Source organism: Cygnus olor, chromosome 13 (assembly GCF_009769625.2).
Source record: "Cygnus olor isolate bCygOlo1 chromosome 13, bCygOlo1.pri.v2, whole genome shotgun sequence".
In the NCBI taxonomy this organism is placed as follows: domain Eukaryota; kingdom Metazoa; phylum Chordata; class Aves; order Anseriformes; family Anatidae; genus Cygnus; species Cygnus olor.
In genome coordinates this window covers 6,848,599-7,425,314 of record NC_049181.1, presented here as the reverse complement: position 1 = coordinate 7,425,314, position 576,716 = coordinate 6,848,599, and the positions used below count along the sequence as shown (strand labels likewise).

General features: G+C 43.4%; 2 protein-coding genes and 5 long non-coding RNA genes across 11 annotated transcripts; 6 read left to right on the top strand and 1 right to left on the bottom strand.

The window, feature by feature from the left end:
• Positions 1–55,358: 55,358 nt before the first annotated feature.
• Positions 55,359–66,213, top strand: LOC121077497. Of its 2 annotated transcripts, none has more exons than XR_005824090.1 (3): positions 55,359–55,565; positions 63,621–63,727; positions 66,177–66,213. It is a non-coding gene; the product is annotated as an uncharacterized LOC121077497 (long non-coding RNA). The 2 variants fall into 2 exon arrangements; XR_005824089.1 differs by lacking the exon at positions 66,177–66,213 and adding an exon at positions 64,098–64,206.
• Positions 66,214–75,925: 9,712 nt separating this feature from the next.
• Positions 75,926–97,559, top strand: LOC121077477. Its single transcript, XR_005824074.1, has 6 exons — positions 75,926–76,154; positions 76,262–76,559; positions 77,019–77,209; positions 77,308–79,037; positions 94,994–95,133; positions 97,448–97,559. It is a non-coding gene; the product is annotated as an uncharacterized LOC121077477 (long non-coding RNA).
• An 8,986-nt stretch (positions 97,560–106,545) lies between these two features.
• ZIC3 (Zic family member 3) lies at positions 106,546–110,069 on the top strand. Its single transcript, XM_040572797.1, has 3 exons — positions 106,546–107,640; positions 108,244–108,407; positions 108,946–110,069. Exons 1-3 carry the CDS (start codon positions 106,587–106,589, stop codon positions 109,126–109,128), a joined length of 1,401 nt encoding a protein of 466 aa, XP_040428731.1. The 5' UTR covers positions 106,546–106,586; the 3' UTR covers positions 109,129–110,069.
• Positions 110,070–126,795: 16,726 nt separating this feature from the next.
• LOC121077074 lies at positions 126,796–138,433 on the top strand. Its single transcript, XR_005823884.1, has 3 exons — positions 126,796–127,266; positions 128,617–128,911; positions 133,065–138,433. It is a non-coding gene; the product is annotated as an uncharacterized LOC121077074 (long non-coding RNA).
• Positions 138,434–266,082: 127,649 nt separating this feature from the next.
• Positions 266,083–323,090, top strand: LOC121077075. 2 transcript variants are annotated; one of them, XR_005823885.1, is made up of 3 exons: positions 266,083–266,197; positions 301,694–301,846; positions 320,378–323,090. It is a non-coding gene; the product is annotated as an uncharacterized LOC121077075 (long non-coding RNA). The 2 variants fall into 2 exon arrangements; XR_005823886.1 differs by lacking the exon at positions 320,378–323,090 and adding an exon at positions 318,914–319,443.
• Positions 323,091–331,730: 8,640 nt separating this feature from the next.
• On the bottom strand, positions 331,731–561,904 carry FGF13 (fibroblast growth factor 13). 3 transcript variants are annotated; one of them, XM_040571864.1, is made up of 6 exons: positions 561,765–561,904; positions 437,824–437,991; positions 387,438–387,548; positions 381,357–381,460; positions 335,652–335,850; positions 331,731–334,458 (listed from the first exon to the last, which is right to left on the bottom strand). In XM_040571864.1, exons 1-6 carry the CDS (start codon positions 561,811–561,813, stop codon positions 334,322–334,324), a joined length of 768 nt encoding a protein of 255 aa, XP_040427798.1. In that variant the 5' UTR covers positions 561,814–561,904; the 3' UTR covers positions 331,731–334,321. The 3 variants fall into 3 exon arrangements, with proteins under 3 accessions (XP_040427798.1, XP_040427800.1, XP_040427799.1); XM_040571866.1 differs by lacking the exon at positions 561,765–561,904 and adding an exon at positions 518,035–518,147; XM_040571865.1 differs by lacking the exons at positions 437,824–437,991; positions 561,765–561,904 and adding an exon at positions 389,577–390,665.
• Positions 561,905–563,647: 1,743 nt separating this feature from the next.
• On the top strand, positions 563,648–564,972 carry LOC121077072. The gene is made up of 2 exons (XR_005823883.1): positions 563,648–563,812; positions 564,222–564,972. It is a non-coding gene; the product is annotated as an uncharacterized LOC121077072 (long non-coding RNA).
• Positions 564,973–576,716: the final 11,744 nt, after the last annotated feature.

Genomic DNA, 576,716 nt, shown 5'->3' with positions numbered 1-576,716 from the left:
AATTGGAATGAAATAGCCATTGGAGTGTTTGCTGCTAATTAATTATTGTTTGTGGCTGCTCAGAAGTGGGAGGGTACAATTGCAGCGTAACAGACTTAACAGTGCTCAAAGAACTCCTGTTTATAGCTGGGGGACCTGAGTGCTGATGATTACTGGGGGTGTGTTGTGCTGATCTCCTATGCTAAGGACCCCCCCTGTTTTTTCACCTTTTTGACAAAGTTTTATGTCCCCCGCTTGCTTGTTTTAGCTAGTCTAAAATGGCTGGTGTCTCCTTTACCAGTCAAACTGTGCACGGTAGGAAGTATCAAAGAACTAGTTAACCTGCAAGCCTGCTTAATAATATCACAAAAAATATTGTTGCTAAATACGGGACATATCTTTTGTCTGGCTTCCTCACTTCTTAATTTGGAAAAGGTGGAAAGCTGGTGGGGAGAAGAGGAGAAATCTGCACATAGAACCAGCAGACTGATGGCTGACAACAAGTGCTTGTGATTTACAATGGGGTAATTTTCCAGCAGCCATAGTTTGTGTTAGCACAAACGAGAATTGATGGCAGCTTGAGTTAACAGTCTGTGCGGAGAGGAACTGGCACGTGGTGGCTTTGATTTCCTCTGCCACAGGAGCAGCCGCTTGTCCAGCCACCCAGAAGGAGCTGGTGAGCTCTGGCCCTGCTGCAGCTGCCCAGACAAAGTGGGAAAGGTGCAAAAGTGTTGGAGCAATCCCTGGAAAGGACTGAGTGGAGCAGAGCCCAGCAAGTGCCCAGGATGGCTGGGAGAAAACTTCCTCTTGCTTTCCCTTGATTCCTCCATGTGCTGCTTCTTTCCAGCCACAACGCCTCGCTCCTCTGCTGTGCAGGGCACCCCAAACCCTGTCTGTGTTGTGCCACTTCTTCTGTATCGTGCCTTGCTCCACAAAGCACTGGTGGATCAGTGAAAGATGGTAAATATGTTCCAAGATGTGATGTGTTGCCAAACATCAGGATGATGTTGAGCCTATTGGACAAGGACCCGGATGGAGAGGGGGTGGTTTGAAGCAGGATTTAAAAAAAATAAAGGGAAAACATCTGTGCTCCTCTCCCTTGCTAATTGCCAGGGGTTATTTGGGGGACTCCACCTAGCCCTATCTCTGTGAGGATGCAGAGGCTAGGGCGGGAGCATTGTCCCTGCGGAGCTGGAGTAAGGTGGATGCTGTGTGCATGGGGCTGCCTGGCAGCAATGGAGGCGTGATCAGTGGGGCACTAATGTAGTGCGTGGGGAGAGCAGTACCAAACGTGGGGCAGGCTGAGGCTGGGCACTCTGCCCTCCATGAGGCACCCTTAATTCTTTGTTGGATGATTTTCTCAGCTCTAGCTGCTATGTAAAGAGACTTTATTCCAATGTGGTTTATTTTCAATAATTAAAGGGGATAATAGTACAATTACTGGTAAAGTATATTGCTTATAGTGTAAATATTCTTTGTTTTAAGATTTTCCCCCAAAGTTCTTCAGCATTTCTTGTTAGGAAATGACACATACAAGTCTCTGAAAAGTGGCAGTGAGAGGAGCTAGTGGGAAGAGTCTGAAATAAGTAAATACGAATTATTTTTTTTTTTTTTAATTTAAAACTTCACTCTCTGGCTGTTTCTTGCCATGGTATCTGACTAATTATCGTGTTACCAAAGGAATGCACAAACCTGCAAGCCTTGGTGTTTGGAGTGTCTTGACAGGTCTGCTTTTTTTATTTTTGACGGAAATAGATATAACTTTGCTATTATCAGTCTGGTTCTCTTTTGAATTTTGAATTACTTTTTTTTTTTTTTAAACTAATAGTCTGTTTTATGTAAACCTCTTAGAGATTAGGAGTTGATTTCAAAGATCATCCTCTATAAAGTCCCTTGATCATATTTTATGGTTCCTGTGACTCATGGGTGTAATCTCATATCCCTGGGATATTTATGACATGTTCGCCTAATTCCCCGTGGTAGCTAATCTCACTTCTCTACCTTAAAAATATTAAAATATCTTTAAAGCAAGACTGGTAAAAAGGCAACTTTTACAGCCAATCTTCAGCTCCAATTGCTCCTGCTGGGGAAGTCATAATGATGAATTTGTGACATAATTTCTGCGGCAACATGCTGGGATTTCATAAATGGGGATGGTGATTATAGAGCAGGATCAGGTGAAGCTGGATTGTGATGGAAAAAGCCCTGATTCAAATGCAAATTGTTCAATAATGGCATAGGGGATACCAGAAATTACTGGCAATTTATTTTATTTGGGTTAAGCTCCTCATTCAGTCTTCTCCGGTCGGTAAGTCACTCTTTTAAGGAAACAAGCAAAAGAAATGGCTAGAAAACAAATCTTCCTCCTCTTGAGAGAATGAAATTGTTCTAATTCACTAATAATGAATCAGTTAGTGTAATTGTTATTAACATTCAGCATTTCTACGACTCGTCCTATTCAAGACTCTCCAAGTGCTTCACAGACCCTAATTGATTCCACCTTCCTTGGAGCAGGATCCCATAATCTACCCCAATTTCTGGAGACAGCGAGGAGCACAGGCTAGGCACAGAGGCTAAATGATTTTCCCAAGGTTGGACAGGGAGCTGGAGTTCAGGTGTACATTTCATAGACCAGCCACTACCTAGCTGGGTTTCGGCAGTCGGACGGTGAATGCTGGCACCACGAGGTGATGTGATGCTGGTTGCAGCCTTGGAACAAATCTGGCAGCGTTCAGCTGTCTGGCACGAGGAGCGAGAGCTGGTGCAGCTGTCACCAGCCCCATGGGCACGTGTCAGCAGTGACACCAGCAGAACTGGCTGCTAGTTGGTTATTCTTTATGACATTAGAAGCAAGCTGGCTTGTTTGGGGTGGCTTTTATTTTTTTTCCCAAATAGCTTGGAATTTAAACTGTTTAGCCAAGGATTAAACTAATTGCTTCTGCAAAATGCTGTTCCCACACCATCTAGTGCGCATCTGTTAAGTGGGGAGGGATAACTGAACCAGTTGCCAGATGGTCCCCTGGATTTGAGTGGCCAGGAGCCAAGGAGCCGCCAGTTGGCGGTTTGTGGGGTTCTAGCAAAGAAGTCACGCTACGTGCACATTCCCCTCGGTTACTCCTTTCTGCCTTAATGAAGATACTGTCTAATGCAATAAAGCAGCCATTAGCCTCCTCCCTGCCCTCCCCTCTCCCCAAAAGCAGCCAGTTTTTAAAGTCTGATCTGATCTGACTGGAGCAGGCTTTTCCAGGAGCTTGGGTTCTCTGCACGCTATGTGTGCAAATGCACTTTCTCAAGTACACGAGGTATTCAGCCTCCTGCCGCCAGCTGCCTCTTTCTGCACTGTAACAGAAAGGTGCTGTCACAATGCAACTGCTGTCTGAAAGTGTTTGCACCTTTATTGGTAGCAAGTCAGGAAGACTTCATTGTTTACCCTTGATTAGTCAATGACACCTCCAAAAGACATCAACGTTTTTAAACTCCAACCCAGGAGTTGCATGTAATGCTTTGTTAAAAAGCACATCATATTTGCTGTGCTTGAAGGAAGACAGTCATGCACTGGTGGAAGGGAGCGTTAGATCAGCATCTGAAAGGCTGCCTGTAGTAGGTGAACCCCAGCACCCTTGTTTAAAATTCAGAGCATCTTTCCTGGGGCTGCACCACTGCTTGGGAACCTCGAAGGTGACAACCAGGCAATGTGTTTTGTGTGGGACTGCTGCTGGGGCCAGCCCTGGCATCCAAAATCTGACCAGGACTTGGGTCCTGTTTGGTTTCTGACAATGCAGAGCTAGACTAGAATGGGGATTGCATGTGGTGGGTGCTGGAGTCACTTCCAGGTGTAGGACTGCTGGCTCCCTGGGGACGCTGGTGCCTGGCTCTTGCTGCTCCCTGGGATGTAGGGTGGTGATGGCCAGCTTGAGCTGTGTTTCCACTCAGTCTTTGTGCTGGCAAGGCTTCCTCTTGCCTAGGAGTCACAGGAATCCAAAGCTGCATGCTGGGTTAGGGAGGGACGGAGCTGGGAGCAGGCGTTTTCTTTTTGGCAGAGTGTTTACTGAGAAATATAAGGTTTATGTGATTTATGTTGAAGTCCACAGTATGAATACTTTGCTGGATTCTCTGTGGTGTGGTACGATGCTGTTACTTTCCTACCTGGGTTGAAGTTGGCATGCAGTGTTGTGCACAAATCTGCCTGGATGAAATCCTGGTCAGTAAAAATAATTAATAAAAGCAGTGGGTGCATTTGGGAGGTGACTGTAATCAAATCCAACAGCTCTGGAAAACCAGAAAATCCAACAGCTCTGGAAAACCAGAGCCTGGAATTTAAGAAGCGTTTGGACTGTGCGCTTAGTCACATGGTCTAAAATTTTGGGTAGACCTCTGTGGTGTCAGGAGTTGGACTCAATGATCCTTATGGGTCCCTTCCAACTCAGGATATTCTATGATCTAGAGCCTGCAGTGGTCCATAGGGAAGCTCCCACTGAAGCGGGTGGATTTTACAAGTGGAAAGTCCCTCCCTCTGGGGGGTTTGTCTGTGCTGCCCTGCAAAGGGAAGGGGCATGGGCTCTGCCCACAGCTGCCACAATGGGTATGGAGCGGAAAGCACTCGACTTGAGGCGAGTCAGCTAAAAAGGGGCTTTGCTCTTTGAGGAGGTCTGGTGTGGTGCATTACAGAACGTTTTCCCCCCTTACACCAGTAGATGTGTCACTGCCTGGCTGGGTGACCCTGCTGGAGCGGGGGCTGCGGAGCTCTCCTTGGGGACAGCCGCTCAGAGGGAACGTGCAGCAGACTGAGTTACAGGCTTTGAGGAGAATTTACAGCTTCAACATTAAAAAGCACTTTGGCAGCAGAAAGTTTGGGTTTTTGGTTTGCTGTCAAAAAAGCGGTGGAAGTGGACAAGTTCCAACCAAAACCACTTGCTGGTGGGGAAGTCGGCAACAGTTCCCTCTCTTTCCATCTATAAGTGAGAAAGAATCACACCGTTTCCAAAGCCTTCTCTGCCCAGGACAGACCCAACCATTTGGCTCTGTTGATGAAGGAGTTAAATGGAGTGCTTAGCAACTGGGAGGTGAATTCCTTTTTCCTTAAAGAAGGGGTTTGGTAAGAGGAAGAGGTGGGGTGTGTGTGTGTGTGCCCCCAGTGTTGGGCTCACAGCTTACAAACCTACCCAGGGCTGCTGAGAAACTCCTGGTGTTGCAAAGTAGTGGCTGTCTCCTGCTGTGGTCTGTGCTGATGGAGAGGGGCTCTTTGGGCCGAGGTGCTGCCCTGGGCATGAGGAAGTAAAAGAGCCCCTTGCTCTGTGCCTGGGGAGGGATTTTGCCAAGTCGGACCCAGCCTTCAGGAGAGGCAATGCCTGTGTGGAGGCTCACTTGGGATGCAGCATCGCTTGGAGAATGTTTGCGCGGCTCCTAGCACAAGCAGGGCCAGCACTGAGAGGCGTCTTGTATAGGCTCTGGCCCCAGAAAGCTTTATTCCAGTCTCTCTAGGCTTGCCATGGAGCGCTGGGGTGTGTGGCAAGCCCTGACAGTGCCTCTCACTCAGTGGCTTCCCTGGGCAGGAGCTGCATGGGGATGAGAATAGCACAGGGCTATATACGGAGATGTTTGTGCTGCGGTTAAAACCCACGTCCTTTTGTTCCTCCTCTGGAGGAACGGGACGTTCCCTGCCAAAGCACCGTCCTCTGGAGGAATGATGCCTGCTGGCACTGCTGCCCTGTCAGAAAGAGCCCCAGGAGTTGCGGGGCACCTATGCCTTTTCCCACTAAAGCCGAAGCAAAGGGGAAAGTCTTCTGGGGAAAAATATGCCTGAACACTTGGGGTTTGGGTAGGGATGTGGGCAGGAGCAGGGGAGGCAGTAGAGGTGTGCGTGGAGGATCTCTAATTGTTTTTCATTCTCACCTGGGGGATGTTCGTGCTTCCTCATCTGCCCCAGCCCCAGGAGTGCCATGGAGCTGGCTTATGGATGCAGCCAGCACTGCGCTGTGCTGGATGTGGCCCTGGGCCTCCTGGCAGCTCAGGGCTTGTGCAGGCAATGATGCAGACTGATGGTGAGGAAACAAATGCAGTAAAAAAGAGGCACGTCTATTCCTGGCAGTGGCTGTTGGGGACGTTGTGGATGCTTTGGCAGCCTTTTTGCAGTGCCTGTACTGTCAGTGCGTTTCGATGTGCAGGGGGTCCCACAGGAGGGGTAAGCAGCAGTGGGGGTAGCAACAGGGGAGGGGCTGGGACCCTCCTGCAGTGGAGGGGTGGTTCCAGCTGAGCCTTTCAGACCTCCCAACAAAGAAGGGTGTTGGGTGGGGGAAGATGGTTGGGTTATTCTTTTCCTCTGGTAGCCGTGAGCCTCTGGTGGAGGGTTGGAGCTGGCCTGCGGCAGGAGCTGCTGGACCACATCCATTGCCGTGTGGTGGCTCTCCTGGCATCCTTCCTGCCTCACCCCACACCACCCTTTTCTTGTGCCTGCTCGGTTTCCCCTGCTCCCGCCTGCAGCTCACACATGCGGCGCTGGGGGAGGACAAAATGTGCGTGTGGTGCTGGAGGAAGGAGGAGGTGAATGGAGATTTGAGCTCAGAAAGGAGTTTGGTCTGCTGTGCACTTGTAGGGATGCAGATAAGGTCTCGGCTGAGCTTTCTGAGGAATACAAAGTAGAAAATAGCATGCTGACTGTCAAGCGCTCTGTGCTGCTGCATGGATGTTCAAAGGGCAGGGCCCAGGGGGTGCCCTAGGAAGAATATTGGATATATCACCAAGTCAGTGCACGTGGGTGTGCAAACTCCGTTGGTGCAGTCATACTCTGACCTGCAGGTCCCTGGGAAGGGAGCTGGTGCACCTCTGTCCTTGGGAGGCACTTCTGAGAAATACAGGATGAAAAGTGAAACATGCCTTTATGGTTGTTTTTAAGGATGAATCAAAGAGATAAAGGCAAACTGAGATACCGAGAAGGTGCACATATGGAAGAAGCTCCTTTATTGAAATTACAGGCACACAAATCCAGAAAAGCCTCATGGGTTGGGTCTAAGAAGCTTACCAAAATCAGCACCTAATCAGTGTGATCCGTCCTTGCCCGGGCTACAGGGTAACTGACCTTCAGAAACTCAGGCCTGGGATGAGCATGGCAATCCCTGGCAGCACGCGAGGAGCCCTGCTCTGCAAGGATGTGACCTGGGTCAGAAGAGTGAAGGAAATGGTCAAGGGCAAGTACAAACCCCAGCCCCTCAGAGTCCCAGCTCCCTGAGACAAAACTGAGCTGCGATGCTCACAAAAATTTCTTCAGAAATGACTGATTGTGAAATGTTAGCTTTGGTGTCTGTACCCATCCATTGCATTTTCAGCAGGTACAGAGGCTAAGGTTTGCCATAGCAGTTCTGCACAGAGGATCCTTGCAGAATATGAAAGCCCCGTGCAGCTTGGAAATGCCAGCCTGGCTTTTTGCAAGCCATCCTGCTGTGCAGAGCTGCGTCACTGTCATGCATCCAAGCCATTAACGTGCAAGGAAATTTGGGAGATCATCACTCGGAGCTCCACATCTTCCACGTAATGGTCTTGATTCCTCCCAGCTCATTTGGAATGTGTTTGGGGGGTCAGATGAGAAATGGAGCGGGATCAGAGTTAGCCTGGGGGAAGCTCCCACTTACGTGCGTTTCTCTCTTTCCAAAAAGAAGACTCCAGCATATGCATGCATAGCAGAAAGTGGTCTGGGCAAAGAATGCGCCCTCAAAGCAATTCCAGTTCTGTCTTGGGGATGCGCCTTGCGTTTTGCATACATTGAACTTGGTCCAACATGCTCTGCATGTTCGAATATGGCTTCATGAGCACGTTCAAATGAGAGACTAGTATTAGTAGGCACTCTCGCTTCAATTTATGCTAAAAGCCAACAGATGGGGGAAGTAAAATGCCAGGAAACCAGGCCCCCGATCAGGTGGTGTTAGCTGTGCTCATACTGTATTTAGACAATAGGCTGTATTGCGTGTTTGGAGACTGATCTTGTGAAAATGAAACCCTGCTGGTGCTAACCCACAGAGGCTTTGCACACTGGGAAAATGGCCAAATTCCTCTGGAAAATGGTGAATCTCCAGCTGGGGGAATTAATGAAAATTCGCTTTTGCCAAAAAGCAGAATTTCATCTTTTTGCATGACAGAGTGGCTCTTGCTGCTGGAGATTCCCCCTTTCCTGCCACCCCATCTCGTGCACACATGGCAGTCAAATACCCAAAACTGCTGCAGGGAAGAAGAGTAATTTGTTCCTTGTATCTGCTAGGGCTAAGGCAAGGAGTCAGGGGTTTGGGCTGCAGCAGGAACGTGTGGGCTTCATGCCTGGAAATCCTTCTGAGATGTTAGGAGTCACCAGGGATGGAATTGCCCAGGGCATTTCTGGCACTGGAGGGCTTGAGGACAGCATGGTAAATGTGTTTGCAGGGATGCAGGCTTACACGATCTTGAGGTGGGGGAACAGACCAGGGAATCTTTCTTCTTGCTCCATTCCCTATGATTTCTGAGATGGCTGGAGGCAATGGCTGGCTGTGTAGCTCTCCTGCTCCCAGCGCTGGCCTCATCCCTGAGTTCCTTTGTTTCTGGAGAGCTTTGTAGTGGGTTGGCTGTTTAGTGGTTGGATCCGGCTTGGTTTTGACCCTTCTGCAACCCTTTCTCTCCAGCCAATGCGAGACTAAGCTTTTGCTCTTCATACCAGCTGTGTTAAATGAGCTCCCAAAAATCCCCTGCTCCATCCTATCTGCTTGCTCAGGCTGACTTCAAGGAGACCAAATTTGCAAGGACCACATGCATGAGGCAGGATCTCTAGAGAGCAACAACTTATCCATGGTCAAGACTTTCAGGAAACTTTGACCTAAATAAGAAAACTAGTCTGGGAAAGTTAAGTTTTCTTCTCTAATTTCCAGCACGTGGTTCCTGAAGTGGGTGTGCATTTCCCTTGCATTATGCGAGGAAAGGAGAGGAGCTGAGCTAGATTGCAGCAGCTGGGCTGTTGACACAGGCAAGATAGCCAAGCAACTCATACAGACACCAATCCTGTCACTGTTTTGGCTTTTGAAGTGCAGTATGAACACTTGAAGGATTTAGCTCTTAGCAGAGCTTGTTTACCTTTTTTCTGAGTAGAAACCTGATCAGTGTTCTTGTAAAGCCACGTGCTATCTTCAGCAGCTCCTGGTGAAGTTTCTTGTCGATCTCTCTTAGTCAAACTGTCTGATAATCACAACTGGAATGTGAAGCCAGTTTTATCTTCAAATGCAATAGTTACATGTGGAAGGGAGAATATAGCAATGTGTCGCTGTATCATGTCCTGCAGCCCTGCTGAAGGAGAGCAGGCAGGAGAATGATCTGGAGGATGGGGCACAGCTGTGTTGGAGACAACCACTGTTCTTCCTTTTAAAATCCAACCTTTGTCTTTGGTACCGGATTATTTTTATTTTTTTTTTATGGTGGGAAAAAGGGGAAATTCTGATTTGTATTGTGAATGGGTGGGGGGAGATCTGGGATTACGCCTTCCGTGTCTATCTTGAAGGACTTGCAATGGGTTGCACTTGGGGGAAATCTGCCTAACTAAAAAGACAATATCTGGGCCTACAGTTTCAACCTCCTTGAACTATATTGTGTGCTCCCTGATGAATAACCTGCGGAAGGGTTTTTGTCTGTAGGGGAAGGCATATGGCAGTGCAGTTGTAACCAGGGATGAGCGAGGGCCTTGCTTCTAGCTCAGGTATGTGGCAGTAGCTCACGTGCGTGCCTCCAGCAGGTGAGTTCGCCCGGTCTGGGACTTGGGGTTTGGGGAGCCTGGTGGCAGTGGCCCACAGAGGCACCAAGAGTTGCTGCAATGCTGGTGGGTGGCCAGGTGGGAACCTCCCCTTGCTTCTCCCTTTGCATGGGAGGGATGTTCCTGTGGGGACCTTTTGGCACCTTACACGAGGGCTTCCTTGCAGATCCCTGGCCACTGTGGGCTCTGCTGTGACTGTGGAGCTCCTGGGGCCAGCACCCTGCCTGCAGCTGTGCTGCTGGTCTTGGGAACTGCCACACCGCCTTTAACAAATAGGGGCTGCGGGGAGAAATGAGAACATCTTTAACCACCCCAGAGAGATTTGGGTCGTGCTTATGACTTGGATGTTTGCTTGATGAACAGTGAATTGACGCAGTCCCCCCTGCCCCTTTCCAGCCCTTGGGAACCACTTGTGAAATGAATAGCAATTGTTCTCTGCTCAATTAGTCATCCGTAAGTGAATGCCTCGTGGTGGCCGTCCCCAGAAAGGCGTGCAATTGATGCATTTCACCAATGGCTACACCAGAAGGATCTCTCTCTGCATGGCAAAGTACAGGGAAAAGATACAATGGCTGCTAAGTTGTCCTCGGCCTCTTGAGAGGAAGCGTGCTGCAGTTGTTGTATGGGGTGCCGCTGAACCAAGCGCGGTGCTCTTGAAACATATTGAGCTTATTAGAAGTGCATGTCGACTCTGGGACTTCGGTCTGACTGCGTGGCAAAACAGTTAGGCCAACGAATATGTGATAATGTTTTTTATAAATGTGATAATTAGATAAAAGAAGGGGGAGATGGAGTTTAGACTCGAAGACACTAATTAAATTCACATTGACAAATCAACATATTGGTCTCATATGGATTAAAGCAGCCCTGAAATGATTCTTTTGTTTAGATTACACTAATTAAATTCACACATTTTGCCAATCCACAACAGTTACCTTAAAGCACAGACAGCTGAAGCTAAAGCTCTGAGATGCATTTCAGTGAGCGTGCTGAAGTTGGAGCATTTTTTGCAGAGCTAATAGCTGAGAATCTTAAGAAATTTGGGGGCTAATAGTTTGTGGAAAATTTTATACCCTCGCAACCAAATGCTGTCAGAATGATGCATGCTTTTACTTAAACGCTGAGTGCTTAACTGCAGTTTTAAATTATGCTCACTGATGAGGTAATAAAGTATTTCAGTAAATATGTCTCAGAGGAGAACTTGGGAAGGAAAAAACACACACATTCCCAGTAGCCAGTTTGTTCAGGTCAGTATTTAAAAACCATAGGTCACACATCAGAGAATTATGGCCTGCTGCTGGCAATATTTTTGGAAGTTAGGACTTCATAAATATATCAGCTACTCAATACAGGGCTCCCCCACAGCAGTTTCTGAGCAAAAGCCAAGGGATATGAGCTTAAAAAAAAAGCTAATATATATTTCTGCAATAGTCAGTTTCTTTCAGGTTAAGGCTTACAAGACTGCTTTTTGGGCGCGGGGCACTGGGCTGAGCACAGCCCTGGTACCTGAGCAGCAGCTGCTGGCTGTCCTGTACAGGCAGGGTGGGTGAATGCCTTGAAGGTGCTTGTAGGGTTGCAGGCTGGTCTGAGGGCACAGAGCATCCTTCCCTGCAACACCGCTGCCTTTCCGTCCTCCTGCAGCTGGAGGGGACCCTGACCACGGCCTGGGCTGGAGGCTTTTCCCCATCAGCACTGCAAGGCTGTGTTTGGCACTGCACAGTCTGGACAAACCACGTCTCCCATCCTTAAGGACAAAATCTCAGTGCAAGCAAGCCTTGCTGCCTTTCCTCCAAGGTGTGAGGCCCCCGCAATAATCCCGAGTCATCACCATCTAGTCATTAGCAAATATTCTATTTTCTGTCAGTAAACACAATTTAAGCACTTAGCAGCTAAGCTTCTTAAGATTCATAGCTGATGAGGGAGCAATTAGGACAGGATTTTAATGAATACACACGAACCGGGGGGCTCCCGCGGGGGGAACGGCGAGGTTCGCGAGCTCGGTCTAGAAAAGCGTTCAGACACACAGCAGTAAAACACACTTTAACAGGAACTCTTTACTTTGGGGCTAATTATACTAATCTTTGCTGTGTTATCTGTTTAAACTCTGGCTGTCAAGCAGGCAGCTGGCCCAGCTCCTGCCCGTGGCTGCCCCTGCAGCCACCCGGAGTGGGGAGAGGGGGGTTGCACAGCGATTGGTGTGTGCTATTGCAACAGCTTCCAGTAGTCGAGGAAATAGGGTGAGACGACTTCTGTCCGTGTGCCTCCCAGAAGGTTTGATAGTCAGAGGGTTTGATGACTTGTGTGGAGAGACTCGGGTTTTTTTTCACTTCAGGTGTTTCCAGCTGCAAATGATGGTGAGACTGCAGGGCAGTGGGAAACCAAAGGCAAAGGGCCCTGCTTGGGGAGAGGAGGGTGGCAGTGCTTTTCACAAATAGGTTTTCATCTTTTTTTTCTGTTTCTTAAAGCACCAAGATTCGGACTGGATGTAGAGTGCTTTAGGAATGCAAATTTCATTAGTTTCTCTCTGCCATCAGTGCAGGTGAATTGCGTATCACGCAAGTGATGCAGGCACATAGGGTAAAGGAGCACCTTGGTGGATAAAATCAGCACCTCTGGGTCTCCTCCCTCCCTGCTCTGCTTTGAGCAGCTGTGGGGGCAGCTGGGGGAGGGCTTGTGCCTAGGGATGGTGCTGTGCCCCGAGTCCTCCTAGCCACAGCGTGGGTTACTCATGGGGAAGGACAGGGGATGGCATGGTGGCTTTCCATGTAGTGACCAGCTCCAGGGCCTGTTGCAGTGCAACATGTAGCAGCTGTAGGTCCTTGTCAGCTTCAAAGGCCTTTACAGATGTTAATTAACTAATCCTGCCTAATATGATCTGTTTGTCAGTGACTTACACTTGCTCACCCACAGCCACAGTGGGGAGTGGGTTGGCTGTTGCTGCGTGGGTAAGGTAAGGGGTCATCCTGGGGATTGTCCGATAGCACTCCTTGTGGATTTTTTTTTTTTTATTTTTGGAAAAGATATGGGTTAATTGCAATAGAGGGCTTCTGGGATGCTCAGGCTCTGGCTGGCAGGGTGCCAGACAGGGAGGTGGCACTGGGTACCCAGGTGGGACCCAGCAGGGCACTTGTGTCTCTGGGGTGGGCAAAAGCTCCTGTTGGAGCACCTAAAGCTCCTTAAAGCCCCTGACTTTGTCTGGGCGTACTGCGGGGGTTGCTGCAGCTAAAGCTGCAGTTCTTGTTCAGCTCTGCTGGTGACAGTGTTGTCTGAGCAAAAAGCTCCGGCCCCTCTCAGTGCTGTGGTTGCGTCCCTGGGACAGCCTGGCTGGGGACAGACAGACAGCATGGGCCGGGGGGGGGTGGGAGGGGAGGTCGGGTTGGAATGGGAGGAAACAGGTAAGGAGGAGGGAAGATGAGCAGGAAGATCAGAGAAATTTTAGCTTAACACCCAGACGCTAGGTTTACTAAATTTAGCCAAAGTTCAGACCAGTACTGCTGTGACCAGCCTCAAAATGTCCCTTGTACCCGAACGCTTTCCAGGACTCGGTCTACATGCAGGGAGGTCCCCGAGGTGCTGGGCTGCTTCAGACCTCTGATGGCAGGGATTTTTGTGGCATTGCACCAAACAGCCGTATCGAGATGCTGTACGGTCACGTGGAAGTGAGAGGTGGCAGCTGGTCTGGAGCCACCCCAACGCTGGAGGGCAGGAATGCATTCTTTTACCTGGTAGCTCACAGCAGGCATGGAGCGCTGTCCAAAACAAGATATTTGCACAAGTTCATGTCCTTCCCATGCCTTGCCGTACCCAGGCACCTCAGCTGTGTGATTCCACCCTGCAGGATCTATCAGAGACAGCACCCCCAGCCTGCTGCTGGTGGTGAGCTCTGCCTTTGGGCCCGCTGTGAGCGGCCGCCTGGCATATAAGGTGTGTCAGAACGGTGCACAGTGAATGGGAACTTTGGGAAGTGGCTAGTTAGCGAATTAAATAATTGCACATTGCCCTTCTCGCTTCATGTAAGCATAATGAATGCACAATTCAGGTAATAAGCAGAAACCAAGAGCCCACAGTACCTGCCTCTGGGCTGCGAGAGCAGAGGAGCCCTTGGGGCTTGGTGTGACCCCGGCCTGATTCAGACCATGAATGTCAGCTGGTGCTTCCAGTCCTTGGGAAACCAGGCTGCTCTTAGTTGTCACCTGCCCTCTCCCTTGGCAAGTGTCCCTTTCTCCTGATTATCCCTGGAATTTAGATGTAATATGGCTCTAAACATAAATTTTCCCAGCCTGAAGGAGGCTGACAGGTATCTCAGTTGTCTTTTGGGGGTGTAGCAATTCTGTTGTGGCCTTCTTGCAGGCTTCAATCCTAAAGCTGTCCCTTCTCTTTTTTTCAGAGTAAGCTTTTCTCCAAAAAGAGACCATCATAATAATTTGCTTAAGACTCAGATTCACAGCAGCAAGTAAGATATAATTGCACCCTTTGATCTTCAAAGATCTCATCCAGTGTCTGCTGAAGTCAGTGAAAGCCACTCTGCTCGACTTCAATGAACGTTTAGATTACACAGCTCTGAAATATCCTTCTATTTTATCTATATATGTCTGATGCCTCTCTGCTGAAAATAAACTTCAGTGTTTAAGTTTGGGCATTTTAACATAATTTTACGTGGCATGAAAGTGTTTCATATTTGAACATGAAAGGAGTAAAATTTGTTTGCCCAAAAAAACAACTGCTACTAAAGAAGTGTGTGGCATCAAGCCCAGATCACCTAAGAGGAGTTTGTGCAACACTTGTAGCTGCATCAGCATTGCAGAAACAAGTGCTCAGTTGCTAATGAGCTGCCTGCCAAGCAGTGATGCTGCCATCTGAAAACCTTCCGGGTCCTTGGCATCTGCCTGTAAAAGAGATGTACAATATACAAGCCCAGAAAACTATTTTAATTATGCCAGATTAATTTTGCATATAGTCCAGTGTTTTGGCCTACTTTAAAAGCAGATCTGTCGATGGAAGTGCACTAAATAATTATGACGTTTACCTCCTGTGTGTGGGGTTTAGTGTTTTCCATCCTCAGCAGCAAATGTTACGGACTAGTCTGGAGGGGAAGGTTTTAACAGCATGAGGAATTTGTAATAGAAATCAAATATTAGTACAAGCAAGATGGTATCTTGGCCAAATGAGACTTGATTACATTATTAATCTTGATAGTTATACATGATTTTGTGTGCATGTGATTTGAATACTGGATTAAAAAGCCAGGAGATAAGCCACTAGAATGATTTGGTTTCTTGGGAAATCCCAGTAAAAAGGTGCATTTACTACTGATCAAAACTTCCATAGACTCTGGGTAAGCTTACAGGATTTTGTCCTACCTGGATACTGAAGGGGGTCCTTCCCTGCAGAAATCCCATACCAGAGGCCCATTGTAGAGGTCACGTGCAGCAAAACAACTTGGCGTGTGCTCAAGCATCCTGGCCACCAAGGGGGAACTGAGCCCCTTGTTGCTGCTAAGCACGTGCTTTGATGAGCAGGAATGGTTTTAATGACACACTAATGACTGCCAGCATTACAGCATCAGCATTTTCTTCAAACGTGTCATCACCTAATGGCACATACCCTCTTGTGTGCAGCCATCACTGTGCCACCTTTTCTCTTTTTCCAGTCTTAACTCATCTCGCCCTATTTTCCTCTGTTATTGCTTTGCACAACTTTAAACACACCTCTCCATTTTGTGGTGCTTGGGGTCAGGGGAGCATCTGCTTGACCTGATGTGTTAAGAATCCAGTAGGCTGGGCCCCAGACATCTCAAAGACCAAATACCTTGCACTTGGTTGATGTGTTTGACATCTGATAGGTTACTTTCTCTATCCCTCCTTTTAATTTCCTATTTTTGTATGGGCTAGTTTAATGGGGGGGAAGTCTGTGTTTAGTTTTTCTATATTCACTTTTCAATGGGATTACTGTAGCTCTTCTACCTGCTTTTTGAAGGCTGCTTGTGGACTCTGTAGTTCAGTAAAGCACAGCACTGCAAGAAAAGGTAACTTCTGTTTAAAAAAAATCAACAACAACAAAAAAACACTAAAACCTCGCTTTGCAGACTGATTTTCATTGCAGCAGCACAGTTATTACTCTGAGTCCCTTAGAGTCTGTTAGGAATCTGCTATGAATGGAGAAAAAGCCCCTAGAGAGTCTTTGAAAAGGTAAACACATGCCTGTGTTCGGCGCGTGTGAGGAAAATACGACGGTGCATAATCTGCAGTTAAAATAAGAATTACCAGCTCCTCTAAGAGACCGAGGTTTTAGACCAGGTGGAAAGATATGTGAGTCTTAGTTATTATCATCCCCTTTGAATTTATCTTCTTAGGCACCTGCTAACTGTTAATTTTGGGACAGTAACAGGATGAGCATATCTGTGTCTCTTCATGGCATGTAATGCAGCAGTGCTTCTAAGAGCTGAGCCTAAGGCTCTCCATAGAGACACCAAACTTAAGGACTGCAAGCAATTATTTTAAATGCATGATAATCATTCCATTCATTCCCCGCTCCTTAAAAACAAAGCCCATATTGGTGCATCCCACAGGGATGCTGGTTCTCTGACGGCTCCTGCTCACAAGGTGACAGGCGCTGCATGGGTGATTTTCCCACCAGAAAGATTTGGGCTTACTGTTGCCACCACGTGTGCAAGGCTTTCTTATGTTAGGAGCAACTTTAGGAGCCAGAGAGAGCCACTGTGAGACGGACACCGCTGTGGAGAATGTGCCTGTTGGTGGCAATGGTGTTGCATGTCAGGATTGGGCCAAGACACAGAAACCTAAAGCTGTATCACAACCAAAGAGCACAACTGCCACCAGGAATGTTTTTGAGCTCCTGCCATGAAAGATTACATTACATACAGCCGGGATAAACTGGACACAGCTTGGTTTTAATGGTGCAACAGTGACAACCAGTGGCCAGCTGGGCTAATCCAAGATGAGTGCCATCTCTGCAGGCCAGGCTGAGCACCCTGGGGTGGCACTGGCAGGGCTCTGCCCCAGCGGTGGGAGATGGGGGGTTGCCAGCACCTCCCACAAGTGGCAGCCTCCCATGTTTTCTGCTGCAAGGTTGGGTGAGGCGCCAGCACAGTGGCTCTGGGCTGGGTGTCTGGTACCAGGAACCTGGCAGCTGTAACACGTTTTGAGTGTAAATGGCTAGAGCACGGGCAGGGGAAGGGTTTGGGATTAAGCCTCTGACGGCATGGATCTGCTAGTCTGCCAAAACCTTTATTTCCTGATTGCATCCCTGCATGCTGCAAGTGCGTGTGACTTCAAGTACAACAGAAATGGCACATGCTTAAAGACTTGCATTGTGCCTCCAGGAGGGAGGGAAGCAACAAATGTCCGTTCCCCAGAGGTCTGCATGTCACCCAGCAGCTCTGCTGGGAGGCTTGCATCCCACAGGTGTATGGGTTGTCCCAAGCAACCTGGCCACCAGAGCCTTTGCAATGGGACATCCCAGAGCAAAGGCACTGTCTTTAGAAGATGTTTTGACTTGAATAGCATTGTCCCCTTATCTGCTGGAACAAGACTATTTTGGGCAGGGGCAAAGCAGACACATCCTGCCTGCCCTGTGCCTCAGAGCAGTTCCCTCCTTGCAGCCTCAGCTCGCTGTTTGCTCATTTTGGTTTTTCCCTCCCACCCCAAAGAAGTCATTCAAGCTATCAAGTACTTTTCTGGCTCTTTGTGTGTGGGGCCCCATGCCATCAGAAATGCTTTTATCCCAATAAAAGCAGAAATCCCAGTGCCTGCCTCCACCGAGGCTCTGCTGCATCTTGCTTGCAGGATCCTGGTGGGCTCAGCACCATGTTCAGCATGTGGTTTTACCGTAGCCTGTTCCCACTTAGAGAAGTTGGCAGCTGATGAGCTTGAGGTCCTTGTGCTCTGCATTTGCCATCTGTTTTGGTCAGGTCTCAGTCCCTTCCTGGGGCCACTGCTGGGCGTGCACGTGGAGTGGGCAGCCTGGGCTTCTCCCCTGTGTGTTTGGCAGTGCAAAGGCTGGTCTCCTTGCTGCTCATGGATCAAGAGTCTATACAGATATAACCAGATATGTACAGGGAAAATGTGTTTTCCTAAGCGAGGACTTGAACAACTCAATAGAGCTAAGGTCTGGACTGATCTTGAGAATATGGGAATAAGGTAAGCTACTTGCAGACTGACACAGCCCAAGGATGTTGACCCATCTTGCACTCCATGGGTATCTGCAATGCCTCTGAGATGCAAGCAGCAGCTTTGGGCCGTTCAGCGAGCAAATTCTGCTGGAATCAAAGGCTCTGGAGCTGCATGCATGGGGAAAACCCTCAGGTCTTGGCACAACATGAACATATGCATCCTAATTTAGGGCGAATTGATCATAGAGGCATCAGAGCACCCAAGCACTGAGCTGCACCCGGGGTTTAGCTCCAAGCCATTCAGCATCCTGCTCCTCAGCTGGGAGAGGGAATGCAGAGCACGGTGGCAGCGCGGGCTCACGCAGAGCCAGCGGCACGGCAGCGCATCCCGTGGTGCCGGGCATCGCGGCGCAGGCTTGGGTTACGCTCTGCTCCACTTCTGAGCCCTGTTTCTCTGCCCAGATTGGGCTAAAAGTAAAAAAGTAAAACAGGAGGTGAAAACCCTTACTTCTGTTTGTTAATCTTTCTTTCTTTCTCCTTTCTTTCTTTTTTCTTTCTTTCTTTTTTCTTTTTTTTTTTTTTTTATTAGCAGGGCTCCTTTTTTCTCTCTCTTTTGCCTCAATAGAAAGAAAAAAAGTTTTGTCAGCACTCCTGTTTCTTTTGTTGTTTTCTTTTTCTCAGAAGTCTTTTCTGCTTTTATCCTAATCCCAGGCATGCATGAGGGAACAGTTGTGCTCTGTTGTTTGTCTGTTCTGCTAGTTTTGAACCAGTAGGGCTCCCGCTTTGTTCTCTTTATTTTCTGAACACAGAAAGGTAAAAGAGTAGGAATAGTGATTGAAACTCTTAAGAAGAGAAACCTTCGATATTTATTTAGATTTAATTCATTTTTTGCTGTGTTGGTAATAATTAAGGCATGATGACAAATAAAAAAAAAAAATAAAAGAGGGAAAAAGAAAAGGGAAAAGGAAATAAACCTCTTCTCACCCCTCCGAGATCAGAGTTTTTTTGCCCAGGAGATTTTAAACTCATACCCCTCAAGACCGTGTATTTTTAACCACATTGGTCAGTTTATTCACTCTCTGAAACCAGACGGCAATTTAACTTATATTTTTTTCCAGCATGCAGAATCATTCATTTGTAGAGATGGTTTTGGGATTCAAACACATACTTGGAAAGCATCATTAGGCTGTTTTACCTGATGTGATGTCAGTCTGACTTTCAGCTCAGATCTGGGTTTTTAACCGTGTATTTATGGCCTTAAATCCACCCTCACGCTTTCCAGCTATTTGGGGTGGGTGTTGCAGAACTGTTAGTGGGAGCTTGTGTGGATTTTTCTATTTTTCGGTATTTCTTTACTATCTTGGCATACCAGATGATAAATGGCCCAAAACATTTTAACAAATTAAACTAAAAGTAAGCACCAATCCATCTGTTTCTGTTTCATCCCTGCAAAATAAACCTTTTATGATTTTGGTATCCAACATGTGCTTGTTCTCTGTTGCCATGGAGATGCTGTAGGCCTGAAATTTTTTCACAGGCTCTTACGATGAAGTTTTTGAAAACTGTTTTGATTAATTTTTCCTCCACTTCAACTTCTCCCTCACTTAAACTGTTTTCCCTTTTGTTTCACACTTGATTTATGGCAGGTCGCTGTCATTTAAATAGATGCGCGTTTTGAAATTCCTTCTTTCTGTTCTAATGCAAAGAAAAAAATAACCCATGCAAGTCATGCTGAAAGACTTGGTTATTGTTGCTTGTTGGATTTCTGCTCTCTGTGGTTGTCGGGCCTAATTCAAAGTAATTCAGGCTACTCAGTGGGGGCAGTGCATAGCTCCACAGGAAATTATGATAGCAAAAGTCTTCCTGTAGAGCTCTACACTTGGCACTACAAAGTGCCTCAGGCTGCAGTTACCTGAATAGGGTTGAATTAGACCAGACAACCGCATCATCCCACTTCTTAATCTATTAGAGCGATATACAAGTGGCAATTGTTGATTGCAAAAATGGGATTAAGAGGCTCTTCAAGTGAATTGATTTTCTTGTGAGAACAAAAAGAGGAAAGAGAAGGCTCGTTTGAATCACACAGCCAGAAAGTTTCGTGAATGGGTTCCACTCCAAATGTTAGAATTAAAGCAATCAGTGTTTCCCCATGGAGTGCGCAGGTGAGAGGAATAAACTGCTGAAAAATAGAAAATGATGTCTAAAACTTAGTTTGTGGTGCCCTGGCCGAGCGCTGGCTCCCCCACTTCCCTCTTTCCCTCCTCCCGGCACCAACACAAATCCTTCTTTCAGCCAAAGACTTTGCTGCTGTTCAACAGCCTCTGCTTATCAGTCTAATCTTTATTTTTACCAGCACTTTTCACTTCTTCTGCTTTAACTTGGGGAAGCAAAGGGGAGGAAAGCTGCTTTGACTCCTGGTTTTCCCTGAACCTTCCCATCTATTCTCCCTCCCCAGCCCCGACCAAAGCACCCCGATGTCCTCGTTGCAGCAGGTCTCACCGTCTGCTTTGGGCTGGAAGCTGGGGTGCCCCACGTGCATGCTGCCATCCCCAGGTCGAAGTCTCACTGCGTGGGGAAGGTAGGGGCTGAGGCGTCCCCAGGCCAGGCGCCTTGCTGGGTGCTGTGAGGGCAGTGCCAGCTGTCAGCAGCTCCCCAGGCGTGGGGGACAGAGGTGACACTGGTCGGAGTGGGTGGCGGGGAGCGCGGTGTGGGGACGAGCCGCCGCATGGATGGGAGGAGATGGCGAGGGCAAGAGACCCACCCTCCCACTGTATTTGGAGGGGTGGAAGCGAATTTGGAGCAAAACCACCATCCCGATGCTTTACTTGAGGATTCTTGGTGAAGCTTGTCTTTCGGGTAGGCAGGGGTAGGAAAGGGCTGGGTCATGTTGGCACCAGAGGTGCTTTCTATAGCCAGTGCACCCGATGTGTGTGTTCACAAGTGCAGTGACTCCAAATAAACCAAGATGACAAAACGTGCCTCCCGTCGAAGGCTGTATCTGTGCTTCCGCTATGGCTCTGACCCCCCCAGCAGCTGCCCCACGTCCCTCCCCTGCACACTGCAGCCCTGTTTGCCTCTCTTTCAGCTGTAACAGTTTCACAGGCTGTAATTTCTGAAGATCCGGTTCTCTCTTCATCTCTGCCCCCCTCCCAGGGAAGGACTTTTCCAAAATCTCAGCAGTGGGATGCCAGGAGCACTGGGCAGGTGTCTGCATCCACAGGGAGCAAGTGGGTGCAAATTCCCTCTTTGCAATAACATTACTTCTATAACTGCTATTAATTGCTCCATATTTAATTACCTAAGATTGCATCAGGTCTGTGTTTGCACACGCTATCAATTATGTCATAATAAATGAATTTCCTTTTCAAGATCCCCCCTAGCCGATGGCTGGGCTTCTGTTCCTCCTTGACTGTTCTGACTTTGAACAGGTTTATTCAGCTGTTGTCTGCTAAGCCCTACAGAAAAGAACAATAGCTTCTGATCTGCCTTTTATGGGTTATTGGGAACTGGTGGTCCGCACTACAGCTTTGGTCAGTGATTAACCAGAGTGAAAACAAACTACACAAGGCTAAGTTGATGTTGGAGGAGGAATGAACCCACTTCATTAAGGCTTTAAGAGGAAACCTTTTCTTCTTCAATGCTTGTTCACAACTTTTCAGGTCTCTATTTAATCACGTAATTCTCTCTAAGTAGGAAGAGAAGCTTGCCTCACAGCGAGAGGTCTTTTGCCACATGACAACTTAGAAAGATAAATTATATATAAATATCTTCATGGTTTTGTGGAGAAGAAGCCAAATTCAGTTTTGCTGTGTGAAGCTAATTTACTACTTTCTTAGGTGCTGTGTGCTTTGCAACATCCCGTTGTGGCAGGGCAAATCTTTGCTATTATTGCCTTAACTTTTGGCATGTGTGTGTGAAAATCATATCTGGGCAGAGCTGGGTGTGGGCGGCCGACAAGGACCAAGGGCAGAAGGAGAGGCAGTGATAACAGCATTCCTCCCATGCAATGCCATGATGGAGGTGCCCGTTAGGATGGGATAAGCCTAATGGATGAGATAACGGATGGGGAAACCCGTCTGTTAGGTTGGGTTTATCCCATCACCTAGGGAAACCGCACCTCCCTGTGCCCTGGGTGTGCCTCTGTGGTTGGCATTCCAGTTGCCCAAGGGAGCTGGGTGCTGGAACAAAAGGCAGGAGATTTGGGATGGGTGAATTTGGTGCTGATGGCCCCTAGTTGTCAGTGTGCACGGTGTGCTGGGCCCAGCCCTCATGCTGGGCTGAGCAATCGCCCAAAGCGCATCACATCAGGGCGGCCCATGTGCTTTTGTTTAGCGTAATTTATTATTTTTTTTAGCGTGGCAGTTAATTATGGTTTGGGGAACATATGACTTGGACTCAAAGCTCAGAGGTGATAAATCAGTCTGCTGACTCCTCTGGGGCCATCCGGCAGCAGCAAAGCTTGTTGTTCCCGCAGGCCCCCCGCTGTCGGTGTGAGCCCCAACAAGCAGCCGGTGCTGGGATGGGGTTGGGTTGCTGCTGGGTGGTCACAGGTCTCCTGGTGCTCTAACTGAACCCTCGGAGGTCTCTGTGGAGATGTGTAGGAGACCTCACAGAGCAGAGGTGATGCTACCTCTGGGCACCTTGCATGGGTAGGGCAGCCCGCTTTTGCTGTGATTTACTGAAACCTCAAAACTCCACGCCCAGCACCCCAAATCCAGTGTAAAGCCTGGATCGGAGCGGTCAAAATCCCCAGCTGCAGCTGTAAGGAGAGCAGGGAGCACCCTGGTGCCTGGACCCTCTCCAGGGCTGCTCCCTGCTGCCTCTGTGCTGCAGCCCTGTTCCTAAATTCCCTTTCTTGCTCTGGGTTGCCAGGAACAGATGCAGCCTTTGCTCTTCTGTCTGCCCTGAGTGACACGCAGTGCTGAGCCTGGAGCGTGGGGCGAGTGCTGGCCTGGCTGGGTGACATCTGAAGTGCAATTTCTGGTCCCCTCTTGGGGAATCGGTAGCTGCAGCTACACAGGTGGGGAGATACAGGGACAAAGCAGGCAACACATCTGTGAAGGAGACCTACCACTTCCCGTAAAGTCAAGAAAAGTAATAGGTGACAGCTTCTTCCTTAGACGTAACAGAGATGGCGCAATCTTTCCTCCAGCTATGCATCGCAAAGCAGCATCTTGCGCAAAACTATCGTTTTGTTTTCTCCAGGTGTTCTGTAAACTGATTAATTTTGGGTACAGAAATGTTTAAATACTTCATCAGCTGAATCCTTTGAACTTGAATTAGAGGAGCTTGTTGAAATAATGCAGTGAAGCATTTTTGGTAGGAGTGGAGGGCAGGGGGAAGGAAGGCTGCGGCGTGCTGGGGAGCAGCACTGCTCTGCTGCAGGTGAGGATCGAGCCCAGTACAGGGTTTGGGTACTAAATGACAGTACTAAGCCGTCTCAATTAATAATTAAAATATATGTTTAAATAATGCATCAAGGGAAATTGCTTAAATTGCAAACTTGAGATTTTGGGGTAAGTTCACATTCAGACTCAGGCTTCAAATGTGGGAAGAATTCAGGTATCTAACGTAGTGACATGAAACAGGGATTTCAAAAGCTTCAGCTTTCGTCTTGAAATGATGAAAAGAGTGGTAGGAAAAGAGACTGCCGAGCTCCTCAGAGTGTTTGTGAACAAAATAGCACCTTTTGGGGAAACAAAGGCAAGCCTTCAGAGTCTATCAAGCAGTTTATGCCCAGACTGCTGCAAAAATTGGGCAGCAAAAAGCGTGAGAGATCCTTTAGATGATTCCTCAAGAGGGAAGGCTAAACTACAGCCTGAACAGAGAGAACAGAAAGGCAGACGTGCCTTGGAAGAGGGGATTATCAGACTAGTGTCCACTTAGGAGTCTGCAGATGAATGAGGATGAGGAGAAGGAGCTGAAGCTGGGTGAGACTTCCCATGATGTTCCATATCTGGCGCGGAGCTCTCCTTGCAGGCGGCTCAGGGCTCACGGTGTTGGCCCGGGATGTGCCAGGGAGCTGGGGCCATAAGGGAGATGTGGCACCGAGACTTGCTGGGGGCTGGCGTGAGGCAGTGCAGCGGGACAGCGTGCCACGGAGAGTGGGGAAGAAGCCCCATCCAAGCTGGCTTTGCTGCAGTGTGATTGCATCTCCTGGTCTCCACTGCATCTCTTCTGCCAGCCGGTGCCACTTTGCCCACGCTGGGCTGTTTCTGTCCCCATGCAGGGCTTCCCACAGGCTGGGAAGGGCCTGTTTGTGCATAGGAAGCTTTTTCAGATAAAAGTTTGGAGGCCAGGAGAAGCCGCCAAACTCTTCATTGCTGCCTGTGCAATTCCGCTCCTTAGCAGAAAATCCTTCCCTGCTGCCTGGGCTGAGTGACAGCTCACCAAAGACTTGCCGGTGCTGCTGGACACACAGGCAGATAACTGCAGATCTTTATTTTTCAGCACAGTGTGTGCTCAGAGACCGAGGGATGTTGAGCATCACTTCTGGGCAGGGCACTGGTGCACAGTGCCACCGTCCCAGGGATGGGGATACTGCCAGCAGGGCAGCTCCTTCACAGCTGGGTGTTTGCGGGGAGGTGAAACCACCTCCCGCTGCCCACCCCCAAATCCTCCTCTCCCCAGGTCCCATGGGGATGGGGCCGGGTGGCGGCCGTACATCCTAACTAATTGTCCCCATTGTTTTGCTCTCGCGGCCGTAGGGCTCGGCCATGCTGACGTCTGTCTGGTTCGACTCCAAACATAAAAAATCTCCCGGGCTGAATAGGGAGCATGCCTTGGTGCAAAAGGACGGCTTTCTCTTCACACATGAGGGGTTTGCTCCATTATGCTTTGACGTCCTGCAAAGAAGCTGCCTCGGCATCAATGGCATCTAACACGGTGACACATGTAGGGCCTGAGGTCTCCGGGAGCAGGTTTAAATAGGAGCATTGAATCTGCCTGCCCGCATGCATGTGACTGTCCGTGGCAGGAGCCAGCCATCGATTGAGCTGTCAATGCATGCGGATGGACCAAAGTTTGGACTTTCTGTCCCGCGTGAAGCATCAGGCTTGGGGAGCTGGAGGTTTCTCAGAGGCACCGCCTTCTCCTGGCAAACAGGCGCTGCTGCCCAGCGCACAGAGCAGCAGTGGCCGAGGGGTGCCAGGGCTGCTGGAGCCGCTCGGGGAGCGGCTGCGGGGTGCAGGACCTGGGGGGTGCATCGCTGCTGCTCTGCCACCCGGGGCCATCTCCAACCTGTTGAAAGGAAGTTGCTTAAACTTCGTTTGCGTAGCTGAGTGCTGCACAAAGGAAAACGTCCCAGTTCAGGGTTGTTATTATTAGACTCTCGGGCTTTGGAGATGTTGTATCTAACGGAGAGAGAGAAGTAGGCAGTGTTTATCCAACAGAGGAAAGTGTTTAACCATAAGCACGTCTCTAATTTCTGCTTACAGTCCTAATCACAAGCGGGTCTGAGCACCAAAGGCAATTTTGCTGATGCTGACACAACGGGGATTTCATCCCCTCTGCCAGGGGACAAGAAGAGGCCCTGAGGGCTAAGGACAATTTTTCCCCAGATCTGCTGCCATTGGCCCAGACTTCTCCAGCTGGAGATGTCCTCAGAGGCCACGGTTCAGTGCTGAAGCAGGTGAGGGCTGTGCCTGCTGCTGAGCTCTCCAGCATCGCAGTTACCTTTTGTACAGCAAGCGTCTGGGTGGGCTGGCTGGTCCGAAGGCACCTCCTCCAGCTGGGAAAAACAAGTTTGTGTATGACACAGCTATGCTTTTTTCTTTATGTGCGCTAGAGTTTGTCTACCTGCTAGGTGCCCATCAACATTTTCCGGACCACAGAGAAGTGATGTTTGGGAAGCTGGAGCAATGTGCGCAACTGTGACGTGATCCCGTGGAAGGGCATGCTCTGTGGGGGGATACAGCCATGACCCAGATTTAAGGTTATTCGGTGTCTATTGATTTTTGCTGCTCTTTGTGGCCCCAGGACCTTACTTTTCATCTGGCAGCAGCTGGATGGAGGCTCCTGTTGGAGGGGGAGGCTTGCATTGAGCAGCTCTGGAAAGCATGTGCTGCAAGGGTGGCAGAGCTGCTGGTCCTGGGACTTAGCGACTCTCTGGAATGGAGAAGAACAAGGAAGTGTATGGCAGCTTTGAGCCACGCTGGGTCAGGGAGATAACGTACAACCTTTGCTTCCCTGTGAGTAGGAGAACTTTTTATCCAAAAATCTGCTTTGGCAAAACCTCTTTGGCAAATGCACACAGTAGAGTGAGTTTGGGAAAGGGTTTGGAGGGTACTTGTCTGAGTGATGATTGGCAAAGTTGGGCTTTCCTTGCACTCGTGGGGAGCCTTGAACCTTGCTGGGATGTTGCCGTGATAAGGCCTGGAGGTGACGCCAGGGCCTGTAGTATCACAAAGGTCCTTTGCGATCCTCGACTGTGGGGACAGGGGGCCTCCGGCAGTGCCACTGCTCCGCGTGGGACCAGCTGCAAGCCCTGCAGCCGGATGCCTGTTCCCACGGCAGGTCCCTGCCTGGCAGGTGACAGCCTTGGCCTGATCCTGGGTCCCCCACATGGCCAAGGAGAGCTGGCCCAGGGTGCTGAGTGGCTCTGCACCTGCTGGGGCAAATCCTGCTGGAAAGCTGACGCCTGCGCGAGGATTCATGTCTACGATTGTGGGGACGCTGCGACCAGACGCAGCCCGGAGCTGGATTAACTTCAAACCCCCAAAAGGGAGGGGGAAAAAATTGCTTCCCTGGCTGTGCATGGCGAGTTCCTGGCTCCGATGCGTCAGGATTAGTGCTCCACAAAGGGCGGGTAGGAGCATTATAGTGCAATGTAGACTCTCCATAGGAGGCACCCATACATCCCAGCTGCGGGGAGGGGAAGGGGGAGGCATCTGTGGCCCGGCCAAATTTGCCGAGGAGCCAGATCGCCCCGGACACGGGTGTCAAAAGCGAAAACGCGGCGCAGGCGCGTGCAGGTAACGTCCCTTGCTGCTTCCCTGTGTGCGTCCTGGGGTGCTTGCTCCCAGTCTGGCCCTCCTCCATCTCCCTCTTTGAATCGCGAGCGGTTGCAGAATGCTTTGCCTGTTGCCATTTTGTTTTGATTTGAAGGCAGAGAAACGGAATTAGGGCAGGTTAAAGGACTGCAAAGAGGAGGTGGGAAGAGAAAACTGTATTTGTGCATGTGTCGGTGTACAGGAGTGGTGTCTACTGGGAGCTGTAGTTAGCAAGGGCTGGTAACTGTGCACGGTCAAGTGTGAAACAAGAGCCGAGGTTAATGCTGCAGAGAAGCTCACACGGTTTCTTTGCGGGCGGGCTGATGTTGGCTGGGCTCCTGTCCACGCGGTCCAGTGGGCTGGGGAAGAGTTTCTTGTGGGAGTGTGTTTTCCCCCCTCGCCAGTATTTGCTTTCTTAATGAAAGGGAGCACTCTTCTTAGAGAGCAAGTGGGTAGCTTCTGCTGGGTCAAGCACTATCGCTTGCTTGGTGCTGCTCTTTGCAGGTGAGGTTTCCATCCCCTCCTGAGGCGGGGCACGGGGCTCAGCGCTGGTCATCAGCCAGCAAAACAGGGTGTTCCCCAGCGAGCTGCTTGGGGAGCCGGCGTCTAAAGAACGCCTGAGGCTTTCAGAGAGAGACGGGAGCGGGGGGCTCTCACGGGGGGCACGCGGGGCATGCAGCGCCGCAGCTGGGGCGGGAGGAAGACGCCTACGAGCGTGGCGATGCCTCCATGGGCACCCACTGTGTCCTCCTGGGGCTGGGAGAAACTGGGAAGCAGCGGAGGGGCTCTGGGGAATTAGTTACTGGGGCTTAACTCGCTTCATCTTGCCCTGGAAAAGTGGCAGACGTGAGCACATCTGTAATTATCTATACAATTATATATGTATATAAAGTCTGAAGACTTTTTGTGAATAGGGATCTTGGAGGGTAAATACAGGACTGAAACCCAAGAATCTTAATTTTGCCTCAAATTTTGGCTATACTGTTTCTATAGAGACCAAAAGGAAGCTTTGGCTCCCCCACTCAGCTATTAAAGTTTAGTGCATTGAAAACTGTCTTCATGCTGTGATACCCTTTCAAGGAGTAGAATAGGGTCTGAGCTAATCCATGAAAGTTGTCATGCTATGAACTAGTAGTCAAGCTTTTTCCTTTCAATTGAGTCTAAAACTATACTGTACTTCACACTTGATTGGCCCTTCAGATGGCAGGACTCAATAACCCTGCTGGAAATAAGCTCGTCTTCACACAGTGATGTTGAACGTGGAAAGATCTTGTTTCTGTGGCATAATTACTAGTGCTGCAATATGAAAGTCATCAGGATGAGATTTTTTTTTTTTTTTGTCTAATTAATAGAAATCAAACTTTGCTTCCTTCTCCTTAAAGCACCCTGGGCAAGGTTTCGGTGCGTGCACCGCAGCGATGCTCTGGGCACGCTGTCTGCTGAGAACCTGGACCTGAGCAAAGGCTCCCACCACCTTGGGAGCCTTCCTCTCCTCAGTTTTGCATGCACAAACGTAGCAAGGCAAAGTCACCATCCGCAAACCAGCCTCAGCCTTCCCCCATTGAGTGTACTGTAGCAAAGGTAATGAATGGGTCTGTTTTTTTCTTTCTTTCTTTTTTTTTTTTCTCCTCCCATCTAGGCTATCAAGATAACTGTATAAAGCAGGATTGGGGCAATTTTTCTAATGGAAATCAGCACCTCCTTTGACCTCAGCTGCTACTTGTGTGTGTTCACACGGGATAGATCGATAACCGGCAATAGGGGACCATCACCATAGGTGCAGTAGCTGCAAGGGTCTTGATTGAGATCTCACCAGTGTGAAGTTACTGTATTTTTATGATTAAATTTTGAAATGTGAAAATGCCTTGAACTGTGTAGACCAAAAGGGGGCACCAAGGTATTAAAAAAAAAAAGTGATGCTGGTTTTGGTAGTTTACCTTTATAAACTGGACTGGTCTCTGTTATAGATTTCTTGCCTAGCATAGTTACTAAATAAAAACAACAAAAAAAAGAAACACAAAACAACAAAAAGCCCCTCTCTTCTGGAAGTTTGCATGAATTTCCAGCACTTTCACTATGCCACTATGACACTTTGATGCAATTAGGGAGCTGCTCTGGGGATTTCTCTTCGTCTTTTTTGTTCGTTTGTTTGGTTTTGGTTTTGTTAACATTTGTCGTTAGTTTAAGATTTTGAGAGTTTCTAAATGTACAGTTCGGCTGTGTGTGCTTTCTTAATCCAGGAGCAATGCTTTAAAGAAAAAAAAAGGAAAATACTAATATAATAGTACAAATTTTTAAAACATTATCTGCCTTTTCTGTATAATTCAAAGCTCCCTTCTGCTGCCACTTTTAAACACAAGTTTGCTGTTTTCTTTTGGTTTCACTCACCCACTTACCTCGGTGTAAGAGGATTTCTCCTTGTCTGGGTGTGAGATGAGATGGAGGGCACAGGTATGGGTGGTGTCACCCTGCTCTCTCCGTTTGGAGAGGCAGATTTTATTGCAAACAGCCTAATTTCTGGCTTGTTCAGCAAAGCTTTGTGGTCAGGACAAGGCACAGACATTTGAAGAAATTGTGCCCTGTGAATAACAGGACATCGAAGTGTCTGTTCTCCCACCACTGTGAGAGGAGAACGAAAGAGCAGAACCAACGCATATTTCATTCATTTTCAGTCCTCGTCCTGTAGACAGATTTGGTTAAAAGCATTCTTGGTGTGAATTAATGTGACATAGGAAGTGTGTGGAGCAATTGTGTTCTCAATTGTTTTTTTTTTTTTTCTTCCGTTGATTATGCAGTATTTTATGATGTATGGTATATGTTTATAATCTCAAATTTTTACAAGCATCTAACACATAAGCTGCCCGACAGATGATTATAGCTATTTTGTGATCACTGATTTTTATTTGCACCTTTGTAGCTATGCTAGTACAAAAACCTTTCATAAAATTGTCAGATGCAATTATTTTTCACACCAAACTGGGACAAGCTTGCTTTCCTTATTTTATAAAACCACCTTTATTGGCTTTTAAATTATAATCTAAAAATGAAAGATGTGATGTTTTCAAGCACTGAATATAATGTTTTATAGTTTAATTTGTACTGAGACCTAAGCCTTATTTTTAGTTTTGTTATGGTACCTTATTTATTGGCTCATATATTATATAATGCAAGGCAACTGAATAGCTTAGGTTACATTAATAACTTTGATACATGTGGCTAATTAGTTTCTATTTTCTACGGATCTCAATTTGAAAAAAAAAAAACAACAACAACAAAAAAAACCCCTACATATCTATTTTAGATTTCAGCAGTAATGCTAAATGTAGCAGTTACCTAAATAGAACAAATCATGCAAAGTTGTGAAATTTATTTTTTAAATATAACTGTCTTGGTATTTTAAAATGTGGCTCTCACTTTGATATCTCATGATTTGCTCACAAAAGGATACTGTTATCTTATGTGCCCACCATTTATTAACACCACCTTCCAAACAGCAGCGCACTAACCCATTTTGTTCTGTGATTTAAGAAACGGCATTTTGATCCCATCCCTCTCAAGAAATGAGAAGTAGTTTCTGTTTAGGTTGCAAGTGGTTTATGAGAGAGTGCAGAAAGAGGAGAGACTTGAAATACCATAAACTATATTGAGTAATTTAGTTGGAATAGTAATTTCTTGAATACTTAGTTTTCCTCTTCAGGTTTTGTTACAATTTTAACTTACTCCATATTTTGAGCCTGCTATTACTGTATTATTCTAATTTAGCTTTTCAAGCTAACTTGTACAAAATAGTTTCTGGAACTTAATCAATTTCCTTCTGTCTCTGCAGTTTACTTTCAAAAATATTCACTACAAGCGTTAGATTTTAGCTTTTCTTTTGATACAATTAAAAAAAGAAAAGTCCTCGTCTTGAAAGCACTAAAACCCTGTGAGGGTACGTTCTGCTGTGCTGTTTGGCGAATCGTAAATCTGGGCTGAACAACTCCTATCAGGTTTTAAAGGTCTGTCAGAATTTATTAAACCAGTTAACAAGAACGTGAAGGTAAAGAAAAACCGTTCAAATGTGAACATGAAGCACTTCAATCACTATCTGCTGAAAGCTGGTTTATCAGGTTAAATTCCATTTCTGTGATGAACAGCATTTTGCTCTGGAATAGTGTGTCTTGTAACTTGAAAATATATATATTTTTTTCAGGGAAGTAGATAGGGAAAAAAACACAAGAAAAGCATTCTCAGTTTTGCCCTGGGTATTTGCTATAAATGCAGAATTAGGTTTTCTTTTTCCATTTCAGAGACCAAGAGATAAACATGACCTCTTTCACTCCCATGCAACTCAGATTAATTCAAAGTGCATATGTATAAAATGTGTGGGCAGATTTTAAGAGCAGATTGCCCCCCTTGATTTACATCTATAAACTATGTGGAAAAAATATTTGAAAATTGGCTACTGCAAATACCTCAGACGTTGTTTTATTTTTTCTTATCCCACATGTGTGTGCATTACAAGGGCAGCGGGGACCTGTGCTGCTGCTTGGACTCTGCACTTCGTACTAAGTTGCTGCCAGAATTCCATTCCTTGCAGCACTGGAGAGGGGGAAAAAATCTACCTTTGCGCGACTTTACTGTAATTGCAATTTCACTGAATTCAGCTTCATTGCAGTGAGTAAATTTACTGCTGATTTCTAGTATGCTCTGTAAGAACAGGGGCAGGTTTTTGTTTTGTTTAAAAGCAAACCAACAAGCGAAAAGCCAAGCTGCGTGCAAACAATTTCAACCCCCCCCCCCTTTTTGGTTAAACACTGAGAGTACCGGTTCTCTATGCCTGTGGTTGTACATTGGGAGGCTGTGAACCTTTAAAGAGCTGGGAAAGCACATCATTAGAGTAGTAATCCAGCTGTATTTTAATTTTCAGGGTACGGCACAGCACTCATTTGCTGTGTCTCTCTGTCTCCCTAATGTTAGCACAGAAAGGAAACTTAATCTCTCAAATGACCCTGCTTCTGTTCTTCAGCTCATAAAAGTGTTGTGTTTTTTTTTTTAAAAAAAAAAAGTCAAGCCAGAGACTCCTAAATGTTGGCAGACCCTGTAAATTACACAGGAGCACCGACAGGATACACCTTCCGTGGAGCAGATTTGTGTCTGACTCTGAGTTTTATTCCCATTTGTGAGTTTAAGTGACACACTTGATACCAGCTCAATGTATCTGCACGTACAGTATTTGATCTATAACAAAATGTTTTATTATGCACAACAACTGGAGATAATTATGATGGAATACAAAATTTTAAATGAATTCCAGTGCGTTGGATGCCTCATTACCTACACAGAGAGGAAATCATCTGTATTTCTGGCTGCAGAAGCGGAGAGACACAATTTAATCAACACATTTAGGAATAAAATACTAATGTCTTATTCCAAAGTGGGCAAATTAAATGCACAACAGAGGAACAGTTTTAATGTTGCCACATATAATTAGCGACTCAAATGTAGGCAGATATCGTTATATTGTTTTGCTCACTGCTGATTAACCTAATATTGATACAGGCTAAGGGAAGAAATGGGTTCTAGCAGGGTAGTTAGGACAGGAGCCTCAAATATGAGCTGGATTCAGTGGTTTTACAAAAATGTGTGAAGGAAAAAAAATGCCATTCCATTCTGCTCCTTGCTTTGACACTGCCTAAATTAAATGCAGAGTTGCACTGGCTTTGCACGTTGTTTTTTTGCTCGTTTGACATTTAATACTGTTGTATCGGGACCGCTCATCTTAGCTGAGATACTGAGGGAAAATGCCCAATTTAGACCAAATGTGAGGAGAACATTATCACGAAGCCAATATCTGTGGAGGCTGTGAAGGGAGAGGGCACGGGGCGGTTTGTGCGTGCCCCGAGGACGGGGCCGGAGAGAGGTTTTGCAGCGATGCCGTGAGCGTGGCGTGAGGACCGGAGCAGGTCTCCAGCACGGCTTGCTGCCGACTGTAAATGCTCTTCTTTCAGTAATTGGTACTTCGTAATGCAGACGGATAAAATGTGCTTTCTCCATAAAACTCTAATTAATCTTGTGTATAAAGTATATTTTAAAAGTTGATTGTAAACAACACAGTTCTCCGGGCTTTTTACTGTCACTGCGGCTGCAATAGCTAGCACATTCAATAAATGTCATGTTATTGTATGTCTGAAGTTCAAAAAAAGGGGGGGAGTTTAGTTGCAAACTGTAATTAAATCCAGCGGGAAGTATTTCCTGAATGGCAGAGACCTTTCACACTCTGTTACCTAATTCTTTACAGGTGATTTTTTTCCCCTCTTTTGGCACTGTGAAGCAGTAGTCATAGCAAACTGGTTGGATTTCAGGGCAAGAAAATGCTCTCTGCCATCTCGCAGCAAAACTAGTAAATGTCCTTTGAGGAAAAGCAATTTTAGATTCACCCCCCCACGCACAAGAAGGAAAATGTGACCGAAGGGCCTGGAAGCGAGTGATTTTTACCACCAAACCCCCACTTTCAGTTTAAAAGAGCTTGACGTGAGGCTGCGCTTTTCCCTTTTGTGTCGGAAATCAGCAGCGCGGGGAAGGGGCTGCTCCCTGTGGATGCTCCCTGCAGCCGCCGGGTTCCCTGCCACGCGGGCAGGGGATGCTCTGCCCTGGGGTGGGCTGGGGGCTCTTGCCCCCGATGGCTGCAGAAGCCCCCGTGCCCAGGATGGCCTCCTCTTGCCTAAGGAGGAACCCTCCTCTCCCCTGAAACTCCCTTGCTGGAAAAAGGGCTTTCCCAGGCGAAATAACTTACACCGGGAGGAGCCTTTTGTGGCCAGGCTCTCATATTGTTCGTTTAGAAAGTGGCCCTTTTCCCCTTGCTCCCCGAAGGATAAAGCAACGCAAGGAAATAGAAATGGCACGGCAGTGACTGGGGCTGCTGCACGCAGGTCTGATTTGATACATGAGATCAGTTCCTACGGCAAAAATCTGCTCTGGTTCCTTCAGAGCTGTGCGCTGAGGTTCTTGCCCAGTGTTTTGATAATGCCTTCTGAAAAGCGAGCGACTAGAGAGTCAGTTAAAACCATATTTCTTCCAGGCAAATAAATGTATAAATGCTCCCCAAACGCGCTTACAAGCAGAAATGTCAGCTAGAGTTCTCCAGATATTTTGATGTCAATGCGATATCATTTGCATTGACAAAGATGGAAATTTAAAGTAATGACTTGGTACAGCAGCCTTCAAAATTGTGGATAAAAATTCAGCAAAATTTTTCACTGTTGATAGAAAAGGTTGCTTTCATTTTGAAAGATCTAAATAAAAAAGCTGATGTGTTCAATTTCAAGACGTGGTGGTGGTGACCTGTCCCCAAAGCGCTGATGCTGGAGGTGATGGGCACGGATGTGGCCCTGTGGCAATGGGGCCTGGCTGGTGGCACTGAGAGATGCTCAGGTCGGGCTTTCCACACCCAGGGCTGCAGGTTCGGTGCCTCCCAGCCTGCCTTCCTGACTTGGGCGCCCCAGGGCAAACCCGGGAGTAGGAAGTGGCCTCTCAGAAGCCAACAGCTCCTGGGTGAGCCAAGTCACGCATTTGTTTTTGTAGTAAATGGTGCAAAAGTGTCCTATTGCCTCAATGCCAGAATTGCCGTTCGCTCCCTGGATGTGGATGGTACTGCTTAAACAGGCCAAGGCGCTTGCGTTGTTTGAACTAAATGCAGCCCTCGGGCGTGCAGGAGGTGCTGGAGGGGCTGCCAGGAGGTGGACAGGGACGGACACAACCTCTTGTGCTACTGGGGCTGCAGGGTGGCTGTGGCGGTGCGTGGGAGCGACGCTCATAGCTCGTAGCACAGCGAGGGGTCGTCCTCTGTACGTGTGGCCGCTTGCACCACCACGGCCGTGCTTTCTGGAGGGCTGTGGGCATCCTGACGTTGTTGCGTGTTGTTGTGTGCCCTGAATGGCGCGTGCCCCGCAGGAGGCTTTGTCTGCATGTTGGGCTGGGGACTGGCTGGTAAGAAACCGTCAGTGGCAAACGCATGGAAATGAATGACCATCGTGATGCTCTAAGGAACGTGGCTTGTCTGGGCATAACCACGCTTTGGGTATGACATACTTCGTTCTGGTTGCCCAAAACAGAGCGATTTCCTCTCCATTTTCTCAGTGGCTGTAAAACACAGGGACTGTTCTCCAGGGAGCAGCTGATCTCTTTGTTGTAACGGCAAAGTCCAAACAGCCCGACTAATGAATGTATGATCAGAAAATACAATAAAGCGGGTCGGATACTTTGCTATTATCTGTTCTTGGCACAAAGTGGAAGTACCTCATCTACACCAAACCTCGCTCATTTACACTCTGCTTATCTGCAAATTCCACAATTTACACACACAAAACAGCGATTTCTCCACATTTATTAGCACTGATTAATAGCAGAACGCTGCAGCGAGACCTCATATTACTCCAACTTCATTAGTTTCACAAAGTAGACTACAGCACACTTACCCAAAGACTCTTTGCTCGGAAGAATTATCAATGATTAAAACCAAGCTACACTCATCAAAATAAATTATTGGAGCACGTTTTGAGAGGCAGCAGCCTTCCTCTTGACAGCAGTTGCCTGCCTCACTCGTTTGCACCACGTGGGGACATTTAGCGGTACGGCAGTGCTGTGCCACGCAGGAGGAGTTTGTGGAAGGGATTTGGACGCTGTTGTGTTTCCTCACGCTTTACCCACGCTACGTTGGCTGTGGGTGTAATCAAACCTCCTAGCTGGAGGGTTCCAGGCTTGGGGTCCCCATGGGTTGCCTCAAACCCTGAGGGCGACTCCGGCTGCTGGAGTCTGGATGCGGCACTGGGAGCCAGCTGGGAGCTGCTTGGCGTCGCGGGAGCTCCCATGGGCTGTGAGCTGAGGTGGTACAGAAGCGTAGTTATTTTCATCAATGGTGCAGAATAAATTATGCTGGTGAAATTTGCTCCAGACCTTCCTATTTCAGAGGGTAATATGTAAACAAATGGTGCGGAGTGCTGAAATGCCCTACTTCTCTTCCCAGAGCCTCCCAGGGGAGAACTTGGTGGTGGTACGAGATGAGATGCACCCTGGTAAATGCCTCACACTGTTGTGTTCAATGGGGTGGAGGAGAAATTCTCCAGTACTGCTGCTGTGAGAGGTGGGGGGCTGAGCCAGCTCCATCTATATGGAACAATTTTGAGGCTTTCAGTGAAAACTCCTTAATGCTAGGGCAGCCGGAAGGGTCCCAGATGTGCCATAATGCTGCCAGTGTGCCCCAAACTGCTGGGGCCAGTGCTTGTGCGTGGACCCATGCAGAGCAGGAGCTCCCTTCAACTTGTGGGGCTCTCTCCGAGCAGCAGAGAGGCTTTGGTGAGCTCCAAAGTGTGTGCTCCGGCTGCTTCACGTACCTGGCTGGGCACTGCTGGCGGTGCTTGTCGCTGCTGCTGCTGCTGCTGGGAATTTCTGGAGAGGATGGGGAGGATGATGGCGGTGGCCAGAGCAGCCCTGCAGATGACTTACTAGAGGAAAATAGTGTTGTGGCTTTGTTCCTGCTGTGTGCCATTACTGCATAGCTGCTGTAAGGGTTTTCTCTTGGTAAATTGGTAGGACAGGTAAATGTCTGGCTGTAGTGGCAATGCTGGAAGCAGCAGGCTCTAACCCAGAGCTTGGTGCCGTGCTGTGGGTGCCACTCGTGCCTGAGCACAGCATGGGGAGGTGCCGAAGAGGACTTGTGCCTTTAGAAGGAGAAAGCAGCTAGAGAGAGAGAGCATGGGAGAGATGTGGGGATGTGTGAACGCTGCCCAGAGCGCTGTGTCTGGGGACATCCTTCAATTCCTGTTGCAGGTGCCACAAGCTCTCTCAGTTCTCTTGGCCAGGGACAGTCCAGGGACATGCCACCCCTCACCTACAGTGAGACTTGTCTGAGCTGGGGCTTGGGTGGGCACCCATTTTGGTTCCTAGGTTCAATGATGGTGGTAACGGAGGTGGGTAGAAAAGGACTTGTTTCCCAACTGCCGTGTTAGGGTATCAGTATCCGGGGTCAGTACCGTAGGCAGAGCAGAGCTTTCCAGACCAAGCTGCCTTTTTGGACTAATGCAAGAGAAGATGCATTAACACCCACGGGTATTAATTGTGCTCTAAGTGGCTTTTTTGGGGGGCACAGGTTGAAAGAAGAGAGCATCTCATGACCCAGGGAACCAGGCAGGGAGGAAAGAGGAGGCAAATCTGAAACTTCCTCGGATGTTTAAAGCTGCAAAGTGATGGTGGAGGAGGAAAAGAATAAAAATCTCTGCTGCCTCAGCAGAGGGAAACAGAAAGGCTGCAAACAGAGAGACTTCTGGAATTTCTTTGCATAAGGAGCTGGCAAAATGCTGCAAAAGGCATGGGACAGTAGCTGGCTCGGTAAGCGGAGTTTGGCTCTCTTCTGCAGGTTATATCCAAGCCCAAAGGCTCGCAGTAGGTGCAGGGCTGTTTTCCAGCTGCCCCAGGAACTTGCCACTGGGGTGGGGAGCGTGTCCGTGAGCAACACGCCTGCCAGAGGCGGTGAATCCTCAGCCATGGGCTGTGGCAGACCCAGTGATGGGAATTCGCAGCTGTTCACTTCTCATGTTTAGAGAAGCCATGTCTTGTCAGGCAAAATTAAGCTCGTTTTTAAAAAGTAGAAGAGCAAAGTTAATGGCATAGGTAGAGCAGAGGCATGGAATGGAGTCGAGGTAATGCACAGCTTAATAGAAAAATTAACTTGGATTGGTGGAGATATGACTGCTTCTCTCTGGATTGAAAGCTGGCTGGAGGAATGTAAACAAAAGACAACGAGAAACAGGATTTGGCTGGGGGAGGCTCTGCATGGCCGCAGGCGTACGCATGGTGTGTGTGCTCCGAGCGGCACCCCAGTGGCGGTGCAGGGCAGCGAGCAGGGGTACCCCTCACCAGTCACAGGATATTTGGAAAAGACTAAGGAGTTTCAGAAATCGGCATGAAAAACATGTTCTTGGGAAAATTCAGGCTGGTGCATGAAAGCAACCTGGTCTTTCATGCAGGAGAAGGGCTCGCAGAGGCAGGAGCTTCTAGGAGCAGCAGGCAAGGCATTTCTCCAAAATGCCAGCAGTGCCCATGGACCATCAGATCAAACAGAGTTGTTTTTTTTTTTCTTCACTCCCAAACCCCAGTTATCTATTGGAACCAGATGCTTTTTTTTTTCCGCAGGAATTTCCAAGAGGGGAAGGCCGGGTACCTTGCTGCAATCAGAGAGGTGACGGTCTCCCTCTGACTTTTGCTTTTTCAGACATATGGAAATGCAGCTTTTTCCTTGTTATTGGAAAGGTTTGCCAGGAACCCTGTTAGAAGTGTTTAGCAGACACTTGTTGTTGAGTATAGCCGGGATTGCTCTGAGGGTCTGTGCACGACGCGCTGCAAACTTTGCCCACCTCACCGAGCTGTATTTAACGAGGGGCTGCAGATCGGTACGGCAGATTAATTCAGCATTCTCCTTTGTGTATGCTAGTAGCATTTCTTTTTTTCAATCATGTTGAGCATATGAGTTTGCTGTCCCCCTTTTTATAACGTTTATTTCATTTAGAGCTGTTTTGAAGTGATAGACACCTTTCTAGGTAGCAGCTTCTTACAACGTATAAGCCCGTTTATCAAAGGCAGGATTTGCTGCTGTTGTTTTTCTATTAGGGAGGAATTACACTAAGCCTGTAGCAGACATTTTGTGTTACCATGGCAGCCCATATTTCCTACAGGGTTGTGACCTCTAATGACTACAGTGGAAAGCTAGGAAAAATGGGGACTCTTTGAAGATTAGTAAATAAATGCATACTTATGCAAACTATTCAAGAGATGGCTAAACTATAGAGAGGGAATGGCATGATTCCTAATGTTGAGTAAATGGTTCTGTGTAAATACCTGCGTGTTTTAAAAAATCACCTTTCATTTCACCACGCTTTTAAAAGGCTGTTTTGTTTCTGTCAAAGTGGTATACCGAACACGTTTTCTGCACAGGGCCCGGATTATTTTTCATGCAATGAAACAGAAATACTGAGTTCGGAATTTCAGCAAAGATGATTCTTACCATCTAAATCATTCTTTTTTTATAGCCTTTTCAAATATTATTGCCATCGTGATTGAATTTTCAGTGTTCTTTTAGTTCATCATTGCTAGATAAAATAAGGCAGCAGAATGTACTGAACTTTTAAACAGACATCTCAGTGGGAGCTGTCTTTATTCTTTTAAAATAATGTAGTAAAAAAAGTCTCTGTTTTTAAAAAGAACAGATTGATTTTTACATATGAAATTTAGTAAAAAGAAAAAATCACATCTATTGAATTGTACACAGTACTTGTTTTGGGCCATTAAAATACCTACAAAGGTATTTTATAGGATTTGTTTGTGAATTTTAAATGATACTGCATTGTACTCCACAGTGATCTCCTAAATTGTGCAAAGTCTCAGTAGACATGCTGATACTCTGTGCATCTTCGGTTAATGACCCTTTTCATGTAAGCACAGCTGTTGCAATGTATAAAATAAATTAGCAAAATGTGCCTCTTCTCCCTGCATCTTCAGTTAGTTTTTCTGTGGGTTTCAGCGTTTTTCCTTGTCAGCCAGTAACTTTCTCCCAGCTCCCGCAGCCCAGACACAGGGCATTGAAGCTCTCCCACTGGTGCCATCAGCAGAAAAGGAGCAGATCAAGGTCTTACAAAACAAGCCAACATTGGCCAGGTCCAAAATCTCTTCCTAGTGTCAGGAATACTGGGTAAAGGCAACGCTACTGCTCCGTCCAGAAAAGGTTGTCTTAACCCTTTTCTCTTCCTTTAGAGAATAAAATGAGACCCTTTGCAGGTAGCCCCGAAGCTGTGTATTAGACTTGATTTGGCCTAAGTGACAGTGGTGTGAGCAGCGTGAGCTTTTGGGGAGAGCACTGGCTTTGCTTGTGTTGAAGCCGCATCTGTTGAAGGTCTCAGATTAGCAAGAAAAGACACCAGCCTGGTTTGGAGCCTGTGCAGAGACCTTCTTGCCAACGAGACCATGGATGTCTGCGGGAAGCAGCTTTCCCTGCCTTGGGGCTGATCTACCCAGCTGGCAAGCCCTGGGTGGTTTTGTGAAATTGCCTACACATCAGCACCTGACATTACAGTGATCATCAGTGAGGTTTGGGGAGGGCTGCTGCCGGGCTGCCGCAGAGGTAGGGGCAAAATTCAGCTCCTGATGTCACCAATCCTATTTTTCTGGTGAAACTTCACAGTGTGCTTATTGGCTAGGTGATTTTATATTCTTCTTACTCCTTCTCTTGGTAGCTTTGAGTTTTCTGTTAATTGACAGTGATCTGAACGTGCTGAAAAGGGAGCACCCTCTCATGTCAACAATTAACTGTCTCTGGAGCAGGGATGGGAGCATGGGACCTGGACTCCTGCCCTGGCTGCCCAGGGACACTTCTGCTTCTCTTGCTCCCTGCGTGGCTTTTAAAGCTTTTTGTAGGAACTGGAGCTCTTCCAATACGAAGGTTTGCTCAGTAACCAGCCTCGCCTGGCGGGTGGGATATGCACCATTCCGCCCTTTACTTGATGGAAACAAGCTCTGGAAATGCTGCAATGGCTTCCTGGTCCCCCATGGGACCTGTTCTACTTTTAAAAGCTCCAAAAAATCTCTGAGAGAAAGAGTGTGAGTGCGTGGCCACCATCCATGTCTTGCGGGTTGCCTGCCTCAAATGTGAAGCAGCTCTACCCCCGCACACCCTCGTAAACGTAGTTTCTAGCCCAAACTATTTGACAAATCTGACCCAGACTAGCTAATAGTTTCAGGATGACCAAAACCACCTATCTGATGAATTTACGATTCAACTAAAAATCCTTGCTTTACTGAAGTCCAAACATAGAGGGGAAGCCAGTGGTTAAGGCAGCAGGGAGAAGGATAGGGAAATAAAGCGGGTGAAGAATGCTGGGGAGCCTGAAACAGGATCCTGATGTGAACTGCGGAGATGGAATATCTCTTTGGGAAGGTCTCCCTTGTGGAGGACTTGACCTTTGGCTTGCACATGCAGGTGAGGAGGCCCGAGGGCCTGGCTATGTGGAGACTCCACTGACCCTACCAGCACTCTCAAACTATGCTGAACGTTTTTTTTTTTTTTTTTTTTTGGATGGGTGGTGGTGGTGGATTTTTGACTAGTTCTTGAATATAAAGCCTTCTTGTCCCTGCTGATCTGAGGTTGGAGGGATGCTCTGGGTTGAATGAAATGGGCAGTGTGCCCTTCTGAGAAGGACAGAGCAGGATTTTGCATCTGGCTGGGTGAAGCGACACTAAACCATTACTTGTTTTGTAGTATGGCAGTTGAGCAAACCAGTATGTCGTTTCCCGGTGCCACTCCCAAGCTGCTGTCACTGAGAGCCACTGCCATCCTTGGGCACTTGACAGGCTCCCTGCAGTCCCTACCCTCTACAGAGCCCCAGCATTGCTCGTTGGGCTGATGCAGTCCAGAAACGTGGTGGCACCAGCAGGAGAGCAAAGTAAGGACATTCAGGAAACACAATGACTTTTGAGTGTCTTGCTTCCAGCTTCTGTGAGCTGTGGACTGAAGGACAAACAGGCATTTTTGGCACAGCCCAGAGCTGAGTAGCCACTGTTTCCACCCAGGATTTAGAAGACCAAGGGAGGAACACACCTGCTGGGCTTTTGCAAGGCTTAAATGGAATGGAAAATGAGGGAGAACAGTAGCCACCAGCAAGGCTGGCCCCCAAGAGAAAGTTGCTCGGCCTTGTCCATGTGCTGCTCTGCAGCGCTGTGAACCAGCTCTTGGCTGCTGCTGCCGTTCCTGGTCATGATTGAAGCAGTCACGGAGGTCAGGCAGCAAGTGAACTGCATTCCCCGGCCCAAATTAAAAGGGCCTTTTCCTTTTTAAGACCAAAAGTAAAGGTGGTATCCTTTATTGCACAGAGTACAGAGGAGACCACAGTGCGGTTGTGACAGCTTTCTGATTTCCAAAGTACAGCGGTGATTAAGGACAGCAGACTCTGAACGCCGACGAGAGTTAGGCGCTTCATTGCCACTTGAGTCTTTGAAAATGTCCCTCTGATTTAGCCAAGTAAACTCCTGTGCCAATTATCTCACAGAAGTTTAAAAAACCTTCCCAAGGCACAAAAAAACTCAACATATCCAGGGACTGACATCCTTTATGAGGACAAGTATATATGTATCTCTTTAGAACAAACAATAAAAGGCAAGGGATTAAAATGAGCTTGGAAGCAAAATATATGTATCATTATATTACACATACGAAATATATAATTTATACACATAAATATATAAAATAGATACAAGTTGTACCTCACTTGCATTCCAGTTACCTTGGCCTAGATCTCACAGGAAATTAGGGAGCAGGGCTGGTGTGGCTCCCAGCTCACCTCCCTCATACTGCACTCCTGTAGTTTTGCCTTTAACAGTTTTTAGGGAAAAAAACGCCACTACTGTTGCTGCTCATCCTCTTCTAACTTTTCTGAGACTTACAGGTTTGTCAGGTCTCCCCAAGTGAAAATCAAATAGATATGTCCAGCATACTTTTTATCTGGTTAACCAAACAAAAATAATGCGTTCTGCCTCTTCACCTTAAAAGCTTTCAACCCCTTCTCTTTTATCTCTGTCTGCATTGTTCTTTAGCAACCTGCCAGTTGAGTATTAAATGTTCTCTCTTTTCCCTTTCTCCTCTGCCCATAATTTTCAGTGATTTTTTTTTTTTCCTGGGCATCACTTCCCAAAGTGCCTTTGTGAATTCAGAGCCAGGCAATGTTGGACTTTGATATGATTTAGACTTGTGAAACAATGCAGATACTTGCAGAAATGCTGCATCTTACTTCTCCAGGACAGTTAATTTGATCCCATGACTTGAGATTTGCCTCCAAGCCTGCTGGAGGGGAGTTTTGAAGTAATGTCATGAAACTGAAGGGACATATGCTTACTGCCAGTCTGTTTTTCAGCAAAATGTACTTTTTGCTCCTCTGGCACCAAACCCCTGTAGTGTGTCTGTACTTTCTGATGAGTGGAGAAAATCTCTGAGATTTAACTTGCTTTAACACTGCTTATTAGCTCCCATGGGAAGCATCTTCGCCTGCCAGTGCCACGATGCAACTCTGTCCCCATTCACAAAGTCACTGTGCATGCATTGCTGCTCTGATCTGCACACCCATACACCCAGCACCCAGCACAATGCTGTGGGGAGCATTTCTGGAGCACCACCTCAGCTCCCACCCAGCCCGAGTACAGATGCACATTGCTGTGTCTGGTGTTTGGATTAATTCAGGATACTTTCTCTTTCTAGCTCAGGAGTTTCCAAAAAAAAAAAAAGCTCGTCCCTTCCTAGACCTGTGTGCCTGGTCACGCTGCAAGCTAGTGCGTAGCTCCTTGCTTATTTGCCCAAATTAGGATAAAATTGAGCTTCCTACCTGAAAGATTTATGAATTTTATAAAACACTTCTTTCTTGATTTTGAGTATTTTAATGATGTTATTTTTCTTTATACATCTGTGTGAGTCATCTCCATCACTTTTTCTGCTGTTATGCCATTCATCTGAGCAGCCACTTCCCATTCATTCTTAGTAAACACTTGTGCTATAGTTATTGTTTTGCTGGTAAAACTAATTTTGATGTCTATAGTAGCCATTTCCATATTAGACCTTGAATTGGAACTGAATTAGAAGCAGTAGTCAGAAGTAACAATTTTGTGAAGATCATGCTTTTTTTTCAGCTGTCTCCCAGTAGAGAAGCTGCTAGCACAACTACCACATAGCTGCATGTCAAACGTGGATAGAAATATTTGTAGCAACGATGAGAGCTGGAATGATGTTATGGAATTCCTGCTATGCTGAGGCACTAAAATATGGTTTAAATTAAAATAGAGGCTAAGTGTATTATTTACTTGATGAGGTTTGCTCCACCCCTCCTCTTGGGATACTTAAAAGTGGGCTGCAATTTCTTCATTTTATTTATTTATTTATAATTCCTCAGAGATTACTAATGTCCTCCAAATTGAAATGGCAATCAGTATTTGAAATTTGCCTTCATTTGGTTGCATTTGGTCATGTAAATCACACAGTGGTGTTGCTTCTGTTCCTTCAATGGCCATGGGTTGTTACTTGACCAAGCAAGAAGAAATGACTGGGAAGCTCAGCCTCCCAAGGGGACATGGTATGGAGAGAAGAGCAGGGTCTGTAGCAAACTTTGTCTCTTCCCCCCATGTTGGGAAAGCTCAGCCTTCCCAAAGACTCCCAGTGCCAGAAAAGACTGTCTGTTTCAGAGTTCCTAACCTGAAGGTGGGATCTGGATTTAATTTTCTCTCCTTACAAGTATATGCAGTAATTGGGCATTTGTAAGTGCCTCGGCTAGTAGAAAGTGTTGCTTCATCTCTGTCTGGCATGTTTAGTAGTTTTTTTTTTAAGGCTGAGACTGGGCCTCCTGACTTTCCAGTCTGGTACGGGGCACAGCAGAGACTTCACAGCATTGGCTCCAAGAAGAGCTGGTGAGTCTTAAAAGGCATGTGGTCCTTATGGAAAACCAACGTTACAAATAATTTTGCATGGCCCCTCCAGAAGCCGATTCTCTGTGCAGTCTCTACAGTGATGTTTGTGAACTTGCTGTGCTGAACATCTCCCTGGCTCACTGCAGGGCTTTGTTCTGGATGGCATTGCATTGCCTTCTTCATTCTCTGGGCTCAGACCAAGCCAGGGGAAATATATGGCTTTCTCTGGAGTGTTGTTAGAGTAAAAACTTCAATACGTTTGATGTGAAACTACTGGACTATTGAAAAACATAGTAGGGGATTTTCATCTTGCCAAATAACATGGCTTGTAAACAGAAATTATTGCTGTCTTTCCCGTAGTTGCAGGATAGAGAGAAGTCAATCCAAACTGTAAACAAATTATTCTTAACCTGGGGCACAAGCAGGACGTGGTACATAAGGACTTGCTGTTCTTGGCCAACCAAAAGCCCTGTCAGAGATCCCAGAACAAACTCAATGGAAAAGCTTGTCTGGAGACTTCAGCATGAGCCTTGCCATAGCAAACCATGGTATCTTCCCCGCATTTACGCCAGAGATCTAGAAATTTCACACAAGAGGGTACAAATTACCTGTCCACTCTGTATCTGTCAAGTGGAATGGCTGAGGTTTGAGGCTGCTGAGCTGAGATGCTTGGGGGAATCACCCTGAAGGGACAAGACGATGCTCAGGCTCTGCTAGGAGTTTTTTAAAAAGGTAGAATTTCCCCTAAAAATCAGTCTGTGACAGAGATTTCCTACTGGAAGTCAAAAAGAAAGTCGAAAAGCTCACAAGCAATGGTGTAGCTCAAAGGCACGCCTGTGAAAATCTCAGTGCTGGACAAAGGCTGCAGCTACACTGGACTGGGGATTTTGGGCATGTTACCTCTGCTGCTGGGGCTGCTCTGTCTGGGCTGGAAACCCAGGGCAAGTATTTGGTGGATTTGTACGAAGGGATGGAGCCGCAGCTGCTGGCAGTGCTTAGGCACTTTGCATGGAAGGAGGGAATGGCATTCCCTTGCTTTGGTTCATCTGCCCTAGCAGCCATCCATCAGTAACTAGAAGGGAAACTCGGAATTCAATTTTTAAACCATCCAGGCAGTGGTGTATGCATTTCCTTCACCTCTGAATGATGTTTCTAAGCCTATGATTGCTAATTATCAGTTGATAATGAGACATTTAGAATTAGGTCAGAATACTATTTCTTTTTTATTTCGTTGCTTTCTCTTCACATGCTAGCATGCACAGTCAGTCTCTCTCCTGCCTGCACTGTTTGTAGTGAAGGTAAAAAACCCACATATTCAACAACATGGAAGTGATTATTGTGGAGAGCAAATATATACCTAGGGACAATGCCTGATTTCAAGTAACTTACCACGGAATTAACTGAGAATTATCAGAGGTGATTCCAGGGAGAAGAAAAAAAAAAAAAAGAAAGAAAGAAAAATCTTTTCCTGCCAAACTAAGTCTTGTTTCCAAACTTGATAATTTTGAAAGGAGATACATCTGTAATTCTACCTGGAAGCCAAAGAAGTTAGTGCATGTGGATCATCAAACCCAAAGCTGCAGAAAAAGGAATTGCCAAGATCAAGAAAAATGAATATCAAAGAAACATAAAGGTTATGCCCAGGGGTCCTGTTCTAGGTCAGAATGTTTGCTCCCTGGGTGCAGGGCACAGTTGCTCTTCTCCCCTCTGCCTAGAGCTCCCAAGCACGTGTAATACACTGGATTCCAGTTACGCATTCCCTGCTCCCCCCGGCAGCAAAGGCTGATGTCCAGCCCAGGTCCACAGCACAGGTGGGAGAAGAGTGGTTTGTCCCCCATATGAAAGAAGATAGGCAAGATTTAGCAGAAAGGCTTTTTTTTTTTCTTTTTTTTTTTTTTTCAGGTTGAGAAGAACTTTGTACCAATGAGTTCCAGGATGCGAACTGGTTGTGGGAAGTAGGAAGACTTGGGTATTATTTACAAGGGAGAAACTTTCCTGGAGCACTTGATTGACTTTCCATAATACTGTACCATTCACTGTTCTTGGTAGCTTGGACTTTCAAAGGGGTTATAAAGGTGCTATGCCTTGACTTTCCTCGTAGAAAGAAAAGCATCCATCTCCTGTCTGGAGGATGATTCACTGGATCAGATGAGCCTTGGGCACTCGCAGGCTGATCTGCCAATTCCAGCCAATAACCATTCTGATCAGATGCTCTTTGTGTTCTCCCAGGAACTCGTCAACCACAGTTTTGATGGTTAATCACAGACAGAGCTATAGTAATGCAACAGCCCTGTCCTGCTGTGGGCTCCAGAACAGAGGAACTGAATCTGGGATATCTTCATTTCCCCTTTAATCTGTAGTCAGTCAGAAGCTGAGCTGTGCAGGAGATGCCTACTCCAGGGGCCACTGCTATCAGGAATTTCTCCCAACATCAGTCTCCTTTCTCAGCAGAGTTCCAGTTCTCCCTCTCCTTTGTTGTGCTGAGGACAGGTCTTGGTGGACCTTGGTGAGTTACCTGGGATTATTTGCACAAGGACTCTAGGGAACTGTGAGGGACAAACCTGTCTCTGTTCTCATTGGAAAGCCATAAAGCTTCTTTTTCCCCATTACCAAATTGTTTTCTGTATGAACAGAGGGAATTTGGAGTGAAAAAAGCAGCAAGATATCAGGGACAGGAAAAACAGAATGGAAATCAGGCAGCCCCTGGGCTGGTGGTGTAGGACTTGTCTGCACAGGTGGGCTCGGGGAATGGGACCAGTGGTCTCTGATGGCAGACTGAGATAACACCAGCAGTCACCATCTCTCCCAGAAGCTATGGGAACTCCACAGAGGCAATGCCTTCTCCAAATTTCTTTACACCTTTGCCAAGACAGCCTTGGGTCTGAGCCTCCCTTCATTGGATATTTATGAGCTGCTCCCTGCTCTCCCAGGTAGTCTGGCTGAGTTCAAAGGAGCTGCTACAGTTGCCTGGGTAAAGATTATTCTCTGGAGCAGCTCTCCACAGGATCAGGCCCTAGGTGTGCATGATAACATATTTACACTTTGATTTATTTCATTTTTAAATGCCTCCAGTTTAAACCTGTAGGTGCATTTACTCAATCACTCCTGCTTGCTAATGTTTTCTTGACAAAAGCTACCTTGGAAGAAAAAAAAATAAAGCACTGAAATGGACAGCTGCTACAATACAAAGCATCACCTGGAAGGCAGCATCTTCAGCTCTCATCAGAGCCCTTCCCATGTCCTCGCAGGAGATAAAAACCCCAGTATACAGACGGGGCTGTCCCATTTTTTTTTCCCACAGCAAAAGGGGAAACCCCCTGGGTCTGCTGGCTCAAAAGGGCCATGAGTCTCTGAGAGTCCCTACAGCCCTCCTCGCTGCTCCCTCGGTGCTAGCCCCCTCACAGGCAGCTCTGTGCTCCTGGGCCCCCTGCACTGTTCCCTGACACAGGTAGGGGTCCAGGGCGACAGGACACCCTGTTGGGCCACTTCTGCCCTGGGAAGGCAATTAGGGAAATGAGCAATTTGCAGTGGTTAGCAGGCTCACTGCTTTGGATATTAGTATAGTGTGGGTGCCTTCTAATTGATGGTGCTGTGCTCAGACCAGCCATGGGCTCGTCCCTGTGGTGGTGGTGGGCTTAAAAATGGCCTAGGCCAGGGGTGTTGCCCCACCAACATGCCCAGGGCTGAGGTGAGCTCAGGTCCAGGCAGGTGCTGCAGACCTCCTGGAACCAGCAGGATCCAACTATTTCTGTGCTCCAGGAGAGAGGCAGAGATGTGTGGGAGGTGCTTCGCAGGGGATCTAGTTTTGGAATACACGTGATGCCCAAATCACTGACGCACCATCCTTTGACTGTACAGGAAGTCCAGCACCCAAAGTGAGAGTCCATGGCATAGGTGGGGGGGAGCACTGCATTGCTTGTCAACAGATCTGTGCAGATGTGGGTGCACCTACAATGTCCCTTTCCTGAACATCTTTCAAAATTAACTTCAGAAATGCAGCTGGGATGCATGGCTCTCTGCACAGGTACTGGGAGTGGAGGATGAGTCCCAGGACAGCCCAGGTTTCAGCAGAGTTAGTGTTGTGTGCTGTCCTGTGGATGGATTGCTGTAAAACCTTTGTAGTGACCAACATGACAGTGTTAGTAGAGGTGCCTTAAGTTATAATAATAATATAATAATCAGAGAATCATTAAGGTTGGAAAAGGCCTCCAAGATCATTTCTCACATCAAAAAGCTGTTTCAGAAATCATACTCAGCTGATTCCATGTTAGCTTCCAAAAACCAGAAACCTGGCCAGCTGGGCTGGGGAGGGTTGGGGCAGTGGCTCTCTGGACAGCAAAGCCCAGCGCTCAGGCTTGGGCCGGGGAAAGGAGGCAAAGCGCCAGCAGCACTTGTGTTGCTGAGTGCTTCCCTTCTGATGATCCAGGAAAATGTGGCACGTCTTTTCTTCTTAGAGCTGCATTACACTCAATAAAAACATTTTTGAAAGGGAAACTGCACTGTCTGCAGCCATTCGTATGTCGGGATGTGTGAAATCAAACGTGAGATCAAATGTGCTGGATCGGGGGTTGCGGTGTGGCTGGTGTCACTGATGTAACCGTGTCTGTTAGCTGGGGACTGAGAAAGGGGCAAAAGAGCATTTTGAAAGCTCAAGGAAGTAAAAAAATCATTTTTGAAGGGAGAAAAAAATAAAGCTGGCACGTATCTGTCTGCCTGTTTTTAATATACTTCTCAATATGAGATTCTGGTTTGTGATTTTGGGTTGCTTTTTTTTCTGCTCAGCACATTTTGCGGAGTAACAGGAAAGCAGTCAGAAAGCTCTCCGTTTCATTAATCATTATTCCTTCTCTGTGAATTAGAGTTGGGTGAGAATTTATTCTCTGCTTGTCATGGAAACCTCTAAGTTACAAAGTCAAACTTCTTTGCTGATTTTGGCTGCTGGTTATTTTTTAAATAATTTGTATGTTAATTTCCTGGAGTCCTTAAAGAAAATTAAATATTTTTGGCTTAAGAAAATGATACTAGGTAGTTGATAAATGCTTTTTTCATAAGAACGTACTTTCTATAGAAATATGATTGACAAAAAAAAAAAAAGAAAAAAGCCCCACCTAATATCCGCCTGCGTTTTTTTTTATTATTCCCCCCTGTTTGTAGTATATACATGCAGCTGTCCTCTCGTGTGTCAAGTGTGCATGACCATTTTGGATGCAGTTGGTTTATTTCATCTATGGAACAAAAAGGCTGAGGAATTTTTAAAGCTGGTACCTACGTCAGTATCTTGGCATCTAAATGAGCAGCCTCCTGGTTTGGATGTGCACACATTTTCTTGTCATGTTTTGTCTTCTCTTAACAGACAGCTCCTGTCGTTGATGGGAGGCAACATGGGTAGCACCCTGACAGTCCGGTTCTTTATTTGGCTGTGTAACTCCAGGCACCAAAACTTTGTCTGTGAATGCTTGGCTGCGACCCATGTTACGCTGTCAGCAGGAATCTTAAATTATGATGATGGGTAGTTATTGTTTGTGTTATGACATTTTCTAGAAATCCAGCTGAGCACAGGGCCTGCTTGTTCCAGGCACGGGTTGTGCATCTGGGGAGAAATGAGATTTGCCCCCCTGCATCCCTTGGCTGGACAAGGCACGGATCCATCCCCAGCCGTCCCGCTGTAGGCTGTCCAGGCAGATGTGTGGCTGTGTGGGTTTGAGGAAATAAATCAAATGTTACCCTTGAAAAGGTGGTGCTGGGGCAGGGTGTTTTAGGACTTCATTATGGCCACAGGGCGAGGAGTTTCGGAAGTGGACAGGGGTTGGGCTGTAGGCTGAGAACTGTCTTGCTCCTGTCTGATAAGCTCTGTCCCAGCTGGTTTCTTTCATTTGGATAATTTTCAGCCAAGCGGGGAAAGTATTAGGCAGCCAGATTAGGGTCTAAGGTTTGGCTATTTCAGCTAGAGCAATTAAAACAATTTAGCTCTACAGATGTTATGGGAGAACAGCCTGTGGGCTTCTTTTGGAGCTGTGCTTGTGTGAGGAGCCCCAGGCTCTTGTTGGTAAGATTTGGATTGTCAGCTTTCTGCCCCCTGTGCAAACATCTCAAGTCCCGTGTCTGCAAAGTGTTTGCAGCTCCAATATCTTGCTGTTGTCCTTCCACAGCCGGCAACAGTGCTGGCTGTGGAGTTTCTGAGCTTTCAGAGCAAGCATGAGCATCTTGATCTGGAGTGAGGCTCTTTTGCTTGGTCTCTGAAGAGGAAGTGTTGCCCACCAGCCATTTGCACATCAACACCAAACACCAACCCTGAAAGAGCAGCTCTTGATATCTCTCCTTCTGACCTTCATTCCAGTTGCAAGTCCTGCTTCCGAAAAGCCAAGGGTTCTAAGTCCTGGTGCGGACAGTTGCTTTGCTGTTGGGCTGGTGGCCCTGCTAAGAGACTTCTTAGTTTCAATTCAAGGTGTAACCCTTACTTTGGGATGAGTTGCCCTAAAAGTCCAGGTTATTTCTAATAGCCAGGCAGCAACGAACATGTTAGGATGGCAGTCCTCCAGAAATGTCCCGCATTCATGCTCTTATGTGCAGCACTGTAGCAGAAATGCCTGTGGCCGTCCTGAAGAAGGAGCAGGAGGAGTGGTGGGGCACAGACTAAGCCCATGCACTTTAAGACTTCACCAGGCAGTGTCTGGGGCAGAGCATGGCCCAGGCTGGATCCTGCATGGCAGCCCTCGGGTTCTGTCAACCCCTTTTGTTTCTGCATGGCTGCGCTGGGGGTTTTGATACGACCAAGTGAACCTTTAGCCATGGAAAATGCCTCTCCTTAAAGTCAGTTCTCCCTGAATTCAACTCTAAAGTCATCTTGTGGCTTCGGGGATGGTAAAGCCTTATTCTCCCCCTGTTTCTGGGGTATTTAAGCCTTTCAAACTGGTGCTGTTTCAACCACCTCCTGAAACACAGCTTGGCTTTTGAAAGCAGAGTGCTGGAGGTTGTTTTGGTTTCCCACACGTGCAGGGTTTTCTGTCTGCCGCGGCTTTGTCTGCCCCTCTGCCGCCCTCCCCAAGCCCAGCCCAGCCATGTGGCCAGGGATTCATGCCTTGGTTGGAGTTCTCTCATTTAATTTTCATGCATCATTTATAGCTTGCTGCGGTGATTTCATAAAGTGAATGTATGTAGTTAACACAGGGGGCCGTCTGGGAGCTGGTAATGCAGCTGTGACAGAATGGTTGCTCCCTGCCTTTGTCATTATTTTCTGTACATCAAGTGTGTTTGTGAGAAACTGCTTCTGGACCAGACATTCAGACTTATTTTTCCCCCTTGAAACTTGATTGCTTTCCTAAGAAAAAAATAAATAGTCACCTTCCCTTCCCTGGAAATCTGGAAAAATTCCCACACAACATCTGCCCTTCAGATGGACATCGTCATGGGCATGAAACCGAGCAGGGAGACGACCCAGAGGTGACTAATTCAAGAGGAGGGCAAGGCTCTGCTCCTGTGAGATGGTGGCAACGCCTGAAGCCAAGCTGAAAAACAACATCTGGCCACTGGCAGGCATTTATGCAAGAAACCTGCCTTTGTGGTGGGAAGCTGTGCTCACCTTCCTGGTGCTGGGGACAAAACCCTGGGGCATGCAGTGTAGGCTCTGGTGGGCAGAGGTAGGCTTGAAAGGCAGCTGGTGGAGAGATTTGGAGGCATAGTTGAGAGCATGCATCCTGCCTTCCCTGTCCTTTCCCTTTTCTTGGGCCAGCCTATTTGTTCTATTAATTTATTTAACTTGTTTAACAGATTTACTTGGGCTAAGTGAGAGCACGCAGTGTTTGCATTGCTGTTCTGGTTGCTTGTGTTTATTGTTTTCTGGGCTGATGTGATGATGTCAGGCTGGAAGTGACTAATGAGGAGAGGAGGGTGAGCCTATCCTTATTGATTTCCATCTGGTTTGATTGGCAGTGGTTGGAAATTGCACTGGAACTGTGTTTGGTTTGAAACGTCGCACGTTCATGCTTTCGTGCCGCTGCTGTGGAGGTGATGGAGTAGCTACACTGACAACCTTGAGTGAGGATGACCACGTGGCCACCATGAGCCCCAAAACAGGTGCCAGAACTTTATTATATGAGTGAACAATTCTGACCCATTTCTTTTATTGGGCCGAGTCTGTGCAGATCCCAACCCTGAGGTCCATGGAGGTGGGGCAACGCTTATGATGAAGGTTTAAAATCAGGCATGCACTAATGGTTTTGAAGGCAATTCTGTGCTGTGCTTCTGGCACAAATCTTGTGAAATCTTGGAAATCCTCGGAGAAGGCAAGGGATTAACATATATGTCCAGTCTCTCTGCTGGATGGCGTGCAGTAGAAGCTGGACCAGGACACGGAACATAAAGCGCTGATAAGGAGACGTGTTCTGACCTTGTCTGCTGTTAGCAGCTTACACAGCCTGCCAAGGAAAAAACAGCCTGTATTACAGTGGCCATATGGTATTTTACTAACTCAGTGTATAAATCCCTAATACAATTAGAAGATCCAACTTCCATGCTGAATTAGAGCTTCTGTGCTGCTGTATCTGGAGGGATTCCTGGATTCCTCAAGTTTGCTGAGACTGGGAAGGAAAAAAGCTTGTGCTTATGGAAAAGTGCAGGGGGTCCCCCAGCCTCCCGGTGGGACAGCCCTGCTGCTGCGCCTTGCTGGGAGAAATCGTCTTTCTGACCTGCATAGCCTGTGGGGGCCATGTGGAGTGAGCCCTTTGGTGCTGGCTGTCCAGCCTGGCGGTATGGATGGTTGTTTTATTAGGGGGAGTTTGTGTAGGATTTGTGCAAGGGAGGGTCAGGATTGCTGCAGGAGGCTGAGCAGAGCCATTGCTACATTGCTGCGGGCGGTGCAGGTCCATCAGCCAGGAGAGGGCAAGAGAAAGTCAGCATGAGGAAACAAAAAGGGCTAGACCAGACCAGAGTTTTTTCTCCAAACCTGAAATTAATTGGTAGAGAAATAATCACCACTGCAGAGCCAGTGACTTGCTTTGTTTGCAGCCTTCTTGTGTCCCCGCATTTCTGTTATTCCTCCCCAGGGTGCCCTCTCCACTGGCTAAGGAAGGGTTCCTTGGTGGTGGAGCTCCCTTGCACGGGGTCTTGCTTGCTGCCTTGGAGAGGTCCTCCATGTCCCCATCACTGCCTCTGGATTTCTCCTTGGTCTGCGGTTTAAAATGGCAATCCCTGACATCTGCAGGCATGACTCCCCTTCCTGGGAGGGGAAGCTGAGGGCTTTGGAGCCCTGTAGCAGCTGTCCTGCAGCCCGTTGTGTGAAGAGCCTTAGGGGGAGATGCTTGAGGGTGCTGCAGGGGGTGTTATCCACGTCTGCTCCAGTGGTTACTGGAAAGGCACCCAGGGATGTTCAAAGTTTGCTCTTTGCTCCTGTGTATAAACCTGCCCAAGAGATACCACCTTATTTGCAGGTGAGAATGGCGATGTCCACATTTTATTAATAATCCCTGTTAAGTGCTATAGAGGGACAAGTCTGTCCATAATGATCTCAATACAGAGGAACGTCCTTGAAGCAGGCTGGGGCACGCTCCCACCTTCCCTACAGCTATTGTGGGGCATTTCTCCCTGCCTTGGTGTCTTCCTTTCATAGAGCTGGCCGGGGAGTGTGTCCTGCCCTGCTTTGTGCTCCTCCTGGAAAAATATCACTGCTCTTATTTTCCTTGCTGTAAAGTGCCAGTCAGGCGTTCAGTGAAACAGCCTCCCTGTTATCTGGGTTGGAGGGAACATGGCTTTTGTCTGAATGGTTATAGCTGTTTAATCTGATCAGATGTCTCGTATGACTACACAAAGCCTGTTTTTTGGCTGTGCCAGCTCTCTTTCTCATGCATTCCTATTTCCAAGTGAATCGCCCTGTGCTGGAGCATGTAATTGCAAAGTGCGGCCCTGGCTCTGCCCACCCGCTGGAGGAGACCATGAGATAGGAGCTATTTACCCGGCGGCTGTCAGGTGGTGGTTACCGTCAATTTAGAGCCTGAAGGAGGAGAGTGCCACGGCGTGATGTGGATGTGAGTGGATCACAAATACTGTCAGCGAGAGCAGGGTGCTGCAGCAGAGCGGGCAGGGGGGTGCAGAGTACAGGGGTAACAGCTTCAGGATCTTTTATTCCTTCAGAAAATGAACTCTGGGTTGGTCTCAGCATCCTGTTTCAGGGGAAAGCTGGGTGCTGGTGGCTGGGGCATGGCACGCGGTGGGATTGCCTGAGGGGAGATTCTGCTGGGCTGAGGGGCTGCAACTGCATCACTGAGCTGGGGCTCCAGCAGGTACCTGCGTTTGAGAGCCCAGCCGAGACACTCCTGGTGTCCGCATGAACCGAGGCTTCTCCTCAGCAGGTTTCACTGGGCATTTCCCTGAACTTGGCATGATCTCAGCTGTTTGGAAGTTATTACAGAAAGGCGGTTTTTGCCTTAAATAAAAAAGAAAAACAGACCTATACCAAGAGGGCTCGTTCTCCAAGTACATATACGTACCATGAGGGGTGGAATTGTTGAAAGCTCCTTCAATGAAATGGCCAATACGGTGGCAACAAATCCAGAGGAAATGGACGTTATCTGCTGATTGACCTTTTTGGTACGTTAAACAGCTTTCGCTTTTGCCTTGAGGCATCTGGCTGCCTGACATGGCCAATTATCCTACGATAACATCAACTTTGTTGGGTCTTATTGCTTCATTATGGAACTGCTTTAGCTGATAATGCATTACAATTAGCAGGCAAATGTCCCTGGGAAGGGAGATTTCTCCTCGCCGACCGCTCGGCTGCAGTGCGATGAGGTTTGTCTGGCCGCAGCACCAGGGGAAGGTCCTCACCAGCTCCTGGTGTGGCTCGAGGGATGCTGGCAGGGAGGGAAGCAGGAGCGCAGGATGTCAGCAATGCTTTGCTCCTGCCCTGTGTCACTTCCCCTGGGGGTTTTCTTGCCCAAGTGAAACTGTAAATGTATTTGGGGCAGGCGAAGTGGCAGCACGCAGCTGCTACTGGGGGAATAAGAACACCGTCGCTTAGCCCTACCTTGTCTGGGGCGCTGAATCCTTTTCCCTCATAATCAGAGAGTCATAATCACACAACTCTGTGCCACCACCCAACCTGCCAATTTCCTCCCCTTCCGTCCACGTCACTAAAAGGAAAGACAGCCTCTCCACAAAAGTTGTCTGTCCCTTCAGGCATGGCAATGACGATTCATGCTGGTCCTTTGCATGTTCCTGAGAGGATGCCAACACCTGCAGTTTTGCCGTGAGCCTGCTGTGATTTTGCTCAGTGCCCCATTCCTCACAACCCTGTGTGCTGCCCCATTTTGCCGTGGGGCTTTGTGTGCGGCTGCAGGGTGGATAGGGCAGATGGAGCAGCTGAGGAGAGGGGATCGGGGGCTTAAGGAAACCAGGGGAAATCAGCCAGGCCTGGCAGAGCTGAAGGGGCAGCTCAGAGTGCCGGAGCAGCTGGGGTGAGGTAGGATTAGTGGCTGGGAGAGCAGAAGCCCAGAGTGGCTAGGGAGGGAGGATCAGATAGGAGAGATGAGATGCCCCGGTAGCCTGCGAAGGGCTCAGGTAGGAAGGGATGGTTGATGGGGCAAGGCCAGCCAGGGCGAAAGGTCACAGGTTGGGGTTGTGCCACCCAATATCACGCTTTGCCCCCAGCACCACAGCAGCAGCTCCTTCCCCCCCAAAACCAAATGATGCAAAATGCAGCGCAGGCGATGATGACACAGTGGTTTTTCCCAGGGATGCTGTCTGGATGAGCGGCTGCTTGCAGCCGGGAGGCACCATGGCAATTACGCTGTATTTCAGTTGAGAGTTCCCAATAATTGCCAAAACCCCTGCTAAGATCCTGACTTCATCCCTGCAGAGAGCTCCCTCCTGCCTGACGGTGCCGCTCTCCGAGGGCTGCTTTTGGTGAAACCGAGTCTCAACGTCCTGCTCCTGTCCTGGAGCACCAGCTCCAGACGAAGCCCCGCTCCCTGTGCCGGCAGCCGTCCTCCCCCCGGCTGGCACCCCGGGGGCACCCAGCCGTGCAGAGCAGCCCCTGGGGAGGGGGCTGGGGTGCAGGGGCTGCGGCTGTGTCTGGCGCAGGGGGCAGCCTCCGGGGAGGTGGGCTCGTGCCTCCGCAGCCGTGCAGCACTTCGGAGGTTGGTGCTTCTCTGCCCGCTTTTCCCAAAGGAGAAACAGCAGTGGAGGTGGACAGGAAAGCTTTCTGGAGAAGAGAGCACCGATCACTTCTCTGGCGCGTGCTGTCCTGACAGTAATTGCCTATTAATATTCCCTTTCTCATGCTTCTTCTCCTCCTTCCCTCAAGCGATGTGGCTTCATTTCCCGGCGCTGCTTGCTGTGGCGTTAATGCCTGAGCGTGATGTGTGATGCTGGGTCACCTCCTAGAGTGGAAGGGGCACCAGGGCCACAGCCTGTGACCTTCCTGCAGCTGCTGGGCACCGCCGCCCTAGGGGGACCCGGGGTGGGGGGTCTCTTAGCAGTGCACCCAAACCTGCTGCCCCCTTATTTAGGGCTTGGCTGCTGGTACCTTGATTAAAGGGATGGAGCTCTGCATGCCTGGTGCTCCCACCTTCGGAGGTGTCGTCCTGGACCCTTGCCACTGCAATTAGCGGGGACAGTCTGTGCCAGGCTCCTGTGGGTATGGGGCAGGCTGGCTGGAGCAGGAACCCCTTATGAGTGGGCCGAAACTGTGTGCCACCAAAGCAGGGTTCCTAAACTACAGCAGATCCTGCCCTGTGGAAGCTGCAGGAGCTCGGGATGTGCCCATAACATGGCTTAGACAACCTAATGCAAAAAGGTAACAGCTGGGAAAGTGGAAACCTGTAAAATCTTTGAGCCATGTTATTTGCTAAGCTGATAAAAGGTAGAGCACATAAATTCGTGAAGAGGGGAAATCCCTGCAGTATTCACATGGGCTGCTCATGGTTTCATAGTTAAGTAAATATAGTTCAGAATAAGAACAGTTTGAAAGGAATTTGAGAACATAATGAAGCTCAGAGAATTAGCTGAAGAGCTTTCATTTGAGATTACAAAAACACAGCGTAATATACTGTTTAAATACCAATGGGCTTCAGCATTACATAAAATAACCAAACACAGATAAGACCACTCTTCTGTCCTGGCATCAGCTGGTAATCTTATTACTGAATTAGTATAGCCACGTACTTTGTGATCACTGTATTTTCCCTAACTTGACAGACTAGTTGAAGAAATAACATGTCAGAACAGGAGCACGTGTTGATTTTGAAGCTTGCCATGCTGCAAAGTGCTAAGCCTGATGACCCAGGCTATGCCATGCTACAGGGTGATGGGACAGGATGGGACAGATGGGACAGGAGAGAGGCCTTGATGCTGGGGCAGCCGGGAAATACAGGGAAGGTGCTTCATGATGCTGGCGTCCACCTTCATGTAACACAGGGAAGACTTTGGGTTTCCTTGCTGTGGCATCCCCAGGTGATGGGGAGGTGTGTGCAGGAAGACCAAATGCTTCCCAGCCGCATCCATCCTCAGCTCTCTGAGGGTGGCAGAGTCCCAGCACAAGGGAACCAGGAGGAAGCAATGAGCAGTGAGCATCAAGAGGTTAGGGGAAATATGTAATAAAGGAACAGCAGTAATAAAAATTAATGATGTGCTTTTTCAGTGGGATTTTTGCCCAAAGGGTCTCCACTTATGTCTGGTTGTGGGTAGGGTCCATGCCTTGTGGTTAAACCGGGAGTAGCTGGGGTTACAGTTGGCAGAGGTGTCTAGCACCTTGGATGGCACATGGCACCTGTAGATGTGGTGTGATCACAATATTGGCATGGCTCCTCTCAGACCATTTTTCCTGAATGATGGCCAGTTTTTCAGTGCTCTGGCATCCTCGGGGTCTCCTACCGGTACCCCCCGGTCTTTTGGCTTCTGGGAGGGGTCACAGCTGCAGGATAGTAGAGCCTATTGCCAGTGTGGAGCTCCTGGTCATGCACCCGGATTTGTTGCAGGTCTCATAGCAATATTGCAAAAAATGGCTTGGCCGAGGGAAAACAAATACCTTCACGTCCATGTTCATGGTTTGCTCAGCTTTGAATTACAGAAATATTTCTCCAAATGTTTTGAACACTGGAAAAATGCTGCTCACCAAACCTAATACCTAAAAGACCTCTTTTATGTGACTATTACTTTGGTGACCAAAGTATCAGGGTTTTACAAGAGCTGCTTATCCTTTGATAAAACAAAATCAGTGAATTTATGCTGACGGCTTCAGATGCTGTTGAAACCTGAGCAATCTTTCACCAGCATATGTTGCTTGCTGGATCCTTCCTTAAGAACAAACCGCAGAAGCATCTTTAGTAATTTAATGAGCAATAAAGAGGACTATAAAAAAACAAGGATAATTAAATGCAATGATAGATTTTAGCACCCTAAATGGTTACCAGAAGTACTTAATCAAAACTAAGGTTTGTGCTAGGCAAAACGAATAGCTCTTTGTTGCCCCATAATAGAAAACATGTAAAAATAAAACTCAAAGAAAGATTTGGGATAGCGCTGGAACGACAGAATCATTACAAATCATCACAGCCTGCCTCCCGATGCCCCTCTGATGCTTGGGTAAAACAAATAAAGCAAAATTAAGGATCTGTTTTGTATATCACTTTGATCTTTGCTTCACCTTTTGAAAATATTTATGAAGGGTACTTTAATACAATTTGGCTTGTAATTTTTCTGTTTGGAAGAGGAACAAATAGATTGACAGAGTAAAAGGTTAGTCAGTGATGCGTTGTTTTTTTTTTTGTTTTTTTTTTCCCCCAGCTTACTGTTCTGGGAGGTAACTCCTAGAGCATGAGCTGCTGGGTACCTAGGCAGAATGAAGGGCGGTGTGCGTGCATGTGTGCGTGCTGCAGGGACGGGGCATGCAGGGACTCCAGCCACACTGCTGCGCTCGTTGTAACAGCGCAAACAGGAAACTAACGCAGGCACCAGCGTGGCCACAGATTCTTTCTTAACACAATAGCCTTTAGGAAAATATGTGGATTAATTACATATTTTCATGCAATAACATGATGCTAATTGTTTACACTAAGCCGTGTTTGCTTATGTAAATTACCTTAATTGGAAAATTCTTTAGTGTACAATTGTGATAGAGAATTAAAGAGATGAGGAAGTATGGAGGATGTCAAGGCAATTCTTTGCAAATGATACTCTGATAAGATTCAGGGTGACCTAATCAGTTAACTCAGGCACTAATTAGTAATGTAGAAGATAGGGTAGAAAAGTGCTTGAAACAGCTGGGATGCTAACAGTTTAAGGGGCTGATCCTGCCTTCCTTCCATCCTGAGCCATCCCTGTGACCCAGGAGGGGAGAGGATGGCTGCAGAGGTTGTCCGACTACCAGCAGCTCACCTCGGTGGCAGCTGGGCGAGCTCAGCACTTTTCATGAAAGTGTCTTGTTCGCAAAGAAATCCTTGCGCTGGGTGTGGGGCCATGGGCTGCGCGCTGCTGACCTGAGGACGTGCCTGCTGTTGGTTGCTGGCAGCTTCTGATGTGCAGTGAAAATCCATGATCTCAGAGAAGTCTTTGAGCAAATAACCAGGGCAGAGCTTAGGTACATAAATACAGAGTGTGAACAACCTCACCCATGGGTACCAATGCGCTCAGTGGTATGTTTCGTGTGAAGTGTGAATCGGGTGTTGTTCCTGGTTTGAACACTACTGCTTTCTTTTCTTTGTGGTTTTAGTGTGGGGGAAAAAAATCCATAACAAACAGCAACAAGAAAATCTGCAGGTAACTTCTACATGTGTGACAGGTAAGGTCACCTTGCCCCACGGCTGGGGCTTTGTCCTCTTTTCTGTGCTGCGGAGTTGTCCTGGCTCTGCCCCTTGATGGTGGCGTGCAGCACGCTCTCGCCTACATGTAGGGGGTTCCCAAACCACGACGTCCCCTTCATTCTGATGGGGCAAGCTCCCTGGCGGCCGTACATCCTTCATCCTTCTGCAGCACGCACCATCCCAGCAGCTGCTTTCACCCAGCAGGGAGCAGCATCAGTGGGCTCGGAGAAGTGGGCAGTGCTGGGGCCTCGGGAAGGGCTCTCCTGCTGCAGTCCTGGCTGCGTGCACTGCCATGAGGGTGCTGCGCATTGTTGCACGGTGCACGCGTTGTTGCCTACGGGGGGTGTGTTCATCGCTGCTGATGCAGGTGCGTGCATTGCTGCTGGGGGTGCAGCATGGTGCCGGTGTGGACGTGCACATGCAGAGCGTGCCATGGGGACGCCTCGACCCACTTTGTTTGGGGCGCAGGGTGGAACCAATGCAGAGCACTTCAAAGCACTCCCCCGTGTCGCCTGGCTTGGAGCCGCGTTGCTTCGGCCTTTTTCAGCAGCGATTAGACACGTAGGTAGGTAGATGAGCGGAGATGCTGAGAGCACACGGGCCGTGCCCCCCTCACCCCCCGCCAGTCCCTTTGTGCTCACTGCCACAAACCCAACCAGGAGCAGCCCGGCCTTTTTGCCCGTATTATTCTCACCATCTCCCTGACAGGCGTAGTAATATACAGAGCTATCTCAAGCTGGGAATGTCTGAATGAGGAGAGATTAAATAATATTAATAAAAATAATAATAATTAAGAGCGAGATTTCAAGTGTCTCACCAGAGCTCAGCGCAACAAACTGCTTTGGCAGAAGGATGCCGGAATTTGGGGGGCAAAAATCACCCACAGTGAGAGGGGAGGCTGCCAGGAGTTGTCAATGTGGACAGCCGAGCTACGCTGCTGCATACGAGTTATCATCGCTTCATACATGTTATCAGGGAGAGCGGAGAGTGTGTGTGACTCTCCTGCTGCATGCAGTGTGGTTTTCACTTTGATTCAGCAGCTCTTCTAATGGCAGGATAGTCATTGTTCTTTAGTCACTGAAGTATGGTTAAGTCTTTTTCAGCATTAAAAAAAAAAAAAAAACAACCAAGCCATGTCTCAATAATCTACTGCAATGATATTTCACCATATCACGTGCTGGGAAGAGTTGTCTTGGATCTCTATCACAGACCAGAATCTAGCTCAATTTAAAAGGGAGGGAGAGGTGGTGTTGGCTGGGGGGTTGTTGCAGATTTCACTCTTTTTTTATTAGACTCTTTTTCTTAACTCTAAGTAATATAATTCACTTCATATTTCCTTAAGGGAACATACTCTTGATGCCATATAAAGATTGACAATCTGGAGTATTGTAAAGAAAACGTATCTGAAATGTTTGCTCAGCCAAGTGTCAGAGGCACTGGGCTGTCCAAAAGTGTTAATGCAAGCAGGCTGCAACTAAAGGAGCTTTTGCAGCTCAAACAGATGTGTTATTTTTGAAGGGTGTTTCTTTGAGCATTAAGCCTTTCTCATGCTACATGCTGTTTGCCGTCTTTTGTCTTACAAACCTTTTTAAATTTATCCCAGGATGCTTCAAGTTGGGCTTTTTCTCTTTTTTTTTTCTCCTTTTTTTTTTCCTTTTGCCTTTTTATTGTTGTTACTGTCTCTCTTCTGTCTGAGCTCAGAAACACTAAACTAAGATGATGAAGGGCTGGGTGACAATTTCAAACTTCCTGCAGGATAGTTTCAGAAAAGATGATATAGAAAGAAGAAAAACAAAAGCACATGTTGCCAAATGTATGCATATTTTCCGGTCATTTTGTATTGTTGAAGTGGTTGCTCTGTGTGTATTTTCAAGACACAGAGGGAATACACTAAATGAAATACTCAAACACTTTGGCAACTCCTGCACACTTTCTTTGTTATCATAAAACACTTGTTCTGAAACTGGGTATGACATTTATTAAAGAGTTGTGGGTTTACCATATCTCATAAACGATTTCCATGGTTACTGAGGTGGTGCGGCTGCAGAATCAAAGTACTTATTAAGATGTTAAAAAGTAGGTTTCTTTTAAATGAAAGCAGAGGTGTACTGGGCAACTTCTGTTCAAGTAATTCGTTTTAGGAAGCTCAAGACTTGACCTGGTGCTGGTGCAAGTAGGTGCAGTGGCCCTGCAGCTGGGGGTCGCACCTGCTTACACCAGCAGGGAACTGGTCCCTGTCCCTCAAACTCCCTGTGCATTCACAACCTGGGTCTCAAGCCTCTGAGGATGTAGGTGTCAGTGCAAGCCCAGCTGGCCTGCTTGCAGATTTGAATGGCCACAAGTGCTCAGCAGAGCCACTGGAGCCAGCTGACAGTGCTGATTTTGTGGAGCTTTGGCTCCAGCCCCTAGACTGATGTTGTCTATTCCTGTTTTGCACCTCACAAACCCCGAGTGCATTTTCTGCCTGCCATCCGCACTGACAGATGTTGTAAATGTATTCACCAAGAGAAAGAAACCTGCTTTATGATGGTTATCCTTGAGAAGTGAGTTACAATAGCGCCAGTCTGGTGCTTGTTGGGGTTGCCATTAAGTTCTGGGCTCTGTTTAAGAATCTCAGCCTTTAGGGTCAAAAATGTGATTGGAAGGCTCAAAAAAACAGAAACTTTTGAAAGTACTAAATGCATTCTTCAGAAAGAACTGTGTGATTTCTGAGCTTAACTTGTGGTTCAGGAGTCCCATTCCCAAGATGTGAACCCCACCAGCATCCCTGCATCTGACACAGATGGGCAAAGACAGGGACTGCTTCCACGGGCTGCCCTATCAGAGTGACAATCTCAGCCTCGGATATGGCAGCTCGTGTCTGAGAGGACCTGGAGGAGCTGACACGGAAAGACAGCATGCTCAGTGTCTGTTCTATAAATAGTGCTATTAAATCTGACTTTTAAAAGCACTTAAAAGTCCTGTGAGACAAGACACACAGCCAGGAAGCACTGAGGGTTGGGATGTAGCTACCTACCAAGGTGAAATGCTGAAGCATCTGTGACTCAGCTGCTCCAGGGCTACCATAAAACCTGGTGAAATTGCAAAACCCAGTCCCTTTTATGGGACGTCTGCTTTCCTGCTTCTGGGGGCAGCGGGACAGCGTGGGGGGGCTGGCATGTGGCTGCTCGGCATCTGGGCTGCATCTTCTGCACTTGTGCTCTGGCCTCCTAGATGTCGGTGTATCCGTGCTACTCAGCAACACCTTGGTTTAATATAGATGGAAACAGGTTTTCCATGCTTTACGTATAAAATGCTATATCAAGAACATATTCATGTTCTTGAGCCAAGACTGTTTGGGCAGAAAAATGCCAATGAAGTGTGACCGAATCCATGTGAAAATGAAGTGTTTGCTTGGAGGAATTAAAGCAAATTTAAAATATTCAAGTTCACTGATTAGAAACATTATTACATCTCTCCAGTGGTGAAATAGCGAGCTGCAATTTATGCTCCTCTCTTCACAGGCCCTGTGTTACCTCGAGGGGATTCAGAGGATGCATGGACTAGAAAGTAAACGGATGGGGAACACAGGGAACTTCAGCTGCAATAAAAGTACCTCTGTAGGATCCGAGTGAGTTATTAGTTTAAATAAATATAAAAACTTCAGTAGCACATCACATCTCATCTCAACCAGAGACAGCGCTGCCTGTTTAGATTTGGTGGGTGGCTTCTTTACAACCTGTTTTTCTCAGACATGTGTTGGGAATATTTGGAGCTATAGTACCAATTCCTCTACTTCTTTTCTAGCAAAATGCCCCTGCATGGGGTGGAGAGAAAGACAGTAGAAACAGAGATAGCTTCTTTAAATGTCGTGCCTTCCCCTTGCAATTGGAAAACTGGGATTTTTTCTAGCCCCCCTTGGGAATGGTTGCTAGTAAACCACATTCTGAGGGTAAAAAATATTTACCTGGAATTTTCCTTTCTCTCACCCTTCTGCATAGCTTTCCCCAGTCTGGGGAGCCTACCCAGGCTTGGGTGTTTGTCTTCCCCGAGCAGAACCTGCGGGTGCTTGTTGGGGCCGCGCTGGGCCTGAGGATGATGGAGACAGGTGCTAAAGCAATCCTGTCCCCAACAGCTGAGCTTTGCAGGATTGCTTGGGGACCCTACGTCATGGTGAAACCTTGCTGTGGCTTCCCCCCCATGGCAAGGAGGGATGGGGCCAGGCTGCTCCCAGCCCTGCCCTGGTGACTGTTTCTTGCTGGTAGGGCCTTGTAAAAAGAGGGGCAAAGCCATTGCTTTCCTTTCTGTTCCTGTGCTGCTTCCTGAGGCCCATTTCTCCAGCAAAGACCTCCTTTTCCCTGCTCTCTGGCAACTGTGTGGCTTTACAATGGCAAAAAAAAAAAAAAAAAAAACGAAAAAAAAAAAAACAGTCCCCAGATAACTATTTGGTGTAAGCATACCATGCGGCTTTAATGGAATTACCTCAGCCCTGCTAGTAAATAATTTATAGGAGGCAGTAAATAAAATATGTTTCTCTGTTCTTAAAAAACAAGAGTTGTCAGCTGGCAACTGCCTGCTGAGGGGGGCTTAACCCAGAGCCTGGCCTGCCTGGAGTGGGACCCGGTGGGGAAAACATCCAAGCCCCAAAAGCTGTTTTGGTTGGTTGGGTTTTTGTTTGTTAGTTGGTTTGGGTTGGTTGGTTTGGTTTGGATGTGGGTTTTTTGGGTGGGTGGGTGTGTTTGGTTTTTTTCTGGGGGGTGGGGTGGGGATGGGATGGGGTAGGGGGGCCAGTAAAGCTGTGCTGCTGGGCCGGTGTCTGCGGGCTGTCCGCTAGCGAGCATTCAGCTGGCTCTGCACATCTGTCTGTCTGTCCGTCCGGCGGCGCTTGCTGCAGGGGGCTCTCCGGGGCATTTCCGAGGTTGCCTCCCGGTAGCCTTGACCGTGAAACCCGAGTCCGAGGCGCTTGACCCGAATTTCCGAGGCACCCGCGGCAGCCCCGGAGTGTCACCGAGCCCCGATTGAAACCCGAGCCCTGTCACTAATGGCATTAAGAGGAGCCGAGGGGTGCGCCGTGCCTCCGCGGGCAGCGGCCCTCCAAGCGCCGCAGGGGATGCCCGGGGTGCCGGGGGACAGCTCCGGGGCCGCCCGCGCCTGGGGCCGGGCCGAGCCGTCGGGGCGTCCGGCTGCGCTGCCCGGTCCAGCCCGGCTCGGCTCGGCTCGGCTCGGCTCGGCCCGGCCCGGGGGGCCCGCAGCCGGTCCCCTGCTGGCGTGGGGGAGTTGGGGCTGGGGAGCCGGCAGCGGAGATTTACGATGCGGGAGGACAGAGCGTGAAAGCAGTATATCATCATCAGGTTGGGCTGAAAGAAAGAAAACATATCTCCAACAAAAAGCGGGGCTTCGCAATTCAGCTGCGTTGTTAGGACAACGCAAACTATCCTTGAAATGATTAGTTCCACTTCAAAGGCATTTACATTCAACAGGGGCAGACGCAGCCTCTTTTTATGTCGCCAGAGGAGGAGGAGGAAAAAAAAAAATAATAATAAAAAAAAAAAGGCGAGGAGGAGGTGGGGAGGTTTTGTGCTAAGGAGAGTCATATGTTTGCTTCTTCTATTTATTTTTCCTCATTCAGGTGACACTTGTGTAAAATAAACAGAGCACTCGCAGCCACAGCGCTCCGGGACCGCTGGCCGGGGAGGTGGCGAGGGGCGGCCCTGGGGCTGTGCTTGGATCCCCCCCTCCTGACCCTTCCAAATGGGAAGCAAAAAGACAACAGTAAAAAAAAAAAAGAAAAAAAAAAAAAGGAAAGAAAAAATCCCTGACCTCAAGAGCTGTCCTTCTTGGGACATCTGTTATTAACTTGAGGAAGTGTGACATACATTTAGTTAGATGACAAAGGCTCAGGGTATCCTGACACAGTCTGGGAAAGATTTGAAGACTGAGGTGTCCCCACACCACTCTGGAAGTGGATCCCATGTGATGGCATGGGCTGGGAAGAAACTTTTGTATCTCAAATCATGCACCTAAACCACTTTCCGGAGTCCTTTGCATGGGGAAAACCAACCAAGGTTGGTCTGTTCCAGGTTACCCTGAGCTGTACAGGACTGAACGTGAAGGAGGGAGAAGATACTGGGATTAGCCCAGAAAGGTTTGCCGTACCCTTATCACTTTACCAAAGCCTAACTTATCTTCCCTGATCAATTCTTACATCGAAATGAACCCAGCCTTCTCCCCTGTTTCAAAGCGTGTCACTTATTTTAACTTCCAAATTTCTTAAAGCTAGTGTTCCCATCATTCACTGCTGGAAATTGAAAGGCAGGCATACAAAATTAAAATGCAAACAGTGAAGCCTATGTAGAGTTATCTGTGCTGAATGCAGGAATTCCACCTCGCTGGAAACGTGTTGCACCAGTGCGCGCGTGTGTGTATATGGGAGCAGGGGCCTTTGCTCTCCCCCTCTGTTCCTATTGCCTGTTTTCTGCCTGATGGTTTGCAGCTCATCATTCAATTAGACCTCAAAATTCTGTAGAAGAAAATTGAAATTGTAAAGGATCCCGGGCAACAGTTTTCTAAAATATTTTGTCTGCCACAGCTCTCTCAACACATATGAACTGAATTACTCTCAATACTGGTGCTGATCAAAAATCATTCTTTCAAGTTGCTTTTGTGGGGAGGTTAACACTTTACACATTTGAAACCTAACAACTCTATCTGTTTTGTTGTTGTTGTTGTTGTCTTGTTGTTGTTTTTTGTTTTGTTTTTTACATTTTTAAAGGTGTTGTGAACACTTTATTGCCTGCACCCACAAACTGTCTGCTTTATCCCTGTTTGAAAGCCAGAGATGGTGATGGCCCCCAGCTTTATGAAATAAATATCAGTGTGCAAGTTAGCGTTTGGAAATGAAGCCCTTATTCCAGCTAAGCTGTAGCTGGAGTCAAGGTTTAACTGCTCAGTGATCCTTGTTTTATGTTACGAATATGTATGTGATTCATCCCTGATCAAGCCAAGAAGTTTCCTTCCGTTTTTTTTTTAATTCCTTTTTTTTTTACTTTCTCTCTTTTTTTTTTTTTTTTCATGGACCTTTTCCTCATCTGGAAAAGGACTGGATTTGTTGGCATTCACTTTCTGTTACTTTCAGCTAGTTCTTGGTTGTCTCAAATATTTTGTTTGCTGTGGAGAGCTTTGGCCCAAGGAGGACCAGTCTAATGCTGGGTCTCATTTAGATGGTGCAGGTTGAGAATTTGTGTGCTGCAGCAACCAGCAAGTAGAGCTCAGAGAGGGACCTTGCTGTGAAATCAGCTCCGGCAGTACTGTTGGTAATTATAGGAAACGCAACCAAAAGGGAGAAAATAGCATGGGAAATAAAGCAGTGATTTTTTTTTAATTTATTTTAGAGAGAGAAAGCCAAAGAGTGGGTAATCCAGAAAAAGAAATAAGTAAATAAAACTAGAAAAATCTCTGTAGGAAGAATAAAGTGTTGAAAATAGCCAGGAACTAGAGAGGCAGATGGGGCTGCGGGAGAAGTGGGCTGAGGGCACCAGGACTAGGAGACAGAGCTGGGAGAGCAGTGAGCTGGAAACACTTGATCCAGTTGTGTTATTTTTCATTCCTAGAGATAAAGAAATGTTTTCAGTCAGAAAAAATGCATTTTTATTGAATTCCCTGCAAGTTCATACTTAAAAAATCTGTTTTCCATTTCTGACTTTTTTTGTTTTATGAAACACTAGAAATACGAGAGCTTTTCAAATATCCTTGAGAATGCTGGGAGTTTCACAGTTGTTCTATCATTTACTCCATTGTTTATAGGGGCGTTATTGAGAAGTTAAAGCCAATGTGTGTTTGAGCTCCACATCATCTTCTTTCTGGTGAGGCTGCGGTGGGCGGTCTGGGGCCATTTGGCTGCATGAGGGAGGGGAGCATCTCCCGTGGCACTCCCTGGTTTGATGGGGTGCTTGTAAAAGGAGAAGCATGAAAGTGGAGAAGGATTTTGAGGCTTCTTTGGGGGGCTGGGGATCCATGCTGGTCCCTAAGCTGCTGTTAACTGGGACCAGCTCTCAGTTTCTCAGGTGGATGCTGGTGGCTGTGCCATGGTCCAAGGTGTGCTTGTGGGAATGGGGAAAATGTTTGTTGGTGAGAAATACAGCAAGTTTCACCAGGACCCTCTGCAAATCCACGGATTGCAGATGCCCTAGTAATGGTGCAAAACTTGGGTCAGCAGGAAAATCCTGTCAGGTCTGGGTACCTAAACCTAGCGCTCTGCACCCAGCACGGCAGGATTCTTTCCCAGAGCAGGCAAAGGGATCGTGGACAAGTGCAGCAGAGAGGGGCCATGGTGGAGGGGAGCGTCCAGGTGAGGCCCGCCCCTCCCCACGGGGTCTCTGCCCCCCTCGTTATCCCGTTGTCTTCCCCTTGCTCTGATTTTTGTGTGAGTGTGTGTCTCCCTCCCCTCCTCCTTGTCTGTGCGTCTCCTCTCCCATTCTGTCTCGCTCCACCCCTCCGTCTCTCTCCTCTGTCTGCCCCACACCCTTTTGTCCTGCTCGGCTGCTCGGCATCGCTTTTGTGTGCTAATAGCAGCCAACTGCGACGGGCTCAAAGGATCCCAACCGCTGCATCCCCCCCAGCTTTTAATTCAGCTGCTGAGGACCAGCGTGGCTTCTCTGTCCAGAGCCATGCGGCAGGGCTGGTGTGTGGTTCTGGGGTTCTCCATATGTCCCCTCTCGCTGGGCCAGCATCCTGGCCGTGACTGCCATGCCAGGAGGAGATGGTCCTAATGGTCCATCCACCGTGCCCTCTGTTAGCTCGGGGAGCCCATGGGGATGGGGGCAGTGAGGCAAAAAAATCTGCGGCGAGACCCTGCAGGCTGCTTAGGGCCACACTGGGGCTTTTTGGAGGTGCTGGCACCTGTTGGGAAGGGCACAGGGGAAGGACTTGCACCTCCATGGGGATGTGGGTGTTCACCGCCCCTTCAGCCACTCAACCTCGTCGGTCTGGGCAGGGCGGGCATCGTGGTGGGACGTGGCCAGGCCGCGTGGTGACAACTGCTCCGTGTTGGGCTTCCCACCAGGTGTAAGCAGTGGTGGCGGTCCCTGGGGGCGGGGGGGGGGTGGGACTCAGCAGGCACAAAAGCAGCAGATGGAGACATCACTCCCAGGAACAGTAGTTGTGTGTCTGCCCCGCAGCTCCATCCCCATCTTTGACGTTTCTTATTTTGGATTACATTCATCTTAAACCGTTCAGGGAAATAGTTTCCCGTGGGAGCGTCTCCTTGGAGTATATTGAATTTGCTGTTTCTTGTAGGACAGAACTGGTGGCCCAGTGCTCAGGGTGTGATGGGACAGGTGACGATTGCTCCCTTCCTGCTGGCCATGAGCTGGTGGCTGTGCTTCAGCACGGCTCATCAAACACTTTGGTCTTAAAAAAGGCACCAGGTGAGAATATGTGCCGATGGCTCATTCCCACCCCATCCTTCGCTCGTCCCATCCCTGGTGCTGGTGCAGTGGAGGTGGCTTTGCCAAGGGCTCCTGCAAACTGCTGCTCCTGCAGGAAGCAGTCCCTGCCCCTCTCCCCGCGGTGACAGCACGCCACACGCTTTATTGCTCCTCTCCCTCATGGGAGGCCTCCAGTTGCTCTCGGGAGCTGCCACACTCAGCTGAGCACCCTCAGGGGCCCGCAGGATCGCCATGCGTGGCTGGTTTCACCCCTCAGTGAGCGGGCACAGGGAGTAGGGCTGCGGTTTGCATGGCAGCGTTGTCTTGGCTGGGAAAAAGTGGTTGCAATTTGGAGTCTCATTTGTTTTTCTAAAAGCTGTGCTCGCTGCCCCGGTTTTGTCCCAGGAAGCTCCAGGCTGCATCCGTGTGTCTGTACTGCATCCATGTGTCTGTATGGAGCCTCTGCCTCCGAGCCCAGGGACAAACTCAATGCCATGTGAGGGTGCCACGTGTCAGCCAGGCCACCCCAAGGCCTTCAGCGCTGCCTTGTGAGGTAGGTGGCAAGGGGCGGCGTAGCCTGCCTCTGATAAATGCAAGAGAGAAACTGGTAGCAGAAAATGCTAAGGAGGCTAAAAAAAAGCAGCCAGTTATCAGAATAATCCCTGTAAAAAAATAAAGGTGCATCTATTCTGAAAGGAAAATCTGGAAATTTGAGTGGGATTTCTCTGTAGCCACACAGTGCTCTGAGACTGCATAGGGTTGTTTGTGAGTGGTCCATGGCCTACTAATTCTTCAGCTAAGAATTAAACAGGGCAAGAATGTGAGTTCATTTTGCCTAATTGCTCATCCTTTTCAAGGTTTGTTTGAAATAGTTTTCCCTGACACTGTGTTTTCTTCCCTCTGAAGAGAACAACTCAAAAAAAAAAAAAAAAAAAGCAGAAATAGGGTTAGTAAATGCTAACGAGGAGTTAAATGAAGTATTTAAATTGCATGCTCACGGGTCTCATTTGTACACCTGGAGTAAAAATAAAAGTAAATCCATATATGTATGCATACATACAGACACTGATCTATAGGCTGATAGAGAGCTTGTCCGTGTGAGTGAGTGCTTGCACATACAGGTATGTGGAGAGAAGGAAGACAGAAATCCACCTAGGCGTTGTTGTAGCTTTCTTTTGCAGACGGGTCAGTGATGCACACCACAGGTTCCTTTTTATGCAAAAAAAAAAAAAAAAAAAATAAGCCCCCTTAAAAAAATACCATGAGCTGAAGGTGAGGCAATGCAAATGCTACGAGCTCGAAGAGGTTTGCAGCCCCCCGAGGAGGAGCGGTGCGCAGGTCCCACAGCACACTGACCTTTTGTGTGAGCGGCTCACCCTGGCACCAAGTCAGCCTGCGTGACCTTCTGGAGCACGCGGGACTTGCCATGTCCTGGAGAGAAATCCAGTCCCCATATCAGGAGCGCTGGCTTCTCCAGAGATCACACCCCACCACCGCTGCCTGTTAAGAATGTAAAAGCCTGTTTTTATTAATCTAGTACAGCCTTCTCCGTATTAAAAAATAGTTGTGCCATTAATAATGAATTTGTCATGTTTCTATGTCAGCTCCAATTTGTGTTACGTCCCAGCTGGCAGGCTTTGTCAGTCGGCGTGGTGCGTGCTGGCAGAGCTCTGCCCTGGCACCTCGGCATCGGGACCCAGTGCTGTGCCCGCAGCTCCTTTGGACATGCAGGCACAGCCTGCCCGGGGCTCCATCCGGGCAGCCTGCCAGAAAAGCACCCCCCCTCCCTAATGCCATGGGTAACGGGAAGCCAGCTCAACTAGCAAACATGATCTGAAAGGTATTTTCTGTTACTTGAAATGCTAAAAAAGAATCAGGATGGAAAATACATGGATTTTTAAATGTGAAGACCTACTAAAGCTGTTTTTCAATCTGAATCATTTACCTGGCAAAGAAGTTGAGCACGGGTGTCACTGGGTAATTGATAAGGCAGTTACTTAAGCATCCCTGAATAAATCTGCTTTTCCTCCACTGAGGTCAGATTTGAATTTGAAGTGATGGAGCACAGGGAATTGCATCAAATGCCTGCTGTGGCCATCACCATCACCTGACAGCAGCAGTTCTGGCAGTGGGAATGGTGAGCTCCAGCCTCAAAATGAACCCACCCATCACTTGGTCCTTCCTAGAGCAGGTCTGATAGAGGTCTGCCAGCAGTGGCAAGCCTTGGGATTCACCAGGCTCCCCAGGTCTGCGTGTGTCCGGAGGCACTGCCCGCAATGCAGGCAGGCTCCAGGGAATCTCAGGGTTTGCTCTGAGAAACAGCACATGCTTCTGATGTTGCCACCTACTCTGGTCATGGGGTATCTCTCACCATGGTATATTTCAGTCTGGTTTCTTGAGGAGATGAGGCTCTCACTTCTGTCTGTCCCTGTCCTACAGCTGATCCCAGGACTAACTGATATTACTGTTGAAATCACAAGTCAGGCCTTGCAACATTGTGGGAATAGGTTTAAAAAAAAAAAGAAAAAAAAAGACTCTTATATCTATCAAAGGCAGGACCTTTAGACCACTTGTTTCCGAGCTTTCCTTCCCATGGCTATAGGAGTTGAAAACACACTTTTGCTTTCAAATGAATGCCGAGTTTCTCACATAGGAGAGGGATGCAGGGCAGGGAGCTTAGCCCCTTGAGTGCTGCCCTCTTTGGGATGGTTCCCACACTTCCCTAGCCTGGACACAGACCCCCAGCATATGGGCTTTGATTTTCTCCAGTGCCTTCAAACCCCTGGGGTAGAAACATGAGAGAATAAAAGAAGGGTGATGGAAAAACGTGTTCCCAGGTAATTCCCACCCTACATGGAGGGAGGGTGCCTTTTAGTGTGGGAGTGGCAGCCGAGCTGTGTGCTCCTTGCTGGGTGCATCTGTTAGCGCGGGTGGGCGCTAGTCCCTGCGCACAGCGAGAGCACAGCAGCATACGAGGTGCCATTAACCAGACATTACAGACAAGCTCAGTACAAGATGGGGAAAACACTTGAAAGTGACAGTGTAAATATATACTGAGGGCGTTTATCAAGATGTAGCAGACAAGGGTTTTGAAGGGAACTTCTGTTATTGGGAGCGTTGGTGGAGTTTTTTTCTCATCTGTCATTGCTTGCTTTCTTTTCAAAGTTCCCAATCAAAACACCTGCTTATCCGGAGAAGAGCCTGATGAATGCAGCGCATCGTCAGGAGTGCATCAGTGGGCAATGCTCGCTGGGTGCTGTGCCTCTCGACTGCCCCTGTGCTGTGGTGGGGAGCCCTGCCGTGAATCGGAGCCTGATGGGTTACAGCCTCACTGGGGCAGCTTCAGCCCTTGGCCACTGCTTTTTGCAGCAGAGGATTTGCTCTGCACAGAGCCAAGCAGGGGGACAATGCTAGTGATGTGTGGATGCTGCTCCCTGCCCTGGCAGGGTGGGGATGGGGGACAAACCCCCTGGGAAAGGCAGGGATGAAATCTTCAGAGCTGTCATTTCTGCATCTTTGAAAGCACTACATCCCTTCTGTAATGCATCCACATAGGAGTTCGTTTTTTACAGTCTTACAATTAAGCTTTTTGAGATTTTCTTCTTTGCCTGTGCTATGTGCAATTACATTACCGCTCATGCCACAGTGTTTATATCTTTTGCTCTCACACTACACCGTTGTACTATCTTTTTTCTTTTAAGATCCTGACATCTACCTGACAGCAAGCATGGGGGCTGAGGCAACAGCTGCACTGCTGAACACCCGCCCCACGAGGTCAGGCAGCAGCAAAACTTCCCCTGGCTTTTAAAGAAAAGGAAGAGGAGCTCAGTGAGATGTAATTGTTCTCAAGTGCTTTCTCATGCATGTGTGCCCATGTGCTGAACCAGGGGTGCCAACCAAGTCACTCTTGGGAAGTTCAACATAAGACAGGACAGTTTAGAGTTACTTGAAACCAGCATCATCAAAGGGCTACAGGACTGGGTATGAGTATTAGGTAGGAAAATGTTATTCTGAACTGCTAACCTGGGCCTGAGATGGAAGTGTGGTTGAGGTGTCCCCGGGCTGCACCATGCACCCGTACTCACAACATGTTTGCTTTACCCTTGCTCGTTGTGCAGGAGTTATGGTCACACTGAAAAGATCCTGGCAGCGATGCCTGCTGCACCTCTGAGGTCAAAGGATATGAAAGGCAAAAGCTGGAGAATTTAGTTAGAGTTAGATCAACTGTTAAGTGACACCTGGGTGCCTTTTAGCAATCCGTGACAAAGAGATTTGCAAAGGTCAATAAGGTAACAAAAGATTTTTCTTGGATAATGATTTTAAAGTTATCTTTGCAGAAAAAAAAAAAAAAAGTATAAAATATGTGTATGTCTGCATGCACATATGCATTCACCAAAAGCCCAAACCCTCCTATAATTTTCTGGAGAAATATAAATGCAATGGTTGATCTTTCTTTTTAACTGAATTGAATGTTAGCATTTCAGTCTGACTTTTCCATCTGTGTCCTGCAAACAATTAGACAGAAAACCTTCTCTGAATGTGATGTGACTGAGTTTACTGAATGTGTTGAGTCTAATAAATGAGTGACATTTTATTTTTAAAACGTGTGTTTTTCAAGAGCTTACACCGAAACACTCAGAAATTCTTATTAACCTATCAGAGTTATCTTTCTAATGACTGTATGATTGCTATTTTATAGGAAATGCCAGTTGAATATTATGTTTCTTTTTTTCACCAAATATGACTCCAAGGCACCCACAGAAGTTTAATGAGAATATAGAGAAGTAAATATAGGTAGGAATTGGCCCCCAAACACCAGTTTTCTGAAATAAAAGGTAAAGAAGGCTCTGAGAATCAGTGCAAGATCCTGCTTTAAAATTCAGTCATTGTCCTAGTGATTGACTGCACTAACTCTATCCTGCCAGTGACGGCTGGCTTTTAAAATATATATTTATGATTAGTTTAATTCATGGAACCTTTTTCCTCTGAATTGATTTGATGAAATGAACTAGCCAAATAATAAATTTTTCACTGGAATGAATCTGCTTAATCAATTTAGACAATCAGTTTGTTCTTTGCTTAATAACATCTGCAAAAAGGAAACAAAGTCTTTCATTAACAAGGATGGCCAGACATTCATAATGAGAGGTGGCATCTAACATCAGGTAATGTCTTCCATAGGAAGATAAAACAGGATTAAACATCTGGTGCGAGTACCTGGCTCCAAAATGCCCCTCCTGCTACTCAGTGTGGGATTCAGCATTCATTTTTCCCCTGGCACGAGTCCCATTGACATCTGTGGACATTTTGCCAGGGCAGGAGTTCATGACAGGGACATCAGTCCGGATCCAAACCTGCCTAAAAACCATGGAGGTTTTCCGCCTGCTGTCAGTGGGAACTCAGCAAATAACGCAGAGAACAGACGTGGCATTGAAACACTGCAGCAGATGCATTCAATAAACTTCTCTCACTTTCATTTGCTTTTCAGAGCAGGGGTTTAGTATGGAGCATTATTAAATAACTGTGCCCTTACACCAGGCTGCGAAGTAGAAGCTTGTCTGAGAAGCCTGGGAGTTTGAGGTGTCTGTACAGAGAAAACAAACACTGCTAGCCAGAGAGTGATTATGCTTGTACTGCAGTGCAGAGCACTGCTTGGTCTAGTAATTGTAAAGACATTATTTCCTAATGTTTTATTTTCACTCTGTTCTAGATTTTATGTTGATTTTAATTATACCTCTTAGGAATAATATCTGGTAAACCAATTTTGGTGAATGGCAATGAAAAAGCATTATCCGCTGACGGTAATTACACATATTTCTTAGTCCCCAGATAAAATAGTTTTACTTAAACCCCACTACAGAATTTATACACTCTTTTTTTATGGACTCTGCCAGCGGAGTTTCAGATAATAGAAATCTCAAACACTAATCTCCACATCCCAGATGGCCATCTCCAGGAGCAGCATAAACTGTTTCCCCCAACAAATTTCCTTTTGCAGCCTTGTCAGAAAAACACAGTGAGCCAAAGCAAAGACATTCAATATTTTCCCTCATGGTTCCTATTAATTTAATAACTTAGGGGTTGATCCTTCTGCCTTTGAGATCGGAGGGGTTTTGTTTTGCCACTGAGTTTTCCCCCTCTGATCACTCTCCCAGGGTGCTGTCTAGGCATTTGGCAATGCTGCTCAATATACAGGAGAAGTTTATTCATCCCTTCTTACTTCCAGTGTGATACTCTACAGACACTTTGGCCTCTCTTTATTAAACTAAATGTCCTACTTAATAAACTGAATGCTCCAAAGCATTATTTCTAACATTTTGCTGTAAAATACTTTAATGCAGTAGCATCTTTTTCCCCATGTCATCATAGCATTTGGAAGCAGAAGCCCAGCCTGAGCAATTGTTTTCACCTGTGGGTGATGCCTAACAACTGATAACCTCCTCCTGGGATGGAGGAATATCCCACCTGGGGTGGAGAGCAGAATACAGCAAACCTACAGTATATACAAATCAGACTAGTTCAAAAGAGTAAGTTGAGAAATATTTTGTCCCAGTCAGTGTCTCTGGCAGAAATAAATAACGAATTTTAAGTGTTCTGTGCCCTGAAGAGAGAGTATATGCTTTCATTTTAAAGGTAATCTGTGCTGTTGGGAAGAATTGCTGTTAGCTAATACACTACTTCATTTTAACTTTAAAAATTAAGAGCTATTTACAATAATCTTTTTTTTTTTTTTTGTATAGAATATTGAAATATTGTTTAGACTTAAAGCTGAATACAGAGCAGGATTGTACATGAGCAGAAATTAATTTCATCTTGTTGCTGGTCCCTCATTAAGCATGGTGGTTGCGTGTCTGTCCTGGTCCTGTTGTAGTGCTCAGGCTCTGTTGTAAGGTAAACTCACTGTGCGTATGCATGTGTGCGTTTTGAGGCATGCTGTGCTCCCCAGAAAGCAGCTCTGATCTCCCACTGACACCAGCGGGCAGGAGAAACGTGCAAATCCAAGAAAAATGCAAACTCTTGTGTCTGATCTGCCCATAGGTAAGTGTCCTCCCTGGAAGCCCTATGCTTGCCTGGCTTCTTGCCATCCTCCAGCAGTGTGCACTGACATGTCCACGTGTTCCAGCAGAAAATTGGTGTAATGTGGGATGGGGGGGCTGGGAAACCTGCTTAGGAGCAATTAAATGAACACTCTTGACTTTTCCAGTTTCTTATGAGAAACGCTCTGGTGGCTGACAAAAGGGACTAAGCCCTTTGCATGTCAAACGTGGGTGCAGTTGGTTGGTGGTGGTGCCTTTCAGTGAGCCAGTTGCCTCTTCTGTTAAGCACCAGAGCTGGGGCGTTCCCATTTTGTGGGGGAAACCTTAAGTACTAACATCGGTAGTTTGTATCTTGGTAGATCCTGGCTGCAACATTAATGATCTGTTACTGTATTTCTTTTTTCTTCTTGTCCTTATGTTTCTCCTTTTGTGTGCGTGTGTGTGTTTTGTTTTGTTTAAGCACCCAGAAATCAAATATTAACCTGATTATGAATTCAGTGTTACATGTAAGGCGGGGAAGAGCTGCAGGTGGTGACTGACAACTGGCTCGTGTTTGATCTGGCAGTTTTCATCTATGCCACCATTTTATTCCTGCTGTGGGACTGCAGCAAAATGGTGGCTCACTTGTTTTGAGCCTCGGTGATGAATCGGGTGTGTAAAATCCCAGCTCCTGTGTGCCAGGGACTGCGCTTGCTCTGCAGAAGAGCAGGCTGAAAGATGTACCCTTGCTAATATGTGATATACAATAGGATCTCCTACTGGGGAGCTCCCCGTATTGGAGCGGGGAAGGAGCTACATAAATCCTCATCCCACGAGAAGAATTAAGGAATTTCATTGTCCAGTGAGTCGTCCCCCTCCTCCCCCTCCCCGTGTGTTCTTTGGGTAGGGGAGGGAGATAATCTCTTTGGAGCATATGTACAGGAATGCCTTGCTGTGATGTATCTAAGGCAGCTAAGTGCCAGGATGGCTGCATGGCTTTGAGCAGTCCCAACGTTTCCTCCTGTAGGCTCCAGGGTGAGCTTTACTTGAGGATTTTGCCTGGAAGAGCCTGGATGTGGAGGGAGTCTAGCACTCCTGGGGGTACCGCTGAGCTGGCTGGCCCTGGTCCTGGTGGCCTTGAGAGCAGGAACCCCTTGGAGCTGATCAGGACCACACTTTGGGAGACCCTTTCCTAGCAGAGACTGCTGCAGCTCCTCTACTGACCCAGAAGTGTGTCAGCCCTTCACTGGCCATTCCTGAAGTTCCCAGAGAAGGTTACGGCAAGGCTTTGTGCTACCCAGCGTGGAAAAGCTTTGGTCAGTGCTGGTTTCCTTGGCTGACCACAGTGAGTGCTGTCTGCCAGGCATCTCCCAGGGCTATCTCGATCATCTACCTGGGCCCTCCAGATAGATGACCTCCAGGATGGACGTGGGGTGTTCATTTCCCCGTCGGTGTCCTGCCACCTGAGGACATGATGTTTGACCAATGCCTGAACCAGCAGTTGGCCTCTGACAACCATGGAAAACATCTGCATTACTTCTGAGAGAAACTATATTTGACTTGGTTTCACCACCCTCTTAGGCAGGTTAGGTCTGAAGGAGTTAATTTCTGCCCCGGGGTGGGACAAGAGGTGCTGTACTGGGCCCTGCTTTAGCCAGCCTCCGACATGGAGCATGTCTGGGTCCACCCATTAACTTACTGAGAATGGGCAGCACCTGAATAGGGTTGCCTTGGGGAGATGCTGGAAACCAACAGCTGATACTAACTTTGAGCTACTGGGAACCAAAAAAGGCAGATCATAAGAAAGTGGCGTCAGTGGAGGTCAAAACAGGGACTAGTGTTGCTGGATTCCTGTTAGACTGTCTCTGTGTTGTGCCACGGCCATCACTGGCCAAAAAAACCTTTCTGAATCAACTGAAGTGTCTCTCAAGGAACGTCTGATCCTTGTTGTGACCTCAGACAAGTAAAACTGTATGAGTCAATAATGCCTAGAACCCACTGCATCCTGCCCAAGTACTTCTGTAGGAGTAGTTGCTCTGGATGTGTTGTATGTGTTCATTTATACAGTAAATTGGATGGATTGTGGCATGGATTTGTCAGGCTTAGAAATCACTTTCCACAACTCTGGACTGACTGGCATATTAGTAATCCATTGGGATTTCTTGTTCACTGGTAATTTAAAAATGATTTTTTTTGTGCTGGAATGAGCTTCAGAACAAAACCTACTTCAACAAGGATTTGGTTTTTTTTTCTGTTCTCAAGTTTTCTTCATCCTTCAGCCTCACAGTTGTGCTTAAAACTGTTGTGTATCGATAAGAGTTTCCTTCCACCCATAATTTACTCTCTCCTTCTGTTCCCTGCTGTAAACAAGCCATTAAAAATGTGTTTATGACATCACAGTTGGTGACCATGGAAATGACTTTGATGTTAGGAAGACAAATATAGCATCGTGATTTCACGGCAGGATCAAGGCTAGAGAAGACCCTTGTTCAAATGGCGGGTAATTAACAAAGGTGGTGGAGGGGAAGCTTGGAAAAACCTGAAGAGCCAATTGACTGAATATGATACATTTTAAAGTTTCCCCCAGTGTGTGGGGGGGGAGGGGGGGGACTCTTTCAAATGGAAAACTGTGGTGCTCTGGGTGTACTATTTTAAATAAAGGCTTATAGGATAAACACAAAATTAGGGGGGAGAAAGCTTCAGAATAAGATTTTTTTTTATACAAAAAAAAGAAAATGCAGCAGGCATCTTTCAAGCTAGGGTTGTCTGTGTTTAAAGGGGGCTTGGAGCATCAGCACCAGGCTAGACCATGGGGCCAGCCTTCCTCCAGGTCACACCAGTAACGAGTCCTGCAGGTTTGAAGTGTGAATGGATGGGACTGAGATCTTTGTCTTGTAAAATCCGCATCCCTTGCTGTGTTATCCTCCCTGCCATACCTGCCAGTAGCCAGACTCCTTGAAGGAGCTGGGGAAGACAAGTATGGCAGTGAGACAAAAGTCTTTGGTCCAGATTTCACTGCAACTCCAAATCATTGTCAATACTTTAGGTTGTATCTGTCATTCGCACAGACTGTTGAAAATAAGCTATTATTTTCACATACATTTTATTAAATTCTTAGCATTACACACTTCAGAGGCAGCAGGACTCATCCTGCTAAGAAAGTATTAACAGAATCTTTTCTGGGCTCACTTTTTGAGCGGTTGTTCCAACACATGTAATTATGAATAAAATAGCCTCTGAAAAGACCTCCCCAGATTCAGGAAGAGATGAGAACAATAGGATAGAGATTAAAAAAGACGGTTCTTCTCAGCTAATTGTTTTTAATAAAATGGTAAAAGTGAAGAAAACACCAGGAAACTGTAATTAGGATGATAATGCTTTGTTCTAGAGAAATATGTGCCCTGTTGCTTATCTTATTACAGAGCAAGAAAGGGGATGAAGTGGAAGGAAGGGAGAAGTGGGGATGAATGAGGATTGTTAAATACCGGACTGGAAAGGCCAATAATCTGCAGTGGAAGTTAAAGCCAATGTAAAAACCTACAGCGGGGCTGCCCTGATTGCTGCCCAGCCGGTCCTCGCTGTGCTGGGGCTGGTGGGTCTTGGAGGCCACTGTATGTCCCAGCTAGGAGCATGGTTACAGATGCTGCCTGGGGATTTCCAGTGCTGCTGCTGTTAAAGTCCATCCTGCCTCCTGAGGAAGGGAACCTGTGACATTTGGGTGTCTTTACGCTCTTCACAGCCCATTTTTCCTGCTGTTGAATGCCTGGCCCAGCAGGTAGAGTGGAAGGTGCAGCACCAGTGCCACCTCCCTTGGCTCTGTGTGACTTTGTGCCCTTTCCACCCCTTAAAACAATCCTGCTCATGTTGCCGTAGAGCTTCAATAACTGCTTATAGGAAGTAGACTATGCAGCCGAATTTGCTGCTTTCTTGGCTTTGAGCAACACGTGGACAGATTGGGCTAGCTGTTTGTGACAGTAGGGGGCTGCTGTCAGGTTTCTCCACAAATCACTAGGGATTTGGCATTTTGTTTATGAGCATTTTTGGTGTGTGACTTACTCTTCAAACCACCAGGAAATTATTTTGCTTGTGAACCAGATACCAGTGTTTCGACGTTGCCCTATTTACAGAGATTTGGGGCCAGTTAGTGCAGGGAGTCTGTCGCAGTTGTTCACGTGCGTGCTCTTGTGGTTGCTTTCTGCCTTCTGTGAACTTGCTTGTGAATGAAAACTGACCCATGTGCAGACACCAGAAAACTTTTCCGGACTAGTGTTTTGCAGCATTAACCCTTCTTTAACCCCTTCACACTCTGCTTTGGGGTCTGAAACCTGTGGGTTTGGGTAGGCAGGGAAGGATGACTTTGTTGCAATGTGGATCTGAGGCACGTGGGTCCCTGGTAGTGCCACAGCCTTTCTGCAGGCTGGTGCCTTGCTGGGTGACACAATTCTCTTTTCTCCACTCTGGGGCTGGTAGCAGACCCTGCTATAGAGACTAGCAATTCCCATAACACGTGTCTGTTTGCAGCACTCACCTGTTGGATGAAGACTGGAAGTTCAAATTGTTTTTATTATGATTATTATTATTTTAAAGCAGCATAAAGGCATAGGGAGCAAAAGCTGAGTTGCTGGAGAGGACAGGAAAGGTTTAAAAATATTTGGAGTTTCTTTTTGTTATACTTACGTCCAGTGCACAAGTATCATGTTGGAGGGGGGAAGCGTTTCTTGTACAGCAGCCCCCGCTGTATCTCCTGTACCAAGGCACGAAAAACTAAGTTTTATACCTATGAAATCAGTGAGGTAAGCCAGAAAATAGCATCTTACCAAAATGAAGAAAGAATGAATCCTTTCAGTCTCATCAAAAGAAGCAAGAAAAAATCAGAAACTCAAAGCATTTCAGAACATTCCTGGGTCTTATTTAGCAGCTGGCACAGAGTAACAGAGGAGTACACAGTGTCATTATTGCTTATTTAGGGTACTTTATTTTGTTTGTTTCAGTTTTATTCTTCCTGATTCCAGATAGAAAATGATGCAGGTTTGCATTGTGGGAGAGGAAGAAAATTTCTACTGTGGGGTTGCAGATGGGCACCTGAGTAGCCAAGCTGATTGGGAGCACTGGGGTCCCTGCCCTTGCTGGCAGACTTCCTCGATTGACTCATGTCAGTGCACGAAACCCTCTGTCCTCCGCCAGCAAAGCAATCACGATTTCAGAGAGATTGTTTGAACGCATCCGTCGGAGGACAGGCAGAGACCACCAACGCTCTAGCCCCAAACAAGCTTTTTTCAAAGGGAAAAATGGTGGTGGATTCTCACCACGGTGATTATAGGGGATTATTCTAGGATTCTCAGAAGTATCTGAAAACCAATCTTTCTAAGTTATTTCTGAATAGCTATTGAATGGATAATTTCCATACCCATTATCAAAATGATGTGCTGGTGGTAAAATTCAGCTGTATTGTATTTGATCAGTAATTGGTGAAATGTTTTCCTAGGGTTAAAAGTAGTGTCGGCAGCAGCTCTGTGTAGGGATTTACAAGGTGTTTAGATACATTTTTATGTATTCAGGGGCTTTATGCTACCCAAATACTTTGGCGTGGAGAAAGCTAACGGGATTTATCTGAATATTTAAAGACAAACTGAAAAGACTTTTACCTTCCAAGACCCAAGTTCAGAGTTGCATCACTTCTGTTAGCTGCTGGTGACACAACCAACATTTAAAACAACACACAACGATATTTAAAACAACACACAGTGATAAAGTTTTGGCAGTTAATGGTTTGCAGGTCTGGAGAATAGGGCAGAAATCAATGTAAATGTACTAGGGCAATTACCAAAGAAAACAACAATGATACAACCAAAAACTTTCCTTATTTTAGATTGTTTCTCTCTGTTTATGGCAGTAAAAATTAAGATTATGCCATGTCTTGGATTTCATCTCAGACCATGTGACTTAATTTGGTAAAATATCCCCCAGTTTTTCAACTGAAACAAAGAGAAGATTAAGGCTGGGAAAGAGTAAAAAAATGAGATTTGTAAGGGAGAACCACCAGCACACACACAAGTAACCTACAGTTAAAGGTGAACTGAAAAGGAGAACTGCCACGTAAGCCCAGGTTTCCATCTCAGCGTGTGACAAGCATGTGGCAGATATGAGTGCAGGGACAGGCAGGAGACAGGCAGTGTGCTGGCCTGAGCTTGTACCATGTTTCCATGTTGTAGTAGCTGGGGTAAAAAGCCACCTTCCAAAATCATCTCTCCCGCTTTTGGATCCAACGCGGCGGGTTTGTGCTGGTGTCTGAAGTTATGACGTGTCACCGTGAGGACTGAAGTGTGGCCGGGAGCTTCGGGGCACACCACAGTCTCCACCTGAGGCATGGTCACAGGTCTAGAAACTTAAAAGAAAGGAACTTGTATCTAGATCAATATTCAAATATTCCATTAAAATCTTCCTGATGGGAATTTATCTCAGGTGATATCTGAGTCTTTTGCTAAAGAAAGACCATCTGCAGATGCTGTGTTTATAAACCCAGTCAGGGACAGCATGTTAAGGAGAGAGATTACAATCAACTTACGAGTAACTACATATAACTCAACGTTACGTGCTTTTTCCCACAATTTCCAGCCTGCTGTGTGTAAAAACAAAAGACAGAGCTATAAGACACAATTGTCACTGCCTGCTGACCAAAAAAAAAAAAGAGAGACAAGAAACCCCTCTGAGTATTAAATCTGACACATTCTAGACAAATATTTAAATAATATTTGGTTTTAGGGCAGTCTGTCTGTCCTGGTGTCCCATGGCCTTCTGCAGGCTCTGGGTGGCTGAGCCCTTCTCGGGTGCTGCTGCTCACAGCATCCTCCAGGGTGTATCTGGGTCCTTTTGCAGCTGGAGGGGCTGATGCACAAACACAGTGACCTACCTGAGGCCAGAAAGTCGGTAGCTGAGGAAGGATTTGAAAGCTGATTGCATAACTTTTGGTCTGATGAGCTGGGTCCAGAGCTGTCCTTTCTTTCTAAGCAGTGAGACAATTTAATCCTTTTAGAAATAACCAAATAAAAGGGAAGAAAAATACTATTTCAATGTTGCTTGATGCAATATGTAGCACCTGGAGCCAAAGCAAGCAATGAGGTCAGATTTTATAGATCAGTAAACGTAGCTTACCTAATTTATCATCGCACTAGATGATATAAAACAAAGCTTTACATTAACTAGTGATTATTTTTTTAAATAAAATTTTGATAGCAATGCTGCATTATTCTGTATTTCAGGTAAATTTGCTCAGATTCAAAATGCTGTGTCAGCAGAGTATTTGTCTTCTTGTTCTGAGGTGTTTTTAATGGTTACCTTTCCCATAGAAAGCCTCACCAATTTCATCTTCAGTGGCTCTTTTATACCGCTCTGCTTGCTTTCACCCAGGGGATGGGGATCCTCATGGAGAGCCCCACGCTGGGGCCACACAGATCTGTCCCCAGCAGAAAAAGGTTGGGAAGGAGAGAAAAAAAAATGCAACACATCCATCTTGGATGCCTTAAAACATGTCTAGCTGAGGAAGCTGCCAGGGGAAGCCATTTACATACGCTCTCCTTGTCAGAAGAGCAAGCAGGCTGAAAAAGTTGGATGTGCACAGTAAGTCAAAGCTGACCCGGGCAGCCTTGATTTACATAGCGCACACTTGGGACCTGCTCATTACCACAACATCCCCCTAATCATCACCTCCACATGACGGGCACATGGATGTGAATGTGCCCCGGGATCCTCAGCGCTTCATTTTCCTAGCAGCCTCCAGCCTAGCTCTTTTGCGGTTCTTGTGATATGACAGATGCACATATCATTGAAAGCAGGTCTTGCATGGCATTACACAATGTAAATCAATAATGTGAAAATACAGCCGTTAACACAATGTACAGTTTTGCCTATTACTACAATGCCCTGCTTGTTCCAAAGGAAAGCAATTTTATGCTCCACTGAAGCATGGTTTGCTTTGCCTTCAACTAGCGGCAAATGCCAGATACTGCAAAACGTTAGGGTTACGCAAGCAATGTCCTGGATTTATTTATACGTATCCATGCAAAGACTAATTTCCACAAGGGCTAGGGCTGGAGTGCAACACCGGGACAGAGTCCCTGTGAATGAGGGGCTGAACTGCTCTGACCCTGCATTGCCAGCTCAGCTGCCTCCATCAGCACCCAGGTCCTCCTCCAGCAAAGTTGCGTGGTCCCGTGCAGCTCAGTGCATCTCGTCAGCTGAGATGTATGGAAACCGTAGCGTGAAGCCTCTAAACCCATAGTTATCCGTACAGGCCTTGCTGCCTGCTCCTGTTATTTTCAAGTCGGGCAGAAGTTAATTCCTTTTAGGTCAGGACATAAAAGGAAGAGCTGTAATGACAAAATGAGAGATCTGCCTGGGTTGCTTGGGTAGGAAGAAAAAGGAAAAGTGTCGCTGTTTAAAGGCAACCAACCCCTCCTGGCCTTCCCTGAAGGCCGAAGTTTGCTTCTGAGCAAGGCGGACTTGTAACCTTGGGGTAGAAATTTTACAGAAACGAAGACAGGAGAAAATCATGATTTTGAGGAGGAAAAAAAACATAATTCCTGAGTTTACCAGCTCAGCATACGGACACTACCACTTGTTCTCTGCAAACCATCCTCCATATGACACTGGGACCTGCCAGCGTGGAGAGAGAAATGCTGATTTTCCCTTCCCTCGAGCACAGCCAGGATGGCCATGGGGCAAGTGTCCAGGGACATGGCTGATGCTCCCACCGCACCTCCTGTGTATCGTGACAGAATTGTTTTTTGATGAGAAAAACAGATTTGCCAGACAGGTTGCTTAGCGGGAGTAGATTATTAAACAGCAAAAGGTGGTAGGAGCTGCTTTGGTTTTCTTGTTTCTTCTTGCTTTCCCGTAGTGTGCTTGAGGAAGTAAGGGAAAAAGGGTTTGAAACACGCCGTGCTTCACTTTTGCTTTTTTTAGGTGGGAAGAACTGCTGTGTTGGTGGGATAACTGGCAGGAGTCCCCAACAGTTCTTGTTTTGCTATTGTCCAACCTCTGTCAAAATGGAGCAAGATGGCAGTCCCCAGAGGAAAATCTTTGTTTACGGTCATTTTGGGGCAATTTCTGGATCTTGACTCACCCTTAAGTGGGATGGAAAGCACACTTGTACATGCCATTTTCTATCTGGATACTTCACATGCCCTTGCTGAGGATGGAGCAGGGCCAATTGGCCAATCCCCTCTCCACCCCACGTCCTGCTGCCTTTGAAGCTTCTGAGTCTGGGCAGTGGCGTGGCCCCAAATCCCCCATTCTCTGTCCTGGCAGTGTGGCATGGGGCTGGCCCAAAAATGGGTTGTATTTTCTTATCTGGGCACTTGCTCAAGGTCCAGCCTGATGCTGTGCTCCTGCTCAAAGAGACTCTGGCAAACACCACAGGGTTTCATCCAGGAGAAACCAGGTGCTGGGTTCTTCTGAACCTTTTAGGTTTGGTCCAGGTTGCGAAGTGAAGCTGTCCCTCCATTCTTGTGGGCTCTTGTTCATTGAGAAGAAGCAGAAATGATCCCATCAGCTATATTATTTCTATTATATGGCCTAGATTAATTTTGATTTTCTTTTGACTCCTTTGTTGTGTTTATTTCAAGGGATTTCTGAAGGTCACTTCCCTTCTATACTTCAATGCATTTGGAAAACTTTGGTCAGGAATGATTGTGTGTGACTTGAAGAAAGTACAGTTTTTAAGACCTGAATTTGCTTTAAAATCCCCACTGCTTTTTTTTTTTTTTCCCTCAAATCAGCACATCTCCAAGCTGAAGTTCATGCTGCCGACAACACTGTGGGTTATTAGAAACTACTGCCACAAGATCTTTCATGCATCAGATTCCTCCCTCTCCCATTTCTTGCTATGAATATGAGATCTGCAGGGAATTGCCATGTGCTGAGTATTTGCATGATGGCCTGGGATGCTTTCAATATATGACTTCGGGGAGCTGAAGGAGACCTGTGGAAGAAATCCAAAATCCTCTGGAGAAAATTCCCCAAAGCCGTAGACACATATTTTCAAATGTGAATGGCGTTCAGCCACCTTGGCATTTCTCTTTAAATATGTTATTGCCATAGACAGCTAGACAGACAGACACTTATATACGGTTGACATTAGAATGTAGCTTCTGCTGTCACCCGCAGACGGGCTGTGTGGATGGAATGATGATGCTCCTGGCCTGACTTTGGGGAGTTTCACATATTAGACAGTACTAAAAGAATTTTTAATTGGAGTCATTTCACTTTTTTTTTTTTATCATAAATGAGACAATGTGCCCGAACCCCTGTGGTTACTGTAGTCTCAATCAGCTGCCAAACAATATTATAGAAGTTATGATTGGATTAATGAAACGCTTGTAACAAAATTAAGATTGCAAGGAAATTATCCTATTGGGGGCTTTAATTTAAACTGGTGGGACAAAATTAGTCCTAAATTAGAGAAAACAACTAATTGTCTAGATATTGCTCAGTTGATAAATGCACCAGTAGGATCTCGCTCCCAGGGCATCACTGCTGTTTATACAGATTTTGAGGGAAAATACATCGGCAGCCTCATTCTGCTCCCTTTTGCTTTCTCCATAGGTTTTCTGGGCAGCCGTGGGCTGTCAGCTTCTGCTGCTGCTGAGATGGTGCTGAGCCCCATAGGTGCAGAGGGAAAGGAGGGTTTGGGACAGCCCGGGGACTTTCTTCAGGATCCTGAGACTTCCACTGGGGTGATCCAGCACTGACACAGGCTTCCACTGCTGGGACACTTGATGAGGTGAGGATTCATCTCTGCCAACGGCCTCATGTCCCATCCAGTGCTTCTCAGTGCTGGGGATGGACTGGTCTAAGCCATGTTCTCCATTAGCATCTGCTTAACGTCCCATGCTGTGATTTTGGGAACTAGCAGAGTGCTGGCACCTTCCGTCAGTGTGGTCCCCTGCAAAACAGAACCCCCGCCTGTGCCCTTAGCTGAGGGCATTCCCCGTTGCAGGGCACAAAATGGTACCTGAAGCCCTGTGAGCCTCCGGGTGTAGGAGAGGACTGTTGGCAACAGCACTACAGAAAGTGGTGGGTTGTGTTTTTGGCTGGAGTCAGCAACCAGTGATAGACTTGTGAATGCAGAGCCACAGCTGTGCCTTGTGCTGGGAAAGGGATATATTCTCGGATAACAGTGTTTTGTCTGTACTTCACATTCAGTAGCAAAGCTCAGTTTTCCCTGCAGCTGCGAAACCCTGAGTTTGCCCTTTGATGGCCACAGAGCAACCGGGTGCAAAAACCCCAGCTGGGGCCACAAGTGCTGCTCCCCACGCACCCCAGACACCCACCCGAGATGATTTCCACCACACTTTGTGCTGCTGCTCCGAACCTAGTAAGAACATCTTGCGGGCCGCGACACTGACATATTTCCACGCAGCAAGGGCATTGGGAAGTGCCAGTTGGATGGGGTGGGTATTTCGGGTCCTGGTTGTATCCAGGGAGGGTGGGTGGGATGGAGGGAGGAGGAGGGGAACCCTATGTCTGATACAGATAACTTGCAAATCTGAGCCACTTTGAGGCAGCGTTTGTTGTGACAGTATAGTCTATTGGAAAACAAATGTTGATTCCCACGTACCTGGGGGATGCTATACACGGTCAGGCTGAGGTTTCCCTCTATTTCCAAGACCCCATTAGATCCCCCCATGTGCAGCCCAGTTGCCCCCAGCTGTTTGCTGCTGTGCCAGACTGAACTGTGCTACTGGCTGTCTAAGGGCAGAACTCGGTTTCCTCCAGAAATCTTGCCTCTTTAGGAAAACATTTCCATTGCTTGTGTCTGTCCTTGGCCCTCAAGTGGTAAATCCTGGGCAAATAAATCTGTATTTAAAGCAATAAATTCACTGCCTTTCCTCTGAGGCTTTATTTTCTCATTTAGTGACCTCTTGTTCCCCATGTCTTTGACACTTCTCCGATGTGCATTAAGCAAATATGCAATCATCCTTTCACTCTCCATCTTTGCTTTCATTATGATTTTTTACACTTCATTACATTTCCCTCTATAATTGCAACTCTTTGTTGTACCAAAGTTTTGTGGCTCTTTCCTCTCTTCTCTCACTTCTTGTGTTTCTTTGTTATTCACGTTAGCTTTTCTTGACACTGTGTTCCTAGTACATTTTCTAGATGTCAAGCAAACTCTTAGGCCTAAACTCATTTATCTTTGAACACTTTCCATTTCCACTTCAGTGCCTTACCCCAATGAATTCCATCCAGAACTTCCTTTTCTTCTAAAATTGGCTGTGCTGCTTTTATTCAGTGTTCTTCCCTTTTTAGGCCTAATTATAAATCCGATTGTTAGCCCCTGAATGCTTCCACGAGCTCCATTCATTTTCGAGCGCGGTTCTGCCATAACTGCCGGGGGAAGTTGCGTGACTGCCCTTTCAAAATCCTAAGATGATCTATAGGAGAAAGAGAGATGTTATTTCTAACTTAAATTAAACCCTCACACAAGATCAGGCTGTTAGTCCCTGCGGTCTGCTTTCCTGTCCCCACAATTAGTTGCCCTAGGAAGGGGAAGGGGAGGACGCTCAGTGCTGGGGCTGATCGGCTTTTCCCAGCCCTGACGGAGTTGAGTGCACAGATCTGTTGAAATCCCACTGTCCCTGCCAAAGCAGCTCAAAGTGGCACAGGGCTCATTCTCACAAACACACAAACCACCACTTTCCTTAGGAAATTTACCAGCTGCTTGAATGCATGTTAACTCTCCGCCCGGGCATCACTGAGCTGGTTGCTTGAAATTCGGCTTGGTGGCTGGGAAGAGGCTGGCCCCAGCTCCTGGGGGCTGCGTGGAGAAACCCCCCCTAAATGACATGATGGGTTTGGAATTTGTTCTCCGGAGCAATCTGGCAGTGTTTGCCTTTTGGTGTGTTCAGGATGCTTAGGTAGCTTTGTCTGGGCTGAATATTCTCAGGAAGGGAACATGCAGGGCTGGGAGCACAGTCTGAAGTGGAGACCAGATAAGGACTTGCTCTTCCTGTGCAAATGTTGGCAGGGTTTGCTAAGCTCTCAAATGGACGATGCAGCGCTTTTGTTTCTCCTCCAAAACTGCCCTTGGAGAAGGGTACAACAGCTAAGAGAATTGCTCTTGTCCACTTACTTACTGATTTAACCTGATTTCTTCCTGTTCTTGGAGTGTCTGGAAAAAACGTGAGTAATGTGCTGACAAAGTTCACCTTTGCTCTGAGTCGAGGAGGAGAATGTCAGTGTCTGTGCGGACCTGGGGCACTGTCATTCCCAGCCAGCACACGGCTGCCCTGCTCTGCTCTGTCCGCATCGCTCGCTCTTGAAAGCTCACTGCTTCCTGGCCTGACTTCTTGTGACCTTTCCAACCGCTGCTCAAGCAATGTCAGCAACCCTAAATGACAAAGGATGATGGTCCTGCAGGAATGTGACCAGTAGCAATGCACTCTGACGTGTGTATATACATGTGGCTGGGCATGGTGCACCAAGCACATCACTAAGCACCAGTGATTTCAAGTCCTCTCCCTGCCGTAGGATCACTGCTGTGACTGTAGGCAAATAAACCCAAATGCGCTGCAAGGTTTGGGCAGCTTTTAAGAACTTCCTTAAGTGAAGCTGCTTGAAATGGTGGGGTCCATTGTGAATTGATTGGTTTTGATGTGGCAACTGTCTCCAGGGTGTACAGGAGATATGTTGGGGTGTTTTAGCTTTTGTCTGAAATTTTTATTGTAGTTTGCGGAATCGTTGGTTGTCTGAAAGCTCTAGTATATTCCTGAGTGTGGTCAGGGTGTTTTGTCTCCTTTTAAAATAGCTGACAGAGGGGGATAGAGAGATATCTTACAACAACTTCTCTGTATCAGACCAGTCGAAGGAGATGACCTGAAAAATTCAGCTATCATATTATGTATCATGTAAATAAGTACATCTTGCAATTTTGCTAAGCATCTACAGTCGGCTCTGTATGCTGGATGGCTATGACTGTATTATTATAGTCTGTCATTTCAATATGAATTCAGACACTATTTTAAGTGGATATTATTTAATAGTCCGGAAGAAGCCTTTGGAGTTGTAATTATCTCTCATGTAAATGTGCGCTAAAGCAATTTGAACAGGCCTATCACCTTCCTGATGGACTGTATGGCTCCCATGGAAAGGCCAAGGGTTTGGTATCACACCAGAGCTACCCACCCTCTGGGACAAGGATGCTGGGGAACAGGAGTTGTGTGGATCCCTGGGTTGGCAAGCAGGGGACGTGGGCTAGAGGGGATGCCAGGCTGCAGCAAGGACCGGTCGAGCTGCTGCTGGGCTCAGGCTACATGGCTGAGAATGCAAAGAAAGCTTGGCAGGACCAAGTTTAACACAAGACTTGAACTTGAGAGATGTTTTCAGCAAGTGTGCATGGGTTGACCTTATCAGTCACTTCGCCGCAGCCAGAGCTGAGAGCCATGGGCAGTGAGTGGGGATAGAATCCCACCCATCACCAGAAGCTGTCTGATGGGGCTGCTGCTGTAAGAAACATGCGCGGGAACGGATGTTCCAAACACAGTGTCTTCCAAACACTGTCCTAAAATCACCAGAAGAACAAGCTGCATCCATACTAGTTTTCCATCCCTGCCCCAGCCCCTTACTGCAGCCCGTGCTGCACTTGTGAGCAGGGAGCACTTCCCAGCTGCCTCCTGATATATATATATTTTTTTTTATTCAGCTCAATAAAAATCTGTGATTCATTAAGTGCTTGTCATGTTTTGATACGTGGATCAGGAACTGATCAATAGACAGCCAAATTTAATAAAAAGGAGCTCCATTCTTGGGAAATGAGCTTGTTACCATGCCAACTATCGATCTTTCCTGACAGGCTGCTGTAAGTCGCAAAATGGGGTCCTGATGGGTAGGTCAGTCTCCCTGCCTGCCTGCCTGCCAGGAATGGTGCCGACTGCAGCCTCTTTATTTAAAAGACTTTGGAGACAACCCTATTTTTTAACACTACGTCTCTGTAATTCTTTGGCAAAAGTTCTAGATTTCCTGGAGCTAGCGGAAGTCATCCAAAAGCTGTATTTTACTTCCTGGCTCTAAGGTGGTGAAAATGTAACACGGAAGGGAGCTAAGCTCTGCGCACTGGAGCCACCCAGGGTGAGGACGGACGAGGGCACGTGGCCAGGTGTCACCCAGTGCCTGCCACCAATGCCACAGCAGTTTCTCTTGCGACGTTAATGACGACATCAGCCAGATGGTGTTGCATGGAACCCAAATCCCTAAATGTGAGGGGTTGGCTGTGCAGCCACTCTCTGGCTTGGGTGATGCTCTGAAAAATTTGGGAGACAGGGGTCTGTCAAATGCGAATAACACATCCTCAAGGTTTTGATTTACCTGATCCATTTGCAGTGTTCCTAGGTTTTTAATTACACCTTATTCTCCTTTTATTTCTCAGAAAGAAGGCAGGCATGGCTGTCTGCTGCCAGTCCAAACCATTTAAATACAGTGGCCTACGTCCTTCTCCAGGACAGTGGCTTAGGTCAGTGTTGGAGATTTTAAGAATGGATGGTGAATGGCATGTTAGACAACAAGAGCTTTGTAGGCTTAGAAAATCCTGTTCTGTTCTCAGTACAATTCCCCGAGACTTCCCTAGAGTAGGTTATCCAGCCGTAAGACAAAGACAAAATTTGATGGGAAATAGCATAAAGATCTCACTGAAAGTCACTTGGGGAGTGGGAGTGTGGTGTAATTCATTCGTGGCTTTACCAGATTAACTACTATAAAATTTATCTTGATCTGATGTTGAAATTAGCTCTGCTTTGAGTGGAGGTGGGGCTTAAGACCTCCAGAGATCCCTTCCAACTGAGGTTTTTCCATTATTTCACCTCAGTGATGTGATGTGAGGTCTAACAGAAATGAATATTCAACTGACATTCTTGGGTGTTCAGACCTGGAGGGAAATGATGAGTTGGCGTCAAACACCAAATATTTCTGGGACCTACTCATGTATGTGATGGGCCAGAGCAGCCCTAGTTGCTTGGCTGTGTGAAACGGAGATTCTTGAACAGTGCAGTTTGCTGCAGTTACTGCACGTGCCTGCCCTGGTTTCTGCTTTCAGTATCCCTCCTCCATGGGCTGAGCTCATCACAAACTCCCCATTTTGAGTTTCCTCTTTTCAAAGATTTTACTCAAGTAAAAATCAGCAGACCTCTCCATAGAGTTAATTAACATGAGTAATTTCATAGAAAGATACCTTCAGTATATGACAAAGGGGGGTGAAAGTCTTCAGTGAGGTTTAATAGCCCCCAGCCTTTCTGTCGCTGCAGTATTTTTACCCTGGACAGTGTGTGCTAAGCAGGGATGGGGTGGAGCAATTAATTTTGATTAAACATATGTGTGCCAAAATTGACCCTAAAATAAAATTCTTCCTAAAATCCAATGGAGGTTGTCTTTGGAATGCCAGAGTAGATTCCATTGCCCGTGCAGAGCCTAACAAGATTTTAAAGCCCTAAGGACTGCATATTGTGTTTGCTGCTGCAGTTAGCGCTGCAGCGTGGAGCCTGCCGCACAAGTGAGACCCGCCGGATGCCAACACCAGCGCAAGGAGCACGACAGAGAGGGGCCCCTCCGGAACAGGCAGGAGGGAGGCTGGTGGCACTGTTTGCAAGAGAAAGGCAGCTTCTGCTGCCTATCCTGGGCATGCAGCCCATGCCCTGCTCAGAGAGCCCGGCTTTCGCATCTGGAAGAGTGGAGAGCACAGCGGTCCAGCAGGTTTGGGGGGAATGTGAACCGTCAGATAACTGACCTGGAAAATACCCCTTGCTTAGGAGAGAAAGCTGCCAGAAGAAAAGCCCAGCTTGCCAGCATTAGCTCTGCAGGCAGCTGCCTTCAGCGCTGACGGCAGTGAGATGCTCTGGTACAAACCAGCGTGAGGGGACAGGCACCGAGCTCAGGGCTGCCACCAGCTGTGCTTTCCCCACCCTCATGGCAGTTTTTAAGATTCATCATCAGCCTTGCATCTCATCGTGATTTGGCTGAATGCAGATCTGCATGTGTATTATCTCCACGGGCTCATGGTGTGCCTCCCCTCCCTGCCTCATGTAAGAGCATACAGCGAGTTTTACGGACATGATGTGTGTGTTTTGGCTGTATGAAATCATAATGTTCTTCCTATAGGAGAAAAATTTAATTTTGTTTTAGATTCCACTATAACCAAACCGATCTCCTTTTATATCCTGGATAGTAAATCAAAGCGACATGAAGTCTCGTGCGCAGAACTGAAGTGGTTTCTTAAAGCTAATTTGGCAGGAAATAAGTTGTCATTTTGAAAAGCCAGTTCACTCTCCTTACACAGTACTTCATCAACTCTGCTAAAATCTGTGAACAGGCATGAAAAGTAATTTTTTGGAAAAATAAGTGAGATCTGTGAGTTCTAGTGATGCTCTGTAAGATAGGCCACATGATTCTGCTGTCAAAATAACACAAAACTTGGTCAGAGAAATCACCCCGTGAGTTCTCTTCGACTCCTGGGTTTGCAGTGCGCAGGTACTGAAATATCACAGGGGCTTCTTACAAAAATAAGGTCATGCTGGTATCACGTCTTCCCTCTGTGCTTTTCCTCTTTCTTCTTTCCTCCTTAGCTAATGCTATTATTTATTCTTAGGGCTTTGTTTTCTTTTTTCAGACTTTCTTTCTAGTTTCTATTTCTATCGTGCAAACATGCCACGGCAAAGCAATGTAAGCAATGCATAATATATTTGCAGTAATGTATGATTCATTTACTAGCTTTCATAATTAATGTGGATGTGTTTTACATACACAGTACTTCCTGCCTGCATTTTATGATGTGAACACTCTTCAAAATCTAATAAAATGTAATCCATTAAAAACAATAGTACTACACTTGCAATAAGATTTGTGTGCAGTTTTGCAGCAGCTACAGTAAGAACGTGGTGCTGAGTTTTTATTCTAAACATCGTTTTTACACTGCTGTTTTATGGAACTCCTAATTCAAAAGGTGGAAATTATTTTAATGATCCTTATTATTGTAATAATACCACAGTTGGTCTGGATATCGTCTGCTTTATACCTTTAAAACTTTCCAAAACAAATAGTTTTTCTATTTGCTGTCTGGAGATCAGCAACAACTATGAATTTATGAAAAAACTTGTAAGAACTGTACAGCAGCATCTGTAAAATATCAGCTCGGTAATGCCAGTATTTCCACCTCCAAAATGTTTGGCCTTGTCTGCGGTTTGGTGGGGCTGAGAGCACAGAGCATCTGGCCCAAACATCCTGTTAACAGATTATATTTATGCATCTATTTGCCATCAATATCAGCTAGGAACTATTGAAGAGCTTAGGCCACGCACTTTATCTACACATTATTCTCTTCTTTGGGTGAATTTGGAAACGGTGAGTTATTTTGCACCTCATAGAAAAGCTGAGTTATCTGTTTGTGCATTGTTCCTTTACGTACTGTTGCAGGTGGACAGATTTGGGAGCTCATAGTTTCCTACATTTATACTAAAGATGCGTGGAAAATAAATTCAAACAACTAAATCTACACGATTTGTGCATCATCACTCACTTGTGGAGCACCTCAGCACAGCCTCAGCTGTCAGCAGGTGAGGAGCATCACTGTCTTCAATAAGTTACACCTGAGCTTGTGTTTTGTGGGGTAGGTTTTGCAGTGTGTGGTGAGAAGGTGCAGAGTTTTCTGAGCACTGCTGGCTGGGACAGTGAGGGGGGGCTGGTGCACAGTCGGGATGGCTCCCACCTGCTGGTTTTGCTGGTCACGCATCAGGCTTTCCCTGAAGTATTTGAAATGCAGATTTTTTCAAAGGTATTTAAGCAATGGTTTTGGGCTTTGGTGTGTCCCTCCCAATGCATGTCTCCTGGCTAGGGTAGCTGCCTGGGCAGCTTTTGCTGTTTCTCTGTGAGCAGGATGGGTGCAAACTTGCCATTACCTCGTGTGGTAGCTCTGAGATGAGGAGCGTGCACTCCCGTGAGCTGTGCTGTGCAGGGACAGCGGCCGCTCTGGGAGCCACTTTTCTTCCCACCTGCGGCACTGGGGAGAGGTGGAAAAACCCTTCACCTGCAAAACTGAGCTGGAGACCCTAAGGCCCAAATCCTCACACTTAGGGAGATCAGTGCTGCTGTTACTGTTGGGAAGTGAAAGCCTGGGCTGCAGCAGCAGCCTCCCACCACTCGTGCTGCAGGAGGTAGCCCTGGCAGCGGCGAGCGAAGCCCAGCACTGTGGCCTCCTGGCAACTGGGAAGGGGCTGAGAAAGCTGTCTGTTTCTTGTATTTTCTAGTCCTGAGGGCAGAGATGGATATTTTTTTTCCTTGCTTTTGCAGAGGCTTGCTTTAGCGTTGAGTTGCATGTGGGTGCTTAGGGCTGGAGACCAGTCTGTATTTTTTCCCAAACTGGATTAGGTTTCTGTGCTTATTTCTGTCCTTGCTCTTTTCTTTTTTTTTTTTTTTTTTTTTTTTTTTTTTTTTACAATTGTTACATTCTTTATTTAGAGGAGAAAACCCATGTGAAAGTATCTCTGCTGTGTTCAAGAAATGTAAAAATGTGTGTGCATGTTGGGGTTGGGGGGAGGGAATGAAGCAGCACTGCTGTTCTGAAACACTGATATTTGAAAACGGTTTTAAGTGTGTCTTTTTAATATCAGAGACCTGGCAGTGACTTCTGCCTGTGGCGGGTGTGCACGGGTGATACTGAAGCTTTCCTGGCACATGCAACTGTACCTATTTTAATGCTATCCCAGTGGGTGCTTCTGCCACCATGTCCTTTCTCCTTAAACCCACAAAGCCATGGGGTCTGCTCCCCCAGGGTGTCCCAGCAAAGCCCCTGCATTGTACCTGTGTGGAGCACCTGGCAGTGGCAATATTGGTGACAAGGCACATGGCAATGGGGACTGCCAAATGGCTGGACCCAGGCTGGGCTGGGGATCACCCTGGCATGCAAATGGGGCTTGGGCTCAGCATGGGGTGCTGCCTTTCGGCCCCAGCCTGCAAAGAGCCACATCTAAGCTCTGCTCTCCAGCACTGAGCACATGACAGGAGCCTCCCGTGTCCTAAATGGGTGAGAGGGACACGTGTCTACCCAGGTGGCCTCCTGTCCCCAGACCCCGACCTCCAGCCGGGAGGTCTCTGCCCCAGCAGCCACCTCCCCTCAGCAGGGTCCCCTCCCCGGGCCCCCAGACGGCACCGGCTCCAAGTCTGCCTCCTGTCATCTGGGGTGAAGGGGCACAAAGTCCCTTGGGGGGGAGCTTTGGGGAGGGAGGAACAACCCAGCCCTGCTCAGCGGGAGCCTCCCGGGAACACAAGAGCAGCTCCGGCACACTCAGGGGGCTCCGGCTGGTCCCCTCGCACGGCCTGACACTGCGGCAGGGAGGCTGAGCCCCTGCTCGGGGCATCGCTTCTGGGGAGAGCCAGCGGGACAAGTTCTCTTCTGGGGCGAGGGAGACAAAGCAGGGCAAGTGCTGGTCCCGGAAGGTCTTTAATTCGCCGTGCCGGGGGGTCCGGGGTAGGGATCGGCTGGGGCGGGGTGTCCCCCAGCCCCGCGGGGGCGCGCCTTGCGCTGGGAGGGCGCGGGGGGCGCGCAGGGCTTCCCGTGGGCGCGGCGGCTCGGATGCCTGAGGACAAATGGGGAAGGCACGAGTGGCTCCCGGCATCCGAAGTGCCAGGGATTTTTAGCATATTATATATATATATATATATATATATATGAAATATATATTTTTTTCCCCCTGCATCAGTAAGTCCTCGCTTCATTTGCACCTTTAGTTCTCGACGTTTCAGGGAGAGCTGCGGTACAGCAGCCGCCACAGCCTGTGCGGTAAACGGGAAATAAAATAGAAATAAATGCCCGCATCTGATCCTTTTTTAAGGCAAGCGACAAAATCAACTCGTTTTTCTCGGTCCGACCAGGTTCACCCAAGGAGCCTGGGGAGAAGCCAACGTTTGGGGGAAATTTGCAACCATCTCTTGCAAACGAAGGGGGCGAAATCTTATGAGATAAAATGATGGAGCCAAAGCGGTGAGAGGAAATCTGTGTAAACAGGTTGGGCGTTGGAAGCCTTTGTGCCTAGGTCGCCTCGGAAGGCGGAGGGGCACCGGGGATGTCCGTCCGTCCCCCCCCCCCCCCCCGCTCCCCTTCCCGGGTTCTCTGACACGGTCACAGCACAGGACGCACCGGGGAGGTTCTGGGCACGGCCGTGTCCCCGAAATTTGCCCCTGGGAAGAGAGCCCGAGCCAGACGATATGAATGCATTACTGAACGGAGAAATATCGAATGTTTCTGTACGTGTGCGTCGCCAGAGGTTTGCACAGTTTGTCTGAAAACACCCAGAGCTGGAGGCGGAGGAAAAAGGAGGGGGATTTTAATAAAAACCATTTGCCACTTGTCTTCAATTAGGGTCCAGAAATTTAGCAAAAAGAAAAAATGTCTAGATTTTTTCTCACTTGCAGTCGGGATCAAGAGGTAAACGCGGCGCCCATGCAACGGTTCCAGGGCTCGGAATTGAAACGAGAGAGCAAATTCAGGCGGCTTTGTCACCACTCGTGGCGGCGTGGCCGGCTGTGGGGGGGTCGGGGGGGGGGGACCGGCAGGTTTCCAGCCCTGACCCACACACGCCTCGCCGTGCTCCGAGGCTTCTCCCCTCCCGGGAGGGGCTTCTCCGCCCGCAGCGGGACCCCCGACGGGCCCCGGGAGCCCCGGGGCTTTGCGCAGCGGCTCTGCGGCCGTGAGCCGGGCGCGCAGCGGGGGCCGGGGGGAGCCCGGGGCAAGGTGGGGTGCCCTCGGTTCTCCAGTGCCATCGGGGGAGCCCCGAGCTGCCTGCTCTTTCCCCTCCCCGGGGCTGGGCAGGCACGGAGCCGCCCGTCACCGTGTCCCAGGCAGGTGATGGGCACCTCGGGATCTGCTACCACCCCCCCGCATCTTGGTGTCCATGACAAATAGAGGCAACGTGAGGCAGGAAAAGGGGAGGAGGGAGATAAAGACACGCACACAATAGCCAGGCAAATTGTTAGCAACTCCGGCGTTTGGGGAAGCCGGTACTGTAACTGCGCTCTCATCAGTCACCGCTCCTGAAGTGATAGTAAAAATGCATCTAAACATGCTGCGGTGTGATATATAAAAGCACAGCGGGATGAGCTGCTTTCCAAAAAGGGACTTGGTGATTGGATATGCCCTGGCATGATTGACAAGAGCTTAGTTTGGTAAAGAGAAGACACGCAAGCTTTCACAGCGGGATTTCTTTTCTAAAATATATCACACTAGCCTTTGAAAAGCGCCGCACACTATAAGGGAAATAAGGTTGCTTTATAGTGCGCTGACATTTCTTTAAAACACAACTAAGATCAAAAAAAGAAATAAAATGTGTTCCAAACACAATGTTTTAATTAGTTTATTCTGTGCATTTGCTTTTATCTGGTGTATATATCACGGATCCCCACCCTTTAATTAAAACAACTGGCTGCCTATACAACAGCAGAGACAAATGCTTAACTTTCTCCTTTGTAGCTACAAGCAAACGCAATTTACTACAGCTCTCAGAAGAGTTTTTAAAATAAACGTGGACGCCTTGAAAGCTATCGGGGAATGGGCGAAGGTAGCGGGAAATGGCAGTTTCTTGGCTCTGAAAACTTGGGAGGCAGCGGGGTCCCGCGGGCAGCCCTGCCCGCAGCCGCCTCTGCCCCCTGCGAGGGGACTTCGACGGAGCGGGGGCAAAGAGCTGCCTTCAGCTGGGAGCCGCAACTGGAGGGCTGCAATGGGGCTTTCGGTTTGCTTGGCTGCTTTTTGGAGTTGTTTTTGTTTCTCTATCTTTTTTTCCCCTTTTTTTTTTTCCTTTTTTTTTATTATTATATTTTTTTCCCTTTCCCCTCGGTGCCGCCCCATTGCAGCCAAGGTTAGCGCACCGGCTGCTGCCCGGCTGTAAGTCGAGGCACCTTTCCTAACGCGAGCTTTGCTACACAAGGTTCTCGTTGCGGACCTGATCTTCCGGGGAGGGTAATAAAAAGCATCGACTCCTTCACCCCGTGGCAAGCACACTGTTTACGGGGTAGTCAGTGGTGCCGGGGGGCCCCGTCGCTGCCCACCGCGCCCCGCAGCGCGGGGCCTCCGCGGGGCAGCTGAGGAAAGGCGGCATTCGATGGGAAAAATAGGGAAGGGGAAGGGGGGTGGTCTATCGGCCCGAAATCTGGGGAAACGCAAGAGGGGAACGGGCTCTGCCCCGAGCCCCGCGGTGGCAGGCGCAGGGTGGTCGGCCCTGGTGGAAACATTCGGGCGATGCCCGCGCCCCAGCGCCGCTGTTCGGCCAGCTTTGGCCCCAAGGCTTCCAACGGGCTGTTACCGCCACAAGTCGCTCCCGTTGCGGGGCTGTTTCACCCGCGGAAGTGTGCGAGGGCTGAGGCCGGTTCGTGCCGGGAGCCGTGGCCGCCCTGCCCCGCTCCCATCCCGCTGGGGGGGGTCGCGCCCCCGTCGGGGCTCCGGGCTGGGGGAGCCGCTGAAGCGCTTCGTTCCCCCTTGCTGGAGAAGGGAATGGTGCCGGCAGAGAAAAGAACGGCAGCGGGTTGTACCCCGCGGCTTTGCGGCGGCACCGCTTTTCCCGGGGAGAAAAAAGCAAACGGGAAAGGGAATGGGCAGATCTCCCCCGGGGGACCCGCGGGGACGGGTCCCCGGACCGGAGGGGAAAGGGGGAGTCAGCTCTCTGCCCCGCACATTGGGGAAAGCCTTGGCTGTTGACGGGAAAGTCGATGGGCGATGCGGCCGAAGGGGGGATGGCGAAAGGCAAGAGGTGGGAACGGCACAGCCCTCGTTTTGATTTTTTTCCTAAGACCGTAAAGCATTCAACACGTTGTTCCAACACGTTTTGGGGTGGCGAAATCGTGTCCCCACCTTTGGGGGATGCCGGGGCGACGGGAGACACCCCCGTTTTCCCGCCGCCGGTGTGCCCGTCGGTGCCGACCCGCTGTCCGTGTCCCGGCACGGCGCCGTCGGAGCCGGCGCTGGGCGCACGGCCCGACCCCACGGGCTGGAACCGGAGGGACCCGGCACCCCTCTGCCGGAGCCCGCCTACGCCCGGTCCCCTCGAGGCCCCTCCGCTCCACCAGGGCCGCACTGGACGGTTCCACGTCGGGGAGTCCCGGCCGGGAGAAAAGCCCCCAGCCCGGGGCCGCGGGGAGCCGTGTCTCCCGGGGAGGGACACTGCCGCCCCCCCCGTCTCCGTGCCCTTCCCAGGGGTGGGAATAAGAGCTGGGAGCGAGGGGAAGCCCCGCGTTTAGGGCTCCCGGCGGCGGGGAGAGCGCCTTGAGCCCCGTGCACCGCAGGCTGGCCATGTCGCGGGTGCAGGTGTCCCCTCAGCTTCCCTGGGGGGAGCTGCTGCAGGCTGGGGGGGTGGGGCAGAGAGGGCTCCCCGGGGCCTGGCAGCTCCCCCCGGTTGGTCCGCAACAGCCGGAGACCGCTTTCCCCGGCCCCTGGGTGTGCCGGTTCCAACGAGGCGCTTTGCACCCGAACAAGGGGCTTATTACCGGGGCTTACACCTGTTGCGAGGCCCCGGGGTGGTTTGGCCGGGGGGGGGGGGGGGGCGGACAGGGCCGGGGTTGATTTGGGGCCCGGGGCCTCACGTCCCCCTGCTGCCCCGTCCTCCGCGGTGCTCCGAGGCTGCGGAGCAGAGTGCGGAGCGGCCCACCGCTCCCCGTGTGCGGGCAGAGGCGCGGGGCAACCCCGGGGGACCCGGGGCAGCCGTCGGGGGCCGGGCCGGGCCGGGCCGGGCCGCTCCGCAGCGCCGCCTGGTGCCCGGCTCCGCTCCGGGCCCCGCTGGAAGCCGCCGCCGGGCGGGAGCGGGTGGAGGCGGCTTCCGCGGCCCCGCTTTCGGCCCTGCTCGGTGGGCCCGGCACCGGGTGGGCCGCTCCGGTCCCTCGTGGCCCGGGGGTGCGGATGCTCCGAGCGGCCCGGCCCGGCCCCCCAAGGGGGGACAGGGGGCGGCCGGGGCAGGGCGGGCTGGGAAACAGCCGGGGCTCTGGGGCGGCGACCCCCGGGACTCCGGGGAAAGGGCGGCTCTGCCCCGGCAGCTGATGCCGGGCTGGCGGCTCCCGAGCCCGGGATGCTTCGCCGGAGCCCGGGGCTTGCGGTTGCCCCTCAGGGCTCAGTCACGCAGAAAGGCTGACTAAAGTCTGTGTCCCCCGCAAGAGCGGGACAATAGAGCCACCCTCCGGGTCACAGGTCACCTCCTCGCTGATTGAGATATTCGCCACTTCCCCCCACCCCCTCCGCTCCTCGGAGGACTTCAAGGGGGCGATTTCAAGGGGGCGGCCGGAGGGCCCGGATCCTCTCGGCCGGGCCGGGGTGCCGAGCCCCCCGCTTCCTCCTCCTCCCGCTCCGGGGACCGGGGACTGCCCCGTGTCGTCCCGTCCCGTCCCGTCCCTCCCCAGCTTTGCCGGGGGCTTTTCGCCCTTGCCGGGGGGCTGCCCGGGGTCACTCGCCCCACGCCGTCTCGGTGCGGGCACGGCGCAGGGGCTGCCCGGCACCCTGCGGGGCCGCGACCCGCGACGTCCCCTGCCCCTTGGCTTTGCCTTTGCCGCCCTAGGTGTGGGGGGGGGACGGGACCCGTTCATCCCGCAGCAGCTTCAACTCCTCCTCGTGGTTTTCCCACTCGCTTCCGAACCCGACGCGTGTTTCCCAGCCGGCTGAGCGCGCAGCTGAGTTCCTGTTCGGTTTTGCAAGCGGAACTTTTCCCCACCGCCAGCAGAGAAGCGAAAATCCCCGACCCGGGTCCGAAAAAACCCCGGGCCGGTTGCCCTGCTGCTCCCCCCCTCTGGTGCCAGCCCGGGCTGCGGGACGGAGCCCCCCGGCACCACCGTTTTGTCTCCCTTCGGTCTTTCTGCCTGGCCGGCCTTTGGTACCCCTCGCCCCCTCTGTTGCCGAAGTTCAGACCTGTTTACTCCAGCCCCTATCTCTGAAGTTCAAATGTACATGTGAGTCCCCTCCGCTGAGTGACAGCTGCAATGGAAACGTCGCGTTCGCTCCTGGTTTGCATTTAATTACAGCGGAGGTGCAATATGTTTATGGCAGAAGAAAAGCTACTTGTCTTTACGCTTGTTAGGGATATTCATTTGTCCACGATAAACCGCGTTTTAAAAGGTATTTAGGGCGTATGAAATATTCCCCTCGCCGGCCGGCTCGGAGGTCGGTGCGGGGGATTTCTGTTGCTGTTTCCCCCCCGGGCTTCTTTTGCCTTTTCCTCACACCCCCGGCGGAGGGGACGAGGGCAACCCGCGGAGCCTCTGCTCCCGGGGCCGTTGCCGAAGCTCCCCCAGCCCCTGCCCGCTCTGCCCCACTGCGAAATCTGCCGTAAGGAGCAGGCACCCACTGGGGACCATTTTTCCTCCCGCGCCGACCTGGCGCTGCAGGGCCCAGACCTGGCGCTCTTCCCTCCGGCGAGGCTCCCCCAGCCGTGCCCGGGCGCTGGGTCGGGGCAGAGTCGGGCTCCGGGAGCCCCCGGGGCAGGGCGGGGGCAGCACGGGGGGAGCCCGGCGGGGAGGGCCGGGTAGGGCCGGCCACCGAGCGGGACACGCACGGGAACCGGGCAGCGGCGGGCGCGGAGGGACCCGCACCGCTTTCAAGGGGCTTTGCGGTTTTTGTGGCTGTTAAATTCCCAAATCATCCCAAAGGAGGGAGGAAAAAAAAAAAAAAAAAAAAAAAAGAGGTGGAGGAGAATTACAGGAATATCTGTTCCTGACGTAAAGCAGGGTGTCTTTCTCCGCCTTCCCCTGCTTTGGGAGTACGACGGGAGCAGGAGAGCCTGCGAGACTACTTTTCCGGTTGCTGTTGTTTGCCTGTTTGCAATTGAGATAGATTTAAAAGGGAGAGAGATGTGATGGTGATGTTCCCCCGCCTCTGAAAAATAAATGCAGGGATTGGGACCGGCCAGAAATACCGCTGAATAAAAATGGAATTTACTGAAGCGTTAAAATATGTGCAAAATATATTATACATTTTATTATTATTACGAAAGCACGGAGAATAAAAATCATAGGCCACAGCGACAATGCACTGAAATAAAACGAACGCGTTTTATGCCATTTTTGGTCCCCGAGCTGGCAGATTCCAGCTAGGAAGCGATCGGATTTAAACAGTGTCTGTACGGCCGGCTGCATATTGTTCGGCGCACACATCCGTACAAAGTTGGCAGAGTAGAAAGGGGAAACGTATAAAAAAAGATTTATAGGTTAATTTATGTAGCCTGATCCGCGAGTCCACTGCGGCACGGCGGGGCTGCGGACGCCGCTTTCTGCAAAGCAACCAAATACTCTCCGAAACGGCGAGTCCTCGTGCAGAGCTCCCACCGCTGCCTCTGATCCCCCCCCCCCCCCCCCCCCCCCGGGATGCTTTTCCCGAAGCCCCGCGGTGCCGCCGCCGCCCGAGCGCAGGGACTTTTTTAAGAAAAAAAAAAAATAATAATAATAATAAAAATAAACGTTTTTATTTTTTAAGCTTCCCCCGCCGCAGAGCCCCGCTCGCTGCATCTCCCCGGGCCGGAGGGCTGAAGGTTGCTCCCCCCCCCCCCCCCCCGCGCAGCCCGCCCGGGGAACCGCAGCGCTCCGCGGCGTGGGCACCTGGGCGCGCAGCGCGGCTCGGCCCCGGCGGCTCCCGGCGGGCTCCCGCTGCCGCCCCCGGCCCGGCGCGGCCCCGGCGCATCCCATTAGGGGCAGACAATGCGCCGGGCTACACGTGAGGCCTCCTGCACAAGCAGGGGTCAGTCGCCCTCGGTTCCTCCAGGTCGGCGACTTCAGAAGCGCGGCCCTCCCCGGCGCTCAGCTGATGGGCTAATTGAATTATGCCCCCCCCCCCTCTTTTTTCTTTTTTTTCCTCTCTTTTTTTTTTTCTTTTTTTTTTTGGGTTGTAGTTGCCGAGAAAACCCACCACGTGCGGGAGGTAATTAATTACCCCGCCGCAGCGCTCCGCAGACAGGCAGGTAGAGCCACCTCCGCTTCGCAGCGCCGGGGCGGGGGGGGGGCGGGGGGGGGTGGGAAGCACGGTTTCACCCCGCTGCCCTCCGCCGCCGCCGGGCCCCGGGAGCCGCAGGTTGGTGCCGGGCAGCCCCGGCCCTCTCCGCCGCTCCCGAGGGAGGGCTGCAATCCTGCCCGGTCCTCGGCCGCTGCGCGCCCCCGCGCAGCGAAGGCGGCCCCGGTCCCCCCCGGGGGTGGGTCCCCCCTCTCCCGCCTCTTGCCGTGCTGCGGGCTCGCCGTAACGGCAGCGAGGCACTCACCTTCCAACTTTGGGACTGTTCTTGGCGGATGTGGCCTGGGCAATTTGAGTGTTTGACGGGCACCGGTGTTACCTCTCGGGGAGATTTTATATCGGTGGCTTTTTTTTTTTTTTTTTTTTTTGTCCTCCCTGCAAACCCTAAAATAAAGAACGCGAAGTCTTTCCCGGGGCTGATTGGGGGGAACGATGTGAAAGGGCCGCGGTTATAAAGCGCTGCTTGAAGCGGGCTCTCAATGCGTCTCTGAACTTGATCAGATTTTACGTTTCCTGCAGAGAGCCGGCGGCGAGCCTGTGAGACCTGCCCAATAGACAGACTTGGGGGCTCAGCAAATCTCAGGATATTACAATTACAGCCATCTTTCTTTCTGCCTTTTATTTCCACTCTTGCTCCCCATAGTTCTTTGCAAATGCTTTCCAGAACAGAAAATGAGTGGATTTATAGCGCTGTCTGCAACTGATAATTGTTCCAAGGCTGAACGTTGCCTTTGCAAAAATAAAATTAACAAGGAAAAAAAAAAAAAGGAAAAAAAAGAAAGAAAGAGAAGGACGAAAAAGAAAGAAAGAGAAGGACGAAAAAAAAAAGAAAGAGAAGGACGAAAAAAAAAGAAAGAGAAGAGAAAGAAAAAAAAAAAGAAAGATAAAATAGAAAGAACAGACAAACGAGTGTACAAAAAATAGAGCACGGGAACCGCCGCGCCGGGCGCTGCTCGGCCGTGCTCCGCGGCCCGGCGGGGAGGGCAGGGACCGAGCGGGGACCCCCCGGTGCTCGGCGCTGCCCCTGTCCCCTGTAGGGAGCGGGCCGGGGGGCGCGGGGGGACTCGGGCCGGCGAAGTTGGCCCCGTGGGGCTGGCGGGGCAGGAGCGGGCTGTCCGCGCTCGGCTCGGGTTCATGCAGGCGAACCGCTGATAATTAAAAAAATGAACCGCGCCCCGCCGCTGTGGGCTCAGGCGGGCTTTGGGTTTAGTTTTGAAGCGGCGCGGCGGCTTCGCGCCGGCTTTACGCCTGCCCTCTCCCCGTGCGAGGCGCCCGGGGGCCTTCCCCCCGCGGCGTGGGGCGGCGAGCAGCGGGATGGGCAGGGGGCAGCGCGCACCGGGACGGCACGGCGGGGGACGGCGAGCCCGCGGGGCTCGGCTCTCTTGTCCCTGGGCCCGGGGCTGCCCCGCGGGGCTGCGTCCGCCCCGTCCAGTGCGTCCCGTCCCGTCCCGACCCGTCCCCCCCCCCCCGCCTCCGTTTTACCTGCGAGCCGCGCGCGCCCAATCCCCGTCCCCGACGGCTGCGGGGCGCGTGCCAATCAAACGCGGCGCAGCCAATGGCGGGCCGGGCGGCGGGTCAGCTGACGCGGCGGCCGGCGGCTCCCCATTGGCGCGGCGCGGCCTGGCCCCGGCGTTGGTTTATGTGCGAGGCGCGGGCGGGCGCCCCGTCAGTGCCCGACGGCGCCGAGCGGGAGCGGGGCCGCGCTGCGCCCTCGCCCTCGCCCTGCTGCGCTGCGCCGCCCGGCCCGGCCCGGCGCGGGGGCGGGCGCCTCCGGGGGCGGGTGGTGGTGGGCTCGGGGGGCTTGTTTTTTTTTTCTTTTTTTTTTTTTTTTAAAAAGCTTTTTTTTTTATTTCCTCTCTTTTTTTTTTTTTTTCCTTCCCCGGACGGGGGGTGCTCGCCCGCCCGCGGCGGGGGGTTGGGGGCGGGGGCGCGTTTTGGGGTGGTTTTGCACTTTTTCGGGGGCGGGAGGCAAGGCGGGGGGGCGGGGGGGGGGGGAGTTAGGGAGGAAGGGGGGCAGGCTGCCGCCGCGCCGCCGGCCCCGCGCCCATGACGATGCTGCTGGACGGAGGGCCGCAGTTCCCGGCGCTGGGGGTGGGCGGCTTCGCGGCGCCCCGCCACCACGAGATGCCCGGCCGCGACGCCGCCGCCGCCGCCGGCATGGGGCTGGGCCCCTTCGGGGACTCCTCGCACGCCGCCGCCGCCGCCTTCAAGCTGAACGCGGCCCCGCACGACCTCGCCGCCGGGCAGAGCTCGGCGTTCACGCCGCAGGCGCCCGGCTACGCCAGCGCGCTGGGCCACCACCACCACCACCACCACCACCACCACGCCGGCCAGGTGCCCTCCTACGGCGGGGCCGCCGCCTTCAACTCCCCCCGCGACTTTCTCTTCCGCAACCGCGGCTCCGGCATCGCGGACGCCGCCTCCGGCACGGCGCAGCACGGGCTCTTCGGCGGCTCGCCCGGCGGCTTGCACGGCCCCGGAGGCATCCCGGACACCCCGGGCTACCTGCTCTTCCCGGGGCTCCACGAGCAGAGCCCGAGCCACACGTCCCCCACCGGGCACGTGGACAACGGGCAGATGCACCTGGGGCTGCGCGGGGACCTCTTCGGGCGGCCGGACCCGTACCGGGCCGTCTCCAGCCCCCGCACGGACCCTTACGGCGGCGCCCAGTTCCACAACTACAACCACATGAACGTGAATATGGGCATGAACGTGGCGGCCCACCACCACCACCACCACCACGGCCCCGGGGCTTTCTTTCGGTACATGCGGCAGCCCATCAAGCAAGAGCTGTCCTGCAAGTGGCTCGACGAGAGCCAGCTCAGCCGGCCCAAGAAGAGCTGCGACAGGACTTTCAGCACCATGCACGAGCTGGTCACCCACGTCACCATGGAGCACGTCGGGGGCCCCGAGCAGAACAACCACATCTGCTACTGGGACGAGTGCCCGCGGGAGGGCAAGTCCTTCAAGGCGAAATACAAACTGGTCAACCACATTCGGGTGCACACGGGGGAGAAGCCCTTCCCCTGCCCCTTCCCGGGCTGCGGGAAGATCTTTGCCCGCTCCGAGAACCTCAAGATTCACAAGCGGACGCACACAGGTAAGGCCCCCGGGGCTCCGTGGCGGGGTGCGTGCCGCCACCACCGGACCCCTGCGCGCCCCTGCGGAGGCACCCGTACGAGTGCTAATGAAATCTCGTTTTCGGTGACTTCCGCTCCTTTTCTTCTCCTCGTTTTTTTATTTTTAGGCCTGATTGGCTTTTCTCCCAATTAAATCAGCGATACTTTTGTCCAAGTATTTTTATTTGCAGCCCCGTCCTCCATTCAGCCCTCCGCACGGCCGGCGGGAAGAGGGGGGGAAGGCAGGAAGCAAGCGCTTTTCGGCTCGCATCCTTGAGTACGTCCCGTAAAACTGTCCGAGCCGCTGAACTGCTCTTGGGTCTTCTCCCTCCTCGGGCTCACCGAGCGCTGTCCCCGCTGGAGCACGGTGCGGGGCTGGTGGGAGGCAAATTCAAAGTAACAAAGGCTGACCTGAATTTACTCGGCACAAAACAAACCCCGCCGTCCCTCTTCCCCTTCATCATTTTTTGGGGTCCTTGTGCATCCCCAAAGTGGGGGCCGAGCGGGGCAGAGGCTGTCCTGGTAGGAGGCAGGTGGGGACGCGGAGGGGAACGGCCCTCCTTCACCCTCTCTGAATTTCGCAGGTGAGAAGCCTTTCAAGTGCGAGTTTGAGGGCTGCGACAGGCGCTTCGCCAACAGCAGCGACAGGAAGAAACACATGCACGTCCACACCTCGGACAAGCCCTACATCTGCAAGGTGTGCGACAAATCCTACACCCACCCCAGCTCACTTAGGAAACACATGAAGGTAATCACTCCTGCGCCCCCAGCTCTATCCTCCCTGAGCACGGACGCTCGGTCGCTGGCGTGCTCGGGGCCCGTTTTCCCGCGGCTGAACAGGGCAGAGCTGCGCAGCGCCCGCTGCAGTGCTCCTGGCATGGCCTGAGCGGTCGCCGGTGCCTGGGCCATGGCTGGAGCGCAGCCTGGGGAAATGGCGTAATTTCTTTTTGCGCTGCTGCTGGTGCAAGTGCTGCCCGGTTTCCAGAGCATGGCTCCGCTCAAGAGGGCTGTGCAAATGCAGCCCCCTATGCTGGGATGCTGCAGCCGCGCGCGCCGGGATGCTGCAGCTCCCTGTACTGCAGGGAAGCGGCCGGGAGCTGTGGCAGGCGTTGCACCAAGCCGCTGGCGCTCCGGGTGACCGGCAGGACGTGCACCGCCCGCTTGCCGGGCGGGGACCGAGCTGGTGGCCCCTGGTATCCCTCCTGCCTGGGGCAGCATCCTGACCTGGCTCAGCGGGGTGGCGGGGGGGCCCTGGGCTTGTTCCCATCTCTGCCTCTTGGTTTTAGGTGCACGAATCCCAGGGGTCGGACTCTTCCCCTGCAGCCAGTTCGGGGTACGAGTCCTCCACCCCCCCGGCGGTGGGCTCAGCCGGAGGCAAGGACTCCACTAAAACGCCGCCGGCCGCCCTTCAGAGTAACCCCGGCCACAACCCTGGACTACCCCCCAATTTTAACGAGTGGTATGTGTGAAGGCAGCAGCTGCCCAGCCAGAGACTGGACCAAATGCGTTGGGAACAAGGAAAAAAGGACATGCCAAGCCAACTGCAGCTCGCTCCCGTGGAAATGGAGTTTCCACACCGATGACCGCATAGGGCTACACCTAGTTAACTGCCAGGATCCGGAGGGGGGTCTTTTATTATTATATTATAATTATTACTATTTTTTACAAGCCGAGACGCTGGACTAGCCATGTCCTTATCTCAGGATTGGATTTCTTTTTTTATAGTTGTCATTTTTTGCAATCGCAAAAAAAAAATCGTTTCTTTGTTGTTTTTGTTTTGTTTTGTTTTGTTTTGTTTTCGTTTTTTTGTTTGTTTGTTTTGTTTGGGCTTTTTTTTCCTTCCCTGTCCCAGTACCTCTTCCTCCGATTCCTCACTTTTTATTTTTAATTTGTTTTGTTTTTCCTTCTTTCGGTGGGATGTTGACATGAGGATGAAAATTCTCCTTCGCCTTAGTGGTGATTGTTTAAACTTACAGTCTTAAACCGTGCCAAAGTCCTGTTATGTCTTGAACTTTCCTCTCTAGCTCTCCTGCTTCTTCTTTCTCTGCTCTCCTTCTCTTTCTCCTTCTCTCTCTCCAAGCATTACACTTGTGAATGTATTCTCGTCTGATGGGGTCGGTCAGTATTTTTCAGGATGAGGATGTGGTGTTTATTCTACCCAGATTGTGACGTTTAGTATAACAGTTGCCTTTTTGTAATAACTTTTTTTTGTAAATACATATCCATGATGCCATATTTATCGTTCGTAATTTAATTATTGATACAAAGTGCCGGGAACTGAACAATATTTATGGGGAAGAAAAAATTGTTTTCTAACAAAAAAAAAAAATACAAACGAAAAAAAAAATCAACTCTGTACAGCTTTTGGTTATAACTGCTTTAGCATTAAAAGTTTATTGTTTTGGAAAGAGCCCCCGCGAGCCGTTTTTAACCTCCTCCGTCCTCCCCGTTTCGGGGGCCGGGGGCAGCCGCGGGTGCCGCCGCGGTCCCGGCTCGCTGCCCCCGGGGCCGAGCCGTTGTTTTCGGGCCGGCGCTGCGGGAGAAGCCTCCAGCTCCTCGCCGCCGCTTCTGCTGCTGCCCCTTTGTCCCCGCCCTCCGCTGCCGAACGGCTTCGCATCCCCGCGACCTTCCCGAGCGGACGGAGCCCGGAGCCCGGGGCGCGGCGCCGCCGAGGGAGAGGAGCACCGGGGGCAGCGGGGCCGCCTCGACGGGGTGGCCCCGACGGTGAGTACCGGGCCGGGGCGGCCGGCAGGGGTGCGGGGGCCGGGAGCCGGCACCGGGCTGCTTCCCGGAGGGGACACGGGCGACTTCGCGGCGTGCCGGACTTTATCTGTTATCGTCTGCTTTTGTTGTGTTTTTTTTTTTTGTCTTGTTTTGTTTTGTTTTGTTTTGTTTTCTTTATTTCTGACCAGGACGTGGCAAAGTGTCCCTGTCCCTGAGAGACAGAAGGGATTGAGCCGAGAAATCTCACCCCAGAAACAACTTCTCCAGTGCCACCCAGGAGCCCCAAGCAACCCGAGCGGCGGCGGATACCGCTCCCCGCAAACCTCCGGGCCCCGCTTCGGGGGATGCTGGGGGGGCCCAGCTGGGGCTGCAGCAGGGCCGGCAGCTGCGGCTCTCCTCCAATGCTGCCAACCTGGGCGTACGACTCCGCACCCGCATCCTCTGTCCGACCGCAAGGACCTTGCTGCAGGCTGAGCTCGGTGGCGGAGGAAGGCAGGGACCCCTTGGCTCTCCGGGCCCCCCAGCTCTGCTGGCCGAGAGAGGCCCCAGACGGGCCCATCTTGAACTTGACTTGGGTCACTGCGGGCGGCTGGGGCTGCCCTGTCTTCTCCCGCCTGCCGCGGGGTCTGCTTGTGCAAGTGACCCATGAAACCTTGCATGCTTTAAAAATTAACTTTAAATGAATTTCTCCTCTCTCCCCTCAAAAAAAAAAAATTAAAAAGGCATATCGGGCAGGAAAAGATGGGAGGGAGGTGGATAGCAATCTGTGGTGCTGCATGTCTGAAAAAAAAAAATCCCAGTAATGTTGAAGGCAAGTTTCCCACCCCACATTGCTGAGTTTGTCCCCCTGAAGGAGGTAAATGGTTTCCCTCCGAGGTGCCCTGGCCAAATGTGGATCCCCGCTTCTTGCTGCTGTCAGGTCTCTCCCCCGCTGTGCGCAGAGCCGAGCCCTGGGGCTGGACGCAGAGTGCTGCTGGCCTGGGCTCTTCCCGGGGGCGAGCAGGGCCAGGAGGAACAGAGCTGCTGGGGGTCGTCAGGTTTTCCTCGGACACCCACCTGAGTTGTCTCTGCGTCGCTCCGGACCGTGCCAGGCTTGGAAAGGTGCCGGTAGGCTCGGATTCCTTACTGCTTTGCTTGGAACCTGGGGGTGTGGGGTGTGCAGGGCTCTGTGGGGGTACCTTGGGCCGGGAGCGGCTGCTGCTGTCAGGCCCCAAAACGCCGTCCTGGGCCAGGGGCTCTGCCCTGGGAGGCTGGGGTTGTCCGGGATGTGAGCTCTGATGGGGCCAGGGCCCACACCGACTGCTGTCTCCATGGGTTTGCAGCACAGCCCCAGCCATATTTATAACAAGGGCTTAAAACCAGCATCCTCCATAATTTGTCTCCCCTGTGTGGCCAGCCGGTCCCTCACTTTGGGGGTCTCTCCATGCAGCTTGCACCCAGTACGGGGAACGGGAGAGCAAACTGTTGTCTGCACCCCACTGAGAGGTCAGGGCCACCCCCCTCAGCACAGCATGCTGAGGCTGCCACTCTGCAGCCCCCCCCAAAAAGGGACATGGATGGGACCGGGGCAGCTGGGGGCGGGTGTGCGTGGTTTGGGATGGATGCTATGTTTGGAATGGGTGTGTAAAAGGTTGGCAACCTGTTTGGCTGTGAAACGCTTGCAAAGCGTGGGGTTTGGTGCCAGCAGCGCGAGGGGGGGGGGGGGCAGGAGTTCTGTGTCCCCCACGCTGTGCTGGTGGGCGCTGCTCCTCTGCCCTGCCGGCCACTGCCGGCCCCGAGACCTCTGCAGTGCGGCCCAGGGGAGAGCTGTCTCACGCTGCTGCCACTCGTGGGCAACTAAGAAGTTTGTTTTTGTTTTTGTTTTTGTTTTGTTTTTTCCTGTAAAAAGAAGCGAAAAGTCTCCATTCCTAGCCTTTGCCCATTGCAGAGAGAGGCAGAGTCCCTGAGTGAGGAAGCTCCTTCCCTTTTCCCATGTTTCCTAGGCTGTTTTGTGCATTGGGGTGAGACAGCTCCCGATTTTCAATGCCGGGGCTTGGCAGTGGGGGCCCATGGGCATTCCCCTTGCTCGCAGCTCCAGATTGCTTCCTTAGCCTGCTGGCCAGGGCAGAACGGCGCTGGCAGAGCAGGTGCCATGTTAGCTCAGTTTTTCGTCTGTCATTAATAATGGATCTTGTGTCGCACCCCAGAAGAGTCCCAGGACTGTACACAAAAAGGGGCCGTATTCTGCTGTCCTCTCTTAGACTGGCAGCCCCCTTGTAGTTGCTGTGCTCACTTCTATGAGCGGGATTAGGTGGATTTGTCCCCATATAAACAGAACTCAGGATGGTTTTCTAAAAGGGGTAATGGTGATTCATTGTGTTAAAAAGAATCTAAGCAGAGGCAGGCGATGAGCTGGAGCCATTCCTTTTCTACCACGCTTTATGAGCCATGAATATTTTGATTCCTTTGGTGTCATTGTTTTTGCATATCTGTCTCTATGTCTGGTGTAATCCTATGAAAATAATATATTTTTTTCAAGCTTTGTGCGTGCCATTAACAGTTAGTGGTTGCACGCAGTGTGAAGGCAGTCCTGAAGGCATTTGATCAGGTTGTGTTCAAGTGTCTCAGCACAACGGCTCCAGGAATTAAGTTCCTATAGTAACTCTGTCAGCTGTAAAGCTTCCATTTCCAAAGCAGTAAGTGGGCTGTAGTATTGTGTATTTGCCTTTTAAAAAAATAATAATAATAAAATAAAAATTAGAACGTTCCCAGATTAAAAGCATTAGGCACTAACACCAGCTTTTCTAGCTGAGCCTAACTTTCATGACTTTTTAGTAAACTATCCCCCTTATTTATGCTTTCAGTATGATCAAACTATATGGAAAATACCTCTGCAGAGGTGCTGGAGAGGTAAAACTCTGGAGGAAGCTTTAAATTCTTTACAGAAATCTAATTGGATTGTGCAGTGTGCAGAAGGAAATAATTTGTGTCATTTTGACTTGTCTGCACGTTCCCTGAACTGAGACACTTGGTTAACCTTGCTACGCCATTTACATGGGTTAAAAACATAATGTACGTCTTGCAAGTGCCTACTTACCTGCGTGTGAGCGAAGGCAGTAAAAGTGCTTGCGTAAGAGCTTACGCTGGTGAGGGAGGCTGCCAGAGACAGGGCCTGACCACAGCCCCGGCGCGAGCCCCTGCAGGAAGGCTTACAGACATCTGCTCTGTGCTGTCGGTGGGAGAGCCTCCGCAGGGACGGGGGAAGGCAGTTGGATAGGGAGGTGCGGGAGAAATTTAATGTTAAGATGCGAATTTTTGTTCTCGGTAGATAAGGCTGTGTGCTGGTTAGGTTTTCGTTTGGGTAACACTTTGGTAATGGTTCTCCATTTCATCTGCTTGCATGAAAAGAAACTTTAATAAAAAGGGCTGGGGAAAAAAAAAAAAAAAAGAGTTTAGCTGAATGATTTTGTTTTGGCAACTTGTTCAATAGTGTCAGCTTTTAAATTGCCCAGGCTGGACTTTGAAATGGCTGAATGGGCAATGCATGAAGTTCCTTCCCAGGAGACTGTGTCCGTGCTGGGGTCCCCCCGTTGCACGTTCTGGACTGAGACACCCAGAAAACTTAGGAAGGTGAAAAGTAAGGGCCGGTCCTGCCGGGGGGAGCTGGAGGGGCTGGATGCACAAGGAGCATATAGGATGCCTACAGCATAGGGCTGTTCCCGTGGTTTTGTCCTTTCCCAGAGCGTCGTATAATCCCGGTGAGGGCCTGTGGCAGTCCCAGAGGGACAAAATGGCTCTTGCGCGGCTCTGCTGGGCGCTTGGCAGGGGAGCGGGGGCCTGGGCAGGGATGCTGAAGCTCTTGAGGAGGCTGTGCCCTGCCCGGCTCCCAGCAGCTCCCGCGCTGGTGTTCGGGCAGAAACTGGTCTGTGTGGGGGAAAGGAGTGGTACACGCTGGGGGGGGCAGCGCCTTGCTCAGAGTGCTGCAGCCTGGCCGGTGCGGGGCAGGCGCTGCTCCTTCAAAGGGAGACAAAAAGGTTTTGGGGGCAGAAATAAGCGTTGGGGTTTATCCACAGGCTGCGACGTGGCCTTTTGCTGGTGGGGTCACATCAGGATAGAAAATGTCAGGATTTTGGTTTCTGCTAGCCGTGGGCTTGCTGCATTTGTATGCCACGGAGAATACCAACTTTGGGAAATCTGGCTGCAGGCAGAAAGTCCTGAGAGGCAATGAAGCGGCATGTAGTACTGGCCCTATATAAAATTATCCCTTATTTCTCTCTTCTTTAAATTCCTCACCAGTTTCACTTAAATATTGTCATACTGCAAAATCTTTTTTTTTTTTTTGAGTAGTTTTGTTGCTTTCCATAGTTTATATGGCTTAATTCTCATACTATTTTGGTCAAAAAGTTGTTATTGTTTGTTCGTTTGTTTTCCATTTTTCTCCTTGTTTTCATTTGCCTAGTGTTTTTTGTTTTTTTTTTTTTTAACCTGTGGTAGTAGAACACAGTTGAATTTAGGATTTCCACCACTTCACTGTGTTGTTACTAAAAATAAACATTTCTTTTGTTCGCATTTAGCATCGCATTAAATCCATGGACTTGAGCTTCTCAGTAATTATTGATAAACTCAAGAAAAGCATAAAGGTTGTGTTGAGGTCTCAGAGAGAAACTTGGTCTTAACTAGGAAGTCTGAGTTTCGGCTCAAATACAATCTATAATTCAGAGAAAGATTTCTATGCAGCGGATTGTGTGAATAAAGTTCTCAGCCGCATGCTGAGTTTGCACGGATCGGACTCGCTGCTTTCTGGTGCAAGGGCTGGTAGTGTTGGGGGAGGCAGATGTTCCCCAGAACACACATTTTCCCACAATATTTATATTTACTAGAAAGAAGATGCTGCAGCAACTTGCTGACTGTCAGTCACAAATATTTAAACATCTTGTGCCCCTGAACCAGAATTGCTTAATTGCTTCATTTAACAAGATATAGACAAAGAGAGTGGACTTTTTAATCATTTTTCTCCTTTAATTTTTTTCCCAGTGTTGTGAACCTCACTTGTCAGATTTTATTTTGCCTTTTTATTTTTTAAAATTTATTTTTTATTTTTTTTATTTTTTTTTTGTGGAACTGTTGAGGCCAAAGAGTCATACACTTGTGTGTCAAAGTGGAGCCTGAGATTTCATGTAATTGCCTGATTCTGGAGCTTAAATTATATTTTAAGAAGTGAAGCTAGTGGTAATATTGTAAGAATTGGCAACGCTGCAGCCGTAAAATATATATTTAAATTTTAATCTTGGCCTGCAGAAGTATTTTAAAATAATGCAGTAAGTGGAATGATTTACTTTAATGTCTTTGCAAGCACTCAATTTGTATTTAAAATGAGATGCCAATGTGACGCTGCAATCTACACTGTTTTCTGTTTCCTTTTCGTTCTTTGCTGATGTGGAAGGAGAAGGCAGGCAAAAGACCAAAGGAGTTGAAACTGCGCCTTGAACATACTCCCTGTACCTTTGGGAGGATGTTGGGCTGAGATTAAAATCAAAACGCTCTGCCGGAGCTCACTTTATGTTGCCGAGGACTTGGTTTCAGAGGAGTTCCCTCACCCTTTCAGAAAGCTCAGGTTGTCAGTGTTTAAAAAAAAAAAACAAAACAAAAGGGGGAAAAAAAAAAAAGAATAACCATTGCTTCCTTTTTAAAAGCACAAGCAGACCCATGGCATTTTATGAATTATGATCTTGATAAAAAAGTTAGTGTGCTATGTGTAAACCTGTCAGTGATTTCTGCAAGACCTGTACTGGGTCCCTGGCTGTATGGACGAGTTCTCTAAGCCTTGCCTTGCATTCGTAGTTTCTTTGTATGTTTAATATACCAGTATGAACTGTGTAAGCTGTATTGTGATGTCTGTAATCAGAGGACTGAGAAAAAGACAGTATGCTCACATCTGGGTCTGTTAAGTGTAACAGTCCCAATTTCAGGCTGTGGCCACTTGACCATTTTTTAGAAATTTATAACAGAAACTTGAGTACCCGCAGGATTAAAGCAAAATTCTTTCTTGTCATTTATCTTTCATCCAACTTATGAAAAAAAATTCTAGATAGAACAATGGTTTGCATCAGCGTCATAGTTTTATCACACTTATATTTCTAGATTTCATTGTTTTACCGTAGGTTAAGAAATAGTTTCCTATCAGACTGAAAATAAATTGCTGTGAAAGAATTAAGACAGCATCAATGCCCCCTACAAAGTTTAAAATCACATATGCATCAGTGAAACATTAGTGTTCTGAAAATGTTTTCTTCTTTTCAGTAATTTTCTGGTTTTAATATTGGACAGTCTTTTACATAAAAGCTCGTCGTCAGTGCCGCAGCGTGAGTAAATCGTGCCTGGCAGAGGAGCTGACGCAAGGAAGGGGCATAAGAGAAATACTGCATTTCATAAACACAATCACCAGAGCATTAGGAGAGCAAACATGTGGTTTTATGAACATAGTTATAAATATTTAAACATGCAAAATGAAAATGTTACTAAATGTCTGGTTTTCATTATCTTTCAATGAACATTTTCATTCTTGGAAGCGTTGCTAGCTGTCTGCAGAAAATGATCACCACCCCCTCCCCAAAATGAATGATGTGTAATACGAAAACGTGTTAAAATGCACAGTTGTTTGTAATATATTCTACCAAAGTGGAAGACATTCTACCAAATTTGGTATTCTACTGAATCGCAAAGTTTTCTTGCCCTACAAACTGGGAACCATCCTGCTCCTGTCAGCAACTTTCTTGCTGGATGTTATGAAAAGTCTAAGGACAGTTTTGAAAATATAAGATGTCAATCAGCATGCTTGGAGATGTGTCCTGCAATCCTTTCTTGGGCAAAATTCCTACGGAAGTCAACAAAAGATGCTGTAGCTGATTTTATCATTATTAACGTATTGTTTTGAAGTGTCAACAAGTGTTTAAGCATTCTCTCTGCCTCCGTGGAAGGGTTTGGAGGCTGCAGGGGGAATTTTGGGGTGGGGAGCTGGGGCTCTGCCCCTGGATGGGCTTTTGCAGTGGGTATGAGTCTGCGCCTTTAAATAGGAGTGTGGCGTGCCACAGCGGGTACGGGTTGTGCAATTTTGCTTACGTGAGTGGAGGCCTGTGAAAAAGCTGGGGCCATGCTGTGCATCACTGTTCATAATAAGGCAGGTGTCTGATTCCTGGGATCCCGCGTAGTCAGCCGTCTCTCTTGGCTTTGGTCCTTCCTGGTCACTGTATCCCCGTAACTCTCTGGCTGTGCTGCGTATGTCGCAGAAGAACATGCCAAATTCTTTATTCTTTTTTTTTTTTTTTTTTTTTCTTTTAATGCACCAGGAAACCCATTTGTATTAGTCATATATTTAATCCTGGCTGTGGTGCGTTTCTGCTGCACTGGGCAGAGGCAGGGCATACCGTGCGCTGGCACACACGCACGCACGCGCCTGCTGGTTGCTGTTCCTCCTGCAGTTGCTCCCACCAATAAATCTGCACTTGCTGCAGCCGGGATGGAAATCTTAAAGACAAAGGACTTGAATGAGCAGTTTTTATTGCTGTGATAGAATAGAAGGCCCCAAGCTGAGGGTTAGCGCCTGCATGGATGTTGTCCTCCTAGCTCGGTGCTGTCTCCTGCTAGCACTGTACCAGTGCCACGGACTGGTATTTCCCCATTTTGGTTCTTGCTACTGTGGCTGCAGCAAATCCCAAAGGCTGAGAAGTAAACTTGGTGTCCCTGGAGGAGCACAGGGGATGTGCCCTGTGCAAAGCAAAGCGCGGTGCGTGGGGAGAGGCACCCTGCAGCCCTGCGCCAGCCCAGGCTCCCTTGGCACAGCCCTGCAGGGCCATGGCCGGCTGCAGTGCGTGGGCATCGCCGGCGCCATTCCAGTGCCGGAGCTGTGGGATGTGGCCGGTGACAGGGCCTGTTGGCAATCCCAACCCGGGGCTGGTTTCTTAGGGAGCAGGCGTGCTGGTGCTGCTCCCTCTGCGCTTACGTCAATGCAGACCTTTCACGGACTCCAGTCTGGGCTGGATCAAGCCTTGCATGGCTGTGGCCCTTGTGCATTTCAAAACTGTGTTAATCTATATCTGGATCCCGATGGGGCACTTGGGATGAGCTGAGCTCAAACAATCCTTGGCAGGAGGGACAGATTGGAGTTGGCAAGGGTTTTTGTCCCATTATTGGTTACTCGGAATAAGGAATGTACGCACCATTTTAATATATGACAACTTGAGGTCTGTCATCTTCAGCATATTAGAAAAGCCTCATTTTTAACAAATCCCAGAGCGTTTACCAGGCATCATGCTGCAGCTGGATTGGGGCTGGGCACTGGCCGCGGGCAGAGGCACAGGGCCCACTCTCCATCTCGGTGCGCGGTCAGTGGGGGCCCTGCGGGCTGATCACCCCTCGCTCCCGCTCTGCCGCAGTCAGGAGGTGGAAGGGGAGATGAAATCTCGGGACAGAAAAAAGCCGGCAGATGAGGCAGCGTCAGTGCAGCCCACAGAGCAAACGCACTAAAAGATTTTCCTGCCTGGTTCAATCTGCCCATGCGTTCCCGGCAAGTTTGGCCGGGGGGTTATTCAGCAAGCTCAGAGGAGACTTTCTTCTCTATGATGAAATCTTCAAAATACATCCCAAAGACCCTGAGATAGATTTTTACACTCTCTCTGTAAAATGGCTGTTTCCTCTAGTGAAAATACAGATTGGTGCTTCTCTTGAAAGTTGTCCTGTGTAAATTCACCCTTTCTGCTTTTTCTCTCTGGATTTCTAATGTATGAAAAATTAACCTTATAAAGATTTTTCAACAAGATTATTTGGGCTTGCTGTATAAAAAGCAAGAAATTCAGTCCAGATAACTGTTGTCCTCTAAAATGGTTAGGAAGGATGTGTTTTGTTTTGTTTTGTTCTGTTTTGTTTTGTTTTTGGAGTGTGGAGGAGTTTTGAAAACAGCTTTCTCTATTTTTACCAAAGAATATTTTTATTTTTATCAATCAACACAACACCTGAACACTTAGCAAACTGTTACCTTCAACAACATCCCCATGAAGAGAAAGCTGAAATAATCAGCACAAGGAATAAATGTCAGCCTTAGACAGACGACTGTGTTTCTGGGTAACCTAATTCCATTTTACTATCTTGCTTTTAATTCAGCTCAGAGAGTGGTTTGATCGACAAGGCACTGATGCACATGAGCCCAAGTTCAGTTGTTGGTGGTATGTCAGAAATTATTTTTCACAGAAAACTGTAGTTGGAGTGTCAGCTCCCATTAAGCACATTTAGTATATCAGTATATATTAAGTGTATATGACCTCTGAGATTCAGTGCTAGCACACTGTATTTTGTAGCCTTTTATTTGCTTCTGTGGTGACAAAAACAGAAGGTCTTTGGTTAACTTCTGACCATTGACATATTAAATGAAGATGCGCATTTGAGCAACATCAGTGATTTCAATTGACTCATCAATTGCCATTGCATAGCAGTCCTCATGTTTCACTTTGGTAACAAGCTGATCTGCCACATCTGATGCCAGCAATTCAGTCCTTCAAACAAATGACATGTTTGATAAAGAAATCTTTTTAAATTCATTATGCACTTTGGCTTTTGTCTTTCCTTTTAATACAGCATCTGTTGCAGCCGGGATACATTCCTTGATCGTTTCTGAGTCTGCAATTATTTTTCTGCCTGCCCAGGGTCCCAGAGATGTGAAACGAAGCTGCCGTGCTATGCTGCTGAGCACTGAAACTCTGCACAGACATTCAATTTAATCTCTTGGAACAGACTGCATTAAAGTAGTTTCATCAGTGCACACTTGTGATAAAAAAGCGACACGAAGAAAGCCAGTGAACTGAAAGGCCCTGCATTTTTCTGGGAAGACAATAGGATATCTGTCTCTTCATTTGTTTCATGGATTCCTCGCACAGCCATTGAAATTCAGCAGAAGGCTCCAAATGTGTAAACTTTATCCTGGGCATTTTTTCAGTGCTGGAAAGGAATAGAGTTAAATGTCCCAGGGGGAGTTTTATAGAAAATGCTATGTGCAATGTTAATGAGTTGGGAAGGGGTCATACGTTTTTCCATATAGAGCCAGTACAGAAATGAATACAGAACACAAGGAGAAACGATCTGCAGGGACCCACTGATGTGTGGCACTGTGTGATCCTGGGCTTCTGTCGCCCCTGCAAAGACGGGCAAAAGGCTTCAACCCAAGTGGCCCTCTGTGCCTCCACACAGCTCTGTGAACAGCTGGGTCTGGAAGAAATGACAAACTTCTTGGGTGCCACAAGAGATTGCTTCAGCGTTACTGATTCTCACTCGGCTCGTTACTGAAAATGCATCAAGCAGCTATATGGGTCAGACTGCTAAATTTGTAGACACGGAGTGTCAGGAAGCCTTTTTGTCAGCTTGGTACCATTTAGTATATTTGTCCTCAAGTTCAAAGCAATCCTGGCCTCAGACTTGTGATATTTTCTGCCCTTTCCCCTTTCTGTTGACTCAGACCTCTTCCCTTTGAGGTCAACATCAAAATAAAGATGTATGTTTCCTCAGCCTGACCATGGCTCTGACTCTTTAGATCAGCAATCCTATAGTCCATATGCCTTCCCATCTGTCAACTGGTATTTGAAGCCAGCTTGCTCCTCTGTTCTTTCAGACAAGTGTGAGAATCAGGAGTTTCTTTAATGATCGTTTCAGGCCTTAAAGTGTTTGCTAAGATACTACCTATTAAGATCCCTTGATGGCACCTTGAATAGAGATCAAAAGCAACTGAGTTCACTCCACAAATCTAATCCATCCATCAGTTTAGGGTGCTGGGAGAGGGGTGGGGAGGGCACCACGCTCCTGTGGTTAGGAGACTGGCCTGGAAGTCAGCGTCCTGGCCACAGGGAGAGGCAAAGCCCTCATCTGTGTGAGAAAGCGAACGAGAGCACTGCTTGAGCCCACCAATGCTGGCTGCGATCGAGCTGCCAGTGCCCCTCCTGCTGAAAAATATAAAAAGGATCTATACACACTAGGTTGGTTACTTTGCTTGCACCATGCTATGGTGGCAACATTTAGAGTTTGAGCTTCTTCAAAGTGCTTTTAGGTGCCACATCAGTACCTGTGTCTCTTTGTGGCTGTGGTTGTGAGTTTATTCAAAATCTTTGTACAATGTGAGATTTTAAACAAAAATATTGGAGTACAACATACTCTTGCTATTAATAATTATTAGCAGACAATAACTTGTCTCTTATACTTTGGAGAGCTGCTAATAGTGGCAATGTGTCCTGCGTCACTGCTGGACTGCCTGAAAGGCAGCATGGAGAGATGCTGCCTGCACAGTGTCATCACAGCAACACGGACAATCTTTCTGAAAGCACATTTCGTCCTTCAACCATTTCTATTTTTAATGCCTGTCAGGAGATGCTGTAAAGCCCTTGGAATATTCGGTGAAGTGTTTGTCCTTTTGGTGCATTTCCCTATGTGGTGGTTATAGAAAAGTGAGCAGGGAGTTGCAGCCATTCATTCAAGCCCAAAGCCTGAAATTCAGGGCCCATTGAGTTTCTGTGTGTTCAAAGGCGGCTGTGATAGCTGGAAAGTGCAGGCTGCCCACCGTGGGAAGGGTGGTGGAGGGCATTCCCCAGGCAGCCCCCCCCCAGCCAGTGCTAATAAACATCTCTGGCTCTTTATGGGACCCAAATGTCTGAGGAGATCTGAACAGCCCCAGGATGTGGCTGAGTGCCAGAGGATGGTGTCACACTGACTGTCCAGTAAAATATGACTCACTGGAGTCAAGGACACCATATGGCCTTAGGTTTGTGTTGAAACCTGTTTAAGTGTGAGCATGAACCTGAGATCCAAATGCAGAGACTCTCTTTGGCCTCAGTGTCTACAGATTTCAGTCAGTGTCGCCTCTGCTCCCTGAGAAAGAACAGCCTCTCGGCCTGCCTGCTCTGTCGTGCTGCTACTTTGGAGGAGGTGGTTAGTCAAAATTTAGGTCATGCAGATTGTTGGATTGCAAGATGGGAAACAGAAATGATCTTGATGTAATTTTATATCTTTATCAATAAGATGCACCAGCTCCTGGATGCCTCACTAAGCAAAATGTTGAGGCAGATTTTGTTCCCATCCCAAGCCTCTTTCAGCCATCCTCTGCCCAAAAGCACTCTCTGTCTGAGATTGTCATTGGGCTTATTTAAGAAGTGTTTGGCCTTCTGCTCTGGCCTTCTGCTCTTTTTGTGTTCTTATAATCCTGGTAACTCAACCATTTTTCTTTTATGACCTCCATTGAGTCTTTTCTGTCTCTCTTTTACATGATACTCAGCCAAGATCATCTTCATTGCTGTCATTTTTAGTGAGTCTATATCTGCCTTTTTAGGGGGTAGTGGCAATGGTGACGTATACTTGTGGTTGAAGCAAAAGCCACTATTGAGTTGGACAAAATAGGATGAATGCTGTATAAAAGCCTTCAGAGAGCTGTGAAATCTCCATCCTCTCTTCCTTGTTCTCCTGGGAACACTTGCACAAAGAGTATTTTTAATATGAAGCGAAAAGGATTCTGATGAATACTCATTAACATTTTGTTTCTGCAAAGATACATACCTGATCATCACAAGGCTGTGAGGGACATGTATTCAGGATAGCTCTTAGATGTACACTTAGTGTTATGTATATGCTTAAATCTTTCTGATGTCTCCTGCTTTGCCGAACAGACATATTAACCAAGACCAAAACAGGTATTTGTTGGAGCTTGTTTGTCCTGACCTGGTATGAGGCAGAGTGCTGTGATACAGTTGTTTGAACTCACTGCATAATAGCGCTCTGCGAGCAGTGAATCCTCCCGCATAGCTGTAGCAAGATTGATTGAAATACACGCCTGCAAATAATTTGTATCTTAGTTGTTAACAGCAAACAATAAGGGCAGAATTTAACCGAAGAGAGATTGCAAAGGGAAGCAATATCAGAGCCATCATATATATTCTGTAGCATGTTTTCATCATGCGACTTTCTAGTCAGCCCAGCTGGGAATCATCAGATGAAGGTTATTACTTGTCCATTGCCACTTTGGAAGCTCCAGTCCCAAAAATGCAGATCTGATATGGACTGAAGTCTTTTTTAGATACTGGCTATATACCACCTTTCTGAGCCGGTTAAACCCAGGCCAGCCTTGGTCAGGAAGAATTAACTTAGTGTGGGGCTGAGTCTCAGCTAATAACCTCCTCTGAGGGGCTGGAGAACACGTCTGTGCCTCCTCCTGCAGACATACCATTGATAATGTTCATCTGTTGATCTGAATGTGTAAGAGGGAGTGTTGGGCTGGCTTAGCCATGTGACTAGATCTGGCCCAAGCGGTGTGAAAGGTCCCTGGTTTAGATTAGGGTTAAAGGTTCCCACTTACACCAAAGGGGAACATGTCCGGGGGGACATGTTATGCAGCAGAGGTAAGCAGACGTGACAGGTTTTCCAGGCTTTGCTGGAGTTCTCATATCTTGTTACGGGGGGACCATACACTCATTTTTCATGAGGTCCTCATTCTTCCAATAATTTTAATCCAATCTGTGCTTTAATCTCTGCTGATCCTTCTGTATGAAAACTTTGTTTGTTTGTTTTTCCAGCAGTTTTTGGCTGGAATAATGAAGTCTAACAAAATCAAGAGAAAGGATGTATGATCCTTGCTATTTCTTTTGGGAATATCCAGAAATATTCAGAAGATGACCATATTTTGTATAGCTGAGTATTATTTTGACTTACTCAAAGCAAACTGAAGTCATGATACAATGTCACCAGGGACTGGAGTTTCTGTCATCATGTGATGGCTGGTTTGCCAAATCATTAATTTAGTACCTCTAAATACTGCTGTACTGATCCAGTATGAATGCAGAAGCCCACGTGTCTCTCCTGGAAAGGGGAAGCTCCATGTTCTGGTCCTTAATTGCAGGAATTTTTTTACTCACAGAAAGAATTGAGAACCAGGGGCCTGACTCAAGGACATCCATGATGACAGCGCCTAGGTGCAACAACCAAACCAGCTCATCAGGATGGTGATTTAGCACTGGTTCAGCACCCCAGGGTGGGAGGGTAGCAGAGTCAGGCTCCTGTTACCTGGACCCAAATACTAATTCAAGCAGGCTTACCCTGGAGGGCAGGGTGAGTGACTTCAGAGTGTGACAACTACTTTGGATTTGTCACTGAAAATCAGTCACACAAGAAGACCACTGACTTCCTTGGACAAACGGACCCAAAGCATTCTGGTTAATTTCAGGAGCGAGTTACACCACTAGTTTGCATCACCATTCATTTTTACCATTCTGCAACAACAGGTTACTTAGTATGTGTATGTAATTGTTTTTTTGTTTTGTTTTGTTTTGTTTTTTTTTTTTTTTTCCTAGCTGATGGAAAGATAACTGTGTAATTAATGGACTGGGTAATTTGTTCTAACAATAGGCCATATTGTGACATTGATTGTTAAACAGAATTCTCCCTTAGCAGAAAAAAAAAACAAAATTGCATTTCAGTCTGTTAACATAATAGAGCTCAGTGTTTCAAAGAAAGCTGCATTTGACCTTTGGTGAAGACTAGAAATGGTAGCACCTGTTACAAGTGAAGCAAATGAAGATGATATATCACTTCTATTTATGTAAACATTCTGCTTCTTGGATTAGCACATCCTCAAAGTACACAGAGCTAGTCTAAAAAAATATGGAGATCTGAATGCTTAAAATCATACCCATCATTTGACATAAGTACTACTCTTCAGTACATAAGTAATATGAATGTGATGTTGCACAAGTATTTACAGCTTCATTTACCTTCATCTTCTTTTCATTAATTGCAGGAGGTCTTGTGCTCTGATGGTTTTCTGAAAAATACAAACTGGATATTATTCATATCTCTGCTGCTGCTATTTGCTGTCAATAAATAGATTCAGTTAAATGGGAACAAATGTTTGATTCATAATCCTCTTGCAACTACAGACTTCATTATGTATGAAGAATGCAGAGATTAATTCTTCCATTTGCCAACAGCACATTTCCAGTTTCCCAGTATACACTACTCACATGCAACTGTATAATAATGTTAACCTGTACCGAAACCGAAATATCTTTTTCTTCCTTTATTGGGTAGGATAAAAGAATTAATTTTTGAATTCAGTCTGACTGGGGCTGCTAAATTTTTCCCATGCTGTTATGTCTAAGGTATTTCTTCTCTTTGGTAGAGGTGAAATTATTTTGTACTGCAGTAAATCAGTCCCTTTAATATCTTTATTTTGCCTCCTTAGAAGTTTGATGAAAAAAAAATTCTGAGCACATGACAAAATTTCCTTTTCCAAAAATTGATTTCTTTTTATTATAAAATGCTATTATACCAGATCTCAAGAGTTAAAGTTTTATCGTAGGCAGATTCTATTTTCAGATAGCATCGTGTGGAGACTATGTTTTCAAAAGCATTAACTCAAACCACACGGATGCACAACTGTTTTAAAATATGAGAATTCACACATGCTTTTTATTATAATGCACATAAAACTGAAGTATAGTACAGTAGGCTTTGGCAATAAAACAGAGTAGTCGATATATAAATTTTATGCCTAGTTCTTTAGATTAATGAACCACTTTTCTTGATGAATTGAGTATGAATGAGTAAAAACACAACAATCTGATTAGATACTAAATTGATGGTTTTTTGGCAGTTCAAAAATGGAATGTCTAGTTCAGAGTTCACTCCCTCCCCCCCCCCCCGGGACAACTTGATAACCTTCTTTTACTAGCCAAACCACTAAAGAGACATTGTCAGTCTCTTCAAGTTCACTATTGTTCTCAGAAAATCACTTCCTTAAGAAAGACCCATATGTTGAGGGTCTCAGTTGTACTTTGTGGGAATCAAAATTATAGGTCAAATTCATTTGCTGTGTAACTCCATTTAACTTAGATTCAGCTGACACAAATATCTCCTAATGGTGTAACAGCTTTGCCTTCTCTCTGCTGGCACAAGAAGTGGGGAGAGGTCTGTAGTCAACGGGAGACAGTTGCAGGTGGGGGAGATTCCTCAGGGCTGAGATTTAAAGTTGAACCATGTTTGCATTTGGAAGCTTGAATTTGCTTTTAGGAATATAAATGAGGACAATGATTAGCCAAATGAAGTGAACATCCAGATAACCTTCTTTTGTAGGAAGGGCCCTTTTATGTGTCTACGGCAGACCAGACCTTTTTCATCTTAGAGGCACTGGGAAGAGGAAGTGCAGATGAGGGCTGTCACATGCTGGTCCAAACCTCCAGTGGCTGGCAGGAAAGGAGTTAGTCAGCCCCTTAGCACCAGCTGGAGGAAGTTCTGTGCTGCAGGTAGTGATTTGCGGGAGAGTAGAGGTGGCCCAGCTGGGATAAATAAGTTGGTTGCTGGCAGGGGGAGGGAGAGGTATAAATAAGGCTGCATTAGCAGAAAAGCCTTCTAGAGAGGCGGTGTTGCTGTTTGGGGGTATTGGTTGTAAGAAGCTGTGGCTCAGTCTGTTATGAACTTGGCTGAGCTAAACCATTCTTTGCACTCTCCTCTGGAATCTTTTATAGCGGTGGTTCTTAAAGGGCTGAGAAGGTCCTTGGCAATTAAAGGCTCTCATCTTGAAGATGATAGTGGAGTGGTTGTAGTCTCTGGACTCTGTGGCACCCCCTCCTAGTGTTGCTATTCCTTATGAGAAAAGCAGGCTGTTCGACCAGTGTGATGGAGCTATCCAAGTAGAGCTGAACCTGGATGGGATAAGCTGTCTTATGGGAAAGGATGTTGGGCCTGATTCTCTGCTGTCTCACAACTTTTTGTGAGTGAAAAAGGGATGTGAAATACTAAGTCAATGATTCCTACTGGGGCAGAGGAACAGCAGTATACAGTGCCCAGAGGAAAGCTTAGGTGGGAGCTATAGTTCTTCTGTACAGATGGTGAGTGCTGTGGGGAATGGGACCACCATCATTTCAGGCAGTATGATGTGAGTATGGCAAAGATGATTAATCCTCCAAGGTGGAAGGAGCAGCTGCTGTAGAGATGATCAGAAAATGCAGTGTTTTGTGAGTTTTGCATGAGCTGTGTGAGAGTTCTGTTCTTGTGGCTGCCAGAAAGGACAGGGTAAACAGGGCAGCCCAGGGTGTTTTAGTGTGTGCAGCTGTGTCCTGGCCCACATCAGAGAGGTCTGAAATGGAGAGAGAGAAAACAAGCAGTGGAATTGAAGAAGGTGGCAGCACTAACACAGAATGAGCTGGTGTGTGAGCTGCTGGCGTGTCCCAGATGGCCTGGAAGAAAGGAAAGGAGACATGTGGTGTGCAAAAAATAAAACATTAAAAAAAGAAGAAAACTCCTTCAGAGACCTGCCAGGGCTAGGGGTCCTGTCCCGGGGATCCTTTACATCCAGAATGCACCGTGGCATTCCCAGACCTACGTCTGGTCCCTTTTCTTCCTCATCAGTATCGTCCCCCTCCCCCTCCTTTCCTTTGTCAGACAACTCGTTAACACTTATTAGCAAGCATCTTCAAAAGGCCAGGAGGCGGGGGTGAGGGGGTGGAAGGATGGGAGGGGAGCTGAGATGGCTAAAGGAAATGATTAGGAGATTCCTTTTCCTTTCTGCCTATTCAAGCTTTAATGACCAGCCCTTGCTCTGCCTGTGCCCTGCATTGTTCCAGCCCTACGCCAGGATCGCAGCATCCCTGCTACTCTGGCACTGATCCACTTGGACATCTGGGACACTGCGAGTGCCCACAGCACCGAAACACTTCTCATTGCTGGGTCTTAGTCTTCCTGCTGCACTTGGCCCTGCTGTCAGTACTGTGCCAGCACTGGTTTTCTACCCTATTTTCATGTTGGTGCCATCAGTGCTGGGCTGTCTTGCTTGGTCTGCCTTTCTGTGATCCTGCCTTGAGACTGATCTCTAGTTACATCTAAACATGGCTTGTGAATTCTGGGTATCCAGCATCAACAACTAAGAATCTGCTAAGCAGCAAATGGGTTGTTTTTGTGGCTAGAATTGTGTTTGAAGGAAGGATGGCTGAATAAAGGAGACAAAACTTGGCCTGGAGCTTTCTGTTTCTGCCTTGCAGTTCCAGTGTCTCCAGTTGCAATGCGTGTACTGTGGTTTCCACTTCAGCTACTTATCTAGAGCTGAGTCCTAATCCTGTCCAAGCTGATGGCAGAGCTCCTGCTGGCACTGGGAGGAGCAGGCTGGATCAGTGGAGACTGTTGTGGACAGTTCTGTTTTGGAACATGGCTTATATTTATGTTTTGTTTGTTCTGTTCATCAGGGTCTTCAGACTGGTATTTCTTCACCCTTTCCAAGCCATGGTACCAGAATTACAGATCCTGGGCTGTTTTCTGGGCATTAGTGAACTCCCATAGAAGGATTTTTCTGTCAGAAAACTCCTGTAGCCTGGTGATGACAACCCACTCCTGCTCTTCTCCTACCTGACAAAGAATTGAGAAGTTTTCAGAAGCTGTTTAAGTTTTGTGTCTACCAAGAACTCTAAGCACAAAATGCCAGTGCACGTGGCTTTCCATGAAGTGCTTGCCTTTCCTGCAGGAACAGCAGCTTGGCAGCAGGTGAGCTGGATGCCGCCCCTCCCAGCAGCAGGTGCCAGGGGAGGCAGGTGAAAGGAGATCTGTGCAAGGTTCCTGCCTCAGGGAGGGAGGGAAGAGGCTTCATTGATTTCCTGCTCTTTCTCAGTGCTCCTTAACCTCAGGCTGTACTGTAATTTCTGTAAATTCAGTACAAAGCCCTGATCCAAGGAATGGATGATAAGAGACAGTCTTGAAATGAGAAGAGCTTTATTTGAGTATCAGTGTAGGTCCTGGGCTAGAGATAATAGGTCTAGGGTGCTTCCTGAAGACAGATGGGGCCCTGAAAGGCAAATCTGGCTGGCCTTAGCACCTCGGGCCTTGCTATAGACCCGTTATCTGTGGTGGGCTTCTCCTGGATCTCCTCTTCCTGAAATATTAGCATAGACATGTATTTGCAAGAGACTGTGGCGACTTACCAGTAACCTGGAGAAAGAGGTTTTGACAGGGCTTGGTTGTACAGAGAACAAGTGTGATTTTTTTTCTCCATAAGCTGATACTCTGTGAGGGCCTCTAGCTTACTCCCTTGGGATGTGAGGATGTGAAATCTTTGGAGCAGTTGCTCTGTTTAGTGTGGAGAGAAACAGAGGCTTGCTAAAATCAGGGGATGTCTTACTACTGAGTTCAAGCTGTTGTGGTTTGGAGCAGCAAAGCAGAATTTGCCCAGGTAGTTCAGTGACTTTTGTGTCAGCATTAAAGATGAGCAAAAATCCATAAAGGGAGGGAAATGGAGTCAGTTATTTAGCTTCTTCTGGCTTTTAGTTTGTAGAACAAACCTTGGATAATGTAGCGGAAAATCAGGTTGAAGAGGCACTGGTGGCTGGCTGAAGCACTTCTGCTCATACTCAGGCTATGCAGAGCCTCCTCAGGGCTGAGCTTCTTCGTTCACAACAGTTTGTACAAGGTTTCTTCTTTCAACAGCTTGTTATTGCAGTGTCTGCTGAGGGTGTGAGAGAATCTCCTCTGTGTTGCTAGCTGAGACTTCAATTAAAAAAAAAAAGGACAGAGAAAAAGTGGATTTTGAGATTAATACTGGAAAATTGGAACTACACATGGAAAAAAAAAGTTGGTGAGCTGGAAAAAACAGACAAATATTATTTTTTTTTGTTTTTTTCAGTGTTTGGTCTTTATCTGTTACTTCTTCCATGCCGCATTTTGGAAAGTATTTGGCAAATGTATAAAAGAAATCTGTAGGATACTTTGTAGTCAGATGCCATAACCTAGATTAACTTGACTGCCTTTACAGAAATAGCCACTAAAGAAATATACTGATTTATGTGTCAGTTTGAAACTTGTTTGGGGGAACTGTTACAACTGTACAATAAAAAAAAATATTTAGGACAGTGCAGAAGTTTTATAGCTTTTTAGTATGAAAAGAGGGGGTACATTTCAATTATGTATTTTATTAACACAGCTTTTTTAGCTCTATAAAATGGTAACAATGTTAAAATCCCCTCCTGGGAAATAATGGCACTTATGCCACTGAGAGATAGTACTTGAGGATGTTATGAAATGCTGGTGGAGTTAACCAGTTGTTAATCAGTTGTTCATTTGCAGCTGAGTGCTGCTCCATCAGAAACTGAAGATAATTGGACGCTAATTTTGACTTGCAAGCAGTTTTGTTGTGAACTTAGTGTCTAACAAGATATGTAAGGAATTATTACTGTGATAAAATCAGGTCAACTCAAATTAAACTTTCATCTGCTGGTGGGTCACCAGTGGGTTGGTGCTGAGGTATGTGGGGCCTGAGCAAGCAGGACTGGCTGATGGTTGGGTACAGATTGCTCCTGGCCAGCATCCTTGCTGCCCTGATGCTGCTGGCATCGCTGGAGAGCTCTCTCTTGAGACAAGACTTCTGGGGAGCCTTCATAAGGAGATAATGAGGATCTGGTGCCCCAGTGCCTGTTTCTGATGGGCTGGAGGCACCCCTGTAGCTGGTGGGATCTGGGCCTGCTCATTGCTTCTTGGCTTGCAGGGCTAGGAGCATGTCCCTGCTGGGACCTGGCTACAGCTGGTAGTTGCTGCTGGCTCTGCATGCATCTTCTTGCTCTTGGTGATTCCCTTCTGTGGGTGCTGGAGTGAGGCGGCTGCTATGCCCAGAGCCACTGATGCCCCCGTGGTGGCTGAGCCCTGTTGCACCCTGTCCTTAAGGCTCTGGGGCCAGGGTGTTCCTGGCCAGTCCCACATTGCCAGCAGTCCTGCACCAACAGTGCTGTGCTTGTGGTCCCCAAGGGCACTGAGGTGGGAAGACCATGAGGAGGATCATGCTTGAAGGCAGCTCTAGCTGTGTCTTGCCTGGCCCCCAATTAGCAGAGCATGCATGAGGACAATAGTCCAGCCACAGAGGCAACTCAGGGATGCCTGAGCGTCAGCGTTTCTGTGCCATGCTGTGTGGGGCACTCAGGAAATGCTGGGGCACCAAGGCCTGCTAGAAAGATGCTACAGGGCTCTTTCTGACAGGACGTCTTCAGAAGTGAACATGGTGCCACAGGGCTTGCTGTCAAGCTTACCAGGCACTGACTGCAGGTCACAAAACCACCCACAGCTACTCTGTCCCAGTTTATCGCAGTCCTGTTTTCTGCTGTTCTTGGCAGAGGCATCTGGTGTTGTCTCCTTGCCTTTTTCCACAAGGCATGAACCCCACACTGTGCCTTGCAGCTGCACTGACTAGCTTGTCATCTTCCAGTAACTGCTTGTTTTCCCCCAGTGGAAGAGAAAGTGTTTTGGTAATCCCAACGAATGAAGGGGCTTTCTTAATTAAAGTAATAATCTGAAAGTTGTCATTGATAAGAGTGTAAACAAGCTGATTGCAGTGGGTGCTTGAATAGCTCTAATGAGCACGTGTGGGTATTAAATTAACCATGGTTCACAAGCCATGCATGGCTGTACAGTTATTTAGAAATAACCAATTTTCCCTGGTGCTCGACCCTGCCTACCACCCCAAAAACCTTGTATTTCTACAGCACTGCACAACAGAAAGGAATCTGCTTCTCTCACAAGTCTCTTGGGCTTTACAATAAATTATTGCTTTTAAGGGAGCTGGTAAGGCAGCCTGTGCTGTTGGCATTTTTCCCTTAGATGAAGTGCTACCCAGTGGGTGGAGCATGGGTGTTCAGCATCAACCTGTCCTTGTTGGTGGGTTGTCCCAAAGTCCTCAGAGGTGGCACTTCATTGCTGGACATGGTGGAGAGCCCTATCTGTGAAATGGGAGAACAATGGCTCTTGCAAGGCTGTTGTGCTGTTAACGAGCTCCTTGGAGGAAGAGCCCTACAGAAGTGCAAATGATCTTCTTACTTTCTGTTAATTATTGATATATTTATTCATTGCAATAAGCAGAGTGGAAACAGTAGGGTTATGGTAGACTCAGCTGATCTGTAAGTGAGTGGAAGTACAGTGGGTTCTTGTGGTGGTCACAAGAAGGAGCTTCTGGACTTGCAGCTCTCATCTGTTTATGCTGGTGGGCATCTGAATGAGTTTTGCCTCTCCAGGCCCAGGAACATCTCCATGATCTTATTGAAAGAGTCTTGTGTGTGTACCATCCATCTTTTGGAATGGAAACACGATGTTAAACTTATTCGGACTGGCTTTCCTGGGTCATCCTGTATATAGCTTAAAATGGTGAAGGAGGATACAACTGCAGGGTGCAGTTTGGCTTCCAGAGATTAAAGTACAGCTTTTTCCCTGATCCAGAGGAACTCAAAGTTTGTGTGCTGCTATATACTGGAGGCAGTTTGACCTGATCTCCCATTTTAATACCAACTTGTTCTCCTTTGCTGTCCTTTCAAATTACCATATTATGACATGGAAAATCAGCCTCCTGCTAACTACTGTTTCACTACAAATAGCCTCCTTTCTTTTGAGTGCGCTGAGATTGGCAGAGAATTAAGGTGGAGGGGAGATGCTGAATCTGTGACATTACCAAAGACAGCTATAGGTCTTTGTTTCATGATGCAAGTCAGTTTAAACAAAAAAGAAATATTCTACTTATTGAGTGTCCCCTGTCCCCAACTTGTCAGCACTACGTGTGTTTTTTTTCCTGTTGGGATAACAAGTAGTGGCTTTAGGAAAATGCTACAGCTTGCTGCGTGTATATCCCTCTACATCTTCCATTCATACATCTGCTATGTTATTATCACAGGTGTTCTGGGTCTGCACAGTCATCAGACAAATGAATAACCAGTGTAACCTTGGCTTTGAAGATTTTTGTGTTTACCAAGATGTCATCTTTTTATCTGCAAAAAGGGAGGAGGTTCCTGAGGGGGCTGTTTCCTTCCACTTTCTGCAGCTGGCACTGTCTGATGTAGTGTGTGTTCGCATATCTCATGCGCATCCCCTTTCACCTGTCAGTTGGGATCATATATCCATGCCCTGGTGAGTGAGCTGTGGGATGGCAGTCACTGTGCTCTGGGACAGTCTTGCTTCCAGCTCAGGCATCTTGGAAACACAGATCTGCAGCACTTTGCTCTGCTGGGTCTTCTCTCTTTTTTTTTTTTTTTTTTAAGTCCTCAGAAGCACAAGAACTGTCTTCAGGCCCACACAGGATCAGATGGGTTTTTCTTGTGAGGTCAGCAGTGTGAAGATAGATGTGAAACTGTGCACTTTTCTTGTCTGCCTTGACAAAGACAGCTCCATGAAAAAGTGTTGCACTCCCCGGAAGTAGGAGATGGGAAAAATGGGAAAAGAAAAGAGATTTGTCCAATCTTTTCCAGTAAATCATTGGAAGAATTGGATAAGTCTTCATCCCTGAGCCCTTGCATTTTCTGTTCAGTACTGTTAAGTGAAGTAGCTGGAATGTGTGAAGAAAGAAGCTTGACCCCATGTCAGAGCTGATCCAGGCCAGAAGTATCCCTGTTTTTTCTCTGACAGAGTTAATGGTTCCTGATCCCCTGGGCTGGCTGCTTGCCTAAGCAGCTCTGTGGTGCTACAGTGTGGGTCCCGTTCTTCCTGAGAGGCCTGGTGCTAAATAATTCTGTCTTGAAAGGAGAAAACAAAACTAGTAGGGATGTTTCAGCAGAGAAGTGTGCTTCTCTGCTGTGCTTGCATTTGAGTTCACATTGGAAGTCCTAGTTGGAATTTCTACACCTGTGTGTGATCTGTCTGGATCACTTCCCTTTCCTGACAAAGGAAAGGCAACATTGCCCTGCTGCTTGTGAAGCACTCTCCTGGCAGCCCCATGCCTGTTCAATTTGCGCAAGTCCAAACTAGCTATAGGAAGAGAGGTGTGTGCTAAGCTTGCTGCTCACTACCCTGCGCTGAGGGCAAGGTCTGGATCTCCAGGAACTGTGGGGAACTACAACCTTCGGGTATATTTCTTCTGTGACACAGACCAAGGCTTACTGAAGATTCCTAGTTTCAAGGTTTAGCAGGAGCTGCCATTTCACACTGCCAGCCAGGAGTCTGCATATATGCAATATAATTAACACCAGAAATTCTGACTCCTGAGGCTATAGGGTTAAACAAATGTGTCCCCATTAAACTTGAATAATAAGAGGTTAACTCATTAGGAAAAGAGCACTCTTGATGTGCTTAATGGAGGAAGAGAACGTTAACTCTTACAATTCCTTGCCAACACTCACATTAGTTTAACTTTCCTTTGAGTGTTTTCTTCTATAGAATACTTTACAAAATCCCCCAAATGATCTCCTGTGTGTTTTGTATGAATCATCTTTGATTTCCTGATTATTGGTCTGCTTGTCTCCTTTGGAGTCTTTAAAAATGTCTTGCTGTATTGATGGTTATTTGTAGTTTTAAAAATAACATGCAATGCAGAACTCCTGCAGAGCAAAGGTAAATCCTGAAAACTGCTCATTTGAATGTCCAGTAGCAAAAACTTGCATGCCTGTGTCTTTCCTGTTTTATTCTCGCATTCCTTGAAAAAATATAATATGAGGAAAGACTTGGAGGTCCTAAGTCATAAGCAAATGGTCTGCAAATTAACATTTTTCGTCAGTGATTCTTTTAATTATAAAAGCGCACAAAAAAAATTAAAGACCTAATACTTGCCATTCCAAAACCAGTTAATTTCTAACAGGTGTACCTTGCTCATAAACCTCTGCTTGCAGTTATTTTGGGCAAAAGGGCTTACTGGATGTGCTCATCCCTGGCTGGTCATAGAGTTCAAGGCTCACTGACACTCATCACTGTAGAATGGATTTACCTGGGTTCGGCAAAAGATGCCAAATTCCAAGGAAAACAGATGCTGTATACAAAAGTGAATACAGTCAAGGCAGAAGATTGCAAGTCTAACAGTTCTCTGTGACTCTGGCATTAGTGAACCCTATGCTTGTGGCTGCAGAATGCCTTTGGTGTTTCCCAAATGCTGTTCTCTACAGAAGAGAGCATGCATTCTTGCATGAAAATACAAATCTGGTGGAGCCGGTTACTCTTTACCCTGGACAGTGATGGAAGTAAGTAAATTTAATCTCCTACAGCCATTTTGTCCTGCTCTTCATTGCTGAGCACTGTTGTACACATTTGGGTGCTGTTGCCCAGCAGAAGCGTCTCTGGGAAGTGGGAGATGTAGCCCTCATGTCTGGGAGATTCTACTGGAGAGACTATCCTGTTTTCAGGCACCCTCAAGTGTAGGAGTTCTTTTAAATGGGGTGAATCCAGTTCCTTTGGAACTTCTGACACTATGAAGACAATAACCCTATCGCAGGTCATGCTTCTGCCACGGAATGATTAATCTAAGCTTTTGCTCAGTATGGTATATGATTACACTATTAATTTTTGCAGTTTGGTCCAATCAAGGAGGAAAAACGATTATTTACACAGTTTTTCTAGAACTTGAGACTTTTTTCTGAGATTACGCCTTGAAAGAACAGAACAGATTTAACCAAATGATCAATTTTTAGTAAGGTGAGAGCAGAGATCGATTCCTCCGTAAACAAATAGGATAAGTAAACAAATAGTGAAAGCTTTCTGCATTGTTACTTGCATTCTGGGTCTTCCACAGCAAACATTTGGATATCTTTGGCCATGTACTCTTTAGACTTGCTAGTCATTAAAAATAAATCTAGGGAGGGTTTTAAGTTGAAGGCCTGTGGAGGGAGAAGGAGAACCCCAGCTATCCTTGACATTTGATGAATCACTCTAGAAATGAGATTTGCTTATGGAACAGCTACACGTTTGAAGCAGCTTTAGCTGGGAACAGCTCCAGTCGTGAGTGGAAAAGACCAAGAGTAACCTCAGACTACATCATAATGTTTTTCAAGGCAGAAATAATTTATAATGCATGCAGCTGTGTAAGCTCAGCAGAATCAATTATGGAACATTTTATTTTGTGGATCACCTGAGAATAACCTATCTTCCCGAAGCCTGTGGAGAAGAGATACAAGAAGTCTGGTAAACGCTTTCAAGCAAGGATGTTTCCAACAGCAAATAGTAAACCAGTGATGTCAGCCAAAGACAGGAAATCAACATTTTGGCTTGTGCATCCTCCATGGCTGTGCCTCTTTCCTGTATGTGGGAGCGTGCATGTATCTGGAACCTTATAAATAATCACACCAATGTGTTCTGTGTGCTGTAGAGGCTGTCTTAGAGCGACTGGCTTCTGGGATGTGTAGGTTCTTAGCATAAACACATGTTTTTCAGAAAACTAAAGAACCTGTTTTTGGTGATGTCCCACAAAATGAGTCTGGAAATCCAAGCTGTTCCATATGCTGCAGCAAGGTGGAGGAAATAGCACCTTTTTTTTTAAAGTAACATTTTTGTTGAGTTTACTGTCTGTTATATGGGCAAATTAATCTCCACATTTTTGTCAGGTGTTTCATACAAGACTTCTGTTGCAGCAGCTGAAGCATTTAGATTTTTGTCTTTATTTTTTTGGCCTGGTTTCCACTTTAACAAATTCACAGCTTGTAAGCTATTGCTGGAAGATTCAAATGTGCAAACCATTAAGCAAGCTCTAAGCAAGCCATTCTTTCAGCTTGTGTCCTGTCTTTGCTACTAATAGTGTGTAACATCTGACAACAGTGATGCCTGGAGCACCAGCTCCTGTTGAGACCCATTGTAGTAGGTGCCATGCAGGTGGGAGGGGGAATTTCTGCCTTCTGGGGTCTTGAGTGGGAATGAAGTGAGATGGGCTGGGGGAAATCACCATGGAGGGGAAAGAGAAGAAATGACTTGGTCACACAGCAGATCAGAGACAGAACAGGGAGTAGAATTAGGTCTCTGATAGGATATTTAGTTGCATCTAAACTCATTTTTCATAGTGCCTTGAGGCAGACTAGGTGACTACTTACAGTACTTTTTTGTCCCATTTTATTATGAGCCTGTGGATGGAATTAGCTGGTATCTGCTAATTGGTGAGTGCAGACAAGGACAAGTCCCAGTCAGGCTCACCTCAGCTTTCCTCGGGTAAACTTAATGCTGACCATGACTCTTCCTTGTTTCCGCTGTCCACTCAGATGTGGTGCCAATCTTGATCAACTTGGTAGTTTTGAAAACTGAGTTCCGTTAATTTCATCATAGAGACAAGCCCTCTGGCCATGCAAGTTTGCAGGAAGAATCACAGAAAATAGGCTTGGATAACTACCTGCATTTCTCTGGAGTCATTGAAATCATATCCATTAATTCATAACCTGAAAATACAAATGTAAAGATGATAGACATGGTAAAAGAATTTGAGCTACTGTTTATCAGAATGCTATGATGAAACTGCTGTAAGTGGAAATGCCGAGTTCTTGATATGAAACAGTCTCTTCTAAAAATCCAACACATTAATAATGATAAACAGATCTTCCACTGGATATTGATTTAAGGGGAAAAAAGATGGATTAATACAAGCATTCATCTTCACTGTCAATTTAATATCAAGATAATTTTATTTGATAGTTCAATGTAATAAACTCCCCTTTTCCTTAATACATATTTGGGAAAAGCAGGCAATATTGTAATACAGTAATTAGCCATATTTGCCTTTACTATGTGTGAATAAGATTAATATACTAGAGTGTTCAACCTAATTGATCTATTATGTGATAGGGACTTGCAACCAGACTGCAAATTACAGTTTAACCCCCCAAAGGGCTAGACTTGTTTAGAAAATGTGCGAGTCTTTAAGAGATAAAATTAATAGAACTGACGTTGACCTAAATATTCAGTGTTATTAATTGTATCAGTGGATTGTGCTGCTTTTATGTGCAACTAGGAAGGCAGTGTGTCTAGAAAAGAAGCAGGTTTATGACAGCAGTGGGAAGGGTGGCTAACAGAAAACATGACAATTATTGCAAACCAGGTTTCCTGGTTAAAAAAGTGATTGTCACAGGCCCTTAAAATTGCTATTCCATGTGGTTGTGATTAAACAAATCATCCGTGCAGTGTGTTTGGAACATAATGGCTCTGTGGGAAAAAAAATGTAAATCAGGTTTTTGTATTAATGAAAACGGTTTAATATGGTTTTAATGACCCATTTTTCAGTCTTCACCAGAAAGTAATTACCAGTTAGATAGTTAGTGCTCTGGGCTTTGTTCTGGCTCTCAGAACTCCTTCAGCCAGTCACCCGGGGGAGTCCTGCCATGCTTTGCGGGCAGCCCTGGGCTAGTGACCCAGCAGCAACCGGGCCCTTCTCCGCAGCTCCCCGCTTCATGGTGCGTGGGGACAAGTGGGTCTGTGCCTCTAGGCCGTTTATTGCTGATTAGACCATGGTAAACCCATACAGAGACAGCAGCTGCCCCTGAAAACAAAACTAGGGAGACCTGGATATACCTGTACTTATCGGTGGAGAAGGTTGGGGACTGGCTGCTGCAAGGCTGACTGTCTGGGCATGGTGGGAGGGTGGGGAGCAGTGCACCGAGTGCGGGTGACTTGGCTCCCAGGGAAGGTGCAGCCCAAAGGCATACCATTAACAGGGACAGCCGGCAGGTTCAAACAGCCCAAATTCACTCATCTGCAGCAGAAATGAGGGAGGAACAGAAACGCCAGTCACTGGGGAAACAGACCAAGACTCAGGATTTGAGTGCACTTGCCCACCCAATCTAGTAAACCCTGTTGGCTTCCTGCTCTTGTGTAAAGGAACAAATTTTGAATTTAAATGACTGAGGTCTTTGCACCTTTTTAATTCTTGGAAAAGGCTATCAGCCAGTGGCATTCATTCAGAATAGGGAATTACTGGATTAGTTTTTGCTGCAATGCTGTCCTTGTGTTCACCCTCTAAGAAGGACGCTACAGCAGGTGCAGAGCAGCTGTGAGAGCACATAAAACACTGGTAGACACCTTTGGATCAAACAAACTAAGGTTCTGTAGGATGCTCATAGTTTGCACCTACTTACATAGGAGCAGATATTTCATAATAGAATGCTTTTTGGTCTTGTGAAGGAAGGCATAATGCAGTCCAGTTCCATGAGGTAGGAATATACAGACTCAAAAAGGTACATCTTTCACATCAGGAGTGCTTAACTCTGGAATCCTTTGCTGAGGAATATGGTGAATTCCTTGCCATTCAAAATTTCAGTATCAAGGCAGAATGTTTTCATCTATAGACCCACTTGCAGAGGCTCAGGATATGCCCATCCCACTGCTGTTGGACTTAGGGCAAGAGGGGTTTGGAGAAGTCCTTTGTGCTGCCGTTAGAGTGAAGGCTGGGCCACCATGGTGGTCACTGGTTCCATGTGAGCATTCAGAGCTCGTCTTTCTGAACCCTCTGATGGAGAGAGGGCCAATTCTACCTCACAGTCATATGGACACAAAAATAATGAAACTTAAAGTCCAGGTGAAATACACAAGTTGCAAACTCTCCACTTTCTGGATGTTGCGCTGGATTGGGGGATTTTTGTGTGCTTGTCTCTTCCTTGGAAGCAAAGGCAGGAACCTTCCAGGTGTCAGCTCTGCCACTCCCAGTAAGAACCGGTAGGCTCTCCCTGGATGTTTACTGCCTAGTACCTCACCTGAAGTGGTTCCTGCAGTTGAAAAGCTGAACGGGTGGGCATATGCATAGCTCTGTGCAACAGTAGCTGCTTTGCCTGCAGGCCGGGGTGGTGAGACATCACAGCAGCCGCGCAGCAGGGGAGAACCTGCAGAAGCTGTGCAAGTTGTTGCTGTGGCTGGCTGGACAGGAGGCGTTGAAGCTGGCTGTTAGCCTGTGAGGCAGCCGTAATACTGGGCTCTCTTAAATTCCTGGGAAAAGATGAATTTTGGCTTGATGTCCCTAGTCCTTCCATCCACTGGTGTGTGTCCTTCCATCCATGTGTGTGAGACCAGTCAATATACAGGTGTGAGACTGTATTCAATGTTCCTAATACTGTTGAGAAATAAAGTAGATTGAGGGCAGTGGGTGAGAACGGAAGGAGATTTTGAGGGAGGGAAGGATCCTTCGGACTTTATTTATCCATTGTAAAGAAACATATGAAAGTAAACAGAAATCGATTTTCTAAAAACTCCTCCCAGGTCACCTGTAAGGGAAATAATGTGACACAACTCAATGCCATGCACTGCAGATTTTATCAAGCACACAAAGGAACCTAGCGCTTTATTTTTATTTTTGAAGTGGAAGTGGTTCACAAGGTATACCGGGGAGATGATTCAGTGCTTACAGCTGTGACATGTCACAGTCTCGTAAGCTCAAAGACGACTGTCTTTATTGTGTTTTCCTTTTCATCTTCCAAACTTTGAGCCCTTGTGTTCCTATCATTTTCCCTTTCCAATGTGAAATAAGGAGCATATTCTAAACAATGAATGGTGTTCTTTTGATAGATGCTGTAATAAAGAAACACTGACTTGGAGAACAGCCGATCGTAGCTGTCCACAAAGAAGTACAGAGAGGTGCTAATCCTTTTGGCATGGCACTGTAGCCGTTGCTCCTGCTGGCTGATGGAAAGCCAACAATTATGTTTCTCTTCTAATGTAACAGGGACAAAGGAGCTTCCCTTAGCAGCCCATCTCTGCCCTAATTTATGTTGCAGCTTTATAGGGAAGGGAGCAAAAGTCATTTTAGGAGCTATTGAAGGATGGCTTCCTCTTTTATAGCTCTTGTATGTTTTTGGCAAGTGAGGTAGAATACATTTGTGGGGCACATCAATGGCAGCAGCCTGCAAAGGGTTCGGGAAGGGCCTAATCACCTCCTCAGTGGTAGCACAGCTCCAAACAGGGAAGGTAGCAGGCACCGAACCAACGGAAGGCTGCTCTGCACAAGGGACTGCAGGGACAGCGGGGGTGTCCTCTGCAGAAAGAGCCAGGTTAGGTAGCTGGAGCCCAGGGCCTGTGGGGCTGCATGTTGGCTTGTGCTTTGTGGCAGGCTTTTCCTGAGGCAAGTCTGTTCCCCGCTGCTGCAACGGCCTTGGGGGATAGTGTCCCAGGGGGCTGGTCACCATGTTGCTGAGCAAAGGCTCTGGGGACAGTTGCCCTCGCTCATGCAGACAGGTCGCTGCGACTCATAAAGGGCTCGGTGCCCCGTCTCACCCCGGGAGATGCTGTGTGGGTCCTATTTAGAAGTGCTTTGTGATTTGGATGTTTTTTTTTTCTGCTTCAAACAGGATGACTTTTGCTGTTCTGTTGTGTGTTGAATGAGATGGCAGCTCCCTGCTGAACGCTGTGATGGGGGCCTTAAGATGCGTAACATCTGTGAGGCAGAAGTTATTAAAAGAAATTTTGTGGGGATCTTTCATATGGCTAGTGAGAATTCATGGTCAGATCCAAGCTGACTGACCCTGACTGGACATTAGTACTGCTGGGTGGGTGGAAGCCCACAAGGGACAGAAAATTCAGCATGGGTAGAATTTTTTTAATTTATTTTTTCCTATGTGTGGCTCAGGGTGAAGCAAGGACATGGCAGCAAACAGCCCTTGATGTAACACAGCAGGGATGAGGGGCTGGGGCCCAGAGGTGGCACAGTGCTGTACTGAGCACGTAAAGGGTGAAGAAGTGCTGCCAGTGCCCAACTGGAGTGTGTTGCTTGACACTGGGTTGGCCTGGGATGGGAGGCTTACTATGATTGTAATAGAACAGTTAAGAGTCGACTCCTGTGTATTATTACAATGTGTGCTATGTTTTTTAACTATGAAATTTTCTCATCTTGTTCTTCCTAAGGGATCTCTGGGCTTCCAGAAAGATTTTGGGACTCTCCCTGTGCCAATGTCTCATGTTAGGGAGGGAAGTACTCCGGTCAAGGGTTGCCTTTTTGCTATTGAGTGTTGCAGTATTTAGTGCGTAATGGCCCCCGTTTCTGACTGAAACCTCTCATGGCTTTACTGCACCGTGAGGAAAAAGTAAGGAGACTGGCCAGAAAAAAAGCCCCAGGAATTTTGATTTTTCTAGCAGACAGAGCTGCATAGAGTCCCCCATCCCTTAAAGACTGGCGTGCATTGGAGTATTTCCATAGCCAGTGGGTGACTGAGCGTAAAGTACATGGTGAGCCTCTGCACAACGAGGGTTTAACTCCTCCATGACCTGCCAGCTAGCACTGTGCTTGGTTCATGAACAAACCAACAGCTGGTGTAACCAATGCGATGTCCAGCCACATTAAAGCAAAAAACATGGTTTTCTTGGGGCGGTTGCTCCTACTGGCAGTGCTGTGCTCTTGTCTCCCTGGCATGCCAACTGCTTGCTTTGCTGGGACTACCAGATTTTGTCAAAGACACCTAAAATGAATGTGCTAATGCCTGAGGATGGTTGGTAGATGTATTTCTAGGCTCTCGGTCTGAAAACCTCTATTGACTTTTCCATTCCTTTCTCCTCCCAATCACAGTGACACTTTCTTCTCAGGAGGCTGCATTCAATCTTTAATTTGCCACGTTAAATTCTGCTTTGTCGGTCTCTGACATCTATCCCTCCGTTAGGCTGTTTGTCTCATCTCTGTGCTTGATGGCCAGATAGTTGGGATAAGCTCTGTGTTTGCAAGACTCGGGGAAACCAAAAGGCAGGGTTCTTAATTATTGGCTGGACAGTACTTGATTTATCTTCTTCCTGTCATTGTGATCATTTTATCTGTTTCTAATGCCTGCTTTCTTTAAAAACAAATGTTGGGGGAGGGTCAGGCTCTGAGCTAGAACCCGGTGCTGTGGCTTCATGGGACTGCTGCACATTCCTAGGCTGAGGACTCCTCTCATAGCTAGTGGTCTCAGGGGTCCTGCCTGTGCCAGGTTCAACGTGCTCCGTTCTCCCTGTGCTCCCTTGAACGTGGTGTGGGAAAAGCAAGGAGTGAGTCGCTGTGGGCAGTGATGTGCAGAGCCTGGGGAGGGTGGAGGTTTGGTAAGCTCACAGGGAGTGTCTGTTCTTAATCAATGTGAAGATTTTTACAAATTGGCTTTTTGGAGCTGGGAGATGGTCTGGGGAGATGGGGATCTCCTGCAAGCAAAGCCCTGTGTCTTCCTGAGGAGGCCTGCTCAGCTGCTGCCTTAGAGGAACTCAGGGAGTTCTGGAGCAGCTGTGTGGGAGGAGAAGAGGGATTTGTGGTTGAGCTTCTGGGAATTAAAGAGTTGAAATTGTGCCAAAATGAGATTCCTTTAAAACTAGGGTGAAATCCAAGCCCCACTGCAGTCACTGACGAATTTGTTTTGGACTTCAGTAACATGAAGTCTTCATCCCATTGCTGTGGGGAAGGACTTGGAGGTATGTCCACTGCAGTGTTTGCTGCTGCTGCTCTGTAGTATGAGCACCTTTATAGGAAAAAATGTGTCACAGCTGCAGTGCCAGAGCACTCAAACTTGTATGCGCATATTCAGACAACACAGGAAAAGCCTGGGGGTGGGGGATGTTTGTAGGGTTAAACTCCCTACACTCCCTTTTGTAGTCAGGAGAGAGTGTGCTAAGAAATGGACCATTCCCTGGCTTTAAATGTGGCTTTTTCTCTGGAGAGAAGAATCTTTCATCTCCTCAGGATGGTGTGACCTGCCTGATCTGTTGGTGCAGTGGATGGTATTATAAATACTTCTCACCCATACAGGGAAATCAAATAACAATTAAAAGGAACCAAGTAAAAAGACATGAATCAATTCTAGTAGAATAACAAGCATTGCACAAATCTCTGTATGGGGTTGAAACGTGACTGTGCACACACAGGTAAATTGATTTAAATGTCTTTTTTTTTTTTTCTTTTGGCTGTAATGTATGATTTTTAATCATTAATTGGGTACTTTGGTCAGGAGATGGTGCTGTAAATATGTCCAGTTGTCTTTTACACTTCTCTAAGCATCCCTAGTGCTATGTGGTATTGAACTCTGAAAGCAGATTGCCCTGAAGATCTGTTTTGCTGTGAGATATGCGTTCTGCAGCTGTGAGAAAAGGAATGAATTACATGGTTGAGGAGCTGTCAGGCAGTTTTTGTACCTCAGATGTGGTCTCCTGGCAATTTGGTATCACCTGACCTTCCCTATCAGTGCAGGTATGTCCCATCCTTTGCCCTCACCCTGCAAAGGATGTGCTGTTTGGGCAAAAAACAGGCAACTGGTATCAAGCCTCAAGCACCAAGTCATTGTGCCAACTGAAACAGAGCTATAGCAAAACTCCTTTTAGCTATGTTAGCTCCTGCTGACCTTAGCAGTAATATCTTGTCTTGTATGCTTGAGGTGGCTTGGAGCATACCCAGTCGGGAGAGCTGTCTGCAGACATGTCTACACAAAGCTTTTTGTCTCGAATCTGAGACCTAAATAGAGAATTTGATAGTCTTGGATCTGGTGTACCCACACAATGATTTCTGGAGGATTGCTAGAGAGATAACAAACCATTAATGGGCTGCTCTTCATTGTCTGTAATTTATAAGGTCTTTATTTAATAAATGTCTTTTTCGTATGTTCTTAACAGTAAAAATTATTCAATTTAAGTGTCTGGAGAGAAAAGCTCCAAAAGAAACTGCAGCTGACTGGCAATGCATATGTGACGGTATGTATACATATGCTAATGGACCACTGCCAGGCCATGTAGTATTTCTGCTTTATAACGCCAAGAAAGAGATAACAGTGTTGGGGTAAAGTACTCTGTTTCGATATTTTCATGTGGCAAAAGCTGGTCATGGTCAGGCCCTGGCTCTTGCTCTCTGACTGTATAACTTTACCTTGGTTGAATTGGCCTAGTGTTGTATCTGGCAGCCTGATGAGTGGGAAACCCATCCTGGTTTAGCAGCCTGACCAGCTTACAGTATGAGGGGAATGCTTGTGTGGTGGGTGTTATCACTCTGAATGTGAAAACCTGTTTCTTGCTGGCTTGGTCCATGGAGCTGGTAGCGGACTGCCCTCTGGCAGCAGTGCTGGATTTCCGGTTTTGATGGCAAGTTTGTAAGCGTTGCTGTCTTAACTTGTGCCTTCTGCAGAAGGGATCCTTTGCTCAGCAGTTCTGATGGAGCCTTTTTGCAAATGCATAGTTAATGACTAGAGTGGAAAATACTTTAAATTCTTTTTGATAACTTCAAAAATGTTTTCAGTAGCAGCTGAGTTGTCAGAAAATATTTACATAAGTGCATCTGTGAACCTTGCTACAATATCTTAAGATCTGCAGCAGCTTTGTCACTTCCTTACAAATAGCTGTGAGCGATCTATTATGTAAAAAGGTTCAGTTTAATTTACAGGAAGCCTTACATTTTTCTCCAAGTACTATGTTTAGTTTACCTTTTTTTTTAAAAAAAAAAAAAAAAAAAAGAAGACTGACTTTCTGTAATGCTTCTCTACAGAAGTCTGAATGTTTTGTAGGGAGCTGTAATACCTTTTATTAGGCTGGCTGACCAGGGGAGGGAGAAGAGACGTGAACAATCCTTGTAGAGGTGAGTTGTTCTCAAAGCCTGCCTTTGGCACTCCTGACCTAACACCAAGGTGATGCTGGCAATGGGTTAACTCAAAGTTGAAACTTCTATGGATGAGCTCTGAGGCAATAACAGAATCAACAATGCCTGGAAGAGTGCTCTTTTCACCTGCTGTGGAGCTTGGTGGAAGCCTTTGGGGCTGGCGATGGTTGCTCTTGCTCAGCACCTGGTGCAGGCAGTTCTGGCTGCTCCGCTGCAAACAGCAACAACCTGGCAAGTTCTTGCTAACCTCAGGGCAGCTTTTGGAGGGATATTATTTCATCCAAAAAGCTCTAGGTCTTTGTGCAGTGGCTTTTGAAAGAAGAGGCAGTATCTTTATTCAAAGGCCTGACATACATGCCAGCTTAATGCTGTTTTCTAAAACTGCTGTTACTGCTTGAAGTATGTGTGTGTTTTGATTCTGAAACAAATGGCTGACGTTAATGTAAATTGGCTATTTACATTACCTAAGCTGACTTTTAATCTCTTCCCAGCTCTTTTAACTTGAGAGATAAAGCTGTCCCTGGGTTGAATTGGACGGAAACAACAAAATTGTCTGAAACTTGCATCTTACATTGTTCTGAATGCAAGTTTTATATAGACCCCTAACCACTCGACATCTTTAATTGTGTTATGTAAATTTGACCTACCCAAGTTGCAAAGGTTCCCTGAACAAGGAGAGGCTTGTTGGCATATGTCCTTAATCATCCGAAAACAATTGGGGACATTTCCTGAGGTTGCTTTGTTCTTCTCCACTGTAATGTGTATTGTGTGTGGTCACGTTCTCTAAGCGTGTGAAGCCTTGCTCACACTGTGGGAATTTCTTCTTTCTCTATCTCCATTGCTGATGTAACCAGCTACTCAGACATATTTCTCCCTTAAGTGTAAAGCTAGAGACAATGATAATAATGGGACCAATTATTTTTTCCTAGTATAGTGTCCCAGATCTGACTTCTCCTGAGAGAATACAATGTTTTTCTCTTTTTATATTATTTTTCCTCCCAAACACTAGATGAAAAATTAACAAGGAGAAGATTGAGAGATGAGTGATCTTTCTCTCAAACTTAGTAGTATTGAAAGAATTACATGTTGCTATCCAGAAAATAACTAAAATAACACAGAAAGGAAGGTAGACTTTGAGCTGCTGCAGCATTCCCAGGAGAAAATGAATGTATTGGCAGAAATTTCTGTTAATCTTCACGTGTACTTTCATTCAGCAGAGGATTAAGATTACTATATGGGGATGCTGATACTGCATAGCAGTTTGCATAGGAAGAGTGAGTTTTCCAGAACTACTCTCTAGAGTTAGTTGAAATTTCTCAGAAAAATGTTTGCTAGTCTTTGAAGATGTTTAACAACAAAATGTTCTATCCTTTAAAAAGGAGAAAACAAACTTATATTTTTTGTTGTTGGTGGTGATTTAAAAAAAAAAAAAATTAAAGGCTTGTCCAAATAAAAATTCTGCAAATTTGATTTTATTGAGGTAGAGATTGAAAATATTTGTTTTAGGGTTTCTTGCTGAAAAGCTAGAAAGCTGTCAGAACGGATAAAGTTGAAATGTTAGACATTACCAGAGAAATTTTCCTGTACAGCTTCAGTAATCCAACATAGCTTTACCCTTCCCCAATTTGCCAAATCAGGTGTCTAGCACTATTATGTAACCCTATCTACCTTTTCTTCGTAAAAACAGAGGAAATAAATTTGCCTTTTCAAGACTGAAAGTCTGTAGAAATAAATGGAACTCAGTGATTTAAAACTCAGTGATTGTAACTGGGCTGGGAGAATGGCTTAATGCCACCAGTGAAAATAATGGTCCACTTGCGTGCACTTTCAAAATATTCAATGTAATCTCAGTTTCTGATATTGTTTTGTTTGACTCTTACTCCCCTAGGTCCCAAGAGCTGCAGTGGGAGGCACTTCCCAGTCTCTGCTCCAGAGGGAGGAATGAAAATCAGTTCTCTTAAGAGTTGAATTCAGTGTTTTCTCAAACATGTTTGGCTTTTTGCTCTGATTGCTGTGGTGACCTCCAGGTTAAAGTAGTAGTAGTCTGGTCTGCTAGGAGAACTCTACACCCTCCTTCTATACTTCTGACCTTTTATGACAAGTTCTCTTCAAACAGGGCCAAAAACAAAGCTCTGATCACATATTGAGAACAAATCAAATTTGATTGCTGTCTTATGAAGGTAAAGCTCACTGTATGGGAGTAGAATTCAGTCTGTATTTTCTTTAAAATCACTGGAAGAATTTGCTGCATTTCAGGCAAGTCTTGGATTGTGAGAGGCTGTTTTCCAGCCTAGTAGACCCATCCAGTTTGGCAAGATTGTATTGCTCTCCCCTGTCTGAAAGTATCTGAACTTCATTACGAGTTTTCATTCTCTTCGTCCTGTACAAACTTCACGGTTCCCCAGGGTATAGCTTCCTGTCCAGCCTTCTTGCTGTGAAAATGTCATCTTCCACCTCAGCTTTTCTATTAGGCCCAGGGTTAACTCTTCTAAAGTTGTAGTTTCATGGTGTACATTTTCTCAGCTGCTCTACATCAGTGAATTTGCTCTCAGATTATTTTTAGGCTTAGAAAGCCTAATATAGTTCTGGGCACTTCCAAAGAGCTTGTATCCCTCCTCTGTTTTAAGTCCTATTTTTTTCTCTGATTTTCTAAGATAAGAAAACATTTTCAAGATGCCTGAAATGTTGACTTGGGTTCAGATATTAAATGGACAAATGTTTAGGTAGCTTCTTAAGTGTGTGATTTCACAGCTTATTTTATACTGTGAGATGAAGTGGGAATTTGAAGCTACTCGCTGGGATAATTAAGATATATATTTTTTTGAGGTACGCAGCTTGTGCTGCCTTGTTTTTTTCAGAAAGTTTTGATCAACTGAGTTCTTAGTGTCAGGCTCTTGGGCAACATAATAGCTGCTCTTAGCCTATTCCCAGTGGTTGTAATATTTTTTTTCTAAGTTGTGACCAGCTGTGAATCATAATACTGCTGCTGCTTATACTTGCACGTAATATTTTTTTACATGCATGTTTAAAGAGAGATGTCAGTGCTCTCTGAATTTGAATATGTAAGTAATTTGCTTTTAGTAGGCCAGTCCTTTGACTCATCTTTCTCTTTAGCAAAGCCTTTTTTAGTACTCTCATTTCTTGGTGCAGTAAATGCTGTACCAGTTCTTGGTGCACCACCAGCGTTTGTACTTGTACTCAGTGGCCAGATCACTTCTGAGCTCTCTCGCCTGAAGTAACTTTTCAAATAGTAACACAGAAGCAGAAGCCTTTGTATTCCCTCTTGGGGGCTGTCCCAAGGCACCCAGTCGCATTGTAGTCCGTTGTTCTTTACAATTCAGCCTTTCATTTGGACTCTTTTGGAGAGGGATTCTTCCCTCATTTGGCAATAATTACATGGCAATACACAATTAAACTTCGACTCATGGAATGTAAATTATCAACAAGAACTTTCAAGTACTTGCATCCTTACTTCCCATGTACTACGCAGCTCAGACCAGGACTGCTCTGCTCTCCTTTCCTCTTTCTCCTTAAGTTGCTGTTGTCTGCCCTTTGTATCTTCTTTCCATCTTCTGTCTCCTCAGCCTCCGTATCTCCTGCAGCAAATTCCCTTTCCTCACCTACCAAACGCCTTTAGTTTTCTGTTTAACATTACTTTTTAATCTTTGCCATTTTTGAGCTTCTTCCCCTTTTTATGTCCCTGCAGTTAAAAGCTCTCACAGTGTCTTATAACCATGTCCCATGTTTTACTAACTGCATAAATCTTTTCAAATTAATCCTTTTCACTGGCCTACAAAATTAAATACCAAGGTAGGACTAAAGTATTCCACTTAGAAGTGCACTCCATGTGTCAGGAGTTGAATGTGAATTGAATACAAATGACTCCTTTGTGGCTGTGTAGCATCTTTTGGACATGGGCTTAAAATTTTACTCTTACAGGAACCTAAAAGTAATGGTAGAATGAACAATAGATCAAGCATCTTGCTTTCTCATTACATAGAAATAATCATGGGTACTTGTTTGAAGCTTAGATGTTGCTCCTTAATTAAAATGATTGAGTAATGACGTGTGGATTAAATCAGGGGATGAAGACTTGAGAATCTGGGTTCAATTCTCTGATCTGCCATTTCACTGAGTAACTTGTTCAAATTGCTGAATCTTCTGGTGTCCCACTTCCCCTTTATAAAAAGGGGACAACAATACTGCTTTTATCTTAGGTTATGAGGCCTCTGGGGTAGGAACTGCCTGTTAGCTTGAGCGTGTGTAGTATTAAGCACAATGGGGTCCTCCTCTTGGAGATAATGACAACAACATGTGCAACATTCATATAACACGATTTATCTTTCATCTTCCAGTGCACTGAAGATGCACATTTCCCAGATTGCCATGGTATTTTCTTTTTTAGATGTGAGAGATCTTTCTTTTTTTTCTTGCAAGAATGCAGACATGCTTTTTGTCTTCAAATCTTCTTGCTTTCCGAGAGGAAGGAGGTGTGGGGGGTAAGCATTGTTGATATAGTGAACATTTTCCTGAAAGATATTCTTGAGGAGGCTGTCAAGATGTCATACCAGTTTCCAAACAAACAAACAAACAAAAAACATCCCAGTAAGTGAAAGTACGTGTGATATACAGGGAGAAATGCTTCTGAATTTCATGTCCTATGGTGCATCACGTGTTGAAGAGCAAGCCAGAAAGATTATCTTAAGTATTGCTGTAATTCCAGGTAAAGTATTCAGATTATATGTATATATTATTTTTTTTTCCAATATTAGGACAGGAACAGCCTTAGAAAATAAGAGGCTTTACAATGAGGGAAGGAAGTTATTTTAAATTTTGGGAGCTTTGTCAGGAGTTATAGAACAACTTCAGTTAAGGAAAATGACAATTGTATGAAGGAAATATTCTTAAAAATCTCCCATAGAGGATCAAATAGGAAATGCTAGACCACACCTAAGTCGCTGCTAGCCAGATGCCTGGTTTCTGGCACTGTCCATTGCAAAATACTTCAGAAGGAGATATGAGAGCCCCCAGAAAAATTGGGGATAGTGTTCCTGGTTGAGTGTCCTCTGGGTTTCAAGCCCTGGCAGGACAGTGTGAACTTAGTAAGATGAGACATAATAGTCACAATACTTGGTTATATATGGGTAGAACTGTTTAACATACATGTGTTTGCATGTCCTGGAAAAACAGAAGTCCTCCCTGTGTAGAATAGGAGAATATCATTAAATAATTGAGAGCTTCCTCTATTTAGTATATATTGTACAAATTAGCATATTTACTTTCTCTTCTCTGATTTTTCTCAGGAATTTATTTAGGTTAAAGTTATCAGCAGTTCTTAAGCTGTCCTCTAGATTTGTACCCTGACTGCTCACAGACAAGGCTACTGGGCTTCTCACTTCCAAAGCAGCATGTACAAACGGAGGCTCTTTGAAAGAAGGTGTGCATGCTCTTTGAAAACGTAGCTGCCTGCTGTATGATTTCAGCCCATGATGAACAGTGCATTGATGCTGAGCACAACTGCCCTAAGAGATGTGCCGTTATGTGCTATTACTGGAATTGGCTGCTGGAAATACAGACTATGACAGAGCACCACAGCAAAGCAGCGTGGTGTTTTCATGCAGAAAGGCAGATTCCATCACAGTCCCGGACCACAGTCTGCGAGCATTAGACTGCTGCTATCGGGTAGAGTCATTCTAGCCAAGACACAAAATTTAGCAGATGTTTAGCAAAAGGTTCCATTTGTCTTGCCACAGACACATGTGGAGCTGTCAAGAGTCTAGTAAAGATTTTACAAGTTTTATAAGTCATAGTTTATTGAGCTTGGGAGAGAATTTAATATGGCATCATGATCTTGGAAGCTGCTTTTTTCTGGCATAATATGTTTTAATTTGTTTCTAAAGGTAAGCTCTACTTTTGTGGTAACTAGCAAAAGACAAGCTAAGTAGATTTTGTAAACATTGCTTCTATTTCTCTTTGGAGTCTTCTCCAATTATATTTTCTTAGGTTACACAATTGTTTTTTCCTCTGAGGGGTGAACAACAAGCAAGCCTAATCAGCATTTTGAAGCAGCTTAGATCTGGCTTAACTTGCTCGGGAGAAAGTTCTTTACCAAGTCTCATGTCTGTGGAATGGCACAAATAAAGGGAACACAATTTATCGACTAGTGTTAGACATGGAAAGTGATATATTTAGATTAGGAGTTTATGTGAGTGAAGGACTTCTTAGGACACAAAACAGCACTGCACAATCGCAGAGAGCATTTGTAGGGAGTTTGTGCAGGAAGATGCAGCTTGTGAAGTCAGTGCTGTTTCTATCTATTGAGCGCAGAGCCTGCTAACACAAATGAAGAATTAAGTGTGATAATTTTATAATAGCTTGTGAGGTTCAAGCTCTACTGTGTCCTACTATATAAAGCCGTCTTTAGTGACTCCGAAGTGTCTCACTTCCCATCAAAATTCTGTTGATTTGGTGAACTCCTATGAAGTTTACTTGCCTGCTGGAGGGAGAGTGCTCTCTGTCAGCCTCACTGATGTGAGCTGGAGCTGCATTTCAGGGATTTGGATGTGAAATAAAAGCAAGGGACCAAAGGGGTATTGTAAGGGATATATAAAAGTCATAGTGTAGACACACAAGGATACCAAGCACTTCTGCTTTTTAAATACCCTTCACAAACACTGTTTGCCTTCTCAGTGCTCTTCTAAATGAATGAGAAGTAATGCAGTCACTGTTTTGGAGCTTGAGACACTGAAAAAAAGGTTTGTTTCCCAACAGGAGAGTGGGTGGAGGGCTTAAAACCCCTGATAACTGCGCCTCTGCTCTAACAGTGATGCTACCATCTTCCTTCCCTCGGAGCTCCTGCTGAATTATAAGTAGGCATAAGGCTTGTATAGCCCATGGAAATGTATTTTTCTCACTGGCATAGCTGAGAACAGCAGCTTGTTCAGTACTCAACAGTTGTGACAGGGCTGCAGAGAAGGAAAAGGAGGGGTTAAGAGACCTGCTAGTACTGTCTTAGTGTGATATGACTGGCACGCTCGTGTGGAAAAGCATTAGCACTTCTGCTCTCTTTCGCATATGTCAGTCCTCAAGGCACTAACACCACAGAGGAATGATGATGTTGATTGACGTAACCCTAACAGAAACCGCTGGCAAGAATAGCTAGCTGTGGTACTCTGTTTGTCAGTGGATGCAAAATCTGAAAAGGTCCAAAGTAAGAAATTATAATCTGAAAATCTGGATCTGATCCACTAATTAGCATTTGAGAAACAGGATCCCCAGTAAGTGATTCACACTTACTGGCAATGTGGTGGGTTCTCCCAGAAAAAACCAGGGCAGAACCAGCTCTGGGGTGTGCAGAGATGGAGATGAGCTCTTAGGGAGCATGATGAACAGTGCCAGAGCAATGCTTCATAAGGCAGGGAGGGAGCACAGTGAGGAGAAACACTGGAAGTCAGGTACGGCAGTCCAGTGGCTGAATCATCCTTGATTTAGGGTCTGCCTTTGTTACATTTCCATTGTTTCCCTAGCCATGGTATGGTGAATGCAGAGATTCTCAAGAGATCTACTGTCCATCCGGTACATGTGAGTAACTCTCATTAATGTTAATGGGAGTTGCATGTGCTCAAAAAGTGAACAGACTCCCTTGTGATGCCTTGAGAAGGAAGACTGATATCTAAATGATGTGTAATTATTTGTGCAAATAGGATATGCGATGTCTCTGTTAAGTTGTAGTTGTTCAGAGAATCATCCTGGTAACATTTCCCTTTAGAAAAAATGACCACACAAAATGTGACAGACTATTAATTTCTGCTCTGTTTTACTTAAACTCTATGTTTCTTTCCTGTTTTCTAAACAAAAAATAGTGTTCCTTTTGTTTCCCTCCCCTGGCAAAATATCTTTGAAAATAAGTGTTTGCTAGAGAAGAGTGAAGGGTCTGTGTCCTGAACTGCTGCCCTTCAGGGGGATGATTAAGAAAAACTGGGAGCTGTGGTGTGTAGCTGTACATAAACTTAGAAAGCATAATTTTGTCCTTTATTTATTTTTTATTTTTTGGGGGGTGGGGTGGGGATGGGAACTTGTGCACTGCAAACAACTACTGAAGTTGGTGAGAGATAGGTTCAGGATTATCTCTTCCACTCAATGCCTACTGGAAGGAGCAAGGAGTGCCTTGTTTGTAACACACCACAATACTTGGACGAGGAGCTGGAGGAGGAGGGTGTCTCTTCTCTGATGTTGTGTTGCTTTGTACAGTGGTGGTCTGTACATAGCCTATGGCACCGTGGGCTTTACGAGACTGTGAATGATAAGTAATTGTGGTTATCATCTGTCTAAATCAGCAAAAACAACCTTTGTAAGCTGTATCTTGTGAAAGGACCAACAGAGAGACAGAGAACCTTCTATGGAGGAGGCAATTTGTTTTTTGAGTACATAAAATCTTAGAGTCTGAAGTGAAGGCATGAACTGAAGTTACATGTGCTGGGATTTGGACCAAAGGGCACTCTTCATTTTACAAAGTGTGTCTTCTGGAAGATGCTCTTCAAATGCAGCATCTCACTTGAGTTTTAGTAGTAGCTGGTATTGCCGGTAGCAAGGTTGGTTCCAGTTAAAACTTTATTCTATCTTCTAAGACTTGTAGAGAGGGGAGTGTGGCCCTGGTAGGAATAACATGGCAACAGGCTGGTGATCAGAGTTAGCTCCTGGTATAATACTCAGAGGAAAAGAGTGCTGTTCCTCATAGCTGAGCATGCAGCTTAGCTCTGAACTGAGGAAGTTCAGCAACTTGGCAGCTCTCTGAGCATTTGCCTACCTTATTGGGGCAATATTGAAGACAGTTCCCAGTATTTATCGAGTGTTAGGGTTGCATTAAATCAATCACCTAAGTTTGCCTATGCAATTGTCAGTGAGCCCCCTTGTGTGAGCCATGAGCAAGGCTCATGTGCCAGATTTCTTTATCTAACAGGATTGGTATATATGGGCTGTGTAAGCACTCAGTGCTTCTCTATTCTCACTCCACATGTGGTCTTGTGCCTTGCTACAGCATGCCATGAGATCCTGGGCTGTGGACAGTTACTAAGTTTTTTTTTCTTTTTAAACGCTTCTGACTTGTAAACACTCTGCAAGTATAAATCTTCATGCCAACACTGAGCTGAGAAGATGACACAGCGTGCAGAAACGAGGGAGTGGAGATGGTGCTAACCCATGGGGATGTCCAACAGAATGTGTGTGACCGCAGAGTTGTACTAATTTATACTCTTGGTATGTTCAGAGCAGAGCCCTCACTGGTCTCATTTGCTTCTGTGAGTACTCAGCAGTCCTGCAAATTGCTTACTGTGTTGCAGTTGGTACACATTCCGGTAGCCTCCAAATCACTTTTTCCATCCAGTCTTCTCCCAGAAGTAGAATTTCTTTGGTCAGAACCCTATTCTGTGAAGCATCTACTGACATTGTACAGTCTGTACTGTCATTCTGTTAACGCTTCTACGCTCTTCATGCTATAGGCCTTCCAAGGTGCAGAAAAGCACTCTTACTCTTCATTTCCACCTCCCTCTGTTGCTTCAAAAATAAGACGCAGCTCTACTGGAGGAGAGGGAACTGCCAAGTCTGAAGCTGCTACAGCAGAGGGAGTCGCTCCAAAACTTAAAAGTAATTGTACTAATAACAATAATGCATGCAGTTAACAAAACCTTATGGTAAAGATCAACTCTGTGGTGGGCAAAGTGGCTCCTTGGCTGGAGAGTGGGTTTGCTCTGCAGTCCAAGATGATTCATTTACTTGAACTGGAGACAGATGTATGTCAAAACAATCTTGTGTGAAAATTGTTATATAGCCAATAACACATTGTCTGAGTATTGTGAAGAGAGGTGCCTTCTGATTGCTGTAAGATGACTACTGCAAATTTCTAACATCTCATAAAAACTCTCACACTTTGTTGCTTGCTCTGTACTTGAATAGGGATGGATCAGTGAAGAAGTATTTAGAGTCTCTGCGTGGCTAACATCAACTCTGGAAAGCCCTTCATCATGCAACCAGGTTAAACAACAACGTTAGAGTATCACAAGCAAATTGATCCTCGTGAGAAACCAAGCTTTCTAGGATAGAGTTGGCATCTTTTGGCCCTGGCACTTCTGACTTAATGTAAAGCTGATCTTTGCTGACCTTTAGCTCAGTGCGTGCTCTGACTGTGCTCAGGCTGCTATTAGGCATGTGCTACACAGCTGAAGCACAAGGCAAATGTGACCAGGAGATGTTACATGCTTTGCAAGGAATAAACTTCTTGGTTGCAGTGCAGTTGTATGAAGTCAGGATGGGAAGCACGCAAAGTGGAAGAGCTACTGACCCTCATCCTTAAGGATAAAAGCCAAAATCTCATTAAGGATTGTAGGGTGGAAACTTGCTTGGCAGTGCAGTTTCTGGCACCTGCACATTCAAGCCTGATTAGTTTCAGAGACGGGATGCTAAGTAAACCTAACATAGGGGATGGCAAATCCTACATCCTTTGCCAAAACAAGCAAGGCAGATGAAGCTGTCACGCTTTGCCTTTTCTTCCTTCTCCACGAGTTGGATGGGTCTTAAGGAGCGCAGTCTTCCTTTCCGCGGAGGCTTCAGCTGGCTGGTGTCGTTAGACTTACAGCTGATGCCCCTTGGCCAATCATGCATTGCTGATCACCATTCAAGGTAAGAGACAAAAGAGGGAGCTTAGCAGTCAAGAGGATCCTGATGAGAGGGGAAATTGCTTATTTGAAAGTCTTTTTAAGCACTCTTCTCTTTCTTGACAACAACAGCGTTTATCGCTCTCCTTTTATCCCTCTGCTTCGAGGCAGGCGCTGTCCGTTTCGCAGAGCTCCTGAGCAAGCCGGCTCCTCTCCTCTTCGCTGCTCTCCTCGGCCGTGTGTGCCCCAACGAGAGGGACTGGGACATCTGCACGGCCAGGTGCTCCACTTGGCTGAGGTGTGAGCGGTGGCCAGCACACCTTGCCCCTGGAAATGATGTCAGCTGTGTGGGTTTTACATTTTGATAAGCAGAATCGGGATGAGGGTGAAAGAAATACTGAAGAAATACACTACTGTGTTTTGAAATATGTTGACTGCCTGTAATATTGTCTTTCTCTTATTACACAAGCCAGCCTGCACACTGCAGTTGTACAGCTGCATGGTTAGCTAGAAAATCCCGGGATTTATGGAAACTAGTTCAATTGTTCCCTCCCTTCACTTCTGGCTGCCTATAGGTGAAGTTTACTGCCGGCAGTTAACATTGCTTGCATGCCATTTGTCAGATATCAATGGCAAAGTTTAGACTTCAGGTGATGCAGCTGCTTTCACACTTCTGCTCCCTTCCAGGTGTTGGTCAGTCTTTCACTACTTCCTTATGAAATTTTTATTTGTATTTGGTACTCCTAAAGGCCACAACCCCAGTGTGAAGATTTGTCTGCAGTCCTTGTCCCCAAAGAGTTAGCTGTTGCATGGACAGGTGAGCAGTGAATAGGGCAGTGATGAAGTTGCTTTTGTTTTATGGGTGGGGGTCTGAGGCACAGGGAAAGTAACTCTTCAACAAGCTGGCCAAGAACAGTGGGGCCAGCCTTTCAGAAATAGGGCATTGAGGAAGAGTTACAGCTGAATGTGATCAATAGTGTAATCATCTAACTTCTTTCTGCAGTGGTGTTTCAAACTTCCAGGTGATGTCATTTCCATCTGACTGCCTTGTGACCACCCTGTCTTGATGCACAGCTGTGCTAACTTGTGGTCATTTAGACACCCATGTGTTACCTATGATTTTTTGTTTTGCTATCATGGAAATGGATCTCAAAGTTTAAGTTGGATTAACCGCCAGTTCTTGGATTTGAACACTTCTGTGTTTACTGTTGACAGTGCCAGTAACTGTTATTCTGAAAAGCTGTGACTCAGTGGAGTCAATGCTTCATTCTGAAGCCTTTAACTGAAATGCTTCATTACAATTTCCTAAGCTAACCTGCAATGTGTTGTTTCTGAACAGCACAGCTATTACACGTCACTTCTTGTGGTGTGTTACTCTGTAGGTGTGAGTTGGGAGACAACCATCCCTGTTCCTCACGTATGATCGGGCCCTGGGCCATGGGGCACCACAGATCGGTGGGTGGGTGGTTGGGATGCAAGAACAGAGCCTGGATTTGCCTACCTCTCTTGAATTACAGCTGTGAGACTGATTGGAGAAATGCACCTCAATGTATGGACAGTGCCTGAGCAAAGTATTTTGCACTTTCCAAGCATCACCTTATTTTAATGTTCTTACAGCAACTGCATTTTTCATTGGAAAATGTTCCCAGTACTTCTGCATAGTTCCTACAGAGCTATGAGAGCTTGCCCCTGTTATAGAAGTTAAGATCCTTCCCATTTTGAAAGGAGAATATAAAATGTCATAATTGAAATCCTGGTATTGATGTATTAAGTACAAAAATGTCTTAGGTCAATAAGTGTGGATTCAAAACTGTAACACTCTCAAACTGTTTCTTGTTGTGCACAGAAAGGACTCAAAATGACATTTTTATCAGTCAGTGAAAGCTTAGTTTAATTGGCTGCAGTCAAGATTCTGTATTGTTCTGTGTAATCTGAATTAAACATTGGTTTGACTGCAGATGTGGCTTTGTCTTCCTTGAAGACATAGGGTGCTCCGTCAGACAGTAGCAACAGCTTTGAAGTTAAGTTATTCATAGCTCAAGGATTGATTCTGACATTAACACTGTTTCCCTACACTTCTCCTTGCAAGCACATCCCACCAGCCCATTCCTTCAGTTCCTCCTTTAATATTAATTTTAAATGTCTGCAGTTTCATAGCAAAAGAAAAAAAAGCTCCCCTTCCCTCCCCTTCCACTCTACAAATAAGATTGAAAAAGCAAAATTAGAGGGATTAACAGCAAATATTACTTTGTATGAAATAACTTCTTGCTCTTGTTTATAAACTGCCAGCTATTACCTGCCTTAATGTAGAGAAAATTGTTTTGCCATTTGTCTGTGAACAGGTTCTGTTACTTAACTACAAAGCTGGGGCATAAATGTATGCAGTAGATGTACTGAATCCCTAAATATACTGAAACAAATATTTTACTTGGACCTTGCTAACCCATTCTTATTAATGACATATAGGCCTAATAGCTTAGGGTCATTCACTTAAGCAGCCTTCACTTTTAGCTGGCAGGTACAATTGAGTTAAGTGAAATTTCCTTCTCTCTCTCTCCCCCTCTCTCCTTTTCTTTAAGGGACAAGTGGGGGAGGAAGCATGACTTTATTCTGAACTTTCTTCTTGTTTCTTTAAGGAACTTTTTGTGTGAGAAAGACTTGATGTCAGTGCACAAAAAATGACTTAAGATTTGCATTCTTTTGCCACAAGAATAAATGAACAAAGTTTGCAACTGAAAAGGCATTTTTACACCTTTTGTTGTTTAGGAACATAGAAATCCCATTATGTTTCATGCATAGCCCTAAGGAATGTGCAAACAAGTATTAGATCAATGGCATGTCTCTGCAGCTTCTTTTATCATGAGTATTTAAAACTGAATATTCAAGCATTCATTCATATTTCAAACATCTGTCTCAAATAGTGCATTTGTGTTGGAGTATGTTTTATTGCCAATAGATAGGTTAAACTGTAAAACTTTTAAATATTTTATAACTTGCAGATGCTTAGCTATGGTTTGTAACAGTGTTTGCAGGGATTTTTTGATGCAACAAATTGAAAAATTAGCAATAAACTTTAAAAGGTAGCCAGGCAAAAAAAAAAAAAAAAGTACCTGTCTAAAAGAAAGTACGTGAAAATGTTGGAGTGTAAGTGTAATTCAGAGAACCTAGCATAGCTTTATTCAATAGTAGTGGAGCCTCTGTCATTTAAGGACATTTTAAAGCTATCTTTCTTCCCCAGGTAATCCACACAAGGATCATGGTCCCACTTACAGTAATCACCCTGCACAATTTGACAATAGTGTTATCAGTGCTAGGGCTGGTAGCTGTCCAGGACGGAACAATATAGTTACTATATAGTCTCATCCTGATACCATATGATACCACGTAGTCTCATCCTTCCCTTCATCTGCTTTCTCCCTGTTCTCAGGGAAGGATTTTTGGAGGCACCTGGTGGCCTGGCAGCATGGGGAGGACAGTGCGTACTTTTGGGCCTCTGCCCCCGCCATCACTGTGTCAGACTTTCATAGAGCTGTGGCTTTTAAAAACAAACTAATATTCAAACAACCCTAATAAAAAAACAAGAATATTCATCCCTTTAAAAAATAAACAAGCAACAACAACATGGTGAACTCTCCTTTGTTGAGCACAGTATATCTGGAATTGTTATACTGAATATTTTATAGTTCATTTTGCAAAATTAACAATGTCTTAATAACAAGTTATCTCTCCTGGCAGTAATCTGGGAACTGGATTTTTTTTTTTTTCAGTCAGGGCAATAATAATTGTTTTTCCACCTCCTTGTGTTGTTCACATCTTGTTTGCAGTTAAACTTTAGGAGCTGACCTCCATTTTTGTGGCTGCAAGTACTTCAGTATCCAGCTTTCTTTATTTACTGTAGTATGTTGACTCAAACTGTCTTGCTTGTGGATTGTCTAGGTGTGTATTTTCACTTTTAAACCAAAAGACTGTGTGGAGTAGCCCAGCAGAGATCTTAAATTTAACCCGTTCTTAATCTGTTTAAGATTTACTTTAAACAAAAACACTATTTGCTTAGCCTTTTACTTTTGTTGGCTGAAGTGATCTAAGATGGCGTATTGTGCTAAGCCAGTAAAACCGTGTGTATAACCATGGCCGCCAGAAGTGGCTGGAAGTGAGCCCTACCAAGATCTGTGTATCGAATGAAATGCCTGGGTAAATTAACACTAGATATTTTTGTTGTTATTATTTGTATGGAAGTGAAGAAACATTCAGCACTGGGGCCGTCTATGTGATACTGACATGACCTCTATGCAAGGCATTGCAGTAGCTTTTAGGTGAGGAGGCTTTTTCTCCCAGGGGCTACTGTTTGATGTGTTTGCATCAAAGTGTTGCAACTTTGTAGTAATCAAGACTTGCACGTTATGACAGACTTTATATGCCTCTTCAGTAGCTGTAGTAGAACAAATCGAAAAACACACAAATACCTTAATGTGTGAACTGGTCAAGGAGGATTGAAACCTTTTAGGAATATATTTTTCTAATGGAGGAACCTCTGATTCCATTTTGGTCCCTGCAGTAAAGTAGTCTTGTTGCACTCCCTGTCTCTGAGCTTTGTCCTCTTTCCATGTTTCTTCCAGTTCTTCCCTGTGCCATTCCTGTCCCACGCTCTCATATGCTCTTTGCCAAGTACTGTTGCCAAGTGTCTGCTGCATCTGTTCCTGTCCACAGTCATCGTGACCATGTCATGGTGTCTCTTCTCTCTCATGAGTGCTGTCCCTGAGGCCTGCTCAGGCAATGCTCCTATGTCCTAGCCCCACCATCAGTCCCTCATCTGCAGTTATCAGCTTCCAACTTCTCCTGCTCAGTGTTTCTCCCTGATTTGTTCTCTCCCAGATGTGGTTCTCCCTGCCCATATTTTCTGCAGTCTGTTCATGTTGTGTTGGTACCAGAAGCAGCGGGATCTTGGGAGTGGCAACAACCAGAGCCTCAGCTCTTCTGCCTGCTGCTGTGGGGAGCTGGGGAAGAGAAAATCCAGCTCAGCTTGTCGAGCCAGGCTGGAGACTGCTCTCTGTAGATGGTGCTTTAAAAGAGCTCTGATGAATCTCTCTTCCCCAAAGATTTATAACCTGGACAAATGTGATTTTTTTTTTCCCTTTCTTTCAAATTAGCAAAAGGCACAGCTCTGACAACAGCTAAGTCCCTGCAGTGAAATTCAAGTGACTGTTTTGTTGGGAAGTTGTTTGTGCTTTAAAATGGCAAGCAAGAATTTGTTACAGTGCTTACGGAGTGATGTCCAATTCTCAAGCCATTTTCTTAGGATTACATATCTCTTGCAGGAGCTATCAAAGAGAATGCAAATACTTAGCCCAAGAAAGGTACCTGGAATGAACCTTTCAGTCCAAAATTTGGCAAAGCTATAAGTAACTGAGAACAGGACCTGTAAAATGTGTCACCGCTAGCTTTGTCTTTCATAATAGTTCAGGCAAACAAACTGCTGCAGTGTTTTTGGAAAGATTCTAAACCTTCTGCTTCAGGTTTTAGGGGATTAGGAAGACACCCATAGTGGGAGGTAGATTATCTCACATCTGTCTAATTCAAGGCTTCTTGTGTCTCTGAAACATCTGGTACAGGCTGTTGCAAGGACAAGAGCGAACTAATTTATATGTGCATGTGTTTTTCATAGCTTGCTAGCATAAGCTGGTACCATTGGGTATTCTTTTAGGTGAATCAGAACCAATGGCTTGTTGCAGCCAGAGCACTCAAACTATGTTCCTAACTTTAAAAAAATCTCTCCAAGTGACTGACTTTATTTTTCCCTTTGGCAGCTCTTTGGCATCTGAAGCAAGTTACGTTTTTTTAAGCTGTCCTAAAACAAGAAAAAAATTGTCACAGCAAGGAGTTGCAAGCAATTTCATTTTGAAAAAAATAATTTTGAAGTGGAACAAAAGGGGTTTCGCTTAGCTCTTGAACATATTTTAAGACTGAAAATTATGTTGGAAGGAAACTTTAGCTAACGTAAAATGTTGTTGTGTAATAAGGGTTCCTGAACTTTTTTTTTTGTTGGTGGCAGAAAGGCTAATGTCATGATAAAGCTGGTTATGCCAGCGTTTTGATTTTCTGGAAAACATTTCTTGGCTCTAATTTTAAAAGCTCTTATGGCCTTAAGCAGTGACCATTAGATATGCACTCTGCAGGATGGTGATAAACCCTTTGTTACGCTGAGGTGGAACCCACTGCCTTCTAAATAAAGGGTCTCATCAGGTAAGGCACAAGAGGCAACTTAAAGAGGCAGAAGAGGGTGCAGTGCTCTGCAGGGTAGGATCTAGTTTTGTGATTCAGTGCTGGAAACACCTGAAATGAAAAATAGCTTTAATAGACAGGTCTCGCTTCGGTTGGAGCCCAGTGCAGTTGAGATTTGGGGTATGCTGCTCCTGAGGGTGGTGGAGCCAAACAGTGGCTTTGCAGAAGAAAAAAAACATACCAGTGTCTCAGGTGGATGCAGAATTTTCGCCTGGAGGGCTTTGTTGCAGGTAATAGTGGAGGCACAATAAAGGCAGTACAGGGTGATTGTGAAACCCAAGACCTTGATGCAGGCTACATCTCAGTGCTAGGCCCTTCTTGGTCCAGAAACTGAATGCTGGTGCTCTTTTTTCTCAAGCGGGAAAAAGAACTTGGACCTTTAAATATCTTTAGCGATAGGCATCTTCGCTATGACCGAATGTACAAATCAAATGTAACATATACTAAAGTTAATTAGTCAGCTACTTTTCTACTCGTCCTTTGTGCAGAGAAGTGATAGACAAATATGAAAGTACAATCGAAGGTCCATGAATTGAATAGTAAGAGGTAATTTTTAAAAATAATGATCTGCTTATAGTAGTTTTCTTTCTTCAAGCTTTAGTCTCCTATTTGAAAGGCCGACCTCTATTTGGAGGGGGGATTCAAACTATTTAGTTAATGCAAACGGATGAGCTGAATTTGAAAGCAATTGAGGGACAGGATGGAACATCTAAAGGCTACGTTGTCATTAGTTTTATTTTAGTTAAAATGATTGTACATGTTTAGTTTAAAATGGAGGGGAAAAAGTACTTTGAAATATAATTACATTTAACAGTCTTGTAGCTTTGTACTTTGTGCTATAAATTGCATTCCCAGCTGTTTTTCATCTCCTGTAATTTAAATAAGTAAACCTTTTGTTCTTAAACTCACTTAGTTCCTTCTAATTCTGTTGATGGACATCCATTTCTACTGCTTTATTTTATGTTAATATTTAACAATGGCATGCAGTTACCCCCCTGCCAGCCACAGCTCCACCTCCTTTGTTTCTGGAAGGCCTCTTTTTTCCTCGGTCTTTACTTTTACAGAAGAATCCAAACTCCCTCTCCCTGCATCTAGCAGGAGCGAGGTTTCTGCATAAACCAACACAAAATCCCTCGGAAAGGGCACTAGCCCCCAAGCGGGGAAGGTGGTGCTGGGCTGTCAGCCCCTTTTGTTCCTTGCTCAGATGGAAGTATGAGGTGGATGATGCTTTGTGGGCCGGAGCAAAGCTGTGCCAAGGGAATGCAAATCCACTAGGTGTGCCCAGGTAATTTAAAATGCTCATGCTGGCAGCTTTTCTGCATGAGTAAAGCTACTTAATTAATGCGTTTTCTCCACTTTCTTTTCTTGACAAGTTGATTCGAATTGAAATGGTCTGTAACAAGCCTGTCATAGGTCTTGGGGACAAGTAAACCCTTTCCTGGAGGTGGAAAATAGCACATTTCGTGTTTATCCCTGACCAGAATGATTGGTGGCAGGTACAGCAGACTGACTGACAGCTCTGGTTGGACTGCAGCACCCACTTACAGCCTGGGCCATGGCATGGCTTCACACTGGTGCCTTAGAAAGTCAGGTGCAGGAGTTCAGGTAGGAGAAATGGCATCTGTTGTGGCTTTTCTGCTTCCCCTATTTACACAAGGAACCCGAGAGTAGCATGAATGTAATGGGCACTGTGTGTAGGCTCAGGCAGTGCTTCTCGTGTCTCTCCCCTCCTCCACCCCTCCAGAGAAAGCTTATTTTTAATTTGCTTGGCCTTGCGGTTTGACAGGAGTGCAACATGGCGGAGACCTGAGTCCAGGGGCAACAAAGAGAGCACTGGGCATTTCAGCCACTGCCTTTGAAAGCCTTGACAATAATGGAGTTGGGAAGCCCCACTGTTCAGCCTTCTTTATAGTGTTAATATACTGTCCAGAAAGAAGAGAAGCAAGAAATTGCTCAGATTTCATCTCTCAGATTTCATCTTGCATCTAGAGTGCCGCAACAAATCAAACTGAAATGGGCCCCTCCGTGACTTCTGCGCTACCATGCTGAGCTGCCCTGGGCCCCTTCTCCCCCCGCTTTGCTGAAGGTTATAATGCTGATGGAGTACTTGAAGCAGGCTGTTTGGAGGCAAACACATGTGCTTTTGAATTGCAGAAGTGTCCTGTTAAGGATGGACTCTGCTCTGAAGTGGATTAGTTCATAGTGTTTCAAGTTGGGGCAGAGGCAGGTCGTGGATGCCTGCTGATACAGAGTGAGGCCAGAAGAGAGGTCTGCTCTGCCTGCTCACCCACCTTGGCTGACCCCAGGCCCTGTCTGGCTTCCCTTGAATGCACAGGGACAGTTCTTGCTAAAGGAGAAACACGAAAATGAGAGGTGCATTTGGGGGAGGCAGAGTTCTTGGCAGGCTGTCTCTTCTAGCCAAGGCTTTGGGGCTCTGCTAGTGACAGCACTATTTGGTCATTGCTGCTAACAAGAAAATACTGCATATTGTTTAACATGTGCAAGCTTGTAAACACCATTAACAAGCATTGTTATTTTTGATGCTTTATAATATTAATGGAGTTTGGAGTTGCATGGCTCTTCTTCAGGGATGCATTGGGAAGAATGCTGGAAGTCCAGGAAAGCAAATGGTATCATATATTGAGTTACTCTTTAATAACCAACAAGAGCTGCAAAAATATTTAACTTCAAGAAACAAACAAACAACAACAAAAACACAATAAAATGCACAAAGAAGGTAGTCAGTTTAAAGCAGAAAAATGGTAATCAAAAGAAGTTGCACCTTTTAGTGTTCATTCATTTCAGGTCTACATAATAGAAAAATTCTGGCACCTGCATTTATTTAAAGGCTGCTTGCATTAATACTCTTAACTCTCCCAGTACATAGAAGCACCTGGGATGCACTCTCACTGTGCAATAGAAAGTGCACGATCTTCAGCAGTTTTCTTATTGACTTTCATAATTTAATAAATCAAATTTTAGTTTTTAATCCTTTTGCAGCTAGGGATATTTTGTGCTCAGAAGGCTGGGAGGTATGTGCCAGCAGTTTGTCTTGCCAGTCGGAATTCCTCAGGGCACTGAGAAATGTTGAGGAACAGAGACTTCTGCCTCCAGGTCTGCCACTAGTTCTACTGATTGCCTGAGTAGTTGGAGCTGCAGCATTAAAGCATCCTTTCCCAAGAAGGGAAATGGGGGGAGCATGGGGGAGCGAGAGAACACGTGCTAGTGTGTTCACATCTGGCATTAACATATAAAATTTGAGGCATATAAAATTTCTTCCCGTACAACTAAATTAAAAACCTGTGGCATAAGGTAAACTAACAAGTGCAAAACTCCTTGGGTGGGAAATTTTAAATGGTTGCAAATGTCTCCTGCTTCTGGAAAAATTACTGAGCAAGGCTGTCTCCAGGCATACTGCTTAACAGTGTCGGGTAGAGCTGTCCTGATGTTATGATCAGTGTTGCATTTTGGAGAAAATATTCTGTTCTGGTCACTAAAACAATGTTGCTGCACAGAGCGTGGAGCAGAGTCCAGGCTGCAGAGCTGAGTTATGCTATGTAAAATAAGCACATCTCAGCTCTCGTTGGTTGAGAAGACTGGACAGCCGCAGTTCACTGCTGCTCTGCTGGGTGAAGTGGTGAACACTGATAGCTATTGACTTGCAGACACATTCTCTCTCTGTTGGGCAATGTTTCCAATTTGAATTTGTAGCTCTTGGGATGTCTCAGCTGGGGTGATGCACTAGATGCTTGTCCCTGGAGACCTCATTTCTGACTTAATTTGACGTACTTATTCATATATCTACTTGAGCAGGACCAAGTCTAAGTAGCATAGGCTCTTTCTGAGTGACTCTGAGGCAGGCCCAGAGGCAGTAATGTTGCTGGTCACATGAGCTATTGTGCTGTCCGTCTTTAGATCAGTTGGAGTTGTGAGCTGTCATGTTCTTGGTCGTGGACTCTGTGGAGAAGCATGAAAAAATGTAATGAAGAGCTTGACTTCCAAGATGCTACCTGCTAACAATATCTGTTCAAAGTAATAAGAGGTGCAGGACACTGCAATTCTGCAACAGCAGAGGTGTAAACTCAACCAGGCTTCTGTGGGGACACCAACCCCAATTGCTACTGTAGAAAAGCAGAAGTGTATGCAGGATTATGTGAACTACAAGTAAACTTGAAATCAACTAGAATTGCGGGAGCAGATTGAGGCTGTCTTGGTCTTTCCAGCACCGATACTTTTCTGCTCAGGCAGGGGGAATTTTGACTAGTGAATGTCCAGCCTTGTGTTCTTGTTTAGACTGAAATTAGGTTGCAGCCTATGTTGAGTTCAAAGAGAAATGCAGCTTCGGTCATAATGCCCATACTTGCTTCCTCCTGATGCTAGTCTCTATCGTCCCTTGTCCACATTGTGTTACTACACGTGTTACAACTATATTAATATTTTTGTTGATTGTGTTAGCAACCCTGCCGTTTATAGTACTCATGTTGCAAATATAGTCCTATGTGAAGGCACTTAGTAAGATGTGTTATGGCTGTAGAGACCCAAGTGATCAATAGCTTTTAGATTACTGTGTCACTAAACAGCAGGCTGAGACATGGAAAGGCACTGTTACTTTAGGGATGAGAGATTTTTAGAAAATAAATCAATAGTGAATACAGGCAGATTGGTTTCCAGTTCAAATAATTCCAAGAAATATGGAGCCCAGGGGAAACCATTCCATTCAAACTTGGAAATAAACAACATGTGCTTGCTTTCATTTATGTATTTGGGTCAGTACTCTTGAAAATGGAGAGGGAGCCATTGGGCAGTATATTGGACTGGAAATGGGGAACCTGGGTTCTGCTTTGAGGTCTGCTGGCGACCCCTCCATCACCTACCCAGGCTCCTTTTGGTGCTAACAGCCTTCACCCTGGGTCTGTGCACACAAAACCTTCAGTGCACTGGGACCAGCTGGCATGATTCCCAGTTAGAGCCCCTCTGGGGACTAACAGAAGTGTAAGCAATAACAAACATTCAGGAAGGTGATTTTGCTTTCAGAATGCCTTCCTTTTTAATGCTCAAGTGGCCATGGGCTAAATGGTTATTAGTAGCTGTCAGGTGCAGCAGCCTGCTGGATAGCTTATAGGCAGGTATGCCATTAAGCTGCCAAGTATGCTGCTGCTTCTCCAGGAGGTGCTGTGATGTCTTGCATGTGCAGGTGTGCTAACGCAGCATGACATCACTTAGTGCACGTGGGCAGACTCCTCTTCATGTAGTTGTGCCTGAGGAAGGCAGGGTACCCTAACGAGACCAGTTGGAAGAATGTACTTGAAATAAGAAGTGAGAGATGCTTGCATGTTGTCCTGTCATGTGGTTCTGTTCCTCCTTGTCCAAACAGGAGAAGGATGCTGGCTGCTCTAATCCTACTTCTGTGTCTCAATTTAGCAAAGGTGGTTTCCTGCTGGTGGCAAGGGGAGGGATAGTACTTTGGCCTAAGGTTTGGGAGACCTGGAGCTAAGACTTTTCCTGGTGTTGGATGTCCATGAGACACACAGCCATGTCACCTGGCCTGGCTGTGCTCCATGTGCCAAGTGTGGAGAAAATAATATTCCCTTTCCTTGAAAGAATGAAGGGTAATTATTTTAAGGCACTGAGATAAGGGGAGCTGTATAAGCATCTAAGACGGATAGATTTGTTCCACTGAATTCAGTGGCAGAACTTTAAATGGGAGCAAGATCCGGGCCCCATCTGATAAAGAACTTCATCTGGATTACATATGGGGACAGGCATTAAAGGACCCATCTAAGGATCTCCCCTCTGGAGTACATCTATAAAAGACCCTCTGTAGTTCTGTTCAAAGCTCACAGTAATGCCAGTCTCCTCAGGACAATTCACTTAGATCATTCAGAAACTCTTTCTTGTCTAAGCCCTGATGCTCTCCCCAAGTGGAAGAATGTGGTTAAGACTCCCATGCAGGGAAGACTGGAGATTTGTTTTTTATTTGAACCCCAAACATTAACAAATTGGACACACGTGCTTTGAGACTAGAGACCGTTCTCATTTAAGCCAATGCAAAATTCTCCTTGATCCCAGCAGGATCAAACTCTTGAATATTGCTTTTACCTTTTTAGAATATCTGCCTCTAAATGAAACAGCCGGTGACAAACTCATTCTGGATTTAGACTCCTTGACTGATTTGCTGCCAGAGAGGTTTGCAGACCCTCTCTCTAGGGACAGGGGAGTTCATAGTCCAACTGCTGAATGAAAGACCAAGGGCAGGTATCACCGAGCCTTCTCTTGAGGGGCACACTGTTTTGCATGTGAAAGTCAGTGCCCTGTGCTAGAATTTTTCAGTATTTAAACACCTAACGCTCTTGTCAGTCTTGTTCCAGCCTGTGTAGTGCTTCTGCTCATATAAGTGTGATTTTCTTCCTCTTCATATGAACGTACTGACAGGTGAGTATTATATGTGTAGGAAGCTATTCAGCAGGAACATATGCCTTGAATATGTTAAAATTCCTTGCAAGTCACTTGATCAATGTGGAGTATTTGTGTCTCCTCTGTAACTTTGCCCTAAATTCATATTCATCAACAGAGGTTGCTCAGTACTTAATGGGACACTCCGGCATTGAGTGAAGGGAAGGGACAATACGCAAACAGTGAAGAATGAGGACAAATGTAGATGAACTTCCTCAAACAGGCACAAAATGCTCATTCCTGAATAAAAAATGTGAAAAGGTCAAGTGCCCCCAGAGGTTTCTATTGTGACAGGCACTTAACCCCTTCGCTCCTGGTTATCTGCTTCAGCTGCTGGGCTACTCAGTGCACAAGTGCCATTAGCATCAGTGGAATGTGGGGCCAGGGAGCGGTGCAGGATATGGCTCGTCGAGACCCACCTCCCTTCTAGGCAGCAGGCGCTGGGTTAGGAGGAAATAATCCTTGTGGACGCTGACCCTGTCAGTAGCTGTGTCTAGAGATAATTATTTCCTAACATGTAACCTTTTCATGGTCAATTGCCTCAGTACATTAGACAGAAGCGTGATTTCCTTCTATCTTCAGACACATGAGCTCTTGTCCTTCCCACTTTAAGGATGTAACTTTGTAAGTGAGCAGACAACCCAGTGCTCTCTGCCAAATGCTGTTCCTGTTTTGCTTAAATGGAAAAGAGGTTTGCTTTTCCTCACCACTGAGCAGAGACGATGTGGGATATAGGCCCACTCCCATGCTTTTTGGCAGACAGGGGTTTCCCTTTAAGAATTTAATACTAATCAGGCAACTGTCAGTGTTTAGCAATCTTCTGCTCCACCAGACTCATCTCTTGTTGACTGAATCTGGTTTACCTTTTCCCAGCTTGTGACGCTTCAGCGTATGCCCCTTGACACATCACCAAGGCATCTAAGAGGCAAGATCAGCAGGGTATGTCAGTACAGCCGCTCAGAAGGCATCAGGTTTGATATAGTCAGGAGCATAAGAATGAGCAGCCAGGGGTGAAGACAGTTCTCTGGTGTGACCCCATGAGCACAGCTTGCTCCTGCCCAAAGTGCACCCCACAAAGCAGTTGGTGACTGGCATGGAAAGCTTCAGGAAGAACCCTGTTCCAACTGCTGCCCCCCAAATACTCCTCTTTGCTTCTTGGTATTACAGCCTGTTCAGAAGAGAGTTGGGCACATCACCCACAATTCTTGTGTTTGAGCTGGTCTCTTTTGGAACAACATAAGCAAAGTTACTCATCTAGCACTGTGGAGACAGTTGTGTGGACTGAGATGAGCAGAACAATGATACAAACCCAGTAAGTGTTGCTAAGCATCTTTCATAGTCAATATTTTTACAACCTTCTTCTTGCTTTGTAACAGGATCTAATTGGTTTAAAAAAAAAAAAAAAAATCAAAACTAGGTCAGTTTGCCATTGGGCCTTGTAAGAATTTAGCTAAATCTCTAGACTTTTGTTGGAAGTTAATTTGAGCCAGACTTAGGAAAAATATATATTAATATACCCACAGTCTCACGTGAGAAACTTGTAGGCAGCGATTTGGGATTCAAAGCCATAGTCGTATTCCTAAGACTAAATTCAAAGCCGTCGTTTAAAAGCAAGCTCGCACACGCGTATGTCCTGATCTTTAATTAGGCAAAACTCCCACTGACATCAATAGGAGTTTGACTTGAATAAGAACTGCAGGATCAGGTCCATAATTTGGTACCTGGGATTTGATTAAGCAGCTAAATTACTAGAACAGTTTCCCCATGAGTATAATTGCCTAATTAATTTTTAAAATAGCTAAGTTCAGCACTGAATATGGTGTACCTCTTGCCACAAGACATGTATGCTGTTTAATGCAAGTTGATATAGCTATTTGCAAGAGTCTGTAGAGTTTATTTTACGGTTAAGTAGTCCTGTTTATTTAAAGTTCAGAAATAGTCACCATTGTTTTATATTGCATTTCAGAAAATATTTTCTTGTGATAAAGGTCACTCGTAATCTAGTTTGGCTGTTAGTATTTCAAATGCATTTTAAAGAGTAATGCTCTACTATCTCCTAATTCTTGTGTTCTGGCTTCTGTAATTCGTTTCAGAGGTGGGAAAACTCTCTGGAGGCTGGGAGATACCTTATTCTCCAAGATTTTAAAATTCAGTATGTTTTTGTCTTGTAATTGGTTCTTTTTCCTTGTGCCCCTGCATAATGCCTATGATAAATCATATACTTATCTTAATATGTATATGTTACATACCTACGTATATTGTTTGCTTCTGTTGAAGTTCCAGTCTAATGCTGCAGGCTGTAAGGCTGTAGTTGATGTATTTTTTCAGAAGGACAGGCTTTCACAACATAAAGTTTTTCGTTTGTTTGTTTGTTTTTAATCAGGCCTTTTCTTTCAAAAAGGGATAGAGAGATCTTAGCATGAGCTTCCTAAGTGGAAAGAATTGCAGGAGTTGCAGTGTGGAAAAGTAGAAGCTGTTCTACCTAGATGTATACGTATATGCCTGTGTGTGTTTGTGTATGTGTCTGTGTATATAGACATAATTAGACTCCTAGTTGGCATAATGCATAATGCTTGCTCATGTTGTTGACAGTTACTTAATAATACACGCTTTCCCATTCTCTCCAGCTGAATTCTTAAGGCATTACCATGGGAATTTTCCTTTTCTGGGGGTTGTAACAGAGCTCTAGGACTAGTTGTTTTTGTGATGTGCTTCTTGACTGGCTGGAGTGGCCCTTATTCAGGAACTCCATCCAAGCATCTCCTACAGAGAATGAAACCATCAGCTGTCCTTGAAGCAGTGCTCCATACTGCGATAACACATAACGGTGAGTCTTGGGTCTTTGGTGAGCCTTTCAGTGTGATGGAATCTTGGATTTTAACATGCTCAAAGCATGGCCAGGAATTTAATCTCAGCATATCACCATATGAAGTAGGATGCAGTCAAATGTATCCTTTGGAAAGGTAGGCTTGATGTTTTTAGCAACCATACTGCTCCTTTTAAAGGCTCTAAGAATACTTGAATGGTAAACACGGTGCGACTCTGAAACTGCAGCCACAGGCTCAAATTGGCTGAAGTCTGCAGTCTTAATGTCTTCCTAAATGATAGCTTTTTTTCTGTTCTGCCAGTGTCATAGCCTTGCCCACAAAATAGCCAGTCCTGTGTACTTGAAAATTAGCAATCAGGTCCACCCAAAATGATGAGATGGTTTTAAAAGTGGGAAGATTAACTTTTATGTTTAAATTGGAGCTATTTTGGATGCTGTCCTGTTGTCCTGCTTTGCCAGTTTTTATTTTGCATTCAGCTAATGTTTTTGATATTTTTCTGTGAGGGAAACAGAAAGGAATACAAGGAACATAAACGTTCAGCTTTTGTTTAAAAAGAAAAAAGACTACTGTCTTGATTTCTGCTTCTGAAATTCTCTGAGACATCATTATTTAGTGTCATTAATGATGACTATTGTCTAGAAGTAAGGAATACTGATTCAGGATTTTCTGGGTCTTAAAATTTGGAGGTGCTTTGATTATTTTTTCCCCTCTCTCGTTTGCTAGTGCTGAATCTCAGTAAAATTAAGGAGACTCCTCTGTTATAGAAACATGAAAGGTAAAAAGAGAGTGCAAAGTCTACTTATCATAATTCCAGCAGTAGTTTCTCCCACAGCTTTGGGAGTGTTGCACCCCTTCTCTATGTGGCACTCTGACCTCCTCTAGCGGTGGCTGGGCCACAGAGAGCCTCTCTCAGCTGCCTGGCAGGGGTGTCTGGTCTGGGGTGATTTGGCTCAGGGTTCTGGTGATCTGGACCAGGATCTCTGTTGTTAGGGATCCACTGGTGTGGGAGGTGTCCAATTCCCACAGACTCTACCATGTTTTCACCTTCTGCCGTGATTTCTCCTTTGGACAGCACTGGGAGCTGTGTGACGGTGTGTGTTGCTTAGAAGAGCCAGAGAGATGTGGTGGAAGGCTGACAGATCCTATTAGCCATGCTTATTTTTAGTCTGGGTTTCTAAAACATGAAAACAGCAAAGAACAAACACCAATAATTTTGTTTCTTTCTCTCCCTCTCCTTAAAAAAAAAATCCAAAACAGAAAAAAAAAAAAAAAAAACACATAAAAATTGGGAGAAGATCCAAGTTTCCATTTCTCCTCAAAATTTATAGCCTTCTTTCTGTAACTATGGACGCTTGAAAAATCAAGAGTAACACCACAAAGGGGAGATCTCTGTGTCTCGTTTTCCTTATTGTCTTGGCTCACTTGACCCTGTTGGGGATGTGCCCTTTCATTGTATGCTGCTGTTGGGCCTGCAAGGGCAAACAAAGGGAAATGAGTTCTGTATAAGCCCGCGGCATGATCAGGGACCAGCTGAATTAGCGGACCAGCCCTTGAGGCAGCGTAGCTGTACAGGGATGCAGCTCTAACGTGCCAGGGTACTCCATTCCCCTTAGCCAGGAGCACTACTTGCCTTGGGTCCGCGAGATGCCTGGAGGGTGCAGTCCTCCTATTTGCTTTCCTGCAAGTGGCTGAGGATTGGGCACAGCCTTGCTGGTCTTGAGGGGAGAGAAAAACTGAACTAAACTTTCAAGAGCTACTGAATTGCATCCCACTACAACGTGAGGGTGAGAGATTGTTTCTCCTGTGGTCCCTTTTGCTGGGCAGAAAGCAAGAATGTGCAGTCCAGGGATCCTCACCACAGGCTCTGGAGTGCCATGTTGTTATCCCTATTTTACATTCAAGGGATTGGAGGTGGATTTAATCAAAGCCGTGCAGAGCAGAAGTGGTGGGACTGGATGTGGGGGCTTCTGCCTCCCTGTGTGCTGGGCTCTCTTACTTTCAAGATTAATAACAAACAACCAGCTCCAAGAGGGTGGTACATAATACCTTTCTCTTTTAAACCAAATGCCCTTCCAGTTGCAACCTCAGAGTGGTTTGTCAAAGATCTTTCTGGCTAGCAGTCCTTTCACATGCTTCTTTCTAAAAACGCAAAAACCCTAGTCAGTGAAGGGATCATTTCTTTAATATCATAAATGGCTCCTTAGGCTTAAGCAACTGTGTATTATAACCCTTTTTTTCTGAACATCTTTGGCTAAGTCTAGGTGAAAAGCTTGATTTGTTATGTTTTTAAACAAAGTAAGGTTAGCTGCTGGATTTTGCTACTGTGTGTTCCTTTTTCTGCTTCAGATAACTTTTACGCTGCAGAAATACTGGAAATAATGAGTGCAACAGATTTCAGCTGTGTATGAGATTGTGGGGAAAACAGTTTAGTACGGTGCATGAAAATGTTGCTTTTACTGGCTTTGCTGTATCAGACTCTTGCATCAAGGATGATCAGTTCTCCCAGAAAAAGCTTCCTCTGCTTTGCGTCTATATCAATTTCAGTGACTTCAGATCTCTCCCATTTTCTTGGGAGAGTTGAGGGAGTGTTTAAACTGAAGATCTACAGGGAGTGGCAGTGCTGGGAAGTTTTCTAAGACCCGGGCAAAAACTAAGTACGAGTATATTTCAGTCTGGAATATTTGAGGAACTTCATTTTTATTTTAAAGTGGTTTGAGACCCTGGAGAGCAATGCAAATCCCGTTCTTCTCTCTAAAATAAAACAGGAGCAAATATGTATGGTTGCTGCATTCTAGTAGGTTTTTTTTTTTTTTGGTTATGCTTTACCTCGCTATTAAATGTTTTAAAGTTGGACTCATCTGTGGAGTGCAGAGAAATTTGTATTTAATTCTACTGTGATCACGCTGTCTGATCACCTCTACAAAATAGGCAATAGGATTTTCCTGAAAAGAATTAATTTCTCTTTGAATGAGGGTGCTTTTCTAGACAATTTGCCTTGTCTTCTTTGAGAGACTGTGGCAATGGATCTGCATTGCTATCACCTGTGGTGAATGAATGAATTCTAGCCTAGCCTGGCTGTGTTTAACTTCAGTTTCTGTTAGGTCTTTGCTAGTCTGGGAAGCTTTGTTATCAGTTTGGTTCCCACATAGGTGTGTATGAACCTATGCTTTGATAAGCTAATTAGACAGAGGTCTCTCACTAAAATGCCTGTCCCATCCTTTAATCAACTGTGTGACTGCTCTCAGCCGCTCCAATTTTAAAGAGGTATTTTCTATTTTTACCCCTTTACCAGTTCCCTCTCCTTTGTTATACTTTGTGGTTTGCCTTTAAATATCTTTGGAGGTGGGATGACCAGCAGGTCAGTACATTATCCAGGACCTGGGAGGGCCTCTGGATACTGCCTTAATAAATATGCTAAATAATAAAGCCCAGAAGAGAGGCTGCTTTAACAGTTATCAGGGCTTACCAGTGAAGAAACAGAATAGATCCTGTTAGTCTCTCCCCTTGCTTAGCCAGCTGGGGGCATGGGAGGTGCTTTAAAGACCCACTGTGGCAAAATCATCATCATATTTCCTTCATAAATACATTGGTGGTTAGAATCTGTGGCCCTTCAATGTTATGTTATGTGTTTTTTTTTTTTTTTTTCCTGAAAAATGCTGCATCCGCCTTCTTGAAAGCTGCGAGACATCTCCAAAGCTTGCCAGGCAGAAAAGCTCAGGGAGCTCTCAAAGGGTGTTTCTGCTTTTCCCTCTAACCTCTTACAGTCTCTACCTTTCCTCTGTTCTCTTTTCTTTCTTTGCTAGCAAGGCACTGTGTGCAGTCTTCTGTGAACCTTCGTGGGCCAGATTTCTCCCAGGTGCCTTTTTTCCTCCTCAGTAGCTGCAGAAGAGGCAGCGGATCTGAAGGGGAGATGCGTTTTATGATTTATGACACTTTAAGAAGTGTGTTTCGCAGCTGGATTGACAGAGCTGGAGACTGAAGTCCACCCAAGACTGGGCATGCAGATTAGGGGATGGATCTACCCCCAGTGCCTGTCCTTGTGCCGTGCAGCCACCCGTGGAGTGAGTGGGGCAGCCTCTGCTTGCTGAGCCCTTGCTTCTTCCCTGCTCAGTCAGCCTGTGCCAAGAGAGGGATTACTGCCAGGTGAGCCCAGGACCTGTCACTTAGGAGAGCAGCATTGAGTGCAGCAGTTCATTTTACATTGCTGCTCTCTCTCCAGAAGCCATGGGAGGGTTTATGCATGTGACTAGGCTCCATTATCCAGCTGTTGATCTAAAGCGAGGCTCTTTTTTTTTTTTTTTTTACAACCCCACCTCCTCCTCCATGGGCTGCATCGTGATGGCAGGGTGTCAGCACAGTTTCCCAATGTGAGGGAGTTGGGCTTTATTCTGCGTTCTCCTGGCAGTCGCATGCTCCGTTATGTACTTCAAACAGGGCTCTTTCCCACGGTTTTGCTGTTAGTCTCTGCCTCTGCCCCTTTCTTGCCTGTAGCCTGAGGGCTGCAGCTCTCTAGCCATCTATTTATATGGCCCTCATTTATCTTAGTCTCTTTGGCACTTATATGGTTCCCATTGGCCCAGGACCTGAATGTCTCCCAATATTTAATATATTTATCTTCACACATGCAGACACACATGCATACCTGTGAGGTCAGGAAGTACCATCAATCCTGTTGTACAGATGGAGAACGTTCAATGGTAATTGGCTAAAGTGGGAGCAGGCGGCGGCGGTTGTGGAGGAAGGCTGAATACATGTGGTACAGAAAATGGCATCCCAGGCAATGGATTGTTAACCATGGGGCAGTGCCGGGAATGCAAGTCTCCCCGTTCAGACGTGAATGTTGTAGCCAGTGGACTGCAAGGTCCCTGTCATGCCCTGTCCCTGATCTCGCCTCTTCAATTTTGAATATTATTTTAAAATCAATTTTGTCCCAGTGGTACAATTTCAGATATAAAAAGCTTCTGTAGAATTGTTCAGCCAGGACAGAGGTGTAGGTTGAAGTCCTCTTAGTCTGGCAGTGGAAGCAAATGATGTCTTAATGGCAGGACCCTTCCCTCTTGCTCACTGAATTTGCAGTTCTTGGAGGGGTTTTATGTCTCCCCTCCTCCCCCCCCCCCGACTCCCCTGCTTTTCTGTGGCTCTAAGGTGGGGATGAGCCCAGCAGTCTAAAATACAGCCATTAGCTCAGGGCTTGCTTTGTTTTGCTAGTGCGCTCTGAGCAGACTGTCTGCTGGGGCAGGAATTTTTGGCAGCTAACACACAGCGACACTATTCCTTGGCAGTAGCTTTCTGCTAGTATTTCCCAAAGATGGCAATGCTGCCAAGCATATCTCCAAATGCATTGCAAACTCGAACAATTAGTAGTGTCTTCAGTATAGAGACAATGCTCTCTGCGTTTAAGAAGCTAGATCAAACCCCACTGAGGTCAGTGATAATCCCATTCTTTTGAAGTCAACAGTGGCTTCTCCTGTGCTTAAAGCTGACCAAGCAAAACACCTGGCCGAGCACGAGCTTCAGACACATGCCCAGAGCCACCGTGTGAGAGCTGGGAGAGGAGAAGTCAGGTGGCTGCTTTCTGGGCCCATGCCTGGCCAATAGACCACGGTGCTTAATTAGTGTGGCAGCTGTTCTCCGTTAGCAATGCTTTCCTTAGGCACCTGCACTAATGTTCTTGATAGCAGCTAAGGAGAAAAAGGAGGAGGAAATTGCATCTATATTTAATTAATACTGCATTCATATTTTATTGCGGAGCGCCCTTAGGTGCAGGAAGATTCTCAGTGAGAACAATTGCTTTTGAGTGCTGGAGCCATTGTGTGGTGCTGAGAAGGCGAACTTCGGTTTTAAAAACAAACCCAAATTCCTTCCAGGGTAACCTGGGGAAGCCCTGGAACCCTCTGCCACTCACCTCCCAGCCCCAGGCTGCAAAGCAAGTGGCAAATTTGCTGATAATTCATATTTGATTAGCTTTAATATCTTCTAATTCACCAGTAGGAGTGAGAGAGGCTTGGTGGGCTGCAGACAAATATTGCACTGATTATTTTTTCCTTTTGATAAGCTGCCAGGCTTGGAGAGGTTTCCTTTTTGATTCTCTGAGCATAGTCCCCTCTTCCAGCTGCATGCTGCGTTCCTTCTCTGGCTCCAAACCCCAGCAAGGAGATGCAATGTGTCATTAACATGGCCGTCACGTTCCTGTCCTGCACGGTTGGGTTGCTGTTAGCTGATGGTGGGTCTGAGTCAGCCCATGAGGCTGGCAGGGTGGTGTTGGCAGCCTGTGGAGCTGAGAGTATGCGAGAGGTGGCCGCTTGCTGGGGTGGCTTTGGCCACTTTTGGGGCCACCTTGGGGCATCGCTTGCTGCGTGGGTGTGTGTGATGTGGTGCTGGGAAGAGCTGCAGAAGCCGGCGACGCTTTGGGGTTAGTGTGGCCGAGCAGGAGGTGCAGCTGCCCCACTGGCACGTGCCCTTCTTGCTGGAGGCCCCGATCCTGCAGGTGGGTTGCTGCTGCGCTCTCCTGCTGTGGCAGCAACCCAAAGGCAGAGCATGCTCGCCGACCTGGTGTCAGCACGCACCCCTCTGTCCTCATTAGGAGCAGACTTGGTCCAGGAAGGAGACATTTTATAGTCTAGTCAGAGAAACATAAAAAATAGCCTTTGAAAGATTGTGCGTCGTAATAGTCCAAGCCTCTTAAAAAATTATGCACACACCCTTCATGCACCATTAAGTAGCATTGTTTCATTTAGTTAGCATGCAGTATAGTTCTTTCTGCTTGTATTTGCAAAACACGTTACATCTTATTTTCCAAAATGTTGTTATACACTGTGGTTTTCATTATAAAGAAAAAATATGCAAACATTTATTATCCAAATAAAATTAAATATGATTTAAATGTTAAATCCTACTCCTCCTCTTTTCACTGACTCCACAGCTTTTCCTTGGAAGTGTCCAAAAGTCAGAGAGAGGAAAACTTGAAGTCAGAAGAGTTTACAGAAAGAAACATTTCTGTCTTCCTACAGCTACAAGAGAAACATTTGTTGCCATAGATAACTCCTAAGCAAACTGCTGTCAAAACAATTAGTGTTATTTTTCTATTATCCTCCTATTTGAGAGTAAATAGCTATTTCATGAATATGTTAATTACCTGGTAGGTGCAGAAGATAAGTACATGCTATATCTCCATGAATGATGATACAGCTTCTATTGTATACAAAAATTTCCAACAAGGATTTTTTTTTCAAATACTTGGGGTCAGGTGATTGCAGTTAAACTGCTCACAACTGGACCCCTTCTACTTTGCTAGCTTAAAGTTTTAACAAAAGCAATGCCGTCGTGCGAATGAGGATTTTTTTCTTAAGGAAAAAGCAGGCAGATGAGTGGTCAGAACTGAACCCCTCCACTAGTTGAACATTTAAATCCTGTTGTATTCCTGCATTAAGTTTTAATGGCTAACAGGTTCTAAAAAAAAAAAAAAAAAAAGCTAATGTAAGTACTATAGGGTGTTATGTCTTTGTACTATTGAATGCATGGTATTTTTAAATGTAAAGTAATAGTGGGTTATTCCATTTAAATTGGGCTGTCTGTAGGGCAGAAATTATTTGTGAATTTATCTGTCAGTAGGAGCTGCAGGTTACTAGATAGATATGTTTATTTTTTAAATGATCCAAATATTTATTTTAGTGAAAGTGTGCTTATTCAGACTCTGGAGAAGCAGAAAAGTGCTGGTTTTCCTTTTGGAGATGTGTACATTTAGAGAGAAAAAATTCAATATTCTGAAAAGTTGAATGCACCATTGTGCCAGATAATTAAAATGTAAATTTAAGTATCTATGCCTGCTTTGTGATTTTTTTAATACTTTTAAGTTAGTTGTCTTTTAAAACATGTGGTCAGCTGTTGTATTCACATATGGTCAAATGATCAAAGTCTGAACTCCTCTCTAATTGTCCCCTGCTGCTTGTCTGCTCTGTCCATGATCAAGGCCTCAGCAGGTGATAAGAAAGGCATGAGAACAGGCTGGATGGAGAATGAGCTACTGAGGGGCCCAAGCTGAAAGAAATAAAGACTTCCAGTACATCACCCTGACAGTAAAGAACCAAGAAAAAGTGAAGTCTGGTTAGTTCTTATTTTTTTCTTTCTTTCTCGCCTTTTTTCCCCCTTGCTCACCAGTCTGCATATATTTTTTTAGAGGCAAAATGCAAATTTGGTAGTCTCTGTTTATTCTCAGCTCATATAAAAGGCAGAACCAAACAGCCTACTGCAGACATGTTTATTTACTTGCTAGGAGGAGGAAGCTGCTAAGTCACACAGTTTATAGTATTTCACATGTTTGTGGAAATCATTGCAATTCTTTTCATTTGTGCTTGTCATTGTTTGCCTGGAGTTCACTTTGCCAGATGGTTCTTTATTGTCACTGGTGTCCACACCTCGCTCTTGCATCACTTCAAGACCAAATGGTGTGAAGAGCTTTAATACTTAGAGGATTTAGTAAAAGTAAATCCACACTTTGTGGAAGGTTCATTCTCAGCTATTCAAGCAGGTCTAGCACTGATTCAGAGACGGAGTAGCTGACCCAAGGAATGAAGAAAGAGTGAAATAAATGGATTGTCTTTGCCATTCCTGTCTGTTCCCTGCTCTCTTGCAGTCAAAATGCAAATGGAAAATTAAGGATCAATATTAGATTTAGAATGAGGAGTTAACAGTTAAAGAAAGTAAGGCACAGTCAGATTTTTTTATTTTTTTCCCTACGTTTAGTGTAGAAAACAGTTGGCTGAATTTCTTAAGCTAAATTTCTCAGGCTTGCAGTTATGTATTTGTATGCATCATGTTTCTGGAACCATGTGAGGATTAATTTTTTACATGAATTTGCATGCAAATAGAGTACTCCCTTTTGGCTTCTGTGGAGTTGTTTCTTGATGTTTGCAAACACTGTCACTCAGATGCACGAAGTGCGATTGCCCCATTTTACAGATGAGGAGGCAGTGGCTGGCTGAGAAAGGAGTGAATATTGTGCAGATTGTCTTTTCCATATGTAGGATTGTGGGGTAATTTATAATTCATTATTAAAACCAGGTTTGAGTAGCTATTGCCCTAATTTTGCAGGTAGCTGAAGACTATTTGTCCAAATGACTACAGCAATAAGAATGGACAGAGTGGTGATGTACCGAGTGTGTGTCTGCATGGATAAGGGACTACTTTAGCAGGAGGCAGGTGTGAGAGGATTTAGAGATTATTATAGAAAAATCCTTGCGGCAATCGGACTATTACATAGTTGCAGTAAAATAGGCAAACAGGTTAATGGGGTATATCCGCAGAGGAAAGCACACATCACAACTCTGCTGCAGTCCCTGCAAGGAGGCAGAGCTGTGATCTGCGGCATCAGATTTTCCTGGGGACAGCACGGCCAGCCCCAAAGGGTTCACCTCATGGGCCGTGTGGGTTTTAGGCAGGATGTTCTCGGGCTGGGTTTGTGGTGGAAGGGGAGACGTGTCAACTTCAAGGAGCAAAGAGGGTGGTGGAGAAAGAGGAATATGATCATGTCTCTGCACAGGGCAAAGGGTGAGAGAGCCTTGAAACAAAGGTTTTGGAACATTTTGACCGTGAAGATTTGTGGAGGGGAGGGCCCCAGTCCTGTCGGGAGCTCTGCTGGAGAGTGTCTGCCTCAGCAGTGACCCACAGAAGTGAAGTGCCCCATGGAAATCTCAGTGCTTTCCTTCCCTCCCTCCTGTGTTCCCTTCTGGGGCATGAGCTGGTTCCACTTGGTCATGCTTAAGTGACTTCCTGAGCTGGGGTCGGTGGAAGTGCACTGCTGAGGAGGTGAAGTGTCCACTGCAAGCTACTTTTAACGTGAGAATCAGTGGAGCTGTTTGCTTCAGAGTGCAGTAAACAGCGAGGCTGCCAAGTGAAGGCAGTGAAGCAGAGGCGTATAAATGAACTTACGAGACATCTAGAGGTCTTATGAAGGGCTGAATGAAGGGGTGGAAGCATGTAGTGTCAGAGGAGAGAGGAGGGGATGAACAGAGCAGGCAGGTTTGTTAAGCAGTGTAGTTTTTTTATACTACCCATTTTTCATAGCAGAGCTGTGGCATAGCAAATGCAGGGAGGCACGTTCCTTATGCTTCATATGCACGTTCAGGCACTACTTTTTTAAAAAGGGTGATGCCAGGCTATCATCTTATCCGAGTTCCTTTTGGTCATCCGAACAGTTTCCAGTGTAAATGCAACCTGGAAGTGTGCTGCTGCATTTCTTTCTACTTGCTTCACACCCCAAAGTGACTGGAGAATTGGCTGTGGAAGGAACCCAGACCTGGCTGCCACAGCTTCTCCCTTTGCAATACCCAGTGGGTATTTGCTGCACTATACCTGCAAGGGCTGCTCATTGTGCTTTCCACTCCACCTGGATGACTGCTGTGTAATTGCAGCTTCTTATCTATGCTGCTAAACATAAAAGGTTTGGGTTTTAAGGGGAATTGTTGCATTTGCTTTGCTCTTCTCCAACAGTCCTACTGCGCACATTCAGCTCCTTGTTAAATACCCTTGCCCAGTGAAGGCTGTGTGACAGTGTTTGATCTGCGAGCTGTTTGTACCAAGCGCATCTGAGGTGAGGTTTTGTCAGCTGGAATGGTTTGTTCCTGCTGGTGGGTTCAGGTTAGCACTGGGCACTCAGTTCCTTTGCCCTTGTACCAGTACCTAAGATGAGCTGTACAGTATGTACGAGTTAACAGAGCTGAGCGTTGGGAATTTGCCCTTTCCAGCTTAGGGCATCTCACCCATCTTGTGTACTACTGGACCCATTTCTCTGTGGGATGCTGCTGGCTGAGGGATGATATATTGCCCTTCTGTCAGGATTCACCATGCCCTAATGACCTTCATGTAAATATTTATTGCCCATAACATCTAGAAAATAGAAAGATCTACCGTGATGGGTACACACAATGGGAACAGAGCCAGCCAAATTTAACCAGCTTGCAAATTTTAGCCTTTGCCATTTGGTCCTGGGTTTTCTTGGAAATAAAATTAGCCATGTCCAAAGAAAGCTGGTGAAAGCCCCCTTTGCTTGTGGCACTTTCTAATCTGGTGTGACCTGGCTACTTTCAACACAGTAGAGAGGCTTATTTTTCATAGAGAAAACATAGCCTTGGTTGTAGACACTGTTAGGAATGTAGAAGTGAATTCTGCTTCTGTAACGGTAGTTTTTATAGAACACGTTGATTTGTTACATGTACAACAATAGCATACAGCAGTACACTGAAAATCAGAAAATTGTGGTGGGAGTGTTAAGTAATGGATGGAAGTATCTTGTATGTAATACTGCAATAGCCTTATAGATCTAAGTGATTTGGTGGGGAGTTACTGGTCACTCTAACAGCAAATAAGCTCACATATTCTTATTTTTGTATTGGTTCAGGTGTCTTTACAGCCAAAAGCTAGTCTTTCTGCCAGCTTGTGGAAAGTTCCTGAGCAAAGAGATCTCCACACCTGCCCCTGATGGTAGCTAGTGTCATGCTGTTTTCTTGGAAAATGTGTTTAGGTACTATTTTCTAGAATAAACAAGCTAAAGTGGTCAGCAAATAAATAGATTCCTCCCACTTCTCTCCTTTCCCTATGTGCTCATAATAAATGGCTGAGGAAAAAAAAAAAAAAGATAAGTGGTTGGGTCTCACTCCTGCAGATGGTCAAGAAAATGACAGAGCCAACAAAATCAATTGCCAGCTTTAATAGTTCCCCAGCCCAAGGAGTTCTGCACAGTGCTTCCTGGGGCCAAAGTGGACTTTTAATCTCAAGTTCTGTGCAGAGGAGGTGTGTTGAAAACAAGAAGTTTTTGGAGGAGTCATGTGCTTCAGGAGTTTTGGGATCAACAGAAGGTGCGTGGTTTGTTTTCTCTTGGGGCAGTGTTGGATGGGAGTTGTGAGCAGTGGGTTTGGTGGGAGGAGGCGAAGTGCCAGGCTCTCCATTGCACCTCCTCCTGCGTTGTACGTCTGTGATGTGGGCTGCCACACAGCCATCCCACTGCTGCCTCCCAGCGTGTGCCACCCTGAAACATATCTAGCAATTAAGTGATAAGGTTAATATGTTACATGCATGGAGGCCAGGAAATTTGGAGGTAGAGTTGCCATAGCAACCTCAACTCTGCCCTCCTGGGCACTGGCATTCCTATAGGGTCGGTCGCTGCGCAGTTGCGGGGGTGAGAAATGCTGCAAGCATCATAGCAAAGGGGTGGGAAAAGTCATAAAAATGTAAAGATAAACCCAACTCTTTCATCTGTTTTTGTGGTGTCAGTGGAAGAGCAGTAAAAGGTGAAGCTCCTCACCATTCAGCATGTTGGAGTGCTGCAGTGCTTGCCGTCAGGACACGTGAGAGACCCTGTGTGTTTGGGAAGGCAGAGCTAGCCTGGCTGGTTTTCGCCTTGATAGACTTCAGCTGCTCTCAGCTCTCCGGGGACACTGTGTTAAGTGGGGAAAGGGTGTCTTCAAAATTATACTGGTACGCTTGTTTGGCTCAAAATAACACCGCGCCATTAAGAGCAAGACTTTTCCTTCCAGAGGGTTTTCCTGCTTTTCTACAGACTTTGAAGCCACCTAGTTTTGGTGTGAGAATTACAGAATGTTTGCTTTCATGCACATGCATATTTGTGAGTGCTTGTGTTAGTGCAAAGCGGCTGCTTGTTATGTCCTTTGGGTGCAAACAGCTGAAGCCGCCATCACCTCCAGGCATCTGTAGCCTGTGAGTAGACACGACTGGGTGCCATCGCCTAGGGTAACGATGAGTCCCCTTTCCCCATGTCTGCAGTGTGACTTTCCTGTGACTCTACCACATCCAGTTTTGTTAGTGCAGATGATGTTAGGCTGTCAGAAACAGCAATTGTGCACAGTGTGACTACTCTGGCTTTCAAAGTATGAAAGGAATCAGTGAGGATATCAGAAATACTGCCTTGGCTTTCTTTGCTTTAATGAACAGAGCATGTAAACCTCAGTGGTTTTGCAGGGATGATTCTTCTTGTTAGAGTATCCTGGCCTCACTCCTCAATAGTCTCAGAATCTTTTTTTTTTTTTCCCTTATCTTCTCAGAATAGATCTGTGCTTAGGTATTACCACAAAAAAAAAAAAAAAAAAAAAAGGTAATTTTTAAAAATGAAAAAATGTCAGCTAGTTGCTGGCAGATACCTCTCATCTGGAAAAGACACTTGGCTTGTATGCTGGTTATCCCTGCTGAGACAAAGTAAGCAACTGGAGCAAATGAAGCACTTGTGAAGTGTGCTACAGCTTCGCCCTGTAGTATGCAAATGAACTGCAAATAGTGTGTGTTCCTGCAGGAAGTTCTTTATGAAACGCAATGGCATGGGGAAGGAAATCGAGGGCCTGGGAACCAGTGAGATTATTTTTGGTGGAGGGTGGTGTGGATTTGCTGTATGATTGGGGTACCATAATAGACGACGGCTTTCCGTGGAATGCTGTGGCTCTCAGAGGCAGGAGATGAAAGACATAGAATGATATAGTGGTACATTTCACAGCGTTTTATTTTATATTAAAACATCTTTTTGTGTGTGTGTGTGTAGCAAATGGATACCAAATGTGAGAGAAAAAGCCTATTGTGTTACTAGACTTTAAGACTTGCAAAGAGATAATGCAATTGTTTTTATTGTACTGAGACATCATCCTAATATCACTTTGGTTTATTTGAATAAATTACATGTATTTGGCAATTGCATAGTAGGAATTTGACGTGAGTAAGTCAGCAAAGGTACATGATGACAATACCATGAAAGGCAATGTTTATGGAGAAGACATTTTTTTTATATATCATTGTTCAATGTTGAAACATATTTATTCAATTTGCATTCCTTTTTTTTTTTTTTTTAAGAGCGCATAATAACTTAGTGTAGCATTGGGAACTTGGGACAGATATAACTTAAGCAGATTTATCTAACTACACACAGTACTTTGTTGTTCAACACACAGACAGCTGCCATAGCAACTGCGAGATCACAAACTGTTATGATACCTCCGAGAAATGGGTTGTTTTTAAAAGAAGTGCAAGCGTGTGGATTTGCGTGTCAACTTCATTCAACAGTAGCCATGACTTTTGGGGAGAAATGATATCTCCAGATGCATACTTCTCTCCCTGTGGGATCTTTATGGTGTATTTTGATGATGTTATATTTTTCACTTTGCCAAAATTTTTTCATTATCATTTTTTTTTCCTGAGCTAAAGGAATAGTATGTATTTTAAAAAGCTCATTATTATTTATATATGTCGTGGTAGTGTCTAATGACCCTTATAAACTTTGAGGTCTTCTTGTTGCCTCCAGCTAAAAACAGAGAGAGAGGTACGAGTCCTTTGCCAAAGAGCTTAGGATTGAAAAAGATGGAAGTGGAACTGGTGGCATGGAGAGGCAAAATTATTTGTCCCACCCACACATCAGGTTGGTGGCAGAGCTGGCAGAGAGCCTGCTGAGAACGGGGATGACTGTCCTATTGTACATAGCTGGGGCAGCTGACTGGCTTAAGGAGACAATGTTGTAGGTGTATTTTGGATGTCCAGTGTATCACTTCCTAAATGCAGCTAAATAAATTATTTTATTAGGTAAGATGGAGACAGGACAAAAGCCAGGGGGAGGTTCAGTGGCAGTTTATTTCCCCTCCTGTTGTTTTCCCATCAAAAAATACATCCTAAATGCGGGTGAACTTACCTTCCTAACAGCCATGAGCAAGGTGTCCCTGCTTCACAGGTGGATGAGCTCCTTCACCAAGGAGTTCATAGACTCCAATGGGAGATAAAATGAATCAGTTGAGAGTGGGAATAGATCATGAGTGGTTAGGAAAATAGTGTTAAAAGTCCCTGCAAGTGGCATTTTCCATGATAGGTGACAAACAAAAAGGTGGGGTATTTTGCAGCAGTGTCCTCATCCTGTATCAAAAAGCAGCAGTCATTCATTTGTGTGTAGCACTTGGCCCATTAGATACCCAACTGTTTTAATTTTGTGAGTCCAGCTTTATTCTCTTCTGTTTGTTTTGAAAAGGTCATGGTGATATGTCCCAAGTCGTGCTGTATATCAGTTGGGGAACAACCATTTGTCTGTGAAAATAAGAACAAATTAAGAGTTTTCCAGTTTTTATTAATAACATATGCAAATGTCTATTTATATATATGCATGTAGACTCATATGCATGAGTCTACAGACATTCATAGATCACTCTTAATGGCTGTGTTTTCTGAGAATTTGTTACTTGCTTTGTGAGGCCCATGAGTCTTAGTCATGGTCCAGGATGTCAGGGAATGAACTGAAACAAAACCAAGTGGTCCTATCCTCAGACTACTTCCAAAGCAAGTCCAATACAAGAGGTAACAGAAATAGTCAGATGGGAGTACGTAAGAAGGTGATGAGAACTTTGGTCTCTAGATCTTCTCTCAGGAAAACAGCTATTTAAGTGATGACAAACTGTTTGTTTGCATGACAGTTTGGGAGACTTTGAAGGCTTGTATGAAGGCAAACAATGAAGTCACTTTGTAAATGTTTGTTGGGAGCTCTTCTGAGCAGGAGGGGCAGCAGGGGGAAAAGCACAAAAGGGATGTTGTTTGCAAACATAATATATAGGCTATAGACATGCTGCAGATTTATCACCCCATACGCATAACAAAACTTTATCATCTGTTCTTATCCGTCCTACTTGCTGTGAATAGGAATCTATGGGTGTCTCCCATTGAATTTTTGACTGCATAGCCAAAAATACGGCATTGCTGACTTGAGGTGGGTTTTCCCATTCTTGCTCCCTGATAATCCCTACATGAGTGGCCTTCTCTGGGAAAAGAGCTGTGATGCATGTTTTAGGGAACTGCCATGACCCAGAAGAGATGTATCAAACAGAGAATGAGGTCCACCACCATCAACAAGCAGCAGAAGTGGGGATGTATTGTGGAAAGAGACATGCAGAAAAGCAGCCATTTGCTGGTTGTTTGAGCCCAAGAGTGCTATCTGTGATTTGGGAATTCTGAGGGCTACTTGCTGTACACCTTTACAAGGAGTTTGTACATCTTTGTATAGCTTTAAGTGCTCAAAATTTGAGTTATATTTCAGAAAATTCATGAAAGTGTTTTTTTTTCCTTTTTTCTTTTTTTGCTCGTTTGCATTTTAAATTGCTGGATGTGTTGTCATGTTTGTGAACTTTCAGGTTGGTCTCTGTTGCCTATTTCAAGATATATATATATTTTTTTTCAACTGAGAATTAGAAACTTATTTTTGTTGTATATTCTTTTTTTATACAGAACCTAGATTTGGGTGAGTCATGTACCTGCAGGCTATGAGGCTTTCTCAAAAGCACTGGCTATTGCAAGACTTGTGATGAAACCGCGAGAGCTTGCAGTGCTGCTGGAACAGCAAGGTCATTTTACAGCGTTCTTTGTGGATTGCTTGGATATAAAATACAGCTGAATTATTCTTTTTTTTTTTATTATTATTTTTTTAATTTGTATTTGTACTAAGGGGGGAGGCTAACCTTCAATGTTTTAATATTGCGCTTGGTGACGTGATTTGCTCTGAGCTTTTACATGTAATCTTCCCATGTTATTGTTACGTTTTTATTTGCTCTGTGGTTGCAGTGGATGCAGTTCAGAAATGCTCAGGATTCACTTAATATTTCTTGTGGGAAGCAGTCTTTTTGCAAACCAGTGACAAACTATAATTATTATTTTGCTGTCCACTTGAAACACTGATCTGAACCTCTGACTGCTACAAAATTCCCGTATAAACATAGATCTTCAACTGCATTTGTTGGGTCTATTTAGATCTCTGCTTGGTTTCTAAAAGTAGGAATAAAGCCTGTGAACAACTCTAGCCACTTCCTCCCACATATTGCTTGGTGTGAGCAACTGTCTGCTTGGGTATCTATATACAGCTTAACTGTAGGTGTGACTTTCTGTGGTTTGACCGATTTCCATAATTTAGTTGCTAAAGATGACCGCAATGATAATTTAGTATGAAATGCTGTTTGGAAATGCTGAGCCAGCAGTGAATTTTCTAGGAAGATCTGCAAAGAAAATAATGAACATTTGAAAATTCAGTGAGAGAAATATATGTTTTGAGGACTAGATGCCATGAGAGGAAATACAGTTTATAAACTCTTACAAGTATTGGTCTGTTTTGTGAAAATACAAGCTTAATCAAGAAATTTGTGGGTAATCTGAAAATTCTTGATGGACAAATTTTGAAGTGATTTGAAATCAGTCTGGGGACCTTAATTCTAACTTTCTTGGTTTTTGGTCCCTCTACAAAAACTGTCAATTTATTTTTCTAAATCAGATATCTTAACACAATGAAAAAGAAGCAAATGAGTTAGGTTTTATATTTGTAAGGCAGAAGGCAAGGTTGTCTTAGCATAGTAGAAGGCAAAGGCTGGGGCCTGAGCTTGGATTGGATCTAAAGCAACTCCGAAGGCCTCAGATATATCTATTTTTTTTTTCTCTGCAATGCTAACTGAACTGGTAGGCATTAACTTCAGCAAGACTTTGCCAAAACACCTTCAGATGATAAGGGGCTCATACCTATCTTCCCTTCCTGTTCCATCCTGCCCACTTTAAGTGTAAGCCTTTGTTTAACTCTTCTTCCTCATAGACTATTTGTGGTGTCGCCTCCAGAAAGCAATTCAGGTCCAAGTCTACCTCACAGCACTTCTGAAGCTTCTCTTGTCCTTAGATCTCAAAGCACAATACCAGTATGAAAAGACTGAGGCATGTTTTTGAACAGTCACTAGCCCTTTTCTATAAGGTGGTGAAAATGCAAGTGAAAAGTAATGAGCTGACCTCTCTGGGAGCTTGTAAGGCTTGCTGGGAATGTGATTGTGTCCTCCTGATCCTGACTTTTGCACTTGGTGACTAGATTTTCTTTGCTTACCCATAATCCGTACGAAAAAAACTGAGTAGATTTTCTTTGGACGGCCACTGCTGCTGCTTGTTTTCTAATATAAAGCCATTTCAATATTTTATTGTTCGTCATGCTCTGACACCTATATGGAGTGGATGGAAAAAGCACAACGGGTGGATCTCCACTGGGAGGAAGCAGGTGCCAGCAAGGGGGCAAAAGGAGGAATGCTCATGAAGAAAGCCATGTTGTCTGCAACCTCCTTCATCCTTGGCATGCTTTGCCTGCGGTTAAGCAAGTTGCAAGAACCACGTAGGAAAGGGCAGTTGCTCTCAAAAACATTTCTGTGCCAGGGGTTTTCACCCCTTCCTTTGCACTTTAGCATCTTCTAGCAGGAGAAACAGTCAACAGGATGGAGATCCTGATGTACTCTTAGCCAGTACAAAGGAGCCACGGGGGCGGGGATGCTCTGGTATCAGTTACAGCTGGAGTCAAACTCTGAAGAAAGCAAACAGTGGGAATGAAGGTCACAGAGGAAAGCGAGGATGTAGTCTTAAAGAAAGCCTCTGCTGCACAGGATTGCCATGTGCAGTGCTGCTGAGCATCTTGAAAAGCAAACCAATAGCATTAGGGTGGGAATTCCCACTGCATCCCCCTCCTCTAGCCCCCTCACCTCTGTCTCAAGATCAAAAAGGCAGCAGCAGTGCAGCCTTCTGTCTGCGTGAGAACAGAGCCTGTGGAAGGGAGCTGCCGCATGGGAAAGCTGCTCTGTGAAGATGCTTGAAAAACAAACAATGGAGCATCAGCACAGTGTGAGGCGGCTACCTGGTACTCCCAGAGAAGGGGGAAAGGAGAAATTGTTTGTGCTTGGGATAGGCAAGAGCCTGCCTTCCCCCTCTCTTTTGAATGGCACAGTCTTCATTTCCATGTACTTATCAGACCCAGGGTAGTGTTTACAGGGAAGGCAGTTTGATAGAGGTAGATGCTGCAGGCAATATAGCGCTTGGGGGAATACATTTTGTCAGATTGTGCTTTCTGCTTATTGAAGGCTAAAGCCCCCCAGCACAGACTATCCTGCAGTTTGCACTGGGGAACAGGACATTAATGGGATGTGCCAGGAATGTGTCCTTGTTATGAATAAATGATAGGAAAGATTGAGAGAACTTGAGATTTTTCTCTCCCCAAATTCTTGGCATTAGCCTGATCTCTTGCCGCACCTGACAAAATCTTCCCCAGTTGTATGGTTTTAATATAAGAAGACTGAACTGGTAAACCACTCCTGAAATGCATGTTGATGGTGGGTGTGTGTAAGGATGTGCAGGGGGCTGGATTTTCCTCTTTCCCCGTCTTGGTTCCCCAGGAAGCCATTTTGCTGCACGTCTGGTGTTCCTGACCCACTGCATGGGAAGCCTTGAGTAATCCCACACTGCAGTGAGCATGTTTGAGAAGTTTTGTATGACAAGATTGCTAAGTGGCCTGCCCTTTGCTCTGCCCCCTCTCGTGTTTGTCACATCTAATAATGGGCAGAAATGTGGTGTGTGCCACTGAACACGGGGAATTTGTTTGTGTTCCATGTTTGGCACATCCTTTTAATTTGAGGAGAGAGCGTGGGAGCAGGGAATGGCTAAAAACACTGCTCATTGCTACTTCTGCCACAGACCACGTACAGCTCTCAGGGAATGATGTGAATTTCAGCTGAAGCTTTGGGCTTTAGAATGGCAGTCATGTCTCAAGGGTCAGTCTTAAGTGCTATAAAATGCTGTATCTGTTTCAGTGAATGGCTAAGGATATATCAGACGTGCTACTATCTGTGCTCTGTTATCTGTGGTACAGATACTGGGCACTGTAATTCTGAATAAGGATGTTGTCATGTTTTATATTGTTACTGTAAAAGAACTGTTGTAGAAAGATCAGGCAGGCTGCCTTCAGCCCTTAGCCTGCGTGGGGTGCTCGTGCACTTTTGTGATTTGTGATTTTGTTACTGTCAGGTGCAGGGCTGGACGGCTGCAATCAGTGGGCTTTTTTCTTTAACTGCAATATGAGTTTGGAGCCTGCTCCTTGGAGAGAGCCCATCTAGTCTAATAATAACAAGGTATAAAAGTGCAGGAGAATGCTGACTTCTGAATTTCTGATGATTTTTTTGTGCCCACGGATTTCAGCCATTGTTGAATGTGTATATCTAAGGAGAGAGCCAGCCCAAGGGCTTTCCTAGTCTCTAGTACACTTACTCTCTGTTCCTAGATGTAGCAGGTTCACTTGTTCCCACAGCCACCTCCCATTCTTTCCCTCTCCTTTTTGTTTCCTCCTTGTGCATTCAAAATACAGTGAGTAAATAAATACAGCACAGCAAGTCTTCTGGGAATGTGAATATTAGAGGGCTCTTTCCTCAGGACATGTGAAACAAAAATGCAAGAGGCTTTGTCACAGAGAGAAGTTGCTAAAAACATTGGTGAGATCTTTATTAGGAGGAGGGGAAGATTAAAATTTACTTGGAAAGGCTGCAAAAGTAATGCTGGGAGATAGTTTGTGGCCAGCTTTGATATAACCCATTTTGAGAGAGTGACATCAAGGTTAGGTTGAAAGCTTCAATTGTCTTTATCACCTAGTCCGAAGGAAAACAGGGCTGGCTTAACTGGGATATTCCCAGGAAAGGAACTCATACAAAAGAAATTCTCTCTCATATGAGGCATTTGTTCCCTCCTTAGTCAGTATAAATGGGGACAAGGTCTACTTTTGAATACCTATGAGTATTCAGCAGTCAGCAGGGAAGCTTCCACAAGGCAAATAAAGTCCCTGACAAATCAGAAAGGCATCTGCCTTATTCCATAGGCTATGCAAGAAGCGTGGGATCCTAAATGAGAAATGGAAATTAGGTGGATTGTGCCAGTAGGATAACGTTTTTGAGAAGCATCTAGTTCAGGATTGTACAACGTCTAGCAAGACTGCTTTCTGGGCCAATTCCCCATCCAAGGCTTGGTTCCATTTGCTTTATGTCTAACCCCTTCCAGGAGCATATTGCAGAGATTTCTGAAATGACGGCAATCAGACAAGAGTGGGATTCTGGAGCATGAGTGCTTTGTTAGTGTGGTATTACACCCAAGTGGGGAAGCCCTGCTGACAAGATAATTTGACTGCTTCTGGGACCTGGCTAGCATTTCCAAAGGATGTTTTCTGTACGTACTGGCTCTGTGCACCAGAGGAATGTCCTCCGAGATAGCTGAAGGCAAGTGATGTGCCAGGATTAGTGCTACTCTTGGGTAAAACCTGATGGTTGCCTATTATCCAGAATATTTTAATAATGTCTTCAGGGTATTTCCAATGAGCCTGAGATTTTGGATGACTGTTCTTATCTTTATTTATGTTTTCCCAAGTTTTCTCAATATCTTTTTCATTTCCAGCTGTGAAATAGAAACATAACATTCTTTTATTGTTTGTTTGCCTTATGCAGTGGTTGAGGGCTAACTTTTTTTATCTCTGATGCATGTTGTGTGGTAAGAACTTTTGATATATGCATTTTAATTGCAAAAATGCAGACGTAAAAAAACACCGGTCAAAACCATCTGAACATATGACAAAAACAATTTTACTCTGCCTATGAATACACGATAATGCAGCAAGGACAGCATTTGCCAAATGGGTGGGAAAATTGGTAGGGAAAAGAATGTCATTTCATGGTCCAAGGTAGGTATTACAAATAGCTTCCCTTTCAACTTTATAACTTTTATCATCAGAGTCGTTAGGCTTTACTTATTATGAGCTTCTGCAGTGGACCAGCCTTACTTGTGTTTAAACTGGCTTCATATCAAACTGAGATTTTTTTTTCCTGGATGATGCAGATGTTTTTTTCTTACTGAATTGGGTCATTATGTTGCAATTTAAGGTAATCCCAATAAAGGGAGATGGGGGAGGGAAATCTTCAAAGTGATGAAATAAATGTAAACAAATCAGCTTTGGCATATAGGCATGAAGTACTGCTAGAGCCTGGGAGGATGTTTCATTCTGAACCGGCAGTACCCTGCATCATGGACCAAATCCCCAGAAGTCCTTTGTGTTCCTGTGAAGGTAGTGGAGTTCTGGTGGTACCCACCAGCTGAGTGGCACACTGAGTACTTGTTTTAGGAGAGGATGAAGACAAAGTCAGTAGTTAACAGGCTGCATTTAGATCGAGAAGAAGCCTCTGCATTGAGCTCAAAATGCATTTTGCTCAGGTATTTAGGAAGCTTCAATGGCAGCTTTTTGCTAGAGGGTTAGTGAGCCTGAAAAGCTGTGGCTTGAAGGTGAATATATGTTGTAGCCTCGACAGATCTGAGCCCTGTGTATCCCAAGTTGGAGCTGGGAGGAGAGGAGAAAGCAGATTTGGCACCAGCTGGTTTGTATTGCATATGGTCTGATTCTTACAGTAATGGCTGATAACACTATGCTTTTATTGATTCTGGCATTATATAAAAAAAAAAAGTCAGGCATTTTGTGGTGAAATAACTTTTTGGTAAGATAGTATTGATTGGACAAAATCTGTGGGGGATTTTTTCAGACTGCTCTGTCTGCTGTATGTCTCTCCTGTGGATGTGCATGGATTATATCCTAAAATTATTTGGATGTTCAGTAGAACATGTAAAGATGAGGAAAGGAACACTTTGAAGAAATGTGTTTTAAGGTCATCAAAAGAATGAAGCCAGATAAAATTCTCTTCTTCTAAATAGGATATAAGTCAGACATTTTGTTAAAATCTGGGATGAAACTGTGTATTAACATTTTAAAATTTCCCATGGCAATTGAGAAATCTTGTTGACCAAAGAAAGTGGTCTACATAACATGGGACTGTTATTTCATTAGAAAATAAACAAAAATCAGGGTTAGATCAAAATCATTGCAGTATCAATGCTGCAATAAACTATTAAGCTGGTGTATCACTAAAAGAAACTTGGAGAAAGACCTCTTACAATTAATGTTCTGAATCCATCTCTTACAAATGACTTAGGGAGGTACAACAGGTGAGTGAGGGGTGGTTGTTAGGCGGCTGATTCTAATAGTACTGGTTTGATTGCATTGATAATTGGGATGCAAGAAGAGGAGGTGCTTTTCAGGAGCTGTATGTGAAACTTTAGTGCACTATTACATTTTTTTTTTTTTTAATAACATACTTCATTTTGAAAAGTAGTTATATTTCTTGAGAGGAAATACAGATTTTTGGTTTGCATTTTGTAACTTGTCTTCTCTTCCAAAGGAAAATTTGGCACTCTGAACTTGCTAACTCCAGCAGGCATCCAACACGTGCTTTTGAGAAGGTGATTATTCTATGTCACTGGGGCAGGTGTCTTTTCCTGTGAAGATTTCTGCTGTCATTAAGGAATAATGTCCTAAAGGGGGTTTGTATTTTTAGCAGCTGTGATTTATGTCCTGTGGGCTCTGTCTTTAAACCATGCCTCAAAGAGGGATAGGTTATTTTACAGAGAAACCCATAAAGTAATATATGCTTCAGGTCTGACTTGCTTTAAAGCTGTGCATTAATTCTTGAGAACTGAGGTCAGCCTGCTTGTGCTGAGATCTGCACAATGACATTTCCATGCTGTGGCTCATTTCATGCTGATGTGAGAAGCAGGAAGTAATATTTACCATATGAAGGTACATACTGCTATTAATAATAACAACTAATAAATATTAATGCAGTGCATTCTTAATTATTCTTTTCATCCTGAAGTTTCAAAATATTGACAGAATTCTCCCAGTTTTACAGAAAAGGCAGTAGGGTTGAATACAATTGTAGGAATCATCCTGATGCAGACAGAAACCCTTGGTCACAACTGGGTGGCAGGCTGCTGTATGGCTTTGGACTTCTTGCTTTTTTGCTAAGAAGGCATGCTCTTGAGCTGGAAACACATTTGCTCTGCTCACCTTCAACACAGGTATGGGTGGGAAACCACTGCAAAGAATACTGCCTTTTGGGCTTCCCCCCACCCCTCTTCTCTAAGTAGAAATGCAGATCAAACAGAATGAAGAGAAGGTATCTTTTGACTACGCTTAGCAAATGTTGGTTTAGAGAGAGCCTCAGTCCAGTCTCAGGCTGTCAGTGTGCTTTTCAATGGCATTACACTGGTAGTTATGATTCAACAGACAGAATTTGGTTCATTAAGAATTTAAGACGATCATGCTGCATCTGTGAAGTGTGAGACATATATCGAGAAATATAAGAATGCGGTAATTTTTTTTCGCATGCAACTATGGAGAAATGCTTTGATATTAGAGAATTGCTTTATAAATGAAATTATAAGATGCATTTAAATGTCAAGCATCCTTGTTCATTCAACAAAATATTTATAAGTACAATGTTAAAGCATCTATGCATCTCTGGCAAAGACTGGACTTAGTGTTTAACAGGGAAAAGGACTAAAACAGTGAGAAAAGGATGTTTTCAATGAATTACTTTGAATTTCTCTTACATGACCTTTTAAAGGTTTGCGAATTGCTACAGCTATTTGCTAGGTATTAAAGGGAACAAATGAACAGGGCTGTCTTTTCGCAAGACAAAGAAACAAATGTTTTAAGATTTTCAGATTGCTTCAACAATAGCTTGATGAAGATGGACATTATAACAAATGAAATATTTAACTAGAGTGACCCTTACTGAAGTGATGTCAAGGGTAATAAGTAATACAATAGTCACATTGTATGCAATCACCCCTTTGTAAGCTACTGAGGCACAATTATTTTAAGTAAATTGAAATGTCTAATAGGGACAATGCTGTTTTTCTTTAGATGAAAATAATATATCAAATTCTTATTTAATCTTTTAAATGTTGCAGACTTTTAACATCAAAAATCTTTGTTCAATTCTTTCTAGCTAATATCTTTGTTCAGAAATTTTCTTATGGGACAAGTATTTACCAGTTTGAGCTCAAATGATAAAGAGTAGTTATCCAGTTAAGTTGATTTTCCTATTGAAAAGATTAAAGAGGTTTCATTTTTTGAATGGCACTCTTGAGACTTGACTGAAGTGTTTGTCATTTGGAGTCGTTGCAAAATCGTTGTAAGAAATGTAATTCAAGAAAGAGCTTCTAAATTACCCAAACATTGGGGAAACAGTTTTGGGTCCTGAGTCATTGCTGTTCATGCAGACTGCAAATATTGTGCCCCTTTTTTGGAGTGGCACTATGGTCTTCTGCATGGCTCGTGGTTCTCCTTCCATCTCCAAGGATGTGTCAGGACAAAGGTCAGGCAGATGCCACGTGAGTCTTCAGTGCAATCAGAGCTTGCTGTGAGAGTCACTGAGATGATGCTAGTGTTATTCCCTCCCCTCCTGCCCCCACATTTCTTTTCTTCATGGGCTGCGCTGTCTATCTGTAGGCTCATTGGGACAGGGATTTGCAGGAGCTAAGCACAAACACCCCTTCTGTCAGAAAGTCGGGGCTTTCCTTTATATGTCTAGGCTCCCAACACTTTTGTCTTTGGTGGAACCTCAGGTGAGGGGTTAGATTATTTTGTTTCTGCCTTTGGAAGGTTTTTCTCCTTTTTATCAAACATGCACAGAAGTGTTGGAGGAAGTGCCACGTGGTATAAGGGCTACTGGTTCTTCTAGCTCATTGCTAGGGGCATAACACAGAACCGTTGCAGATGAATCAAGGAAGATGCCCAATTACTACTCCATTTTCGCCTTTGGTGGTCAGTGTGGAGTTCTCTTGTACACTCAGTCTAATTTTTAAAATATTGTTCATTTATTCTAAAGCTTTGCTTGCCGATACTTTGATGCCTTTTTGAATCAAATTATTCAGAAGTGTTTAGCACGTATTCAGGAGGGAAACTTGTAGCCATTGTTTTCATACCAGAGGAAGTGGCTAGCAGCCACTCCTGCCACCAGCCCTGCAAGTCAGGCACCGATTGATGGTTTGGGATTGGTCCAGTGCCCAGTCTAAATGACTTTAAAATTAACTGAGTGCTCTTCCCATAAATTTCCTGAATTATATCCACAGTGAGTTGGAAAATAGCATTACCTCACAGATGAACTTACCATGAACCAACTCAGCATACTGCCCTGCTCCCTTTGGCAGCAGGAATCAGAACTTTGACCTTTGACTATAAAAGAAAGAAACATCACTGCTTGAGTTTGGAAAAAAAAATCTTAGCAACAGCCTCTACAGCATTAGATAGCCTCTTTTGTCAGAGGCCCCAACACCAGTAAAGAGGGGTAGTAACAGTGCATGGAGCAAGGTCTGTTACCACAGTAGAGTACCTTGATGATGTTCTGGGGACTCCATCTGAAGGTAGGACAGTGGCTGTAGCAGAAGAGATTTCCCTTTAAGAATCATGGGGGATGTGTGGACCAGCAGCTATCCCTGAACCTTTGCCCTTGTCTTGTTCATACTTAACAGGACCTTTGTGATTCCTGTTTTCAAGTTGGCAGGAAACATGCACTGAAAACACTGTGCATCAGTTGGAAAATCTCTCCCCTGATGAGTGCTGAGTTGTTAGCTTCTGAGCTTCCAGTATCAGAAGTGAAGTTGCTGCCGAATGACCAAACTCAGTGTGTCCTCTTCAGCTGCGTATAGCCACTGCCCTTGAAAGCTCATGCAGAAAAATCTAATGGTTTTTAGTTGACACTGACTATGAAGGCCAGTGCCTGACCTTGATGAGCGTGACATACTCAGATCCTCTGGTACCTTGATGTGACCCTGAGTTAGCAGGGCTCTGCCTGCCTGCCTGAGCCTTGTGATGTTGTAAGAAGTCAGTTTAATCCAAACACCTGAAGCTTGTTCCTTCTCCCAGGTAAAGAATACCATTTTTTCTGTGATATATTCTTTTGAAAACACATTTATGAGCCTGAGTTGAATAACTAAAACCCATTAATATTATCATCAGACAGAGAATTGAGCTACTAAGATCAAAATTGTCAGATAGTAGCATCATTTGATTGAAGGGCACTATATGCTGCAAGGTTCTGAGTTTTCCCAAAGAAGCTGAAAACATGTCAGATGTCAGCCTGGATCTTTACTTGTCCAGTTGGAAGTCCTAGGCCTATGTTACCAAAGCTTTTGCAAGCTTTTCTTACAAGCATATTAAACCCTAGTGCTGCCATATTTTATATGGCAACAATTATGTCTTTGCCTCTGATGTTCTGGATAATATTTAGCTTTGTTATTATTACTCGCTACTGTTCTTCTGGGAGCACTAGTTTGCATTTAATTATGGATCACTTGCAAATAACCTTTATGGCTCTGATTCAAGCAAACATTTCTAGCAGGTGTGTAATTTTAAAGCAAGCAAATGAGCCCATTTAAGTCACTGTAGCTCGGATCCTCAGTGATATTTAGTGCCTAGCATTCACAGATTTCTTGAACCTTAGGTCTGAAAAATGCCTGCATGCAGGTTGGAACTGTGCGTACTATTCCTTCAAAAATGTGCGTCCATGTTCTAATTAGTAGGTGTGACACTGAGGCCCAAAATTGCCAAGCATGTTATATCTTAAGTCAACTCCTTAAATGAGACTGGATTTGCACCTGCCTACCTGGTAACATCATATAGGACTTTGAGATTTTTTGATAGGAACAACTACACTTTTTGTCATTACATTCGGATCTCCTATCCTGCATACTTTACTTCTCTTGACTTGATAAAAGTTATGGTAAGAAGCATGTTGTGGAGCAGAATATGACAGGAACATTCAGAATATTGTATAATTTAATCGGCTGGTTGGAAATGCATAATAAAATACAGGGTGTTTGAGTTATTAGTTAGCTGCCTATGTAATTACTTCTGTTTAATATTTAATTGTGTTGATCTTTCTGTCTTGTCTTTGTTCCACACAGAAAATAGATCCCTCTTTTTGTCTATTCACAGTCATTGGGCTACCGGGTAGAGGGCTTTGTAGCTAATCTTTCTGATTGTTCAAATGTCACCATAAAATATTTAGCATCTTGATAACTCTAAAGCTATCACAACAGATTGGATGGTAACAATTAAAATTATGCGAACATCACTAAAACAGATATAACGGAGTGATGCTTGTTAAGCACTTAATGATCCCTTTCTCCAAGGAATTCCATTTCAATTTCTTTATGCTGCCTGATTGCCTCACTGCATCCTGCAGGTTTTGTGCACTACCGCTCCATGTAATACATATTCAAACCTTTCTCTGCAGCTCTCATCATGCCAATCAAGGATGCAAATGGCGGTATGTATGACTGTGTGATCAGAATTTCTTGCTTGTTTGCAAGCCTGTAAATAATGGAGTGAATAAGAATCTGATGTGTAACAGTATAAAAGTAATCAGACCTAGTATCTGGCTTCTAGTAAACATCAGTATGGCCCTGATCCAACTGCTACTGTAATCAATGTGAGGCTTTTATTGACTTTAATGGGAGTAGAATTAGCTTTGTCTGTGGTTTGAAAATTCAGCTGCAGATATTGGGGCTGATCCTTAGCTGGTGTAACCTGGCTTTGTACTCCTGGCAGTCAGACAGCCATTCTGACTTATTCTGCTGGGGATGTGGCAAGCAGCACCATATCCTGAACTCCTGCTCTAGTCCTGCATGATCTTTGGCAGTGCTTTCTATTTAGGGGGCAGCTCTGGGTTTTGCTTCATTCAGCTATTCACTTAGGAGCTTCAATTGCTCTGTGAACAGTGTTTAAATTGTATAATTATCATTGGAAAAATGTTTCACTTGAAAGAGATTCTAATAATCACTATTTTGAACTTTAGTAGTTTGACATTTTCATAGTTTATAAAAGAACAATATCTTTTATTTTGGCTTCAAGGAAAAAATGAACCTAATTAACAAGAATAAAAATAAACTAAGTTTATAGAAAATGCAGTTCTTACAAATTTTCAGACCTTTGCCTGAAAATGTCGATATGAAATATTATAAAGGTTTGATGACGTGTCCCTGCTTTGGGGTTTTCTCAGGATGAATGGGTAGAGAAGACAGTAACTGTATGTGGATGGAAGGCTTTTTGAGTATAATTTTGGGGATTTTTTGTATTATGAACCACTCTTAAAGCTGGGATATACTTCCTGTTTATTTAGTACTACAATGAATATAAAGACCCTGTAAGTTTCTTTGAGCTGAGACTTATTCTGGATGCTCTGCTTTGAAAGGAGGTAGAAAGTATATCCTTTAGGAAGTCTTCTGGCCAGCTGAGCTCTTCAAGGGCAGGCTTTGAAAGCATGCTAGATTGATGTTCTGGAGCCAGCTCCAAGAATGTGTGGCAGTGTGTGACAGCAACTGTACCTGCCCTGAAAATCAGGGAGGCAGATGTGTACCTATGTCTGGGTTGTATGCTTGTTTATAGGCTTACTCCACAGCAGTGGATATCAGCATAGTGTTTTTTAATTAAAATGGTTGTGCAGATTTATACTAGCTGAAAATCTGGGTCTCCAGATCGTTATGTACACACAGACATTACTTTTTTTTTTTTAAATTAACCTGATATTTCCAACAAAGACAGTGGAAGTAGGTTGGACACGGCTATTTCAGTGGGAAATCCCCCCTGTGTATAGGGAAGTACTTGGCTGAGTTGGGAAGCAGGATACAATGATCTTGTCATCTCTCAGCAGACTGGGTAGTGGCAGTGCCTTGGCTTGGCTCTCAGCACATGGTCCTTTGCTCAGTCTAGGGTAGGATTCAGCTGGATAAGGGCCTGGACAGGTGAACTTCTGGTGCATAGAGACATCTGTCGTGGCATGCTCTGGATCCCATACACCTCCTGTGCATCCTGTTATTTTTTTTACCTGCTCCCAGCTGATCTGTTTGCCTCTATTTGTGACAGAGCAATTGAGGTTAGAGAGCACTTATGGGCCATACTGTGCTCATGGCAGACCTCGTACAGACTTGTTTAGATGTGATGCTTCAGATCTTTAAGATTCATGTGAGAAATCCTCCTTCAATCTGGCCATTGAATGTTGCTATAAGTAAGTTATCTGTTGCTCCAGTTTTCAATGTGAAAGCTTGTTTGTATGGCACTACCGTTTGTTTCTGCTTTCCAGACATAAGCTGGGAAATGAGAGGCTCTTCTGGGCTTTACATCTATATATCTTTTATTCTGTAAGATCCCGTCTTCGGAGATAAGTTCCACAAGGTTAATGATAATAACCCCCTCATAAAGATGGTGTCTGCAACTCTCACTTAGTTGTTTCCTAGGTTCTGTCGTATTTTATTTATAGTAAATTAAAGCAAGAAGGTAAAGTCTGTTTTGTTTGTTTTGTTTTAGTTTTGTTTTGTTTTCCTACTTTCCTGTTTTGTATTCATAGGCTTGAAAACCTGCCCTCCGTCCCCTTTCTATGTTTGTTCAATATCTAACCACGCAGCAACAAACATGGATGCGCACTGACTCATCTTTCTGCAATGGCAGGCTCATCTCGAGCATTTGACTGCAAAATATTTCGCACCCTTTGTTTGTAGGTGAAAATTGTCACAGCTTTTTTTTTTTTTTTTGATTACTTTGGAATTGCCCCTTTTCTCCTATTTCTAAAGATTTTAGTTCGTGTTGATATTCGATGAATCTAAGAAATATTGCCAAACTCAGTCAAAACACAGAGGAGGAGTGAAGAAGCCTAGAGAACAGTCATCAAAGAGAAAGAGTACAGACAGACAGACCTGCAGAGGAAGTAAGGTGATAGAGGTACATTACTTTATTTCAACTAAACACCTGTGTATTCTCACCCTCACATGCTCTGTTACTGTGCAAGGGATAGAAGGATTTCTTCAGTGATGCTCTTTACCTTTGTTCTTTAGGATTTGGACTTATAAATTCTTTGAAAGCAATTTTAACTTTTCACATAGAAATTTCATACAGCCTTCTCAATATTAGGGAAAAAGCGAAGAGAATTTGCTTTGCAATGTTAGCTTTAAACTCCTAAATTGTGTAAAGCATCTAGAACCATCTATTGTTAACACATGTGGAGCTTCCACCTGCTTATTTCCTCATATTCCACATTAGATTTTTACCAGCCAGATACTGTGTTAGCTCCTTTCTGTTTCCTGGGGAAGAGCTGGTTCTCTTTCCCATCAGCTCCCAGTGTCTGTAGGTCTTTAATCTCCTCATGGATCTCTGCTTAGTTCCTCTCTGTGACCTAGTCATTTTGCTATTATTCTGTCACTGTTAAAGTTCAGGCCACAAAGACTTTGCTCTTATTGTCTTCATGTGCAATTAGTACCGATTGCGTGGTAGATGTAAATCCTACTGCTTCTAAGGGCATTTGGAGCCTGGCCATTGAGTTCAGTGGGGTTAGCGTTTGGGCACATTAGAGCCTTTCAGTGCAGCATAGCTTGCAAGTAATTTAGAATATTAGATTGAATCATATTGATAATTATTATTAACAAACATGTCATGATTAAGCCCTCAGGAGCCTTTAAGAAGCTGTTTTTTACTCAACTATTCCTGGTGTGTTGAGATTAAACTTCCTGTCAAGCTGGACATGTGTACGCTTCCAGGCATGAACTGACCTCTCCAGTAGCTGTAATTAGAAAAAAACTTCAAATTTATACTAGTAGTTTTTTCATGGTAAGCACATATGCACAATCCACGTAGAGAAGAAAAAATAGTCTTCTCAAATACAACTACATCTCCAGCTGTCTTCACAATACTCTGCAGTGTCTGTAAGACACTAGAATTATGCCTTAGAAAAAAAAATGCCTTAGAATAACTGCAAGCTTATAAATTTACTTTTTTTTTTTTTTTTTTTTTTTCAGTTATTAAATGTGCTTTACTCATTCCAGCCTGTTGCTGTGGAGATAGGTACAATATAAGAACCTTGGCAGTATGACAGGCAATTAAAATACCAAGATGTTTAGCCATGTATGAGTATTTTCACACAGTGAAACCTCTAAGCTTAGCCCGCTTCTGACATTGTTAGTTATTGAATCAATTGCATGAGATGAGGTTGACAGGTGTAATTATATATTTCTATGGTGATTATGTATGGCCTGTCATAGAGACCAAAATGCTTGTAACTTTGCACTCACTTAATAGTCATTTATTGAATGAAATATTGAAGTTGGCATGCCGTTTACAAGGGAAGGAAATGTAAAACAAAACAGAAGTCCATTTTGAAATATAATTGATTCATTAAAACATTGACCATTGCTTGCTTTCGGTATACTGAAATATTTCTTTTCCTGTTTCCTATAGATCTACTGCTTATTTAAGCATACGCTTGCACCTAACTTTAACAAAAGAATAGAACTCATGCAGTAATTTAATGGGAACCTGGGTTGGGTCTATAGCTGCCGTATACTGGGAGAAGCTATGGAACTCTATGGAACCAGCTGAAAATGGGTATATTTTTAAAAATCTGGTTTACTTGTTAAAAGGATCTTTTAAATCTTCTAAAATAAAATTATCCATATACATATTTCTGTACAGTCTTAGTTTTCTTTGTAATAATTATTCTTCAACGTGCTTAAAATTATACAAGTATTATTAGAATACACTGAGGTGAGACATGAGCTGTTGCTGATACTCCTTATTCACTACCTAGATATAAATTTCTGTATGTTGTGACATAATTTATAGTAATAATATTACTATATAATTTCCTGTATAGTTCTTTATTCTGGCCCTTTGTGCCACCCTGATGATATGAATGAAAAGTCTCTATTCCTCAAAGCAAGAGAAGGCAGAAAGAAAAAAGAAAGTAAACATTGATTTCAACTTATTGAGAGATCCTCTAATCTGGCTGAATTCAAGTAACCAATCTGACTCATTTTCCTTAGTCATCTCTCTGCAGTACAGCTGTTACTTTATTCATAGCATTTTTGTATTTGAAATACGTGATTTATTTTTTTTTTAAGTAAAGAGGAATGTTTTCCAGTCACTGCCTTAACAAGAAGTGCCCATGGTCTTCTGTGAAAAAAGGTGAATCCAGACTTTGGATTAGTAACATCTTCTGTATAATTTTAAAGAGCAGACTGTCAGCATTTTTGACAATAGAAGTAGGTATGAGAAGAGCTTCATCTTCAAGATGACAATCTCGTTTTCCTCATTATCGCTGGTGACTTCTGGTGTGGATTTAGTTGAATGATGAACATTCAGAATATTCAAGCTCCATAAAGTGGATGCAAATCTAGAATTGGAAAGTTTCATCACAGAGTTTAGAAGAATTTGTTTCCACAATTTCATTTGTGCAGGGCACACTAGTAATAAGTTTTCCAGTAGGAAGTATTTGGGTTAATGTCTGGTTTTCTAATCCTGTACTTGGAAGGACAGCTTTTGTTGCTAATCCAGAAAAATTCCCAAGTATTCAGTAAAATGCATGTTATCACTCCCCAAAATATTCTAAATAAAGTGATGTCTGATGAATTGCATCCTTCCTTATAGCTAAGCTTGAGACTGGGGGCTTCTTTCACTCTTGCAACTGAAACTGTATTCGAGTAGCATACCAAACTTGCAGAATATTTGATATTTGAAGGGACTTCTGGAGGTGAGATATAGTCCAAGGTGATATAGTTTGTTTAAATGGTATTTCCTGTATTTCAGTTTGTGTCCATTGTCTCTTTTCCTTTTACTACACACCACTGGAAAGAGTCTGTTCTGTTTGTTCCCTCTTTCTGTTTATACACATGGATGGAATGCCTCTTGAGCCTTCTCTTCTCCAGGCTGAACAACTCCAACTCTGTCTCTCATATATCAGATGCTTCAATCTCTTAGGCATCTTCTGGGGAGTCTGGAACAAGACCCATCACTCCAGATCTGTCCTCACCAATGCTGAGCCAGAGGGGAAGGATGTCAAAACAGCAAGGTGGGCTAATGCAGCCCAGGGAGCTGCCTGCATCTTTGCCACTCATGCAACCTGGTGGCAACCAGGACTTTATGATTGGACTTGAAGATCTCAAAGGTTTTTTCCAACCCAAATGACTCCATGATTGTATTGTTCCTAATTCCTTTTCAGTGCTAGAACTGCTGCATCTGCAGAGCATTGACTGGTGGTTTCAGAGAAGGGGCAAGACTTGGTTTTGGTGTAGGAAAACCTTCACTGTGATGAATTCCATCCCTAGATGTATCTTATCTAAGAGAGCTGGATGTTGTGGGCGACTGACCGTTGTTCAACATACCCTAAGGGTAGTGTGTGACCTATGCAGTCATTGGTTCAAAGCCTTTTCATAGGAAAAAGATGCTGGGCCTTGTTATTGTTAATTTTTGAGTGATAGTTCTTTACTGTTCATGTAATTAAAGTTAAGTAACACTTCTGTTGAAAGTATGTAGTGAAAAAATACCTACTTTATACGTCATTGAGAGATCTATTAATCAGTTAAGGTATTGCAGGTCTGTACAAGACTCGTGTTGAGGAGCCTTTGCTTAGGGTATTAATGAAGTTGGGATGGTAATAGCAATTTTATGAGCACTTTGGAACTGGAAACCGACTGCGATGGTTGTGCTGAATCAGAGTGCAGCTGCAGTGCCTTAATTTCTAGCCCATGTGCACTTGCAAATCTTAGAATCTTTTTTGTCTCCCCCAGTTTCACAAGGCAGCACTCATCACAAACAAACCCCTTACCCATACAGCAGAGGATGGTCGTGCTGCTCTTTTCCTTTCAGATCTTGTCCTCTTGATAGAAGTTCTTCTAAACAATGGGAGGAAATGGGATTACTGGGAGGAGTTGGCGTGTTTTGCAAATTGCAAGTTGTCTGTGTGTTTCTTCTCATTGCCTTACCCTCCTGGCCACCCTGGTAGCTCTATTTCTGTTGTTGTTGCCTTTTTTTTTTTTTTTTTTTTTTTTCAGGGGCTTATTGCCCCTGAAGCTGTTGTTTCAACTTCCACTGTTGTCTCAACACTGCAGTGCCCAGGTGTTCCAGAATCTTTGTCTTGAGTTAACCAGTGTTAACAAATGGATGAGCAAATAACTATTTTGGATCAGTATAAAGACAACCACATGGCTGACTTCTTGAACAGCAGTTGCAGGAAGCTTACAATACCTGGAAACAATTGCAATGAGCTTTCCTTTGCATGGTGACTCCCCCCATACACACACCGTTGCCCTACTCTGCCTCATCTAAACTCTCTGAAATTTTAATCCTGTGATTTCTATTTTCAAATTACATTCTGAGAATTTAACATATAATTGGCTACACTTATCCATGATTAAATTCAATGAACTTAAAATAGGGCTGAATATAGTCTGATATGTCATGCTTCTTATGAATTTCCCTAACAAAAGTACTCTGCAAATCTGGGAAAAGAGATTCCATCATGATTAGTCTAGCTTTGTCTTTTACTCACAGGACTTGCTTGCAGGAACCACTACAGTCATCCCTATCTGACACTGAGCTACTATATGAGTCCTTCATGCATTCTTTCAAAAGATCTGTGCTCTGTACACAGGAATTGCAAACATGAGGCAGTTTTCTTTAAAAATCAAGAACTGCATTGATTTTTGCATCTTAGCGATAAGCATAACATTATCAGTTAAAGAAAGGGGTGGAATTCAGTAAACATTTACTAAAGGCATTGTGTTGAGAAGTGGTAATGCAACAGATGCTGTTTGGAATTAAAAGTGCGTGCAAGCCCTTGACAGGGTGGAATTGCTCATCTTTTGGACAGAGATGAGTGCGGCTCAACTGGAAGCTAAGGGGCTGATAAATACCAATGCCGTAAGGCAGATATGAAAATATATAATAGAGAAGAACTAAAGTGGTCAGGTGGAGAAGGAAGGGTGCATTTGACAGTTTTCTGAATCTATCCATTGCTCTTCCTGCTTGTTTCACTTATTCCAGCAATTTTCTTCCTTGTTGTTATGGCAAACCACTTCCCATGAGCAGCATAGGTCCCTCTTCCCAGAGGGACTGCACACCTCGTTTCCAAAGAGGGGGCAATGCATTTTCCCTCATATGCAGCTTGAAGAACCCTGTGGATAGACCTAAAACCAATCAAGCTCTAAGTGAAGGACAGGAAATAGAGCAAAAACTTTCACAGGCCAGTCAGGACCGCACATCCAATTATTGTCATCGCAAAAGGTCAGCTCAGAAGCAGCAGTGAAATGTAACTGGGGTAGGATACAAGCAAAAGGGAGAATTTGCTTTTCCCATTTACACTTATTCTTTTTTTTTTTTGGTATAATATTTATTTCTAATTTAAACAATTCCTTGTGTTTTGTTCCAGTCTTGACCACATGGCTCCTGTAGCTCCCATAATTCTCATTGCTGATGTTCTAACGTGATGTAGACATAAACTGAATCTTTTTTTTTCAATGTACCTTTTAAAATTGGTTTAAAGGATAAACTTTTGATTGTTATTGCTTATTTCCACCCTCAACTTGACAATAGAAAGCAAGTTTGCTTATTTAATATTTGCTTTGATTTGGTAATTATTCATTGCTCTTAATTATTTTTTACCATTTCCACATGAGTGATCAGGAAATGAACTGCTGTCTCACACTTTCAGCAAGTTAAAAAGAGCCTAACTATGGTATTTCCTTATTGACTTTTTGCTTGCCCCTGTGCAGAATGTTTTAAGATGTTGCTCCTCTTGAGTCGCCCACCTCACAGCTTGAGTAATGCCACAGCTTTTAAAAATGTTTCCCTTCTGACTTGCTGAGGTGATGAAGACAAGTAAAGTCATTCAGCATAAAAGGTATACATGAACAAAACATGAATTGAAGGTGCAGGTCAAGTTACAATCTAAGCAAGAAAAATATTAGAACCTGTTTTGGGGGCTGAGGAGACTAGTCCTGTGATACAGATTTGCAATGAGAAATAATGCCATTCTGGGATCCTGTATGAATTTTTTTGCTGAGCAAATCCTCTTTAGAAAATAAAAATAAATGACTTTCTCTGCCCATTTTTTGCTGATGTTTTTCTTTCATCTTTTCACTCCTTTTCAATTCAGTAATGATTGTAAATCACTCCTTGCCACAGAAAATGTTGTTTTCAACAAGCAGTGATTTAATTCTTGTAATCTTATTTATTAGGTTTATTCAATAAGTGCCCAACCTATGCTCTAAATGTCATTTGAAAATATGCTAATAAACAGACCTTGATTGCTTTTTGATTGAATTGCAGATAAGCCACTGATGACATAAATATCATCAAGTTAATCAACCCAATGGAGGTGCTTCCAGTGCAGCCACAAAGCTTCAGAGTTGTGTTTTTTTTCCTTTTTTTTTTTTTTTTTTTTTCCCCCAGATGAAGGAGAAGATCAAGATTAGCAGATGATGGCCTTCTCTGCACTCCAGCAAACCTAGGATTTCCAGGCTTTAACACGGTGGTTGGTTTCACTGCAGTTATTTGGCTGATATTATGAGTGTGTTGTGAAGGAGGTCTGTTTGTGCAAATAGAAAAGTTTGCCAGTGCTGGACCAGAAATTGCTAGGTCTGGTTTAATTTGTGATGCTGAGTGAAGAAAAAAAGGGTATTCGGATAATTTCACTTGGTGTGCATTCTACATGTTTTTAGGCCTGAATCCTGGTTTCTTCTGAAGTCTGTAGGCATTTTGTCTTTAAGGATCAGGATTTGGGCACTGCAAAGCTGAATTAGCCTTCTTGTAACCAGTGATGACTAATTTTACAGCAACTCTACTTGTACGTTATTTTTGGTGTGTTTGAAGAGATTACTAAAGAACTGAATGCAACTATGATACTCCTGGCAGGGCTAGGAAAATGTCTGAGGTAGGAACATTCTGCAAGACCTTTTGCATAGCCAGCTGTAGAGCAACACAGCAAGAGGGAGGATGCAGGAATTCCTGTGCATTATACCAGATGTTTTAAAAGGCTCCTGGGCCTTCTGCAAGGCTCAGGGCAGTATTTTCTATCTGGATGACACAATAGCTACAGACTTCTTCAGAAAGTGACATCTTCTGACCCACGTTGGAGGTCAAAGCGAATGTAACACAGGCAGACCACATTCCACAAAGGTGATAATTGCCAGTTTTCTCTGCATGGGGTACGCTAATAGGAAAACAACTGCAGTGTTGTGTGGCTTTCGAAATCTTACAGCTCTTGAAAGATTACATCAGCTCTAAGGGAGGAGAAATAAAGTACCTTGCAAGTGTTGCTGCAGGCAGATTGTCTCCTAATAGCCAAACCCAGATGATTTCTCACATTTATTGTATTCTTTAAATCACTTTATTAATGGATGATGTTGCTTATAAAAAATCTGTTTCTAATCAGCTTGGCTTAGTCTAATCAAGAGCTCTAAATAATTTTAAATCAAAGGCAGTCCTTATTTAACTGGTAAACAGCAGAGGGATGAACTCTTGACATCACCCTGTTACATCCTAAGCTTAAGTGAAAAGGCAGCTTACAGACTGGTGGGCTTGGGTCTGAGATGTGAGCAGGCTGGTGCTATAGCCATGTTCCACTGATAATACCCATTAATCCATCTTTTGAACTGAGACTTTTCTAGTGATGCATCAAACCCTGTGAAATCCTGTAGGTGACATAGTGTCATCCTTGCAATTTGTGCTCTTCAGCAAAGACGACCCTCAGGTAAGCCCAAACTTTTTTAGTTTTAAGGTGGAAGTTTAGTTGCCTCTTTGACTTGCTGAAAGCTGGAAGTACTGCCTGCCTTCTTCTGAATTAAGGGCTGGTGACTTCAACTTCAGATAGTTTGGATGTGACAGTAAAAGGCTTATATGTTCTTACAGCTGCCTAGTCTTGCCATTGAGCTTGGGTGTAATTGGACTAGTTTTTCAGTGGTTCAGATGTCAGCTGGGTGTGGGCTGAAGTTCACTGCTATGATTTAGTTCAAAGGTTCTCAGAGCTGGGCTTCTCGGCCTTGTTTAGGTATTGAAGTCAGTGCAGTGATTTTTTAGTGTGCTGTTCCTGCTGCATTTGTAGTTGATTCAAGCACCAGGGAGAACTGTTGGGAGATGCACGATCTCTGGAGCATCGATTCTGTGTACCCTATGTGGCAAATCTGGAAGGATTTGTTCTAGTGGTTGGGAATAGTATTTCTCAGGGTCAGTGTAATATTTAATCCTGGTCTCAGCTTTTTCTTAGTTTTTTGAACCCTTTCTATACTGTGTTTTCTTGTTTGACTTGAAAATATTACTGTGGATGAGCTGAAAAGCCACTTCCTTTTTTTCCTAAAGCAAATAGGATGTCTTAACATACTCTTACGTATGTTAGATGTTAGATCTACATTAGAATTTTCAGATTGAGACTGGCATGATTCTAATCTTCTGCTGTGCTACTCCTGGGGTATCTTCTGCAGATGTGATGGGGGGAGATCTGGTAACTCCTCCTGCTTGAGGAAAGCAATGAATGGCAGCAAAGGTGCTCATGATCTGCCAGCAGACTCAGAAAGATAACGGTTTGTCAGTTTTTGTTTAGAAGTAGTCTTTCCAGCTGTCACGATTGCAAAGTATTATTTTTTAAGGCAGAAACAGATGTCCAAGAGACAGAGAAAATACTATATATATATGTATGTATATAAAACAAAACAAAAAAACAGAACACAACACACTTAGTTCTGTTTTATATCTGTCCATTTAAAAATGTACTCGCAACTTTTAAATTCTTTTGCAACTGAAATCAAGATGCCAGGCCAAGTATAATCCAAGAGGCACCCAGTTCTGGTGCTCCTCCTGGTGGTTACACCCTTCACCTCTTCAGTTGAGCTTGGAACAATATGCCATTACATCTCCCAGGATAACATTTTTTTTCTGACCAATTCACAATCACTTCAATTTGCAAACAAATGTCTAAAACTTTAGAGACTTATATAAAAGTTGTGTAAATAGAAATTAAATACTTTTCACAGTATTGCTTTTAAGAGCTATACAAGAAATGCTCCCAAAATCCAGAAGTAGGATTTAATTTTTAACATGTTTCCTCTTTTTAAAAATATTTTCATAGAATGGCTGAAATAATACAGATGAGTGGAGACAATCTGTATATATCACATGTGGCTTAATGTACTTATAGGTTCATTTTGGAGAAGTAATAGCTAAATAAGCTTTGTGTAAAACACATTTGGGATTAGCCACCTGTAATGAAACCGCCTTTTGTACGTCTCAGTGGGGTGACTGATAGCAGGCATCCTGGGGTCAGGACAGAAATGATGCTACTAATATAGCTGATGTCCCCACCATCCCTTGGGTTAACCCAGCAGTTTGGGCTCCAATCCAGCCACATGACTGGGTAATTTTGCTTTATCCTAAATCTTGATTCACCCAAAATGGGCTTGGTGACATGAGCAGAGTAACCAGCAAGGTATGAACTGTGTTATCCAGTAGTTCGGATGCTGTCCTTGCTGCAGTTGGAGCAGCAGAAGCTGTAGTATGTGACGTGTAAGGTGTTGGGCTGTTTTTCTGAAGAGAAAAGACTTTTTTTTTTTTTTTTCCTGAAGAGAATTTCCTTTGAAATGCTGAGGTTTTTGGAAGGATACTGAAATATAGCACTATCTATGTGTGATCAGCAGCTGCAGCAGCTTTGGTACGAAGTTTAGATGAAAACCAGATTCCACTGCACTGATCTGCTACTAGAAATACGAGTCGTATCTCTTTCTACCAGTGGCTTTTCATACTCTTTATGGCTCTTCATAATACTATCTTGTTTCACAAAGACCTTGAGATTGTATAAAATTAATGCTTTATAGAATCTGTGGTACAGCTCTTAGAAAATAAAAAGCATACTTATAAAGTCTCCTTTTGCACATGCAAAGTACGTGCCTAGATACAGATGGATGAGCACGTAACATTTGCATGTGTTTTGAACATGCACATGGAACCTGATTAAAGATTAATTATCTGCCTTGAGCTTGGTGCAGGGGTATATTTACACCGCATGTTGTGGTGCAGTTCTGTAACTCTAGTTGTTACTGAGTCTGGAGTTCCCTCTGGTCTATTCATTGCTCTGGAAATGAGTCTATACTAATTTAAGTTCTACCAGTATTTTTGTAGGGACTAAGTTTTGCACATCCTCTGCTTCTTTCTGCCCGTTTCTGGTCTCTGGACTGTGGTGCTTTCTTTTGCCTCTCTGCTGTGACATGGGCAGACGACACAATTTCTTGGATCAGGTTTACATATAACCATGCTCTAAGTGATCTGGTGGCTTCCACACTGAAAGGTTCTGGTGCTACCTTAGACCAGCTAGTTGGTTTTATGCACTCCCGTTGGATCTAGTGGTCCTGTACACTGTCTGTCCATTGCATATGTGTCTCTGACTGGGCTGTGATGTCTCTCTTTATTCTGCATTGATTAGCTGTGGTAACCTTAGAGGTCTCTGTTTCTCGTTTTCTCCCAACTTCTTCAGTGTGATCAGCAACTTTCCACGCAAGATGACCTAAAATAGCATCATGTGTCCCTGAACTGACTTGCCTGAGTACGGTTTTGGCCCATAATAATATCATAATATTATGGGTATTGTTGCTGAGATGGTATTTGAGCAACCTGGAATTATGGACATTCAAAAATTTATTTTGAAGAAGTCATGCATAACACAATTATAAAGAGCATTTACAAATAGAAAGCTACTATTGCTTAATTACTTGAGCTGTGGGTGAGTTATTGGGGAAAAAAAGGCATCTTGACGTGGTACAACACAGTACCATCATGGACCACTGTGACTGCAAGCAGGGCCATCTTGGGTCTGTGCAATATTCCTGTGCTACAAATGCAAGTTCCAAGAAAACAGATCATTGTGTCAATCAAATGAGAATCTGATTTGGGGAATTTCACTCAACTGATCTGTTAATTTTACTCTGTTATTTTTGTGGCAAGGATTATTTGAGGAATTGTCAGTGGTTTAAGATTCTAAAAGTCTTGCAGCTAGAAGTTGCAGTGGATGAAAACTTTTAAATATATAAAATTTCTGCCTGTTTTTCTAATTGTTTTGTAATCAAACAAATGTAGGAAATCTTCAAGGGTAACTAGAGCTCATCAAGACTCTTTATAGCTCCCTGAAAGCAGAGGAAAAAAAATAAAAATCTCTCTTTTAATTTTATATTTATTTTACTTATATTTATTTATTGTAATATTTACTTATATTTATTCTCCATATACAACTGACTTAAGGTATCTCATTTTTAAGAATCAGCATTTTCTTTGGTTTGTTTCTGTTGTAAAAAGAGAAGTAATTTTAAATACCTTCTGAGCCAAAGGTCGTATTTGACTTTGTGACCTGGGTGCAATTTAAAGTGAATTATGATACTCTGCGACTCCTTAGTTTTTGGCGCATAGTCTTTAGATGCTTTCACTCCTGCACCTGTCATCCATTAGGAGACCTCCTTCTGTGATCTTTCATCATTCAGGATATATGATGATTTTCTTAAACACTTCAGCTAATTGGGAGTGACTCTTGCTTTAGAATATATGGCAGTATTTGTAAATACCAGACTCTGGGTGAACTTTAAATAAAAGCATGCAATTTGACTGGAATTGTTGATAAATGTAAAGCTGCTGTATATGTAAATGATTAACGTAAGGGCCCTGTTACACATAGGATAGAATAAGCGCACCGTGTTCCTCAAATAAGCTTGCTGGTAACATATGCTGTCGATAGCTCTTTGTTACAAGAGAGATTTCTTGGTGTTAGTCTTTGCCCTTCAACATACTGCCTGTATTTACAGAGTGCACTGGTTATAGTATTTTACAGTTTGGTAGGAAGAGTACCATTTTAATTTAATGCAAACAAGCCCCTCCTAACATAAGACTACAATTGCTGTCTGTACTGCTTTAAATAAAGAGATGGAAATGGGTTTGTCTCCTTTAAAATCAATGGAGATATGAGAATACATGAGTCCTAGAGATACTTTTTTGAATGGAGATATCTGCACATGCCTCCTTCTTGTCTTTCCTGTTAGAATCCAAAGTAAGTACTTGTTGTTTGCATACTTTCTAATAATCTATTTCGAATTTCCATATTCACATCACAAGAAAGCTATTTCAGAACTATGAGTTCTGAACCACGTTTGTGAACACAGAAATTAAAAGAAAGGCATAGTTTTGGTTAGGGTACTGATATTTCACGCAGCGTGAGCTCACTCATTGCCCAAAAAACGTGAAGTGGCCAAACACAACATCTGTCATATCTAGGTACAAAATCCTGAGTCAAGCATTGACTTTCATTTTTAAATCCTATGTGGACTTAGGCCAGAGTTTAAATCTCTGATGGGCTCTATTGCTTTGTGTAGGTACAACTTTTTTCAAATACCACAGGACACCAGCATAGCTAAGAATGCCACCATTCCCTGGTAGATTTTCTTGGAGATTTTTATTGTTAGCTGTAATGAATAAGATTGCATGTGTGTGAAAATCTCCTTTAAGCTTTTTGAAGGTTCGGGCCAATCTAAAATCAGAATTATGAGGAGGATCGTGTAACCACTAATGATTATTTTGAAAGTATAAGTTCTATCTTCTAGACACGAATGTAGCAAATTTTTGGAAGGTAATTTCTGACCCAGTAACTATTTTGGTCTAATTTCTGAAAGAGCATTTATGGACTCTTAAATCCATATATGATTTGACTGATGTACACACCAAACAATTGTGCATGCTAAAAAAAAATCCAGAGTTGAATTTTCTTCCTCAGTAAAGTGCTGTTCCTCATTTATTTATTTCAATTATATATTTCTTTAGCTCCCACACACATGGATTTTCCTATGAGAAATCATAAATACACAGAAAACTTCTGACTTTTTATGGGAACAGACATTAACTTGATTGTTAATAATACCAAAACGTAAAAGTTTTTTTTTGAATTGATAAATTCAAATTAATTGAATTAATTAATTTGAATTAATAAAAATTTCACAAATAACTAACATGTTACTGCCTCAGATGATGACTAAAACCACAGTGTAAGATATTTTTACTGAAGAAAATAGCTGATAGTACAAAAGAGTTTATTGAGGAAAAATGCTCAACAGGTTATTTGTTGAAAGGGAAGAGTATGGAATTAGGAGGTAAAGGTAGTAAAGTGAAAAAAGTCACTTAAAGATCATGAGGTCCCAAAGGTAATTGCTGCACTATATCTGATGGCCAGGAGGATTATCTCCTCTGACTTCAGCTATAGTAAAGTACTGGAGGATAAAGTCCTCCAGCAAAAAACATGGTGCTGCTACCAGCAAAGGAGTAAAACCATTTTGTGTGATGACAGTAATGAAGTCCAAATTCATGCAAATTCTACTGCAGTAACAGAAGAAGACTTAAAGGCTCAAGTGATGGATAATGAGTGATGGATAATGATAAATGTGTTTTTTTTAGCAAATGTATTTATCTGATGTGTGTCTTATTAGGGCGTTGGTTTGGACAGTCCCTTGGCAGCATAGGTAGATGTATTACTTGTGCCACAAATGAGATGATATTCAGAGGAAGACACCATCCCAGACAGAAATCCAGGACAAATCAGAATTCTGAAGTCTTGCTGGGACAATCCTGTCATTCCAAGCCTGCTCAGCAAAGCCTGGGTGTCCTGTGAATACAGCCTGGATAGCTTGAGGGTGCTTCCTGTTTACAAGGTAGTAACCTTGTTCTTGGCTAAATAAACACTTCGGCATTTCAGTTTATGTAGCCTGTGTTACAGTTGTTAACAAGAGGCACCCTTGAGCTATATAGTAGCTTTATACTGAGATTTCCCCATATCAGGTCTTTTACTGTTGTTTACAGAGTTCCACAGAGAGGTGGGATGACCTCATTGGTAAGGAGCATAGACCTGCTCTGCCTCAGACCCTTCAAGTGACTTGGGCCCAAATAGTTGAAGGCAGTTTGGTACTTAATTTCATTTTCACATCCTGAGTGCTCAGTAGACTTAAAACAAGGCGTAAATATGAGGCATCATCTTTCTCTTTTACTTGGACGTTACTTCTCCAGCAAGATGGCTGACCAAGCGCTCTTTGTTCTAGAACATGCCAAATACTGCACGAGATAATAGGCATCTAGGCTTGGGATACAAGGGAAATGGCAAGCTTTGACTGGAAAATAATCAGCTTCCTTTAGAGGAAGCTTACATCATGCAGTTCTGTCTAATCAAATCTTGTGTCTTTCTTTTCCTCCTCTTCCCCATTCCCCCTTCCCTGCAACCTCCTTTATTTATTTATTGAAAGTAATTGCTAATAGTTTAAAACAGGTTTTTAGCCAAAATTTTCAAGAGCTGCAAACAGACTTACTGGCAGCTTTTCAGATCTCTTATGGCAATCAAAAGCAGCTGATGCATGTTTTGAAATCTTTTTGCAGACTGCCAGAACTTATGACTCAATTAATAAAACAAATGTGCCTATGAACTGCAGCATAGCCCTTTTTACCTTAATAAAGTCCTAAATCTTCAGTGAATCTGTTTCAAGATTTCAGATCTACACGCAGCTAATATTTGCACACATGTGTATGATAGTTTATTGCCTTGCCACACTGCTAATATACCCTTTGCTAAACTTATGACCCTTGCATGCACACGCCCCTTCCAGATGACTGGCAATTTGGAAAACCTCATCAGACACAAGGTTATGTTTCTGTGCCCTGTTACTCAATATAACTTCCGTCTGACTAATTGCCACTTAGGACAGGACAAGCTGCTCCTACTCCTTGCACAGTGCAAACACTGGTGACATGGAGGGGTTTTGCCATCTCTGGGCTGCCTCCTGCACAAGACCAGCTTCCTTCTCATCTGGCTGCCATGCAGAAGGGAGTGCACCATCCCACCTTCTGTCCCCTGCAGGCTGACAGAGTTACAGGGGACATCTGTCACTGTTTTACGGTCAGTATGTTTTCTCCCCAGACTTGGAGACTTTTCTGGAGCAGAATGACCACAATATTTTAAGGCACTGTGGGAATATGTCAACTTCGTGATGTTGCTGAGTTTGGAGCCCCATCTACAAGCAGTTGCTCTTTAACTAGTGGAGAGATTGGTATCTAACCATGGAGCTGGGCTAATGCTGGCTTTGGTGTCTGTGCAGTGATGGCTGTCACAAGATGTGCGTTGCAGATGTTCAAGAAATAATTCACAGATAATTCACTGGTATTAGTATGTAGTTTTTAACCTATTATCCTGGTTGAAACTACTTTTACAAATAGGATTCACTTTTGTAGTCAGATTATAAAAACATTTTAATGCTCTATCAGAGAAGGAAGGTAATTGAGGGAAGAACCTAAATGAGTTGTATTATTGTGACTGAGTTGTTTCACTGCTTTGATTTAAATCTCATTCTTAGCTTCATTTTATGTGTCGATTGAGTAGTGAGTACAGCCTTCATGGGCATACTTTGGCCTGGCAAGGCTGCTTGGCTTTGGCTCAGAGTTAGTTGCCCAAGATGGATTAAAAAAAAAAAAAAAAAGGAAGAAAAAGAAAAGGAAGAAAGAAAAAAAAAATCTGTTGCATCCTCCTGCCATTCTTTTGCTAGGTAAGAAGAGGCTGGGCAGTTTCCCATCAGTACAGGATCTTTCTCCATTGCATCCTTCTTGATGATGGTGTTGTTTCAAAGCACTCCCCTGATCTCTCCTGCTCCTGTCATTTCCTATCTCACCTGCTTTTGCACTATGGGGCTGCATTCATGCCCTGGCAAGTGACCTGATGGGAAAAAGAAAGTTTTCTTCCTCAGTTATTGCCCATTCCCCATGACCTCTTCTGGCCAAACCACAAGAGGTGTCCTCAAGAATTGCTCAGGTTGTGGTTGGGTAAGGACAGAGTGAGTATGGTGGTTACTGGCTGAGGGGAGCACACATCCTCGGGACAGCCTTTGAAAGAGACTTTTTTGGGCTTTCCGAGATGTTTCATGGGAAAGGCAATGAAGGGCAGTTCCATTCCTCTTCCTCCTCAGTTCTTTCCTCCTCCAGGGTCTGGAGGGGGAAGAGACCTCATGTAGCTCCTTATGGGTCCACTTGTGAGCTTTTAAAAGAAAATGTTCCATGGCTCTGGCTTTCCTGGACTGTGATTTTACTTTATTTTCAAGCTTGCCTAAGCTTCTAAAAGTGTAACTGGCAGATTAGACAGGACCTAATATCTGTTCACACCCCCCACCACACATGTTCCTTCCCCATCCTCTTCCTTAGTGTTTTTTGAATGAGATGACCAAATTCAGATCAATTTTACAAGACTCTTGAGGTTACAAATATATTAGATTTCAATATGGATTCATAACATAAGTGGTATTTTATAAAATTTGACATTTACTACTTTCTTTAAGTTAGGGGAAAAAAAAAAAAGTTGAGGCAGAGTTAATTTCTGTGCAACTTCTGAACAGAATGTGTCTGCCACATCTCCACTGGGACCTCCGTGGGAATAAGGGACATTGGGGTGCCACCTTCCCCTGCAAGAGACGGCTACTCTATGCAAACAGACGTGTGCTATGAGCAATGCTGCCCTCTCGTGCTGACATTGGAAGGAGCCCATCGTGCCAGGCCTGCAGCAATTGTGTTCTCCCAGCGCTGCTTGCTGCAGAGGATGGTGTCCAGCTGGATGGTGAGGTTGCCATCTCTGTGCATGGTAGTTTTTGCTTTAGCTGCACTGTTATTTTAATGGCAGAAGTGTCCAGAGCAGGATGCTCCAAGATGTTAGAGTTCAGTTCATCCTAGATCCAGATCAAGACTGTAAAATGAAAGATCTGCTTTTCAGTTGCATTAAGTCCAACTAGACCTGCCAGCTTTAACTTTCTATAGGTGTCTGCTTGGAAACATGCAGAGCAAGTCACTGCTTTATTTTAACAAGTAGTGGTTTCTGGAGATCCTGAACTTTTCATAAAAGCAAGCTTGCAATAATTTATGTCTGTATATAATTATAAAATGAAATGTTAATTTACAAACTAAACAACCACTTAAAGAATCCCCTGAACTCTACATTAGAGGGAAAAAAAAAAAAGTCAGGCTTGATCCATAAGCTGACAATAGTAAGGAAATTCAGACATGAGCAGGGAAGTGTTCCATATGTTCTCCAATACCTAGGCACAACTGGGTGCCTCTTTAATGATGAGCTGAATGCTCCCTGTTGTTCCTAGGTACTGCAGAACATATGGCGTGTTTTCCCCTTTAACTGTGAATTTCCTTGCTTTTGTCAGTAGGTGTCTTAACTCTATTGTATTTTAATTTAGTGTTTTTGCCTCTGAACATAGTCCAAATTTGATCTTAGGCAAATAGGAGAGTAGATACAGCTGTTGATAATCTCATATTTTTCTTGAAACTGTATTTTAATACATAATCTATATCTATATAGACACACCTTGTAATTGTTAATAAGGGCCCTTTGAGAGTTTAGAAGTCATTTCACTGTGCTCCAAACTTAGCATGGATGATAAATGACCGTTTAGTTGCCAATATAGCACAATATTTCAATTTCCTGCCTTCACAGAGGTATTCCAGAGGTTGAATGGAGTTCATACTCACAGTATGTGTTGTCTAGAACTCTATGATCTCTTGCTGGCAAATGTTAACCAAAACCTTTTCAATTAACTAAACACATTCCTTGTGGAAGTCAGCCAACATAATGCTGGACAAATAGAATTCCAGCAATATTTTGCAAAAACCTCCCCCTGCTCCTGACTCTAGGTGAGTGTAGCCAGAGTGAGTTTATTAACTGACCTGTAAGCTATGTGATTGTTAAAAGACTAATGTAACATTGAACTGAAGTTTGCTTTACAATGGTGATATAACTACAGTGCAGTTTCCTTCTGTTCTGCTGGAATCATGATTTACGTGGAGCAAACCTGAAGAAAGTTTGGCTTTCAATCAGCAGAGCAGAGACCAGACTAAAAAAAACACAGGATACTGAGATATAAGCTTTAACCAGACTGGATCAGAATCTGAGGTTTGGTTCTGGTCACATTTTTGCAATATCCATATAGGGGATAGCTACTTTAGTAGCTTTGCTGTTGGTTGATGGAACTAGAGGGAACTAGAGGGAATAAAGTGGACAGCAGAATACCTGTTGCATTAGGAACATTCTCCTGGAATGTTTAAAACAAAAGACATGGCCTCTGCCACTGGGATTTTCTAAGAATAGTCTTGGAGGAGTGTATTTTGGATAGATAAATCTGCATACCTGGCTTGCACATGTACTCTTGTATGTTGTTGACTGCTCATGGAGACAAGTGACTAGGATGAAAAGACCTTTTGTCTGATCAGTTACAGCCATTTTTGTGCTCAATATTTGAGTGCAGTGATAACCAGGAATATTTATAAAAGACAGCTTGGTCTAGGGGTACAGACAGAACTCCAAATTCTCTTCATTTACACCCTTATTAAATTCATTTGCATCAATAGGAATAAGTCTGAATAAGGCCCCTCTCTCTGAATTCTCTCACTGAACATTTACCAGCTGGAACAAAGCATGAGGATATCAAATAGCAGCTACTGAGGGAGATCGTGCCTTTCTCTCCCAAATAAACTACTGGTTACTTCTGCTCTGACTTTTAATGTCATAACCTGGGCCCACCACGGCTCCAGGACTCAGAATTTGATGGTTGATCTGTCCTAACTAAGAAATGAAGAGACAAGCACTGCTTTGGACAAGAAATTAGAACAGGAATGGCACAGGGTTTCCAAGAAAAAAATGCATTGCACCTGGCTTTAGGAATCACTTTGGTAAGTCAGCAGAGCCCAGCTGGAAAGGTAACCCCGAGCTATCTGCAGAGGATTGTCAGGCAGTCAGGCTTGCTGTCCTCAACACAAATTTCTCTCTGTGCCTTTATACTAAAGCACATTGTCACTATCCATTGATGTGCAGTGTGGTTCCCTGTCTATGTGTCCATGTGCATGTACACAGAAATAGTTTCTATGGGAGGCAGCTAGCTGCCACTATGTACTCCACTGCTTCCTTTTTTGTTTCTCTGAGGGCATGTTCTTATTGAAAAGCAGAAACCACCACAAAAATTAGCCATATGGCTGCAGCTGGACACACTGTGAATCAGTCCTTTCGAGTGTGCAAAAATCAATGGGGGGGGGGGGTGGGGAGGGAATAGCCTTTTTTGCCCATGGAAAGATAATTTGCCTATTTTCAGTTGGAGTCTGTATAAGACACTCTAATGAGCCATGGCCTCCTCCAATTCTGTGACTGGGTCAGCAAATATATTGGCATAAGAGAACTACCTAGAACACACTGGGTTTTCATTGTAGTATCCCTGTTCCTGTCCTCTCTCTCTCTTTTTGAAAGAGCCTTGTTGTATAGCTCAAAAATGGAGGAGAAAAAAAAAAAAAGTTTGCTCATTGCTTTGCCACAGTGCAGCTGGCTCCCAGTCTAGCTGTGTCTTTAAAGGAGTACAGACACAGTAATCCACTAAATACTGTGTGCTCTCTTTGAATAATGCAGTGGATAATTACTTTAAAGACCACGCAAATGACTAAAGCTCAAACAAGTGTGTTTTGTGCTGCATGTTAGGTGCAGCTGGGAGCAGGTTATTTTGCTGGAGCCTGATGAAATTGAAGTGAGGAAGACGCTACTTCATCTGGCTCGTTTAGGAGAAGTGATGCCTCATGCTGTTCGTGGTCTGGAAGTGTCATGAGACACTCTCAGGGACTGCAGGTCTCCTCATATTTTCAGAAGTCACTCTGGGTTGCAGGAGACACCAAGAGGCTCTTGGTGCAGTGTGTAGGAGATAAGGAAGACTATCTCCATGCAGTGGCTTTGTCGCTTTCCATCCTGGCTCAATGTAAAGTCATACCTTGTGATCAGCAACCAGATGCACCATTCTGTGGGGCAGTTGCCCATTCTAACTGGATCTGGGGATCCCTTGGGATTTATTTATTTATTTATTTTCCATTCTTTTTTTTTTTCATCCCTTCTATTTCCTCCAGACTCCGTCTTCTCTACCTCACCCTAGGCAACTTGTATCCCTATGGAGTGCTCCACACTAATGAGAAATAGCTTACTTTCTCTGCAATCAACTTTTACAATGTTATTGCCAATCAAAATGTTCTGGTATCCATTTTTCCAACACACCCCTCCCCCCCCCCTTTTTTTTTTCTTTTTTCTTATTTTCTCTTTAATTCTCCCTTTAGCCTATCTCACTTCGTAGTCACCACAACTTTTAAAAACATGTCTACATGATGGGGAGAAGCTTTCATTGGTTGCATTCCTTCTCTTAAGGTGGGTTTTCACTTCTTTTTGAATGCTACCTGTTTGGCTTAAATAACCCCTTGAACCTTGCTGTTTTCCCATGCTAATTTTATTTTTCTTGCCTTCCGTGTTTCTTTGAAAGGCTACACATTCCTTCTGGGACTCTATTATGGTTGCTTAAGTAGCCTCCATGCTGAGTTGAAGGATTTTAATTTCCTCACTTCTGACTTCAGGGCCTTTTTGACTAGCTTCCTCATTTTTTTTTTTTTAAATCCCCTTTCTAAAGCTTAATGTCACAGTGCTAGGTTTTGTTGCATTCCCTCCCACAAGGACACTGAACTTAATTACACTATGCCCCTTTGTACTTAGTGATTCAGCTATAGTTAGTTCTTCAACTCACTTTTGCATATCATTTTCACTGCCAGAGTACCTTTTTTTTTTTTTTTTTTTTTTTTTTTAAGCAAGAAAAATAGCTTTCAACCATTATCTCAGTTTATAATCCAAACGGGACATTTCTGCAAAGACATCTACAGCCCAATGAATGTTGTCCTCTTCCAGTGTACTTCTCCAAAACTACATTACCTTGTCATAGCCAACATTGTGGTGGGAAAGTTGATACTGCGGGTAGAAAGTTTGTAGGCTTGGTTTGGCAAAGACCAAGGACTAGAATTACTAGGTAAAATGGCCAGGGAGCAGACTGTCTCTTCCACCGTTCTGTATCCTAACAGTATATGTGGGATTGGTGGATATGCTTCCCATGGGTCTATTCACTCCTGGAATTAGAAGATCTCCATTTGTTCCATGGGCTTTTTGGAGTTTAAAGCCATTCCCATGACCCTAAGGAAAAGTCTCTTGTCGTGGGTATGTTCACACAGTATAAATGTGAGACTTATGTGACTAACACACTTCTTGCTTCTAGTCCTACAGAATCCAATGGACAGAGAATTCCATGGACAGAGTAACCAATGCAGTGGTCTCCTTCCTGAGATTTGTATCTCAGAATCTGCTCATGGCACCCAGGCATATGTTTATACTGCAATACCAAGATGGCAGCAAGAACTGATGTTCCAAGGAGCTGAAGCCCAGGACTGAATCACTAAAGATCAGCTGTTGTCTCCTGCAGGAAAGACCCTATCATTAGTGGCGTTTCATGTCCCTGTAGCTTTAGATCAGAGTCATAGTTCTTTGGCTCTCTCCTTTCTTGTAGGAGATTGATCATTCCTATAGAACTGATAATGATGTCATTTCTCCTCTGATCTATCTCACTGCTATCGTCTGTTGACTTACTCTGCCCAAAGATGTTCTGACAGCCATTGCTTACCATAGAGGTTCCCAGCTATTGCACTGTGGTGAGAATCAAATGTGGAAGTGCAGAGGGATGCCCAAGAAAAGAGGCAAATCCAATGTACTCATTGCTGGAAACCTGTTTATCTTGTCTCTGTTAAAGACCTGCCTGTCTCATTCTCTTCTATCCTGAACAAGAAAGTTATTTCCTTTTGGGTTGTGGTAATACGGTTTTTACCTTCTTTCACCAAGAGTAGAAACACCTTGGCTGCTATCATGGGCAGAAGTTTTGTTTCCTTTTGTTCAGGGGAAGAAGCTGGCGTGGCTCCTTTTGACTGAAAGTTTTGCAAACTTTCCTGACTGTGATAGGTTTCATGATGAAGCTGTGGGAGAAGACAGATTCTGCTTCTTGATGACAAACATTTTAACTGTCTGGATTCCCATACTGTCTCATCAAAGTGCCTGACTCAGTTTCCCAGAATTCTTCTCAGTGTGTTGTTAACAAAATGGGACAGTCTATCTTGTTTGTGTGTTTCTTAACACTGCAGAAAGTATTCACAGCTAAACCTCCTGAACTGCTGATGGAGAACTGAGATCATTTGCTATTTTAGTGAATGTTCCTGAGAAAGGTTAGCCATCCACTTGATTGCAATACAATGATATCCAAACCTTGGTCAAAGCTAGCTTTGCAAATCTTGTTTTGCCCCTTCTTATGAATGACTCAATTAATTTAATGGAACTTTTCTACTTATTCAGGCTGGAAACTAGTTGCAGTTGCCTCACATGTCAGACAGAAGAATGAAAGCCAGCAGCAAGAAATTCAGTGTGTAAGCTGAAAGATCCCACCATAGGTATTTTAGAAGCAATCTTAGGCTGCTGAATTACTTCAGTACAACAATTTTCTACAATTGATAATTAGCATGAAGGAAATTACTCTAGCATGTCTTTGAGACATTTTTAAAATTTGCCTTTGGGGACATGGAATATGGTCAGAGGAACCAGGTTGTAATTTAATCTTCTTTTTAAAGAATCTGCTGCCAAAAAGACAATTTCTGCAGCATTTCAAGTGAGGAAAATGGAAATTTAGGGGATGAATTTTAGGAACTAAATGTCTTGTCTTGTAAGTGAATTTTGAAAAGTCCTTTTGCTAAGGCCTTACATTTGCAAGACAATTATTCTCATCATTTGGTATGTGGAAATGAAGAAATCTTCAAAAAAAATTGAAGACAAATGTGGCTTAAAATCACATTCTGACCCAATTTTCATGCCACTTGTCTGCTAGAATGTTCAAGATAGTGGCAAATACTTCCAAAATAGTTCAACATGCTAGACGTTACCTGCTTTTGGAAGGGAAAAAATGCACTTAACAGAGGCAAACCTTTATTTAATTAGCCACAGTGTAAAGGTTTCTTGTATTCCTTTGCAGTTACACGGCCATGAGAGACTGTGGAGTACCTGAAGGGTAACTCCTACTGGGACTAATTCAGTCCAGACAGCTCCAAGTATGTTCATTAAGCTCTGGCTGGGTTTCACACAGGTGGGGAAGGTTAGAAGGCAACAGATAGAGAATGGTTCTGATTGTGTTAAGCATAAAACACCATCTGTTTCACAAGTAAGAAGGGAACAAAATCTGCACGTCTTGAGGGATACTATCCCGCTGCTAGAAGTCAGTGTTATTTTTTATTTATTTTTTATTTTCTTGCTACATTCTAGCTGCTTTACGCTGAAGCTTGAAAATGTAGAAACCGTAAGCTCATAAATCAGACGGCTGTTGAAAAGATGCTGAAGTTTAAACTACCACAGGGGCTTTTAGACCTGTAATACATCAGGAAAAGAGGGAATTTTAAATAAGTATTATGGTTGGCATGAGAGAGGAAGAAGATAGAATGAGGTTTAATTCCAAAAGTTTTTAAATGGAAGAGTACAGGCTTAAAAATCAACTAATGTAATGGTAGAAAAGTTCTTCCTTGACTACTGTTCTCTTCTCAATTTCAAGTGACCAAGTGAAAAACGTGGTTTTGGAATGGCACAGTAAATATGACAACATATTAACTACTTTATTGTTGAATTAGATAACTTTCTTAAGGATTGCTGGTATGAAGAAACATTTCAAGCAAATATATGTGGCTGAATGCTAATGTGTCTGAGCTGCAGATCTGTGTGGATGCTTTGAGCTCAGCTTATGGCTGTATGGGGAAAGAGACAACTTTCCTCCTTGCTCTGCTTGTAGAAAGTTCTATGTGGGAAAAGCCATGGGTAGGATCGGGTAGGAGCAGATAGCAGCAAAGCTGCAAACTTCTGAAATAAAAGGTGCCTTGGAATCTCGCAATGAAAGACCGATATTTCTGCAGATTTTGGTGATAATGGTGTGCTTCATTGTCTGCCCACGTGAAGTGCTTTATTATGAATCTAGGGGTTGAACGTCTAAGTCCCATTTTTTGTAATTTTGGCTTGCTATATACAACGCCCAATTTCTCATTAGTGAGGGTCAGTGTAAATAGTCAAGTAAATTGTACTTCTTAACTTTTACAGCTATATCAAAAGTTCAGGGGGAGTCTCTCCTTTCTCTGTCTCTCCCTCTTGTCGTTTTTTTTTTTCTTTTTATTTTGTTTTCTATGTTTTTAATATAGTTCCATTACTTAAACAGGACTAATTTCCTGATGCATTAGCTCAGTAATGGTTTTGCCAGCTCTTTAGCTGTTAAAAGCTGACCTAGTCTTGACTTACACCAATGGGTTATTCACATTAGAAACAGGATTTCCAGGATCTAAGCCAGAACTTGTACAGGAGAGAGTAAGAAAAATATGGACACATCTCCTGTGCCAGGCAGAGCCTTCGTGGAGGTAGAAGTGACTGACACGCAGGCTGGCATGTGTCCCTCTGACAAACAGGTGATGTGTAGTGATAGAGAAAAATCCCTAAGCAAGCGTTTATTGGTTGCTTCAGCTTTACTTTCCTGAGGAGAAGCATCATCGATATTCATTTCATAACCTTTGCAAAAGCCTGTGCTCTTCACCTTTCAACATTTGTCTTGCAAGACTAGCAGATTCAAAGACTTTTTTTTTTATGTTTAGAGAAGGTTTTTTTTTTTTTTTTTTTTCTGCTCAGTTTAGGTTTCATCCAATGCAAATGACCCCCAGAGAAACTTGTAATATCAGTCTGTCTGGTGTGTGATGTTCAGTAAGCTTTCCTTAAAACAAGAGCTTTTGTATATGTTGGATCTTTTTCCTCATTGTGTATTGCAGCATTCAAAAAAAAAAAAAAAAAAAAAAAAAAGGAGGGTGCTATGGAAAACCTGAGTATTAAACACCTGGAAGCCCAAACAAGGATGGTGAGTGAAACCGTCATGGCCATTCAGGCCCTGACTTTGTATTATGGGGATGTCTTCTTCTCTAATATCATTTCAAAGCTTTGTCATCTTTGGACCATCTTGAAGCAACTCCCTTCATCAACTAGAGTGTTTCTAAAGCCATTGTGACTAAAATTTTTCCTTAAAAATTGTTCTAGCACTCAGGATTTTTTGGGTTACAGAACATTTAAACCATCTGTGATTCTACTCATTGCTTGAACCCTGACTGCCAAAGACTGACCCCATCTCTTTAACTGTGGCTATTTGCTTAGGATCACTGAAGACGAACGTACTGAGAGCAGGACTGTTATGGTAGGATCTGTTGTAAGGGACGCTTGATTTGGGTTGCTTTTGTGTAACAATGACGAGGTGACAGAAGGGGGCAGATCTGCACCTCTGCAGCCCCTGAAAAAGAATTCCTAGGCCGAAGGCTTGTGCTCACTTTTCCAAAAAGAGCCCATCTATACTTACATGAAACTAAGGACAAAACTCCTCTCCTTACTGTTCATCCTGGGTACTTTTCACTGGGGTTGAAGGCTCATGAGGCTGGAATGACAGCTGTTTGTGGTTTTGGTTATAGTACTGACCTCTTAATTAACGTGGGCTTCCCTATACTCTTCATCACTTCCTATTTTCCTGCACAGACAGACGTGTTCTTGGTAGTAGATGTGAATCAAAACACCTCAATGTCTTCAGAGAAGTAGTATGAAGCTTTCATCATGCTTGAAATGCAGTTAAGGCATAATCTTTTACCATGCTCTAGGGTCTCCAGTCATCTTTGCTGAGGCACTGTTCAGCTGTGGCTGTGGTTGCTAGTGGGCATCCGTCTTGTGAGGGGACTAGTGTGGAGCTGAATGGAGGTGGCTCCAGGCTGTTGGCACAGAAACCACCACACAGGGAGAAAAATGGCAACCTGTCTGAAAAGCCTGGACTATGCCACAAAAAAAATCCAGTCAGTTTTGCAGCAGCTTTAGCCTATAGAAGACCTATTTCTGTGCCCAGTCGAGCAATCATTTTGTGACCTAACCTTGAGTTTATCACATAGAGTACAAGATATTAAGTTCATTACTTACTATAAGGATTTTGATCAAACAATAATTAGAAGCACTTAAAAGATATTCTGTAGCCTAAAAAAAATAAAATCCATCGGTATATAGCATCCAGCCGTGGAACATATGTGTGTGCAATAGTATCAATATTGAAAGCCCCTACTGTGACGAGCCATAGCAAAGCATTTTTAGTCAACATACTTCTGGGATCGCTAATGATTAATTAGTGTGTATCATAATGTAAAGCAAATGTCACCCCCGCTACCTGGGGCTGCTGTCATTTGAGAGGGGAAACTATTTCCAGTTGAACACTGGCTGGAAAACGCAAAAAGCATCACAGCCTGCCATCTCGTGGGCAGAGCCCCGCAGCTCCCACGGGGAGAGGGACACGTTTTTCTTCGCAGCCGCTTGCCTGGCCTCATTCTTAGTACTGCTTGGAAATGGCCGACGGGTCTCACCACAGTGCAAAATGTTTTAACAGGAGAAAATCTTCAATAACAAATGTTTTGTCCCCCTTCCTTCTCTGGAAGGTGGCTGCCCAAAAGGGAACGACTGCAAAGTTTTAATAATAACTGGGCTGAGGTTTCTCGTAGTTGCAGTGCGGAGTTGTGTAAATAAAAAGTAAGAATTAGGTACCTAGGAACCATATTATTTACTGATGATTTCTCCCGTAACTCACCTCATTTTTTGAGGATGTTGCAGTTGAAGCAATTTGCAAGATAGTTTTTGCCTTTTGTTGAGGGAAGTCCAAGAATTTTCTTTTCATGTATGAAAATCATATCATGCCTACTTTTGGTTTGATTCAGAGCATTATGTTTTATTCCCCCTCTCCTTTTTTTTTTTTTTTTAATTCCTCAAGAGCTAGAAGTTTTTAATATAATTAATGCCTTTTTTTTTTTTTTAATATTTGTTTCCCTTTTTTAAAAAAGTAGCTCTCTGAGAAATAGTTATTAATCAGCAGGAAATTCTCCATGCTTGGTCCTGCAATGAAATCTATAAAAAGAAATTCTCGTATTTGCACAGGGCCCCTTTTAATCAAATGGGGCTCCATGCAGATCCGGGGAGCTGGCAGAGTGCAGACTCAGCTCGTTGCAGGCTCAACCTGAAAGTATTTGCTTGCTGATTTTTACTGGAAATATTCAGTTCTCCAGGAGGGGTGACACAACTGAACTAAAGGACGAGGTTTCCCTCCAACACCATTTTAAGCAAATGGCTAACTCAGTGCATTCAACCAGTGCATTTGCTTTGAAAACTGCAGTGTCAAATTTCATAATCTGAAGTGATCAAAAACAAACGAAAAAAATCCAATGCAACATTACAGCTGAGGATTTCTGACTACTGTAATCAGATATCACTATAATCTGAACAATTTGTGTGAAGTTAATGCAGTTGCAATTCAAATTCAGTTTAAGAAGGGAGCTGTTTGATTTACCACAGTTTTTGTGCGTGCAAGTTGAAAAGCGTGCTTGATTTCCTCTATAAATTGTATCCATGCTTCATCACTCTGTATTTTTAGTTATGCTGACATCCTAAGCACAGTAGGATCTATACTTGGCATTTTAAATGAGTTTTTATAATTTATGCAGATGTTTGATATAACACATTTTTTCAATCTGTAAAGTGGGAGGGTTACAATTTAAAAGTGAATTTGAACTTTCATTTCCGCAACATGCTAGAAGCAGCTAATTTTCAAACATAAACTAGATAACCTGCATGTATTTTACAATTCTCTGCCAGAACTATATCATGGTAATTTATTTTGTAAATGAATAATAGCTGTAGTGGACAGAAATTAATTATCAGAGTGATTCCTAACTGTCAGGATGGGTTTGATTTTTTTTTCTACTTATGGTAACGTTTTAAAACTTATTTTATATTATTTATTAGCAAATATAATTCATGGAAATACTCCATTACATATCAAATAATATCATGGTTGCCTGGTAAATAAATGATGCTTAAAATGACGTGTTTGTTACTGAGAGATGCACAGATAATAGTAAGGGCCTTCTGATAGGAGTTAGTGCAGCCAAACTGTAGCCAAGCTGTTCTGTGATGATCTTGACCAGAAATGGTGCAATTACAAGATATTTAGGTAGATTCTATCTGTGAGCTGGGAAGTTTTTTTTTTTTTTTTTTTTTTTTGGTCTTTGCTGACCTCTGCCAAATGCTTTCTCTGACTCAGACTATGCGGCAAAGCACTAATGATTTGAGCTTTCCAGGAGACAATTTTTACTGTCCGTGTATTGGGGCTAGAAATCTCCCATGTGGGGAAAGTAAAGAAATTCTGGACCCTGATTTGGACATTCCTTGCTGGAGCAAGCACACGCCCTGGGGAGCTGAACACAGCCAAGCGCTGCCCGGCGTGTCCCGTGGGGTGTGGAGATGCGGTGCCGGAGGCAGCACGCAGTGGCTCCTTGCTGGGCGCCCCAGCAGGACTGCAACTCAGGCAGAGCTGGCCGTGATCGCCTCTGTGCATGCCCACTTGTGCACAGTAGAAACAGTGTGACAGTCCGAAAAATCTTTTTCACTTAAATGTATTTATTTCTATTTATTTAGCTGTCTAGAGGGGAAAGCAACCCCTGAAACTTTGCTCAATTCTTTTTCCTGATTTTTTTTTTTGTTGTTGTTCAAAATTCTATTTATGTTCTGCTTTTATGTTCTTTTAGCAAGAACTTGGCAACCTAGATACTGGGAAGTACAATGGATCCCGTCTTTTCCCCAGTATCTTTTATCGTTATGGAAGGAGAATGTGTGGCTTGTCTAGGATGTTGTTGCACACTGTAGATTTTTTCTTAAAAGGAGCTGAGATACCTGTCATTATTAAAATCTCTCAGAAAGGGCGCAAAGGAAAACTCAGAGAAATTCATAGTATCAGTTATGGACTTTCATGTTTTTCTAACTCTACACTTTTTACTCTGTCTACATTGCAATTTAGGGGAAGATTTTCAGAATAACACCCAGGAGTTCAGAAGTGCTTTGGAAATTATCAGGCCATTAAATTGTTGTCTAATTCTCCTCTGGAACGACCTGGATAGTGCTGGAAGATGCTTTTGGGCAGCTCTGCGTTACACCATGGACTCAGGGTCCCCAGTGGGTCCCAGGGCATTGCAGTCCTTGGGAGCTGAGCTCTCAGGTGCCCTCCAGGCTCTTTGTGTCACTGGTGGGAGAGAGGCATGGGACCTGGCAGAGGGTGCTGCTCCAACAGCGGATTTGTGTGGTGGTGATGCATAGGCAGAACCTGGTCCAGTTACACACACATCTTCATGGGATTACTATTGAAGATACAATAGTATCTCCAGAACTAGATATGCTCTAGTGCTTTGCTGAGTTGTGGCCTTCAGGATGAAATTTTGGGAGAGAAATGAAGAGTATCTGATGATACAATTACAGTTCAGTGCGAAGGAAGGTGCACAGCAGGGTAGAAGTGGGACAGCATGGTGATTCCTGCCTGTGGAGTCCACATCACCTTTGGTCTTGCAGTAGCCTCACCTACCTTGAGCCTACATCTGCGTGTGTGTGGGTCGGATGCATGGAGATGCAGACGTACATGTTTATAACATAATGTAAAGTGTGTCTTGTGGGAATAAAACATAAATACTGCTTATATGCACACAGACGTACACAGTCTCTGATATGTATCTTCTCAGAGATATTCAGCATATTCAATTAATATTTAAGATGTAATTGTATTATTAATGCATTCCATAAATAGATAGCAGAGTTAGCTTGTTTTAGCTGAATGTATTCTCCTCTTGGGCATTCAATGTTCCTTGGACTTGCCATATTCTGAACACGAAACAATACAGATTTCTCACTCGAAAGGCCTGCTTTGCAGAGTGTATATGTTTAATAAAGTGCATTCACTGATTTTGTGAAGATACTACACAAGGCTGAATGCTGAGTTTCATAGACGTATAGTGCTAAAATTGCCTTGCCTATTATAAAGATAAAAATATCTTTTTGTTCAAATGTTCTGCTTGCTTCTTTACAAATGAAGGAGTTAAATACTGAAAGGCAGGTGGATGCTGTAACCACTTTAGAAAAAGATGAATAGGGCTGATGGCTAAAGCTACAGGGAATCTATTGAAGGTCCAGATGCAGACATGGCTCTTACTCCACACACAGTTCAAAGTGGGGTGAAGCTGCCTGGGTAATTGGCTATGAAATAACTAACCTCTGGGAGAAAATTGCCCTTGTACTTAATTGCTTGTTTTCAGGGTAACGTAGCCACCTGGCTGATTAGTGCCCTTACCTATATTTACACCCACCCGAGTTTAAATGCAAGCACTATTGTTGGTCTGGCTGTATGCATTCATCGAGTGGCCCTAGTGGATTAAAGAAAATATGACCACCAAGGTCAGTTTTTCTTTCCATTCTTCTTTTATCTCTTTCTGAATCCCCTATTTCTCACATAAGAAGGGCAAATTCAATCCTAAAGTAAATCCACTATTTTTAACAGAACAGCAGTGGAATGAATTCGGTTCCACATGTTTGTTTAGTTACAGTAAATACTTAAAGCGAGGAAGTAAAATCTAACATGCTACTGGAAGTCAGAAGGCAATGCAGGTGAATGAGTGGAAGGAAAGTGAAGTACTGAAACAGAGAAGGCAGATTATGGTGTTTTTGTAATGGAAATCTTTGAGAACAGGTTGGATAAACATCTCAAAGATGACTTTGATCTATCATGTAGCGGGAAGATGGAGAGGAATGTTTTCTGTGTCCCCACTATGTAGTAACTTTTGTGTTCAACCTTTGAGTCAGTTAAACAAAATTATTTAAAAAACAATAATAATAAAAAATATTTTCTAGAGGTAATCAAAATACTGGAACAGGTTGCCCAAGGTGTTATGGAGTCTCTGTCCTTGGAGATATCAGAACGTGACTGGACATAGACCTGGGTGACCTGCTACAGATTACCTTGAGTTGAGCAAAGGGGTTGGAGTGGAGAATGTGTATAGATCACTCCATCCTCAGCCATTCTGTGCTTCTGTGAATATGTGACATGGCATCAGGTTATTTTTTGGCATTAACATAGTTTTACATTCCTATTAGTTTTCTGCACTTGGGTAGGTGGTTAATTCAGATGGTTTCCTGTGAGTAGCATTTTTAGCATTTCTATTCTGAAGCTCAGATTCCCCATGTACATGCTTATTGTTGATACTGGTGGTGCTGTGTCCACAGTCAAACTGAAGCAACTTCAAAAAACCCTTGCATCAGCCAGTATTAAGACTGCACCAGCGCTGCTCTCCATGGCTCCTGTTTCAATCTGGATTGTATTAATCCTTGGAGTTGATTCAGAAGTGTATTAGTACCACAGGGGTTAGAACCTGATTTTGGGTTGGTTTTGCTGCTGATGATTGACAGCATGCACGAACTCTCTAATCAGGAGTATATTGCCAGATAAATATGTGTCTGAAAGTCTGCAATAGAGAATGGTGTAGGCATCAGCAGCCAATTAGTAGCTGCTTCCTATAGATTTTTAGAGCAAAAAGAGATGGAAATCCCTGCCCACCCTCCCCCTTTTCTTTTTTTTTTTGGAAAAAGAATGAGAAGCCATATTTCTCATAAGAGAAATGGCTGTGTATTCTAGGTTTAGACCTGGGTTTTGTCTGGCACCATTAGGTGTATCTAAGAAAATACATTCTTAAATTTTTTTGTTTATGAAGATTTTGAATATAGGCATGTTGTAGATGTAGCTCAGGGTCTGTAACTAATTATCACTGAGAGAGAGATGCGGATCACAGAACAGGAAGCATTTCAACCTATTCTAAGTTCCAGGAAAAAGTCTGAAGACCTTCCAGTGACAATGTGAATGTGGGAGTACTACTGCACCATCATGTAATTTCCATACTCCTCGGCTCCTGGAGTCAAGTTATTCTGCAGTATTAGTTCTCTTAAAAGAAATAAGGCTTGTAAACACCCACTTGGAGAATAGTTCCAACTCAGAAGCGCTCAAAAATTTGAACACTAGTACAAAGAGAAAACAAGCTGCATGTAGGATTGTATGATTTTTAAATTGGTGTAATGATATTTTGACCTCCTGTATTTATTTGGCAGTGCTTCCTGTGGAAGTTGAGCAGTGTTTTCTCTGGGGCCTGGACCTCTTGTAACCGGTTGTGCTGAGCACCCTCAATGCCTATTGACTTCAGTGTTGGCTGATTAGCATCTCTTGAAATCTGGCCCTCTGCTGAGATGTTGTTCAATTTGTAGGAAGGGGAAGAAGTTGTGGCAGGAAGGTGTCAAAGGATAGTTTCTTCAGACACTGCTTTCCCTGTCAATGCTTTGACAGCCCTGTTTCTACTGTTGCCTTGTTAGTGTTTTCAGTTCCCGTCTGTCATAGAAATGCTGATGTTTTCCTGCTTTCAGAGCCAGAAAGCTGCGGTTCACGCCATCTTTACTGAGGTATGATACCTTGGCAACTTTAAGTCCAGAAGACAACCAGAGCAGGAATGTTACACAAGCCTGAACTGAGAGATCCATATGTGAATATAGAGTTACTAACTGTGCAGAGTTTATGGCCGTTCCTTTGCTCTCAGGAGGTACCTTATTCATTGAGAAATAGCCTGATGGTATGTATGCCAAACAGGTGGTCACATGGAAGAAGTGATGAAACTGTTGACAGAAGCAAACCCATGGGACAAAGGTTTCTTGCACTTCACTTAGCCAGCTCAGAGTCTGGCACTTTGTCTAAGTCTGTCATCCAGGGTCCTTCAACCACTGGCTCAGTACCTCCAGAGAGAAATTCATCCCCTGTGCTTTAGGTGGGAGACCTGCTGTATGTCTCCATTAACTATGCAGAAAGCTTAGCTCAGACATCTGTGTTTAAGCAGGCTAATATTAGGTGAGATTAACTCATCCTAAATAATTCTGCTGTCCTGCAGCTCTCTGACTGGTAGAGACTTCTCCTTCTCAGTATGATACAGAAGACCTTACAGTCCTGGTTAAATTGGCAGTTTCAAAACAGTCTGGCTCTATTTTGAGGAGATCAGAAGGTTTAAGTGAATGTTGCTACCATATGGAATCTGAATCTGTTACGCTCTAAATCTTGTAAAGCAAACTTCTGTTTAAATTATAGTTCTATTTTTTCCTGTGTGAATGACTGTCATTTTATTCTTTCCTTTACACAGCTGAGGTAAAGGGAAATGTAGACTTCTTTAACTGATAAAGATCACGGTACATTAGAAGGTAAAGGGAAGTTAAATGGAAGGTTTATTGCAATAAAAAGGAGCAGGTCTGCAAGAATTGCGACAGGAGAATAGGATTAGCACGTCACAACTTTGAGTGATAAGAACCTGACAAGGGTAATTTCCTTTACGATTTCGTAGAAGGATATATATATATACAGAACTTGAACTTGAGAGAGAACACAGACATAAAAATATACATAAAAATGGTGTGACAGGGAAAGATTATGTTAACAACTATTTCCTAGTCCGTAAAATATGGGGAAAGTGCATAAATTCATGGGCTGGAATGAGAAATTGTCTCCCTTAACTCCATTGTGTTATAATAAGGGCCTTCCACTTGTGTTAAAAATGGAGCCTTTAGAACCTAGCAACAAAAAGAGTTCATTTGTATTAAAGATTTGTTTAAGGGTGAACCTTTTAAATCGTTTGACCAATTTGTAAAAGATTTTAATATTCCTGGAGCTCTGTTTTCCCATTTCCTTTGGATAAGACATGCTATTCTTTGTGAATTAAAAAAAAGGTAAAGAAACGCAAATGTCACAGATTGAAAAATTGTTGTACAAAGAGACTGTCTCACTAAATTGATTTCAAGGCTATATAGGACATTGTTAGTATCCTTAGACAAAGGCAAATTGGAAGTTAAAGAGAAAAGGGAGAGAAATTTAGGTAAAGAACTTAACGTATAAGAATGGAAACAGACTGTTTAGTAAAATGGATTTCTATGAAAATAAGACATAAAATTGTTCAATTTAATTGCTTCCTATTCAGAGAACATATTTATGTCCTGTCAAATTGCACAAACGTAGAAAGAGGTTGTTGCTATACTATAACAGCAAGATACTGCATAAGGGGTAACATATACATACACTTAGGTATTATTTGGAGATCAAACATTTTCAGCTAAAGGTTTCAGAAATTCTGCTATGCAAAATGAGATGTTTAGGCATGTTTAAACTGAATCATAAAGCTTGTTAATTACACCAGTGGAAGAGAGAGATTTCTTGTTTTGATTCAACTCTTCTTAACAAATTCTTCCTGTGTTTAAACAGGATGACATTAGATTATAGGCTAGGTCACAGAACAAAGATGGTCTGTGTTATCTGTGGTACAATATTTAGTTTATCCTATGCCTTAGCATCCTATCTATTAAATATTCCACAAGAATGGTGGGACACAAGAAAATAAATTAATGCTTGTGAGACATAAAGTCTGAACTCAGGTCAAAGTGAAGGCCATATAAATATGTAGACATTGAAGATGCTGGGATATGACCAAGGCATAGCATTTACTGTATGAAAAGAAGTGAAAATCTCAGGGTACTGCAAAGCTATTATTGTGCAAATTCTCAGGGGGTTAGTCCAATGAAGTACTGAATAAGCACTGAAATAATCACTAAAAGGGCCTACAGCATTTTGAAACTTTTCCTTGATGTCTCCTTCGAGAATATCTTGAGTCTGCATGGTCAGGAATGGGAGTTGGTGCTGTGATTGCTACAAAATGATTCACCTTTGTGACAGCTGGTAAGCCATTCCTATCACAAAAGGGCCTCTGGCTCACCAGGACAGAACAGGTCCTTTCTCCATTGCTGGTTATGTGGAGCAGGCCAATGTTTCTGCTATAAATTCTCCCACAAGACAGAGGATGCCATCCTGTGCAATGCGCTCTAGGTGATCCTGCTTGGCAGGACGGTCAGACTAGATGATATCCAGAGGTCCCTTCCAACCTCAACCATTCTGTGATTCTCTCTCTGACAAAGTGTCAGAGTCCCAGAAGGTTTAATGTGGTGACATGTTCCCTCTGCAGCTGTTTATTTGCATGAGATGAAAACATTCTTATTAAGCAAGGCAAATGGGTAGATTCTTCAGCTTTTTAAATATGCACCATGTTTATCTTTTTACTGGATATAGTAGTTGCAGGTGGTGAAGACATATGCAGCTTATTCCTTCTACTTACTTTGTGCCAAAAGCTTATCTCTCAGCTCTGAGGCTGTAAATCACACATTCCATACATTCAGTGGGATATTTTGTGGCTGAGAATTTGGGTGACTAACGCCTGCAATGTGTGCAAATGGACAGCAGCAATGTGCCACAAGAATTGTAAGCAGCCTGGTCCCTCAGCAGGACATAGGTAGAGCTTTACCAGCTGGCCTCATGGATCAACACTGGGAATGCGGTTTTGGAGTTCTCTGTGCAATTCTGAGATCTGTCTGGAGGAAAGCTCAGTTTTGATTTCATATTTGCTGCCCATAATTTTCCTCTGATGAAATTACAACCCTATTGAGCACATGCTTATTTTCACCCACCTAGTTCAGCAGATGATAGTACTTAAAAAACTCCTGTAAAAATGAAAGGGGATATTTTTAATGTTGTATAAAGCTTGCTATTCTTCAGCTGGGGTTGACTTATTCTTCTTGGCCCTAAATAAATGTGTTTTCTTCCTCTTGACAAATAAACAGATGAACGGAAGACCAACAGTTTAGAGAAGGAAACAAAAGGGAGGACTTCAAATGTAGTTTTACTAATGAGTTAATCAGCATGTTTGAATGCTAATAAGCACAAGTTAGTAACTGGATCATCTACTTTCTATTGTCCACTGGGAAGCTACATTTAGGAAATTAATTCAAAATTCGTATTTAACTCACTTTTCTTATGATTTAATGTGCATATTTAAATCCACCATGCAACAGTATCATTGGTGTCTGCTTTTTTAAGCTTCCTTCCTCCATTAATAATTACTATTCTCTAATAAAAATTAGAGGATGGAGGAAATAATACTAATCATGAATTGTAGCGCTGTCATGCAAAGATCCTTGTTAGAGCCTGCAATCACATGTTGTTGTTTAAATAAATGCCTGTAATTCTTCTCTTTGCATCTGGAGTATCCATTTTCCCTCCATGACATCAGTCAAGCCTTTCCCTGTTGACTCACATCTCTTTTGTAAAAGAACTGGTCTTTATTTCTGAGGAGGAGTATCAGTGTTGCTGGGCTAAGGCAGGAAAGGGGAATCCAACAGCTGCCAGGTACACTCAGGGCCTTCAGAGGCCAGTCCTTCCAATTACTTTCATTTAAAGCCAGTGAAGTGATGGCAGAAAAATGTTTGATAGTTGTTTCTTCAAATCTGCTGCATAGGACTGCTGAGGAGGCTCTGGAGTACTCAGCAGAGCGGTCACAGACAACAGCCTGGAGAGCTGGAAGCTGTGTCTGTACAGCACTTTCCAGCCCTTGTGTTTTCTCCTTTGAGTCACTGGGATGCTCTTGTCACCTATGTAACCATGAGCAGGACAAGAAACATGAATCTGAGGAACAGCTCATGCAGTACAAATAAGTAAGGTACCTGATTGCAAGAGATGAAGCAGAAAGAAATGCTGTGTGTACAAACACACAAAATAGATCGACTTGCTGAAAGTGCGATCCCACTACGTGCATGGCAGCTGCACGCAAAAACCTCCTGATGTGTCTCCTAGCTTGTTTTGCAATAGAAAACAGTTTGGCTTTTCCTATTAATTTTTGTAGTTACCATTAAAGGCAATACCACAACTAACGTTATATCAGGCCCAATTACACTAGTGCACTGCTTCTATTTTTTTTTCTTTCATGCTGTGGCATTTCCTTTCCCTTGAAAACACTCTTTCACTCAGTCTAGCAATTAACTGCTTGAACAGTATAATAAGGAAGCAATTAAGAGGTGACAGAGAAAAATTAACACTCCATTTCACATTAAAGGCCAAGTGAGTATCCTGGCCATTGTGAGTTAAATGTGTCTTTGAAAACCTGTAGTTTGGATGTATTTTCCTTTTGAATAAGAAGCCAGCTCCGTGTTTTTTTGTCTAGAGTCCCAATCTGAAAATGGATGATAACTAATTGGATGCTGTCTGCTTAAACAGGCTATATTAATTGCAGTTTGTTCTCCTGTAAGTGTCAAGGAAAACAAAATCTTTGTAATGTGTAGGCACAATGTACGCAGCCTTAATTTGAATATGCATGTACCAGGGCAAATAAAGCAAACTACTGGATGCAATGTTGCCATGGCAGGCAGTATTTGCATAATAAATAACAGCTATCATGAGACTTTCTTTATGAAGTTCTCTGCTGTGTTGTCAGCTATAAGAGCCTTCGATAAAGGAGCCAATATTGAGAAAGTAAGAGTGTGTTTTGCTTGCAAATGCAACACCCCAACCACAGTCATTGTTAAGCATATGTGATTCTGGTGTTGCTGACAAAACGTAGGGGGTTGCATTGCTTTGCACATACAAGCACATGAACTGCACAGGGAATCATGCAAAATGACTCTCAATGAGTGTTTTTTTGTGAAGCCAACTTTTCCAAGGATGTGCTTTGGAAGCTGCAGGTTTGACACAAGGTTGTTAGCTTGGTCTGCTGCATCATATCGACCTGAGGCCCAACTCTGTGACAATCCGACAAGTGGGACACAGTGGAGAGGGTTTGAACAGTGCTGCTTTTTATTTTATAAGGGGTCTACCGCTCTAGTTGAGTTTCATGGAAGTTTTGATAGGGCTGTTGATAGGATGAGGATGCACAGATGGCTCTAGGACCTGTAGATGCCAGTGAGATCATGTGCATGTTGCTACTGATTCTGGCGGGACTGTGACTCAGTCAGGGCTGAGTGTCTGTGCCAACCCACAGTGCTCTGGCTTCAGAGCCCATGGTTTCTGCTCTGTCTCTGACACGTCTCCTTCCTGCCAGGGCCCCAGTGCCAGAATGGGAGATGAGGACAACCTGCAGCTGTTTGCCTCAGTTCTGTGCCAGGGGAGTTCTGTCCTCCTTTGGATCAAGGCCTTTTGGAGGCTCTTGATGATGTTCTGTCCTTGCTACCTGGAATACAGACCCTTCAAGTAGAGCTGGTTGAATATATATATTTTTAAATTTCATCTTCAGCTGAAGGGTTTCAAACCTCAGAGTGCAGCAAAACTTTCATGATCAAATCATAGAGCTTTGTGAAACTCCTTTGCTTCGGGGGTTCATTACAAATTGTAAGCACTGGTTCACTGGGGAGTCACTGAATATTGATAGTGAGCTTGGACTTGGTTTCAAGCGAATGTGTTGTCGAATTTGGTATTAAAATCCATGACTTTGATGCAATACAGGCTGAAAGAGAGAGGTTTCAGCTAGATTTTACCTTGAGCTTTTTATTTTCTCTTTGTTGAAATGAACAGGAAACGTGGATGAAGGCAGTCATTGCTTCCAAATATTAGGGAGAGCAAAGGGAAGGTCTGAGGTGAAATGTAAGACAGGGCCTGAGGATGGAATTAATGATAATAATAAATCCATAGCTGAGACTGTGTGCTTGCAGGTCAGTAAGGATGGAGAAATATGGCTTGCTGGCATGGGGGAGAGCATGATGGAGGTAAAGGAGATGACCACTTTGAGAAGAAGACTCACTGCATCTGAAACACGTGCTGCTGAGGACAACCAGTCTGTTCACGGGTGAGCAATCAAAGCTGCCATTTAGTTCTGAAAATGGGGAGAGGATACTGACTTATACACCAATATAATCAGCCTTTAACCTGGACAAACACTTTGTTCCTCTTTGGTTGTAAGCAAAAGCCTTCCTGTTCCTGTGCAAGACAGCTACGCTGAGGCTTTCCAGACTCATGGAAAGCAAAGCACCAAGTTCTGGAAAATATAAAACAGAAAAAACAATCTGTCAAGGCTTGTATGCATGGATTTAATAAGCTTTGATTAGAATTTTATTTGAGATGGTAGATGTGACTTGAATGACAAGGGGATTGAGTCAAGTTGTAACATCAGTAGAAGTATTTTGATTTCAGTCATTTCTTTAAAATGCTTTTAGATGAGATTTAAATAACCATTTAGTCATATAAGACCTCCCATCCCAACCTTTTCCAAAATTTAAAAAAGGGTGAGGCTGATAGTGCTGAATATCTGGTAACACTGTTCTAGTGTGGGGATTAGCACAGAACTATCATTTGTATCACTATCATTTGTATCATTTTCTTTGACTTTTCCATAAATTACTGAGAAATGCAATTTCTCAGTAAAACAATGCAGAAATTCATGGGAGGCTTTTTGGAGCATGCTACAAATTACTAATATGCAGCAAAAGTTACTGTGTCCCTTATCTTGGTTGACTTTTGGAATCAGCATAGATTTTCAATTTTATTTTTCTATATTTGTTATATTTACTTAAAGATGTAGTTTATTCCCTTTATTATTATTCTCTTTAATAAAGTGTAAGGAATAAGCTGGCTATGTGTAAATATGTTAGAAGTAAGCCATTTTCAGGTTTTCTTTTGGTCTGTATATCAGAAATTATACCTTTATCTGGATGTATTTTTTAGCTAATGGTTGGATCATGTAATATCTATAGTACTTAATATCTTCTCCTAAATAGAAAAGGAAAAAATCTCTTCAAACAAGCAACCCTAGATCTCATACAACAGCACAGCATGTGTCAATTCACACTGTGTCATGTGACATGAAACTACTTAATACAACCTGACTTGGAGTGACATTTGTATTGCCCATACCATAGAATAAAAAAAAAATAACACTTACTTTCACAAGTGAGTAATTATCTTTTCTAGTTGATGGTATTTTGCTATTTGCAGGTCAAAATGAAAAACAGGTAAGGGTTAGTAAGCTACCTTGAAAAGAAATATTACAGTAGGGAAGAGATTTGATAAGGCCTTAACCACACTAGCAATATGAGCAAAAGAAATGGTTCTGTTCATGAAAGGATCACTCTGTCTTTAGATGTGATGTGAACTAAAGCAGGGGGAAATCCAGAGAGGGAATCTTAGCTTTTGAACAACAGGCTTGTGAGCTAAAAGGATTTTAATTAAGGCTAAAGGACAAATTTAAGGAATGGAGAGAAGATCTTATGTATTGCCAAAGACTGAAGGCACATTCATGTTCTCCATTTAATCCCACACATCACACTATAGTAGATTGTTAATGCAGAGACACCCCAAAGATGTGAAGATCATTAGGCAAAAGCGACCAAGGCTGGATGCTCTCCTCCCCACCTCCCCACTGTGCTGTAGCTGTTCATTTTGCCTGGTGAGAGTACAGTTCTCAGGTGCATCTTTACACTGAAGACATGGAAATTTATAGCGTATTCATAATGATTCTAATTTGATTCATGGTTAAGAACTGTGAGTCCTACGGATGCTGTATAAGAAAGTGGCTTGGAGTAGCTTACTAGCAGTGAGTCATCTCAGGTACTTTTTCTGCTCACAAAATCTCCAGTCTCCTGTAGTTTTTTTCTAGGTAGACTGGATCTTCATCTTACCCACAGATGACCCTTTGCAATGGCATCTGAAAAGTGTAGTTGTCTGCATATACAGGTCATTGTGTTCCAGCTGCTCTTAAAGCAACCCCTTATTGTTTGTTCCTCAAACCCTTCTGTAATGCAGGTGTGCGTCAGCTCGCAAAGCTCCTCCATCATTCTCCATTTGCATGTGATGCTGTAGGACATTTTGCACGAACGCTTTTATGTAAGCCAGGAACTGCAAGTGGATGTTACTTTCCAAAAATGGTTGTGGAAAAGAAGCTGATAATTGGGAAGACAGATGACAAAAACATCCTGCCATGGTCACCCTTGCTGCAAGAAGTTGTGTGGAGGGTGGTAAATAGCTCCATTTTGCACAAAACCACGTGATTTCTGCCAGCGACCTGGGTGACAGTGGTTCTTGGAGGGCCTCTCCTCCTCTTGTAGTATCTCAAGCCCCGCAAAGGCAAGAAATCCCTTAGCACTGTCATTTAAGAGATCCTTTTGGATGCAACCTCGTAACCTTACCAGTTTCTACAAAGTTGCACAGCTCAGAGCAAAATTGCACCTTGTCTAATCTGCTGGTACTTGGGTGTTTCTTTGATTCCAAAGTGTTGAGACATTGGAAATATTCACTGTAAATTTATTTTAGCTATTTTCACAGATTTTTTTTTTTTTTTTTTTTTTTTTTTTTTTTTTTAACAAAGCTTACAAGAATAAGCTTGCAGTGAATATTCCTTGTTTTTTGCTGTGGCCCCATGCTGCCACTGCCATGGCAACCACAAAATCTCTTCTCTTTCCTTACCAGGTCTTGTCTGCTCTGCTGGTGATGTCTCAGTCTTGGCAGTGCATCTGTCCAATACTGGAGCTGCTTCTTCCTATTTCCTAGCCCATCTGCAGTGACTGGAGATGGCTGCAGGTGCCCTCTCTCCTCACTACCCCACTTCAGTCCAGGGGAATAGTCACATTTCTTCCCTGTGTAATTAGTGCAATGGAAGAATGACAGAGTAGTTAGAGTCTTGTGCTAGTTAGGGCTTCTTCAGGCAATTCTTGGGAGTGGCTGGATGATACTTTGTGGACATGCTTGTCTGGTGACTCCTATACATCATTTCTCATTGAAAATGGAGAGTTTCAATGACTCTAAATCAAATTTTGAATGTTGTAATACACTTCATATATGGTGTAGGTCTTTTATACGGAGGGGAAGAAAGGACATATGAAATCTTAGAAATGAACATAACATGACAATTTTTCAAACTGTCATGAAATGAGGATTTATGAGTTTGTTGATCTCCCCTGGAGACCTGAGTGCAATAAAGGCAGGAATCGTGCTGACTCAGGCAGAAGTGAGGAACATGTTCAAGTTGAAGGCAAATGGTTTTGCTGCACAATCCAGGGATATAGGCTCGATAAGCTCAGCTGTCACTCAGTGTGTTAATCCCTCAAATCTTTAGTGCTTGAGGATTAATTTCTCTAAATATTGTGCCAAATATAATAGTCTCTCTATCTCTCACACTATTCGATGTGTATGAACTACAAGGAGCCTTTTGTCTCCCTAATAAGATTCAATCCTAATTCTGAAATCATAAAGTGTGAGCTTAAAATATAATAACTTTAAAAAATATACAGATTTTCCATGATGTATGTAGTGGTAGATAGGTACCAGCTGGGCAGTCGTAAAGCCCTGATTCTGGGTTCTACTCCTGCCCTTTAGACCAGTCTTATAGCAGGAACAGGACAGCTAACAATCAGTCCTAATAATTTTACTTATAGCAATACTTTCAGATGAGATTTTTTTTGTGTGTGTGTGTGGGGTGCTATTAGGGCTTTCTGTTCTCTTGGGGATGGCCTATTACTGCTGGGACATGCAGCTGGAGAGCTGATCCTGTGCTCTTCCACTCCCTTACACTACCAGCTCTTCAGCTGCAGGGAGCCAGGATCTTTGGACGTGGTTTTGAGCCTACAGGGCCATACGACTGGATGCTGATAGCCTTATTCTTTTCTGCTGTGTTACTGCTGTCCGGGCTGGGAAGTCAGAAACGGCTGGTGGAAGGAAGTAACAAACAAGACAATTTTTCACTTCAGAACATCTAGAATTGTCTCTCTTGGCATTCATGATTTTATGAAATAACTATTGTTATTTTCCCTTCCTATCCCGTATCCCTAACAGCACCTGCAGATGGCAAATTGTAACCAATTACACTCTTATTCTAACGTGGGCTGTATTGATTTCCTGGACTCTGCTCTGGGTATATCTGAGATAACTTGCTTCAAACTGTTCTTTTCACTTGGCACCAAGAATCAGTGTGCGGTGTGTTGAAATGAACATGAATTAGAGCAGAAGGCCTGTGATGTGCTGGGTGACAGGCTGCTGCTTGCTGTGAAGCTGGCAAACTTTGCAGTGTACTGGGAGCAGAGGTAGAGGTGTACATCAACAGCCTTCTGCTGAGGTTCCTTGCTAGAGCCTTTGCTCCGAGCCCTTGTCAAACCCCTCCTTGCACAGCCCTGTACTCAGCCCGTGCTGAGAACTCATGCTTGTGGGTCACGGTGCCCACAGTCACAGCTTACCAGGAAAAGTCCCTCAGCTCCTCAGTAATTTCTACCTAGATGTAAGACACAGTTAGGTACTTTTATTACTATTAATTTATTCCTGTTATACATATATATATATATGCCTGCATACATGTTGTTTTATCCAGCTTATCTTCTTCTGGTCTGTTTTATTCCTATTCTGACATTGCCCACGTCCGCTGCCACTGTGGGACTCTTCCAAAAAAACCTTGCTCATTGTTGATACCGTGTTACAGTGGGGATTTCAAGCATTTATTTTTGTCAGGTTAGTATCATTTTGTGCAATTTTATGCCAGGCTGTTTTGATGAATTTTTGGATTCTAAACTAGGAAAATACCCTGTGATACCAAGTCAAATAGCTGATGAAACATTTTCTGTAAGAAAAACTGCAGATCACTACACAAAAACATGTCCGCAAAAATGAGTAGATTACAAATAATTTAACCAATATGGGAGCAAATTAGGAAAAAAAAAAAAAAGTGAAATAGTGGCAATAACCAAGTTTCATTTCTTCAACCCTACAATCCTAAAGGACCTTTTGTTTTGAAATATTAGTTAGTTTATATTTTCTGAGAAGTCAAACTTGAGATAAAGCATTCTGCTTTTATGACTCCAAATCATTTTAGGTTACTGAGTACTCTTCATGCTGTGTAAGCTTTCCCTCACATTTTGGGATGGCAAAGAATCTATAAATAAATAAATAAATAAAAATTAGGTTATTAACAAATTGCTTCCATGTCAGAATGACTCAAATCCAGGATATTAACATTTTCATTATAGCAGTCAAACATGTAATTTCACTCCAGTGACAATGAATTAGCTTTAAAGTTACAAAGTGGAATAAAACCTTGAAATTTGAAGTCAGGTAAGATTTTCATACTTTTGCTTTTAGATGAAAGTGAGTACAGAAATACAGGGATGCTGGATGCAAATGCTTTTGCTGCTGTAGTTCCTAGCAATCTGAGAATACATGGCTAACTTTTCATAAAACGGATCTAGTGAGATTTTGAAGTAAAAAGGTCTTCATGGTGGGACATCAGTTAGATTATTTGGAAAAGTGGACAGCTGATTCTTTTTTTTTGTGTGTGTGTGTGTGTCTGTCAGCGCCCTAGTAAAGACAGAAAACCTGTTACTGTATGTTTGTTAAAAGTATAACAAGATCATGTATGTAGAAATTGTTGAAGTCAGCAAATATAAGAAAGTAAGCAGGATGTTTTTAAGGTGAGATTAATTAACCATTGAAATAGCTTCCCAAGGGGCACATTACCTTTTCCACCACTGAAAGTCCTTAACTCAAGGTGGGATGCCTACGAAAATGCTGCAACAGTAGAAATCGTTTGACTAAATCTAAGCGTGTTATGGAGGAGTTCAGTTTGGAGGGGACTGCAACAGTCTCCTTTGGCCTTGGCATCTGCAGGTTCAGGCTTCATGGAACAGGTAAGGCTCTGGTCTGTAAGCTGAAACGTAGGGAAGCAGAGACTTTGAACGATGCGTGGGGTACAGAGATGCAGAGTAGGGAGATGCGGCTGCGTGCAGATGGAGCACAGTGGGGCACTGTGAGCTCCAGCTGGAGTAAAACACATCCGGGCAGGTTGCTGGGATGGGGAAGGCTTTGTCCTGTGGTTTGCACTTGTCTGTTTTTCCTTATCCCTTTCCGTTGCTCCCATGCGTTTGAGCGACTGTTTGCAAACCTGCTGTTAAATTCTGCTACCACTGAACCCGTATTAACCTGAAGGCATTAGAGAAATCAGTTGGAAAGCTCAAAACGTTCTTGAAGGTCAGGAAAAAGAGCCTTATGAGCGACAAAGAAGAAAATAGGCGTCAATGAGACATGATTGTAGAGGAAAAATGTTCTCTCTTACACAATCCAGTGACTGAGGAAATTCCCTAGAGGAAGGAGAGTAAGGTGCTTTCTATGTGACTGTGAATGACAGCTTTTTCTTGCACTGTGGCTTGACAGTTGCATTTTCCCCCCTGAGAAGCAAGTGAGAAAGAGGAGACTGACCCTTTTCTCAGAACATTAATGCTTACTCACATCCCAGCTCTTCTCCATTTCGGTGTTCTCCATTTCAAGTCTGAATCTTCCTCTGCTCCCATTGAGTCCTGCATCTGTCTGTTCCACAATGAGATTTGAATCAAGGGACCAGGGCAAAGAGGAAAGCCTCGAGCAGAAGGACGACACAGCCCCTCTACCGTCGTCACCCAGAGAGATGGAGCAATAACATGCCAGGGCCACCACAGCTCTCTGTCCCCCTCCTTCATGAGGCTGCAGTGTCTGATGATGGGAAGTTTGCCTTCCCCTGTCTGTATGTACACATCTGCAGGGTTCAGGCCTTTCTGACAGTCCCCAGCCTGTTCCATTTGCTGTCACTCTGTCCCATGCAAAAACAGGATTTATCCTGCCTAATATCTGCTACGGTATTTTTATAGTTTCTTCTGATGTCTAAGGATGAAAACTTAAGGATGATGTATCTAACAGGACACCATATGGATTGTAGCAAGCTAAATATAATATGCAACTTTTGAGAGCATACGAAGCCCCTTAGGCAACCGTTACGCGATCTCAAAACAAGGTTTGGTGGGATAGCTCACATCGGTTTCTTGGGGATTACAGCTTCTTAGCAGAGAAATCCCCAGATGCACTGCCTCTTTCCCTTGGCTGTCTAGTTTAGCATCTTGTTTGCTTTTGTCTCATATTCTTCCTCTTTTTTTTCTTTTTTCTTTTCTTTCAGTGAGCCTTACCGACTTTCCTGATGGGTTTCCTTAAGTTCTGTTGCCCAGCTCATGGTTTATGGTTTGTGAGGTGAATGGGGTGCTGCAATGGGGACGTTGGTGCAAGTCCCTCCCTTATTTCTGTAATGCTCTTCTCTACATTCATCCTCATGGGGTAACGGATGAAAACTACAAGCTTTCCTTGCAGGTCTCATGAAGGCCTTGATCTTTGTCTTTTTTTCAACTCCAGCCCTGTAAACCTTCTAAGCTAACCTTGCGGCTGCGTCCTGCTAGGCTCTCCCACACAGGTCAATCTCATTTCTACTTTTGATTGTTACAGTTTAAAGATAGAATTTCCCTTTCTTGCTTCACAGCATTCAAATGCTAATTAGATCCCTTAAATGTCTAGGAAGTTATCCCAGTTTACACATATATGGTTTATTAACTCATGCTCATTTCAAACCTTTTCTTTGATGTAGGCTAATGGAATTATTCTTTTAGAATCACTTTAAAAGGTGACTCCTCTTTCTTTCTTGCTGGATGGTGTTTCTCTGAGGCACATTCGTGACAGTTTGCATTTGGAAAATATATTTGCTTTTCCATGGGCTACTGTTGAGCAGTGTTGGACTTCCATGCAAGAGGAATACAGTTGCTTTCTATTTGCAGTAACTTTTTCAAGTTCACACTTCTACTCTTTGTTGAAACAATATTTATTTTCTCTCTCTTTTCCGTAGCTGTGCAGCTAATAAGACAGCACAGACCAGGTTTGCAAAAATACATCTGCCTAGAGAATATGGTCATGTGAGCCAGCTTTGTTTCCAGATGTTTTCTTGTCATTAGCTTTTAATTTCAGCAACTACCTGCTTGTGCCTCTCCTCTTTTTTCCCCACCTCAGGTATTTTGTGCTGTTATTGTGATTGTCAGTTCTGTTCTGCTTGAAAGGTTTCAGTATATGTTGCCATGGTTACAGGTACCAGAATTGGAAATAAATGAAGGGGGTATCAAGACACCGTTGTGACTCTGATGGAGGCTTAGCACTAAGATGTTAGCTATTACTTCACTGGATTCCACGTTATTTGATGATGGATCCATTTTAATAGAATATTTAAATGCTTGTGTGAATATAGATTGCGCTAAAATGGAATTACGCAGAACTGGATTTAAAATATTTTTTTTAAAAAACTTTTTGTATATATATATTATTTTATTGAGTGCATAGCTTTTGGGACAGTCTGCAACTAAATGTACAGTGTGTGTCTAAACATGTCCTACTGCATGAATGGTATGAGCATGTTTGATTCTGTCTACCACTGGAGTATTGTTGGGTATTAAGTATATTTCTTCATAAAAGTTTAAAGAGAGAACAGAAAAACTTTTTTTAGGAAATAGCTGCCTCAGAACAGTTTCCTGTAGAAAAAAGGAAGGCATTTGGAAATTAGGTGCTTGCTCTACTATTGTCTATGTAGTGGTAACACATGCTTCTGAAGACTTGCAGGAGGCTCATGGCGAAGATGACATGAGGTTTTCTGCAAAACAAGTTTCTTCTTCCATTTCTCATTTTATAGATTTGAGACTTAATTTGAAGCTCGTCAAAGTCAATGGAGAAATTACTAATGACAACACTGAAATTTCAATTGAATCTTTGGTCAGTTTTTTGGCAACCTTTTTTTCCCCACATTGTTCAAAGTGATATTAGTCTGTTTTAAGTACTTTTCCTACCAGATTGTCTCAGTCAGTCCATCCTGCACACTCTGCATCCATGGGTAATGTGTTTCATGTGTTGTTTAACCAAGAGAATTGGCAAAATGCCAAAGCACTGTTAAATGTTTAAAATGGATGGTAGCACATCATGCTTGTCCCAAAGAAAGTTCCCATTTTCCTTTCCTAGAGAAGAGATGGAGTTTCCTTTATTTGTGATATCTAAAGCAAGCTGAAAAGCTCTTGCTCATGTGAAAGGAAATTGTGTCTGTAAGAGTATGTGTACATATACATATTTATGAGCACCTATAGTTAGTTATAAGTGTATTAATAAAATCTTTATATTTTTAAAGGAGCTTTAAAATTAAGCCATGGCTTTCTAGTTTCAGAAATTTTATTTCTGAAGCCAATAGAAAGAGGGCAAACAATGTGGTATCCTTACAGTGGTGATTAGTGATTGTAATTGGAAGATAATCGTAACATGATATTTTACCAGAGGTTGAGGTTTTTACAGTAACTGAATTTGTCATCTGTAAAATGCAGAAAACTGGAACAAGTGAAAGCAGTCACTCTTCACCTTTTCTGCTAATTTTTATCTTCACTTCTTACTAACCCTTCTTCTAGCAAAATTGCTCAAAAAGAGCTATTTTACCTCTAGTCATTGTTATTAATCTTGTGGAATAGCTTTGATAACGCTGTTATAAACATGGAACTCAGGAAAAATAATCCTCCACGAAATGCAGAACTTGCATTTATCCTCATCAGAGTGTTGCATTCTGTGATCTGATAAAGTATTTGGAAAGTGGCTGATGCCTTTGACCTTTTTCAGGTGACTTTCTGTCCCACTTGGGCATAAAGCAGTTGGATGTGGCTGTCTGGAGAAGGAGGGTTTAGGCAGTGGAGTCAGTAAACTAAAGGGAGGAAAGCTTGGGGAATGGGTCATTATATTCTTATTTTCTCTTCATTAATGGATGCAGATACTAAAAGGAAATTAAGATCTGAACCCTCAAAATCACTGGTGCCTATAAAAAAAAAAAAAAGGGGGGGGTGGGGGGTGGGCGGCAACAAAACGACATAGAGCTGTGTTGCAGAGCCATGAAAACCATGTCTGGTGGTCAGAGCATTTCAGAGTCCATAGGTACCAAGGTTTTCACTAGTGCAGCCAGTTAGGCATGTAACATTCAACTTAATAATCATGGTGAGGTCACCTTTTGTGTACCTTGTGGCATTTAGAGAAGGTCTGTGGCTATGCTGTTTCGACTGCCTGAACTAGCTCATACAGAGTAGCCGGGGTAACTCTGTGCAGCACTGAAATATGCTTTGCAGCCACCCCCTCAATGCTCTGCTCATATTTGTGAATTCTGCTCCACCAGCTGGATACCTAAAAGCTAAGCGCTTAAAAGCCTGTGTCCCTTTGTCAATCTAGGCCTAAATTTTTAACTCTATATACTGCAGAGACTTTGTCTGGGAGAAGCTAGGGAAAGCAGTAACTGCTTTGTCTGAGCACTTGCATTGTATAAGCGCTCAGCAAACACAAAACTTCCACAAAACAGGGTATCATATTTTCCTGTGATTTTGCAATTGCCTGTCATTAGGCTGGGGGACATACATGCACACAGGATAAAAGGAGCTGCATCAAAATCAGTGTTTACATGAACTCTGTAAACAAAGCAGTGTCTGCTTGGATTGCTGCAGTGTTTCCAATTCATTGCGATACCTAATTGTTGTCAAACTGTTGTGTTTTCTTTGACACTGAATATAATTTGCAGGAAGAGATAAATGTAACACCCATTCATCTCCTGATGAATGAGCAGATTTGCTGTTTTATCCTTGACTTTAAAATTTTGACTATGGTTTGTACCTGGTAAAAATAATCTCGTGGAAATTGTCGGTGTTCTCTGTGCTAACTCTGGGAATTATTGCTGCACAGGACAACAACGACCACTAGTGGCTGAAGATAAATTTTCCAAAATTGATAAAACTGGAAGAGAAAAGCTATTCATCCAATACACTAAATTACTGCTGCACATGACAATGGATGGATTTTGTGTGTTAAGACTTAAAAGCACGTCAATGTTTCTGTAACATGCACATGCCCTGCTTACTGCTGCGATTTGTCTCCTCCTTTCCAGGACTGCTCCAGCCCTCCATGGTGTCCCTGAGTTGGCTGCTTGCTGTCTGGTCTGTATTAATGCAGACCACTTCATGTCCACTTCTCCCTCCAGATCATGCTGTTTTGCCCTTACTTAATTCTTTATCAGTTCAGCTCCTATGTTCATGCACGTTGCACTCACAATGCAAGGTCTTCAGCAGCAGGGTGGCTTCCAGCGATGGCCTCAATACAGAGAATCCAGACCTCGCTTCCCATGTAGGTATACTGCATCAGCCCTCTCTTCTGCAGTTACTGCTTCTCCTGTTGGTTAGAATCTTCTGTCACTTGTCTTTCATGCACTTTTAAATTGGTTAATTGCTTTCTCCATATGCTAAGCACGCATTAGAGAGCCAGTTATTAGCAATACCACATGTTCAGTTCATTCTACATATCTTTAAATGCTATATTTAGGCATTTTCTAGTCTCCATGTCTTCCTTGTACAATACCACAGGTGTCTCATGTAGACCTTTTGTTAGTTCTTTAATGGGCTGTAGGCATCCTGCTCATTAGTCTATTATCTAACTGCACATCATCCATGCTCACAGGCTCCCCATGATTTCCCTTGTACAGCTACAATAATTATGCGCCATTTTTTCCTTGCTAAGGAAATGCTCTGCTACTCTGTAGTGTTTCACAGAAAGATGATGCAGGCTGCAAAATGTTACAAGGACTGCGTTTCCCGGCCAGGCACCGCCTTACCCTCTGCCTGCTTTGCATTATGAATGACATTTGCAGTGAAACTGAGTCCGTCGTAGCATGAAGTCAGCTCTGTGGAGGTGAAGGGACCACAGAGCATCCAATCCCTTTCACATTGCACTTAAATGAGTGCAGACAGTACCAGGCAATGGGAATCAAGCTTTATAAATCCCAACCTCAAAATAATATTTATGCGCCCCCCCTACTCCCATTTCTAAAATCGCTGTGCTATTTTGCAGTGGTTGTTGCAGTACCAAGTGGTGGAGGAAGGTGGCACAGAAGGAAGAGGAATCAGAGGCATGTTAATGAGTAGAGCTGCTGGAGTTCAGTTTGGGCACTATAAACACAGTAAAAACAGAGGAAAGTGGTGCCGTTTGTGTGTAAAACATTTATGGTAGAATAAAATACAGATAATATAGTAGTACATGCAGAACTTGTGTTTCCTCTCTGACTTTTTGTAAGCCCTTTGTATTTCCTGTTATTAGCCTAAATAATGGTTTGCAACTCAGTTTTCCACTGTTGAATTGATGTGCTGGGGGGGCTGCAGCAAGAGCAGGAAAGTCATTTGATCCACAGCAGAGCTGATTTCCCCCATCCATGCAAATGTGTGCAAGTCACATTATTGTTAATGAGCTGCAGGCGTGATTGGAAGGGGAATGTACTCCACAGCTTACTTTACGAGCCAGTGTGTAGTTATTGTTCTGAATGGTCTCTGCAATGTGTAGTTGAAACCAAGCCAGGGGCAGGGTGCCAAAAGAAAGGGGAAAAATACTTAAGGCAGACAGTTTGCCAGTAGCTTAGCAGCTGTCAACTAGTTGTTCCAGGAAGATATAAATATTTAAGATTAATGATACCTGGCTCTTACTCTCCTTCTGTGCGTATAATGTATAACAGCATGTGCATAACTATACAATGCATGTGTTGTATTTAAAGGATATTATTGTTAATTTAGACTGCTCACCATTGTAAGGAAAAAGAAAAAGATAGGCTGAACACTAAATGCTAAAGCTACATCTTTTATTTATAAGAAAAGTTCTTTGTTCCCAGATAACCATGGTGAAAGGTAAGGTGGTTCTTTGGTAAGGGAACTTGGGCTCTGGAGCTCTGCACTGATTTCTCCTGTGGGGAAACTCCTTTCCAGGAAGCACCAAATTGCCTTTTTTTTTTTTTTTTTTTTTTTTACAGTAAAACTTGCATTTAGACCCCCAAAAAACTATTTAAGGTGTTAATACCTAGCCATGTACATAATTTCTACTGAAAGAGACAGAAGGAAGGGGAATTTCTTCCTCCTTAAGGGGACTATTAGGATATGTGATAAGGAGCTATACCTACCAGCAGGGAATCATATCCAGAACTAAAACAAAATTTTGGGAAATTCCCCTTATCCTCCTTTGATTTTAATTGAAATACAAATTTTAAACAGCTTCCACTGTTTTTTCCACTGTTCCACATCTTCTGGTCAGAAGACAGAAAGAAAAAAAAAAAAGTGAAAACTTTCCTTCTGTCTGCAAAGCCAGTTACTATTGCCAGGGGAAGCAGGAATACTTTGCTTTTTGAGAGCAGGGAGAGTACAGGGGAGTACCCATTGCCTAATATCCATTGTTTGATTTATGGGTTGATTGTTCTTGGGCCTTTTGGGCCAACCAAAAGGGGAAAAAACTGTATTCTTCCCTGTGGGAAGACTCCAAAATCTTGAAACGGGCACAGATTTCTGGTTCTTTGTTAGCATGGCGAGCCATGGATAATGTTCACACTCAAGCAGCCTTCTGGGATGGACATGATGGTGTTAGCTGGCTCTCCAAATATCCCACATGTACTGGAGAAAGTTGGTCACAAGTTCTGGACTCAAGAAAAGTCAACAGCTTTGGAACAGCTGATGTGGCCTTTATATCTCTGTACCTTCAGGAACTCCTTGCTTTCCCAGAGCATCTGAACAAATATTCACTGAGGTCATGAGGTTCTTGAGGTCATGTCTGAAGATGCAGGTAGGACTGGGATGCCTGTTACACCAGTAAAATATTTCTGCTTCCTTCTCCCTCATGGTCTGGGAATGAACAACACCATGTGGCTCACCACAGGTAGAGAGAAACAGCTTCAGTGCCGCGGCCGCTGAGTGCAGGTGCTTCTCCCAAAGTGCCAAACCTTTTCAGATGGCTTCTTCTAGGAAACTGTGATGCACTTGTGGGCATTTCATAAACGGAAAGAAAAGAAAAAATAATTGAATAATCAGCTGAGTGTGAATTATGTGCTGGGAGCTATTGATTCAGCCACAGAAAACTGTCCGTACCCTGGGAGGAGTGTGACCTGCCTCACTATCACATCCAGAAGGAAATATGCTTTTCCATTTTAAACACTTTTACAAGTTCAGTTCTTCTACCTTTCTTCCTGCTTGTGTTACACTTTTTCTGTCTTGATACCCAGCACAAGTTTGGTTATTTCAACTGCATGTTAGTAGGTGGCAGTCTCGATCAAGTTTTGAAACACAATGAAATGTCTCTCCTTCCTTCCTAGGTGAGCCCTGAAAATGGTGCAAACCTCCTGCTAAGGACAGGCTGCCTGGGCCAGAGGGAGTCCTACTCCCACTTCTCTATAGCAATATGTTTGTAGCATACTGCCAGCAAAACTCACATGAGGACGTCTTCTTCTGTGGTCTCATTTCCTTCTGGAATGTGACTTGTAACCATACCTGTGAAAATTGTTCTCATCGAGCACGGTGATCAACTAGTTCCAGACATTAATGCTCTTCTGCAGTTATGGAGTAAACAGTGCAGTTCAGATGGTGTAATTGCCCTTGCAGCCTGGCCTCGCACCCATGGGGCCGTGTTGGAGCCGTGTCTGAAAATCCTGTTAAGTGACTGTCCAGACAGAACAGGAAAGGGGAAGCGCAGGGCACGGGAAAAGTGAGGCCTTCTGGGGCCCTGCGAGGGCTGCTGGCATGCAGCCAACGAGGTGATAATTTACTACTGTTATTTCCCAGAAGTAAAGGGCTACCTTAGTAAAACAACATCAGCCTGTGAGACACATTCTTCCACGTGGCCTAAGCTTGCAAGGATGCTCTTCCTCTTCTGACCCAGGAAGGAGGCAAAAGATGGATGAAAACATTTCAGTGCACTGTAGGATAACCCCGAGTTAGTCTGCAGTAGAACTGTAGACTTAGTCCTTGGGCTGCCCTGAAAACAGCATGCTGGTCCAACAGCATCTTCCCTTCAGAAGAGGCTTTGCGGTAGGAAGGGGCTTATCTGGGAGAGCAAAACTCCAGCAAGACAGCTCTTAAATTACTGTCCTGAAAGCAAGATGAGGAGCTGTTTAGCGGGGACTACAATGTTTACGTTGAGAGGTCAGAAACCACCTGAAGTTTTTTTGAAGTTGGTGCTGCTGTAGAGGTTTCCAGGGAGACAGTATATACATACATAGGTATGCTCATATAAATAAATATATATTTATAGGTATGCTTGGGTCACCTGGTGAAGGAAGAATACCTACTCTTTTCTTTACCAGGGTAATATATGGATACAATTCCCTCAGAGAGGAAGATCTGAAATGCTGTGTGTGTGAAGGAAGAGCAGATGTGCTCTGTCAGGGATGGCCACAGGCTGTAAACCTCTGGGGATGCTGCCTTTGGCCATGGGAGGACAGATGGCGGAATGGTGCCTGTGCCTGCCCACACCTTCATGCAGGAGCCATCAGATGCTTGTGGAGCCCTTCAGCTCTCTTCTCATTGCCTTGGAGACTCTCAGCTGACTCACTTCTCCAGCCTGGGCTGTCTTAACCTCCATCTCTGAAGAAAGAAATGGGAAGTCTTACTGAGCTGTTTTGAAAGCTCCTCTGCATTTCTCCTTGGATCCTTTCCCAGTCTGATTTATCTGTATCAATAGACAGGTCTCCTTTTTTCTCTTTCTCAGCTGATGGCCTTGTGTTTGTCATCACAATATATCTCTCAAAAGTTAGCAAAGAGAGATGACTTGTGTACATGTCTACCAAAGAAAGATTTTTAAAGTAATCTTCTACATTACAGATAAATGGAGTAGAAAGTGGGTGATGAATAAGTACATTTCTCTCTGAGAAACTTCACATAACTGGAATATCACTCCATTAAAATAGACTGAATGTTATAATAGTCATCCAGTGAATTGGAGAGAAGCACTATTTTCAGCCTAGCATTAATCTAAATGGACATTTTCTCCAAGTTTTTAATTATTCATTCCTTTGCTATCTTGCAAGTTCAAGATAACCATGGTTTTAAGAACACCTCTAGTCCATTTCATGAAGGAAAGGCTTTGGATATGGAGTGAACAGACAGAATTGGTCTGTGGTGTACCTGTGGCACGGCAGAGCAGCCAGTGTTGCTCTGCAGGGAGGGAGAACCACAGAGCTGATGTGTTAAATGTGTGGCTCATGCGGTGTGCGTGGGGGATCAGGCTGGAAATCATCTGAGACTTTATTCTCATGCCTCTTAATAGAGTCTCTTGTTTAAAGCTCTATCAGAAAAATTGATTGAATCCTTTTCTCTACACTCAGGCAATGGCCTCAGGGCTGTGAATAAAGATTGCAGGCCATGAGGGATGTCTGGCCTGACCTTTCCTCCTAGGACAGCACCAGAATATGATTTTGGACCTACTCCCAAATTCCATTCTCTTCATCTAGAGTAGCTGTTCTGTAGGTTTTGCCCTTTAACTGTCTCCTGAAGAATTCTGTGCTATCCTCTGGCCACTGCAGTGAGTGTAGTGGGGAGAAATTAAGGGAAAATAATAACAGGCAAATGAGCAAAAGAGAAAGGTATGAATTCGTAGTAAGTTAATACTGCGTCATTTTTTCTCCTGGTTGGATAAACCTGCATTCAGTTGCCCTATTGTTCATGTGTAATCTCATCTTGCACAGCACTGCAAAACTCATCTCACTCCCCAGGGTTGCTGACGGCTACGGGATTCGGGCAGGAGGCAGACTGCAGGAGTCCTCTAAGGAGAAGGCATCTGCTTCTGGAAAATAAGCACAAAATAAGGGAGGAATAAACCCTCCATAGTTAGTTTCTACTTCACTATCTTTTTTGGGGGCCAGGGGTGCAGGAAAGATTTCAACAGAAATGTTTTAATTGGAGTGACTTTTGGCTTTTCTCAGCTATCAGCAGTTTTTTTGGTAACATGACTATTGCTAACGTTGAAAAGTGGGAAAATCTAATTTCAGGTATTTATTCTCCTAACCCTGAGAATTTTACTCTACAATAGTGTGGTCACTTTATCAAAGCAATTGGGTTACTGGTCTGGCACCACTGAGCAACCAGCAGCTTTTTCAGCAAGAGTTGAATGCATCTCTGGAGTACCAGAGATCTGGTGCTGCCCCTGCACTGAGCGCTTTATCACAGATTTTTAAAATGATGAGATGGAGAGGTAAGAGGAGAAGGGCCACTCATGTAATGAGAACTTATCTTGGGGTGCAATGCAGCGGGAGAAACTGGCTATTTGGTGGAGAGCCTGGCCTGTATCAGCAGATCACAGCCCAGGACTGTGATAGTGGTTCTGCATAACCCCAGATGTGCAAATGCTCCCCATGTTACAGCAGCAGCTTCAGCATGGCTTTGCATTCAGTGCCTAGTTTTTGTTGTCTGAGATAAAACAAAGTCAGAATTTATGGCTGTGATGCAAGAACCAGGTGGTAAAAGTTTTATGGACTTCTTGTGGGAGTCAGACTAATAGGGTGACTGTAAATCTTGAAGGCAATGCCTGTAGTCTTCTAAAGAGAGCACATGCCTAATAACAATGAAGTGATTTCTTTTAATGCCAATAACTATGCCTACAGCATACAAATACATCCTGCGTCTGACCAACTCCTAAATTCCATCTGTGTCCATGCCATCTCCTGTGCGGTGCATGTTGATCCACAAGATGGCACTTGGACCTTGTATTACTCAAAATTTGCTTTTTCCTCTGCTGCAGTTTAGACTCAATAAATGGTAACTGCCTGGATGTCTGAGTAGAAATGTCTTTTCATTCTGAGTTAATCCTTTTCTTTTTTAACTTGCTGTTAAATTCGAAATATTGTAATGATAAATGGGTCTGAAAGCAATTAATGGACTAGATTCTGCTGTGATCCACACATAGTGTTATAACTATTTGTAAAAGAGAGCCCTTTGGGAAAACTTACACCCAATACATAAATATTTTAATGACTTCTAATAGGATTTTGCAAAAAACTTCTAGGTATTTTAACTTTCTGCTTTAGTATTGACCTGCTTCTAAAGTGTGTGAGTGCAGGAATGTATAAATCCAGAGTGACAGGGAACTATTTCGACCCACTGAGAGCTCCATCCTGAGAGAGTTGCTGATGCTGTTACAGTGTAGAGAGCACCCTGGGGTGGCTGTCATGGCCCTCTGTAGTGCGAACCCTGAAAATAAGTCTTCTATGTGTGATGTGAGGAACAAAATGCCATTCCCAAGAAGTGCGGAAAGAGAGTCCATAGCTGGGCTTTATCCAGCTGCTACAGGAACCTGGGCACAGCTTGCTGCCTCAGGTCGGGAACCTGCCGGGGCTGAAGGCATCTTCCCTGCAGAGCAGGACACCTCCAGCCCTTCATTTATACCCTTTAGCTGTAATGTTGTAACAGATCTGGCACAAAAGAGAAATTAAATGTTAGCTCTTGATCTAGGTTTTTGGTTGAAAGAAATACCTGCTTATTTTCATCAATTTCACATGGCAAACAGGTGTTTTAAGGAACTAACGTTAAGTCTGAATTTTCTCTTTCCTCTCAGATTTCTTTTTAGGAATTTTTCAGTATGATGCTACTTGGAAAATGGACTGGAGAACCTTCTGTGGAAACAAATTGAGCCTAAACTTGGTAGATGTTTCTGGAGTCATCTGTCTGCACTTCTCCAAATGCCTCTGTCCATATTGATGCACTTCTCACCCTTTCTGCAGGTTCTCCAGCAGGATTATTAGAGTCTGCTCCTGTTTTTCCACCTGACGAATTTCTCAGTTGTAAATGATACTTTCACTTGTGGGAGAGACAGCAGTCCACCTCCCGTTCCTAGTAATGTCTGTGTCCACTAGAGACAATGAGATTATTCTAGATTGAAAGTGAAGCTTTCTGTCTACAACAGTGTTTTTATTGAAACTGTAAATCTGCAAAATGTTTTGGAGTTGACAAAATATCTTGTGCTGTTTTCATTTAAACTCAGACCAACAAAGCCAAACACCAGTTCTGACCATATTGCAAAGTTTTAACTTCTAACACTTTCCTTCCATTTTAATTGGGATACTTTATACTATGGCTTTTAAAAATCTTTATTTCATTTGAAATACCATGAGTTTTCTGGAAAAAGGTCCTTCTGTCAGCCAGAAAAACCTTTGTCCTCCTTGGAAACTGCATTTGCCCTTCTACATATTGAATTTGTGAAAAACTGTATTCCTGCCTGCGTGCTGATTTGATACCAACTCCAAAACCTGATTCTGCTCCCAGTTCTCCTTTAGACTGACATGAGCAAAAGCAGGATTTTGCCCTTTTGCTCCCAGAAGAGGGCCTACGCAGACAGACCTGTTTGTTTAGCAGAGCATTCGTACTAAATGATACCAACAATGTTAAGTATTGAACTTTGCTAATAGATTTTGATGAATTTCAAAGACCAATTAAACCAAGAAGAGTACAAAGTAGTGTTGTATAAATATTTAATGTAAACTTATGGATTACATTGTTCTGGAGACTGCTATCAGAGGCACTTTGAAACCACATGTGGCTCATGATAGCAAGACAGAGCCAGTTTCAGTCAGAGATGAGTTCAGACTCTAATAAACAGTCCTCCAGGGATCACTTCGAAGTGGTAAAATTTTATGAGTAGCTAAAAAATCAGAGTTCTGGAGTCAACAATAAGCACTGTTGCATTTCCTCTCTGCCCTAATGAAAGTGACAGAATATATTTTTTTAGTATCCTTCTTCTCCAAAAACAAAGGCAAGATAACATGGTTTTGGGAGACAAGTGACAAAACGAAATACTCTTGTGGAAAGGGAGCCTTTGTAGCTGGCATCGGTCTCCAGATGCTCTTAGAGCAATGGATTTGGAAGGAAGCTGTTTGTACCAGCTGCTGCTGGTGACGTGCGCCTGGGCTGGAGTGGCTGCTGCTGGGCTCCATGTTACACAAACGGATCAATCCCTGCGTGTGCTGCGGGCACTGGAGAGAACAGCATGTTCTGCCCTTGGGCTTTACGAGCTTGTGCTGCTGGCACAGCCACGAAGCCCCCGCCCGCCCCTAAGTGCGGTAAGTGCCTGCTGGGTTTTGCTCTTCCTCCTTGATTCTCTGCTTCTCTCTTCCCATTTCGGCAATCAGACATAAAGTGAGCTTCCAGGATGGGGTAACCTTGATGGCAGTGCAAGGTAGAATCCACCAAGGTGATCTATGGGCAGGAATTTTCCACAGATTGCAGAGGGGCTGTCACACTGGTAGAAGGGCACACAGGACAGTATTTGAAAGGGGAGAGGAGGGGATGAAGAAGTTATATGCCTGCTAGAAGATGGTCTGAATGACCCATTTGCTTAACTGAAATCACCTGTAGAGACTGTATCTAGCACTCACCACTTCCGTAGAGCTTTCCACCCAGTGATGTAGGACCACTGGAGATGTGCCCATTTTCCAGGTGGGGATGCTGAGGCAGAGAAGGGCAGAGGCAGGGTGAAAGCTGGCAGCGAGGCTTCTGTCTGCTGACTCCCATTGCATCCTCCCTCATCAGCCAGGGAACATGTCCAGGAACAGGTTTGCATGGAAGTCAGGGCTGTGTCTGATGGAGGTCTCTAAATGAATTTGGATTCATGTAGCCAGTCAGGAGCACTTGAGGATACCATCGCTGCATCTGTAAGCCCCCCCCTTGATAAGAAAGGACTTTAATCTCCTTAGGGTCCCAGATTGCTCTTTGCATGGTAGATAATAAATAAATAAATAAATAAATAAAAAAGAAAAAAAGAAAAGAAACAAACCAAACCCACCTATATCACAAGTCCCCAATGTCACAGGAAGATTTTATCATGTTTGCGTCACCAGTTCATGACTGGCAATGAGTTGGACTGTTGAATGTGCACCATGCGCCTTGTACAAACCCTTTTTCTGAAAAAAAAAGGTAAAAATGGCAATTTTCAGTTGAGTCTTAAGCACTCGAAACAATGGCAACTTAGAATCTTCATTTCCAGAAAGTTTCATAATGCTGGAGACATCTGTGTTTAGCACTGTACTGGGTTTTATTTTCAATCATTTTTCTCATTAAAAAAATGTGTGTATCTCATTATGTCTTCAGATCTGAGCCAGCATTTAATTCTCTGATTGCATATGGTTGGTACAGCATGTGCCATTACACCCACCGAAATAATGAAATGACAGTTCCCTTTGCAAAGTAGAAGACTAGAAATAACTTTCTGCTGAGAGATGCTATTAATCCCCCCTCCCCCCCAATAAAAGTGAATAGATAAGTGGCCATGATTCAGATCTCAGAGAGTGTATTCTGACTAGTCTGTGACTTGTCATATACAGGCTGTACTGAGGCTTTGATATTTATGGTATTTTATACCCATGCTAAAGTTATTTTAAACAGATACAAGAAATATCAGTCTCTTGTTTTTATGTATTATTTATGGGCCTCGTGTTCTTTCCTTTATGCCACAGAATATTTTTTCTTATTTCCCTTGATGTTACAAAGTAATAGTTATAACAACAAACTCCATCGGGAAGATGCTTCCACATTTTCCTTTGCTGGCAGCTGGGACCAGAGTGGGCTGTGCTGGACCAGGGCTCCACGCAGATGTGGCTGCAGTGCTGCAGAGCCCGGTGAGCGGTAGATGGCTCTGTCAGCTCTTCTTCGGGAAGCCATGGGTTTATTAGCACACCTGGGTTTTTCTCAGTCTTTTTTCCAACTTTATTACCAATGTTCATCCTTTTTCCTTTTTTTTTTTTTTTTTCCCTGCCTTAATATTTTCTTCAACTTAGCCGAGCTTCTCCCTGCCTAATTCAGAAAGTTTCTTGTGGTTTTGCGAAGAGCTTAAAATAAATGTGAAAGCAGTGAAAAGCAGCACTGGGGATTCTTGCCTGGCTAGACAACAGTGTGAAAGCAGTGCTTCTGGTCCAGCAGCATCAGCTGCGAGGGCCTAAAGAGCTCCCATAGCCCAGGGCAGTAAATGCCCATCTGCTGAACACATGTACACCATACTGCTGGTTATGCCAGAATGCGACAGTCCCAGATATCAAGGGGGTGGTTTGCGGATGGTCAGTTTCCTTTCATTTAGCAGCGGGGAGGATTATTTATTAGAAATACAAGAATCTTTTTTTTTTTTTTTTTTTTTTAATTTGGAGTCTCCAATTTGTTAATTTTCCTCGTTAATCATGTCTCCAGGCATGTGCATGTATGAGAAACCAGTCTGTTAGTTCTTGCATCAGCTGCCTTGTGCCAGTCTAAATTCACTGGGGGTTATTATTATATAATATTAATATAGTTATTATAACTGGGGGTTATTATTATTGGTCATCCCAAACATGAGACAATACCTTTAGAGAAAGAGCTGGTGCAAAAAAGCTGCAGCGCTAGCATGATGTGCTGGGGAGCCTCCCAGGGCTCTGGGGCTCAGGGTGGGCAGATGGAGCACAGGGCCCCACTGCTGCACATCTCTGAGTTCCCTGTACCTACGACTTGATCAATGTATTTTGTCAAAACCCCAGTGACTTGTTTCGTTACCTTTGTATCCCTGCTGCTAAGCGATGAATGATGCTCCTGGAGATAATAAAGAAGCAGCTGTACAGTTACCCCAAAGGTATCTGTTACAATTTAATAATATTTTTTCCTCTTTTTTTTTTTTTTTTTCTCCACATGAGCTCTGATGACATCTCTTTGAGCAGCTTTTTCCTTCTACTGCCATTTTATCAGGTCCCCTGTAGTTTCAGAGTGATTTTCTGCAAACCAATTGTGGTGATTACCCTGGGTCTGCACACAAGTTGGCTTATTGCTGTGCAGTTTGGGCAAGGGTTGGACTTCAAGGGGAAGGCTCTGCCACAAGAATGAACCACATGGAAAGACACATGCCAACCATCCCCAAAGTCATTGCAATCCTTATCTTACCAGCACTGTCTAATCAGATAGACTTTAGTGAATGGATCTCAACAAGTTAAGACAACAGCAGGAAATGGGTGGGTGTTTCTTCAAAGGAAAATAAACCCAAATGTGCTTTTCAACAGAATTCACCTTTCAGGGTGTCAGCTGTTATGAAGTGATCTCTTTTCTAGACTGTCCATGCTCTTTGAAGTTACGGTGCTATGTTTTCTTTCTCTGATGTTGACAATATGCCTGGGAGCATGGCCCCTAATTTATCAGTTACCCCATTTGTTACAGTCCACAATGACACATCTTTTTTACTTCTCCTAGCAGGTATTTTTTAAATAAAAGAAAAGGCAGACTTCTTAGCAGCAGCTTGATTATTCATCAATATTATTAGATTCTCCCTTCCCTCTCCTGAAGCTAGGAATAGAAACCTATGAAATTACTGTGGAGGATGCACTCTTAAAACAAAGCACCGAGTAAGGAGGATGTGAAAAACATGTACAGCTGAAATACAGAGAGAGATTTTATGCACTGCTCTAGGGGGAATATTGCATCCAATACTCAACATAAGAGTTGGCAGGACCCTAGCAGGGGAGAAGCATGAGACAGGTGGGGAGGGTGCACCATGCTCTTTTCCCTCTGCTGGTGCTCGTTTCCCACTTGCAAGAGGCTGGGGGGAGCTTCTGACCAGAGCCATCATGGTATAATAGGTGTTTTTGAAGAATTGGATTTATTCCTTGCTTTCGAAGTTGAGACTTACATGAACCCAAAGAAAAGGTGATGCCTCCATGACGTCTTGGAGTAGTGTTTTTGGTGCATTGCTGGTGCATGGACAGCTTGCACCGGAACAGCAGTTGGCAGATGGAGTTGTGTTCCAGCTCATTTACCCAAAATGAACCAGGGAGTGGGAGCAGCCACAGGAATTCACACACCTGCAGCACCCTGGCACCAGCAGCCTACCCAGGCAGGAGGCAGCATGCAGCATCCTTCCCAGTATAATCCTAGAGGGTGCTCACCTGCTTCCCAGACTGGGGAAAGGAGCTTTGCCCTGGGGAAGTGCTTTTATGGCATGTTCATTTCTAGTCCTTCCTAGTCAGGTTCAGTTTTGGCATCACATTTTTCAGTGGGTGACCTGAGGAAACTAAATCTGAAGTGGGGGGTGTGGCCGGCATGCTGGGAATTTTGGCAAGAGCTGGTTGGAGGGAGAAGTGCTTGAGGGTCCATCTCACCTACTCGTAGCAGCAGGTGGCTTTTCAGTTAGTGCTTGTGCTCTATGTCTTTGGGAGAACTGGGAAGTTCTAGTTGGACAATGCTCAGCGCTCCATTAAACAAGCAGAAAAATAAAAAAGGCAGCCTTCACTCCAAGCCCATCAAAAATATATACAGAGGCAAGGAATTTAACAGGGCAGAGCAGTTGGTGTCAAAGCTCCTATTATCACACCTGTGCCCTAGTTACATGCTAACAGATCTTAGGCACGAAGGAGAACCTGGAAAAACTGCAAGGTGCAAATGCTGTATGCAGCAGAGAGCTGCTCCTCCAGCCAGCGCAGGGAGAGCAGCTTTCATCTTTCAGCTACGGCTGCTTTGCTTTTGGGTCTGTTCGCAGTCCATGATATCACGGAAACACAGCTGCTATGTTTCTGCTGCAAACACATAGCTTTCAGTTGTGGTACTGCCTAGAAAAGTCCTGGGCTTCCCAGGAAGTTATTGTGTTGGCTTTCTACTGCCTTTCTGGCAAGGGTTAATAAGGCCATGGCATTGTCGATTGACAAAATGTGGAGCTTTTCTCTTTGCAGTTTTCACAGGCACAAGGTTCACCTGTGGTTCAGTATTTAACTAAAATTAAAGCTGACAGCTTTTCCATATAAATTAAATTAATGAGATGTTTGAACTAGTGCTAAATTGTTTGTGTAGATCTTTGCTGCTTGATAACATCTCCAGGCTCCCTTCCCACAGGCACTCTCCGTGGCCACGCAGGTTCCCCTGCCTGTGCTGGGATTAACGGAGCAACTGGTACCAGTGCTGCATGTGCTAGAGGGGTGGCCACACAAATTCCCTGCTTGATGCAGAGATGCTATTGCATAGGGAAAAAAGTTTACACATTAAAAAAAAAAAAAGGCAGTTTTCTGTCTTTCTGATCAGGCACGACACTTCTGTGCTTTTGCTGCTGCCAGTCCAAGGCACTGTCTGGTAGCAGTTCTGTCTCACAATGCTTATGCTTTATGGAGGTCTCTCTGCTTTGCCTGTTTCTGCAAGCTTTTCACTTTAAACCTGCTTAACTCAGCCTCTTCTAGCCCCTTGCTGCTCACAGCCATCCCTCCGTAGTTGCTCTCTCTTCCTCACACTCCACATGTGCTGCTGCTTCTGATCACTTTCAGTTAAAATGGGCTGGGTTTACAGCGGCTGCTGATTAAGCTAATGAGCTTGTTTAGGCCAAAATGGGCAAAAAGGAAGAGGCATATATATAACCTGAGGTAGCTTTTTATTTTTTAAAGCTTAGGAGCAGTGAGTGTTGTTGTCTACTATTTGCCTGTGTTGTTATCTGCAGATGCTGCTGGGAACTCAGTGGATGGATTCGATCTGGGGGTCAGCTTGAAGAGGTAACAGAACCCTGACGTTTATGGGAAGCCAGACTAGCAGTATGTCTGTTCCAGGAACAGCTAGGTGGAAGGGGGTTACATAGAGTATGCAAGAGCTATAAATGCTAGTGTTTCTGTCTTAAAGAGATGCAGTGCTCCGAGGAAAGCATCAACTTTGCAGAAAGAACAGAGCAATAGCAGCCTTGTAGAAGACAAGCAGAAACAGAAGCTTGTGTGATTTTTTTTTTTTTTTTAATCTCTGAGTGCTTACTTTGTTGTAGTTTTGTGGAAAAAGACTTTCTTCATTATAAGCACAATTCCCTGCTGCAGGGTATAGAGGTAGCTGTGACCTGGGAGCTGTGGCTGCCCAGCTGAGGAGGGGAGAGAGCAAGTTTGTTCTTTGTTGTTTGAAAACTAATCTGAGCAAATATCGCTGCCTGAGGAGCTAATAGCTGGGAAGGAAATAGGAAAGCAAAGTACAGGCAACAAGGCTAGTTTACATGTATATCTTAAGAGACCTTTAGCTCTGGCCTGATACCTCAAGGAATCGGGAATTTCATGACTGTTTGTGGCTAAAAGTCTGTGGTTTGCAGTGAAAATAGTATCTGTCTTCAAAAACTTCAAATTTCCTTGTCTCATTTCCTTTCACGCCATTTGTGTTACATTGCTGTTACAGTTCAGGAAGGATGTAGAAGGTGTTGTTGAGCAAGTGCTTATTATATTTTCTACTCTTTGATCCGCGTTTGGACCAGTGGAAATGCCACCTAAATGAACAGCTTGCAAGGCTGCAATACAGGTAGCATGAGCATCACTTTCATTTGCTCATGAATTAAAGCAGGCTGCTAGACTCTATTTCAGTAAAAGTAAAGGGGAGAAAATGTCATGACCGTTGCTCAAACAAATGTGCTTCTTCTTAGGCCACTGATATTATCGCAAATGTTAGGCTGAATAGCAAATTGCCAAACAAGACTGAATGTCATCAAGGCAAAGGATTATTATCCTTCTGGTGGATGGAGAGTGGGTTTCTGGCAAATGGTTTGTTATCCAGGATTCCTCTGCTCCACAGAGCTGAAATTGGACTGAAAGTAAAGTTGTGTTTACAGCATTGTCTCTTGGCCACTGACATTCCCATCAGATCAATATTTCCATGGGAAATCCAGATGCTGTTTTATGATCAGAGCATTTGATATTCTTTGGGCAAAACTTGCAGCTTCTTTCTGAATCATCAAATGAATAGTCTAGCCATTAAGTTATTTTTAAAAATAGCATCCATTTCCCCCACTCTGTGCTATATGTTCTGTTTAATATATGCAAACACAATACAAGGATTGTTTAAAGAAGCAAATCAAAGACCCATCTAGAGCAAAAAACCCTTAATGCCGGGAGCAACTAGTGCAGAAGACAAAAATGAACATATACAGCCCTGACCCGCAGACTTTGCAGCTCACAGGCTGTTGTGTTGAGAGTGACTGAGAAAGGAAGAGATGGGTGGGATGACAGGGACAAGAAGAGAGACTAAGGCAGGGAGGGATGTTGTGATAGAGAAAATGTGAGGATTAAATTTAAAGAATGTAGTGGCTTTGGTTGGATAACTCTTTGTGTAGGTTGTCCCTGCCTGGGATGTCCAGTTTGAATGGCACTCCAGTATTACAGGGTGTCCAGCTGCTGTTTTAATTATTGCCATATGGATACATCAGGCAGCTTTGAGTAATCTGAGCCTTTTGGGCTGATGCAGTGTTTCTTCAGGATTACCAATGAGTTTTGTGTCCTTTCCTGTTTGCATTCTCATCTGAGATTTACAGCAAACAGCAATGAGAAATGCCAGAGGGCAACTTTTCAATTCTTAGCAAAATAAAAATATGCGCCAGGATTCATGCATATATTCATGTGGACACCTGTGTTATTGAAACACATTTCCTTTGCTATTTGTGATGTATTTACTTGAATCATTCAAAAATTCAAGTAATGCATAATACTAAAATTCCCCCGTGGAGCTTAGTAGGAAACATGAAACTTTATTTTGTGCTTGAAAATACTGCATTATATATTACTTACTCTTTCCTTCTAGCATAGAGCCTTATTCTTGGCTGGAGCCAGTGCAAACCCCAGAGGCTTTCAAACTTCTTTGCTCTGACCAGAGTGAAGCTGTAATTTTTTAAGGTCAATATTTGTTCATAAACCCTATGTCTGGGCTGTCTTATTTTTCACCTGGTACTGAACTTACTAGTTACCAAAATGTCTGTATCTCTGGTGCTGCTTTTCTCCCATCTTCCCACACGGAGAACTTGAGTCTTGTATTTCTCTCAGGCTCGTGTTCCAGGTGATTCACTCTTCAGGGAGATGTTGGCCATATAAAGACCTTGCCTCTGTGATTTAGAGGAGCTGGGACTTCATGGCTGTGAAAGGATGACAGACTGTTAAGACAGTACAGTAGGGAGAAATATGGTGTGATGTTTGGTGGGAAGTGTGGCAAGGTCCTGACTCACTGCTCAGACACCCTCCTATTTAACATATGTCCAAAGTGTAACTCTAAGCACATTTGCAGAACTTATTGCTGTAACAAACTTCAACAGCCTGAACATTTGAGACGAAGAACAGGAACAGAGGCCTTCAGGATGGAACAAGGGAAGAATACCAGAGAAGATTAATATCCTACGTCTACCTGCATATATGCTATGGTGTCATGCTGTCACTCCTGTACTGCTGGCACAGGTTCCTGGTGTGAGGGATTTGCTCAGTAGCACACCACTGTTTGGAGATGGTGGTGCATTCCTTCCTCACACTGTGTGGAACTAATGGAACTAATCCAGAGTTCCTGCTCTATGAAATTGCAGTACACTGGGCCCTTCCTGTAGATGTGATTTCAGCCTATGAAAGCATGCCTTGTTTTCTACCATGAGGCTGAAGCAATGGCACTCATTCTATACCTTCTAGCCAAACCTGGATTCAAGGTCTCTTGCTGGTGAAAAATCTATAAATCAAAATACTAGGACATGCCTTGCTGATAATTGATTCTTCCAAGAATATTTGCCCCAAATCTTTAACTATTTCCAACAACAAGAAGTTATGATGAAGACTAAGTGTATTTATGAAGTGAAATCATTAACAATAGATTAGACAGTGGAATCCAATTTCCTGTTCCATCAGTGATGCTAACACAGACTGAAATTTCATTGATGTATTGGGCATCATTGTCATCCTCTTAACTGAGAGAAAAATTGTTTGCCATTTTCCACTGGCTGTACCTTGCAGGAGAAACTGCATCTTATACAAAGTATCAAGCCAGAATCCTAATGGAGAAAGTAGTTACAAGAAAATAAATATTTCACAGCTATCTCATATGTGCTTTGTACTTCATCATATTTAATGTATGAATGTATTTTACTAGTGTGTATTTTTTCCTCTTAACTGATGTATTAAGGGGCTTAAGGTAGAGAAATACATATGTATGAATGTCATCAGGGTTTTTATAAAAGACTGTATAGAGTAAATGAAACCTTCTAAGAGCGATCTGTAGTTCTTGTTTTACTTATTTTTATTTTTTTAGAACAGAAGTGGTGAGACTTAATTCACCACTTTTCAAGTATTAAGTCCTAAAATCCAAGTGTTTGGAGTTCTGCTCCCTGCTTTTATGCGACATGCAGTCAGCCCTGCCGTGGCTGGCCCTGTTCCCATGTTGGGGAAGGGTGGGCACAAGCTTCCACGTAGCTCACCAAAATGGGCTTCACAGGCAGTAGCAGAGAAGCAGCTGTAATTGCTGATAGCAAGGGTTATTCCAGTGGACCAAACCCCATAAAGATGAGTGGAGATCTGGACTAATCTGAACCCCAGTGTCATCTGCACAAGTTGCTGCCTTGCTGCTCATTGCTCTTCTGGCCCATCAAGAATGCATTAAATAGCAGGAGATCTTGCAGGGAACCTCAAGACTTCTTTCAAAAGGGAAAATGGACAGTTTAATTTTGCTCCTTTCTTTCTGAATGCTCTACATACTCCTATCCCAAGATCAGGTTTTAGCATCTTAAGTGGTCTTCAGTAGAAGACTGCTAAACTGCAAGAGGGATGTCCATATTATGGAGTCTGATATGAGTTTCTTGCTGTGTGTATAGTGAGGTTGTATCTTTAGCCTAATGAGCACAGAATAAATCCAAGCTACCATTTAACAGGTCCTGTGAGAGGCACTTGGTGTTTCAGTGGGGTGCACTGTCATCACAAGTTCACTGGCCTGTAACATGATGTAACATGATGTTCTAGGATTTTATGTAGATCTGAAAAGAGTAGGCTTATTTTCATATGCTGGTGTTTCTCTAAATAACTCCCTGACAGAATAATATGATCTGGCAAAATCTTCAGGAGAGTCTCATGGCCAAGAAAATCAGTTCCTGATCACTGGTGGTGGCGGCTATGCCATGTGTGGCCGGGCAGGTAACAGCCATACCCCTGAGCAAAGGCAGCAGGGCCCTTTGTGTAAGGAGAGCCTTCTCCAGATTTCAGACCACTGGCTTATAATAAAACTAAAATACCAGATTTTGATCCCAGCAATATAGCAAGGCAATGATTGATACAAAGGGGAAAAAAAAATCAATACTTTTTTTTAGGGGAAAGTAATTTTGGAAACTTTATTCTAAAAAGGGACATAAAAACTTTAACTTCAAAAGCAAAACAAATGTGGCTTTACCGTAGGCTTCTAATGAAGTCTGTTACTTTTCTGCTGTCATCTAAAGAAGCCTAAAAACACAAACCAATCAATTTCTGAACCAGCTCCAGGGGACCAAAATTAAATTCAAATAAGATAACAACGAACTGTGTTTTTGGCCTTGTCTTTTTTTTTTAATACATGTAACCATGATATTTTTTGTCATTGCTGTGAATTCTAGAAAGAGGAAAGTGTGTGTGTTTTTATTTATTATTATTATTTTTAAAAATGATGATGCTAAGATCCTCTACTTGTTGTCAGCATTTCTGCTATGATAGTTGCAGTGTTACCTCCCACAACCATCTCCTCCACTGACAAAGACACTGGGAGCCACATGGCTGTGCTCGTAATGCACCCGATCAGCTCCTGCTGTGCAGGAAGCAGGCTTTGCTCTAATAAGCCACAGCCTCCAGGCATGGGGTGACCTCGCCGGAGGGCTGGAGGAAACAGTGTTCAGAGGGAAGATTCACTAGAGAAGGCCTGTCACAGTGCTTAGTGCCTCTGCCTTTTAACAGAATGATTAAATACAAAACAGATCTCTAACTCTAGTTAAGCAGACAACAGGGGCTTTACTCCTTGCTTTCACTTAGTATGCAATGTGGCCAGCATGTGAAGCCAGGTAACTCTGTTATTTCCTGAAGGATTAGTGCCCCCAGAAGAGCACACAGGTTTTCTTTTGCAGAAATCCATGAAAAGATCCCAGGCCTGACACTCCAAATTCAGTTTTAAATTGCCCTTTGGAAAAAGCTACTCCAATGAAGCTTCTGTGAGGCTGGATCTTAAAACGTTGCTGCGATGCTGAAGGACGCAAATGCAGCACTGTCCTCACCATAAATCACGGTGTGGTGACGATGTTATACCTACTGCACTAATAGCATGGGGCGGGGTTAACTTCAGCTGTTGAGTCATTGTGTGTATAGTATGAGATCACTGTTGAAGTCTCCAGCATGTTGCCCCACCCAGAGGCCAGAGAGGTACAGAAAGCCATCCAACAAGGACCCCAGACTGCTCCTCTAGAAGCTTTTCTGGCCGGCATCCCTCCTGGGTAGATGGAGCACTTGCGTGGGCATGGGACAAGACCTGGGAATTGGGTCTGGGCTGGAGATGTTGGTACTCAGCTGGAAACGGGTGCCCCGGTCCCTGGAGAGGAGCCTGAATTTGGAGACCTAGTGCTCAGGACCTGGGCTGGAAAAGGTGCAGTCTGGGTCCTTTCATGGGAGGCCTCTGGGAGGAGGTGGCATGTATTGCAGAGGAGTGGCACAGTTAAAATAAAAAGAATGAAGGATAAAACTGAAGAAGGAGCTAACAAACGGGAAAGAGGCTGTCAGTGTAGTAGCAGCAGGCTGGGGGCTCACAACAAGGGAGGGTGCTTGCTGGGTGGGACACATGGGCTGACACCAGTTTGCAAGAAAGAAGTCTGCTGGGAATGCTGAGCAGAATGGCTGTGAGCAATCCTGCGGTTCTGCCTCTGAGCATCCCTTTCCTGTGCTTATTGCTGTGCTTTCAGGCTTGGGAGACCTAGATGTGATTCCTGCCTCTTCAAAGTGAATTTGGAGGCCCTGGAAGAACACAGGCTACCTTGCAAAGTCCATCCTGTGACTGAAAAAAACCCATTCCTTGCCATTCAAATCAGAATGTGCCACACACAGCACTTCCCCGGGGGGTACAGCCAGCAGACGCATTGGCAAGCTCCTGCAAACCACATTTGGCAAAAGAAATGCTCACAAAACCAATAATAACCGCTCAGAACCATTCAGCTTTGCCTGCAAAACCAGAGAGGCTCTAGGACTTGTCTAAGATCACACAGGAAATCTGCACAGTGGGCAATTGTATTAATGTTTCCCCTTCATAGGGTAGTGCTGTAACAAGCAGACCATCCTTGAATAAGAGCAGTATAAGGAAACACTTAAACGTCTGCCCTACTGGGAAGGGAGAATAGAGGCTTGAATGTATGTGGTTAAAGAAAGGGGGGGCAGGGGGCTGAATTATCTGTTTTCTTTTGTGTTCACGAATTACCTAGAGAATATCAGGAGGTCACAGATTGGGGGAATTCTTCTTAATGCTGAGACTGTTCTCTTAATGTCATGGTTGTGTTTTGCACATCAACATCAAATACTATGCGGAAAAATTATTCCGTTTAGAAAAGCATCAAAAGCTGTCTTCAAAGAATAATGCATCATGATCATGTAAGTGCTCTGGCATTTTTGATGTTGCCTTCTTACTCATTAGACTTTAATGATGTGATGAGTGACTTTTTGTCTATGAAAAGTTGCAGAATTCTAACTTTCTAAGCAGCTTGCCTCTCAGTAATGTCTATTTTCGGTAGTCCTCCCTGTTGCTTTATGTTTTGCTTGTATGCTTTTAAGCTGTTTTTTATGCAAAGTGAGGGCTTTTACTTTTGCTGGGCAAACACTCCTAATTTACAAATTCTGCAGGCTTTGTCTATTTACAAATCGAATGGATGAGTTAAATTGGATTGGGACAATGAACACCCAAGGGATGGTAGATGATGTCATCTTCTGAAGCGTAGCCTTCATCTGGCTTAGCTGCATTGGCTTGATGTAACAAATCAGCTCTGTTTACTAAAGTGCTCCTGGTGTTTGCTTTGTGCATCCCTAAATGTCATCGCTGAGAAGCGTGTGAAGTTCCCACAGGCCCACCAGTCTCAGCCGTTAGCTGTTGTTAGGGAAGGTAACAGAACTCTGGTCTGGGTGGCTACTTCTTTTCAAAGCAGGAAACTTCAAAAGTTGATCTTAACGTCATAACTAGAAATGAAGGACACAACAAACTGATCCTGTCGCTATTAGCAGAAATCCTGTCTCTGTTTGTGCTTTCTTGCAACTGCATTGGAGGAAAAAGTCATTTTCTAAAGCTCTGACATTAAGCTTATCTATCATATGGAGCTTGCCTTTAATAGCCAGATGATGCAAGTTATTGTTTTCCAGGGAACAGTGTATGCTGCATCAGTTTTCTTTTCATTATTATTATTTTTAAAGTTGTATGTGTCCATTACTCTGAAAGCAGGGGAAGTGAGCAAGATGCATAGTCTTTGGTGACAGCTGCCTTTTGCCTCCCCTCTTGTGTGCAGGGAATAGGGACACCAACAAAATTTCTCCTCTGTAGCATGACTGGCTGCTTGACTCTGCCAAAACAAGCTGTCCCTGCTGCTCCCTGGCTGGAGCTGTCAATTCTTCAGGTAGCAAGGGAGCAATCAAGGGAAAAGATTTCCAATTTTTCTGCTTGAGGTAACTGAACTAATTTTTTGTTACCCTTAGCACTCTGCTCCCTCTTCCCTCCAGTTCAATGGGATATTTTTTGAGTTCTCTGATTTTGACATCAGTCTGGAATAAACCTGTTGTTCTGGCTCTTGCCATCAAAGTATGAGCTATCCCAGTGGTCCTTGTAATGGCAGACAGAGAAGGCAGAGTGGGCTGGGGGTGTTTGAATTGCAGCTGATGGGCAGTGCATCTTCGGAGAGCATCATCCCTTTTCCCAGTGGGACATGGTGTGTGCAGGTATTGGTCAGTGGGAACAGCTGCAGCATTTGTCATGGGAAAGAATTAATACCATTTAAAATGAATTACGTGCTTGAGATAACTTGCCTCCTGCAAGTGTGTTGCATCAGGAGAGTCTATAGCTTGTATTTAAGAGGATTGACAAAGTATTTGGGCTTCTGTGAAATAGGGAGAGGTTTAAAGTCATGAAGGAACTACAAGTTCTCATCTTCCTTGGAGGTCTGTGTTTCTCTAATCCGTGTCTATACTTGCTTACATTTAATTAGAGACAGGCCCTGAAGTGACTTAGTGGGTTGTGTACATGCTGAATCTGCAGCTGAGACCAATTCATTTGTCAAGTATAAGTCTCGAACACAGCCCAGCACCTCGCTCTGAAATGCCATAGCACTGGGCCTCCAGCAGGCAGGGGAGAGGCTGTGGGAAGGTCATGCTCCTCTCTGCTTGTGAAGGCTTTTTCAGCTGACTTTCCATGGTGGCAGCAGCAACGGAACTGGAGAGGTTACAAGAGGCTCTGCACTTGTAACTTTCTTCTCCAGATCTGGAACTGCCAGCCACATCTCTTCCTGCATTGCAGTAAGCATCAGAGTGGTCCAAAGTCCTTCTCGCGTGTTCCTCACTGACTTTGCAGATGCACAGCTTTCAAAATCCCTGTGGCCTTGAGATCAGGTTGGAAGTGACTGAGTTAAACATCTGCTTTGGAAAAACGCACGTGCCATAAAATCATGTCTATGAATGAAAACAAGCTGGAATTAAACATTTGAATTACTGGAGTAATTATGCTGGTAAAATGATATGGAACTAACTGATGGAGTCATGGTGATATGGCATGTGTATCTTGTGGTTTCCATAGATACAAATGTGACGGTATTTTGCAAACACTATACACCACCTGAAACATATTTCTGCTACTTCAGAAACAATAATTACACTTAAGTGCCTTCTGCACAAAACATTCCTTAAGCGTTTCTTGAATGATGAAAACTAAACAAGTTTTCAAAGGTTACTTCAACTTTCTCAGCTCCAATGTTAACTCCCCCCCCCAAGACTAGAGGTGGAAGAAAAAGGAAGCAGAGAGCACCTAACCCAAGGTCTGTGAGTGTAATTTTGTAATGGGCTCCAGTGAGCACAATTCAGGTTGGTGCAAAAGACTAGGGTGGACACATGCTGTGTCTGTGGCAAGGCTGGTTGGTAGCCATGGAGGGCGAGGGAGGGAGATCTGTTTGGGAGATACAGCCTTGAGAGATGACTGAGAGGAAGGGACAAAGGAAGATTCAGGATAGAGCAATGGGGTGACCAATCGCGTTCACATCAAGCAGCGACTCTGAAGGTGGCAGACAGGTGGGGAGAGGCAATGGTTCCTTTCAGCACATGAAGGCTGAAACCTCCAGTAATAAGAAGTTTTAAGGAAAAAGACATTGAACCTAAGGCAGAAATTTGTTGATGGGAAGTCGTCTTCTTCTAGAACCGCTATTTCCAGGTGAGGCCAATGGTTTGAAAGTGTGCCAGCCCTGCAATCAAACCAAGGTGGAGCCCTGTACCCATCACGTTGTGTTGGGTGAAGGCTGGATCTCCCAAGTGCCTCAGCCCCACAGAGCACAGGGAGTACTTGCCTCAGCTCAGATCCGGTGCTGACTGTGGAGGCTGAGCTCTGACAAAAATCTGGCTCAGTTTGTGTCGGAATAATTGAAACAGTCAGAATTATTATTCTCCCTTTCCAGTTCTCCTTCATATCAAATATGCATTTCCCCCCTCTATGCTCTAATTAAAAACTAAAGGAGGAGGAGGAGAAAACTAATAATGCCAATTACACATTTGGCTTACGAAAAAGAAAAGAAAAGCACACTCTAATGCGTTTGTGGACAATAAGTAGGAAATGATTCACGCTTAATAAACCTCTTTGCTGTTAATCTCCCTTAACCTAGGGGTTCTGTTACTTATATTGAAATGTCTCCTCACTTTCTGTTGCATTATTGCAAAGAATGAGTTTTCATCATTACTTTTTGCCGGGGCTATTGAACCCGCTACCTCTGGAGCACTGGGGCCCTGTGCAGCTCTCACAGAGTGTGCAGTGTGATCACTGTTGTGGTGCAAGCATTTTTTTACTATGGTGTTCCTTCCTCTCACCCACCAAAGCACTGGGAGAAGCTGAAGAGGAGGTCCCAGGCCATGTACCAGTGTTGGGGAAGGGTTGGCCATGGCTTTCTTGGTCTTGTGTTCTTTGGGTAACCCTGCTGTCCTCTACCCAGGGAGTGGGTGCTTTGCTGGGGGCAGGCATAGGAGGGCTGTTGGGGTGGTCTGCTCATAATGACGATTGAATGCCACTGCTGGAGAGGTTTCTGGGTGGATTCCCACCACCTGAAGAACTGAAGACGAGTCTGTGCTGGAGAGTTTAGGAAGGGACCCCCAAGCTAAACATCCAGCAGGCCTCCTGCTCATCACTGGAACACCAGGAGCAGAATGGATGAGATTAGCACATTGTGTTAAAAACATATTTTTCTTGTGTGATGCATAATCTTTCACAGATTTCTCATCCCATGGAGTAGTGCCCAGAAGCTGATGTTATGCCGTTGTTATTGGGAAGGAGTGGGTGTGTGTGTGTGCAAGGGGCAGAACGGATATTGTTGACGATCCCTCATGTTCAGTTACTTTCTTTACAGCAGTGTCATTCTCCAACTTTTTCCTTGTCCTTGGGCTTCACGCATTGAAAGATTTCTCAGTTTTGGTCTGTGACATTAAATTTCTCCATGCTTATTCTGAAGCAGCCATGTCTGCAGAAGCTGGGTGACTCATCTTGTCTGTAATCAATGGCTTGGGAGGCCACAGATGCTATCAGTGTTATTGAGAGCTGCAGATAATAACTGAGCCCCTTGTGATGCTGCTGCAGGTGCGTGGCCAGGTCGAGGTGAGCGAGGGTGCATTTGTCAGTGGGAGCTGAAAAGGAGCAGCAGCACCAGCGGTGGCAGATGATGTGTAAGAAGAGGGGGAAAAAAAGGAGATTTCTGTGGAAGGTCCACTGTCAGATGTACTGCCCCATGCTTTCACTTTATTGTGATGGCAGATCTTCCTTTCCAGCCCAGATGGACCTGAGTTTTTAGAGAAAGGCAGCGTTTCTGGCTGAGACATCTCCAATACACAGTGTTCACAGGAGAGTCAAATCTTGATTTGATGTCAAAGCCATGAAAGGAAACTTTTTTTTTTATAATTTCATTATTTCTGTGAATCAAATCATGTGTCTGAAATCCTTTAACTTTCTTTCTGAGAGAATGATATACTAAATTCAGAGCTGGATAAACACTAAAACAGGAACGTTATCTGTCTGGATTGTAGGTCCTTCATCAGAGATTCAGAGTGAAGTCTGTACAGCTGCATGTCGTTCCTGGTTAATGTAATCAATACACCACTCTCTTGCCCTGTTACAGGCAGGTTACATTTCTCTGGTTCTGGCCAGTGAATTTTGAAATATTGCTTGCATAAATTTGCCTACTTCTCACTGTGTTCATTAGAAGATGCTTTTAACTATCTCAAAATCAAATTTCTAAGTATAACCATTTCTCCCCTCTGTTGATTTGCTATGGAAATTTCACCTGGAAAATCAAAGCTTTTAAGAGGTCATTTCTACTTTCATCTTTTCCTTTTGAGGTCCTAATACATCAAAAATCTATACTTGGAAGCATACATCTCTACTCAAACATTTAAAATACCTGGAGTTCTTCATGGTCTAGAATGACTGAAACCATGAGCATCTCACCACATCTGTGAGAACACAGGACTTGCTAGAGCTTGAGGTGAGGTCCCAAATCATGTGAAAGCTTGGGACACTTGGCTGAAGCAGAGCAGGAACACATCAGGACTTGATAAAAACTGGACAGACAAAATCCTAAGAGGCCTTATTTTCTAGGGAAAAAAGGCCTGGGCTGAGGGGAGTCAGTGCTGGGCAGTCAGCAGCTGGTTGCTGACCCTCTAAAGGCTTTCTTTAGCTGGGAACATTAAATATTTAGGCTTTTTTTTTCCATCCAACCTCACAAAAATTCTCCCTAGGTGTTCTGCAGGTCACCACTGGTAACTGAAATGATCTAAGAAACCCCACCTGAGTGGGAGCATTCACCATGGTGAAGGTGAACAAAAAAGCACACAGAGAAGCAGCAATCCTGGCAGATTCTGATATCTGCATGTCACGTTTCCCTCCCTCAATTTAAAATGCGAGAAGCAAGCAGATGCAGGGAGGCACTCACTTTAGGTTCAAAGAGCTGTTTGTGTAAAGGATCAACAGATCCAGCACTGTATTTAGTGTTGTTCAAAGTGCTGGACTTGGCAATTATTTTGATTCATCAGTGTGGTAAGTGAAGCATCCAAGTGTGACAGAAAGTTCCCCATATTTTCTTTTTTTTCTTGTGTAACTGAAATATTTCATCTTTAGAGGCAGTTATATTAAAGATTAACATTCTGTTCTTGACAGGTATTGTCAATGACTTGTTAATTTAGTGTTAATTTTGCAGGATTTTTTTGGCATTCATTCAGTCTCTAATCCACAGGTTATTAGTGCCAGAGGGACATTTCCAGTAGCACCAGTGTCTGAGCATTAGGCAGCAGATGTGCTTCCTATCATTGCAAGGGAAACTAGAGTTGGATCTATCTGACTTTAACCATCTAAAGGGTATAAACTTAGGGCAACAAATTAGAAAAACAGTGTATTAAGTGTGCTCAGCCACTTTGCTTCAAAATGCTTTAATAGTTCTGTACTCAATAACAGCAAGAGCCAGGTGTCATAGTGTCTGAAATAAACTGCAGGAAAAACTCATGCACTTTTCTTGTTATAAGGTAAAAGCAGCAGATGCTTGTGACATCCTTTCTCAGTCCACAGGAGCGCTGAGATACCATGAATTTATGACCTGAGCCTGCAGTGGATTTCCCACACGAGTGACTTGCAAGTACTATTTCTTCCAGATGAGATAAACAGAGGTTTTGATCATGAAACAAATGCTAGTAATTCAAATTCCACTGATGCTTTCCATAGAAAGTTCTTTAGGAAATGGACTCTTAGAGTCCATTTCATGCACTTACAGTTTGCAAAAGTACCTTTCCAACCGCTGCCTTGTGTGCTCAGTTGAAGTGTAGTTAAGAGGTGTCTCTGCAGCCTGTTTGTTGCCTGTTCTTGGCAATATTTCTGCCACAGTTAAATGCTTGTTGCTGAGTCAGGCTACAAAGTCACCTGGAGGGGGACTTCAAAACATCAGCAGTAGGACTACTCTAGCCTGCAGAACATGACAGGCAGCTGAAATCCAAATTGCTGGAAGTATCAGGAAAGCTCAGAATTTATATCAGATATAATATATTACAAGTGAGATTTATAAAAGGATTACAAAAAGCAGTTAGTTAATGCTACTGGCAGTGAACAGGGATTAAAATATTTATCTAGGTACTGTTTGAATCATGGAGTCATTTATTTAGTTTTGTAATGAAGCTGCATACTTTAAACTGACAACAAATAATGCTTTTATTATCACTAATATTTTACAATGTCCATCTATCAAAATCCTTCCATGCCTTTCACTTCCAAGCAAAATCCTCTTGCATATAATCAGTGCATAATAGAGAATTTCCTCAAGCAACAGACATGCTCAGAAGGGGGTAGATCACCCAACCATGTTGTTGTCTGCCTTTCTACTTCCCTTCTCTCTCCGAAGCTGTAGCATATGGAGACCACCTCTTTCCTTTTCTTCCCTCTGGGAGGTTGTGTGATGCTGGTTACAAGGCAGCCTCCTCCTAATGTTTCCTGCATTGTGATATTATTCCTTCAGTTGCTGTGTTTCTGGTAATTTGCACTTTGTATGACTAGTATTATTTTACAGGAAAGTCAGGTCTTTATTTCGGAAATGGTTGCATTTAGACCCCTGTAATTCCACTCTGAGACTTGAACCTTTTTACAGAAAAACATCCCTCTTTTTGCCCCAGACCTTGCTGTGGTTACCTGCTGCAGTATTGCTGCAGTTCAGCATCTTGGCAACATAATCTATACAATGATCAGCAAATGTAAAATAAAAACTTACTGCCTCAATAAAAATGCATTTGTGGCAATGGCCAGTATTAGAGGTTCACTTGCTACTGTTTTTTAATTGTCTACTTGCCAGAAATAATTTTCAGCATGCTGTACATCTACAGTAATGCTTTCAGGTGCACTGTAGTGGTTTATCATGAAAAAGCTGCAAGTTCGCCTGTTGTTATCGGACTGTAAAGCTTGCTGAAGTCTGCCTGGGCTGATAAAACAACCTGGTGAGGAATGATCTGCTTCAGCTGGAGCTTTGGATCTGTGCAATCCTTTGATGGCCAAAGCACAGCCCTTGGACCATTTTCTTCCCAATGCAGCTTCATGGATTTCAGTTGCCACCAGGTTTCTCAAGCTTTCCTGCTCCCAACCTCCTAGGTGAGATAAAAATATTGTTCATTCCTTATTTAGGACCAGGGTAGGAAAGCTCAATGGTTTTCCATTTTTTGCTCTTACTCTTAAGTCAGCTTAGTTTTTAAAAATATTCAGCAAAGAATTAAGAAGCACAACTGGACTTGTTTCTGTGCCTTCCTGGATTCCCATGGCCATTGGTCACACTGCACATTGAGTGGCTTCCAACAGCTGGTTATTTCCTATGTTGTCTTCTGCTGACAGTAATAAATTTAGCCGTTGGTGTGAAGGTCTGGGAAATTGGCATTAATAGTGATTTTGAATGGCTGGTTCCTTTCCTCCTGGGTCAGACCACCCGTGGTACTTTGCAGGTTTTGCTCCTTTTCCTTTACGATGTACTGGTCCTGCTACACGTCGACACAAATTACTCTGTTCATTTGTGTTTGAATTCTATCTTTTATACGTAACTTGTGAGTTATGCGTGAGCTGTTTGTGGCTTTTGTATGCACAATGATTCATCCCCTCCTGACCATCTGTGGGATTGAAATTAGTTCTTCCTCTCAAACAGCACATCTCTTAGCAAAGTCTCAGCCTTTGTGAGCAAGAAGCCAGCCGACAGCTGGGCATCTGCTCGCAAAGCCGGGAGCTGCAGCTTGGGTGTCTCTTCGCCTTTGAAGCTGCGAAGTGATTTTAGGGCTCATAGAAAGCAACGTGTAATAGTTGAAGGAATATGAACAGTGGCAATCAAGGAAGGCAAATATAGTCTGAAATAAGATTAAATATAGAATATTGAAAAGATACTGTAATTATTTCAAATAACCAGTCGTGTTATGTATATACTCAAAAACGATGTAGCAGGAATCATGAAGGAGAAATAGAAAAGGCATATATGTGTGCACATATAGCAAGGACAAATAGGATGTGGTTACCTGAATAGTAGATGCATTAAATATTTTCATAAAAAGAAACTTTGGCTGCACAGATAGGAAGGAATAATTTCCATTGCAAAAGGTTTTCTGCTTCTGCCAAGTAAGGGAGGTTTGAGAAAAATGACAATGACACCTGGGATTTATTGCCCAACTGTATTGAATATAGAGCCCTCTTCAAGGTATAGTCAGGAAATAGAGCATGTGTGAATTACAAAACCATGATATCCTTCTCCCATGGATTCAGCTAAGGAGATTCCCCAAGGTTTCCCATCTCTACAATTATTTCTGATTCTTCATAACCTAGTTGCTTTGGATTTTATTACGGCAATATTAGCATGCATTCTTCAACCATTATATTGTGATTCATGTGTTCCCAGGGCTCCTTCAAACCATTATCTAGAACTAGTTTTCCATGAGCCTGGGGATGTATTAAACTTTGCTGAAGTTATTACCCTGCTTTCTCATGGGCAGTGTGGGAGGGGACGTGCTGTACAGCTGTCCTGCCCCAGATTAGTGCTGGTGTCAACTCCTTCAAAGATTTCTCCTTCTTTGCAAGTAATTTTAACGCATTATTTATTAAGTGTTAATATGCCACATATTGGGCATCTGTGCCTGTTGGGAAAGTTCTTTAAAGTGTTTAGCTTAAATATATGCAAAAAAATACAACTCAACAGTAGCTAACAGTGCACAACGGGCCAGCCAGAAATTCCAAAGTAACTTCTCAGTTTGCATGGAGACTCTGTCCTGTGCTTCTCCTCCTGACTGCTTGGGCAATGGCAGCAGCTCCTGAGCAGGCGGGAGTTAACTGTGCTTGGAAGTGAACTTGCCTGGATCCTTATTGACACTTGTTTAAGGTGACCAAAATGACTACAGGTTCACAAAGAGTAAATGCAGAGATTTCTAGACATAAGGTTTGTGAGGATTTGGCAAAAATGAAATTCACCTTTCCAGAATATGCTTCTTCCCACAGCATGCACTTTGCTTGTGGGACCCACTGTTATTGCTGAGGCACTTTGAAAACCCCAACCTCAGCAGAATGCAAGGAAAAAAAAAAAAAGGCAAAAAAAAAAAAACACAAAACAAACAACAACAACAACAAAAACACAAAAAACAACTTATCTTCTGAGGTATGTATATACATATATTTAAATTAAGGCTTTCAGGCATAACTCAAGTCCCTTTTGGAAGCCTGTTGTTCTATAAGATTGCTACTACATTCCTATAAACCACCTGGACTTGGCCACTGCCTTAGCAACGACACCAGACAAATGCCTCTCCAGACGAATTCGGAGTTACATTCTTACTTCCATGTGACCACAAAATAGAGACTGTTTTGTCAAAGTGCGTTAAAGCTGCTTGAAGTCATCAGTGTTCGGAAGTAAATGTGCTCCCAGGAGAAGTTTATAGCAAGCGTCAGATCATAGCCAGTTTCAATGCAGTCCTTGGACAAACATCTCATGAACCACCTGCACTAAACATTGTTTTGTCCCTCTGGGAGACTCGCAGCCAGCCCTCCCTGGTGCGCATCCAATGCCTGCAGTGTTGAAAGGAAAACCAGCGCTGCAAAACCCCAGGTGTTCTGGGTCTGATCCAGCAGAGGTACAGCTACGTGGACAACTTGAAGCCTGTGAGCAGCCATGCTGTGGGTGCAGATTCAGCTGTTCTGCAGCCTGCAAGGATGGAGCACCTGCATGGGCTAAGCCCCCACCTGCTGACTCAGCTTATTTTGGAGGAACTCCTCTTGCCCTGGGTTCTCCTTCCCAAATGCCTCACACAGTGGGTGGGACAGCATTAGGAAAGCTGGCTAAGAGATGCCTGGGGTGACCCAAACAGGCTGGCTTGTCGGTTTTGAAGTGAGCTATATGCTCTTAGCTTGTTCTGCTTGCATTTTTATTTATTTATTTATTTATTTATTTATTTTTAGTGGGGGATGCAATGACATGCTGGAAAAAGAAAGGGAAAACACAAGAAATATTGATATTCATGTTACTTGACAGTGATTTTTCTTCAAACCTTAACTCTAAGGAGCATAACGCACCTGATACAATATAGAAAAGCTACATCTGAACTGATGGCTGGGTCAGAGGCTGTGAAGCCTGGTGCCTCCAGCATTCTGATTTGCTGCATTATTTCAAAACTCCCTGACACACTAGGTCAGATGTTTGGCAGGTTACAGAGAAAGAAAGAGAGTAACTTTCAATTTCTAAAACACTATATCCAGTAACTAGGTGGGAAATCCACTGTGTGCTTCCTACTTCAGCCACGTGGAAATGAAACATGCTGTACCATCCAGGTTTGGGTCATCAGACATAACTTATCTCTGTCTGCTAGAGTAGATGGCAGCTCTGCTGTTGTCTTCAATAGCAGCAGATATAAGCTAACACTATGTGTTTTTTAAGAATGCCATTCTTAGTATGAGCAAACAATTCAGAATTGCTGCTTAGGCTATGAAATGCCCTTGGGCTTTAGCACAGGCAGTGAAGCAGCTGTGGTGGTCAGGGATACTCCCCCTTGCTTAGACTTTCTGTGAAAAGCACATCAAACTGTTTAGTGTTTTGCTATTTGCTTATAGTTCCTTCTGAGACTGGAAAAGGGAAAATAGAAGAGAAGCTGTGGATGCTCCATCCCTGGAGGTGTTCAAGACCAGGTTGGATGAGGCCCTGGGCAACCTGTTCTGGTGGGGGGTTTTGAGCTGGATGGTCTTTAAGGTTCCTTCCAACACAAGCCACTCTATGATTTAAGGGGAGCAGGTTAGGCAAAATATCAGAAATTAATATAAAATTATCCTTTGTGAAATTGAATTAAAAATTATATTAAAAAAAGTAATTTTTATAAGAGTGAAGCAAATTTCTAAATAAATAATTTTTCTGAATATCTAGGACTGAAGAAGGGAGGCTGCTGTACCTTGTTTTGTTTTTAAATCCAGGGCAGATGCTTCTCAGTCGTGCAAGGTGCAAGGCACTCAGGTCTCTCCAACAAGGCCACAATACGTGTCACAGAACATCAGATCAGGCCCACAGATTTCATGCTCAGTCACTTTCTTGGATCAGACTGGAGCACTCAGTAGCCTGCCAGAAGAAAAAACACATTTCCATTGAGAAAGAAATGCTTGGGGCATTGTAGGGGCAAATCACTTTTTTTTTTCCTGGAAAGTAGAAAAGAGCATCCCCCATGTTCACCCCCTTGGATTCTTAGTGTGAAGTAATTCCCTCCAGTGTAACTTCAGTACTGTGTCTGATCTTGCTTTAGAAATCTCAAGTCTGCATCCAGCACCTGGAGGGGGGAAATTAAAATGCAGGATAGGAGGTAACTACAGCAGAGATAGGGGAGTTATCTGGGAGAGGTGTGGTCATTACAGGGCATGGACGTTGACACTGTAGGAAAGCAGGGTGCCTCAATTCCAGCATGGATGGGTCAAACCTTTCTCTGTGCCTTGGGTCCTTTGTGTTAGCTGCACAGAGCAGCACCAAAGCAAGGCACAGAATGCAGAAACGTCACCTGCTGGTGTGCAAACCTATGGGTGACTCAGCAATGCCAGGGTTTGCTCAGTAATGACAGATTGCTCTGTGTTTCTAAGTGCGTTACTACTTTTTTTTTTTTTTTTTAATTTTCTAATTACCTTCTCTTCAGTATTGATCCTGTGCTCTTTTAGAAGCTAGATTCATCCCTTGCTTCTCAACAGAGGCAGAAAAGAAAACATTTGGAGTCTCAGGTGCTCCGCACTCCAGCAGCCACATCTGCAGGGCTTGTTTTCTGGCTGACAGTTGGTCTGGGACTCTTGATTGTTTTTTTAAGGGCTGTGATTTTACAGCATGTCAGGATCTTATGTCCAGCTCCCTTCTCTGCAAACCACTTGTGGACAGTTGACCAAGCATAAGTTTAATGTTTTAAAAAAAAAAAAAAATCAGTCATGAGATTCTGTTGCCAATTCTCCTGTCATTCCCCTGTCCTGTTTATTGCTTAGACTTGAAAAGCATAACAATTTTTGAAGGCTTTGCTTTTAAACTCTGCTCTTGTTTTTCCTCTGTGACTGTTTTGACAGACTTCTCTGATGTATATTTTAGTATAGGTTGACGTGAAGCTAATGAGAAGGCAGCTGTTTATTTACAGAAATATGGGTCCTATTTGTAAAATTATTTCCTGTTGAGAAAAACACTGCTTTCCCATTTCATTACGTGCTGGAATTTCTTTCTTTCTTTCTTTTCTTTCTCTCTCTTTTTTTTTTTACATCTGCATTTCTTTACAGCTTGATCTTTACACTGTATATCACTACAGACTTATAAAACAGACAGTAAACTCTAACCCTACCAGTTTAGAGATTGTTATATGACACAAAAAGATTCATCTGCTATTTTAGGTCAAGAAATGGATTTGCACAGCATAAAATAAGTTTATAAATAGCATTGGTGATTTATAAACTGATTAAGTCATCTAAATAAAGTTTGTTTATAATCTCTTAGGCTATACTTTGAGATATCTGTTAACTGATTTACATGAAATAAAATTTTCAAACTCCTTTGTTCTTAGTTTTATACAGTTCCACCTTTCATATAAATCTCAACCCTTGTTGTGTACTTAAGGCTGGTTTTATCTGGGGGAAAAAAAAAAAAAAGACCTTCTGCCCTTCTCCTCCTTCCTCTTTGCCAGTGAGATTCTTCCCCATCAGCCCCATGGCAACTCATATACTGCTCCAGGAGTCTGAATGTGGTGGAGAAATCTGCCCTTATCATGCTGCACACTGACTCGTGTGGAGAGCCAGCGTGAGGAGTTTTCCTTACCTTGTTTTGAGCAGTACCTTTCCCTACCTTGTTTGTGGAGCAGTAAAATATCATGGTATCCTTCCCTTCATGTAGGCTTCCAAAGCCAAGTTTTCTACCCTGCCAGGGAATGGTCACAATGATAGAAAGATCATACAGGACCTGACCACTCTGCAACCGCTAGCAACATTAGGCCTATTATCTCCATAGTCTGCATTTCAGTAGCTGGGCAGTTTCCCACTAAACCTTGGGATCTCTGTCAATAAAAGAAAAGGGAGAAATGAATAGCTTCGGTAACAAGTGTACCCTATCGGACAACTTATTGGCATGGCAATTGGTAAAACCTGGCTGTGTTCCTGTTCAAGACTTTGAATGGACTATGTTGTTTCAGTTTTTGATATACTTCTCTGAATGAAAATTACTGAAACCCATTACCTTGTCTGCAGGGAACAGGTTTCTAAGACATCTTCTATTTGTTTACTTCTAGGTGAGATTTTACCAGGCTCCCTCTTCGCCTCTGTATATTTTTTTTTGATTTTTTAGGAAAACCCCTTCTCTTACTTATGATTAGAGCTGAAAAAATATTTCCCCCTTTTAGTAAGAAAAAAATAAAACCATTCTGAACTGTTCTGTGTGACTTTGGTGGGGGACAAGGAGTTTCAAGATGAGTATTTTTAACCAACCAGAATGGGAAATCCGACTTAGAAGCGTGCGTATGCTGGGACACGGTTTAACCTCTCTGCTGGGCTGCGCCGACAGCAGTGGCAGCGTGGGTGGCAGGACAGCTGCTGGGCATGGCTCTTCCAGCACAGCCCATGCATTTGCATTCCGTTCACAGGAGCCGTGCAAAGGAGTCCATTCTGCTAGAGGGCTGCAGCTTGCCAAATTGTCTTGGCAGCCACATCCATGCAGCCTATCCAAGAGGGGTAAATGAGAGCAGGATTTGGCCTGCTTTCTTTTGGTTAATCTCTCGTTTTAGAAGAGCTCTGTGTTTGTCTGGTTGGCACAGTGATGCTCAAGAGCTCCGTTCTACTTGCTGAGGATGTTACTAGTCTGACAGCAGCCTATAATTACTGTATGTCATGTAGAGCTGGTGATAGATATAGCGGCACTGGAATCTAGGCACTGCTGAATTCACGAGCCACTCGAGGGTATCTTAGCAGTGAAATGATACTTGGTGTGACTAAAGCATGCAAACACTTCAGAGCGGGCTTTAAAGCCTGCAAATTGTCCCAATGAAGTAAATGGAAATATTAGTGTATGTATACATGTACAGAAATGTCTGTAGGTTTGGAGGCTTAAATATAATTTCAGTTTGAGAATTAACTTACTTTCATCTTGTAGTGATTTTGTTTATGTAATTATCCGTGCTCAGGTTATCTTTCCCCACAAAAGTCAGTGTGCATTGTGGTGGTTTTGTGTTATGCAGTAAGTGCATGTGCTTATGCCATTTAGGCCAGTTCTCTATTTGTGTAAGAGAAGCTTTGATAAATGCAGTTAATGCAGTATTAACACGACCTTCAGTTTATACACTAGCCTCATTTATTTTATTTCTAACTTAATTCAAGTTTTGGACCATAACCCTGTAAGGGCAGATGATGCAGGTCACTGAAGTCTGCTGAGTGCTGGGGAGATGCTGTATTAGGTCCTCATCAGCCTCTTCCACATTTCCATTTCAACAGCCATGTTACATTGGAGTGTTATTCTTTGATTAAGTCTTGATTTGTCTGGAAAGATGACTCACCTGAAACAAGCATATTAAATGAAGGACCTACCTGATTTGCTATTGAGAAATGCTCACAAATTTAATAAAGCCTTAATTCCACATTTACAAATCCTGATGCTTTCAGCTCTATATCTACAGTTCCCTGTTAATCACAGAAGTCTTGTAATTTCTTGGTGTATGAATGCAAGCAACTGTGCAAGGAGCCACAGGCAGACACCAGCATTGACTTGGTCTGCAGCAGGACACTGCATATTCAGACACCATCTCTCCTCCTAGGCAAACCTGGGATTTTTATGTTTCTAAGGCATTTAATGGAATAACACATCTAATAAGAGCATTACATCTGTCCCTGCTGGTGCCTGGGCAAATTGGCCTGCTAGTGAATGGAAGAACTCGGTATCAGCCAGGTGCTTAAACTCTCTCCTAGTCTGTATTTGGTAGTGTCCAGGTCTAATTGAAAGGAACATGGTTTCTGGAATCATTTTAATCCTTACGAAACCTTGCGGAAATTTGCTACTATGTGAAACCAAATGAATCCCTCATCATTATAATGATTGTCCCTAAGGAAGCCTCATGATGAAGCAGGGCCTATCGATAGGCAAGAAGAGCGGTATGCCAGCTGATTCTTGTTGGCACACATCTCTGCAGGCACTGACACAGGGAAACAAAGGTTTTCCTTGCTGTGCTTTGTGTGTGCATTCCTGTATAGCCAGATTTTCAGTTTTGGTTGAGGTGGTCTTCTGAATGATTCAGTAAAATAGAAGAAGTAAAGAGGTCAACAAGGTCATTTCACAAGCAAAATTCCCTGAAGGTTAACTCTATTCTATATCTTTGTAGTTTTAGAGAGAAAAAAAGAAAAAAGATGACTAAATCAGCTTCTTGGGGAAAAAGGATTTGGTATGCGCTTTTCTGTGTAGGTTTGAAGAAGGCCAAAGGCAGTGGATATCAATTCCAAGGCAGGGGAAAATAAGCCAAATCACTGACCAAAGTACTCTGGATCTTCAGTGGCTGTGCTTGATTAAGACTGTTTTACAGATTTAGTAGAAGGCAAGGCTCATGCAGTCAAAGCTATGCAGTAAAAGGGGAAGAAATACCACAGTGTAAGATATGTGCACCCCTGTTCTATGGTACTTAACACTATTATGTCTGAGAAACTTTTTTTTTTTTTTGGCGGGGGCGGGGATGGAGAGGAAGGTTAAGAAAGTGATGGGACCGACAGCTAAAGGACTGATGCTTGTCGTATGTAATTACTAACTTGCACCCATGTGTAGAAGCACAACAAACAAATGTGTTTTTCCTCCAACAGTATTCCTGGAGCTAGCACTTAATATGATAATTTCTTACAGAGACAGGGAGTGGCAGCTTTTATACCAAGCATATCCAGGATTTTCTCCTCACTTGGCACATGCAAGCTCAATTAGACTCAAAGTGATCCTAGGGTAATGACACAAGCAGATGCAAAACAAGAAAATCAAGGGAAGTGCTTTTAACTGCAGTGATTTAAAGTGTGAAAGACAAATGATACATAGATTGGCATTGTTTGCTGAAGTCAATCATTGAGTCCACTGAAGGTTTTATTGATGAGAAATCTTGTGTGCCCCATGGAAGTCCCCTTCCCTGCGCAGTGCCAGGAGCCTGGGCTACCCACCTAGTGGCAGCAGGTCCCCTGAGTACCCTCTTTGTCCAAGTTGCTGTCTCAGCCCAATTTTAACAATCTCTGTGCAAGAGTTAGTGACATCTGCTCCCATGGCAGGGGACTCCCACAGACAAGAAGTGGGGAGATGGCGTGATTCCTTTTTTTTCGGCTCAGCTCTATGCTGGATAAGAGAAACAACCTGGAAGCTAAGGCACTGCTTTGGTCTAGGGAGGGCTGTTCTTCCCTTTATGTTCTTCCCTATATCTTATATACCTATATATTATCTTCCCTATATCTTATCTACTCTATGTAACATATATGTTATGTTATTCCCTATATCTTCCCACAGCTGCATCCAGGACCAGGGTGGCACCGTATGTAGTACTGCCCTGCGTGCAGGTGTCTCCTTGTGTCACTTTTCCACAGCCCCAGCCTGGTCCTGTTGCAGCAGCCGTGGGATAAGCCCTTCTCACCAATCTCTGCTGCCCCAGATTAGCAGCTCTGGAGGCTGATCAGGGGCCAAAGTAATTTTGACGGGGTCTTCTCCATTCATCTTGCTCCAGCTTCACTTGATGGGTTGCACAGAGGCCCCACTGCCTGCAGCCTCATCTGTATTCATAACTGTGATAGCTTCACACTCAAAAACATGGAACTGCCTTCTTCCACAGCCTTTGATAGATACAGTATATGGCTCCGTTTAGTTCTGACAAGGCAGATAAGACAGTTTACAAGCTGGTGGCAGTCTTCTGTTGATTTTGAGTAATTCTGGTTTCTGCCTTTTGACCAACTATTACTTTCCGTTGTGATAATTAAAGTACATTTTTACATTCTGTGGCATGAGGCCATGATTTTCTGTGCAGGATACACTGAGTTCCCACATCACATGGGAAACTATTGGGAAATCCATAATTGCAGGGCTTTGGCAACCTTTAAATATTTCCATGGTTACTGAGAGGAAGGACTTCCCCATTGGTTGATGCAGTAATTATTTCAGTGACAAAGAGGAACATGATTTTTGAAGTTGTTTGTTAACGTATTATTTGTAGTACCAACTCAATTTTGCAGCAGCGTTCAATTTCCATATTCACTATCTATTGGTTTTCAAAGCTGATTAATGAGAGGCATTAAAACTTTAGCTAATACAGCCAGTGCAATGATGTGGAAAACTTTGCCGCTTGTACTTTTCTGTTACTTTCAAGTAATGAGGAAAGCCAGACTCAGCACTATTTGATTTCACTGGGTTTTGTGTCTGGATTTCACGCCTATGCCTAAAGCTGTGTTTTTAGTGATACAAAAATGCCAAGAAAAGAAAATCTGGAGTTAAAACAAGCAACTCTAAGTTTGTACCTTTGGTATATTCATGTGGAAATGAATATGCTGAGAGCTGGTGCCCAGCTGATTATATTGGTATTTTCAGAATTTGCTTCTCATAGTTAACAAGGGCCAAAAGGTGCCTGTGGGCAGGCTGGAGTGATGCACGGAGAGGGCAAATAATAGTGTATGTATATTTACGTAGGAGTATGCTGAGACTTCTCTTCTAGAGGTTTTCCATGAACAAAAGAGGGCAATGTTGACTGATTAAGTAACTCATGAAGCATTGCTCAGGAGAGAGCACCAGCTTGTAACACTTGCTCTGTGGTTTCTTGTGCAAGGGATGTGAAATGATACCTGCTCTTGGAAGGCACTTTCCTTTTGCGCTTATTTCTAATTCCTCTTATCTTCTTCAAAGGGTGCCTATAGAGAGCACAGGTAGAGTGTACCTATGCCAGATGACTTCCTGGTGCGTTTAGAACTTTTGCCTGACTATTACTAGAATTAAAGATTTAGAACTGGATATTTTTGCCATTTTTGGGGGGCCCATTCTAAGTCTAACTCAGCTTGATGAACAAATCTTCAAATTTGTATTCTTCACAGAATCTCAGCATGTTTGTTTTCTCCAGAGAAGTTAAAGTAAGTATTAATGTCAAACTGGATTTGAACTGAAAGCATCACACAGGATCTGTTTTATAGGATAATGCTTCAGTTTTTTTTTTTTTTTTTTAACCTAACCCCTACTACTGACTACTCACAGTCCAGAATTAGGACAGCTAGGCATTTTCTGGTTGAAAAATCTTAAATACAGCCATCTTCAGTGTGTCTCTGTGCTAATGCCATGGGTACATGAATAGAGACAAGACTCAGGGCACAAACCTAGAGCAATTTGCACTGTGGCAGCTGCAGACAAAGAGACAGGCTATGTGTTGAAAGGTGGACACTTGAAAGTGTGTCAGATTTAGCCAGGATACAACCCAGGGGGCACAGTTAAATCATTCTGGGGGGGCTGTGTCACAGATTGATTTATTTTTTAATTGGGACAGCTTCTCTTGCCAGGGGTTAACTCATTCACCAGCCTGCGGCCTACTCTGCAGTATGTTGTTGTGGATTAAGAAGCCAAATGCCCCCTTGCCTACTTAAACAAGCCCTCCTTATCCTTGCTAAGGCTGGTGCTGATGTTAACAGTGTACTAGCCTCAGGACAGTAGTAAAACAAAGCCTAGTGTGAACACGGGGATCTTCTTGTTGGCTATGACCACTTTTTATAACGGACCTTGGATAAAAAGGGAAGGTGGGGATCCTGTATTTTAAGGGTTTGGGGTGCATGCAAGATGTTTTCCTATTGCATGCTGGCTGGCTAAAGTGGGGTGCACCTCGCCCTTGCTCACTGCCAAGGAAGATGTGCAGAAGGATTGTTGCTTCTCCTGCAATGCAGCGCTGACCCTGATGGACACCTTTGTCCCAGACACTTGCTCAGGCTGGCCCACCACACTGGGGAGCTGTGAGCCCAGAGACCTTGACTGGGGCACGTGGAGATGCCATTGTGCTCCAGCATGGGTAAGAAGGGCCCAACGTGGTGGTTACTTCTGGCCCTCCAACAAGGTGGGGAACCACTGGACTTAGAGGTGCTTCTCTTGCTTGGTCGCAGCAGAATTTGCATCCACCTGGAAGACCCTGAGCTGGGCATCAAGTTGCCTCTTGGTCCACCTAATTGTGGAGAGGAATTTGGGCCATCACCCCTCTTCCTTTCCTCCAGCCCATGCGCTGACAGTGGCTGCTGGCTTCATCTTGTGTTGATGCAATTTAGGATGACACAGAGCAGCCCCATGTAAGATTAATGAAAATGTTCTGTAGTCCCTTCAAGTCCTTCTGGTGAGGTAATGTAATGTAGATTGATTTGCACTGTTCCTTTCGCCTGTCCTTTTTTTCACTGAGGCTTTGACAGAATGACAGGCTTCCTTGTCTGCTTTATTTATTTGTTTCAGATGGGGGAGGAAGAATATTAAATATCCCAGTTAGTAGCTTTTACTTCGGGGATGTTTTCTCACAGGTCAAAATTTCCATCCCTGTTTTTTTTTCTTAATTTGGTCTCCTTGTGTTTTCCTGTGTGTACATAAGCATAGGTACATACATAATCACTTAAAATTCAGGGTTACCTTTCCATGGGACAGGTAATTGAGAGGCATAGCCCATTTTATGTACTTGTTAGAAGAAAATGTCATGGGAGCAGTGGGTCTGGTGGCCTCTGTATGGCAGTAATCACTGTAAGAAGTGGAGTCCAGACAGGTATGCCCGCAGAAACTGGGGAATTTTGGACAGAGGAGGGCTTTCTTCCATGTGTACAAATCACTCTGTGGACCAGCTCTGCATTTTACCATCCTCCTGCTCTATTATTACAAGTGTCCTTGAAGACCTGCTTTTCTGCTGACCCCATAGCATCTGCATTCTTGACAGTGCCATCCTGGTAGTGAATGTGGCTTTGCTTTAATTTTGTTGACGTGGCCTCTCCTTCCATCAGCAGCACCCTGGGAACAAGGCTTTGCCCCAGGGAACTGCAAATCTGGACAGAGAAGAGGCATGCAAGGAGGGGCAGAGGCAAGCTCTTGAATGGACATTTCTCCACTTATGATTAAATCCCTTGTTGAGTCTTGATCTGAGTACCACCAGCGTTGTACCTTAATGAAAGAGGATACCTTCAAAGTTTATAGTTGGGACCCATGCCTCAGGGAAGTTTACGTGTTAGTTCAGGGCTCAGATTCACCTCTATTCTAAATAAATTTGCTTATACCAAGTAGTTACTTCTGACACTTTTGGAGTTTTCTCTTTCAGCCTCTCTGTCCTTTCATTCTAGTTATTTCTCGGGGGTTAATCAACAGAAAAGTCTTTGCTCTGACATGGGGAAATAGGAAATCAAAATAACACCAGTTTGTTTCTTCAGACAGCCCTGCTCAGCTCTTTTCCCTTACTGGTGATGCAGGGGCAGCACCTGGAGCTTTCAGGCACACGAGCAGGGAATGGGAGCTGCTCGGCCCAGACCAGTACTCCCTGGAGCCCATAATCTTTGCTTTTCTTTTAGCTGGTGCTGCTGGTTTGTAACCATTTAATGGCAGCAGCCAAGGGATCGGGTTGTGACCAGCAGCCATGCTCAGTTGCTTCCTGGATACAAGCCAGGCTTCCCGCAATTATCTCAGCATCCCCAGCAGCATCAATATTGCTTTCTGTTTTTTAGAAACCACTATAAAATTTTATTAGAAAACTTCCTTTTTAATTGCCAAATTGTTTCAATGAGACTGCTTTTCCACTGGTCTGCATCGCTTTGTCATAAATGGTTAAGAGTTCTCACATGTGGCTCTTTCCTTCTGTTTTTTTTCTTTAAATAACTTTAAGATCAGATTCAGGAGATTTTTGTCACAGCAGTGGCCAAGTTTGCCTTGTGAACAGAAAACAGTCTGTTGAAATAGGCCTACTCTCACCCTCCTGGATGCTGCTCTGCCAGTGCTTCCTTGTGAACATCAGTTCCTATGTTTTTCCCCCTTCCTTGCTCACAGGATTTTCCAGAATGTTACGGTCAAAATCTTCTTCCTACCTCTTGAATCTGTTTCAGTGTTTATTTAAAACACTCCTCCTTTTAGCAGCTATATGGAAACTACAGTGTGAGACAACTCATTATAGCGTGATGGAGGGGTATGGACATATGTACGCACCAGACTCACATACGAACAAACCTAGAAAAGGAACGGTGAGGCAAGAACTAGTACAGCAAAGAGCAGGGGAGAACAAGCGACTGTCAGATGTTTCAACCCCCATGGAAGAGAAATGGCACCACTACAGTTAGTCACAGCTGTAACTCTTGTGCCAGTCCTTAAGGATGAGGAAATCCCCATCACCCCATGTGGTTGATCCAGCAGCACTGCAGAAGGTATAGGAGCAGTGAGAGGGACCTGGGCGACCTAAGAGTAGCTGCTGGGGAAGAGGTAATTTTGGTTCCAAAGCTGTTGTGTGTTATGCCCACAGTGGGAAAATTATTTTTCAGTGATGAAATTAGAAGATGTCTTCCCCTGCTATCACAGGTCTGAATTCTCCTCAGGGGGAGAGGGGGAGCGGAGCAAGGGAAGAGCCTTGGGTTGCATTGGAAGAAGGGGAGACTTCCAAATGCATCTGGGGCCCACTGGTTTTCACTGCTTCTGAAATGTACCTCCCTAAGCCTGGCAGTCGTCTTAAAGACAGCTTACCTGAACAAGAATAATTCCTTCTAGAACTAGTTTAATATTAGATTATTTTTTTGGAGTATTTCCCTCCAACAATGTTTTTGCTGCATGGTTCCAGCCCTCATTGAAGTAATTGATTTGTGGCTGGAAATGAACTTTCCTTAAATGCTGTTTTGAAACAATGAGGGCAAAGCCTTCATTTCATGACTTGAGGGTAAGAACCAGCCATGGTATGAACTGAGCTCATCTCTCACAGCTAGAATTGCATCAGTGCACGTGATCACTCTGGTGTTCCTGAGGTGGCCTTTGCCCACAAACCGGTGTGCAACAGCATGGTAGAGATGTGTTCCATGTATTCCCTAGGCTTTTTCATATTCCCTTCAGGTTGTTATATTTTTGGCTGTTATAATATCTTGTAGCAAGCAGTTCTTTGATTTAATTACAGGCTTTGCTGAGTGTCATTGCCTTTTGTTTGCTCTAAACCGGCTGCCAGGATGGGCTTCTGAGGTAGCAGATGTTCGTAAGATTAAGGAATCCCCAAAATACTTTAATGTTGTCTTTGCATTTTTGGATGGAATACGAATTTTCCAGAACTGATGGGTACAACCAAGTGAGGCCTGTGAATGCCGCCATTGGCAGCTGCCGTCTGTTCACAGAAAGCCAGTGCCTGGACAAGGCACAATGACATTTTTCCATTCAATTATGTGGGGGCAGCAGCACCTGCAGGAGCTGTTGCCATGGCATGTGTACAGGAGCACATCCCAGAGGAAGTCCCTCTGTGGCATCCCAAGGTTTCCCTTGCCTCCTGCTAATGCCAGGGCTGCTCTTGAGTGCCACAGCAATAGCTGTAGTGTTGCTAACAAACACGCAGAACCAAAGCAAATCTACCCAAAGCGGGAGACACCTGTGGAATGTGAGTGTGGATTGTGCTTGGAGCAAAGTGCAAAATACTCTAAAGCACTATCAAGGCTGAGAAGTCAGTAGAGAAAGCTGGGTGGGCTGAGACAGGAGCTGTGGCTGACCTACTGCTTTTTTCCTGGCTGTATGACCGGCACCTAGCATAGCGTGCATCCTTCCCTGGCCTTGCTCCTCAGCGACTCTTTGAATTTTGCTTTCCTGGAGCCTTTGTACCAGGCCAAACATGAGCGCGCTGGTGTGCATGGGATGGGAACGTAAACAGAGGCTGAAACCAACTCTTTGAATCAAGGGCATTGTAGAATGAAAAAGCTGTATTGTGCTGGAGCTGAACTGTAACTGTTACATTTAGGCAAGTGCTTAAGCAGTCACAGTGTTATTCTATGTTACTTGATGACCACTTTGTTATAGGGTGACTTTGCCAATAATATTAGCACATGTTGTGCATTCTGGATGCTGGCTTAATCTCAAAGGAAACTAATCCATTTCAAGATCAAAGTGTTGTTTCATTGTATGCTCCAAATCATCACTTTTTCCTTTCTCAGTGTGAGAATCTGAGCCTGCCACTGTGTAATTTAAGTGACTAAGGTCGCTTTCACTGTTGTCAGCAGTTCCAGTTTGCATCAGTTACTTTTTGGTGTGGGAAATTTAGTATTCACATTGTCCATGCTGGGTGCAAACTTCCATGTTAAAATACAGCTTAATGTAGCAAAAGTGTGTTCCAGCTGTCCCCAAAGTAGTTTCTGCACCACTCTAGACTGTCCGATACAGGGAATGGAAAGGGCATGCAACAGACAGAGGTCAGCCTGTAACTGGGAGGAAAATACCGAGAATCGGGTTTGCAGGATCCAGGAGAGGGCGCACACAGGGACTGGCATAGTTTCTTTTGCTGATCTCACTCAGTTTGGCTTGGACACAATTGCTTATTGATGATTCTTTATGGAGGGATGAATTGCATCCTGTACACATAATGAGGAATTTGGGACAGTAATGCAATCAGAGATCTGCCCATTATTTTCTAACCATGCCCATATTCTCTAACAATGACATTTCTAGTCTGCAAGTGGCAACTGCAGAAGGTACCGGAAATTTGTGTGTATCTGAGTGGGAGAGGTCTTCCCTTCTTTATTATTACTTTACCACCAAAGAAAACAGGACAAAAGCAGTTATTAGTGACATTTCCCTGCCAGTGATGGCATTATCTCACCATCCTCCAGACAAATGTCACAGATGTCGGATTGCTTCTGCTTAGCAGAAGCAGCCCTTTTGAGTCGGAGATTCAGGTCCTTGTCAGGAACAGCAGGCACTATCAAATGGGAGGTGGGTGGAAATTTATGAAAGTGTTGGAAAGAGCTAGAGGGCTGATCAGTCCGGGCTGCCAGAGTGTTTGGGCATGTAGGAGCCCTGATCACCCCACTGTATTCATAGAAAGTGATGGTGCAGTGACTATCATACAAATGCCCCATTGGAGAGAAATTGCAGTACGAGCAATTCCTGACGGGAACCAGACTTTACTTCACCTGGCACAACAATGTGTGAAATGGAGAATTTTAATTAATGGAGCTAAAAAACTGCCAGAAAACACTCAAAGTGTTTGCCAGTAATCAGAGGTGGGTCCTAGCAAAGACTTGTCACCTTTCTGGACTGGCAGTGACTGGCGAGGGTGTTGTTCTCTGCAGAGCTGCAGCTGCCCACTCTTCCCAGCTCCATGCAGGGATGCAGCAGTGCTCTCCTGCCTGTCAGCACAGTCATGTCCAGGGGAGAGACCCTGCAAGAGGCAGGTCATGGTATCCTAAAAGCTTCAACAAAGCTGTTTGTCAGCAGGGCAAGGTAATGGTAAAATGCACCAGACTGCAGTACTGCAGCATCAGCAGGGGCAGGGCAATTGATTTGCTCTACTCCAGGCTGTGGTGGACATGCACCTCGTGGGGAAGGATATTTCTGCTCTCAGTTGCTTTCCTTGTTCTCTGGACAAACCCAGGGGAAGATCACATATTGTGGAGTGCAAAAACAACAATTCAGCAAGTTTTTTTTCTCTGCACAAATCCTATCACTTTTTCCAGGCAAGCATCTCCCAGGCTATGGTTACTGGAGTATTTCTAGGTGGGTGTATGAGAGAGCAGAGTTTGACCCATGATTCTTAAGTCAGCCTCAAATGGGAATCCGGAGGAGGAGGAGGACAAATGGAGACAACACTTCAACTTTGCTTTGGAAAATTTACTTTTTCATAGAGGATATTTTCTCTGCTCTGCTCCTTCCTTCCTTCCTCCCTCTCTCCCTCTCTCCCTCTCTCCCTCCCTCCTTCCTTCCCTTCCCTTTCTCTCTCCCTCCTCTTTCCCCTTTCTTTCTCTCTTTTATTTACTTAACTGAATTTGTTGTTACACAAAAGTTGAGCTCTGTTTGGAAAGGGACACTTGGCAAATGTACATGATTACATTGAACTCAAAGGAGGTGACTCACAGGCTTAAGATATTTCCAGGAATCAAATGAAAGGTATAAAAATGATATGATGCTTCTTATACCATGGAATAAAAGAGTAACCTTTCTGCCTGAGGGCACTTTTAGAAAACCGGATAAAACGTGAAGTCAGAAACATTTAAATGAAAAACCCTGGCTCGAGGTTTCCTTCTGTTTTCTGTGCTGTGGTTTCTGAGGAAAAGGCTGGATTCTGAGAATCAGTTCACTTCCAGCCACAGAGACATTTGAAGCTTATATTAAGTTAGCCAAAATGCTTCCTCCACACCTCTGCTGGAGAGGTCCCTAAAGGTCTGAATCCTTGTGGGAGGCAGGCTTAAGCAGATGAATTAAGATGACTGAAAATAGTCATTGATAGGACTTGCCAACGAATGTATGAATATTAAAATAGTCAGCCCAAGACCTGAGGAGATATTCTGCCTGAAGTGCAATGCTTTCTAAGGGGTTTTTAGCCCTGGAGGTGCCGTGCTCATGGATGTAGCCATAGTACTGCTGACCACATCATTTGCAGTGACCTGAGCCCTGGGCTGCCCTTGCTGAGGGCACAGCTCCTCAGTTCAGCAGGGCACGGTGGGAAGACTTGTAGGAAAGGGGAGATCTGTTGGGAAGGGGAGGCATACGTCCCCCTACATTTCCACCCCCACTCCAGCATGAGGCTGGGTGTACCAGTCTGGCTGTACTTCACTGGACAAGATGAAGGGAGCATTTCTGTCATCCCCTCCAGTATGGCCAAACTACCAGCCAGCCCCTACTCCTCCACGATGACTGGGGACAGACAGATTAATGCCCCATTTAAGCATATTTGATTTCCCTTGGTTGTTCTCTCTAACAGCCAGTACTATACACGGGCATGCTGGGATGGCAAGAGCTGCTCTGTTGTTAGAGTGACATTTGAGAAAAGTTGAAGAAACTGGCTCAATTGCTAAGCATTCTTTCTGCTTCTGGGAAGATGTAAATAAATAAATAAATCATTTGAAATCACCCACTCATCAAAGAAAGAACAATTCATCTTTGCAGATCTTTGTGGTGTGGAAAGCTTTTATAGCAAATGTATGAAACGCCATTACAACTGATGCTTTCTTGCTAGGACTCAAAACTAAAAATAATTTACAACCTACAACAAATCCTGTTGACAGAGAAGACAATTTTTAAAGCTTTGTATTTCTGTTTTGGAACAATTATAGAACCTTACATTAGAGAGGATGATGTGACTGTTTTTCGTATGGAAACACCATTTAATTAAGATTTAAACAGATGGCTAACAGGAATGGTATTGTAGGCTTCATCAAAGTAAAATCTAAAGGGCACAATAATATTTCCACTTCAAAGTGGCTTGTTTTGATTCTTACCAATAAATAAATTAATTTCACATGTCAGAGGAAAACATTTTCTCTGTACAATTAATGTATTGCTGCTTGTGTAGTGAAGTGTAGATCACAAAACAGGTATAGTTTGTACCCCCAAAGCAGATACAAACCTACCAATTGAGCAAATATGCAATACTTGAAATCTAGCAATAACCACAGAAAAGAAAACAACAGCAAAAAAAATCTATTTCTCATAACTGGGAAAAATCTCTGCCTGGTAAGAGTGGGCCCGCAGCAAGTACGCCCTCCTCTCTGCAAACACACACTGCCTTCTTGCCCCATTGCCTCCTGCCATCAGCGTGCCCAAGCCAGTTTAGAGATTGCTCAGGAAAGCAAGGAGGACACTTATGAGATAAGGAAAATGAGAGCAGCAGTGCTCTTATCTTCCTTTATTCAGGGAAGCAAAGGAAACTTGGTGGTTTAACCTAAGTATGGGACTGCAGATGTATAAACAGAAGTCAACCAAGGAAGCAGCTGTCATCCGTACCATGTGCTGTACTGTGCACCCACTCTTTGCACTTACCTGCTTGCAGAAAACCCATAGAAGGAGGAAAGTGAGTGCAGCATCTTTTTGTAGATGGGACTTATGTATTTTTCCTCTACAGCACAGCTCAGCTGAAAAGGCACCATCAAGAAACCTGCATTAAATGTTTCACATTGAAAAAAAGAGAAAGCACCATATCTAAATCAAATTGAAATGAATTTTCTGGAACTTCTTAGTGCAAAGCATTTTTTTGATAAGAAAACTTGCCTATCGAAAGGGAGAGGCTGTGCTGACCCTGCAGCTCACCTCCAGAAGGTGAGAGCAGCCCTGCTGAGATAAGTGCCCTATTTCTGGGCATGGCTCGGCAGCAGGTCCGTCCGCAGCCCCAAGAGAAGATTCTAGAAAGCAAAGGTCAAGCAGATAAAGCAGCGGTTTCAGAGTTGTCATACTCTCCAGTCTTTCTGTCACTGTGCTCTTCACGGTCACTTGCAGGTCAAGCACAAACTTGAGTTCAAAATTCAGTCTGCTCCAGCAAGAATGCATTGGGCATTAGTTTCATCCAAAGTAGCTAAAATCTAGTTTCCTTGGTAGCCTGCAGGAGGAAATCAGCTCTTCTGGTGGGTCTTTCTGCCCACGCATTTCTCCCTGTTAACTTCCAAGGGAGCCTGAACAATTCAGCCTATCCCAAAGCCCTGGTGCACCCTGGCTGTGCAGCATAACATCAGGTGTGATGGTGAGACTGTGGCTTGCTGCTGCTGACGGGGCTTTGCAGCCAAACAGGGAGGTAGTTGGGGGTTCTGGATGCTGGGCTGGGCTGCCAGTGCTAGCAGGATAACACCTGTGCAAATTGCATATAGGCTCCTGGGCTATTTTCTGGGATTCCAGCAGTGAGTCCCTGTTTGTGCTCAAGTTCCTGCTTGCACCAGCTAACTACTCTTGCTGTGTCTCTAGCATGAAATCTGAAATATTTAGGGAAAAAATAAGTGATCTCTGGTGGGGGGAGGAGAGGTGGGCAGTGTGTAACAGCCACAAGACACTAATATTGAGCCCACAGCACAAGCTCCAGCCTGGGTTGGGACTGCCTCTCACCAGTTTTTTTTTGCAGGTCCCCAGAAGCGGAGCTGCTTGTCCAAAAGATATTGTCGTCCAAAGATACCCCACGGGTAGTCGAGGACCCTGTGGATCAACAGCAGAGCTGGGAACATGAGCCAACTCCGAGGCTCTTCAGGGAAATACTCTGTGAAACGTAACAATAGAGGTAAGCATCACTTGAGACATCCCATTTATAATTAGCACTTTGCTAAAGACAGGAAGGTTTTCACTGTGCGAGACCTAATGTCATTAAACTTAAACTGGCAAACATCAGAGTTACTGGAACAAAATCAGCCTTGTCTGGGAATACAGACTACTGCCTCAAAGTGCTAATTTCCCCAAACATGCAGGCTCAGAAAGTGTGATTAGAAAACCCAGCCAGACTTAAAAGAAGTTCTTTCACCACAAAGGCCCAAGCTCATAAGCTGCTCCTATCAGCTTGGTGTATTTAATAGCTTCATTGCTCAAAGTGATAACCAGACCATGTTGAATTTAATGTGGGACCATAAAAGTCTGAAGGAAAATTAACAACATCTAATCCCAACTCTGTTGCTCTTGCTTGATTTTTCTCAGGGTAACTGTGGGAGCTTTTTTGTCTTATTGGTTGTTTATTCCAACCATGTTGTCACCTATCCCCCTCTCCTGTCCTTGCATGGTCTTCCTCCAGCCATTTTCCTATTGTCACCCACGGAAGACTTGGCTCACTGGACTCCAGTTGATCATCATCTCCAAGATGTTTAACAGTAGGAGCACTGTGAATATGGCATAAAAGTTAATAGCTTACGAAAGCATAATTTAACATTGTATTAAGAGGCCAGATCCTCAGCTGATACTAACTGATGAGAAAATGGAATTGCATCAGTTTTTACCAGCAAAAGATACACAGTCTAGATCTCTAGGTAAAAGTAGCTTATGTAGTTAAAATTTCACACTAACTTATCTGAAGACAGGGAATTAAACAACAAGACTAAGCATCTTCCAGAAATAGATGCATCAGTGGGAGTTGGAACAGGATTCTATAAGTAATTACTATCCTGCCTGGAGTGTCAGATTCATCAATAAAAGCAAGGCTTTTCTATAGTAGTGGAGCATATAAATGGAGCAGACCCCACACACTCCACACTAATTGTTGGAAGTAGACATTTTGCAGGAATACTGAAATCGTGAAGTGTCCAGATGGAGGGGTGAAACCTGGAGGGCAAGTCTGAGTAAAGACTGCTTGTCTGACCCCTCAGTGTTCCTTCAGGGGCACCAGAGAAGTGATCACTTATGGTGCACTGTCTCATCCCTCTTCTGATGGCAGCAGATGGCCAGGGCTGCTCAATCCCAGATTAATCAAAATTCCATTTGGAAGAGGCACACAGGCAGTCCAGAGATGGAACTGGGCTGGCGGAGGAGACAGCAGGATTGAATATGCTGAAAACCCATGTGGAATTCATGGAAAAAATCACATAAAAATGTTCTAGGAAAAGAGGTCTGTAAATGAAGGGGAAGAATGACTTCCAGACCTGACAGTCAGAATGTAGGGCAGGAACCAGACTATTCCCCATGACTTTTTCCAGGACAAGAGCATTTGCTACAGCCTTTGCAGGGATTAGTAATGAAATAGAGCAGAGTCGTAATTTTAAGGATCTAGAAATGTCATATTTTGTTACACTGCAATGACAGAGAATTCTACTTTGGAGAGTAACCAGCCCAGCAGGCACTGGGCATTACGGAGGCATATATTCTACCTTTTTCTTTCTGTCCCTGGTGGATAATTGAATCCCAGGCAAGCTCTGGTGCTGTGGGTTGTGACATGCTTCTGGGTCAGTGACACTGGTGATGTAACTGCTTAGGTGAGGGTTGCCTCTTTTGGCAGTGACACGCATGCCTTGGTGAAGGGGGGGGATGCAGGTGAAGAAAACACATGCCTTCTGATCCAGATCAGGTGTGAGGCTGCTGCTGTGTAGATGCAGTGTATTTGGGAATCACTGGTTTAATGTGATACTTTGCACACTGCAGAACTGGCTGTGTTATTTGAGCACTCCTAATTCTGCCCTTTGGAAGAAGTGTTACTTTCCCACAGAAAACCAGAGATTTTGATTTTAGAGAGAATAATGCCTCTTTCAATTACCTGGTAGAATCTGACTTGGTCCCCTCTTTCTGTAAATGTCTGTTATATACTTGTCTTATAGTATTGCCTTGTGGGAGACATTCTTTTTTTTTCCCCTATCATATTAATTCTGCTGTGGCTTTTAAGGGCTGTGGAAAAGGGAGAGGTGAACCACTGTTAAAGCAGGGTTTTATGCATCTGGGGTTTGTGCTACTGCATGTGAATGAGTGAGCTGCTGGGGAACGTGCTGCCAGCCAGCAGGAGTCCCAGCAAACAGATCTCCCTGCATGGGCATGAAGAAACATTACCAGAAGGCTTGGCCATGTCTCTTGAGGGAGATTTTAGTAGCACAGATAGATGCCTTAGTGGTTTTAAATACAGCAGTCAGCTGCATAAGCTTAGTTAGTAAACTCCACTATAGGTATGTATGACTCATTGGTAGCTTCTAAATAAGTTCTGCTCTTGATTTTAAAGCAATCTGCTTAATTCTGCATGTGATACTACCAGGATCTTGGGGTGAGACTGGGTCACTGCTGCGTGTAGTAGACCTTGCAGCTTGCTCAGCGCATTGCTCTGCATATGCATGCTTCCCAAGGTATAATGGGACTTCTAGTGTCATCTGGACTTTCGGACAAGAGAAATTGCTGAAAGAAGGGGCAACAAGTCTCTACCCCCTTGCATAAATAAAGATTGGAAATGCAAGCACTAGATACAGCAGTGCAAGCTACAGGTGGAGTGTTGACCCACAGTGCTTTGGTACTGTGTTATACCAGAGTATCTGAGTTTCAGCTCTGTCAACTACCCTGCTTGAGGGATAATGTATTTTTTCCACTTCCAACCTGTCTCTATTCAAAGACCAGAAAAAGTGAATAACTTTCAGATTGCACCCCGATCTCTTCCCCTAACACCCCCCTGAATATTTTGTCCCTGTTTCTCTATGTCATGCCAACAGGCTGAAGTAGCTTTAGTAATTTAGAGAATTGTCATGAACAGAAGACTGGATTGTTGTTTGGTTGTTTTAGTTTGATGGAATTGCATTTCTTACCCTGTCTTATGATGATGTTATTCTGACTGTGATTAGTAAAAGCACAGTTAGTCTTGGCCCAGCACTTAATCCAGAACCCAAAGTCACTCAAAAAGCTCTTACTGATTTTGGTGGATGCTTTTTCAGACCCAGAAACACAGGCCTTCTTGGAATCTTTTCTCCAAGATTTATGAGCTGTTTGAAAAGGTAATTAAAAGGGAAACAGCATGTAACTGCAATTTAGGGGAGACCGGTGTCTATGCAGTAATGAAAAATACTCCAGAACTTATCCTTTAGGGAAAATTTTGGGTTGCATAAATCATCCCCACAGGTTTGAAATAATACGCGTCTCACGTTCTACAGGGGATTTAAAGTGAGTGTTTGACAAGATTCCTTGTGCTGTGTTTCCCTTACTGCATGAATGCTCTTTGGCATTCAACAAAATCCAGACTGCTTATGTTAATCTGATTTTCCCAATCAAGCCACATTAAAATGCATTTATTCCTGTGTGGTCATGCTATAATGATCTGATCTGTAGATCAGATCCAGGTTATGCTGGATATTGTGCAAACATGAGACAATGTCTTTCTCAAGGGGCACGGAAGGCACTTGCTCTCCATAACATGATAACAAAAGAAATTATATAATTTTTGAGTACTCCAAGTGGAAGCCAAATCTTCCAGTTGTATTTGAAAATGAAATTCACAATATCTAATCAAAGGAAAACATCATGAAAAATTGTCTGGTGAAAACTAAGAGTACAACTGGATGAAGACAGTAAACACACTGCTGAAATCACGGTGGAGTAGACATGACAGGAGTAGTAACCATAGTCTGTGGACAAGGAAAATATGTATTAAAAAGCAAATCAGGGTAACTAAATCATGCCTAGATTACCATGGACATAATGCTTGTGTTTCCTTGTTGTCCCATATACCTTCTTTAGAGTTAACATAGAATTTGTTGTTGCTTTGGTGTAGTCCTTCAATTCAGATCACCTGACTTTGAACAGGAGCAGTAATTTAAGTGTATTAATTATTGTTATCGACATTTTGTCTCTGAACTGCAAGTACACATCTAAAGTTTAATCCAAATGGCTAGATTGGAAGCTGGAGGCCATGCAGCCGGCAGCGCTAAGCACAAGCTAATTAACTGTGCTGCAAGACAGACATAATAGCTCAGGCAGTATTTTATAAACAGGGAGGCTCTGGTTTATTTGTGAAGAAGTGGGGGCTGGTAATAAAATGTTTTTGTTTGTTTGTTTGTTTGTTTTACATGGGTGAAGACATGTAATTTACACTTGGAAAAATAATCGTTTCATCCTTTCTCTACTGACTTATTTTTCATAAGCACCATTTTCTGAGGGCAATATCAGGCTAACAGCTGTGGTCCTTTCCTTTCTGCTACCTGGGATCCTATGGGCACGGGAGAGGTTCAAGAATTTGCAGCTTCAGGAGCAGTGACCCTTGGTTTTTTTTTTTTTTTCAAGTTACATTTTTCTTTCTCCATGATAATACCTTGGATACTCCTCATTCCATACTGTAACAATCCCTTTTGGTTTTATCCTAAATGCAGAAAATTCATTAAATTACTCATTCTCCCCCATTTTCATTGTGATCACCAGCCACGTCAATCACAGCAACTCTTCAAAGAGAGAGGCTGAACTGTGCATCAGATATGACTTTATTCTTTGTATTTATAAAGCAAAGCATAAATTCTAACAGGTCCACTAGTCATATCTATTGATTTGGTACTTAATCACATGAACACGATGAATATTCAGTGCCTGTATGATATAAAAAGAACAATCAGAATAAGCTATTATAGGTGCTGGAATCTCATTTAAAATCTAATTAGGTCTAGCACAAAACTAAAGGAGTCCTGTCTGAGTATGAAGAAATGGATGTGTCTATATAACAAGTGAAATGTCTTCTTTTTTTCATCCGTCTCCTGGCATGTATTAAGAAACTAGTATTTTTTCTCAATTCTCACTTAGAAAACCATTACTCTGTCTAGCTTGGACAATAGCTCATACCCTCATGCTTTGATTTACAGATTAAAGCTGATCACTGCGCTGCATAACTGTGCACTGCTTCATACACAGCACAGCCATAGTTTCAGTGTTAGGGGTGGTCACTGCAACTCAAGCAGCAATTGCTTTGTAGCTGCGCCTGTTCCACAGCGCTGACTGGCCTGAAGCCTTGGTGTTGGGTTGCCCTAAGTGCTAATGGGCCAGTGACCCCACTGACCACCAGCACTGGTCAGCTCTAGACTAAGCCGGATGCTTGCAGGTTGTGAAAAAAGTCACGGCAGTAAATACTGCATATACCAAGGTCTCTCTGACTGCAGCCCTGGTGTCTCTTTGCCCAGCAGCATTTGACCTCTGCCTTGGCAGCAGTGCCAGAGGTAGATGGTGCGTTGCATGCTAGAGCTTGGGCAGGGATTCCCAAACTGAGGCATCACAAAGATACATGGTGGGTGCTGAGACCTCTCCTTGCAGGCAGAGATACAGATATTTCTGCAGTATGACGAGGAAAGTGGAAAAAAAGGAGTCACAAACAGGTTGAGGTTGTTATCGCTCACTGGTAAAGTCAGTAGAGGCCTCTTCCCTACAGCTTTGTTTTCCTGTGTGTCTTATTAGTGACAGCAGCAGCAGAAGCCCGATGGCTGCAGGTACAGATGGGCCGTGCTAAGAAATCTGGCTGCAATTAAAAACCTCTGCAGAGTGTGGCTTTTCCAGCAGTTCTTTTATAGTAAAAAGAGTGGGAGATGATAGAAAAATCCTATCCTGTGTTTGAAATCCACTTAGGGCACTAAGATGACACACAAGAAATCCTTGGCAGTAAAAAAATAGGGACTTGCAGGCTTTATTTTAAAATATATCTGTACAGACTCCCATATTAGGACAGAGACTGCCTTGCCATTTATAGATAGAGATGAATGGATGTGTGTAGCTCTATCAGTGTTATACACATGCCTGCATGATTAAGTAAAAATAGATCATAATTTGGTTCAGCACTTACATTTTGCAGAAAAATAGAGTACCACAAGTATATGCTTTTACATAGATATTCATGCGAGGGAATAAAACCAGTCTTCAGAACATGTATTTATTGCCTCAGGGGCAGATGAAGAACAGAACCAAGGAAAATAAATACCTTTCAGCTAACTGTGTTCTGCAAATAGGACATGGCCTTCTGTCTTCAGGGTATATCTTTCTGTTAAAACTGTGCTAGCAAAGTGAATCTGTTGTTTAATGCCTGTTCTAGCTTCCCTTGTGCTTTTCTTGGTGAACCAAAACGTTTGTAGGAGTGGGTTCAACCGACTGTGTAAGATTATTCACACTCTTTCTGTCTTTCACTCATTTCCTTTTTTTTCCTTTTTTTTTTTTTTTTTCAATTGGAGATGCAGGAGGGCAGTCAGAGACCGAGACAGGAAAAGCACTCAAAGTTTTACGCAGAGTGAGCCTGTAGTCCTCTCACAGCAAATGCTTTCCCTGCTTTTCATTGCAAGAAAAAGAGTTTAGGCTTCTACTCTGATTTAGCTTGAAACTTCACTAACATCAGATGTCTGTAACTGGCCAATCCCCTTGCCACTAGTGGGGATTTTACTTCATGAGGGGCAGCTGAAAACTGCTTAAATTAGCAAAATAACAGCCAGAGCCAGGCAGAGGAGGGCTAGAGGGCTGCAAGGCTTTCCAGGGGAAGCTTTGCCACCCTGCCTGCAGTGGGATGATTAGATAAATGTGCTTGATGTGTTCACTTTACACTGCTGTCTTTTAGTCATCTTTTATTCAGTGACTACACCTAGGTTTTTCTTCTCCTGTGTCATTTCCAGCCCATAACACAAAATCTGTTGTTTTCCAGGAGAAAGTTTCAACCTCACTCCTTACAGCTCAGATCATGTAGGTCTGCTCTTGAGTGAAGCCTTAGAATGGTACCATGGGTTAGCAAAACCAGAGGTCAGAATTTGCCCAAGAAGCTGGCTAACGACTGCTTAAACACCGTGCTAAATGATAATTTCCTGGAAATACAGTCCTGGATGCAGAAATGACATTTCATTCATGAATTCATTTTGTTGTTGCTGAACGTTTGTAGCTGGAATAATTTTTATGCTTTGAAAACCTGTTCTTATCCCACCTTCATCAGCTTTTGACAGCACAGAAGCCAAGGCAGATGTTCTAGGAAAAGTGCCATTTCCAACCATGTACTTGGACCGCAAAAGGCTCAGCCTGAAGCAATGTTACAATGACTTCAGAGCTGCCAGCTGCAAGTGTCTCCACCCCAACTGGCTGGCTAGAATTAATATCATTATTCCAAATGTAAGGAATTAAAAAGTGTATTGCTTCACACAGAAGTAGAGAATTAAAAGGAATCGGGGAAGGTCGTTCTGATATTCTGTTCACATAATATATTCCGGGGTGGGGGGTGGGGGGTGGGGTCTAACCAGTAAGAATCCACCCTTCTATATTAACATTGTTGTGAATATTAAGATTCAGAAGTATAACCCAAGTTTTACACATTCTCCCACCTGTATTACTGGCTACAATTTCCATCATTTTAGCCCTGCAAATTCAAATTATTGAGACTTAGTTTGACCTCCATGCAATAGCCAGCCAAGAGAAGTCCTGTTATATCTCTTTGCCAGAGAAAAATTGTACTCATGAAGAGCTGAGATGCTCAACAGGCAAGGGGGACTTGATAAACTCTAGTCACTCAATGATGCATCTGAATCAGTGAAAACAGGGATAGATTAGGGGAGCCCAAATGCCAGGTCAGGGTGGCCACAAGGGAAAATTCAGGGTTCCAGGAGCACAGGGTTGCAAAGCAAACATACCATGTTCAGGACTTCCCACACAAGGAGTTTCAGGGAAGAGATTTTTGGTACAAGTGATGAAGTTTGATTGGCATGAGGTTAATTCATGAATTAGCTTGTATTTCTCATGGTTTGAGGAGGGTGAGGAAAGTCTTGGTCTGTGTATTGATGGTTTACTTGCTTCTCTTCTCCCTGTAATGTATTAAGCCCTACAGAAAGTGGGCAATTGCTAAGTATGTTCCTAGACTTTGCAGGCTGCTGTGTATGGATCCTAATTTTTGCCTGTTACGGATTGCCCTCCATACCTATATTGTTCCCAGGATTTAATTTTGACTCCGTTCCATCTCATCTGAGATGAATGGCTTTAATCAGAATCTCTTAAACACACTTCATTCAATGGTAACCCTTTGTGAGACACTGAGGAACACACCACTGTATTGCCCTGGCAAGGCAAGAGGCTAACTGAAGCAGGGGATTTTAGCTTCTTAACTAGATTCTAACTAAGAGGCTCTTAGGCTTTATAAGATTTTCCAGTGATAGCCTCATTTGGTCTCTATAAATGGAAGCTGGGCAAGAAAATAAAATCTATCTGTCTGTTCTGAAACTTACTTATTGATTTCAGCAGTCATACTGTAATTGTTCTCACAAATCAGCTGAGATTCTTAATGAAAGGTGACTTGAGTGGCAATTTTTCAGCTGTCCCCCGATGGGCAGCAGCTGACAAAGTCTGGTATTCTTTGTCAACCAAGTATAATTTTTTTAAATGAATGAATCAAAGTGATTAGAATTAATGACGTTTATCACAGCACTTGCAGCTCTCATTCACCGCTTACATTTATGTTTCGTAAGGCTGAGCTGATGTTGGCATCATAGTCCTCTTCCAGAGAAGTGCTTTTCACCAGCCCCAGGCAAGAAGTTCTTTGTAGAAAAAGCAGACCTCAAGCACTGGATGTGAAGGTGCAATCACACCAGTGCTTTGCAGTCTGGCTGGCATCAGGTCTCACAGCTGGGGCATTCTCAGAGTCAATATAAGACCAATTTGTGAGATCTTTCACACAAGAGCGTGCAAGGACATGGGCTTTGGGAGGCTGGAGTGTCAGGTCTGGAGACAGAACGATACCTGAAAAGTGCTCCTTCCAGTTCAAGGCAGGATTTACAGGGGTATGTTGTCCTCATCTCTGTGCACAGAGTATTTGTTTAATTTAGGGACCATGGAGCATCCCAGGTTGGGAGGAGGGTAGCACCCCTGGCCAGCATGTGGATGCAGGCACTGAGAGGGGAAGGTAAGGGGCAGACACCCTTGGAGCCTCCGGTTCAAAGCCTGAGACACGACAGCTGTGTTTTGCAGCTGTTTCGGAAGGGGCTTAGTGTCTCTTCGTTCTCTAGTTTGTACATATGGTTTTCTGCCTTCATTTTGCAGCTCTTGCAGATAGGAGAGGACTCTCTGAAGTTCCTCTGAAGATGCAAAAAAATTAGCATACTTTCTCCTCTGAACTTCTAAAATCCAACTAAAGGCTTTTAGCTGATTATCTCAAGTCTCTTCTCTCTAATGACTTTCCAGTTTCTTGATGTTGAGCAAAATCAGCGGATAACTCTCTCTATTAGATATAATTATCAAATGTATATTGAGCTTGGGAAATTATTCAGTTAATTTTGTCTTTAGTCTTCCACTTCCTGTCAGAGATTTGAAGCATAAGCCTGCATTTCTCTCTTAATTACTGCATCCTGTTGATTTCTTTTTCCGTTTTTAAAAGATAAGCACATGCTTAAATGACAGCCTTTGACAGAGGGAAATAAAAAGTCTTCATTAAAGTGTGATTGTGGTTTGAGTGTACTAGTACCACTGACTAAGGTGAACCATGATTTTTGATCAGAAATTCATGACTGATTTAGCAGTTTTTTGTGAAGATGGCAATGGGGGAGGGTCCACTCTCTATAACAGGAACAGTATCTTTCTCTTGATTAGATTTTAGTACTGCCACTACACCTCATCCTCACAAGGATGACTTCTTGTTCAAGTGGAGCTACACTAATAGGAATGTTCATATCCCATACTAAGCTGCTTTCCATCTTTTTTAACACTTATCAAGTTGATTTGAAAGAAGCTCTTAATATATGAGGCCATTCAGAGAGGGGACCATGCTGTAGTTTCATGAAGCTGCAACCTTCTTGCAGCCCTGCCTACTAAATGTCTTCTGTTATGTACCAGCAGCTGGGACTGCAGTCTGTGTCACAGAGCCTTTGTTACCATATTTTGTCTTTCTGATGTGAGGATGAATCTTTCTAGCAGCTTTTTAAGGTCATAAAAATAATTTTAAAACATGTTACTTCGCACAGGGAGGGTCTGCACCACTGTACCCATTCTTGTTTTCATGGTATAGTTTACTGCTCCAAACACCCACTGCCTCTGCGCTGGGTTTTGTCTTTGACCTTTATTCCATTCTGAACAGAGCTTGTTATTTTTTAAATTCTGAACTGAACATGCTATTATATGTTCACATTTTCAAGTAAGCACGAAAAACATTCAGTTAACTCAGCTGAGAAAGTAGGCCTGGATCTCACTGCTGGAGTTCCTTCCCTTGTATATTCTTGATGCGTCTTGTCCCCTTTTCATGAGTGCTAACTTTGTCGTATAGCAGTCTGACAGCAGGAACACGCTGAATTCTTCTAGTTTGATGTTTCCATTGCAATATTAGGCTGAATGGTAGTTGGCAGCAAAATCCATCCCTATACCTCCAGAGACTCATTAAATCCGGGTAGCTCTGAAGTACAGCAAAATGATTTCTGTTTGGACTATGTTGCCAATTTAACAGTTGTGTGAAAGGTAAAATGATTAAGTAGTTTCTTGTAAGGAAATTCCTCTAAGTAGACACTTTCTAAAAACTCCCAATAAATGTTCACTTATCAGATCAACTTTGTAGATATAACTGCTCATAATCCTGTACTGCATGCCTAAGAAGGCATACATAGATTTTTCTAGCATAACTTTTTCTTACATGTTTATTACATGGTTTTTAGTTTCTTACATGGCTTATTATAATTGCAATAATTTTTGTATGTGTTTAAAACTAAGGACTGGGAGTATACTATCACACCATTTCAGGACACTTACTGGTTGAGCAATGGAGCTGCTTCCTTTGGATCTAGCTGGCATGGATGTGCTTTGCCTCCTCTAATTCTCCTTCTCCTTGAGATCTGCAAAAACACCAGCTTGCTAGCCCTTCAAGCAGGGAGGTTTCAAGCAAGTGCACACGGGGCACATTATTGTAACTAATCTATCAGTTGAGCATATATACTTGTTGAGGCAGTGCATTTAGCAAACTTACATAAACGAGTCACTTCCAGGCCTGGATATGGCCACGTAAATCAGAGCACACATATCCCAGCTGAGATCAAACCCCACTGAAATATTTTTGCAGTCAAGTGATAAAGTAAGGAAGAACTGTTCTGAATACCCACGCAGGCCTGCTTTAACCTGGACTCATAATTTTAGCTCTAATCATAAAGGAATATACATTTAATACCCCTTGTGGATGTGACAGACTGAAAGTGTGTGAGCCCTGATACCGGAAAGCAAATAATGCCGCTTGCAGGCTTCTTGACCCAGTGGAGATGTCGCACAGGAGGTCAAGACAATCCCATGAATGCATTCGGCACTGAAATCTCCCCTCCAGTGCGCTGGTGGCTGCCAGCCGAGGTGCCCCGCAGCATGCCAAGAGGCCAGCTGCAGCTAATAACCACCCGGGCATCTGGGCACCCCGTGCTGCTCCTGCCAATGCGCCGCAGAACTTGTCTGCAGCACCAACAGGTTTTCCTAATTCGCTCTTACACACAAAATCAAACAGGAAAATATTTAATTTGACAGGGCAAACAAATGGTGCTTTAGTGGAGAAATGATACTTTCAGCATATGATAGCCATCTGCCTGCTCCTTGTCGTGATTGTTGGGGAGTTATAATTGGACACACGGTTTTGACACCTACAGAGACTAGCTGGTACTGCCACCAGACAATTTTAAGTGGGACAGCGCATTTATGAGTGTGAATTTTCACTTGGCTGCCATCCAGACAGCCCTGCTAGAGATCACTGGGTGGTCAGGGATAAAAATGGTTGAAGTCTCTGTTTCAGTTAAAGCTAAATGTACAAATTACACATTTTTAAAATCATTATTATTTGCATTTATGGCTAATAAAGATTCTACTTGGGTTAGAACAAAGTGTGCAAATTGTATGTATTTTATTTACACATATTGGCATTCATTGCCAATGTCTGACTGCTCTCAGGAGCCGATAACAAACCCTGTTGTGCCAGTGGGTGTCTTTTCCAAATCCATCAGGCTCCATCCTGGAAAACCTAGGAAGGAGCAGTGCCTTCCTGTGCCTGTACAGACCGTTCCCACTGGGACAGAGCACACAAACACCAGTTTACGTTTATTGTGCTCTGCAGCCTGCCAGTACTAAAGCCACATCTGCTGTGGTTGGTGTTCCTTTCTTAGTCAAGGGCAACAAGGCTGTCACAAATACCCCCCCCGCAATCAAAATACCATTTTTTAGCCCAAACTTGTTGCCAAACTCTATTTTAATCTTTTAAAAACAAGCAAGTAAGCAAACAAACACCAAAACAAAACAACCAAACAAACACAAACTGGAGATCACTAAATTCAAAATGATGTAGAGAAAATGCTGATAATCTTGTTCTGCAGCTTACCCACAAAATGTCTGCACGTGGTATTTATCCTGTCAGTATATAATGCTAGTGACAGCAAACAGTCCTGCAGAAAGCTACCCCTCATTTGCAGGGAGTGGAGGGAAGCATGGGGCTGAGCAGAGGCATGAGATGGCTGCGTTGGTGCAACACGGGGTAAGTGTGCAGTGGCAAGGCACTGGTGTGGCTGTGGCAGGGACAAGTTGTCAGCTGTGATGCTGGATCTGCTGATTCCCATGTAAAAGGCAAGTAGTGATGCAGGGATGGCATTTACTGTAGGTTTCGAGGAAATTAGCTTTTAATATGGTGTGCCTGGCTCATCCTCATTTCATAGAGAGGGGAGCTACTTTAACAATGCATGGTGGCACAGTTGTTTCCCATCGGGTATTAATGATATATTTGAAATGTGACTGCTCTCTGACAATTTGTAATGCAGTGGTTCTAGTCCAGGCAGAGGAGGGTCAGTACAGCCCTGGTTTGATTGCTAGACGAAAGCTATGCCAGCATAAAAATACTCTTTGGCACCATAGGGGGTTTTTAGGGCCAAGACCCAATTCTTTATTTATTGATACATTTATTCTTGAAAGAAAAAAGGCTGGATAAGAACTGACCTGAATTCCTCCAGTTCTAGACCAGCAGTGATGTGAGACAGGAGCGCATCTCAGTCCTTGCCCCATGGGCTGATGGTGGGCCTGGGCCTCTGCAGCTATGGGCTGTGTGAGGCCAACAAGACTGCTGCAGCTGGGCTGGGGTTGCAAGGTTCGGGAATGGTTTAGATGCATTTATTTCTGAACTCCCAGGACAGTCACCAGTGATTTTCTCAGGTTTAGGACATTGGCTAAATCTTAAATTCCAAACCTGCCATCAGTTCCCTCCTTTGCAGTTTCACTGCTCTGTCGCAGGCATTATTTAGCCAAGGGACTGCACTGTCCCAATTACGTACAAAAATACCAAATCAAGGTACTAAACCAAAGCTAGATTATGTATTATTTTTCCCTGTTGAGAGAAAAATATTTTTTGTCCATGCATTTCAAAGCACGCTATTGTTCATGAACAATTTAAGAGAGAAATATTGATGCTGCAGGGGCATTGGTAATGACCTAATCAAAGGCAAAATGCCCCTTTGCTCTTGTTCAATGTCCATATTGCTTAGTTCTTATTAGCATTGATTTTCCCCAAGCCTTTAGCATCCTATTTATGAAAGGTAGCATAATGAATTTTAGCAATAAACAAGAATGTCGGAACAACAAAATAGACCTTTCTTCCACTGGCTGGTGTGCAAGTGTGAAGCGGCTGCATTTCCAGAAGGGCTCTGCTTTGGCTGGCTTACATTTCCTCCACCATCATGTGGCGAACACTCTGTGCCCCCGTCACCATCCATATGTAGGGCAAGAGAAGTGTTTACTGCAGATGAGGGATACACTGAATGTCTAGTCTGATGGTGTTTGTATTTAAGTCAGTTGGGAATATCTGACATTCTCAATTACGGCTTGTTTGCACACTCTCTTTGCAATTACCACGCAGTTTGCAGCCAATGCACCTAAAGTCTGCTCTGGGACAGGCTAAAATCTCACTGTCAAAGCTAGGAAGGTATGTGGCATTTGCAGTGCTAACAGAGAAGGATCTGTAAAAAGGCCTAAACTTTGTTCAGACCTTTTAAGCGATGACTTGGTCACCAGTCCTCCCCACAGCTCCTTGCTGATGTAATTACAAACCAGTCCCAGCTTAGGCTGGCTGAAAATAAACTTCACATTTTCATTTAATTGCTTGGATTTTCTGCCTCAGAGTCACACACCAAAAAAAAAAAAAAAAAAAAAAAGGCACAGAAAAAAATATTTACTTAAAGGGGTTAACTTAAGTAGGTTCTCCCAAATATTTTAATGTTCCAAACAACAGGTAAGGCATTAAATCATATAAAAATTAAATCATATAAAAATGTGTTAAAATATAAAAGTAGCAGGTGAGTAAATTTACAGTGGGGGAGCTGAATGTCTATGGTTATTTCTTGAACCCTGCTCCCTGAGATGCACTCCATTCATGTCCCATATGTTAAGCCCAACAGCTCCCTGGTTCTTGTCCAGAATTTTCTTGACAAAAGTCACATAAAAAAAATGCCTGCAATTTTTGCATTCAGCCTTCAAGCAGAGCCTGCCAGGGATACTGGTCAGGCAGTGAACGATTCCAGTTATGTTTTGAAGCAAAGATGGGACAGCAGGCAGTGAGGGCTTCCACATCTTTGGCCTTGTCAGCTCCAGGAGGACTGAGAAGCTCCCATTCTGCCTGGCAGCTGGAGATGCCCAAAGCAGCAGCTTTGATCAGCTCTGCCCCATCCTCAGGGTATGCTGACTTTTTCCTGTGCTATGGCTAAAGCCTTCTTATTTACAGTGAAGCATTAACATTAGCAATCAGCAGCTCAGCCCTCTGTCTTGGTCAGTCTGTTGTCATTTCTCCTCTCTACAATGAGGTTCAGGCACATAATAATAATGTATAAGTCTGCAGTGGACCTTGCTGCATTGGATGCTGGGCATTGCAATGGTGTTGCCGTACACTGCATTTCTTTCTGGAAAGAAATGAGAACCTGGATTTTTTTATGCTGAAGTTTTTTATTTTTAAGGGTGGTAAATTATTTTTTTTTTTTGAGTATGCGTGTTATGGAACAGTGAGTTGCAATCACTGAGGGAATACTGCAAAACGCCCATGGGAATATTCATCCTCCCGTTCCCTGAACTATCTGCAAAAGGATATTTGAGATGTTCAGATGATGCCAATAAAACAGAGTTCTCAGGGACATTAGGCAGGGGGAACATGAGAAAGGGGATATGGGGCAGACGCCCATATCAGTGGATGTCTGAGAAGTGCTTGGTCACCTCAAAATCCTTGGTGGGCTCGGGGTGCCAAGCTGAGGGTCACAGGTGGCAGGGAACACCAGAATCAATGTGTGGAGTGTCAGCAAGGGTAGCTTTTGGCTGCACTTTATTAATGTAAGCTGGGAAGTGACTTCTTATATTTATGACCAATGAGTTGCAGGATATAATTCATGCAGCAAAGAAAAGGAGCAGTAGCTTAGAAACAAACTATTCACTATTTTTTTTCCATCTTTCACCAGATGAAAGATGTTGGCAAAACTTGAAAACCTCGGGTCATTTGGAGTTCAGCTTTATGATGAACTATTTATTATCCCTGTAATTATATTTGACAAATCAAAGATCAGTGTAGACCTTACAAGTCTTTAATGAGAAAGAATGTCGATCTTTGCTCAGTATATTCCCTGCATGTTCGGTCCAGCCGCCCAGAATCCAGCTATGGGTGCCTCCGTCTTGGCAAGCTGCAGTGGCTGGGGCATGGAGATGTGCCTGCGGGAGGCCAGGAGCATATCCTCGCCAGAGACAGGGATGCTGGAAGCAGTGGTGAGCCTGGGCAGCAGGCTGGTGTCAGGAGGGTGCCTACAGCCCCTTTGCTGCTTCTCCCCAGAACTGCTTCTTCGAGTCCCTGCTACAGTCTGCATCCGTATTTAAGCACTAGCCTGACAGGGTGAGGATTTCTTGAAGCTGAAAACTGGATTCAGCAGCAGCTCCTTAGCCTGGATTACTCCTGTGAAGCCCCTGAGAAGTTATTTATTAGGCTGAATCCCATCCTTATCCATGTCAGGAGAGTGGTGGGAATGCTAACGCTGTGTTCAGAAATCATAGAATTGGATAAGAACGATTCCTTTACATTTTTATGTGAGAGGAGCAGCAGCTATTCTAATTCATCTCCTAGTTTCTGAGACTCTAAAAGTCACTGACTTACTATAATTAATGTATTTTTTCTTGCAGAACTTTATTCATAATAAACCTTTTTATGTAAAAGGAAGAAAAAGTAGACATTTTCCTGGGGTATATCCCAGTAACAGGCTCTACTGGATAAATTGCCAAGTCATCCTATGATTTGCATTAAAAAAGCACAGGGTTAGCTATCCCAAGGCATAATACTGTAACTTAGTTGTTTATCTACTTTGCTCAATTAATCAGCAACCACCACTATGCCTTCGGAGTGAGGGTCTGCAAGAAGACCTCAGAGGAAAGCTTTGCAGCATGGACAGATCCTGCACCACCTCCCAGGGTAGGGTGGCCCCTGGAGGAGGAGGAGCAGGGTCAATTGTTATTTCTAATTTCATGCATCTTGTCTCCCTTGGCAAGCTTGGAGGTAGCTGGGTGTTGCTTTCCATCAGCAGGTGCTGATGCTGAAAACCTTTTTCTGCTATTTCCCCCCACCACACACCCCGTTCCACCTTGCACAGGGCTGCTGAAGCCCAGCTGGCAGGGGACCATCATCTGCGACACGTGCAAAGAAAACCCCTCTCCTTGTCCCCAGCAACCCCCATGCAACGACCGAATAATTTTCCTCCCACTTGTTTTCCACGGGATGCTGTGGGGCTGTGCACGCAGCGCGGGGGAGAGGCAGAGCCAGCCCTGGCTGGTCCCAGCGCTGGTGCGATTCCTGCCATCCGGCTGCTGCGGGTGTGACGGGAATGAGAATCGCGGAGCTCTGTCCTCACACAGCGCTTTGTAAATGAATTGCTTTGATCTCAGGCGGATTTCCCCGTGCTATTTTTAGATGTGGTGAGGATAACCGAGGGATGTCGATTCTAATGCAGACAGAAAGGAGCTTCAGATGCAGTTTTCCTCCTGGGGCAGGAGAGGAGAGCAGGAGGAGGAAAACAAGGCAATCTCCAGCAGTGTTTCTGAGCCTTCTGGAACAGACAGATAGGTCGCTAAGCCCTTGAGGCTGAAGAGGGATGTTCCCTAAATATAAAATTCTGATAAATCTCCTTATGCTTCTCCTTGATGCTTTTTGTATAACTCACCATTCTGCAACAGCCCAGAGTCAGGATCTGTGATTAAATTCAGCTTTGCGGGGTCCTGGATATATTTATAAGGGATTGCTAATTGTTACCCTTTATTCAAAAATAATTGTAACATCTCTCACTCTCCCTGTTTAAAGGACATAAGTGGATGTCTCAGATTGCTTGGTTTTGATCATGTCAATTCCTGCTTTGCGTTTTGCCTTCAAAATAATAAATAACTTAAGCACAACAAGAAACAGAAAATCAAATCAAACCTTTCTTCCATAGGAGCAGGAGCGTGTGCATGTGTTTGGAGGTTTGCACGCAGGTTGCTGGAAGGGGAGAAAACCTGTGTACAGGGGGAGAGCTCTTTGGAAGGTTTTTTTCTCCTTCTTCTCCCATCTCCGTTGCTGGGGAAACCGCCAGCCCCAGCGCTGGGAGCGGCTGACTCACCGCGCCCAGTCCTCACCGCACGCACTGCGCCTTGAGCTACAGCGCAGGAACAAAGGAAACACAGACTTCAGCAGTTAGACACGAAATACCAAAAATCTCCCTTCCCGATGTCTCCAGGACGTGGCTGGTGGCAGCTGGCTGTAAGTGGTCCCCAGAGGCTGTAGCAAAGCCATGGGCAAGGCTTTTATTTGGTGTCCCGGGGAAGGAGAAAGCAATGCCGCCTTTGGTGATGGGGTCCCAAGCTCTGCAGAGCTGTGCAAGGGTGACTCCATGGGCGTCACATAGCTCCAACGGTCACTAAAGCTGATGGAAGAACCCCTATTGATTTCCATTGGGCTTACTCACTGCCACCTTGCCATAAATATTCATGGGAACACAAACGAGCCCTCTTCTCTTGCTCCCTCCTCTGCTGTGTTCGCATTTTGTGGATGGAGCTCAGTTCTGTCCAGCTGTGAGCACAGGGTTTAAATGGGCATTCCCTTTTCCATTAGTAATTGTGCTGCTCGTGCCACCTGCGGTTAGGGGTGGCTGTCCACAGCCAAATGCAGTGGTGCAATGAACTTGGTCATCTGTTAGCATAAATCGAGATGCTGATATAATTATGTTTATAAATTCCAAATCACAAGGTCAAACAAATAGGCTTAACAGTAAGCAATTTGGGGTCTCCTTGGGATTTGCAATGCATTTACTAATGTTTTATTCAGAATTTCTCTATCTGGAGAGCTAGAAGTTTAGTTGCTATGTCGATGTTTCTGGTTTTCATGTTTTCTTTTTATCCACAGATTTTGGGGACGGGAGAGGAAGAAAGCAGGAAATGTGATGGGACTGTATGAGAGCAGCAAGCACAGCAGGACCAGCAGCAGCCAGAAAGCAGGCTTAGCAGGGTGTTGCAAGGCTGGCATGTTTGGCTCCTGCCTTGGCAAGCTTTGGGAACCTGAGTTATAGCTGGAAATTTCCCCTGGCTCGGGTTTCTGGGTCACCTGTGATGCTCAGACTGTTGCTAGCATCTGCATTGGGGAGTAGAGCCTGACATTACAGCTGTTGAGGTCCAAGACAGACACTACCAGCAACAGGCTCCCAATATTTTTGGCACACCCTTTCCCCACATTTCTCCTCCTGTTCCCTCTTTGTCTCCTGTCTTCCTTCCCAACACTGGGGTACAAACAACTTCTTCACGTTAAGTTAACCTAACAGCTAACACCTGAAGCAAAAAATGTATACTTGAAAGACCTCCAACCTCAGTGTGTTTTTCCTTCATCCAGCACAAATGTGCATGACCAGATGGACCAGATACGCATTCTCTGCCCCCCCACGCACCACACCTGAGCAGTCTCTCCAGATGTGTTCAGAAGTCTGAACAACCCAGGACAGCCCAGCACAACCCTCCTCAGCATCGCGGGGGCCATCCTTCATCTCCTTAGTCATGCTGTCCCTCCACAGTGAGACATCCCCCTGCTGATCCTTCCTCCTGCTTCACACACTTGCTTTTCTGCAGAAGTCCCTCTGGGTATCATGTTATCAGTAGATCACATCTGAATTTTGCACCTGTGAATGTGAGGCTCGTGTCTCTTACTTGCCAAGTCCATCTCAGATGGCTGGGGGGTCAGGGCAGCCACATCCCCCTGCACCTCCAACCCCCAAGCCCCCACAGCCCGCACTGCCAGAGCTGCCAGGAGCCGGGGCAGGAGGACAGTTTTGTTAGCATTAGTACTGAAGCAGCATTTTAAGCCAGTCACAGCCAAGGCTGGGTTTTTCACAACAAAAATTTGGATTTAGAGCGTGGACTCCCTCCTGAATCCTGGAAAACCCGCTGCCTGGTGGATGCCTAATTCTGCAAGTAGGTCACGCCTGCTCTCTGCCTCTGGGTATGACAGAGACATGACAGGTCTAAATAATAAATCTTATCTCCTCTCTCTTTGATGTGAGATGTCACTAAGATGTTCCCTGCCATTCACTTTTCATTTCTCCTCTTCCTTTTCTGTAAAACTCTGCTGACACACCAGTTAATGAATGATAAGACATTTCTAGGTCCCACCAGCTTTGGCAGCACACAGTCCCCCTCGCCAGCCTCTGACGTGGCCCTTTGCATTGCCCTGCTGTGGGAGAACCAGCTGGCAGGACCATGGTGTCCAGTGTGCAGAGCCCCAAAGCTGACAGCCCTCTGCCTATAAAAGAATCACAAGTTGCACTTACTGCTTGTGTAAGGATGTGTGCATGCATATGCACGGTCTTTACATCAAAATGCTGCTTGTGTATGACACCACGGATAACATCTCATCCCGTCCTCTTACAGTCTCCAGCTCATCACTCTGTAAAGAGTTGCAGACCTAAGCTTTAATAAAGTTGGGAGTTGAAAGCTGTGCAAGGGAATCCCATTAACAGAAGCTGTGTCAATGCCATTGGCGGCTCAAATGCTAAGATACAATGCATATATGGTTTCCTACTCTTGCATTTACTGATATGTATTCAGCTGGGTCTTTGTCAGAAAGGTTTCAGCTTTTACAGGGAGTCTTTCAAAGACCTTGCCCTAATTATGAAGCAATTCCAGTGACAATTTTAATTATGGGTGAGTTTTACATAAGTCTTTTTGATACGTGTTGTTATGACATGTAAAATTTTATCTTTGCCAGTTGCAGTGAATTATGTAAGATCTTTGTTTTGCATTTGTCAGGGTAATTTGAAAACATTGCAGATTTAACAAATGCACTTTCAAAGGACCCAATCCAGCACACAGCTGTGATAGCAGAGATAAGCTTCATAACTTTATTAAATTTCTATTAAATTATATAAGCTATCAGACATGTTTATGTGACGGTGTTAAAGCTGCAAAGTCAAGCATGCAAGGAGTAGGAAAAGTCTTATCCTGAAACGCAGCCCCTTTCCTGGCTTCCAGTGGTGGCTCATTATATGATCAAATGCTGTTTTATTCCATAGGGGCCCAGCCTCAGTTGCTGAACAGACTGCCTGATGCAAATCAATGGGCAGCAATTCAAAAATCTGTTTTCTTCCCGTCATTCAGTGTGTGGGCCCCAGCCCTTGTTTACTGCATACTGCTTAGCCTTGCTGTAAAGATGAAATACTGTTTCCGCCTGGGTTTTTCCATGACACTCATTACTGCGGTGTTGTTTATTTCACATGCAAACTATTAATTAATTTGTCTCTGTGAAGCCCAGTAAGGCACGGGAGAAGCATTATCACTTTATAGATAAGGAACAGAGACACAGAAAGAGTCAAGTCAAGAATGTCAATTAATTTGGGATGTTCAACTCGAGATGCTCAAGAGCTGATACCTCCACGCATGTCTTATTTATTTGTCTGCTTTAGCGCTGCTGTGCCTTTCAGCATCTAAAGGGCAGGACCACAGAAGACAGCTGCTGCCTGACCAGAGAGGCTGCCCAAAGCACTTCCCTGAGCACAGGAAACAGCAGCAAGACAGAAGTGAAGGGCAGAAGATGCCAGAATGCATGCAACTTCTTGGCCAACATTTGCACAGGCCTGAAGGCGAGGAGAGTTTTAAAAGAAGGGGCTGAAGGAAAGCAGTGAGGTGACTTGAGGGTGCCTCGTGAGGATAGTTTGCTCTGCATGAGTTTAAGCACCAGCTCACGGAGTTCAGCCTGCTACTGGCCATCACTCCCATCACTAAAGCAGTCCCATGTGCTGTGTAGATATCCTGCAGCTGGGTCAAAAGAGGACAAAAATTTCTCTCGCTTGGACTGCAGCATGCAGCAGTAACTTGAAGGAGGGCTTGTATCACACTAGAAAGTACAGGCGGTCACAGGAATGCAGCTGCAGGGGCCACGCTGAGCTCACCAGCCTCCTTGGCCTTCTTCACATCACAGTTTGCCAGCTCCCAGACCAGAAATGAGAGACCTGAGCATCACTGCAGAAACTTTCACTTGTCTGAGCTCCAGGAGTATTTATATAATTTAATCGATAAATTGCATTGATTTATTTGCACTAAGTAACTCCTTGGGATCTGGATAATAGATAAGGGTGTGCATGGTGCTGTACAAACACATCATAAATAAATGTAGCTTGCAAATCAATTGTCAGTTATTGGTGATTAATCTTCTCATAGTAAAATAATGTGATGTGATTATGGATTTTTTTATTTTTTTATTTTGAATTTGACCTAAGAGATTTCAGAGTCATTTATTTCAGGAAGGCTGCCCTTTAAGCCAGATCTTACACTTCTTAAAAGGTCGTAGGGTTCTAAATATCATGGTAGCTTATGAAGCATGGCTCCCTGAGAGGTCTGACAGCTGCCTTCATCACAACAAAGAAAGGTTCCTGTTCAAACAAGTGCTTGGCCATGGAGGCTATAGGCTGTGTTCTTACAGGGAATTTCACACTATTGTCCTCTTTGGCTGCTGGTGCTGCATACACAAAATACTGTAAAGGTTACCCCAGCTGGCTCCCAAAGCCTGTGTACATCAACATATGTGAGGAACAGCACAGACATTTACCATCATCCTGTCACCGGCTGGTTCGATTTCTGACATTAGTGAGAGAGCTGAGCGCATTATAATGTGGTGCTTTACTAACTGCATCTGGCGTGGGATTTATGCAAGAGAAAGATAAATATATTTGACCACAGTTAGGTGTAATTACAGATACATGGAGCCCAATACAGACACCAGAGCCAGATGAGACTGCAGCTACCACACCCCTTGCCTGATCTCAGCACTCCCAAGCAGTGCACAGCTGAGATGACTTCAATCACATTCATCTCCACAATGCATTATTATATAACAAGAAGACTGTTTTATTCCTCCTGTTCATTAGGTTTCCCAGAAAAAGGACAAACTTCCTTGTCTCTTTTCTTCCTCATCCTCTCATAGCACATGGAGGGCAGAAGGGTGCAGCCATGTGGTCCAGATGGATCTCTGTCACCTGCAGTTCGGGTGCTTTACATGGGGTTTCAAATTTTTTAATTTTATTTTTTATTTTTTGGTAATAAGAAGAAAGGGCTTTTAAAGTAACTTCTATGCAATTGTTTATCATTCTTACAATGTTGCTTCTTCACTCTTGTGCGTTTTCATGCACTGTTAGGCACACATCACTTTATTTTATAGCACAGCACTCACTTTTACGAAGTACAGGTGATACTTGAGCTATTCTGATTACAATGTTTACGTTCTAGGAGTATTTATGGGAGAGGGGAATGTATATGTTTGCTGCTAAACTTCAAGTCTATTGTACTGATAAACTCACAGTGGCAACCTGAAGTCCATCTGAACACAGATCAGGTATTTGGCCAAGCATTATTGTATATTGTATAGGTGAACTAACACAAACCATTATGATTACAAATTTGTCTTACAAATCATTGATTTCCTTCTGTTCGTTGAGCAACAATATGGCTTTAGCCCAAGGTTCAGGTGATAAATACAATGAATTAAAGCCATTGCTCCTGGCCCTGGGCTTGTTTGTTACAGTACACGATACGCTCAGGCTCCATGAGCTCATTCATGTTGGTTGACCCTTCCATGACCACAGCCATTTTCCTCTGGGAGCCATTCCCAGAGTGTGAGGAGGAGACTTACTCTGCACTCTGGGCAGTCAGGGCAAAGATCATATTTGGAGGTTTATAATCAGATGGATGGAAGTTTTACTTTTGTTTAATGAAGACTCTTAGTAGTAAGAGAAATGCTGAGAGCTGTAGGCAGCCCGACTTTCAATAACTTTGCCACTTTTGAGTCATTGTTAATACCATCCCACTCAGTGGTTATTCCTAGGCCTACTCTCTCTTCCCAGCACTTTTTTTTTTCTCATATACTTTCAATTTCCTTTAACCCTGATGGCAATTACCTCCCCCACCCCAGCCCCTCTCTTTTTCATCTTTCCAGGCAAGTTCCATCCAGCTCTGTAATCTTTGTCAGCTGCTTAAACCCTTCTGCTTTTCCATGGCAGTTTTCAAAGACTGGAGGTCCTTGAACAGTCTCCTGTGAGGTTTTAGCAGGCATTTCCTGCTCCTAGTTTCTGTGTTGGGCAAGGGACTGCAGTTTGCTTTCCTCTTTAATGCCATTTCTGAGCAATTTTTCAGTGTCGTGCTTCACCATGAGTGATCAAAGTCTTTCCCACTGCAAGCTTTGATCAAGAAGTAAAAGGCTTCTTGCAAAGCATCAGTCCCTTCCTGCTCGCTGCACGAGGTGGGTCAGCCAGTACCAAGGGCAGTATGGAGGTTGTGGAAATGTTTGCCTGAGTAAGGCTGGCAGGGGTTGCATGTTCATTTCCCAAACGTTTTCCAATTTACTGCATCAGCAAGGTGAATCTCTGTGTGATCTCAGCCTGTTTATCACCATGTTGAATTCCTTGTGTTTGCTGATGCCAACCCCATTCTCACCAGTTCAGGCTGCCAGGGAGTGCTCATATGACAAATGCGGGCTGAGAGTTATATAGAGATCTAATCTGTCTACCTTTGTCTCTAATCTCAATACATAAACATGAACATATTTGCTATGTATACACACATACATATATATGTATCTTTTCCTCCTTGGCTGGACTTGAACTCTGAGTGGGCTGGTGTCTGTCTGCTGCAGAGCGTGACGGAAGAATACTACTTTTGCCCTTGTTGAAAATGAAAATAATTGGGGGTTGGCTCAGTCAAATGCCACAGAGAGATGTGCCAGGGGCAGCACTATTGTGGGTGAGCAGCTGCCACAAGTATCCTTGAGGCAGATTTGTGGCTGTCTGTCTGGGTAGCTGTCTGTCTGGGTCAGTACAGTCCTCTGCTCTGCACTGTGCATGCTGTGAGGGGTCTCACCAAGGAGGATAAGCACCTGAAACAAGTGACTTCTGGTGGCAAAGCGTTAATGAGATGCCAGCTTTGCATGACAGATGGGATACCACACACCTGCCACAGGAGGTGGAAACATGCCTGGGCCCCACATGGTGCTCACAAGGCAGCTGCTCTTGGCAGGTGGGGCAAGGCAGAAATGCTTACCTTTTTCTTGAATGCTGATTGAAGTTGCAGAACAGGATACAACTGGAAAAAAACAGTGACCAAGGGGATGAAAACGGTGCTGTGTTCATAGGTAGAGGCTTGGGGATCATCTAAGTAGGTGGGGTCACTAGCTGGTATGAGTTAACAGCATCCAAATTCCTGCCTGGTTTATGATTTCCTCTGATTTCTCTTTGTTTTGCTCCATCTACCCTGATTAAGTGACCATAACATCTGCTGATTGAAACTTCCTGGAAAACCTCAGTACTGCATTATTTAATATCTTCACCAACATCTCTGTAACAGGTGGTTTCCCAAATGTTACCACTACTTCCAAAGCCATTAATGTTTTGTTGTTGTTTTTTGTTTTTAAATGAGGGAAGTTAAAAACACCCTTCTCAACAACAACAAAAAGTTCTGCTTTTGATTAACAAGGAAAAAAGTTTAAATTTTAAAGATCACTTTATATTATTAACTGACTTAATTATCAGAAGGGATGGTTGAATGAGCAGACAATTAAAATAAGGAGAAGCTCAGAAGGAAAAGTTCATCAGTGCATTAGGCAGACAATGGGGGAAAGTAAAACCATTTCAAGTACCATTTGAAGGAAGCCATTTGGGAAAGAAATAGGATTAATTAAGTTTTGAACCAGTTAATTTTGTTATCCAAAAATATTTCACAGATTAACCACTATAACATACTTATGCTTGAGGTAATGGCTGAGCTCCTTCAGCAATGGGGTGAATTTCTGGTCCAGATGAAGGTACATTGAAGCATGAGGCTCCAGACTTACCAGAATCCATGGTGTATTCTGCAGCCACGATCAGGATGGGGCCTTCAGATACCCACAACAGAGAAGTCTAAACTGCGGCATAGTATTTTGCTGTACTGGTTATGGGTCAGGGTGTGAACTGAGTCCTGCTAAACGCGATGAGAGGCAGTGGCTCTGTGGCCTCTCATAGAGAATGCACCCTGCTCTATGATCCCTAGGCTCCATCATCTCCTCCATTTCCCTTTATTGGCCTTGTTCATTTTTGTTGTAAGCAAAGTGGCACCTTTTTGGCCTAAAGCATCTCTCGTTGAGCTAGAACAGTGATCTGGAGGAACCCAAGTGGAAGGTGCTGTCACCAGAAATTCCCCTGAAGAGGAACCATTTTCCTTCTGCAACATTATTCCTATTACCCCTTCCCTGGAGCATGTGTGTATGCAGCTCCAGGGATGCTCCAAGGGTCCTTTCATTCACATAATTCAGGTAAATGCTTATCTTCCTTTTTTTTTTTTTCTTTCCTGTTTCCCTTGAGAACGTGTCTAAAAACTTCTCCTTCCATGGATTTGTCTCCCTGAGGTTTTTGCCTGTAGGCCTGATCCTGAGTTCACAGTGGGAAAAAGAGAAGACAGTTTTCACCAGCTTTGGCTGACACCTCATAGATAATCCTGCATTCCAGACCTTAGTATGGGTTTCATCAAAATGTATGTAGTATTGTTTGACAACGCTAAAAGAATCCCGAGTTCTTGTCTGTATGAAACCTCCTTGCTGCAAAGGTTCGGATGAAGGCGTCTGTGCCCCCACTCCATGTGCAGGGCCCTGCTTTGTAAAAATGGGTTCAGTGGGTTTAGTAATTGAATTAAATCAATACATAAAAGAAGGGGAAGAAATATATTTGCCCAGTTAGATAGGGCTTTTGTTTGTGCCATAGTTTCTTCAAGGTGTGGGTGATGAATCATGACAAATTACTTTTCAGAGCTTTGCAGTCTATTCACGAATGAATTAATTTTACCAGACACCAGCCATGATCCTCCCAGAGATGCTGCTGCTGCCGCCATTCAGCCACAGTGAGCAGCATTTTGCTGTCAGTGCTGAGCGCTTCTTTTCACAGCGAAGCCCCTGAGTTCACCTAGGCTCCCCCGGGAATAGGCTCTGTGCTGAGACTTCTCCATGCAGGAACGAAGACAGAGTGTAAGAGAGATGCCCGTCTGCTGTGTGTCCCCCCAGATATGACACCAACAGCTCAGATCAACCCCATAGTCTGCACCGACTGACACCTCATCAAATTAACCATCTCTGTGTGCTACAAAGGTTGGGACAGGGACACCTCTTCCATACACAGGTGCGATGGTCCCTGGGGAGTGGACCAGTGGCCCTGTCTTCTGCAAGGGGACAAGCTCAGAAAAAGAGTACGACATAAAGTGTGCAATGTTAAGCAACCCATGGAAAACGAAGCCGTAGCCTACACCTCCAGTTGCTGAACTTCGGCGAGACATGCCAGATATATGATGTGGGGAAAAACATATCCTGTGAGTGCTTGAAAGTAATTTTGCATAGGTGGTATTGAAGGCTTTTAACTTGCAGCTTGTTAATAATGATCTTTGAAGGGAACCCTATAAACTGTCTTCCAGTTCTTGATGAGATGGAATAATTTATTACTTCAATTTCTCTGATTAATGTAAAATGTGTTTCAAATTTAGGTTTTACTTTAATATTTAAACTTCCCCATGAGAGGAGCTGCAGAAGGGCAAAGTGATTGAGTGCCCTCCCCTCCGAACTGCCGTGGCGTGTTCCCAAATCAGGGTGAGCTCTGCTAGAAGAGCTGATCTGCAATAAAAGCCATTGCTCACCAGCAAACCCAGGTTGTTTCAGAACCCTGCTCTCCAAAAGGCAGGAACGTTGGTGCCAACCTGCCAGTAAGGGTCAGGTTACCACAGCTCTGTTCACTCATGTCAGTGAATTTTTATTTATTTTTTCTTAATTTTAACCTGTGATCCAAGTTGGAATTCTCAAGAATGTCTTCCTCAAAAGAGCTGGAAAAAAAGCCCAAAGCTTATGCTCTTCAGGGCAAATCACATTGCAGGGCTTTTTCTTAAGAAACCAATCTATTTAAAATAGGCTTTTTGCTATTCTTTTACATCATTGTTTTTTCCAGAGCCAAAGTCAGCAAACAACATGGTGTTTTTTCTTGATCTTACACCATGTTGGAAACTGAACTCCAAGATCTGGTGTAGCTGTTCCTGAGCTGGTAAAACTTATTACATTGCAGAGCAACTGAAGGATCCACCTGTTTTGTCTTGACCACTCAGCTTGCCCCTCTCTGGATCAAGAAAACATAGGAGAAGTGCAATACTGGTACAGTGAAATGGAAGCTAAGCAATAATGTAATGTAGCAGTGCTGGGATGGAGAGCCCTTAAATAGCTGCACTGATAAAAATCAGAGCCCAGACAAAAAGGAGACTGTTTTAGAGAGAATTATTTATTAGAAGATAGGAGGTTGTTACATATAGATTCTGTCCTGCAAAAGTGTCCTGGTCAAGGATATGTCAAGGAGACATTTAAACCTGTTAGAGCTGGCTCTGGTCTCCATTCAGAGATACTCAAGACACAGCAGAGCTCTGCCAGACCTGGCTCTCACACTGGTGCTCAGCTGGGGAGAGGCCTGGTGTACCACAGCATCCCTGAGCTCATTACACCGTCTTTATCCCACTGGAAAACCTGGCCTGTGGGCTGGAAACCAGTGGTGGGGACACCAGACAGTGCTGCAGAAGGGGCACCATTCTTCCCTGGACTAACTTGGAGATAATTATTTCCCCAAGCAGAGAATTGTCTTCCATCATGCCAGTGATGAACATGGCTGAGCAAGTGGCTACAGAGATAAAACCATGCTATGAGGTAGCATGACGTACATTAAAACAACAACAACAACAAAATTAAAAAAAAAAAAGACAAGCTCTCTGTGATACAGAGAAGAGCTCTTGCCACCCTCCCTTACCCCCAAACCAGACAAAGCAGGCAATGTCCAAGCCCTATGCAGAGACCTCAGAGAAAGCAGTTCTGATAGGCAGATGACAAAAAGGCAGCAATTGTGCCTTATAATAGTTATGCTCCTAGCAGTTTTCCTCCCAGTTTCATGGGTGACCCATTTCCTTTCGTGCTGGCAGGTAGTATTTGTCAGCCTTTTGTAAGTTCTGAGCACAGACACAATGGTGGCTCTAGGCCCTTTCTTTGCCTGGTGAAGTCCAGGAGAATCAGAAAGCCACTGTGCCAGTTTTGCACCTCCTGAGCCAAATCCAGGCCCACGGTATGCTGCACAGAGCGTGGGCAGCATTGGTGGAGAGGCAGGAACAAAAGAAAAGGCAGATGAAAGGCATCAGCCATCATACTGGCAATAGCAGAAGGGCCTGAGACCAAGCCTTCTGCAGACAGTTGGTGGTGGCTCACAGACAGTACAAGGCTTGGTTTCATACCTTCCCCTGGGCTTTGTCTTTATTCCAGGCATGTATCCCATTGCACTAGGATAGGTATATGTGGCAGAGCAAGGTGGGCTGACCAGTGCCTATACGTTTTCTTTTCATAGGCAGCTATCCATACAGGTGTTTTCCCAACATCTCGCAGGCTCTTAAATGAGGGTCTGACCCAAAAGTCCTCTGTCTAATGGTCTAATCTATGTGTGCTGAAGGAGAACGACAAATAAATACTCTGGAGTCTGTCTCCTAAATCTGGTCCACTGCTGAAGCCACATTCCTGTCTGCCCACAGGGCTTTGCTGGCTGGGCCGGAATATCACCTTCGCTGTCTGCAAAGTGAAGATATTTTACTATATTTCTCCTTATTAAATCCCAGTCTATGGCTCCAGAGACTACATGTAAAACTCTGGGCATAATCTCCCCCTTTTTCCATAGTGTACCTGAGCTTCTGTGTGCTATCAGGACACTATCAAGGGTATTTGCTTTCAGTCACAATATTCTGAAGGAAAAACTATAGTTGTAACAGGCTTGTCAAAAATTTAACACAATTGTCAGAAACAGTTGTTTATGGCTCATCTATCACCATATCTCTCTTCTCATCTTTAACCCAAGAGTAGGATTTGCTAGTCTGATATATTAGAAACCCTTGAAAATAAGGTCTCGGCAGTGAATGCTCGCAGCTGATGCCAATGCCAATACAAAAGATGGGTCAGACTACAGACCTCAGAAGGGACCATGTGTGAGATGAGCATTTTTCTCTCACTGCAGATGACCTTCAAGGCTGGAGATACTGGGGATAGGGATTAACAAGGCTGCAGCTATAAAGCAAAGCAGCAGATCTCCTGTTATCTTTAGGATAGTAAACATTTGGCATTGAACCATGTATCTAACTAGCTTTGGCACAAATATGCCTACTTTTAATCAGGTTTTATGTCCCTAAGGCACTCGGACTCCTTGGAACTTGCACCCCAACGAGTCTGATGTTATTAATTGGGAGGGTTGAGAAAAATGTTCCATGAGGACAAAGCACACTTAATTGAAGAGAACAGATGCTCCAGACCCACTGACGTACCAAAACTCTAGGAGCAGTCACAGGCTGTATCTTCAATTTTTAATAACTTTCATGGAACTGGTTGTGTTTCCCTACTTTTTTCACACTTCAGCAAAGGGTGTGCTGAGGACCCTGAGGTCCTCTGAAGGCCACTATGATGGTGGTGTTTGGTGGGTGTTGCAACTACTGCTCCAATATGGGACCTTAGCAAGCTGAAGCTCTTTGCCTACTGTTTGCCACAAAAAAAAAACAAATTCTGGGGTTTGATGTGAAACATAATCTCTTTTTCTCCTCTCACAGCCCTGACATTCATAGGAAGCAATTGTTCTAGCTTGGTCTAATTCCAGTTTGGTCAAGAAAGGATGAGACCGACCACCAGACAGTAGAATACCTGTTTTTAATGTCAGGCTAACATTTATAGGTAGCTTTTTGTCTCCATTACCATTATTCCCTTCCAGAACTGCTTCTTCAGCCTCTCATGATAAGAACCTGTTCCTCCTAGGCCCTATTGAAACACCTTAATGAGTGAAGTTCACCTGTCAGAGCTGTCTGGGTGTTCTAGAAGAGTTCTCTTTGATGTTTTTGGAGAGAAAAGTTAGGAGAGAGGGACATTTTCTCTCCAGAATGCGCACAAAGGCAGGAGGTATGGTAGCCCATTTCCTCAAGTCAAGACAAAGCTGGCCCCTGAGGTGAACTTGCAATGGTACTGTGCAAGCTCTGAGCATCCTCCATGTGCCACACTGGCAAGAGCAATGCTTGACTTACCAGATATCGCTGGGTCCCCCCGTACCGAGGGCTCTGGAAAGGTGAGCTGCGAGGTAGCGCTATGCAGCTGCACTGGGGAAGCCTAGCAAGGAGAACAGACACAGAGAAGCTGGAGAAGCTCCAAGCAGAGGAGTGCAATTCACTGGGGCTCCAACAGCGCACAGCAGAGAGGCCGTTACCAAGACTTTGTGGCTCTTAATGGTCACTGTGTTTTGAGTATCTCAGCTGGGCATGTAAGACCAGTTCTAACAATATCCAAAAAGAAGAATATGTCCTCAATTGTATAGTGTGTGGCGTTACAAGGGGATAACCTGTTACATAGAAACATTTTGAACATTAATTACAATATCTTTTATAACTTTGTAATTTAACTGCCAACCTTTTTCCTTGAAATTAATCACCAATGTACATCATATAATCAAACAAGCTTTTTTAAAAAGTACATCTTAATATAAATAGTTTATTCAGTGCATGGTTGTGTATACAACAAATAATAAACAACTCTTTTGTACAAGGCAGAAAACTGCCTGTACAGAACTATGTCAGTTTTGGAGCACAGAATCCAACGATGATTAATGCACAAAATCTTACACATCATGCAACTCTATGCCAATATTCCAACTTTCTCCCATGCAACAGACATGATGACCTAAATGGAAACCTAACTACATTTTTTAAACAACTGTTTCCAATAGCATGTATAAGTATATGTTGTTTAGGGGTAACCTGTCCTAACGCTTCCTCCTACACAATATTCACGTGCCCGTTACAGTGAAAGAAGGACTTTTACAAATAAGACGTTTCTTATAAAAAAATTAAGTCACCTTAATTCCACAGTTTCTGTCTTTAGAAAAGAAGCCACAACAATAGTTTAACATGACACACAAAATGGAATTAAGAGAAATCTACACTGGAGGATAATTTTATCCCTTTCTGTTAACTTCCACTTGGGATAACAAAACAACTCAAGTCCTACAGACTGGGGTTAGCACAAGAACTTTACCAGAAACTACAAATCTATAAAAATTTATATTTCATTGTGTTTAAAACCACAAGAACACTGTTTGCTTGAGCCTGAGACACCAACTCTCAGTTCCAACCCTGAATTTTAAATTATTTTTTAAAGACATAGCTTTAAAGACCCATTGGAGTTCAGAAATCAAAAAGTTGCGCTATTCCAAATTAAAGGATATATTTTTTATCAAGCCTTAGATATAAAACGGTAAGCCAAGGAAACAACAGAGTTTACATATTTGTTTTTTGTTTGCCCCTATAAAACATATAAGCATTAAAATTTCCTTTGAAGAGCAAAAGTGGTCTTTTTCTTAGTTGGAAAGCAAATTCTTATCAGCAGTGAATGTTGTGAAATGTTGTTTCGTATTCCACAAAGCATAGGAGAGAGAGAGATAGGGGGAGGGGGGAGGGAGAGAGAGAGGGGAGAGAGAGAGAGAGAAAGGACATTTCTTGGACATTTCTTCTCCAAGATTTATTCCACAGTTATGTTTGCTGGCTATCCAAGTGCCTTGTGATATGCACAAGCATATTCTACATTATTGGGGTATATCCTTTGACAACCAGTAGATCTAATGGCTGATAAACGAGTGACCTATGCAAGTTCGGTGGCTTGTCCTGGGCAATTGAACGTTTGGATGAAAGACTGCTAGTAAGAATTCAACTGCATCCAGAGGTAAGGTTCTGTTTAGAGAGCACTTGGCTTGCCTTAACCTGGCTACGTTGACTCGTTTTGACTCATGGATTTACCCCCATTTAGCACTCCTGAAACACTTCTGCTCTTTGTTGGGGTCCCACTTCCAGATCTTGAGAACTCTGTGAGATCGTGGAGAGAAGGCTCTTTGTACATGGCCACTGCAAAGCAAAAGAGTGACAGCACGTCAGCACACTTTACAGTCACTTGGTGCACTGTCCAGCTATGAAAAGTCTGGATTTTTCATTCAGCAATTAGCAATGTAAGGAGTGACTTAAAGAAACACAGCAAGGAGACCACTTGGATTTCAAACACTGCCTTAGAAATTCCAATCTCCTTTTCAAGGGGATGGCATTTTAGAGAGGAAAAACCATAACTCCCTCTCCCTCCCAGTTTAAATACCCACCTACACTCTGCACTTACAAAACTCTGCAAGACAGACGTGAGCTGATATAAATCAGCATTTCCTTACTAATAGTGAAATAGCACTACCAACAGCTGCTATTTGACCTGTTACTTGTATGTAGTTCAGGCATGTGGGTGTGAAAGTAGATTTTCAGTCTTCTGTTTTCTTTGTGTTCACACACATTAAGGAGGATCAAACTCAACATCAGGTGCGTAAAACCTGCTCCTAAATGTAGACTGCCAAGCTAGTCCAGCATTCACCCAGGACTACGCACCTTTGAAATATCCTCTCTGATTTCAAAATAATACTGCCTTGAAAAGTTACTTAACAGTATAACCCAGAACTAGAGAGCTTCATTCCTCCTGAAGGAGAAGCATATGGAAGCTAGTTCTTCCGGAGAAAAGGAAGCACCTCCATACATCAACTGAGATCTCTCTCTTTGCATTGACCAAAGATGTAGCCAAGTCTGAGCACCATACTGATTCAGATGCTTCAGTTAACTGGGATGACTCCAGGTCCTGGCTTTTAATACACAGCAGGATACATACGCCACATGCATTATTACCTTTAATGTCACGTGTTGATGCCACATTAATTACGGTTAAATAAGAACCAAGCATTACAGATTTATCCCAAGCAAAAATAGACAAACACCCTGTAATATGAAGCACAGATTGGCAAGCTATACAGCAAGTCACTAAAGGCCTGTGAGCAGATGTTTGGGACATTCCAGGTGAAGTCTTCATTACCTATAAGGGAGACACTGGTCTTTGGGCACAAAGAAACTAATATGCATATTTGGTTAAATGAGAGAAAGGCAGAGTTATGTTATACTCTTGTTATACGGTTAGCTGTATCCTTCAAATACTTATGCACAGGAATTAAACATCTCTGACACAATATAAAGTCATTTCAGAAAAATTTTTGGGAGCAAACCCAAACAATTACCTTTTAATGGTTTTGGAAGAAAATGTGCTGCAGGTTTATTTTTCTTCACGTGGTTTCCTTTCATTATTTCTCCTTCCTTGTTAAGACCCAAATACCAACCCCGTCCAGATTGTTGCTGTCTATAGATCATTGAAGAATATGTTACATAGTAGTTTTCAAATACTGATTCTTTGAACTTGCATTCAGGTGTAAAATGTTCCTGTAAGAAAATAACAGATCAATATGTGCAATGCTGAATCTCCCATCAGTTAATGCAAAAGCATCCAATATTCATTGCTTTTCTGACAGTTAAAAGACCTAACTCTCGCCCTCTACTATCCAATTTGGAATGCTCGCCCTAAAAGTACTAACAAAAGGGTAACACAATTTGAAATCCATGAAATGACACTGTGAGCAGCTCAAAGTAGCATAATAAAATCTTTTTGAGCAATGAGTAAAACGTCTAAGTGAAAAATTATTGATTGATGCAACTAATGGCTATCAGGCAGACACAGCCCTGATGTCAGCCCCACGGGACCAGCTGCGGTCCAGCCTTGCAGACGAAAATCGAGGCCACGTAATGCCTTTGTGCATTAACTGCTGGCCTTAAATGTTTAGGAAAAAAAGTGCAATAGAAGTTCAAAGCTGTGATGCCATGAGTAAATGGTCTTTTACTAGCCCAGCAATATTAAGTTAGCTTGTAGCAGCTGCCTCTTTGCCTTAATCTATGCTCTTCCTCTGCCCAGTGTATCATCTGCTGAAAACCCAGCTGTCAGAGACCCACTGCAGACACCAGCTTCTGATCTGGGACTGGCAAGAGTTAACTGGTATTGCAGATGAAAGCATATAGGATCAAGCCTTAGTCATCATGATGAATTACACGGCTGCTTTCAAGGAGATGATATTGAGCTAATAGTTAAAATAAAGAGCAGCAAACCAGGAGAGAGCCTTGTTCTTCATGCCAGTGGTGTGACTGGCTTTCACTGTACAATGGTCTTAACTCAGTTGATACCTTTTGGCACTGTTACCCAGGTTCAGAAAAGGATGCAGGCATGAAACATAAGTCTTGGATGGGTCTAAGACCAAAATGCCAGTCCTTATAGAACTATTCAGCTGTTTCCTGAGGTCTCTAGGCACTTCAGGTTTTTAGCGATACAAAGTTTGATGAAGTTTCAGCTACAGACCTCTGACTGCCCATAAGATATGAAAGAGGAAGGGCTTGGTCTGGTGATGCAAATGTTAATATCGAAAACATGCCTATCATTGCTCTGCACAGCCACCAGCTCTTTGCTGGACTTTCCTTGTGAAGGCAGACAGCTTCTGCAGAGCTGTCCTTGTGCTCAAGTATCCTGCAGCAGCATGAAAGAAAGGAAGAAAGATTGTGCCTGCATAATGATTGCAATTTTGAATCAAAAAAAAAAAGTCACAGGAAATTAAGTGTCTCGGGAGCTTAAGATGTTCTTATTTAATTTCTGAATATTCCTGTATGAGAATAAAGATGGTATTTAAAAACAAAACAAAACAAAACAACAAATACTGTACATTTATGCACATCTTTTCCCATTTTGTCTTCTCATAGAAGAAAGAAAAAACCTCCCGTCCTCTGATTGACATTTGCTTCAGCAAAGAATGTGAAGCAAGAAATTTTCTTCCTTTTTCCTTCAAAGTAATTGGCTGTTATTTAGTTAATTGACGACTGGTTTCAGTCGCTGTCAAACAGAGACAGAAACTATAGTTTGCCACATTTCTAAATAAAAGCCTTCTCTCACTGTACCCTGCCCAGTGCTAGCCATGTTAACAAAGACTATTGCCAGTGTATCATCCAATTAGCAGCAAAATAGAAAACTACAGTGCTCCTGATGGATGATTATGGTTTATGTACAGTAATTTGGAGCTCTTTCGGGTACAAAAGGCCTGCTTGTGTGCAGGGACAGAGGGTCAGATTGCAAATAGAACCACGTTTACTCCAGCTCTCTTAGGAAGAAAATTAACTTCAGTATGAGCAGCAGGAGCCAAGAGTCCCTTGAAGCAGAGTGAGGAAACAGAAATAAAGACACTAAAAAACTCTTTCATCCCCGATTTTCCCCTTGGCTGCAAGGCTTGCGATAACATGCCATGGTGGAACTCACTGCGAATGAGCTTGCAGCAGTGCCCATGTACAGCCAGACACCGCCTGCTGGTGCCCACCAACCTGAGAGCCAGCCCCATGAGCGTCATGGACAGCCATCCTCTCCCTGCCTCAACCCACGATTCAGTGTCATGACCACAGCGGTCATTTCTCATGAGAAACAGCCGGGCACAGAAATAAAGACGCCTCTCAATAACATGTTCAGTGACCGAGTCACATTTCCTCTGTTTTTTCAGCATTGCAGCAGATCACCTTCATTCATCTGACTGGCTGGGCACGAGATCATGGTCTTTCATCTTGACTGATATCTCCTTAATTTCTAGGCTATGGCTGTAGTTTCAAAAAGGTGCTGCGTGGTGGCAAAGGCTTCCTCCGTGCCAAATAAATGGTGATCCCAAACGAGCTGTTTACAGAAGCTGAAGTGCTCTGCTTGCACCTGAATACTAAGCAGCTGCATACCTTTTGAAGATGTTTGCTCCTACCCATCATCTGCCTTTAGTTTATACAACGTGTCTCTACCACTCATTTAAAAAAAAAAAAAAAAAAAGAGTGGGGAAGGGGAACTGCAGACAGAAGCTTTTATTAAGGAATGCTAGCAGATATGCTCCTAATTTGAGGGTATTACAATTAAAGCATATTGTTCTGAGCTTGGAAAGCTCATATACCAACCTGATTGGGTATGGACAGGGCTTCTATCAGCACACTGGTTTAAAATACAGTGCAGAGCAGCAAGTGCAAAATGGCCATTATGTTGTCTTTGCTGGTAAATTCTTTGATAGTGCACTGAGAAAGCACAAAGTAAAGTTGGGAGATCTTAAAGAGAGCATTAATTCTTGAGAGAATAAAAACTGATGTTTTCCAGCTTATATAATTAATGCTATTCAAATTTATAAATATAAATAACGGTTGAATTCTAAGGCCGCAAGCAGATATCACCAGATGTAAGTGCATAGTGATAATAATGTCATCCCTGTTTTTTCCTGTCTTCCAGTTGTCCTGAAGGGAAGTCCATCTTTGCAATGAAAGTAATTTGAATGAGTTCTGAGGTGTCAAGTGTTATGAATATATAGTTATACAAAACAGATGAGAAAGCAAGCATTTGTGTGAAACAGTATTTCAGTCGCAGCTTGCTTCAGCAGTCAGGGATGATGGCACCTGCATGACAGTAAATTGCACTCACCCAAGCCCCTCACACATTCACCCTTAACAATGAATGAATGAATAAATGAATAAATAAAAGCTAAAGAAAGTGCTGGATTCATTGTAGTCATGACTCAGCCATGCTTAAGTAAGCAGGAGGATGAAATATCAGAAGCTGCTTCTTGGTTTTGAGCTGATCAGCTGAACAAGTGAAATGTTTCTGCATGAATAGATCTGCAGCTGCATTAAATATGTGAAAATAATTAAAAAGGAGAATAATTTGGTGTATGATAATATAGTAAAAAGGCATTGTAGCATATATTTAGAGTGACTGTATTTCCAGGCAGCTGACGAGATTACATCTAAAATAATCCAGTCTCTTCCTTACAAATACTGAGGTATAGGCCTACCGATGCTGAAAGCTAAACTACTGTAAAAGCAAACCTGGCATTCTTCCTGCTCTAATTGTGCAAAGGCCATGCTTCAAGCCAAACACCATCCAGATTATCAGCCATCACACCAATCTACACTGCAGGACCAAATATTAGTTATTATGGCCCCCATATGATTGTAATGCAGGAATTCAGACTCCCAATAGACAGAAAATGGGGAATCTGCTCTAAAGAAAGGTATTCAGTGTCTGCAAAGCTCTGTCATATTATAGAAACCTCTCATCAGGATGGCTGCAGGCACAGTGCACAAAAGGAGGGCAAAGATGCTTACTCTCTGCTATTTATTGCATACCATATTTACATCATGGATAACCTTGGCAGGGGACATGACCAAATACTTTACAGAGCAGTAAGTTTAAGTCTTTAGGTCAATACTGAGTTTGTTAAATGTCTGTATATCACCACAAGCTGAATGTTTTGCAGCTTCCAACAGCAGTTGACCAGAACAATGAGAATATTTACTAAGATGGATTTAGTGTTAGAGGCATGAAAAAAAAACACACCACAAAACCAAAGACAATCAAACAAAAACCACACACACAAAAAGCCCCAACAAAACAGAGAAACAACAAAAGAGAAATTAACTTTGAAAACAATTTGGAAAAAGTATTGGGTACATGGGAAACTTGGAAAATGTTCTTACATATTGAGCATACATTCTTTGCAATCAATGATTTTGCTTATTGTGTTTATTGTTTATTTCCTCTACCTAATGAAAATTGGATTTTTTTTTCTCCATATCCTGATTTCTTTCAGGACTATAATGTAGCCCAAGACTCCATTCTATAATCATGAATTTTTGAAGGAGCCTCTTTAAGGCTCCAGAGTAGTGATTTTCTGCACCAGTGAGCCTGCCTTTTTATATTAACAGAGATTGATTTTCTCCATCTTGGCATGTGAAGTTCCAGGGTGTATCCTTTGGATCATCACCCTGTATTGTGCAGTGATATCAACTGTACAAGACGAGATCACTTCAACTTTTAGGTTATCAGAAATAACAGCTTTTAGGCCACCAATGCGACAACACTCTCTGAAGAAACTGGTATTTTGTGAAGCCTCCAAAATCCGTTGGCAATAGTGACTGAAACTTATAATTAGCTTGAAATAATTTATTCTGGATCAGATAATACAGTTTCCACAGATAGAATACAATGCCACAACACTGTCTATTTTGCTTAAATTTACCTATTTACCTGTTCTGAGGAATCCCTGTGCTTTGGGTGGGAGCAACTCACAATATATAAATATGTATTGATCCTCTAGGACTGTGATTAGAAAGTCTGTTTAACAATGCAGTTGTAATTTGTGGAAGAGTATAATTCCCCTTGAGTTCTCTGCAAGCTGAAGGCATGTGTACTGGCATTGTGACCATCCAGGAAAGAAAGTTAAATTCAAAATTATGTAGAAAAGGTATAGTAAATTCTTTCATTAGGAAACCTAATTCCTGGCAAGAGAGATAGGAAGGCACAATTTTCCTAGGAGGTCATCCCAACCAAGTTCATAGCATAGAATTGTCTGGGATATTGCAATAAGCAGGAATTTATGAAGCGAAACACAAAAACTCAGTGGTGTGTAAATTTATTTAGGACAAAGCTTCCAGAAACAATAAAATGGAACCCAAGGAACCAGCAGGATATCTAGCATCTCCAGAGTGGGATTTCAGGTTGTCACTAGGTATTCTCTGAATCTATGAGAAAAGCATTGCAAAGATCCTGTAATTATTCCCTCGACACTGTTCCTTTGCACAGCAAATAAAATACGCAAACTTAGGGAAAAATGTACACAGTGAACTGAAGTAGAAAACATATTAATCACAAACACAAAGATTTACAGGTTTTAGTTTTGTTCATTACTTTTTTACTAGTCTTATCAGTGACTCAGTTGTGAAAATTTGTCCAGGTCATTGTTGCCCAGATTTTTAAGTGGCATTTAGGCACATCAATAAATACCTATTTAAAGTTTGGTGCGTCACCACTCTGCATGCTCTGCCCATGCGAGGAATGTACTGCCTGATGACCCCAGGGAAAAGCCTCAATGACTGTAAAGAGTGCTGAAATTTAATTGAGACAGGAACGATGCATGATCATGGCATTGTTCCCCTGTCTTTTGGTGATGCTCCACTTCCACAGCTGTGTTGATTAAGCAAAGCAGTCCTTAACTGGGGCAAGAGAACTAATGCGTGATACGTACAGAAAGATGACACTCTTCTGAATACTGCAGAGGAAATTAATCTCGTTAAAGGAAGTCTACAGTGTCATTTAAATGTTCTGCAAGATGCCCAGGAGAATGCCTCACAGATGTCAAGCACAGGTCCCATTCCTAATCCAGCTCACAAAGTTATAAGACATAATTTACATGGTATGAATAAGAGAGAAGTTCTACTTTGCCCCCATATGCTTTTCTGCATCAGTGCTGAGCTGTGCCGAATGTGTGTACCCCTAACGATCCTGGATGCACGGTACAGGGAAACCTCTGCAATTTCCCGAATGCTCTATAAATATTTTAAAATCTTCTAATGCTTGCATCTATTTTTTTTTTTAATTTCTTTGGCTTTAGGGCACCAGACTTTCCAGTCCTAGTTGAAAAACAGTGAAATTCTAGTCAGATAGAAGGAAGAAACTAGTCTATAAACACTGGCTGTTTTGTGAAACTTGGGAAGGTCTATTAAGCGCTAAGTGCCCATCAGGTTATCTGAGGGATCTAAACCAGATTAACAGAGAAGAACAACATATGTGATGAAGTCCTCCTATTACTAGAAGTTGTTTTTTTGTCATATTTAGTTTTTATTGCTTCACACATACAAAAGCCCTATTACTGCTTCAAAACCTATTAAAAAAGTCTCTATATAAGTTTGCATTTAAACCTCTAAACCTTTTCAGAAAGAGAACTCTATTGGCATAAGCATAGGTTGGGGTTTAAAAAATAATATCTATATATACTAGAATAACTTTCTCAATGTATAGCCAAAGGCCGTATTGCATGATAAAGCCCATGATTTACATGAGACTGCCCTTCCATGCTTGGTCAAGGACTGGTGACCACCACTATATCCTCTGGGTGAGGTAATCTCCAGTTACTAAAAAATGGGAGTATCCTGCATATTTTTCCCCGTACATCCACACTCCGATCTCATATTCTTCTCTAGGTATGTGCCACTGATCATCTCTGGACTGCAAGCTTGCTGGACCTTGAATCCGATCTGCTGCAACTTCTCACGATTCCCCTCCCAAGTGACTGAGTCAAGCAGATGAAGGAAGGCTTCCCAGCTGACCAAAGCACCTCTGAGCATGTCAGCTGAAGAGCAAGAGCTGCCTCAACACGAGCTGTACCAGTGTTACTGAAAATAGAGATGCTGGAAAAGATGTGCTCCCTGAAAACATGGTGGAAAAGATACTGCATGCTCAACCTGGACAAAAAATCAAGGTATCTTACATCATCAAAGACAGCTGAAGCAAGTGACTACACGTAGTGCACAGGTATATAGCGTATGGAGACTCACAGCCCACTGAGGCTGGCAGTTCCTTGCAGCAGACTTGAGATGGTGCCAATGGGTGAATCCTGCTCACATTCAAAGCTGGAGCAGAACTCCCTTTTCCTCTCAATAGGCTCAAGATTTTCCCCAAAGAACCTAGTGTTTCTCATCATTCTCCCAAGCTCATTATCTTCATTTTCTGCAATAGTGGCTTCCACAGGTGAAGTCAGCAGCACAGAAAACCTATTAAAAATGCGTCCATTGTTGTTTTTTATCGTAAGCGAACTTCTTCTTCTTCTTCTTCTTCTTCTTCTTTTGTTTTTAATAGCTTTCTTCTCTCAGCTTTTAATTTTGGAAAACAGCACATAAAAGTACTCAGTGTGCCTCTTCTGTGCCGTTCATTACCTCACATCTCTCTATCATGTCTCTGCTTATTCATCTCTTGTCTTAACTAAGCGGACCTAATCTTTTTAAATCTCTCCTCATATGAAAGGTTCTCTGTGCCTCTAATCATTTTCATTACCCTTCACTGAATCCTTTCAATTTTTTTTTCCAGGACTCAAACACAACATTTAAAAAGAGGCTGAACCATTGAGTTGTATAACAGAGGTAAGATATTTTCAGTCAGTTGTCTTATGATAAAGTAAAATGGTCTTTGCTGTTCAGCCTCACCATTGTGCATTTGTACAAAAGTTCTCTATCTTTTAAGTTGTGTCTCTGATAAACACAGTTCAATTTTATGGTATTTCTGACATTTTGATCCACCAGTGTACCCAAGCTTAAAAATTAAAGAAGCAGTGATGGAAGCAAAAGGCAGATAGGACAGCTTTTTTTTTTCCCCCCAGAAATAGAGCAGAAAGCCCCAAAGATGCTAAGCAACCTATTCTGTAGCACAGACATTATTACACAGATAACCCGCCAGCCATTACAATCAGATTTCTAGCAGTTATAATTGACATCAAATTCTGGTATTGTCAAATCTCTCTGACACAGCTGTTGTGCAGAATGTCCTCAGCTTAAGTGTGTCATGCACTGCTTTAAAAAAAAAAAAAGTCCGCGTTTAAAAATGCCTTTTAAAGTACTGGGACCATGTTCTGCTTCCAGTTAAAGACAGCCCTGCATCCCACTTGTTTTAATGGCCAAGCCCTGAGCCTGCTGCCATTCGTCAAAGTCGGCCAGTGACCTGAACTGCAGAAGGTGAGCACTCAGAGAAGGCTGAGCCTCAGGAGACACCACAACTGCCTTGTTTTGAGTCAGCTGCTTGCGGTTCGTTCTTCCGAGCTGCTAATTGCCTGCCTGCTCTCCCTTTGGGTTTGTATATCACTTCCTCATGAGGACACGGGGCCAGAGAAACCATGCAAGGGTACTCTCTTCCACACGGCAGCAACAAGCTGCAGCAAGCTGCTGCAAGGAAGAGCCTCTCCATCAGGCCGATGACATAGCATGAGGAGACATCGCTCTGTCACAGCCCAGCCGTCTGCAAGTTGGCAAGAGCAGCCGAGAAAGAAAATGTGTTCCTGTCCCAGTAGCCCTTTTACCAAATTACTCTTGTATTCATCTACATGATCGCTGCCACTGGGGGAATCCTGCACTGCTGCTGCTGGGGCTGCAGAGAACAGGGCAGCAGCCACAGGTTAATTTGCTCCTAGAACAAGGTGACTTGGCTAGCATTTGTTAAAATACCACCTGGGAGCATGGGGCAGGAAGGGCAGCACGACCTTTCTGCTGCCATATTGACTGCCTGAGCCATACCATCCCAAAACACTGGTTTCAGTTACATGGGCTGTGAGGTCTGCAGGGCACAAGCAACGTGGGGCGAGGCTCAGCAGGCAGCAGCAGCCACACTAGGCTACCTGTGACTTCAGCAGGATGGAAGGGCAGCAAAGCTGGAGCACTGCACCACCAAACACTCCCTTGGCACTCACATCCCTGATGGGCTCTTTGGAATTAGCAGGGTTAATTAGAAGAGTGTGGGATTTACTGCTCTAGCCTAGATACAGGACATCAACGGCCCTAGGGTAAGGAGATGGAAGAGATCTCCTTCAGACCATCACCCGTGAATTCATGCAGATTTATCTGAAAGTGCTGAAGAAACAATAATCTAATTAGTGTTTGCAGCAGGCTCTAAATCTGTTTGTTTAATTACAAGCTGGGACATGACCCTTTTAGCGGTGGATGCTCCTTGAATTCTGTGGGAAAAGGGAAAGAAATGGAAGGTTTCCCTTTTTAGGGAGCAGGGTAGCTGAGCAAACAATGGTCAGAACAAGTGCTAATGTTCTTCCCCTAGGAATAGGTGACAACGGGGAATGCTGTTTTTGCGGTAACCTGCAACCTGTCTGAAAGCCTGTCTGCACAGCCACTGGGACTTACACCGGGCAAATCAGCATGGAAGTGATCTCCTCGTCCTCTGCTGCACTTGTAAGGAGCGATCCTGGGCTTCTGATGGCAAGCTTATGGAGGCAGAGCTCTTCCCTCCACAGACTGGGCAGACAGTGCTGCCAAACTCAGCCTCAGCTCAGCTGGGACCTCTCCATGCCACCACCCACCACCTTTGCTGACAGTGAAGAAAGATGGGACCTGCCCCTGAGGAAGCGCTTGGAGGCAGATGCTGCTGAGTGAGCTCTTTTTCTGCGCACCAGAAATTGCCTCTGCTCACTGACTGCGAGAAGCTGCAAGCAGAAGATAAATAACAGCAAGAGCTGCAGGAGAAGAAATAATGCCACATTACATCAAACAGGTCCTTGCTTTGCTGTCAGCTCAGAGTCTGTTCTGCACAAAAGGACAGGCTTGCCATTTGGCCCGTATATTTTATTAATGTGGCTGCATATTTATGGCACCATGGGTTAGCCGATCCTTTGGTGGTCAATACCACCCTTTTAGGCTGCAGTTCTCAGCAAAGGCATTTATCCTGGCTGCTGCTTTTCCCCACGTGCAGTCAGCAATGCTCTCAGGTGGCTGCCTGCAGGTACTCCGCCCGCAGCAACGTTGCCAAAGTTTGGGAGCCCAGTGTAAATCTCTGCAAAATACCGAAGGCAGTGGAGTCTTTAGACTGGTATTATATGCTAAAAATAGTATTAATACCAATCCAATAGGCCTATTATTTACATTTTTATTCTGCAAGGCACTACACTGCAGGCTTCATTTTAAACACAAATAATGTCAGTGTAGGGAAAGTTAAGCAGGTCATTACACTGAACAAAATCAGTGACTCTTTCAGGACCTGATCCTAAACATAATATGACCAAGGGAAAGACTACCTATGACTTTACTGTATTAGCTTTCTGATGTTCACGTTCTCTGCTAATAAACATACACATCTTGATTTAAGAACTCAAGGTTATTTGATATTTTCACTCTTAATCCAGGTAACTTGCTTACATTAGGTGCAAATGATAAAGACTAAGCTTGAATACTGGGAATGTCACAGGTTCAAGGAGCTGGTTAGCTCTGCCTGGACCAAAGCAGCATCTCTGCATGACCAAATGGTAATGTGACCTTTTCAAACGAGCTTGATTTTCTGCAATCCATTTATTCATGAATGCCATGGATGGATGTTCTTCAAACCTCAGTAGTTTGACAGTGCCAGGGTATTACTGGCAGCCAGACCCTGCTTCTTGATATAGAGCAGCAATGCTCTTTGGAATTCCTCCGCCCTCTCGGCTCCCTAAATTATGCTATTGAACATATGCTGCTAAGAGGATCTCAGAGGGATGTTCGTATTAGACGGCAGGCTAATTGTGGGATTTGAGAGATTTCAGATGGCAAAAACTTTAAAAAGGAAGATTATCAAGGATTATACAAGAAAGATGAGATGTAAGACTGACCCTTTATCCAAGAGTTGATGCTGACTGAGAGAAAACATTTGTTTCAGCAGGTGAAGACCCCACCTAAGAAGGGACATTTATGCAGAGAAAGAACAGATTGAATTTCTCTCAGTAAATGACACATATGCCCTCCTTATAAGCAATACTCGATGGGTCAGATTAAAGGAAATTCTTATTCAGAGGAGTTTTCCAACACCCTACACATGAAAAACTGCAAGAGAGCAGAGCCCAATCTCCTCTGCAGCAGGCACAGGTAACAGAAGCACACACATCTGTCTGTAATTTGGGTAAAGCATGTATTAGCATTTAAAACACTGCATTGCTCTAACAAGCAAGCTGGCACCACATAGCTTGGGAAATGGGAGGCTTTGTGCTACAGTCAGTGCTCAAAGTGCAATGTGCTCTCAGCAAAGGCTGACTGCATCCCTAGGAGTGGCTCAGACGGTCCAGGAGGGCAGCAAATGCAGCTACTTTCATCTTCACCAGGCCCTCGGATAGCAGCCCAGGCAGAGCACTGGGGAAACCTCTCTGCAAACATCAGACAGGCCTAGGACAAAATGAAGTTTCTTCTTTTTTAAATTAAATAAATAAATAAATTAGTTGTTACCCCTAAAAAAGGGTGCCCAGCAAGCTATACAGTGTAGATAGAAACATTTCTAATACCTCACTGCGTGATACAGCAACAACTCCAACAACTCCCTCAGACAACTGTCCTCAATGAAGTTAAGAAGAGATGGTTTTTTTTTCAGTGATTTATAGGACGCTTTCTCTAAAACAAATGCACAGTCTAATAGGAACTCCTGTCCTTCCAAGAGAGAGCCTGAGCCAGAGAAGAGAGAGGCTTATAGAGCTCCGCTTTCTCTCTCTCCCAAGTGGTGATACGGACTTTGCAAGGGTCTGTCATTTGGTGATGTCTCACTCCCTGCTGCCCCTGGGCTGTGTAACTGATTACTGGAGCCAGACTTTTGGGAGACATGCTGCTGCTGTTGTCTAAGCAGCAGAAGAGACGTGAGTCCCTGGTAAAGCACTTACAAGGCTGATTTAAACTTGGAAGGCACCCAGATGTCTCAGGGAGGGGTGCAATTTAAAACCCTACCCTAAGATAGCCTCGACTACAATCACAGATTTCTGGGAAATCAGCATGGAACAGTTGCTTCATGAGCCAGGCCCTGCAGACCTATGTATTACAGCATTTCAAAAGGAGAGCCGGTGCCATTCTGAGTTATCTCACAGAGAAAAAATGATGCAGCAAAACAATTAGTGCAAACTGTGACTAAATGAGCACTCCCTAGCTTACAGAGCTGTTGCACACTTACAGAGCTGCACCAGCAAGTCCCTCAGACTTCCCAAGAATTCAAGTCCAGGAACATTTAACATTTCAGTCCCAATTTCTTCTGACACTGTTACCTGTTGAACAGACAGGGAGCTCTCGGACAAGACATAGAAGGGCTGTACTGCAGAGAAACCTTCATTCCTCAAATCATAAAAAAGTTGAATAACATGAGTACCTTGATGTTAAAAACAAACTTTGTAGCTCTGCTACAGAGAGTCCTTTTAAGCACAGTAAAAACAAAGAACTTCTGGTTCTAAATTAGCAGTTATTGTGCTTGCATTACAGCAAGGAGGAATTTGAAATTCAAGTCCAAGGCTTCTTCTGAAAACTACTACCATCTTCTCTCGAAAATCTAAACTGCCCTGGATCAGTTCTGCTTCTAAAATCTGGTTATCTATTTCCAAGTCAGCAAATAAAAGCTGGCTGCAGCCAGCCAAAGAGCAGAGAGCAAAACCACCCTGCAATTGAAAACATAAAGGTGAGCTTGTCCATCACAAAAGGTGTTCGTCTTCCAATTTACCCACCGGTTCATCTTCCATTTCACTGTCTAGGGCTACCCTTTGCTACTATAAGCTAACAAGCAGCAAAAAAAAAAGGCTGAGGGAAGAAGGTACAACAGGGCAAGGATTCAGGAGAAATGCTGGTAAATTTGATCAGCTGCCTTCTGAAATCTGCACAGGGAGTATGTACTGGCAAGTTCAGAAATGCAGTTTTCCTGCAGGCAAACAAGACTCTGTGGACATCCTTGGACTTTGAGGATTTTGTGGCTAAACCCATGATGAACAAATGGGGTAATTAATTTCCACTTAAATTCTACCACTGAAATAAAATAAAACTATCACTGAAATAAATGGGATTCATCTATCTGAATATCCCTGAGGATCTGAGTCTGAATCTGGACCTGCGTGCGTGAGCCCAGGCTCTGATTCAGCTCTTCTACCTCAAGGCACATAAAAGCAACACCAAAGTTAAGAGCTGGGTCCACCTGGGATTTTCCTGCCCTCAGTGAACACGGTTGGGATAAATTAACCCTGTAGGGGATAATGAAGCATGGATCTGCTATGTTCAACTCCCGCACCACAGATTCTACTCTGCTGAAGGGTATCCTAAGTGAATTTAAATACAGAGTATTGAGTAGACGAGGATTTCAGTCTGCTCTCCTCCAAGCCAGGCCAAGTCTGCCCAAGATCAGCCTTTGTATCAGCAGCGTGACTACTGAAACAGAAAGAAATTACCTTGGGTACATCCAAGATACAGTTTTCACTTTGCAATATTTGCAGGGATTTCTTTCCCCTTTGCTGGAATAGCCCCCAAACCTTACAGTATTATATTGGCAAAGCTCCCAATGAAATGAATCATGACTTTGCCTGAGTTAGTGCTCCAGGACTGAGCTTTGAATTATTAAAAGAGAATGATTTGTAAGAAATTATGTCAATTTTCAAAACAGCCCAGCAAATGTAGACAAAACCCGTTCTTTGAAGCTAGTGGAAAGTATGTGGTTGAACTCCCAGTCTGCTTTGAAATCTCAGCACTAGCTTTTTAGTGAGAGGCAGTGCCTTTTAAATCTCATATTTTAATCATCATACTTCTGTACAATGCAGAACTCTTGCCTTGCTGCTTTGGTTCAAATACAACCTTCCCCATTATGAGCTTCACAGTGTAAGTGAGCCCCGTGTGTCACAAGCTGATGCTCTCCTGGCAGGGAAGCGGCAGGCTTGCTCCTTTCCTTCCACTTGTAAAATAATCTGCTGTCAGAACAGGTATGTGCGACTTCCCAGAGTGACCTGTTGATATCCCTCTTTGTTCCAACATGGCACCTTGAGGGGAGTCAGATGGCACACCAAATATTGCTTTAGGCATTACATTTGCATTTGTAACATTAGCCTCAGATACAGTGGCGTTTCTTGCTGATTGGGTAATGAACTCTTCCCCGGGTTTGGGATTTCGTCTGCGCCACCTGCACAGCCATGCAAGCTGGTGTTGCAGTGACCCACTCCTCATGTTTACTGAATTCAGCAACACCACGCACACACACACACACAAATCTTATCAGTGATTCCTAGACTTCTGTTATTTTTTAATAACATTTTAATTATTTTTAAATAATATTTTTATAATTATTCATATCTGTCTTTGCATAGGATGTCTGAGTGCAGATTAATTGAGTGTACAGATTAATGATTTTCTTTCTGTAGGAGGTAACAGTTTGGCTGCTGGCCTCTCATCTTTTTAAGCTCAGACTGATGAAATCCAGCTCTTTGCTTTAGTGTATCCGATCACTGGATGTTTGTTGTTGAAAGGCAGCTTCTGTCAGAGCTGAAAACACAACCACACAACGACAGAATACAAACTGTAAAATGATGAAGAAAAAGATTAATTTCTTCCCCTAGACATTGCAAAGCCATTACCTGTTTTTGAATGACATTTCCAATTCTACACTGGGAACTGCTAAAGCATTTACATAAGAATGCAAAAATGCACACATTATCACTGCAGGAAGCACTTAAAATTTAAGATAATTACAGAGTATGGAAACGATTTCAAAGGACTCAAACAAAATAACAACTAATTCTAGAGAGTCACCCTTTAAGATGATTATTACTCTGCACTACCGCTGATCTCTCGCTAAAAAAATCCTTCTCTTTACAATTATATTCACATTATAAATTCCTACTTTGTTCCTCCACCATCAAGCTCCTACAGCTGCCTCTGAAAAATTTGCATTCCCTGAGAGCTTAACCAGATAGCCAAAATAGTCCCACTGTGAACAGAGGTAGAACACAATGTTGTCATGCTCAGGAGTGAGCCTCCTCCACCCTTGTCTTATGCCAGGCCCTCTTGTTTTAAAGCCACTCGGGTTGAATCGGGGGCAGAAGCCTCAGGCAGGGTCACGGGCCACGGGGACACCAGCGTGTCCTGTGTCGGAAGAGGGAGCTTGCGCCGACCCCACGTGCTTGCAGAACAGTGTCTTGATGCCAGCACAGAGTTTGCAACAGGGACTTGTGGAGGATACCTCTGAGGGTATTTCTCTGCTGTATGATGAATGGCAGAATAAGGCATCCTACGCTGCAGTCTGCAGCACAGGTTGTACGTACAGTCTCTAGCCCTGTGTTTCAGAGGAGAAGCCCTCTCTGCCATTCATCAGTGCTGCTGGGCATGCAGGGAGGGGAGCAGCCAGGAACCAGGGGTGCTTATTCTTGCCTGTGCAAACCAATAGAAAGCAATAAAGATTTATTTGGTCAGCAGATTTCCAGACAGAAAATCATATCTGAGGAAACCTGAACTGAGTTCCAGGGAGAAGTGCGCTCACACAGAGGAAAATTTGCCTCACCGGCCTCTTTTCATCCTCAATTCTGACTCTCTCAAAGTCCATTTTCCATTCACTGTCGCTCTTGTTCCTGTTCTCTGCCCCATTGCTGCATTTCCTCTCTCTTTTTTTGTCCCTCAGTGCCCCAGGAAAAAAAAAAAAAAAAAAAAGAGAGAGAAAAGAAAAACATCTGCCTACTTCTTTTGCTCAAGGCAAACTCAACTGTGGAAAACCTTATCTGCCAAACTCTAATATATTTTTATCAGACATCTGCAAGGAGAGATTTAAAGGAACTCATGCCAAAGTCAAACACTTGCTTCCCTATTCCTCTGTCCAGCAAGGGCAAAAGTCCATACTGAACTCATAGCAGGTGAAAATCCCTTGTCACGGATACTTATAGAGACATAAGGGACTCCCATCCCAAGACTCAATTCAGAAGTGTTTTCCAAGTCTAATTATTGGAAATAATTGCAGTGACAGAGATGAAGCTTCCCCACAGACTTCAGCCAGAAAGGGAAGACTGATAGATTTTAAATCTAGTAGTTAAATTCTGACAAAGTGTGGAGCAGCTAAAAATAATACCTGATGATGGGAAACATCATCCAACATATTAATAGGTGGTGTTACCTGGGCTGCTGCTGACATTTCACGTTACTGCCTCAAACAAACCAAAGCATTGGAGGTCGGAACAAACCAGGAGTGTTTGCTTGGCAATGGGGTTCCTGTGGAAATTTAATTAGGCTTGGACTAGAAAACATTTCATATGGTGCTGGCACAGATTCCCATCTATTAAATAACACTTTGCATGAGCAGAATGCCACTAGCTTTTGCAAAACGCCTTACAGATATAGATATATGTGAAGCTTTATCAGATAACTGTGAGCAGGTCAACTTAGGGCAATACACATTCACAACAGTTATTTAAATCAGCCAGAACTACAGTTTTAGTTTTTCATGGTCAGCTTGGCTAGCCTAGCTTTTGTACTCCTGAGACTATTTCTGGTAAAGGGAAAAAAATAAAAATAAAGAAGACCCATATGCTTCAAGCACAGGCAGGGGTGGATGAAATCTTGTTTCCCTAAACACAGGAGTTTTTCTGGCCCCAACCCTTCCAAGCAGAAATTACTTTTCCTCCAGGTCTTCCCCATGGTACCAATCCTGGTGCTTGTTCCAAGATGGCTGAGAGTGCCCTGCTGCCCCTTCTCACTGTACCTGGTTCTTCTGCACCTCATTTTGGTACAGAAACTATCACAAACAGCAGCCGCTGCCGTGCCTGTACCCTATGTGGGTCACTGCAGTGGGCAGCAGTGTGGGCTGGTACCAGGGTGGCCCTTGCTCCTGAAACACCTCACCCCACCAAGAGCGCGATCATCTCTCACGTTTCTCAGACGAGAGAAGGCAGGAGTTGTTTTATGAGCAAGCTTGCCAAACTTACTCTAAAATGAATTATAAAAGTCTAGCTTAAACCAACCAGCTGCCCACCCAACATCCAGATTGTAACGACCTGTCTAGACAGAGAGGTAATTATATAGAAAACAAGACGCTCTGTCTTTGCAGCAGAGGCCATCTTTCATGTATCGTTGTCACTGAAACCGTACCGTCTTTGGAAAAGACAAAGCGGTGTGCCAGGTGATCGTCTAGATGTCATCTTTTGGTGTGGACACAACCTCACCTGACCTTTTGAATCAGCCAGCACAGTTTGGGGTCAGGACACTGTAACTGCCTAATTCAAGCTTGCCACCTCCCAGCGTGGCCTAGGATAAATCTCTTCGTAACATCTCTTCTCATTTCTCAGAGATGCACTTTGGGGAGCTGCACATACTCAAATAAGCAAAGCACTATATCCAATTTCCTATTTTGCAAAACTGAAGTGACGACAGAGAGGAGTAATTAATGTTTGCACTCCATTGTGAAAATGAAGACTACTAAATAATATCTGAGTGTAATCACATGTACATAGTTGAAGCATTCTTAAATGTTTTAAGAGATTCAACTTTCCTGCTCCCAGCAGCTGCAGCCAGCAGTGATACCAGCCAGGAACGGAAAGGGCTGAATTATTTCTGCAGACAGAAAAACAAATTGTTTTTCCTTTTTTAAAAAAATAACTCACGTGACTTGTATCAGAAAAGCTTGTAATCTAAACATCAAATGACGTATAGGGTAGGTCATCACTGCGAGTTTTAACATGATACCTCAAAAATACAATTATATATGGTTCAGTGATTTACTAATAAGCTCGGTTTACAACACAGGCAGAGATGCAATGCACCACCAGTCTAACCTCACTTCCCAGTTCTAATTCTCTGTTACCAAAAAAAACCCAAACACTTGGAATCAATTATTTTTAAAGACCTGTCACAGCATCAGAGATCAAGACAAGAGAATTGGAGAGTTCTAAGGGAAAGAAAGTAAATTATTTTTCTCAGACCAGATGAACAACAGTAAGGAATCTTGTTAGAATGGGGAACATACTGCATAAAAAACTAAAACACTTTTAAAACCCAGCAGACAATTCTTTGTATTTTCAACATCTTTAACTAATGTCTCACATGTAATGTAATGCTCAAAAAAAAGACAGCTGAAGTACATTTTTGTTTTCAGCAGCAGTTTCAGCACTTGGGATAAACTTCTGGAAACACCGCAGTGGTTTTTGAAAGTAATTCTCTTGGTTGGAGGCTCAGATCCCTGCTTCCTATCTTGCTGTTGGAAATGGGACTTGTCTGCCAGGAGCACCTCCCAGTGCTCTGATATTTCCTCATAAGCCTTTTCATGAAGGAGGAAATGGAAACCAAGTTCTTACATGTTTTGCCCAAGGCTAATGAGGAATTTATCTCCCATTGTGGATTAAAACCCAAGAACGCTTCTTACATACCACTGCATTTAGCACAGACTTTTCCTGTCTCCCCTGACTCCACCAAGCTGTCCTGCTCATTGAGACAAAGATCAGTTCGCAGTGTCTTGGCCTACTGTTTTTTAAATCCACACAAAGTCCTCGTGCTCTCATTACTACATGCTTCTACATTGTTAAATCTGCTAAATCTTTTGCCTTTTTCTCTATACCTATCCACACTCACCCTTGGTAGGATGCACACAGTATTTAGCTAGGACTAGGGGAAGAGCATCCCGTCTCCATTTCACTCAAGGGGTATGGCCACATCTCCCTTTTACAAAGCCAAAGGCACAAGAGTAACTGAGGGTCCAAGCAACAGTCCAAGGGCTGCAAGACTTCCCCTGGCAAATAGGAGACTCCCTCTGTATTTACGTGTACATTGTACTTATGTTCACCTCTCTACCATACACTTACAACTGAAACAGGTTCATTGTCCTCCAACTCCTTGCAAAAGGTGCACAGGGGTATCTGTAAACTGACACTTCTGCAACTTGATAATCATTTCCTGGAGTGAGAGTTTCTGTAACTGATCCTGGTGGCCTCTGCCTGCACTGTCCAACTGCGGATGCCAAGAGGGCAGGGAAATATTGGGATATATTTTTACCTGATAAAGCTTGTTTCACCAGAGGCTGGCGGCACTGTAGTAACCTCTCAGTGTTGGCAAACCATTGGCATGGGTGCCTGGTTGACATCAAAAGAAAGCTGGCTACACTAACAGCAAAGTGCTAGCATGGTGTTAAAAATTAATTAGGTACTGTGCCCTAGGAAGCTTCTCCATCCCTGGCCAAAAAGATTTCATGGTGGTCTGCTGGTGAGCACTATATACTAGTAAAACATGGTTAACGTGCATCAGCAACTGCATGCTGCACCAATTACAGTACATAGCTACAAGTAAGTCAAGTAAGTTATTTGTGTAATTACAAGGAACTGATCCCTGGGGGTCATGCAAATAATTCAGTATACTTGCTAAAAATGAACTTTCTGAGAACATTTACACTGGTATAATCTGATGGGATGCAGAGTTCTGGAAAATAAATGCCAAAGGGGATAAGAACACAGCTAAAGCTAATTTATTTTTTAAATCAAATGAATATTCACTGTCCCACCCCACCCCCCGTATTTGCTCAGCTTTAATGAATAGATTCTTCTCTTCTTCACTTTGGGCTTTTTCATTTTGGGGCATATATCCCAGGTTGGGGAATGTTATCCGAAGCTCAGCACAACTGCCACGGAGTGAAGAGCAGCACACACAAAAGTAGCTACACCACTTTGCACGCAGGAGACACTTTTGCCCATTACCTGAATGGACAGCCTTTTCAGGCAGCTTCTGAAAAAACAACCTCTGTTATTAATTTAATCACCTTGTGTCAAATGGTGGAGTGACAAGAGAGAAAATTTACCTCAGCAATAACTCAGCTCTAGAGGTATATACAGAGGAGAAGGAAATTGGGTTGTTGCAGATACAGCAATAACATCACGAAGCAAAATCCAATATTGGAAGAGATAAAAGTTTCCCATCCCAATATTCCTCAGTGACAAGTATGAAAGAGTATGCATAAGAACAAGGGAAAAAGATAAAAGATAGTACCAGAAAAACAAAAACAAAGAAAAAACTTTGAAAAGTGAGCTAACAGGTAATTAATCCCTCAAAAGCAAGAAGATCAGAGCATTTGGGAAACTGGCACAGATACCGATCTCTGTAACATACGCTTTGGATTCTCCCCGTCTCGTTTTGCTAAATATTCTGCAAAGGTGATTCAGAGAGATCCCAGCCAAAGGGCTGCCTCCTCCCACCAGCTGAGCCTCCCTCTGTTCCCACCAGCCTAGAAAAATAACAGGTAAATGGGGGCATGCAGGGTATCACGGTGGCAGTGATGCTGTCAAGGCAAGCCAGAAACAGAAAGTGCGTATCAGTGACATGTTTCCTAACAGCAATGACAGATTTTAATAAGCAAGTTATTCTTAAGTTTTGATTTGAGGTGTATATAATTAGGTAACGTGGGCGTTGAGTGATAAAACCCACAAGAAAAACACAAATTAGAAACACTGGTTCTTTGAAACCACTGCCTATTTCACACTAAATGGCATGACCTATTTTTATTGTATTATTGCATTTGAGAAATAAAAGGAAAAAAAATTCTTTTTCATCTCTTCTTCAGCATCAGAAAGATATACTGGGGACAAATGACACTGCTTTTCCCAAAACTCCTCTTTCAAAACTGAAGAACCCTCATTTGTGGTTTGATTTCCTTAATTGTTAACTGACTTCCTCCCAGGAGCTACAGGTGAGATCTACTTCACCATTTCCAGGCTTTCTGGTGATCACTTTCACAAAACTAGAAAAACTCTGTGTTGATCAAAAGCAAGAGTTTACAATGAGTTTCAGGAGTATCCTTTTGAAGGAAATATGGCTGCTGAAAAAATAAGAGATTTTTTGATCCACTGAGCTTTTAAGCATTTGCATACGTGGAAGGATGTTTCATGTGCTGTAAAAGAGAAATGCCTAGGACAACTTCCTATACAGATTTCACAAATTCATACTTCTTACCATCACCACTAACAGGCTGAACAAAGAATCAACAAAGCAGTTGTACAAAATATGTATTTCTACCTATATCAGAAATGTAATCAATTTCCTTTTAAATAACCTAGATTATCTTTGTTAAATTTATAAAGTGAAGAACTTCAGTGTGCAGGACAGTGTCTCATTCTAATATCTTCACAGCCTTTCATATAGGCTTCCACTGGCCATTAATTTGTGCAAGAGAGCAAGTTATCTTCCAGCCACCTGAAAGTTATGTAAAGACACATCTTTATCTACAGTGCTTGTTATGAGCAAAACCACACTGTTATTATTTCCCAAGAAATCCAGTCCATCTACTGAGGATTACCAAAGATAGTTGCTGTTATTGAACACAGTAGATCTATTATAGATCTTGGGAAACAATTTGTCCTTGACATACACCCCACATAAAAACACTGACCAACCTTATCCAAGTTCTGCTCAATTTGTATTGTAGTTTCACCCCAAATATAAAAAATGAATTCCCGACCATTAGGGCTCCAGATACCAGCAAGTCATTTTGACCCCAGGGCGGAAGCCAGCATGAGGCGCCTATTCAGCATGTGGCTTTCTGCTGCCGCCCCATCCCCAGCCAGAGCACAGCACACAAACCCTGAGCTGCGATGAGAACTGCAGACCCCTTCATAGGCTTCTCTGAAGCCCAAGTGCTCCACAAAAAGTGCAAGAAAAAGCACACAAAAAAGTGCTCCATCCATTTCTGTGATGCCCCTATCAAATGATAAGCTATCATTAGAGATAATGTAAATGAATTCAGTTCCATAGGAAACACCAAGCCACTACAAGCCGCTACAAAATCTGTTCTTATTTCAAATCAACACAAAAATAAAATAAAAATAAAAACCCTGGATCTTTTCACAAAATCCATTATCAGAAATCATCTCTTGATGTTCTTAAAATTCTACACTCAGGCTATTATACGACATGAAAACTGAAATTATAATGTTGAAAAGTTTTTTGAGGGGTGGGGATGGGGAAGGCTTTTATTTTTATGACCTGAAGAGCAAAGTATCAGTGTTTTCACTGACACCAAAGCTATGATGAACTCAAGAACAGGCATCTTTTCAAGTAACCTGCACAATTTTTTTATTTTTTTCTTTCACTGTCTTTATATGTAACATGAAATTGCAGCTGTCTTGAAGGGAGCAGACCCTTTTAACCCAGTTGGGAAACTACTGCGTGCAGGCATTGGGCTCAAACTGCTGCCATATCCAGACAGCCTTTGTGACCTTCGCTGCTACTCCTGCAAGATACACGCTGATGGGATGATGTTGTAAGTAAGCCAGGAGCAGTAGGAAATGGACTGCTAAGTGTCTCATTAAGTTCCATTAAGGGGTCTAACCACTACCCTTGGATTGACTGTCAGAAGGAAAACATCTGTTTTATTTAATGATTTCTACTGATGCTATTCAGATCCCAGCAAGTTTGAAATGTTGCCCCTTATGCACTTACAGCACATTTCCCAATTAAGAGTGGAACGGTTCTTTTTATAGTAAAGTGGGAGATTTGCAGTAACTACTGTAATTCAATTGTAGGGAAGATCTCAGGGGCTTGATTAACTTTTTTATTGCAAAAATCAATCCTGGTAAGAAAAAGCAAAGTCTTAACTCCTACAGCAGCTTACTAGATGAGCTCTGTCCTAGGTATGACTTCTCTCAGTCCCACCCACAGCACATCACTAGACGATTACAAGATGTGTCCAGAGGCTCTATGTACAGAAACGGAGCCACTTTTAATCATCACTGGGGAAAAAAGTACAGATTCACTGAGTTACTTGCAAAGAGACTGACCTGGAAGGGTGAGTATATTGTTTGATATGCAGGAAGCTGTTTCCCACAGAAAAACACTTTCAGGGAGGTTGTAACTTAGCCCTTATCACTTCTCAACATAAAAAGAAAGTGCTTTTACCAGCTAATGGTTCAGAAAAGTGCATGAGTGGTTAGTGTAACCACAACAACATATTCAGAAGCAGTGAGACAGAAAATGAAATGCCTGATAAGCATATGTTGTTTTCAATAAAGAAAGATTTAGTGCTAAGTGGACCACACTGTCTCCGAGGTTACGCTGCAAAAGCAGAACATGGGAGGACCCAGCACCCTCAGGAAACCCTGCTGTGGCCTGGCTCCACCACCAGCCACAGCACAGCCTTGGTCTTCAGCCCCCACGCCTCTTATCTCCTGCTGCAAAGCAGGGCTGAAAATTTGCCTCTCTCTGCCTTGCCTCTGTTAAACTGCTCAGTTCTCACAGGCACAGCACGAGGCCATACCATATTCAGTGCTTAATGCACTCTCCAGGTATTTAGGACTAAGATTATTTAGTCAGAACAGAGATTTGGAAAGACAATTTTGTTCTGGCCTTGCATTAATTGTTTATTTATTACATGGTTAGACTGGATATGTGTTATCAATATTCAGGTCTGAATGCACCAAGTGCAAACATACTGAGGACTGACAGCAATTTATTTTGTAGAACAGCTGAGATGAGACTGGAGGAGAAGGAATACCATCCAGGTGGCTTTGTGTCTCAAGCGCAGCAAATCAGCCATCAGCATTTAAAACTTGTTCCCATGGAATTCTGGAGAAGGGCGGGAGGTTGGCCCTCATCACCCAGCCACTCGGCTGCTCCCCACTGCCAGCAAGCCACATGCACATGAGGTGGATTTCAAGTGCTCTTTGCCTTACCTGAAGGCCATTCTAGGCAGGGCCTAGAAACACCCTGTTTACAGGGTACACTGCAGTTGAAACAAACAAAAAAATCACCTTTCTTCCTACAGTGAAACCTTGGTAGATCCTGGCACTATTCCTATGACACCATGTCTAAGCCTGGAGAGAATAAATTGGTGGGCAGCCCAGGCCAGCCTAAGGTTGTCTGGTCATGATGTAAGACCTTCCTGCATTTGTCTTTCATTCTTCTGCCTTGAATAGGTGGGTAAGGTTACTACTAGGTGCAAACTGTAAGCAGGAGGCAATATCTAGAGTCATAATCAGTTCCCACGGCAAGTGAGACCTCGAATGGACCTGAGTCAACACAACTGCTCCAGGAACAGCCAGGCAATGAAGCAGCTCCTTGTCCTGGTTCAACCACCACCAACCTACTTATGCACTTCCCTGGAGCACAATTTGTTCCTCCTTGGGAATGGTTATAAGAAACATAAAGCTCAGCTAAAAGTTTGTATGGGAATAAGAATCCAGCTCCAGAGCAATCATTACTACAGCGCCAATGAGCCTAATGAGCAGCAGAATACAAACAGCAACAAACATAGAAGACCGAATTTACAAAGAAAAAAATAAGTTGCCTCATTTAAATGAGCAAATCACCACTATTAAATTACCGCCTTCTCTAGATCGTGCTGAGCTGGTTTAACCACACCAAAATACGCACTGTTAATATAACAAGAACAGGACTTTAATGAATGCTGGGTTTCTCTAAGCACTCATATCCAACTGAGAAACGCTAACTCATGTTTTTGCTTAACCCTGACACTTGGACCCCACTTTTAAGAAAGCACAAAAGCAACTGCGGCTTTCACAAAATCAAGTCTCTGATAAGGTGTTGCAGGTTCCACACCATTTCCTGAAGGGGAGATAAGGAGAGAGCATGGATACCTCACATCCTGAGCAATGGTGACTCAGAAAATCCATCACCGGGTACAAAACATACAGATTCAGACAAACTCATCAGTTGATACTGAAAAGTAGTTCTAGGTGGGGGAGGAAAAGTATTTTAAAGTCCCACATAAACAAAGAACAACATGTACTTAAAAATATGTATTGAATCTATGGTTACGTCTTTGTCTTCCTTGATTTAAGGGCTAGACTCCTGAAGCTCAATAGGTCAGACCAGAGGTCAGACAAAAGCACTCTGGACTCTGACAGTAGCTTCTGCAAGATGCTGGATCATCACTCGTGCAGTCACACCAAGGACCAGAGGAATGTCACCCATGCTGGCAAGGTCAACCACCCACAAAGAGATTAACCTTGCTGGCACCAATGGCACAGCATACGTGGAGGTCACTAGGACACGTGGGGGACAACCTACATGTCTGAGTGCTCCCATGTAGACAAGCACTGTGAGGGACTCCCTGCTTCTGCCTACTTAGAGCACCCATTCTCCATGGTGGGACCAGAGGGACTGGGTGTACAGAGCTCTGGAAATCAGGCTGCAGACTGTGTGAGGGCTTGGAGATGCAGGGCCTGCCTTCAGTGCAAGATTTAGCTGAGGAGAGCCAGGTCTCAGCTGCCTGGGGCACTGCAAGCTGCCCGCAGCATCCCTACCTCCTAGTTGCCACTTCGCATCTGATAAGAAATAACAGCAATTTTCCTGTAGGTTTTAAAACTTCTTCACTGAAAACTACGAAATTTGAGGCAAAAAACTTCTGAAGTCTAAGTCCTCTGCTACCATGGACTAACACTTTGTAAAACTGTTATAAATAGAACCTTACCATCAAGTGCGACTTGGTTCACCTGCAGAGCTGAGGGGAAGGCTTGATTGTGTACCTAATTTAGGTTGGAGGAAACAGTTTCTATGCTAACCCTCTACGCTCATATTTCACACCACTTTGACAATCTTAAATGTTTTCTACTGCTGCTAATACTTTTCTTCTTGGTGTTAAGCTCCATGCAAAAATTTCTGGAAAATTTCAACATGCACATCCAAAGCATATTCAAATTGAGGAAAATCTGAAAAGTGTGCATTTCTCCACGTAAAACCACCCCCAAAATATCTGCCTTTGCTTTCAACATTATTGAATGTTTTAAATCTATGAAAAAAGATGACAGGAAACACGGGCCCATTTAGTCCTCATTACTCATGTCTGCATTCACCGGGCTCACCCATGCAGGCTTTATGTGTCAAAGGGTTCAGCTTGCAGTATACAAACTTTCCCCACCACTAATTAATTTTCCCCGACACTTCTTTTCCCCTGTGTAATCTGCTATGTGAAAAACAAAACACACCGCCACCAAACAAACAAACAAAAACCAAATACTTTGCCCAGTTATACTTAGTTAAGAATAATCCAGTCTCAGAGATGATGGATGGCTTGTACAATCTTTAATATACTTGCCCTATATCATATTTTATATGATTTTGCTTTCTTCCTTTCCCTATTTCTGCTGCTTTCTTTATTCCTTTCTCTCTTTCCTCTCTTACAGCCTAGCTTTCCCCTTTGGCAATTCCCTGCTCTGTTTCCAGCCTTATTTTTATCAGTGGATTTTTCCATGGCTCATTTTTTTGGCCCCTTGAAGAAAATAAAAAACCTAATCCCCATGTCCCAGTAAGACTTTCAGACTTTGAAAGCTCCTACACCTTTGGTAGCAAGCAGCACACTTTTTGCCCATTTTCAGATATTTTCTTTAACAAGCTGAATTTCAAATAAAAATGACATTGCTTAAATGATACCGTTTCTTTCTCACACAGATGACCATGTTCCTAAGCAGTTCATCCAAAGACTTTGCAAAGGCAATTCAAGCGCATCCTTTTACCTGGGGGGGAAAGGACTCTTATTTCCCAGAGGCAAACACACTCTGATGTTAATTTAAACAGAGCTCATGAAAAAGTGTGCTCTGCTGTGAACAGTTAAGGATCATTAGGGCCTATACCACACAAGATTCCTAGCTATGGCAATTTTAAATTACCCCAAATATATATGATTTGAGTTGAATATGCATGCCTGCCACCCCCACTCAAACTGAAAATGGCTTTCTTTGTAATAAATGCCTATTCTGTGTAGAGCGATTGGAAAAGAAAAGCCCTTCCCTAGCTATGGTGTCCTCTAAAGCAAGTGGGAGGAGAAAAATGTTTGTAAACTGCTCCTTTTGTTCCAAAACGTGAAATGTATTTTGTCATTTTTATATTCAAACCTTTGTATCGGCTCTGGCAAGTTTTGAACCAGGCCTGTAAAAGGTTCTGGGAGCAGGAGGGAGCAGGTAACGAGAATGAAATCTACCCTCCCTGTTGGGGAGGGGGGAGAAGAAGAAATGTAATAAATAAAAGATTGAGAAAAGTGGACACGAAAAGAGAGGAAATCAAGGGGAAGTGACAGGAAGGAAGGAAAAGAGAAGAGCTAGTTGTAGTAAAAATTGTCAAGGTATTTATAAAGAAAAAAAAAAAGCAATGAGAGGAGAAGAGGGGGGTATTGAAAGCTAGGGAAAATCAAGTATCTTCTCTAGTACCAATTTGGCCAGCCTGTGCCTGGGAGGCTGAAACTCTCCCTTCACTCCTCTTTGCAAGGTGAGGACCATGCTGGAGAACAGGTTTGGATGTAAGGAATAACTGCAGCATGCTGAGGGGATCCACCTCGTGCCTGTGGAAACTGGTAGACAGAAGTCAGCAGGATCCCCTGCCATCTCAAAATCCCTCCTGAAGTCCCTCCAAAGCCAGCAGGAGGAGATCCTCACCTTGCCCCTACTGTCACTGGTATGGTATTTTAGCTTTCTTAACCAGCCCTTGGAAAACTCCACATGCAGTTTCTTCTTTCAACTGGCTTTAGGCTTTCTCCCGAGTTAACGAGAAACAATTTCTGAGCTACTCATCTAGAAAAGTGCCCTTCTTCAAAGCCCTTTCCAGGTGCAATGTGCAAACAGTAGCACATCCAGGTTCCTTCTTTAGATCTCACTTGTCTGCATCCAAGGACTGCTCCTGGGAGCTGTTTCAAAGGCTTAAGTGTCAGCATCAGAAAGAAGAGAGGTGTGTGGGTGTGAAGTTACTAAATGCAAAACTGTCACTCTCCTTTCATTTACAACCCTGAATATGCATGCATGCAAAAATGTAGGGCTTACATTAAAGTTTTTACTCTTGGAGCAGAAAATATCAAGGAAGAAGCAACTAAAAGATAAAATGAGGCTATTCAGGTTAGAATTCTCTCTCAACTAATCTTTTATTTTTCAGCAATAATTATTTTTGTTAATAAACTCCGCCCAATTATTTCTGTTAATAAACTACCCTGAATTAGACTCTTTTATCATCCCAGGGAAGGGCACCATCACAACTGTGTTGCTGAATGGTCAATGCCAGTAACCAACAGCAGATGGATTTCTTTAGTCTCTAACCCAGCTAAAAGCTATGTGGAGAATTACCATTGCCCAGCACCAGCTTAAAAAGCACCCAAGGGTCTGAGTGGGGATTGGTGGGGTGCTCACAGTAAAGGATGCTGCCTGGGCTCTGCCTTGAGAGGGACCGGGAGCTCCCTGGGTGGGAAGGATACCTGAACAGCAGCGCAGTGACAATGGGGGGAGCGGTGTGTACTGCTGGGTTGAACCCATGCACACAGCAGGAGCCCTGCGCCACAGGAACAAGGACAGACAGCTGACTTGGCCAGGCACTCAGTGCCTGCACCAGCCTTCCCTAAGGCAGAAATTTGGGGAATATGCATTGCTGCTCTGCAAGCGAAGACTTTCCTCATCTCAGCTTGCACTAGCCAAGAAGGATGAAAACATATCCCATCTGATGGGAAACCTGCATTCTGCACCTTGGTCACCCCCAGTCTGTGCTTTGGCATGAGCTCTGCTGCTCGGTGGTGACACCGACGGGTCACCTGTCCGCGGGATGCCTGCCAACCAGCTCAGCGGGACATTTGCTAATGCCCGCAGACCAGCTCGGATGCCAGGTATGACCACTAAGTTTCCGTGATGTTCTGTAATAGCCGAGGCTCACCGAGCTGCTAAAACACCTGTGTGCTTGGCTGTAAATGGAAAAGAGCAGTGGGACACAGGTAAAGCACCAGTGCCCAGTGCCTGGACATCTTTAACGGATGGCCCAGCATTTAAATGGGACCTGTTACTTTTAAAGTTGCATTTATCCTCCAGACACTTTGCAAAGTGCCTAAACTTGCAGCCATTTTCCAAATGAGGCAGGTGTTGAGTGCACTAGCAAGGACGCTGGGGAGGACAAGTGAAGATACAGAATTTCAGTGGGAGGATTTTTAGAGCAGACGTGCCGCCCGGTACCCAAAGCTGGTGCTAAACAAATTGTGTGTGTGCACCTTGATGAATTACATTAGCGCACCTGGGTTACCAAAGAAACACTCTCTATAACCAACAGACTACTGGTATCAGCCAAATCCCTGAAAGACAAAATATACATGGGGTAAAAGGTTCCTTTTTTTCTTCTGCAACATATTACATTATGAAAGGATTCCTCAGATGAGATTTTCAGTATAATGCAATAAGCTATGTGTGGGGGATGGAAATTAATGAGAATGTCTGTCCTTTACAAAGAAATATAGTACTTTGATTGATCTGCTAGGTTTAAAGGAAAAGCTAAGCATTTAAAATACACACACGCACCCATATAAATGCATGCTTTCCTGCTTTCCAACCCTGGAAACAGAAATGCTGAGGGTCGATGCTGTCCTATCGGCTTTCTGCTTGTAGGACCAGGACCACAGCTGGGAAGATAAAGCACACAAATTGACTAAGGAATGATTTTGTGATTAAAATCCTTGCCCGTCTTAAACAAATCTTGGCTTGTAACTGGTGTTTAGCCTTTGCAGTAATGGTGAATATTACTAAAATGTTCCTACAATCGTTGATTACAGACTTTGCTCTAACCCTGATTTTCTGCCTTCTTTACCCATTACAAGCAACAATACAGATAAGTAGAACTCTGGCATGACATACAGCCAAAGGAGTGAACAAATTCCAAATGTATCAGCTAGCTGCATGCAGATTGCTTATTAAATACTGTTGTACAGCAGGTAGCATGGCCAAGAACACAGATTTACAGCTTTCGTGGCCTCTGGACAAACTCAGTATTTCAATGGGACTTCTCTGTCTCTTTCCCTTCTCCTTATGAGATCCTACAACACCAGGGATGTACCTCAGACACTGCTCTTGGTTATAATCTCAGCAGCATCCAATGAACCAGAGACAGCCAATGAACCAATAGCCTTAACAACTACAGGGCAGTTGATCTATGGCAGAGACTCAAAAACTGTCAGTTTCATGTGCAGTCTCTTGAATGAATCCTGTCGTCCCAGGGATGGGGTGAGCAGTTGCATTCTCTAGCATCTAATAAAGCCTAAACATTGATGGAGATCTCTCCAACCCAAGGGCATTCCTGCTTCCCTCAGGTTGTGTAAGAGCTGAGTTATGCTGCAGCCTTTCTTTCATTAGGGCCTTGAGCACCTCAGCTTTCTCTTCCTTACCCAACCGCCTTGTTTCACGACACTTGTGGGAATGTAGTATCTCTGAAAACTGCATCCAGTATGCTGTATTTTGTCAGAGTTGGCTAATGGATTTTAAAGTTATTAGGAACAGAGTGAGATATATCATCTGATGGCCAGGCAGGCACATAAACAGAGAATGCACACGTAAGGAAACAAGGTCACCTTGTCTTGATATACGTCTCTCTGACACATTTCGTAAGGAACTAATCTTAAACAAATTCTCCCAAACACCTTAATTTCCTTTTGGCTGTTTGATGCTATGTTGCTGTAGCTATATTAACTTTCAGGCAAAAAAGAAACAGGAAATAAGAAATGAAGAAAATAGAAGATGAAAAGAGAACATGCCAGTTTTTATCTAGCTGTTACCTGTGCTTACATAAAACCACAAATTTTGACTCACTGTGGTTTGTCCATCATCTATAATTTCCTTCTATACTAATTATTAAATGCATGCACTCTCCAAGGCTCTATAAAATACTTTTCACTGTTGTAGTACAGTGAAATATCGTAACATATCATCTGTTTGTAACAGGATTAATTACAACTGCAATTCGTACTCTCCAGATATCACATCAAAGATTTCTCTAACAGAGCACTTCATAGGAAAAATGCCTTATTTAAGGGGAGAAAAGTACATGAACGGGTGAATATAAATTGGCATCCAACCAGATGTCCTTGAGGTCCTATCACCAACACCACAAATAAAATAAAAGCAATAGCTTCTGAAATGTAAATATTCAGTGTTTTCTGCCAATCAAATCTACTTGGGATTATTATACTGAATTTGGCTGAGAGTCAGTTGAACTAATAGCAAACCTTTAATATCCAAACCAAGCAAACATGATTTTAATAAGGCACGAAAATACCAATAGGTATTCAACTAATATCCACCCTCTTTGCACTGACAGTGTGGAGCATAGACGTGGGTCTCCAGTTCTCTCTTGCTTCACCTCTACCAGTCTTCCTGACTGTGCCAGATACACCAATATGGCAGAGGGCTGGACTCAGACACTTAATTTTTCTTCTACTAATGCGCACAGACAGGGAGAAAAATCACTTCAGAATAACCAAGATCTTGAGAAAAGTTTCTTGCTCCACTCCACTGTCATAACAGCTCTACTGTGTATTGACCACTGTGCCCTAAGGAGGTATTTCCTTTTTCTCCAGGCTTAGATGACTGTACTTTGAACTGTTAACATGTTTGCATGTCAAGGTGTTTGCTAAGTGGGATACCAGGAAATGCTAAGGACAAAAGGATCATAGTATCATCTGGGAAGAGCTTAGGTTGAGGAGCAATGGACCTTCCCAGAGCTGCTACTATTGGAAAAGGCCTACAGTGGCTGCTGAGTGTCCATCTCTATTTCAATTGTAAACCCCTTTCATTTATTACTTGACCACAAAAATAAACCATTGGTAGGACTTGGCAGGCAAGGTTATAGCCTTGGAATGGGGTTGATGTATTCTGGATGTTTGACTGAATGATTCCTGTGACTATAACTCACAAAAAAGCTTGCGTTTTCTAAGCAGAAATACAATTCTTTACTCTGAATATCCCAATTAACTCAACAAATACAGACTGATCATAAGATCAGCTTTCTCATAAGAATATCTACTGAACTAGCATTGTATGTGCACATAACTCTTTAAGCAGAATGCTCAACCTCTAACTAGCCATCGCAAAGTATTGTTCACACCCAGTCTTTCAGAGATGATACAATTAACCTTATGAGCACAATTGCCTCCTCCTAAAATGTATAGACCAATGTGAGCAATGACTGACATCTCCATATGAGCAGAAAGGGAGGGTTGAATGAATCAATAAGAAGAAATGAGTCTTGAATTGAAATTAAATTCATGCTATGAAGTTGAAACACAGAGCTAGCTTTGTGATGATTTCTATCTGAAAAAGGAAAAGAAAAAAAAAAAAGTCAGCTGTCTTAGACCTAGGTTGAGCCTGAGCCAAAAGTTTTACATTTGGAGAGAGTGAGACTTGGAGAAAAGCCCTGAGTTCTGGCACATTGCTGTTTCTATTGTCTGTTGGTTGGAGGATTCCCGCCCGCCCAAATTCCAGGTTCCAGTATATAATTGCACAGAGCTTCATAACCGGGCTTAAAGGTTTCAGTGTTGTCCATCCATTTATTCTGTCTATATGGAGGATTTATTTCTTATCTTTTGTATATCAGCTATGTTCCTTATCATTATGGTAAGAAACCAAATGTTTGTAGCATCAGGTTGGTAGTGATGCAAAAATATTATTTCAGAAGCCTTTTCTAAAGAAATAAGATTTTATCAGGCTTTCAGGACCTTAAAGATTACAGAGAAATGATATTTTTCTCTGTAGCTTTGAGAACGCACTTTTCAGGAAGGTGGAAGGAAAATACATTTATGCATTTCTTAAGTAGTTAGTAGAAACTCAAAAACTCTCTACTCATATGAGCAATTTGGGCTATTTACATATCCACTGTATTCACTGCTGTCCTACAGAAACGGAAACTCTTATAACTTTAGTTTGAAATGCTGTGATTTGGGTTTAAGAACTACATAACCTGTAAAACCTCACAAGACTCTCTACTAACAGATCTTTAAATATGCCAAAGTAGTCAAAGGACCAAACTCTTCTTCTGTGTGTAGCCTTGCTGCAGCTGACACAGTGATGTGAGTATAGGGAAGGTACAACCTAAGGCACAGTGACTGAGAAACATCACTGAGAAACAGAAAACATTCAATTCTAGGTTACTCAACATTTGTTTTGAGAAAGAGCAGAGATGCTCAAATTTGGTGTTTTTGTAGCAAACAGTCTCCAGACAGCTCAGTCTAATGACAATTTAATTTTACCAACATTGTTTGACTCAGAAAAAAATACAGATTGGATAATTGCTATATCAAAAAGTAAAGGCCATAACTATCACAATTACCCGCATTAACTCTAATTGTTTCATAAGAGAAGCAACTGCTGTTTAGGAGACTATGAGAGCCAGAGGGAAACAAAACGGCTCAACAAAGGAAAGCTTGGAATTAATTGAGAGGGGAAAAAAAAACACTTGTTGTCTTTGACTGTCATTCCTGTGATAATAAAATGAAGGTCTGCAAGCGCAGAGGGTGTGCCATTGAGTAGTAAATGAAGCTTCATCCGATGATTCATAGCCAAGCCAGGGTGACTGTACCTATCTCCTTGGTTAACAGCACAAAATTAGGTTGGTTTCCTTAGTACAAATAGACCTAAGCCACATGCAGACCAAGCCTATCACCTTTCTCAGCTGAAAATTTCAAAATCTTCAGGGATTCAGCATGGAGAAATCACTGTATGGCCTCTAAAATTAACATTGCCTAGGCTTTGTGATAGAGGTGGTGCCCTTAGTGTTACCAAATCAATGCTGTTCAGGAAGATACATTATCAGTGCAATGGCTATTGGCTGATGAGCAAGGAATACCTTCTCCCTGACACTGCTGCTGGACATAATTTTATGAAGAAAAATATTATTTATAACTTAGTTGTAAGAGCTAAAAGTTATTTATAATATATGCTTGCCTTTCTGGCATTGTTCCTATAAGCATAGCTGAAAGAAATACAAACTATTAGTGCAACACTTAGAGAATACAGGTGTTTTGGTATCTCACTGATTAGAAATGCAAATTTGAGAAACAATTAACTAATGTGGTAGAAATCAACAATTTGTGTAAAGCTCTTTCATGCCTTTACTATCACAGCTGCAACAAATTCCCCAAGTAAAGCCTAAGGATGTCTGTGTCCAATTCTACTGCCCATGAAGCAAGCTCCCAGCGTCTCTGTCTAGAATACACATTAAATCTTTGTTTCACACAGAGGCAGCTAAAGCATAAATTAAAGTCAAGATTTTCCAAAATAGGTGAGTGAAGTTGGCTATGCTTTCATGACATCCAAAAGTGGTAACACGCATGCGATCATCCTTGTTTTTCTGTGATACCAGGAACACAGTGCCTTCCACAGAAAGGTGTCAGAAGAAAGGATGCTATGCTAACTGTTAGACCTTATCACAGTGCTCCTGGTGCCATGATAACACTACAGAAAGAGTCTCCTGCAAACATTCCCCCGCACCTGGAGAAATAGAGATTTTGGTATGGTCTACCAGAAAATGTTAAGTCCTAAAAAGAAATGTGCAAAAATCTAAAGCCTTTGAAGAGAGGTATTTTTTATGAACAACACAACACCTGGTTCTGCACTTGCCAAACTATATCATAAGAAACTTTCGCATTTCAGCTACCACACGAGTCAAAATGAAGACCTGGGCATCCAGGGCTTCCAGAGAAGGCTCCAAGCCAAGGGCTCAAGTCTTGCACGCGACATTGAATAAACCCTCTGGACATCCAGGGGTGGAATCTGCTGCTCTCCCTACTCCTGATGACTGCTCCAGGCCTTGGGATCTGACTCCAAGCAAAGAGGGACTTATTTTAGTCATTGAGATTTACTAGGCTCCTAAATGCTTTGTTCATGTTTTTAAATCCCACAAATTTCATATTGCAAATCAATGGCTGTCCTGTTTAAATCCTGCAAATCTTACTCAAATTATTTTTTTCCTCTGGCAGGCATTCAATTAATCTGCTTGGTTGAGTAAGGATTACTTACATGAGAAAAAGTTTGTGATATGAAGCTCATTAAACTCTTGGTTCATCAGGTGAAGGGAAAAGATCTGCACTTCAAAATGTGTCTATTCCTCTTATTAGATTTTCTTTGGCTTTTTGTTCTGTTTCAGATCATTCACTTATTTACTCTGAGCTTATTGTGCCTTCTGTCAGTGTCAATATGGCTCAGCTGGCAGCAGATGCTCCTCTAGATTTGAGCACACTGGTGTGAAATAACGAGAATGGAATGAGAATTGATGTGAACCTTTGCCTCAAATCTGAACTGAAGCCTTAATATTTATGAAACTCTGCTTCTAATTTGTTTACCAGCTCCATGAGATATCCTCATTTTAGAAATACAGTAGGTCTTGCAGATTAATTGGAAGCTGCCCACGCTGTAAGGGTAAGAAATAGTCCACTTTCCAGTTTGCTAGGACCAGTTTGATAAAACATTGGGTCTTGGAGTTGTCATTCAAGGAAACACGTCCTCCCAAACCCTTTGAGGTTTGTCCATTCCCAGCCCACTCAAATGCAAGGTCCCACTAATACTTGGGTTCAAGAGGAATGCTTCTGTCTCATAGCAGCCTTTTATTTACATCTGAGAATGCTCTGGAGATAAGGATGGAAGGTCTAAATTAAATTGCATACCCATTCATGTGAAAGTCAATGTCATCAGAGCAAGGAAAGGGGAAGATGCCTTGTAAAGCAGATAGCCTCTTGTGATGTGTTTCTGAATCTAGCTCTGTATGGTTTTTTAGATACGTCCCAAGGTTTTAAATGACAGAACTGTACTTCACCAATTATTATGCTTGTTTTGACCAGCTCTCCAGTGGATTTAATTTTAGAACCGTACTGCTCAATATTCACTGCTGTTTGGGCAAAATTACAAAAGTTAAAAACAATATGATACACCTGTAGCATCCACACAAAATAAAATATGAAAGGTCTTATCTGTTCAATTATTTAAACCATCCAATCTGCTGGTAAAGGCTATTATATTGGCATTATATCCAAAAGTTCCCTATTCCATTCTAAATTTCACATTCCTTTGTTAATCCTAGATTGCATAATGAAAGCAGCTCAATACAGAAATTAAGTTTCTTGATTCGATTTTTATAGAACAGATTTGCCTTCTTCCCCAGACCCTTTCTAGCTTTTCTATCCAGGAATTCAGCAGGCCTCCCTCCAAGAAGTAGCTTATATTTTAAAAAGTTGATTTCTGAAACAAACTTCAAGGACGTAACCTAAATATGACAACTATTGTGTTTAATTTCACCCTGCCTGGCTTCTGTATCACACACAATGCATATCCTGCTTTCTAGGATTTGTACGGGCTTCTTTGTTTTTGGTACCGAGAAGGCATACCATGAGGATGACATTCATGCTCTCTGCAACCAAAGCAACAGAGTTTCCCTTGGAAACCTCTTTCAGTTGTGCTGCAGCTCCCAAAAGCAACCATAAATCCCAGAATCCTGGGGATTATGACTCACTTTTTTCTTGCCCATTGAATCCCCATCAGTTTTGCTCATGGATGTTTTAAAAGACGCCTTTTGATTGACAACACTGCAGATACAATTTGAACTTTCAGAGTCAAGCTGGATTCTCAGTTTTCGCACCTCATCACTTGCAATAAAAGTTCTGCCAGGAAAAGGATGCTTTCAGTGGGTTTGCAAGGATGTAAATCAGCAGAAAGCAGTAAACATTTCTCTTAAGGCTGCCAAGTAGGAGCAGAACTGAATTCACTTCCTCTTAGCACTGTCGCAACTGCAGGACTACATGAAGATAAAAAGACACAAAAATGTGTTTAATAAAGTCACTCTGAATACCCCCACACAACAGATCTGTTTAGGATGCTAGCACGGTTTTGAAGGAGAGTTGTTTTGGGATCTCAACTGCCCTTTACTTACTGTTAGCCCAGGAGCTCCCAAATTTTGTTTGCACTAGCACTGCTGCAACAGCTAAAGCTCCCAGCCATGCCCTGGACTGTGCTGTGCTTACATGGGAGCAGACATACACAGGAACAGAAGCAGGAATGAGCACACTTCTGTCTTCTCATTCAGCTTTTCTGACAGCCCACTATACCCCAGCCCCATGCTCTCACCACAACCACATTTTTCCTGCATATCCTTAACTGGTGTTACCCACTACTTCGTGAGATTTCTTATCAGAGCACCAGCAGCCTCTGCAAAATGAACCCAGAAAGAAAATGTCAGTGGGACCCAGAAGCAGGACAAACCAGTAAGGCTACGACTTTCTCAGGCTGTACTCATAGCGAGACAGACCCCCAGCCAAACAGCCTCTCTCTGTTCTGGGCTAACTGCAGGTGACTATGTAAAAGTATGAGAAAAAGGGAATGTCATTTCAAGATTTTCTCAGCGCACTTCCCCAGTCTCAGCTGAGCTATGATTCAGGACATTTCTAAGTCAAACATGATATCATCGTATTTTGCAGTGCTTTTCTTTCAGGAATTTGCCTGACTTTTTGAGCCCACTTACACAATATCATCCTCAGCATCCCCTTGCCCTGAGTTCCCATCCTAACACATGCTGAGCGAAAAACACCTTCTGCAGATTTAATAAGCGTAATCCTTGATTAGTTTCTACGGAAGTTCTGAGGTTGTTTTCCAGTAGGTGTCCTGAAACGTTCTTCTTGTTGGTTTGGGGGAGTCCTCGGAGTCTGCCTTTGATTGCTCCAGCATCCTTGTTCAGATGTTCATCTTCTGACAGGCTCTGGCAGCGAGCAGCAGGCTGCCGGCGAGGTGAGCCATCTCCTCGGCCAGTCAGGGAGCCAGTGCGATGAGGCAGAAGCTCTGCTGAGTCACCGTGACAAGAGCTGCTCATTAGCTCAATCTGCAGCACGAGAGGGAGGGGAAGCCCTTCTGGGCAGGAGATGGGAAGGCAGACAGCCTTCTAGAGGGAAAGTCAAGCATAGGAGAGAGGCTGCAATTTCATAGTGGTATTTTCTTTTAATTAAGCCATGTTCTAAGAAAGCAGATAAATTTGGAAACATTTCTGATTTTGAGTTTTTTTTTTTTCCATACATATCAGGGGAAAAAAGCAGTAATTCAAAACCCCACATAAATATTAATATACATATTTTGCTGGCAAACTGCAAAAGAGCCAAGCCCTGGCAGGGAGCAGGCACACGTCACCCTACAGGCACCTATGCCGCCGGCACAGACAGCCCAGTCACAAACTGCAGCATTCACAGCAAATTTAGGAGAGAAAAGCAGCACTTCTCTCGTTGGCTCTGCTGAATCATAGCGACATAACCCGTCCTCTGGTGATCTGAATACGCGCTCCAAACTGAACACGCTGAGAACCTGGCAGTGCTCTTTTTCTCACACTTTGCAACTCACGCCGTCTGCTCAAGTCCTTATCTGCTTACAACGCTTGCTTGCCAGACATGCTTTGCAACGTGACGGTGAGGAGTTGTGAGTAGCCTGAAGTCCTGGTACTCAGTATTCCTCGTGTGCTGGCGTGGGGCCGAACCACACTGCTGGAAGCTAGCTGTGTGCAATCCAGGTGCCAAACTACCTAGCTCAGGTCCAGCTTCAAGTTCTGCCAAGGTTTTTTTTTTTTTGTTTGATGCCAGTTTTGTGCCACTGTCACCTCAGCAAGCAGTGCAATGGACTGAAAAAATGGGCCTCAGGGGCCACGTTGCCATTGCAGCCCCATTTCTGAGCTTGCTGAGTCCCAAACTTCTGCTTTTAGCAACATCCAAAGTCTGAGTTTTTAAAAGACTTTCAGTCTCTTAACTTGAGGACTTTGACATTGATTAACAAAGAGAGAGTGGATGCACTTTTAGTGTTTTATCTACTTCACCTGTATGTTATTTCTCTCACCAGACATTGAACCTGTTCTTGTAAAAATAACAATTTCTCTGCTGATTTTTAACAGCCACTCTGTTAGGAAACCATTGCACAGGCATCTAACAGCAGATTGGTAAGGGTCTGTGTAGCACACACTCCTGAAGCATCATTTTCTCATGCTTGGGCTCCTCTTATGATGCCTCATCTTAGAAGGTGCTGAGCACCCTCAGCTCCCACCACCCGCAGTGAGGGCTGGATGCACAGCAGCACCTCTGTGGATTTCAGACACCTTGGGGATGACTTGTAGAGAAAAGCAGCATAATAGCTTCAAGAATTTCAGCTTGCTGAATCTCTTAATAATTCTCTCATGGGAAGGCAATGCCTCCCCCCTTCTCAGCTGGAAACGGCAGGCAGTCTGTCTCCTGAAATTTGGAATCATGCTGATTCCGGCAGAAGCAAGCACCTGAACAAAACAGCTACATGCCGTCCGGCTCACAACCAACCCCAAAACCTCACAGTCAGATTTTTCTGGTAACGGGCTGAGCCTGTGAGCACAGCCTGGGCCAGGCAGCAGCCATCAGGGCAGCATTAGCAGGAGTGGTGATGCTGCACGGAGACCGACCAAGGCTTCTCCCAGGCCAGCATCCATCCCTGCGCTGTAACACTGCTGTAGGACTGAACCAAAGTGCAGATGGTTTGCATCTGCTGAGCTGCTGGCATAATTTAAAGCTGTGTCTGTAGCTGAAGGTGTCAGAAAATGTTTATCAGTATGGACTGGTCCTGCAGTGCCCAGGAGCCTCCAGAGAGCACACTCCTGTCTCAGCGCTGATCCCACACCTCTCCTGCTTACTTCCCACTTTGCCTTAGGGCAGGGGGCAGCCAGGGCTGTCAGCACGATGCCTCACATCCTGGCTGTGAGGACGTTGCCTGTTTCTCCAGCACAAAGCAAAGTGTTGTGATGAAAAGAAAAACGTGCTGCAGCTGCATCTAGGACCCTATCACTGAAGAGAATGAACTATATTAAGGTATATTTGGTACTTCAGCATTCATGGTAAAAAATGATTTACACTGACATGCAAATTTAACTAGATGAAGCTTTTGATTATTTCCCCTATCTCTTGGTTTGTGCTATTTCTCTGAGGTGGTGAAATGCTCTTTGCCAGTAATTCATCATAAATGCCCCAGCCATTCCCATTTGCTGCAGCAGGTCTCTGATGCTCTGCTCAGTATTAAAATATGCACAAACTTCTCTTCTCTCCAATTCACCAAAACAATTCTTGAACGACTCTGAGAATTTAATCATGTTTCACGTTTTTTGGCTATAATCAACATGCACAATTCATACAGTATTTAATTTACGTGCAGGTAACAAACATATGACAATCTATTTATCATCAGAGGACAATGATAGCTGAATGCTGTCTTAGAGTAAATTATGTGTATAATACCCTGCACATAATTTTATCAAAGTGCTCCTTATAAACCCATGCTAACTCTCTACTGAGTGCATCAGACAAGAAATGGCAAAATCAAGTCATGTACAGAAGCTCTATTAACTCAAACGTATTGGGCATTGTAACAAAGCTAACAAAGGAAGCATAAACATCTCCATGGAGTACATTTCCTAATGCCCATCCTACAAAAAAGCCGAATGCCCTGGATTCCCAACAGATGAGCTGAAAGTCTGTGGGAGGGAGGGCAGACTGGATTCTGTCACACTTCCTCAGGGCAAAGGGCTGCTCGTAGACAGGGGCTCTGTCAACCTTAGCGAGCGGTCGCAGTGCAGTCCTGAGGGAGGAGATGGTAGAGCTGGTGCTTCGGACCCAACATGCAGATCCCAGGCACTGAAGGGGCTGCTTCAGGTGAGCAGCTGTGCGTCCTGGGGACTGGAGAGCTGGCAGCAGCAGAAGTGCACTGTGTCTGCCCCCATCTGCCCCCGAGGGCTTTGCTCAGCCCCGGGATGAGATGGGGAAAGGCTTTGTCCCACTGCCCCCCTCCCTGGAGCACTGCTGGGGAACCAGGCATTTCAGGCAGCCCTTGTCCACACAAGGGGGAAAAGGAAAAGGCTGGGAAAGGGAAAGCCAAACTGGGGACCCCTTGAACGCACACTCTCCTCTACACCTGTCTGCCTGACCCAGCTGGGAGAAGCTATAAGCTTACTCACGTATGACACTATTAAACCAGACACTTTGGCAAATCACAGGGTGAGGTGAAAAACACACTCTCGTCACAAGCTGAGTGGCACGGGCCCTGAGACCGGCCAGAAAGATGCAATGAACAGCACATCTATTTAATTTTACTTTTTGTGATGATGTATACAGGCTAAACAAGAACACAATTACATAAGCTGAAATACTCTATAGCAGAAATATGCACCTCACAGAAAACCATTAAATGATTTAAATGAAATAATGAAATAAACTCTGACGCGATAGTTTCTAGAAAATATGCAGATAGTTTTTCTTAGGCTATTCTTTGAAATTTCCTGTGATACAGGTTATGTTTCAACCTATGTAGAATTCAAACAGCACACTCAATTCTTTTCACCTAGTGCATATATGCCTTCCCTTTAATGAACTTCTCTCAGCTGCTGCTCTGTATCACTGTGAGCCTTTTCTGTCAAATCACAATCGCTTTAATGAGAAAGCAATAACTCTAGGACTATGTCTGACAAACAGATCCTTAAAATATTTTTCACTCTTTTGTGCAAGACAATGAAAAAAAAGACAAAAAAACCACAAGAAATTCATAGGGTATGAAGCCAGAAAAACCTCAAGCTTAGCATATATTGTGGTCTTCTGAAAGATGTGGTTGTTCATAGAAAGAAAAATAAGATAAAATAAAAGCCATCCTAAAATACAAAAGGGCGTGATTCATTAAAGTGGTTATGTAAGATGACAGTGCCATAACACTGTTTAAGTCACCTTACAACAGCATGACAATAGTGTAAGGAGGGGTAAATTAAAACCTGTGCTTTCATTTTCAAGGGATGCCCAAGTATCAAACAGCAGGAAGGGTTACGGCTTCAATAGCTCCCAAGGTCCCAACAAGGAAAATCATAAGGGTGAGTTCAACTTGGGAGATGTAGCCAACACAGTTCCCCTTGACTTTGGTAGGAAACACGCTAGAGAAAAAAAAATAATATGAAATGGGATGTTATTCTATGATATGAAGGCACATTTTCCAGCCAGTGTGGAGGGGAGGCATGCACTGCTTGGAGAGGCATGAGCAGTCACACAGCCAAGGTCACTTCCCTTCTCTGTACTTAAGGACTTGTAATGCATCTCTTATATATGTATTTTAATATATATACATAAATATATATATATATATATATATATATATATGTGTGTGTGTATATATATTTTTTCCTTAGCTGAGTTGCTGTCTTGTCCCTGAGGAGCTTTTATCATTACATTAAAGATCTTATTTTTGCTCTAACTGACAGACGCCGCAAACTATCTATGAAGCCTGGCAGCCAACTACAGATATCTGTTCTCTGCAGATTTATTATACTTCAGTGATCCCCTCATGGAGCAAATTCACCTCATTCTTGAGTACAGTCACTGGATCAGAAGTAAGCCACACTGCAGATTGCCTTTGAGGACAGACACCTGAATCACCGTCCTGACAGACTGCTGGGGGAAAGGGGCGAGGCCAAAGGCAGAACTCATCAAGTTGGCAAACTGCATCCACAGATATTCTCTATCTGCCACCAACTGTAATGCACTGTGGCCAGGACATATTTTCTACATATGCAAGATACCCAGAATCACCCCAGTCAATTCTGTTGCTGCACAGTTCAAAACTAAAAAATATACCACAAGGAACAAAGCACAAGAATTCACTACAATCTGTCAAAGGAAAAGGAGCTGTGATTTAGCAATGTGGTTTAGTGCAAGATACACATGGAAATGGGACACCTGGTATATCAGTCCTAACGTCTACGTTTTCCTGGGTGAGTATGGGAAAGCACTTAGCTGAGCCTCCGTTTATCCTCGGTACGCCAGACGACTTATTTACCTATCTACCAGAGGGGTAATTGCCAGGGACTTAATGGCCTCTTTATCAGGCGCAGTGTTTTGGAGGTGTTTCAGGCTGAAAGGCACTATTGAGAGCGAGGCACAGACAGTGGCACTAGGCAAGGAACAGGCACAGCATGTTACCGGGGTGTTTTTCAAGTGGTTTGCCAAATGAATCTGTAACCTCCTGAAGGAAACCTTGCAGACACAAACACAACTGAAGCTTTAGAGTTGCAATAAAACTGAAAGCATGTGATCATGACATAGACCGCAGTATCGTCTCTCCCTATTACATTGTATCATCAATGCTAATTTGATTTCTCTCTGAAAACAGTGCAACTATCCATTATAGTTATCCACAATTGTAGTACCTTTCTATTTTTCCCTGTGTTCTTGCTTCAAGAGTTTGTCAGTGTTTTATGGGAGTTTTGCTGCTGATCAGTCCCGTGTTGCCATCTGCCTGCTCCTGACAAATCCCGTTCAGGAACACCTCCCTGTAGGGGCTTGGAAAGCCTCAGGATGTGTAGACAGATGTCATTCACTTGAGCTGATCTTTTCCCCAGGCTCCCTATTGCCATCCCTTGAACAGGTGAGTGTTCAGCTGGTATAAATCAGCTGAGCTCTCTTGGGACTCATTTACATCAACCAAGAATCCAGCCCAAAATATAGAGCTAATTTCTCAGGTAACAGACTGTCAGACTGTATGCCTTGCTGAAAAGACCACTATCAGCAAAGGAAGGGCTAGAACCACTTAAAAAGTGGTGCTGGAGCTGCAATTCTGGAAGCCTGTTCACATAGCAGGTGAAGGAGGGGGCAGAGGCTCCTCACCAGCCCCTGTCCATTCCCAGGAACATCAACAGAACTGTGAGCTAGGTTTTGCCTTTCAAGCCAAGAGAGTGCCTAGCAATTATTGTAAAATAATAACAAAAAAACCACAACCCAAACAGAAGTCACCAGGTGATAAAACCAAGATTACTGAGAATGTGAGTGGAAGCTTTATTTGGAAAAGTAGTTTCACATTAAATGAATGCCTGTCTTTGTGAAAGAGCATTTAAAAATATGAATTTGGGACACAGCAACACTCCAGTTGTCTTATTAGGGCCTTGCCAAGCCTATCAGGTTCAAGAAGAATATATGAATAAATACAGGAAAATATAGCTGCCTAATAAAGAAACAAGAAGGACCATTATTAATAAGGGGAAAATAGAGGGATGTCACCAGCTAATTTTGCAATAGCATTAACTGTTAACTTCACAGATAATAAAGGATTCAGTGAAGACACCGTTCATGGTAGCATATGAGAACACATAAAGAACTACCTCTAACCAATGCAAATGTCAACAATGACAACCCAAATGAGTCTCCAAGGTCAGCCTAAGGTGCCTACATGCCCATCAGACTAAAAGCTGGACTTCGTCAAAAAAAGTGTTATATTCTGCTACAACCTCTGCACATCTAGGGATACTAGAAGTGATGGTCCCTTTGTCTTTATGTCTCAAAGTGAGGAGTTACTACTGCACTGTAGGTCTGAATTTGTCTGTATCCCATTTTCTGCATCGTGGCAAAAATTTTTGCACCTTTGCAAAAATAGATCCGACTCTTCCAGCGTGTATCTTCCAATGAAAGATCTTCTCTACTCAAACCTAGCACATTCACTGTGCACAACGACAGAATTTCACTTTATTGTACAAATCACTCTATCCTACCCCAACCCACAATTCAAGAGGTAACATTCACAGAGGCAGAACGGAGCCGGCAGAAGCCCGCACGGCACAGAGCGCTATCGGTGAGGGTACAACCAGAAAGAAGCACGGCTGAGGATGCTAATGTAAATGAAAGCACACAGTGCAGTCAAAGGTACATTTGCAGTGCAAATGTAAATGGTACTGCGCAGTCAAAGGACCGTGACTACACAGGATTAAGGGGGCTTTGCATGATCTGGCTGTGTGGCTACAGCCCCACAAACGGATCTGTGGATTAACCACGTTGAGCAAATAGCCAGAGCAAAAAGGGAAGTGGAGTATGATGCCGCTCACTGAAATTTTACTTTGTCCCAAAGCATATCCACCTCTAATTTGCTTTTGCAGATACAAGAGGAAAAATACGCGAAGCTCGTCCCTTGTCCCAGCTGTCAGGATTCCAAAACAAATGAGAGATTTGAATAAGTTTATTTAATTGTTATCAGTATTAAAGGCACCTTAAGGGAATTGTTCTTAAAAGAGAATAATTTGTGGTAGATAATAAATTACATTTTCCTCTATTTTCTTCCCTGGGAAAAATCTATTAAGACTTTATAATTAAAACACCTAAACATGGTTCAGCTAAATGCTTTTAATTGAAAAATGGTCTATTTTTAAAAACGTCTTTTTTTTTATTCATGAAAACAGTGTTTGCTCTCTTGAGAAACGTCAAGGAAAATTATTAACTGACATTCTTGATCAAAACTGCTAAATGAAACATTTCTTTACTCGTGCAGAATCTTGAAGCCCTAAGACTTTAACACTTAATTCCATTTCTATTTGAAAACTCTGGCCAAACAAACAAAAAAAAATTACTTTCTCTAATCCCTTCTAATAACAGCAATAGAGATTATTTTGGAAGATATAAAACATGTTCAGGCATGCGTGTGATTCACCAAGTTGTCCTTTTTCCTCTCTACCCCTCACAGATTAGAGTAATCAATCCCCAGTGACCAAGGGAGAGCTTCATGTCTGTTTTTGTGGGTTTTGTTCTTTTTAAAAAAATATTATTTATTTATTTCACGCTTCAGGATCATTAGTTTGGATCAAAGGCACCACAATTTGATTCCATACATTTACATGTATTTATAATGAGGAAAAAAAAAAAAAAAAAAGCTAAACCAGAATATCACCACTTCATTTAATTCACTGTCAAATCCTATCACTACGGGTTATAATTGGATTCTTTGGAACAACAACTTATTCATTTATAAAGATCTTATCAGCATTTAAGTGAGAGAAAAATTCATATGTTTACTTACTGATGTGTATAGGTATCCTTCACTGTTCATTGCCAGATACAATTTTGTTTGAACCCCCTGAATCGCCACCACTCGTAAACCCACAGGTATGAGGTTAAACAAAGCTAGGAGAGAAAGCATACGGAAAGCAAAATTAATCCTTTAAAGTATGCAGATTAGATAGAGAATTAAGCCATAATTACTAGAACCAAATAAAACACGTCCATTCATGCATATATTAATTTCTGTGAGCGCTACGGAACAATACTGCTACTTTGTCTTATATAGACATGTCTACCAATAGCTCAGAAATTATCTACAGAGGATGATCAGCATATTTGCCCCCTTCTGAAGATGGTAAATTGGAGGTACTGAGAGATGAAATAACTCATCTGCCTCATGAGCAGAATTCAGATTCTGCTGGAATTGAACAAAAATTAAATTAAATTAAATTTATTTTTTCTGGTAATAAATGTGGGGGAAAAAAGAAAAAAAGACCCCAAATTTTTCAAGATTTTTTTTTTTTTTTTTTTCAAATTAAGATCGAATTCTGTAAATGTTTTTTGAACAAAAAGGAGAAGCAAGATGAAACTCAGAAAAGTTAAAACCCTTCATTAACATCCCAAAACACCTTGGTTTAGTTTGGTCTTTTTGAGAGGAGAATGGTTTTGAATAAACAGGGTTAAATAACCTCTAAATTCAATGAAATGATAGCATATTCTTTAGATCAAGCCCTAAATCTGTCTCTTCAAAGTTGAGCTGCTTTGAGAGTTCTGCTTGCATTTATGCTTGTATACACACTAATAGTGGCAGTATTTATAAGCAGAGAAACCTCTCTTCAAAAAAAAAAAAAAAGATACTGATTTGTAAAGCGGCAAATTAATAAAATAAGCCAAGTTCTGCCAACGTTTAGACTTTTAGACTTTTAACTGTGTTAAAAGTCTTTTTAACTGTGTTAAAAGTGAACACAAGTAATAATGAGTTGAATATTGTGTTCTGCGTTTCGTATGGTGGTCACAGCACCGAGCCTGCCGGCGTTCAAGCAGCGTTTGGACAGCGCTCTCAGACATAGGGTCTGATTTTTGTGTGGTCCTGCGCAGACCCAGGAGTTGGACTCGATGATCTTGGTGGGTCCCTTCCAACTCGTGATATTCTATGACATGTAGGATTAAAATAAAAAGGAGAAGTTAAGAAAGATTTCAAGCACTCTTATCATAACCCAAAACATCTCCTTCCAGACTGCTGCGTAAGTGCAGAGGTAGGGTGAAGCAATGCCAAACTGGCTCTTATTTCCAATGGTCTATTATTTGGCTATAGAACTCCAGCCTGCTTCAGGCTGAACTTTGGTATTTAAGGGCACTATATGAAGCCAATTTAAAACTGAATTATGAATTTGAAATATTTTTATTATTTTCCAAAAGAATTATGACCCATTATAAATACTTTTTTCAGCCTAGCAACCCTGATAATTGTCATATTTAATTAAAAGAAAATTCATAGCCTGCCCGTGTTTAGTACAGATCCTTAATTCTGGGTGTGGGGTTGTCAAAAACATATCAAAACAGGAAAGCACAAATATATGCATGTCCTACCTCAACAAAGGCATAGCCAGAAGTTAATACTGTGCCCTGGGGATGAAGAGCTAATTTCTGGTGAAAACACTCTCTGCTCAGTCAACCAGTTGGACCTCCCTGTGCTGCCCTGGGTTTACCTGAGAATCCCAGCCCCACGGGGCAGTGAAGATGGGGTGCCGTGGTGAAAAAGGGGTACCACGGGCTCCTGGAGGACGGAGCCTGCCTGGCTGTCCTGGCACATGACAAACTACGGTTGCTCTGCTCTGAGCTCAGGGTGCCTTTGAGCACTGAATTTCCTACTCTCTGCTTTTTCTACAATGGTTGTATGTAGCAGACCAGGTGGAAATATGCAGAACTAATAAATGCAGGAGATCTTAAAGACACATCTACGTTTTTCTTTCCCCTTCATATACACAAATGTACATGCAGACACACACAGGCACACAGCCCCTACTCACACTCGCCTGCAAGCACAAAATCAGCAGGAATGGCTTTCTCTTCACTAAAACAAAATCTCTTAGTTCTGTGCAGTTTTAGCAAACAAAATGTAGACTTTCACTAAGGAAAATGCTCAGCTATGGATTTCTCATTCTTTCTATCAAATGTTCAATTTATCTGTGGGAGAAAATATTCCATCTGACTCAGAGAACACTCCCTAGGAGAGCCCAGTTTTGCAGTTCAACCCTCAACAAGCAGCATCTGATCTCCATTTATGCAGGAGAGCACAACTTAAAGCTCAGTATCCAAGCAGAACCTGGAGATATCTTTAAAGATGCTCTTTTAAATGGTGTTTTTATGAGTAGGACAAGCAAGGGTATAAGTATGGGCTGTACTGCAAATAGTGCTACCAACCTGCCAGTAGATCAGCTGAGGACAGGGCAAAGCCTAGGTCAGTCAAAAAGATAGAGCTTGCAGCCACAAGGCACCGAGATAGGCTTTACTGAGCAATTCTTGGCTGTGCTACGCTTGGCAAAGTGAGCAGAGACAGGATGCTGAGCGAGGGCTGGGGGACTTGCTGCGCTGGGTGCTCAGCTGCTCTCCTCCGCAGCTGAGCATGTTTTCCTGCCATAAACGTACATGCTCTATTTTGAGGCAAGGCGAGGGGTGGGCACACTCAGAAGCTGGTGTAGATGCTGGTGGGATTGGCAGCTGCTAGGGCACAGACTATGGGAAGCTGCAAAAAGGGCTGCTGGGGGAGTAACGCTGTCTCTGCATCATGGCCAAGAGCAGAGCTGCGCAGCATCCTTCTCCATGAGCACCCACCGCCACAGGCAACAGGCATGAGAATCTACCACGTTTCTAGTAGTTGATCCTCATGGGGGTGGATAGGACGGAAAGAGGGGCAACAAAACCATGGGAAAATAAATTGGTTGCTACTATGATCAGTTTGCATTAGCATGAAACAATGCAGTTATGTGCATCCTAGCCTTTTCCTATGACATTTGCACTGTGTAAAATAAGGACATAATATCCATCGTAATGAAAAACGTGGTGATGCCTAAGGGAGAGATGATCTTTGCTACGGTCATTGTGCAATACAAGCTGACATAGAATTAGAGCTGCAAAATAGAGGCACTGGGTCACAGCTGGATTTATTAACATATACATTGCTGTGACATCTGCGTTGTCCTTGGCTTGGCCACCTGGACTTTCATATACCTTCAGCAGGGTGTTGCGTCCTATATTTCCCTACTATATAAGTCCTCAAATCTCTTTGTCTTGCCAAAATTGGGGAATAAATTCTGCCTTGATTTAAAACCTTACCCTATTTAACACGTTAAATGAGGCAGAATCTAGTTCTCAGCCAGGAAATCCCTTCCACGAGGCACTTCCTCAAATTACATGGACTCTTGGCTAAAAGTGAGGTCTGGTGAGCTCTACAGCTCCTCGCCCCTATGTTTCACTTCTTGCCTACACTGTGCTCCAAAATCTGAGCTTTCTTTTAAACTCCTTGCAGTTGTGGATGCGACCTTGTTTATGTGAACCATGCGTGAAACAGTGGGTTTGCAGAGATCGAAATAATTGATTGCAAGTCAGGAGCCAAAGGACATCCTCAGGCAAAACTTCCCACTAGCTCTCAGTAGCAAATGATGGCGAAGGTGGATTCCTGGGCCCAGGCTGTCCGGAGCCTGAAACAGGGGACACGAGCTCTCCCCACCCCTGCAATGAATGCGGAAGGCAAATGCTGACATTGAAACAAGGAGACCAGGCAGACTATCACTTTAGTTTGCTCTAAAAGTTGCAGTTGCAGAGCCCCAATGCTGTGCAGCCACTTTGCTGGCCACAGCTGAATTTGAGGGTGTTCCCCTTGTTAAGGGGAGTTTTAATTATCTCACTACAGTGCAAAGCAAATGGTCATAGAGCAAATGTTTGGTGAAGATGACAGAAGAGAACGGCAATGACATCCTTTAGGGATGTAAAGAAGAAGAGAACAAGCAGAGCAGGGGTCCTCTTCGATGTCGAAGAGGCTACAGCTTCTGTGGCTCTCCTGTGGTGCACAGAGATGGGGCAAAGAAGAGATCTCTCTCCAGAAATCAGAAGAAATTATTTTAGAGGGCCTGATCCACCTAATATTCACTTGAGCATGGATTTAGGGGAAGCCCATTATGTGGTCTCTGATCCCCAGCAAAAATCAGTCTCTCTTAAAAATGTCATTGAAAAAATGTTGCCATTAGAATAAGTTCAGGACTACAGGACATTCAGGTCTACACATTTATCTTACCAAAAAAAAAAAAAAAAGAGGAATATATGCAAAAGTATGTGTTTTTTAATGACAAAAACTCTCCTGTGTTTGAACACTTGGATATTGCAGCCCAGCTGCCACCATTTCTGGGCACCATCATGTTTAAGTGTTCAGCATTTTGGAAGGCTGGTGTCCAGAAACCAGAGTTTTATATGATTTGCTTTGTAATCTGTCAAGTTATGGTAAATCTAAGGACACAATGAAAATAAAAATATCTCAGAAACAGACACATTCATATGAATGTCAAAAAGGACAGGCTGCCATAAATTTTATCTCATTTAGAGTGTTAGAATCCCTACGAGAGGAATTCCATGTAAAATATTTGAATGAAAAATCCCTCCAAAAATAGGATGGAATTTCACATATTTTCTCTGGTACACTAGAAGTTTATAACAATAGCATGCACTGATGGAGAAAGTAAGGTTTGCCTATATTTTCTTCTTTTTATTTTTAAAGATGAGTACCAAATTACCCTGAAATCCTGAACCATCTGTACTGATCAGAAGAGTTTTAAAATCATAAATATCAAATAATTCACTTGAAAGAAAATCAGTATTTATGATCCATAAGGGTCATTCTTAGTGTAGATTTTGTGCCTACACAGAGGAGAACTCAGTAAAATGGCAGAATCCTCTCAGCACCGCACTGATCTGGTTTTTGTGCCACCTTCTCCGTGAGCGAGGACCTGGAGCCAGACCTCAGGTGTCCCTACGGACGCTATGCTTGCGCTCTGCCCTAGGGCCAGCACCTTCAGTGGCTGCAGAGGAGACCTCCAGCAGCGTAAGAGGTTCCTTCTGTCACTCAGAAGCAAATACAGGGATGTAAAAGGATTAAAGAGGGAGCGTGAACAAGTGATCGGACAAGTAAGATACGGTACTTCCTACTGCATCCAGCACTTATTCAGCCATATTCGAGTGCACTATAAAAATGAAATGATGCTTCTCCAGCAAGTGCTTTCCATATTAAAAAGATATCATTTAAATCAGTACTTTTTAGTAATTAAAGATGTTTGTAAAAAGGAAGGTCTGCCTGTTTATTCCCTGGTTTGTTGATCAAGTGGCCTGAAATACCTTCTCAAACTCCTTTTCCTCCTAACTTCTTCTTTCAGAATGGAAACTTAGTTTAAGCTAAACAGTAAAGATGTGTGAAACATTTAAACATTTTATTTAAATACATAAATTCTACTCTCTAGTCATCTCTTCCTGTTTTCTATTAATTGTTAAAATTGTTAAATAAATAGATATATAGAAAACCACAGCTTTTTTTTTTTTTCCTCAGAAAAGCTGGGGGAAAACTGGTTGGAAGCTGAAGGTATAATTAAGTTTAGAAGGGGTAAAAAAATAAGAAATGTGAACTTTAAAATGATGATGAACTCACATTATGTGAGATAACACAGCTCTGTTTGAATGAATGCCTGCTTCAGAGTGGAGATAGCGTTATTCTATTTCAGGCACTCTGAGTAGGCGAGCAAATTTTCCCAGTTGAAAAAAAAAAACTAATAAAATCCAAAGGACAGCAATGAACTTCTCTAGATTACCATGGAGATAACATTTGCTTTGTTTGTCATATGTGTCATCATTACTTTCTCTAGTTCATTATTTCTATAGGTGATTTTTATTTGCATTTCTGTCAGACCCAGTAAGTCTGAAAGACTACTGCGTTGTGAGCACAGCGTTAATGCTGCTTCCACTCAGTCATTCTAGGACAACACGTTTTGATGGACCTATATGGGAAGAATGAGACACCACAATTCACAAACACACCAGTTATTCTCATGTCACTTACTATAACTACTGTCCTCCTCTTTTGTTCCATCAATTGTTCCATCTGCTTGCAACTGCAAGTGGTATCCTTGCCTGCTGTATAGCTTTGTTACTATACCTTTAAGCTGAGGCTCTGTAAAAAAAACAATAGTGAAATTAATGTGGGAAATCCTGATGTGCCATTCCAACCGAGCAGGAAGCTAAAAACAAATCTCCTGGTTTCTTCTCAAGGCTGAGATATCAAAAAAGATTGAAAACAAGAACAGGGCAACCAGCTTTGCAACGCTTTTCATTAGGGTGAGATCAAATCCGTGCCTATAAAATAAATTGCCAAAATGATTAAATGCCACTTTCTATTGTAATGTAGGCACCACATTAAAATCTGCTTCCAGTGAATACAAATTCCAACAGTGTGCTGCTTGGCCTCAGGAGTTCAGCCCTATCTCATTTAAGATTAGAAATGAGTTGGCAAAGAGTGCGTTCTGCTTTTTAAAAAGGTGTGATTTCTTACATGGAGAGTCAAAAGAGGACTACTATGATAGCACTAATAAGAGCTGTAGTGACAGCTGAGAGCCTAAATATATAGCAGCAAACGTTTACCACAGGAACTGCTGCAGCTCTAATAAACAAACCCCCAGTCCTCACTGCTCCGAAGAGTACAGAGCATCCAAAGTGATAAACTACTCAATGAACATATGGAAAATGGAGGGGGGAACCCTGAAATCCAGCAATGTGTGGAACTGCAAAATAAATATTACCATAAGGATTGAGGTAATTACCTCATCAGCTAGAAGAAGAAAGATCAAAACAACACATACTTTGGATAGATTTTTTTTTTCATAACAATTCTCATATTCACAGTTAGAAAGGAAAATATCTCTAATGGTTTCAGATCGTTCTAGACCAAACCAGGATTTGCTGTCAAGATTTAAAACATCTAGGTAATGCACCAGGAGTAATTGGGGGGGGGGGGGGGGGGGGAGAGAGAGGAAAAAAAAAAGGTCTACTGCCACTGAATCCCAATGACATCTGCATTGTAGTCATTTCACACAATTATGCTTGTCAGGAGGTGATGCATTCTCTGCATCTCTGCAGCTCACTCCACAACAATTTACTTAATTCAGAGATTGGGAAGATACCACGTATCATGCCCAACTTCCAATGTCTGAATAAGACTCGTGTTTGTAATCACAGATATTAGGGAGCTCTGTTACTGTTCTTCATTTTAGTAGGAGCTGAAGAGAAAAGCTTATAATAGTTTACAAAAGTATATTACTTCCTATTAGCCACCTTTAATAAGGGTACCAATGGATGCAGAATTCTTATTTACCAACTAATCTTACAAGAAATTAATGCAACCACAACTTTGGCTCCTTAACCATCCAAAAGCTGTTTGTAAACTGCAAGCAAGGCACGTCTTCAGTGGCTGGTGAGAAAGGCAGACAGGTTAAGTGGCTAACGGCATCAATGTTTCAGCACAGCAAAGCGATAGCAACACTACCAGAGGGTTTTGCTCCTCCCATGTACAAAAAAAACCAACACTCAGATCAGGGACTGAGCCTTCATGCCTGGTCTTTTGCACCTCTGACACAGAGAGGATCGTGTCTGCAGGCAGCTGCATCTATGAGATTCCTAGAAAGGAACAGGGTGCTGAGGCAAAACTCTGGAAGGCATCAGCAAAAGCAAAAAGCTTCTTCTGCAATCAGCAAATAAAGCAAGGCACTGGCATTCTGCGAAGCAGGAAGACAAAAACAGAGCTCTAGACTGCCAAGTTATTTAACATACAGCTAAAGGAGGTGTGTGTGGGGGAACTTCCCCTGCTAAAATCTCCCCCACAAATAAATCACGTGTGTTTGTAGACGTATAGGCGTAACAGAGAGACAGACTACTGAACTGCCACTGCTACTGTGTGGGTGCACGCAGGTGTGCAAGTGAGGCAGAAAGCCATGGTGTGTGCTACCCAAATAAATCAGAAAAACACAATCAGGGAGAGGACTAGCATACGGTACCCATGCCTGTCGGATCATACAGGCCAGGGGTGACCTGTAAGTTCATTTTACCAGCCCTGAGACATTGGTCTCCCTTTCCCCACAACTGATGCACACACCAGTTTGCATTAAATAAAACAAAACAACCCCCCAGACACATAACCCTTGCCAACCTGGTCGCCTTCTTCGCCTTTTCTTGGAGCCAAAGAGTTTGACCCTGGAAAACACATTCAACTTGTTCTTGTCGCAGCTTCCCTTGCTCTTGCTGGGGCTGTTGACACACTTACAGGCATTGGACTTCTCCCGCTCCCTGGCTTGTCTCTTCTGGCGGATCAGGGAGCTGGCGATGGCTGCAGCCATGGCCGCCACCGCCCCGGCGCCACCGGCGGGTCAGGCACGCAGGGTCTGCTGGCCGGCCACGGGTGCCACGGCCAGCATGCTGCTCGGCTGTCCCCAGTGCCGGGGCCGCTGCTGGGTGTCTTGGCCAATGCCACCCACCTCCAACCGGCTTGGAGCCTGGGAGGCACCAGCGCCTCGGGTCGGGATGCAACAGTTTAGGTCAAAATGGTTTTGTCGGCTGGGATTTTCCCCTTTCGATTTTCTGGTGCCTTTTTTTTTTTTTTTTTTTTTTTATTCCTCCCAACTTCTGACAGAGGAAAGTTTGCAGGCAGAGGTGAGCGCTTCTACGGAGATCAAACAGGCGATTTGCAAGACATCCCTCTGAGCTTCTCCAGACGCGCTATTCACATGCGGACACGGCACATCCACTTGGTGCAAGATCATTGCATCTCTCCTAGCCCCAATTTCTCCAGTTAACTTTTCTCCCCACCCAGCCCCTCCCCATTCAAATCCCAGCAAACACCTGTTAGACTCCAAGCAGGGTCTGTCCTGTTGCAGGGGTTTTCTGGATCCTTTTTCCTCCTCTCTCTCTCAAAGAAGAGATCCGAAGCAAGCGGCGATGGAGACACCGGGAGGAGGTGCTGATGCCTGGAGCCTTGGCTGCTTGCTGCCAAATGCCTCGGGAAGCCTCTTCTCCTCCGCTCCTTACAGGTGCCGCTGCCAGCGCAGCCTCCCCTCCACGGATGCTTTCGGCTTTTGCACTGCAACACTTGTCACCAGGCGGTAAACAGCCAGAGCTCCCCTGACACCCCCGGTCGCCGGCAGCTCGGCGCTGATGCTGCAGCAGCCGTAGTCCTCAGGCAGCAGATGCACGCACTCGCGCACACCCCACGAGCTGTGCGCTGGCTACCGAAATGAGGCGACGCAGCAAGCAAGCCCCTTATCGCCACCCTCCCCTCCTCCTCCACCTCCTCCTCCCCTTCTCTCAGGCTCTTTGTGCGGGGAGGTGCAGCAGGGGCCCCGGAGCTGAGGGTGGGCTGCGGGAGCTGGCGCACCGCGGCTGCTGGCCCTGGCTGTCCCCAGGGGGCTGTGGGTACCTGGCGGTGACAGAGCCGCCTCCCGGGGAGGCGCAGACACCCAAACAAACGTGACCGTGCTGAGCAAATAGCTGGCACCAGGTTTTCGATAGGGGAGGACACCTGGCTGGCACCTGGCTGGAAGCAGGGGGGCACCAGCCCCAGCTTCCCCCCCCCAGTCCTGCCAGGGAGGGTCCCCTCTGCCCCGCTGGTTTATTGGAGGCTCTTCGGTTCCCTCCTTTCCTCCCCCCTCACACCTTCTCCCAGCTCCAGTCCGCCAACAGGGACTCAGAGAGGGCAATTCCCTTGTCACTGCAACGTTCTCCCTCGTCCCTTTGTCCCCCTCGCAGGGCTTCTGTATCCCCTGGGGGCTGTGGCACAGTGCGGGGACCTGGGCAGAGAGAAGCAGCAGTGCCTGGAGACTAGGAGCAGAGCCTGGTGACACACCTGGCCACCCCGCCATGGTTAATGCCCTGCAGGGCGGACACCAGCCCCTGCACACATCTGTGGCCCAGGATGCAAGAAGCAGGAGGTCCTGGGGATCTCCTTGCAGCATCCCCCTCCCTGCTTTGCAGCATGCTTTCAATGGCTGGAGCCTAAAATAAAGGCAATTCAGGCTAGAAACAAAACAGAGATTTGCAACCCAGATGGCAAGCAACACTTGAAACACCTGAGGCAGAGGGGATTTGCAAACCCTTGCAGGGTTGAGGCAGGGTGGGATGTCCTGGGAGGGGGAGGCTGAGGACTGAATCCTTGCAGGATTTGAGCTCTGCAGGGCCACAATGGCAAAGGGCTTCCACCAGACAAGCCCAGAACTGCAACGTGTGCGCCCTGGCCCAAACCCAGGGCCCCCCCGCGGCTAATCAAAAGCAGACTGATGCAGACAGGTCCGTGGGACAGCGTGGAATCTCAGGCGTGATTTCAGACTCAGACAGGCATCACAGGACACCTGCCCCTCCTGCCCCTTCTTTCTCTCCTCCACACACTCCTGGCAAAGCCACGTGCTTCTCTCCTCCCTCTCCAGGCACACACACTGTGGTCCCAGGCACCCACAGTGGAAACTGTGCCACCAAATATTAAAGCACCATTCACTGTACCTTTGCAAACATTACAGTCCTTCCCCGGATTAGAAACAGCTCGTGACAGGTGCCAATCTGTTTCCTCCAACTGGGAACTCCTGCCCAGTAAAAGAAGTTGCATGGCCTGGCCTTAATAACAGAAATATCCGTAATGCACAAGTTTTAACACGATGTTGGATTGAATGTACATGTGCCATCACAGCCTGAGACCTTGACAGCTAACTCTGTGTATTGAATGTGGCAGCCCCACATCCCTGTCTGCAATGCCTCTCTTCTGCATGAGATACACGTATACATATACACTGACACGCATAGGTATATTCATATCCTCACTTACCTTTACGTGAGGCACTTTATAGCATTCACATATTCATATTAAATAAAAACTTCTAATTTTTTATTTGGATAAATAGTAGGGTAAAAATATCTAATTCACAAGCTCCACAACTACCCTCATCTGCCAGTCCACATAAGACATATGAAATCCAATCCAAGAGACAGACAGTTGGATATTATTAGTAATAACTCATCCTACTCAGCTCACCGATATTGTACTGTGAATTTTGACATCTTTCCACTTCCAATACAGTCACAAGTGAAACTTGTTTTTCCTGAGACTCGCCCATTACTTCATACATATTCTCAGTTTGGAAAACAGTGTCTGATCTTCAGATCAAAGTAAAGCTGCCTCATTGTGATCTGCCCTACAGGTCAGATGACATTTAATTTTCACAATGAATTTGTGAAACTCAGAACTCAGAATTTGGCTAACCTTGAAAATCCTGGGGAAAAGCAGTATATACAAGCAGCATTTAGGATATCTTTCTGCCAGCATTCCAGCCTGCATGCTTAAAATCCATAAAGAAAATTCATTTGCACAAATGTTCCTTGACAGATAACTAAGGAGAGGAGTAAAAATAGCACATATGCATAATCAGATTTAAGTTTCAAAAAACAGTGCTCTGTTGTGTGTTTTTTTTTTTTCTTTTCCCCCATGATCAACCTCTCCATCTATCGGTACTCCTACAAACATGTCTTCATTTACTATAAATGGCATATAAAAATGAAGATCTTTTTGGGAAAATGTCTTTGGTACAGGACCAGTCTTTGGACTGCTTTGGTTTTACAGATATGAAAAACAAAACAAAACAAAACCAAACCAGCAAACAAAGAACAGCTTTGTTTTCTTTGAATAGCAAGAGCTGCTCTCTCCCTACCACACTAAAAAGGTAAAATAAAATAAGATTCCAAGCAATTTTTTGAATGTAGAATACAACCAGGCACTCTTTGAGTTTTCTTTCTTTGTGTGTGTGATTATTGAAATTGGGCGGACTTAGAATTAAAAAGTAAATTGTCAGCCCCACTTCAATCAAGAATTAAGGTACCTTTTAAGAAGTCAGCATGGGACAGAGCTGTACAGTTACTTTCAGAGATGGGAGCAGGAGCTACCTAGAGGTGGATCTCACCCAGCAGCTGCACTGTTGTGAAGTAGACAAAGACCTCACCCACTTTTGATTTATATTTTAAATCCCAAACAGATGTTGAGTTTCTATGATGATTATTATACAACTCTGATTATGAAAAGGTATCAACCTCCCATCACGGGCCCAAACTGCAGGTGAGCACCATCGGCTGTTTCACCAAATTAGAGGGAAGTGCAACACTACTGGTTTTAGCTCAGTCTTCCTTGAATCCTTTGCACTGTGGTGAGCTGCAGAACGCTGCTGTTTTCCATGAGCTTGAATTGATCCCGGACACCTGTGGGCAGCACTGTCCTGAAACAAAGAGCAGGTTTTGACAAGCCGCAGCGGCTTCGCAGCGTGCCTGGGTGCAAGCCGCAGTCTGCGAGCAGAGGAGCCCCTTTCCCCCCACTGCTGCTCGTGTGTGCTATTTCAGCACGTGAACGACGACAGATGTGACTGAGCACAGAGCAGCATGCCAGCGCAACGCTGCTGCCAGAGCAGGGAGCGCGTGGAGGAGACGGCACTTTCCGGCTGCCTGTTACGGCACACCGGTGATTGGCACACGAGCCCGATGTGTGACTCGCCAAGGGACCCGAGCTCCTCTGCACCCTGCGAAAGCATTGCTGATTCTCATGACATGTTCCTAAAAGTACCGGTAACTTGGGTCCAAATATCCCATCCTCAGACAAACCAGTATGCTCAGGGATTTCTTCTTCCCCTATAAACAAGCACCACAAGGTTTATAGTAGGTCCTTTATAGGAAGGCAGATGCTGGTTAGAGCAAATTCTGCATGAAAATGGAGACCAGAAGAAAAATCACAAGCCAGATACACACCTCACTCAGCCCCACCTGAACACCAAATCACACCTCTGTATTTACAAGAGTGAAGCTGCTTCGATATGACAGAAAATTTCAGGTGGTCATGGGGTGCCAGGAGTCCTTCGCAAGGTTCTCTTTTTCTTGCTCAGGTAACACATCACTGCTGTTACCAAACATGCAGAATAAAAAAGCTTCCAGAGTCAAGCTTATGGACTGTTTCCACTGCCTACACTCCCAACAAGTAGAGAATTATTTTCTGAAACGTGCCACCAGAATCACTTCTCTCCCTTTTCAGGTTGAGATAAACAAGACTTCATCCAGTCGGGTATGACACAGCAGCACTGAGGCCCCCAGTGATTTTTTCCTCATCTAAGTAAACAGAATTACTATTCACCAGGAAACAGAGCTGTTCAGACCCAAGTCCCGCATCACTTTGCTCCTCCATGAGACACCCCGTGGAAATGACTCAGCCTTTCCTCTGCAGCCAGCTCTGTGGCTGGACACACGGCTGCAGAACAGCGAGTATCTGGGTGCTCTCTGCCCGAGGAGCGAGCATGGTTTGCTGCCCGGCTAGCTACCGCTGAAAGCCTGGTTTTATTTTTTCCAGCAGCACATAAGAGACAAGCTGAGAGTCATCTAGAGGTTTATTTTTAAGTGCAAGGTGAAAGAAGATGCTTGTGGAAGAGCTTTGCCTTCAGGCATCTCCAGACCAAGAACTCAGGTTTGATGATATTTTAGTCAACAAACCAACTGGGCTACCTTAAAATTAATGAACAGAAAAAGATTAGCTTTAATAATCTGCTACAAACATTTTTAAGAGCTGTACTGCCATAAACAGAAGTTATTTTATGCCAAGACTGAAAGGCATTTGTATATAGTGGCATGGATGTTCCTGTTTGTGCCTCTGCCCTGATTCTCTGCAGAAGTGCACTGTGCATCCCTGTCAGTAACAGGAAAAAATCAAAATTCCTGTGACATCAGTGTAGAGATGTCAGTTGGACTGACTTTATATAATAGCTCACATGTTGTGTGTGTGGAAGCCCAGTCTATTCTATAGCTTGAAGGATTAGGCAGCTGGCTCACTTTTATCTTCACAGGATGCAAAATCATGAATCCCAACACCAGAAGAGGTCCCAGCATAACATACATCTGTGGTGCACAGGACTGGATGTGCTGAAACTGGCCTCCATCCAGCAAAGCAGAGAAGCACATCCTTGTCTTCAACATGTGAGTCACCCCACTAAGACTACGAAGATATTAAAAAAATAATTATGTGCCTGATGTGTTACAAAAGGTTGTCAAATCCTAATCCTGTTCTCTTATCAGATCTGCACAAGTTTGCCAGGACCAAGTTCACTGACTCTGAGAAAAATTTGGGCCTCTTCATGACTGACACTCCCTGTTAAACGTTCAGGATGGCCATACATCTCAGATCAAGAAAATCAGTTTCCTCTCAGATCTTCAGAGAAAATATCCATTAAAGAAATCCCAGTTCTGCCCCTCCCCAGCCGTGAATTCTTATTCCTTTACAGCACTGTCTCAGTCAAAACTGGATTTGATCTGACCGTGTCCTCTGGCGGAGCAGGCATTTTTGGAAAAGGAGGGCATTGTTTGAAGGTAGAAAATGGAAATATTTTTTTTCCTGGGTTAATCCATATTCAGTCATCCCAAAATGTCAACCACAAAAGATCGCCTATCTGGTGCATAAAAGATCAGCGCCAATCAGCTAGGAAAGGTCACAGAACAAACAGAAGAGATCAGCTCCCACAGCTCTGCATGCTCCCAAATTGGGAACATGTTATTCTGTTATTCCGGTGTCTCCGGGGCCCCAACCCAAGCCAAGAACCTGCAGCAGCAACCAACCAACTTCCCCCTGCCCGCTGCAATGCCATAGCAAACATATCCAAGGGCCTTCCACATCAGTATGCGCAGAAATACCTGTTCATTCACCCCTCAGAATTATGACACTTGGAAACATCAATGTAAATGACAGCATATCCTCCCTGAAACACTTACATCTCAGCATGGGACACACGAGAAGCGTGAGCTATATGCCACTGTCAAATTAAACATAAGGCCACTTTACACATGACAAAATACTGTAAATAGTCCTTCACAGGCCCAGAGCAAGTTGCCTAGAGATTGTCACATTACTCAAATGGATCTTTCTCCATCTTTTCATAGATCTGAATGTTCATCCTCTGTCAAGAGCTTGAGAGAAACAGACTCAACAGGTCTCCACTGAGCTGGAGCCCCTCAGAGTTTGCCTCCTCCCACCTGTGTCTAAGCATTACCACCAGCTGCTCACAGCCAGCCCTTGCTTTGCTCAGAAACTAAGTTCTGCCCCACTGCTTGACTTCATATAACTTCTGAGCCCAATTTGCTGCAATCATGTGATCGATGCCAAGCCTGCTGCTTCCTGGTGCTACGTTAACGACGCAAGACCCATCTGTTTCTTAATAATGAAACCAAATTACCTGGACTGGGATCAGAAGGGCCTGGCAATGGTTTTCTGTGACTTTCACCTCACTGCCGAGATCATGGCACCGTGCTGATGCACTATAAATGAGAACGTGAACAGACTTGATCGCAAATGGAAGGGACTTTGAGCAAAAACTACCACGTCTTGGACGGAGGCAAGGCTCTCCAGGAGGTGGAGTTAGACCCTTCACTGGCTCACTGCTTCTGCAAACATGCAAGTGGGGCCTTACTCCACTCCCTGTCATGGAACTGGAACCAGTTTACCTGAGTAAAAATGCTGGTCTCAATTTCACTAACCAGAAGGAATGTAATCCCTGAGGACTGGGAAAGGGGCCATGAGCTAGAACTTCTGCCTTCTGACTCTGTTAACGATGTAATAACATCTATATAAGTAGTGATAAAACAAGACACATCTGATCTAACTTTAGAGATAGAAAAGTCAGGTTTACCTACGCTCATCTGACCAACTATCTAGGCCGTACAGTCAGGAAAGAAGACAGACACCTCCTGATGGCATTTCATTCCCATCCAAAAAAGCACCACTATTTCACAGTTGTATTAGAGAAAATACTACCTCTGCCTCACTGAGATACCCTTGTGAGTGGGTTCAGTCTGTAATTTACCTTATACATAATAAATAATATTCACTGTCAAAAATATTCATCAAAAATAAAGAAATACTTAATAAAGGTTCATGGAGCTCACCATCTTGTTTCTGACAGTGCTCATTAATACACGTGAACATAAAAACAGCCCATACACTCACACAGTCACACTTCCCCCCCACCTTCCAACGATTAGCCTCATGGAAACTCCCGGTTTAACAGAAGCTGCTGCTTCCAAGAGCAGAGGAAAGGTAATATCTATAAATCACACAGGGAATTTGAGGTGAAAAATATATCCTAAGTAAACAATGGGAAAATCATTATCATATGTGAGATACACTCCTTTTGCAAGTAACACAAGAAACATTGGCTAGCAAGACGGTCCAGCCAGCATTTGCTGTATTGGATTTCAATAGGTCTGGGGGAAAAAAAAAAAAGTGTGTGCAAATTCTACAGAAGCAAATTAGAAGAAATTCAGAGAAGTCAATTCAGAGAAGCAGGCTGCTAGCAGAACATCTGCTGCTGCTCCCAGTATTTGCATTAGGCTGCTGGGTACATTTCTGGGGACTCAGAACTCATCAGAAAGCATGGAAAGGTTTTGTTGCTATGCAGAGAACCAACGCTCAGAAACCAGAGGAACAGTTAAGAAGCTGCCCCAGCTGAGCACTGTTACTCCTCGCTTAAACCCAGCTGAGCTACAGCAGGGACACATTTGTTTGGGCAGAGACTGGGTATCTATCCAACTCGGGGCTGCATTTCTAACTAAAACCACCAGGAAGCTAGTAGATTAAACTGCAGAAGTGGATACAAGCATAACACCAGGATTTTAATTAAATTCCCAGTCCATACGTATGGCCTTAGTAACTCCCCTATCATACTGCTAAATCATGCTGGGCTAAACTCACAGCAGAGACACATAATATTTACCAGATGATGATATATCATTAGACTTTCTGTCCTCTCCCCTGAACCCTCTTCTCTTTGTTTATTATTCTCATTTTCCATCTCTTCCTGCCAGAACCTTTCCTTGTTTCATTAAAAATCGCAACATACTTTTAAGGAGCAGTATCCACACAAAAGCATCAGTATCTTGATGTCCTTATTCTTCAGCTGAGGTCAACTTAATTTTGTTTACAAACAAACAGTTTAGTTTCATCTTCAATGCAACATTCCAAAGCTGAGGAGCCTTTGCTGGGAAAGAAAGGACAAACAGCAGGACTAGATCCTCAGGCTTAGAACTAAGCCTGCTAGTTTGTAAGAACTTACCTTGGCTGATCTTTTAACATTATCGTTTGACCAATCCCACTCAGCCCATTCCGTGTAACTGAAACGAAGGAAAACCTCCTTGTATTTTCTCGTGTACTATTTGTCACAGTTACAAGAGGGTAAAGAATCTAATCGCACAGTTGCGCCTATTACCAGAGTTGCACAGGTAAAACACATAGTACAGAATTCAAGGAAGTCTGCAGGGTTCTGTGCGGCCTGCAGGGATTCCTAGGCAGTTGCCTCATACGACTGGAGCAAGAGATATAGCGCTCAGAGCTTACTGGTATACGTATGTCCTCTGGACCATAACTGGAACTGGATGGCTCTCACTTCTGCAAATATGGCTTCTACATTCATTATATGGACGCTTAAAGGCACGCATTTTTTCCTGCCTTTCTTCTTCCTGGCTTGCAAATACGAGCCAAGATGTTTCAACAATAATGACATGCACAAACACCAGGGAATCTGAGAAGAGCTGTTAAGGCTGGAAGAAACTTCCACTTTCTTCAGTGTTTTTTTTTTTTTTTCTTTTTTTCCCATATCTGTAATATATGAAATGTCTTACTCAGTAATTATATTTTTAAACCATCACTGCCATAAATTTTTAGCCCACTTAAAAAGTTCTGATGCAAAGCCCTTTCAGGAGGCTTTCAGTGAAATATAGTTTCCTGTACAGGAAGCACGCTGTGGAACATTAATTTGTAAACAGTCACAAATCAAACAGGACCAGTTTCCAGTACTTTCACTCGAAAAACCAAACGTCTAAAATTACTGCCAAAACCAGACACAGGAGGGCCACCTAGAGGTAGCTCTTGTAATTGCCCCAGCAAGGTCATTCGCTTTCGTTCCCCGTTTCGTTCAGGTCACTGGTGATATTTAATTACAACAAACGTACGCGGCGCCCCCGGCTGTAATTAGCAGCAAACGTCAAAGCGCAGGGTCCAGGCAAGCAGCTGTTGTGATTTCTGCGCTTAGCACTGGGTTTTTCTATTCAGGAGGAGCTCGGGCAGCCTCTCGCGCTCTCAGACGCACCCGGGCGCGGCCGTGAGACCCGTGGGGACCGTCCCCGGGGCTGGCCCCCGCAGGGCCAGGGCGAGGAGCCCGCTCCGGTGGCTGCTGTCCGCGGTGCTGAGCCGCCGTCCCCGGCCGCATCCTGCTCCGCCGCCCCCGCACACCGCCCAGCACCGCGGAGGCGGATTAAAGAAGGAGCCCCGGGCCTTTACACGATTTTTTTTTTTTTTTTTTTTTTTTTTTTTTTTTACACCGGCTACGCGGTGCGCTCCCGAGAAGCTAACTTTTAGCAAAATCTCGGGTGGTTTCAAATCTGCTCCATCTTTACCGTTATATTGCTATAAAAACTTACCACTTGCACAGAAGCACAAGGCATTTAGCAGTTAATCTGGATCACGTACTGAGTGATTACATTCAGTAAATGAATTTTTAAGCTGCCAAAACACCATGGACAGTTTATTTCTCATTCTACAGTTTACTCTATTTATATTTATTGTATTCATTTCAAGGAGAAAAAAACAACAACATGGATGCCACGTGCAATACCATAAAAGTTGCTTACTAATCATGTTGAGTGATTTCTAATAAAGAATGATATATATCATAGAAAACACAGTTAATATATAACTCTGTACACACTGCCTATCAGATTATTATTTGACATTGTGGTATATTCTGATTCCTTAGATTTGTTTTTCTCTTCCAGCCCTAGGGCGTTGGTTCTTAGACTAATCTAATCATTTCACATACCAGAAGTAGGGAACACATTTTCTCATTATTAAAGAAAAATAAATAAAATACACCACCACAAGCCTTTTTCTAAAACCTTTGCAAAAGAATAGAGAAAAGCTAATGTTTTTGTGTTAAAAAAAATGCAATGGTTTTCAAGTTATTATCACCATAACAAGATTTTCTTCAGTTAATGTTAGGCACAGTACTCTCATAAAAGGCAGTTGGAACAGAATGGAGTTATTATTGTTATTATTTTTTCCTTTTAAAGCAAGCTTTATACCTGACAAAAATCTTGGGTACAAAATTAACTAAATACATAGCACGGATGTTTAAAAGGCCATAAAATCAACCTGTGCAACATCTGAGATACATTGTTTGTACAGGAAAAAATTGTCAGTTCAGCAGCATATTCAGTATATTTACCATTCCAATCAGTAGTAATTAACAATAACATTTGCTTTTTCCTTCTTAAATAGTGTATTTTTAAGAGTTACCAAAGCAAATTCAAGAAGTCAAAGAACTAACACATTCTTAATATTAGGAAATATTAGGCTCTAATTTCTTTATATAGTTTACCATCTCTACAGAGGATTACTTGCCAGGAAATACCTTCTAGCTTTTTCCTCTAAAAAAATATTGCTTAAATACATCTTACCTGAATACGACTTTCTTAACCCCAAAGCCATGCTGCTTTACAAGCTGCTCCTACCCAGACAATTGCAGTCTACATTTGGAGCAGACACACAGGGAGTAGATCAGAGAAAGTTTCAGGCATATTTAAAGTATTCTCTAAGGTACCAGCCAGAAACATCAAGCCCATACTCGCGGTATAGAGAGATCATTAATGGGCATTAGTGACAGACCATTATGACTTTCAGAGATCATTAAAGATTCATAATGTATCTGTATTGTTCTGGCAACATCTAACCATTTCTTGGACATAAATGTACATTTCTCCTACATGATTTACTTAAACTTATTATTTTTGAGTGTCAGATTTTATTTTCTGCCTCCTAGAGTTACAAAGAATGCCTGTAACAGGATACTGTAGTACATTACGCCAGCTATAGGAGTCTGGTGCTTGGTTTAGTTGGTATCTTCTATTGCAAGGCATTTTGCAATATGAATAGCTTTAACAACATTCCTGAAGTAGGATATGTGCCATACTTTCTATCTTCTTTAAATAAGCTGCACTATTGGTGTACCATAAGTGTTGCAAGTATTAAAAGCAGTTGCAAGAATTACATTTGCTAACTATACTGAAATAATTACCTTGTAGCCACCTTTTGAAATTTTTGAGCTTTACTCTGCATTTTCAGAAAAGATCCTTTTTTGTCATTTGGACTTAGTGAAAAATATTGAAGATATTCTAGTTGTGGTCAACAAAACCTGCTATCCCTAACACAGTTTTGAGGAAAGAAGAAGCCACTGAGATTTGGTTTTGAAGATGTACAGTACTGCAAACAGTAGTGTTCAATTGTGGCAATCAAGGTCTGGATTTGAATTTTCTGTTGCTGAACTTGACCGAGACCATGTGTAACTCATCCTTCTTCAGCAGAGCAAGTTAAGCCCCTGGCCACATATTACATGAGATTTATGCAATCTAGAAGCAGAGTCAGATTTCAAAGTCAAATACTGTCTGTAAGCATGATTTAGTCATTGTGGAGTCTGCTACAATTACAGGTCATATCGAAAAACTATTTAAAAAGGCTCCACCTCTACACCAGCTACCACTCCCTCCACTACAAAATGTTTATAAGTCATGTGAGCATGAGCTTGGTTTATTTTGCAGTGCAATGGACCAGCAGTGAGCATTTACCAACTCGCATATCAACAGGAAAAGGACTAGCCTCCAGGTAGGGAGCAGCAACTTCGTAAATCCTTTTAACACAATCAGTAGCAAATGCAAGATGCTGGGCTTTAGGTACACAAAATCACTGTTGAAAATTAGATGAGATCTAGAAACTGAAGTCAGCAAAGCATTTTAAGGTTTTCTAGCATTTATGCTTTGCTGAACATAGACCAAAAAGTTGCAGCATGCCAATTTAACAACTAAGAAATAATTTTCCCAAAATGATATTTTAGTGTTTACTAATTCACGTTACTGCTTATGTATTTGGAATTCGCAACAAGTATACAGCAATGAAATCATGCTGTGAATTGCACAAGTTTAAACTATTCACTGTTTATTATGCCATGGCTGCATATAATCAAGCTGTGAATATTGCTGATATCCAAATACACTGTACTATTAAAAACATCTTTAATTATTACTGCCAGCAGACAAACAGTACCACATCAAGAAAACTGCACTGGGGCAAAAATGAAGTTGATCTTGAGACCTTTCCACAAAGCCAGAGTTTTAACTAAAAAAAAAACAAACACAACAACAAACAAACAAACAAAGTCAAAGGCTCATGTGGAGGAATGTACTCATACCCATCAGTAATTGCTTGCTGAGTGCTGTTGATTTCAAACCACTGACCTCAAGCCAATAGGTTTTATGTCACCCATGTCAATTATTGACAGGCAGTCAAAAGCCAGCAGTGGCTTTGCTTACTCCTTTGCAGTTACGAACAAGATTAATCTGTTTGTAAATGTAACTTTCCACAAGCACCAATGCATTTATTTTTTTTCCAATGAACTTTTAATGACAAATTCCCCAAATTTAAACAGTTCTTACTAAAATTTCAGGATTCTATCCTCTTCAGCTACCTCAAGAATCATTTAAGCAATTCAGAATTATTCTTAAAGTTTTTCAGTAAAATTGGACTTACATTGAAAACTTAACCTGTGTTCATCTGACCCTTATTACCATCTTGTTCTTCATTGCATAGTAACTTGTTTTGTTGTTTTTATAAAAGGAATATAGAGCTTGTGTCCAATTTCCACTTTGTTTTGATCACTTTATGTCTGTTGCATACCCCAACCAAATGCCCAGCTAGTCTGCATGGCAGGAAGAGGCTGAGAGGCCGGGCTCCAGTTCTGCTGCTGCCGCTATGGCCAAAGAATGTCAAATGCAAAATACAGACAGCAAGTGCAGCACTGCTGTCTCAGCAGTCCCATGCTAACATCATGCAGTGTTAAACAGCAGCTGCAACAGAAACCTTCCAAAGAAACACAGATGATGACTAAAAGAAGGTTTCTGCCTTCTTGGATAAGATGGAATAAGGAGAAGAAAGTGATCTGAACTACCAGACCGAACTGTCAGAGATACTAGTGCCTGTTGCTCTGCATAGATTTTTATATTAGTCATCATTATAATTTTACAGAGTCACTCAGATGTTTAAATTTTAGCCCCCAAACAAAATGACTCAATTCATCCTGTTGTATTTCTATATCAGACTATTAGAAGTATTATATATTTGTATATTAGCCTAGAAGTATCTATTATTCCATTCCATTCTTCCCCTCCCTTTTTTGACCTGACTGTACTACTGTGTCGTGCAATCCATATATAAGGAAGAAACTCTGGAAGAATTAAACTCTTTAATATTCTGCTGCTGGGAATGTTTCTGTCTCTAGTCACTAAACGAAGCTGCGTGAGGTCAGTGCAGGCGCCAGCACTTTTTCTTAGCATCATCTGCCACCTGGTGGTGCCTTCCCAGCGAGCAGCAGGCAGCACTGCTGTGCAAGGATCCTGCATGTTCCTGCAGGCACCTGGAGACAAGAGCCGGCTGTGAGGCTGCAGAAAGCCATAAGAAGCACAGCTGGAAAACGTCTATGCAGTTCGTGTCCGCACACAAGGCAGCATGTTTAAGCAGTGTTCTGCAATTAAGGCATTTAGTTTTAACAGAAAGGGTAAGTTTGAAATTCAGATTTTTAGCATATGGAACTAAACAGCTGCAAACTCTCAAGTGTCAGATATTGTCCTAATCCACTACAAATGCAGTACAACACTTATGAAGAGTTCTTGAGCACAAAGGAAGCTCAGTTGCATAAACAGGACAGTCACATATGGGACTGAAAGCAGAAAGGTGTGAGAACCCCTTTGTAAACTATTTGCAGGCATGTAACAATGTCTCAAAGTTGTACTGTGTAAATAAAGCAGAATACGTACGTACGGGTCTGAACTTTTTCAGTTATTGTATTCTCTTTGGAATACAATAATTCTAGTATATTCTATTCATCACATTTCAATAAAGCTGCAATACAAAGTATAATAAAAAGTACCTTCCGTTCTCTCCTTTAGAAATCAATAGCCCTTGTTTGCATTGTCCCATGTGCTGCATAAGGACAGGATGACACTGGAGCTGCCCTGCTGGGGTGACCTGGTGTCTGAGTCAGGTAGCTGTGCAGCTGCCAGTGCAAAAGTAAATATTTTCTGCTAGGAATATGCCAGTTGAGGAAAGCCTAAAGGCCAAAGCTACTTGCACAGTGTGGCACTGTGCAGCGATACTCAGGCTACCTTGAGTCTAGCAGCATTACTATTAATTAGCAGACAGAATGCTTTGTCAAGCATTCCCAAGATACCCAAGAAAGCAAAAGTACCTTCCCAGTGACTCAAAGATAGGCATCTTGAGTAATTTCCAACTCTGACCTGTGTGGTTATACATTAGATTACTGGTCCTTGCTACCTTACATACCAGGGAGGTGGTAACAGCCCCATGTATTTGCAGAGGTTTGGGGTAGGACGACTATACAGCAGCTCAGGGTAATGACCCTGCTCCTTGCCTGGCTCTTACCATTCACCCTCCCCACGTGACATGTGCATAACATGGCGAAATGCTGATGAATGCATCAAGTAATCTTGTAGCCTTCTGTGTATTTACAGGAGCCCCATGTGACGGTGTTCCTCTGGTACATCATACCTGGAAAGCAAATGTCAAGCAAACTTCTACCACAAACAGTTTTTACTCACTTCCCAAGCACAAAAGAAAACACAGCAAGTACCTCCTCCAAGCCTTTACAGGAGCGTGATCCTACTCATATCTGGTACTCCAGGTGTTGGAGAGCAATTCCTAAAGTTAAAAGGAGTTTTTGTCCTATTTTTCACTGCAGCTGAAAAATAAGATTAAACCCTCATTAGCTTACTTATTGAAGAAAGAGAACTGGATGCTGCACTTTTTTTTTTTTATTTATTTTTTTTTATTTGTGATGGGGTTTGCAGAAACACCTAATAGAGTTAGGAGCATAAAACCCATTACATTTCCCTGACACACGTGTATCAAACTCTCCAAAGTGCTTTTGAAAAACCCCACTGAAAATCACATATTGACACAACTGCAAGGAAATAGCAGACAGATTTCTGGGATGAGGAGATCGGCAGACTTGACCTCAATCTCCCTGAGATGAGGCCCCAGCAGCCCAGAAGAGTCAAGTCTGGTAACTACCTCCCTAACTGAGGAGATTCCAAAGACCCTGGGCCAGGTCACAGTCAAGTATGATGTACCCAAAGCCCTGTCCTGGCCAACTGGCAAGCAGCCCAACCACAGCGGCTGCAGCGTTCAGTAACGAGCAGATGGTTTTGAAATGACGGTGCCTCTTGCCAAGTCTGACCCATTCTGACTCCTCTGTTTCTGCATTACCCATGCCATTTGCAAATGCTCTGTGCAAACAACTCACAAGGAAAGCTCTTTCTCTCAGCAGCCTGCAAGCATTTACAGCCAAAATCAATACACACATCAGTACTCATAAAACAGTCATATCATTTATGATAATTAAATAAATTAGCTCTAATAAAACAATTATTTCACTGTTTACCAGAGGAAAATAATAGGTTGAAAGTAATTTAATTTGACAGTAACTTGGGGTTGGGTCTGATCCTTCAGACTTTATTCTTCATTTCCTACTTATGTTTTATAGCAGTGTGAATCAGCACTGTTTTAATTTTCTGGTATAACACATGAAAATAAGCTATTCAAAATACTGAAATAAGCCATGGACAGAAAAGGAGGAGCAGATGTCCCTGAGTGTGATTTGGATAAAGGAAGCACCCTGCACTGTTTGGAAAGTCAGCCTCAAGTTCTATATGCAAATCCGTAAAACTAGAATGCATTGCAATTTGAATCAGATTACATTTATACCTGGGAATTCCTGAAAAGACAGAAGCTGTACTATATTGGTACGGGTATAAGTGAGGTGGGAGTCTCCATCCCCGCCACCCTACCTAGACTTGCATCATCAGCCAGACAAGCTAATGCCATCGTGGAAGTTTGATGTAAGCACAAAATTCCACATTTTTTTTTCCAAGCTTACATTCTACAGATGACATGTTGCACCAAACACTAGCAGAAAAGTGAGGAAGAAAACCACTAATAATTTAAATGAGCTGTTATGTGCTACTATCATACATCAGGTCTTCATTCTTGCTATTAAAAACACTGCCGCAGTGCCATGGTTATATTCAATTTATGCTACTCGTGGGGAACTGATCATGCAGGAAGAATTTTGTTAATAAAAGATGCTTGTGGTGTTTACCAGAAATACAAGAATTAACCTGTACCAGACAAAAAAAAGCTCTCATCGGTTATTTTACAGACATCATTCATACTTTCCTTGTTATGGAACAAAGTGTGACACAAACACTCAAAAAATCTCCATAAAATACTTGCCACTAGAGGAGGCTATTTCATCATTTTTTCCAGTGACATACCATTACAGGAAAATTTCACTGGAGTTTCATGAAACCACCACTGATGTTTTCTGGTTAGTCCTATGATGAATTCATCTGAAATCAGCAAATTGCTCAATAGCTATATTTGTACTTAGGCTTGAGCCAAATTAAAATAAATAAATAAATAAAATCCACAAAGCCCACAGAGTTCCTAACCTGGATAATTTCTGTCCTTTTAAGCATGAAGGTATATTTCACTGTCTTTAGACCTGCCAAAGGGAAGATGTTGGTGAACAAGTCAGGGGATTTCTGGGACCCTACTGGTCTGAAAATATATAATCATCAGCAGAAAAACTTCAGCTTGAGGAATTGCCAATTAAGCCCTACCACCAGCAAGTGCAAGAGTTTTCTTCACTATTTCCATTCTTTCTTTGAAGTTTTTTGAGCACGTGGCCCCAGATTCACACCCTGGAAATCCTCAGCATCCAGGTTCTACAGCCTCAGGCTGTTAGACTCCAGGTCCCAAATCTGGGGATTCATTCCCTTTCTTGAAAAATTGTGTGGTCTTACATTTTGTTCCAGATCTGGGCAGAACCAAATTTTAAAACACACCAATTTTCTATGAAACAGATTTGCCCTTTCCAGCCTGGTCTAGATATAAACGGACATTAAGGGAAATGGGCCGTGTAATTCTGTTGAACAAATCTTGTACTCATAAAACATCTCTGGCTGATGGTCCCAGAAATAGATGCCCTTTCTCAAACCACGGAACATACACATCCCAGAGGAGATCAGAACAGCTACGGGAGGAAGGCTTGTGCAACAAACCCGTCCTTTGACATATGCATCACAGGCTGTTGAGCCCTGTGGTGTCTTTAGAGCCTCCTTCTTGCCTGTTCTTAAACTTGAGCGACAGAGGCTCAGACTTGTGTTTTGGCCACAATGCTCCATATTCAAGTAATGTTTATGCTCAGATAGGCCTTTGACAGAGGGCGACAACTGCAACTTAGAGCCATGCTTCCAGAGCTCACTGAGTTTTGCCAGCTCCCAAGGCAGCTCGCAGAGCCACAGGCTCCCAGACGCCACCCTTCTTTAGAAATGACCTGAAAAGCCACTTGTATCCTCTACCACAAGCCAGGCTAGAAAGTGCTTCATACACTGGGAAGGATACTTGAGAGATTGGGAATAATATTGCACAGGGCTTAAATGATGTGGGTATCACAACTCACATCATGAATCTGGGGCTACAAGACACTGAAAATGCACCTCTCTCATTGCAGCACTTCAGAGTCCAAGCACTTCAGTAAGAAGCACCCATTTTCGGGGACAGAGTCTGGAAGGCAGCTGTTTAGCGCTGTCTTCTGTGCTGTTCCTCTGGCTTCCAACTCATAAACTCCAAATCTAAGTCTGCATCATTAAACATTGCCACCTCCACTTCCTTTCCAAAGCAGCAGCTGTAAAACAAAGTAATTTAACTTAATTACATTTTTTTAATTAAGCAGCTATGTGACTATGTGCTCGATTACAATTGTGAGAGCTCTAACCCCACATCTCAGCATTAGAGGGAGTCCTGCTCCCATTTAACTCTATTTGCAGAGACAAAGAGGGAAGTTGGGAAGCATGGCTTTAGGGAACATCTCAGCAGTCAGTCAGCAGCACTAGAGAAGTGAACAAGGAAAAAACCTGAAAGCGTATCTCATGCTCTGCAGTGGATCTGCAGTACAGAGCAGTGAAAAAATCCAGTCCTTCCCCCTACATCCAGCGTTCCCGCTCTAAGAAACCCTGCTCTGGGCTGCAGGACTAAAAAGAAGATTCACACAGATATTCAGGTTCAGTAACTTTGGAGACCAAAAGGTGAGCCTTTCACGTACTTAATTCTTATATTGATGGGCTTGGAGAGATTTGTCAGACATGGGCAGACGGATAGGAGTCACCCATTTCTCCAGTTCTTGGGTATTATGGTAATGACTGACGAATACAGACGTCCATAAATAAATGGGCACATGACTCCAGTGACATCATGTTCTTAAGCACTTCAGTGACGGAGACAATGAAAGGAGACAGGCAGACAGAAGACAACCCAGTCACATGCTATCTGCACGTTAAGAAGTGAGTCACATTACCTTTTTTTGTGTAGATCTTCAGAGGTGTACCTGGCCAGTTGCTAAAGATGTGGGAAGATTCAGCCAAGACAAGTTTTTGCTAGTGCTTTGTCTGTGCAAACACCATCAGGACACAAATCGTGCTGCATATTCAAGAACCTGGACCAGATCTTGATTTCATGGCTTGGATTGAAAAGCCCAGCCTCAGACATCCTAGGGAATGTTCCCTTCAGCCCTATTTACCACTCTGACCCCGTATACTGTTCCTCTTTATTTTAGCATTATGTACCTTGGAACTGAACTGAAGTTTTGCAGTGCCCCATACCCAGTAAGAGAAAGTAATGGGAGCCAGTTAAGAACTTGTTCCCAAAATATTATTCTGGACTCCACCATCGTACAAGTGGCTCTGCAATCCATAGCTGGGCAAGAACAGGCTTTCTTAAAAGTATTTTTAAAAACAACAACGACATTATAGTAAGCTCAAGCTCATTTACAGGAGAGCTCTGAATTCCTCTGACAGAGTCCCCAAGTTCCCAAGATCCCAGCAACCAAGCAGCTCACCTGTTTGATCACCAACTGACATGCTAACAGAAAACAGGACAAAGTTAAGCTGAGGAATGATAAAGAGAGCAGCTAGTTTCATATTCTGTTTGAGACATCGGGACGAGAGGACAAGTAAAAACGGAACTAGGAAGAAATGTTCTGTGTGTGGCATGGGAGCCTGTGCTTTCCTGCTCTCTGTGAACAGGCTGCATATGGAAATATGAGCATTAACGAGAGATGATTTAGGGGATTTGAAGTGGGAAATTGAGTTTCCCTTCACTCCCCCCTGTTAAGCACCGTCATGATCATTGATGCCTAAAAGCTGTCATCACCTGGAGGCTTTTCAGAGACAAGCTGTGGCCCTGTTTAAAAATAAGTGTTTCAAGTCAGGCACCCAAATCTATGCTTCCATGCCTAACACAGAGAAAGGCAAGTCTCACATCACAGCAGCTTCACAGCTCACCAGCACAAGGAGAAGCCCGCAAAAGCCACAGGCTGACAGAGCTATGCAAACGTCCTGCAGACAGCTGAGTGCTGCCAACTTGCAGGACTCCAGCACAGAATCTCAGCCCAATTTTCAAACAGGAGGACTCCTGGAGTCAGTGCAGGAGCCGAGAGATCTTCTCAGGTAAGGGACTTTCCAGGACTTAAAGGTGTTTGTTTTTCTGAAAAACTAGGTCTTATCTTGCAGCTTAGACAAAAATAATTCACTTGGGTGTTGAGTTAACCACAAATATCAGAAATCTCAGTAAAATGCAGAAAGGAGCTAAATCTCAGTGAAAATTTTCCATCTAGAAATGCTATGCACAGAGAAGCAAATACCATTTTTAAATAGCGTAATAACAAGTACATAGCATCACTAACATCAAAATTTCAGACAATCTGCAGATGCTGTTACACTAAATTACCGTCCAGCACACGAGGATGTTTTGGGATGTCTCTAGGCTCATTTTTATGCTGCCTCATGGATTCAAACCTCCTCTTGATTTGGGCTGCCTCTAGTGCACAGCAAGCAACTTTTATGGGCTTGTTCTTTGCTGATAGAATTTTGGTACTTTAACAGAGAAAAGTCTTTACCCCTTTGCCACTTATTAGAGAAACTATTTTAATTCAGGTGACATTTATAAGTTTTCTAGAATCTAGAAGAAAAGAGTGAATGGGGTAAATGCTACCTGACTCTATGACAATGGCAGTTAAATAATATCACACATGCCCACTGCACTTCTAAATTTGTTTTTCTGCATGTTCTTATATTGTCTTTTATGTCAATCACCCTCCTTGGAATAAAAAGTCCCTCCTCTTCAGCTGGCATCCAACATGGTATTCAATGTAGTTTTTGGAGCCAGACTTCAGTTTCCAGATTTCCCAAAGTGAAAAATTCCTTCCCTGTACCTTCAGCTGTAACACATCTGGGACACAAATCATCTGGCATGGTCATCAAGGCTTAATTTCTGGGAGAAACATTCAAAGAGTGATGCTGCTGATCTGCCTCTTCAGACAGCTCTAGACCTAGCCCGGGAGGAAACCAAGTCCTCTGAAGATCACCGTAATGACCACTCAAGGAACCCTGACTAGTGCCCACCACAGGTACCGATGAGCTTTCTGGTGGATAATATATGAACCTTCTCTCCCATAAATCAGTATTCCAAGGAAAAAATAAGGGATATATCTGACTTCACAGAATTCTTTCTGGTTGGGCCCTAGGCAACTCTGAAATGGGTGGGAACTGATTCTCCATTGCCTCATAGCTCAGGCCAGGCTAAGTGCAACTCTGAAACGGCGAACAACGCCCCGTATTTTGCCCTCATTCAGCACTTCAGTGCTCTCAGTGCTGTGCTGGTGCGTTTGGGGCAGCAAAGGCATATGGGATTTAGTAGGGACTTTGATGACTTCCAAGGTCTGACAGAGTAGGATTTTCTTGAAAATGGGAACACTTCCAAGTTCATTCTTTTAACTCAAGCTTTAGCTGCCCTAGATAGAGGGCAAGGTATGGTGCAGAGTTAGTCTTTTGTGCGTGTTCTCACAATGCTGACGACACATCACTTAGACTGATGGGGGTATGCACTTTCTGCTATTTTTAGGCTCCTGCAAACCTAAAGAGGGGGTAAACAACACTGCCCGAGCTAGATAAGAACAAGGTAGCATTGAACAGAAAAGGTCATATGAGGAAATTGTGTGGGATGCTCATTTTTATCATCTGTTTCCTTAATTTAAAATACACAAGAGCATCTTCTGTGCATCAATGCAGCTGTCAGTCACAGAGGTGGCCACTTGACTATAGGACTGATGTACAGTAATAACAACTCCCTTTTTGGCAATTCATCCAGAAGAGTCAAGGGGGAATTCGAGTACCTACTTAAAGCACTAAAAAAGGCTAAGTGCCACTGGAGATGTGCACAAACATTTCACCCCACTGTGAGGAAGAAAAGTGGTGGGGGGTATGGAGAAACCAGGTATTGATGAAACTGTTTCGAATATTCTTTTACCCAGGAATATATATTTGACTCAATACTCAGTATTAATAAGTTTTCCCAAATCTTTTCAACTTTAAGCCAGAGAATTTATTTAAATAAAGGTGAGAGTCAGATTACGATTTAGCTGTAGTTACGTCAAGCTTAACGGTCAGCTAATAAAAGAATGACAAGAAAATACTTAGTTCCAGCTTTCCTGAACTTTAAGCTGTACATTGTGCCTGCAAGAAAGCCAGCCGCTTTCATTTAATTCATCAGAGGAAGAAATATTCTGGAACGGAGGGGGAAGAGCTGGCTGGCTCCTGACGACTACCCATGGTGGCCAGGCGAGGCCGTGCGAGCTGCATGGATGCCAGATGTAGCACACTGCAGCATCTGGCCACACCACAGCCGGTGGGGACCAGGCACCTGCGCCAAGCGGGGCCCCCTCTACCCACTGCTCCCTCAGGTGTGGGGTGACTCCTTCCAACAGCATACAATGACAGTTGTCTATGCTGATGCAGTTTTGAGAATACACAACAGGTATTTTCCTACCTCTGCTGCTGCTAGGACAGTATTGCAACAACCAGGCTACAGTTAATTCAGTATAATTTAAGAGGCAAATTTTACTAAAAAAATATATATATATATATATTTATGCCTAACTCCATATTTTGCTGTGCTCTTCCAATCGATCTATGCAGCATCCAGTGTTTGTTTTTATCTTTGCCTGCAATTAAACCTACAGGAAACGTGGTAAACATAACCTTCCCATAGGGAATATTACTCAGCAAGCCACTGACAAACCACTAGATAAAACACCTAAATGACACCAGCATCAATTTTTCACAAAGAGAGACTGAGATGAACATCTCACAGTAATAATGTTAATTACACTTGGTGGATAAAATGAGAAGAAAAAACACCCAGAGAATTCAGTGAGGGATGCTAAGATCTGTAATGCTTAAATAGCTAAATGCAATTAAAACACTCACTCTTTAGTCATCAGTGCTTTTGCAGCTCTACCCTAGAACATAAACACTGGAGCCAGTGCACTGTGACAACAGAACAGATTTCTGCTTTTCTCTACAGCTGATGTTCCTTTATCTGTGGGATGTTTCACATTTTACAGCTTTTTAAATAAACTTGGCAAAAGTGGACAATCAGATGAGCGTAATGATTAGTAGCCATCTTCCTAAAGCAATCATTTATCCCATAACATATATTTATATATTTATATCAGAACATATATCAGATCTTTAGCGAAGATCAAGAGAATTTTAATATCGAAAGACATTTACAGATTTCATACAAGTCTAAAACATACCTGAATATACGAAAGTGTTCGAATGAATGCTGCTGAGCAAGTCTGGACTGGGTTCAGCATGGATGTCTTTCCTTCAGGAGCTCTGAGCAGTGGTTCTCAGGGTGCCTCTCAGAACAGATCTTCTTAATCTCAACCATATCAGCACAATAAAGCCTAAGCAGAAAAACAGCTCAAAAGACTGAACCCCTCTGAACCTGTGGCTAGCTCATCTGCAGTTTGTCAAAATCCAGGAAAACGCAGAAAGGCCCAACAGTTCTATGGGTTGGAGTCACCTCCAACATGTTTCACAGGGACAGCTGTGACAACTCGCTCTGATCTGTCCACTGAACAAATTATAACCATAGCATCCCACCCTCTGTCCCTGGCCTTTCTTTTATGTTTTCCCAATAAATAAATATAATTATATACATATATATATATATATTTCTAAACTGAGCAAAATAACTGTGTAAATTTGCCTGGAGCTTAAAGGCACTGCCTACACAGATAATCAATCTCCTAACCTCTTGGCCTCTGTGTATCATGAGATGTTTCACTGGAATCCTTTGAATTACGTTTAATTAGTTAGGGCCAATTTAGCTCTGGTTACTTGCATAAACATGCCCTGCTGACCACTCGTTTTGGAACACCTACAGATTTTACAAAATGTTACCCATGTGGTCCAACAGACAGGTTAGAGCAGAGAACTTCAACACTCATACTGCATCATTTCCAGTGTCACCTGCTCTTTTCATTAAACTACAGATAGCACGGAAGGGAAGCAGAGGAAGTTTTGCAAAACAAATACTTCTACATCTGTCAACATCTTCTAGGGTCTCAGCTAGAAAGAAGTCATTTGTTTTCACTTTCAGTAAGGCCGGGAGAGGATGGAATCATCACCATTAATAATACAGTATTTATAATATAGAAACATCTAAAAGATGCAAACAGGTTCAGAATCTGAACCTGTAAAGGGATGGAGACACAGATGCTGCCCTGAACAGATAATTAGCATTGGAAACTGACAAACAATTGTCTCTACCATAAATAACTCCACTTAAATTGTGGATGGAGACCCAAATAGCTTTCGACAAAGACATGAATCTTGTTACACTGTTCTGACTTTGCACGCTAGAGTCTTTCAATTAATGAATCCACTCCACCGGAAGAAATGCACATCTGATCTTGGCTAAAGGTGGAAGAACTCTGTATTTTCCATGCAGCTTTCCCTGCTTTACATCTTTCCTCTTTTAAATGTGTCTTTGGAGCACACACAGTAGAAGAGGTGTGATATGTCAGTTCACAAATGATTTCAGAACATGGACAGACTAAAAGAATTTGTTTGAGGAAAAAAAAAAATCATACACCCACCCCAAATCTGTAAATTCCACTTACAGATTTTCTTTTTTACATTTCTAAGTTAATATTTTATCAAAATTGGAAAGAACTCATGAAATGTTTCTGTTTTTATCAAGCCTGTATCCTAGGCCCCAAAAGGTGACACAGTAAAGACAAACAACTTTGCTGCCTTTACTTGAATTATTTCCTCAGTAAGTGATGGGGCTGAGACAAAATTGACAGTCCAGCTACCTGTATGTAAGAAAAGCTTTTAGACAAAATGGCACAGAATGACCAGACTGCCATTTCCACACAATGGTAGCAATGCAAAACAAAAACCCACCTCAGACATTATGAGTGAATTACAGTCCTTATTTTTATCATTGCCAACAAGACCTACATAGCTTTGCAGTTTAAGCTGTTACAAAAGCTGTTGATCCGTATGGGCTATAAACAACTGTCTCCTTTCAGAAATCAGGAAGGACTGTCATTTTTATTAAGCAGGAAAAAAAAAATCAATAAAACATGAGAAGAGACACTGAGAAAACTTGTGTTCCAGCTACTATAGCAACATCTTTTTAATCAATAGGGAGAATGCGATGAATATACAAAGCAATGGACAATACAGCTGCAATTACTACCTCATGTGAGACCATGCTTCATTTGCGTTGTGACATCCAATCAGTCAGAATTAAATTTTGTGTGCTACCCTATGTCCCCAGATCTCTCCTTCAGCTAATCTGTCACATCCTTTACAGAAGAGTTACAAATAAGATTTATCAAGATGACAAATAGAGCTTTCATTCCTACTGTGCGCTGGGCTCGCCGCGCTCAGTGTGCTGTCAGAGGCTCAGCTGCTAAGCAACGCACAGAAACAGAGAGGGAAAGTACCCCCACCTGGTCCAAAATGCCCACCCTTTGGTACACCAAGTGGCAGCAGGAGAAAGGGATAATCAGTTATCAGAAAAGCATAATCAGTTGCACCACGGATGGAATATTTCTACTCTAGACTCTCATGGATCGGGGGAGAAAGGTTAGGTTTATTTGCCACGTCTCTGATTAAAAACAGCTTTTGGTTTACTGGGTCCTACAGCAAGTTCCTGTTTTCAAATGTTCGTTTTTTTTATTTTATTTTTGAAGCTGACTCATAAATAACTGATGCTTGGGGCAACCTAATGTCTGCTCTTGTCCTCACCAAGGCAGTGCTCTGACACTTCATACTTTGCCAATGTATTACCTTGACACTTGCATCTCCTCAGTCAGTAGGAAACACAGACAACATACATAACATGGAGCTCAACAGTCAGATTTCAGAGTAATCCACTTCGGAATGCTTTTTAAATTACTATTACATTTATTTCACATTTCCTCATCTCCAACCATTGTCAGAATTTAGCAGGCCATGTGTACTACACATTCCACTCACACTGATATTCTGCTTTGTACTATTTTATTTTCACTGACCCAAGCACTGAATTTAATTGCCAGCCCTCCTGTGTATGTCTTTATCACAAAACCAAACAATGTTCTGCTTCTCAGCCAAAAACACCCTTAGCATTAAGGAACTGTCAGGGGAGAGGTTTGGAGTGCTGCTGTTTGTATCTGTAAGACTAAACCTGCTCACAGCCATGGATTCCAGCGTAACAGATTTAGGTGTATAGCCAAAATATCTTAGCTCCATCACAGTGCCCATGGCAATCAAGCAAAACACTTACAGCTGAGTTTACAACGAAGTTATCACAAGGAAACAAGTTTCCATAAGATGATAGATCCAGGTTGCCTCACTGCACTTGGTGTTTGTTCGCAGAAAATAAGGAACAACAGAGTTAATTTCCGTCATTTCCACTGAATTTAAATAAATCGGATGCCAGATTTGTAGTTGAAATTTCTTCTCCTTCAACATCATTTGTACAAGAATCTATGATATACATCTACTGTTATTTTCCTGGTTCAGCTTTTCTTAATCTTGTATTATATAGCAGACTTGAGTACTTATAACAGGTTATAGAAATAACACCCATAGAGCAAAATAGATGGTTCTGTCTACAAGTATTGTTGTGGATGGGATAATTCAGCAGAACAACAGCTCAGAGGCACTTTTAAGAACCTGAATATTACTTAAAGAGCTACATGAGCTCTCTCTGTGGTTTTAGTGACAGTTCTTAGCTGGCTCCTAACAGCTGAAGTACAGATTCATTCCTCCTGTTTCAAATGCGGAGCAGCAAAACCCATCTGAGCTCTTCCCCAGCTCTGATCTGCACTGCACCTGAGTGCCTCCCAGTCTTTGATACACTTATCTTCGCAAGATTCCTTTTAACCAATTTTGCCTGTGGTACTAAATTTGGAGGATATCTACTATCCCGTATCTGAGCACGGCTCTCCAGACAGCCAAGTTGCCTGACTCAGATTGCTATCACTAAGCACTAGCAAGGCTGCATTACCCACAGTGAAAGGAGTGCTACTCAGAAATGCAGAATGATGAAGGGTTTTTGGAAGTTATGCAGACAGAAGAAGGGCTAGTAAACAGGAGATAAATACAAAGTTCAGTGCATAGGCCAAAGTCCCTTGAGGACAGCAATATAACACCATAACCACAATCGAAACAATCAGAATTTTAATTTTTGAGCACAGACTCATTTACCGGGAATGGGACGATGTATATAATATCTAAGAACTGAGTATCAGGAAATTTTCTCCAAGTTTTATCGCTATTAAGAAGAACAGGAAAATAAAGGAATTACCATACTGGGTCCACCTACCCCAGATTCTAAAATATAGTATAGGCACTCTGGCATTATGATACCTCCTCCTCTTTCCCATACCAACTCTATTTGATACTACAAAAGTAGTTTAAATCCTAAAGCATCTGAAAATGTATCCCTGTCAAAAGCTCTATCTACAGCTACTTTGATCACTGGCACTTCATGGATACTGGGAGCCCATGTACAGCACCTCCCAGTTATCCTCACACAAAGCCTAGTTTCTAGAGGGCCTAGTTCAAATTGACTTTGTTCCTTTTACCTCCATATATTTATGAAAAATATGGAATTTCGAGTAGAAGTTCAGAAAACCAACGCCCAGCCCCAACTGAAGTCTTCAATAGCCTTGGCAAATACAGTTTAAGCGTCTGAGGGGAAATAAATTCACATCTCAGTAACTGGCTTTACCCACAGACCTATTTGTCACACCCATTTTTTGGGCATGTTCCTCAGTTTGTCTGAAGACCCAGCTCTGTTGTTTTAACAGACACTGGATCAAAGTCCTCCTAAGGACATCTGGTTTAAGTTCACTGCACAATCTGCATCAGCAACAAGATGAAGCATTTCCGTATTGAAACCTCTACATATTAAAAGTGCCAGAAAGCTACCTTTGAGTCATGTTGATAAATCCTTGTTTAATAGCTGTCAAGGGAAAGACAGATTAGCCAGAGGGGAGAACTCTGGGCATCCAGCGCTCACAGACGTATCATGTACAATAAAATGCAGATGTAAGGAAAGATCACATCACAGTGCCAGGCAGCATTACGTCTGCCCATAACACTCGGAGATCAGCCTGGATAGGAAAATTGGCATTATAAAGTTTATGCTGTATCTAACACAAACTAGCTGCCAGAGTAAGTGCTACAAAGGTGATCACCTCTTGGTATTGCCATAGGCAGAATGAAACTCTGGAGTCTGTTTTGGCTGCAGAAGTCAACAGCACAAGAAACATGGATTGCTGTACTGTGAGAAACGCAAAGACAGCCTGGCTCCTGGAGAAAGGCATCACTTTGTTTGCCAGTGACACACAGCTGCAGCTATGAGGGGGTTAACTTGCTTCTTTTGTCAAATATCCATTGCACCCAGGCAGTTACACGAAGTAGATTAATTCAAAATACAAATGCTTTGGCCTTTAGACCAAACACATAACAAAAGCCCATGTTTTCCTGTTCTACCACTGCTGTCTTCTTGAATCTCAGAGATTTGATTACTGGAACTCCAGGATGGCTTTTAAGCAAGTATCTATGTACAGCACTGTTGTGATTTAACTGGGCAGGCAGCTAAGCAGTACACAGCCATTCACTCATTCCCCCTGCCCAGTGAGACGGGTGAGAGAATGGGAAAAAAGGTAAAGGGTTGAGATAAAAACAGAAAACGAAGGGAAAATGATAATGATTATGATAACAATAATAAAAGAATATATAAAACAATTGATGTACAACGCAATTGCTCACCACTGACCGATGCCCAACCAGTCCCAGATGGTGTTAGACCACCGGCCAACTCCACCCAGCTTAATTTTCCACCATGAAACCATATGGTATGGAACATCCCTTTGGTCTGTCCAGGTCAGCTGTCCTGGTTCTGTTCTCTCCCAGCTTCTTGTGTACCCCTGGCCTCCTTGCTGGCAGGGCACTGTGAGAAGCTGAAAAGTCCTTAGTGTAAATACAGCTCGGTAACAACTAAAACATCATCGGGTTATCATTATTCTCATCCTAAATCCAAAACACAGCACTATACCAGCTAGGAGGAAGAAAATTAACTCTATCACATCCAAAACCAGGACAAACATCTGGACCAGTTTTCATCCTGTGCAGTATTTTTGTCATGTAATGCTCAGGGTCAGGGTCTTGTGCATGACTGAGTCCAGATGTAATATTTATAGATAAAATCTTTACAAACAGCACACAAAATCCCAGTGGGGGCATCCCACAAGTCTCTGATGTATAGCAAGTTTAATCTTCCTGAATAATTGTTTTCCTTCCCATCCCACACTGGTGTATTTTTCTCTATCTTAATTTATTTTAATAAAACATACATTTGTTTGGAAACAGCATATATTATTGAGCTGCTCCTGGTTTAGAAAACAGAATCATTAACATGATACAGCACACAAGTGCATCTCCAGTTCATGTTATTTTCTGCTTTGTCAGTTTGACTCAGTCTGTTTTAAATTGCACAAGCTATTTTTAATGGCCTTTTTGCAATTCAAATTTGCATTCTGTAAGTATAACTGGAAAGATAACAGTTCATTTTCAGTCTTGCACTCAAATCTGTTGAAGGAAGCTTTACTAACTGTTGAATATCCTGTTATTTAAACTGCCTTTTTGACTGTATTAATTTTAAAACAAAATTTTCTTTAAAAAGTTAGATCTATGACATGAAGTGAGAAAAGGTGAGGGCAGGCAGGCTCCAAGAAGCCCAGCAATATGGATGCTTCACAACAGCAAATTTGAACTAGAGCTTGGTGAGTGGGGACATTTATCCCAAGCTGGTTGTGACAGAGTAACAACAGCATCAAGCCTCTGTGGCTTGGGATCCTAAATTAGAACCTGAAAACCAACCCATGATGGAGACTCAGGGGTTTGAAAAGAAAAAAAAAAATCCAGAAAAATCTTCTGGATTTTTCCAACTCTTTTCCTCCCTTGGCCACTGTACTCAATGCAGAAGTGCTCTGCCTATGTTTTGGAAAGCGTTCTGGTTTCCCTTGCATCTCCTGGACATACCATAATGTTGCAGGAAAATAGAAAGCACAGCACAGGATGCAATCAGCTGCCTCCTTACATGCAATTCTGTTTCCTTGGCCCAAGCCTCGGACTGAGTCATGAATCACAGAGCATTTTGCCCTAATTTAAAAAGATAACTGTAAAAGAAACTTGTATATAAAATTGCCTTAGGTAATAATAATTTTCCTGACTCTATAATGCAGTGTTAGAATAATTATTACGTTCTTGGTGTTGTGGGGCCAAAGAAAAGCTGGCATCAGGGAACAGCACTGAAAAGGGCTCAGAAAGCATCTAGCAGTGGTGGCAGCTGCTGCAGAGAGCGCGGCCTATAGGGCGCCAGCATGGTCTAGCACCATTCTCACCAACCACAGTGATCGCGTTCTGTGGAGGATGGAAATCTGTGGTATGGAGAAACCAGTACGCAGGTTAGTCACCGGCATTTGGGTCTCTGTCAGGCTTTTGTGACAGACTCCATAATTTTGATTTATGAGACAGCATCAATAATTAGAACTACTGAATCTCACGAAGGCCGCACAGCTCCGTGTCTCTGGTGGTGTGCCCATTTCAGTCCTGCTGAACTGACAGACTATTTCCTTGAGCTCAAACTCACCCAGTCCATGAGCCGGTTCTCACCTCCTCTGTCCCCTCTGAGTATTGCTTAGCCACACTCAGACATTTTAACATATAAGATCAAACCTATTATGGTATAGTCTTCTACTAAAATGCCTTCACAGCTGTATATTGAAGAGGTGAAAAGGCAGAACAAGATTTGGTAATTATAGGACTATGTTAAACTCATTCTGAGACTCTGATTTAGAAGATCACGATGAAAAAATGTATAATTGAAAAGTGCCCTAGTAGAGCAGCAGGGCTCCTACACGCTCTGGATTCCCGGGGTACCTGTGGATGGAGAAAACTTTCATGTCAAGACTCTCATTAGGCATGCACAAGGCTTTAAAAAAAGTAAAGTTTACTTTTGAATTCTACAACCATAAAAATGTAATTAGCAGAAAAAGAGGGTATAAGTAAACCTGCTTGGACATTCATGTATTCAAAGTGACGTGTGCTCTGAGATCCACACAAAATCAACGAAGGAGCTACGCCCAGCTTCAGCGCTGTCGAAGACACCCAGGCTTTATGTCACAGCTCACTAATAACCCCATTCCATGCGTTTTGCACATGGGGCTTAAACCAACATGTTGCTGTACTGGCCCATGCAGCACCACTCCTTTCAGCTTGAAAGAGTCAGAGGAGCACCAAGTCCAGCCCTGGTTTTGGGGCACTTAGGGCAATGCTCAGTGAGGAGCAAGTGGGGACAGAGGCCACCTCTCTCCGTGCTCAAGGAGCTGTGCCTGCCTGCACAAGAGCCACCAGGCCATGGCACCCCAGCTGTGCCATACTGCCCTTGATGCATACACACCACCTCACTTCCCACAGCCACTAGCATGATACTGCACTGCTGAGTGCTAATGACAAAGTTTTAAATCCTTTGCTATTTTCCTTCAGCAACAGCAGTTCAATAGCCCGTTTCCTGTCTTTGGCTTTGCTGCTGAATAGGCAATTTTTCTCAAGTAACTTCTCATTTTTTTCCCCGAGTCAGCTTGCTGCAGCATCTATCTGAGCAGTCATCTACTATGAGTTCTTTACTCCAAAGCTTATTATCTACCATTTATCTGCATTGAGCTGTGCTGCCCTATTACAACCCAGGTACTCAAATTAATCCTCCTCATGTATCAGATTAAATTGTTTCTCATTATCTACTTGATTCTCAATTCAGTACCATTTGTAAAACTAAAACCTACTTTTCGATATTATTAATCAAGACATTTTTTATGTGACAAAAAGCTATTGTATCCCAATCTGAATCATCTAAAATGGTTCAAGTAATATTTCTTCTGCTTGCCAAACTTGAATTTTTCCCTCTTCTTTTTACTTCCTCCTGAAGTCCCACTCTGTAATCGGTTCCATGCAACATTTAATGCATATTTCTCTAACCTGTGTTGTCTGCTTGTAGCTGAAGGTTTTCAGTGATCAATATTTTACATAATTAAATCAATTGTGCAGCTGCTCTAGGATCCCTGACAAAACAGTTTCCTATGGCTTTGTTAAAATGAATTTAAAAGACAATTTTCTTACTTGATCACAAGCAGCACAGCATTCTTCTTTCCTTAGTTATATGATCATTTGTGCCAATTTCTTACACTTTAATTTGTTGCAGATTTGGGGGAGGGGTTTCAAATGTGTGTAATTTTAAAATAAATTGTCAATCACCTTAAAATTTGCCAGTGTCTGAATTCTATTTGATAACAAAGACACTAATAACCCTGCAGAAAATATGCATGTTTCCCTGCTTTGATTAACTCTCATTAATTACACCACTCCAATTAGTTACTCATAATTCACCACACCATTACATCTGAAACATATGTGGCCTCTTTTCCCAACCCTCCCCACCTTCTCATCCTGCGTAACCCCGATCTAAATGCAATTTGGATGCTTAGGAGATCTCTCTTGGGGAAAACAGAGCAATGCAAAGGCTAAGTCTTCTTCACGTGCCTGAGATGAACAGAGAGGGGAATACCGAGACAGCAGGCTTGCTTGAAACAGATAAGAAATGCCTCTTGTGGGCATGCCTATGGAGGTTTTTAGGGCCACAGTATTCTGACAACATCCCCTGTTCACATGATGGTTTGTAATCGTAGTGTACAATTATGACCTTGGAAACAGGGTTGTTCTCAATTCATAAGAAGCATAAGACTCAGGCTTGAGGAGCTGTTAGGGAAAGCCTGCCCACACCTTCTCTCTCCAACTCCAGAACTTATAAGAACATTTTCAGAGCGCTAAATTCCCTCTACTGTATTTAACTACTTTTAAAATGGTGGAGGAGGGAAAATAAGAAATAAAAAATGACACACGCTTAAAATTAAATTTAAGAATGGCTTTGTTCCAGCAGAGAACAGCCTGGTATCACTCAGTCACCTCAGTTACTAAACACACTTCAGTCCTGACTGAAGGGCATGCCTGCCTCTTTCTCTAAATACCTTGGCATGGGAGGACTCTCACTAACATACTACCCCTCAAGCACTTCCTAGTGTATTGGTTTGGTCGACAGACATCTGCTAGAAAACAAATGAGTTTTGAAGCCCACTGACAACAACCTCCAAAATTTAGGCTCATGAACTAGCTGGAAATAATTTCCTGCTGGGTCCCAGATCCTTTTGAAGTAAGCTTTATTAAAAAAAAAAAAAAAAATAAAAATCAAAAGCTGGATAAATAGAGGTGTTGTGGAAGCTGGCCCAAAGGCTGGCCCAATCTCTTCCCTGTGGATGGGGGAGCCACAAGTCTCCCTGACACCCCACTTCCCGGCATGATGCTAGAACAAGCTGCCCCAAGACAGACCCTCTGCAGCTAGTGCAAAGTGGCTGAGGAACTTCCCTTATACAGGATTCAACACAAACTACATTTCCATTAAATTTCCTAAGTATATTCTAATAAGAACCTTTATGCAATTCTTTAAATACACCAAAACTTAGTCTATCTAGAAAACAGGTAAGACATAGGATGTTTTATAAGTGGAAATCACTGCATCAACCATTTTTCAGATCAATTTCTTTAGAGAGGAAAATAGACCACCAAGAAAACACTTTTTCATGAAAAAAAAGTTATAATAATCTTTAGGCTGCATCCTGCTTAATTAAAAGCCCAAAGAACACTTATTTTGAAGAAACGGTTATTAGCAAATTACTAATGGAAAAAAAGTTTTTTAATTTCTTCCCTCTTGAAGATGAGATGCCTTTCAAAGAGATATATTTGAGTCTAAGCACTGTGCTTAATACCATAGTCTGGAAGAGATTCTGTGGCCTCCATTATCCAGATGATCTAATCACTTCTTCTCTGAGTCATGGCAGCCCACTTGCAATCCAGAAAGATCTAATCCTCTCAGGACTGAAATCCAAGTAGAAAACTTACTACTGTGCTTTGTTCATGAGGTTAGCTCCATACTTCCTACTGGAATACTCTTCTATGCTGAACGCTACTTAACTCACACACAATTCACACACAAAGATCTTTTTTCCTTGTTGAATCTCCAGCTCCCACTGCTTAATAGGAGACGTGAACTTACATCAGTTATTAGAAAGTTGACACTATTCAGCACTTTTTATACCTAGTCACAACACCTCTGCATTAATTGCCCTAATAAGTAAATTTGCCATGAAGAACAATTTGACATGCTGTGCAGATTCTAATCTGGTCTCTGCATTGACATTTTCCTTCATTCACTATGAGAAAGGAGAACATACTTCTGGCTTTCCCATTATTCAACACTAATAAACTTAATTATAGTATAGAGGTTACAGAAAAAAAAAATCAAGACTGTCTTTAGCTATTTCAAATATTTGTTAATTATTAAGGAAGCACACAGTTCAGTTACAGTAGACGTTTATATGACCTCGGTGGAAAGGGAACTAAAAGGTGAGGTAACATTCTTAAAGGAATAATTTAAGGTCACTGAAAAGCTTCTTCTGACCATCAAAGGAGGTTTCAATGACCTAGTGCAAATAAGAACCAAGACTATTACTTTAATGAAATTGCATACTTAAGTGAAAATACACTGTCCTGGGACAACAGCAATTGCTGTTGCAGGGTAGCTTACTAGTCAATAAACGTTGAATCTTTTTAAGCTGAACCTATGCCAGTGCAAGTCAGCAAGCACAACAGTCTCTTCTCTATGAAGAGGACATTTGCTAGTGTTTCTGCTGGTTAATCTTGTAACTTCCAGTCCTTGAAGCCCTGACATCCAAGGGGGAAAATATACGGCTAGTGTAAAACACATGCAATTACATTCTCATATTCTTATGTACTTCAAATTCCTAGCCGTTCTTGCATTCATAGCTTGTACTTACTAAGTTTTCATTGATGCTCTTTTTCTATGCCAAACACTGTCAGAGAAAACATGCTCTGTAGAGGTATGAACAGATAAGACTAGAGATCTTTACCTGCATTTGTTACATGCAATATAACTTGAACTTACTGTTTGGAAGTGGACATAGAAACATATAATTTGGCCTCCTTTTACATAAGATGATTATTTGCTAGCAGTAAGAGACCAAGACATTTCACTGGTTTTCCTGTTTCCAGTCTCTAACCAGAAGATTTAAGAAAAAAAAAAAGGCAAATTTTTTTTCCAAGGAAAGTACTTCTCAGCCCAGGAAATATACACTTTTGGACAGAGGGGATTAAAAAAGGTGGACTTGGGCATCAGTCTTTAATAAAACACATGACTTTTTGAAAATAAAAATGGAGTCCTCCCATGCAGAAGGAACATGAAAAACATTTTGGAAGAAGAATAGGATAATTCTCCAAAACTCCAAAAAAAAAAAAGGAGAAAAATAATGTGTTTAGGAGAAAAAAAAAAAAGTATTTTCTTAGCTGAATTTACTTTCCCAGATTGGACACAATCAATTTATAAAATGCAAAGTTCCTAATGAAATGTGACCTATGCAATTAAATTATATGGCACACTCACACAGTCAAATCCCTTTTTTGTTGAACCACTTTTTTTCTTTAATAAGAAACATTTTATGAAAGTACTTCCCTCGTAACTCTTCATGTAACAGACACCTTGAAAATCTACAGAAGACATAGTTCCAGAAAGATCTCAGTTATGCGCATGTTATTCTTTCTCCCCTCTTATTTGGTTTCAATAGACTGCTGAAAAAAAGTGCTATTAGGAGTAGCTGAAGCAAGCAAAGCGATTATCACCTGCTTTTTATAGGACCTTTGTTGCAGCTAGGCTTAACGGAGAAGCAGAGGATTCCTAGAACTTTTGCCAGCTCCACTGACAAAATCAACTGTGAGTACTTAGTCTCTCAAGAAATTAGAAGAAAGCATTGCATTGGGAATCGGGTCCTCAGCCAATGCTCGCTCCACTCCTGCAATTCCCTTTGCTTCATAGCTTTAAGATCCATTGACTTAAAATGGTGCTATGCCAATCTGAAGAAGTTATATTACACAGGAAATAACAAGTCCTATTATTATAATGATGGAGAAATTAGGCATCAACTATCCCATACTCTACAACATTGTCACGACCAAGTTTTTAAAGACTATAAATGAGCCCTAAACTATTGGTGAATTTGCTCAAACTACCAACTGCAAAAGTCAATCTGTCTTGATCCTTCCCTGGAGCCCCATCCTGAATCAAAGTAGTACAAATGAACATTTTAGTTGAAGTTTCCTTTCCAACCAACTTAGAGCAACAGAAGTCTCTTGAGAAATTTAGTGTATGAGTTTAGATTTACACATTTTTCCTTATAAACATTGATCTACGTATCAAAAAACCTCCTATAGATATGTCCTTAAAAGTGAGCGTTCTTCACAGACATCAGCTCCAAGAGATTAAAAAGCTGACTGCATTTTACCAGGTGCTCCTCCTGCCTCCCAGCCAGACTTCTTTCCCTAGCACTAAACAAAAAGAAGGTGGACTTCATGCAGCAACAATAGATTGTTCAGACATTGACTCAGAGGGAAATAGAATGACTCAGGGAACATAGGATATATAGAAAGATTGTTATGAAAAAAAACCCACAACCAACCAACCAACCAAACAAAAATCAAACACCCAACCACCAAGGAATGAAGGCAGAGAATTTGGCACCTAAATAGGAAAGATCTCCTGTAAGAGTGCAGAACTAAGTATAGAACTCCCGTAACACCTAGTTCAGTCACTGGTACCTTTCAAACGTATGTGATGAAATCTTTGGGGATGTATTACAGAACTCAGATGATAAGTTGACCTGAAGCCACCTAACACTCTCTCTGCATCCATCCCAGGTTGACTGAATTCCAATTTTATCCATAAATAAGAGTCTGGCCAAGGACTTACAATGAAAAATGTAGGCCAGCATCCATATTAACATCACTCTGTTGGAAACAAGCTGACTTTAAAAGCTGGCAGTAAAGCCCTTAAAAAAAAAAAAATTTAAACCTGGCAGGAGTGTTGGAGTTTTTTTTTTGTTTTGTTTTGTTTTTTTAAAAAAGATGTCCTTCTGAGACATTAGTTTTTAAAAGGCACCTTTTCAATTCTGTTGAGGCAGTACAAATTCTCCTTTAGGAGGGATTATATAGAGAAAAAATTGTTCAAGTGTTACCCCATGTTTTTTCTCATTCTCTTGGACAAAAAAAAAACAAACAAAACAAAACTACACACACTGTCACTCACATATGCAAATTAAAGAATTTGACCATAAATACACCTGATCAGATGTAAACTGACAATGACAAGAGAAGTCAATATACTTCACTAACTTACTTCAGCTTAGGATATGGAAAACTACCTGTGTGGTTAGAATCCACTATTTAGATGATCATATAATTTCATACACCTGACAGTGTGCACAGAGCAGTGAATTTGGAGTTAGAGAAGAACCTGTTGTGCCTAGTGCATCTGGCTGGTCAACTCATGGGGTCAGATCTCCATAGGGTGATGCCAAACAACCTCAATCTCTGTCCTTTCCAGGCCATTTCACTTACTTTCAGGTTTTCATCCAGAAGAGGCTTCAAACTCCTCTCTTATTCAGTAGCCCTCTAGCTCTCTTGGAGCTCAGAGAGGTCTTTTTCAGTTCTGGATCTCACCTGCAGCCAACAAGATAATCTGAAAGAACTCTGCTCACCTGTCCATACCACCAGCTTCCCAATCACTCTCTTAGCAGACTTTTCTTCCCCTTCACAGAACTCACATTTTCCCATCTCAAACTCTCCTCCTCACAACGATGATTCCTTACAGTTAAAAGTGCCCTCTCTTCTTCTGCTGATCTTTATACCCATTCTCCTATCATAACTTGCCTTCCCACCCAGTCTCTCTTTCCTCTTGATGATTATTCTCTGCTTATTTGCAACTTGCTTTCAAAATAAAATTAATAGGAATGGAGATTTTAAAAGTTTCAGCAAATGAATTGTAATTATCTTCAAAAGTGTCCTTAGCAGAAATGACCTAAAAACTCATCAGAGTTCTCAGGGTTCCCAATGGCACCAGCCTGCACAAGCTGAGCATCGACAGACATTACATCCTAAAGTATGTTCTCCTGTATTCCGAATGTGAGAAAAATACTATTTAAATTCAAAACAGGCATCCTTAAGAAAACATATCTTAGTGTGCCAAAGAAGCAGTGGCTTTTCTCAGCAAGAGAAATTGCTGTCCCTTAAAAACAACATGCTAATTTTTCGTTATGAGTTTATCACTTTTAAAGAGGAGGAGTCCATATTAACTCAAGAACCTTATAGTGATCTGCTTAGTCTTCCTCAAGGCTAATCAGCATGCCTTGAAGGTAGGTGGCTAAACAACCTAGCAGACAAGTGATTTTAAATAACCTCCTTGTCTGTTATTTAGAGGGAAACTGTCAAGGGGCAAAGGAATTTTTCAAGCAGAGCATTCATCTGAATTTTAGAGGAAATATAACTTCCACTACAGTAACAATTTCATATCATAAAAAATATTCTTCAAAACCAGAAGGAGAGTTTGCTTTGACTTAAAGCTTCTCTGAACTTTGAAATAATTAGCACCATATATTTTTATCCAGAACCAGTGTTATAATGACTGTACATTTCACTGCATGTATTAAATGCACTACAAGAAATATTTCAGTTAATACGATAATTTCCTTAAGCATGTTCCTTTGTTATTAGTACAAAGACCAGCAAACTTTCTCACCACTTTTACATTCATCTAATATTCAAGTGATTTAAGAAACTGATTACTTGCATTTGGCAGATCAAGTCCCATTTGAATTTTTGCTACTACTGTTTTAGTACATATTTAATCAAAACATCATAAGAAGGCCAACAACACGAACTCTACTGGGTTAACATTAATAGCTCATCATTAAAAGAGAATACAATGAGTTTGAGAATGTTAAATATTTTCTACTAACAATATTTGAAAGACGCCAGCTACATTTGATGTCAGCTTTGCCACCTCTCTGGAATGAGAGAGAGATCGATCATACTCACCTGAGAAACAGCGACTAAAGAGCAAAACTTGGTCTTTGACTATCAACTCAGACAAGCTGGATTTGTGGAAGAAGAAAAACAGGAGCAGGCACCAATTAAGCAAAGGCACACAACTGAAATAAACCTTACATTTTTAACAACTCTTTCAACTTTCTTATTTGGCATCGCCTATTGCAGAAATGAAAAAACGTTTGACTGCTCAGAGGAAAGCCAGGAGAACAGACTGTCAGTCACCACAAATGTGGTTTATGCTGTTAATGCCTTTATCAAAAGACAGAAAACTTAACACAGTGTTCACTGCAGTACCAGATTCTTGTCCTGAAGACTGTCTTCATGGCTGGCTTATTCTGCAGCCCAATCTGTCTTCACAACACTGAAAAGTTGGTAAAGCTTTCCAACCAATGATCTCTGTGAAGGCAGGCAGGAGGTATCAGTGAAAACAGCCCTATCTCCAAAGTCTGTAGCCAACAGTTTACTGGCCTGTCCATGCCCTGACAAGTTTCATGATGGTTTATTGATGCAACTTCCATAGATGTAGTACCAGCTTGCAGTATGGAGTAAGTTCTGCTGATACAGATACTTTTTCACCCTCTGTAGTAAGTCTCACTGTTTCATCCCCTAATGATGTGAGGCTCTAGGGACAGCTAAGTCTCTACCCTTTTCATAAAGGTTGCACAGAACACAGCTGAAGAATGAAATGTGCCTCTTCTACAAGATGAAAGGAAGGAAACCTTGAGACTGGTGTGTTGTATCCAGCAGGCAAGTCAAGCATAAGGAGAAAGGTTAAGCTGTTATTTAAAAAATATTTATTAAGAAACCAAACCTCAACTGGAGAAATTAAGAGAAAGCAGTATTGGGCTACTTAATTTTTCTTCTGTATGGGGTTCAAGACAAACAATCAAGATGCTTAGCTATTTCCCTAACATTACGCCCACTTACCACTCTACATTAACATTCTTCCAACTTCTCCATGTCAAGAGCCATACAAAACAAATTATAATCTGTCTTAATGATGCTGGCACAAATCTCAAGAGCGTCCACTAGTTTTCATTTTGTTGTGAAAGCTAAATTTGACTAACTTGTTTAGAATAGTGAGAAATAACACAGCTGCACCAATAACCTTTGTAGAAGGGACTATTGCATAACATGGAAATGTCAAGCATGAAGGACAGCTGGCACCTAAAGACTTCTTCTGCAGAGTCAATATGTTGCTTATATTCTTTATTTTTTCCTTGCTAAATAAACATGCAAGAATTATTTAGTTTACCTGAAAAATGTGAAAGATATTTAACTATTTATACCTCCTCTATATCACTGCATACCCTAATCTTAACCTCTTTATGAACATCTTTTGAAGGTAACCTCCATCTCCTCCCCAGTGAGCAAGACTAGTCATCAGGCTTTGATGCTAACATAGATCTTTTCTTCTCCAGACCATCCTAGAGGTATGGAGTCTGTTAGGCTTTCTGATAAACCTTGACATTTGTTTTGGCTTCACTTTTGTGCATTCAGATGTATCTGTTACTGAATGTCCAAACTGCTGATAGAACTAAGAGCAGAAACCTGAGTTAGGTATCAGCTGTGCTAACCCTGGAACTGGTAACCATAGACCCACTGCAACATAACACTGTGAGCAAATTAAGATGGTTTTCACTGCGACAACTATTACTGTTGCATGTTGATGCACTGTGCCGTATAGATATGGGACATCAGCTAGGGGATCTCTGTAGTATGCTCCACTGCACTGTGTAGACATGCTTAAATGCTTTTGTAAGTGATTATCCTGGGAAAAGAAGCTTTGCAGTGATAGACAAAAAGTTTAACAATTTGTTTCTGGAGCTTTCCTAACCTAGAACAGCATGAAAAACTGGTATGCTCCCAATCCGAAAGCCAATATTCAAATACTACAGCCATTACCACTGATAAAAGGTCGTGCAATAATTATGATGGACCACGTAGTTGAATAAGGTACAAAGATCTCTTATTATTAATAAAGAACTACATCATCTTATTTAAGATGAGGACAGTTTGAAGAGCAGTCTGATGCTTTCTCAGGAGAATCGTGGAATGTAAATGTAGCAAGACAAAGGCCTTCCTCCATACAAGGAGCACTCTTTGAAGCTCTCAAAGAGTCCTTTAAAAGATGAGATGAGAAAAGCACATCTGTGTGACTCATTTGGTCTAAATATCCTACTTTAGATACGCTAAGTGTCAGATACCAGCTCCATAATGAACACTTATTCTGAGATTAGAGCAAAATAGTAAGTGTCACAGATAAAAGATTTGCCCCTAAGAGCACACAGGTAGGTAAGAATTCTCTTTAGGTCGCCACGACCTGTTCAGCAATAAGGCCAGCTCCAGTTTGAGAATTAAAATCCACGGTCTTGAAATAAAAGCTCTAAGGCTACTCTTAATGCCATTACTTAGTTAAGCTTCTCTGACACTACAGAGTGTGAATTTGGCAAATGTCACAATTAGAGCTGCACATTTGTGTTGTTTCACCAGGAAAACTCAGTACCAAAAGCACTTAATTTCCAACTTGTGACCAGGCGAGGTGGCAGACAGAAGCACTGTGAGGTCTCCTCAACTCTTGGTGCCTTCCTGGTTTATCTGTTATCTGTAGATTTGGGACCATCCATTTGATGGCTCAATGAGGACAGTCACCAAGAAATCAGGTGGAAAGGATACTGGAAAATCAGCACTCACTGAAATCAACACTGAAATTTGACTGTGTTTTACAGACATCAGGAAAAACCTGGGCACTAAAGAATATGTCCAGCAGCCAAAAGAACAGTTCAAAAGCTAGGCATGTCACACTCCCAAAACTTCAAAAGATAAATAGTTAAGTACTTAATGCTCAGCTGATTCAGTAGGAGGTGTTATTGATACTAACACGGATGAGACGTCCGAATAGCTTTGAGGAACATGTCTTTCACTTCCCTCTTTCTAACTGGAATCATTAAACGTTCCTACTTCACAAGAGTATTGTGAGGATAAGCATGTTCAATCACAAATGGTTGCAGCAATAAGGACCATATAAACTCCTAAGAGAGTAAGAAAAGAAGAAATAAAATTAAACTACAATGGGGCTCTGATCTCATTTGCAGACAAGCAAATATTGAGTAAATCTTGGATTTTGGTGGAATTACTCTGGATTTGCACTCTCTGAGCCTGAACCCGAGCCAGGCCCATGCTATGTTCAGGTAAGCTCATTAAATACATCCCATCCCCTTTGACTCTGCTGGGAGCACTCAAATGTTTAAAGTTAATCATGTGCTTAAAGGCTTTGGAGGATCAGGGCAAGAGGGCTCAGCCACTCACAGAACTGAGCTGTTCTGCTTTATGTACTAAGCATCTGAAGAAAGTAAGAGTGCTGTTGTCACCACTTCCTCCCAATGCCCTGAAATAGAAGGTTGTCACTTAATCACTCAAACCAAAGTTGCCTTCCCTTGGGGGAAAAGCCATTTTAACTGCGGCAGCTTTAGACCTTTGGCTTTTGTGGTCTCTGTCACTCCTTCTAGATCATTCTTCATAACAGATATGATCCCATAGCTGCAGCAACTCCAGAGAGACAGAATTTAGAGCTTATTTTCATTTGATATTGGACAAGGTTCAGGCATTGCACATTGCTTCTTCTTGCCAGTGCCAGGACTCAAGACAGGGTGAAAACCTCACGTTCCCTGCAGGAGGACTGAGAAGTGCTCAGTCCTCCTACAGGGAGGAAGAAGGGGTCTTTGCTGAGGGAAAGGGTGATGATGAGAGCACTGAGGGCTGCAGGGCCCAACACGAAGCAATAGCAGACTGTCTGCCCTCCCTTACTCCTTTCTCAGGGCTGAATTGCTCCAGGCAAGACTGCTTATCTGCAGCAGGAAAGGGTTAAAATACTCCTACTGGCAAGAGCCTGGGAAAACGGGAAAGCAAGTCTTCACTTTTCACCTCAGAAAGCCTTTACACCTTCTGAAAGCTGAAGACATGATGAAAAGCATCTCGGAAGACTAAAAAATGTGATCAATTAATATCAAGGCAGCACAACCCTCATAATGTGATCCTATTTAGAAACTTAACTTAGCAGGAGCCTGTATTTAATGAACCAGTGAGCCCCTTTCAGGCAGCTGTTGGTCCAGCTTGAATCCAAGGTTGAACACACCCGCAGCACAGATCCTGAACCTCCTCACTGGCGTCTCACGGCCAAGTGTGCTGGCTCTGAACATCTCAGACATGATCAGCACAGAGGGCTGTACCTACATTTCACATTGCTCATCTCTATTATTCTCCACTGGAATACAAAGCCTTTTTCAGATCTGAACAATATACAAAGTTAAAAGCCTCTTACAGTTCTCCGTGATTCCAAATACAGGTTCTCCTCCCCTTTCTTTAATTTTCTAAAATGCAGAAATACAGATGTATTAGCATGAGCGAATGAGGGAGCTGGGCTAATAGGACTGATTTGGTCTGGAAGTATATAATTAGCGTGCCAAGTAACAGTACTATCAGTGTTGACACAATGCTTGGAGCACCAAAGGGACATTCAATATGACAACATAAAGGCTCTGAATTTCTGCCGGTGACAAAACAGCGTGTGCACATGGAGCAGGCAGAAGAGCCAGCCTCCCACATAATGTGCTCAAGTGTCCTACCTTCTCCTCGCCCCCGGGACCGGCTCTGCCAGTCATCCCATTGCTAGGGATGAAGATAACAAGCCATTGTCAGGGGCAACCGCGAAGCTGCTTGTTTCACATTAGCATCCTTAACATTTTCTATCTAATCAGATTTCCTGTTGGTTGAGGAAAGCTGCCTTTACTCATTACCAGCTGCTATCCCAGATTTCCCTGTCCCCATCCCCACTGCAGGTTTTGCCATGCTTGCCTGCTTTTTTGTGTAAAAAGGTTATGCATGCCTGGAGGGAGACTAAATGTTACCAAAAAAAAAAAGTCAAAAAAAAACCAACATGAAAACAGAACTGTGGGCAAAAGGCCAAGGCTCTTGATTATGTGACTGTGACTAACCAATGGGTGTTTTTAAAAAACATTTCTCTCATTATTTTCTCTCCTCTGGATGCAATAATACAACTCAAATTAGTTTTCCAGGAGCAGACTTCTTTTTACGTAACCATGTTTTACACAGATAGCAGCAGCTTATGTTTAAACTATTTAAGAGAACAAATAGCTGCAAAATGTACTTCAGATGGCCCTTCTCCTGCTAGCAATGTAGTCCTGGCTTAAGGGAAGCTACAAAAACACCCTGTATTTTGCTACAGCTTGGATATAACTGTAAACAATGCTCAATGCCCATAGGACCTTGCATCCAGGTAAGGATGTCAGCTCCTCTTGTTTTATTGCATTTGAGAGATCCACAGCATTTGTAAACCGTAGAATGACTTTGAGAAAACAGAGCTGAAATGATGCAGAATGAAGCACAAGTTCATCTTTTAACTTAGTCCAGAGTTTCTCATAGAATTAGGAAATGCAGCTTCCTATGTGAAGTGCAATCCAGATGTCATCCAGCTGGCATGGGGCCCAAATGGAAATTTCCACGTTTTGGAAAGATTATATATTTTTTAATTTCCCGTTGTTTCTCTCTTTCTTTCCACATCTGTTAGTTAAAATAGACTGTGTTTGCCATAGTTACCGGACCAAGAACAGTTATATGTCCTGCAGGTTGATATCGAATATACCAGGCCCCAATCTTTTCTGCTGTGCATTTGAGTATTGTTCTGGGTGTATTTGAGGCACATGGGTGCTGTGAAAAATGATGAGACTGTCTGCAGGCAGGTTGGGCATCAGGAAAAAAAGAAACCAAGGCAAGTTAAGTTAAGAAACAAGGATCTATTTTGTTTTTAGAAACGGGTCTGAGATAAGAGAAATAAATCTGTTGGGTCGCCTATTTCAAATACCAGAATGAGGTGCTGTTTAAGTATTTCAGCACGTAGTAGAGTATTCCCCAAACACGCCCACAGAAAGCCAGGAAAATCTTTTACCTGACATCATCATACATGCTTAGCAGATCAAAATCCTGAAGTGATATATGAGATGGCCCAAGCACTTACCCTGTGTGAAAGTGTGGTTAAAAAGTGTAGAGAAAAAAATCTATCATCTAAATAAAATATTTAGATGAGTTGCAATGCTAGAAACTTGCAGGATTTACTTTGTGTTCCTATGTCATTACTCAGAAGGTAAAGAAGAAAAATGTACATTTTTATATTCACTGCAGAGTCTTTCAAGTCTGCAATGTTTCACATAACCTAAGTAAAATGCCATCATTGGAAATGGAAATTTCATAATGGCTACTTAGTTATTGTACTTTCCAGTACCTTTAAAAATGTGAAAATTACACTATGGTAACAGGTTTAAACTTTTTTTTTCTTTTCTTTTTATCACTCATCCTCACGGCACAACTGAGCTGTTGACTGTTGGGTTCTCACTAGAAGGTATTCAGATCGGGTTTCTTCCAGCTGTTCCATTGACTTCAACAGACAGTTTTTGTGTTTGCACTGATAGCTCAGTTTAAATCATTTCATACTCGTAAGTTTTCAGCTTTGTGCCAATAAACCACTAAGGATGACACACGTCAGCCTTTCAGGGGGGTCTAACACCATTGCCAAACCATTTGCAGATTTCAAAGAAAAATACCCTAGGCAATCTGAGCTGCAGGAGAGGCTAAAAGGACTCTTAAACATGTATTTTCCTTCTTATGTTAGAAGTGTCTTTCACAGAAACATCTGTAGAAATCATGCAACATAAAAATTCCATTGAAATAATATCTGTATGAATTCCCATAAAGTCAGCTGATTGTGGGGTAAGTGGCCATAGCTTCTTGTGCCCTGTCTAGTGATGCAAAATTCCTGGAGGAGAGAAGGAGGGCTAAAGGAGGGAAGGGGAAGAAACATTCATCCTTGTATACTGCAGTAAAAGATGGAAAGCGTTCCTCTTAAAACTAAACATTTTCAGTACGAATGATTAACAATACCATATGCCATGGAGGAAGGAGTAACAGCTGTTGGGGATAGAGAGTATGGAGATTTATGGAGAATCTAAGAAGAACAACTGTTGGCTTTCAGGCAACAATTCAGCAGAACTGATGCTCTCTAGGTCTTCACTTTGAGCCTGTACCTTGCAAGCTTCTCCCAACAGATCCTGAAATTCTCAGTGTTGAACCAAACCATGCCCCCAGGAGACTCTCAGTCTGGAGATAAAATGCCTTGCACAAATCCACTTCCCGTGTTTTCCTCTTGAACACGCCATTAGCATGTAACTTGTTTTATCCACTGAAAATGACAGCAGCTAAGAGCTAGTCACCGGGAGAAATCCAGCTGTCAGTAATAAGTTCCACTGAAATAACCATCAACTTCTGCTAGAGTTCCACGTGAGCACAAAGGAGATGTGAAATACAGTATGTGGGTCAATGAGGTCAACTTTAGAGCCCAAATCTGTTTGATACAGAACACCCTTTACTTTACAGTTCATGCAGAACCTTCAATTTACAAAATAACATTTGCCAGTGTTGCTGAGCACCTCTAGCAGCTCAGCTGTCATTGTCTTCCTAGAGGATCTTGACATGAGCAGTTCTGGGCTCATAATTTACTCACAAACTCAAATCCTGACAGATGATAGGAAATTCATTATATTTGTTAATCCAGAAGAGTGCTATGGGATTCAGCTTTACTTTTTTTGAATTCAGAATTGCAAAATCAAAACCCAAGTCAACCCCAGAACTGAGAAGAATTAGACCTCATGTTTTCAAAACCCAATTTTAAAATTCAGTTGCAACATCACTGTAACAAACAAAAAAAATCTCTCCCCGCACTTACACCAGTATTTGTGTCAGACTGAATATTTCTGGTGAGATGAGAAATGCCTTTTTTTTTTTTTTTTTTTTTAAATAAAAACACAGATCTCCCCGAAATATTTCATCTTAAAATACATCTACCAGCAGTAGCATTGCTTGTCTTGGCAGATACTGAAGCTTTTGCAAAAAGTAGAAGCCTTACCATGTGGAATATGGAGGCAGTAATGAAAAACACATAAGGAACAATAAAGAAAATATTTTCTTAAATATAATAAAAAACAGCTTCATCTTAAATACACTGGACCAGCAAGTTAAAGATATGGATACCTCATTAATAATTTCATATTAGTTAACACAGCATTAGAAAAGACCATACCTTTGCTTTATCTGAAAAAGAAAACATTCTGCTTATTTTTTCTGCTCTGCATGCATTTCATTTTCCAAAATGCAACCGGACGTGCATTACATACAAACTTCATCCTGCTTTACTGAAGTACAGCTGTCATGAGCATTCTCTAGCGCTATGCAGAAGCCTTATGGAGTGAAAGGTGTTGGGGACAAGCCGAATCTGAGCCTAAGTGCCATTATTTTCAGCAAAGTGCAGCTTCAGAAACGTTACTGCAAAGAACCGACTTGGAATTGATGCTGTTTAAATAGCAAGCAACTTTTGGCAGCCAAAAAAAGGGCAGTGTGTAATGATGAGAGCTGAAACAAACAAACTTTATTTAAGAAAAAGCAGCGCCATTTTACTTCTCATCTAGAACGATACTGTACATAGCTTATATATAGTGTCCCGTGATAGCTGAATCAGACACTAACAGGCAAGCAAAGGGGGACATGGAGTGCATCACGCTTCCTGTATCAGTTGCACTGCACTGACACAGGCTGGAAAACACACAGCACACTCTAGGGACATACATGGAAAAATAAAAATAATAGAAACAAACAGAACATGGATCCATAGTGCCACAAACCTTCCGGCTCTGTGTTCTCTTTGAGGTGCACTTGCTTCAGTGGACAGCAGAAGATTTCGTGACACTTAGCACGAAAAGGGGACTCTTTTTTCTTTAATTCCGCAGATTGGATCGAATCTTGCCGTAACATAATGTACTCCTGAGTGCCAGGGGGAGCGTCATCCATAACTGTGGTCACCACATAACAAAATGAACTCAAGTTAGAGCTTGAGGAAAGCAATCTAGAGAATTAAATCAACTACATAACGTCAGGGTTGGGGGAAGAAAGGAGGGGAAGAAAGGTTTATGGGAAAGAAAATAAAATTTGAAGTGTTAAAGTATCTTAGTCATGATGATAGAGGGGTGAGGGGAAAATATTTACTTTCATAAACAATACTTCTCATAAACATCAACAATTTACATTGTTTCATGCAGCTTTCATAAATAGTGGAATAACTCTGAAAAAAAAAAGCATGCTGTTATTGCCTAACCATAGGCAATCTCTATGTTAACATCAGGGATTAATCATTCCACATCTGCAGGTAATGCAACATCAGTATATCTATTCCCCAACATAAAAAGAACATGTCTTTATCAGGATATGTAATTATACAGAGTTTCTCAGAGCAAGGATAATAATCCAGTGACATTTGACTTGATCATTATTTTCAATGGGTAGAAAAGTAGATGTACAAAGAGAAAGCACATTAGCCTTTATGATGGTTTTCTTGTAAAACAGTAAGTCATCTTTTAAAGTTGATCTTATAAGTCAATACTGCCATTAATAATATACATGACATGCAGTCTGAAATGTTTTCTAAATGGGGTCAGACTATTAAATGGTAAAAAGATAAAATGTATAGCATACAGAAAGCTCCAGCTACCTCAAAGTATTACACTACCAGAAAGAATTAAAACATTTTTCCACTATCTAAAAATTGAAGCCTTAATAATGGGGACAGCAAGATCCCTCAGCTTACAGCTTTAAGGAACAGATAATCTCTCAAGAACAAAAATTAAATGCTTTTTCAAAGGACAGTCTATAACCACTACTAGTTATGCATAATGTGATGCATAGCTATAGAACTACATCCAAAACTAAGCTGAGACCGTACAACCACATAGCAAATAAAATAAATAAATCCAAAAATCAAGAAAAATCCCAAAGATTGAGAAAGTAACCATTGACATGCTAGCCTACAATTGCAGATGTAGCAGCACTATATAAATTTATCTGCTTCTGGAAGCACTGGCTGGTAATTCAAGCAATTTAACCATTTCCTAAATATCTGCAAATGAATAATAATTTTTAAGAATTGTCAGATCGATTTAAACATGGGTTCCTTCAAACAACTATGATCCCCTTACATTTTCATTCTCTAGATTTTTCTTTTATTCTCCTATCAAAAAGGCATTAGGAAAAATCATGTATAGGAGATAAGTGATTCAACTTGATAGTCTTTCCACAGTGGGCAGTCACCTTGATTGAAGACCTCATTAATCTGTATGAGACACTTGTCACCTTAGTTGTTGTTGCTTCATTAGACTACACACAGCGCCAATAACACAGACTAATAATCCAGACAAAGTGTCATTAAAAGGGATGTATAAGCTAATAGAAAAGCACAAGCTGTTAAAAAAGAGTAGTAGGTCACTGGAGCACATGGTCTGAGTCACCAGATAATTGCTCCCTTAACAATACTAGTATTACTTGGGCTTGTTTGAAGGTTACATATGCATTCATGAAACGTACTGACAGCCCGGAGACTGAAGGGAACTTGCTGGGAGTGATCACTAAGAGTTAACACCGAAGATGAGCCAAAGACCAACAAGCCTTGATGGGTCACTCCTCCAAGAAGTCACCACGCAGACATTGCTACGGCCGGAGCATGCACAAAGCCACCAGTGAGCTGTGTGCAGTGACACCGACGTCAACAGCGCAGGAAGCCTACGGCGTGTCCCTCTGACATTTGCAGGGATAAAGGATAATGTGTGTTGAGAAACATGAACAGCCAGCAGGAGTGAAATGCACAGCTACCTTCTGTCAACAAGCTGGCGTGTCCCACTGTCACAAGCAGCCTCGGGCAAGAGGCACGTCCCTGGGCTGACCCCGTGAGAGGCAGAGTCCTTCCAGAAGTTCCACTCAGCTGTGGGAGCTGGGGGAATTAATCGCAAGGCTCCATGCTGTGTGGTGCTGGATCACCACTTTTGCAAAACAATTTAAAAAATAATTTTAAAAAAACATGCAGAAAGCAGGCTAGCAGCTGCTTAATAGGGTCAATGGGTAGAATGAATTACTGGTCCTTTACCAGTTTAACAGGTCCTTTACCAGTCACGCACATACTCTGACTACCTGCAGACAGATTTATTTAAGTGTGAAAAAGCCATAAAGAGAGCCACACCTTCAATAAATGGAGAATGTGTTGAAATCAGCAAACACACCTCAGGTTACTTGAATACAGAGTAGCAGAGCCTTGGTTTTGAGGAACATCATAGCACTGACATCTGGAGCAAATACTAGGAACCACAGCTCTAATAAAGCCTTAATGCTGGGATGATGTATGGGTAACATAATTGATGTCACTGTTTTGACAGGAACAGCTAAAACCTTTTCTTAACATGATGAATGGCCTCAAGTCAGACTGAGAATTTATGACAAAACTAGGAAAAAACCCTAACCCTAAAGCCTCATTTCCCTGCTATGACGACAGCCAGGCACCCTCATGGAGCCACTGAAATGACAGCACCAGGACCTCAGCTAAGGGTGCAAACAACCAGTCCACGGGGAAATTTCAGCCACACAGAATATAATGCAAAAAGCTTCAAAAACCTGATGTCCATTTTTGATGGCTAAAAAATAATCAGTGTATAACCATATAACCATAAAAGAGTCATTATTCAACATCTGTGAATAAACCCTTTAGAAATGAGAGAAATATCACCAAGGAGTCTGGTATGATTTTGCTAATGGGATAAAAAACATACACATGAAGCAATCACATATACACCACAGTAGACAACAGGCAGTACTTTTCAGGGAAGTAACAAAAATCCAAAGTGGTATTTACATACTGTGCAATGTGGAGCAGATGACATTGCGTTTTCTCTATGGTTCCCTTCATTACAGAGTCCGTGCTAATTGCAGGACCTAGGATATGCTTCCACTCACAGTCAGTAAGTGACTGTTAAGTACACACTTACTGACCACAAGCCAGTGTGAAAAATAAATAAATAAATAAAATAAAATCCACTTCCTTCCTCCTACAAGCCTTACTGAGAGAAAGGAAAGCCATCTTTAAGATGGCCGCCGGCACTGGGATTTTTTCAAGATAAATTCAGACATGTTTCTATTATACAAACACACCAGCTAAACACTGCTGGTTTATGTCTTTCTTTCATGTCCAACCTCATTTTAGTCATGCCTAGAATTGCCAGAAACCATAACATCAAGTCTGTCCATAGGCCTTGGCTCTGTTTCCCACTGAATATTCTTTGATATAATTCAGAGTTTAATAAAGCTGTACAGAAACATTTTTTCCCTAGTCTTTACATGGAGAGGTGTCAGCTCTGCTAGCTAAATGTTGTAGCAACCATAGGGTGAATCTGCCTCAATAACAAGGCATTTCCCTGTTCCTGTTAGGCTGTTCTTGCTGTACAGATGACACAGTTTAACATACAAATTTTGTACTTACATGTATCTGTTTTGACTTCCCTCCTGGAATGACCTTCCAGGTTATTACCTATGACATGGTTTTCCTCCTTCAGGTTCCCTTACTTTTTTTCAGTCTGATTAGTTTTACATGCTATGAGCCTCAAGATACTTACACTTGCAATAGATTACTTTTTTTTTCTGGCATTTCAGAAGGACTGAAATCACACTTCTACACTAGACCTTCAACCCATGAAGAGTATTAGAGCGCCTCTTAAATCACACTTCCACAAATAGAAGAAATATCCCTTCTTTGGCATGCACACACACACACACACACACAGAAAAAGCATTCCCCCAACACAACTCTTTTGGAAGAACAATACGGAGCGCAGCACACACCTCACGGCTGCTGCCTGTCAGGTTGTGCTGTGGAACACGGTGGCGATGCTCGCTGAGCACCTCCTCCATCCTTTGCCTTCCCTACCCACAGAAAGGAAAGAAAGGTCAGGAGTGAATTGACCTAGGGCTCTGAGGATGTTTACAGCTATGTAAGAAATGGTTTGCTTTTATTTTTTTCCCCTTTTAGAAAAAAACGTTACGATATCAGGTTGCTTTCTTTTCCTTGCAAGGACAAACCTTTTAAAAAAAAAAACAACCTCCAAAATAGCTTGATTAAAGTCAGTGTTTGCAAAACAAGGAATAGGTAGAAAAGTGGGGTATTTTTCTGTAATAACATTTTCCGCATTGAAGTAGTTGATGAAAAGCTCTCAGGTATATATGCGAGAACAATTCCCTCAGCTTCTTTTCATTACCACTTTGTTTTCTCCCTACTTTATCCAAGCTGAAGTGATTTTTGTTAGCCACCTTAACAATATAATGAACTTGAGGCATGAAAATACTTAAAAGTTAATTAAAAAATAAAATTCTATTCTGGGGTTGTGATACACTCAAAGCCACGTAATGGAATGTAGTCTATCCATACCATTTCCCCACTCAGCTTTGCCAAAATCCCAATGAAATATTCTCACCAAACGGCCCTGGGGCCTTAGTGTGACAAGTCAGAAACTTATTTTTCAGCTTGCATTTAGATGCTCACAACTTCTAAGTTTGGTCAACTCTGATAAACAATTTTTCACAATGAAGATAGATGCAGCAGGAAATACAAGCTGCCACATTTGCTAACATTAAATCACAACAAGCTGTTTCTTGAGTCCCTCCTTTTGCCCTACTGCTTTCTACCCAATACATGACCAAAACCAGACACCAAACTAGAAACACACCAACTCCAAAGGTTAACAAATAAATAAATAAATAAATAAATAAATAAAAGTAACTCGTGGAAGTTGTAACTTTTACCTTGATTTTCCTTAGACGATATTTGAAAATTAGAGCTCCACTTGAACAGAACTCTCATTGTATCTGGAGGCTGCTGCTGGACAGAGGCTGTGACGATGACAGGTTGCCAACAGCACAACTTATTCACTCCTCTTACTGGGAAGCAGCAGCTAGTCTTTTGTTCTCAAACCAATACTATAAATTTCCCCTCTGGAAACTATTTCTCTGTGCTTATCTTTGAATTGATATTAAAAGGACAGCTTTATGGCATGCATAAATACTGCATAAATTTTGAGATGGGCAGTAGCTGTCTGGAAGAGCTCAGATATTTACATTCTTGGGAAAGCAAATTTCTTGTCTAATAGAGGGCTTTTACTACCTGAACTAATGACTTTTCCTACTGCTGATCTACATTAGATTGTGCTGGTTATTAGGAGTTGAGGCTTTTGAGATTCAACAGTAGACAGTCTAAGAGCTCTCTTCTCTGTCTGGTGGAAGAGGGAGGATAAACTCCTATTTACAGCATAAGCATCACAGGAATATTTACAGTTTACTAGTGGAGTCCAAGTAATAATCCTTATGGCAAAGCCAACCACCAGCCCCTGCTGCGATTGCTGCATGAGGCAGAGATTCCTAAATATTCACTAAATTAGCTGGTTCAGATACAGGAAGGAGCAGCCTAGGCCTCAGCAGTTAACTATCCGCTGGGCGAGGTTCACCATCCCATATCAACCACCATTTTTGTTCACTTTCCCAGCACCAGCAGCCAACCATGCTGGCTCACATCTCATCCAAACTGCCCCAAACTGCTGCAGTCACAGCAGAAGCTGCAGTACAAGCACCCCCAAAGATTTCTGCCAAATCCTAATCCTATTTGGAGGCCTCATTCTTGGACTGAAGCAAAGCAGCGAGCAGAAATTCTTTCTGTAAAAGGTGGCAGGAGAGGATGGAGAGACACAGTCCTCCTGCTAGCCATGGGCAAGCATGAGCAAAGCAGAAGGTAGAATTTGGCTTATCAACTGTGACAATTCGACCCCCAGAAAACAGGAACAAAACCCACTTAAATCAACTTCAGTGCATCCACAGGTGGATTTCTCCTGTCCGAGACAGTTCCTCCCTGCTTTAGATGGATCATCAGTATCTATTGCACAGTCACTCCCTATACACTCAAAGTCCTTATTAGAGAACCAGGAACAGACAAAGTGAGCCAGAACAATGTTGTTAAAACCTGCTTTAGGCAAAACATTTCATTTTGAATCAATTCTTAAGGTTTTCACAACCCTGCCTTCACCCCCATATGAGAATATTTCACTGATGGTTTTAGGAAGTGTTTTTATTCTAGTTTGAAACTGCTTCCCATTGTGAAATATTTTCATTTTGAAAAATTAAAAAAAAATGTCTTACAATCAAAATTGAATGCCTTTTTGAACATATTTCTTTCAGTGTGAGTAGGAATTTCTAGACTTTTTGATCTGCTGAAAAATTCTGATGTGTTCTCTTTGGGTCAACCACACAGAATAATTTTTTCAGATCTTCCAAAAATATTTGCACAGAATGCTCCCCCTTGACCTAAAAGAGTAATTGGATTTACTGCTAGCAGTAATATGCTGTTATCCTCTAAAAAGACTAGACAAGATAAGACTGTTTAGATCTTTGTGCATAATAAAGACAATGACATCCAACATCAAAAAATTGTTGATAAATTCTAAGAATGTGTCCGCTCTTTCCCCTGTGGAAAAGGCGCTTACATTTCTGCGCACAGCCTTATTTCCTAGCTGTTCTGGGCATTCATCTACTAACAAACAGCCTTTGATTAACTTAATCCGGCCACTCTTCAGTGTTGCAGCTGCCTCCAACTGTTATCCTACTCCGGTCTGGGAGAACTGCAGTTTCCTCTCCAGATGCTGCCCGGTGGCGCTTTCAGCCTCCAGCATCTGAGCTGTGATAAAGATGCATGCTCCTGCTCCTCAGGGGCTAAGCAACGTCCACAACTTACTCTGCACTGGGCAGACCGCTGCCTTCCCCTCGCCAGCCACCAGGATCTGTAGTTTTGCTACGCAAGACTTGTGCCCGCTCTTACTCAGCTCTGCAGCTCAGTTCACCACTTTGCCACGCTTGCCACTGAATGAACCAATATTGCTTCCTTGCCTACTCGGAGCGGCTTTCTGCTTTCCCCATCTGCTAAGATAAACGCAAGCTGGCTGCTTTCCAAACAGGTGGGCTGCTCCATGCACCAGTGCAGACAAGATAGTAATTTACGGCGTGCTATTCATTTCTTCCGGAGCGCGTATCAAGAGCCACAGGCACACGGGCCGGCATATGGCAGAGCTGTAAGCACACCGCACTTCGCGGAGAACTGGGGACGCTTCATGGAGAAGCAGGGGTGGGCTCCGGGGAGGACACTGAAACGGCAATTGCTGCTTGGGCAGCTTCAGGAGCTGAATAACACATCCTGACTGACTGAAAAGATGTGGCATCTTCATATCAAGTTCTGGCTGCCATCAAAAGCACCAGAGAGAAAACAAGGAATGCCTCTGAGAGAATATCCTCGCGTTGTGGTGAAAACCAGGCAACCAGAGATGGAGGTGGCAAGAGAACTGCTAGAGAGGTCCAGTGATGAGTGAGAAGCTGACAGTTTGTGAGAGTGCTTTGGAGAGCTGTAGTTCACTATTTATGAAATACTAGAATGTTTATTAAAGTTGCGTTGCACAAAAGAATTTAATTATTAATCTAGCTCTATTTGGAGCTAGGAGAATAGCTTCAAATGACAAAGGAAGACAACAGAAATGGAAACGCCTGTAGCTTTTTTCTTGCTATTTATAGAGCATCTATTGTCAACACCAGGGCTACAAAGGAGACAAATTTCCCTTGAGGTGAAGGGAGAAGAAAAAAAGGAAAAAAGAAAACAACACAAAAACCACCACCGATATAAATCAGAACCACCCTGGAAGAGCAGAACAATGAAAAGGAGCCTGCAAAAAGGCAACAAAATCCTCAAATAAAAGACTGAATCCCTCCTGGAAATCTGAAAGAAGGATCAGCTGTACCTCTTGGGAAACAGGAGATGAACAGCAGCAGTACAGTCCTCAACGACTGTTTCAGAGGCTCTCCACTACTGCAGCTCTTGGGCACTTTGCTTGGAAGAAGGGGACAAGAACAGAAGCACCATTCACGAAGGGGCAGGTGACACCTCCCAATTATTTGCCTCATTTACCGCGGATAAACAAAAGGAAGGAGGCAAGAAATGAAGTGTTTTAAAATTCAAACCCATTACAGAAGAAGCTGTTCTGAGAAATGGCCCCAGAGGAAATCTTTCAAAGCAAAGCGCAGAAAACTAATCAGCAGGAGCAAAAACCCTCGGCGTGCCAGGGAGAGGAGCACAGCGCACTGCCGCCGCCCCGGGAGGTGCCGGGCACCTGCACGCTGCTCTGCTTCGGCACTGCTGCCCAAAGGCCAGGCGGCTGCTTCTGGCCTGAGCCATACACACAGCTGCTGCACGAATGGCACAAAAATCATTGCAGAGAAGGAAAAATACCTATTCGACCTGAAATTAAGCAACAGTCTTCGTTTGAAGAATTGGATTTTTTTTTCCCCAATACTTTAAATGCTAAGATTATATAAATCGGGTTCGTATACAAACAAACACGTTTTTAAATCAGTCAGATGAAAGACTACAGCTTTTTCCTGATGTTTTTGTCTTGTGCTAAAACTTTAGTTACGTTACGTCCATCCACAACTGACTTCTGCAACCCAAGAAATTTTGCAGCGAATTATTTAACTTCTAAAATACCACTCAACTGTAGTCTCACTGGAGTCATGCATATGACCAGAGAAAGCTCTGCCTGCACTACCATTTCTATTTACCTGTGTAGAACCTCTGCTGGAGCAGCTTTCCCCAGCCAGCAGCCCTCGAACACCCAAGATGTGACTGAAAAATGCACCTCAAGTATTTTGACAATTAACCAACTTTTTTTCCTGTCTGGCCCAGGAAGTGTTAAATCATTATATCCACTTGAATGGAGTATCGACTGAGAACAATGTGCAACAATACTCACAATGCTGATTTTTTTTTTCTCCTCCTCTTCCCGAAGTAAAAGGACCACATTTCAGAAACTTCACTTGACAGAGGTTTAACACTTGTGCTTGAGAGCATATATTTCCCCCACCCACCCCCCCCTACACTTATCTAAAAATCCCTTTGGGCTTTACTCAAATCCACGTACAATTACGCTATCACTGTTATACAGCATGGCTACGATGAACTTGCTGCACATACACAGAGGGGTTCTGCTTTTCACCGTAAATCAATTTAGCCAGCACCAAGCCAAATCAGCACAAGATTAAACTACCTGTTTTCCTGTTAATGTCCACCTTAACGACCGTGCTTGCAGGGTCCAGCTGCATGTTCAGTATATTGAGACCGTTTTCAACCACCCAACTTCCTTTTTACAATATTCTGGTGCTTCCATATAGCGGGCACCACAGCCAGCGAGTACTAGCAGCCTAATTGCACCAGAGTTGCTACGATTTCCATAAAGATTGACTTTAAATGATACATTATTTTATGCACAAATTAGTGTCTTTCAATTCATTGGACAAGACCATATGAAAGAGAAAGTGAGAGGAGTGACCAGCTCTGGGTCACGGACACCAGGAATGATTTTGCTGCCCTGATGTGAACAGTAAATGTGCAGTGACTTGGTTAATGACACCACCCTGGCAGAGCAGGATGCACACGATGAGGACTTTCACTGTCCATTTATTCCAGCTTGAACAGACAGGAGCTCACAGCAAAAACCTGAGCTACCTTCAACACAGCAAGTATGATGCTGCCAGCTCCTCCCTCTCCACATGAACCGCAGGGACAGCTTTCGGCAGGCAGGCGATGAATGAGCAAGACCTTCCATCTCCCCAAAAGAGGGAAGCCAATCTGCCCTGCTTATGCACACGCTGGCAGTGGTACCATGGCAGGCTGTCTAAGCATGCCATTACAAGGTTATTTTTTCTCCCCCTACTGTTCTAAGCTGCCTTCGCTCATATAGGGCCCTGGTTCCACACGGCCACTCAATTCACTGAGCAGGTGTCAGCAGTGAGGGAAGATAAACTGAGAAAGCTGCTGCTGGCATAGCTTGGAGTATATTTGAGATGACATCTGTGTACCCCTAGGTGTATGGAGATGGCTGCATGCACAACCTGGCACACAAAAGGGGCAGCACTCTAGTGCAAAACTTGATCTGAAAGGAATTTCAATACCATGTGTTTGCAAGCTAGCAAAAAAGAACAAGCAAACAAACCACCACCACCACCACCACGAGGTACTTGCTTAAGCCAAACTGTAGATAACTCACATGAACAATTCTGGCTTAGCATATTGCTGTTCTGCTAAAAACGGTCTGTCCAAGGCCAACACACCTTGCAGTTGTTCAACAACTGAGTGACGTGTCACCAACAAAAATGGCATGATGAAGAGGTTATAGAAAAGAAACGCATTTTACATCTTTCAAAGACCAGCGCACATTTCCACACAACTTAGCACAAAATTCAAATGTTGCCACAGGTGATCTCCAGCCCAGGCAGCTGCCACCTCACAAACATGCACAGCTACCATCCTCTGCCAGACACGGGAGGTGGTTTTGCAAGAGAATGTTCTACTCAGTGCATAAATGTGCGCCCATAAACATTCAAGCAGCAATAAACTATTCAGAATCAACTTTTTCAGAAAACAAATGGCAAAATGATCAAGGTAAGGCTGTTCTGGTAAAGCAGAAATAACAGTGGTGTTTATTGCCTTTGTATGCATATATTTACACTAAATTGCATGATATGCTTGCATGGGTGTTCAGCAGTGTAAATGACAAAGTAACTCAAGACAGCAAGCACAGCAGAGCTCTAAGAAAAAAAAGTCACATTTCACATTCCAGTGCATGAAGTAACTATGGCAGTCCTCTGGCTTGTAGCAGTATATCCAAGTTAGTAAAGGCAATTTCAGAAAAAAAAGATATTGTTTCAGTACTGAGCTATAAATTAGCTTCTAGTGTTCTAGGATGTAGCAAGTGGTTTTTATTTTAGTGGAAGAGAAAGCTGCTCTTTTCAAACCGAGTAAAGACATTGTGTACCACAGACTGGAGTTGGGGAGCTGCCTCTGGGGATACCACAATCACTTTTTGTACTGCTTTGAAACCATCCATATTAGAGACAAATCGCTGTTTCACATCATTACCATATTTATGCCTACTGGGCCTTTACATAGCTCAAAATAAATTAAAACATTTATTCTGAAGTTGGTTCAAACACTTTAAAATGTGGAAAGGACTTTATGTTGCTCTAAGTGCCCAAGACTCGTGGATGTGACTAGTATCATCTCCAGTTACATAGCAAAAATTCAAGAAAAGCTTCAGAGCAATTTACAATAGCTGAAGATTTGTCCCATACAATTGTCAAAACAAGTGCTTGAGTATGTAGGTCCTGCAAGCACTCATTACTGAGCATTGCACTGCTTTGGACAGTTCAATTTTGCAAAGAGCGTGCTCAGCAGTATTTGCACAGTTCCTAATCACCAGTGGTAGGAGTCTTTCTATTGCTCCTTGCCCTGTGTGCTACATAAGCACTTACAGTATTTTTAACATTAGCCCCCACGACTCCACTTGCATCTCAGGTGACTGCTGGAGAACAGAAAATTCTCAAAGAATTCATTTAAGAAATAAGGTTTTTGTGGGTTGGAAAAAAAATCCTCCTTTTTAAGTCTACTAAGCTGTAAGTTCCATATTACCAATGTACTCTGCTCCTGAAATGAAACCCTAAAGAGATTTTGTAAAACTTTATTAGCATTTTAGTCTGCTCTAACTATTCATTTCACACCAGTTACACAATTGACACTGCTACACACACCAGCTGTGCCCCCATGCTAAGAACAGGCTAAGGGCTGCAGGTAGTAGAGATGCTATCACCAGCCAAGCCCGTCTGTAACTGGTCCTAACTCTCACTGCCATGGTGTTTTGGCATCAAATCCACATGAAGCCCTCTCTGGGAGGAAAGAGACTGTGACTTTGAGCTGCTACTCCTTGTCCTGAGCTGTCATACAGGCATGGAATCGAGGCTCTCCTGGGTGCCTGTGGATCTCCAGGCTGCTAAACACAATGATCAGAGATGACTCACTGTCACTCTCAAATACATTAAATGGTTCTGTCAATTTTCTGACTCAAATTATTGCTGTAATTGTTGTGTCTCACAGCTGAGGAGCTGACACCGGAGCTGACTCAACTGCCGGAGAGCTCCCACAGCCGTGCTGGGTCGGGCTGCTCGTGATGCTGGGGCTCAGACCTTGCTTTCACCCACCAGAAGTCATTCTCCCCCACCAGGTAAGACAATGAAAGAGAGCTTCCCTTGGTCAAATCTGACAGATCCACGCTGAAGTTTCTCTCCAGGAATGTTTTGCATATCATATATTAATAGAGTCTGACTAACGGCTTTAGCTTCACATCATGTCTAGACAAAGTGTCCCGCTGTGGGCAGTTGCCTGGAAGGGCACTTGAAATAGCTGTGGGTGAGCAAAACAGAAGCTGTGTGGAGAGCTGACATGTTGTATGCTCACTGCATCTCATTTATTTATTCTCAGAACAGTGAAAATAATGGGCATCTGGATGAAATTTTAGGCAGAAAGAGGCTAAAATCTCAATATTCATTCCTTTCAGTATATGCCTTAAAGCAAATGAAACAGCCAGAACATGAGACATGAAGTAATTAAGAGCTCCACAGAAGCTTTTGGGGGATCAAAATGTAATCGGACACAACTTGCATAAGCACAGTACTTAACCAAGTGCTCTCTGGTGCTGAAGCACTCTCCTGAACCTCATTCACCCAGGCATGCCCAGCACTGTTCAGCCATACCCTGATGGAATAACTTTTACCCACGCCTTAAACAAAACTCCTCAGCACCCTATCTATGCACAACATGGTAGCACCACAGTTGCAAAATCACAGGAAAACAAAGCTGGAAACAGAGAACAGCTGGTGAAGCATTTATAGCCCACTTGAGACTCACTCTCCACCACTTCTCAACAACCACAGGACTTTGCCCTCTTTACATTTCTTGTCAGGTGAACACGCATCCATATAGAAAATTGAATCACTGCTTTCATTGGTTTAAATGATCTATTTAAATTGAAAGTAACCAACTCCCTTTCAGCACCTTTTTTTTTTTTCCATCTTTTAACATGCTGTGGCACGATTACAGCTTTAAATATTTACGTGACACTATCTTGCATCTGGCAAATGTTTGATGATACTGCCAAGTAAGTCCCATGCGGGATTAAGTTACCCACTGGTCCTTGCACAGTTGCAGTGGATCCCATTTATTACTTTACAACCATAATTTTCTCTGAACCAGGCCTGGCAAGTCTAAGACATTTTTCAATGAGCGATGAGATGTGCAGAAACCAGACTAATATCTAAGTTTCTGTGGAAGTTAAGTCTTTCTTTCCTCCATTATGACTTCTCAGTTTGTGTTATTCAAACCCATATAAACCCTGGCTTTTATTCTGTTATTGCTGTCAATTTACATGCATCTTCTCAGTTCGCTCTCTTTCTTATTGTTAATTAACTATATCATATTGTAAATTCCCATTTTTAAGATAAGGTACTGTTGTCACAATAGTCCTGTAAGTGAATCATTATAACTATAATACATTCATAAATAACACATTACAAGACTTGAAATAAATATTTTTCTTTTAGTTACTGCAACCCAATTGGCCTGCGTGTAATAGAAATTGTGCACCCATGAAATTAAACTGAATAAAAAAAATAATTTTCAAAGGCTTAGTTCTTTGAAAAACTTCTTGCTTCTAATTCTTTTTGGTCAATGCTATTTTCTTTTTGATCCGAAAATAGAAATTATAAAACTAAAATAAATAAAAATGGCAGCCTCTGGGTAGAGAACTGAAGTAATGAACAGCAACCAAATTCCACAGAGGGCCAGGCAATCACAGGGAAAGGGAGGAAGGAAAGGAGGGAGGGGGAAAACAAACACACAAATGCCTGTTAATGAACCTATGGCAGGATAACAGCGTTCTCAGACAAGTCTTCAGGAAAACTTTCTAGAGTCAGCTCCACGAATTTCTTCATGGGAGTTCACAAAGAATTTCCCAGGGACCTGGCTGATGTTTCAGAGATCCAGGAAGAAGCCTATAAGCCGGTCCAGGAGCTCCAAGACTCCCCTTAGCCACCTGTAGGCCTGGCTGTACCTCCAGTCCTAGAGCCCAGCCCAGATCTGCACCCTTTGCACCGGCCCCATAAACCTAGCGTGAGCAGATCCAGTGCCTGGGGAGAAGCAATACAGCCCTTGACCAAGTTTTTTCCTCCCCTAAAGCAAAGTCACGTAGGAGGAAAGAGACCACGGGCAAGGTTTTCTCCCTCTTCTGCTCAGAGCAGGGGCAGAAAGGTCTACAAGGATCTGTGACCATAATCGCATGAGCTGAGAGATGGGGTTGAGAGGCTGGTAGGATGACGCACAATTTATCATCTCTGCTGGCAGCAGCACACCCACGCTGGAAGTTAGTATCCTAAAGGGCCTCAAAAGCGACAGCACACACCTTCAGGATAAGAATTAAAATAAACGGGGTCCTGACCATCAATGATCTCCATGCATTTTTAGAACAAGGAGAGCAAAATGTCAAGCGTGGTTCATCACTAATTTCATCTCCGCACTCCTCCCCCCCGGAAGAGACAGCAAATACAATTACGCTTTGATGTGATGTCACCAAGCCTTTTGCAATTAATTCATTTGTGCTCTCAAAGAACCTTCTGATAATGGAGAGCTCTGCACAGACCCCTGGTACATATCTGAACAGACTGAACTGATGTTTATAAAGGCTAGAGAAAGTGCTCATCGCTGTACTCTTCTGCCTTTTCACAGGTTTCCATGCCCATGGTTAACACTTAATTGCTCACCTCCTTCTGGTAATCACTCCCTGCTGATGACACATCCCTGATGAGTAACAGGAACAAATAAATGAAGTACAACTTCATTGTAAGCTTTGGATGGGTTTTCACAGCACCATGAGAGGCAGGAGGGCTTTAATTTGGTCTCAAAGCCCGTATGTAAGTTAAGGAAGTTTATCTTTCGCAGAACTCTCATCTAACTTATTACAACCACCCAAATGACCAGACATCTCTGGTGCAGACCAGTTGGGAACGTGGTACCCTGGGGTCCCATTCTGACCAGCACGGTAGGCCTGCGCAGCGGTGCTGACCACCTTCCAGGGATTCAATGCGGATGGCTCCAGCACAAAGTCAAGAGAAGAAGAAACTGAAACAGCCAAAGAGGGGGGTGGGGTGGTAGTTGCCCAAGAACGATTTTGGTTTTGTAACTTTCTATAAAATTTCAAAAAGGACACTTTTTCCCTGTGTTGAAATTGTTGGAGAACTCCACTTTTTTTTTTTTTTTTTTTGGCTGACCCAGCATCGCAATCAAGTGGAATGCTCTGAAAAACGTCTCCCTGATTTCTCCTGAATGGCCTTTAAAACACTGGCAATTCAGTCTGCTTAGTCAGCAATACACACAGAAAGCTATTAAAACCTGAGCCCTAATAACTAACCTCTCACAGGCACTCATGCCTACCCCACAGAGCAGTGACACGACACGTAAGAGTTGTTCCAGCACTGCAGCATGCTCCATGTTTAAGTTTTCTTCACACCTAAACTAGCAAAATTTTAATTTTATTTTTGGCTCATTCTTTATCACAGGGCTAATAAGGACTGGTCAGATAAGGCTACTGTGGGCTATCCAAGGCTAAATCACTGAAATACACACCTCCAGCTCACAGCATTTTGCTGTTGCTGCTGCTGGCATATGGAGAGTTTAGATGAAAACAAGAAAATACTGGGCAAAAACTATTCCAGAAAAAGCTGAATATTTATGACTTGTACACAGAAACCTGACTGGCAAGTGAATGCTTTGAATAAGATAAAAGGAGTGACGGAAAGATAACTTTTATTTGTGCAGAGTACATTTAATGAATGCATCAACATTTGCAGATGATTAGGGCTAACCTAAGTGCTTTGTTGTTCCCGCTGTAAGTCTGAAAGGTTCAGATTTTATTTATTCCTTCACCCCCCCATAGTTGCAACTAAATATAATTTTTGGCTTTTGCAAAGGCCTATTTCCATTTATAAAATCCAGATGACAGGCCGGGGACGATATTTTCCTAGCTGAGGCATCTGCCTCCTTGACAGAGGGAGAGATAATCACATTGGGTGAAACAGGCTCGGCGTCTGTGACAAGCTTAAGATGTCAGAAATGAGAGCATCGCATCCTGTCCCTCTGGATATTTTTTTCTGGAGAAATTTAGCCACATCTCATGCGAAACACAGCCAGCTTGCAGCGCTGCTCTGCCGCCAGCGACAGGGAAGGGAGGGGAGGAGGGAGGCAGGGAACCGCTTCACTTCTGAGGCTGCCACAGCTTCTATTTAATTGTTTGCTTATTTATTTAATTATGGTAACAACAAGAACTTCTGGTCAAGCTGCCAGAATGCTTTTCCTGAAACAATTCATTTCTCTGAGATTGCTTTTGCTAAACAATTCTCCCTCCCTGCTGGATCTCCACCACGTACAGTCAAAGCACAGAACATTCCCTGTCACCTTCTGCATCCCCATCCAGGAGCAGCAAGATGGCATGGGTGGCTGGAGCCACCTTGCCCCAAGACAGGAGAGGCAGGAGGCCCAGGACACAAGGCATTTGCAAGGGACTGAAACTGGAGAAGCATCTCCACGTAGATTCAATTCTCAGATCTGAACAAATGCCTCCACAGCAGGTTCCACTGCCTACCAGATCGGCACTAATCAATGGCATTTCCACCTTCCGCACTGATTCAGTTCTGATTTTTAAATTATAGATCTAGTGTTCTGGAGTCGTGGAAGAGATTATGCTGCACTTTTTAGTGAAATCAAGGAGCTACTTTCTCTTTTGAGATGGGCCACATGATGCTGCAAAATGCCACCAAACAAACCTTTCCGAAAACAGATTCATTCTCACTCTCACAACTAACTTTTTCTTGCCAGATGACGATGTAAATACAGATCATGGAAGACCTGACAGATGTGCCACCTTCAGTGGAATACACAAGCACAAGGGGACTTGTCTCATTTGACAGTCACATTAACCAGTAAGTGATTGCTTACTGCAGATGACCTGGTATAAATACTTTAACGAGTGTTCACCAATGTATTTTTAAGATACTGTTTTGTCATGACTTCTACTATACCATGAAGCAGCCCCCCCATTCTGACCTAACAGGGGTGCAAGAAGTACTCTTCATAAAATTTTGAGCTAACAAGACTAAGAAAATGCATTTGTTTTCTTTCCAACTTTATTTCCTAAGAAACGCAGAAATGGGCCCATACTCAGAAGGAATGAAAAAAATGTTATAGAAAACTCTGCTGATATCAAATTTTCCTTGAATGCAACACTAAAATTCCCTCCACAGAAAAAAAATATCAAAGGCAAGAAACGCTGTATTTGACCAGCTATAGTCTATTTACTGCACTGTTGTACTTATCACGTAAATATTACCACAACAGACGCATTTCCATCTGAATTCACTGAAACCAAGGTAACAGTCTTCACTCCACCTCTCTCTGCCCGCTGTTGACCATGTTCCTGCAGAAGCCCAGGAGGACTGAGGCTGACAGCAGAGGAGAACAAAAGCAGCAGCAGCAGGTTTCAGAGAAGAGCAAGGCAATGCTGAAAACTAGTTTCCTTTCACCAGAGCTATCTAAGCGATGCAAAACTCTAGACTCTTCACCAGTTCTTCCCTAGTATAACATTTTTTTTCCCGCGAAGTCATCTTTCTCTCTCCCTCCCTCGCTCCCACTTTACACTGAGACCAACAGCTTATCCTGTAACACGGATTCTGTAACGTACGACTCTCACAACATTTGCCTTGTCACACTGAGCCAGCAGCTTCTGCAGGAAGAGCAGAGTGCTTCGCTGAGATTTGGATGATGGGCGAACACTGCCAAGGTGCTGTTGACTACCACAGAGAATTCTATAAACAATATATTTTAATTTCCTTGGGTTTTTGGTGCTAATACAGAGTTTCAGTACATTAGAGGTTAATTTGAGCTCTGCACTATACCAGTGGTCTATGCTCACCAATTACAACCTTGTCAAATCATTATGGATGATTGAAAAGAATATCTACTTTTAGAAGCACACATTCAATTGTGACTCCAGTCCTACTCCATCAGTCCATGGGGATTTAAGTCCAAAGCTCTACATTTGTGAAGATGAAGATGTGAAATACATTTGAAAAATATGTCAATCATTTTTCACATTCCCTTCATCATTCAGCAAAGAATGACAGCAGAACAAACTAGTAGAGGCCTCTGGGGCGTCTAGACCTTCCCTGTGATACAATTCACTCTTCAAGACAACCACAGCCTGACTCTCATCCCATCCCACTACACTCCCTCTGCCTAGGGCTGCAGGGAGGGAGGCAACAGCTACTCCAAAAACAGGGCTCAGAACTTTCCCTCAATCCCACGAGAACAAAACATGCGCTGTTCACCTCCACATTGCAAGGCAACAAAACCAACGCCCACAGGCTGGCAGAGGGCAGTGACCAGGCCTAAATTATCAGAGGACTGTGTATCTGGTATGCGCTACAGTATGTAGTTTAAATGCAGATTCTTTTGAACCAACTACTTAAAGTTTAACCCAACAGATAGGAGGGGCATCTATTTCTCTTACTGTGCTCATATCTGCTCCTTGTCATCTGCCAACAACTTCATGATTAAAACCAAGATCATCAGAATTATTAATAAGTCACGACTGGCTTGCCCAGTGCACAGCCAGGAATAGATTTAGTAATCTGTTTCCCAAATACATTTGCATACTGTTTTTTTTTTTTTTTGCATCATTTGACCACTCAGGTGAATGGCAAGTTTTAATAACTATCAGCATGTCCCAGCATGCAGTACAGTCCACGGTATATCTCAGATGTTAAGATCTGTGCTGGAGACCCAATTCCTGGATGTCAGAAAAATCCAGCAAAGCAATTACAGAAGCAAATAAATTATTGCGCGAGAAAAGTGACAGCTCTGGGAATCGATGTGGATCCTGGTGTGGATCTAGGTTGTTACTGACAGAAAGTTGTTGTTCAGGAGGTGATTGGTAATGCATTAGAAATGAGAGTTTAGTCCTGTTTTCAATGACTCCCCTCACAAACCACGGAAGGAATGCGCAACACAAGTTAACCTCAGGGTTTCGGTGACTGTTTCTTCGGTCTGCTTCAGATAAACAACTAAGCCCAACTATCTCCTCCGTTATTCTGGATCAGAAGCTGACCTTCCAGCACCCTTTCCGTCTCTCAGCTACTTCAGTGTTGGATGTGGAGTTTCCTCCCCTGTCCCTGAGGAGAGCTGCCACCGTATTTTCCCCATCTCCAGCCCCACTCCACAGGCTTCACCCCTGGAAACACAGCCTGGGCGGCAGGTTAAAAAAGCAAGCCTTGCACCCACATGCTCTTCCTTAAATTGGTTTTCAGTTCTCTCACATCTGAGTAAAATTAAAACTTGCAAACTTCTGCTGCCCTTGGCACTCTTGACATCTATACATTTTCCTTTTCCTTTTCTTTTTTTTTTTTTGTTAGGCTCCTTTCACTCTTGTTTTCTGCCTCTGACACAGGCCTTGTCAGAAAGGATGCAAGTGGGAGAAAACACCTGACAGAAAATGAAAATACCTGACAGAAGAAACATTCAAAGCAAACTTTAAAAAAAAAAAAAAAAGGCAAAATTTCCAGCCCAAGATTCCTCTTGTTTTTGAATTTTTTTTTTTTTCTAATTGAAGTTTTTCCAAGAAAACAGACACTAGCCGCAAAGCATTTGCTTAGCTGCAAACTTAGGGTGATCTGGAGCAGAACAAGAGACAGAGAGAGAAAGAATGACAGAGGGGAAGATTTGTTATTTTTAAACAGCTGTGGATTTAAGTCAGCTCCCTGCAAAGCCATTAGAAGCCTCTCCATCTGATATAACAGGCCTGGCCTTAGCTCCCAGAGCACAGACCAATTTTGGTCCTCTTCTGATCTGTTGGTGAAACCCATTTCTTTCACCTGGGTGAGTTGTTGCCACTCCAGGACTGCTCCTTCTCCCTCCCTCTTGTACATAACATTAAATAAGACAGCTCATGTAAGGGCAAATATGATAGTCTGTCAAGGTGTAAAGACATTGGTATGAAAACTTAGGTTATGGTGGTCAACTGTTCTCTCTAGCCCTACAAAAGAGTCTGCTGCCTATACAGGAACAGTTTCAGAGAGCGTATTGGGGAACAATAACTTCGTTGACATTCAAGGGAAAAAAGGATGGAATAATCCATGAATGCTCTTTGGGTTGGGATGTTCACGGTGCTCCAGGAATTAATGAGAAGCTTGCGTTAGAGTTTATATCTAAGATCAGTCTTTAATACAACATCTCAGCTAACAAACATGAGACCAAAGACCTTCAGATGAAAAGAAAAGTTTGCGTGTCTTCAAATATTAATGACATCACTGAACTTACAAATCTGACCTAACCTGAATGCTCTTGGGATGGCATATTTATACTGGAGCCTCAAACAAATCTATCTTCCATTAAATATTGTACATAAAAGTTCATCTATATACATTGGTATCCATATATCCACACATATCTCAATCTCTGCATGTTTCACATCTTTGCAGTGCCTTTCTTTTGGTGCTGCATCATCTACTCTATCAGCTTTGTATGCTCTATTTCAAAACTTGTACAATTTCTCACGTTTTCTACCCTTTTCTTCCACAAGAAGTGGAAGAGATCTATTAAATACAATTTCAGCTATCCCAGTATGACTGGTGCTGCCCTGGAAGGCAGTAGGTTACAGCATTTTTTTCCGTAAGATCATTAAATTGCAGACTCAAAGTTACACACTTTGACGCTTTTTTTTTTTTTAAAGCATATTCCAAACAAATTGTGATTCATTATCTGTCATTTTCAGTCAATACATCATGTCTAGTAAATATTGATTAACACGTAAGATTACAGACTTGCAGTTATATTTTCTAACAAAGCTATTCAATAATAGCAACGATAATCAAGAACCGATAGACAATTTTTCCAGCATACACAAACTAGTCTATGCTAATTTGAACAGAAATGACTCTAAAGTTTCCTGATTCATTTTTACATGCAAAATTGCAGGTGTTGAACTCTTTGATGGTACCTGATACAGAGCAAGTAAAATGAAAGCATTTGGTAGAAATGTGGTTTTCCCTTCTCAATCTCTGCATGTTATTTAGTTCCAATTCTCTTGCAAAATATTTTCCCATCTGTGAAAGTCTTCCAGTACATCCTCGCATATGATATCTGCAAATCCACACCTGACATCTTACTTCACAAAACATTTCAGAATCATTTTCCAAAGCTGTCTTGAAGTACCTCACGTGCACTTAGCAAGAGGAGCAATCTTCCCATCAGCTGCTCTACATGTGCCTTGCCTCAGAGTTTTCTTTTCACAGCCTTTATTATAACTTCAGCTCTCACACAGACTGTGCTACCAGTGCACTAGCTACCACCATGTGAAAATACAGTTTTACTTATCTGGCTATTACATGGTCCTGAAGGGTTTGCTTAAGTGAGCTTGTGGCTCAGTAAAGAATAGTCCTGTCTGTACTGTGCGACTGCGCTTTGGATTTCTGCTTCCTTCAAATCAATGCAAGCCTATCTACTACACCAATGCTTTGGTTTCCCCACCATGACTGATTTGAAGACATTCTGCTTGGTGTAAATTCAATTGCCCTCTGTTTTTCCTTTTCTTTTAAATTTTTAAACTTTAAGCAAGAATTTTCTACTACCCTTCTTATTTCTGAAATTCATTGCATTCTCACTTCAAATTAAGGATCCCACACATGATCCAAAATCACATCCGATTCAGGAGTATCGAACCTGCTGCTAATGGTGAGAAAGTTTATTCTTTAAAATTCCTTTTACGACATTGTTCTTCACTTCAGCAGCACGCTATTCTTTAAATCCCAATGTGCTGTCAGACAGCGGGCTTGATTTTCCCACTGTCTAGGTTATTAAACAAGTCGAGCCCTCTGGGACAGTACCATTAACAAAAATATAAACTTTCGCTCACTGTCATTCTCAGCGTCTCTATTCATCTTCAAAAAGCAGATTATCAGGCATCCTCCCATTATCACCCACAATTTGTTCACTTTATACTGCATTCTCAAAACCACTACTGCATTTTATCACTTTTCACCTGTTCTGTTTTCCTATTACAAGTTATTATATTCTATTTCTAGCATCACACAGTATTTGTAATAATAGCCAGTGAAAACTCTATGCCATTACATATAATCAAGATGAAACTATCTTAAGTAATCCAGAATTGAAAGAACTAAAAAAAAAAAAAAAAAACCAAAAAATACTAAACCAAAAAAAAAAAAGGAAAGAAAAGAAAAAAGATTCCAATGTTGAATAGTCACAGGATCATTGTGGTAGAACACAACTATCCCAACCTCGCACCATCCCACACCAAAATAAAGACCACCTTTGTTAAAGCCTCTGCTTTGGTAAGTCACCATGTGATCAGCGCAAACGTGCTTTTCTCCCCTGAGGGCAGACTGGCTTTAGCCTGGCAGTTCTGCACAGATGTCAGGCACAGGGCTCCTGGCACAGAGCGGAGCAATGGGATGCTTGACATGACCACAGGCAGGACTGCATTCCTCCAGGAGCTTTAGCTCACTGCCATTAAAATTAAAAGAGAAAGACTGTTGATCTGCAAGGGAGACCACCAGTTATACATTCAAAACTGGCACCCTAATGGTCAGGATTGTTCTTTTAATTTCCTATATGTTGCTATGTGGTTGATTTATCGTTAGAAAGGATCATCTACAGTCTGAGGCACATTTAAATTCAAAGTCTTCTATTTCATGTCATTGTACAATATGGCAGGCTGTTGTTTGATTTGGTTTCAAGTAAAGCAGGCTAACAAACTTCCTTCCAAGCCATTAATTCAGAAACGTAATAAGGCTAACACAACTGTACCGACTCATTAAAGCAATCTGATGTAAGCTGCACTCGCTAAACCAGCTACCATCCACATTCCTGTGACTGCAGCCTTGTTTTCAGACACCATCAGAGATGGCCTGCTGTGCCAAATGCCTCTTCTGTCTCAGGAAAACTTCAGAGAAATAGCAAAATGGAAAACCTTGATTTGTTCAGGCCTTAAAATCTGTTCCACCAAAGGAATACTATAGCATTTTTGGTCTCTGTTTTCATGCAGAAAAAGGTTATTTCACTAGATGAGAAAGTGAATTCTACAACATACACAGTACTGTGAAGATAGTCATGTAGAATAAATATTTACACATAGAACTGACAAACTTTCTGCTACGTTTGGTGGCAAAGATGATTTAAGATTACAGTAAAGAAAATATAGAAAAGACAAGCCATGGGTGTGCCGCAGTTGAAATACCAAGAACCAACCTGTGACCCCAGTGTGCAGCCCAGGCTGTCGCTATAAAATCAGCAGTGGTGAGAGGGTTGCTGCCAACAGGTGGAGAGAAAAAAAAAATCTTTCTGTGCTTCCTGCTTCTTAAATAAAATAGAAGTGACACCACGAGAAGGTGCAAAGACAAACAAGACAGTGTTTAGCCTTTAAGTAGAGACCTTTACAGGTGGTATCCAAGTCAAGAAGCTTGGAATCATTAAGTCCAGCCATTGAACTCTCTTGTTTTCCTTGCCTACGCCATCCCCAAAAGTAAGAGAGACTTTTGTAAATAGAACAGAATGCTCAGAATGCCAACATATATGATATATCCATGCCTTCAAAATCATCAGCAGGCCGCTAAGACTCCACATTACAAGCTAGAATCTATTTAAATATTATCATTGTCAAGTGGATGTATCCTCATTTTGTCCAGAGGGCACTTAAAACACAGCAACCTTTTGTGTGTAGCTGGATGAATGCGCTCCTGTCTGCTGTACAATGAGATTCAAGAAATTAGCATTGCTCTGAATCACGTTATGGACGGAGTGCCATTAGACTTGGGAGAGGTTGATTATAGTGCTACATTCATTAAACCAGTAACAGAACACATTTTATTTGAACCGAAGCTATTCTTCAACAGAGAGCATTAAAAGCGAAATAATAAAACTTGTGGTATTTAAAAAATAAATAAATAAAATAAAGGCTTGCAATTATCAGTTTTTAATGGTCCATGTCTCAAGTTATTGTTTCAAGGCAACAGAGCTGCTGGAGGACTTACAGAAAGAACATCCTAGTGTCAGAGCACATCATTATGGGGCAATGAAAAGGGCCAAGGTGACCCCTTGGCCAGGACTGGTCCCAGCACACCGCTTGTGGTGGTTACTCAGCAAGGGAATAACTGGAACACGAGGAAAAGATGCAGGTGGAGCCCTGCAGGCACCAGCCAGAGGAAAGCAGGACCATGGAGGACAAAGCGAACAGCCTGCCGGGACAGCTGAATTGCCCTGCTCTCAGAGGCTTTAACTCCCTGGCAGAGAAAGAGGGGAAAGGAAAAGCGAGATGGGAGAAGGCCCCACATCTCCTACCTTGACCTGCGGAGCTCCACCCTGTCTCCATTTAACCACTCCCAAACACACTCACGCCATGGGAAGTAAGAACATTAGTCACAACCATCCTGCAGTGCCAATTGCGTATCCATCTTGTTTCAACAAAAATAAATGCTCAGGCATGCATTCAAGCAGCACCCTTGAAAATTCTGGAGTGGGAAAACCCAAGAAACATCAATATTTCTAAGTCAGTGAGGTCCAATCTCATGTTCTCATGCCTTGCAATTTCCTGGGCACCACCACGTGTTACAGGGTCCAGGACTGCACCTCACAACGGTGCATGTAAGCTCAGCGCATGCAGAGGGGAGAGGAACTCCAGCAGGTAGCAACGGAGCCTTGCCCAGGCTGTGTTAGCTCCCTGCATGCCCCTGAATACAAGGACACAAACATACTTATGGGAATTAGCATTTACTTTTTTTTTTTTTTTTGTGGTGGTGTTACTTTCATCTTGGTTTGTTTTTAAGGTCTGCTCCAGGGAACATACTTGTACTTCACTGGACACAGGCTTCCTAGCAATCTGTATAATTTCTGGTATTTTTTAATGAGTTGATATAGGGTGATTTCACTTCCTTCCCTCTTAAAAAGAATTAAAATAATATATCTGTGCAGGAATAAAAGCCTAATAAACGGTGGAGCCACATGCCCATGATTAGAATTAAAGGAGCCATCTGTTTCTTTACAGTCATGCACATCTCAGACAAAAAGTACACACACGACATATGTTATTACTTCCACTTTCCTAATAGAAAATATTTGTCATGGTTTCCTCCCACAGGAGCGCAGGAAGGTCCACCACCAGCTTGCAATGCTACAGGAACCCCCCCCTGCCATAGCTCCGCAAGCAATGTATTCAGACAGAATTTTTCCCATCCTCTTCCTCAACCGACCCAGCATATTTCTTCATGCCTCTGTAAATCCTTTACAAACATTTTCTCCAAGATCTACAGCCAGGGATCAGCTTGCTGAATTCTTCCATCAACAGGAATTGCACTGTTGAGCTCCATACGTATGGTTGTGTCTTGCCATTTAAAGGCCAATTTAAGAAATGAAGCTGTTCATTGGATGATATATTTTTATGTCAATGTATTGTAGCTTGCAATTTCTTCCTTTCACCTACTCCCAAATTGCTCTGACAAAAACAGATTGATGGAAATGCACCAGACATACATAGACATAATCCTCAACATCAACTTTCAGGCAGATGCATCAACTTTACAGACAACACAAGAAGTTTCCACTCGCCCTCCCTGGCAGAAGTAAACAACAGCACCACGCTCTCTCTCTCCCCTTTCCTCTTCTTCATACATGTAGCCAGCCAGAGACACAGGAGCTGGAAATTATTCTTCAAGGTAATGCATCTGCATGAAGAACACGTGGCTATGGCCTAGTCCCATGCAGTATTAGCAGAAGTGACAGACTAAATGCATATTTATCAAACATTCACAAGGGGCATCTGTGGTCATATACAACTCCAAAGTGATCTTTTAGAGCAAAAATGCCTCTTCTATGATTCTATGTTCCATCAGCATCTAACCAAAAGAAAAGGGGGATCTGTAGGACAATTGAAATAGTTAGTACTACTTTAATCTAACCAACCACTGAAGTCCTGACACCTTACTAAGAAGTTACCGAGCTACACACGCTACCTACCAAGGAAGTTCCTGCCAGCAGCAAAATCAGCGCAGCATCTCTAAGTCAAACTGCCCCAGGGATGCTGCCCTGGAATGTAAGCTCAGGAACAGCCGCCAGGAGGCCACCACCACACTGAAACACTTCTGGCATTAGTTCTCCTCTCTTCTGCTTCCTCATCCCTGCCAAAACCACTTATTCCTACACTATTAAGAAAAAAAAAAAAAAAAAAAAAAAGAGAGACCAAAGACAAATGCTGTCAAAAAATCTTCCTGAAAAGATATTCTTCCATCTAAAACATCTCCACCCCTTTCCCAGCCACTGTTCAAACACCGAAGTGTTCAAGAATACCTACTGTGCCCCTGAGACATTGTGAAAGTATTTCTTCAGAAAAATCAAAGAGTAGCTTAATTTAAGTTTGTCTGACCTGGGATGTTACCCTCACTCTCAGTTTTGGAAAATCTTTAAATATGTAGAAAAAAAAGAAAAAGGGAAAAGAAAAAGTAAAAAGTCTGGTCCTTCAGCTTTCTCTGCAGACATGAGTGCTTTTGAAGTATGCTATTTATCAGAAGCTAAGAGAAAACTTCTGAAACAAACACTGGCAGCCCTGTAGTTGTACAAAGGAATATTTCTTCTACCCATTGTGCTCTCCCATGCAGATAATTCCTGTGAATAGACACACATTTCATTATTCACAATACTCTGTGACCCTGAGATGTTCTGTAAATTCTCCGTGTCAGTTCAGTAAAAATTTTCTTCTTCATGTCTATCTATATTTAGTTTCTGTGACATCTTTTTGCATTATTATGCAGGCTTGCCCATCTGAGATGCTCAGACACACCAATAAAATATACAGGGAATCATTCCTTTGCTTTAATTCTCTGTGAAGTAAATATAACGATGAAAGATATTTAAAAAAAAAAATCTGTATTTATCTAGCCTTTTAAAAGGATAATTGTAAAAGAAGCTTCTCAATGGGGCTACCACCAAAAATGGGATTTGTATTTCAGAGGCACACTTCCATAGAAAACATGAATATTAGCAGGAGTGCACATAAACTCATGCAGCTATTCCTGAACCAAAAAAAAAAAAATAATCCTTTTTTTTGCTTGCATTTTTAGTTTGTTTTTGTTTCTCCTCCCTGCCGCACATATGCTTGCAGAGTAATAGGCTAAACTTATATAAACAAAGTGTATGTTGCTTCTGTACATGAATCAAAATTATATGGGTTGTTTTAATTTCAGTCCATCAATCACCAGCATCATTGACATGGATACCACCCTCAGCTCTGGCGTGATTCCTCTGAAGTCTGCTAAGTCACAGCAGAAAATCTTGCCAGAAAACTTACAGACATGGGAGCCAATGTTTGGGAATCTAGAGGTGTCCTTATCAACTGTTAATCACATTATTTATCAAAGATCGTGGTCCAAGACAGAATAGACTGTTTAGAAACGGAAGAGGAAGACAAAAAACGGCATATCTGACTCACAGGACAAGTGCAGCTTGGTATACAACTAAAACGGAAGAGCAAAAGGGGGTGGGTTTTATATATAAGTTAAATGTCAACCTCATTCACTGCTTTTTTATTATTATCATTAATATTCACAGACTCCACTTTGCCCATTGCTGCTGTAATAACCGAAACAGAGCAACGATGCCCCCATCCTCAGAGAGCAGCTCTACAACTGCAAGCTTTCAGTGGTACGTGCTGTGGAAACATCACCTTGTGTCTGAAACCTACCAAACGTGCAGGAGAACCCACGCTTTCTGCAGGGATTAATTTCTTTAATGCCAAACCAGAACACGTGTGCAGCCATACCATGTACACAAGGATGCCCTAGAGCTCCTCCTTCTCATGCATACACGCTACCTTAGGTAGCACTGAAAGGGGGCTGGGACTGGTTGTGGGATACAAGGCAGGGCATTTTGTCTGGAATACAGTCAAGCTGTTTGGGGTCTTTTATTCTGTAAACCTGAGAAGAACATGATACCTGGGACAAGATTTCGGAGTGTAACAGAAGTGTATATACACACACATGCTTTACATATGTACACACACATACATATATATACATACACACGTGTATGTACATGCACGGGTACAACAAATGCCTCATGGAAAACTGTTTAACAGGACCTAACAAGCATCAGTTAACGCTGAGCAGAAAAGAACAGTTTGATGCAATTGCCACGGAATTCTTCAGTTCCAAAGAAAAAAAAACACGCTGTAAAGCAAAGAAATATTGACGCACAGTAACCCGATCACTGAAAACAACTCGCTAAACTATTCCTTTTCTCCTCCTTACAGACTGAATGTTAACGGACAGGGATACCGTATCAGTTGCTGAAACTAAAACCACCACCAACACAAAACAAAAACACACAGATGCATCTACCATTTTTTTCATCAAATCATTTAAGACAAAACTTTTTGAAGAATACAATAAAAAAAATGATCGGTCAGTTCAGTGCAGACTTCACATAATACAGGCACAATCCCCATCACGTGACCAAATTCTATGCAACAAACTTGATCATTTTCCAAAATTTTAGCAAGAATCAAAGTCTTTCCATTAGCATATAGCGTTTAAAATGTTTGGATTTACCTCATGATTCCCACCTTCTTCCATTCCACAAATGCTTTCCTAAATAACTGCTTACAGTGACATCTTTTTAAAAAAATGAGTTAAGCCTCTGCTAAAGAGGACAGGAAGGTATAACATAGCTTTATTGACATTTCAGCTGCCCTAATATGTAGTTTTCACTTGTCATACCGCCTTCTAATAACTAGTCTAGTATATAGCGAGTAGACAAATGCATCCATCCTGAACATCCCTCCCCTACACAGGACTACCTCTTTTCAAAACATTTATGAATATCAAATTAATTGTATACACACCACAAAAAGAAAAAAAAAGCAAATGAATGAGGCAAGAGTGGTTGAGAGGAAAAGCTCAACACTTAGACAAAAAAGAAACAACGAATCAGTGAAGTATGTAATGGAAAATATTTTCCAGATTTTAAGCATATCTAGTTGCACACAGATTGTTTTGCTCTATTCCTTAGGTTCCTTTACACTGCTTTGTAAGGCAGACTGTGCTTTGTGCAAGCACAAAAGCCCATCGGAACAAATTCTGTGCATGCTCAGCCACTTGCATGCACTGATGCAGCAGCAGCGCAGTGCTCATTGCTGCTGACCATGGCTAGTATTTTCTCTAGTTGAGTTGCTGTGCTCTTTGCAGGGAAGTGAGAACAGAGGATTGCAGACTTACTTGTACCAGTGTGCTCTCCCATTCATTGCATATTCCCAGTGTTGGCACCGGTTAGCATACCCTGCTCTGCAGGCCTGCTCCCATACCTGTACGCCTTGCCCCTGAGCTTCCAGACTCCTAAGAAGCCTTACCCATATCTAAAATCGAAACACTGAAAGAATCAAGGCCATTTTCTCTCTTGCTTAAAAGCATACTGCTAATTAAACAATAGAATAATTAGGAGTACTAAATCCAAACATAAAAGTTACTTGTTCAAGTAAAGATTTTTTAAAATGATACCATTAAGAATTATATGTGATATGGAACTAGTTTTCAAGCTACCTTGGATTTCTGCATGAAAATAGATAAACCTAAGAGTGAGAGCAAGCATAAAATATCAACAGCCTCTGATCCATGCAAACCTCATAGATGGGTGCTGTACTGACCCAGCCTTCTTCGTAGTTGGCCTATTTCAAATAAAATCCACTTGCTAAATTTCAAACTGATACCCAAGTCATCAAATGTCCATAGCACAAACGTGAGCATCAGCACCGGTGCTGCTGCCAGCCTTCTTGGCAGTGGTAGCCCAGAAGCCACCTACCTGCACGGGCCAGGGAGACAGGCACAAACCTTGTGTCTCCTGAGGTGGTTGCCTGAGCACTGGGTCAAGAAGAGCCGGGGTTTTCGGTGAAATATTTAGGGCCAGTAAGTCTCACCACGAAGAACATGCGTGCTGGCACAGATGAGGAACTGCTGACAGTTCAGCGGCATTGCTCCAGTCAACCTCACCCAAAAGAGCCCAGGAACACCGAGGGCAGAAGCTGGCAAGAAGAGCACAGACAGTGCTTTTCCTGGGAGCACACAAGAAACCTTTTTCATCACCCACTAACCACGTGAAGGTTTTTCCTGGTGATTGATTCTGCTCCGTTTTTATGTATTCCCTGACAAAGCAGTTTTACTAGCCAGAAGCTATCCACATCTTGCACTAATAAATGCTACATATTAATTTATTCCTATTTATTAAATCTCTTCTAGCAACAGTAGATGTTATTTTAAGACTTGGAAGTAAAAAAGCGATCATTCACTCATGGAAGGAAGTATCAGTAAATTGAGATCAGCTAAGAAAACCGGCAATGTGTCAGTAAAGCTCTTTCTGGATCCTTCCACTGCTTCTTGACTACTAAAGACAGGCAAAGATGAAGCACACGCACACGTACATGGAGGTAACTGTCACTAGCTACTTATGCAAGTTTTGAAATGCTCTTTTAATGCTCCCTTTACAGCGGGAAGGAATCATCCGACGAGCATAGTTTTTCATCATAAACCTGAAGCACCTACAACATAAAAGCCTACCAGCTTAGACCTGCTAAATCACCCGACCTGACTGCAGCTGCTTTAAGGGGAAGAGGAGATAATGAACACGTCAGACTGCTTTATGTGGTGCGCACACTGTTCTCCATTATGTTACCTGGAGGACATAACAAATGAGAGAATTGCAATTTGACAGAAAGTATATACAATTAAAACTTAAAACTCAAGAGGGACAGATAGGAGATGCTTCACTAGGAGACGTACTTTACCGCTGTACGGTGCAGCTCTTGGCTCTGTTTCAGCTTGAGGGGAACACTTGAGCATAGGCACCTGTTTACTTAAAAGACGTCAAGCCATCGACTAATTTTATAGAACAAAAAGCATTTTGAATGAAAAATACTTCAGAATAACTAACACACTGTAAAATTTTGTTCTGTATAATTAAAAAGTTCTTTATTGACGTATCTTCCCTGTTTGCATGTCTAATCAGGTTTCAGCTCTTTACCAAGTTTATTCTACAGTAGCTTTTCTAAGGAGAATCAGAAAAGGCAAAAGATGCACAAGTTTTGGCAATATAAAAACGTTCATGTGAAACTGACCTGGTTCTGGAAAATGTGAAATGTGAACACAGCGTGATATAACTTCATGAGTTTGTTGTTACGCAGTCATTCTAATGACATCTGTTTCTTTCTTTGCCTCATTGACTTGCACAATGTAAAAAAGCAGACTGGGTTAGATGCTGGTCATTCAGGAAGAACACCAGCTGACTGTAAGCTATATTTCTGACTGGATTACTTTGGGCATATTTATGACACGATAGAAATTTATTGTAACATAGAAAATAACCATCTCCAAAAATGTACCAATAGCACAGTTGAAATACATCTAAAATGCAATTGAAAGAGTAACCTGAAAGCAAACATCATAAGAATGATTAATTTTGCATCAGAACCCTCTGGGATTTTGTACTGGGATTTTTATTTTTATTTACTGTGATTTCTCATTTTGATTTTGCTTGGTATTTCCATGTCTCGTTTTCATGCATGAGTGCATCCCATTGAAGAGCAAAGTTTGACTCCCCTGCTCCTATTGGAAAGGTGTTTCAGGGTGTTGTGCTTGGAAATCCACACAATACAAAGAGAAAATAGAAAGTACTATAGAGTATCACTAACTGAAGGGTTATAATTAGTTTTCTCATGAAAGTGCTCCTTTATTTAGAAGTAGAGTGAACCGCTAGTCAGGAGGACAGTGATCTCCAAACCTAATCAATAAGCCTGTGTGCAAAAAAAAGAAACGGAATTAGGCCAAATACAACTATAAAAGGGTAGAGGAAAAATACATTAAATAGGTACCATCATAATTAAGGACTGAAATGGCAAAATTCTCTTCTCTGACCTATGCTGCTGATGAAAGCATAGGGTGTACCTGTACTGCAGTTTCTGAACTTGTGATATAAATGGTACTGCCAGTGACTTTCATGGATCTTCCTCGTACAAATAAAACTCAGAGAACCTAAATGGCAATGACAGATGCGTAAAGAAGAGAAACATTTTCACTACAGCTTGAAGAGAAATGTGATGTCGGAATATATATAAAATAATAAGTTAAGCTACAAAGGCTTAAATAAAACCCCAAACCCCCGAACTGTCAATCACCAATCACGATATCCAGGGGACATACCATTCTGCATGGTCCAAATGCTGCAAAAGACAGGTTGCTGGGCCAGGTGATGTGATACGTTCTGGCAGGACTTATGTGATATCTTGCAACACAAAATATCTTTTACCCTGTGCAATGTATTTTACTCTATGCAATGTATAGACAAGCCCAAGGAAGTTCCCTGCATCAACACTTCTTCATGCTCGTTCTCAGATAAGCCACTCTAGATTTGCCCATTCCTGGATGCACCATTAAGAAACAGAAAACGATTCATAATTCACTGTGCAACAAAATGCTTCTTATTGAGTCTGAATATGGAAATTGTAGCTATAGTAACTCCAGCTGCTGAGACAGAATGTGAACAGCAGCCATGGACTCTAAATCCCAGGATAACGGTGCTTTCCAAAACTCCAAACAAGACTGATAGACATAGACAACCCTGCAGTGAGACTTCAGTATATTTTCGTATTACTTGTAATTACTATGTTTACACAACATGCATTGGTTGGAATAATACTAAATATAACCATGTTATGTGCTAAGCAGCAGCAATTATGGTGCTGAGACAACATAAATCTTTATTGCAAATACCTTTCTTATAATATCTGAGATTATCATAAAATACGCATTAAGCTAAAATGTAACATGGAGGATAGTCCTAAAGTTGTTTGCATGCAACATGGGGCATAGTCCTAAATCTTTTTGAACCTTGTAATCTGACAGGTAGAAGAAACAAAAGAATGCCATTTTCATTAAGAATTAAAAGTGACTGTAGTGGCTTGGAATGGGTTTTCCAGTTACATTGAAACATCAATCACAGCTTCCACTTTCAAATGAACTTATTGTTGCTACACTGTTTAGACAATAATTAAAAACAGAAAGGTTATTTCATTTTTCAAGTATTGCTATAATTATTGAAAAGTTATGCTCCCACTATTTTTTTTTCCTCCCAAACACAGCCATAAAAAGAAAGATACATTTTTATCATTAAAGATAAAAACAAATCATACACAGAGATTGGTTTCTTTTGTTGTCCCATTGGGTACAACTTACAGAAAAGAAATTCTAGTCCAGCTTCTAGGCTGAACTTGTACTTCAGCTTAATAATTAATCTATGCCTTAATTCAAGATGAGAGCTCTCAATCCTATCATTACATTCCATAAGCCTTGATGACGATAGGACATTAGTTCTGAACTGCTGTGGTCAATATTAGGGTCATGCAAATCAATACATTCAAACTTAGATTAACTGGTATCAAAAGATAGTACGTGCCTTTAAACTGTACACACTTTGACTGTTGTGTTCAATATTTCTTTTATTGAAATATATTTAAGAGTATAAGGTAACAGGAAGCTTTTCCACTGAGCAATACAGGATATTACTACAGAACAGACCATGAACACCTGTCTAGTTTTGCCATGCTTCACTGCAAAAGTGCCGGAGGTAAAAGGCCCATGGACAACCCCACCTGACGCTGAAAGAGAGCCAATTTTAAGAGAGATCTATTTTTAGATGGACGCTAAAGGTCAGCTAGCGCTAAGGCCTTTAGTCATGCAACGTCATCCGCACGTAAAGCTTTAAGATGCTTTTCAGCAAGGCATTTTCTATACAGTAGATGGCTTTTTTTTTTTTCCCAAGACATTAGATACTTGCAAGTTCACCTTCTGTAAACAGTGCCAAAAGTGCTCTCAGGAAAAAGAAATAGCACAATTACAACTTGTGCAGGAATTACAAAATGTCTCCACAGTATAATGAGAGCCTTTGGAATGCTGTCACGATCCTGTTCCCAAGAGAGTGGCAGAAATCAGAGAACAGGTTTTTAGGAAAATAGGCACATTAAGTTCTTGAAGAGCCACTGATATTTCATACAGTCAAGGGGATGACATGGTGAGGACTGGTGGGGGGAAACATCTTCTGTGTGTATACCAAGACAAAGCATCACATCATGCATGTATGTGCACGTACCAAACACGCTCTTCAACAAGGTGTAGATAAGCATGAACTCTCACAGCTGCCTGGGACCAGGAATTACACTGCCTCAGCCCGGCTATGTGAGTGACGCTCAGCAAAGCCCCAGCACCTGCAGTTCTCTGGCTCTGAGCAGTACCCAGGATTTCAAGCAAGTATACAGCCTGCAACTCGCTGAGCCACCTCTTCACAGAAATATTGGCTGGCATGCAAGACTCTCCCTGTGGCAAAACACACACGTCCTCCTCCTCTACAGCAGGTCTTACTTTCCACCACAGAGGTGTTATCCTCTCTGCCGACCCTGCAGACATCTCCCTGGGAGCTGGTGTTCAGTGAAGGACACTTCAGAAGTGGATCACCAGGACTACCCCCCACAAGAAAACTAGCCTGGCTTCTCTTCTGGATGTAGTTGTCTGCACGACATGTAAATGTAATAACATAAATCTCAACTATTTCAATGACTTCTAGTATCCAGGCCTTTGGCTGAACAAGGAAGGTTCGCAGTCTTACCACAGTGAATGAGATGAATGACAGCAAGGAAGGTCACTACTGGTATGCTTTCGTGAGCTCACAGAAAAAAATAGCTTACTGCGGTGTAAGTCAATGCACGTTTGTAGGTGCATGTATGCAAATTGTACAATTGAAAGGTGGGGATTGATTTCATGTTTTAATTTTCAGAACAAATTTTTGTAGCAAACCTGAAAAGAGTCAGAACATCATGAGTTTTGACACAGTAGAAAGGAAGAAAGAACAAACAGACGAAAGAAAACAAGAACGGAATAACGAACTTTGTGGACTGACACTACTCATCCAGGAGCCTTTCCAAGGAGAGCACTACCAGCACTGCTGTACTGGCACCAGTCGGAGGAGGATCCAAGTTTCTCCTTCCTTTCAGGTACGTACATCTAACAGGAGCAAAGCCACAATCCTTGTGGATGCTAGATGTGACTTGGAACAGCAGGAGAAAGGTGGCAGGCTACCATTAGGTGGTCTACGTACAGTGGGAAGACACAAAGCAGGTGACAAATCTATAGTGCCTACCACCTCCTGCCATGCCCTCAAAGAGTCTATCTGCCCAGTAATAAAAAGCTCACTCTACTTAGTAACAATTCTCACAAATTGTTCAAGCTGTATAATGCAGAAAGAAGGACCAATAATCTGTAATGAATCTTTAATGCTTTTAGTGACACTAGAAAGAAAGGCAATGCTCTCTTCTCAGCAAGATGGGGATGGAAAAGGGACAACAGCTAAGAAGCTGCAGTTTGTTTTGCAGCATTTCTTGTTTCACTGTTATTTTTTTTTTATGATTTAGCAATGAATGGGACACATGAATTTACATTGGGTTAAAAATTGGGGAAATAAGTTGAGGAGCAAGTTACAAGTTTTTCTCCCCCCTGCCCCCAATGTTCCCACGAGTTTTCTCTAATGGCATGCCACAACTTTGGGCCCCATTTTTCAGAATGGGCTTTGCTGCTCTTTCATCACATGATGCTCTGTCTCATCAGAAGCGAAGCTGCAATTTCCTCCATAGTTCAGATAGTTCAGCTCACAGGCATAAAAATGCTCACCATCATCAGAATGATTTACAAAAAGCACTAGTCCTCTGCATCCTCAGTACAGACACCAGCCTTCTTGTCTCCACTTTTATGACAGGTTGCAAATGAAGTAATGGAGTAGAAATGAAGCAATAAAAAGACGACAAATCATTAATTTTGGGAAGGTCTGCATCAGACCAATTAAAATAATGTGTTTAGCACACTGTGATAACATACTGTACCTACAGGAAGAGGCTACTAGTACAAGCAAGTCCTAAAAATGCTATTTTCTCCAATTACATCCCCAAAGATTCCTAGCTCCAGAATAATAAAATGTGAAAAATATTAGAAATTAATCTTTGCATTTTTTTCAATAAGCTATTAAAGGTGATGATAGTAATGAATCACTACCTACAAACTGCTCTGCTCCTCCCTCGACAGGCTCGCCTAAGTCCTAACGAACACTGACTGCAGTGAGAATTACTGAGGACCTGCGTTCAGGGCTGGGTGGCACAACTGTAGTCTACGATATGAGCCCGTACACTCCCTGTGTAAGGCCAGGGCTTTGCTGAGGGAGGTAAAAAGGATGTATCCTGCGCTCCCGTTAGCAGTGGAGATGTGAAAGCTCCTGCACAGCGCTCTCTCACCTCGCACTTGCTGACAAGGGGCTGGCAGCGCTCCCCTCCCCGCGCAGATCAGGGTGACGCCCGTCCTTAGTGCGTCACCGAGGCCCAAGGGCTCGGGGCTGCACGCTTATTTTCAGCGTCCACCATTACACTACAAAGAATTGAACAAATTACAGAGGATGTAAATCCTCAGCACTCCCCAGCATAAGCCCTCGACGTTGTTTCATCCTTTGTCATGACCTCAGCACTGGTTTCCTCTAGAGTTAAATCACAGGCACAGACCCGCTCACCGCCGGAGTGATTTAGGCAGCTGTAATACAAGCAGCAGCTTCTGCCTCTCCTGCTGTGGCAGGCAGCACGAGAGGAGATGCCAGAGATGGGAGCACAAGAACAGGCAAGAGGGCAATTTCATGATGATGTTAGGCAGGCAAAACAGCACAATCTCATTCAGCCCTACAAAGTGCCCTGCTGGTCTTATAAACGTCCTGGCTGCATTTCAGAGGTGGCTGCTCCCCAGTTACAAAGATATGGGCATCTACTGTCCCAGATTTTTCCCTAGATCAGTTTCTCCAGATCTCAGAGCTGCTCTCTGGTCTGTAGATTCTCCCATGTATCTTGAAATCCATCAAAATTTGGTTTAGAATTCTGTTACAATTCTGTTATTCTGTTATCTAGAGCTCTAGTCTAAAAACGGCATCCATTCCTATTGCATCTGTTAATTTTCCAACTATTATAACACTTACCTAATTATAGTATATCACTATAATGTAACTATATTATCACTATAGTATATTATAATTACAAGCCATTTATTGTTTGGATGGCCAATGGAACTCTTTACATTCCAAATAAATTCTCTGTTAATATCACACGTGGTTTTACCTCAGAGATCTAACAGAAAAACTAATAGCGTGGTTTTTTTTTCCTTGTCATTTTTGACCACTTCCAAGGTTTACAGCAAAATTCCGTGTCAAAAACAATGAAAAAGGCTGGAACATTGGGGAGACTGCAAACCACGGAAAATCCACTGTGACAGAATTAACTGAAGCATGATCACACAGGCTATCAGACAAATCTGGATCACTTGGATGGACTGGCACAGCTTAAAGGGGTTTTTCTTTCATTTATAATTAACCACTTGGCTGTCACATCTCTGTATCCACGCACTCTGGTTGTGAATGCTTACACTGAAATCTCTGCAGAAGACACAGAGACCGTGAGCTAAAAAAGGTGAGAAGGGAAGTTAAATGTGTGCACCAGTGAGATTCTAAGTTTAGCATCATGAAAGCAGCCAGAGAAGAGGGAGCACTGCTCACCAGCTACCCAGCAGCCAAGGCAGCAGCTCCGCCTGCTTCCCTGGGTGCCTTCAAAGCAACATTTGGGGGTCATAGTGCAAGGCGACGTTCTGGCCTGCACATTCAGACTAATGCTAAAGGGTACAAGAATAAAACTCTGCTAGGAAGAGGTTATCAGTCTAAAGTCACTAAACCACCCCACAGAGCATCAGATGTCACAGGCAGCTGTCTAAGTAACTTGAGATGGATTTCCCAGGCGGTTCTCAAGGCGGCAAAGAGCTTGTTATGCTATTAGCAATGCTCAAAATAGAAACTGCATTAAGAAATATAACAACAAAGTAGGGAATTCTTGTTTAAACAATGAACAAATTAATTTGATCAAATTAAAAAGAGCCTGCCCTTCTTTAAAGGTAGAAGCTTCTTCCAGTAAATATTCATTTTACAGAAACGAAAATACAGTAAATAAGACGTTTTACAGAAAGTCAGAATAATTTAGATCAGAAGAGACCTCTGAAGGCCATCTAACCCAAACCCACATTCACACAGGGCCAGATAGATCAAGCCACGCAAAGTTTATACATTCAGGTCCTTGTCCTCTCCTCTCAGATACAGCCATTTCACAGGAGGTAACTGCACGTGTGGTGTATGTGCGATTTATTTCTTTAAAATGCCGAAACATCTGTGAAGGCTGACTCTTCCTATAAACACAGTGTAACACCCAGTGCTTCACAATGAAAGCCTTCAGAATGCAGCAAGTGCATTTGTATCTCAGACAGTCCTTGAGGAGAAAATCTGTATAACTCTGGATTCTGTGAAGTTGATGGCACATAGGCATCTTCATCGGCTTATCTACTTGTGAACCTCATATGTTTTTAAAAGAGGCTTTATTTTTTCTCCTACTGAGAACATTCTTTAAAAAGTACTTCTACATGTTTACCACTGCAGTCAGGGTCAAGTGTCTGCAGCAAAGTCTTCAGCCTCCCCAGACAAGACAGGGAGTGTTGGAGATCCATCTCACTGACATGAAGGCCAGGCATAGGCACGTCACTGCACTTCGGAGACTTCCTGACACCATACAGAGTCCGTGCCTCGCTGTGTACCACAGCAAATGGAGCATTCTCAGTCAAGCCAGACAGTGGATCTGGCGCCCAGGCTCTGCTCTCCAGCAGCTCACGGGAAGAGAGGGCACTGCATGGCAGCACCTGCCACCAGCACTCATTGAGCAGTGGTCAGAACTGCTGGCTATTTGAACCAGTTGGGTCTCATGTTGTTGTGTGCCTGTCACGTTTCTTCTTCCTTTAAAGTTTTAAAGGAACAAGTTGTCTGCTTGACCTGGCAGCCAAAGGGAATGAGCTGTACACTACTTTAAAGTTTCCATAGGGTAAAAGTTTGGTGGACTTTCTGCAAATTAACCACAAGCCACGATGCTCTAAGACACCAGGCTTCATTGGTCCCACTGCTGATCCATGTTCTTACAGCCCTTTCAATGACGATACAGCGCTGCCCCAAGAACAACAACAACGGATTCGGTTCACTCCAGGCCCCTTGCTTTGTCTCCTGGCAGCTCTCAGGATTACTCATTTTGCAATAGTTGCCACCACCAACACACCAACCAGTGGGTTGAATATTTTAGCTGTAATAAATAGGTTTAAAGAAAGACTTTCTTCACTGACAACCTGCTTTATTTTTGCCAGCAGGCATGAATCAAAACAGAATCACAGTACCCTAGCCTGACTTCAAAGGATAAGAACATTTAATTTTTTGCAGCTTTTGCTTCACCGTCCATTGTATTGCAATTACACCCCCAGGCCCCCAAAAGCTCTTCCATCACTTTTTTTTTTTTAATGACAATACACAGCAGATGAGAAGTATTTCCAGCAAAGGGCTTACCCATCATGACCTTGTTTATTTTCCAGAGCGTGCCCAGCTTGTGGACACACAGCAGGGTTCTCCATGGGCAGGAGCCCGAGCTGGGCCCAGCAGAGCTGAAAGCTGCTCACACAATTTCCTCTTGCTCTATGGTATAGCTGAGGACTAGAGATCAGATCTAGGATAATGCAATGATGCAAGGGAGGCAATTAGTAAATGACTCAGCATCTGCAGACCAGCAGGCCCACTATTAACCAGCTAAGTACATTATCTTGGCCGAGATCATAGATTCTTCCCTTAAGCCAATTGTCTGCGTAGAACTTCTGCAACTTGCCGTATCCTACTGCAGAAACGGGCCCCAACCCTGCCCTTGCTTCACCAGCATCCATGGGAAGCAGCGTGTCCCAGCCTCCCTGAGGAGAGCAGCATCCTTAGGCTTGGAAGTCACAGCGGAAGATGAAGAGACATTACTTTACCAAAGCAGTAACACTTCCTATGTCTCTAAATAACATTTTATTCGTTAGCCTCTGATCAAGGGGGAAAAAAAATAGTTTCACTGGTGAATGGCCCAAACAACTGGCTCTAATTAGCTCTGCCTCTCCCATTCCCTCAAACCTCTGTTCATCTTCAGTCTGTGCCTATTTCACAGCCAGGAGAACGACAGCCTGCCCAGGCAACAGTGCCTGCAAAATGCTGGTCCTTAGCAAGCAAGAGGACGCCGCCAAGAAATACAGCCAACTTCAGCTACACTTAGGAGTCCTAAGTAAAAAGAAAGCAATTAAAATCCCTGTCCTCCTGCCCCACTGTAATTTGAGTTAATATAAAAGATCAGGTATTTGCATTTAATTCTCAGGAGTTTCATTCCAGTTAAAAGGACAGAAAATACCCAGGCAATGATGACTAAAGCATCCACAATGTATTGGGAACACAGCAGCAACCTGTTTCTGACTTCCATGCATTGACCAGGCTTCAGCCTGTTTATTATATCCAAAAAACAATGCTGGTAGTTAAACACCAGCCATTTTAACAAATTGGCTCCTGTTTTAGGCAGATACAATGTCAGCCATAAGGACACATGCAGTTAAAAGGATATACATTTTTCAAGACCTGCTTTCTATAGAGGGAAATTAATTATTAATGTGTGGACCACACAAAAGAATCAACAAGGAGATGCTTTCCTGTCAAAGAAACCCTCCTCTGGACTGTACCACACAACGGGGCAATCCCACACCCCGGGAAGAGAAGAGAGGTGTGAACAGCCATGAGACAATCACAGAGCATGCTGCATGGGTGAGCCTTTCATCTCAAAGGCCTGGAGGGTGTTGGCCATCCTTTGATGCTTTGACTTTGGGCAATAGCAAAGAGCCTGAAACTGCTCCTCCTTCAGCCAGCGGATGCTTTGCTATCAGATGGTGGCCAGGTACTGCCTTACTGAACCCCTGCCAGCAATGCCAGAAACAACAGGAGCTATATTGGGAAAGCATGGCTGGAAGGAGGACCAACATCATAAGAGGGGAAAAGAGCTCGGAAGAGCACTATGGGGTTTGTGTTGAGCTGTGCAGAAAATGACGTAACTGGCCTATGAAAATGCTTGAGATTATAGAAAGAATATTTCTTTCTGTCTTGGGCTGAAAAGTTATCATCTTTGCAACCTTCACCAGTTTGCAAACTGTAAAATGAAATTTCAGTTCAGGTCAGATGAAAATGCCATTTAACTTTAATCATACAGAGAGAAAACAAACAAAGGTAGGATTTGTTTCTCTGTTTTAAACAGACCTGAAATACTAAACAAGTTACTGGCAACTCTTCCTCCTTTGAATTTCAGGTATGTTGTTACATTCATCTCTTTCATAAGAAGATCAGGCTCTTCATCTAGGACTCTTTTCACCATGCTTTATTCAGTACATCAATCACTTGTCTCCTCACTCTACTCCATCTGCTGTCACCTTGAGCCTCTGAGGCAGCTGACAGGAGCACTGAGTATCTAGAAATACACAGTTTTACTTCCTGTAAGCCCCCTCTAGCTTCCCCTAATGTAGCTTTCGGGTGATCTCTCTCTCTAATCCTTTGCCCCATGGCAGTGCTCCTCGGCCCGAAGCTCCGTATACCTATCGTCTCCTGTATAAGAGACATGTGAGCTTTCAGAAGCAGTTTTAGATAAATGCTGTGCAGCTGGGACCAGCTTCTGGACAGCTGCGTGGTGCTGAATACTTGACTTACAATCCTCTAGGTACCTGCCAGGTCAGGCTGTTGAACTGCCACTGGGTACACGGATGGCTTGACATTCTCAAAGATTTGTCATTCACCAGTAAAAGACTCCAGTGAGGCTAAAGCAAGCCGTGTTCTTGAAATTAGTATTGATCACACAACAACGTTCATTTCAAAACCAGCCAATTTATCTGACTACTACTGCTCTTCCATTTCCTCTGTGGATGATTTTGATTTCACCTTTGAAAGCACCTCCTGCCCCATTAAGATATGTTAAACTACGACAAAACAGAGCTTCAAGCGTTCAGCAGAAGCACAGAGCAGTGTTTTGTCTACTCATTTTACCAGCATTCCCTATTTCAGGAGCTTGTCTCTTACAGATGCTTGAAATCCTCTACCTCAGCTTTATTTTCCATCATGTAAGATCTGTAAGGTGAGTACAGCCCCCTTGCACCTTGGCAGGTACAGTTATCCCATTCCACTCTTTCCCTTCATATTTTATTAACACGGCAAGCTCCACACCCGTCCCTAGTGCAGGCCGAGGCCTCCCCCGGGCAGGACCGAGGCGTTTCAGAGGAAGCCTTGCCACATGCTTAGCCACCAGCAGCAGGTAAAGCCATTGCCGCCAGCCCCACCACAGCTGTCGATAAACCAGATCTGTGACAGTGACAACGCGTGCTCTCCCAGCAGCAAGAGGCTTTGCCATCCGATAACCTCGAGCCAGCCGGGACGTGCATGCCGCTGCACACCGGCCTGCCAGGTGGTTACAGAGAAGGGAAGTATTTTGCAGGTGCAAGCAGGGAAGGACTTTAAGAGAAGAAGATTAATATGCTTACATTCAAATTTTGTGTAGAGACTAAACGCCTCATTGCAACACACTGTTCAGTAGCACCGTGACAGCTAGCATTACGGCAGCGTTTTTGCAAGGAGGGAATTTAACAGGTAATTTTATTTAAGACAGGACAACGTTTGCAGCTTCACCATACCTTGACGTTACCGGAAGGTCTCTGATAAGCATGTCTTTAACCTAAGCTATTCAGTAACAAGTCTACCCTGCATAGTATCCCTAACATTTAAATTTTCTCACTATTTCCCCTTTGAGATTAACAGAGGTTTCAAGCAATTCACAAAACTGAGAGCAACTGGTGCTCTATGGCTGTGCTACAAATTAAGTTACTGGAAACTGAAGTGCAGTGTGGGTGCTGGCTTGTGGCTGATTAAGAGAAAATAAGTTTTACACAGTTTGGTATCAGCAAATCACGAGCACATTTAATGAAGAGTTTATGAACAGCCCCATTAAAAATAGAAGCAATACATTTGTGTGTAGCATTTAAAACATGCTCAGGATCACAAACTTTCTGAACAGAGTTCATTAACTACCCTTGAAATGATAAATGAAGATGTCATGATAGGAATTGAAAGCAGTATGATATCCTTACTGATAAAATAATAAAAACATTCTGCTCTTCTTGCACCTCAGAAGCCACCACCATTACATTTCAGCCCAAGCACCACTGGTGATTTATATTTACTGGAGGTGAAAGCCAAACACAGACCCAACTCTATGCCTTTTTTTCTTTCAACTTACACAAAGGCCAAATTTAACCTTCCATCAGACTAGCACAGGAGGGCTCTGTCCATCAACTGTCAATACAATTCAGCTTTTGATTATCGTTTAGGTTTTGCTTTCATGTTCCTTCGATTTGTATAGGCCTAAATCTACTAGTTCTGTCTCTTCCTCTGATAGTCTAATTTGAATATTTGTTACAGAAAATTTCACTAGGATTGATGCAGATAAAGCTTTACATGCCAGAAAGCGAAGACATAAACAGCATGAAGATAATAAAGCTCTCTGAAAATCTTCGTTAAATGATCTTTTAGCATTAAGTTAAAATTTGTATAGAGTTATGGAAAGCTGCAAAATAAACTACAATACAACAATCAAGCAATTTAAGAAATGAACAGATAAAGGCCAGATCACACAGAGAGCCAGCAGTGTCCAATCACAGATGCAAGCATAAAGACAATATCCCTTTTTATGCCACTGATTACATTCGTTATTCAAGTCTGCCCATCACATTACATCTAACCATATAGATTAACTCATGCCAGAGAACAACAAAATCTCTTGCAGCTTTTCTTTAGCCCCACTGTTCAAACCTCAGCCAGGGTTTTCTTTTCTTGGATCAAAAACACTGAAAACAATTCCAAGCATTTCTTCTGTCTTAAAAATAAACCCCTTTTCTGCCATATTCTTAGCTTTAAAAAAAATATTTTATTTTTCTCTCAGCAGTTCAGCCCTTAATAAATAAATAAATAAATAAATAAATAAATAGCAGTTATGTCTCCACTGACTATGGGACCATTTTCAGATCACACATGCACCTCAGTTTGGAGACCACCACACAGACAAAATGATTTCAGGACTTTGTACCATATATCTGAATTGAACATACATACTCTTATGCTAATAACAAAGACAGTCACTGGGAGATCAAGACAATGCATCATCAGGCCATAATAATCAGCTCAGCAAGAGTTTTTTTTTTTTAATCCATGCACAGGATGTGAAGATACCTTCACAGGACCACACTCAACATAAAAATTCCATTCATACACTGTACCATTTTTACACTGAATATATAAGCATTTCCTCTCGGATTTTCGAATTTCCAGAGAGCAAGATAACGCTGACAAAGACTGAAAAAAAATAATAGATACATATCCACTATGCATTTCATTTACTCTAACATAGAGCATTTTGAGATACACCTTCCTTAATCTAAAGTGGGGCTCTCCCAAGCAGTAATAGGCACCAAAATAACAACTCCTCACTCCAAATGAATTCTTTATTGAGTTATATAAGATTGCTTGTAGGCTTAGCTCTCAACTTCCTACATCTAACCTCAGGAAATTCCCACACCAGCTTAACAATAAATTGAGTTCTTTGTCACACTTAATGAAAGAACAGCAACAGAGTTAATTCCTGCCTGCTTGGCCCAAAGCCAATACAAAGCAAAGAGAAATTTGGGGGCATCAGCATTTAAGCTGGATTTGACACAGCTGCCACCGCTGTATATTTAAGCAGAAGCAGCTCAGAGGTTTATTAAAAAGGGATCACCTTGATTGGCTGCAGAGACTTTTACATCTTCTGGGTATCTCCAGAAAGCATGAGGAAGTGGTTACCTGAATCCCTGCCTCGCTTAGTGCTTTGGGAAAATAAAAAGGAAGGAAAAACGCTTGGGCAGCCTCAGCAAGACAATATTTAACTTGCTTATGGAGCAGCAGTACCGACAACTAAGCACGAAGTGCCAGGATTTGTGCAAGGCTCAAGAATATTGGGCTACATTTTTCCATAAGCTGGAGGGTCTAAAACATCCAAAGCACCGTCCATGCCTGCTCTACCGGCACACAGGCCTTGGGAGATGCAGATACCTGACCAATAGGTTTAAAGTAATAAACACTTATTAAAACCTACCAGATGACACTGCACAGGCAGATTTTTAAAAATTGAAAGGACAGGAAAGGTTTGGAAAAAAACTGCAGTAGGAAATATTGCTCTAAATAAACAAAAAAAATGTGAGAAGCTCTAATCCATTTGCCTGTTTGAAATATTACTCACTAGATGGCTCATCTCAAAGCACAGGCTTTGTAGTTTATCCTCCTCAAGTGACTCCCAGATAAAATTAGTCAGGTGATTTGCAGGATATATTGATTAGCGAAGATTTAGCTAGGGCAACATAAAAAACATCCCGCTTTATCTTTCAGTGAAAATGAAAAAGAGGAAAAAGCCTGCAAGCTATTATCACTGTATATAAATTAAGCTTTATTAATGAATGAATTAACTGCATTGAAAATGATAGATAAGAGTTAAAATAATGCGTTTCTCCTCTTAACAAAAGATTTGAGGAAAAAAATCAATACAAATAAAACAAGTTTGTTGGTTTTTTGTAATGTGGGTAACAGGCTGAGTTTTCACTTGAACACTCCTCAAAAACGCTGAGACATGACCATCAGTTTTCTCCTCTGATTCAAAACAGTTTCACAACCTTTATGTATCAAGCAGCCTCAACTTCCCCCAGTTAAATCCCAGACTTGCCCCATGCTCACCGAACGCTGGTTTTCAAATGGTTATCCTTCAAGCACCCAGAAGATAAAATGATATGCACAGACTGAAAAATCTTGGAGGCTTCTGACAAAGGGAAACAAACAGAAACGGGCACCCGCAGCTCCCCAGCCTGTGGTGCTCTTTGTTGGGCTCCAGCTATACACGAGACCCACAGAGGAATGACCTGGCAGGAGCTTCATGGTTCCAATAAAGGTGTCAAGCCATAACTATATGTGCATATGACTACACAGTAGATTATGGATTTGTCCATAAGACTTCTTTCCATGAAAGCATAACTTACTGGATATGATTTAAAGTCATATTCCTCACACTGATAAATGCTTGCTCTCCCTGAAGCAGTGCCACTGGTAGTAAGGCATTCATCAAAACACTTGGTAGTTCACAATCTGTGCCTAGTAGCATTTACAAGTATAATTTTGTGTGAAATGACAGTTCCTTGAGTTCCCTCCAGAAGTTCTTGAGCATTATTGCGCTTCACAAACTCCTTTAGATAGGGCACCTTTGTCTTAGGAAAGCTGCAGAGTGCCTCCAACTACTGGCCATGCTGCAGGAAGCAATGTGCAAAGTATGCTCCAGAAGGCCAGCTAGGAAACCCACGCATTAGAGCTCCTCACGCATCTACTCACTTGCTATCAAGTCCTCTGAGATGCATTTGCTGGATCTTAACAAACTGGGTAAGATGCACCCCTCCTGATGGCAGAATACACTTCACTATGAAGAAAAGGTGGGGAAAAGTAGTCTGCCTAGCACACTGCTTACCTAGAAAGCTGCTTCAGTCAAACCACAATTTGGGTTGAATCTGCCAAGTAGCTTCAAGCAGGAAAAAAAGAAGTGTTTGGGGGGGGGGGGGGGGGGTTCTGCCCAGATGATAAAAGAGCAGCAGTGTCAGCAGCGCCTGTATCCACTGCTGGCTGGAGCACTCATCTGCATTGCAATATCCTGCCTACACTTGAGCGGATTTGGACTCGCAGCATTTATTGCCCAGGAAGGCGCCACGGCTGCGCTGCGCGACGAGGGAAGCGAGGACAGTTTTCAATCTGTCTTCCTGACATTGCTTTATTTCCTTAAACATCCAACTGAGCCCAGACTGACTCCACAGGTCAGCAGCTTGATACTTTCCAGGGAGGCAGAAGAAAGGCATTTAAATTCCCTCAGGCTGAAAAGGGAAATGAGCTGATGAACTGGGGATGGTGGATTTGAGCTCACCCAGGAAATACTGGAAAGAAGTGCTACGTCTCAGATGTGTTCTTGTTTTATGAATCATGCTCCTCTAGCAATTAACTCATTTCGAGGAGGTAAGGATGCTTCAAAGGGTTTGGTGGTGTTTTGTTTTTTGAGTTAAAAATATATATTTCTGTCAGTGAGATGCTGACAAATTTTTAGTCAGAGAATATCTATTTTGTTTTTATGTGCTATTTTAGATCAAGCACAGAGCCAAAAAAAAGCAATTATGTATTCAGTTCTATGTTAAAGTTTCATTTAAAGTCAAAATGGAAAGTATTAGCAGACAATGATGGGGTAGAGCAGTAAAGTGGCAGATAAAGAGGTTCAAGAAATCTGCTTAGTGGACTCATTTGTATGCTTTGCTGTTGTCTTCACAGCCCTTCCTAAAATCCCCATCATTGGCAAGAAGGTTCTCATGAGAACAAACCAATTTCTCGATCATCATGTTACATTTTTTTCTGAAGACAAAGACACAAGCTCGTTTTTACCATATTTGATGTAAAAAGGAAGAAATGTACAGGAGAGGAAAACCTACCCAGGAGTCACATTGCAGGAGAAGACGTGTAGAAACATGAGATCTTTGTTTTGAACATGAGATAGGAACACAATTTTTCAAACAACACACACCTGCTGCCTTTCCTACATTAGAATTTAACCATACCTCAAGGAGAAACAAAATGTAACACTCAGCTTCAGTTTCACCCCAAATCAGAATTGTTCCCCAGGGAGACTAGTTAATGTTATAAGGTTTGATTCCAAACTCACCTGAAACATTTATCTTTTGCTTAAACTAACTTCTGACACTGTTAAACAAATTAATGAAATTCCTGTATTCTGGGCTGTGATCGACTCTGCAGAAAAGCCCAAACTTTAATACCCGTACAGATAAAAGTTCTCCTGATGTCAGTGGAATTACAGACATATGAACAAAGAGAATGCCATCCTTCAGCAAAATCACCCAATTTCTCTGCTGTCTTACGTCCAAAGCAGGCTTTCCATTGTTTTACAAAAATAAGTGTTCTAGTCCTTAAAACAAAAAACAAACAAAAAAAACTCACACCACATCCATTCATTCCCATATCAAAAGCACTCAAATGAAAATCTCACTCATTCTGTGAAATTGCTGTTAAGATTTTGTTAATTTAGGTCAGTCAATTGCTAGTAAAATTTTAAGAGCTCATTGTAGACTTTCTGCATATTCAGCAATTAAACTTCTACATTGTACCTGGTAGCTTCCCACCTTGCATTCATAAAACAGACCCAGCTTTATGGAAGCACAGCATGTGGTGTGTAATTACTTCCGAGAAGTCAAGTAAAGCAGTTGGTCTCTTTTACAGTCCAATAACTTTCTATACTAAAATCACTTTAAAGAAACAATTTAAATGAAATTAAAGAACCAATTTGAGCTTTCATTACTTGAATTTTTTTTAATTGCTACGGTTGTTCAAAAGCAACCTGTGCTCCTTCCATTGTTACTTCTCAGACTGAAAGTACTACCTGATTCCTTCACACAGCATTTAACTCAACTCCATACACCCCCCTATGGCATTGAAGCCATGATCCTGCAATTACTGAAGGCAACAGGAAACCTGATTTTAATAGCAACTCAAGATTAAAAACATCTTTCCACTCCTGGGAAGCTGGTCACCTGGACCGAGGCCTGAGCAGAGACAGCGCTCATCTTCCTAGGTCTGGAAAAAAAGCGTTCTGCACACTCAGTGGGCACATAATTAAGGAGAGTTGGAAGGCTTCCTTGGATGTCCCAGTAGCAGTGTTGTCCTCTGGGCCAGATTTCTCTTAGTCCCTGGAAAAGTTAGAGCATCCCATAACAATTCCTCTACACAGCTTTCCTACTCAAGCTAAAAGGCGTGTAAGGCATAAGAAAACTGAAGTATGGAAGTTCCCAGCTTGTGCAAGAACTTGCCTTCTCTAAATGTAAATCCCCTTCAGTGATAGCTGTTTCTAAAGTTCCCTTTTTGCACTTGCGTGAACACACACATTCTTCAAGAAGCCTAGTTTCTTCTCCTCTCTCCTCTGAAGCCAATTAACTCCTATGAGCACACTTCTACCCTCCCATTGCTTGTTAAATAAAAAAATAAAAATAAAAAGTTAAGTCACTCATAGAGGCTCCTCAATGCACTGTAACAATTCAGTCCATTGTTAATACTCAAGAGATGCAACAACTGCTCTGCGTAGCTGTGTTATCTCACCAGCTCTGGTTTGTTTCCCCTTTCCTCCATTCTTCCTTCTTTTGCACAGCAAATTCCCTTTATTCTTTTATCCCTGTTAGCAGGGATAGTTATTCACTGCACCCATGTACAGCACAACAGTCCATTCCGGCTGGGCTCTCTCATTAGGCCAGTAAAACAAATTCCTGTCTTTGCCTTTGATAAACTGGGAAAACATAACACAAAATAGAGTCGATCATGAATGATGGAGCTTCCCATGCCACAACTCTTATCTGAATGACTTTATCTTTAATGCTGTGGACAACTCTACTGAACTGAACAGAATTTTGGTAGCTGAAGAAGAACTGAATTCATTATCTGAAAAGACCAGAAACATGAATAAAATTATTAGGACAAATCCTCACGTAGAGGCTTCACGGAACTTAATCACGGATGTAAGCAATCTAGCCCACCTCCAACCTCACATGCAGGCAAAGTCTGCAGAACTCTTTTGGACTCCGCAGAGGTGTGAAACAGAGACAGGCAATCCCAGAGACTAAGCATCAGCTTTTGCAGTCAGTGGGCAGGGATCAACCTCATGGCTTAACGAGCTACCGAGCATCAGCAGAACTGCAGCAACTGTGCAGAAGCTTAGTTCCTGGTACCATGACGTCTCTTAGCACAGGCCTAAAGGAGGCATAAGTAAATCACATTAACTTGTATTTGCTGTGGGCTAATAGTTCATATTATTGACAGCCAATGTGGATCAGTTGATATAAGATAACACAAAAGCATGTCCAAGTCTGTTCTTAAGATAAAATATGAGCAGCAATGACATGGTGAGTTAGCTCTGGGTATTATCAGCATCACTTGCTTAAAATATATTAGCAGCTCTTTTCTTTTTTCCTTTATATATTATGAAGACTTCAATCCATATTATGAATTACGAGCCTCATTTTGTTCCCAGCAATGTTAATGGCAGACAAATGTGTCTATACTTAATACATTCTTTTCAATGTCATTAACTTATTAGCAAATATTAAGTTCTGCTGTCACTGGGAAACATTCCGCGTTATTCTACAAAATGATCTAGTATCTCAGACAAGAAAGCAATATATGTTAAAAACAGTAACACCTCCCTTTCTACAAACTTATGGTGGAACATGACTGATGTTACTCCTTTCACCATTTAATTTGCATCCATATTTTACTCCAGTTCAAGCCATACATGCTGTGGCTTAAGTAACAAAAGAAGGCAGAGCATTGCAGAGAACATCTCAGGAGCAACTTCGCATTTTGCAAAATCAACTCAGTTAAGAATCAGCACCCCAAAACACTGTTGTTATTTACTTATCATCTAATGAAGAATTATTCAGTGACTTCTTCCAGGAGCTCACACTAAGGTACTTGTTTTTGGTTAACAGCTATTGCCTGGTGCTAGCCATCTCCTTGGTGCTCCAGACTCACAGGAGACTACTATTATAAATAAGATTACTGGAAAAGACTTTTAAGCCCTTAAGATTTAGGATGTACACCCAAAACCATGGAAAAACGGTTCAGGCTAAATGCTAAGAAGCGGAGCTCCAGTCCTTTGTGCAGTAATTGTGCTATTAGGCACCATAAACCTGCATCTCCAGATTCCTAAATATCTTCCAATTATTACAAATTTCATTTTCAAGGCATTCAGTGTTAGTTCTGAGCATAAATACAATTTAAGACAAAAAATATTAAAATAAAATCCAGGCAACTCAGTATATAGATCAAGGAAAGTAATCTTGACAGAATAAGAAAAACCACAAAGCATCCAGTGACTTGATGAGCACAAGGAATCAATTACAAATTAAGTCGATTGCTGTGGTTTATTTTAAGTCCTTCTCTTCTGATTTATTGCCATCATTGCCACCAATTTGCATAGATAATAGAACAAGACACCCTCTTAAAGTCTTAATCAGGAATTAAAAAGTAATATACAGTTACATCTCTTTCTGCTCATCAGAAAAGTGAACACGTTAATGTTTAATGTCAGTTTTATTATAAGGATGGAACCAGATTGGAAAGAGACACTTCAGACTGCTCTGTGACATCACCACCAATTTGTTACTGTAATAGGTGCAAATCAAAAAAAAGTAGTCAACAAATCCTTCAAGCTAAAACAGGTTGTAAACATAACTATTACAAGAACAAGGGTGAGCTGTATTTCTGAGCTGAGCAATTTTATTTTCAGTATGGCAAGTATTTTTTCAACACATTTCCAAACTTTGCAAATTTATTTTTTTTTTTGTTAGAAGTGAGATGATTTTTCATACTTTCAGTGTTCTGAAGATGAGTGGGTAGTTTACTGCTCAGTAAAGTGATTTCTTTGACAGGTACTTACATCATTCGCAAAAACACCATAAATATGCAACAACTGTTTAAAAACAGCAGAGAAACAATGAAAGCCTTGCATCAAAGAGAGAAAAATATGTTACAGGACCAATACTTCAGACACAAAACATATGCATAAGAGGAAAATGGAGAGGGGGCCTCTAAGAGATCAGCACTGAACTGCTACTTCTGAGCGGTAGGTTCTGCACCAAAATGCAAGCAGCCTTGGAAGAAAAACCTCTGAAAGAGAAGCTCAGACTGCAAATTGACTCCAGCAAGTATGTTGGGAGCACACACTCACCAAGAACCTGGGAAAGAGAAGAAGGAGAGAAGATACTCTCTGTTTTTCATGGTATGAGAACAAAATGGGTTACTAGCCATGTCAACAAGACAGTGGGCTGGGTAAGGCTCTGGGTCAAGCTAATAAAGTTCTAAGAAATTCATCACCATATACATTAAAAACAATAATTTACCTTCAGGATAAGACCCAAACTATCCAATACACTGTATATTTGATCCTCCGGTCACAGACTGCTGAACCCAAATTAGAGAGGGGCTACAGAGAGAACTGTGTCTTTATGCTCCCCTTCTTGTACGAGCAGCTTTCTTCTCTGCAACTTCTGCTAAAAAGAGCAGTTTTCTTCCACTCTCCCCCCGCTCCCTTCTTGGTTGTTTCTGTAACCCCTTTCCTTAGGGCACAGCAGCATTCAGATTCACCCCTACAATAAAGCAGTTTGTTTACCTGCAGGGCCAGGTTATAAACAGAGCTGAGCTCCCACGACCAAAGGCTGAAGTCTCCAGTAGTGTTTTCTCCCAGATTTCCCATACGTTGTATTTGGATTTTTCAGTTTGTTTTAAAAAATAAATAAAGCAAAATAAAGCTGTGGCTATGACTAACAGGCCCAGTTCTAGCACATCACAGGCATGGGGGTAGCTGAGACCACAAGGCTCACAGGCTTGTAGAGGGGACCTAGGCTCAGCTTCTGGCACGGTGACCTGGGCTGAAAGCTATGGGACCCAGCATTGCAATCATCTTTACCAAAATATATTCAGGTCAGAAATGCTACTTATATAGTTAACTGACATCAGTCCTGATTTGTGAGACTGAATCCTTTGCTTGCTAAATAAGGAAGAATTTGTGTAGGTTCCGGCATTAAGCCACTTTACAGGTGTTGCTTCCTTAAACTCTGTCAAAATAATGAAGAACTAAAGTTTGCTTAAAAGCATCCTCCCTCCAAAAAAGCCTGTGTGTGTGTGAAAGATGAGATCTGCTGCATCCCTCCATGATAAAAATAGCTGCATTATTAAAAATTATCTTACAAAGAACTGTCATTATTAGCAGTTCTAAGGCCAAGTTAAAAATTATACCCAATCAGCACAGAACAACATTTGAAAACTTGTTTAAAAATGAATGTGACAAAGATTAGCTACTACAAAATATAGTATCATTTGTATGAAGTGGAAATCATCTGCCCAGAAAAAAAAATCACTTGCTGTTACTGACATACATATAGATAACACACTGGAGCTGAAACAAGACTGCAACATGGAGTTTTAAAATCAAATCAGCTTCAAGTCAAACCTCAAGACAAATCATTTTACTATAGAAATCTAGGATGCACACTTCTTGTTCTATTTTGTCATTGATGAAGATTGTTAAAATATAACCCTCAAAACAGTCTAAGTATTCCTAGATAAATGCTGATTAAGGGATTAGTTTCCTACTAGAAAAAGGCTCTTGCTCCTTGCATTTCCTACAAAAGCATTTAAGAACCTGTTAACCAACAAAATGGACGGTATTGTCATCTGGATCATTTTGTTAAAGGAATTAACCGTGTTGGTATGAGGATACCAGTTGAGTGTAGGCGTATTATTTTTCCCCTTAATGGGCACCCACTAACCTACCACTGCCTATTTGTTGCAAGGCTCATGATGTATTTTTCCCAAACTTATTTCAAATGAGAATCGCAGGGCAGAAGACTATCTGCATATTAAAAGATATATCATAAACTGAAACGGACGGCCATACACACGTTGTACAGCATGTACACACATGTACAGTGCCGTGCCATTGTACACTCCTGCATTTTTGCTCCTTCCTTCCCCTCCCTTCTCCATCCCTTATCACTACAGGCCACTGCAGGAGAAGTGTCAACAGAAAGTGGTTGCCACCGAATGTGCTGGGGGGTCTCTTTGCTTCATCGGCTTCAGGAGCAGCTGAACGAACAGCCCAGGTGCCTGTTTCTGGTTCTTCACTGCTTGCTGTTCCTGGTGGCTCACTACATGGAACCCTCTTTTCCAACTTTAATAGAAAATCTCGTCTCGAAACTAATTTGACAGAGTGGATTCTAAATTGCACTCTGCTTCAAATAAACTACCTTCGGAACAATGTACTCTGGGTGTAGAAGAACTGATAAATGAGACTGAAGATAAAAATTGCAAATTTTTCAGTGGAGAATGATAGCACTTAGTAAAGATAATTGCACACATTCACCATACAATATTCTCTTCAATTTCTCATCCTAAGTCACAAAATATTTGGATTTGAAGTATTAAAAATGTATTGCAACTGAGGATGTATCAGCTGAAAAAAAATGAAGTTTCCTATTTCCTTCATTGTAAGTTAAGCTATTTAACACGTAAAGCTATGCAATTCATATTGTTACAAAAATGACTTATTTTTCAGGTTGTTTCTAATATAGTGACATTCATTCTTTTTGCAGTACCACGGAGTAAACATCAGACTGAAAATAGAAACCAGGAATACAAGGATGTCCAGGTCTTTAATTAGCGTAAATGGCACAAGCCCAGAAAATCATCTACCGACACACACACAGGGAGGATGGAGAGGGAAGCAAAAGCAAACATCACCTTTCATTTACCATTACCCCAGACTCACCAAAATTGCTCCAGAGAATGAATTACATTTATGTGTTGCCTTAATATTTTTGTCCCCTTTTCTAGTTCAAAAGCAAAGGTGATTGAGTAGGATTTTTTTTTTTTTTTTTTTAAATTTCTTCACATTTTATGTAACCAGGCTAACACACAGGAGGTATCGGTCTGTTTTGTGTTGTCTCTGCACACACAAAATATGATTTTTTCCTGTCAACGAAAAACAGCTTAGCTTTTGGAATATCTGCTGCATCTTGTCCTTCCTCAGTAATATGATCTTAAGATGCTTTAGTGTTTATTTTATTATGCCAGGGATATCTAAATTGTATCTCTTCAGTTACATCTTAGATAAAAATTGCCCAGTGCAGTTTTCTGTTTTTCTCTTCATGGTGCTTACATGTTGTCTTTTTCTTTAGGATAGCGTATTCAGTAAAAATTATCTGCCCGGTGAGACTATCTGATTACTTCATTATTGAATTCCGACTTTTAAGTGATGGCTAACATGCAACTTCTCCAATAGCCTAATAAAAAAGGCAGGGGAAAGCATTTCAAAGAGAATAAACAGGTCATATTTAGAATAAATTCAAGGATAATATTTATTTCTATTTATATCTATGGCATCAGTTGCAGCCTTTCATCCTCATTCAATTACACAAGCCAAACTCTGTACTACCAATATTCTCGGAATAGTTTTAAGAAAGAGGACATTTCCAGGAACCTTCTCAGTTGTACCTTCGCCCTACTTCTGGCATCAGCATGAAAGCGCTCTGATTTTGGAGCTCCTAAGTTTATTTTCCTAATGGGCTCCACCTTTTCTAAATTGATTTTGAGGAAAAAAACTCAGTTACACAGGAAGCCACATTACGTACATGCCAAAGTCACTTGCTGCCTCTGCCTGCAAACATTTGATTCCTGGCAACCCCAAGACCACGGCTTCCCATGAAGAATATTTTCGTGCAAACTTCTTCTTGCAATGCTTACAAAATACTGCCGGTAACACTGCCGGACTACCATGGTCCTCAAACAGCTGAGGTTTTTTTTTTTTTTAAGATCTGAGAGCAATTCTGACCACTACAAAGATTCCTTCACTTCTAGCTATGGAGGCGTGAGGGTAGGCAGGTTTGGGAAGGGGACAGGATATTTTTCTTGTTTTGTTTTCGGAAATGAACAGCATTAGAAAGAATAAATCACTATCACTTATCAACAGTTACCAGAATTGTTAGTGATTTAGGAAGTAGTGGGTATTGATCACTCTAGAGCTCATTGAAATAAATAAATAAATAAATGAAAATAAAGCCCCTAGCTCATCTAAATAAATAAATGAATAAAATTTTTTAAAGCCCCTAAACCCCTGACCTGTGGGGGTTTGAAAAGAATGTGGCAAAAGGTGGGAGGGCAGTGCTTCCAGGTAAAGGTATTTTTCAAAGACTTTATGAATTTTGCAAGTATAATTATTTTTAATCTGGATGTCAAGGTGCCTCTTTCATTCCACAAAGTCCAGGTGCTGATATTACAACAGGAACGCAAGCCCTCAACTCTCATTACAGCATCATTAGATAACTGACAAATAACAGCCCCAAATTAAATGGGTTTTATATCAGAGAAAGAGTACTAAGGAATAAGGTACCTTTTCCCTGTGAGGATAAATGAGGCTGCTGCTGATACAGCCCTGCTTCACTTGAGTTTTGGCACCAGCAGGACCGGAACAGCACAAGCTGCTCTAGCAGCAGCCTGCCCGTCCCACAGACGCAGTTTCCATGCCGTAGACTCTGCACATGCGGTACACAAAACAGCACTGGAGGCCCTCAGAGCACAGCTGGAGCGATGAGGGAGCAGATTCTTCCTTCCCCATCCCAGCTACAGCCCACAGGCCCTAGCGCAGCGGGACGAGCCGAGGTGGGCCGGTGGCTTGCAGAGCCCGTGCAGTTCAGAACCTCCAGATCTGGGCTCCAACAAGCCAGGGAGGTGAACAAATTCCAGCACGATGAAAGGGCTGGCTTAGGCAGAAAGCTTCTGCCAAGCTCAACTCAACAGGAAGCTGTAAGAAGACCCATCGGCCGGGAGGGGATGCAAACCCATGGGCACGCCAGAGCTGGTCCACATCCACACAATATTAGGAGAGGAAAAATGGGGAAGGGAGGAAATCACTCTGAAATAATCTCTCAATCCAGGACGTGCTTCTCCAGCATCTACTCCCTGTCCAGAAAGCAGCAAGTGCTGCTGGGTTAACTCAGCTGTAGGGCAGACCCCAGTGTGGGACAAGGATTACGTTCCTGGGCACCACAAAAAGCCTGCAAAAAGCCAGCCCAGAAAACAAAATGCTAAATACAATCCCTCAATTAACCTCTGGTTATGACAGAAATAAAACAAGTGAAATCGAAAAGGAAACGTACACTTACAGCTTCAGTGCTGCAGCCTGCTCTCGCTATGCAGCGAGGCAGCTCTGCCTGCCAGGTTACTGGGCTGGATCTAGCAGATGCTTCAAGATCTTGATTTCTGAGCAACCCACACAGCTCAGCTGGCTTTAGAAGGCCGAAGACCTCCTGGTCTACTCACAGCTCTCAAGTCCTGCTGTGCTTGGATCCCAGAAAGGAGCTGCTGCCCTTCAGGGCGCCATGGCTCCCAGGCTCCTGGTCTTCTTCGGCACCAGTCCAGAAGAGCCTGCATGCAGACAGACACTCCAAGGCTGGCTAGGATCTGCTATAGGGTATTGCAGTCTGGCCAGAAGCATTTATTAAAGAAAAATGCTGTAACAGCACATACACACGTATTTAGATTCTGTTCCAATTCTCCCCTTTTGTTTGCCAGGCACGTCAGCGTGTTAATGCTGCACTATCCACAGAGGGATATCCAGCAACTCAGTAGCACAACTACAAGGAATATTTCATTCCAGGTTCGAGATTTCCAAGAAGTTTAAAAGTTTCCTATTGATTTTCCTGCTGTAGGAATCTGTGGTCACAGACAAAAAAGCAGTTTTAACATCGGAACAAACATATTGACTAAATGCAAAAATCCACTGACCCCACAATTCAGTCGCTGGATATGGCCAATGGTGGATGCTTGGGGAATTGTCTAAGGACAAGGCAAGTATGCACTAATACTTCTGAGCATTCTCCCAGCATCTAACCAATACAAGTCTCATCGCTTCTTAAAAACATTTCCAAAGACAGGCTTTCTTCCTCCACTACCACAGTTTCAAGCATGCATAGCATTACCAGATATAAAATAACTGGGTTTGTGTTAAAATACAGAGGAGATCTGTACAAGTATCTTGCTTTTGTTTTATAGACCACTGTCTCAGTGCTTAGCTTCAATCAAGCAATACTAACACTGCGTAAATGAGACCTAAAATAAAACCAAGTCCACTCTGTCAGCCAGACATTCAATGAGGCGCACGTACATTTAGTTCCTTCCTACAATTTGTATGCTGTTTTATGAGATCCTGGAGAAAAATACCTTAGAATTCTTGATCAGGTATTACTGAGGGTCCGGAGTGGTAGGCTGACAGCAAGGGCCTGCCATTCGGCTGGAGTAGCTAGGGTGTCTTGAAAGAGCTATTCATATGCATAGAGAAATTAATTTGTGCAATTTGCAAGAAGAAGCCATCGACAAATAGCTGCAATTTCTAAAATCACTGGCAGCAGATGCCACGTTTATAAAATTTCCCACACAAATGAGCATCTGTAATACAAAAAGGAAAAACAACAGAAAGGCTTCTGAGGAAGAAAACTCAAAATACATTTTTATAACCTAAGGTTTTTGTGATCGTGTCTGGGATTAAAGGTTAGACTTTAGACATCTTGGGCCAGATTTATCCTGTTGGAAGATAAACTGGAAACAACTGTTCCCCATCCCAAAATCAGAATTGGAAAGGCTCTTTTCTTTGTTTTGCATAACAATACTCTGGAAATGAGCTTAAAGTGATATTATCTTCCAAGCTTTTGTTACAGAAGAATGCTAATGATTCCCGGCCTGCATTGCAATCACTCGCTGCTTCTTAACTTCATTAGCAACTCAAGACTCAGCACAGACACAGAAGTCCAACAGATTGAAAAGACAGGCAGCAGAAATAAATACATCAACTCCATTATGAAGCATCTTCTCACTGCCAAACGAAAGCTGTGTAGAGATGAGCCATCGTAACACCAGAAGAGGCCGCGTGGCGACGGCACTGGAGCGTGACTCATAACCTTATACTCGATTCCAAGTGCTGACAAGACTCCTTGGGGTGACCTTAGGCAAGTCATCCCACCCAGCTCTTGCAGCAGCAGGAAAAGGAAAGGATAATAATATGCCCGAAGCCGCTCCGAGCTAGCAAAAAGGTTGGCTGGTTTTAGGAGACATTGCAAGGCAATGAAAGGGACCACAAAGTACCTGAATAGACATCTCTATGTGGTGAGAAGGGGAAAACTACATCGTAAACCTCTAAATGGCAAGTCTAACAGGGTTAAGACTGACTTGGCCTGCTTGATTTACAGCCCCTGAGTACAGTCTTCCGATTCAGAGTAAAGGCTTGCTGGCACTGTCCCATCACTTAAAGCAATCACACTTGTCCCATATGGATGATTTCAGGTATCTCATCTTCACACAGCTGAGCCAGTCTATTTTTAAAGCTAGCTATCTGCAGACAGGATATTGGTATAAAACTGATTAAACAATTTCATAAACAGACAGATAAAGGATTGCTCTGGCAAAGAAACAGGTCGGTAAAATACACAAGTACAACAGCAGAATGAAGAATATAGAGCAGTGTCCTTTTTAAAGGATACGCTATTTTTTATTCAGATTTTAAATTTGACCTTCTGAATACGCAACAAAAGCAGCGTACACACACAAACACCATTTTATAGAAAGAATATTTATCAAGGTCAACTGAATTTATATGAATAGTACAGAAGCAAAACACTAATTGGCAAAAACTTTGCGGTTCACATTCCATTGTTCTTCCTGTATATTATGTAGGGGTTTATCCTGACTAATCCGAGAATACAGAAATCTATTCAAGTAGTGAGTACGAGGCTCCCAGAAAAAGTACCAGCTTTCTCGTTTTAAACCTGGTCTCCTGAGAATGAGAGATTAGGGGCTTTCACTGTCCAGCTATCCTTCCCTCTATAGCTTTACTTTTCCTATGAAGTTTCTCCTTTTTTGTTAATTTTAAACCGTGGCTGAAGATGAGAGCTTGCATCAAAAATATTAAGTTCATAAAAGTTCAATGCAAACCATGGACCAGGCAAAGAGATCCAGTATAGTGTCCCGGTGATGGAAAGGCATTTACAAACCACTCCCTAGCCATTTCAAGAGAAAACAGCCAGCAGTCACCACGTGTACTGCCTTGCTGACATTCATGCAGGATACTCTGAGATCCTTCTCCCAGACAAATGAGGGATAGATGTAAATGCGAAGGACTAGCACACAAGTGAGCTAAGCACAGGAGCTTGAGAACCGAAATCCAAACCTGTTAAAAACCCCTTTTGCCGCTTTTGTTCCTTACAGAACAGCTGTCCTTTCAAATACAGAGAAGTTATCACCAAAACTTCAGGTTCTGATCATGTTTCCTCTTGCTTACCTAAAGCTTCCCCATCCACCCATCCCACCCCCTAAATAGAAAGCATGCTTAAAATTAATCTCATTCTTTCGATTTCACTTTCTGTATTTATAATAAAACATTCTTAAAAGCTGGAAGACAAATTTATTCTGCTAGAAGAGGTCTTATCTGTCTAGAAAAGAGACCTAGAAAAAATTTTGGAGGCCAGAGACAAATTGCTATGCATCAGTGAGTTACCACCTGGAGCACTACCTGCCTAGGTACGCACTCCATACCCATGAAGGAAACACACTAGCTGCAATAGGTATGATAACGTTTGGTTAAATCTTTATAAATGCTTCCGAGAGGGCCCTCAACCTTGTGCCCCCCACAGGCTGAGAGCACGCATCCAGCCAGGTCCTGTGATTCAGAGGACACGCAGCTACCCCGTACCCTGCAGCATCTCTACCCAAGGTCACACTGGGCGAACAAGGCACATCTGCTGTTTTGCCCTATTGCTTGTCTTTGTTCTTTACACAAGGAATCTAGCAACACTTGCTGAGCACAGTGAGTAGAAAACCCGCAAAATTCCTGAAATTTGTACCCATGCTGTTTATTCAATTAAGCTCATTTCCACGACTCAGATGGAAGTTTCTTCTTCAGGAGCTGATCGTCAGTACAGCAGCTGCTTACATTTTAAAATCCACGCGCTTTATGGAATGTAATACCCTAAACAGGAGACTCCTCTACTCTACACCTGCCTGCGTGGCATATGTGGGAGAGGTTGGTCAGCACAGATGGGCTGCATTAAACTGCCTGCTGCAAGATCCAGTAGTCTAACTTTAGCAGCTGACTCCTTGGCTAGTTCCACTGACAATAGCTGAGATGACAGTTCTGAAGTTGCCTCTGGGTCTATCACATGGTTATCCAGCTGATGAGCTATCCAGGCTGTCCTAACCTTTGAAATATAAACTTTTATTCGATTTGCCTGTCTTCCAGGGGAAATAATGCATTCTCCTTCACTTACTGCACAAGTTACAGCACAAGTCCTTCAATAAAAATCTCCCAACGGATCCTTTATGGATAGGTAAAATGAAATGTTTCAACTTGCTCAGTCTGGTTTCTTCTTGGTTCTCACTGGATATTTTTAGGCAACAATTTTGGGAGAGGTACTTTTTGAGTGGACTGGTATCTTCCAGATATCAAGATATACGTTATCTTCAAAGGAACAAAAGGTAAGCAACATAAATCAGTACGAAATTCACCCAAAATCTGTAATACAGATCTCTGAAACAGCTGCATTTACGAGATCATCAGAAAGACTTTAGGAGCCCAAATGAAGTTATTTTACAGATTCTTTTCAGCAGCTTGAACAGACTAGTTTCCAACCTTCACTTGAGAATAATTCATATCAAAGCATTGCTTCTTTTTAAGCCTTTTCTCCACAGGAAGGAAGGATCACACAGAAAAGTCCTGGAGGGAGTCCAGGGTAAAGTTGATATTTACAAACACAAACCTGCTTCAGGGCTTTGTTACTTAAGAGCCCCAACAAGGTGTGAGTTTTAAACAGTATTCCTAAATCGTCAAATCTCAACATTGCTGAACCAGCACTGTGACTGCATTGTGACCAGCACTGTGACTTCTGACTTAGGAGATACGAATATCTCTGAATAGACAGATGGAATCTAATACGGTACATTATTAACAGGGATTTAATGACCAGAATAAGTAATTATATGCCAGAAGCTTATTTCAGTCAGGCTAAATAGTGGCAAACCAAGCAAAGCATTCAGTTATTAATGTAAAGGGGCAAAGTTATTTACAACGATTTGTTAAGTCTCCACCCAAGGCAAAGAAGAATTAAACTTCACAGAATAAACAGAGGGCAGCAGACGTGGACGGATGGAGGGGAAGCAGAAGGCAGATGGAGCAAGAGAGACCACATATCCTTCAATAAGGACAGTATGTACTGGGAGAGACCAGGCGTGTGGCAAGACTGGCTAAAGTCTTCTAAAGGTACATCCGACACTTGCGGTTCAGAGCCAGTTACTCCTCTGAATTGCCAGATAAATCCATGTCTTTATATGTACGTTATATATGCCATTTTACATCCTTGAAGTGCTAGACACCCGTGAATTAATTCCAACTACACACAAGAATCTACATAAATGCATTTACCCCCAAATAAAAATGTTGAACTACAAAACTGAATGGTTAACAACTTCATCAAAACATGTTGCCAAGCCAAATTTACCACTGAAAGGTCCTGGCTCTGGATTCGATGTTCAGTTTGATGGATCATCAATTTCCATTGTGTGTATGATAGCCTTTTTCAGAAGATAATTCAAAACTTCCTATCTACTTTGAATAATACAAGGAATAACAACAGCAGAAAAGCATGATCTGCATCCCCCCCAGAATATAGTATTTCATGCTTCCCAAAAGCATGTCTATGGCTCAACCTCTGTTCTGTTTGAAAACCACTAAACTGGACCAGTGACTCCACGATTACCTCTGCCCAACCTCTTCAGCAAAATAAGCTCCAATGAAACACTGCTTATTAAAACAATATTGACAGAATTGCTTAGAGCCAAATAAAAATTAAATATCTAAATGCATCATGGTAATTCTTTTGCACATACTCTCGATATTTTTGTATTTCTGCTTATATTTTTAATATAACTAAAGTTTAAGTATTTTAAAGAAGAGGCTGAAATAAACCCCCAATAAAATGTGTGAAAAAAACATGACTGGTTAAAGATATGAAAGAGAAAAAAAGTCTGTTAGAACCATGATTACTTCTAGAGAACAAGTGATTTTACCTCTTGTGATTTTATAAAATGTTACATTAAAAATGCCGTTTTTGCTCACTTCCTTCACACTATCTAACTTTTCCATTTGAGAGGTAAATTAGTTATGCTGTTTTCAGCGTAAAATGCAGAGGATCAGATATTTCAAAGATCTGATGCTTCACCTTGCGCAGTACTTCCTTTTACTGTATACTTTTCCTCCTCCCATCTGCCAGCTACAGTATTTAGCCTATCAGGCTCTCAGCCACATAAACACTAACGTGCTGTCCGTTCCTCGTACACTGCCCGGACGACTGTTCCTTGCACTCTCCAAACTGCCTGTAGCTTCAGTGGCTTTCGAATGTGAGTGGACACAGGGGATATGACAAGAAACTAACAGTGAAAGACAAGGAAAAACATGTGTCATTTGGTGTCAAGAAAAGATATTGTTTTCACTCCTGCACTATTTTTTGCATTGCTGAAGCACGAAATGCTCTCTGGAAGGTTACTTACGAAGTATGTTAAGACTGCGTCACGTCAGATGGCTCAAGCTGTTGGATGACTTACTGTGATTGTGCTAATTATCTCTAACTAATTATCGCAGTCTCATGTTCAAAGCCCTAAGAAACGTGCAGAACTCGCATTCAGCCCAACTGCAAGAGATCAATTAAAAAAATTGACACAAAGCATAAAAACAGACTCAGATTTATTCCTATTTCAACATGTCTACCTGTCCATCACTTGACATGACTCCACATCCCAGAACAGCCTGAGGGAATAGGACCTTTTCCAGTGTACACTGAAGGTCAGTAAATCAGTATTTCAAGGACAGGGACCTGACCTGGAGAATACTTTACCCATCAGCTTCATCATTTTATAAGAAAAAAAACACTCTGGAAGATCACCAGCAGATCAGGGAACTCTCAGTAGGGTCCACGGCTGGACAGGATGGTGGCAGAACAGCAGAAACCGTCCCCTACAGCATCACTGGGGCCACATCAGTCTGGGCTGAAACGGGGTCACGGGGGGATCAGCATGGTGTGTCTGAGACAGGTGTCCTTTAAAATTAACTGCACAAGGCATGGGAAGAGAGGAGAGGGAAGGCTGCAGTCCCTCCAAAGACAACATCTTTCAGAAGTCGTGCTCAGCAACACAGCTCTGCAGTACTGCAAAGGAGCTTTTTGATAAATATTTCTCAGGATTATTCTTCCTTGCCCAGAGTTACCAAGGGAGCCTGTGCATTTGTCTGAGGACGCATCGGGAATGCAAACCTGCCACATTCTTCCCTTTCAAAAAATCAGATGATCAGCTGTGGCTTTAATCCTGCCAAACTTTACCAAATATAGCACAAAATTACACAGAACCATAGTAACTGCACTCCCACCATTGTTCTCATTTAAAAGAGGAGTTTGATTACATTAGGTAAATATTTGTCCTTATGTAATAGCTCCTTCCAACCTTCCAAAAATTTGCTGTGTCCTAGAATCTAACTGAAGAGGGTGCTTTATATGTCACTGCTCTGCTCCAAAATCAAGTACACTATTATACTGTGAGTATTAAACTGTGAGTAATTTTATTATAAGCAATAATAGTTATCCAGACAATTATGTAGTTGCAGTTTTTGTATTAAATCTAGAAGCTTTAAGCAAATTCAGAGGCAATAAGAATTGCAATGCCACCTCTGATGAGCTAAATAGCAGTTATTTATTCACAGATTGTTAAATTCTTATGGCCTGGAGACTTCCAGGAAGAAAGCAACAAAGAATTAGCTCCACATCCAAATACTGGCTCATTCTTCATGTTGATATAATTATGAAGTTTCAGTCATTGCAAAGCTGTTCACACAGCTTTATCAACCACATGCATTGCAAAATGTATGCTAACTGCAGTTTTTCCATTATAAAACTAGCTGGTGAAGTCACTGTTCTATTTCCAGCTCAGCTCTGGCACAGTGCAGATGCTTACCGCTTAGTAAATAGAGATTTACATACATACATACATATATATAAACCTACTGATAAAAAAAAAGGTTTTTGATACCCTTTCTTACAAGTCATTTAAAATAAGGTAATGAAATAAATGAATAATGAAGAGCAAATAGAGTCTTGTGTGATGACTCAACACACCAGGACTCATGAGGAAAATGCTGAATTCTTGACATGTTCCATTGTAATACTCAGGAGCATACACATAGAAAAGCTTTCACCTTTTAAAATAGGTGTTATTACCAGCCTAGGCAGCATTAATCAACATCCTTATCACTTACAGTAATTACATTCTTCCCAGCATCCAGACATGAAGGGAAGGCATTTAAAATCTTAACTTCAGGCTTGGAAATGAAAGAACAATGCAAGCAAGCTCATTTGCCCTATGTCTTTCCTTGGCAGCTAGAGTCTTATCTTCTTTGATCAACCTCAGCGATGGTGAAAGTTTCAGCCCCATGCAAACATGTCAGCATATTTTCCTATGAATATTTGCTCAAATTATTTAATTTACTTTGGCTGCATTCATTTTTATTTTCTGTGAACCTTCAAGATAAGGTGACCAGCATAAACATTTGCTCAAACAAAGGATTTATAACAAACTTGTTGACAGAGCTTTTTCTGAAACACTGAATATTTCTATCAGAAGTACAGTTGTTACAGGAGTCTGGTTCTGTCACCAAACTTGCCAGCGACTTACTGTGTCATAAACAATCAGCATGGTTCAAACACCTCTTCTCCTGTAGAAGAGTGCTCTCAAGAAATAAACGCATACATTTTTCTAAACCCTTCGAGCATAAAAATCTGTTTACAGAGTAGCCGAACAGTCCATCCAGGTCTCAATCAGCACTCAGTGAAATTCTAATTTCAGTGCATGCATGACACTCTCACTTTTCAAGAACTGAACGTAGAAGTACAACAACGCAATCTCACACAAGAATACAGCCCGCGTATGATGTTTCTACCTTACCTAACCTACAGCAGATACCGTTTCCAAGTAAGCCTGGTGCTTCACTCAGTGACTCCGTCTCCCTAACGCTGCTCTAGCAAAAAGTCCTGTGCCCTCAGCTAGAATTTGGTCCAAGGATGAAAATACTGGACGTCGCACGGGACACGCATGTACAGGCTTCATGGACAGGCTGTAAGAAAAATTATATTAGGAGGTACATCTGGAAGGTAAGAATAGACTATTGCAGTGCCAAAAATACTTTTCAAAATAGAGCACACTTGTTCTATCCCTTTTGCTGCCAAGAGGCACAGAACCGGAGGCAGCAGGGACAGGTGTTTTCTCTAAAAGTAGAATTCATTCTTTTGGCCACCTATACAACACGGTTGGCCAATGTATTCAAATCCAAGTGTGGGATCCTTCCAACAGCAACATTCAGTCACTGGCAAGCTTCACCGGGAGCTCTGCAGTTGCTTTTGGTATGATCAGATGAAAAGCTGCTGCCTGAGTTGCTGATTACAGTTCCTTTTTCCTTCTAAAACATGTATTATTTAAAATTACCTGGAAGAGTTACAACTGATTCTAACCAACTCTTTCAGCATACAGAAATACGTGACTGTAAGGAGATTATAAATATATTTTCTTACAGCTGAGTAGTTCAAGCCCAACATTTAAGCGTTGGTATAAAAATATGCGAAACCAAATTGTATGACAGAGCTTGCTTTGTCAAAACACAAATGTCTCATAAAATATGCCGTCTAGCATCACAAGTAGTAGGTGATATTTTTCAGAAACTTTCCATACAAAATAACTATTAAAATTAACCAAAAGTGTTCAAAATCTAGATTTTTGATTTTAATTGACTTCCGATTTGAAATGACATCAACTGGGAAGTTTATATAGATTTGTTTTTTAAAATACTCACTCCCAAAAATTATTTCAGTTATGTAAAACATTTTCTTTAACCCTTCAGACACTTTCAATGATTACCCTTAGTTGGGAACTGCCCCAAAAACACCTCGATCTCTCCAATTGCCTGTCTCCTTTCTTTCCCTCCAGTTTGTCTGATAAAACCACAAAACATTAACTATTTGTTTAACTCTAATCTGAAGGGTTCACAATTATAAAACATAAGGTAAGGTCAGAAGAGATCAGAGATCCTCAGACAACTGCAGATGAGTTTTTTTTGTTGTCGTCATCCCCCCTCTCCTCCCAGAGTTACAGGAACAAATCTTGCCTACAGTAAGGTCTCCTGGATTACTCTCTTCTTGCTTTGCTCTCTACAGCTAGAGCCGTGGAAGCTTTCAGTTCTCGTGTAAACCCTGCTGCTAAATAGCAGCAAACAAGACAAGTTTCCAAAGAAACTCTTCCCTATTTCATTACCACATTTTTCATTTTTGTCAAGTCTGTATTTTCCACAAGACATAACCCTACCTCCTAAGAAAGCTTCTTGCCAGCTTGAACCTTTAACACACTTTGCCTCAGAAGCAGCAAACAAAACAGATATTTCTCATTAGATGACAACCTGAACTCATGCATAGCTCATCTCTGCTGGCTATTCAAAACTCTTCTTCACTCCTCTGACTTGCCTACTCAAGTACTACAGCAGCAGGTTGCACTCTAGCCATGAGCTTGTTCTGATGTTCAAATCCAGTTAAAATGAATTATTAAACTGCTGAAATAAAATTAAAGTTATACAGCAATATTTCTTTCAGGCCCTACAGGCTGTACTCTGTCTTATATTATAAAAACCTATAAAATATTTAAAGTGACCGTGTCTACGCAATTACACTTAATCCAGTTGAGGGGAATATACTACTAAATGAAATGAATCATGCTGGCATTTGTGTCTATGCAGGACTAATATTAAAAATAATTAAAATACTTCATTCTTTTCCTAAGATAAATTACTAGGCTGAATACATTTAAACAACACTAGTTACTCAACACAGTTATTTCACAGCTACTCTATACAGACTGCAAAACATAGGGACGAGATCTCAAGCAAGCACTTGGACACCTACAAGTATATCTTGCCTGATACTCCAAGTGCCTAAGCTGTGCTACAGCCCTGGTGTGCTGCTGCGTAATGTGCGAATGTTGGCACGCGCCTTCAAACCAAAGCAGTCCGAAGCTTCTGTATTGAAGTCCTCCAAAGAACTCAATCCAGACAATGTGTTCAGAGACATGGACAGCTTTGATATCACTGCAAACCACATCAAACAACCATACTGACTTGAAAACAAAGGATTTCAACAGTAACATTTCAAAGATTTCTATTTTTCATATAGACAGCAAAGAGCAGGAGAACAGGTTTCTCTTCCCTGACTTACCCTGCTTCCTAGGATGGTGCGTTCTCCACCAAACTAAGGATGAGACCAAAATGCAGCCAATATGAAGGTGGCTCACACTAACACACAGTACTTCATGATCAGAGCAGGACATGCAGTTGGTTATCATTGATCAACTGATGCAGTTGTCGATTCAACAATGAACGTTCTTCATTGACTAACTCAAATTCTTTCCAACCTTAGTCTTAATTTCAAGACCCCAGTCTCTGCAAGATCAAGCCTAGAAACTGTATTTGGTGTACAACCAGTTAAAAAATGCAAGTCAAAGCATATGCTATTTGATAAGCAGAAAATTCAGAAAGCAATACCAGTTATTTCAACTTCCACTAAGAATGCGTGAACATATACAGGAGATTGTTGGCCCATGAGATCATTTGAGGCTCACATTTGAATGACCATTGAAGTGCGAGAGCTAAGATTTTTCACATCCTCTTAAAATTATTTCTTCAGCTATTATTCCTTAGGTGTATACTAGCAGTATACAGTTTTTATTCCATGAAACTTCTATTATCCTGCCTTTTGTAGAAAGGCTTTGAGTTCTTTAGAGATTCATGAAGTGCACTACATTGAACCAAAACCAGAGGTAAATTTTCTATTGTTATAGAAATCAAAGCATCATTTAATTAGTTCCTTATACCATACTGTAAACATGTATGCTAAACTCTGCAATTTCCCGTTGCCCTTTTCTCTTTGCGTGGGAGCATGTCACCTACGCTGTACACACAGAATTATCAAAATAGCTAAGACATAAAGCATCGCTCAAAACACTTACCCACAGGTGCATACATACCCACCACTATCACACAGCCTCAGTAATCCTTTGTCTACTGAAGACCACAAAGCATCATCCTTAAATTACAACGTGAGAGAATAAGATAGCCTCTCATTTCTTCCTACAGCACAAGATCTCTGGTCTCCAGTGAACACTGCCTGATTTGGAATTCATTTCTTTGGGACAATGTTAAAGAGCTTCTGCTGCCAGTCTCCTCCCAAAGTGTCCCAGGTGCCAAGCCCATAGGATTTGGAAGTTAGCAAATGCTGTTAACCTAAAAAGACAAGCTCCTGGGGTAGGCATGATACACACCGTTTAGCCCATCACAGACTAACATCAACACTGTGAGTGCCACCTGCAAAACATTTGATGGTTTGTACTGAGAACAGTTCTCAGGTGTTACCTGCTCTCTGCATGAAACATGGCTTGGCAAGCAAGCACGTGTGAGCTGACACCTCCAGATGGCTTCACAGCAGCCGAAATAGCAGAAGACGAAGCTCCACGCAGACATAAAAAGGATCCAGCCTCTCTGCACATAGAGGAAGGCAGTCCTAAGTACATGGGAGCTCCTGGACTCTAATGGGACACTGATGATGCAACTCAAAAACCAGCACAGCTGACCACAGGAAACAGTCCTGGTCCTTTTGGTTGTCCTCTCAACTTACGAGATCTTATTCTTCATTCAGCTGCATTTCTCTGACCTCCAAACGGCCTAAGCAAGGAATAGGAGGCTTACCTAGAGCTGCTCTAAGAGCTGGCAGACTCCAGGCTTTACATAAGCTGATTAACCAGGCTTGGTGACACTTTGCACCCTGCCGTCATGGGTATAGAGACGAAAAAGCAGACAGGGGTGTCAACAGCATCTTTAGTAATTTCTCTCATCATTCTTTATACAGGTTAAATAAAAAGCAAGACAGCAAAACCCATTACCCTGTAGCTCAGGGAACAGTTGTGTGTTCTGGATTTTTCTGCATCTTTGCCCTGAATTTTGGCCACCCAACTGTTTTGAATAACCTCAGGGTTTTCTGTTGTAGTATGTTAAAATGTGTTTTTGATTCTGTTCAGATTCTTTTGCATTTAGAAGTACTATCATCAGTCATATTGATTTTTCATGGACTAGCAAAGCCCGAAGAAGTCTATAATGTGTTATTCCTTACACACAACTTTTCCAAATGGCATCTTTGCCCAGAGAACAATGTGGTAGACCATATACTGTCCTTGCTGACTGATATCAACGCATGCCGTATTCCCTTGCTTGCCCAACAAGGGGCAGTTGCTTCACACTGGGTCTGCTAGAAATGCAGTGTTCAAGCATCTATCATATTAGGAAGCCAATGCAGTGCAAAAAGATGGAAAAAAGAGTCAACGAGATAGAGTTTATCTATACTGTGGCCCACACCGTACTTGGTTTAGCACTGATAACACTGTTCAAGCACAACTTCCTTATGTTCCAACCTAGGGCTGTTTTGTTAGATGTTCACGAGAATTTCAGATGTATTCCCAAGCAAAGCTCCAGACAAGTACAATATTAAAAATTCCCTTGTCTAGAGTGTGAAACAGTCTCAAAAAGAGATGACACATTACAGACTGTGACTGCAGGAAAGCAGAAATCACTTCACAGTTCAGCATGACTCCAGCTGTTAGGCAAACAACCAATAAATAACACAAAGTAGCAAAGGCTTCATAAAGATAAGGGAGCAACCGAAGGTGGATATGCTGAAGAATGAGGAAAAGAACGTTTTGGATTCAGGAAGCAAACGCGAATCAACTTCCAAGGAATGAAGAGGGCATGGAAAGAGCTGGTGTGCTAGGATGGAACAACTGGGATTGACCAGACCCAGAGCAGAGCAAGAACTAAACAAAGGACCTGGCCACCTGGTTCCCCACTGCCCTGACAGGGTGGAGATGGCAAATCAGAACAGCAACAGCTGGCCTCAGGGCCTACCTATGAACACAGGTGTATGCAAACGGAAGTCTACTAAGAAAACTTTAAAAGGCCAACAAATATTTATTCCTGGTAACACGGCCAATTTCCACAGGCTGAGCACAATTGTACTTAGGCTTTCTGGAAGATCACTGATAGCAGGACCCTTGCATTTTCCGCTAAACCACATTCTCCTCTTATGAGAACAGCTACCTGAAGATAAGAAAGAACTGTTCCAGTGCCTCACCACCCTCACAGTAAATATTTTCTTCCTTATATCTAATCTAAATCTCCCCTCTTCTAGTTTAAAGCCTTTACTCCTTGTGCCATCACTGCACTCTCTGACAGAGTCCCTCCCCAGCCTTCCTGTAGGCCCCTTCAGGTAATGGAAGGCCGCTGTAAGGTCTCCACAGAGCCTTCTCTTCTCCAGGCTGAACATCCCCAGCTCCCTCAGCTTGTCTCCATAGGAGAGGTGCTCCAGCCTCTGAGCATCCCTGAGACCTCCTCTGGACTCTCTCCAACAGGTTCATGCCCTTCTTGTTCTGGGGTTCTGAGAGCAGTTCTCCAGGTGGGGTCTCATGACAGCGAAGTAGAGGGGGGGATTCTTTTCATCTCCTCAAGTTGCTACGATATCTATTTTGCAGAGCAAGGATGGTTCAGCTGTATGTGCATGGTCTGACAGAACGGTGAGGGAGAAGGCAAAACTTCTCAGTACAATTCCCTCTGGAGTTTGTCCTTTACTTTATTATTCTACAAATATCCTTCCAGTTTTAAAGTTTCACTTCAAGCCCTGTCACATACTATATTACTCAGAAAGTGTCAAAAGTACAGAAGCAAAACTGAAATGAATTAAAATCATCTTTTGAAGCATCTGATTCCTGGCAAAATAGAAAAGGACAGGATGAGCAATGGCACCCTTGGCACTGAAACAAGGAGAACAGAATTTTAATCCATCTCTATAGAGCTTATCTCCTATTTAGAGTATTTTCGGAAGAAGTTGACACATCTGATCATAAGGCACAGACAACTCAGCCATTGAAGGGATTTGCAGCTTACTAAACAAAATGTTATTTTTCTTCTATTTTGCATCATCAGGCAAGCCACACCTGGGACTTGTATAGCAGTACACTATTCAAATATACTCTCACCCTTATTCTGTTCAAGGAGAAATTGCATCGCACTTTGACACTGGAATTCATTTTTCAAGCATTAGAGAAGACGAAAGAAAAGCAAGAATATGAAGTAGAAGGAGTATTAGTGAATTTGAGAGAATTTCCAAACGAAATCCACATGACAACTTATTTCTGTGTACATATGTCCAGCAGATTCAATGATAATGAGTGATCAGGTAACATTCAGTAGTCTGATCAGTAGCAACTGATCGTCCTGTAGCAACACATCGCTATCTAGAGGAATGCCTGGCACAAGCACATTTCATGTACTTCAGAGAGCTACATGCCAAAAAAAAAATAGAAAAAAAAAATCAAACACTCCTTATATGCTCAGTTAACCCTAATATGAACAGAACAAGGAAATAGAAATGGTGGTTTTTTTTTGTTTTTTTTTTTTTTTTTTTTTTGTATTCCCCCAGTTTCTCAAAGTTGTACCACATGCAAGTTACTTAAAGTTACGTGTCCATCAGAAATCAGAACAGAAGGCATGACCATAAGACAATTACTAGAAATGGCAGGGAAATTTTAAATATCTCCACATGAGGTTCTGCAGGTCTTGTCAAATAAAAGTTTTTCACGAAGCAAAAAAACATACTCATGGTACTCTAGCAAAAAAAAAAATCTAACTTTTCAGCTAGGTATATTTACTCACATTTTATTGTTGGGGGAAGGGAATCAAAGTATTTCTTAGTACATTAGAATTTTTTTGTTTTGGTAGCTGTAAGGTATTTGGGGTTGAATCAACTCACACCATGACATTGCTCTTTCTTATTTTATCAATGTATTACTAAATGGCAGCAGAAGTTCAAGCCACCATTATTTCGACTGTTCCTGGCACTTCAGCTGTCACAGTGCATATAACTTTTCCTCTGACCAAATCACATGGATTTACTTAACTTCAGAGTATTACAAAGATCACACAGAAACATTGCAACTCCAAGCCCTCCCCTGGGCATGCCTTGTTTGCCTGAACTGCAGCAAAAAAATAAATAAAAAATAAAAATCAAACAAGCCACAGTGGGAAAAGGTTTAATATTAAACTGATGTGTAAAATAGTATATCTTCTCATCCCAGTTACTGAAACAAAGTACTTCTTTTTCAGGACTTCATTTTTTTTTAAAAAAAATAAAAAATATCTACATTAAACAATTAGTTTTAAAATAACCTCGGAATCTGTTTTCTACACAGGAATTTCATCCTACTTGCAGTTGTGTCCTGAGCTTGCTTTCAGGTGCTGTCATATACATTACCACCCAAGGAGCGTGACAAACAGATGAGCACGGCCTTTCTAAAACAGGCATTGCTTGATAGCTGCAGCCTTACGGTCTAGGTCTGTCCCTTGCAAACTTTAGTTCTTAATCTAGGACGAAAAACAGCAGAAGTGTCAGAATTTTCCACCTGATGGAAATCCTGAATCTATTCTGCTCAGCTACCTTCCCTGGCGATTTCTTAAACCAGCCCACAACGGTAACAGCAGACCACTCACTGTGGGCAGTGGTGATGTACCTGATGATCATCAGCTGTCATGGAATCCATGAGAAAGTAAATTCCAGGTAAGAGCTTGATCAGTTACTCTTATTTGCAGACTCACTGCAGTCCCTAGAAGTCGCAAACACTTTTAAAAAATAAACGTAAAGTGATCTCATTTTATTACAAACATTACCAGTACGGAATACGTTCTTGGAGGCTTCTGCAGAAATTTCTTGAACTGATTTTCATTTCCTGTGTGTCACAATAAAAGGAAAATTGTAGCTACACATCTTCCAACCAAAACACATGGAAAAATCCTTTTTTTTTTTTACTATTATTTTTTTCATTTTATTTTGCTATCTGTTATACAAAGTTCAAAAAGAGAACAAAAATTTATTTTTCAGAACCAAGTTTTCATCTTTCTTTCCCACAGATCCAGTGGGGGGAGGAGAAAAACGGGGAGGGGGCAGAAGACTTCCTGTCACATAAATAATGAAAAAGATACTCAAAGACTGAAAATTTCACATGCAGCTTTTGAAGTTATTTTTACTTCTTTATACTTTGTCGCATGCTTTACCTGCTGTTTTTTCTTCTTTGGTAGCTTGACAAGTTCTTTACAAAAAAGATTTTTAAAAGGCTGAGGGGAAGGGAATTCAAGAAATTTTCACTGATCTTGTCCAAATAAAAGAAAGAATCTTTTTGTTGAGTATGCAAACTGCAATCCTTTGAACAAAAGGCACTTGATTATCATGATGCCAAGTCCCTTCTCAGCTGAGAGCTTACACAATGCATGCTCCAGCCACAATAATACAAGTGCAACTGGGGGAAGGAATTAAGGCACTCTCCTCCTTTGGCCAGGTTCATCACATAGAAATGATGTTTTGCCTTTCAGGCACAAAGAGGTGTAGTCTTTTGCTCTATTATTTTTCTGTGAGAGAATGCCTGGTCCAGGTGGACGAGGCGACAGAGCAGTGCCCGCATGTAACACGGGCAGGCAGCCCCGCCAGCCAAGGAGGCAAACAAAGCTCCCAGCGTCAGTCTGCATCGAGCTCATTTCCTCAGAGCTTGCTGCATTACCCAGCAAATGGTTACAAAACAAAAGCAAATCTCCAGAAAACCACTCAACTGTAATCTCTATAGACATTTCCAGCATCAGCCAGCCAGAAGGCAGGCTCACCTTTCTCCTTAGCTTACCTTGACACCCAGCTTTCCTTCCCTGTTACATACGCTGCTCCCCAATCTGCCAACCAGGCCAGAGCCTGTTAACCCTTTAGAAACTGCTGTGCTTTCCAAATCCTACCGCAAAACACAAATCTATAACACAAATGCAAAGTAACGCGACCTACTCTATGTAAGAGTAAGGAGTGAACCTCGCAGAAAATGGCTCAGTGAAAATGGTCCATGCCTCATCCAGCTTGCAAAAGCCAGGAACAGTCACAGAGCAAAGCACTGTTGCTCCTCGTGTTCAAGCCTCCAGTCCAAAAGTTTCATCTTGGCTCTATTTCCTCAGAAGAACTTAGAGAACCAGATGCATCAACTTCTAAATCCCTTTTCCTCTTCAGTTAAACACACGCTAATCATGTTATGATAGCCACACGGGTGCTGAGACCTTCACCAGCTAGTACTCCACAGGCCACACTGCACCCAGAAGTACGCTGCATTAAATGGGCACCAAGCACACCCACAGACCCCAAAACAGAGAAGTGTTCTCAATCTGCAGTTCTCACATTCAGATAAATACATTTGTGAAGTAGATAGAATACATAATTTTACATATGTCCCACTGTCTTCTTTTTTTTTTAAGAAAAAAATACAAACAATTCACAAATGTGGACTCTCAGTGTACCAGCAGTCTTCCTTTGCAGTCTCCCAGTATAAAGAACATGGGAGTTTAAAGGTTTGAAAAGCATATATTCTCTAAGCCAAACTGGTTTCTTCAAGTCACTAATAGCTTTGGAGAAATTTCTCCTGTGAGGACAAAGGGGTGATGTGGTAGAAACCCTGTTCTGAGCTAATTTATGAGTACCATGTGTGGCCAGACTGTAGAAACATTTTCCTCATGATCAAAAAGAACTACTGGATGGCTTATTGTACACATACATTGATTAGCTTTAATAGCAGAACTATTATAAAACTAGCAGGAAAGAACATAACAGACCGTGCCAACTCATTGAAAAATCCAAACATCAAGAGAATTCAGAAGAATGTGTAGGGAGTAAACTTATGTATGTGGAATACCCCATTCCTCAGCTCTCACAGCCACGCAGCATTCCCATCCTTTCAGTGGGAGCTTTCCCACTTCCTAAAACAAAATGCTTGCATCTTCCTCATACAGCAGTAACACAGAGTCAGCTCCAAGGAAAAAAAAAAAAGACAATTAAGTAACTCACCTAAAAGCCTTCACGAAACTGAAGTTTCATGAGTGATTTCAAAACCAGAGCAGAGACAACGCTGTGCCTGATGGTGCGGCACATACCTACAGCTTTCCAGACCATTGACATGAAGCTGCTATTCACACTGAAGCCTCCCTCAAATAATCAAGTCTCATGTTTTTTCAGACACACCGCATAAATCCCAAGTAGCACTTCCCTGTAGCAGTCACAACTGTGAGCACAGAATCTTTTTTCAGCCTCTGATTTACACTACAGCATCACTGTAAAATGCCTTCTGCACTTTGGGGATATCTGAGAACGTTTGCTTTTTTTTTTTTTTTAAATACCATATAAAACAGCACCAAAGAAACGTTACACACAGATAAACACACATGCCCACCCCCTCATCCCAAGAGGCCATAAGACCTAAAACAAAGATACAAAGTAAGTATCCTATTACCAGTTAGTGATGCTTGATAACTACATTTCAAATAAAGCTCACAAGTAATAAGCAGTAATATAGAAGAAACCAGCAGCCTGACATCTTTGTTGTTCATTTTCTTCCTTTTTATGTTGTCATCATCGTGAAAGCTTTGAGCTCAATTTATCCTTTGGACGGGTGAATAGCCACACTGGGAGAGATTAACAAGCATTTGAAATGTAATAGCAGATTTAGTTTCAAACTGAAGGCCTACATCTCCCGCCTTTCTTTCTTTCAACAGGATTATTGAACGTGGTTCAGAAGCGCACTTTAGTTTCAACTTTTTCCCATAACCACACCCCTATCCCTTGTAGTACGCACACCAGAGGGCAGACCAACTCCTACTGTAAAAGTCTGATCCTATTTACACTTAAACATTCTTCCTGAACCTCTGATAAGAGCACACGGAACTCTAGAGAGCGTCGGGGTTCGCTGACTCACTCCAACACGCGTTGCTACAAACCAGCGTCGTACTGAACCCTTTTCAGCTGCTGAGAGCGGTTCTCCACCCGACCCCGTTCAGCCCCAGCGAACGCCAGGCGCGAGCTGTGCAGCCGTTCCATTCGCCTTGGAGGCACGTGTCTTCCACGAGCGTAACCAACCGAGCCAGTGCTAGAGCAGCCCTCTGCGCTCCCAGCCAGCTGCAAAGGAAACCGAGTGCCCTTTGCTGGACGGGCGCGTGACACATCGCGGACACTGATTCGCCACAAGTACCTGCTGACTACGCTAGCTGAGCTCTAGAACATGCCCATTAACGAGACCCATCAAACTGTCTTAAGGGCCATGAAGTGGATACCTACCTACCTGAAGACAAACAGGAAAGCAAAAGAGCCAAATGCAAAAACATCTGTAATTCACCAACTGCTTCCTACGTCACAGAGGTGCCCAGTTACCACGGTGTTAGAATTGTCCTGTTCCTAAGCGGGAAGTAACGGCATTCAGACAGTTATGGACATTTTCTAGGGTATAAGGGAAGAGAAGCGTTATTTTGTCTTTTCTGACTCTTAGAGATGGGGAAATGCCCAAACTCCCTGAGAATTCTGCAGGAGCTGAGGTAGGCTGAAAGGAAGAGGAGGAGAAAGACAGCTACAGCTTGTATGGTGCTTCTCCCCAGAGTTTTACCAGGTACAAAACAGGCCAGCATGGATTCAATTTTCTTCTTTCAGCAAAATGATATCCAGAGAAAAGTATTCATGGAATTCCCGTATTCACGATGCCGGAGTGATGAACGGAATTTGGATTTGTCATGTTTAAAATTTTACCTGCTTCTGACTGCAGCCTGGAGCTCCACAAGCTGTTCCCCTGTGCCAGAGGAAGAAACCGCTGGCATCAGCTCTGTGTTACCGCAGATAAAACGTAGCTCTCCAGCTTTTAAAGAGTTGCCAATGGACCTTCATACAGACAAAATCCTATACCTCTTTGCAAAGGAAAAACATCCATCAGCTTCTCTTTCCATGTAGGCGAGAGTAAAGAAAGCAGAAATATTTTTTATAACCTGATAACAACCTCAAGCAATTCCAGGGTTAAACCCAAATATCCTGGATACCATAAGAGCTTTTACATTTATTAAACTGCCTTTCACATTCACTTCAGGCACTGGACCCAGTTCTCCTCTTAATTACAGGTTATACAGTATTTTAATCCAGAAAACTCAACAGTCAGATAGTTCATAGACTTAGACACGTTGATCTGGTTTTCTGCATTGGCAAGAATAGCATTCAAAATTCTATTGATATCAAAAGGAATGAAACTTTGAAATAAAGATGCAATGCATTCAATCCTTTGATATTCATTGAAATATCATGATGAATTCACCAGAGATTAGAATGGCACAGTCGATTTAATTTCTCTTTCCTGAATATAATACCTGAAGTCATAATTTGTTAGAAGTCAGGGGAGTGAGTACAGCTCGCTGCTGCATCTGAGATGCTGCGGAGCGCAGGATCTAACAACGATCGCAATTATTGTCTTGGAAAGGCCACACTCCTCAGCTCAATTTCGTCTAGTGAATACTTACTGCAGTGCCTCCTGCTTTCCCATGCTAACCACCACCACGCTTGGCAGCCACCTGCACCAAAATCCCTCTGGGTGGCAGCAGCACAAACTGGGCACAGCGGTGCTGGGGCAGTGGCAAGGGGCAGGAGCTGGAGGCAGCCTCCCCCACAGGAGGGATGGGGCATGCCAGCAAACAGCTGCAGTGGGGATAAAAAGAACTAAACCCACCCTGGGAGAGACACCCCCAGGTCCAGGTACCCAACCATCATGTTGGATACTGCTACCGAAAATACTTGTCCGCTGACCAATTTATCAGGAAGCACAGAAGAAGAAAAAGCAGGAGTTAACATAGCAGACTGCTCTGAAAGCAGATGTTTATTCTAGACTGCTTCCACTTACATAAAACAGGCACACTAGAGAAGGCTTTTATTTGGTTAACACGCTAAAGAGTGGATGCTTTTATCATTCGAGATTTTGCAATGTTAATCCTGCAAGAATGGCTGGACTGGAGCTATTTATCATCTGGCACTTTATACTTTGTTTCCATAGAAGGAAATGAAAAAGGCCAGGAAGGTTCAGCCAATTTGTCTTTTAATACTCTTTATTGGCTCATTAATGATTAATTCTTTTTAACACTCTGCCCTGGATCCTAAATTCACAATAGCTCAATGTAGATGAAAGATTTCAAATCCCCGTCTCTCCTCCCTCCTCTTTTCTGGTTCCTGAGCCTACATAAAAAAATATCTGGCGCTGCTCAGCACACTGCCGTCTAAGGAAATCATCCAGGACAAACACAACACAACACACACACACACACACACACACACCAATCGTTGGAAGATTAAATGCTGCAAAAGATGAAACGAGCAAAGATCACAACCCAATCCAGTCCTAAAGAGCCACAAACAGTGAAGGACCCACTCAATGATAATAGCTGCCACTGTTTAGCCACTAAGTCTGCAAGTTATTTATGCCTAGTGCTGCACTACTGCAGTACTGCAGCACTCAACTGTTCTCAGTTATTGAATTATTTTTTGAAGGAGCATGGATTTATTACTTCACCATATTATTAAAAGAGGAAAATATTACTGTTCCACAATCAGAAATCGAAGATAAGTCTTATAAATGCCACATACCAATAACATTATTAATTTGAACATTTCTTCTGTATTAACAAAAGCTACAGCCCTGATCACAGTGTTCTTTGCAAGTCCCACAGCAATTTAATAATAGTACATTTGTCAATACATTGTCCTATATGCTGTAATATGCATTAGAATATTCTATACAGATTCTTCAAGGATTTCAGATAATCTCTTCAGTCTTTCCTGAAGCTATAAAAGGATCAGGTGAATAGTGCCTGAGCCTTTTCCTACCACACAGGTCAAGAAGCATTTTGTGGTCAATTCACATACCCATGTTGCATCTCGCTTCTGTTTAAGGATAAGGAAGCAAATAACCACTTCTACAATGTGCTTTGAGATCTCTGGAGGAAGGATGCCATTTCTGCTCAGTATTTTTACTAATCTGCTTACATACTGCTACTAGCTATAACAATTCATAGCAGAGATGATTGCATTTCAGTGATCCCAGATAGAAAGTACAATATAAATATCAGTCTCACTATTAAACTCCTCAAATAGAACTACAAAAATCAAGTAATAAAATTAACTGAACTAATAGCAGCGTATCGTTATATGATCTTGTCATATGTAACAGTACTTACCATGGAGAGAGAAATGGAGCACCCGTAGTAAGCCTGTTTGAGCAATACCACCTGCTGACACACTTTTCTTGTTTGGCACATTGCTGTTCGCGCAGCTACAGAGTGAGACTACGCTGTGGGTTCAGCGAATATGGGATTAGTTGTAATCAGAAGGTAGGGGAGAATCAGGATAAAGACTGATTTATAACAGATGAGTACGTTAGCACATACCTAATTTACTCAAATTGGTTGATTTGACAGTACTTTAAAACAACTTTAAGCAGGGGATATTAATGAAGTCAATCTGCCATTGACATCACAGGTGCATAGTTCTTTTTCAAAAAGAACAAGTTCTCCTGGATAATGTGACACAGCCATCTGCCTGCTGGTCACCTGCTCCAGTGAGCTTACACCCGCAGGGCTGTGAGCCTTTGTCCACAGCACGTTATGCTGCCGACGTGGAGACAAACATCGCTATACCAGGAACTAAAATGAGAAATACTATCTCCCCAGAACGCCACTGCTAACAAGGATGACTATCAGAAACTTGGGAGGAAGGTCAGGGCTTCTACTGAGAAAAGAAACTGGATTATCCTCCCTGCAGTAGACTGCTAATAAGGATGTGGGCAGTGGCAGCCTGTATCGTCCTGCCAATACTCTAGGAGTTTCAAGGGAGACTTCTGCCATTCAGACTGTCAGTCCAAGCACTTCCACAAGTCCAAAAATCATGTTTAAAATCAGATTTGTTAGAATGAGGCAGTACAATGTAACATCCTTATGCAAGGGCGAGTACCTGTGCCTTCTAACTTTCACTTTGTAATGATCCTGAATATTTTGCTCTTAGCTCTGTATTTTGAAACATACACAAGCCTGCTAATAAGATTTCATTAAACAATATGCAATCTTAATCAGAGGTCATTACCATCATTATATATAATTACCCAGTTTGAAACTTAGAATTTTACAGATAAGGTATTCACAGGAAAAAATGTTTCATGCCTGTAGTAGGTTCTTTTGAAGAGATGAATAGACTTCAACAGCTTTGTGAAGGTAATGTATAGATGGGAAAGGGCTATGTCAAGTCAATAATGTTTTATATATCTCATTCATTAGAGTAAATAACCTTAACGCCTCCAACATATGCAGAAGCTTCAGTGAAGACATATATTTACATCTGAGTGTACAGGACAAAACTGTAGCTCTACCATTTGTCTCAAATGAAGAGGAATCATATATAAACACGTAACATTCTATGCAATGCAATTAACCCAGGTGATGCATTTATCTGACTCATGGCAGCTGTTTTTGTTTGGTTGTGGGGTGGTTTGTTTTGTTTTGTTTGTTTTGTTTTCTTAAACTTTAGTTCCCTAGGTAGAGTAACATTTTTGGCCCAAGGACTGACACTGCCACTCTACAGTTTATTTAGAAAGCTAAAAGCTTGGGTATCTCAGCAGGGAAAGCTCCTCTTAACTGGAAAGTGAAGATCTTAGAGGTGATTTAACACTGGAGGAGCTGGTTCATCTCTAGCCATGTATCTGAGTACCTCTAATTAAAACACTACATAATCAATAAAGGTAAAAATACGTTTCTCTGTGTTGATGTGCTGAGTAGTCTGCACTCAGTCAAAGTACTTCAGACTGTTTCCCAGTCATTAACCATAAGAAAATTTGTGCAAGAAAAAGAAAATTAACCAGATCTTTTCCTATCTTGGTCATCCCAGAATCAACACTGTTGGAAATGCCTCCAGAGTTTAATAATCCCCAAAAACTCATCACTAATTCTGCTTTTCTATTCCACTCCTGCCCACCATGTCGTTCTCATTGAAGTCAGACAAGAAAGGATGGAGACTGATCAAAACTACTGGGTCAAACCTATCAAGTGCTGGTCCAGGGCACCAGAAGTGTGCCAGCAAGCACTGTGGCCCCTGCACCTGTACAGCTCACCCCACAGAGCTGAGACAGGGCTGCTCCACACAGTACCTTATGGAGCAAAGGATGGTCGGAGTCTCGGGTCACATTCTTCTTTACATTCTCACCACTACAAACACAGACTTTCAAGGCTGCAGCAAGGCAAACTAAAATAAAAACTCTCAGCATTCACAGACATACCAAATACTAGGTTTTATTACTTTTCGAAGAGTGGTAGATATTCATTTCTTTAAGATTATGTGTTATAACAGCTTTGGGGGAAAATCATCTTTGGCTGATAAACTACATTTTTTTGCTTCTTAAATTTCTCCATCAGTCGCGTGGTGTTTTTTGTTTGTTTTAAAGGTCTCCTTTTTCACAGCTGCAGAATAAATGTATTTAAAGGCCTATGACAAGGCCATGACATGCTTTCCTTGCTTCCTGTACCTTACTTCCCCTAACATCTTCGTGGCTAATAGGGATGCCAAGTACCATATATTGCTGTAGGTATATACCACTTCTGAAGGCACTTTTGTAAGTTTTTTTTTTTAATTATTATTTAGTTTTAAATAACAGCATTATGCCATTTTTTTTCAGTATTAAAAAGGACTTTCAAGAGCATCCAGTACATTTGCTTTTACCAAACATTCCAAGGGCATGAAAGTTCAGCTTCTCCCTTCACTAGGCATTTCTACTGAGCAGTTCACAGACTGCCTTGAAGATCTGAAGGGCTTGAAAACCCTGCAGGACAGAGCCTCTGAGGACATCACTGTGCAAGGTTTACTGCCATGTGTTGATCGCTGTGGGTGCTATGAAATCCAGAAGTGCCGTTGGGATCCCACAACTATTTTAATCTGCTCCTCTGCAACCATATGCAATATAACATACAGACATCCTGCAGTTTACTTTATGTTCGCATTCATCTCTTTTTCTCTCCCTTCCCCAGCTTTTTTCCACAATCAGCTGCTGGGAACAGCCAACTTTAGGAGTCCCCAGCCTTGTTCTGGCAATCAGCAGCACAAGGCACTCCTGGGAAAGCAACGCCAGCAGCAGCTCCCAGTTGCAGGCAAAGCTTCAAATCACTCTGAAGTGGTTTGAGTGCCACAGCTGCAATCCTGCCTGTTCCCAATTATACACACAAAAGTCCCAAAGGCCTCACTTGCACAAAAAAAGTCTGTGCTCTATGTTATTTTAAGTAAGTGTGTAGTCCAATTGATTTCAAAGAACCTACTCGCGTGCTGAGCTGGGCATATGCTTAAATACTTCCCTGAAATAGCGCCAGCTACTACCTCACCCACACTGATTCCTTCACTGCCCACCTCCTCCCAGGGTGGCAGAGCAACATGGGGACAATGGTGTCCAAATGGATTGTTCCCAAAAATATTGTAACATCCTGATCCAAGCATGCACACAGCCTGAAGCATGGCCTGAGAAAGATCCCACAGTTACAGTCTCTCTGCGTTTCCACACTAGGAACAGAGATAAGAATCTCACCCTGTGTTTGCCAAACACAGCATTTTCTCCCATAGCATCTTCACTGACACTGAACATCTGAATTTTAGTCTGGCACAAATGCACCTGCTAAAACCCTGCCATGCGTGCCTGCTCCAGAAGCAATTTCAGTTAACCCTCACTTGGCTGGAGCAGCATGAGCATGTGCAACATGCTGGATTGGACTCTGCTTCACTCCAGAGGAATTCAGGAGTAACAGCACTGAAAAAAAAAAAAAAATCTGGTCCACAGAGATGGTGACAAAATTCCATGCTATTTTATGCTACGATACATATGTTACATGCATATAAAAATATTTCAAATAAATCAGTAAACTGTAAGCTAAACAAGCCCTCTGAAGTGCAAAGAGAAACCTATCCTGCCTTTGTTTGGATTCATTATCTACTTGCCTTATACATTCTGAGGAGTTCAGAAGTCACCCAAGATAAATAGCTGATAATCATCTGATACCTTCATGTGATCCCCTCTCCGCAATTTGCATTGGCTTTGAGTTTCCAGATGAAGACATCTGACGAAATAGCGCTGGGATTAATTTTAGCCTCCTCCTGAAGATAGCACGCTGACTCCAGAATAAGGCTATAATACTTGACAGGGCAGAATATTTCCCTCTCCAACATAATCTGTTTCAGGTTTCACAGGGCAGAAATAAAGTGCACAAAAACAGTTCCAAGCAAGGAAGTGTTGTGAACTTAGGGAGCAGAGAAATAATTAAAAATAGCATCATTCTTCCCAGTTTGCAAATCAGGTTATGCCCTGCACCTGCAGGGCAGCATGCACAGCACACAGCTGAACACAACAGCAGCTCTTTTAAATGAGACATTCACTAAAGCTTGTCAAAAGATGGCACGCACACAGTTTTGGTGTGTTGATAGAAGAAATTTCTCTGGTTTTTACTTCCAAGTACCTGCAGTAATAGACTAACTGCAGGAAGCTTTAGTTCCACAAGGAACAGAGGCATTCGTGCAGTCACAGGCTGGCATCCTTCAGTCCAAAGCATTACTTGCTGTCCTTGCAGAACAGGGCGTCAGGCAATCCATTTTAGCGTATACTCCACAGGAGAGTTAACACAGCTTCAAGACTGTATTATCTTGATTTTTCACAGACATGTCTGAGAAGAACAGCATTAGAGAAAGCAGTCAAGCCTTTCTGCTTCTCAATCACATAAAGGAGCACAGTTCTGCCCTCTCATACACAGCAGCCTGCCTGTAGCTCCTTAACATGTTCACTTTGAGTCATGAAGCTTTCAAAAATGAGCTCATGCTTCACTAACTTTGCATCCTCATCAGCCAAAATACTATCAGGTGTTTGTAAAGGCATTTTTTTGGACTACTGTAGATGCAAAAAAAAAATCGACACTGTTAGCATGGTCGTATACCCTAACAATTTTAACTGAAGAAAAGAAGTGAAAAGTATTGACTGGCAAGGCTGCTCAGATAGCTGAGCTGGGGAAGAGGACATTTCTGAGAGCATCCAAACTGCTCTAGGAAGGAGAAGACTAAAAACTGCATTCTGGAACTGCCATGGAGCTGAGAAGACAGGGCTTAGTACATGTCCACAGCTCGAGGGGCGCAAGTGCGAGCTGTGGTAGCAGAAGAAATGAGGCTTCTTGCCCCTCACTGACACGGCAACCTGACCTCCTCCGGTCTGCTACAAACCAACCCGCCAAGAAAACCCTTGCAACTTTTCCTCTCTGCCCCAGAAACAGCAATCAACTTATTTGTGTCTAATCCACACCCAGAGAGTGGCAGAACCATCTCCATTTCCACAGGCACATTGCCTTGGAAATACCCGTGTGGGAAGAAAGTGATTTTATACCTTTGGGGGGATCTCAAAATACTCGAGTGCCCAGTAAAAACTGCTAACTTACAGGATGTGTGGAAAAGTAAGATATTTGCTGTGCATATCACAAGACATATTTACAAGCAAATAAACTCAAGGGTGTGTACATATTTCTGTCCAGAAATATATATATATATATCTATAAAAAATCATGTTGTAATACTTAGATAGTAGTAGAATGCATTGATATATTTTGCATGAACTACACCATAAATGAATGAAAGTTGAAGCTAACACAGACTGCAGCTATATTATTTGTTATATGGGCTTTCTCTTGCCATGGTACGTGCTTGACTCTATTAGGCCATGACTGCTGGCATGTAAGTAGACTTTGGGGAATTATTTTTGAACTGATGTGCTCTAATGAGGCATTCCAACAGAGGCTACACTTTTTGGCACTTGAACGAGAATGAAGTGGGATGAAACCTGGGGCAAAAAGATACAAGAGCAGAAAAATATCCCAGCTCAACACAAGCAGATGAAAGTGCTGTCTGACCAACAACAATGCAAACAGAGGGAAAAGGAGCAGACGGATTCAGCAGATGAATTCAAGAGACAAATATGTCAATGGGCCCGGAGTCCTTGACACAATGACACCTGTCTTGGAAAGCTGTGGAAAACAAAGTAACAAGGAACAAAGAAAACAGGAGCCAGCCTCACAGGCAGAGGTGAGCAAGACTGTTGGAAAGCATGGAAGCTGCCAGGGCAAGGAGATGAAAAAACTGTCACAACCAAACCCAGCAGAATCTGTGATTCAAGCACACACTAGCAGCAAAAGCAGATGGATAGCGTTACCCTAAAAACATCAAATTTGGGCTGGCAAGGAGGGGTAGCCTTGCTCCCCAGCTCAGGCAGCTCCCGACCCGTGGCTCCGATCAGCCTGGCGGTGCTGCGATGGTATTCACATCCCTCCCAGTGCCAAGGCGGTGACATTCAGCATCACCTCTGCACCAGCAGCCCAGGGACCCCTCGCCAGGTGCCCAGAGCCGGGGACACGAGGGACAGCCGTGCTGGGGCTAGGCGGGCCTGGCTGCGCTCACAGCCCGTCTCACCAACGGCTTCTCTCCTTCCCCCGGAGCCAGGGAAGTTGCGTACTGTAAGAGACGGCTGTGACATTTTAGGCCAGACCAAATAAAAGACCTTGCCTGTAATCCTAGACTTTTACAGTCAACGGCAGTTGTCTTCAGAAGCACCAGGATTTCACCCATGACATTCAGCCACCTCTGAGGTGAGAATTGCACCTGCTTCTGCAGAGACACCGAAGTCCAAATGCCCACGACCAAAAGCAGCACATACATATCTGAAAGCTGCTACATCCTGTTACATGCATTTTTATTTGTTTGTTTTTAAAGTTAATCTTTAAAATGGTTTTCAAAGAACTTTAGATATTAAAACTTACTTAAAAATTGTGTATTTTTACAGACTGAAAAAGAAAATGAAGCGGTATCTGAGCAACAATATTCTGTCCTAAACAAATTTGTGAAATAGTAGCAGAAAAAATAAGGAGGAAGGCTGTAATCTTCTATTTTGTAAATAAAGCAAACAAAGTTAAAGGCAAATGAGTTCTTGAGTAGGGAACAGCGATCCAATTGCTACATGAAAGCACTTTTGCATATGCTGCAGAAGATTAAAAATATTAAACTGACGTGTCTCTGCTTTGTCTGCAGGACACAGTTTGTCTGGAAAGCCTCAAAAAGAAAAAGAACTGCAAGATTTACAAGAGGCCATTAAGAATTTAAGTTGTGTTATATTAATAGATGAATGCTGGCATGTTGATAACAATTGTGTGATTTGTTTCAGTGCATTAACAGAATACAAATTAAGATAGCTAATAAACCACCAAGCCAATATTCCCTCTTAATTTTATGCTTACTATTCATCAAAATACAAGTTATGAAGTTTAAAGAATTTATCAAAAATGAGGAAAATATGCAACAGCTCTTATACAAAAGAACTGTCAAGCTATTCTTTCTCTAACCAATTAATCACATCAGGAGAACACGACAAGAGCTTTTAAGTTTTCAGCACTAGAGTCTCAGTATCAAATTCAATTAACTCTCCTGAGTTTCTGGTAGTAGGGCAGGACGTATGATTTTGCACAGTGTGGTGTAATCCTGTCCTATTGTTATACTAATTTTTTATATTTTTTGAAAAAATGAGCAGGCAAGTAAACTATCTGTTTTCATGACATTTGTTTCCTATTGCTCCTTGCAAAGTATTTCATCTCTCCTAAAGTTAGTACTGCATGGACAAACTTCAATTAAAAGAAACTGGAAGACCTATAAATCATAACTTGTTTTACATTCTCCACCTGAAGTTAAAAGTCCACTACTTAATTTCTGATCATAAATTATTTTTTATGACAAGCAAGTAAGACACAAATCTGAGAACTAAAACCTGAGCAAAATTTTAGTTGATTAAGAGCTGTCTCAGTAGAATTTGTCTGGATTTTCTTTAAAATTTGTGTAAATACTGTAACTTAAGTTTCCTAAAAACAATTTTTCCAAAATGAAAAGTGCAAAAACTGAAATGTTCATTTTTTTCCTTAATATTATGCCCAAATATTCCACAATTCTGAAAAAAATATATATATTTTCGTAGGGATGAAATTAAGTCATGTAAAGCAGATAATTCACTTAGCAAAAACTCTCAGATTTTTCTAATCTATGTGCTCCGTCTTTTTAAATTATTTACAGGAAAGCACGTGCAGAATTCTGCTATGGACAAATAGCAGAAAACAACGTAATACTGACAGGATATATGCGTATTTTATACATATACACACACAGACATCTCACTAACAGAATTAGACTGATTCAATTACAGAATAAAAAGTTTTTGCAAATGGCCAATTCACTCCAACTTGTACTGAATGTTTGAAAGCCTCTTGTCATGAACGATACACAGACCAAGAATTCATCATGCAAATTCAATGAACAACTTCAAATGTATAACTTTTTTCCACACAAGCACTGTTTTTGCAGCGTGGATGAACAAAACCTACTTTATCAAAAATTCAATTTGTTCATTTTTATCTGATCTCTGAATCAAGGCACGCAAAGAAGGGAGAGAGGTTTCACTACAACATCAACCTGTTACTGGTGCCAACCGAGTAACATCTCTTCAAAACCTCCAGCCATTTTACACATCACTTAACTGAGCCTCTGAACAAGTAATTATTGATTTTAATTTGATCTCTCATAACATCTCTCTGAAACCATTTCTTCATCTGTGACTACCTGCTCTCAGATGAGTGAAAGTAGAATGCATGTATTTTTTTATCGTATAATTAAATTAAGCCTAAAAAATACCATCTGCTATCAAGCATCCTATAGTTAACATATTTATGGATATGGTGTCATCAAAATTAACTATAACCTCCATAAATGTGAATTTTGATCTTTTTATTAACTAAGCTATCGAACATGTTTGCCGAGCTCTTGACAAAAGGTCATTTCATTAGCAGCAAACTCTGGCTGCAAGAACACTTGACACAGTGTTGAATTGCTCCAGCTACTTGCCAAGATCCAGCTCCATGCCTTGGAGAGGATGGGGGGGCGGAAAGAAAAGCTTTTTGCCTAGATAGTTTTGCAGTAGATAAACTCCTCCTCCTCCAGACACTGTTCACATTTTTCTGCCCTGTGCAGACTACCTGTCACCAGCATACTGAAAGTTCAGGACAAAAATATGACTACACTATAACATTGCACACAGTCGAATGGAGCACGAATACAGAAGCAAGAAGCTGAACCGTGCCAGTTCATTTAACCTTACACATTATGAGAAACCTTACACGTTATCAATACAGTCTCTACGCACAAGCTGAGAGTGTATCTTTATATGACACAAACGCATCCCAGTTTCTGCTAAATTGACAAACAAGACTGATGTGCCTACACAAACATGGCAAAGCAACTGCACTGGAAGTTGCAGGAGTGTAGGCAAGACAGAGACAGGAATACAGCCTGGACCTGGGAAGCTCCCTTCTCCTCAGATACAGTGGTTTAGCAGGGTTTTCTTTGATAACATACCCTAGGCAGCTATAGGAATCTTGGCTGCACTACTAATGATGTTTCAAGATGTGCTTTCAAAGCATACTTTTCCCACTTGTTGAATTTGCACAGATGGCATCCTTATTTGCTAACCAACGACTGCAAGGCACAGCTTCCCAAGCACGGAACTAAGCCGTAACATCCCCTCCTTATCCCGAGATCTCACTTGGTGAGAAAGTAACCGCACACTTCACATGAGCCACTGTGTTCATGCTGTACCCACTGCTGTACTCCTGGCGCCCGCAGACAAGAGGCTGCTGTTTCTGGGCCATCCCTGCTACTTGTTAAGACCAGATTTCAGAACCTCCCTGCTAGGTGGTACAGTTTCTGTTCTGTACTCATTTAAGATCATTTTATTAACAACAATGCAACCAGGACTATAGGAAGCCCTACCTACAGAAGTAAGGGCTCGATCTAGAGGAGGTCTCCAAGATGCGCTGTTAAAAGAAGAGAATTTTAACACTACCCAATTAGTAGATAAATGGGCTTTTGCTGCAGTTATCTTTCTCCCACCCCAGAGCACCCCTGCAGCGTGGCACCCCCAACCAACCGGGGAACTTTGAGAGGCTGCACCAGGAGACTCCATCTTAGCACACCCAGGGATGCTCCAAGAGCACCCCAGTACCTGCCCTGGCATCTCATTCACCTAACATGGATACAGCTCTGCCTCAAAGCAATACATACAATAAGGACGCCTCAAGTGCTTCCTTCAGCTAAAATTGATGAAACAATAACTTATTGGGATAATTCAGGTCATTATTTCAAGATCCACTTTTTAAAGTGTCCACCAGTGGCTCAGTTTTCATTTTTGTTTTGAAAAGCTGTGCTTCGTAAAACATAGATTATAATATATATATATACATGTAGGTGCACAAAACCAAATTTAACCCCCAGCATCTGAGGAATGACAAGAGGAATTTGACAAGACTAAAATGCCCTCCATGGCAAAATCCAAAAGGTGCCCATGGAGACCTGCCTACAAGAGAAGCTACTCTTACACTAAAAAATAAAATCTTAATTCCTTTGTGGCCTCAACAGCAGCTGTGCAAGTGTAGTACAAAAATAATACAGAAAAGAATTCAAGCACAGGCACAAGCACAAGAAAGGCACTGTTCCATGCAGAAATTCTCCTAATGATGGAAACCATCAAATGGAAACTGAAAAAGTTTGTTCATGTCACAGGAATCCAGATCTTGCAAACAGTACAATATCCTTCTAGCAATATTCTTCTGTGAAACCTAGGCCTTACAACAAACAGTCCAATCCAATATTTCTCTATTGAAGCACCAAATAAAATGTTTACGTACCAAAGAAGACAAAGATGCTTTCTGTACTGAACAATAAGTACCCTCAATTTGCATTTAAAATTCTCTAAATATGAAGACAATTCCCAAAGCAATTAAACTTCATGTATTTTGATACTATTTTCTAAGCGAACAGAAAGAGTCTACACACGGGAAGGATGCCACATTCAACAAAACAATTGAGCTGACTTGAAAATAAGGATGATTGGATCTAACCAATGGGAATAAAGTGAATGATTCAATCACACAGATATTCAATAATACCTTGAAAGGGGAAAAACACATTAGGTATCTGAAGAAAAATGGTAAATCATTTTACTGTTAATAAATGTGGATACTAAATAAAACTTCAGTTTCTACAGAGCACCTTGATAAAGTGCATGCATGGTAATTTCCTTACAGAGAAGTCAGTGGTCCTCGCCAAATAATTACGAACAAGTGGTGAGCCCTTTTGTGGTTAGTCTCCATCACAATTTGTTTGGTTTTTAAATTGTAAAGAGGTGCAAGAACTAAAACTTCTTGATTACGATTATAGGCATCATACAGCCTTAAGTGTGTAACTTACACACATGCTATAATGCTGGCTTAAAGCACAATGACAGATAAAACCTGCAAACCAGCAGATCCTTTATTCAGTGATTTGTCTCCCTGTGTAGGTATAATCCTCCTAATTAAGGTTTGGATAGTATTTCCCTAACATTTTGTGAGTGTACAATATCAGTATCTACAAGCTGCTCAGAGAACGTAGGGCCTGATCCAAAATCCTCCAGCAAAGTTGTGTTCATCTCAAGCAGTGACTTGAGTGAGGTACAGTCACAACACCGAAGTTGGTGCTAGACAGTCCTGCAGAAACGGCACCTTGCTGAACCCTGTCTGTGAGGCAATGCCCAGCAGCTCCAACCCACCCACGGGTGGCACAGAGCTCATCACAGCCACACCAAGAGGCAGGAGGAGGGGGGCAAGCAGCTGCTGCGAGCCAGGACCATCTTTGTTCCCCCAGCCCGCTGCTTTATGGTGCAGCATTGCTGCCTTGTTTCCCTGCCAGCAAGTTTCAAAATCCCTTGCTGTTGGCACAGTAAATGAATGCCGCTGCCCCTTCTCTAGTATGTTTCTTTTGTTTTAGGTTAAACTCTCTAACAAGAGGCAAAGTATTTTGACAAGTTCATCTCTAGAGCTCAGTGATTCCAGATTCATCATAGTTAATTCACCACCACAAATATGAAGGTAATAAAAGACCTTGTAGACATCCCTCTGCTAAAATTACATCCACTTGATTTGAATCAATCTTGTGTCATGTACTCGGCTCTGGTGAGGCCGCACCTCGAGTACTGTGTTCAGTTTTGGGCCCCTCACTACAAGAAGGACATGGAGGTGCTCAAGCATGTCCAGAGAAGGGCAACAAAGCTGGTGAGGGGTCTGGAGAACAAGTCTTGCGAGGAGCGGCTGAGGGAGCTGGGCCTGTTCAGCCTGGAGAAGAGGAGGCTCAGGGGCGACCTTATCGCACTCTACAGGTACCTTAAAGGAGGCTGTAGCGAGGTGGGGGTTGGTCTATTCTCCCACGTGCCTGGTGACAGGACGAGGGGGAATGGGCTAAAGTTGCGCCAGGGGAGGTTTAGGTTGGATGTTAGGAAGAACTTCTTTACCGAAAGGGTTGTTAGGCATTGGAATGGGCTGCCCAGGGAAGTGGTTGAGTCACCATCCCTGGAGGTCTTTAAAAGACGATTAGATGTAGAGCTTAGTGATATGGTTTAGTGGAGGACTTGTTAGTGTTAGGTCAGAGGTTGGACTCGGTGATCTTGGAGGTCTCTTCCAACCTAGATGATTCTGTGATCTTCTGCATAAATGCTGCACTGGACTTCCCCACACTAGACATCAGAGTCAGGCCTTAATCTCCAGTGCAGCTCTTTAACATGCAGAGATAACGATGGCATCAAGAAGGAGTGTCAGAATCCAATTTATTATGAATTCTACATCTATAAATACTTTTGTCCAAAATGCATTTGAAGAACTTGAAGGGAAACCCAAAATCTTGTTTCAAACATTAGGACTTTGTCACTAGCAACAAAGACCTACAGCAAGTAAGTGGCTTCTTTGTTAAAACCCATGTGCACAGTCGGTTATATTTTTGACTAGTCACACCCTCTTTCTTTTTAAGAAGAAGATATCTCAAAGTTGCCAATAGCTGTTTCAAATTTTCTTTGCTGAATAAGCCTCCCAGTTTCTATATTCAGAGCACAACCGATGCAGAAGTCTCTTAACACCCACTAAACTTGAATAATTTATGCTCTTACAGTTTTGTATGGCAAGATACAAAGTGACTTAATCATGAGGTATTCATAGCATTCTCCTCCACAGAAGTATGAAACTCTGTGAAAAATATTCCGATACAAGTCCTCAGGCAGCGTGTTCCATGTACAAGATTGACTTGATTTCCTATTAAATATTCAGAGCCACAGACAAATCTAATACTTTCGTTTTTCTACAAATCTCTACCTGGGCAGTTGGACGATTCATTATTAAGCACAATTCATTTCCAGATTAAGCAGAGAAAACAAGGTAGGTTGGTTAATATTAAATGTGTCTGCATGGTTTCTATGGTGTCTCGTGAAACTTTTTAACCCTGATTCAAACATAAAACTGTTTTCTTTTACGGCTTCTGTGTTTAGCAATAAAACAGGTCACATCTACGCCATGGCTCCACTTCACTGCAGGGATACTACTTTCTGAAAAGGAAAACATGTCATGATAGCAGTATTCATTTTTATTTAAGCTTTTTCTGCTTCGTTTTTATCCTGCTTTTATTTTTGACAAATACAAAAGAAAGCAAATCTGTCCCTTATGCCCCAAGACACAATCCTCTGCGACAGTTTCATAAGACAACCACAAGTAATCCCATCTTTGGGCGCTCTGCTGACTTTCGGTTTTGGTCAGAGGCTTTCCAAGAGACTAGCAGGTGCTAGTACTTGAACACCAATGATTTTCTGTGAAGGTGGGATGACAAGTTGTCTTTGAAAAAACTCCCTATAGAGATACTTTGTTCCTTTAAGCATTTTAAAGGTTTATGAAAATGAAAGGAGATTAAAAATATGTATGTAATTGCTGGTTACATAAGTAGTTTTTGAAAGCTTGCTGAGTTTAATGGTATCTCGGTGGAACAAAATGAAGCAATATACCATTCACAATTACCAAAAAAAATTGTCAAAATATTTTCTCATGAGTGGCTTTTTCCCCCTCTCCAAGTTAAGAGTTGTTTCATATGCCTTATAAACGGCCTCTTTTACAATATAAGAACATTTGTGATGCCGACACCAAAGTGTCCCCCCAATAAAACACACCCGAATCCTGACAATAACTGTCCATATACATCCAAGACCGTGCAGTTCAGTGGGGAAGACGCTGTACTGAGAGGCAGGGGACACGGACATAAAAGCTTATATCCTGTGTCAGGGAGGAGGTTCTCTCTAGTCCATTTCGTGGCAGCAGCAAGCACCAGGAGAGCGGTAGGGGGACCGAGGGTGCACGAACTGATAGCCTCGCAGCACCCAGCAATGGGCAGCTGATCACCTCCCTCAGCAGCTGTGTATCTTCACATTTAACAGCCACTGACAGATCTGCTGCAACCTACCACTACGTGCTGCGATCAGCAACAGCTCACTTGGCTTTTTGTCTCCTCCTTCCCTCCCCCTACTCTCTCTTTCACCTGTCCTGTTTAAAAACTTACCTTTTTAAGGCAAGGAGCATCTCTTACGCTGTTGCAATACCTAGTTCAGTGCAGCCTTAACCTTAGCTAAGGCCTCCAAACCTATGACCTCTGGTAATACTTATGTGCAAAGAGAATAAGGGACTGGATGGATATGCTACCATAAGGCAGTAATTTCCTGGCAAGTACTCAAGGTTTACCACAAAAGTCATTGGTCTGGCCTAAATAGTGAAGTTAAGCTTCTTTTTTTTTCCCTTTTTTTTTTTCCAGAAAAAAACAATATCCAGATGCAAGGCTATTTATATTTCAGTTCTCAGCTAATATCCTGACTTTGTGGTTTTTCAACACATTTTAGTATTTCCCTTTCCCTGTGACATCTGGCAGCACATCTTCAATACTCCTTTGGAGTAGATACGGCTGTCGGTATTCATTTCGGTATCTGGACTATAATCATGTTGATTAGGTCTTCACTCTGAGCTGCTCCAGCAGTTACCCTGAAACTATTTGCACAAAAGGAAGTAAAAGCAAGAGAATTTGGCTTCAAACACATAAGTACTTGCCAGGCAAAAAATTTAAGGATTGACACCTAAACGAGTAAAATCATTCACTTGACAATATCTCATTGAAAGCAGAGTCATCTACGCTTTTACAAGTGGAAAAGGTTTTTTTTTTTTTTTTTTTTTTCCTAAAAAACAGCACTAATTTGCTGAATTCAGTTATACTACCCACTATTTTGGAATAAAGTAAGTCTTAGTCTTATTTTTAGCACCTGCTGCACTATAAAATAACATCTTCAACAAAAAACTGCTCTGCTCATCCAAAAGACCTTTCTCCTTCCATGCAATAAAGCCAATAGCAACTAGCTGTTATCCTGCTCTGAGTCAAGACCATACTACACAAGTAATGCTGTAGATTCTACACGAAAAGATAACCAAATCCTCCTCTTCTGAAGAAAGGAACAGAAGGGTGTGATGCGACACATCCAGGCTTCCAGATCAAGGTGGTACAAAGGGTGCTTTTGGGGAAGCTGAAAGCAGCACAAGGTCCTGGAAAACCCCTGGAATTATTAACCACCTGTTTACAAAGCAACAGCACTTCTGTGTGACCCAGTTACAGACCTGTCAGCAGTGGATTTACTCAGTAGCAATACATGTGGAATAATTATAGCTATCGCATCATCAGAAATTCTCCCCTAATTATTTCTAGTAATAATTTTTACAACTTAGAATGCAACAAAAATAGCAAAGGACATTCTTACAGTTCTTTTTACCAATTTTCCCTGTATGAATTTTCACAGTTCAGTGAAAAACTACAGTCAAAGCAAATATGAGCTGGGGCTGAACATTGTTACATAAACGTGACCTTGAAAGCACTGAGCTGAAAGGAAGTTGTGCTATTTATTCAGTTTTATTGGGATGTGTTTATATGAAAATATCTATATATCCTAAATATATTAGCAATGAACCATCAAGAGACACCCATTGTGAAAAGATTATGTTTAAGCAGGAGATAATTGCCCTCCATGCAACCCTTTTTGGGAACAGACAGTCCAGACCCCAAGCAGCCTCACTACCATTTTTGTAAGGTTTCCGTGCATGCGTATTTCCGTGATAATGGCGAATACACCCCATACTTTCAAAACCATCTAAAGACAAATTATGAACAAAAAAAAAAAAAAAAAAAGGAAACATGTTCTGCTCCCTGCCCAAAAGCAGTTGGGTTGGTGTGAGAAGGTCCCAGCCACTGGCAATGTGTTCTGTTAAATACAACAGCACATTCTTGAAGTATCAAGAATCCAGAACAACAGAGGAACTCACAAAACGGAACACACTGATTCCTGGTACTATGAAAATATCTAAGCAATTTGAGAGGTTTTAGCCTGGTGTGAGATACATGCACTTTCTTCCAATTAAAGAAAAATTTTAACCTATGGTAGTCAGCTTAAACTCCCAGGCAAAGCAGCATTCAGTCCAGAGGGTCCTACTAGGGGATTTCACTCGCTGACCACCCCAAAAGAGGGCTGGCGCTTTACTACCACTTGCCGCTAAGCTGTTATAACCCACCCAGTGTGACACAAAGCTACGACCTTTCCAGCTCTCATCTGAATGGATGCAGTCCCAAGCAGACACACGGGTCCTGCAACATCCTTTGACAAAACCAGCTGCATGCCCAGAGCACACCACTGGTACCACACGACTGTTTGCTGTAGGATCACATCCCAAATCTCACCCTAATTTGTAAGCCTCTATACACGCATGACCTATGAGTCTCAGATAACACCTCATCAGCCATGGTTTTCTAGGCTATAAGAGACAGAAAATAGAGAAATTAAGCAAATCCAGCTCAGTCGCTGCGGGCGCTCTCAGTGCTTCCTTATCGGCAGATCCTCCCTTGCTGAAGATTCCTCCAAGCGCTGCTGGCTTCATCAGGCACACACTGAAATGCAGCTCATCTCCCATCAAGTGCCAGGCTTTCTGATCCCTTTCAGACGAGGTATCAGAAGGAGTAAGGAGGAAAGTAACAGGAAAGAAATAACTAAATCAGGATGAGATCCAAACACTGCCAAAATCAATAGGAGCTGCTATATTAACTTCAGTGTGCTTTTGATGTAGCAGAGAAGTCACATAGACTGAATGCCAAGCAAATTGATTTGTTAGATGCTCAGATAGCATGGTGAATGATGCCTAGGGCAGAAACTAGAGATTAGTGATCTTGACTCATTATGGCTTTCATATATTATACATCACACACACACACACAGATTTTTCTAAATAGCATTGAAAAGAGAAAACATCAGAATAAAGGCATTCTGTATTACCTTATTAAGCATGTCCAAAAATACTCAAGAGAAAATATCACCCTTTATCTCCACTTCTGCCTCCAATATTAAATGTTCCTATTATTTTTTAAATAGTAATAGACTGGCAAAAACATAGAACAGTTGTGACTTTTACATTGAAAACATTCACTAGCAACAATTACTTCTTGTCAAACTGCAAAAACATCACGAAATTGAGTCTAATTTTGAATGCACACAGAAGCACAATAAATCTGTTTTTCAAGTTCTAATTCAGTTATCTTAGCAAGCACTTATTCCTATTGGGTATTTTAAAAATATTTTTTTCTGATGGTAAGGAAAAACAGGACTACAATAATAGAACCATTAAAACTATTTCTACAGTTCCTAAAAGGGATTTTTCAAATACAGCATGGTAATAATGGAAGAAAAATAAACCAGTCATTACAGATCTTTGTCAAGAAATCCAGGCAGCAGTGGCTACACATCATTATTATTGTCAATACTACTTTGTCCTCCTGCTTTGTCTCACGTGTTATTACTGGTTTTACCAGACTCATTTTAACTCTCCCCTAAATTTCTCTTGCTCAGAATAAATAAAAAAGAGAGGTTCAAAGCTGACAAGCTTTGGCCTCCACCAAAAGGACTAATTTTGCCTATGGGAAACACAGTGGCACTGGTTTTGCTATTACTGTTTGCATCCTTCTCAGGACTGGGCTGCTTCTTGTGCTGAAGACCAAGTACAGGTACAGTGGTGACGATGCACAGAAGAGGAACAGCACTACGATTTAGATAATGCTGCCAGTTAAGCTAATAAACTATCCCACATCATGACCTTTTCCTTTTTAAAAACCATTTAGCGAGACAGGTGGTCCTGTTACCACTTCTGCTACTGCAGATGCTAATTCTGTTGCCGTTGCTCACTTGAAGCAGCAAGCCTGGACTGTCTAAATAGTCTTCTGGAGTCTGACTAATCCTTCTCCATCTCAAAGACTGATACCAACTTATGAAAATCACTGCTTGTCCCGTTAAAACTTTGTTCTTCTGAATAATTTATAAGTCCCATTCATCGATTTTCACATTCTTAAAACACCCACAGCAACGTTGCATGTGAAGTGCCTGATTCACCAGATCGTTTCCTTGTGAATCACTCCTGTCTTCAGAGGATACAGCAGCAGCAAACTCCCAACACAAATTTTCAGTTTGCACTTGTGAGTAGACTTGTAGCTGCTAGTAAGCTTCCGACGACACCTGGGGAAACTGGCCCTCCATCAGCCTCCTCCCTGACAGCTCAGCACAGGCTGCTGCACGCTGCATCGCTCATCATCCCAGCGGCTGCGCTCTCTGCAATTACCCTGAGCTGCTCCAAAATCAGCAGATTCCTGTGCTGTTATTCCAAACTGTTCATGCACATATAGATCTAGATAACCATAGCGTACAATGGGCGATTCTATTACTATTTTTGTCCTACAGCTGTGGAAAAAGAAGAGACAGGAAATACTACTTTTGTAACAGCGCCAGCTTGTACCCCCGGCATAGAACAGATTTTGCACAATAAATTCTCCTGTTACATACAAAGCTGCAGGTTCAACTAGGAAAGCCAGAACAGAAAAGACTACATATGCATGTGCTACTTTATGAAGTTTGTACAAGAATGGCAAATATTACATTTCCTGGTATTTGAATTATATGGCCTCAGAGATGCAGCCAAAGTAACTACTTGCATTTAAACCTCCCAGAAATTTGGGAAATCTAAGAAGTGAAAACTATTCCAAAATCCAAAAGTTGTACTACTGTCCCCCATGTGCTCTTCAAGGTAGGATCAATCCAGCAAAATGACATTGTAATTTCTTGCCATCTCAGTCGCACCAGCACTTTGCACTGAGGTACAGCTTCTCCTATACTAAATAGTCCACAGTCACTCAGCTGCACTTGTCCTATAACCGCCACATATCTTCTGAAAAGCAAATCACACCACTTGTTTAGCTCATCAGACCACCAGCAGCCACAGGCTATATGGTCTGCTCCACGCACACTCCCCTTTTAATTGCAATACTTTGGACATTAGAAGCTCTTCCTGCAGAGGAAATCAATTATAAAGTAAATCTAATATTCAGATCAGCCTATATTAGGGGGTATCTTCCTATATGGCATTTCCAGATTACATCTTAGCATGGCTGACTGAGTCACCACTTAAGCATTCTCACTAAATCAAAAATTAAACAAAGCAAATCAGTCAATTAACATGGCTGCTTCTTGCTCTGTGCACATATAATCTTTTCAAGTCCAGTCCTTAACTTAATTTGGGGCAGGGAGTGCGCAGCATCTAGGAAGAAGCATTCACCTTGCAGAGCTGGCTCCACTGCTATAGTACAGCATGTCCAGCTTAATGTTTGAAACCGCTGATCCACTAATGCAATCGCAGCCAGCCACAGGTCAGCCTGAAAGCCGTTCCTTTCCATCAGAGAGACTACCAAATACCGCACAACGTAATTACCACTAACAACCAAAATTCAATGCTCCACTTCACTCTTTCAAGACACCAAAGACATTTTCTCTCCCAAACCTCTGCCAAGCATGGAAAACATACTGGGAATCTACTCGTTTATCCGCTTATTTGACAAACTGGCTACACTCACTGCCGTAACAGAAGGAAGATGCAAATTGCTTTGATCCTCAGACACAGAATTAAATAACTCACCAATTATACATGTTGCACAGTTTTCAGCACATGCAACGTAAGGTAAGGAAAGGGAAGGCCGGGTTAGGTGCATTATGAAGCATCTTGCCCTTGAGAAATACCTTCTAGGCCTTCACTGGAATGCCTGCCTTTATCCTTGTGCAGAGATGGGTCAAATTCCATCAAGTATATGATTTATGTAGCCTCTCTCCAGTTACAAAAAGAGTTTTAATTATTATCATTTTCTTCTTTCTAAAGCATTAAGAAGGCTTTTAGAAACTTCTTTTAATATAGAAGCCAAAATGCCCAAGTCACTGTCCACCACACATTTGTGGTTATGGGGAGGCCTATGCCAGCCAGTACTTGTAAAAGATAGAAGTAATTCATAGCACATATAACACGAAGACACTTTCCTTCAGTACAATGGCCATGCTAGGTCAGACCAAACCTATACTTAGTATCCAGCTCCTGAAGTACCTGGAAAACAGCCATGTTCAATGTTTCGTACTTCCGTTGTAGCTCAAATGAGGAAAAATCGCATGCAACTGAAGAGAGCAAATATTCCCGTTCCTCAATACCAAAGACAAAAGCGTTTCTCCTACTTACACAGAAATGGTTGCACATTCACTTTCCAATTCAAAACATGCTCTGCTTTAATTCCCCATTCCCTCTTTACATACGCATTCTACAAGGGGAAAAAAGAAAAGAAAAGAACTAGTGATGAAACAAGCTCTACTCTCATTAAAGTCAGCACAGGAGCTTTGCAATAGATTTAAGTGGGATTAGAGCATTTATCTAGATTAACAATGTTTAATAGCACAGCTACCAAACAGATTATTCTTGTATACAGCGAAAGTTATGACTATATTTTTGGTGACTGGTCTCATTTTTTCCCTTCCCAACACTTCTACCCTACCAATGTCTGCAGTGTCTGCACACACCGTGCCCTACAGTGTTCTCCTCACCTTTTCTCCATTTCCTGGCCTGTCCATTTGGAGAAAAGTTATGCCAGTTAAGGGACACAATCCCACCAGGCAGCTCACCAGCTCTCTGAACACAAGAGATGAGTGTGATCCCCGCCTCTGCCACTGAAAGTACTAATTAGGATCTTCTTCCTTTTACACAGTAACACCTTCTGGAAAACTTGCAGAAACTTAGTACGTTGTAGAGACTCAGTTCAAGCTTTACATGGGTGAAAACGTTCGGACTGAGCATTTGTGCACACTGCAGCGTCCTTAAGAAACCAAACTAGAATGTCACAATTACAATAAATGTAGGAGTTGAATATGATTTGTTGTAACTACAAAACTAAAAGCCTAAGGACTTATACTTCACCTTGAATCTGCTAAGAATTGCTGAAACGATGAATGTTCAGCAGTGCAAGCTAACAAGGGAGCCATAATCTCAACTATGAGGACACACTTCTACTTGGATATACTTACACTGTCTTCTTGCATTTCATGTTAATTTAAGAAATCTAAAGAACTTAATTTCACAGATATTTTTGTACCAACCATGGACTCCTGTATTTTGAACCAGGTGATATGAGAGGCAGCTTTTTCCTAACAAAAAAGCTGCTGCCCAGAGCCTTTCACTGGTGAATGTTTGCCAGCAGGTTTGTCCCTGCTTGTTCATCTGTTGAACCAAACAGGCTTACTGGAAAATTTTAAGTGTCCACATCCTCCAATGTGAAAGACACTATCTTTGCAAAGTCCGGTCTGCACTGCATCCTACACTTGAATGTTTTGCAATGAGGTACTGATAATATCAAAAAGTATTTTCCCTTTCAATGACTGTTTCACCACCTCATCTTAAAGTCCTCTATCTACAGATTTGTCAAAACAGCTTCAGAGGAACTGCTTGCTAAGCTTCATAATTATGCTAAGTAACAGACTCTACTAATCCATGGGCATACATAAAAACTGTCTGAACTATTAATCTTATATATTTTTCAATGGAAAGTAAGAGATGTCTTTATATTACCCCTTAGAATTTTTTTTTAGCACATAGTGTTATAGCAAAGTCACTTAGTCACTCAGTAGAGCATATAACCAGATATTTTTTATAGTGATATGGACACTACCAGAAAAATCTCTTTCAGTCTCAATCTGTTAGAAAAATAACTGGAGTGATAAGCACTGACAGGGCAACTAAAGTAACAGTACCAGAATTCTAATAGGCTTACAAATATCCTTATATTTTTATATAGAAACCAGTATTTTTCTGATATACATTGCTTTGACCACACGTTACTAACTGTTGCACTACTACCCCAATAATTTCTACCTCCGCCCCCAATCACTTAGCAAGTCATCTTCTCTCTGGAATATTTTTGAGAGTCTATATCTGGTTTTGAACACGAATACAAAAATGTAAGGAATCAATTTTGTTTTATTACATTTAAGACTTCTACCTCTGATTACTTCTCACTTAGCTTACAAAAACATTCACATGTAATCTAGTCTAGAACACACAGGGTATACAGAATAATATTTATACAGTAAGGAGCAACCATTTAAATGTGTGCCATTTAAATTTAAAATCCCGCTCATTTCTATCAACATTCTATAATAACTGATTAAAATTATATACTAATACTGCCTTGTAACTGCAAGAGTAGTATTTATTCTGAAGTTAATGAGTGTCTACAGTTTACATTAACAAGAAAGCTACAACTTACAGGAGAACATGATTTGCTGCACTAAAAACAACTAAAAAAATTCTATTCCAGCATGTCAGATAGTTCCAATTCTTGTGTTTTAAAGTTAGATGACAGAGAGAGACAGTGACAGTCAGCTCAGGTTCAGCTCTAAGCAGTCTTTTAATCTCTCTGATGCAGAGAGGTAGCTCTGAGCACCATTTCCATACTGTCTGAGATCTTCAGCAACCATAAACAGGGCATAAGAAATGCAGGGGATGTTCTTAAATCAAGGCATGAAGTGCAAATGCCACCACAAAACACGCTGTCTTCTGGGTAAGGGCAAGTAACTCCTCCCTGAAGAAAGATAGGTAACATTTTAATAGCTCTATGAAGGAAGAAACATAAGCATGTGACTCCCGTTTTCCTTGGCTCGGACAGATGCCTCCCAGCCACTGGTGACAGCCACATCTGTGCACAGATTAACACAAGGCTCAGATGTCAAATAAGCCTGCTCAAGTGAACCATAAGCAGTGACAAACAGCAAAACCAGAATTTGTCTGATGAAAACCCAAAGACAGCATCATAGTTACAGAAGGTACTCTGAAATACCAGCACCATTTGGAGCAGGTATTTAATAACTACACACCATCGCTGCAAGTAGAATGAGCCTTCTCAACATTTCATTTCAGAAGGTATACACCTGTATTTCTAAAGACATGTGATCTGTTTATTCTACACAGGTGTAAGTAACATTTACAGAGTGGATAATATCCTTCACATCTGCTTCTGGTTACTAATTCAGTCCAACTTTAAAAATGGAGGCCTGCAAACTGGAAAGCCAACCTCATTACCTTTGTAAAGACCACCAGTTGATTCCCCCCAGGGCCTGGCCTTATTAACCTTAGTTTTAAATTACAAAGTCACAGATGTACTCATCAGCTGCTTGATGAAGATTCATTTGCCAACCTCATCTCACAAAAGGAGTAATTAACATACAGACATCACAGGCTGATGATGGAAGTTGTTATAATGCAGGACTATGGACAAATATTGAGACACCTGCAAGTCTGTAACAACTAAAAGCTCTCTTAAAAGTTCCAATTAACCAGCGTAATTGTAAGAAATTAAATGAAAATCACCAAATTACATCAGTCATGGGCCTGTTCTGCGCACAGACAATGCCTACAACTGCAGAACTGCTACAGCCATGGTGGTGTAAGGACAGAAAGGAAGGACTGTGTCATTTATTTGACTAATTTATTGGGAAAGACTGCAGAAGTCTTTGGCACAAAAAAAAAAATCTTTCACCAGATCTGACAAAGCAGAATAAAACTCCAAGCTAAATGCAGGCTGAGACAATTGCTCTTAATTAACCTAATTATGTTATTCAATTAGGCAACCTGAGGGAAAGAATGGTTAGTACCTGCAGAGGAAAGAAGGGCATTAGGGGTAGAGATGAGATGTTAGCAGCTGTGGAGCAGAAAGGGAAGCAAGGAGGCAGGACCTGGGGAAGGAAAAAGGGTCAATAGGTAGTGAGCTGAGCAAGTAACAGATCACAAAAGCACAGACACCAAGGGCACGGACATTTCCAGCTGTGCTCCAGCTCTAGGAGCTGAGGCTCTCTGTTAAGCCTGGGGAAAGAGGTAGGTACAGGATCTGGGCAACCTGCACCAGCCCTGGAGCTCTCCTGACAAACAAGGACATTCACACCCAAGACAGCTTCTCAACAGGAGGTCTGAAGCCAGGCAGTGTGAAAATCCCTGAGAAATTCCAGAGGAACATCCTGGGATCAGCTAGGGCATGCAAATCCACCTGGAAGCTGGTGTCAATGCACTGCAAGGCCAAGTCCAGATTAAGGCAGTTTTGCTGTGGGACCTCTGAAGTACTGCATGACAGGAAACGCTTCTCCAGTGTATTATTTCCTTCTCCTTTCTGGTACCACATGCCTGTCTCAGTCCATGAGAACTACTTGCCCAGAAGTCTCTTTATTTATTGAATGTTTGAAGGTCCACGTACAGCACGTAATATCCAGGAGAAGAAAGCCATCGGTACACTGATCAAGTGGTATCACAGCCACATACAGATCCTGCTGATCAGCAGGATGAGCTCACTACTGAAAACCTAGGTATTTTTACATAGGAGGGTTTGCTCAACTAGAAATTTTGAGCTGCACCTCTGTAATAAGATAAAGAGTACCTGTGTTGCTCTGTTTTCCTGGCACCTTTTGGGGTGTATCTGCACTGCACCACGCAACCCTGCAGAACGCTGCAGGCAAGTGCCAGCTCCTGTCAGAACGGGAACCGCATACTCAAGCTGGAGGAAGAACTAAGCCACAGGACACAGAAGCAAGCTGACAGACGTGCAGCCTTCAGGGCCCCAAGGCAGTGACCATGCACAGGGATGCCTTTTGCCAGGCAGATGTGCCAGCCCAGTCACAGCTGGAGTCACGAACACAGCGCACTGTGCTGTGCATTGCAGATGCTCCCTCTCTCTTCTACAGAGGGTATTTCAGCACCCTGCTGTCTGCGCGGCTCCTGTACGTTCGTGGGCCTTTCCCAGCACGATCATCCTTCACAAACCAGACCAAACAATACATAACAGCAAAGCACAGGAACAGTCACTTTGCAGCAAGTGCAAAGTTAGGTGGGAAAAACGTTAAAGGTGTGCGTAAGGTGGGGTCTCCACTCAAAGGGGACAGTATATATTTCCTGGCTCTTTGTCTTTCTCTATTTTCTGTCTTACCACTGTCATTTAACAATTCACAAGCTTTTCCTGAAGAGTTGTGCATCCTGAGACATGCTCTTTCCCCTGTTTGTTTTCCTTGCAGACACGTAACAGTCAAAAGCACTGCACATACACAGACAAGAAACATTCAATAAACAGGTAAGCACAGGGTGTTTACACAGCAACTCCATCACAGAGACATTTCTGTGGACTTGGGGATTTAGTCTGGTTCTATTTACCAGGAACAGAAAAACAAAAACTTGGACAAGTAAAATGCACTGTATCATTAAAGCTTGAGAGCAGAAGAATACCCCACGACCTTTAGACAAACTTCACAGGGAGACTGATTTCCCAGAAAAAAAGAAAAAAAAATTTTTGAACATGTGAGTAGTGGAAAAGAATGCAAGTGCACTTGTCAGGTATATTAAACTAACCTCTCCCTGTGTTATCCCTTAGATTCATGCCCGATGCTCAAGACTATGCATGCAATGAAAAGCACATTTTCATCTCTTTGTTAAAACTCTTCAGCAACTAAGCTTTTCCAAACATACTCAGGGACAGTAAGATGCTATTTTTCCAGGGACAGTAAGATGCTATTTCGAAAGTGCAGAAGTGTTTTTAAAAGACAAAGTCAATGGCAAACTATAACTATGTAATCCTGACTCTGTATTGCCCATCTGTATGGCAGCAGTTAAAGGCAAAATTCTCCTCTGATGTTTTGCTTCTCAGATTGCCTCCTGGCTCTGTACTTGAGCTACAAGTTTTGTTCAGCTTATCCTGATCCATTGAGAATTTTCATCACTATCCCTCTATTTAACAGGAACACTGCTACATGAAAATACAAAAATAACAGAGTGGTATATAGATAGATTTCCTTGAATAACCACAAATGTGAGGAGTAAACAGTCTGAGGATGCGTATCGTCATTTAAAAGTTTCTCTTCCACTGAAATGAGAAGCACCAGGTTGTGCAGACCTTATCAATAATGAGAAGAATTTACTTAACTAAGCAGCCTGGTAAATCTAGTCTTTTGGGGACCTACTTTCAGTGTGAAAGCACTGTGGTAGAGTCCATACACATGAAGCAAACAAGAAATCCCTGAAATATAAAATATTTAACAGCCACTATTCAGTGTATTACACTGAAAAAGGACTTAATGGTTTTAAAGACAACTATCAGCAGCTCTGCAAGTACAGGAATACACTCCAATATCCTGCCACCCATCTGGGATTTTTTTTTCTCCAAACCAAAGCACAGAATATTTTTTTCATTTCACACATGGATGTAATGACTTAGAGAGTACCCTGACAATAGAAATGTGTGTATACACAGTCAAAAAAATAATAAAGCAGCACAGAAACCTTTGGAAGTGCAGGAATTACATTTCGGTATATAAAAGCCAGGAATTCAGAAGTTGACAGCCAACTACAAGAGATCTATTCTTTACCTGTATGAAGATAAAGTGTTTCATTTACATCGTAGCTGTTCTCAGGCAGAGGACACAGTATACAATGATCTTTGGAGCTTTGGATAAATATTTTTCAAATGCCATTTCTGATAGATTACCTAGAGTTTCCAAGTTTTGTTTTAGGTATTACTACTAGATCAAAGAGTATTAATAAATCATCTCACCTTTACACAGCTCCTCCTAAAAGGAGCCCATTATCTTGGATTAAGGAGGAACCACAGAAGATTAGGGACAAAAGCTTGCCATGCCAAACAGACTGAGCAGCACACGAGCCCGAAGCTCCTTCTCCTGAGGTGGAGCCCCAGACAAACGCCCCGTTCACAGCTCTGTACATGGGGGCAGCAGGGACAGCTCGAACCTGACTCAAGCTGTGGTCATGGAGGACTGTCCGCTACCACCCATCGTCTTTTCTCTGATGGCTACTAAACCTCCTGTGTCTAAGAAGGTGAACAAAATTACCCCAGAATACCCGGTACGCACAGCAGTAACACGACATCTCACAGGGACAGATCTGTGAGCTACCTGAGCATCACATTCACACCCCAGCTTTACTGTCCCCCACCTCTCCCTTAAAGACATGGCACACTTAACCCAGGTCACTGCCACCTGGAACATGGAAGGGGAAGATTTACACATACTGCTGCAGGAAAACACAACAAAACAAAAAACTTTTAGCAGAGGAGCAGGCCCTGCCCACAATGCCCTGGGAATAACAGTGCCATCAAGTGTTTTGTGGTGACAAACTATAACTTTAAGGTGGAATTATGTACCAGCTCTCAGGCCCCACCTGCGTGAGCCCTCCTCCTTTTCAGCCTATTTATTATCATGAAAAAGTAAGGAGCTTTCTTTGGTGTCATCACCGTTTCTGGGAAGAGCTCGTACTCACTGCACAAGTGGCTCCTCCCAATAAGGCTGTGAGAGAAGGGGCTCTTCACTGGCCTCAAAAGCACAAACCCCCCCACCTCCAGAATCCACATTCCAAGTCCAGAACAAGCTCGGAGGATTTGTGTTTTCAAGTGATACGTTTTCAAAAGTGGCGTGTTTTTTTCTGATTCAGAAGAGACTCCTAATAATGGACTGTATGGATCAGTTATTTCCATCTGGTGCTTTTTAAATACCACTAAAAACAATTCCTGACAAGTTATCATTTTAAATAACTTCACCTGTGTAGGAAAAAGAGAAAAAGAAAAGAATCACATATTTGCAAGGAAAAGCCTTCCAGTAAGTACCTACCTCATACAAGAAGAAATACAGAAAAATTCTGTTGTACCCACTAAAATTCAAGTTTTACCACAGAAGTTGCCAGCAGACAGCAAAAGCTGAGCTCGTTTTGCTCATTTAAGCCATTAACTGATTATCTCCCCTAGAGAATAATGCAGCTTTCATATAAAAATACACAGCTATAGGTCTCTGCAAGAAATTGTTCAGAAATACAATTAGCAGATAATGTAACCAAACAAATATGCCTCACAGAAATGAAGGACATAAAACTTCAAGTTAACCAGTGCCCAAATTGCCTCTGTCATTGTTAACATGTCATATGGCCTTAAACCACTGCATTTCAACAAACCCAACCCAGAAGTATAGGGATGTTCAAGCCATGAAGCAAACAAAGTCTGCACACAACTGAAGACTAAGGGCAGGAAAATAAGGCTGCCAGCATATTTTTAATTCAATATCTGCTATTCAAGTGCTGTACTGATACTCAAGCAATTCTATTATTCAAAGTTACCTACAATTTTTATACCAGTCCAACCAAGAGAACAGCGAACATCATCTGGGATGGCAGAAGGTGAACAGGCTGAAGACAGCCTATGTGGACCCACTGAGAAGAATCTGTCCTTTCACTCTACAGATGGATGTATATAAAGAGTCTAGGCTCTTGAAGCTGCGTGCCTGAAGGTATGCCCGTGAAAATGCCCTCAGGCACCAAACCTGTACGCGTGCATAATTTATTTTTTTGCATGAGTGAGTAGTTTCAACACCTCTGGTGTTTGCCAAAGAATCGAAGCATTAAAAATTAAAACAAACTGATTCTCATCCCCCAGCAAAAAAGCACAAACACGTGTCACCACTCATCTCTGCAGTTACAGGTGCTGAATAATCCTTTGTCGGTTTCCAAAGCAAGGACCAGCAATCCAACAAGACAAGTATCAAAAGTAGAACAATTGAAACAGAAGTTAAAAAAAAACACATTAAGGTGCCTCCAACCTCATATCAAAAACTCCTTCTTAGGGTAATCAATAGGTGTCGAGCTCCTCCAGATCTGCAATTTTCTCCTGCCAAACACGAGTGATGTTGCCCACTAGAAACCAAATACCGTAAGATACCACCAGAGCACCAACATTTCAGAGTAAATCTCAAAGATTTACCTTTTTGTGTTGGAAGTCTTTCAGGTTTTTAAAACTGCAGATATATTAACAAAAATTGATCAAGGATGAGGAGGAACTAAAATAGCTCTTTTTTTCTAAAGCCAGTGGCAAAAATCAAACCAATTAAAACCATGATCCAAGTCAGTTTTTGCCTACTGTTAGCACCTCAGGCAAAATACTGCTACAGCACAGTTGCGGTTGGTTTCCAATTTAACTGTCAGTACAAAGAGGAAAAAGGCTGGAAGAGATGGGCGAAGACATTAATAGTAGCAGAAGCAAAGACAAGAAAGCTTGGTCTGCACCCTGGGCACAGGAATTTCATCAACTTTGCAAGTAGATCTAAAGGCAAGCCTTGCCCAGAGCAAGAATAAAAAAAGGAGGGAAAGGGAAAAACTTGAAGCAAAAAAAAAAAAAAGGTACATGGACATACATTAAATAAACATATATATATTTAGTTAAAAAAAAAAAAAGTTTAAAAAAAATTAAATCAGTTGTTCTTAGGAGAAACTGTGTCACCAAGCACATGACTAAAGCACCTTGCAGAGCGTGCTACAGAGAGCTTTGTCTTGGAAAGGGAGTCCTCTCACCTCAAACAGAGGGGGCACACTGGGAACATTAGCACCAAACCAAACGGAAATATCCTACTAAATTAGTAAGTGTCACATTGAGCCATGGGATAAGTCTACCAAGGCCACCCTGCATATCTGTACACCACCTGTGATACAAAATTGTACCAGCTGACTTCATCCAGGACAATAAAATGAAGTCAATGTGACAACGGCAATATTTGCAAGGGGCTGTAAGAGAGAAATGCAATAACTACATCAATACCAAGAAATTAATCTTGCCCAAGGCAGTGTACTTATTTTACAAGTTACCTTGCAACAAGAGCAGCGTGCCAGTTCTGTCAGCTGCACAGATACATCAGCCATGGGGCACTTCGCCAGCCAGGCTGGACCATCAAGTAATACCGACAAACAAAACATACAGCACGATGCTGTTCTGAACACCCCGACAAGAACGCTAAATCTAAAAACAAAACAAAACAAAAACAAACAAAGAAAAAAAAAGAAAGAAAAAAAAAAAGAAAGAATCCCAATAGGACAGAAGCTAAAAATAAGATTTGGCAGGGCTGCTTTTTATCAGCTCTTCCTCCAGGCCTGGCAGGGAGGTGCTTGCAGCAAGCAATACCTACCATCGTTCTGGATTCAGGATCACAAACAGCTCAACTCATCAATTCCCAATAGTTTGCATGCAGCTTGAGCAAAAATGTTATTTTCCTGGGGAGGAAGAGCAAGGATGGGAAATTATTATAATTCTAAAAATATCACAGAGCAACGAACTGGAAGGCTGGGTCCTTGCCAGAGGCCTATTTCCCCGCCTCTTCTCCTGGCAAGGTGCTCATCCCCTTTTTGCTCTACTCCCCAGTGCTTTAGGCTGATCAGAAGTAGGTCCTTATGATTTATGAGGCCCTTACAAAACCATGAGAAGGATTTACGAGTTTGTCATCCCAACTCAACTTGTGCATAGCATCCCATAAAGGCAGAGGAACTAAAAAAGGACCAATTTCCAGAGGTAGCTGAGGTGCTGGCAATAACTAGTGAACCATACCAGCCTACTGAAAGACGTGGACGACCATGAGTCTTCGCAGTTTGAGATGCCTTCACACATACCCTTACCCTCACAATCAGACAAGATCTGATTCCCATAGGACAGGCTGCAAAGAGGCTAACCTGAGTAAAGCAAAAAGAGACATTTAACACCACTGCGAACACTGAAAAGCCCGTCAGTATGGAAGATGAGAACTTGGCTGCTACAACACCACCTTAAAAAAAAAAAAAAAAAGCCTTGTAATGTTTCAGTCTTCCACTTTAAAATCTGTCCCATGCCTTTCTCATTTGCCTGCATGTCCTGATCAATTAGTTTATGTCAAAGCCTTGTTACACACACAGAGCTTTAATTGATTTACTCAAGTCAGTGAGCTAGGAATAATTACATCTTGGAAAATAATGTTGGGTAGACTAGGGCAGACTGCTTCATTGCTATGAGACTTAGAAATTCAAAACAAAGACAGATCTGGTTTCATCCTACAGTTTTATTGTAAGCTTCAGACTGCCTGGTGCTCCAAGACACTACGTTAGCCGGGCCTAATCATCTGCCAACCCACTGATTTTTCATATCAGTGCAGCCAGGTTATTAAGCCTACAAGCAGAGTCACTTTTCATATGAAGATATTGTTTATCTGGCAATAAGCTTACACTAATCAAAGAAGTATTAGCTTCAATTTATAAAGCATGAGCCATTCTTTCTACACAGTAGAGCAGGGACACATTCTATGGCAATATTGCAAATCTGAATACTGATTAGAAAATGCACACAAGGCTCACAGTTCCATACTTCATGGAGTTATTAGACAGAGGGTCAAAAATTGACACCACCACCTATTAAAGACTCTTTACTCTCACCACATGTATCAAGGTATTAACCACCTTTCAAGACCTTTGAGTCAACAATCCTTCTGCTTGTGGATAAAAGGTAAAATAAAATTAAGGAAAAGGTAAAGATGAAGAGAATGAAGGAAACTGATTGACTTTTGGTGCCATAACTCCCAAACACATTGCAAGATTTCATGCCATACTATGTCCATTGCAGCATCTTCCAGGCCACCTTTGAAGACGCAAACTAACCATAGGACTCTGCTACCTTTATTTACCAACGGTGTTTTCTGCTGATTTTCAAGATCTCGGGAGCATACTTCAGTCTCCATTAAGATCACTGGAACTATCATGGCAACTTGTCCAACACACATATATTCCACATCACAGAATCAAGCCTCATTACAAAATGTACAGTTTGTTCTAGCTGTCTTCAGGTTTGTTTTAAAACACAACATTGATTCAACACAATGATACTACATTTTCTAAAAAAGAAAAGAAAAGAAAAGAAAAGAAAAGAAAAGAAAAGAAAAGAAAAGAAAAGAAAAGAAAAGAAAAGAAAAGAAAAGAAAAGAAAAGAAAAGGACTTAACATTTAAAATATTTATCTTTCATTCAGCATACCAGTGGGTCAGCACCATGAAATGGTAAGCATGTCACACTCCTGCTGAGTATTCATCAAGAACAATACTGAGCAATACAAATTGTGTTTCAATCCAACTTGACAGGACACTATTGGTTCAAGTTCTGTCCTTTATAAAGGTGTCACCCAAATAAACAGAGATTAGCTATCAAACTCTTACCTGGAGAGTTTGAAACACGTCCCATGCACAGCAGAAGTGTAAATATTTAAAGCTGTAATCAGAACAGTAAGTAGAGTAACAGTGCTTTAAGACATGTAAAACATTTACTCTGTTCTTTTACTTTGAGTAGGAAACAATTTTAATAGCTTTATAAAAAAGAAACCTAATGTATTATCTTCTCCTTCCAGTGATGGAGGGACCACCTTGCCGAGCAGCTCATTCACACAAGTTTGAATGAGCAGGATGAAAGTGTACTACACTTTGCTGATTTCTCTTATAAGCCTTTTGTCACCCACTTGGTCTCCCTCATACACAGTCAATTGCTCCTTCTGAAATTCATTGAAAGTAAGAATTTGTGATAGTAGGAACATGACATGACAGGAATATTTGATGTTCACTGATACAGGACCCAAACCTAAGCTCTAAGTGCTTTCAGGTAAACAAAAAGTATAGCTGCTCAGCACCTGGCGTGACAGGTTGTCAATGCTTTTTTCACAGTGTTTCAGGCTGTCAGACCTGTATTCTGGTATAAAAGTACAGCCTGGTGTTATTGCTAAGAGTTCCAAAGTCAGGACTCTCCAGAATTCTATTCTTTTAATACTACTACAGAAGGTAATGCTATGTCATTACAGAATACAAGTACCTAAGTTTTCTTTCAAGTTGCTTTTATCAGCGAAGTCATGATTTGGTTACTAAATCCCACATAATCATACCAGATAATCGAGTCTTCTAGGAAAATGCTTCAAATTCAATGGAAAATTGTGTGCACCAGGCTATGTATTACCTACAACGCACCAGTAAATGTATTCATCCTCTCTGACAGAGTACACCATTTTCAAAAAAATGGGTAGTACTTGCAGACTTCACTTTTGGGGGTCACAAGGCTCACTGAAATTGGTGAAACATGCTAGCTTTCACAGAACTAGTTGTTAGGGTCAGCATTTGTCTCAACCTGATGCAAGCCCAGGTTAGATTTTTTTTTTTTTAAATGGTAAATTGAGAGCCAGACTCAGGGAAACTCAAGCATATAAGGCTGATGATTTGAAGACTTCATTTAAATAGTTTCATTATAAGGTATTTGAACCAATACACATAGGACACAAATTTTAAGCAGCACAGAAATAATTCATTTAGTACATTGAAGGGGTGAAAAATCAGACTAGATGACAGAGGGTTTTTTGTTTTCTTTTTGTTTCTTTGACTTTTTTTTTGTTGTTCTTGTTCTTTTGATTAAGATCTGTGACTTTTTGATTGAACAGAGCACTGCATACAACAGAGCTGGACTTCTACTTTTAAGGTAGACTTAAGGTTTTAGACAACTATTTTCTGATACATTTTTTTTTTTTAATCTGTAAACCCAGTTCTGTCTCTTTGGATCGGAACCCCAGCCTCTCTTTGCAGCTTTCCAGTACAGGTGCTTTTCTGACAGTGTGCAAAACGCCTGACTGGTTAAAAAAAAATAAAAATATCCAAGGCAAACAGTGAGTTAACCCCGTGTGCAAAGGTATTTATCTTTATATGCTCAATATTCACAACAGGTTCAGTAGCTGATATGGTTTTACCTGCTTCTGCCAACAGTGATGATAAATACTTATCTTTGGTCCTCCTAAGAAAAGCCCTGTAACTGCGGCAGTTTCATAAGGTACTTTTCCTCCTCGTGCCCATCTCCATCTCTGCATCAGTGCTGACTTCATCTCTCCCTTAACTGAAACCCTTTCCACTGCTCACTTCCTGCCTCGGCTACCCTCATCACTTCTTTTATGGTCTTCATAAATCCATACCCTGCAGTGAGAACATACATAGCCAGGCTATTATTACACTCTCGGAAACAGTGATAAGTTATGCCCATAATATCCCCTCTTCCATTGCATTTTTCAGCTTCTTCGTGCTCTCCAGAGCCTTTTATATGCTAATTTTCTGAAATTCGAAGTTGCACGGGATTCGCTTTCTTCTGCCTCTCCATCACACTTCCTCCCCTTTATATTCTCAAATGTGTCTTATTCCTTCCACAAATCTCAAAGCAATTGAAAGTTCATCCTTCACTATACAATGTGCACGGAAATAAAAGCAATACTCTTCCAATCCAAAAGGCACATACACAAAACCACTCTGTCTCACTCCTAATTTTCCCACTATCCTCCACACAACTGACTAAAAAAAAAATAAAGAAAAAAAAAACCTGTTACATTCTAAAATCTGTTCTTAATATTGACCAGAACAAATGGCTAGGTACTTCTGAACATTCTCAAAAGTCTTCATAAAACAACCCAGTTCTGACTGGAAGGCTTCTCAGATTGAGGGTGGAACAAGAACACAGGTTCAAAACAAGTCTTTTTCCTTAAAATAACTCTGGTATGCTTCTTTATCCTGAGTACCTTCCAAAAAGTTTCATGTCCCAAGGGGAGAGCAAATACAAATGTTTGAACTCCGGAAGTTCCACTGGGACATAATGGACAATTTTCACAACTCTGCATAATCCTGTTTTCCTCTTCATTCACTGCTGCCGGGTAATTTAGGTGTCCTAAACAAGAATATCTACTCATTGCACTGCTAGGGAAAACATACAGTTTTACCTTCTTCCTGTCTTCTTTGTTGTTCTCTTCTTTCTGCTTGTATATTAGTTACTGCATGAATATTCACAAAGCTTTACTCCTTTCCACCTTCTACTACTCAGGTACCCTGTATAAAAACTTATTTAAACCAGCTTGTTACTGTCAACATAGCAGTAACCATTTGACAGAAATTCCTCCCTAAGACACATTTATGAAAACAAAGCTCGAAAACTGTTTTCTGCACCGGTATTTTGTAAGAAACTTCTTCAAGACAAGGAAATTGAAGATGGAGCTTCCCAGGGACCAAGTAACACAAGCCTGTGAGCTTAACAGGTCAGATAACCAAATTCAAACATTAAAATAGACCTAATGCCATATTGGCCTCCCTGGCTAGGAGGTATCCTGAGACCAGCATTGAACAGAAATAGGTCACACGTTAAGAAATCTCTTCTCAGCTCCTGAGACTGGAATCACAGTCCTCCTGCTTCCCATAGGTGACCGAGAGACTTCCTATTTGATCCCTTTTAACTTACTTCATTTCTACATAAATCTCCTTTTACTAACTTCCACCAAAAAAAAGGTATTTTTTTTCAGAGAGCAAGTAGGTGGCATAGGAAGAAGGGAGAAGAGCAGTAGCAAATTAAAGTCCCTCTAGTTCTCCTTGCCCAATCACTTGAAAAACAGTTAGCTATTTTTGGCAGGCTCCGAACATTCAGTCACTGGTATGCAAGATGAGAAGCAAACATAAGAAGAGCACGTGACAAGTAAACCTGCGCTGATTGTACACGAGTAGAGCTGCAGAGACCTTTCTCCTGTTTACCATCAGAAGAAACTGCTTCAACATCTGCAGCTGGGGAGGCACCTGCTCTACACGATGGCCTCAAACATTTACAAATTATGATTCCCCGAAGACACATAGACGGCTGTAATTCCCACCAATACTACAACTCCAAAACACCACCACATCTTTATTTCACCATTAAAGAGACTTTCACGGTTCAGGTATTCCAGCTCTATACCCCATAAGAAGTGACACTGGCTTGCAGTGGCACTTGGCTCCATCAGAATTTTTCATCCTCTTGCAGCACTCAGAGGAGCAAAGTCTAAGTGACAGCAGTTTGGAGCACTGCGTGTAATTACAATTAAAAAATTTAACGTTTTCAAGGCAGGACTCTAGCACAGCTTGAGCAGATTGCAAGTGTAAGAGCAACGCACGAAATTTGTACATCTCCTGAATATAAAAGATAGCTGTATGGACACTTCCAGCTGATGTGAAATCCAAAGAAAAAATATTTCTCCATAATCAGGATAACAGCACATTGACAAATATATTGCCACCTTCTCAGATTTTGACAATAGTGAAAAAAATGGCGAAAAAACAGCAGAAAGCTCTCTCCACTTGTGTGTCTGCAGGGCAGATGATGCAGAATGAATCCTGCTGAGGAAGCCCACAATTCCGAAGCGCCCCATGACTGATACTATGACAGATAGCTGGGGAGCACTTACCGCTCATCCTGCAACGCTACCTACTACCAACTGTTCTCTGGTGTCCCTCTCCTAGTAAGGCTTCCCTTCTCTTCCTTATTTTATGCAAAATATGCCCTGCCCTTTTTCTCTTCATTTAATGGAAGGCAGAAATGTTTTCAAAATTCAAGAGTCACCTCCAAAATTAAAAGAAAAACTCCAAATATTCAACAGACAAAATGAACAGGAAAAAAAAAAAAGAAAGGGAGTGGGGGAAGGCGTTTTAGTTTTTGTCTCTCACACTATCCAACTCTGCTTTAATTGGCATTAAGTTACATTAGTTTTCCTCAAGCCTGTTTTGCCTACAACAGGAAATGGTTATCTCCCTTGTCTTTATCAGCTCAACCCGTGAGCTTTCCAATCTCCTCTTCTCCCCCTGTCCCGCTGAGGTCAGTGAATGAGAGCAGCTGGGTGGGCGCCCAGCAGGCAGCCAAGGTGAACCCACTGCACAAGTACTCACCCTCCTGGCACAGTGCCTTTTGAGGGGATGGAGAAGGAAGATTAGAAAGAATCACACGGGTACTGCCACTACTGATGATGAAATTTCACATCTCTGTTGCCAGTCTTGGTTGTTACAGCTTACACAAACAGGGAGACAGAAGAACATCCGAGTAACACAACAATGTTGTTGAATTCCCTGTGCTGGCAACTACAAATGATGTACTGAGATGAAAACGTCACTTTACAAAACCCAGCAAATGCTCATGGGCTACTCCCGTCAGATGAGTATTACGTGACACAAGTTTGGTCTGATCCCACTAAAGCAAAAAAAAAAAATTAGTCCTAAATCAGCTGGCAACAGAAAGTGCACGTATCAGAAATACCCCATAGAGGTTAAACAATTTATTCTTCAAGCAACTGACAAAGCCTTATGTAAGTTAAGTCAAGCCTCAGCTGAAAATCACCGAGAGATTACTTGGGCCACAGAACAGTCTCTGTAAACACACCTTCATTTTAGCTACGGTCACAGCCACAGCATCAAAGGTACTGAACCACCACCAGTTCGGATTTAGTTGATCCTGAGGGGTGCACACATGATGCAACGTAGACCAACGACAATTCAACTGCTGTTTCGGGACTATCCCCCCTTCCCACTTCTTTTCAGTCCCTCTGCTCCCTCCCACCTCAGAGTGATGCTCTAATTATTCAAACAACGTAAGCAGCATTCAGTCCATGCCAGCCCTTTCTTCCTTTAGCACTGACCTTGCCTTCCACATCACTCTCACAAAACTAATTAAGTGGAGAACAGTCTCACGTTACTCTCTCTTCATGAAAAGAACTGAATCGTTACCTGCCTGAGGGTACAATTCAAATTATTTTCACCTTCATTTCTCTCAGCAAAACAATACAAATATTGAGCAAGAAACCAGACCAAACAACAAGGAAGTCCTTTATGTATGTTACCACAGGAAAAAAAAAAAGTAAATACATACTCCTTTAGTTATTTCATTTTGTTTTTTAACGTATGTATTTTCATGAAAGCTTGACTGCTTGGAAAAAGCAAGACATTTCGTTAGGACAACAGACTGACGGCAAGAAAAATTCTTGTGTTACACAGACCCTAGAGCCAGGCTCGACTTGAAGAGATCCAAGTGGCTAGGAAAGCTTCAGTCCCACAGAACAGATGCCGAATCCTCATGCATCAACAGCCAAGTTGTACAAAACACATGCACCTCCAATCTAGAGTAATCAACAGAGCAATTCCTCTCCAATACACATTAACCCACAAAGATCCTGCTCTGAAAATCCTTAGTTGTAAATCCTTTAGAATAGGAAAATCTTCCACACAGATTTACGGATGTTTTGTTGGAATACAGGAATGACCACACATCTGGATTTACACATAATTTTATGAAAGCATAGATTCACTGCTTGCAGGGAGAAGACCAAGGAGCAGGATTTGCCACTTCTTTGCTCCTGAGGAGGTGGCTCATACAACTCTGGTTCCACCTCTTTTCCTAAATATACTATGGCAATAACACACAATAAGGAACAGAGGAAGAAAATTAACATTTATTTGACCCTAGGCTTCAATGCAGCACTAAATTCCCAAAGCGTAGGGGTAAGACCAATGCCTTGCAGGAAATCACAGTAGAAATGGCACAAATACATTTAATGACAAGTCTCCAGCATATCGTGGGTGGCCACAGACCAGAGATGCCAGAAGTCTGAGCCATACAAATTTTTATGCATCTGCTGTGGATGCTGATAGTCACCTCTTTGCAGTCCCCTGTGATGCTCTGTGGGGCTACTCATCATCCAAGCTTCATGTGCCTGGGAGTTTTTCCTTTGAAGATGGGATTTTATATCTGCCAAGAAGCAACTATTATTAAATCTTCCTCTAGAAGCAAAAAAAAAAAAAAAAAAAAAAAAAAAAAAAGATGACTTTTTACTACCTTCGGTACAACACGAGTTCTTTGCCACAGGGAAACAGCTGTATGAGAACCGACAATATCACAAACCCCAAAGCTTGAAGCTTGTGCCTAAAAATACTGCCTTACTGTGGATTTCTTCAGATAAGGCTGAAAGCAGTAACAAAGTGTCGGCAGGAAAGCGTTGGCACCTTGATCTCAAAGGCAGCGTCCACTTTTTAATTGCTGGTGTTTTACCAGCAGATGTCAGGGGGCACCATCTTGGGATTTAGAGGGAAGGATGATACCTTTCGTAAAGAGCCACTGTAGTTTGTGGAAACAAAACCAGTCAAAGATAATGAGTCATAACAGGAGGTAGTTACTGTAAATATTCCAAGCATGGGCACATTAACAACCACCCACTAATCAGTGGCAATGCCACAGGCAGACACCGAGAACTCCCACTGGTGTCACTGGGAATTTTGAATGGATCAGGACATCAGCCAAGAGCTGAGTATCTATTGTAACCTGCAGTGTTAATACCCAGGATGGGGTGGGTCGTCCCTCAGATTTTGGCTGCCACTTCCCAGTGGGCGATGCAGGCATCTATTCAAAGGGGATCTGCAATCTCACGTTTCAGACAGGAGACAGAGATTTCTTTACAAAGGAAAGTGAACAAAATAAAACCGTTGAGTTTAACTACTCATTCTTTGGCAACATTAAATGTTTATGACACAAACAAGCTCCAACGCGTAAGTCAGTAGCACCAATTTACCACAGTAAGACCCGATCTACCTCTGGCAAACATCTGCCCAGACAGAGACCTGAGTTCGTATGTCAAACTGCAGCTGCTGAGGAAGTCTGCCAATATTTTTTATGATTTATTTGTCTGCAATGCAAAAGTATTGACACCCAAACTTCTGAAAAAGAGACAAAGAAATGCCTGCCTCCCACCTGAGCTGGCAAAGCAGCAGCGTGCTAGCACCGTTCTCCCTTCCCCCTTCTCACACCCGTCTGCTCTTGCTGCTAATTTTGATTCAGTGGCCCCAGACCAAGACATGGTCAGCTTACATGTTGTCTCTGTGCAGCTCTTCTTCAGTCCCTGAAGTAAGTTACTTCCCCATGATTCAGTACTATAGAAATATAACTGTTGAGATCAGCTTCTTTATTTTTGTCAGCTTTTCTACAGACCTTTCAATCATAAGCTGCATTATACTATATTCCCATAAAGCCAGGAAAAGCAGTAATAGATATGTCAAAATTCTGACTTCTATTTTTCCTGCCAGGTGCTTTAAGTGCTTTGTTTTCTGCTGTCATTAAATTAGAATAGTACCTGTATTTCCAAAGTCTTCACCCTTACTGTCACTATTTCAATAGGTTCTTCTCAGATTAGAGCTATCAGCTTTGAAAATACTCCTCCCATTATACTTGGTGGAGGAGAAAACATAGTCTGTATTTTGTCGCTGCTTCTGGCTGAGGTTATCAGACTTCTGGGCAAAGTTATTGAACTTTCTTGCAGTGACAGCGAGGTGACTGGAAGAGACCCCTCTGTGGCTGCCTTGACGGGGGAAGGAAACACTACATAATCCAGCTGGTAAACACAAAGCCGAATACATTTGAATCCATTTCTCAGATTTAGATTCAGATTCTCTCCTCTGTCCCCTAACCTTCCCTGGAGGAGCCCCACAAATCGCTAAGCAGCCTTCGGAAAAAGTTTGGCTGTAACACCAGGCAGTGTCAGCTCTTTAAGGCCCAGATCCAAGCCCGAGAAGGATTTCAGCAGCTCTCAGCTCACTTTCTGATGCCCTATATACTCCCACTGCCCAGCGCTTCTCCACCAACCAAAAGCTCAACAAATACTTCACTCGGAACGGGTCGATTTGATACAAGCCCAAACAGAGCAAGACTCACTGGAGACCCTGTTCTCAAACTGCAAAGCAAAAGCTTTCTGAGGGAGAATTAGGGAAAAAATCACCCATTGGGCCACATGTGCCGCTCTCAGCACGGCAGCTACACAGCGCAGAAAGAACCTGGCCGGTGGGGACCAGGCTGCCACCAGCAGGAACAAAGCCACTGGGTGCCAGTGCCACCAGTCCCTGTGCCACCACGAGAGCCTGGAGGCTACTGGGGCTAACAGCATCCCGCAGCTCTCCAACACTCACACAGTTAGAACACAGAGATGCCCTAATCTTCTATGTATATATCCACAGTTAATGCAGCGTTTTGCAGAAAGGTGCATGTCCCTGACTTCATTACGTTAATCCATAAGCTGTATTCATATTGGGAGAGTTAATTCTTGAATGTTCACATTCAGTTTTAAAAGCTACCACATTTTGAGCAAAACAGTCACCACAGGGTTTTCTAGGCAGGACTTATAAAAGGGGGTCAACAAAATCAGCTGAAGAGAGCAGTTGTTTCCCCTCTTTCGTCTAAGAAAAAAATTCCAGGGAAACTATTCCTTTAAAAGCAGGTTTTGATACTTCTGTTACACCTGCACAACTCCACTGAAGGTACCGCAGGCTTTACAAGAAAGGATAACTTCACTTAAAATACCCAGTGCAAGACAGTAACTTCTTGCATTGAACTGTACTGTTTTCTACCAAAATCCATGGCCTTTCAGAGTTTTCTATAAATCAGGCTTTTCTACACAGACCCACCAAAAAGCAGGTTGTAGAAAATGCCATTCAACAAATTATACTAAGCAGCTCCTTATTTTGGGGCTGAATATGGCCTTCCAAGTTCTGCAAAGAACTACAGCGCAGTCTCATCTCGGGTTTGAGGAGTAAGGAAGGCCGACACTATTCTCCCTAACAAAGTACTCAACATTTATTATGCAAATGCAGCCCTGGGAGACTCACATTTACAGTGGGTATTAAAATTACCTCGTCTATCTTGCAAACTGTGGATACACAAATCTACCACCACAATAAGCTACTCTCACATGAAAGCTGATTACATTGTTCTTTCAAAGAGTGGTTAAAACCCCGAATTGTAGAGGCTCCCGTCGGGACCGAAGTATACCCATTGCTACAGTACAACTGCAGGGAGATGCAGAAAATGGTACGCCATACTTTCCAAAGAAAGTATTATTTCATTGTACAAAAACGAAGCAAAAACAAAAAAACAGCCTCTTTACTATGGATGCATTCAAGTTAAACATTCCCATTAAGAGCAACACTGCTCACAATTAGCAAAAGAACATCCACTGGGTTCAGAGGTAAAAAAATAATAATAATAATAATAATAATAAATAAATCTTATTTTAGTCTATGACCCGAGAGACCCAAGAAGGCCACCCAGCCTATACATTAACTGGTAAATACTATCTCCTCCTTACCAACATGCTTGGACCCTCTGTAAAAGCACATTTCACTGAACGCAACCACTCACTTTTCTACAGCAAATGCCAAACCTCACACACCCGATTCCTCCTGTTCTATCTAAAACGGGTCTCTTACTTTGCGGTAACAGAGAAAGTTTTTACGCTAGCTCCAGAAGAGTACCACCGTCTCCTGGAAGCGGAGTATCAGCACCAGCAGTTTTCCTCGGGACGCACAGAACGTACATCTTCTGGTACGCTGTCACCACGGGAATCAAAACCTTGCATGTCTAACTCATTACTGACTCATTACCAGGAGATACAAATGCCTTTGTCCCAGCGTTTTGAAACACACACGTCTCACAACCTGTACGCAGGCGATTTCAAACCTTAAGTTAAAGTGTCAATAAGACTTGCGATCACAGCACAAAGTGGGATATGCAAATCAGATTAAAAACCAAGCTTTCTCGCAAGTATGGCAAATTCGGTATGTGTAGGATTGTAACAGTTCTAAATCATGCAAATAATTCCTCAGAAACGCAGGAATCTTTTGTTCTGCGTTGCTTGATAAATTATTTAAAGGGCATTTTAGTGGAGAAGGCCAACATAAATAAGTAGTTACTTAACATCAAAGAAAATAATTTAAAGACAAACAGAAAATGTAAGATTTTGCGATCTATCTGAATGATGGACTTACATTTTTCACTACAAAATAAAGAAGAATCTGATGAAGACGCTAAGACTTTTAGCAACACGTAGCTGGAAGCGGAAGGATAAGGTTTAAAAAAAGTATAAAAATAAGAGGTCTCCAACATCTAGCGTTAGACACTGACTTCCAAAATCAGGAAACTAAGAAGTTTTCAGAAATAAAAATAAGAATAAGAAGGGGGAATTTTTGGATTTGGCCTCTCAGAGTGCAAGAAAAAAAAAAAAAAATAGGGGAACGATAGCGGAGTGCCCATTCTCTTTTATAAAATTAGTAACAGGGTTTTTTCCCCTCTTACGCCAAGAGCGTGCCCTTCGCCTGGGCATCCCACCAGCGCCAGCCTGCCGCACGGATGCCCGTTTGGGAAGACGCACGGCTTCATTTACCAACACACGGGGAAAAACCACTCCTGGAAGGCTGCAGCAGCGCAGCCCCGCGCCCCCCGGCCCCCAACACCCCCCCCACACACACACACTGGGGTAAGGCTGCGGAGCCAGCCGTGCTCGGGGGGTGCGGAGCGCGGCAGGGGCAGAGCCACCTGTATGTGCCCCCCCCCCGGCACGGGGCACCCCGGGGGCTGCTCCCCCTGCCCAGCACCGGCTGAACGGGGAGGGGGGGGGGTTCCGCATGCACCCCTCCGCCCCCCCCCATCTCCATGGCGATGGCTCCCCGCTCCCCGCTCCCCGGCACGGCTCGGCCCCGCTTGCCGGGGGGGGGGGGGGGGGGGGGGCACTTACTTTCGTGCCGCATTGAGCCGGGCCCCCCCCGCGGCCGGAGCTCCGCACGCCGGGCACCGGTTCCCCACCCGCGGCCCGGGCCGGGAGGGGAAGGGAAGGGAAGGGAAGGGAAGGGAAGGGAAGGGAAGGGAAGGGAAGGGAAGGGAAGGGAAGGGAAGGGAAGGGAAGGGAAGGGAAGGGAAGGGAAGGGAAGGGAAGGGAAGGGAAGGTCCCCAAAACTAGGGACTGGGAGCGGCTGGCCGGAGCGGTGCCCCCCCCCCCCCCCTCCCAGGCGGTAAGGTCGGGCCGGGGGACCACGCTGTTTCCCGGAGCGGCTGCGCCTGCCTTACCCTTGGCAGCATCTTTCTCTTCTTTGGGCTTGATCACCTTCCCGCTCATAGACCCCAGCGTGGGGGGGGGGGGAACCCCCGGGAGCGGCGCGGATTCCGGCTGGACCCACGGAAACCTCGGGCGGGGGGCAGCGTGCGTGCGGGAGGCTGGGGGGCGAGGGGGTCCTGGGGAGGCTGGGGGGGGGGGGGGGTCCTCTGCGCCGAAAAAGGCAGAAATAACGCGAACAGAAAGGGAGGGGGAGGAAAAAATAATAATGATAAATTAATAATAATAATAATAATAAATCAGGAGCCGCCGCTGTGCGAGCGGAGCGGTGAGCGGGGGGCTCCGGCAGCCGCAGCACCGAGCCCCTGCGCCGCTCGCCGTGCCGGAGACAAAAGCGATTTTCCCTGTGTCTGCCCGGCCCCGGCCCCCTCCTCCCTCCGCCTCCCCGGCTCTGCCTCCCCTCCCCAGGGCCAAGGGAAGCGCAGCCGGTCCTGGGAGTCCCACCGACCGGAGGGGGGGGGGGGGGGGGGGCAGCGGGTGCTGGGAGGGGGGAGACCTCGTGGGGGGGTGGGGGGTGGGGGGGGCTGCTGCTCGGGTGTGTTGGTTGGGTTCGGTGGTGGTTCGTGGGTTGGTGTGGTTCTGTGTGGTTTTTTTTTTTCGCGTCCTCCCCTAACAATAATGGGATGGAGCAGCAGGGCTGCAGCCGCGGATGGGAGGAGGAGGAGGAGGAGGAGGAGGAGGACGCGAGTCCTCGGCACTGCAGAAGAGGCGGCAGGTTTACGCTCGCCGGCAGCGGGGGGGGGGGGCTGGAGCCAGAGCTGCCCCCTCCGACCCCTCCCGGGTCCCGGCACCCCCTCCTCACCTCCCAGCCCGGGCCCCCCCTAAAGCGGCACCCACGGGGCACAAGGCGCATCCCTGCTGCCCCCAGCCCCGGGACGGTGCCCCAAGCGCCGGGGGGGGGGGGTGACACGGCCCCAGCCTGGCCCCCGCCCAGGGGAGCCGCTCTCACACACCCCCCCCCCCCCCCCGCTAAGGGTGGCTCCCCTTAGCTAAGGAGGCTCCCCGGCACTGCCCGAGCCTGACAGCCTGTTGCTGTCACGGGAGGGCGAAAAGCCAGGAGAGGGTGACGAGGGGCCGGGGGGGTGACCCGGAGGGAAGAGGGGGCACCGAGCTCCCTTCTACCGGGGGGGGGGGGGGGCACGCGGAGCCTGCGCTGCCCCGCTCCCAGCCCCGCGGTGTCGGACGGGGCTCGCCCCCCGCCCTGCTCCTCCCGGGGACAGGGGGAGCCCCCCCGCCGGCTGCCGAAGCTCCTCTCACCTTAGCGAGAAAGGCGCTGCCCACCCCCCCGGCCCCCTCCTCCTCCTCCTCCTCCTCCTCCTCCTCCTCCTCCTCGGCGGGACGAGGCCTCCTAGGAGCGGGCCGCCGTCGGGGCAAGGAGCGCGGCTCCCGGCCTCTGCCCCGCGGGGAGGGCGGCGGGGGGGGGAAACCCGATGCAGCCCCGGGGAGCCCGGCCCCGCTCGGCAGAGCCCAAAATAAAAGCGCTGGGAGGGCAGAGCCGCGAAACGCCCGGGGGAGCCCCCGGTGCGGCGGCCTGACACCCCCCTCCCCAACAGACTGCTTGTGGCCGGGGGGGCGGGGGGGGACGGGGGGCTTCTCCGAGACCGGCCAGAGCCGAGCAGCCCCCGGGGGGAGGCAGCACGCTCAGGGCAGGGCCCTCCCCCGGGCTCAGCCGCACCTCCCCCGCCCCGAGGGCAGGAGAAGCAAGCGGCCCGCAGCGCAGCCCCGGCCCGGGGGTCTCCAGCCCGGCCTGCGGCACCGCCGGGGCTGCGCGGCCGCTATTTTTAGCGGGGCCGAATTCCTCCCCCCTTCGCCCTCCCTTCGCTCCAGCCCAGCGCCGGGGACAGCTGAGGGCAGATCGGCTTACCGGGGTCGGGGTCCCGGTCGCGGCCCCGCTCCTGCCCCCGGCAAGGCGCCGCAGGGCTGCCCGGAGGCCGGGCATCACCTGGGGAGGGGGGGGCAGCGAGCCCCTGCTGGACCCGGCGCCCTCACCCGCCTCGTTCAGGTGCTGCTGGGTCAGGGGTGATGGCAGGGCCAGGGTGGGAACGGGAAAATCGGGGCCGTTGGGGCTAAGGCCGGAGAGACGGGATCGGAGCTGACACCCGTACGCTTGCGCTTACGAAATGACTTTCCCTTAAGTAATGCCAGCTTAACCCCAAACCCTTTAGCAAAGTCCTGCACGCAGCTGTCTGCAGCAGGAACAACCTCCGCTCTGTTTCTGGATCCAAGGAATTGTCCCGGCAGGGCCGGTTTTCCTCCCCAGAGGTTCACTAAGCCCTCTGATGATATTACACTTAGGGTGCTTTCAGTATAAGTCTGTCTCGCTTGGGCTTTTTCTGTGATGTTTTTGAACACTTCAGAGACCTAACAGCAGGCTTTAAAAGTTGGGCTTTCTCTTGGCTGTTTCTCTTCAGATGAACTTGGACCACTGAAACTGGAGAACTGGAAGTGGAGGAGAGGGGAAGGAGAAATTCTGCAGTTCGGCTGAGGCAGCGTTTCCAGAAGAAGCCAGCAAGCCCCAGAAATGAGATTTCAGCTGTCTAGTACAATTTCCTTAAGACCCTTCTTTTCAAAGGTGCTTGCAGTGACTTTGATGGGAGTTACAGACAATTCACACTTCTGGTCCGAAGTCATTCCAGAACCCCCCTGATAAACGCTCTGCTTAGTACTGACAGTGAACTTCTCTTCCACGAACCATTCTCACCTTTGCCAGGAGATCTGTTAAATTTTACAGGAGTTATTACATTGACCAAATGAGGCCCATATACTGACACTAAACACTGGAAGGAGGTAGCAGCTCAGCATGTTGCAGAGGAAATGTACCCGCCGTCGGGCAGAGAGAGCTTACCCTGCTGTTCTGAAATGAGTTAGGTTTTCTCCTTACTAGTCTGCAAGGCTTAGAAGTGTCAATTAAATCAGTAATAAAATATGGTGTTACGCATGCAAAATATACAGGGCTTGGCATGAAGGCTTATTGCAGCCTGGATGCGGTTTGCTCAGCCTTTACTTTTAGAGCTAACTTGACGGTTCACATGTTCCAGTGGAGATGGTGTTTGGGGGTGGGGCATTAAAGTCTTCAGATTCCCTCATCAGTTCCATGCTTTGCCGTGAGCATTTCTGGCTTTGAGGTCTCACACGAGGTCTGGCTTTGCAGTGAAATTTTAACTAACTCACAGATATGTAAGTATGGGTCTGGGCTTAGTGTCTCAGTACATCCCTTTCCCAACTATAGTAGGAGAAAAGTGTCACCTCGCTGCTTTACAACTATCACACTGGAAGCTGAGAAGCACTCAGATGCTGCGATGACAGAACTGATACGCAACAAGCTACGTACCTCAGCCAGACCTGTACAAGGCTCCTACTTGGAGATCGTATCTCTCACTAACAGCACTCCCTGGGTTTCTGAGTTAGAAACTATTTCTGCACCTCTAGGCAGATCAGGTACCCAGAGCAAGAAGATCTAGTGAAGTTTAGTAGAAAGAGGTCTGCTGTGTCCTGTGCCAATGCTGCGTAGGTGTTTCCCGTCCACCTGTGCGGCTAGGGAAGGTCTGAATTCACAACTGGTTTTGGTGGGAGGAGAATGATTGAAAGTCAAATATAGTAAATTTCTCTAATTGCCTTTCATGCTCGTCCCAAGATTGTGATGGAGTCATCTAAACCAAATGGCAAGAAGCCAGCAATGCAGCACAAACTGTCGAAGCATCGTCTATACCCTTTTAAGGTTCCTGAACTTTCCTGCCCGGGGGGACAAACGCGATTGCCCCAAGCATAGCAAGGTCTCACAAGCTCCAAGTGTGAAGTGAAACATGAGGCTTTTTCAGCAGGGACACACACGCAGCAGATCATATTTGGGCTCTCTAAATACTCACAGCTCAGGGCTGCTCTCTGGAACCAGACACGGCAGAGCTGGCGTGCAGCACGGAGCCGTGCCTCTGCTGAGGGAATTTATCCCCCAAGGAACACCTCCCAGAAGGTTCTGACTTGGCACAAGCTTGGATAAGTTGGGTGTCATTTACAGTCTGAAACCGTAAACTCTAAGTGCCTTCGTACAACATAACGGTTGCTGCGTAACGTCCAATAACTGGGCACGTTGTTCATAAAACACATACTCGAGTCACACACGTGCTTTTCCTACTCTAGTAAAATATCTATAAAGACGTACATCCCCCTGAGGTATTCTGGACCTGACATAGCTACCGCAGGGACATAGCTCCTCAGTGTACTTTTTCCTTGGCTCTTTAGCTTATTCTCTAGTTGAAATTTTCTCTTTTCTGAAGGTGCTGGTTTGTAAAAGGTCCAGATTCTGCTCTTCTAAATAGTGGGAATTTTACTTCATGCCTTTAAAGTAGTCCAGCAAGTTTAAATTAGCCTTGTCATGGTGGTTCCTGCTGTGTTCCCAGTTAAAGCTGAAGTAAAACTCTCCCTGCATTCAGGTTGAGCAATATTAGGCTTTAAATATAAGATTCCAGACATGATAAAGTCTTACAAGTACTTACTCCTCATTTCAAATTATGTTTTTAATTTATACTGGCATCTAGAGGCATTTATTGCTTTATGATGAAATAAGTAAATGATCAAGTGGGCATGTCTAAAGTTTTGTTGCCACTTCTTGGTAATGATGTCTATGAAGTCAGTCCAAATAAATCTATCACACACCTCCTTACTACCTGATATTAAAGCACTATTTTAACTGGAATTCAAGGGCAAACGCCCTTATTGTCAGCTGTGTTTTAACAAAAAAAAAAAGGGGGGGGTTAGAATTAATTGGCTAGAGAAATACTAGCGAAATACTCAATACTGGACCAAATCACAGCCTGTTCTCTAGTTCTCTAACAGGCACATGCTTGTGTAATGGCTGTTTAATTTGGTCCCCATCTTATTTTTACCATTCCTATTCCTACGCAGTCTTAAGCACTACACAGAAGACCTTTTTTTGGCAGACAGCTCGCTGTGTAGAATATTCTCTTTTTGATTGCCAAAACCCAACTGCTATATGCAAATAGAGTTCCAGCTAATGGATAGTATGGAGATTGCAGTTTAATTTCTCTAAATAATTCAGTCTGATAAACAGAGAAGCCCTAAGCAGACACTTGTAGTAAGGGATAATGATCATAGTGATCACAGTGAATTTCTCACCTATTTACCAGGAATCATTTCAATTAAAATTAATGGACATCAAGCATTCTGTGCTGCGACCCCAGCTCTTTGGAGTGCTCCTGTAGGCTGGGAAGTGTGCTCAGCACCTGGAAAACTGAGCACCTCACCTTGCTGGGCAAGGATCCTTCTGGCTGATCGAGCTTAGAGAACTGCAGAGGAAATCCCGACCGGTGCCACCGGTTTGAGCAGAACACTGGTGTGAGGCCCGTAGTCCTGGAGATCAGAGTCCTCCAGACTGCTGAAAGTCCAAAACACGTAAGTTTTGAAGGTCTTTTCTGTCTGCATTTCAGTACATTTACTAAGCTAGACTGATCACAGTTTACAAAGATGTGCATTTCTGTAACAGAGTAGGATATTAGGTTTGGTGTGTAAGTGAAAAAAAAAATCAAATTCTTCTTGTAACTCTAGAATAGTTTACAAAGTAGGGGGTTTAGTGATTTTGTATGAAATCTCGGAGCTTTCCTCACAGCTAACAAAACTTTTGAATTCTGGCAGTCAGCCTGGGTTTAAGTTCTGGATTTGCTGAAACTAAAGCATCCTGAAATATACTATGAAGTTCTGAAATGAGAAATTTTGGCCAAATTTGTCTGGGGGGTGTTAGTGGTGATACAAATACCACATGGCAAATACAGTATGTTTACGGGACTCTTTAACTGACAGTATTTAGCACAATCTTTTAATTGTTACTAGAAATTTTCATTTAGCAGAAATATTTCCTAAACCTGGAAAGTCTGACCTACAGAAGAAGTTTCTTATCTCAAAATGCTACCTAATTTACCTCTAGAAGACAATTGCCTTTTTATTTATTTTATTTTGAGGATGCTCCTCTCCTCCTAAAATTTTATGAATTGCAGCTATTTAAGAAATCTCATCTCCTTTGCAGCAGCAACAATACTCCAACACTCTCATACATAGCTTCTATGCATCCAATAATCATTTATCACCAGCATGCTAAAACAGAATAGCAACATTGGAGCCATGGAAGACGCAGGTTTGCAGGTATCTGAGGTGGTAAAGCTGCAATGGGAGAATGCAGAATGCAGTAAAGGGCCTGTGAGTGCTTTCTAGTGCTATAAAAGCAAAAGTAAATACTACACAGTTCGTTTCCTCTCCAGGAGAGGCAGTGGGGCACACAGTAACTTTAGGGAGAGCTGTTGCCCTATCGCTTTTGTTAGAAACCCCCAGCCTGAACTTCTGCAGGTGGAATGGAAGAAAAGGCGGAAGCATTCAGAAACTGAACTGCGACCAAGTGCCTTGATGTCAGAACAGATTTTTGGCCCATTAAAGGTTTGTTACAGGAAACATAAAGATGAAAGACACAGGAGTGGTTCTTTTGCTATTCACAGCACAAGACAAAGATGGTCCCTTACCCCTCATGAACATCATAAGCACAATTCCAACTATGGCTATTGCTCACTACTTTTACCATGTAAAATAACAGGAAAATGCACTTCTTCAGAGAGCCTGCGAATTGCAGCTTTCCCTTTACCCCTCTTTCTGCTACTTGGTCACGTCTCAAAACCTGAAAGGTTTTGAAGCTGAGCTGGAGCAGGAGCTTTGATGTTTCACTGTGCCAAGCTGCAGCCTGGCACTGGCAGCTGATCTCACTCCTGCCTTTGTGGAGCTGCAGGAAAGCTGCATTTGAAGAAGAGGCTGGGGAGCCAAAATGTGTATGATACCAAATTTGGGCCTGAAATCCAGAGAAAAACTCACAGGATAACACCAGATGGACACAAAGTCATGTTGCAATGGGAAACCTGATGTTAGAAATCTTGAGCCACCCCGATAAACAGACAGGCAAGTGCTGTGACAAGCATTACGTGACTGATCTGAGCTGTCCCCGGAGTTGCACCAGAGTTTCAGACACCGAAAGCTAATAGAGCAACAGCAGGAAAGTGAACATAGAGCAATATTGGAGAGGAAACTTGTCAAGCAGAGCTCTAACGTTATTGCAGGCTTGCATATACAATGATACAGTGCAATAACATTGTTTCATGCCTGACTTTTTCTTTAAGCTTAAGAAAAATTAATCTGCATTTGATTTTTACAGACCTGACAGACCTGATGATTCGTTTTTTCAGACCCATTTGTGGCCTCTAAAACACAGTTATGTCAAAAGTTCAAAGTGGATTGGTGCTGGTGACGGCTGTCAAACATAGCTACAACTTAACTTCTCGTGCTGTTCTGCTTTGGTCTTTTCCCGAGCCAAAGCCAGGGGGCTTGGAGCACCACCAAGAAGTGATGCCTTCAAGCTCACTTCCCAGCTCCACATTTCTTTGCCCTAAAGTTGTTCCTAGGTGTATATCCTGCCTACTTTCTGGTAACACTATAGGATCTGCCAATATATTATTTGCAGCCTCAAGATTTGGCATTCTGTGCCTGCATTCTGAATGCTCCCTCAGCATCTCTAAATAGCTATCGCTATTTTATATCCCTTTTTCTTCTTCTTTTTTTATTTTTTTTTCCTCTAGGGAATATGCCAGAGGAGCTGGGGCTGAAATCCTTCTGGATCAGGAGCAGAGACAAATGCTGCTCTGTTTGTAAACACTCCAAGTCTAAAATTAGCAGGAGTCAGAAGAAGAGTCGTTTATAAACTTCAGGCTCCGTGAGCCATCTTGAGGAACGTCACACACGCGTGCGGATGCATCTGCTGCCGATTTAAATAGCAGCCAGCATTACCCCCCCCCGCCGAGTGCCCCCACAGCAGTGGCACCTCCTGCTCCCTTGCCACCAGCTGCCGCCGTGTGCTGCAGCCCCTTGTGCCTCTTCAGACCCTTTGGCACAACGGCATAGCTGCAAATGTCGAGCACGCCTTCAGCTGGTGAAGCCGCTCAGATCCTCCCTAGCCCCCTGCAGAAAAGCCTTGGTCAGCCAGAATATCATCCAAGACAAAGGGGAGGATTTCAGGGTCCGGTTTGGTACTGGTAACCCAGTAAAACCCTCATGAGATGAGCAGTTTTTAAGCAGTCTTGTGCCGTGTAATTTTAGGTTTGAGGGAAAACTAATCCACGTCGGGTATGGCAGAGAACATAGCATTAGCTAGGGCGGGTAACCCCTGCATACGTCTTCCCTTTCAGCAGTAGGAGGCAATGGCACATAAAAATGACCTTGGCTGCATCTGAAGGAAAACACAACAGAAAGAGCGGTATGCTCAAACAGCGTGTTCAATAAAATCTGTGCTCCTCAGAGCAGGCCGCTAACCAAATGCCAAATGATCTGAATATATCATGTCAACAGTCAAATGCAAGTCTTTATAGATCCTAAAGTAGCAACTTGTGTTTTCGTTTTGCAAGGCATATAAATACATGTAACTGTACATCTAAAGCTTTTTGAAAGGCATAGCGAAACCACGTTTTCTTTTTTGCCATCTAATGGTTTCACGTGAATCAAGGAGATTAAAATATATTCCAAAGAAATAAGTAGTATATTCCAAAAACTAACAAACAAAAGCATTACAGACACACACACACACACAAAAAAAAAAAAAAGGAAAAAAAAAAACACACCCTTATAAATGTCAGAGGCCAGAAAAATATTATTCTGCAGTTTTATTCAGTGTTGGAGCATAATGTACATTACTGAAATAAAACTTCGTAAACTCAAAGTTATGGAAGAAACTTACAGAAAGAGCTGGTTTTATTTAAGAGAGAAAAACAACAGAACTGAAAAAAAATATAACTCCTCACTACTCTGTGCTACTGGCTTGACATGGGTATACGTAATATCCTCACCTCCTCTAAAGGAATGTAATTCAGTACAAAGGGATTGCATACAGTTCCCAGGCTAGAAGATCTTATTGAGCTTATTCTGAGCAACTAATATAATCAACGGCACTGCTGAGGTTTTACTTGGAGAAACACAGGAAAATATTAAACTCCAGGTGTTTGTAATGAGCAATCAGGACATTCTGGACACACAGCTTTATTAAATACAGCCGCTTCCCTAGCTCCTGCTGCTGCTTGGGGCTTTGCTCAAGTTGTCCCACTGAGTGCAGGGGCATTGCCCTGAGGGACCAAGCTTCGCACTGCCCTGTCCTTCAGGGTTTACCTGGAAAGAGCTGACACGACTGCTGCGCAGCCCTTCTTCACAGCACTTTCTCTGCAGTTCTAACACCTTCCGTGAGGTCACTGGTAACAGAGCCTCCAGCATCACTAGCACAGACACCCTCTGCTGAAGGCGGTGACAAAGCCGGCTGCCGTCCCTTGGGCAGCGAGACGTGGCGAGGATGATGCACCCTACACTGCCCCATGGCAATAGCCCAGCACCAGCCCATGAAAAGCCACAGATCCTATCAGACTTAGGCACTACCCCAGAGCTGCTGTATTTGGAAAGCAACGCAGCTCCTTAAAAGAAGCAGCAAGAGTCAAGGGACGTGACTGAAAGCACTTTTGAAAAGCGCGGTGCTCGTCAACGTTTCCATGTCCCTGCCCTTGGCAGAGCATGCACACGTACGACGTGTCATGTCCACAAAATACTTGGCTGCGATTTATATCCCTAAAATCCTCACCATATGCAAAATATCCCATCCATTCAAATGGGAGGATTATAGGAGTAGGAGGAGGCTTAGCGCAAACAATAGCTGTGATCAAACCAGTGTGCACGAGTGGTTTGTGGGAAGTGCAAGACATATCGAAGATGGCAGGTGCTGCTCTTGCTTGCAAGCTATTTATACTCAGGGAGTCACTCTGTAAGCGCTTCTTGCTTCGGCACACTCGTAGGATTCTTGTTCAAAGGGAGAGGAGAGGTGTGGAGTGTGACTGCCTGGGCCAAATCTGTCATTTTAAAGATAACCGAATTAAGTATTGCGTAAAAATCCCACCGTAAAATACAGAGAGAAGTAGCCTGATATAACTAGCTTCAAAGCAGGGAATCACAGCAAACCAGGAGATATGGAACAGGGAAAAAAAAGAAAAAAGACACAGTAAGAGTGGAGTGGAAGCAAATGAAACATTTTCCTCTTAGAAAGCACTAATCTTAGAGATCCAGGCTCTGACAGGATTCTGTCTTTTATTCTTTAAACAAAGGAATCGCTGTCTCCCACGGGAGGTAGATACATTCACAAGGCAGGACTTGGCCACTTGCCGCTGAGGTTTGCGTGAGCGATGCGACTTCTTGCCTGAGGGATGCAGCTGGGGGGTTTTGGCCCCCAGGAGCGATGCCCTGGGCTCTGGCAGGTGCAGGGCTCAGGAGGGAGCTGGGAGCGCTCTGTGGGCACGCACCGGCCATGGGACATGGGCCAGGGCTGCAGCAGCAGCCACCCTGCCCGTGAAGCTGCTCCTGCACCCAACACCGCTGCTTACAGCCAGCACAGGATGAAGGCTTTTGAGTTCAGCTGGAGCTAGGAGCTGAGCCATACAGCACGGACATCTGGGGACACCATCAGAACGGGTCACAGCATTTCTCAGTCACTATGAGACGTGAAACACAGGATTCTGAACCCTGCATCCATGCCCCAACAACTGTGCTGTGAAAACACGCGGCGTTGCAATTTGGATGCCCTTTAAGTGCTAACACCCCCAGTGCTGTCAACCGTACTTGCGTGTGTCTGGAAATAATTGTTTGAGAAAACGCAATTTGTGACTCACGATTCCAGTTGTGAGCACGTGGACAGAGAAAAAGGTTAGCGCGTTATTTCATTTACATTCCATCGTGGTTCGGAGGCAGGAACAAGGGTTAAGGAAGGCAAGTAAAGTTGACCGTGACCTATCCTTTGTAGTTCTGATCTCGAGGCTTTTAGCCTGGCAAGACTCCATTAAAATGAAAAAAAGTCTCTGTGCTAAAGCCAGAAAATTCACCCAAAATCATTCTCCTCAAGTTTTGTTATTACAACCATGTAGTTTTCAATTGCTCCTCAGACACGGCTCTTGCAGGCACGAACTGCATCATTACCAATTATTTTTCTTGAAGCACCGAGTATCACTGTCACTGTGTCATAACTAAAGCAATAATACAAGTCTCAGAAGTGATTTTGGGGGAAAAAAAATGATTAGCAAGCATCTCCTTTACAGCAAAATACCACAAGTCATTAATCATAGAAGTTTCTAATTTCAGAAATGAGTTAACTGATCTTTAATGAGACAAACAGCTTTTAAATGTTGCTACTGCAAGACTTCACGCATTAAACTGGAGAGTGTAGCAAAATGACTGATTTCATTACTGATTCCAGGAAACGCTCCACCAGAAGCAGCTTGGAGCCTACAAAATCTCCATATTCCTTTCAAAAATTCTGCTTAGTTGTGACGCTTGCTATTCCAGAGTCTTCGGGACATTTGCACATAGAGCTGAGGTCACCACCACGCTATGACAGCAGATACTTTTATAATTAGAAAAGTGGAATCCATGCCACGGCCCCAGTGGTTTCTGCTGGCTGGAGCTGTCACCCTCACAGCGGAGCAGGGAGATGCAGCAACCAGCCCAGCAAGAAGGCTGCTGGAGGCCGAGGAGAGCTCCCAAGCACCCGTCTCACACAAGATGCTGTTGAATTCCCACCTCCCCTTTCCTCCAGCTTCTCAATACACGTGCTACAAGTTGGGAGGCAGAAGCACAGAAGGCTCGGCAATTGCCAAGGCATTCCCCCGAGTGGCTGGGCTCCTGAGGGCTCTTCTGGTTCATCACAGTGTTACTGCGATTATTTACATCAGTATTAAATCCAATATAAAAGGGGGGTGCGGTGGCAAATGATTTCTGCTGGAGAGCTGCTCCTTCCTGAGTGTAACATTAGAGCAGAGTCCCTGCCGCGTCGGTGCAGAACTCGCAGACACTGACAACTGAAGATACCCAGCAAATCAAAACAAATACTCATGTTAAGACTGTGTTAGTCACTGTGGGAACAGTCGAAGGAGAACTCGATGGCGTTGCCACACTTGGCCTAAGCAGAAAGCTGCTCTGAATGGGATTAAAGGTTTTCTGAGAAGCACACAGCTGTACCATTGCTGCAAATGAAACACATGGTCCTGGAACAATCCTCATTTCTAAACTGCACCCCGCTGACCTTATGCAAACAGATGTTCACAGACAAGTGACTTACTGTTGTCTTCTCACGTTAAAAGCTAAAGTAAATAGATTACTGGATAAAGTGGAGACTGGATGCTGCTATGAGTAAATGACAGCAAGATCCTATCAAGGCAGGAGCATTGGCACGCAGAGAGCTGCCAAAACAGTGCACACATACAGCAGTACGTACGTTGCAGGCATCTGCCTCATCTACAACACGGAGAAGACCCTGCCTGAGGTACTCAGACCACCCGCCGCTGAGAAGCATTTTCAGTCTGGTTCCCGAAGCCACCGGTTTATGCAAGGATGTGCCGCTGGTCTGTCCTTAGCCAACTTCCGCAAGATTTCCGGCACAGCCAAATGTCACAGCATTGCCTTTACAAGGAAAAGTCAGGGGGCCACGAGACATGAGCTGGTTGGGAAGCAGGCTTGGTTTCTGCTTGAGGAACACTGCTGTGGGGCAGAGAGGTGAGGATATGTCACACAGCACCTTACCCAACCAGCAGCAGATTTCTGCCCTGTGCCTCTTCTCCTGCTGGATCGGTGATGGGGCCAGCGCTCCGAGCACAGCTTCCCATGGCCAGCCACAAACCACCTCTCTCCTTTTATAGCACAGCTCCCGGGCTCATCACCAGCGTCACGTCCTCGGAAAGCATCTCTGTCCCCAGAGGCAAGGGAGGAGGAGCTGCGATGCTCTAAGCAGCCTCCCCAGGGCTGGAGAGCAGCTCTGCGGGCTGCTGTGTGCCTGCGTGTCGCATTGCCACCTAGTGACTGGCACCATAACCCAGGAGCCTGCTACCATGGGGCAATAGTTTTTGCTCCTGTAAGAACAAAATCACCCTAAGTGGCCGCGTACACAAGGTGGCTTGCACAGGGCATCCCTCCTGGCCAGTGCTGGGGGATGCTCCTTTACCTGCCCTCGTGTCTCCCCTCTGCTCTCCAGGCAGCACAAAGCCACAGCGTTTGAAACGAAAACCTCGAGTGGTTCATGTGCCAATTACTAGTCACAGCAGCTTCTGCTAAAGCAAGAAGTCGTGTGCACAGGAGGGACAGGTGCTTTATTCTGCAAGCGAGCTTGCCTCACTGAACGTCATACTTGCAAAGCGGATTGAAATCAACGATAGGAGTGACTTCATCCCCCTAAATTTAAACAAATTTGACTATAAGCAGTTTAAGAATCTTTTAGCGTGTTAATCAGTACAACATATCGTCATATTTGTTCTTCCATTAAAAGATAATTAAAGCAAACAGCAGCAGCCAATAACTTGAGAAAAGGGAATTGAATAAACTAAAACCTCCCTTCTTCCTTCCGCAAGAACTTAGACCCACCTTACTTACTGACGTCTACTGTGGCAAGGTGATGGTTCTCCAGAAACAATTAAGCTTCTATTCCTGACACTGAACCAATTCTATAAAAACAATTTCCATTAAGAATACCTAGAAGAGCTACTTCTTCTTGAAGAAGGGATGAACTGAGAGCCCTCCTCTAATGACTTCTGATTCATTTCCTCAGCACCTCCGGTAATGAAGCACTGTTGCATTCACCCCCCTGACTGCAGCACCTATTCCCTTCATCTCCTGTGCTGTGCCCTGCACACGATTTCAGATTTTGCCCTTTCCTGACTTAACCGGAATTTCAAATATTATTACACCATCTGGGCAGCTTTGATCCCCAGGAAACACAAGTGACTTCTTGCAGAAATATTTGCTCTCTAAACTTGCTTTTATTACTGTGCTGCTAGGAATTCAGGAAGGTCAGCCAGGAAATCAAGGCAGCAGCCATCAGCAAGATATGAAAGTAGGAAATTACCCCAAAGCCACGTGGACAAATACAAGAAAGCATTGTACAACCTGGCCTTTCCTCCTGGAGTCATCCAGGATGCAACATAAAACATAGTTGTACTAAGCAAGCATTCTGTGGCTTTTTCTGTGGTTCACTGTTATCCGACAGTAATGAAGCAGGCAGCTTCCTATGGTCAAATAACGCTCTCGGATGTGTGAGGGGCAGTTCCCACTGAAACAGGCAATGCATGTCCCACGCTCCAGAAGGAGCTAAAACTCATTTCACGAAGCGTGTGAAGCATTGCTCAGCACTGCCTGGAGAACAGGAGAGCCCTGCTGTGGTGGTGTTAGCCATGGAGGAGAGGCTGCTGCCTATTTCTTCCCCCAAAACTATCGCTGTTTCCAAATGCTGTCAGAACTTTTCTACTTAGTTGTACTTCACTAAATGTACCGAACCGAGCTTGCTAGAGCACGTGGCCTTTGGTCAAACTCGGTTGTATTTATAATCAATGTGTAATAATTTAAATGAATATTTAAAAGCAGAAAAAGAAATAAAAGAACACATTTTCCATACCTGGCCACATGGCCTTACTTTACATGGTGTGGATGTTTAGCTTGGGCTCACCTTAAGCAGGAGTGGAGAAAGGGTCTTTCTAACTTCTTTACAGAAAAGGCAGATTTTTAAACCACACGAAATACACCCTAGAATGTTTAATGTTGTTCGCAATTGCAAGACTGTGATATCACCGCTTATTTTCTCAGTATAACCTGGTGATGGCACTTCAGAACATTGCTTACAGCTAACTGCAAGATGGTTGTTTCTGTCCGACAGCACAGTTCAGCCCAGCACAGAGCCCCTCCATGGATCTAGCAGCATTTGAACAAAGCCTAATGAAAGGAGTTGATGCTCGTTCATTGAAACCTGAGGGTCACGGGTGCATCAACTCCGAATCCTCACGGATCTAATGCTAAGCACT

Coding starts and splice junctions, on each gene's coding strand:
- ZIC3 (XM_040572797.1), top strand. CDS start 106,587: ATGACGATGCTGCTGGACGGAGGGCCGCAGTTCCCGGCGCTGGGGGTG. Junction 107,641..108,243: donor TCACAAGCGGACGCACACAG/GTAAGGCCCCCG, acceptor TGAATTTCGCAG/GTGAGAAGCCTTTCAAGTGC. Junction 108,408..108,945: donor CACTTAGGAAACACATGAAG/GTAATCACTCCT, acceptor TCTTGGTTTTAG/GTGCACGAATCCCAGGGGTC.
- FGF13 (XM_040571864.1), bottom strand. CDS start 561,813: ATGAGCGGGAAGGTGATCAAGCCCAAAGAAGAGAAAGATGCTGCCAAG. Junction 437,992..561,764: donor AGAGAAAGATGCTGCCAAGG/GTAAGGCAGGCG, acceptor TGGTGACCACAG/TTATGGATGACGCTCCCCCT. Junction 387,549..437,823: donor AGAGAACACAGAGCCGGAAG/GTTTGTGGCACT, acceptor TTTTTTTTACAG/AGCCTCAGCTTAAAGGTATA.